The sequence below is a fragment of the Corella eumyota genome, chromosome 6 (genome assembly GCF_963082875.1).
Source record: "Corella eumyota chromosome 6, kaCorEumy4.1, whole genome shotgun sequence".
Lineage (NCBI taxonomy): Eukaryota > Metazoa > Chordata > Ascidiacea > Phlebobranchia > Corellidae > Corella > Corella eumyota.
In genome coordinates this window covers 4337150-4848369 of record NC_137495.1, presented here as the reverse complement: position 1 = coordinate 4848369, position 511220 = coordinate 4337150, and the positions used below count along the sequence as shown (strand labels likewise).

General features: G+C 30.6%; 99 protein-coding genes and 2 pseudogenes across 119 annotated transcripts; 44 read left to right on the top strand and 57 right to left on the bottom strand.

The window, feature by feature from the left end:
- Positions 1 to 1429: 1429 nt before the first annotated feature.
- Positions 1430 to 4695, bottom strand: LOC145755262 (uncharacterized). 2 transcript variants are annotated; one of them, XM_082571483.1, is made up of 6 exons: positions 4091 to 4694; positions 3798 to 3932; positions 3491 to 3602; positions 3062 to 3208; positions 2425 to 2550; positions 1430 to 2202 (listed from the first exon to the last, which is right to left on the bottom strand). In XM_082571483.1, exons 1-6 carry the CDS (start codon positions 4190 to 4192, stop codon positions 1883 to 1885), a joined length of 942 nt encoding a protein of 313 aa, XP_082427609.1. In that variant the 5' UTR covers positions 4193 to 4694; the 3' UTR covers positions 1430 to 1882. The 2 variants fall into 2 exon arrangements, with proteins under 2 accessions (XP_082427609.1, XP_082427610.1); XM_082571484.1 differs by lacking the exon at positions 3062 to 3208 and having other exon boundaries at positions 4091 to 4695.
- Positions 4696 to 6453: 1758 nt separating this feature from the next.
- On the top strand, positions 6454 to 9394 carry LOC145755121 (trypsin-4-like). The gene is made up of 7 exons (XM_082571331.1): positions 6454 to 6606; positions 6948 to 7092; positions 7446 to 7549; positions 7821 to 7982; positions 8230 to 8353; positions 8652 to 8839; positions 8931 to 9394. Exons 1-7 carry the CDS (start codon positions 6537 to 6539, stop codon positions 9005 to 9007), a joined length of 870 nt encoding a protein of 289 aa, XP_082427457.1. The 5' UTR covers positions 6454 to 6536; the 3' UTR covers positions 9008 to 9394.
- Positions 9395 to 9513: 119 nt separating this feature from the next.
- Positions 9514 to 10698, bottom strand: LOC145755697 (serum amyloid P-component-like). Its single transcript, XM_082571947.1, has 4 exons — positions 10620 to 10698; positions 10063 to 10334; positions 9770 to 9957; positions 9514 to 9691 (listed from the first exon to the last, which is right to left on the bottom strand). The coding sequence occupies exons 1-4, from the start codon at positions 10696 to 10698 to the stop codon at positions 9514 to 9516; spliced, it is 717 nt and encodes a 238-aa protein (XP_082428073.1).
- Positions 10699 to 11653: 955 nt separating this feature from the next.
- Positions 11654 to 13256, bottom strand: LOC145755396 (serum amyloid P-component-like). The gene is made up of 4 exons (XM_082571621.1): positions 13044 to 13256; positions 12468 to 12739; positions 12178 to 12365; positions 11654 to 12099 (listed from the first exon to the last, which is right to left on the bottom strand). Exons 1-4 carry the CDS (start codon positions 13147 to 13149, stop codon positions 11922 to 11924), a joined length of 744 nt encoding a protein of 247 aa, XP_082427747.1. The 5' UTR covers positions 13150 to 13256; the 3' UTR covers positions 11654 to 11921.
- Positions 13257 to 14164: 908 nt separating this feature from the next.
- Positions 14165 to 16991, bottom strand: LOC145755300 (uncharacterized protein C20orf96-like). Its single transcript, XM_082571527.1, has 9 exons — positions 16804 to 16991; positions 16555 to 16678; positions 15715 to 15871; positions 15336 to 15553; positions 15191 to 15252; positions 15018 to 15113; positions 14675 to 14866; positions 14475 to 14596; positions 14165 to 14394 (listed from the first exon to the last, which is right to left on the bottom strand). Exons 1-9 carry the CDS (start codon positions 16918 to 16920, stop codon positions 14334 to 14336), a joined length of 1149 nt encoding a protein of 382 aa, XP_082427653.1. The 5' UTR covers positions 16921 to 16991; the 3' UTR covers positions 14165 to 14333.
- A 231-nt stretch (positions 16992 to 17222) lies between these two features.
- On the bottom strand, positions 17223 to 19278 carry LOC145755091 (protein YIPF3-like). Its single transcript, XM_082571294.1, has 8 exons — positions 19142 to 19278; positions 18893 to 19057; positions 18649 to 18801; positions 18479 to 18571; positions 18173 to 18304; positions 17897 to 18013; positions 17698 to 17821; positions 17223 to 17590 (listed from the first exon to the last, which is right to left on the bottom strand). Exons 1-8 carry the CDS (start codon positions 19205 to 19207, stop codon positions 17478 to 17480), a joined length of 963 nt encoding a protein of 320 aa, XP_082427420.1. The 5' UTR covers positions 19208 to 19278; the 3' UTR covers positions 17223 to 17477.
- Positions 19279 to 19637: 359 nt separating this feature from the next.
- LOC145754853 (hexokinase-4-like) lies at positions 19638 to 24021 on the bottom strand. Its single transcript, XM_082570997.1, has 12 exons — positions 23765 to 24021; positions 23481 to 23643; positions 22798 to 22946; positions 22345 to 22464; positions 21895 to 22005; positions 21614 to 21716; positions 21165 to 21357; positions 20862 to 21017; positions 20668 to 20755; positions 20393 to 20532; positions 20143 to 20308; positions 19638 to 20066 (listed from the first exon to the last, which is right to left on the bottom strand). Exons 1-11 carry the CDS (start codon positions 23765 to 23767, stop codon positions 20155 to 20157), a joined length of 1380 nt encoding a protein of 459 aa, XP_082427123.1. The 5' UTR covers positions 23768 to 24021; the 3' UTR covers positions 19638 to 20066; positions 20143 to 20154.
- Positions 24022 to 25455: 1434 nt separating this feature from the next.
- LOC145755235 (uncharacterized) lies at positions 25456 to 28002 on the top strand. Of its 2 annotated transcripts, XM_082571462.1 has the most exons (6): positions 25456 to 25544; positions 25944 to 26770; positions 26863 to 26912; positions 27024 to 27194; positions 27314 to 27424; positions 27672 to 28002. In XM_082571462.1, exons 1-5 carry the CDS (start codon positions 25500 to 25502, stop codon positions 27391 to 27393), a joined length of 1173 nt encoding a protein of 390 aa, XP_082427588.1. In that variant the 5' UTR covers positions 25456 to 25499; the 3' UTR covers positions 27394 to 27424; positions 27672 to 28002. The 2 variants fall into 2 exon arrangements, with proteins under 2 accessions (XP_082427588.1, XP_082427587.1); XM_082571461.1 differs by having other exon boundaries at positions 27314 to 28002.
- A 1240-nt stretch (positions 28003 to 29242) lies between these two features.
- LOC145754741 (gap junction delta-2 protein-like) lies at positions 29243 to 35429 on the top strand. The gene is made up of 9 exons (XM_082570851.1): positions 29243 to 30419; positions 30875 to 31003; positions 31530 to 31678; positions 31855 to 32001; positions 32743 to 32884; positions 33037 to 33190; positions 33429 to 33521; positions 34313 to 34476; positions 34703 to 35429. Exons 1-9 carry the CDS (start codon positions 30325 to 30327, stop codon positions 34842 to 34844), a joined length of 1215 nt encoding a protein of 404 aa, XP_082426977.1. The 5' UTR covers positions 29243 to 30324; the 3' UTR covers positions 34845 to 35429.
- Positions 35430 to 36325: 896 nt separating this feature from the next.
- Positions 36326 to 39406, top strand: LOC145754628 (mitofusin-2-like). The gene has a single exon (XM_082570714.1). It carries the CDS (start codon positions 36391 to 36393, stop codon positions 38803 to 38805), a length of 2415 nt encoding a protein of 804 aa, XP_082426840.1. The 5' UTR covers positions 36326 to 36390; the 3' UTR covers positions 38806 to 39406.
- Positions 39407 to 39684: 278 nt separating this feature from the next.
- LOC145754790 (transmembrane protein 179-like) lies at positions 39685 to 41238 on the top strand. Its single transcript, XM_082570907.1, has 5 exons — positions 39685 to 39900; positions 40044 to 40203; positions 40266 to 40400; positions 40473 to 40557; positions 40643 to 41238. The coding sequence occupies exons 1-5, from the start codon at positions 39774 to 39776 to the stop codon at positions 40814 to 40816; spliced, it is 681 nt and encodes a 226-aa protein (XP_082427033.1). The 5' UTR covers positions 39685 to 39773; the 3' UTR covers positions 40817 to 41238.
- A 218-nt stretch (positions 41239 to 41456) lies between these two features.
- On the bottom strand, positions 41457 to 49290 carry LOC145754789 (uncharacterized). Its single transcript, XM_082570906.1, has 22 exons — positions 48999 to 49290; positions 48457 to 48631; positions 47748 to 48025; positions 47602 to 47646; positions 47334 to 47502; positions 46953 to 47236; positions 46751 to 46810; positions 45991 to 46165; positions 45506 to 45789; positions 45157 to 45367; positions 44828 to 45003; positions 44573 to 44695; positions 44267 to 44414; positions 43970 to 44099; positions 43663 to 43856; positions 43467 to 43572; positions 43332 to 43399; positions 43206 to 43255; positions 42969 to 43123; positions 42488 to 42733; positions 42209 to 42361; positions 41457 to 42013 (listed from the first exon to the last, which is right to left on the bottom strand). The coding sequence occupies exons 1-22, from the start codon at positions 49064 to 49066 to the stop codon at positions 42006 to 42008; spliced, it is 3306 nt and encodes a 1101-aa protein (XP_082427032.1). The 5' UTR covers positions 49067 to 49290; the 3' UTR covers positions 41457 to 42005.
- A 252-nt stretch (positions 49291 to 49542) lies between these two features.
- Positions 49543 to 51402, bottom strand: LOC145755253 (uncharacterized). The gene is made up of 5 exons (XM_082571477.1): positions 51294 to 51402; positions 51026 to 51223; positions 50579 to 50953; positions 50394 to 50517; positions 49543 to 50258 (listed from the first exon to the last, which is right to left on the bottom strand). Exons 1-5 carry the CDS (start codon positions 51334 to 51336, stop codon positions 50072 to 50074), a joined length of 927 nt encoding a protein of 308 aa, XP_082427603.1. The 5' UTR covers positions 51337 to 51402; the 3' UTR covers positions 49543 to 50071.
- Positions 51403 to 55182: 3780 nt separating this feature from the next.
- On the bottom strand, positions 55183 to 56953 carry LOC145754978 (uncharacterized). The gene is made up of 2 exons (XM_082571161.1): positions 55951 to 56953; positions 55183 to 55814 (listed from the first exon to the last, which is right to left on the bottom strand). Exons 1-2 carry the CDS (start codon positions 56056 to 56058, stop codon positions 55491 to 55493), a joined length of 432 nt encoding a protein of 143 aa, XP_082427287.1. The 5' UTR covers positions 56059 to 56953; the 3' UTR covers positions 55183 to 55490.
- Positions 56954 to 59945: 2992 nt separating this feature from the next.
- On the top strand, positions 59946 to 61522 carry LOC145754977 (uncharacterized). Its single transcript, XM_082571160.1, has 5 exons — positions 59946 to 60048; positions 60160 to 60687; positions 60773 to 60802; positions 60945 to 61029; positions 61175 to 61522. The coding sequence occupies exons 1-5, from the start codon at positions 60012 to 60014 to the stop codon at positions 61260 to 61262; spliced, it is 768 nt and encodes a 255-aa protein (XP_082427286.1). The 5' UTR covers positions 59946 to 60011; the 3' UTR covers positions 61263 to 61522.
- A 196-nt stretch (positions 61523 to 61718) lies between these two features.
- Positions 61719 to 64652, bottom strand: LOC145754974 (uncharacterized). Its single transcript, XM_082571158.1, has 9 exons — positions 64166 to 64652; positions 63907 to 63955; positions 63578 to 63752; positions 63276 to 63422; positions 63081 to 63160; positions 62858 to 63002; positions 62580 to 62761; positions 62197 to 62368; positions 61719 to 62052 (listed from the first exon to the last, which is right to left on the bottom strand). The coding sequence occupies exons 1-9, from the start codon at positions 64533 to 64535 to the stop codon at positions 61939 to 61941; spliced, it is 1434 nt and encodes a 477-aa protein (XP_082427284.1). The 5' UTR covers positions 64536 to 64652; the 3' UTR covers positions 61719 to 61938.
- Positions 64653 to 65518: 866 nt separating this feature from the next.
- Positions 65519 to 68721, top strand: LOC145754976 (uncharacterized). Its single transcript, XM_082571159.1, has 6 exons — positions 65519 to 66285; positions 66444 to 66572; positions 66888 to 67140; positions 67219 to 67370; positions 67565 to 67693; positions 67850 to 68721. Exons 1-6 carry the CDS (start codon positions 65912 to 65914, stop codon positions 68052 to 68054), a joined length of 1242 nt encoding a protein of 413 aa, XP_082427285.1. The 5' UTR covers positions 65519 to 65911; the 3' UTR covers positions 68055 to 68721.
- Positions 68722 to 74727: 6006 nt separating this feature from the next.
- Positions 74728 to 76775, top strand: LOC145755986 (uncharacterized). The gene has a single exon (XM_082572204.1). It carries the CDS (start codon positions 74773 to 74775, stop codon positions 76480 to 76482), a length of 1710 nt encoding a protein of 569 aa, XP_082428330.1. The 5' UTR covers positions 74728 to 74772; the 3' UTR covers positions 76483 to 76775.
- A 16813-nt stretch (positions 76776 to 93588) lies between these two features.
- Positions 93589 to 96385, top strand: LOC145756003 (uncharacterized). 2 transcript variants are annotated; one of them, XM_082572222.1, is made up of 11 exons: positions 93589 to 93727; positions 93815 to 93849; positions 93960 to 94000; positions 94126 to 94346; positions 94449 to 94538; positions 94685 to 94799; positions 94881 to 94934; positions 95019 to 95080; positions 95213 to 95371; positions 95767 to 95994; positions 96337 to 96385. In XM_082572222.1, exons 1-10 carry the CDS (start codon positions 93635 to 93637, stop codon positions 95992 to 95994), a joined length of 1098 nt encoding a protein of 365 aa, XP_082428348.1. In that variant the 5' UTR covers positions 93589 to 93634; the 3' UTR covers positions 96337 to 96385. The 2 variants fall into 2 exon arrangements, with proteins under 2 accessions (XP_082428348.1, XP_082428347.1); XM_082572221.1 differs by lacking the exon at positions 96337 to 96385 and having other exon boundaries at positions 95767 to 96253.
- Positions 96386 to 96390: 5 nt separating this feature from the next.
- LOC145756004 (uncharacterized) lies at positions 96391 to 100375 on the top strand. The gene is made up of 14 exons (XM_082572223.1): positions 96391 to 96500; positions 96742 to 96856; positions 96999 to 97017; positions 97132 to 97212; positions 97549 to 97626; positions 97750 to 97845; positions 97962 to 98033; positions 98179 to 98244; positions 98812 to 98883; positions 99030 to 99104; positions 99212 to 99268; positions 99385 to 99456; positions 99569 to 99652; positions 99777 to 100375. Exons 2-14 carry the CDS (start codon positions 96797 to 96799, stop codon positions 99935 to 99937), a joined length of 993 nt encoding a protein of 330 aa, XP_082428349.1. The 5' UTR covers positions 96391 to 96500; positions 96742 to 96796; the 3' UTR covers positions 99938 to 100375.
- A 1149-nt stretch (positions 100376 to 101524) lies between these two features.
- Positions 101525 to 105089, top strand: LOC145755024 (uncharacterized). Its single transcript, XM_082571221.1, has 13 exons — positions 101525 to 101661; positions 101832 to 101850; positions 102005 to 102085; positions 102304 to 102381; positions 102492 to 102566; positions 102672 to 102731; positions 102845 to 102910; positions 103023 to 103076; positions 103218 to 103292; positions 103411 to 103467; positions 103789 to 103860; positions 103972 to 104055; positions 104191 to 105089. Exons 1-13 carry the CDS (start codon positions 101602 to 101604, stop codon positions 104361 to 104363), a joined length of 954 nt encoding a protein of 317 aa, XP_082427347.1. The 5' UTR covers positions 101525 to 101601; the 3' UTR covers positions 104364 to 105089.
- Positions 105090 to 106098: 1009 nt separating this feature from the next.
- LOC145754772 (uncharacterized) lies at positions 106099 to 116119 on the top strand. The gene is made up of 28 exons (XM_082570882.1): positions 106099 to 106244; positions 106445 to 106587; positions 106777 to 106898; positions 107128 to 107258; positions 107367 to 107528; positions 107664 to 107775; positions 107968 to 108130; positions 108370 to 108576; positions 108679 to 108753; positions 108906 to 108960; positions 109161 to 109316; positions 109534 to 109634; positions 109795 to 109941; positions 110084 to 110168; positions 110417 to 110563; positions 111839 to 112009; positions 112242 to 112412; positions 112576 to 112683; positions 112909 to 113052; positions 113249 to 113406; positions 113516 to 113588; positions 113773 to 113916; positions 114058 to 114273; positions 114414 to 114560; positions 114649 to 114858; positions 114941 to 115046; positions 115207 to 115294; positions 115674 to 116119. Exons 1-28 carry the CDS (start codon positions 106127 to 106129, stop codon positions 115842 to 115844), a joined length of 3831 nt encoding a protein of 1276 aa, XP_082427008.1. The 5' UTR covers positions 106099 to 106126; the 3' UTR covers positions 115845 to 116119.
- A 129-nt stretch (positions 116120 to 116248) lies between these two features.
- LOC145754800 (mitotic spindle assembly checkpoint protein MAD1-like) lies at positions 116249 to 118658 on the top strand. Its single transcript, XM_082570923.1, has one exon. The coding sequence runs from the start codon at positions 116357 to 116359 to the stop codon at positions 118472 to 118474; it is 2118 nt and encodes a 705-aa protein (XP_082427049.1). The 5' UTR covers positions 116249 to 116356; the 3' UTR covers positions 118475 to 118658.
- On the bottom strand, positions 118593 to 119434 carry LOC145754801 (uncharacterized). 2 transcript variants are annotated; one of them, XM_082570925.1, is made up of 2 exons: positions 119305 to 119434; positions 118593 to 119181 (listed from the first exon to the last, which is right to left on the bottom strand). In XM_082570925.1, the coding sequence occupies exon 2, from the start codon at positions 119158 to 119160 to the stop codon at positions 118795 to 118797; it is 366 nt and encodes a 121-aa protein (XP_082427051.1). In that variant the 5' UTR covers positions 119161 to 119181; positions 119305 to 119434; the 3' UTR covers positions 118593 to 118794. The 2 variants fall into 2 exon arrangements, with proteins under 2 accessions (XP_082427051.1, XP_082427050.1); XM_082570924.1 differs by having other exon boundaries at positions 119287 to 119428.
- A 5147-nt stretch (positions 119435 to 124581) lies between these two features.
- LOC145755104 (uncharacterized) lies at positions 124582 to 130237 on the top strand. The gene is made up of 20 exons (XM_082571314.1): positions 124582 to 124685; positions 124758 to 124880; positions 125144 to 125275; positions 125380 to 125502; positions 125578 to 125703; positions 125773 to 125895; positions 126012 to 126101; positions 126186 to 126304; positions 126381 to 126542; positions 126679 to 126855; positions 126967 to 127188; positions 127335 to 127457; positions 127595 to 127726; positions 127804 to 127913; positions 128076 to 128283; positions 128351 to 128498; positions 128651 to 128808; positions 128899 to 129069; positions 129143 to 129383; positions 129551 to 130237. The coding sequence occupies exons 1-20, from the start codon at positions 124616 to 124618 to the stop codon at positions 129682 to 129684; spliced, it is 2892 nt and encodes a 963-aa protein (XP_082427440.1). The 5' UTR covers positions 124582 to 124615; the 3' UTR covers positions 129685 to 130237.
- A 4821-nt stretch (positions 130238 to 135058) lies between these two features.
- LOC145755696 (uncharacterized) lies at positions 135059 to 142257 on the top strand. The gene is made up of 5 exons (XM_082571946.1): positions 135059 to 135148; positions 137418 to 137487; positions 137969 to 138093; positions 138278 to 138288; positions 141207 to 142257. Exons 1-5 carry the CDS (start codon positions 135059 to 135061, stop codon positions 142237 to 142239), a joined length of 1329 nt encoding a protein of 442 aa, XP_082428072.1. The 3' UTR covers positions 142240 to 142257.
- A 1-nt stretch (position 142258) lies between these two features.
- LOC145754539 (uncharacterized) lies at positions 142259 to 145333 on the top strand. The gene is made up of 5 exons (XM_082570604.1): positions 142259 to 142304; positions 142376 to 143620; positions 143779 to 143883; positions 143971 to 144142; positions 144310 to 145333. Exons 2-5 carry the CDS (start codon positions 142435 to 142437, stop codon positions 144497 to 144499), a joined length of 1653 nt encoding a protein of 550 aa, XP_082426730.1. The 5' UTR covers positions 142259 to 142304; positions 142376 to 142434; the 3' UTR covers positions 144500 to 145333.
- On the bottom strand, positions 145314 to 146451 carry LOC145754540 (glycerol-3-phosphate phosphatase-like). The gene has a single exon (XM_082570606.1). The coding sequence runs from the start codon at positions 146408 to 146410 to the stop codon at positions 145490 to 145492; it is 921 nt and encodes a 306-aa protein (XP_082426732.1). The 5' UTR covers positions 146411 to 146451; the 3' UTR covers positions 145314 to 145489.
- Positions 146452 to 146790: 339 nt separating this feature from the next.
- On the top strand, positions 146791 to 152038 carry LOC145755484 (ERO1-like protein alpha). Of its 2 annotated transcripts, XM_082571721.1 has the most exons (13): positions 146791 to 146979; positions 147395 to 147514; positions 147624 to 147710; positions 147785 to 147906; positions 148269 to 148342; positions 148503 to 148623; positions 149021 to 149073; positions 149369 to 149413; positions 149609 to 149701; positions 149876 to 150122; positions 150193 to 150343; positions 150556 to 150677; positions 151116 to 152038. In XM_082571721.1, exons 1-13 carry the CDS (start codon positions 146896 to 146898, stop codon positions 151201 to 151203), a joined length of 1407 nt encoding a protein of 468 aa, XP_082427847.1. In that variant the 5' UTR covers positions 146791 to 146895; the 3' UTR covers positions 151204 to 152038. The 2 variants fall into 2 exon arrangements, with proteins under 2 accessions (XP_082427847.1, XP_082427846.1); XM_082571720.1 differs by lacking the exon at positions 149369 to 149413.
- On the bottom strand, positions 151953 to 153354 carry LOC145754559 (GPI-specific phospholipase A2-like PGAP3). The gene is made up of 3 exons (XM_082570633.1): positions 153221 to 153354; positions 153001 to 153104; positions 151953 to 152825 (listed from the first exon to the last, which is right to left on the bottom strand). Exons 1-3 carry the CDS (start codon positions 153314 to 153316, stop codon positions 152057 to 152059), a joined length of 969 nt encoding a protein of 322 aa, XP_082426759.1. The 5' UTR covers positions 153317 to 153354; the 3' UTR covers positions 151953 to 152056.
- A 454-nt stretch (positions 153355 to 153808) lies between these two features.
- On the bottom strand, positions 153809 to 154769 carry LOC145754560 (copper chaperone for superoxide dismutase-like). The gene has a single exon (XM_082570634.1). The coding sequence runs from the start codon at positions 154577 to 154579 to the stop codon at positions 153809 to 153811; it is 771 nt and encodes a 256-aa protein (XP_082426760.1). The 5' UTR covers positions 154580 to 154769.
- Positions 154770 to 166973: 12204 nt separating this feature from the next.
- On the bottom strand, positions 166974 to 169674 carry LOC145755160 (NXPE family member 3-like). Its single transcript, XM_082571384.1, has 3 exons — positions 168486 to 169674; positions 168306 to 168379; positions 166974 to 168139 (listed from the first exon to the last, which is right to left on the bottom strand). Exons 1-3 carry the CDS (start codon positions 169427 to 169429, stop codon positions 167337 to 167339), a joined length of 1821 nt encoding a protein of 606 aa, XP_082427510.1. The 5' UTR covers positions 169430 to 169674; the 3' UTR covers positions 166974 to 167336.
- Positions 169675 to 169860: 186 nt separating this feature from the next.
- On the top strand, positions 169861 to 176262 carry LOC145754797 (NXPE family member 3-like). Its single transcript, XM_082570920.1, has 7 exons — positions 169861 to 171744; positions 173264 to 173320; positions 173703 to 173873; positions 174016 to 174172; positions 174362 to 174752; positions 174870 to 174928; positions 175004 to 176262. Exons 1-7 carry the CDS (start codon positions 171619 to 171621, stop codon positions 175843 to 175845), a joined length of 1803 nt encoding a protein of 600 aa, XP_082427046.1. The 5' UTR covers positions 169861 to 171618; the 3' UTR covers positions 175846 to 176262.
- Positions 176263 to 184249: 7987 nt separating this feature from the next.
- Positions 184250 to 192700, bottom strand: LOC145754935 (PHD finger protein 12-like). Of its 2 annotated transcripts, XM_082571108.1 has the most exons (20): positions 192528 to 192700; positions 192162 to 192346; positions 191829 to 191907; positions 191398 to 191591; positions 190999 to 191239; positions 190752 to 190884; positions 190481 to 190595; positions 190242 to 190374; positions 189962 to 190068; positions 188864 to 189849; positions 188603 to 188728; positions 188378 to 188532; positions 187935 to 188209; positions 187745 to 187847; positions 187346 to 187517; positions 187037 to 187180; positions 186695 to 186811; positions 186167 to 186539; positions 185955 to 186086; positions 184250 to 185881 (listed from the first exon to the last, which is right to left on the bottom strand). In XM_082571108.1, the coding sequence occupies exons 1-20, from the start codon at positions 192582 to 192584 to the stop codon at positions 184894 to 184896; spliced, it is 4815 nt and encodes a 1604-aa protein (XP_082427234.1). In that variant the 5' UTR covers positions 192585 to 192700; the 3' UTR covers positions 184250 to 184893. The 2 variants fall into 2 exon arrangements, with proteins under 2 accessions (XP_082427234.1, XP_082427235.1); XM_082571109.1 differs by lacking the exons at positions 190999 to 191239; positions 191398 to 191591; positions 191829 to 191907; positions 192162 to 192346; positions 192528 to 192700 and having other exon boundaries at positions 190481 to 190614; positions 190752 to 190844.
- Positions 192701 to 193284: 584 nt separating this feature from the next.
- Positions 193285 to 202320, bottom strand: LOC145755979 (N-acetyltransferase ESCO2-like). 2 transcript variants are annotated; one of them, XM_082572191.1, is made up of 5 exons: positions 200590 to 202320; positions 200310 to 200388; positions 199569 to 200057; positions 199084 to 199245; positions 198722 to 199003 (listed from the first exon to the last, which is right to left on the bottom strand). In XM_082572191.1, exon 1 carries the CDS (start codon positions 202297 to 202299, stop codon positions 201022 to 201024), a length of 1278 nt encoding a protein of 425 aa, XP_082428317.1. In that variant the 5' UTR covers positions 202300 to 202320; the 3' UTR covers positions 198722 to 199003; positions 199084 to 199245; positions 199569 to 200057; positions 200310 to 200388; positions 200590 to 201021. The 2 variants fall into 2 exon arrangements, with proteins under 2 accessions (XP_082428318.1, XP_082428317.1); XM_082572192.1 differs by lacking the exons at positions 198722 to 199003; positions 199084 to 199245; positions 199569 to 200057 and adding an exon at positions 193285 to 193578.
- LOC145755977 (uncharacterized) lies at positions 197115 to 200557 on the top strand. 2 transcript variants are annotated; one of them, XM_082572188.1, is made up of 4 exons: positions 197115 to 198614; positions 198722 to 198791; positions 199090 to 199253; positions 199531 to 200557. In XM_082572188.1, the coding sequence occupies exons 1-4, from the start codon at positions 197134 to 197136 to the stop codon at positions 200087 to 200089; spliced, it is 2274 nt and encodes a 757-aa protein (XP_082428314.1). In that variant the 5' UTR covers positions 197115 to 197133; the 3' UTR covers positions 200090 to 200557. The 2 variants fall into 2 exon arrangements, with proteins under 2 accessions (XP_082428314.1, XP_082428315.1); XM_082572189.1 differs by having other exon boundaries at positions 199090 to 199278; positions 199531 to 199907.
- A 9-nt stretch (positions 202321 to 202329) lies between the features above and the next one.
- On the bottom strand, positions 202330 to 205157 carry LOC145755978 (uncharacterized). The gene is made up of 2 exons (XM_082572190.1): positions 203215 to 205157; positions 202330 to 203046 (listed from the first exon to the last, which is right to left on the bottom strand). Exons 1-2 carry the CDS (start codon positions 205105 to 205107, stop codon positions 202873 to 202875), a joined length of 2067 nt encoding a protein of 688 aa, XP_082428316.1. The 5' UTR covers positions 205108 to 205157; the 3' UTR covers positions 202330 to 202872.
- A 51-nt stretch (positions 205158 to 205208) lies between these two features.
- On the bottom strand, positions 205209 to 206514 carry LOC145755284 (serine/threonine-protein phosphatase PGAM5, mitochondrial pseudogene; annotated as a pseudogene).
- A 191-nt stretch (positions 206515 to 206705) lies between these two features.
- On the top strand, positions 206706 to 210721 carry LOC145755576 (acetoacetyl-CoA synthetase-like). The gene is made up of 13 exons (XM_082571816.1): positions 206706 to 206954; positions 207136 to 207357; positions 207450 to 207560; positions 207685 to 207782; positions 207874 to 208070; positions 208140 to 208281; positions 208385 to 208465; positions 208577 to 208701; positions 208817 to 209004; positions 209120 to 209374; positions 209466 to 209594; positions 209702 to 209922; positions 210031 to 210721. The coding sequence occupies exons 1-13, from the start codon at positions 206825 to 206827 to the stop codon at positions 210166 to 210168; spliced, it is 2037 nt and encodes a 678-aa protein (XP_082427942.1). The 5' UTR covers positions 206706 to 206824; the 3' UTR covers positions 210169 to 210721.
- Positions 210722 to 211332: 611 nt separating this feature from the next.
- Positions 211333 to 213396, top strand: LOC145755578 (DNA damage-regulated autophagy modulator protein 2-like). Its single transcript, XM_082571817.1, has 5 exons — positions 211333 to 211626; positions 211778 to 211932; positions 212021 to 212198; positions 212443 to 212519; positions 212690 to 213396. Exons 1-5 carry the CDS (start codon positions 211422 to 211424, stop codon positions 212885 to 212887), a joined length of 813 nt encoding a protein of 270 aa, XP_082427943.1. The 5' UTR covers positions 211333 to 211421; the 3' UTR covers positions 212888 to 213396.
- A 114-nt stretch (positions 213397 to 213510) lies between these two features.
- Positions 213511 to 216379, bottom strand: LOC145754787 (tRNA-splicing ligase complex subunit RTRAF-like). 2 transcript variants are annotated; one of them, XM_082570902.1, is made up of 7 exons: positions 216253 to 216379; positions 214842 to 214936; positions 214636 to 214765; positions 214475 to 214558; positions 214233 to 214393; positions 214086 to 214137; positions 213511 to 214015 (listed from the first exon to the last, which is right to left on the bottom strand). In XM_082570902.1, exons 1-7 carry the CDS (start codon positions 216311 to 216313, stop codon positions 213858 to 213860), a joined length of 741 nt encoding a protein of 246 aa, XP_082427028.1. In that variant the 5' UTR covers positions 216314 to 216379; the 3' UTR covers positions 213511 to 213857. The 2 variants fall into 2 exon arrangements, with proteins under 2 accessions (XP_082427028.1, XP_082427029.1); XM_082570903.1 differs by having other exon boundaries at positions 213511 to 213994.
- Positions 214979 to 216060, bottom strand: LOC145754786 (NAD(P)H-hydrate epimerase-like). The gene has a single exon (XM_082570900.1). It carries the CDS (start codon positions 216026 to 216028, stop codon positions 215174 to 215176), a length of 855 nt encoding a protein of 284 aa, XP_082427026.1. The 5' UTR covers positions 216029 to 216060; the 3' UTR covers positions 214979 to 215173.
- Positions 216380 to 218296: 1917 nt separating the features above from the next.
- LOC145754882 (uncharacterized) lies at positions 218297 to 221276 on the bottom strand. Of its 3 annotated transcripts, XM_082571041.1 has the most exons (9): positions 221151 to 221276; positions 220880 to 220963; positions 220402 to 220474; positions 220190 to 220265; positions 219722 to 219830; positions 219476 to 219552; positions 219060 to 219253; positions 218800 to 218823; positions 218297 to 218616 (listed from the first exon to the last, which is right to left on the bottom strand). In XM_082571041.1, exons 2-9 carry the CDS (start codon positions 220954 to 220956, stop codon positions 218563 to 218565), a joined length of 684 nt encoding a protein of 227 aa, XP_082427167.1. In that variant the 5' UTR covers positions 220957 to 220963; positions 221151 to 221276; the 3' UTR covers positions 218297 to 218562. The 3 variants fall into 3 exon arrangements, with proteins under 3 accessions (XP_082427167.1, XP_082427169.1, XP_082427168.1); XM_082571043.1 differs by lacking the exons at positions 220190 to 220265; positions 220402 to 220474 and adding an exon at positions 220693 to 220718 and having other exon boundaries at positions 219722 to 219872; XM_082571042.1 differs by lacking the exon at positions 218800 to 218823.
- Positions 221277 to 221419: 143 nt separating this feature from the next.
- Positions 221420 to 232239, bottom strand: LOC145754881 (uncharacterized). The gene is made up of 22 exons (XM_082571039.1): positions 231958 to 232239; positions 231592 to 231701; positions 230883 to 231051; positions 230448 to 230551; positions 230167 to 230287; positions 229771 to 229909; positions 229466 to 229635; positions 229310 to 229405; positions 229055 to 229208; positions 228691 to 228925; positions 228478 to 228580; positions 228208 to 228300; positions 227842 to 227968; positions 227589 to 227741; positions 225072 to 227522; positions 224616 to 224831; positions 224161 to 224549; positions 223914 to 224083; positions 223713 to 223840; positions 223522 to 223643; positions 223313 to 223423; positions 221420 to 223058 (listed from the first exon to the last, which is right to left on the bottom strand). The coding sequence occupies exons 1-22, from the start codon at positions 232060 to 232062 to the stop codon at positions 222981 to 222983; spliced, it is 5544 nt and encodes a 1847-aa protein (XP_082427165.1). The 5' UTR covers positions 232063 to 232239; the 3' UTR covers positions 221420 to 222980.
- Positions 232240 to 232900: 661 nt separating this feature from the next.
- On the bottom strand, positions 232901 to 236027 carry LOC145754854 (CXXC-type zinc finger protein 1-like). The gene is made up of 10 exons (XM_082570998.1): positions 235737 to 236027; positions 235288 to 235484; positions 235011 to 235211; positions 234616 to 234908; positions 234346 to 234551; positions 234080 to 234255; positions 233766 to 233937; positions 233515 to 233641; positions 233246 to 233397; positions 232901 to 233169 (listed from the first exon to the last, which is right to left on the bottom strand). Exons 1-10 carry the CDS (start codon positions 235949 to 235951, stop codon positions 232944 to 232946), a joined length of 1965 nt encoding a protein of 654 aa, XP_082427124.1. The 5' UTR covers positions 235952 to 236027; the 3' UTR covers positions 232901 to 232943.
- Positions 236028 to 236398: 371 nt separating this feature from the next.
- LOC145755522 (abscission/NoCut checkpoint regulator-like) lies at positions 236399 to 238651 on the top strand. The gene is made up of 8 exons (XM_082571763.1): positions 236399 to 236519; positions 236728 to 236891; positions 236984 to 237099; positions 237182 to 237321; positions 237494 to 237659; positions 237793 to 237924; positions 237995 to 238154; positions 238263 to 238651. Exons 1-8 carry the CDS (start codon positions 236460 to 236462, stop codon positions 238477 to 238479), a joined length of 1155 nt encoding a protein of 384 aa, XP_082427889.1. The 5' UTR covers positions 236399 to 236459; the 3' UTR covers positions 238480 to 238651.
- Positions 238652 to 238730: 79 nt separating this feature from the next.
- LOC145755520 (exportin-1-like) lies at positions 238731 to 247926 on the bottom strand. The gene is made up of 26 exons (XM_082571762.1): positions 247562 to 247926; positions 246638 to 246776; positions 246264 to 246365; positions 246039 to 246111; positions 245669 to 245891; positions 245426 to 245540; positions 245227 to 245346; positions 245089 to 245143; positions 244924 to 245000; positions 244626 to 244781; positions 244234 to 244431; positions 244027 to 244165; positions 243247 to 243311; positions 242977 to 243094; positions 242671 to 242826; positions 242197 to 242360; positions 241972 to 242073; positions 241699 to 241836; positions 241421 to 241606; positions 241169 to 241291; positions 240752 to 240874; positions 240538 to 240655; positions 240239 to 240373; positions 239977 to 240133; positions 239797 to 239893; positions 238731 to 239474 (listed from the first exon to the last, which is right to left on the bottom strand). Exons 2-26 carry the CDS (start codon positions 246767 to 246769, stop codon positions 239331 to 239333), a joined length of 3216 nt encoding a protein of 1071 aa, XP_082427888.1. The 5' UTR covers positions 246770 to 246776; positions 247562 to 247926; the 3' UTR covers positions 238731 to 239330.
- Positions 247927 to 249514: 1588 nt separating this feature from the next.
- On the bottom strand, positions 249515 to 254331 carry LOC145754666 (protein kintoun-like). The gene is made up of 15 exons (XM_082570767.1): positions 254195 to 254331; positions 253929 to 254094; positions 253639 to 253781; positions 253206 to 253383; positions 252959 to 253078; positions 252708 to 252859; positions 252244 to 252439; positions 252025 to 252168; positions 251779 to 251923; positions 251496 to 251614; positions 251084 to 251264; positions 250630 to 250864; positions 250356 to 250496; positions 250211 to 250292; positions 249515 to 250140 (listed from the first exon to the last, which is right to left on the bottom strand). Exons 1-15 carry the CDS (start codon positions 254276 to 254278, stop codon positions 249839 to 249841), a joined length of 2388 nt encoding a protein of 795 aa, XP_082426893.1. The 5' UTR covers positions 254279 to 254331; the 3' UTR covers positions 249515 to 249838.
- Positions 254306 to 255221, bottom strand: LOC145754668 (NADH dehydrogenase [ubiquinone] 1 beta subcomplex subunit 9-like). Its single transcript, XM_082570768.1, has one exon. The coding sequence runs from the start codon at positions 255172 to 255174 to the stop codon at positions 254557 to 254559; it is 618 nt and encodes a 205-aa protein (XP_082426894.1). The 5' UTR covers positions 255175 to 255221; the 3' UTR covers positions 254306 to 254556.
- Positions 255222 to 255444: 223 nt separating this feature from the next.
- On the bottom strand, positions 255445 to 260489 carry LOC145754830 (solute carrier family 22 member 1-like). Its single transcript, XM_082570965.1, has 11 exons — positions 259120 to 260489; positions 258782 to 258944; positions 258590 to 258693; positions 258235 to 258389; positions 257799 to 257970; positions 257582 to 257723; positions 257319 to 257440; positions 256870 to 257084; positions 256528 to 256710; positions 256124 to 256262; positions 255445 to 256052 (listed from the first exon to the last, which is right to left on the bottom strand). Exons 1-11 carry the CDS (start codon positions 259305 to 259307, stop codon positions 255983 to 255985), a joined length of 1653 nt encoding a protein of 550 aa, XP_082427091.1. The 5' UTR covers positions 259308 to 260489; the 3' UTR covers positions 255445 to 255982.
- Positions 260490 to 260858: 369 nt separating this feature from the next.
- LOC145755028 (large ribosomal subunit protein P2-like) lies at positions 260859 to 262209 on the top strand. Its single transcript, XM_082571224.1, has 4 exons — positions 260859 to 260956; positions 261302 to 261474; positions 261738 to 261821; positions 262074 to 262209. The coding sequence occupies exons 2-4, from the start codon at positions 261303 to 261305 to the stop codon at positions 262148 to 262150; spliced, it is 333 nt and encodes a 110-aa protein (XP_082427350.1). The 5' UTR covers positions 260859 to 260956; position 261302; the 3' UTR covers positions 262151 to 262209.
- Positions 262210 to 262628: 419 nt separating this feature from the next.
- Positions 262629 to 270723, bottom strand: LOC145755604 (histone-lysine N-methyltransferase EHMT2-like). 2 transcript variants are annotated; one of them, XM_082571842.1, is made up of 31 exons: positions 270347 to 270723; positions 269977 to 270156; positions 269623 to 269792; positions 269428 to 269490; positions 269204 to 269309; positions 268986 to 269037; positions 268853 to 268906; positions 268622 to 268721; positions 268348 to 268441; positions 268175 to 268218; positions 267968 to 268075; positions 267856 to 267891; positions 267618 to 267752; positions 267372 to 267460; positions 267181 to 267288; positions 266896 to 267063; positions 266547 to 266708; positions 266362 to 266428; positions 265954 to 266118; positions 265809 to 265893; positions 265674 to 265737; positions 265237 to 265369; positions 265029 to 265118; positions 264793 to 264921; positions 264554 to 264694; positions 264265 to 264399; positions 263810 to 264003; positions 263459 to 263624; positions 263207 to 263382; positions 263015 to 263130; positions 262629 to 262867 (listed from the first exon to the last, which is right to left on the bottom strand). In XM_082571842.1, exons 1-31 carry the CDS (start codon positions 270531 to 270533, stop codon positions 262815 to 262817), a joined length of 3570 nt encoding a protein of 1189 aa, XP_082427968.1. In that variant the 5' UTR covers positions 270534 to 270723; the 3' UTR covers positions 262629 to 262814. The 2 variants fall into 2 exon arrangements, with proteins under 2 accessions (XP_082427968.1, XP_082427969.1); XM_082571843.1 differs by lacking the exon at positions 268853 to 268906.
- Positions 270724 to 271085: 362 nt separating this feature from the next.
- LOC145755607 (RNA polymerase II-associated protein 3-like) lies at positions 271086 to 272804 on the bottom strand. The gene has a single exon (XM_082571846.1). It carries the CDS (start codon positions 272802 to 272804, stop codon positions 271290 to 271292), a length of 1515 nt encoding a protein of 504 aa, XP_082427972.1. The 3' UTR covers positions 271086 to 271289.
- Positions 272805 to 272842: 38 nt separating this feature from the next.
- On the bottom strand, positions 272843 to 274308 carry LOC145755609 (hsp90 co-chaperone Cdc37-like). The gene has a single exon (XM_082571849.1). It carries the CDS (start codon positions 274267 to 274269, stop codon positions 273136 to 273138), a length of 1134 nt encoding a protein of 377 aa, XP_082427975.1. The 5' UTR covers positions 274270 to 274308; the 3' UTR covers positions 272843 to 273135.
- Positions 274309 to 274838: 530 nt separating this feature from the next.
- Positions 274839 to 276437, bottom strand: LOC145755196 (uncharacterized). The gene is made up of 2 exons (XM_082571425.1): positions 276114 to 276437; positions 274839 to 275959 (listed from the first exon to the last, which is right to left on the bottom strand). The coding sequence occupies exons 1-2, from the start codon at positions 276256 to 276258 to the stop codon at positions 275445 to 275447; spliced, it is 660 nt and encodes a 219-aa protein (XP_082427551.1). The 5' UTR covers positions 276259 to 276437; the 3' UTR covers positions 274839 to 275444.
- A 323-nt stretch (positions 276438 to 276760) lies between these two features.
- On the bottom strand, positions 276761 to 288827 carry LOC145755603 (tyrosine-protein phosphatase non-receptor type 14-like). Its single transcript, XM_082571841.1, has 26 exons — positions 288415 to 288827; positions 288183 to 288290; positions 287715 to 287884; positions 287123 to 287220; positions 286826 to 286896; positions 286582 to 286652; positions 285957 to 286044; positions 285582 to 285761; positions 285302 to 285384; positions 284690 to 284762; positions 284494 to 284557; positions 283910 to 284024; positions 283575 to 283673; positions 281704 to 281888; positions 281257 to 281537; positions 280941 to 281159; positions 279695 to 280033; positions 279364 to 279478; positions 278940 to 279170; positions 278830 to 278869; positions 278596 to 278746; positions 278304 to 278510; positions 278053 to 278181; positions 277581 to 277830; positions 277369 to 277511; positions 276761 to 277297 (listed from the first exon to the last, which is right to left on the bottom strand). Exons 1-26 carry the CDS (start codon positions 288478 to 288480, stop codon positions 277169 to 277171), a joined length of 3705 nt encoding a protein of 1234 aa, XP_082427967.1. The 5' UTR covers positions 288481 to 288827; the 3' UTR covers positions 276761 to 277168.
- A 480-nt stretch (positions 288828 to 289307) lies between these two features.
- LOC145755013 (ankyrin repeat and SAM domain-containing protein 3-like) lies at positions 289308 to 295145 on the bottom strand. The gene is made up of 14 exons (XM_082571207.1): positions 294885 to 295145; positions 294570 to 294675; positions 294167 to 294365; positions 293253 to 293374; positions 292891 to 292972; positions 292565 to 292703; positions 292340 to 292489; positions 292069 to 292133; positions 291800 to 291924; positions 291542 to 291686; positions 291099 to 291271; positions 290649 to 290718; positions 290424 to 290485; positions 289308 to 290289 (listed from the first exon to the last, which is right to left on the bottom strand). The coding sequence occupies exons 1-14, from the start codon at positions 294958 to 294960 to the stop codon at positions 290205 to 290207; spliced, it is 1599 nt and encodes a 532-aa protein (XP_082427333.1). The 5' UTR covers positions 294961 to 295145; the 3' UTR covers positions 289308 to 290204.
- A 377-nt stretch (positions 295146 to 295522) lies between these two features.
- Positions 295523 to 299814, top strand: LOC145755088 (tetratricopeptide repeat protein 12-like). The gene is made up of 15 exons (XM_082571292.1): positions 295523 to 295669; positions 295878 to 296035; positions 296182 to 296472; positions 296556 to 296688; positions 296799 to 297020; positions 297128 to 297339; positions 297419 to 297543; positions 297654 to 297746; positions 297821 to 297884; positions 297956 to 298093; positions 298424 to 298600; positions 298699 to 298809; positions 298903 to 299002; positions 299108 to 299354; positions 299527 to 299814. Exons 1-15 carry the CDS (start codon positions 295609 to 295611, stop codon positions 299600 to 299602), a joined length of 2208 nt encoding a protein of 735 aa, XP_082427418.1. The 5' UTR covers positions 295523 to 295608; the 3' UTR covers positions 299603 to 299814.
- A 160-nt stretch (positions 299815 to 299974) lies between these two features.
- On the bottom strand, positions 299975 to 302306 carry LOC145755695 (potassium voltage-gated channel subfamily A member 3-like). Its single transcript, XM_082571945.1, has 5 exons — positions 302288 to 302306; positions 301947 to 302137; positions 301665 to 301846; positions 300898 to 301567; positions 299975 to 300414 (listed from the first exon to the last, which is right to left on the bottom strand). Exons 1-5 carry the CDS (start codon positions 302304 to 302306, stop codon positions 300001 to 300003), a joined length of 1476 nt encoding a protein of 491 aa, XP_082428071.1. The 3' UTR covers positions 299975 to 300000.
- A 3260-nt stretch (positions 302307 to 305566) lies between these two features.
- LOC145755097 (G-protein coupled receptor family C group 5 member B-like) lies at positions 305567 to 310478 on the bottom strand. Its single transcript, XM_082571300.1, has 7 exons — positions 310098 to 310478; positions 308206 to 308418; positions 307307 to 307529; positions 307038 to 307181; positions 306690 to 306891; positions 306317 to 306431; positions 305567 to 306073 (listed from the first exon to the last, which is right to left on the bottom strand). Exons 1-7 carry the CDS (start codon positions 310310 to 310312, stop codon positions 305986 to 305988), a joined length of 1200 nt encoding a protein of 399 aa, XP_082427426.1. The 5' UTR covers positions 310313 to 310478; the 3' UTR covers positions 305567 to 305985.
- A 723-nt stretch (positions 310479 to 311201) lies between these two features.
- Positions 311202 to 315355, top strand: LOC145755612 (ubiquitin-conjugating enzyme E2 R2-like). Of its 2 annotated transcripts, none has more exons than XM_082571853.1 (6): positions 311202 to 311331; positions 312792 to 312984; positions 313210 to 313296; positions 313566 to 313663; positions 313914 to 314052; positions 314182 to 315355. In XM_082571853.1, exons 2-6 carry the CDS (start codon positions 312820 to 312822, stop codon positions 314413 to 314415), a joined length of 723 nt encoding a protein of 240 aa, XP_082427979.1. In that variant the 5' UTR covers positions 311202 to 311331; positions 312792 to 312819; the 3' UTR covers positions 314416 to 315355. The 2 variants fall into 2 exon arrangements, with proteins under 2 accessions (XP_082427979.1, XP_082427978.1); XM_082571852.1 differs by having other exon boundaries at positions 311203 to 311331; positions 313914 to 314048; positions 314178 to 315352.
- LOC145755606 (cleavage and polyadenylation specificity factor subunit 2-like) lies at positions 315251 to 317905 on the bottom strand. The gene has a single exon (XM_082571845.1). The coding sequence runs from the start codon at positions 317783 to 317785 to the stop codon at positions 315419 to 315421; it is 2367 nt and encodes a 788-aa protein (XP_082427971.1). The 5' UTR covers positions 317786 to 317905; the 3' UTR covers positions 315251 to 315418.
- A 2928-nt stretch (positions 317906 to 320833) lies between these two features.
- Positions 320834 to 323799, top strand: LOC145755610 (arylamine N-acetyltransferase, pineal gland isozyme NAT-10-like). The gene is made up of 3 exons (XM_082571850.1): positions 320834 to 322789; positions 322964 to 323153; positions 323227 to 323799. Exons 1-3 carry the CDS (start codon positions 322451 to 322453, stop codon positions 323619 to 323621), a joined length of 924 nt encoding a protein of 307 aa, XP_082427976.1. The 5' UTR covers positions 320834 to 322450; the 3' UTR covers positions 323622 to 323799.
- A 550-nt stretch (positions 323800 to 324349) lies between these two features.
- Positions 324350 to 327553, top strand: LOC145755605 (3-hydroxy-3-methylglutaryl-coenzyme A reductase-like). Its single transcript, XM_082571844.1, has 2 exons — positions 324350 to 326175; positions 326338 to 327553. Exons 1-2 carry the CDS (start codon positions 324386 to 324388, stop codon positions 327023 to 327025), a joined length of 2478 nt encoding a protein of 825 aa, XP_082427970.1. The 5' UTR covers positions 324350 to 324385; the 3' UTR covers positions 327026 to 327553.
- LOC145755611 (CAAX prenyl protease 2-like) lies at positions 327328 to 328915 on the bottom strand. Its single transcript, XM_082571851.1, has 4 exons — positions 328697 to 328915; positions 328318 to 328615; positions 328025 to 328133; positions 327328 to 327952 (listed from the first exon to the last, which is right to left on the bottom strand). Exons 1-4 carry the CDS (start codon positions 328819 to 328821, stop codon positions 327618 to 327620), a joined length of 867 nt encoding a protein of 288 aa, XP_082427977.1. The 5' UTR covers positions 328822 to 328915; the 3' UTR covers positions 327328 to 327617.
- A 201-nt stretch (positions 328916 to 329116) lies between these two features.
- On the top strand, positions 329117 to 330585 carry LOC145755608 (uncharacterized). Its single transcript, XM_082571848.1, has one exon. It carries the CDS (start codon positions 329224 to 329226, stop codon positions 330577 to 330579), a length of 1356 nt encoding a protein of 451 aa, XP_082427974.1. The 5' UTR covers positions 329117 to 329223; the 3' UTR covers positions 330580 to 330585.
- Positions 330586 to 330729: 144 nt separating this feature from the next.
- On the top strand, positions 330730 to 332750 carry LOC145755613 (N-alpha-acetyltransferase 80-like). The gene is made up of 5 exons (XM_082571854.1): positions 330730 to 330851; positions 330918 to 331054; positions 331133 to 331332; positions 331395 to 331663; positions 332012 to 332750. Exons 1-4 carry the CDS (start codon positions 330754 to 330756, stop codon positions 331653 to 331655), a joined length of 696 nt encoding a protein of 231 aa, XP_082427980.1. The 5' UTR covers positions 330730 to 330753; the 3' UTR covers positions 331656 to 331663; positions 332012 to 332750.
- Positions 331667 to 333101, bottom strand: LOC145755615 (putative glutathione-specific gamma-glutamylcyclotransferase 2). Its single transcript, XM_082571855.1, has 2 exons — positions 332892 to 333101; positions 331667 to 332345 (listed from the first exon to the last, which is right to left on the bottom strand). The coding sequence occupies exons 1-2, from the start codon at positions 333024 to 333026 to the stop codon at positions 331959 to 331961; spliced, it is 522 nt and encodes a 173-aa protein (XP_082427981.1). The 5' UTR covers positions 333027 to 333101; the 3' UTR covers positions 331667 to 331958.
- A 372-nt stretch (positions 333102 to 333473) lies between these two features.
- LOC145754987 (membralin-like) lies at positions 333474 to 335789 on the top strand. The gene has a single exon (XM_082571171.1). It carries the CDS (start codon positions 333507 to 333509, stop codon positions 335616 to 335618), a length of 2112 nt encoding a protein of 703 aa, XP_082427297.1. The 5' UTR covers positions 333474 to 333506; the 3' UTR covers positions 335619 to 335789.
- Positions 335790 to 335809: 20 nt separating this feature from the next.
- LOC145754988 (protein transport protein Sec61 subunit gamma) lies at positions 335810 to 336440 on the bottom strand. Its single transcript, XM_082571172.1, has one exon. The coding sequence runs from the start codon at positions 336293 to 336295 to the stop codon at positions 336089 to 336091; it is 207 nt and encodes a 68-aa protein (XP_082427298.1). The 5' UTR covers positions 336296 to 336440; the 3' UTR covers positions 335810 to 336088.
- Positions 336441 to 337325: 885 nt separating this feature from the next.
- LOC145756096 (thiopurine S-methyltransferase-like) lies at positions 337326 to 338274 on the top strand. The gene has a single exon (XM_082572340.1). The coding sequence runs from the start codon at positions 337361 to 337363 to the stop codon at positions 338090 to 338092; it is 732 nt and encodes a 243-aa protein (XP_082428466.1). The 5' UTR covers positions 337326 to 337360; the 3' UTR covers positions 338093 to 338274.
- Positions 338275 to 338746: 472 nt separating this feature from the next.
- On the top strand, positions 338747 to 339808 carry LOC145756097 (peptidyl-prolyl cis-trans isomerase FKBP2-like). The gene is made up of 4 exons (XM_082572341.1): positions 338747 to 338961; positions 339076 to 339188; positions 339297 to 339343; positions 339544 to 339808. The coding sequence occupies exons 1-4, from the start codon at positions 338806 to 338808 to the stop codon at positions 339645 to 339647; spliced, it is 420 nt and encodes a 139-aa protein (XP_082428467.1). The 5' UTR covers positions 338747 to 338805; the 3' UTR covers positions 339648 to 339808.
- A 473-nt stretch (positions 339809 to 340281) lies between these two features.
- Positions 340282 to 342909, top strand: LOC145754915 (very long chain fatty acid elongase 4-like). The gene is made up of 5 exons (XM_082571083.1): positions 340282 to 340739; positions 340825 to 340987; positions 341078 to 341249; positions 341476 to 341603; positions 341955 to 342909. Exons 1-5 carry the CDS (start codon positions 340570 to 340572, stop codon positions 342225 to 342227), a joined length of 906 nt encoding a protein of 301 aa, XP_082427209.1. The 5' UTR covers positions 340282 to 340569; the 3' UTR covers positions 342228 to 342909.
- Positions 342910 to 344451: 1542 nt separating this feature from the next.
- On the bottom strand, positions 344452 to 348083 carry LOC145754612 (cytochrome P450 7A1-like). The gene is made up of 10 exons (XM_082570693.1): positions 347319 to 348083; positions 346958 to 347044; positions 346697 to 346872; positions 346477 to 346622; positions 346253 to 346385; positions 345624 to 345791; positions 345296 to 345476; positions 345104 to 345203; positions 344819 to 345004; positions 344452 to 344661 (listed from the first exon to the last, which is right to left on the bottom strand). The coding sequence occupies exons 1-10, from the start codon at positions 347440 to 347442 to the stop codon at positions 344481 to 344483; spliced, it is 1482 nt and encodes a 493-aa protein (XP_082426819.1). The 5' UTR covers positions 347443 to 348083; the 3' UTR covers positions 344452 to 344480.
- A 273-nt stretch (positions 348084 to 348356) lies between these two features.
- LOC145754610 (DBH-like monooxygenase protein 1 homolog) lies at positions 348357 to 353538 on the bottom strand. The gene is made up of 15 exons (XM_082570690.1): positions 353137 to 353538; positions 352394 to 352504; positions 351878 to 352030; positions 351707 to 351797; positions 351434 to 351612; positions 351275 to 351358; positions 351080 to 351181; positions 350916 to 351018; positions 350670 to 350839; positions 350149 to 350243; positions 349875 to 350031; positions 349652 to 349782; positions 349374 to 349464; positions 348852 to 348947; positions 348357 to 348746 (listed from the first exon to the last, which is right to left on the bottom strand). The coding sequence occupies exons 1-15, from the start codon at positions 353308 to 353310 to the stop codon at positions 348516 to 348518; spliced, it is 1968 nt and encodes a 655-aa protein (XP_082426816.1). The 5' UTR covers positions 353311 to 353538; the 3' UTR covers positions 348357 to 348515.
- Positions 353539 to 359390: 5852 nt separating this feature from the next.
- On the top strand, positions 359391 to 361489 carry LOC145754615 (kappa-type opioid receptor-like). The gene is made up of 2 exons (XM_082570694.1): positions 359391 to 359824; positions 360021 to 361489. The coding sequence occupies exons 1-2, from the start codon at positions 359402 to 359404 to the stop codon at positions 361026 to 361028; spliced, it is 1431 nt and encodes a 476-aa protein (XP_082426820.1). The 5' UTR covers positions 359391 to 359401; the 3' UTR covers positions 361029 to 361489.
- On the bottom strand, positions 361466 to 364230 carry LOC145754611 (uncharacterized). 2 transcript variants are annotated; one of them, XM_082570692.1, is made up of 6 exons: positions 364214 to 364230; positions 363899 to 364120; positions 363308 to 363766; positions 363001 to 363245; positions 362498 to 362833; positions 361466 to 362330 (listed from the first exon to the last, which is right to left on the bottom strand). In XM_082570692.1, exons 2-6 carry the CDS (start codon positions 364084 to 364086, stop codon positions 361771 to 361773), a joined length of 1788 nt encoding a protein of 595 aa, XP_082426818.1. In that variant the 5' UTR covers positions 364087 to 364120; positions 364214 to 364230; the 3' UTR covers positions 361466 to 361770. The 2 variants fall into 2 exon arrangements, with proteins under 2 accessions (XP_082426818.1, XP_082426817.1); XM_082570691.1 differs by lacking the exon at positions 364214 to 364230 and having other exon boundaries at positions 363899 to 364156.
- Positions 364231 to 364364: 134 nt separating this feature from the next.
- LOC145755693 (interleukin-1 receptor-associated kinase 4-like) lies at positions 364365 to 367817 on the bottom strand. The gene is made up of 7 exons (XM_082571944.1): positions 367642 to 367817; positions 366967 to 367428; positions 366637 to 366881; positions 366173 to 366514; positions 365957 to 366085; positions 365504 to 365641; positions 364365 to 364423 (listed from the first exon to the last, which is right to left on the bottom strand). The coding sequence occupies exons 1-7, from the start codon at positions 367815 to 367817 to the stop codon at positions 364365 to 364367; spliced, it is 1551 nt and encodes a 516-aa protein (XP_082428070.1).
- A 1100-nt stretch (positions 367818 to 368917) lies between these two features.
- On the bottom strand, positions 368918 to 371439 carry LOC145755692 (uncharacterized). The gene is made up of 5 exons (XM_082571943.1): positions 371264 to 371439; positions 370726 to 371187; positions 370396 to 370640; positions 369884 to 370222; positions 368918 to 369801 (listed from the first exon to the last, which is right to left on the bottom strand). The coding sequence occupies exons 1-5, from the start codon at positions 371437 to 371439 to the stop codon at positions 369143 to 369145; spliced, it is 1881 nt and encodes a 626-aa protein (XP_082428069.1). The 3' UTR covers positions 368918 to 369142.
- Positions 371440 to 372523: 1084 nt separating this feature from the next.
- Positions 372524 to 375155, bottom strand: LOC145755183 (receptor-interacting serine/threonine-protein kinase 1-like). 2 transcript variants are annotated; one of them, XM_082571410.1, is made up of 5 exons: positions 374887 to 375155; positions 374283 to 374741; positions 373982 to 374226; positions 373401 to 373803; positions 372524 to 373302 (listed from the first exon to the last, which is right to left on the bottom strand). In XM_082571410.1, exons 1-4 carry the CDS (start codon positions 375072 to 375074, stop codon positions 373532 to 373534), a joined length of 1164 nt encoding a protein of 387 aa, XP_082427536.1. In that variant the 5' UTR covers positions 375075 to 375155; the 3' UTR covers positions 372524 to 373302; positions 373401 to 373531. The 2 variants fall into 2 exon arrangements, with proteins under 2 accessions (XP_082427536.1, XP_082427535.1); XM_082571409.1 differs by having other exon boundaries at positions 373429 to 373803.
- A 343-nt stretch (positions 375156 to 375498) lies between these two features.
- Positions 375499 to 376902, top strand: LOC145754836 (uncharacterized). Of its 2 annotated transcripts, none has more exons than XM_082570971.1 (2): positions 375499 to 375710; positions 375803 to 376902. In XM_082570971.1, the coding sequence occupies exons 1-2, from the start codon at positions 375621 to 375623 to the stop codon at positions 376358 to 376360; spliced, it is 648 nt and encodes a 215-aa protein (XP_082427097.1). In that variant the 5' UTR covers positions 375499 to 375620; the 3' UTR covers positions 376361 to 376902. The 2 variants fall into 2 exon arrangements, with proteins under 2 accessions (XP_082427097.1, XP_082427096.1); XM_082570970.1 differs by having other exon boundaries at positions 375499 to 376001; positions 376086 to 376902.
- On the bottom strand, positions 376693 to 380477 carry LOC145754834 (uncharacterized). The gene is made up of 5 exons (XM_082570969.1): positions 380046 to 380477; positions 378592 to 379050; positions 378290 to 378534; positions 377767 to 378114; positions 376693 to 377629 (listed from the first exon to the last, which is right to left on the bottom strand). The coding sequence occupies exons 1-5, from the start codon at positions 380231 to 380233 to the stop codon at positions 377082 to 377084; spliced, it is 1788 nt and encodes a 595-aa protein (XP_082427095.1). The 5' UTR covers positions 380234 to 380477; the 3' UTR covers positions 376693 to 377081.
- An 807-nt stretch (positions 380478 to 381284) lies between these two features.
- Positions 381285 to 388524, bottom strand: LOC145755163 (uncharacterized). The gene is made up of 6 exons (XM_082571386.1): positions 388413 to 388524; positions 388053 to 388270; positions 387471 to 387929; positions 382989 to 383233; positions 382475 to 382822; positions 381285 to 382329 (listed from the first exon to the last, which is right to left on the bottom strand). Exons 2-6 carry the CDS (start codon positions 388238 to 388240, stop codon positions 381779 to 381781), a joined length of 1791 nt encoding a protein of 596 aa, XP_082427512.1. The 5' UTR covers positions 388241 to 388270; positions 388413 to 388524; the 3' UTR covers positions 381285 to 381778.
- LOC145755207 (uncharacterized) lies at positions 383455 to 384441 on the top strand (annotated as a pseudogene).
- Positions 388525 to 389576: 1052 nt separating the features above from the next.
- On the bottom strand, positions 389577 to 392065 carry LOC145755691 (uncharacterized). The gene is made up of 6 exons (XM_082571942.1): positions 391878 to 392065; positions 391502 to 391651; positions 391190 to 391459; positions 390864 to 391108; positions 390339 to 390680; positions 389577 to 390253 (listed from the first exon to the last, which is right to left on the bottom strand). The coding sequence occupies exons 1-6, from the start codon at positions 392063 to 392065 to the stop codon at positions 389577 to 389579; spliced, it is 1872 nt and encodes a 623-aa protein (XP_082428068.1).
- Positions 392066 to 392457: 392 nt separating this feature from the next.
- Positions 392458 to 395611, top strand: LOC145754912 (centrosomal protein CCDC61-like). Of its 2 annotated transcripts, none has more exons than XM_082571080.1 (11): positions 392458 to 392683; positions 392754 to 392836; positions 392986 to 393152; positions 393359 to 393511; positions 393615 to 393708; positions 393793 to 393909; positions 393983 to 394065; positions 394153 to 394395; positions 394551 to 394658; positions 394725 to 394919; positions 395020 to 395611. In XM_082571080.1, the coding sequence occupies exons 1-11, from the start codon at positions 392530 to 392532 to the stop codon at positions 395183 to 395185; spliced, it is 1563 nt and encodes a 520-aa protein (XP_082427206.1). In that variant the 5' UTR covers positions 392458 to 392529; the 3' UTR covers positions 395186 to 395611. The 2 variants fall into 2 exon arrangements, with proteins under 2 accessions (XP_082427206.1, XP_082427205.1); XM_082571079.1 differs by having other exon boundaries at positions 395017 to 395611.
- On the bottom strand, positions 395335 to 396742 carry LOC145754913 (optic atrophy 3 protein homolog). The gene is made up of 3 exons (XM_082571081.1): positions 396651 to 396742; positions 396331 to 396490; positions 395335 to 396104 (listed from the first exon to the last, which is right to left on the bottom strand). The coding sequence occupies exons 2-3, from the start codon at positions 396467 to 396469 to the stop codon at positions 395662 to 395664; spliced, it is 582 nt and encodes a 193-aa protein (XP_082427207.1). The 5' UTR covers positions 396470 to 396490; positions 396651 to 396742; the 3' UTR covers positions 395335 to 395661.
- LOC145755690 (alkylglycerol monooxygenase-like) lies at positions 396484 to 399646 on the bottom strand. The gene is made up of 10 exons (XM_082571941.1): positions 399497 to 399646; positions 399226 to 399353; positions 398893 to 399047; positions 398633 to 398736; positions 398433 to 398544; positions 398245 to 398361; positions 397993 to 398078; positions 397788 to 397922; positions 397458 to 397657; positions 396484 to 396490 (listed from the first exon to the last, which is right to left on the bottom strand). Exons 1-10 carry the CDS (start codon positions 399644 to 399646, stop codon positions 396484 to 396486), a joined length of 1194 nt encoding a protein of 397 aa, XP_082428067.1.
- Positions 399647 to 400443: 797 nt separating this feature from the next.
- On the bottom strand, positions 400444 to 403693 carry LOC145754827 (alkylglycerol monooxygenase-like). Its single transcript, XM_082570961.1, has 10 exons — positions 402991 to 403693; positions 402718 to 402845; positions 402407 to 402561; positions 402166 to 402269; positions 401954 to 402065; positions 401695 to 401811; positions 401502 to 401587; positions 401295 to 401429; positions 400983 to 401182; positions 400444 to 400861 (listed from the first exon to the last, which is right to left on the bottom strand). The coding sequence occupies exons 1-10, from the start codon at positions 403138 to 403140 to the stop codon at positions 400660 to 400662; spliced, it is 1389 nt and encodes a 462-aa protein (XP_082427087.1). The 5' UTR covers positions 403141 to 403693; the 3' UTR covers positions 400444 to 400659.
- A 968-nt stretch (positions 403694 to 404661) lies between these two features.
- LOC145754970 (echinoderm microtubule-associated protein-like 2) lies at positions 404662 to 417051 on the top strand. Of its 3 annotated transcripts, none has more exons than XM_082571153.1 (20): positions 404662 to 404863; positions 406665 to 406820; positions 407345 to 407501; positions 407988 to 408059; positions 408389 to 408544; positions 408801 to 408950; positions 409541 to 409610; positions 409806 to 409832; positions 410561 to 410665; positions 410764 to 410859; positions 411029 to 411163; positions 413416 to 413547; positions 413753 to 413875; positions 413944 to 414066; positions 414214 to 414336; positions 414552 to 414717; positions 414904 to 415089; positions 415321 to 415416; positions 415563 to 415693; positions 415848 to 417051. In XM_082571153.1, the coding sequence occupies exons 1-20, from the start codon at positions 404824 to 404826 to the stop codon at positions 415971 to 415973; spliced, it is 2370 nt and encodes a 789-aa protein (XP_082427279.1). In that variant the 5' UTR covers positions 404662 to 404823; the 3' UTR covers positions 415974 to 417051. The 3 variants fall into 3 exon arrangements, with proteins under 3 accessions (XP_082427279.1, XP_082427278.1, XP_082427280.1); XM_082571152.1 differs by lacking the exon at positions 404662 to 404863 and adding an exon at positions 406371 to 406505; XM_082571154.1 differs by lacking the exons at positions 404662 to 404863; positions 409806 to 409832 and adding an exon at positions 406371 to 406505.
- Positions 411891 to 413353, top strand: LOC145754972 (muscle, skeletal receptor tyrosine-protein kinase-like). Its single transcript, XM_082571155.1, has one exon. It carries the CDS (start codon positions 411909 to 411911, stop codon positions 413328 to 413330), a length of 1422 nt encoding a protein of 473 aa, XP_082427281.1. The 5' UTR covers positions 411891 to 411908; the 3' UTR covers positions 413331 to 413353.
- A 570-nt stretch (positions 417052 to 417621) lies between the features above and the next one.
- LOC145754973 (ribonucleoside-diphosphate reductase subunit M2-like) lies at positions 417622 to 420629 on the top strand. 2 transcript variants are annotated; one of them, XM_082571156.1, is made up of 10 exons: positions 417622 to 417755; positions 417940 to 418047; positions 418161 to 418199; positions 418639 to 418758; positions 418947 to 419063; positions 419278 to 419411; positions 419544 to 419772; positions 419850 to 419954; positions 420026 to 420139; positions 420233 to 420629. In XM_082571156.1, the coding sequence occupies exons 1-10, from the start codon at positions 417702 to 417704 to the stop codon at positions 420383 to 420385; spliced, it is 1173 nt and encodes a 390-aa protein (XP_082427282.1). In that variant the 5' UTR covers positions 417622 to 417701; the 3' UTR covers positions 420386 to 420629. The 2 variants fall into 2 exon arrangements, with proteins under 2 accessions (XP_082427282.1, XP_082427283.1); XM_082571157.1 differs by lacking the exons at positions 417622 to 417755; positions 417940 to 418047; positions 418161 to 418199 and adding an exon at positions 418426 to 418455 and having other exon boundaries at positions 420233 to 420586.
- A 9531-nt stretch (positions 420630 to 430160) lies between these two features.
- Positions 430161 to 434246, bottom strand: LOC145754549 (uncharacterized). Its single transcript, XM_082570622.1, has 12 exons — positions 434102 to 434246; positions 433982 to 434038; positions 433843 to 433890; positions 433682 to 433729; positions 433469 to 433555; positions 433337 to 433393; positions 432912 to 433025; positions 432028 to 432404; positions 431532 to 431888; positions 431220 to 431451; positions 430665 to 431159; positions 430161 to 430586 (listed from the first exon to the last, which is right to left on the bottom strand). Exons 1-12 carry the CDS (start codon positions 434172 to 434174, stop codon positions 430357 to 430359), a joined length of 2175 nt encoding a protein of 724 aa, XP_082426748.1. The 5' UTR covers positions 434175 to 434246; the 3' UTR covers positions 430161 to 430356.
- A 1072-nt stretch (positions 434247 to 435318) lies between these two features.
- On the top strand, positions 435319 to 456001 carry LOC145754557 (dnaJ homolog subfamily C member 17-like). Its single transcript, XM_082570631.1, has 10 exons — positions 435319 to 435459; positions 435595 to 435664; positions 435740 to 435798; positions 435924 to 436011; positions 436119 to 436195; positions 436273 to 436357; positions 436487 to 436599; positions 436671 to 436751; positions 436936 to 437082; positions 455567 to 456001. Exons 1-10 carry the CDS (start codon positions 435361 to 435363, stop codon positions 455705 to 455707), a joined length of 960 nt encoding a protein of 319 aa, XP_082426757.1. The 5' UTR covers positions 435319 to 435360; the 3' UTR covers positions 455708 to 456001.
- On the bottom strand, positions 444028 to 446673 carry LOC145754558 (cdc42 effector protein 4-like). Its single transcript, XM_082570632.1, has 3 exons — positions 446212 to 446673; positions 445687 to 445784; positions 444028 to 444997 (listed from the first exon to the last, which is right to left on the bottom strand). Exons 1-3 carry the CDS (start codon positions 446404 to 446406, stop codon positions 444490 to 444492), a joined length of 801 nt encoding a protein of 266 aa, XP_082426758.1. The 5' UTR covers positions 446407 to 446673; the 3' UTR covers positions 444028 to 444489.
- Positions 456002 to 456102: 101 nt separating the features above from the next.
- On the bottom strand, positions 456103 to 462652 carry LOC145754548 (uncharacterized). Its single transcript, XM_082570621.1, has 17 exons — positions 462090 to 462652; positions 461645 to 461760; positions 460629 to 460751; positions 460400 to 460441; positions 460007 to 460121; positions 459807 to 459895; positions 458580 to 459737; positions 458305 to 458495; positions 458123 to 458222; positions 457945 to 458028; positions 457758 to 457871; positions 457535 to 457678; positions 457345 to 457419; positions 457197 to 457271; positions 456885 to 457031; positions 456661 to 456750; positions 456103 to 456572 (listed from the first exon to the last, which is right to left on the bottom strand). Exons 1-17 carry the CDS (start codon positions 462631 to 462633, stop codon positions 456405 to 456407), a joined length of 3375 nt encoding a protein of 1124 aa, XP_082426747.1. The 5' UTR covers positions 462634 to 462652; the 3' UTR covers positions 456103 to 456404.
- Positions 462653 to 465554: 2902 nt separating this feature from the next.
- On the bottom strand, positions 465555 to 467768 carry LOC145754553 (synaptic vesicle glycoprotein 2C-like). The gene has a single exon (XM_082570626.1). The coding sequence runs from the start codon at positions 467648 to 467650 to the stop codon at positions 465959 to 465961; it is 1692 nt and encodes a 563-aa protein (XP_082426752.1). The 5' UTR covers positions 467651 to 467768; the 3' UTR covers positions 465555 to 465958.
- A 2093-nt stretch (positions 467769 to 469861) lies between these two features.
- LOC145754554 (vacuolar protein sorting-associated protein 45-like) lies at positions 469862 to 472124 on the top strand. Its single transcript, XM_082570627.1, has one exon. The coding sequence runs from the start codon at positions 469918 to 469920 to the stop codon at positions 471571 to 471573; it is 1656 nt and encodes a 551-aa protein (XP_082426753.1). The 5' UTR covers positions 469862 to 469917; the 3' UTR covers positions 471574 to 472124.
- A 48-nt stretch (positions 472125 to 472172) lies between these two features.
- Positions 472173 to 475344, top strand: LOC145754556 (peroxisomal membrane protein PEX13-like). The gene is made up of 10 exons (XM_082570630.1): positions 472173 to 472349; positions 472640 to 472721; positions 472961 to 473112; positions 473200 to 473330; positions 473460 to 473556; positions 473626 to 473738; positions 473827 to 473957; positions 474033 to 474265; positions 474559 to 474615; positions 474688 to 475344. Exons 1-9 carry the CDS (start codon positions 472203 to 472205, stop codon positions 474610 to 474612), a joined length of 1140 nt encoding a protein of 379 aa, XP_082426756.1. The 5' UTR covers positions 472173 to 472202; the 3' UTR covers positions 474613 to 474615; positions 474688 to 475344.
- Positions 474820 to 476773, bottom strand: LOC145754555 (WD repeat-containing protein 25-like). The gene is made up of 7 exons (XM_082570628.1): positions 476569 to 476773; positions 476256 to 476393; positions 475985 to 476122; positions 475793 to 475907; positions 475544 to 475714; positions 475336 to 475476; positions 474820 to 475119 (listed from the first exon to the last, which is right to left on the bottom strand). Exons 1-7 carry the CDS (start codon positions 476769 to 476771, stop codon positions 474886 to 474888), a joined length of 1140 nt encoding a protein of 379 aa, XP_082426754.1. The 5' UTR covers positions 476772 to 476773; the 3' UTR covers positions 474820 to 474885.
- Positions 476774 to 477233: 460 nt separating this feature from the next.
- LOC145755689 (neuronal acetylcholine receptor subunit alpha-4-like) lies at positions 477234 to 486399 on the top strand. Its single transcript, XM_082571940.1, has 11 exons — positions 477234 to 477339; positions 477422 to 477582; positions 478038 to 478180; positions 478394 to 478583; positions 478779 to 478875; positions 479054 to 479199; positions 479304 to 479433; positions 485348 to 485489; positions 485929 to 485991; positions 486078 to 486183; positions 486277 to 486399. Exons 1-11 carry the CDS (start codon positions 477234 to 477236, stop codon positions 486397 to 486399), a joined length of 1407 nt encoding a protein of 468 aa, XP_082428066.1.
- Positions 486400 to 511220: the final 24821 nt, after the last annotated feature.

The window sequence follows — 511220 nt, the reverse complement described above, 5'->3', positions numbered from 1 at the left end:
CAAATCATTTTAACAGCGTCAAAGACGCTTTAATTGAAAAAATTACTTTTTCAGCAATGCTTAAAATTTTGTTTTCTAAAAACTAATAAAATATAGTTATACCAATTTAGTTTAACTTTTGATATATCATAATCTCGATATTCTTCACTAACCCACGAGATTGGGTTAATGACTAACTCTTTACACCAAAAACATTACTGCTTCAGCGAGCATTAGAGCTCAACAGTTCCCATCATTTTTATAATACTATAGCGTTACTATATAAAACCGTCTAAACAAACTAATAGGGGAAAACTAATGGCTCACATAATCGTCTAGGCAACTCTTAAATTCCAAAATAGAATCTCCTTTCCTATTTTAGAATACTTGGTTTCTGCGTAAATCGTTATGGGTAAATTCATTGAAGTAGCATCGACGTTAATTTGTAGACGAAACTGATTTTTTTTGACAAACTTGAACTCACAACAAAAATCTTCAAAACAGCATAAGTAAGCCTATCTAATTACTCAAGCCTGATATTAGGGTAATATGCAGATAGATCAGTTTTTGATGATTGTAAAAAAAACTATCTTTTAAAACATTTAATTGTCTGCCTAATTAACTGCTAATATATGAGCAATGCCACAAACACAATAAGGGTCGCGTTAATAAACAGCCTAAATTCTATTTTTCTGTCAGCAGAGAAGTTTTTTGTGAATAATTTACGGGGGTTTTACAAAACCCGTGCCGCGGTTGTTGTTTGACATTACAGCTTTTATTATTAGCTGGGTCAGCGGTGTGTAAAACGTTATCTAAAAAAATAAAGAAATAAATAAAAGATCAAAAGCTTACTGACTGCGTGTTGCAAATGCGTAGGAATAATAATTAAGAAATTCTAATTTTGGAAAAATTAATAACCAAATAGTTTCTATCTTTGATTTTGCTTTTTTACGCAGTATTGGGTTTCATTACGAAAAAGCTCAAGTCATCTTGCGGTTTTTAAGCCTGCTGCATCTCATTGTGTATATTAGTTTATACAATAAACGGCAACCAGTTGGAATTTTTTTTCTTATTTAAAATTTTTTTTGAACAAAAGTTAAAAATATCGAGTAACTGGGAAAAATTTCGATAACGAAGTTAGCTGGACCAAGCCAAAATGAATGTTAATGTTTTTTTTAAAATAACTAAAACTTTTATGCCAAGTTAAGTAAACTCTCATTTTTACTAATTCAAAATATTTAGTCAAGTTAAAGCTTTAAAACTATATTTATCGCGTATTTTAGAATCCAAGAGGTAATTTTTAAATTAAAAAAAACATCGCGCTTTGTTTTAAAAGCTATCCACAATGCAATAAAGTACATTTCAATTCACCCCTTTTCTTTATTAATTGATGAGTTAAAACATGTAAATCAAAAAAAATAAAACATATATAAATTTCTTATTGTGGGGTAGTAAATTACACATTTTAAAACATGTTATCTATACTCGTACTTTTTAAAATTTATTAAAAATCTCTAGAATAATTAAAATTGATAAAAATGATATTATTATGCATCTTCAGCATAAAATTATACTCTGGTATTATCAGCTTCTGTACGAATTTTAATGTGAAGTGCATATTGTTATAACATTTCAGGCAACTGTATAAGTACAGATCAATATTTAAAAAAGAATATTTGCGAATAAATTATTGCAGGGGTCATATACAAAAATAAGGATATAGCATCAGCAGTTCGATAGTATCACCAGATTGGGCTAAATTGTACATCATAAATAAATTACAAAAGCAAGTAAATTTACTTAAAAAACATCGTACAAAATTAAAGTCGACGAAATAGGTAAACACAATTAACTTAAAAATAAAACCCCCGTTTATAGCTTAAATTTAAGCTTTTAAACTGACCTATTTAGCCCTATTCCTTATGGGCACAGAAGCCCGCCTTAGCCTTTTTCTGCCAGAATGCCATTGAAATGCGGAAAGCCACATGTTAGCCTGTTGGTTATCAACGAAGCGAAACTTGTAGTCGCGAGCCTTCGTGTTAACGCACACCACGCAATAGTTGGCTGTGTCTAGGTTTACAGTTTCACCTCTGATTTGAATTGCGTCGTGACGTTCAGAGCCTTCCATGTCGCTTGTAAACCAGCTAAGCACCCCGTCCGAGCCTAGCTTTAAAAATCGCTCTTCATAGTTTTTGTTGTTTTTGCATTGCTTGTCGCAATAACCTTTGCAAAGAAAAAAGTTACAAATCTTTTAACAAAACAAATGAATTTGAATATAACTCTCAAAACGTGCGTTGTAGCTGAAGATATTTAACGACAAAGTACAACTAAGAAAATACAGGTAAAAATAGCAGCCATAGTTTTGATGAAATTTTGACAAACTTTTAAGGACTAAACTAAGGCCGCTAATTTTTTTTTAAATGAGGATAAAGCGAAATAATGAACCTTCTAGTATAGGGGCCACAAAGCAATATTGCGTAAGAACGATCAACCATTGATAGGCTTTCACTTCGCTTGTTTCTTTAATGACGAGTATAGAGTTAGCATCTTGAATGCACACCGACTTTTTACCTTTAAAAGATTACAAGATTCAAATCTAATATTTACCCAATGAAATACCGGAAAAGATTTAAATTTTAGATAAAACACGAAATCTAAACACTCGTCGTTTAAGTAATGATTAATCTAATTATTGATTGCGCAGATTATTTCTATTTGTCTATTAAGTCCGTTTACGCCAAACGGTTATTATAAATTAACTTAGTTAGATTGCTGGTGTAGTAGAAAAAAAATCTTAATTACACAACATGAGAGTATAAGTTCGATTCCCGCTGCTTCCATGTCGTAGCGCCTTAATGTTGTGCGCTATAAACGAAACGAACCCCTGCCCAGCCCATGCCCTAACTGCTTAATAATAACCCAAACTACCAGAATCGAATCAAGATAGGGTCGTGGTAAATACTGCAACAACATTTGACGATTTATTTCTTATACTCTGAAATTTATATTAGGCCATTCTACCATTTTAGTAGTCCAAAGTAATTTTGTTAATATTTTTATTTTAAAGTAATAGAATAGTTACCCTCCATTGACACAAATTTGTTTGAAAGAGGAAAAAGCAAACCAGTTGCTCGCATGGCGCGCGTATTTGACCGCCTTAATACTCCATCCTGTATTTCTATATATTGCTTTTGAAACGCAGTTACGCTTTCAAAATTTACAGCCGTTCCTTAAAATATAAAACATTATAATTTCGTATAGATAATATAGTGGTTAATCTCTGTTGTCCTTTATGGTTAGCATAAAAGTTGTTTAATCTTTATAACCCTTTTTTAAATAAAGCGATATGCCTGATACAATTTAAATTACGTTAAATCGTCTCAGTTTTATATTCCATAAGTTTCCATAGACACCTATAAGCGTTATTCAGTTAAAACACATATGACGAGTTGATTTCGATACAGGAATTTTACAAAAACCGATCCAAAACATATTTGTGTAATTGCCTTACCTATTCCGATTTCGGCAAAACCCGATTTAATTCGCATTGGCACTTTAACTTGGGGTGCTGTGTTTTGCATGGGAACGCGTGGGGGTATTTGCGGGGGCGGTTGTATAGGTTGCTGTAAAAAGAATAAAAATATCAACAAACTTCGATAGAATGAAATTAAAGACTCCTAACAACAAACAGCAACTTAAAAGATCGTTGCTATTTTAAATAGGCTTGTACTGGCCTATTCAACTTAATGTATACAAGAGGCTTTAAGGCATTTAACCTTTATATTATATTTGCAAAATTATGAATTAATGTTATTTACGGGTAGGTTTTGCTGAGGGGGCATCGGTAAAGGAACGTGTGTCCAGTTATTGCTTGCAGGTGGGGTGTATTGTGGAGGTTCAGGTAGTATGGAACCTGGTTGTTGCTGTAAAGATGGATTGTAACCAGAAAATCGCTGAGGACAAAACAATTATAACAATATTAAATATTGTACAACAAAACTGTAACACTTTTTATTTATATAAGGCTATTTATCTTATAGTGTTAATAATACCGAAATCCCCAATTTCTAAACATAGAAATTGGTTCCTAGCTATAAAAACAACAACTTACATCAATTATGGGGGGTGCACTTGGGGGGGTTAATAATGGCCTTAATGAATTGTCAGACACATAACCTGATTGTGGAGAGTAAGGTGGAGGACATGCCTCCATTTTTATGATTTCTATTTTTCTATGTTGTTTTAAATCTAAAAGTAAAGATCGCTGCAATAATAAAAAATATATTGTAAAGTACTAAATTTAACGTCATATGACCATGATGGCATGCCAATAATAAATTGGAACCCCCTGTTCTAAATATAAAAAAAAACTCTGTCTGCATGTGGCTATGTCTATTCTTATAACATAAACGTTAGTTCACAGTCCAATGAATTTCTAGGTACATATAACACTAATATTATATTATTAGATTGTTTTGGCTATTTCTAATGTACGTAGAATAGTTTAAAAATTAACATAACAATATCGCTTTTAACTAAACGTATAGTTTGCCAAGCAAACAAAACCTTGTTCGACAAACCTTTGGTAATTTATTAACTGTGTTTAATTAAACATTAACAATATTTTACTTAAGCTGACAGGATATCGGGATTGCTTTTAAGCTGTATACTATCTAATTATCACGAACTTAGCTTCTGTTGTTTTTTAAAACTTACAAAATTATTGTTAATACATGTTACTCTTAAATAGGTTTTGTCGTATACAGCTATAGCTAACTTTCTGTTTAGACGCATTTGAGCGATACATAACGTTACCGAAACTCAATTAACTAATCACTTTCATTTCATGACTTTGATGAATGAAATTTTAAACAATGACATATAAAAATTAAAAACATTGATATATTTTTTTTTTATTTCTGTCTAAAATGTTGAACTTTGGTTTGCTAAACACGGGTCTATAAATTCAATGTTTTTTTAGTATGGCTTTAGGCTAAGTTTTCTATTTTACGACCATGGTATTTGCTATTATTAAACATATAAACTTTCTACGTCACCACGTATAATACCAAGTAACTTAACACTTGTGTGTTGTGCGACAGACCGTATACCAAATTTCCAAAGTTACTTGGAAATGTTTTATTTTTTTAAAATACTCTTTCACGATTTGATGGATCACGATTTTATGGATCACAATAACATGCATTTTACAGCGTTAATGAATATTTAGGCCCAAACATTTTATTGGTGCAAGGCAAAACTGTTATTTTTAAATTTTTCTTTTTCAAGGTGGGCCACTCAAAACGTCATATGACATAGTATTTTTAGTCTCAGCAAAAAAGACCTATGCTGCTGCCTAATCTGCATACAAGTTATTTTAAGTCTAAGCTCACGTCGTTATTCCCATGGTAAAAAAAACAAGGCAAACTATATAACCTTACTTTTCTAGGCAAGTGTTACACAATAGACTTTGATTACACAGAATTGATACTGTAACGAGCCCTAAATGATATAAAATAAATATCACGACCCGTTCTACTTCAACGGGCGTGATAAAGCTTTGAGCTACAACAATTCGCTTGTGTAATGTTTTGAATTTGGCCTTTCTTTTGCACTATTTAACTCTTTACCAGCGGTTATTCATTTAAAATCCCAGGCCAAATTAATTCAAGAGTTGTGTAAAGAATTTAAATAAGAAATGTGTCGATTTGTGCATTGCATATGTTTTTATTAAGGGTTTTGTTTTTTTGCCAAAATAAATAGCAGTGTTTTTGTGATAAAATCGGCAGTTTATTTATTAACCCTTTATTGCCACCTACTGACAAAAATAAATTTAACAGAAATTAGGTAGACCACTAATATAACAAACATGTAAAATAATTTGTATTAAAAGCGAAACTTATTAAGACGATATTCAGTTAAACATTTACAAGCGTTTTCTGAAAAATAGTTAGTTGTATTAAATACGCGCCAAAAATCAGTAGCTATACATTTTTTTTGAATTCATTAAACACCCCTTTTTATAATTGACACTTTAACGTGATTAAAAATATATCGTACCAACGTAATGTAATACGAATTTCTATACAGCACGACCCTTCCTATTTTTTACAAAGAAAATCAAATGTTACTCTACTTATAGGAACATCTAATTATTTATTTTTTTAATATCGTATGATACGAAAAATCAAGAGTTAGTTAACAAAAATAATCATAAATTGAAACATAACATAAATAGTTTAAAAATAATGACAACAATGCAGACAAAATACCTTTTTACTTAGAACGGGGTAAATATTAAACCAACTTCTATTTATAATTGTTCAACAGTTACCTTATTTCGACATAAGGCATAAGGAGAAAAGTCCTGTTATTTTACTGGGTGCGTAGCCAGTCAGGCTTCAGTGAACACTTTTTTTACCCATTGATTGACGTCAGAGTTTTCGCTATATTTACCGTTCTGTGTTTCATGGCTTTGTGTTATATCGTCGATAAAAATTAAGGCCGGGCATTATAATTACCATTACCGTAGGCTACTCTGTAGTGTTAGCAACGAAATGAATTTTTGTCTAATAATAGCCGGATTTTGGTTAAGTGTTTTGACTCAGTTTGGACAATCTCAAAAAGGTATGTGGGATGTTTAGTATTTAGTTAAGTAACCTATTCTTAATTTAGTATTTAACATACTATATTAAACAAAAAATTGTTAAGCGTTACGGGCTTTAAAATATAACAAGGTACTGAGTAGTTAATAACATACCTTACGATTTAAACTTTGTATACTTAATCAGTAGGTCTGTTATACATGTTATATTTGCTTAGTTAATTATAGTAAAATATTGAACTTAAGTGATTGGCAAATAACTCGTTATAAGCAGTATACGTAATATAAATTTGTATTCTATTTTTCTAAAATTATAATCAACAAAAAATGTTTATAAACACTTATTTATCGTTAATTTTTATAGCTTCAAAAATTGTGGGAGGTACGGAAACCCAAATTGATAAATATCCATGGCAAGGATTATTAATAGAAAGGCCAAGCAAAGCGATATGCGGTTGTACACTCATTTATGAGCGATGGGTCCTTACTGCTGCACATTGTACAGATCGGTATGTTTAGTTTTAGTCTGAGTATTCTAAAGTTAAATATTAACGAATATTCGAAATATTGATTTTTGCATATGACTAAACGAAGAGTCAATACACTTTTGATCATTTTTATACTTTAGTTTTACCATTAAATTTGTAAGTAAATTGGCAATGAATTTTTCACATGAAAGTAATACAACGTTCAACAATAGATTCTAAAAACTATCCGAACTAATTGTCGAACTATTTGGGTGACGTCAGCAAACCTTACAGCCCCTTGTCTCATGATAGGGATAAAGAAAATCATGCGTATCGCCTATTTTAACAAAAATAAGTTATAAGTCTTTTAAAAAATAAAAAATTTTCGTTTTCAGACAAAGCCATTCAACTCTGCTCGTCCGTTTTGGGGTCCAAAATAAAACTGTTTTTACTGCTCGAACTCGGGAATATGAATTCATTGAACTGTACCAGCACGAAAGTAAGCCAGTTGTTTAATTTAAGCCTGTTATTACAGGCTTATTGTAAAAGGCAAGTGAACGATGTTGTGTATTTTAGAAACTTAAAGCCAAGTTAATCCAGTTTTAAAAGTTATGTTTTAAAAAACCATGTGTAATAATTGGGGACTAAAAAATAATATAATTGTATAGCGTATAGACATCATTACCACGTCTGGCTTACAAAGCCGTTTAAAGCTCTTGTCTTTAAAAAATGTATCAATTTTAAATCCTAACCCCAGCAATTTCATGCAGATTACACTTCGTCTACGTTTGAAAACGATATTAGTCTTTTGAAAACCTCTGAAGCTGTTACCTACAATAGATACATTGCTCCAATTGCTCTTCCACAATACGACTCTGTTGTGGAAGTTGGATTTCAATGTGTTATAACGGGATATGGATCTACTCAGGAAGGTGGTTATTACAAAATATTTTAAATGAAAATAAGCTAAATATTGCTGTTTTTAAAGAGCCAATATTTTTTTGTTAGCCCTAATATTTGAAAAGATTTTGCCATGTTTTCTGTATAAGGTTGTTGGTATAATAAATATCAAAAGACATTGATAATCTTTTTTTCAAAACATTTTAAGTTAAATTTGCATAAAAAAACTGCTTTTATTTTTAAAAATACTATCTTCACCATTTCCCCTTTTTCTTTTAGAATCCGAACTAACTTCTAACGTCATTTTACAAGCCAATGTGCCAATTGTGAACGATAGTTTATGTGCCGAATGGTACCTGGAAGACAGAATTGAGGTGTTTTCTGAAATCCAAGTTTGTGCTGGGTAAGTTGTCGTTATTGTTTTCAACTGGTTATATAAAGAATCGTCAGTAATACCAAACGCAAAATTTATGTATTAGTTATTTTTTTTTTTTAACTTTTTTAAAGTTCAAAATAGCCGCAAAAAATGTTTTTTGTGCTGTTGAATAATTTCCTTTAAGTGTTGAATAATTTCCTTTAAATGAGAACTTCATTATCATCATGAGCCAATGAGTTAAACCAGAACCTGTATAGATAACTGTAATGTATGGTTACCAAGCAACGCTGCTGATATTTTTTTTTAAATTTTACGTTTTTTATAGTTACGAAGATGGTGGTATAGACAGTTGCCAAGGCGACAGCGGGGGCCCTTTAGTTTGTCCCAACACAGACGGGGGTTACATCCTGCACGGGGTTACTAGTTATGGGGTAGGCTGTGCCCGAACGCGAAGGCCGGGCGTCTACACACGATTGACTTCATTTTTAAAATGGATCGAGGATACAATTGACGGTTGGCTATTTATTATTTAGTAACAACACTTAGTTTTAAAAAGAATGAGTGATTTAAATTCACATGAACAATTTTTGAATATTTTTTGTAGGCTCTGGATCCGTTAGTCTAAACGTTGGACTTGCTACACTGGTTTTTCCAACTCTATTGCTCGTTCTACTTAAGTGAGATCGTAATGATAATACACTGTGCAATGCTTTTAAATACTGTGCAAACCCCAAGTCACATTAGTAATTATTTTATAAAGCTTTACTTACTGTTCTATATATACACAATCCTATGTTAACTTGTATTTTAAATTTTCCTAACCTGTATAAAGTAGTATCGGAAACTAATACAGCATAAATAATAGTTTCTATAATTTTTTGTTTTAAATTTAATGTAATTTGTTAAGTAGACCTATTCTGAATAACGCCGAGGCCAAAATTTAATCCTAGAATACCTTTTGCAGTAATCATGCCTTTTCCTATTATTTTAACTTAATTACACTTCAATAAACTACGTTTTTTTGTACAATACTTACGTTGCAAATGTTAATACAGAAAAAAATATACACATTTTATTGTTCTTTTTTTTTTAAATGTATGTAGCTAGTAATAATGGGTAGGCTATACATTAGTAGATAATAGTTATAGGGTATGATGGGTATACGTTTTTCTTTACTTTAACATGTTTTAAGAAATAACAGGGCAGTCGTCAGACACTCTGTATTCTACGTCGCCATATATTTCGACTCTGTCCAATAGAAACGCGACAGAGTAATCACGTGGGCACACACAGTTGTGCACTATTCCATGAATTTCCTGTTCACCCAAGATTCTTGGCCACATCATTAGACCAGTTATTGTGCCTCTGTTAAAAAAATAAATGTAAGTATTTTGACTAGGTAATGGAACTTATATTTAAAAGGAATAACAAATTGCATTTTACTGATAAGACTGAGTTGGATGAAGTCCACCAGCGTTTCCATCGTCTTGATCTTGGCCTAACAAGATAGTTCCACCTCCTAATGCGATGTCGTTCAACACTGAACTGTGAACCCCGTTATCTGTCAACACCCCATTTTGAAAGTACTGAACTCTGCCTGTAGTTGCATCAATGGTAAAGCAGATATGAACCTGAAAGCGAATAATAAAAAAAAAACAATTTAAATGCTGTTTTAACAACCGAAGACATTATATCAAAACAAAAACAGCTAAAATATCTGAAAAAGCAAATTTTACCGGCAAATGAGCTGAAGAAAACGAGTAGCTTTGAATAAAGTTGTTTCCGTAAAAAAGATTAAAATCTTCATTTTGAAAAATAACTACGTACTCATTGTGTGCACTACTTGAGATACTATAGCTGAAAATCGTGGGATCCCCGGATTGAATGTTTTCCGGATCCACCCAAGCGCAGAGAGTAGTTTTCTTCATTTGAGGAACATACGATCTGTAGCGGACGTAATCAGTAATTTGATTACCACTTGGGAAATGATAAGACACTACTGGACAACCTTAATACAAAAGCATATTAACAATAACATTGCTCTAAATATTACAACTAAATAAAAATGCCTTTGTTTTCTTAATAGATTTAAAATTAGTGTAAATTTTTTTCCTGCTAAATCATGTTTACAAAAAAAAGGTGGAGGAAGACCTTGCTCAATATTTTCAAGGTTAAAGCAATGAAAACCCAGATTTCCAGTTTCTCAGCGCAGCATTGCTTATAAAGTACGTTTTGGGTAGACAAAACTAGTTTTTATTTTATTTTTATATAGCAATAATTCATAAACACATACTTTTGCACTCTGAATGGTCGCTCGACGAAGCCAAATCCACCAAAAACACAACAGCAAATAAACACAGAAACCGACTCATATTTAATTTAGAGATTTAATATTTTAAAACAGTTTTTTTTCAAAAAGAATTTTAAAATGTTACTTTTTATTTAATAATAGACCTGTTTACTACTTTTCAACTAACAAGACTGATTGAAACCGGAGATACATTAGCTATAAATACCAAACTTTTGGACTCAACTTATGTTTCAAAAATAATAGTCGTCTGCTTCGTGACAGCTTAATTATGTTTCGAAATCTAAGATTTCGAAATCTTAGATTTCGAAACATAATGTTATGGTCATTATTATTATTCAGATTAATCTTTTCCAGTGTCTTATGAGCCGTAAATTTTAACTTAAAATAACTTTTGTTCTAGAACATTTACAGTTCTGAAATTTTAGTATGTTGTTTATTATCATATTGTGTTCCAATCCTCCTATTTTGATAATTTAAATATTACTAAATACTAATTGATGGGTGTTTGTTTATTAAAGTTTAGGGATCGTTATTATGTCATTAAATTTTGGTCAGTTATATATCATAATATTAATAACTCAAAAATGAATTAAAAATTTAATTCTTGTTTGTTTTTTATATTTGAATGCTTGTTTGTTTATTAAAAATTAAAGTTTGATAAATGATTTAAATTCACATGAACAATTTTTAAATATTTTTTGTAGGCTCTGAATCGGTCAATCTAATCGTTGGACTTGCTACACTGGTTTTTCCAACTCTATTGCTCGTTCTACTTAAGTGAGATCGTAATGATAATACACTGTGCAATGCTTTTAAATACTGTGCAAACCCCAAGTCACATTAGTAATTATTTTATGAAGCTTTATTATATTGTTCTATATATACACAATCCTATGTTAACTTGTATTTTAAATTTTCCTAACCTGTATAAAGTAGTATCGGAAACTAATACAGCATAAATAATAGTTTCTATAATTTTTTGTTTTAAATTTAATGTAATTTGTTACGTAGACGTATTCTGAATAACGCTGAGGCCGAAATTTAATCCTAGAATACCTTTTGCAGTAATCATGCCTTTTCCTATTATTTTAACTTAATTACACTTCAATAAACTACGTTTTTTTGTACAATACTTACGTTGCAAATGTTAATACAGCAAAAAATATGAACATTTATTGTTTTTTTTTAGAATTAAGTTCCCAGTAATGATAGTTATACATTATGTACATAAGTGATAATAGTTATAGTCTATGGCGGGCTTACATTTTTTCGCTATAAAATGTTTTAAGATATAACAGGGCAGTCGTCAGACGCTGTGTATTGTACGTTGCCATATATTTCGACTCTGTCCAATAGAAACGCGACAGAGTAATCACGTGGGCACACACAGTTGTGCACTATTCCATGAATTTCCTGTTCACCCAAGATTCTTGGCCACATCATTAGACCAGTTATTGTGCCTCTGTTAAAAAAACAAATGTAAGTATTTTGACTAGGTAGTGGAATTTATATTTAAAAAGAATAACAAATTGCATTTTACTGATAAGACTGAAGTCGGTCAAGTAGACCAGCGTTTCCATCGTCTTGCTCTTGGCCTAACAGGATAGTTCCACCTCCTGATGCGATGTCGTTCAACACTGAACTGTGAACTCTGTTATCTGACAACACCCCATTTTGGAAATACTGAATTCTGCCTGTAGTTGCATCAATGGTAAAGCAGATATGAACCTAAAAGCGAATAAATAAAAAAATAATTTAAATGCTGTTTTTAAAACCAAATTCTTATATTAAAATAAAAACAGCTAAAATAACTGAAAAAGCAAATTTTACCGGCAAATGAGCTGAAGAGAACGAATAGCCTTTGATAAGCTTGTGTCCGTAGTAAAGATTTAAAACTTCATCTTGAAAAATAACTACATACTCATTGTTTGCACTATTTGAGATACTATAGCTGAAAATCGTGGGATCCCCGGATTGAATGTTTTCCGGATCCACCCAAGCGCAGAGAGTAGTTTTCTTCAGTTGAGGAACGAACGATCTGTAGCGGACGTAATCAGTAACTTGATTACCACTTGGAAAATGATAAGAAACTACTGGACAACCTGAATACGGAAGCATATTAACATTTTATGTTTTTCACATACATTATCTTTAAAGTAATTACACTAAAACATTCTATCCAAAATTTGTTCCACATACTACAACTAAATAAAAATGTTTAAATAGAGTTAAACATTTTCTTAATACATAACTTGATGTGTTTTTTTTAAAGCAATTTTCAAGGTTAAAGCAATGAAAACCCAGAATCCCGGTTTCTCAGCGCAGCATAGCTTATAAAGTACGGTATGGGTAGCCAAAACTAGTTTTTATTCTATTTTCATGAAACAATATTTCATAAATACATACTTTCAGAATACGGAAGAGAATTTATTTTTACGCACTCTGGTTGGTAGCTTGACGATGCCAAGTCCAGTAGGAACAAAACAACAAATAAACATAGAAATCGACTCATAATTAAATTACAGATTTAATATTTTAAAACAGTTTTCTTCAAAAAAATATTAAAACGTTACTTCTTCATCTGATAATAGACCTGTTAACTACTTTTCAACTTGCAAAACTGATTGAAACCGGACACACTTAAGCTATAAATACCAAACTTTTGCACTCAAACTTGTGTTTCAAAAATAATAGACGTCCGGTTTGTGACAGCATAATTGAAAATATGTTTTCGACGTTTTCGTAATAAGCAGACACAATTTTTCTCAAAGTAATTTACAAGTAGTTTGTAAACAAACGAATTAGAATACCTAGACAAAATCTTTTTTTAAGTTACTAACAAATAAGTCGTAAACAAACGATTTAGAATACCTTGTGATCGATTACGTAAAAAACCTAACATACCATTTGGTTAAATGCCAAATATACATCCTAGCAAAACTGATTGAAACCGGACATACTTAAGCTATAAATACCAAACTTTTGCACTCAAACTTATGTTTCAAAAATAATAGACGTCCGGTTTGTAACAGCATAATTGAAAATATGTTTTCGTAATAAGCAGACACAATTTTCTCAAAGTAACTAACAAATAGTTTGTAAACAAACGAATTAGAATACCTAGACAAAATTTTCTCTAAGTTACTAACAAATAAATCGTAAACAAACGATTTAGAATACCTTGTGATCGATTACGTAAAAACCTAACATACCATTTTGTTAAATGCCGAACACACAATCTAGACTACTTCAGAAAAGATCAACTATGAGAAAGCCAATATTTTTAAAACTACAAACCTGTCTCTTGAGATTCCCACCCTATTGTTTTTGCAAATTGAAGCTGTTATTGCCGAGCAAGTAAATAGCTCTAGCTCACTTACATTAGGTAATAAGATTGTAGTGCAAAAATCAGTGGATAGAATAGGGGTATAGGTTGGTATAATTTTGTCTCCTATACTTACCCATTTTCCAATACCCAAAAGTTTTATCACTTTAAAATTATAAGATCCAATCAAAAAAGGGGGGCATATAAAGAACTTTCTTTTTAAAATAAAATAAAGGTTGTAATAAACATGTTCCATAAATAAGGTTAGCATTAACAGTAAACTTATTAACTTGTATTTTACTAAATTTAAAAAAAGAAACCTATACAGGTTAAAGTTAACACAGTGAAATGTATAAGTAGATATGAGAGAGTTATAAAGGAATTTCTTCGCGTACTGGTATGTCCAGAATTATATCATCATCTGGATGGCATCTAGATATAAGTCAAGACATCAAATTTAACTTTTAAATGTAAAAAGGGAGGAAAACAGGAGAGCAGTAATAAATACTTACTTGGTTCCACCCAAATACATTTCAGGAAAAACATATTTTTTTGCATTAGTTTGTGGCAAGGATTTAAGAGCCCTTACTTCTGTTTTTAAGGCAGATATCTCTTGCTCTAGCAACGCAATTTCCTAAAACGAATAAAATTTATAAATGTAAAAACTTGACAAAATAACAACAATTTTTAGAAGTTACTATTACAATTTTACCTTTTTGTTCTTCTCAATTTCAATTGCCATAAAGGTGTTATTGTCTGTTATTAGTTGCAGGGCTTCAGGTGTTGCAGCCTTGTAAGCCTTCTCTGCTGCGTTATCCATTATAGTGACAGACTTCTTAATGGCATCTGACTCCATGTGAGTTTTCTCCGAATTGATTATTCTTTCCAATTCGTTTTGCTCATACTTACATTTAAGAAATATATTTAAGAGTTTACAGAGTTTAAAAAGAAAAAAAAGATATATAGTAAAAAATATCTGACAAGTGTCCAGGCATTAGAATTCAGAATTTGATTGACCTGTCCTACCTTTTTTAGATTAAAGAAATTTAACATACCTTTTGTGATTGGGCCACTGTTTTAACATGCCCCTTTAACTTTGCTATACACATTGCCTTGACAGGATATTCTTTGTCCTTATACGTTCTTAAAACCTGAAGATATATGAAAATGTTTAAGATGTTGATATTTTAAAAATATATCTAGTTTTCTAAAAATTCATTTTAAAAACCTGCAAATCTTGAAACATGTTTTGTAGTTTGTCTTCCATTTCCATTACTTCATTGTCCAATACTAAACAAAAATAAGTTTAAAATAATATTGTTTAATTAGTGGCGCAGCTATTTTTATTAATCACACCATTTGTCAAAACATACTGTCGGTTGACTCCTCAGTAACATCTTTACTCTGCCTTAAATCCTCTTCTGCAGCTTCCATATCTACGCCATGTTTCTGAAACAAAACTTTAGAAGCAGCGCTGTATTTTTCATATTTCTCCAGTAGTTTAGTAACATATTGAGATGTGCCATCATCCAACTGGTTTATTTCCTCAATTAAAGCAGAGTTAAAAGCTACCAATGAACTCTTTAATTTTCTATAAGCACAATATATTTTTGGATAAAACAAAACCATTTTTTAAGACTTCAAATTAAATATTGTCACTTTAATATATAACACTTTTATGATTCTTACATTTAATGTAACAAAAATATACTAATACTTAATGCAGTACAATTGTGTAATATGGTAACTTACAGGTACTCATTGACTGCATTTTTCTTTGATGAGATTTGCGTTTTTAAAATCAAAATTCGGTTCTCGCTTTCAATCTCAGCAGTTCTGTCAACAGGAGGTTCTTTTTTGTTCCAAGGGTGAAAACATAATGTAGAACACGCTGAAGTCCCACTTGTGCCTATAAATTTACATATTTAAAATATTTAAAAATCCTTTAATTGGTACTGGTTTTATGTAAAACATATATTGCTATAGTTGATAGATAGATCTATCAGCCCTATATACTAAAGTACAAACTATAAAACCCTTTCATAATATACTACTTGTTAAAAAACAATTCTCTATAATCAGTAGGTGTCATTGTATCCTATCTATGCTGATACTAAATTTAACTACATTTAAACTTAATTATAGTAATTGTTATTTATCTTACATGAATTTAAAAAATCAGTTGTTGAACTTAGTGACATAAACGACTGAATGCTCATCTTCTAAAATTCGAACACTTTTCTTTTTAAATCATGACTTTGGTTTTAAACTTACACTTTATAAAAATCTCTTACTTAATTTTAATTTTATTCTTTATTTATCTACTGAAAAAAACCAAATACTGAAGTAAAACCAAGTTTAAAAATTAAACACTCTTTCTTGCAAGGTTGTTAGTATCATCTAATATTTATCTCCTTTTAATCTGTAAAATAAATAAATTTTAACTAAAAAAATTTTCACACACTTGAAGCATAAACCGATAAACCTTTAAACCGATTAACCTTTTTTTAAAATTATTTTTTAGCGCTTAGGCCTAGGTAAAATTAAACAAAGAAAGAACAAATAAAAACCACTTGAAAAAAATTATTTTACTTGTTAATGGCCGGCTTCCAATAGTTGATATACTGGGCTTTTTTCTTCCTTTATAACTTACTTTAGCGCTTGACCTAACCGAGGGTGATTCTGGAACTGCAAGTCTTTGCCATTGTGAATAATCCTGAAAAAAACACAAAACTGACAAAAAGTACAGATGAGCAACAAATATATGTTAGTTATAGTGTTTATCGACCATTTACTAATATACAGAAAGACTTGGGCAATGTTAATTTGACATAGTTTTACCTTAAATTCGACGGATAGTTTTCCTTCCAAAGTTTTCAAAATTTCGGCTTTTATTTCGTCTTCAGATTTTGCAAATCTCGAAACAGCCGCCCGGCCCCAGCCTCCGTTTGCCTCCATGTCTATATTTTCCTAAAATAAGCTTAATCATAAACCATGATAGAAGTAATTATTCTAATTAATTTACGACTTTCGGCCATAGAAATAAGTTGTGTTGTCAAGAACTATACGCTATTTTTATTTTAGTGTTGCCAACATAAATTCAAGTCTTTATTTTTTAATTATCCTCAAAAAAGAAATTCTTTATAAACTGTGGTAAAAACATTATAGTATTTGCACAAGCTTATATAAAAGGTAGATCTATTGTATATTATTATATCGAGGTATTTTTTCTTCACAAGAGATACAAAACCCTTTTTACTTTAAAATAAGATTTGTATTTAACAAAAGTAATTTACAAAAATAAGCGCTGTTAAATATAGGCCTAGCACAAAAATATAAAGTATTACGCATTAAAAGCTTTGTGTAATCTTAAATCAAATACTATCTTTAAGTTTTTTTCTATAACACAACATATATATTTTAAAATACAGGCCAATAAACTTGAAGCTTCAATCACACCCATATAAAAATCTAAAATACGTTTAATAACAGTATAGCAATAAATATGTTTAAACCTAAGAAAGGGTAACTTCCACTGGTTTTACTGTAAGATCAAGTTCCCTTATGTTACGTTGGCTGCCAATCTCCATTATTAAATTAACATTAGGTTCCAAAACTTCTAATATTTCTGTACAAAAACAATAAATTAAAATCTCTTAAATTGTTCTTTTACACTTTAAAGCAATATTTTGGTAGAAAGAATTAAAATACAGCTTGTGAAATGGTATATATTACCTTCAACTACTAAATGATATGCAAAATGAAGGTAAAGTAGGAATAGCATATGCAAAGCAGCTATGCTCACACACAACAGGACCCCATGTGATTTGCCCATTGTTCGGGACAGCAAAACTGTTATCTATAATAAAAAATTTTTAAATAAAACAATCCTTTAGAATTTATAAATAACATATAAAGTTTATTGGAGACTTACAATTCGAGCAGCTGATGCTCCTGCAACAACAGCCCATAAAAAGTAAAACATTCCATGAGAATAATGTGTAAAGTAACCAAGAAATAATATTAAACAGTGGCTCACCATGCCATACCCCTGTTAACAAAAAAGTTGTTCTACTTTAAATTATAATATTGGTTCCTAAAATTTTAAGTTATGTATATATATTATTATTTAGAGTTTTTTGTAATACAGCTGGTATTTAAATTCTTTAAATAATACAATAAAAAAGGAAATATCATTCAGTTAACTTACAAGCAATGATAGACACTGCACAATACTGATATATGTGTTGCACAAGTAAGCAATAAAATACATAAACCCAGCAACTCCAAACCAATAACCAAAGCACATTCCAAAGGCTGTGCCCATTAAGGTGCCTTCTTGCTGTAATATTAATAACTTAGTTTAAAATTTTTGATAAAACACTTACACCTCAATAAAAAATAATAACAATAAATACAAGTCTCTTTTTAACTGTTGAAATTCAACCTGTTTTAAATTAAAGTATTGCTAAGCTATTCAATGATGTTGCATATATATTTAAAATATTTAGCTTACCAATACTGTTCCAGCAGTTTTCATATTCATTAAAAGAATTGCGATAAGTGTAAAAACAGTCATCAAAGGCCCATACAATTCACTTGGTATTTTCTGCAATATAAAAACAAAATTTAAGCACAAGAAAAAAAAAATTAACAACTTTAAAAAAACAAACAAATAATTCAAACCTGTGGAGTTTTAAGTGATTTTACTGGCAGAAAGGAGGTGGCAATTCTGATCATTAAAGTTTTTGGTTCGATGTCAAAATATGGTCGTAAAATGTCAATGTTTGCATAAATATCAATCATCTTTCTAGCTTGCTGTTGGCCACTTTCCCACATCTAAAAAAGTATTTTAACTGGTTACAAGGGCTTTGAAAACAAAATTATGTTGTTTAGACTTTCAATTTAAAATAAATAAAGAATTTAAAACCTGGTCTGCCACCACTTTGCCTAAATTGCCACCTAAACCCTTCATCAAGTCAGGTTCGTCTTTATGTTTGTTTTGATTCTCACCAACTTCCTCGAAACTGGATGTGTTTGAGGAATCATCGACTGTGCTCATGTCAATAATAGCAGAAGGAACTGTATTTGGGTTCTATCAAATAAAAAAATACAAAATGAACAAAAAACAGACAGCAATGACTGACGGAAAAAGGTATTGATAAACTTAAATTTCTACCTGGGGCTTTTGAGTTGTTTGTTCATCTCCGCTGTTAAATCCACCCCAGTCATCAAGATTTGCCATTTTCTTATTTTAAATTTTTTTTTGATTATATAAAAATAAACGATTTTTTATTGTTCATCAAACCTGTCACTAAGAACAAAATAGCCTGTTATTTATTTATCGTAGTGTTAGAAACTTAAAAATGCGTTAAATCAATACAAAAACTACTAAATAATTGTACTTTTGCGTTAAAAATACCTTTTTAACTTTAAACTGTAAGATTTACTACGTCTTGCCTTATTGTCACTTTTTTAAACGTTGCTTCTAAAATTTATTACTCTCTTTCGCCCACGCGCGGTTCGATAATTTTTAATTTAAAACGGAAAAAAATGTTCTCAAAGTAGTCCAACCCGAAGTATATTTATAAATACTTTGTATATACTTTTGACAAACCATATATATACTTTGAATTTTTATAGATATACTTTAGACGAACCTAAGTACAAATCTGTGGGACTAAATGGTGTGGTTTATTAATATTTACATTGGTTGGTAAGTAATTCACATAGTTTATATATAATGGTAAAACATAACATTCTGTTATTGATATTGTTAGCAAAGGCATTGTAATATCTCATTAATAACAAGTAGGAACTGTTAAAAAATACGTATGGAACAAATTGAACCAGGCTGGCATGTATGTAAAAAAAGGTTTTAAAAAATACAAACACATTTAAAAACAGAAAAACTTGTACAACTTAAACCTATCAGTAAATGTGAAGTGCAATATTATATAAAAGCTAACTTTAAAAGTGATTCTTGTTTGAAGTAGAAATACAAATGCAAATAGGTTAGTAGTAAAAAACGGTATGAGTAAAATTGCATATAACATGATATAATACAAAAAAATAAGATAAAAATCTTTACAGTACACCCCTCCCTGCAATAAAAATATTTTAAATTAAAATGTAATAAAAAAAAACATTAAATTATACACAAACAATAATTTTTGTTACCTTTTTATACTCTTAATCTGACTTTTGAGTAACCAGGTTCTGTACTCTAGCTTCTACAGCAGCAACCAAAGCAGCCCCTCTCCCACTTCCATCAGTTGACAACTCGTATCTTATGTCTATATTTGGAGCCAACTGCTTAGTTTTCTTAACTAATAAATCCTTGAATCTTAAGAAAAATTTAATTATTACATCACTTTTTACAAATTTCAGATCGAGATAAAATTTTCTGTTTGATATTAAGGTAAGTTACAATGGATGTTTTCTGTATACTGATCCATCTACTCCGACTATGAGAGGTTTATTTCTTCTGTTTGATTGAATTCTTTTTGCGATTGCCACAATTCCAACGGCACACAAGTTTGCAGCACGAGTTGATACAGCAAGACAAATCTAAAATTTATTCTATTTATTTAAACACAAAGTTTTTATTGTTTTTATGTATTTTCTAATAAAGAGTTAATAATCGATAAAGAAAACTCTATATATGAATATAAACTTTAAAAGACAAAAATATGAGAATCTTACATTTATCAGGTTTTCACAATCAGCATCATCAGCTTCTACTCCAAATCCTGTCAGATAATTTTTGATATCTTCGTTGGTAAAATCAGGCCTAAAAAGTAAGTTTACATCAATTTAAAAAAACAGCTAAATTAGAAAAGATTTTTAAAGCTATGTACATTAACTATAAAAACTTTAAATCTATGTTAGCTACCTACCGTAAAACTTGAGATACAAATGCGGTAGACAAGCCAGCATTAAATAAGAGACTGTCCTTGGCAATTCCATGGAACAATTGTTTGTTTTCGACAAGTTTTAAAATCACTATTCTCACTAGTTCACCCATATACATTCCACTTATCATTTTCTCATAACTAAAAAAAATTTAAATAAAAGAAAAAAATTGAGAAAAAATTTTTTTTTAACTGAACTATAAAAAAATATTTTAAAATTCTGAATTTAAACTAACAAAAGATTACTTTAAAAGAATAAAAATCCTGCAAGAAAATAACATTACTTACATGTGTTGGCCTTTGTTTGGTGAATGAACATCGACGTCGACATCAAACGATGTTTTAATGTCATCTAAAGCCCCACTATTGTCACCAAATGCACCCCACTCTGTGTTAATACACATCTCCCTTCCTTCCTCTGGGTTTTCAAGGGTTAAGATTTTGTTTTGGGCCTCCATGTAGCATAGGTTAGTTCCAGTACCTTAGGTTAAAAATTAGGTTTAAAGAATAAATGTTCTATTGTTCAGAACTGGATTTTAATAAAAAAATTATACTATAAAATGAAAAAAAATAGACATATTACAATAAAATTATTTTAACTCAATTAATTCTCCAAACCCAAACCAATTTAAACTACAAAATTATTTTTTGACTTTTCTTGAATTGCAAAATTTCATTTGTCTTTTTCAGAAGTATGACAATAGAAATAGAGTCAAATTACTGAAGTGTTTACTTACCTACAATTAAACCCATGCAAGTAGCAGGAAAATCGTAACCACACGAGACCATCGTTCCAACTGTGTCATTCACAACTGTTGACATTATTTTAATATCAAAATTCTAAAAAAAGGCAATAAAACAGATATATTATTAGAAATTTAACAGTAAATATTAAAATTTAGAATAAAACAATGTTAGAATTTCGTAAAGTATGATAATAATATCATCTTTGCAATATAACATGATACTTTTGCAAATAATATGTAAAAAAATATGTTTTTATTTTTAAATGGCATACCAGGCATCTGATTTTAAACTTCTTATTAATTGCATCGTTGAGTAATTTTCCTATATCTTCCCCTACCACTCCACTTGCAGTATAACCTTTGGTCCAACTCACAAGAACAGTCTAAACAATAAAAATATAAAAAAAATTTGTCGTCTAATAACTACCAGTTTTTTTTTTAATAATTTTACAAAGATTAGCTTGAATTTCATATTATATTGCCCATATGCCAAAACTAGCAAACCAAATATAAGGAAAATTGTATGTCTATAATAATACAAGATAAAAATTGACAATTACAATGTTACTGTGAATAAAACCGCAACACTTTTTATGATAAATTGAACACATGAATAAGCTACAAAGATAAATTATTGTGAGCAAATATTAGTTGCGACCATATGAAGACAATTAAAATCTCAACTAGTATATATAATTTAATTTTAAGGTATAAAACACCACCTTATCAATTCCAAGATGCCTTGTTGGAAAAGAAAAAGTAAAACCGATGGGAAGAAGCTGACACATCATGTCTCTTTTCACTAAAAACTCCCACAAACATTCAACCAAGTGATCAAACAACTAATAAAAAATTAAATTAATTTAAAAACTTTTTTAAACACTTAAAAAAAATTTGAAAAGCAAATCCCGTATTTTTAGTGGTATAAAATAATTGCTTAAAAACATTTTGGTTTGCAGTAAGTGAAGTTCTTGTACAAAAAATAATTTTATGATCAATACCTTTTCAGGATATGATAATAATGATCAAATGTCTAAACATGCCATCATAGCTTAACTAAAATGATGTCAATTTACATTATTATGTGTAAAATGAATCACATAGCCAATAAAATACCACACATGGCACGTATTATTGATACTGATATGAACAGAGGTTATATTCTAATAACTTACTTGTGTGCCCGTTCCGGTCATTAGTTCCATAGAAATAGGATAAAGTTGATTGTCCATGATCACCTTTTTCTCTGGGTGGGATTGAATTTTAACCAACAGGATTCGAAAGTTGGTTCCACCAAGGTCGAGAGCCAAAAAATCACCAACCTCTAGTTATTAAATAATAAATTTTTATTGGCAAAGAACTTATCTGGTTTAAAAACATAAATTTACGCTTGGTTTTACTACGTAAGGTTCTGGGTTCGATGACAACTGTTTTTTTTTTCGTATATCTTTATCCTCGATGTGGGAAAGTCGAATGCGCGACTTAAACATAGAGTAACATCAGTTACTCCGACCCAGTCTCGAGTTGCCTGTGGCAGTTTGGAATATTATACATTATAATTGCCCGGTAATTATGCTGCTGATTAAGTGCTGGCTCAGCAGGAGTTCACACCGTTTATAGCGCCTTACTCAAAGACGCTACAGCAGGAGATCTGTGGGGATTGAACCCATGACCTCATGGTGGTGTAGCAAGTGTTCTTACCACTACACCACGCTGCCGGTTCAGAGCCAGAGAGCACTTGACAATAAAGCTGCAATGGTATAAATTTCTTTTTGACCCGAAACCAATTAGCATGATTATTATTGAGCCCATTCAAGATCAATTCTTTAAAAAAATGATTCAAGCCACAAAAATTTACCTTCTCCATTAGGTGTGTTGGTAACATAACATGGAAACATTTTAATTTCTGCATCTTGATTGGTTTTATCATTTAAACCCTTCTCCAACTGAGTTTCCATTGACCCTATAAGATCATGAAGTTGACTGTCGCTTATGGTAAACTGCTTCACAATTTCGTCACACTGTAAAAAAAAAATTTTTAGTAAATAACTATAACTGTCTTATTGTCAGGTCAGACTGTAAATTTATGTTGTATTAAATATATAAAAAGTTCTTAACTAGCTAATAAAATATTTTACTTACCATTTTTATTTTTTATTTTAACTACCTATTACAAATATACCCTTACTATAGTGCCTTACGTCTGTACGTGAGTTCAAATAGCACTTTTTACAATTTCAATTTTCTGCACAAAATAACAGTTAATTTTTAAGTCTGCAAAACGTCTTTTACAGCCAATCGGTCTGTCAGTCAATCAATAAGATAGCAAAACGTATACGCTATTTAATATACGTCAACTGTTAGTTCATAAAGATAGTAAAACGCAAGTCACATAGCAAACAAACTCGAAAAATTTTCTCACATAAGAATGTAAACAAACAACACCCATGATAAGTAAATGCAATACCCAATCAAGTGACAGTTACGCACGAATAAGTTTTAAATTGGATGCTATGTACAGAGTAAAACCGGATGGTGCAATGTTTTTATTGCCCACCAAGATAATTTCATTTTCAACCCAATTGTCATACTTTATATTTACCCAAAAAAGTTTAATATAATTAACTACGTAACGGTTTAAATAAGAACGACGGACAAATATGGCAAAGGACATCCTCACAAAAAAAAATTAACTGGCAATATATTAGATTTAAATATTTAAGTGAATAATTTTTAACACCAATACTATAAATTTCTCGCAAGTTTAGTTATAAGAGTTTATTTAAAAAAATCCTTCTTCATAATATGGCCGCATTAAAATAATTTTGCGCACCACAGTCGGAAATTTTTATACTTTTTTTGTATTTGATTTTTTCCATCTTGTTTATTAGATTAAATGTAATAAAAATGGCGCATCATAAAAATTTACAATTGTTAGTTGTCGAACTGCAATTTTAACGCATATTGTAAGTCCTTAATAACTCTTGTCGTAATATCTTCCCAACCACAACCTTGGTTTTTATTTATCAGTGATGTCACCCTAATTGATTAAGCAAATTCTCATACAGAAAGTAATAAAAATACGATTCAGTCGCATAATAACTTTACATAAAGAAATCGTATGCAAATACCCGTTTACCTGCAGCAATTATTTTGTCGCGGCGTCAACATAAGACAACCTGGTATTCGATGCTTCTTTATCAGATCATGGTATCTTACTATTAACTTACAATCCTATTAAACAATATTAAACAAATGTAAAGGATTATAATTTTAAATTACTTAATTTTTTTAATAGATGCTGGAGAGTTGAAAGAGCTCCTTTCGTGGTTGGATGTCTCTTTCAACTTCTGTGGTAAAAAAACTGTATATAAGATAAGATGATGTTAAGTTATAGGGAATCGGGTTTGAGAAATGGGGCATTGCCTCTTACCCCAATTACTCTTACCCGTCTTATAAAATCAATTTTTTGTTTGTTTAAATTAATCGTTTTAGTTTAAGTATTTGTTTAAATTAATCGTTTTAGTTTAAGTATTTGTTTAAATTAATCGTTGTAGTTTAGACAAGTGAAATTTTTTAAATATATACCGAAATTATAACAAATTATATTTAAATTTTATGTAAAGTACCTTATTGAATTCTTTCGTGTATCCCCGTTCTTACCTGTGTCACGTCACACAATTTATACTATTCACCTCTATCGTACAGCTTAGTTTATATAAGTATTCTGCGTTTGCGTATTAAATAAAACGTACAAAAGTGTTTAAATTTATAGATGCTGTAGGTTAAAAAATCTAATTATATTAAAATTACCTTTTTCTACCTTTCTATTTAGCTTTGCAGGTGTTTAGGTAGGTAGGAACGGCAGGTTTCGGCTATGATGAATTTTGATCAGATGAACTATTTTGTTGATTTTTTATCTGTAAGTACTTTTGTTGTTAATATTTTGTGTGGCTTTTTCTGTTTTTTTTTGTATAAACAGAGGTATTTAAATGTGAGATTATATAACAATGGGCAGCCTCATACAGTGGTTAAAACAATTGGAATCACTACATGACTGCATGATGTCTCGGGTTTAATCCCCATGACTTTATGCAAAAACGTCCTCAATTACGCAATATTACCAGTATAAGCTTCTTTAAAAATAATAATTCAGGAGAATACCTACCTAGGAACTTTATTCAATAATATTTTAAACTGAAAAATCAACTTGAGACTGGGTTTGGGTGTCAGTTTTCGCACCTCAAAAAAGGGTAAATATAATATACATAATGAAAATTTAAAAAAGATTTTATTATAAAATTATCTTTTGTTTGTTTAGAGCCAGGGAGGTTTATTGGCTCAAATAGACCAACTAATATCATCTAGAATTACAGTCATGAAAACTGATGAAGAGAATTGTTTTTTATTGAGTTTGGGTCAGCTTCATAAAAAATTAATCGAACTTAATAAAAATGCACTTAATGATGTGTTTACCAGCTCTGTGCTACTTCCACATCGACCGCCACCTAACAATCTATCCAGTGAATCCTTGGAAAATGTTGCCTTTTTTAAACAACCTTCGCAGAGCATTTCATTTTTGAACGATGTGGTTAAGGAAGACAAAGAAGCAAATGTTCTTATTAGGGAAGGATCTGGCAGTGCATTTCGGGAAATACAATACAACTCTACAAGACAACAAAATACATTAAATAAGTTTTCCTCTGTTTCTTCAACTATATCACCAACACCAGATGATGAAAACTTTAATTTTGCCTTGCCAACCTTTGATCCATATTCAATTCAACAAAATGGGTACACATCACCTCCTCGATCTCAAACCCCAAGTACTCACCAATCATCACACCTTCGATATCAACCCCCCATTAATTACCCATCATCACCTCCTCGATCTCAAACCCCAAGTACTCACCCAACATCACCCCCTCAATCTCAAACTTCGACTAATTACCCACCAGCTCCCCCCCAATCTGAAACCCCAAGCAATAACCCACCAGCAGCATTTTTCCACTCAAAAAGCACTCCGAATCCTACCCCGTCCCATTCAAACCATGGAAATTTTCACAAATCGAATTCGGACTTCGGCATGCACCCCACTTCATCAAACTCACCCTATGCTCACAATAATCATAGCCATAACAACATCAGGTAAATAAGAAATTACTTGAGAAAGATGTAAAATGAATTCATGTAAATATGTAAACTAAAACCCCATATAAAATAAAGGCTACTTTTTATAGACATGATCAAAGCACAATGAACAACAGAAATCAAGTTAACTTCACGCAAGGTAATTTAAATGAAATAAAAAAGTCAAAAATAAATTAAGAACAATTAAACTTTTACCAAGTATTTTAAAATGATAATCAGCAATATTACCTTATGGTTTAAAATTTTCCAGAGCGTCGTCAATGTTATCTCAAATTTATTCAAAACAATGTTAGTGGATGTTGGTTTATATTTGACCGACTTTGCCTATGTTTAAGTGATGTTGATATTGAGCATATTCAAAAAAAATATCCCAATAATGCTTTAGCTCAAAAAATGGAAAAACTGGAAAAATGGGGAAATAGTATGTGATAATATTTATTATTTTTTGTTAAAATTAGATTCTAAATTAAACATGTCCTTAACTTTATTGGGTAAAGATTACTTATTTGTATTTTAACCGGTATCTTGAATTTTCAATAGATTGCAACTTTAAAACAATAACTAAGGTTGAAAAAGGATTAGAATCTGTATTAACCGAGTTTCGAAAACAAATGAGATAAACTATTAGCCAACAGAGATATACTTTAAAACGTAAGATTGTATATAACTTAAACTTAGGTTGCAATTTTTTGTGTTCACTATCAAATATAAATTTCATTAAGGGTGTGCCTATTAATAGTTTATTGTAGTTTCTTAAACTTATGCCTTACTTGGTTGCTAACATAAAATTCAATCCGATCCATTTTAAACCTTCGTTTAAACATAATCAATTTTGTAAATGTTTTTTATCACCTTCGTGCAATTACTAATTGTTAACTTACTTGTTTGTTTTTGTTAGAGTATTTGGCAGGTTCCAAAACTTTAAACCAAAATGTAAATGTGTTTACCTTGCCTTTTTCTTCATGGCCAAAACAAATATTTATATTACGTGGTTTTTAATTGAAAAGTGTATCTTATGTGTTTGTGCTTTTTTATCATGTGTTTATACTTGCAGCATAAAAACAGCCAAATTTTAAATCAAAAAATTTAATTTTAAATCATGAATTTGCTAAATAACTTGTGTGCTTTTTTGATAAAATAGAATTACTAAGTTTGTGCTTTATTAAAACAAATCGTGCCCAATATTTCTATATTATAAAACATGTTTTTTTTTGTTTTTTTAAGTATGTAGCAATGTTACAATTTTTTAATGTAAATTTTATAAATTTTTTATGGATTTTTTAAAACTGTTCTCAAAAGTAAACACTGTGTGTTTTTATTTGCTCTTAATTTAAGTTTTTAAGTTAAATCAAATGGTAAATAAATTATAATTCAAGTGTGTGTACTTTGTATAGTTATAGTACTATTTTTCCTACCTAACTAAATACCTTTATAATAAATTGTACCGCTACATGGCGCCGTAGAACTGCTATGGATAACTTATATACCGCTAACTGTAGTAAACAAAAACGCTTTTTATTGGGAGTATTATTCCTTTAGTTTAATGTGTTTTTATTTTTATACCCAAGTTGTAAACACATACCCTATCTTACGGCACTTTATATTGCACCCGTGTGAAGTATTTAAAAAATAATAACTTGATGTAGCAATAAGTTACACATTTAAATTTATAAAAATATTAAATATCTTACACAAAACACAGTAAAATATCACAAGTGTTTAAATCGCTTAGGCCGATTACTTTATTTAGATTCAAAAAGCTGTGAAATAAAAATGCGAGAAAGTTGTTTTAATACGAACGCGAAATTTCATAAAAGTTTTGTTCAGACTTTCGTTGGAGTGGTCAGATTTCTGAATTTGTTATTATAAGATATTTTATAACAATTTGAAACGTTATATGTTTTCGAAAAAAAATTTAAAAGAACAATTGTGTGTTTTGCCTATACGTTCAAATGCGTCAAGTAAATATATCGCAATAGAAAAACGCGTTTTAATTTTGGCAAAACTCAAGTCGAAATGTACAGGTTCGCATGACTGAATTCAAAAACAAAATTAAAACTACATCTTTACCAATGTTATATAGAGTATATTGAATTTTAGAAATTTTAAAGAAAAATAATGTTCGAGCTACGTATATTTGTGTTTTAAAGACTTGGAATGTAGATAGTTAAAAGTTTAAAAAGATAGTAAAAAATTATCGTCTATTTTCTTTTTTTAAGAAATGTATCTAGTGTGAAAAATAATTGCAATAATAAGTTTATTTGCTGCAGTAAGTAAATAAAATAGACTGAATATTTTAAATTGAAGTAATACCAAAAAAAACTATTACGAAGCTAAATTAAGGCAGGGATTTAAGGGTATAGGACGTATAGTACCCGGAAACCAATCATTTTATGTTTTTTTTTTATTAAATCGTTTATTAAAAAATTATATGCGCAGTATGGTGCCCAATATTTAAGATCTTCTTGTACTATTAAACATATCTATGTTTAAACTTGGTGATATAACGTTGTATTTGTTTTAACAAGTTACAAGTTTACGCATTGCTGATTTGCTTACGCTTTAACGATAAAATTTCAACGCAAAAAAACTCACAAATCTAGTTTAAGCCTCGCAGAAATGATATACTGCAGGCTTTGGCACACAATTATACAAGTTTTGCTTGTTTTACTTTAACGCCAGGGTGCATGTAGCTTTTAGTTTTGAAACGTAGTTAGCATTTTACCGTTTTAACAGTTTACCCACAAGGCTCTTTTAAAAAGTGAAATTATTTAAAGGCAAATGCTATCTGCGTGTCACAACAATATGAAATGTCACATTTGTCATGAAATACATAAAGGCGGTAAATATTTTGAACGATATTTTTTGTTTATTCAAAGGAAGAGGCAAATCACGCCAAGCTAAATAAGAGATAAAATTGAATTTATTGTAATTGAATTACCATCCTATCTGAATAATAGAGATTTTCGTTATTTTTTTAAGCGTTTTCGACACGCTGGGGTTGCCGTATAAAGTGTGTCACTTGAAAACAATTTTTTTTACAAAAAAATCAAAATCAGAATGGTTTAGTCATGACAAATCGTCACACACCTTGTTACGTCATTGAAGTATAATGCTCCAATGAACGTGACCAAAAATGTATGTCCGCTTCTCATTACATTTTATCAAATCACGGTAAGTATAAAAAGAAACATTTACCCAAAAAACGAAACACTGTTCGGTTAAGTTCATTTCTTAAGCACTGGGAGTATTATGGTTAAAAAGTTAAGTGTTATACTTGTACCTAAAGACCGGAAAATAACATACATTATATACTTATGGAGAAAAATTATTAAGAAAATATTTTTCGTTTAATTGTTTTGCGCTTCGGTTACGAAAATAATTTTCACTTTTTTGGGTTACATTAAATTTTAAAAAATTCCAAAGGTTTAAGAAAAAAAACGCGTTTATTTTTTTTGTCAATCGGTTTTTAAGGTAAAACATTTTTTACAGATTTAAACAAAAAGTTTATTATTTTTATTTACTTTTTTAAAATAAAAAATTAGTCGAATATGGCTTGGCATATTTTTGAGAAACTGTTAGAAGGAGTCGCTAATTATTCACCATTTATTGGGAAAGTTTGGATCACGTTTTTATTTATGTTAAGGTAAGTCAAATCTTATTTAAATTTTTTTTGTAAAAAGTTTTAAAATAGCGACCGTATAATGTTGTCAATTTTATTATATACTAAATTTTTTTTAACAAATAAACCGTATATATATATTTTAAAATTTTAAATATATAATTTTTGTTAATTAAAGAATTTTAGTTTTTTGGGAGAACGCGGTTGTACTTATTATCTTGCCAAGATTAAAGTATTTTTTGCATATTAGCTAATTAACTTTCAAAAATCGTGAAACCACAAGAACAAAAACAATTTTTTTTTTCTAAAAAAAATGCCAAGATATCTAAGATGCACCTTACCGTATCTTCCCAAACCTATTTTAAGCCTAAACACTAGCCCACTCGAAATATAAATTTACCACAAATTTCAAACCTAAAAGCTTAACATCCAAATTAGTTTGTTAAAATTCCTACAAAAATTTTGTTTTTATGTTTTAGATTAATCATGGTGGCAAGTATAGGAGATACAGTGTACGGGGACGAGCAGTCGGCTTTTGTCTGTAATACACAGGAGCCGGGGTGTGAAAACGTGTGTTACAATCTCTTCGCTCCCATATCACAAATTAGGTACAGACAATTTTTTTTTATTTAATCAAACATTTAAAAAAAAGATTAAAATTGTATTTTTAAAGGGGGAGCTTAAACTTTGGACCTTAACCACTAAAAAAATATTTTATTAAAAATGACCAAAAAATTAAACTTTGGACCTAAAGTTGGACCAAGAAAATGCCTTAGTTGTTTTAGCGCCCTAACCTACCGAAGCGCAAAGCTTTTTACAAACTGTTTACAAAATGCATAATTTGTTACGCATCCCTGTCAGTACTTAGTACAGTCTTAAAACATTCTTACCGAGAAATGTTTTGTCTATTGATATATTGTATTTCGAAATCTCATGCAACAACATCAATTCAAGCGAAAGTTATTTATTTTCGCGCCCATTCTATGATGCGTAAAATTTTAAGTAAGACGCCCAGTACGCCTATATTACTACCTATTTAGCCCGCAACTTCGGACTTGCATAACACAATTATTCAAAGCTATTCTAAAGTACTAAGGGATAATGCTATGTTTTAATATTTTGTCTCTGTTTTAGGTTCTGGGCGGTACAGATTGTTTTTGTCGGTACTCCGAGTATTATGTTTGTTGTATATTCCATGCACAGAATGACAACGATTCCGCCTGCTAACGATTCTGACAAAAAATCGAGTAACAACCCAGATGATAACGACACTGCGATTGCTAGTAAAATATTTCTTAAAAAAGTCAATTTTGGAGTTCTATTTTTGAGCTAAAGTCGTATTCGACAAAATAATCTTATTCGGTCTAACCACCGCGCAGCATTTTATTAACCATAATTGACACATTTTGGTATACCCACGAGCCTATAAAAAGTCAAATTTATCCTTTTTTATTAATAGTAACAGAAAACGGCAAAAAGGGGCATAAAAAACGACGCAAGAAGTTTAAGAGAAAAGATCGGGAAACCCCCACAACTGGAAGTATGGGTACAAGGTTGCCTGGGTACGATGAAGTGATCAGAAGTCAGATAATTGAAATGGAACCAAGTAAAATGTTTATTGATTTTTAATAAAAATTAGTGTTTTGAGAAATTAAGAGAATTTAGCCGATAAAAAAATCTACGGAGAGCGCTCTTTGTCTACTACTATTCTTTTAAACTTGACAATAGAAAAGTATTTTTTTTCTTCATTAAATTTTTTTAAAGTTTTTTTTTGGCTGGATTGGCATTTATTCATTGTTCAAGTTATTTACATTTGCACGAAATTCCCACATGCATACAGTCACACGGTGTTAAGTTTTAAGCACCTACTGACGTCTACCGCAGCTCTCGTTTTAGCATTATTAATTGGAACTTCTGACTTCTAAAGCAATCTTTCTGTTTTCGGCAATTTTAAGAAAAAATTTACGGTTCGGTTGATTGTGTTGTGGGTGGAACGATAAAATCTCTCAACAAATTACGTTGCGTAAAAATTGCGCAAGACTACGGACTTTGAAAAACTTAAAAATAATGAAGTTATTCTTTTTTAAATTTAATATATTATTATCTTAAAACTTTTTCTTGGTTTTTAAATTAAAGAAGCCTCGTTATATAATAGTTAAAATCTAATCCTTTTTTACACAAGCTTATACTGTATTAGTAAATTTAGATTTTTAGAAATAAAATACAAATGCAGGGCTTTTAATTATGGCAAACTAAGTCGAAATCTCCGCACGTTTCTTATATCGTATTACCTTATCCTACGCACGTATTTTATTCGTCATCGTTTTTATTTCCGCTTTTGTTTTAGACCCAAAAGTAATGGAAGTTGACGTATACCAGGAGTTATCGACACGGTCTAGCAGGGACGATAGTACCCGAAAATACGAAAACATTTATAACGAACCGAGTGCCACTGAGAAAAGAATTAAATTAAAAAGTTTGGTCGCCAGGTAAAATTTTAATTTTTTTAACTTATTTGAGGGATATTTTTGATTGCTGCTTTTTTGGTAAATCTGTATTGCTTTTTATTTAAAGTTTTCGTGGAAAACCCTTTACATATATTTTCATCTATTAAGACATAATGTCCCAAAATTTTTAACAGAGAAAATCGCGAGGAAAAATTGAAATTAAAAAGAAAAGCAATTTATTCCCAAAACGGAATGACCGAAATCATTAAAACACCGGGTATTGCGAGAGCGTATATTGCTCAAGCTATACTAAGAACTGCTATTGAAGCTGCCTTCTTATATTTTCAGGTAATAAATTTAAAGATTTTTGCAAGTAAAATGCTAATAGAGTAGATTTAAAGTTAGACAGGCACTTAAAGATGTTTTTTACACCTCGTTAACCTGACCAATTTTACTGTATCGTAAATATTTAATTTAAAATCTAAAAAACGTTGTTATCCAAAAATATTCTAACAAAACGTTTGTGAATATACAATAACACACGCCAAGGCGTTTATAAAACCTAATAATTTTTTTTTTTTTTTAGTACACTCTTTATAAATTTGAAGTCAAGGAAAGATTTATATGCGTCGGTTTTCCCTGCCCACATACAGTAGATTGTTTCGTATCAAGACCTATGGTAAGATTTAAACTTTAAACTACAAGTTTAGTTTGAAAATTTACCCAATGTTTAGTATAGCCTGTATGTTAATATTGTCAAAGGCAAAAATTACGTTTTCACAATATTACTGATACTGTAACCCTTTTATTTATAAATTCGAAGAATTATGTATTTGTTACGTAAAAACTAAACAAGTCGTCTTTGTTTTATTTGATGCCAATATTTTTTCCACACGGTTTGTAATTTGACAACGGATCAGTTACAAAAGGCCACAAACAGCCTTGCATTTTGGCGGTAAATTCTCAAGTCAAAACAAACTTAATTTTCAACTTAACCGCAGTTCGCATATCAGGTGTTACGAAATGTAATTTATCACTTACCAACAAACGTGCTTTTGGGTTTTAAACTAATTTGTATGGATTCCTAAAAGCACGTTTACGTAAGGGGTCTATAATATTGCGACCTTTTTGTTGGTTTTTTAACAATATAACGTTTCAAAGCAAAATGATCTTAAACCAATGCCAGACGATTTTTCGTGGAATTTAACGCCAATTATATGTGTTTACTGTGGCGTATTATTATAGGAATAGCCTTCTAACCAGTGCCTAAATTACAAATAAACTGACAAAGGGTGTTTAGAATACGAAATTTGCAAAGGCGACTTAGTTACTAAAAAAATGTTATCTTTGAAAACATTTTTTTACGCTTCGATTCATGCCTTTACAAATTAAAGGATGCTAAAAAGATTGTTGATATAAAATAAAACCTTGCTCCAAGACTTTATATATATTCATTTATTTATTTTTAAGGAAAAAACATACTTTCTGATCTTTATGTATGTGATGACTATTTTGTCCTTGGTGTTAAACGTGATCGAGATAAGCCAACTTTCGTGGAAATTCGTTAAAAGAAGATTGTGCGGACATTCAAAAACCGACAACAAGTTGCCGATGGAGCAAGTGGTAATAGAAAGGTATGTGTAATGTTTAATTAAAAATGGTGATTTTAATGGGTGATTGTAATTATTTTGGTTTAATTTTTATCCTAACAGTTTGCTATGTTGTTGTTTTTTTTAAACAATCAGTTGTTATTAAATTTTAAAAGTTTTTCTATGTACCCGAAACTTAATTTTTAAAAATATATATATAAATGTAATTCTACTTACTGTTTTTGATTGATTCTCATTTTTCTTGCTACAGGAATGGCCATGGTGGCTACCGACGCGCCAAAATGCACAACACCTTCCCCGATCTTGGCCCTTTCCCCAGAAAACATGACAACTCGTTTGGTGAAGAATCAGACCTTAACTCGATCGACAGCGACTATCGTTATTATGGCTAAAAATTAACAAAATTTAAATTCCTATGCAAAAAAAATATTTGTAAAACGTGAAATTAGAAAGTCGACAGCCAATCATCACGCCGCGCTTTTGGATGTGCCTTGTCAGCTGCTGTTATAGCCTAGCGCGGTACGTTGGACATATTTATGAAGAGTTTTTTACATGTTGCATATATTACTCTTGGATATCTACTGTATTTGTTTATGTGTGTTTATTTACTTCATTTTATTACCGGAATCGATATAATTTATGCGTGTTCTAAAACTTCAAAATTCCTTAACATGTTTGCATGAAAAAGCTAACTCACTGTGTAGGTACCGCCCTGTATTATCTACAATCATTTTTCGCACTTCAAAAAAAGGTATATTTATTTTATAGTTGAAATTTAAATCGTATTAAATTTTAACGAAACCTATACACTTGGCTATCGACATTCGCTTAGCCTTGCTTTATTTTATCTGTATAATATTAAACAGCACGTTCATATAAACTGTAGCTATTTTTGTATTAAAACTTGTTACTTGTAACCTTATTAAATGTATTTTAATATTTATTATACTCAAAATAAAATAAATAAAAGCTCAGCTAAAAAAAATTATTAGTATGATATTGTTAAAATTACTGATACCTGTTTGGCATTTTCAGGTCAATTTTGATTCCACAATTTTACATGGCTTAACCATAGGTTAATTAAATTAAACTAGTCGTGTTAATATATTGAGTCTAACCTTATTTAAATTGATGGGTAGGTATGAACAAAAAGTTAGTTGTTAAAACTGAAGTTCTTCTAAGTCCAATGTTACTTTGCTGACCATGTGTCGGATGACATTTTATTCTTAGTGTTGCCAAATATGTTCCACGAAAATCTTGCAATTAATTTCTTACTATTTAAATTACTTTTTTGTAATACTTAAATATATATATTATACAGTATAAATTATTTAATTTATAAAAATTAAAACTTTTGTGTGAGTTTAAAATAAGATTTATATTTAAAATAAATCTTGTTTATATGCATGGAAACCTTGAGGTTAAAGGTTGAGGACAAAGTTGGAAACAGTTTAACAGGAACAGCGCTAATTTTATATTTCGCAATGTTTATTAAATTTAATTTGTTGTTATTATGTCATTTATTATGCTCTGTAGTGAACTACGTAAATATCATAACGATAAACACATAGTTTTTAGCTTAAAATCTTTGATAATGCTTAGGTTTTTTGGTTTGACAACGATCAGAGTTTTAGTTTGCGAATTTATCGTTATTGATTTTTTTAATGATTTTTAGTAGTCTAATTACCCTAGTCAGCTAGTCAACCGTACTGTCTATTATTAACATCTGTATATTTTGGCAATTATTAGTTTCAGGGGAGGAAATATAGCTTTCTGTGTTTTATGTTTTAATGTATTAAAACATTATAAACTGTTAAATATGAGCATGGCTTGCTATGAATAAAAGAATCTTTTATTTTTTACAGACTCTTAGTACAGTGGTTACATTATATTTTTTGCCCATTTAGCCAATGGACATTTTAATTTGTTTGTATTAAAATGAGAATGGATCAAATAAAAGGAGCAGCTGGCGACATGTCAAATTCGATGGCTTCCCCCTTAAAGCACTTTACAAATGCAAAAAAGAAAATAAATGGAATATTTGTGGATATATCTAGTTACATCGACGAATTTGGGGAGTTTATTGATGACATTGGCAACAGCGAGGAGAACATGGTTATAAATGAAGAAATTGAAGAGGACATTTATTCCTCGCAAGAGAAAATAAATGGAATAAAAGACATCCTGGCAAGAGATCACATGAAAGTCGTGTTCTTTGGCAGAACCAGCAATGGTAAAAGCACTGTGATAAACGCTATGTTACGTGATAAAATACTGCCAAGTGGGATTGGCCATACTACAAACTGTTTTTTATCTGTGGCTGGTACAAATGAAAGTAGTAATACTGCTGATGATAATAGTGGTGCCTACTTATTATGTGATGGTTCTGATAAGAAAATGAGCATTGAGAGTGTAAGTCAATTGGGCCATGCACTAAGCAATGAAAGTTTAGCCAGTGACAGTTTAATTCAACTGTTTTGGCCTAAATCGAAATGTGCACTATTAAAAGATGAAGTTGTTTTTGTTGACAGTCCTGGTATCGACGTAACTTCAGATCTAGATCGCTGGATAGACAAGTATTGTCGAGATGCAGATGTATTTGTGTTGGTAGCAAATGCTGAATCAACATTGATGAGAGCGGAAAAGAACTTCTTTCACAGAGTAAATGAAAAACTTTCAAAGCCTAATATTTTTATATTAAACAATCGGTGGGATGCTTCAGCCTCAGAACCTGAATCTATGGAACAAGTACGCCAACAACATTTGGAACGCGGAATTACTTTTCTTTCAGATGAACTTAAAGTTGTTTCAAAACAACAGGCTAAAGATCGGGTTTTCTTTGTTTCGGCAAAGGAGGCACTGCAATCTAGAATTCCCCGAACAGCATTGTCGCCTGGTTCTGGCACAGAAATGGCTGAAGGGCATCAGGCTCGAATGATTGAATTTGCACAATTTGAGCGGGAATTTGAAGAGTGTATTTCAAAATCAGCTACTCGTACCAAATTTGACTACCATGCCCAACGCGCCATCAAGATTGTTGATACCTTATATTCAAGAGCAGAGTGGATACACACAAAGGCTTGTGAACTTTTAACAGAATGTAAAGATAGGAGATCATTTTTAGAAGATCGATTACAGTATATCGACAATCAATTACAATATGTAATTGAAGAGTCCAAAGCTGGTATAACCCAGCTTGCAGCTGAAGCTGAACACCAAGTTCGAAGTGCAATGACTGATGAAATAAAAAGACTGACTCTGCTAGTTGATGAATTTAAAAGACCATTTCATCCAAATCCAATGGTACTTCGAGTTTACAAAGCTGAGTTGTACCGACATGTTGAAGATGGTCTTGGAAGGAATTTGTCTGCTCGATGCAGTGCAGCTCTACAAAAGAGAATTGATAAAACTCGTGGGGATATGATTGAAGCAATAGGACCGTTAATTATGTCTTCCCCAATTAATGACATGCCCAATGATTTAGGTTCAACTTGTGTCGATGGTTCAAAAATGAAAAAGTTTAAAGAAATTAATTTACCTTCTTTTCCATCGTTGAAAAGATCGGTATCCACTCAACCTATTTTTGATATGTCATATGACATTGACTGTGCAAGTTTGTGTGCTGATTTTCAGGAAGACATTGAGTTTCGTTTCTCTCTTGGATTTACCCAGCTAATGTCTAGATTTATTGGTTCGAAAGAGGCCCGGCGTGTTAGAGTTGGAGGAATAACCTCTGACAGGCTTCCAATATCCCCACCTCCTCAGATTGCGCCCCATCCACAAATACCTGCCGATCATGAAGGACCATACTCTCCCGCCCAACCTGTTGTTCCTGAAGATTTGGTTTGGAATCTAGTTGCTGGATATTTCAGACTCACTCAAAACTATTCTGCTATATTTATTGTAGTGGTGGGTATGGTTCCATATTTTTTTTATCGCTCAATTGGCTGGAAAGCTATTGCCTTCTCTACGGCGAGCTATGGCGCATTATATGGTTATGAGCGCTTGACATGGACATCAAGGGCTAAGGAAAAGGCACTTAAGCGACAATTTGTTGAGCATGCTACTGATAAGCTTAACTTGGTTATCAGCTTTACAAGCTCTAACTGCTCCCACCAAGTTCAACAGGAACTCTCCAGCACGTTTGCTCAGCTATGTAGTGATGTTGATAAAGTAAGAGAAATCCTAAAAACAGAGTCAGAAGACTTGCAAGCACAGTCGAAGCATCTTCAAAAAACACAAAGCAGATCCAAAATTCTTCGAAATAAAGCCGGATGGCTTGCTTCGGAATTGGACAGTTTTTCAAAAACTTTTCTTACAGCTCCCCCAGTCTATAACAATGGCAATATGTAATTTAAATGCATAGGTACACCAGTACCAACCATAGTCTAATGTTTAATTTAAAATGTTATGTAGTTCTTAACCAATACAAATTTAACATTAACAATGCAATTGCTTAAATTGGTTAGGCAAAGGTTTTATAATTTAGTTAGTTAACTTTTTTTTTTGAAATGTTTATTATTGTTACTTGTGTGCTATGCCTGTATCGAATTTTTATGCTCTGCCCTTTTTTTTCTTACATAGCGTGGTATGTTATCCCTAGTATATTGTATATTATTATTTCAATATTAAAATTTTTTCTGTGTAAAACTTATCAAAAGTTGTGTGTGTTTTTTATTTATATATAACTTTACAAACAACATAAATACTTTAAAACATTATATCTTGGGGTTAAATCTTTTTATTTGCTAAATCATAATTAACTTAATCATAATTCTGATTTTTTGTTTTATAAATTAAATGTTCATGTTGCAATTGTATTGTAAGATTAATGGACTGGTACTGAATAATACAATAAACTATATTCTGAAGATCACACCCTTTAAGAACACTTTTTTTGTTGTTGTTGTTTCGTTGCTTTGTTGTTAAATAATAAATAAATGTTTTAAACATTTCCAAATAGTATTTTGTTTTCTGGATAACAAGATATATTTTTGTGTGCTACAACCAAATAAGACCTAATTTAAAACTATAGTGAGGCTAATATGTATAAATCAAGATGAAGCACCCAAAAATAATTAACATAATAAAACTGATTAAAAAAGGAAGTATTTAGGACTAATTGGACAAAATACTTTAAGGGGATAAACAATGTTATTTTACACTCATGACTAAACAAACGGTAATTTTGCAAGTCATGTTTTTGTTAATAAAAGTTATATTGTTGTTTTGTATAAGGCAGTCATAGCTAAACAGAAAAGTTCCTTTGTATATTTTTGTATTAAATTATCTAAACCTGGTCTGCTGCTACGTATTTAACAATGAACCCATCTCCAAAAATCTTTCTATTTCTGTATGCCATGATTTTACTGTTATCGCTTTTTATTATAATTCCAATGAGCGTATACGTTGGAAAATTTAATGGAAACTGCATGTTATACGCCTCAGGTTAGTATAAATTTGCAAAGTTAACATTAATCTTATGCTAGAATACTTGACAATTTTGGTGGTTAAAACCAACAGACTAATTAGTAAGAAAACCATAACAATGTTAGTTTTAAGTTGTATGTTGGTGTCTTGTACATTTTTAGGAACTTTTGAATTAGATAAAGAAGCTGTGAAGTTTAATTTAACAAAATGGGGAATGCCAAGCAATTGTAATTTTATTTTATACATGGGAATAACTACCCTGGTATCTTCTGCAGTTTTTGTTTTTCAGAGTGCACTTTTTATTTTTAAAGAAATAGATCGGTAAGTCAAGAGTTAAATAATGTTTTTAAATCAGTGTCTTCATACTATTGATTACTTTTTAGAGCACCTTTTAGTGCATTTATCTTATTTGTAAGCAACACAATCATATCTTTCTGCATTTTCATTGCATCGATGATATTGACAGTTGGCTACAGAAGCTGGTGTAAGGGCCTGTTTGACCTGAACACTGATCTACAGTAAGTGTTCAATGCCATATATAGAAATATTACTTGAAATATTATAATTTAATTTGTGTGTTTTTACTACAGATGCACTGATGTAGATCTTTCAAATTTGGAGAACAGTGAAAATGTTAATTCGGATAGTTTTTACACAAATATATCTATAACAGAGGTAAGTTAATTGTTTAACCCACATTCATAAGACAACTGTTTCATTAAATCCAAGTTTTTAACACTATTTATACACTTGTTTTTAGTTTGGATTATGGTCTAGTTTTTGCATTTGGCTCATAGCTGGTTTTGCATCATTCTTAAAAATAAGATTTTATCATAAAAACGATGATTTACTACAATCTCTAGCGTACGAAAAACAAAACTTGCTTCGAAGACAAGTCCGCTATAACCCTGTTGATTCTCATTCAGTTATATAATTTTTCAATTTATTACCACATTGATGCCTCAGCGAGATTTTTTACACAATTTTGTAATGTTTAATAACCCTGTGTAATATCAAAATATTCCCCTATATGTATATATAGATTTATTATAGATCATTTACTCAATGTTATATATACAAACTTTTTGTTTGTCTTAACACACTTTTATTTTTTTATTCTTTTTTGCTTACACTTCTTTTATGTTGAATGTGATTTGAAATATATTTGGTGTTAAACAAATAACGAACTTACAGTATGGTATGACTAACTTATATAACAATACTTACTATTAGTTTTTCCTCTATTTTGATGAAAATAGGACAAAACTATCCAAAATAAACTCAAAAATATTAAAAACACCAATCAGTGATAGTTTATTGAAGAATATAAGTTTGTAACAGTATTTTTAATCTCAAAATTTTCATGCTAAGCATAATGAAAAGCTTACATGCTAAAAAATAGCACTTTTTACAGATTTAGAAAAAGGGGATTTTGCAAACATCATGGAACTTATTATCGTCACTACATTTATCTTTTCCTTTTTTATGGGCTATATGCTTGTTTTTTTACATAAGCGTATATACAATTATAACAAAAAAATATGTGATTCTAATGTTAAAACATCAATCTATCATCATACAAAAAATACATTTATTTTTTTTTGTAACAAGCATACATTTTATATTTTTGAAGTAAGCAAATAATCTATCTACAATCAACACAGTTTTCTTTGTACATTTAAATCTCATAATAATATCTACTGTTTCTGCATAAGAAAGCAACATGTAATAATATCTTCACATGCATGTAGCGACTTTTTATGACCAGGGTCATTACGATGAAAAAAAAATCTTTATGTTTTATAATTATTGGGACCCTAATAGAACTATGTATGTACACATTAAATATGTACATACATATTGTACAGTATTTTACTGTGGATAGATAATATGCCATGCCACTATTTATTTTAGTGCTTTAAACAAGCAAGGCTGTATAAAAACACACTAAAATGAATTAGTTGAAAGCAAACTTTTAATATATATGCATTGGTCAATGCCTGTATATATTAGGTTTGCCATTTTAACTTTGGCATTTTAAAATATAAGAATATAGTCAAGAGTCTTTTTTCTTTTAATAAAAGTTGACACAAGCATTCTTTAAATGGTAATTAGTTTCATGTTTAGTCACCTAAAATATAGAAAAATATATATGTAATTACTTATAAATAAGTTTAACATCAACCTTAACTTAATGGAAAGTGGTTAAATCAACACTTGCTACACCACCATGAAGTCGTGGGTTCAATTTTTTAAATTAGTTAAAGAACTCGAGGATAAAAATATATACAAAATATAAAGAAATCTAAAATTTTATTCATCTTACCTCCACTAATCTCTTTTTCGAAGTCGTTTAAAATGTTGGGATCAAATACAACGACAATGATTTTCATTTCGCGTATGGGTTTTTCTTTGGAGAATGTTTTAAAAGCTCTGCTCATTAAACTAGCCACACTTTGTACACTTAATCCAACTGCACCTGAAAAGCACACAACAAAATATTAAAATCTTGTAAAGATATTTAAAAAATACACAATCATTTTTATATCCACCTCAAGTAGGTTGCCTTTATAAAATTTTAAAAATATAACTAATGGTTTTTTACCTGCTCCCAAGGTCGGTATAGCAACTGATGTAACAACCTGAAAATCTTTTGCGCACTTAAGTGCCATGACCAGTTTATCTTCTAGCTCATTTGCTTTAGATGGTGTAACCATATGCAAAACGTAGTTGCATTTTAGGTTAAAACCGTCTGTAATCCGCAGAAATGGGTTTGCCAGCAATGGTCCATTCTTACATTGTTGATCGATTTTAGGCCCTGCTGCCTTTAAAATGGCAGCAGTAACAGTTCCTAAATAATAACAGCATTAAACTACTAATTCTATACTTAATGGAGCTTAATATACAAAATATTTTTATATAGGTACATCTTTGGAAAAAAATATGCTGCTGTTTGAGATGCGTTGGCAAATATTTTTTGCAACTACATAACAAGAAGGGGATCCAACTGATGAAGCTAATTGTTTAACTAGAAAGACTTTCAATATTCTTTCTAAATATTAAGTTGTTTAAATGTGAAACCTTACCCTTAGACAGATTAAAACTGTTGTTGACTCCATTGAAAATCATGTCACATTTTTCATGCACAATATCTCCTACCTTAACTTCAACAGATAACTTTCCATAACTTTTAGTTGAAGGCTTTTGGGAAACACCACTTACACCAGGCTTATCTGGAAATCTAAAGGAAAAAACAATGATGTGAGGATAAGTAATTCGCTCTATTTTTGTGTTCGTGTAGGATAAACTGAAATGTAACTTACACAACTCCCAATGAGACTTTACTTCGTTTTTTAGGAACTGGAGCATTTTTCTGCAAAAATAAGTGTCACACAATTACATGTGCTAAAAATTTTCTAAGTTTATCAAAAAACATTTAAACCACTTACATTTTTTGTTAAAGACAGTTCCGTCATTTTGCTTTCAATGTTTTGGTTATAATCCAACCTATCAGGATCTAAAAATAATGTAACGCAATTAAAGTGTTATTCATTGGCACCTGCTATTTGTATCTTACTTTATACCTTTATGTGATGAAACACCAGTGTACACTTCAAACAACTGTTGTAATGCCTCAATTGCTTTCTTGATTCCCTTGGCTTCTATGGCCACAATATCAAGATTTTTACCCTGATAAAAAAAATTAGTTTAAAAAAGAGTAGATTTTTGTTAATCAAAATGTTGGGAACAACAAAAAAATCAATTAAATTTAACTCTTACCTTAACCAGAACATGATGTTTTGCTTCTAGCTGTGCATAAGCATTTGAGGTCATAACCTTTACAATAGATAAGCCTGTGGGAACAGCAACACTTTGCACTAAAATAACTTTGTTAAGTCGATGACAACATGTTTCAAAGTCCTTTTGTGTTGCAGCCACGACCAGCAACTCTCTTAGTCTCAGTACAAGTGTTGCTAAAACAATCAGAATTAAATGAAAAAAGTTATTTTGCAATTAAACAAACGCATTAACTTTAACTGCTTTGGTATTAGTTTTGGTAATCATAAGCCTACTTGGGTTAAATTACCCTTTATTCCACAATTATCAAGAAGAGCATGTATTTTGTTTTCTTGTTTTACGTAACCAGGATCTGAAAATATCTTGCGCAAGTAGTCAAATTTTTCTTGTGATATATTCGGAGGCTGTTCAACAAGATCCTACAAAAATATTAATAAAAGCAATTTCAAAACATCTAAGGGAGCGATATCAAACTAGTAGACATAACAAAATTTTAAAGACAGCTCATCTTCTGATCACTGTTTTATAATGTAATTCTTAAAGTTAGGTTACATGTTTTATTAAGAAACAAATACACAACATTTACCATGGCTCCAACATCTGCTTTTGCCAGATCAATAAAGCCTGAAATGCCCTCAAAAATTGTCACTGGCCTTCCTGTAGGGCATGACAGCTTAACCAAACCATTAAACTTGGTGTTGATTGTCTTTAAAACTTCACATTTCTGTAGAATTCTAAAAAAAATATATTTATATTTAGTGATTAAGTCAAATATAATTGATTTCTCTAAGGAATACACTGACATTATGGCAAGGGTATACTAGGTAAGCAAAAAGGACACTTCAATGCCATTTCATAAAATTTTATTTTATAATTTTAATAAAACTTATACCTGCAAATAGAACTGTCCACATCCATTTCATCTTTTGAAACTTTTAAATTTTCCTCAAAGATTTTTCTCCATTTTCCAACTTCTTTGCTTTCACCAAACAAACTTATACCATCACTCACCCACCTGGATAATATATACAAGCTTGGTTATTATTTGGTATAGTTTTTATAATTCAAATTAATGTGTCTGTTTAATTTAAAAAAATTAAAAGCATATATACACATTTATATTTTTTTGGGTATTAAAAAAACTTACTTTAGTGTAAAATTTTTGTTTTTATTTTCTTCTGCCTCTTTTATCCATTGTGGTTTAAATTTTTCCTTCAACATTTTTGCAACGTTGGGTTCAATTTTTACAGTTGCAGACATCATGTTATCCAAAAAGCCCTCAAAGAGTGTAATGTATTGATTCATAAAGGCATTACGGTTGAACTAAAATTAGTAAGGGTTTGATTTAGTTAACAGGGGTTCGTTAATATCCTTCCTACAGGGAGGTTTAGTAAAATATCACCTTAAATAGGCCCTTGACAGTCTTAGGCCAGATAATATTATTAATGGTGTTAAAATAAATGTAAAAATTCAAACCGGTTGGGAAGTTTTTACAGGAAAGACTTGGATAGGAATGCCGCTCTTCTTGATTGTGCATAACTTCTTGCAGCTTTTCTCAAACGAACGTCGAATATCGGGAGAATGCAAAACTTTGAGCAACAATTCCTTGTATTGGGCTTTGGGGTAATACTCGAACATTAAGTTGTCCTGAGCAACGTTACCCTGACTTGAATTCCTGGGTAACCCACTGTAAAAAACACAATGTTTTCAAATACAACCTTTTACATTTGAGTTGTATTTTTTTAAAATTGCATGTGTAGGTAAAAATAAAATAAGGAGTTATATTTTTGAATATTTTTAGCAATAACAAAAATAATAAAGTTACCTTGCTGCTAAGGAATGGAAAATGTCGTCCAGTTCCCTGTATTTAAGTAACACGTCATTCATGTGCCCCGTAATCTCAACTTCACATTTATCCAATCTCCATCTGATTATAAAATACTCTGGATTTATTTTTGTTTGTCTGTCAAAGAAACCCGGGTCATCGATCTTCATTCTTTCGATTGCTGACCGGTCAAAATTGTAGGTTCTAGTTTTGTAGTCAACCAAAAACTCATCAAGCATCTTGTTAACTTGTCGCCGAAAGTCCCCACTATTAATCTCCAAACCCTAGCATAAAATTAAACAAATACAAAAAATAATGAATTATAAACTTTGTTAAATAGTAATTTTACTAAATTCACATATATTTTTGATAAAAGTTTAATAATAGATGATTGAACAGGGGAAATATAGACGCAGTTCATAGTTTTCTAAAGAAATTGGTTCTGGTTTAAGGTTACAAATACAATTCTCTATTTAGAAAATAACCTTGTAAGGGGAGCAATCGAATTCCATAGATCCATCTTCTTGTTCCACAATTGTCACAAAAGCTAGTGGATTAAGATGGGAGTACATTCGTTTTTGATGTATACGAGATTGTTTTATAAAACGTGCCACAGTAGCGCTTTGTGCACGTCTGAAATATTTCACCTTACCATTCGACCTGTATTTTTGTTTGTAAAATTTAAAAATAACAAATATAGTAAATGGTGAATAAAAAATATTTCAACTTATACTTTATTATACAAAGCAAAGTTTAAAATCTAGGGTGGATTACAAAAGAATTTATAAAATAAACACTGTCTAAGTTAAAATACAAATTCCGTAAAAAAATAATAATTTAAACACTCAAATGCATAGAAAACCCCTTTTCAAATATTATATTTTATTTATTAGAGTGATATTGGTCGATTTTGACATTTACTGTTAATAAAATGGAAAAAATTCAAGTGTTTGTTCAGCTGTTTACTTAAGAGGGAGAATTCTTTTTCGTTTGCTTTTGAAGGCTATTTAAATTCAAAAACCTTCACAGTAACAATATCCACTTTGTCTAAAGCGTTTATTATACTTAACAAAGTAACACGAAACTGGGTTCCTATTAGTGCATCTTTCATTGTCATTTTCTTATTGTGTTACAATAGCTAACACATATCTCAGTTATGGTGAAATCTTTTATTGTAATTTTAAAATAAATTGTTCGAATTTAGCCTTGCAAATGGGGATTTTTAAAATAATAAACTATTCTCACCTTCTCGGAGAAGTAGGAAAAGAATTTGAATCCTTTTTACCTTCTTTTGGGTCATAAATGCTAAAAAACAAAGTATTTATATATTTTATACCACATAAGTTAGTTGTGAAAATCTAATTTAACAAAAACCGACTATAAATTTGTTTATGTGTTATATCTTGAAATATGTGTAGTTGAAAAAGAGCTAACATTCTTTATTAACCTGTTAACTGGAGGATTAAGAAAACGCAAGATTTCATCCATTTTACGTTCAACATCATCTTTAGGACCAGTAATTAAGACTGTATTGGTGTCGCGATGCCATCTTACAAATAAGACTCTATCTTCGGCCTTTGATTGCTGTTGAAAAAAGTCTGGATATTTTGTATATGCCCAGTTCAGAAAATCTTTTTCAAAACACTTTTTCTTTGTAGTGTATTTCGATAGGAACTCCACAACCCTCATGTTGCAAAGTTTTTTAAACTCCAAGTTGCTGAGTTTGGACCCCTTTAACGAATAAAAATTTAGATTTAACCGAACATTTTTTATTTTTAAGGTTAAAATGATAAGCATAAACAATAATAAGTTTAAAATATATATTTACTTTTATAGATCGGCATTCAAGTTCTATAGTGCCATTATCTTGCTTCTGAACTGAGGCAGTAGAAACATCCTTCATGTAATCTTGAAATTTTTGCTGCTCCCGATTTGAGCCATTTATAAAACGGGCAACTGAGGGATCTGGAGCAACGAGCTTAAAAATATGCCCACGTCTGTATTTTTACATACAAAAATATTTAAAAACAATTTTTGAATCAGTGTTTGTCTTTAACATCAAGTTTTTAACAACATTAAATAATAAAACTGCTTACATTTCATCAGAGGACTGTGAACTCTTTCTCCTAGCCCTCTTCCCACTTAAACATCACCAAAAATAATTTATTTAATTACGGTTTGCAAGATTACAAAAGAATTATAATTTAACATGCATTTAAGTATTAAAATTTAAATGACAAACCTAGTGACATTAACGCGATGGTATATCTCTTTTATTTTTTCGTCCACCATATCCTTAGGGCCAGACACAATCACCCTGTTTTGATTTATTCTCCATCTCACAAAGAGATTGTAGTCTGCAAATTTAGATTGCTCGGCAAAGTAAACAGGGTCCTTGGCCACTTCATGCACCAAAGAGTCGTGATCAAAGTCTTGCTTCACTGTTTTGTAGTTTTCAAGAAAAGTTTGGATTCTTTTATCGCAAATCTTTTCAAAAGTTTTGTTGTTAAGATCCAAAGCCTAAAATTAACAATTTTGTCAAAATTGTATTCCAAGTTCAAGTTTTTGTTCACATTTCTTAGGTTCTTCGAAATCAGATAGAACATAAAAATTGGTAATAAAATCAAGCGATACTAATTGATATTTTAACCAATATAAATGGCGTGGTGTAGTGGTAAGAACACTTGCTACACCACACATGAGGTCATGGGTTTAATTCCCGCTGATATCATGCTGTAGCGCCCTTGATTAAGGCGCAATCAACAGTATGAACTCCTGCTGAACCAGCACTTAATCAGAAGTATAATTATCGGGCAATTATAATCTATAATATCCCAAACTGTCACAGGCAAGACTGGGTCGGAGTAACTAATGTTACTCTATGTTTAAGTCGCGCATTCGACCTTCCCACATCGAGGATAAAGATATAGAAAAAAAAATGGTTTTCTTACCCCTCCCTGGACACACTCATACACAATTTTCTGATTGCCATCTTCAACAATTTCAGCTTTGCTTATTGCAGACATATATTCTTGAAATTCCTGGTAGTGATTTTTGGAATATTTTAGGAATCGTGCCAATGTTGGATCTTCTGCGACAATTTTGTACATTCCTGTATCGTCACAACTGTAAAAATAAATAAAAACATTACATATTTTTATTAATGTACCGGCAGTGTGGAGTAGTGGTAAGAACACTTGTTACACCACTATGAGGTTGTAAGTTCAATCCCCACTGGCCTCATGGTATTGTGGCCTTGAGTAAGGTGCTATAAATGGTATAAACTCCTGCTGAGCCAGCACTTAATAAGCAGAATAATTATCGGGCAATTATAATCTATATAATATCCCACCGCTAAAGGCAACTCGAGGCCGGGCCGGAGTGGCTGATGTTGCTCTATGTTTAGGTACGCATTCGACCTTCCTACATCGAGGATAAAAATGTATATACAAAAAAATGTCAAGGTAGTTTAAAAACATTAATTTAAGGATACCTTTGTTTTCTGGAATGTTGAGAAGTGTGATCAGAATTTTTTCGTGGGTGATGTTTTCGATTGCTCATTTTATCCCTTAGAGCTAGGCACAATGGCAAACAACTTTGATACACAATTTTTAAAAACAGTCAGACAGTTTACTGTTTTAACCAACTGCCTATAAAAAAGGCCTAAGCAAGATATACTGCTTTTCTGCGTTTAGGTTTTAAACAATTTTAAAACGATTTTTAATATACCATGTCATTCAAAGGCAATTTTAAGCCACGTATTTAATTATCTTTTATATGTCACTTTGTTATGATTTTCGCTTAAAGATTTGCTTGCAAGCAGAACGGAATAATATTATTAAGGGGAACTCCCGTCTAGAAAATTATTATCCATATTTGAAATGTTATTATAAGATACATGGCTTGGTAAATTAACACTAAATAATGTCTTGCCTAACTACACTAAAAATGATTATTTCATATGTTTACAATGTCATTTTTATATTATCCAAAGCTTCGAAGCAACTATAACGTCTTTTTTAAAAGAGAAACTGTAGGAAAATTTTTAAAAGAGAAACTGTAGGAAAATTTTTAAAAGAGAAACTGTAGGCCTATAAAAAAAGGAAACTATTTTAAAACCAAAGAATAATTTAATAACGTCGTGCTTGTTTATTTAATGAATCAAATGAAAGTGTTTATAATTTTTGGTTAAAAAGGTTTAAAATTTTGCGATTTTTCAAGTTTTTAGGTTAGGCTATAGCTGTCGTTTCAACTCATATGCTTTTTTTATTAGCCAATAGGCTAATGTTTTTTTAATGTACAGGTATAAAAAAATAAAACACGCATCTTTAACTTCAATTTGTAACTTAGAATAAAAAATGTAACTTAGAATAGCAAAATGTTTTTAAAGATCCAAAGTAAATTAGCCTAAGTTAAAAAAAGTAAAACATGCTTAACCTACACCTACATTGCTGTTCGTGGAATTCGAATACTTTGAACCATGTATTCTAAATTGCAACAAAGCCTGATAAATAGGATTTTAAAAATTGTGCCTAATGTAATGTTTTAGTCTTACAGTATATTTAATTACAGGCTATTTTGAAATGGAACATATAGTTCATTGTTCACTTCTTCTCCATTTACTTCCGGGTTTGCTGCTGAGTATATAACTTGATCAGCTGGGTTGTTATCAGTGCAATGAATGCTTGGAGGAGATGGTGTTGAGATATTTGGGTCAGTTGCATTGTTTTTAGACTCAGCGGCACGACTTTTCCTTTAAATGACGTAAGTTGTAAAATAAATTTACAAGCCCTTATTGTACTAAAATTTTAAAATATATTGAACTAACGTTTTAAATAAAGTAAGTTTAGGTTAATGCTAAAAAACAATTGTATTTTACTTTTTATACCTTAACTTTATGAAAAGTATAATGATACAAATTATTGCAGATAACAGACCGATTGCCATAACTATCATTCCGCTGAGAAAACTCGTTAGTACGTTGGTTGACTTTATATTTATAGGCGCTAAACCTGTGGAAACCGGTTAAAGGGTTAATCATAATTTTTTAATAAAATTAAACTTACTTTATACCTGGTGCTATCATCATTGTGTTTGTTGTTGTTAAATTGTGGGTTGTCGTTTGCCAATTTGTAGTTGTTAGCGTGTTTTTCGTCATTGTTTCTGTTGTTATTTCTGCTGTTGTTACTCTTGATGGAGTAGTTGTTTGTTTTTGCCAATCAAGAAAAATGTACGCAATTAACATAAAACAATTCTTACTATCTGTTTTAATGGTTGGTGGCCAATTTTGACTTGTAAGAGTATGTGTTATATAGTTGTCACATTTTAAAACATTTTGTCGAATTGTGCTGCTGTTTTCTATGTCTAAATTGGATGTAAGTGTATACACAACGCATGTTTCGGATTCTGTAAATGGTGTATAATCGTACCCAGGTAAAATTTCTTCACCTAAATAATTATTTTTGTAGAACAAAACGTTTAATTTAATAAGTAACTGATATAAATTTAAATTTCACTCACCGCTAGGTAAAATAATTTTTCCTTTTGATACTTGCAATACGATAAATTTCATTAAAACAGCAGACTTGCTATTTCCAAACTGTATTTCGCAGTTTTCTGTAAATTCCAAAAAACCTTGATGGTTTTGATAAGCAATTATTCCAAATTTTTTACTTGCAGCATCTGGACAGTGTCCGTTTGCAAAAGTCGCAAGTACCACTACACATAAACATCAACAGATTATTTTATCTTGTGTAATTACAAAATTAAGTGATTTTTTCAGACTTACCTGTTACAAACACCGCAACGCATTTCATTATGATTAGTATCATCTTTTAAAGTATTAAGAAAAACAAGTTATTATTTTAAAACTACTACAAAGGCCTATTCTTTATATTGTGTAACCGCCTAAAAAAATAGGCTACAGTTTACCTTGCACATTTTATAGACAAAGGCATTTCCTGTACGCATAGGCTATTGATTTAATATGATCTACATGAAAAATCTGATTGTAAAACTATGGTTTGTCTACTCGAATAAAACAACCAAATCCATAGTCTAAATTGTGTACATTGTTTAAGTCACGTTTCTGATTTTTTTAAAACACAGGCGTAAGACACGGGTTTTTTAAGACAGTGCTCGATACAAAATCGACTGGTGTCAGTGAAAATAATTTATTAAAATTCTTTAATACAAGCTACTTGCTTTATTACAAATCTTACATTTTTCTTTAATACAGTTTTTGATTCGATAGTAATAAAAATTGTTTTCCCGGCAACTAAATACTGTCGTATTTTCGCAGAAACAATCTTTGAACTTTAACCTTAGTCAGTCTGTGTGAAACGCCAACCATAAACACCCCTGTGATTTTATGTTATTAGGAATGAAATTAACATTATACGTTTTATTAATGACTTCGAAACATATGTATTGTAAAAATACCTTACAAACAAATATTACGCAACAACTACAAAAAGTAATTATTTGTAAACAATCGTTAATTTGTAACTAAGCACCACAAACTCTAAGACTTCTTTTTATACCGCCTTCCTAAAATTCCACATGACGTCAGCAGTTAGAGAACGGGAGGCATCCCGCTGTAGTGGGAGGCCATCTGAACTCCCTATGTAGTGGATGTTCGTGATATGAAAGTAAATCAAACAGGTTTCACTTGCTCCGATTTCCCACATTGCACATATAGGTCTATAACTGTTCTGCTGTTTGTTTTTGTTGTTGTAACTCTTTGTTGTTTGTTTAAGTTGTTTGTTTTAATAAATTGCGTCAGAGTTTGTGCATTGATACGCCTCGTTGCTTGGGTAAATTGTTGTTGTTTTAAATTTAGTTGACTAAGTCATTTAACTTTTTCTGTGTTATTGTTATAGTCAGTATAATTAAAGTCTAAGCTAAAAATGATTGCTTTTATAAATAGTTGGAGGTAAGACTAACTTTGTTGTGTTAAGCGTCACCAGAAGTATTATAACTTATTTGGTATTTTTATGGCTATTATTTTAATAACTTTTTATGATATTTGTTAATAGTAAAGAATTAAGATATGAATGTCAGTGGAAGATTTAATAAAATAATAATATGTTAAATATAAGTAGAATATATAATCTAGATAAAGTTTTGCAAATTTTATTAGTAACTGTGCTTCGCAGTTATAACAAAACACGTGCGCTTTGTGATTTAATCAACGCATTCTTGAATTTGCCTTAATTGCAGCGTAGGCAAGAAAATCTAAGGTACTTGTTTTCCTAATTAGACGTCCACAAGTTTTGCCATTAGCAAATTTCTTGTGAAATTTCCATTTAATTCCTAAGTAAATTATTTTTTTTAAATAAAAAGTATTTGCTTGAATAATATTTTTACTTATATATCTTCCAGTATTTCTAAAAAATTTTTATGTCAGTTTTTTTATAATATTTTTTTGTTTATTATTAAAGTGATCCCTTATAGTTAGTAGAAATTGTTTGACATCATTTCCCCTCAAACATACCGCGCTTAAAATTTTTTATAAATTATAAATACAGCATGACAGTCTATATGTTAGTTTAATTACTGTAGTTGTCAAATAATGTATTGCAGCACATATACAACGCCCTGATGCTTAATTTGTAATTCCGTCGTTTTAATTCGAATAACTAATTTCCGCGAATTGTTCGTTTGATATATTATTCATTTCCTATTTCACATTTTGCTACTAAATATATTGCGCAGTTGTTAATGCAGTCTTTCCATATAGAGACATAGGTTGGTGTGGTAGCAAAGATTTGTTAAAAAATAAAAAATTCTAACGAAGTAAATTCAACCAAAATTTAACAATTTGAAGTGTTGTGTTGTACACCAAAAGCATCTTACTTTTACAAGAGTTTAGTAAAATAAAACACTTGATACTAGAGTATTGTTAGCAATACATACTTGTACTTTTCGAATTGTTATGTAAGTGTTATGGTTTTACTCAAATGTGCCTGACAAATTTTGACCAAAGTTTCAGGTTGTGCTTCGTTGGGTTTTCAGATTAGTTGACGTCATTTTGTACGTGAATTTTTTCTTTCGAAAGTTAAATTTTTGGCGAATTTTTACAACGCCCTGATTTTGATATCAAGCTTTGTGAAACTAGCAGGCAAAATTTTAAAACTTTTGTGTACATTCTATATTATTTTAGTTTATTTAATTGTAAATTAACCGTTAGTGTAAAATAGCAATAAATACACTGGTATGTACTGCTGTTTAGCTAAAATCAACAAGTACTGTATCATCAATAAGTTTAGCGTTTAAACCCATCCGAACTTAGTGTTTACGTTTAGTTTAATTTATAAGTTAGGTACCAGTATACAAAATATATTTAGTGCAGAGGTTCATGTTTAGTTCTAATTTATTTTTATACACCCCACCCGTAACTGTTTAAGTACTTTAGCATTTACTTTGTTTCGCTTTATAAGTGGCAGCTTCAATAACTTCGTTAAATTATTGTTTTCGTACATTCCCTGCGTTTGCCCTTTCATGAAACATTACTAACACCATGATTTTATGCGTTTGGCATTTACACACTTTGTTGTCGGTATGGTTATATAAGGCAATTAAAATGTTTTGTCTAGTATGGAGTTTTCGTTGCAGCCGATACATTGCACAGAAATTTTACACCGTTAGTTTATTCAGGCAGGAAGTTATTGTTAGATATTATGTGTAAGTATGTGTTTTACTTGTACAAGCATTGACATATTTCGATCACTCAAGCGAGGCGGTATTACGTCAGTTTTTTAGCTGCAGGCCAAACCGCTTACGTTCTACCGGATAAGTTAATCTATCACATTTATCGTATTACTGGTATAAAAGCACAGTGCTTTCATTTTCTTACGTAAACGTGTAGTAGGTTTTGGCAGACTAATAATGCAGTTACATCAGCTGCGGTCGTTCGGTTATAAAATGGGCGTGGTTATTGAGTTACAGATCTAAAATATCACAACAAAAATTAGTTTTGTTTTGCTAGTATAACAGGGTGTTAATTAGTTCTATGAAAGTGTATTCATAAATTAAGAATTTTTAATTTATTGTAATGTTTGAAATTTGTTTTAACTTAATAATTTATTTGTTAAATTGTTATTATATTACAGACACTAGCAATTGTATAACTTGTGTACTTATAATCGAAGAGCAGCTATTGTTAATCAATTGTTAATTTGGTAACAAAAACAATCAAAAATGGGAAACTTTCTTTGGTCAATTCTCTGGTGCATTGTCTTAATATTTATTGGTTGGCCAGTTGCTGGATTTATCGCTGGTATTTACATCCTCTGCCTTCCATTTGCAGTGTGTGTGGAACCGTGTAAGGGCCTGGTCGATTTTCTACTAAAGGGGGTCCAGTTACCGAGGTATTGCGCCGAAAAAATGGTTGCTGCTGACCCGATGTGTTAACCTGGATTTTTTCAAATTTTACTTTTGCTCAGGACAAAAAATTGTCAACTTTTTTTTTAAAAGTTGTTATAATATTTTAACAAGAACAGTGTCACGTATTTTTTTAAGTACATTACCTGATTTATGCAGCTGTTGTTTATTATAACCACAATATAAACAAGCTACAATATTTTGTTTTGTATAGTTTTTGTTTTTTAAAAAAATGAAACACTTCATTAATTAATTACTGCTATTATTTACAAAAAAAAAATTGATTTAGAAAATTGATTTACATTTTTTTATTCTTTTTAAATGCAAATAGTCGCATCTACGCTATCACGAATAAATTTAAAAGGAAATACTTTAAGGGAGAAATATTAGAAACAAATTAAAAAACATTGAAACAAATTGCGTAAAATACCATAAATTGCATATTCACTTTGTACACAGCATCAGATAATAATAAGTAAAACAAAAATACAAAATATAACTTTACAATTACATAGAATTTAAGTAAAAAAGAATGAATATAGTAAAATAAGTTTTGTTTAAATTAATAGATTCAACACAATATGTGTTTAAACATAAACTACTAAGTCCAGCACGAAGAAACTTTGAAGTTGTGCTTTGGTTCCGGTTTTTCTTTGTTGTTTAGCTCTTGCGTTTCAAGAAGTGTTTGAACGAAATAGGCGGCAAGCATAAGCGTAACATGAACTACGTTTAATACAGTGATTAGCACGAACGAAAGGAAAACGTAAATGTAATGCAAGCACTCGCAAGTCAGTCGAAAGAACTTTTTCAGTCGGAGCTTTAAAACGCGCCATCTTGCGGCGGTGAAATCTTTGTCGACAATCTGAAGTTTATTTTCGCATGCCGTTAGTTCGCTGTCGATACGTTTTAGCTCCTCAAGAAAAACCTAGACAAAATAATTTGCCAATTTTAAAATGTTTAGTAATTTTTAACGTATGCATTAAATAAACCAAAGGCATTTTATAATTTTAAATTTAAAGAATTTTTTTAAGTTTTAAACGGATACTAAAATTTGCACTTACCCTTTTAGTGTTGTTAAGTTTGTCCTTTTCTTGATTAAGCTCAATCTGTTTTCCCCTTAAAACAATTAATTCTTCCTTGGCCGATCTTAGACTCTCAACAACCGCCATAACAATTATAATTATAATTCCTAACAATTAATTCATATTATCAATTACGATTACCTGTAATACAAATGATTTGAAATGTTACAGAATGTAATTAATCTATCTGCACTATAAAGATAGTAATGACTTTACAAAAACGTATATATTATGTATGTACTTTGTACAAATGACGCAAGGTTTTTATTACACTGAGCTTTAACATTGCAATAAAGTAAACGTTACTTAACCATATATTTACATAGTGCGGGACTGTAAATAATACCCCAATCTGATGAAGCCATCCCAGGCTAGTTAGTGTTAAGCAATAACATGTAATTTGCATAATAAATAAACAATATAAATGTTAAAATGCATCATTAAATTTTTAGAAGACCAAATATTAAAGCAATATTCTTGTCAAGTAAATACTTTGCTCGGTTTTACGACTTGAGTTCACCACATGAGCCATATAACACAGTTGTTTTTCTTTCTATTTGCTTACAAAGGTCGATTGAAATCTGTACTTTGCTCTCTTTCCAATATGTCGAAAATAGTTAATTCTATTTGCGGAAATCTAGGTACAAATAATGCTTTGTTGTATTTCTACTAGTTATGCAATTATATACGAACAAGGCAAGTTTATGTGGCCTTTAACCCAGCGTTTTGTACGTTATATTATTGCATTTTCTAATTTCTTAGCCTTTATTTATTTATTGCAGTATTACGCTGTAGTGTTAACTTAATATTGTCAATTCCCTGCATATTTACAGTATTTCCGTTTTCTTTAAAATGATATTTCCTGCCAAAAATATAAACAATTCGATCCGAAACAAACGGAAAACTGCTATGTATACACTTACGTGCAATAAAATTGGAGTATTTTACTACTATATGCTGGCTGTAGAAATTTTCTGAGCCTATATTAAAATTATATTTAAATATTATAAATAAACGATAACTATAGGTAAGGTAGACTACCTGACAACCCTTGCATAAAAATAAGTTCACCTGTTTACTGAGTTATTGTTTTGAATGATTTGGTCCACATACATGGACTTTGATCTCCCCATTTAACTCACTTGGTTGCGGTCTTAAAATGCAACTCTGCAATTCATTGCTTCTTTTTGTCGATCTAACGACTAACCTTTTCAATACTACAACTACAATAACACTGCCTGAAGTCAATTTTAATGACTTGTTATACTTCTGGCTCTGTTTGTACGAAAGCTTTTTTTTTGCTACTTGTATTTAAACGTTATTTTTTATGCAAGTTTTAATTTGGTTACATATAAGCTGATCCAGTTAAATTGTTTTAAATTTAATTTTCTCACTTTTAAATAATTAAAAACTTTGTTAGCTAGTTGTACACATTACATTTTATAATGTATAAGTTTTTTATACTTCTTGCATATATATAATACTAGTGGGGCAAGAGAAACAGCTTGTTTACAACAACATGTTGACAGTTTATATGGTTTGGATACACAGCTATTAAAAAAGGGAGGCTGGCATGTAGATTCACTTTTTAACTAGCAATAAAACACGCTAACGGTAGTCAAGTAGACTTGGTATAGTAAGTAAGGTTGTTAAAATCAGTAAGATTTTTTAAGTAAATGTAATAAAAAACGTTTTTATTTTATAAATACATTTTCAAAATAAAGTTACATATTTTTAAACAGCTATGTTTTGTATTGTGTACAGTCTATAAAAAAATATTTTTCTCCACTAGGAGGCAATACTCGATATATGATTGATAGGTGTCGCTAAAGCGCTACTGTTGTCGCGCGCATATTTATCAAACTGAAACAAACAAGTTTAACTACCACGTTTACAAAAAGCAATTAATGTTTATAAGGCAAAAAAGTTTCTGTTAAAATTAAATTTACATGATATTTAATATTGCACAACGCGAGTATTTATGGCGTTATAATATTTTAAATTAAATTTTAGATATCGAATAAAGTCTGTTTGCCAAGGCAAAAAATTTTAGAGAGTAAGAAATCTCACAAAGTAAATAAGAAGTTAAATATCTTTGTTAAGAGTTGTTGGTTTTTGAGAATTTATTGTAAAATACATAGATAGGTAAATAAAGTTTTATAGCCTGGTTACAAAAGATTTAAACCAAATAGAAAGTGAAGTTATGTGGTAACGTTTAATTACTTAGTTATGATATTTAAAAATATGTAAATAACATTTTTAAAATTCAAAAATGTAAAAATAAAAATTACATAACAAAGCCTCTTAAGCCAAGAACGTGCATTGGTAATTCATTTATACAAAATCAATTTCTTATATTTCGAAACGTCTACGTCATTTTATAAATAATTAAATAACGGTAAACATTTATACATTAAGGAAAAGACAACAACAATTAAATGAACATTTTTAGATTGTTAGTTTAAACAATACGCCCACCATTTAGTTAATTGCCATTTGAAGCTATAACAAATGTGAATTATACAGATAGTTTTCTGAAGTTGTACGTTTAGACCAAATTTACAAAAGTGACACCCTTTACAGAGATAAATTTAATGCTTGTGTTTGCGAAATGTATTTGTCACATATGCTGCCTAAGTAGTATTCACACATTATATGTTTCTGTATTTAATTTGTACAGTACCTCTATTTGTATTTGTGTTTTCTCTTATAATTCAGTGAATAAATAATTAATACGGGACGACGTTTATATGACTAATAAAACAGTAGACAGGTTTTTCTGGAGTTTTATTCGTTTGCGAGTCTGGATTAAATCATTCGTAGTTGCTTTTTGTTTCGAACATGTCAAGTACTGTTAGTGTTGTTTTAACAGTGACACAAATGAATACAATATTAAACAAACACAGTTATGGTAACAAAGGCGATTATATCTGGATATATAGTTGTAAGATAGTACAAGTGTTAATGTAGCAAGCATATGCGAAATACCAATAAGCTATTTTTAATAAAGTGGGCCTAATACGTAGATATAATTAAACAAGTTTGTGGTAGTTACCAGCTGTTGTAACTAAAAACCCTGTGGGCAAAAACACAGTTGATTTTCAGCAGTCGAAGCAATTTGTATCATACAACACTTCTTAACAAAAGTAGAAGTGATTTCAAAAGTAGTAAAGCGTATTACGTGTTTAATTAATTCGCTTAGTGTTTGTAAGAAACCTTTTATGTTCTAAGTAACAAAAGACGGCACCTCCCTCTTGGCAAGCAAAGTTTGGCGAGACCTATAACGCGGGCCTACGTAGTGATATGCTTGGCTAGTTTAAACATCTAAACCGGTTTAAAGAAAGCGTCGATCCGTACAGGCAAGTTAACGTGGAAGCACAGTACCATCAGTATATAACTGTATTGTATTTGTAGTTACGTGAAATGGACTAGAATAAGATGATGTTAAATGATTGTACATCTAAAGTGGATTAAGTTAATACAATAGAGACAGTATTATGTCAATTAATTTGTTGCTTGGTAAAAACAAAGCATTTAAGAGAGTTTGTTTACACCAGTATGTGATATAATAGTTATATATAAACTATTAATAAAACTTAGTTGTAGCTTCTTAATATTGGTAAGTGTAGCACACTAGCACTTAATGAATTATTTTTAAAAGTGACAAGTTATATTATCAAAGTCACTTAAGTTTTTAATCTAAAGTTACCGATAGCGCAATAGTTCATATTAAATTGCTAACCTATTAAAAAAATGTGTATATCTTAAATATACACTGTAACTTCTACACCGGAGTTAGATTATTATTACAGGCAAACACAATGTTGTTTCTTTTGTGTAAAGTTTTTCATGTTTGTTTAAGATTTCCCAGCGGTTAAGTCAAGCCACTTACTGAACCTAAATCGAATGACGAAAGATTCCACGTTTAACATTTAAAGCAATTGTATATATATTACGAATTGTTAATATTGTATTTTTAAATTGCAGAAATAATATTATAGTTAAAAAACCTATTAGGGAGGGTTATTTATATAATTATAATGATGTTGAAGCTACAACTAATATTTCTTTTTGCGTGTAAGTATTTTTTTCCACACAATATTAATCAAGATATTCCTCATTTTGTTTGAAATTCAAAATCAATTAATTTTGGGTACATGAGCATATTTTATCAATGTGACTGTTTAGGTTGTTTGGTAACACCTATCATCAAAGCTCAAGATCAAACTGGCAATTCAACTACAGAAGTATCACCAACATCAACAACAACATCAACAACCACTACAACAACGACAACATCAACAACATTAGCGACAACAACATCAACAACCACAAGTGAGACAGCAGAACCCCAACCAACACTAGCTACAACATCAAATACAACTGTTACACCAGCTACAACATTAAGTACATCAGTTTCATCAGCGACAATTTTAACAACAGCACCACCCACAACAGCAGCACCACCCATAACAACAGCACCATCCACAACAACAGCACCACCCCAAACAACAGCACCGTCCACTACACAAGCACCATCCACAACAACAGCACCACCCACAACAACATCTACACCAACTCCAACATCTACAGACTCATCAACTACAACCACGGCAGCTACAGATCCACCAGCCACAACAACATCCACACCAACAGTAACTTCGTCAACAACTACATCAACAACACCCACCTCATCAACACCAGAATCAACACTTGGTAAATTGTTTTTTCTTGAAATGTCGAATTCACAATTTAAATTATGTTATGTATTATATATTATAACTGTTTATGTTTTTTTTAGCAAAAGAGCCTATTATCAACAAAGTGCCAGGTAAAATAATTTTAAACATTTTTTGCACTTTACCTTTTAAAATTTTTTATTTAAGACGCATGTTTTTCTTAACATTTTTAGTGTATTGGTTGTTTTTTTGCTTAAAAAGAACGTTTTATACAAATCTGTATTTACATTTTAGGTGGAGCAATTACAATAATCGTTATTGCTGTTGTTCTTATTGTATTAGTAGTAGGCGTGTTATTTATGCGAAGCTACAGAAAAAAGTAAGTTAATCTTGTTTAAAAACTAGTAAAAAACAGAGTCAAACGTACCTACTTTTTTGATTTTTTTTGGGTTTTGTATTACTATATTATACAATGACTGTAAGGCTAAAAGTAATGTTTTAATCTATATGCCTTATTTGTGCAGAGAACGACAAAGACAATATCAGCAACCCGACGAGTTTGGAAATCCAATTTCTTTTCCGTCGGCTAAATACGACGATGATAATTTCTAATTTAGAGCAGTTAAAATTTTTTTAGTCATTTATTTATTCAATTTGCAATGCACATAATTTATTAAAGCGATTTACTGTCTTCTTTTTTCAAGCCCCTAAAAAAAAGCTTTACGTTATCATCCTACCGATAATTTTATTCATGAATTCAAGTATATATTAACAATTATTTAAATGTGTAGTTATGTATTTAATTATTGCTTGTGCAATGAAGATTGTATATACAACGTGGTATATATTAAAAAGCATATGGTTTCACGTTTGTAGCGGAGAGTTGGTATGATAATTGAACGCAATGTATTTAGGTACTAATTATTTTCTAGTTTTAGTTTTCGTTAGTTGCTTTACATAAAACAAAAGAACTTAACTTTTCTAACTTCTATTTGTTGTACAAAAAACAAACCCATTATGTTAACATTAACATATTTCCTTCATTATTTTGAATTTATTTGACAAAAAATTAAGCTATAGCATGGTGCTGTAATACAAAAACTTAAAGGGGAAATATACCAATCTCTTTGTACGTACGAAATAGAAAACTTGGCAAAACTTAGTAGTGTGATTTATTTTTTAAATAATGGCAAGCATAGAATAAAGCATCATGAAGAATAGAATGTTAATTTCTCTTTATTAAAACTTAACAAATTTATAATTGGTAAGAAAAGAAAAAACTAAAAAGTTATTTTTTTTCTTTGGCTGGTTTTTTAATAACTCCAACGTGGAAACTGTTTGATTTTTTTCGATATGTCGCAGGCTTGTTTGCTTTATTGTATTTGTATAGAGCTTGTTTCAACTAAAAAACAATAAGTACTAGTGGTAACTGAAATAAACTGACATAGTCAATTTCAAGGCAGGTTCTATTCAAAACATTTTTATTTTTTCACTGATGTAACATAAAATTTTAGAAAATTTCACTATAAAAACTCAATTGCCTTACCTCAAAGCAAGCCATGTTCCCACTTTTTCTATAAGCTGGAGATGAATGGGACACTAGTGTCATGGCATGTAAAAACCTGCTTTTTTCCAGGTCGTTTTCCAACAACTCGTACAAGTTTTGTAGCCATCGGGATAAACCGCATAAGTGCATAGATGCATTAAACCCAACACATCTAAGTATGCCAAAGTTTTTATGTTTATGTTTTGAGTGAAACAAGTATTTTTATTTATATTTATTGAATCAAACTTAATTCTACATCTCTATAGTTGTATCAGCTTTAACTTTTTACCAAGCGCACCATGTCTTTCTCGTTTAATATAAATGGCAATTGTGACATACATTGGTTAAAAGGTTAATTAATGCATAGGTTTTATATTTTTTACCTGTTTTCCTGACATTTTGGTTTTATATCTTGGCATTTTTTATAAAACACATCGTTCGCTGAACCGTTGTACCAATTCGTGCCAATTGGGCTGGGACATTGACTGTTATATAGGCAAATGCCTTCTCCATAAACGTTGGTGCCACCATAATATAATGCGTCATCTAGACTGGTTAGAACAACCTTTGGAAACAAATTTAGTTAGTTGTTAAAGAATAAGAGTAAGAAAAATAACTGAATTAAAATGCCAGTATTTTGGGTAAATTATTTTCTACTTACAGACATATCTTTAAGTTTAAACATGGACCCGTGAATATTATCCACAAAAAACTTTTTCTTTTCCAGTTCACCAAACAAGCAAATGATACTTGAAATAAACTTCAATGTAGCTTTCGGCCTGTCTTCTATTTTGTTGATTAAATGCCTGATTAAAAGTTTTAGAGGGGGTTAGTTTTAGAAAGTTTGAATTGAAATTAAAAAACAGTAATGCTTTATTATTTACTTTAGTTTCTGCATATTGTAACACACAGTTCCTTCAAATTGATCGTTGTATTTTATTTCTTCGTCGCAGAGTGAAGGTCCCTGAAAGACATATGAAAAGTTACAGTCACGTGTTTAAAGTTTTACTGAAATCATTAAACTTTTTGAAAGTTTTAAGTTATCAAATTTTATTTGTAATATTCTATTTTATACGTACCTGTACAAATTCATCTGCTAGTCGTATTTTTTTCTCAGTTTTACAAGCACCGTAAAATTCTTGCAGGCCTGGAATATTCCAACCCAACCTCTGACGTTTTTCCAGTTCGTTGACTAGGTATTCGTAACCCTTAGTATTAACATCAGCCTGAGAGTAATTGTTATTTAAATGTAGGTTGTTGGAAGCATTATTTATAAACAAATTCTTATTAAAATAACGCATGTATTATTCTTGATTGAATCGTGTTGTAAGTTTAAAAACAATAATGCAACAAATGGATGTTGAAAATTCTACAATTTTACCTCTTTTATGTTGACAAAACGTGTTGCGCTAAAGAAAGGAGGTTTGACAGTTCCTCGTTTTATTTTAAGTCCGCTCAAAACTTCATTGGCTGGTGTCGGCACTTCTACAAATTCAATTGACATTTCTCTTTCGAATAATTTGCTCATTTCTTCGCAATTCATTAACTTAATACCACTGTAAACATTTATAAATATTAGCTTTAGATCCCATCTTGTACCCAATAAATTTTAGTGAAATAGTAATTGGTCAGTTGCTACAGTTTTGTAACTTGTTGAAAATATGATGATCATATTTAAATGACTAGGTGTAGTGTTAAAGGTTTACTTACGTGTATGGTGTAGCTTTTACTGGGATTGTTTTGGGCTTTCTTGTAGTATCTTAAAGTATTAGACATCCATAAAATATTGATTATTATAATACATGTAAATTAAATTAAATCAAGGAAAATATAAAGCATAAACAACATGTTATGATGTCTTTTTTGAAATTAAATTTAAAAAATGTTTTTATACAATAGAGTATTCGTAATGATTTAGTCTTAAGATGTTTGGTTTAGAGAACATAAATATCTTCTTAACATGACTTACAATCTGTAGTATTATCCACATTTGTTGCGTTTTCCCACAATACTCTCGTACAAGAGTTTCCCCGACATTCATTTGCATTCCATGTGTTGTCGTCACAAATTTGATTTAGACTTCTAAACTCCAGGATAATCTGATTTTCAAACTCAGAAACCGCTTGTGTTGTGTACATTTCTGCTTCATTCATTTCTATGACGTCATATGCGTGACGTCGGTCATTACAGTGACTTTTATTGGCTACGTTGATGTAAATTTGGCACATTAAATATGTGGTGGCAATAACCAAGGCTATAAATAAATCGCTCGGCCCGGGAATTAAATTAATTATAAAATATCTCCTTTTGTGATTCATTATATTTCTGTCTCTAGTCATTGTTTTGGTTAAATTGTTCTATGGTGATATATATAGTTGGTGTTAAACTTGTAACACGTCTGCTAAATCATACTTATATTTATCTTTAAATAAATTTTAGTTGTTGTAACTACTGTTTTAAATAACTTTCCTGCAACATACAATAAATCATAATTAGAAAAATAAGGTCCTTAAAGTTTAAGATTTTAAGGGGGCACAACCTAACAATACCCCAACTTTCTGAATTATTACTATTATAGAATTTAACTTACATGAGTTACGAATAAGTTAATGTTTTACTATATTTTAAATATTTACTTAAAATTCTGCCTACGGTGATTTTCTTAAGTATTACAACTCCTTAAGACAACTAAATCTGTGTTATGGTATTTATGTATATACATATCTATTTATCAATTAAGACCAATTTAGGAAGCCAATATTCTATATATATTGTGTGCCCCTTCAATGCAAATGCTATTAAAAAAATAGAAAACTGGTTTTCACGTTATTAGCCCGAGGGCTTTTGGTTTTTGTTCGAAACATTTTTGTCTTTATCGTGACGTCGTCTAAATTGATTTTGCGGTTACGCGGAAAAAACTAAAAACGTCACAGTGACTTTTATTTTTACATCTTTTAATTTTATTTTTTTAAATAAGTTAATATTAAAAATTTCGGCGTTAATTTTTCTGTAGTTATTTTTTGTTATATTAAAATTGTGTAATTTATATTTCAATTTTACACAATCATAACTTACAAAAAAAAGAAATAAAATGTAACTTAATAAGCCACGCGAGGTCATACACTTTTTACACTTAAGTTTAAATGCTTATTCAAAAATACATTCTCCTAAAACTAAAAAAATATACACGTTTTCCAAAACATATGTTATATAAATATTTAGACTTGAGAGTCGTTTAACATTAACCTGGGGCGGTGTTAAAGGAAAGACTCCTGCAGACAACTTGATCTTCATTATACATAACTGTTACTAATAGCAGAGATCAGTTACATAAGTTATGTTATTTAATTTATTTGGTTAGTACAGGAGGTATTAGGTTACATTTATGTAGGGCTTAACGTTACAAAGCATTAATAATTAAAACAAGCACAAAGTGCTACCTGAAAAGTTAATTGAGTACGTTCTTTAAGCGCTTAAGTTATTTCAACGCTTAGAATGAATAAGAATTTTTTGAGACAGATCGTTAGAAAGTTTTAGAACTTTCACGAAATCTATTCATGGAAAATTGTAATGCTGTATTAAGGTTAACAGCATGAAATGCCAATAGTTTGTTTTTTTATAGAACACTTTCGTAATATTCCGGATGTGACCGAACAGCAATAAACGATTTAGGCAATAATTAGATGACAGGGTGTCACGCGGAGATTATCACCAAATGTATAATATCAGCGGTTTTAGATCGAGAATAATACGCCAGCTTGCCACTATTCTGGTTTTAATGTACGTCGGGATATTAGTTATTAAGCAAAACAACAACCAGAAGTGTAACGATGCCTACGTTGTGAAAAGACATAAAGAATTGTCACTTTTGTTGACAGACAGCCAACCAAAAGTGCCACTAGTTCGGAAAAATATTGGAATATTGTCAACAAAGGTTTTGACCACGAGTAAAAAGAAAAAAAGTGATTTAACTGCCAATCAAGACAGAAAAAACGTGACACTAAAGCCAGTAATTAGTATTTCATTAGGCTGTAAAGACGTCGACAAGCTTATTGCTGATTTAGAAAATGAAAGAACGTCCATACATAGGTAAATACAGTTTATTTGTAGCTCAAAATTATAATGTACATATAAAAAATGTTACTCATTATTACTACAAATGAATTTTAAGTAAATTAAAAAATTAGAATAGGTACGAAAATTTAATTTTATCAAAACAATTAGTAAGTTTTTTTGTGACGTAACAGAAAGGAAAATGACGTCGGCAATCGTGCGGTATATTACACGACGATTAGTGACGTAGACGGTCACGTGGTCAACGTGGTGATAAAAGTAGCAAATCTTTACAACGAAAGTTCAGAAACAGAACAATACAGGTTAGTTTATTTTTTGAGTTTTTGCTAAAAATTTTCCTTTAAAAAAAATACCCGATTTTCCTGAGTTGCTAGCTACCCATAAACCACTACCTGTGGGGCACATAATATGAACCCAAGCTCTTTAGTATGTAACTCAATAGCATGACCGGTTAACAGATTAAAAAATAAAAAATGAGATTTTTAAGTATTGGTGTTGTTGGCGTTTAAAACATTAAATGCTGTGTATTGTTTAATCTTTTATAAGCTTAAATTGTTTAGATGGAATTAATAGTGTTTTTTTAGGTAAAAAAAATTATAAATTGTCTTATATTACAGATACAACTCTGCTTTTCGAGAAATCAAAAACTTACAAAAACTAGAGCTTTTGGGGTTCGTGGGCTCCCCACAATTACTATTATCTTGCGTAACGTTTAATCAAGTCGTTTATATTGTCACAAGAGTTCGCAACGGAGTCCCGATTTGCACGGGCGACGCGAACGATAAAAAATGCTCGATGGCTTATGATGTTATGGAAAATATAAAATCAAGGCCCGACTCAGCCTTGATGGCAATTACTTGGATAGCAAAGGTTTAAATTGAAATTAACAGGGCAATTTCAAATTCGTTTAAACTAGCTTATTTTAATTTGATATCTTTTATTTTCTAGGTTATTTCGTTTTTTGCACAGTTTGAAAAGCACAACATATTTGTTGAAGACATTTCGGGTTCAAACTTCTTTTACAATCATGAGAATTTTGATATTACGATAGTAGATGCTGATTCGTTGTTGTTTTATAACGAAGTGCCCCTCTTTTCAAGGTTTGTGATAAAGGGATTTGGTAATAATTGAAGCACATTGTATATTTGGAATAATTTATATTGTATAATTACATACAATTATTTTAGAGATTTGAAATAAATATGTAGGCTTTGGTCGATCTAATAACCTTTAATACATTTTCGAAATTATTTCAGGAAAATTTAAAACCATTCAAATTGGTATTATTGTTTAGGTTGTCATGTAGACGAGATACTGATTGCCCCAAACCCGGAGGTAACTTATGGGGACCCAACGCTCTTAACCACAAGATTTATTATTCATGTCGAGAGAGAGATGGATATTGCGTTAACAACACTTGCCAGTAAATAATATCTCGTTTAATAATTTATGTTTGAACAAAACAGATTTAAATACAAAAAGCCTTTTGCGAACAACGGAGGGTATCGGTTTTTAAAGTCGTTTTATTTTGAGTTTTTGATCAGTTAGAGTAGTTGTTTAACTATTTATTTTGCTTTAGTGGTTTTGACTCTAACCTACATACCTGCGGTATAGGAAGGTGGCTCGTTATACCAGTTCGAGGCCTTATCCCGGATAAATATTACAACAAATTTCGTGAAATAATGCATTGTATGACAGTCGCTACTCCGAATAGGAGGTGCACTCTTGCCTTTGCATCCGCGCAAGCTAAACTTCTACTGCAGGAAATAGAAAACGAAAGGTAGCACATGTTGCTTTGATATGCTTTTAAAAATCTTGAAATTTACAATTATGTCGAATGGCAGAAGGTATAATAACGTGAAAGAATTATAAACTTTTGTTAGATTATATTGGTGGTTTTATTATTTGTTTGTATTTATTATTTATTCTCTTATGTTAAAGCATAGAGTATTTTTGAATAGCATATATGTTGAACATATTTTTTACCAAGTAAATTAAAAAAAACTACACAATAATGTTAACCTTTACTTCTTTTATTGATAAAAAATCTTTCAATTTAATAAGAAAAAATACTTCTACGCATTTTATTTTAAAAATACAACTTTAAATTAACTGTGATTATTGCAATAGTTCGTAGTCGTTTCGCAACAGGTTAAGTTCGTCGCTAATTGCTTTCCAGTAAGCAAAGTCGTCTTCATCCAAATTCGTTGATTCCTTTTCTATTTCTCTGGCTTCTTCATCTAAAAAAAGTTTTTGGATTTGTTTTGACTGCTTTAAATATGAAATGCGTAGCTATTGTATAACAGAGATTGAAGGGCAATATATACAATAAGCAATTACATTTAAAAAAGCATAAATATTTTTTATCAAATTTGTATTTAATTAAGTATATTTACCTCCCCAATGGTGATGCCTGTAACGGTGTCTGTAAAATCTACAAAAAATAACATTTTTATTTAAAACATATCAAAAAACTTTTTTGAACTTAACTAAATAAAATGCTTTAATTTAAAAAATCGGTTCAAGTTTTTTAGTTTTAATGTGTCAGTAACTTATTATAAAATTTAACCTGTGATGATGGTGACAGCCTTGTACTGATGATGCCATCAAGAAGATAACAGCATACATCGTTATCACCAAGGTAACCAGTTTTAGCGACATGGTAGCGATAGGATAGTTTCTATACCTGAATACTAAATGTCTTGTTCATATAAAAACCTGAATTATAATCATAAAATACTAATAGGTTAATTGGTCTAAAAATTTAAGCTGCTCATCTGCCTAACTTTAAAAATATTAAAACTTCTATAAAAGGGAAGGGAAATTTTATTCGTCTGTTTCATTTACTTCCTTGTTTCATATGGAAGCGAGTGAATTTCTAATAATTTCCTTTTCATTAGAGAATAATAGCTAATGGCATATTGGTTTGCAATAATTTTAAAGAACTACTTTATATAAACAGACTGTTTTTAAATATAAAAATTCTAATAATATGTTTATTTTAAATTGACTATAAATTCATAGTGTTGTGTTTTTAATTTTCCTTTAAGCGTTCATATGTAAAAAAAAAAAAATTTAAATATTTTTTATTTCCTTTCTATTTTATTTCATTTTTATTCCAGTAAAAACAGTTTTTAAATCCGCACACAAACAATAAGTTAGTTAACAGGTAAACACTATTAAGATTTTATTTGGTTTGCATCTTCATATATTTTTAGCTTTTCCATTAAATCATTTCTTTCACTTTGGGCATCAATCTTATGTCTACTGTCACCTATATAAACATATATAAACAAAACTTGTTAAGTTTAGAATTTTTAAAAGGCTAAGTTTATTTGTGTATTCTTAATTTGTCAAGTTTGTTATTTTGTTTAACAATCTGGGTTTGGTGACCATGCCATAACATACTTAAAATCTTTATGTTAATATTAATACTTGTGGCATGTTTTAAATCATTAAATTGATTTTGTCACTTTTTCCCGTCGCATTGATGTAATATTTATTATATATCTTATTATTCACTGTCATTAATGCGCGAAAAATAAAAATAAAAAAAAATAAAATAAAAAATCTAAAGTTTACAAAATATTTAATATACAAACTGTAGTTCAACATCAATACGTACCCCAATATCTGTAAAAAAATTGTTTTAATCAAATTTTGTGTGTTATTAGTTTAAATTAAGTTCCTGCACATAAAAAAGTATACATTTATTAGCTTTATATTTTTATTTAAAGTTTGTAATTAGAATACAAAAAAAACTGTTGAAAACAAATTTTAACTTGCCCACAGTAATGATGATGGTGCCACCACCATGCCTCACTTACACTTGTCATAGACATTAACACAACCACAATACAGATCAATATTAATCCTTTTCCAGCCATTGTTAAGTTTTAATCTATTAGTTATAAATATTTAAATGAATGTATTATATTTCTTAATTCAGTTTTAGTTTGGTATCTTAGTTTCTAAATTTAATAACGCTTTATTTAAACTGCAAAACTGTCGGTAATTCTAAACGTATGCTATAATAAGTTATTTCAATAGAATTTAAATTATAATTTAGAAAAACAATTAAGCATATGGAAAACTTTCTGAATATAAACACATATGTTTTAAATATTTATTATGAAAACTTTTCAATATATCTTGTCGCTATTGGGCGCCAAGGCTACGTTGAAATCAGTTTTTTTTTCACAAGTATCATAAAATTAGACATTTAGTGCATTGGATTATTATCCGAAATTAAAAAACAACATAAAATCAAATAATACATAATTAAAAGTTAACTCCTGAATTTAACTGTTGGGCAACTAACAATATTTTTGTATAAACATTGAAAGCAATACAAACATCAAAGTAAATATATCAAAGTAAACAAGTAACTGTATTGGTTTGTATAGGGTACTTGGGGTATCAATTAAGAGTGTATTAATATGTCTTGTATTCAGTTTCTCAAATCACATTTTAAAGTATCTAGTTGTTTTGTGGTAATATCGAAATAATAATATTTATAAAATTGTCTTTGATGTTTTGTTCAATTTTTTTTTTTAAATTTATCTTACAAAATATACATACTAACGTTACATTTACATTGCAGGTGTTTGTCGGATCGATACTATTTCTCACTGTTTGACATAAATTTTTATTAAAAGAAAAATTGCAATAATACCAAACCACAGACACCGGTGTAGGAAATGTAGACAAAAGAAGGCGACGGAAATCACTTAAGCGGGAATCGATATTTGCATAAGCGGCATGAATTAACATCACAGGTGATCATGTTGCAATTTAACTGAATACAAGCTTTGAAGTAATCGGAAAAATTAATTTTGAGATTTCTCTTTTGATGGAGCAGAAATATTGTTCAGATTTCCATTTCGATGAAGCAGGATTTTCAAAAGTCCATTGCCTCATATTGATATTATTATTTTAACCCGATTAGGTTTTTACAACATACATAAACACAAAAACTAGATTATTATCATTTGATATTTGGTTGCAACAGCGTTGGTGGTTTAAAAATATTATCACCTACTGTGCAAACACGTGCATGTTATTAGCACAGAATTTGTAATCTTCTTGTTATATTATACTTTAAATCTCAGTTTTGTCGACATATTAAAGAATCATTAGGGTAAGATCGATATAAAACGTCCGTATTATGTAATTGTCGTAGAAGAAATTTAAAGCAATGCGACACATAACGCGTTAAAAATGAGATTTTACACATTTACAGCTGCAAGAAATATTTTAGAAGAAATTTGTAATAAACCACATCTGCATTTTAAGGTATTAGCAATATGTGATTTTATTAGAAATCAAATATGCACGAATATGGCATTTCTAATACTGTGCAATATCCTATGCAAATATCCAGTCTAATTTTGCAGCATTCCCACCCACACAAAGGCCAATTAAAAGTCCAATGACGTCACGCTATTGGCCAATGTCAACAAGTTTTGCCGGGCAATCTAAATCGCTAAACAAACAAGCGACTTGGTCAGAATAATTGGCCCAATCCTCGTCTCGACTCATTTACGAGGGCCTTGACCCCAACCCGGCTTCTGGCCTTCAAGGGCGGTACGTTGTTTGGTGCTAAAATGACGTCACGGTGACGAAATAGCAAGCCTAGAAGTTGCTGAAAAATCCCAAATGCAAACAAGTGACGAAACTTGCCAGCGAAGCGAGATTTCGAAGGGCTTCAGTCGCGCAAAGATATTGGTTTTAATAATTAATCATTCATCGCATTTTATTACAATTGGTTACATTTCTATAGATTTTGCATGAGATTTTTTTGTTATTTAAAAAAATAAAATTAGACTGGAAGATTTTATTTTAAATATACTTGTTTTGTTGGAGAAAATTGGGTTAATTTAAATGTTGTTATGAAATAATATATTTTGTTGAACCCAATAAGGTATTTCAACATTCACTTTTAAGTTTATGTTATTTATTTGCAAAATAAAATATAACATAAAGATACCCGAATGTGCGAACAAAATTTAGAAAGTATTTTTCCAATTGCCGAATCCGCAAACCCACTATCCGGTACAAGGCAAATAAGTTAATCAAGTGAAACCGCCACATTAGAGAAGTCCGTCTGATAACATCCAAGTCTAATGCTGGTCGAACTTGATAAGATTTCTTGCATTAGAAATGCGGGCTAAGCGGCACTCTTACGCTTTTAGAAGTGTCGTTTTACTCGCTATAGAACCTCTAATTTGCTCACCTGACTTCTATGTTTGCCCAATGAGCTTGGGTTCTTGATAAGAATTGGGGCGATGCTGATTAAAGGGGACGGTACCTTCAGTCAAATGTTTGAACAAGAGATAAATTAAAGTTGACTGAAACAACCGAAATGTTTTTAAAAAATATTGAATTGAATTCCGAACAATTTTTTAACTTAGATGTCATAAATTTTGTGTAAAGTTAAATTCTATTTATTAAAATTTAAAATAATTTATACAGTACAATTTAACAAAGTTTGCCAACCTATGAGTTACTTTTAAATTTACAATTCAACCTCGATAATTTTTTCAAGCTTGTAATTTTTCAACATAATTTTCAAGCTTGGCGTAGTTTACAAAATGGCCGAAGACAATTTGTTTTGTTAAAGGTATCCCGTGTTGTACAGTAAAAGTGTGAAACTACATGTTACACTCTACCCAACTACCTGGACGTCTTTGTTTAACTTCCTTTTTACCCTCGCATATTGGTCTTAAGGAAGTTAAGACAAGTTCATGGTGTATTTCCTTGTAAAATGAAAGTGTGTTGCACTAAACAAATATTTGTTACTTTTACTTTCTCCAAAAATATAACTTAACACGTTTAATTAAGTTTCGGGGGAAATTAAAAATTTTGTAAAATCAAATATCAAAAATAATTCTATGTAATTAGTTTTAGTAATATTTCATTTTTATTTAAAAATATTATAAAAGTTTTAGTTTAGTAATCTACAATATTTAAACAACTTTTGTTCTGTTAAATATTTATTTTGTTATGGTTTTTGCCTAAGCATGGTCCCTTATTGTATTTTTGGTCATGTTTAAATAACAATTTATCAAACAGAACAACATGTTTTGTTTGCAGACCATGCAGAGTGCATATTTGTTATAACTCTTTTATTGTTTGTGTCAAATATTTTAATATATTTAGATAGTAAAGATGGTAAATATATTAAAGCAAAATATAGATTTGATTACTTAAAAAAAGAGGCTAAAGCAAAAAAATCAGTTATATTTTTAGTAATTACACAAGTTTGAAATTATGTTGTTTACATTTTAGTTGATTTCCAAACTGTGTTGACAAATAAATTTCAAAATCAAAACTGATTTCTAATTAGTCGGCAATATAGAATAGGCAAACTTTCAACTTAAGATTAAAGGTGAGATCGGATCTTATCTCAATGTGCTATCGGTGGGATCCTCACCTTAGATCACAAGCTCAGTAGACACACGCTTTAACTATAGAGATATACTTCTAATACAAATGGTGACTGGGTCGGCAAAAAGAGAGAAGCGAGGGCGGTGGATGAAGGATCAAAAAAAGAAAAAGGCAGACCCACTGCCCGCCATATAAGCTATCTGGAATTCTCTGGACAGCACATCATTGTTTTGACCATTGGTCAGCAAGCATCAGTTGGAAGAGTAAAACAGAATATTGTTGTAATATTAGTAAAGTATCTAAAGAAAATTTTAAAGTCAGCTATGTTAAGTTTAAAAAAAATTATTCAACTTGCTTAATTTTAAATAGCGTACGTTGAAAAGCCTTGTTAAAATGAAAATATTTTTTTATAAAAATGAAAATATTTAAAACTTTAGTTTAACATGCGAGGTTATAAAGCAAATAACATCTTCAAATATGTTAAATAATATTTTTTTAATTTAAGCTAAATATTTATCATGTCTCAATAGGGGTCGCTGTATGCTCGTTAAAATAAGTCGCTCGTTCAGACTTAGGCTCAGATCGAATTTCGAAGTTAGTATTCTAGTTACCAAAAAAGTCAGCTCCTTGTGTATATATTGTTTTCGAACAATCGCAAAATTGTTGACCCTTTTCGACATTTCGAAAAATAACGAGGACTGTTTAAAGGGTTGCATTGAACTTGTTAGAATTTAGGACCCAAACTAAGAAATTGTCACGCGCAGAAAGAAAATCTTTGCGGTTAACAGACGCAAGGTTTTTAAAACTCAAGTTCGACGAGTTCAACAAAAATAGAATTAATAAAAAAATAAGTGTAGAGCAGGCAATGTGTGTTTAATGCAGAATATGTTATTGAATAAAACTGGCTATATTTATATCGACGCCATTTTTAAATATATATTTTTTTGATAATCCAATTTTAAATTAAATATTTATCTATTTTATTTGTAGAAAACAACGTATTGTAAATTAAAACATTTGAAATTTATATATTGTGATACCAACTAAAAATCGACTAATCAAAGAAAGCGAATTCTTTGCTGGATATATTTTTCGATATCGAACATTATCAATATGATGTTGTCCTCTCCACCATCCAAATATCAACCTTTTCAACAATCTTATGGAGCCGGTATGCCAAACATGCCTAACGGTATGCAACCCGCTTACGTCAACCCGATGAATTCAATGTCAATCGCAACTGCTGGTAATCAAGTTGGCTTCAACAACGCGATCAACCAAGGCTACGGCGTACCACCGGGCCACCCATCCGCGCATAATGTACAAATGGCGGCCGCCGCTGCAGCCGCGGTCGGTACCCCGGGAATGGGCTCGCCTTACGCCGGAATGGGGCCCGGGGTCGGCATCACCCCAAATATGGCGCTTCTGTTGAACCGACGAACTGAAAAAGCTTACCGACGAAACTACACCCATGCCAAGCCACCTTACAGTTACATTTCTTTGATTACGATGGCACTTCAATCGTCCACTAACAAAATGATGACTTTGAGCGAGATCTACAACTGGATTATGGAACTTTTCCCATTTTACAGACAAAATCAACAAAGATGGCAAAACTCGATCCGACACAGTTTATCCTTTAACGATTGCTTTGTCAAAGTTCCAAGATCGGCCGACAAACCAGGCAAAGGCTCGTACTGGTCGTTACATCCAGATGCCGGAAACATGTTCGAAAATGGCTGCTACCTTAGACGACAAAAACGATTTAAAAGTGCCAAGAAAATGAAAGGAAGTCACAACAGCAGTAATGATGATGACGAGCCCTCTCCTTTAGGCGAACTGGTTCATCTACAAAGTTCTAGTCCACAACCATCATTATCAAACCCTGGATCAGCTGACAGTAGCCCACACGAGCGACAAGACGCCTACGCTGATTCAGATTCAGGTCACAAATCTCCAGAACTTGGCAACGATTTGACCGCCACTTCACAAGAACTTCACTATAACCACCCAGCTTATACTCAACAAACAACTAGTTCGCACAACAGCCTTGATGCCCTGCAACATCAACACGATGCTTTTGCTAATCACATCGGTGCCTCTGAAAGCTCAGACAACTTGTTGAATGTCCATCAACACAACAGCACAACTGTTACTACTACTGCTTCAACTCCACCAACCGATAGCAACAACATTAACCATGACCTTCACAATATGGCGGCCGTCAACGAAAAACCTGAGGAACAACAACATGCCAACTTGGACAGTCGCCATCAGATTCAACATGAACAAACTATGTCGTCCGGACAAAATCAAGGCGCTCATGATCTATATTCTCATTATGCACAAGCTACAGCCTACGCTGCGGCCGTACAACAACACAACCCATTTGCTGCAGTTGCATCATTTGCCCCTCACCCATTTTCGATCAGTAGCTTGATGAACGTTGCCGACCAACAGCAACAACAGCAAACTCAACAGCATTATCCTCAAGCTAAAAACTTGCGAGCTTACCACGAGGCTGTACAATACTACAACAGCGGCATGAACACTTTTGGTGGCCTAATGCCCGCCCCAATTCACGACACAAACAGTTCGAATGCTCCATCGTGCTCGCCTGTCAATTCTGGGTCGCTGTCCAGCGTGTCCACCCCCTCACCTTCATCTACGTCATCGTTGTCGCACTATTCATCAGCTGGACATTACCCCGTCCACCAGTCCGATCACGCCCACAGTGGACTGCATCTTCAAGGTCATTTGGGCGTAGACCATCAGGACCATCACGACCCAGCTTATTATCAAGGGTGCGTACCAGCAAACTAACTAACCCTTTCTTTAATTTGTAATTCACTGTGTTTCATTCTTCGCTGGTTTTTGTTGCATTTTTACGCATGTCAATAAAAAAAATACAAAATCTTCATTCAAAATAATTATCTCAATCTAAGCATGATTTTTGTACTAAATAGTTCTAAAAAAAGTATTGTTAACAGGACGTATTACTAGAATACTTGCTAGGGCCTGTTTTTTGTATTACTTTACTACAATAGTTTCGAGTGTGCTTGCTTTTTTATGTTTTCTACTTATTTATTTTTTTATTATTTTTTTTACACCGACGATCATATACAAGTTGAAAACGAATGTGCTAATAATTATTGGCTGCATATAACAAGTTGATAATACTGCATGCGGTTGTAATGCAAATAATATTACTTTGCTATAAAATGAAAAGCAATAATAATTCATATAAAAATACCACTGTCGCTATATATTGAGCAAAGGTTGGTGAAGTTTATAAATTTGTGCAATTTTTTTATTAACAACTCGTTGTTGGTATGTAATTTTTGTTTATCGTTTATTTCTTACTAAATGTAACGTTTAGTGAGGTTTGTAAATATATCTTTAAAAGCTTATATAACATTGTTGGGTTGGTAAAGATTTAGACAGAAATTTGAAACTAGATTAAAATAGTTTGTGGGAAACCAGATGCCTTAATTAAATTGATGAAATTCCTTAAAAATTACTTTTAGTTTATTAACATTACAACAGCATGTTAGTTTCTAAACATTGTTTACTTTATTAGCAAGAATATAAAAAATTTAAAGTTAAAAATTTGTCAGTAAATATTTTGAGGTAATAATATAAACAGCTTTAAATAAAAGGATATAGTGTTAAGAATAATAAAAAGTAATTTTAACTTTAACAATTGTTAGAAATTTACTTTACCAATACAATAAAAAAGTAAAAACAGTTTATGCTGTTAAAATCAGTCATAACTCTTTTGCTAAAATATCAAGTTGTTTCCGCCATTTTGTTGCCCTTGAACTTGGCAAAATACAAGTTAAAATATTTTTATTTTAAAATAAAGCACATCAAAATTATTTTGATTTATTAGTGCAAAAAGTTTAACAATACTTATATTTGTTTATTTTGGACTGGTTTAATGTTGTACTTTAAATTTCATGACAACTATAATAATTGCATTAGGCTAAAATAAAAAATATTTTTAAAGCCACATTTTAAACAGTTTAAAGTTTTTTATTATGGGCGACTTAAAGAAAAGATAACGTAAATGTTCTGTATTACATGGTTTGCTAAATTATGTTTTGATCATTAATATAATTGGCTGGTCTTTAGTAATTTATTTTTAAATATATATTTATTTACTGACTTTGTCTATGATTTCCTATTATTAATTAAGTGATTGGTCTAACTTTAACGAATATATTGTCAATACTTTGTGTTAAAAAAAAATATTTATACAGTTTAAAACGGTCTGAAACCTGCGATTTTTTAGCGATTTGTCAAAAAACAGATGGGTGGAAATATAATACCGACCCAGTCGTTTTACTTTAGTCGAGTGCCCTAATTTTATGCGTACAAATTTGGGTGGCATCTTCTGGTAAGCCTAAGGTTTTAGTTTTGCATTCGTGCTACTGAGGCGAGGTGATAAATTGATAGTAATTGAAATGCGATGACGAAAGCAAATTTCACACCGGAGTGCAATTTAAAATCGGGTTTTGATCGGCGACTTTCTCGCTTGAAAACTAGTTCAATTTGTTAGCTAAAAACGATATTGCTTTGTGTGAAAAAATCTGAATTTTAAAAGTTGGACAAGCTTTTGGATTGTGTTTTGTTGTTTGTTAAAGTCGTCTGTATCAAGCAGCTTGCTTGTTTATGTATGGGTCGTGATCAATTGGTGATTTTAACTGCCAAAGTGGTAGGATTCGGGCTAGCGCCTCTGACCTAATCATCCATTAACTTTTCTGTCATCAACACTGATAGCGAAATGTAGGGGTATTTGTATTAAAGTGTTTGTACAAAATATCGTAAGAATGCTTTATTTCCATTGAAGCTTTGTGTAAGATTGCTAAAACTCTAATTTGTAACTTATTTATGTGTTTAACCCTTGTGCATGTGTTATACTAGGTAACAAAACAAGTTGTTTTAACGCCCTGTTCAATTAAGGGATTTAAGACATTGGTGCATGCACTTATGCAGAATCCTGTTACCAGTTAAGGCATGTGGTCAAATCTCGCTCATTAGTGCGTTCGCTGGGACAGCTTCAACTTAATTGGGTTGCCCTTACGCTAGTCAGAAACCTGGACTTGGGTTGTTATTACTGACAACAAGTCTTTAGTGTAGCTATAGGGTCTTGGCATTTGCTACGCGACTTACAAAAACAACAGACTCACGAGCGCCGAGTGATTGTGTTACTCCAAAGTTTACGTTTATCAAGTGGACGATTTGAAACTGTCTTGATGGACAGCCACAGGTGCTGAATGCGTCCGGTGTCTACTTGAAAATTGTAAACGCGAAATTCCTTAATGATTTATACATAGGATCGGTCCAGCGATTTAGACGTCGAAAAAATCGTAATTTAATACCGAATTGCATTTGTGCGAGCACACGATTAGTTAAAACCAACCTTCTGTGTTTAATTTCGTTAATCTATTTTCTATTATTGCTGAGAAATACTAACACAAGCAACACTGCGTGCCACATTAGGCCTAAAATCACATGTACAAGATTTGTTGCGATACCTACCAAGAAAAATGCTCAAAAATCACGTACCTTGCCCTAATCCGAGCCCGTATCAGTTGTGGCCTGAGCCTATTGTCCGAATCGAGCCATTGTCGTCTAAAAGCTGTTAGTCAAAGTAGGTCCGTGCGCAAGTCGTTACGATAGGACCACCGCCGCTGGTTTAATTACGCCAATATCGCTCTTGCAAGACAAACAAATAAGGGGGTTAGACGTGGGTCATTATAATAGGAAACTAGCGCGCCTTGTCATGCCGTTCTGACAAATTTAGGCCGGGCCCGTCGAAAACCTGCGTCAAATGATGTCATCAAACAAAAAGGTGTTTTAATCGGCGATTTGTGTGTAGTTAACACCGCGTCATAAGATCACGTATTTTTTGAATTTGTACTCTATTATTTGACAGCTCGATTTTATCAGGTTATTGATGTAAAGTTTAAAGCCGAGCTTGTTTTTAAGCGCGAGTTGGCTTGTCCCGAGCGATTCGAAAGTGATCTGAAGATACCGGAGTAGATACTTAAGCTTGTTGATCCACTCGCCGAGCAGTAAAGCATGTATCTTCTATGTTAAAACTATGGCGCGCTGTAGGCTCTTGTGTAAAACTTGCCCACTACAAGTAAGTACCAGTTCTGTGACAGAAAGGACTATACCAGCAGTCGCGTAGGCTTGGCGTCGGTCCTGCAGAAACCACTTTCACCCTTAGACGTTTTGTTTGATGGCACTATTAGCAAAAAGCCTACAGGCCTCTCACAATATGTGAAGTGGTGTAATGTACGATGTTGGCCGCCAGAAAGATTCGCAGTAATCGTTTTTCGAAAAACTCGTTCAGAATTTGCGATACGAGTAAGCGGTGTATATCGCACGGTTAAGATAATAAAACATGCCTCAATGTTTTGGCGCATCTCAGACAAAAACCTTTATATAACCACGTGACAAACACACACAAGGTGCTTTTCTACGGCACTTAACTAAACAAACATGTATAGGAAAGCTGTATTAGACATAAGATGGCATACAACACGCCATTTTGAGTATCGCCTATTAACGTTTTTATGTTTGTTTTTAGCACGTGTCAGAACCCGCTTTGAAAAGATTTTCGTCAGCTAAACACGCCTTTTCAAACACGGGTATTCCTTAAGTGAATGGCTAATTTTGAAGCTTAACGCTCTATAGTAAAAACACAGTGTTGATGCAGTAAATAATAATGCCTTGTTAGGTAGTTTGTGTGCATTACACGCAATTGTGCACGGAATAATTACACCGATCGTTGAATATTTGTATCCAGCAGAGCGAATATTTCTGCTGCAGGCTGAAGATAACTCTTTGAAGGAGGCCATAATTTGCTGGTTAATTTTTAACATGATTTTTATCAACCCAAGTCTATAAGAACTATTCTTGAATGGTCACTAAAGTTAGTGGTTTTCTGGCGCGTCTGCATTTCCATATGTCTCCTAATTAAATATCATATCAAGATAAATATAAACTATTTCAATTTAAATTATTTTAAATATTGTTATATAAACAAAAAATTAGTCTTCTATTTAATTTAATTTTTGTCAACTTATAAATAAATCCAAATGTTTGCAATGTAGTCAAGGGCTTTAGCAGATATTTTGTAAGTACACATTGGTAAACTAATTGGGTCATATTGTACGTTGTATATAGTTTTATATTATTATATTTTGGATACAGACCCTTGTGCCTGTAAGATTAACTTATATGTGTATGTAACCAATGTAATGCGATTCAATTTTCAACAGACAGATATCAACGAAAGGTCACAGAATTCGATAATGTACTTGCCCGTACCACAAAAAGTCTGTCTGCAAACCTTTTAGCAATGTCTGTCAAGCAACTTAAGCTAGAAAAATTTGGTTGGGTCACAGTCAAAACCGTCTTTTAGTTTTTTCCAAAATCTTCTATTTTTTGGTTTAAGCATTAACAAGACTATAGGCTACAGCATTTTAATGGCTGCGTTTTAGGGGCTAAGATACCGTGGGATTATTGTCCGTGGTGATGGGTCAATACTACTGACCGTAACGCTACCCCAATTGTACGGCTCTTATAACATTGGTGGTCATATTGTGACATTGTCCTTTTATAACATTAGTTAGACGTAGGGTCGTTATGCCTAAGTGGAAATCTATATTTGGTCTTGTTTTATAACGGTTCGCATTGAGCTTGTGAATAATTGTCATTTAAATTCTGAAAAATGTTGAAAACTTAGGATTTGATAATGAGGGTATGTGAAAGAAAGTAGTTGAAATGTAAAACTATTTGTTATATTTTAAGTAAATACTACTCTACTATGTGTAGTGCTAACAATTTTTTAATATATATTTTTTAATTTAATTTTATAATTTTTTTTCGTGGTTGGACTAAACTATTTTTATAAACAGATACACCAACTTTTAATTTTTACAATTTTTGTAAAGGGTAATTTCTTAGGCACTGTGGTTTTATTAAAATTTTCTTTGAAAAATGATCCGTCTACTAAACAAGTAAAGTAAATTTGTAAACAAATCTGCTTTACAAACCTATAAGTGCTTCTACTCTAAAGAGAAGGCTTTATTTTACGATAACATTTACTTATGTGTACTAAGAGCACATGTTAAATAATGTAGCCCGATCTGATTGCATTGTAGTAGAAACTTAACACTACAGTTAACTTAAATAAAGTGTGAAACCGGTGTTTGGTGATTTGTTTTACTCAGGTTTGTATCAATTAAAGTAAATTAAGGATTTTCTTTCTCTATTTAACTGTGGTTACGTAATGGTTTACCGTTTTGTTTGTTTTTTAATTGATTTATTTTGTCATGTGTTTATATCCAGTTTTTAAGTTTTGAATCAATTATAATTTAAAAGCAAACTTGTTTGGGAAATATTATTTTAAATAGTTATTCAACAAATATCTAAAACAAAGTATAGTTTATTTGAGTTAATTATTAAAATATTAAATTTAATTCTTTTTCAATAAACAAATCTTTAAAAATAACAAATTCTTTTTAAATTAATTTTTTGTGTTTCAAATAGCATGTTATGGTTGAGTTGCCCTAAATAAAAACAGAAGTAAATTCGTTGGTTAAACACTTCAATAAAGAAGTTATTTGCTTCAAGTAAACAAAATATTTAAGCGTTCTCATTCCAACTATAACCCTTATTATTTGCAATTTAAATTAAAATGTCGAATTACCACTTATATTACCTAAAAAAAAAGATTAGCCTAAGCTTAAATTTGTTTTATTTTTTTGCTAAATTACAACTATGAACGTAAAATAAAATTTAAAATGCATTCTTTTAAAAAAAGTTATGCTACTTTCCATACTAATACAATAGAATAAAAATTAGATTTTTTTGATATCTCTCAAGTGAAAAAGTTGAATAGGCTATTCTAGACCGACTAAATTTTCTACCGAACCGCGACACTATTTTTCCGGCCAAAATTTTTTTGCTTTGCCGAAATTTTCTAAAATGGCGGAAGTTTATTGATGTCGCGTAAAAAATTATTTTCGTCAAAAATAAATGAGTTTTTTTGCCACTTAAATAACAAAATTATTACAAAATTTGTGAATATGTATAACTTTTTGGTGGCCATTTCGGATATTGATTTATTGCGTTAGAATACCGGAACAAAACATAATAAGAAGATAACAAAATATTTTATACCCAGAATTAATGGGCCGTTTCCCCTAGCTTTATTTTTTATTACATTGAGCATTACAATGTTTGACATATTGTTATACCCATTGCAAAACAATATTAGTATTAAAATAATTTATTGTATAAGAAATGTAACGTATTAAAGAATGTAACTAATACAACAATATATTTTTTTAGTTTTATTTTATAGCTTAATAACGCGCTTAATAAAACATTGTTTAACATATTTATTTCTATCTTTATAAGTAAACAAAATTGCATGTACTGCTTGCTGAGCAAATATCTAATACTTTGTTTATGTTAAAAATTAATTCGATATAGTAGAACAATATAAAAAGGTAAATTAATAAATGTTACTAATTTAAACTTACTGTTAGAACAGTTATTTCAATTTTTTTATTTTTTAGAATGTATCGATCATCGTGTAGAATCGGAAGATCGGTTTCGTACGAAGCAGATCACCGGAGAACCGAATATTCATCCGCCAGATCTATTTACCCTTCCTATCAACGAAGGTCTTTTAATTCCACTTCCGCGCATTCGAAATGGTCGCACAAAAACTTAAATTATTGCAACAGTCTAAGGTGAACCTGTTTAAATTAAGGTTTTTTGGTACAGTCAAAATTTATATTTTTTAATATTTTAAATGTATAAAAAAATAAAAAAAAAATTTTAAGTTTTTTACTTTTATTTTGATGGTTGCATAGTTATGAAATATTGTTACAACAAATATAGAACAACCAGCAGTTTTTTATTGTAAATAATTTACGCAGTATAATAATTGTTTAACTTTTTAGTTCATATATTAAATGTTTAAATTGGCTCTTCAAATGTTCCTTTAAATTAATATTATAAGCCATTTTTTAGAAGACGATAATTGTATATTATTTTTTTTTATTTTATCGTTGTATTTTAAGACGAACATTTCCAATAAAATCTTTCAATCAAATTTTAAAATTTTTTTTTTTTAATTTAAAAAAATTATTGTCGATTACAATTAGCTACTATTTGTTTATTAATAACGCCTTAGTTAAGCTTAACTGCTTAAGCTATTAACGGGTAAAGGCGTAAGGATAATATTTACATAGCCTAACCAAAACAAATACTACGTTATACAGAGCAATCATATTTAAAACCCCATTCATTCATATTTTTCTACTACGATTTGCCGACCAAGTAAATATTGTATCATCCGGTACTCTAAGGGTTAAAGCAAACTAATTCTTGCTTGTGTCTATATGCATAGAAGCCCTTATTACAATGGCTAGAAGCCAATGTAAATTGTATTGGGTACGGTATTGGTTTGTCGGTCTAGCGTAAATATTTAATACTGTGTATATTTACGTGGGTATTAAAAACAAATATACTTTGGTTTGCGCTTGGCTGATGTATTAAAAGGTGTGTTATTTGTATTAGGCTTATGGTATGAAGGTTATTGTGGTATATAAAATAACGCGAGCGTAAAAATTAATCCTATTTCTACATAGTTCAAACCTTATATTATGGTTGAATTACGTATTATGATAGTTCATAAGTTTTAAACTCTTGTAGTTAATCTTTATTTATTAAAAAAAAATACCTTTTAAATTGTGCTTTGGCACATTTTTGTACTTTGTTTTAATTGACAAAATCAGAGTATTTTTTACGTGCTAACAAAATGAAGATACGAGTTGTGTCGTTTCCAAATTTTATTTTTGATTTTGCAAAATTAAAATCGGATTTAAATTTTTCTAAATCCACAAACAAAAATTAAACACAAACATTTCGCATCTGTTTAAACAGAAAAGTCATGAATAATAAAAACGACGGTTAAAATAGTGGACTCCCGCGGGTTAGAAGATTTATTATGGCATTATAAGCAATAAAACCAACCCAATCTAGACTTTAAGTTTCGGCCAAACAGCCTTCTCGATAAATCCGCTATGTTCAAAATTATGGAACCAAATTGAATTTGGAAAAAATGGACTAAAAGGCTTAAGGTTCGGCAGGTGGAAAAGGATCTATCTCTAAGTGGAGAGCTATCAAGATATATCATCATCGCAAAGTGAATTCCTTTTTGATTTTTTTTGCTTTTTCTCGGTCTAATAAAAGGCTGGAAAGGCTCGGAATGCGTTTCGAATCTCTCTGTCAATATTTGATCACGGTTTTGGGTCCATCTTCAACCGCTCTCGACAGGATAATAAAGAAACAGAGAAATGAAGAAGAAAGTGGGAAGAGGAGTGATGACGTTTTTTCCCATCGTTGAAGTGATTTTTTATCAGTCGAAATAGCAAATTTATTGATCTATGTAAACATCAAATTTAAACAAAAAACTAATTTTAGTTAAATATAAATACCTATATGGTTGTTGATATTATAATATTTTATTGGATATGTATTTTTAATCTAGTTTTTATAATACTTATGCTTAAAATTCACTAATATGTCAACTTTTATTTTTAAGTTGAATTTAAAAATAGTTTAAAAAAACTTATTTATATTTTAGTACATGTAACCTTTTTTAAAAACATACTCTATTTTTTTTACTTATAAAATAGTATACATTAATATTAAAGTTTTAAAAAATTTAACTTTAAGGCAGGTTACGCCATTGATATTTTATGTAATGCAATATCTATGGTTACACACTGGTAAAAGCAAGAATGTTTTAAATAAACATAATTTTAAAATATCAGATAATACTTTGCAAAAACGTTTAATTTTTTATTTATTTAACTATGTATAACATTAAAAGTCGATTACTTTTAAATCACTCATATTTGTGAAATGTTTAAATTATTTTAATGTTATTGATATTAATTTGTAAAGTTTTTAAAAGTGTTTTATAATTGCTTACATTTGTTAAACTGTAAATAAGGCGTTTATCAATATAACTATTTGTTGACAACATATAGAAAACTTTTAGTTTGTTGTTTAAATAAAATAATAATTTAAACAAATAAGTATACAAATGCAAATACTTAAGCTATAACATAAGTATCATTACTGCCGCTTGTGGTTAAAGCATATCAAATGTTATATCAAATTTAGTTTATTAACAACATAAAGCACGCTAATAAAATAAAAATTTTACAAAAAAAGTAGTAAAATAATCCGTTTTAAAATATATGTTCTGTAAAAATAAATAAAAAAGATGTATAAATTTTTGCCTTTTGAAAATTAAATTTATACTAACTTATTAAATTCGTATTTTATATAATAATTTAAATTTTGTAATAATTTAAACTTTTTTTTATAATGTTTGTGTATGAAACTTTAAAAGATTTTTTATAAAATTGTAGTAGTTTATTTAAACAGTTTGTTATATATATATTAAAAAGCAAAGCAAACATCAAGTATATCTGTTTTTAAAAAAAGAATTAATTTAATTTTTAAAATATAAAAAATACTTTTTTAAATTTTTAAATCTTGTATAAAACTCTTTTACACATAGTAAAAAAATCGTACTTTCTACTTCCGCCATTTTGAATAAACTTAAAAAGTTATTTTATGAAACATTTTTTATAATTATTAAGAATAACTAGAAACAAAAAATAACATTATGAAAAAATATCGTGTAAAAATTGTTTTATTTTTTTAAAGCTATTTGATTATATTCTATAAATGCGCATTTTACATTTTGAATTTTTTTTCGCTTAATGCATTTATAATCGCTTTAAAAAACTTTACCAGTGCACCTGTGTGGGCAAAACTCGGTCATTCAATTAAGAGAGCGTCCAAATTGGTTTAATTGTGGTTATACTAAACACAATCTATCCAGAGAAGAACTGGATCAAAGATATTATATTGCAAAGACAGCTGACCAATGAAATAGCCAGGCTCTTACTCTTGACTTTGGCCACTTTAGCATCTAGATAATCTCTTATAGTTCTAAATTCGGCCTCCTAATTTAACTTTAATGACGCACTGGACAGCTCATCTATTATCCGGCATTAAAAAATCGCCTTGTTCTAAATTTTTAAGGCTAAGTCGAGACTAAGTTACCTCGACTTACAGCTTTAAACACTTTACGCATGTGATTTCACGACTCAGTGTAACGGTAAAGTGATATAAATAACTCTTCTGCAACCCGAAACACTGTTATAAACTTAGTTTTAAATACAAAAATTGTGCCCATGTGCAGGGAAGGGTGATAGCTTAAATTGGATCGATACGATGCATTGTGGTTGCGTGACGACAAATGTTTACATCTTCAGATATTTGATGCCTAATTGTAAATACAAATTTTATTTGATGTCCATGCAATCTCTTGATAGGTGGTTAGCCAAGTGAATTTAAATCAAGTTTTTATTTTATTTTGTCAAAGTTTTTTAAATACTGATAACGTTGAAATTACCAAAGTGATTACACAGATATCCAACATGAGCAAAAAATCAAATTTAAATTATTTTTTGTTTGATAAAAATTAATATTTGTATCTTTTCAATTTAATTTACATACTTGCTTAAAAATTTAAAGTATTTAATATCAATTTTTCTAGTATTTAGTGTTTATTATTTTAATTTAACTACATTGTTTGAAGTGTTTTTCTTTTCTAACTAAACTCTGCTTTTAATTAAAAATATTTGTATCAAGATATTTAGAAAAACAAGAACAAAACATACGACAACATATAAGGTCAAGTCAGACGACCACGTTATTTTTTACTGATTAATTCAAATGATAACGTCAACGACTGCTAGGGTTGAGGACTTTACAAAAAAATAAAGTTATCCAAATAGATTTGTTTTCTACTAGGACACGTACGATTTTAACGCACCGTTTAACTTCTAACCTCGTCTTTCCGCATACCCTTTTAGTCTATCTCGGTATCGAAATGTGTATTAAAGTCAGTACCTCGAACTTATAAGTTGACAATGAACGAGTATTTTGACAATGTTCAAATAAAAAAGGTTTATTTTGATGAATTCTGTAGATATAAAAAAGACAAGTATTCATAATATTTAGATTTCAAATTTGACATAGGAAATGTAAATAAAACGGAAAGATAACATTATTGTTGTATATCTTTTAATCTTGATTAATGATGTTTTGTTTAAAAATAGATATTTTGCAATTTTGCATTGTCATATAAAAATTTTATTTTTATTTTAAAAGATTCATTTTCATATTAAATTTAGTCTTAATTGTATTACATTAACGTTAAAATTTAAATGTGTTCTGGCAATTACAAAATTCAACTAAGACAATTTATGACAGAATAAACATTTTTAATTTAAATAAAACTTAAGTACGTTTATATACTTTTTCTTTCAACATAATTCTTAGCCTGGATTCTTTCACGATCTGCCCCACGTATATCAAATTGCAAGCCACACACGATGCAGCAAGGTAAATGAACACGTCATTTTATAATTATATGAGACAACTGGACATGTTAAGACCTTAAAAGACCACACCTTTTTGCGGGTTTTAATTTTAGAGTGGAGCTAAATGGAGAAAATTTGTTGTGATAATATCAAAAAAGACTTGCTTTGGTTCATATTTTATATGTAGCTATTTATAATACACAGTAGCAGCTTACATTTTAAAGCTTCATCTTAATATTGACTTGTCCAATTTTTTAAGTAACGGTGTCTGGAAAAGAGTCCCTAATCTACATATATTTGTCAAAGGAACTTTTTTTATTTTTACAACTAATTTGGTTAAATTTTCACTTAAAAGTCCATTAAACCCGTTTTTTGGTCAAATCGGATTTGGTTGGAACGCGTGAACGGATGAATGGAGGCGTTAAATAGTCAGGGATAGTTCTTCGCACCTGCATGTTCTTCTTCCACACTGACCACCGCCCGCGTTTAAATGACGATTTTTGTGACGAAATTCGATCTGACCGAAAGTGAAAATTTCGCCATTTTGATGACTTTATTTTATATGGTCTGATAGGTTTGTCAAAATCTTATTTTAAAAAGACGAAAAATTGTATTTTATTTTGTTATTTAAAAAAATAAGCTTTGATAATTTTTGTAACGTTAGGATTTTTTTATTTCTTTTTACCAACTGGTATATAAAAATTCGAATAGCATGTATATGATATGAAATAATAAAACTTTCTGCAAAATATATATATATTGCAGAATTTTGTTTTAGTTTAACATAATATTAAATAATTTTAAATAATATTTAATCAACACAACATTTATTATTTTTTAATATACCTAATTTTATTTTTTTATTTATGTTAAATAAATTTAAATTCAATTTGTTAGTTCTGCAATATTGCAAAAATTATTTAAAAAATAAATAACAAAAAATGAACTTGAAAACAAAATGGCAGTCAACTGTTTTTAGCTTTAATAAAATAATTTTAAAATATTTTTAGAAGATTTAAAACAATTTTAAAACAATTCCAAAATGTTTAAATATTTTCCTGATGAACATATTTGGTATAATCTCATCAGAATTTTTTTATTAATATAAAAATGTAGCACAAAATTTTATGAAGATATATTTAACGGTATTTTAGTTTTATTTAGTAAAAAAGCAACAGTGTATAGCCGAAATTCAAAACTTATAAAATAATTTTAAAATTAAAAAAAAAAATTTTTTAAATTGGTTTAAAATTTTATCGACAACTTGCGAACGTCATATTTTTAGTCAGAATCCTTGGTCATTGGGGTTGAACATTGTAAACAGAAATCTGAATCAGATTCACACATTTTTATCGTCAAAGTATTAAATATCAGGTCTTTAAACCACAACCACAACCCCGTATATAAATCCGTATACCTCCCAGAAATATATGAAAAAAAATAAAATTCAAAATATCTAATGTTTTATTTTTTTTTTTAACATTTTTTTTTAAAAAAGAGTTGCTGTTAAAAAATTAAACAAGTTAAATTATACAAATATTTACAGTTTTATTTTTTTACTAAAAAAAATATTATTTTTCTTTTCTGTATTTCGTTGATATTAACTGATATAACATTTTTGCTTTAATTTGTTTTAATAAAATGTATATTCAACATAAAAATATTGCAAAAAATTATTTATTTTTAAGAAAAATATTTAAAAAATATTAAAAACGAATTTGTCAAAGTTGGTGTTTAAGCCGTTGAAGCGAACTCTTTCTACTATATTTGTTTTATGTGCAAACATATAAGCTTCAGCTCAGTGACAGTAACAAATTAGTCAAACTTAAGTTATGTTTACCAGGTGGTAATAGCATTGAACTCATTCTTTTTTCTTTTTTTTAAGATTTTTATGTGATTAGTTAGGCTGGTAAACCATTTTTTTATGAATTGGTAGGTTTTAGATTTTTTAATGTGTTTTTTTTTTTTTTTTGACTGCCATTCGTATCTTCGTCACTTATTAACTGTAAAAATTAAAACATTAAATAAATTTTCTAACAAAACTATTTTTAAAATCGTTAAGGCGGGTTGCAAGAAAGCTTTAAAAGAATTGCTTGCAAAGCTTAAAAAGAACAATACAAGGTGTTAGATCAAACTGTAACTTAACAGTGAAGTCGGCTGCCGGGTCTTTCATCCTATGTGAAAATACCTCCACGAATAATTCTCTTGCAATTCAATACGGCCAGCACAAACTCCATGCTGTTGTGACGTCACAAAGCATTCCCGATGCGCTGCTTTGTTAAGAGAGACCCGGTGTTAAAAGTTGTCAGCCGCAGCTGCACCTGCAGTCCCGGCCAGCCACCAGTCATTGACCGCGGTAAGCTTTTGTTATGCAGTAAGCGGGTTCGGGCTAGCAAAGGTCACCTCGCGGACCTTCAAAGGCAAATTTAGCCGCGTCTCATTAGGCTAAGAACCGCCAAATGAGAAATGCATCCGGCCTGCTGTAAGAAGATAATGCAATGCGTTTTGATCAAGGTTGGTATCGAGTTTTAATGGTTTTGAAAGGCTATGCGGCGGTCATTTTGTATTCGTCTTTCTTATTTTTTGACGGAATTATGTCCGTGATACGGGACACCTTGCTTCGGCTAATCCAGACTAATTGAAAAAACGTGCTTGTTTCTCGGCTTCTCGTATAACCCAGGGTATTGTTGGCAGGGAGGCATAAACGCATTAGCTGATGAATGATGAGCGGCTTATAGGTACGAACCATTTATAACTTCAAATTATCGACAGCCTAATTTTTTAATGTGTAACTTTTATAGTAAACCCACAGGAGTGCTTTAAATTATAATATAAATGAGTACGTAATTTAGTATAAATCTAGAGAATAAATCTGTTTTTTTTAATGTAGTTCGTATGAAGTTAATTGAAAAATTTGTTAGCGATCTGTCATGAGATTTCATTTTTTTATCTTCTATGAACCAAAATAAAAACCAACCTGCCAATACGAGCGGCAAATCACAAAGCCAACCGATAAACAAACACTCCAGCATCAAGTCAACATCCGCCTTTTCACAAAACCCCCTTGAATTATCTCAACAAATAATCAACCCAGCATTAAATCAGACCTGCTCTGATTCGAATCGGTTTAAAGTCGTAGAAAGGGTTTGTTGGTCTTTGCGTGACGCCGTGAACTATTCACCTTCTCGTATATCGGGATTTCTAAAAGAAATTACGGGCAGATAGCATCATTCCTACGAAAGTGGTTCGCGGTACCCTGTGCCGCAGGTGCAAAGCGCCTTCGATTTTGACACCCCCGCTGATCAACTATGTTTGTTTACTGTCTAGCTGGCCGCGATTTTAGTGAGCCATGCTTTACCTGGTAAAACAGGGGTAGTTTTTTCACCACACTGTGATGTGGTATTACGTCATCACACCCTATTTTACATTTTAATTTTTTTTTAATTTTTATAAAAAAATTATATCTAGTCCTAAATAAAAAATGTGTTTAAAATTTTTTAAAAGTTCACTGGTCAATTATTTGCCTCAAAATAAATACCAAGCTGCTCGAACCTCGATAATTTGTAAATTATCTTTACATTGACTTTTAATCCCCGTCTTAAAAAAGTGAGCCCTGCATTTAAGAATGTTAAGCATTTATCAAATTATAGGTCGTGACCTCCTGACGCACCATTACAAATAGCGCAAGGTTTTTACCCGAGAGGATATGACTCAGTTAACGTTTTTGCTTAGCCATTTGATCCTATTACTGCATTGGCTTCGTAAAGGCCAAATCTACCGCGCGTAGTTATACGCACCAAACTTTAGAAAACGTAAACGACCAAGTGCGTTTGCAAGGTTACTGCCAAGTTATTGCTTTCAGCTTAAGCAGGGGTCACCAATTTCGTATCAAATTGCAAAACAAGAGCTTAATTGTGCTTGGATATCTACACAAATGTTGTCGACAACGATTAATCGATCTTCAGGCTGAACTCTAACAGGGTTTGGGTTCGTTGCGTGCTCGTCACAATCAAAAAAGGAGAAACGCAGCTTGGGGTTATTTTCACACCGTTTCGCGCGTGGTTCTTTTGTAGTAACGGTATAGAAATGCCATAAAATGAAGATAGATGAAAACAAACGATTTTGCGGCCTCTGTTTTGTAAAATGTCTTTTTCTTGTCGGATTTACTAAAAACTTTTTGTAATAAATATGCATAATCCCGAATTTAAACTGCTTTTAAATGTTTTTACAAATGCAAGATTTCTTATAAACAGTTTTAACTCTTGTGTTAATTAAAGAAAACCGCTTATTTTTTCTGAGAAAGTTATTAGTCAAAAACGTGTTAAATTTCCATGTTTTGGCACACTCCTTCTTAAGGGTGTTGAACTTTGCTGATAAGAAAATTTCTGGTAGAGGAAATAAATTAAGCTGTTAACTAAATGAACTTATCCTTCCTAACAAGTCATTTGTTATGTTAGTTGAAAATCTTATCTTGTAGACAAACGAGTTAACGCAAGGGTTTGCCTTATTCTTATCAGCACCCTTTGTGCTGTGGAATGCTGATATATCGATGTAAAAACAGGTGCAATTGTAGTTTTCTGTCTTCCAAATATTTTGGTGAGAAAAGTAATAAAATTAAAAAGCAATACGTCTTAGCAAATGACAGTTTTTCAATTACATCTTTTGGTTGTTTACATAGCTTTTGGTTAAAATCTTGAATGTAAAAAATTAAATATTTTTAGGGAGAAAATAATATTTACATTTGCAGCTTTTGTGATAATATTTTTAAGTTGAATTTGCAAGAACATTTTAATACTTTTAAACTTAAACCCAAGCGGCGTTAAAACAACTTCACAGCTTGTATTGTTAGTGCCTTTTTTAAGTTTGTATCGAATGTATTTTTTAGTACATTGATCTTTCGATAAGTTAGTCAGTCAATACAGGGTAAAACATATTTGTTAACATTAAGCCTTTGTTGGAACATCTGCGAGCAAATACAACAACACATTTTTATCGAAAATCGACGACATGGAATTCTCACCTGTTTGCCGACGTCACTTTGTACTTTCTATGACCGAGAGTTGACGTTGTTAAATTTGTTTTGTTTATTTTAACTTATGCTGTCAGTCACGTAAAAACGAATTTTTAAATAAAAATCTTTTCAGGGGAAAAAACTCTCTGCTCTAACCGCTCTCTAATGACATCTATGAATCGAATAAGTTTTGTACACAACGCAAATAAGCTTGAATGTTACAAAAGAAATCACGTTAACACAATTTGTAAAACATTTTTATACTTTTAGTTACTTTAAACTTGTATAAACGTTATTTATAAACACAAATTTTACAAGGTAGTAACTTTAACATAGTACATGAAAAAGTTATTACCGTGCGATATAATTTGCCGAGTCATTATTATGATGCATTGTTTACCTTACCACGTTGTCTTGTTTATCAGTTTATTGTGAAATTTAATATGTTAGAATAGTTAAAATGTTAAAACTAAATAAAATATTGAATTGTAATAATATAAGATCGCTGCAAAAGCATTCTACAGCGTTTGGAATATCTGCATATAAACAGCAGGTAAGTTAAACTATAAGTTTCTTAGTTTGCAAATTTTGAAATATTTAGCTTTTTAGCTACGTATTTTATTTTTGTTTTTTATTTTAGAATGTTACAGAAGGATTTTTTGGCACAGTGGGAAAGTAAGTTTAACATTTTTTTTTCATAAATTGTATAAATTATGCTACTTAGTACTTGCTATCAGACTATATAGGAATGTATGTTTAAATAATATTGCATATATTTTTTACAGCACACCTTTAATTAAATTAGAAGGAGTTAGTAAAGAAACAGGTAAGCACAAAAGTTAATTGTCATTTTTTAAGTACTGTGTATGTATTTAAATTGAAGATGCGGGCAAAAAATCATTGCAGTTGTTCTGTGTTTAAATAATTTCTAAATATAAAAAATATTGGCAGGTTGCAATATATTAGCCAAAGCTGAATTTTTAAATCCTGGAGGCTCAGTTAAAGACAGAGCAGCTCTGTACCTCATAAAAGATGCACAAGAAAAGGGTTTGATAAGTAAGGGAGGAACAATAGTGGAAGGAACGGCAGGAAATACTGGGATTGGATTGGCTCACATCTGTAATGCATTGGGCTACAAGTGTGTAATCTACATGCCTAATACACAATCACAGGTAAAACATGTGTCATATTTTAATTTGAAGAAGAATATTTGAAGAAGATTTTGTTGTAAATTACCGTAATTAAAATAACATTTGTAATGCTATTTTTTGTAGGAGAAAATTGACATGTTAACAGTGCTCGGTGCAGATGTAAGACCAGTGCCGGCTGTTGCCTTTGACAACCCAGAGAATTACAACCATCAAGTAAGCTTGTTTTGCATTTATAACAGGAGATACATTTAAAAACATGAACTTGCATTAATTTAAAAATTATATAATTTAAGAATTATGGGTTTGATTGTTCAGTTTTAATAGAAAGTTATTGTTAATTATGCAACTATGGTGTTTAGGCTAAAAGATATGCAGAATCGTTACCTAATTCTGTATGGACTAATCAGTTTGACAATACTGCCAACCGAAAAGCTCATTTCGAGACAACAGGACCAGAAATTTGGAATCAAACTGGTGAGACAATTTTTGCATTTGTTTTATTTTTACATACATATGTATATTAATGTTAATTATAAATTTATTTTTTTTACTAAGATGGAAAAGTTGATGCAGTTACATTTGGAACAGGAACTGGTGGAACTATGGCTGGTAAGTTTTATCGAAACTAAATATGCTTATTACACTGAATGTTAACAATAAAATATTTAATAATATAAATGTTATATGTTAAAGGTGTTTCTATGTTTTTGAAGTCAAAAAACCAAAAGATTAAAACGATTTTAGCAGATCCAGAGGTAAGGATTGTGATCCAAATTGTTATTAAACTTTTAAAGAAAGCAATTATGCTTAATTTACACTTTTTTAATACTAAATAAAACACATTTATAGTTGTGTGATAAATAAAAAATAATCATTGTTTTTTTAAGGGTAGTGTACTTTTTCATTATTTTAATGACGGAAAGTTAGAAAGAACTGAGGGCTCGTCTATAACAGAAGGAATAGGTCAGGGAAGAGTGACCTCCAATATAGAAGGAGCTCCCATTGATGGAGCTATTTGTGTTCGTGATAAAGTTGCTGTAGAAATGGTAAGATTTAAAAATTGCAAATTTGTATTATTACAAGTGATGTTGAAAGGTTGACTTTATGTCCCAACATAGGGTAACATTTGTGACCTGCCGGAGTTCGTATTGTTTATAGCACTTTGCTCAAGCATAGCTACTGTTTGAAAGCACTGGGGTTTGAGCCTAAAACCTCATGTGGTAAGACCGGATGTTTTTATACTAACATTGTCACAACATTTAAAAAAAACAGAGTTGTTTATAACATTTTGCTAAAGCATAGCTACTGATTAAAAGTACTGGGGTTTGAACCTAAAACCTCATGTGGTAACCCCAGGTGTTTTCATACTTACATTGTCACAACATTTGTCACACTTTGTTATTTGAAAAATAAATATTAAGTATATATATTTTACCTTCAGACTTTCCGACTTTTACATGAAGAGGGGTTTTACATCGGCGCCTCTTCTGGTCTTAACGTGGCAGCTGCCGTGACAGTGGCACGTGACCTTGGCCCAGGTCACACAGTAGTCACTTGCTTGTGTGACACTGGCCAGCGTTACTTTGCTCGACTTTACAACAAATCCTGGCTCGAGGAAAAAAAGTTATTGGATTGTGTACCGACCCAGTATCGCCATTCCCTGTCTTAGGTTTTTTTTATTAACTAATTAATTAATTATAGTTGAATATTTCTTTAATTTTTATCTTTTATATGCTAATTATTGTTGCTAGAAGAGACATGTGTAAAATAATTATCTATTAAAAATGACAAAATTTAATAAACTTCAATTTTTAAATAGTTTTGTAGTATATTTTAAAGGGTCATTGCATTTTATGTTGTTTTCTTATTAATCGTGTTTCAAAATACAAAAAAATTCTATGCAAATTTTTTTTCTAAAATCCGTTTTAAAATTACAGACTATCAAAAACATGACCTTAACCTTTTTTTATTTGTTTCCGTTCCATTAAATTTTTTCCAATATATTTTTTAGAACCCTGTATATGTACCATTATGAAATATTTTCCCATCAATCTACGATAATTACTGTTTTATAGAGACGTTGAGTTTCTAAGGATTTAAAAGAAACAAATTTGGTAATTCGATTTTGTGGTTTTTGGTTCTACATAACGGTACCTATAGCAAATTCAAACAAAGGTGAATGGTAGAGCAGTATAATATGGTCGTCAATGCTGATTAATAGCAAGCAACAAAAATAAATTTTATTGGATACTAATAAACACTTTTTACACTGTATAAAGAATAGACAAAAATATATTTGCTAGAGTAAAAATTTGTCTTCTTAAATGTTTTGCTGCTATTTAAATTAAATGATTAATATTAGTACAGTTCTTAGAATTTAGATTTTTATAAAGATATGTTTTGGTTTTAAAAACAGGTTTGGTTTTAAATTCAATAATAAAATATCGTGAAAAATTGTCAAAAGTAGAAAAATGAAGATTTTTGTGACTTTTCTTCTTCTGATCATGTTTTCAGTAAATTCTGGATCTGCTGTGAGCATTTAATAATTTAAACAAAAACTATATAATAACATTCTTTATTTTTATATCGTGTTAAATATTTATTCAGCGTTTGTCACTTAATACTTGATCACAATTTTTAAACATATAAATTAAATAAACTATTTACATTTAGGCATTAATTGTCAACGAAGGTAAGTTTGAGTTCATTTCATGTTTATATTGCGCACCTATAGCGATTTTATGCATACCATGGCTTAACAGTTACAAGAAAAAAGTAAAAAATAAATAAAAGTAAAATATTTTAGAACCTCTGCTCAATGAAGAAGAGACTATTAAGTACATCCGGGATGATTTACTCAAATATTTCTCAAAGCAATTTCACCAAAGTAGGAGGTTTTAAAATTCAATTTAAAATGACTTTTAGGCCTTTTATGTCTTTATATTAGTTTGATGACATTTGGTATTGTCCGATTATTACATTGCTAATATGTTATAAAAGTGTTTTTTGGTGCTACAATCAGAAATTATTTAATCAGAATGCAAATGAAATCAAACTCAGGACCCTGTGTGATGACACAGACTGCACTTATAACCAATACATTATAACGACGAATTCATTTTTATTAAACTTATGTATACTTTAACGGTGTGTTACAGTATTGTTGTTATATATTCTCTTTTGAATAAAACACTTTTAAACATTGTGTTTTAATTTTCCTTAGACAAACTATGTTTGCCTACTTGCAATAGCAACGAACTCGTAGAAGTAAGAAACCAGGCAAAGAAGACATATTTTTTAAGTCAGTTTTTTGTATTTTTACAACGAATTTTTTAAGTGAATTTTAACAATGCTTTTTTATTAGGTAAGGTGTATAGCCTATATGTTTTTACATTTGAATCAATTAAACATATTTTTATTTTAGATTTAGCAAGTAATGGCATTGATGTTAACCAGATTAATGACCCAATCGAAATGACTTTCAGAATATTAGAAGTTGGCATAAACACAGAAGACTTACGTACGGTTAACACATATTTTAACTGTTCAATAATTTCTACTTATTTGTATTAATTTTAATTTAGAATTTTTAAATAAATGACTGTGACTCCTTTAATTACAAAACCATTGTTTTAGTTAAAAAATTGGATAAAGAAGTTTCAGTGGCGAAGAAAAACGAGCTTGCAACATTACTGATAGATTTAGCAAGTAAGTTTTTAAATATTTTGTATAATTTACTTATTTCTAATATTTACTGTAAAGAAGGTCGCTTTTAGGATTGTCTGGTGAAGTGTTTTAGCGATAAGGAAACAGAAGAATCGATAGTTAATCAAGTTGATGCTTTGTTTTGCAGAAATTCAGAGGTACGACATGACCGGTTTAATTTGGGCGGTTTCGATGATCGAAGATTCCAGACTTGGTAAATGCAACTTCTTTTCATTGACTGTAAATGTTGCGCAACCTCTTTTAACATGCGTCGAACGACTGTGTTTAAAATATAAAAATAAATACAAAAAAATTGATTTAATAATATTGCCAGACGGTGTACTAATTAAGTCATTAGTGCTTTAGAACCGATTTATCTGTACACCTGTTTACCATGCTTAACCGACTATCAATTGTACATTTACGTAACAGCATAAAATTAGTTTTAACTTTTACAAACAAAAGCTAATGAATCGCTATGTGCCTTATAAATTAAGTGAAGCCTGTGTTAGAAAAATTACCTATAAAATGACGTTGAATTTGTAATTTTACATTGATAAAACATTTTAACTAATTAATAGATTTACTTAAATATTATTGGCTACGGGTCTTACTAAAGATAAGCCTTTTAAATTCGTCTGCTATAATAAGCGACTATGCATTGATATAATAACTACACCTTGACTGACAAGTCTGTCAAAATCTTAATATAATAAAATAAAAATATGCACATGATAATTAGTTTCTAGTTTACTATAAAATCAGCACTAACTTTTTCTAGTGGTCGCCAAAAGTAAGCAAGATGTTGCCATAGTTGACAAGTGGATAAATACCATCAAGTTCTATTTGTATGGTAAGTTTCATTTCAAATAAATTTATCGTCATTTACGGACAACCCAAAACTTAAGCAAAGCTTGTTACAGTGCTGTCAGCTCTATAAACTTGCATGACAAAACACTTACGATTTTGTTTGCTTTTTAACATGTCGCATTTTTTTAGCTTATAAAGAAACCGGAATATTGCTGGATGACCAAAAAGAAATAACCACCGAGTTTACAAACGATCTTTTGTTAAGTAAGATTCTGTAAAACATTTAAAATAATTTTAGTTTGAGTTCTTATCTTTCACTTAAGTTTCTGATAATCTTTTTATTTTAACATGACATTTGTTTTTTTTGTTAGGTATAAAAAATGTGGATCCGCAATTTTTAAACAGTCAAATTCAAGATTTGTTGAAATGTGAGTAGCGTTTGTACCAGTTGACTGTTATAATATATAGTAATTCACTGTTTTCAGCTTAACGTGGTCTTTTGAGTTCAGGCTTGATTTATATTTGTTAACTTTGTGTTTTTTAGTGTTTGATCCGTCTACGGGCTGCAAATTAGAAGCAAGTGTTGTCTCTATTATGAAAAAGGAATTAGACGATAGTAAATTTTAAATTGTTGTTAAAAATTTGTCGGGTTTTTATAATATAAAAATTCGTTTTAAATTGCAAGAAAAGAGGTCTAGTTACAAACAATCTACTTTATTTTGTTATAGTTCTACAAAAAATTATGCAAGGAGAAACAAACTTGGATAGCTCTTGGCAAATCGTTGAAATGGCTATGAAAACTTTAACTAGTAGTAAGATTTCAACGTTTTTTTTTATTATACATTTAAGTAGTGGGGATCAAAATCATATAGTGAATTTAGGTGTTTTGACCACCTACCCCAAGCTATCCAAAAGTAAATACAATTTTTTTTATAGCCGAAGACTGCAAAGACCTGGAAGATGTAGAAGAGGCTATAAAAGAAGACGATAAACAATCTGTTGAAGATGCTATTGCAAATTTGCTTAAAGCCAGAGTTTATTCCGACTCATCTTCATCGTCTTCTTCTGACTCTCAAAACTCTATTGTTTGGGGGTAATTGATTTTCAGCGGGGTTTGCGTAGTCGTAAAAGTTGTAGCAAAAAAAACAAATCGTTCATTTTAAGTTTAAATTTCTTAATTCTTAAATTAGAGTTTTGTTTAAATGAACACCAGTTGAACTATTTCTTAATGTTGTTTTTTATTTTTGAACGTTATATACCTTGTAATTAATGTTTTAATAAACAATTTAATTTTTTTGTTAGTTTGTTTGTTTTTCTGTTGTAAGTGTTTTGTATTTGTTATGTTTTTGTATTTTTTAATGTTTGTGTGTAATTAAGTTAATATAGATAAAATCTCTCTTTTTTGTTATAACATTTTTTACTTTTAATTCGCAGTTTTTCATGTGAGATGTAAGTTAAAATTTAATAATTTCATCTGGTTTAAACTTTTGTTTAATGCAATTGTAATTCGTTGAATGTGTACAATAAAAGTTTAATGTTTTACAATATTATCAGTTCAAATTCTTCTTTATGAAAATGCGATTAAACTTAAACATGATATCAAACATTAAAATATTCTAAATAATTGTAATAAAAATAAAAATTTTAAATTAAAGTCTCCGTATAACATTTAAAAACTATTTTCAACATTTAATTAATTTTTTTAAACATCCAGTTTTACGTCCAAGGTTTAAACATTAATTGTTATAAGACCTAATCAGTTATTCGCTGATGGTTTTTAGGGGTTGGCAAGGACATTTTTTAATTTAAATAAATATATTCAATCTATTTTAAAATTTTTTGTTAATTAGTTTAATAGGTAAGGTTTATGTGAAGTAGTTAAAAAACAAACCAAAACTATTCACTTAGCATGCTTATTGATTGGTTTTAGGCAAAAACGCAGGTACTAAATTCGCTTTTGTTTTGTTTTTAACCTAATTTCTAGATAAACAGTGCCAGTTATGCTGATTTTTGGGGTTATATTTATTAGAATGTATATCTGGCTGATTAGTAATTTATAACTGTTTAAAATCATAAATAATTAAGCCTAATTAGTGCCTAGGTTTTTTTTTAAGTTGTAAAAATGTATATAATTAAGTAGCATAGCGATTTCGGAAGCACATTAATTAATAGCTTTTAGTTTCGATGCTAAAACAATTTTCAACCACTAATTCTCTAATATAAAATTTTAACTAAAAATAAACCCTATAGGCCTTTTAGTCTATTCTTTGTTATTTAATTGGGCGTTACATAGACGTGTGCAAAACTATAGCTTTCAATCAAAAGCAATTTTTTAAGCAGTTCAGTTGCTATGATATTAAAAGAAATAAATTTAGTAATTTAGTTTAATGGCTTAGGTTGTACGTAACGGTGCTTGGTAGCAAATATAAACAAAGGGAAATTGTGAAGGGATATAATTAGGTTGCCAATGCTGATTAATAGAAAGCAACAAAAAAGGTTGAAAAAAGATTTAAAGGGAGAAAGTTAGACAATTATTAAACACTTTAGTATGAGTTTCAAGTATGTAGAAAGAGAAGTATTAAAAATATGTTGGGTTTTGTAAATGTATTGCAAGTTTTAAAAAAAAATTATTGTAACAATCTTAAAAAAATCTCTGTAGCAGAGTTATATTTATTTTTATTATAAAGATTTTTTTTCAGAAAACTGGTTTAATTCTTAATTTAATATTAAAACATTGTGACAAACTGTCAAAAGTAGAAAAATGAAGATTTTTGTGATTTTTCTTCTAATGGTAACGATCTCCATCTATTCTGGATCTGCCGTAAGCATTAATAAAAAATTGTTAACATTTAAAATCTATCGCAACTTGGTTTATTTTAAAAGTGTTGAACATAAATATTATTAAGCTTTTGTGTCTAGAATTTAAACCACAATAATGTTTTTGTTATTTATTTTATTTTTCAAAAAATAATAAAGTATATCTTTATTTAGACTAACATTGTGGGCGAGGGTAAGTTTTGTGTATTCATTTACAAAGTATATTTCATTTTTACTACGAAAAAGACAATTGTGTAATTTTTTGCAATCTATTTTAACAACTATAGTATTTGTAATAATTATTTTGTGTCACATAGTATCGCTAGAATAAAATCAAAATATTTTAGAACCTTTGCTTACGGAAGACCAGGCTGTCAAATACATTCAGGATGATTTGCTCAAAGATTTTAAGAAAAAATTCGCTCAAAGTAGGAGATTTTTAAAATTTATTCATTTATTCTTATGTCAGAAAAATTAACCTACAGCCTAAATGTTAAGCAACCATCACTATTTTGATCCAAATTTAATCACTTTTTATTCCTTCTTTTATTACTGAAATAATATGTTATTAGTGTAACCATTTTGTTTTACACAAGCTTTAGAACGAAAGGTACTGTATCAATATTAAAAGCTTTAATTTTTTTAGACAAACTTTGCTTGCCAAATTGCAATATCATCGAGCTAGTGACAGTCAGAAGTATGGCAAAAGAAACATATTTGTTAAGTTAGTTTTTTAAAATTTTTTCTGGAAAAATTCATTAACGATTTTTATATAAATACTACAGTTAAATAGCATTTTTATATTTAAATAAACTAAACTTGTTTTTATTTTAGACGTGGATAGCGTTACGGATTCGATCGAAATAACCTTCAAGATTTTGGAAGTTGGCATCAATACAGATGACTTACGTACAAATTAAACATGTTTTTACCTGTTTATTATTTTGTATTGAATTTAATTTAAGATTTTTAGTTAAACTGCTGTAAATGCCTTCATTAAAGCATTATTTTTAGTTAAAAAGTGGGACCAAAACACAAAAGACAAACTTGCAAAAATACTGATTAAATTAACCAGTAAGTTATCCTACTCTTATGTTAGCCTTACATATTTTTTAACCTTTTGGTCATTTACAAATCTTCTTGACCCTATTTTTTTAAAGTTAAACTATTAGATGTTTGTTTTGCAGAGATCGATACTTACGACTTGACAACATTAATCTGGGCGGTTTCGATGATTGAAGACACCCGAAATGGTAAATATATAATTTCAATATACCACAACATGTTGTTGCATTTACAGGGTTGCTTTTTATAATATTACACTAACTGATAACCTTATGATGATACCGGTATATGTTATTTTAGTTGAAGCCGCTGCTGTTGATAAGTGGATAGCTACACTTGAGTTCTATGTGCTTGGTAAGTTTCTTTTTTCTTATTCCAAAGTATATCTATCGTTATTGACAGGCAACTTTGAAACTTTTAGGCAGGCAACTTAAAAGTTTTATGTTTTGCTATAAATTGTTAACTACTTTTCTTAACTGATGCATCTATTTTTAGCACATGATACTGCCAAGGTCCTGCAGGAAGATCAACAAGAAATGACTACTGAGTTTATACACGCCCTTTTATTGAGTAAGATTTTGTAAAAGACATTTAAAATATTGAAGTTTAATGTTTATAAGCGCTTATTTTGCACCATCGTTTACAATAAATTGATAATTTAAAACAGTGTTTGTTTGATTATGTTTAGGTATACAACAAGTAAATCCGGACTTTTTGAATGAACAACTTGAAGATATCATGAAACGTGAGTAATGTTAAGTGGTGTTTTTTTCACAATCTATTAGTTGGTTTGTTTTAAAAAAGTTTTCGTAGCGATGTTATTGTTTACCTATGCCCTAATAGATATTATCTGACTTAATGTGAATGTGAGTATATTACAAATGTCGATACTAAGGCTTTAAATTGCTTTAACCTTTCTTAGCCTCTATAAATTTCCGGGTATTGAATTGACGGGGTTTGTGCCGGCATTTTTCTTAGTTTCTAAGTTGCAAATTACGATTTGTTTAAAAAAAAAAAACCTTATTTTAAGTGAAGGCCTAATTAATAATCGTTAAATTTTTTTTAGTATTTCATCCCACCTCGGGCTGCAAGTTGGAACAAAGCGTAATCGACATCATTAAAAGCGAATTGGACAACCGTAATTTTTATGACATTTTTTTAAAATTATATCGTAAAAGACCTTTTTCTTTTTTTTATTCGTTTTGTAAGATCTCTGCAAACTTTTGTTTAAATATACTCTTTGTTTTAGTTTTACAAAAAATCGTGAACGGAGAAAGAAATTTGGACAGTCTCTGGGAAATAATTTATCTATCGGTCGATGCTGTAACGAGTTGTATGATTTTATTTTTTTAACTATTTGTTTGACCTAAATAGAAAATGTTTAAACATTCTCATTGAAAGCAAGTCTTAATTTTTTAATTTTAATTTTATTTTAAGTAGAAAAATCACTTTCATTTTTATTTTCCAGCCGAAAATTGCGAAGACCTGAGCAATTTGAAATCTGCCATAAAAGCAAAGGAGAAAATATCTACTGAAGATATATTGGCGAAGGCTTTTGATAACATCTTTGGCTCATCCACCATGTCTTCTTCTAGTAAAAAATCTTCTTCCAGCTCTCAACAAGATTTTCCATGGGGTTGAATAATTTTCTTTTTCTTTGATATTAGCTTAGTAGTAGAGGTTGTAACTAAACGTTTACTTTAATTATCAAATTTAAATGTTAAAACTAAAATTATGTAACAATAATCACTAGTAGAAGTAGTTTATTTTAAACGGTGTTTACCGTTATGCTATGTCAAAAATGAGAGTGCAATAATCTTTAGTTAAAATATTTTTAAAATTTATATAATTAATTATTTTAAAAATTAAAGTTTTTATATTTTACATATAACTTAAAACTAAAAGAGATAAAAATTGGGAATGAATGAAGTATATGTTTTGTTAACTGTTTGTCTGTTAAGGATTACAACATAATATGTTTTTGATAAAAATTGATTCTTCTTTGTTTTTGTGTTTGTTTTATACTTGTTAATGTTTTGTTCAATTTTTGTTTGGTTTGTTCACTCCTAATAAATGTGTTTTGTTTTTGTTTTGCACGTGTTATGTTTTTATATTGTTTATTTATGTTTAAAACTTAGCATTTTTGTGTAGTAATTAGGTTGTAACGTAGACAGACTGACTTTAAGTGTCTTTGGTAAAACATTTTTGATTTTTATCTTGCAGTTTTTGGTATCAGTTAAATATCTAAGTAAAAGTGTAATAATTTTATTTGAATCGGACTTTTGTTTAACGCAGTAAATTTAAATTTTTTGGATGTTCAATAAAATTTTAATGTTTTAGAATTAAAATTGTGTAAACTTAAAACCTGCTGTACAGTGGTAATTTAGCTTTAAAATTATAACTAAAAAAAATTAACACATTAAATTAAAAATTAAATACCTTATTGATATAAGACTCTGTTTAAAAATAACGGTACAAATGTCAATAATAATAGGTCCACGTTTGGTTAACGTATCAAAATCGACCAAGACATTTTATCTATTAATAGACTTCTCAGTAGAAACTATATATATGGTAGTGTACGAACAACAAAAAAGACGAAAACGCTGATAAACAACAGGTGTTTGATAAACAAAACCTAGTATTTAATAAACTCGACTATTTAATCGATTTTGTTGTTGTTTTGTTTAAGTTATTGAAACTTTATATTGTGATTTTATCGCGCGATCTAAATAAATTGTCGTTCGCCGCGCGGCCGCAAAACCGGTTTCAACCTGACCGTACTGACACCTCGGGGCTACACAGTTCGTATTCCCTTTTAATATCATTGGAAATATATCAAACTAATGCAATATCGCTTGAATTCTGTTATAGGATACACGTACTTCAGTCGGGTAGATTAAAACTTTCAAGCCACATTTGACAAGTAACGTAGGTGTGTCTATTAATATAGCAATTTGCCAAGTAATTATGACACGCTTCCCTGTTAGTCATCAGCTTAAACAAAGGAGAATTTAGGTTTTTTTTAGCAGTTTTTAGAACTAGATACGGATTTATTGAAAAAGTATAAATGAAAAAAATTTTATTATACAAAAATTGTATACGTAAAGTTGTCTCAGTGGTAGACTTTAGCTCTTTGTTGTTAATAGAAACGAGTAAAAAACAAATACGTTATAATTTTTTAAAGATATTTATTATATATGGGTTAGATTTCGTTGAGAAAATTCGGCATAGTAAAATTTTAAAGCAAGAATAGAAGTGCTTTGTAATTCAATTAGATAATTTAAAAATAAGGAAAATTGATACGTTATTCAGTACGACGTTAATTCTTTGTTTTTACTTGATCATTTTTAATGCATTAAAACTTATAGAAACATTTAGAAAATTAATTAATACTAACAATAATGCGAAATCCCGCGTTAATTTTGGCGGTCGTGACGTGTCAACTAATTGCATGCTCCCTTGGATTCTCAACTGAGGGAATTTCCCTTTTAAGGCACCGAAGAGCAACGACGTCAAAACGTAAGTTAAGTTCTTACATGTTTAGCCTCTTAATAATGTAATAAGGCAAGTCATTTTGAACCGGTGAGTTCTTTTTTCTGTCTAAATAAAAACTATTGCTAACTTAAAATGTTCAACTAACCAACTGACCAAATTAAAAATTCAACTATAAAACTTTTACAACGTTTTATTACTCTTTTTATTTCTTCTGTTTGCAACAGCTCGGAATGTACAGGGGTCATGTCAGGGTACCTTTACAGGAGGGAGTGGAGCAATAGCATCACCAAATTTTCCTCACAGCCGATATCCTGCTGGATCAAATTGTACTTGGTCGATTCGAACTTACTTAAACCATGTCATTAAAGTAACCAATGACTTGTAGATTTCTTAACTAACTTTTAAAAGTTATATTTGCCCAAAAAGGGTTTAATAACAAATAAATCTTTAAGGTAACTTATTACTGGGTGGGGTGAAAGAGAGAAAAAATATTGAGGGTTTTATGTTTTTAAATAAATAAGAATTTGTATTAATTTATGTTTTACATTATGTTTAGTTTGAATTTATTTATATGGACATGGAAGATGGCCCAGTTCAAAAACTTTCAGATTGTGGTGCTGATTCTTTATCTATTCACGAGGGAAAAGGATTGAACGGACCTTTAGTTGGGAAACAAAGGTATGCACACATATATCTTGTGAAATTATCTTTTTAGGTTATGTATATACAGGCAAGGTGGCGTAGTGGTCAGAACACTTGACTTCACTACATGAGGTCTTAAGTTTGATCTCCACTGCTTTTATGTTGTAGCTTTCTTTAGTAAGGCGCTATGCCAACCTTTAATCAGCAGCTTATTTTTTGGGCAAATATAATCTATAATTTTTTTTAAATGTGATTTATATTTCAGGTATTGTGGTTATGACACTCCCTTTAACCCTGTGTTTTCAACTACTAACAAAGTAACTGTGTCTTTTGTTTCTGATGGAGGTATAGAGCGGGAAGGTTTTGTGCTGTTTTGGAAGGCAGTTAAATCACCGAGTAAGCATCCATTTGAATTTGTAGTTTTATTGTTAAGGCACCACAAAAATGTTGTGTTTATACAATACTGGATTTTAATTGTAAACTTGTGATTTTGTTCTGTTGTAGAGAAAACTTTTAACTGTAATTTTGAGTCCATCAACGGTTTGTGTTTTGGTTGGAGCCAGAGTTTTGACGATGATTTTGATTGGCTACTCAAGCATGGTAAAACTCCATCTGGCAAACGTAACGTAACTGGACCTTCTAATGACCATACACTAGGAACTATAGGTAAAGATAAGTTTACTTAGATTATTGTATGTTAATGCACTTAACAGTATTAAGAAAATTCATAAACACTTTCAAATATTCAAACTTGATCTCCTTTCTATAATTTCAAACTTACAACTAAACCTTATTATGTAGACGGAACATATTACTATACCGAAGCATCAGGAAAAAGACCAAACCAGAGAGCTATCCTTCTTACATCGCCAAGAACCCTTTCTAATGCTCCAGTCTACTGCCTGGAGTTTTGGTAGGTCAAAATTTAAATTGTTTATATAATAAACAATGTATTATCTACTGTTTTTGCGTAATAAATTTAATAGAGTTTTTGGTAATTGCTTTTAACTAGGATTACTTTATTATCAAGATGTTATAAAAATGTATGTAACTGAATCTAATGTGAGAATTTATTAGATTTTATTAACTCTTGTAACATTACCAGGTATCACATGAAAGGTGCTGGTATGGGATCGTTGTTGGTTTATAGAGAACCAGAACCTGGTGTTTTGTCACTTCAGAACCAAGTCTTTAATGTAAGCGGGCCACAAGGTGATGTGTGGCATCTTGCACAAATTAACTTGAACATGAGCTTGACAGAAATACAGGTAACATTTCATTGATAAGTGTTCCTTATTTAGGCTATGGAGTAGTCTTTTTACATTGAGAATAAGTAAACCAAAGCCAAAAGTCCCAATTTAAAACTTGCTTCTCTTTTTTTATAAAGAGGGCCTGATAAAAATCTTTGTTAAGCTCTATTATTATTTGAATAGTTGTTGAAATGGGATGTCTAATTTTTCTCAGGAACATAAATATTAACAAAACTGTTACATTGATGTTGTAATAGATTGCTTTTGTTGGCGTAAGAGGTCCCAAATACACAAGTGATATGGCGATTGATGATGTCACAATGAAGCGAAACCCTTGTGTTCCACCTCCAACAGTTGCAACCACAACAACAAGAGCTACAACGACCACCACAACTACGACAACAACAAGACCTGCGACAACTACAATACCTGCAACGCCACCAAGTTTTTTGTTTCCGGCAGCAGTGAGTTTATTATAAACACATATTTGTCAAAAATAAATAAATATTAAAAAAAAACTTGGTATTTTGATAATATAATTAAAAAAATTGTAATGATTTTTTTAGTGTACAGAAGATGAATATGAATGCAACGTTCGTAAAAATTGCATCCCAAGAATTTGGGTTTGTGATGGTGGACAGGTAGTTAACTTGTTTGTTATTAAACTTTAAAATAATTACTTCCTAAAATAAAAAAAATTTTGTAAAAGGAAATTTGAAAGTAAATTTGAATATAATAAACACCCATTTTTCCGAATTCTAGTCAGGATTTGATTTATTTTTAAATTTTTTAGGATTGTGAATTAAATGACGATGAAATGAATTGCCCTGACTCTGGATCACCAGCAAGTATAGCCTATATTTATTTTTTTTGAATAAAAACATTCTGATTTAAATTATTTTTCTACTTTTCTGATTAATTTTTTTCTAAACTAAATAAAAACATATTATTTAAAACCATTCCAAATTTTTGTGTATTGATTTCTAAAATTTTTAATTTTACAAAATTAACGAAAATAAATGATAATTTCGTCTACTATTTTTTTTAGCCTTTAGTGACTGGGGTGAGTGGACAAAATGCACTTTGACATGTGGAAGTGGAAATCAACAGAGGTCACGAACTTGTGTTAATGGATTGTTGGGAGATGTGGGTTGTGATGGAACTGCTATAGAGATGCAAGGTTGTAACATGATCAACTGCACAAGTAAGTTTCAATAGCTACATTTTTTATTAGTGTATTTATGACTGTGTAATTTATCAGTAAAAATTTAATTTTTTGTATTAAATTTGGTTTAGGACTAAGGACCGTTTTTACATATTTTTAGTTTACCCAAACGTAGGTAATTTACATTATGCCATGTACCATAAGCTTATAATATTGCAATTTAGTTTTTAATTTTAACTTTTATTTTCTACTACAGGTTGGAATAGTTGGGGTACATGGAGTGAGTGTTCGCATACGTGTGGTGCACAGGGCAGAAAATCAAGTAGTAGAACTTGTGAAAATGGCACCCCAGGAATGGTAAGTACTTCTACAAAATTCAGTAAACACTTTCATGCATTTATCTCAAAGAATATAAGAGTAGCCACCACATTGGCATACTATTTTTACACCAACCATGTATAATTTTTTATGACAAAATACTTGATTTCAATAAAATAAATGCGATTATTTTCTTCAGGCTGGTTGTATTGGTACTTTCTTGTTTTATGACGAATGTAACACACATAACTGTCCATTGTGGAACAATTGGAGCGCATGGGGAGCTTGTTCTGTAAGTGAGGGAACTGGTAATACTACAAGACAAAGACAGTGCATTGGTGGACAGGTATTGTTATGTTTACATAGTATTTTTGGCACAGAATTTTACATTTTGAAAGTGAAAATAATAAATAGAATATTTATGGCTTTGCTGATTGTCATATGCAGAAAGTTATGTAAAAGTTAGTTTAATTTTTTTGTAATTGTAGGTTGGACAAATAGGTTGTGAAGGACTGGCATCTGAAACGAAATACTGTTGTGATGGGGATGTAGCTGCACCATGCATACCTTCTAGTAAATAAACTAAAAAGATAAAACCACTTTTAAAACTTATATTATTGGTGCTTTTTTAAATTTTAAGTATATTGGTTAAAATCTGATTTAGTATGTTTAAAAATAAAGTTTTGCTTATTCTAAAGACTTTAAGACTTTTGGTTATGTATAATTTCTTAAATAAAAACCCTCAATAATTTACTTTAATAATTTGGCATAAAGAATATTATATTTTATGGAAAAAAATCAGTAGTTTTAATTTATTTTAGAATGGGACGAGTGGTCATCTTGGAACTTTTGTTCTCATTTTTGTGGAGGAGGAAACAAGGTGAGGACAAGAAGTTGTGGAGAAAATGAAGAGTTGTGTCAGGGACCTGTCAACGAAACAATGTCATGCTCAACTAATCCTTGCCCAGGTGAATATTTAAAAAAAACTGTGTTCATTTTTTAAAAGAAAAAAAAACTGTGTGCATTTTTTAAAAGAAGAAAAACTGTGTTCATTTTTTAAAAGAAAAAAAAAACTGTGTTCATTTTTTAAAAGAAAAAAAACTGTGTTCATTTTTTAAAAGAAGAAAAAAAACTGTGTTCATTTTTTAAAAAGATACCAAAATTAAATTCTTTTTTATGTGATAGCCTATATTAAAAATGTATTTGGTAATTTGGTTTGGTTGATGACATCTCTTTTAGCTCAAGGACCTATTTATTTTGTTTGTAGAAATTTGTTTATGTTATTTTGAAACCAGTTTTTCTAGTTTAAGTCACATGATCTTTTTTGGTTGTAGATTATGTTTATAAAAGAGCATTTGTTTTATATTAAAAACTAAGGAACCTTTATGTTAAACTAAATCTTTAAATACATGTGACTTCACGTCTGCCAATTGTCCTATCAGTTTATTTTATGTTAGTTTAAGATAATTATTATCTAATAAGCCACATTTAATTTAAATTAGGATCTCAAATTATTGGAATTACAAAAGTTTAATTAGTTTGACGTTGTACTTAAAACAATCCACGCATCCTTCTTAAACATATTTACTGTAAACAAAAATGTAATATTGGAATAATTTATGCCCGAAAATTATAACGCCTTGGGCTAGCAACGTGATTGTAGCAATTAAGTTTTTTCTTGTCAAAATTATCTTAGCCCGATCAAAAGTTATTTAGAGTTAGGCTGGCAAGATGGCAAAATTTTTATTAAGGATTATTGTAGGGCTTGTGCTATTTGTTAGTTTATCCCATCAAATAGGAAAAGGTCAGTAAATAAGTCATGCGAGTTTAATTTGTTCTTGATTTGTTTTAATAATAAATAGATTATCTTATACATTAAACATCTTGTAGGCTGCGTATAGTATCCTAGTTATAATCTGTTTTAAGTAGAATAGGATTACATAATTTTAAATTCATTGAATTACAGATTTAAATTGTTATTCTTAAATATTTTGTAAATAAATTAGAGTTTAATGTCATGTAGACATTTTAGTAATAATGAAAAATAAAAATATTTAATAAATAAATTAAAGATTTATTTGCTAATTATTATATATTTTTTTTTTAAATAATGTTTTTTTAAATGATTTTTGCAGCTATATTTAAAAAACATTTTAACAGATACATTTAAAAAATGTGATACTATATATTATTTTAATATTTTACTGATTAAAATTTTTAATTTTTACTTTATTTCTTTGCAGAGTTGTCTTGCTACAGTGGTATATCATCATCCACCAGTTCCCTTTCCCTGATTAACAACTTTGAAGCTGGACCATGTTCTGGATTGAATATATTTGAAGGTCCTGTGCTGGAGACTTCCAACTTCAGCTGTGGATTAATAACTTACGATGCATTATTTCAAGGAATTAGTGGTAAATCTTAAGTTTTTGAATAATTGTTAAAAAGCAAGCCACAACTTTAAGGAAATTGTAGGTGATTTTTTTACATATATTTACCCTTGATGTGGGAAGATACAGCATAAGAGCAGGGGAAATCGAACTCAAAATTTCATGTAGTAAAGCCATATGTTATATTTTATTTAGATTTTACCTCCAGACTTTTAAAATAATAATGACTTGTTGCTAAAACAACCTTATGTTTTAGTTACTGTAAAGCAGGGGACGTGCGTCCCAAGTTCAGAATGTCAGGACTTTAACTGTGAAGCAATGAAGAGGCTGATTCCACAGTTTCAGATAAGTGATTGTAATGTTCAGTGTTGTAATGAAGATAATTGTAATAATCCAAAAGTACCACCCACATCTCATAGTCAACCATGTAAGTACACGAAACCTTATGATTAATATTAGGCTGTCTTTTTCTTTAAAAATTTTCGTAATGTTGAGAAGATGATAAATCCTTTATAATGTCATATTTTTCACAGCATTTATTAGAATAAGTAAATAAAGAGGTTTAAATTTTATGTTCAAATTTTTGACAGCTGCCTGTCTCCTGCAACCTTGTCAAAATGGAGGTTCTTGTCAGAGTACTGAAGATGGATATATTTGTTCTTGTCCTGCTGGGTATGGTGGCACTAACTGTGAACAACGTAAGTCAATGAAGAAATTCTTAGTAAACTTGAGTCTTTTAGAATTGTTTGAATTTTTTTTTGTTTTTTTTAAAGAGATGTTTTTGTAAATAATTATTTTTTAATGATTTACGTATGTTTTTTTTTTCTATTTTGTTTATCATAAAATACTACAAGTCTTGCTCTATTTTGCCCAGTGCATAAAAAATTAGATTTTTTAATTACCAATTTTTTTGTTGAATACAGAATCCCAACTTAGTTGTTTTGGTGGTGTCTCTCAACGTTCCCAACTGCTTGCAACAAATGCTTCTTTTCTTTTAACATCCTGTTCACCGGGCGAAAATGTTTGCATGTTGGTATCAGTAAAAGCTGAATTCGAAGGATTGGAAAGTAAAAATTTAAAAACAATTTGCAAAATAATATATTTTTATGACGGCGTAAAAAATTATTTATTTATAATTACTTAAAGTTATGCTTAAAAAGCCCATGGCTTCTGCTAACATAATATAAAAAAAAAACATACTTTTTTTTCTATTGTAACTACATTACCAAATTAAAAAAGTTGAATTTTTGTTCTTAATTGTAGTTTATGTGGACAATGCACAATGTGCCAACAGTGCTCTATGTCAAAATGGAGGCCAGTCAGTTTGTAATACTCTTAAGTCAACTTTATCCCAGTTCGACAACCTTGTTTGCTCGGCAAGATGTTGTCAAACAGATTACTGCAACAATGTTGAAACTGTGGTATACTATTACTTTTTTTTAATAAACCTATTTAAACTATACATTAAAATGCTTTGAATTTATTTTACCACAGCACTTCTAGAGTTAAAGTTTGTTTATTTTTTTATAGCCAGCACCTTCTACTGTAGCAATAACCACTCCAACCACTACACCAACCACGCCAGCTGTTGTTCCAACTCCGAGTAAGCAATTAATTGAAATTTAATTACAAATGTAACTCTTCCTAAAAACGATTCTGGTTTGCTAGTATATAATTTACTTATAGAAAGTACTTGTAAAAAATGGCACTTATAAATAGTGGTAAAATTAATTTATTATTCAGACATATTAAAAGTGTCTTAATTTTTTTTTTTTATTTTTTCTTAGGAGTTACTTGCCCAAAACGTAACCTTGCAAATGCAAGAAAATTAGGTCGAAGATGTCCAAAAGAATGTCGAGCTGATGCTCAATGTAATGCTGGTATGAGATGTCAGTGTGATGGACCTTGTGGTAGAACTTGTTCGTCTCCAGGTCAGTTAAAAATCAGTCTTCAAAACTATTAAATATAATTAAATTAAAATTAATTTTTGTCGATTCAAATCCATTACTAATTGTAAAACAAAAGCTATATGTTGTACTGTATTATTTTATTTAAAATCTTATTTATTTCAGATGCACAATGTAAACCTAATCATGCAGAAACAGCATCCCCAGGCAGAATAGCAACTTGTACCCGGGGCTCCTTTGTTGGATCAAAATGTAGTTTCAAATGCAATAAAAATTACAAATTGGTTGGACTGCCAAACATGAACTGTATGAGTAATTTAAAATGGGATAAATCCAAAGCTCCAACTTGTAAGGCTGCTGCACCAACAACAACAGCACCAGGTGATTTTTTTTCTTCACAATTATATATATTTGTTGGATTTGAGATGAGGTGAGGAGAATTTAAGATAAAAAGGTACGATTAGCACCTTGGAGGTGCTACAATAGAGCATAGAATCTTTTTTATCTTATAATTTTTTTAGTAAAAGTAACTTGCCCAAAGAGAAATCTGGCTGCGGCAAGAAAACTTAGACGAACATGTCCAAAAAGTTGTACAACCAACAGACAATGTTTAAATGGAAAAAAATGTCAGTGTGATGGTCCTTGTGGTAAAACATGTTCATCGCCAGGTAATGTAGTGTTGTATCATACAACATTGTTAATTTAATAACTAAATAAGTACAAATAACATACCATATTTTTTTACTATTAATTTAGATGCTAAATGTACACCGAACCATCCAGCAAAAACATCTCCCGGTAGAATAGTAATCTGTTCTCATGGTTCATTTGTTGGATCAAAATGTAATTTTAAATGCAAGAAAAATTACAAGTTGGTTGGACTTCCTAACATGAACTGTATGAGTAATTTAAAATGGGATAAATCTAAACCTCCAACTTGTAAGGCTAAAGCATCAACTACAGAAGGTAAGTGGTTAAGTTATGGTTAAGTTATAGTGGTTAAGTTATGGTTATGGATGCTTATTAAAAATAAATTGATTTTTTTTAGGTGGGAATACTTTGTCATGTCGCCAGCGTAAACCATTACACGATCAATGTTGTGGAAAATTATCTTACAATTCCAACAATGTTTTGTGTTGCAATAAAAGAATAAGGTAAAAAATAATGTTAACAAACACATATTTTTTTGGTATTCATTCCCCTATTTATCTAAAACAAACTGTACTTGTTTATCATAGTGGTAAAATATATACATAGTGGTAAAATATATATTTGTTATATACTTGGCATTCATATTTTATGTTATTTCTTAAGGCCGAAAACAGGACCAACAACAATGTGTTGCAACATGATAACCTACGATTCCAGAACACGAGGTTGCTGCAATAACAAAGTTTTTGCGGTAAGCACAACTTGCATTTAAAGAAATTTTGATTCAACTTTGACAAGTTTCCCAGGCCTAGGTTAAAATGTTGATAAAGCATTGTGGTGTTTTGTTGTCACCTTAACCAACATGCACTTAATGTTTAAGTTTAATTGCTGGTTACTTTGACTGCTGTTTAAGTGCAAAGCATTTAATTTTATATTTAATTCCAGGGTAGTGATTAATCTTTGAGTAGGTGTCAAAGTTTTGACAGAAATCATTAAGTATATTTATTTGCTCAGTCTCTATTAAACTTTAGTGAGGCCGAAGTATTTTTAAAGTTTTTCAAAGTGTTGTGAACTAGCTCAAAAATGTTTTTTTCATTAGTTTAACCTTAAAACATTTATATTTTTAATAGAAACGATCGCAAGCTTGTTGTGGTACAGCAGTTTACCGGTTAAACACAGGTCAAGCCTGCTGTGGGATAACCCTATACAGGACCTCGACCCATACCTGCGGTGGTAGTTTTGGAGGCCAAGTGATCCCGAAAACCCAGGGATCCCCTGTTGAGGAGGAGGAAGAAGAATAGAATTCCAATAATTTTTTAATTTGCGCTGCACACTGTATATAACTTTTCTTAGGGTCAAATGCAATCGTATTTTGCCAAAATTATGTTTTAATTTCATCACTACAGAATTGTATTTATGCCTTGTGTATTTTTTTCTGACTGAGCCAAATTTTTCTTGGTTGTTGCATATCACAGCATAGTGTTTTAACGAAAGTTATCTTTTTGAGAGAATAACGATGCCAATGAGTTAATAAAACAATTCATGTACGTCCAGTAAATGTTATATTTGTTAAAATAAAAATAAATTGTCTACAGTTAGATCTTAACCATGGTTTAGTAAAAACAAGGTTTGTGACTTGAATATAATCCACACTACAGTCCAGCGTGTTCGCAAAGCAGTCATAACCTTTGTGGCATGCTGAGAATAATTTTAAAATATTTTAAAAAAGGACTTCGTTTTGCTAAAAAATAATAGTATAATTAGGGTCTGCAAACTTTGAGCTTACTAATAATGTGCTTAGATTCTACTAAATATGGAATCACGAAAGTACAGTCCAGAGCACACTGGCTACTATAGGGCCATGACAAATTTTGATAGATTTTTAAAAACGACTCAACTCAACTGTTCGCCATCACAATTTCCTAGAATACTTGGGCCTTCTCAGTCCTTTCAAACTGAAGAGGATGACAATGAGAGTTTGAGTTATACTCCAAAACATAAAAAAATTAAAACTGAGTTTGATTCTGTTGTCAAAATTAAAAAATTAGAACTAGAACATTCTTCAGCAAAAAAAGCACAAATTAAAGCAAATATTGACCTAGAAAGCCAATGCGCAAAACTTAAATCAGAAAATGGGATGCTACGAGAAAAATGTGGAAATTTTGAGCATAAATGTAGTGAAGCTACAAGGCAGTCTCTGCAACTGGTAGACCAACTAGAAGACATCAAAAAGAATAAAATCGACGGAGTTTCGAAATGGGAAAACAACTATCTTTATTTGCTTAAACAGAAAAACGAATCTGAGGAAAAAATTCTGACAAAAATGAATGAACTGACACACTCGGTTAACGAACTTAAAAGTCAAAATATGATTCTGACATCTCAACTTGGAATTACAAATCTCGATTTGAAGGAAGCAAATGACCAGTTGGAGCTACACAAACAAAAATCGAATCAAGTTGCTGATTTGTTAACAGAAAATGAGGAGTTGTCATCAGCTTTACTTAACTCCAAACAGGAAATAAATAATCTTAACTTAAGATTAGAAAATGCAAGTGAAGCAGAGAAAATGGCAACCATTTTTAAAGAGGACATGAATCGCCTGCGGCTTTTAGAACGTGCAAACCAGAGTTTATTAAAGAAAAATGAGGCCTTAAAGCAAGACAGGGAAAACTGTCTTCTTCTAAAAGAACAACTTTTGTCGGCTGAAGAAAAATTGGAACGGGCTTCAACTAAAATAAATAGAGTTCCGCAACTTGAAGTTGAGCTTGAGACATTGCAAGCAAAACTTAATACATTCAAAACTCAAACCCTCGATGAAAACGAAGCAAACATTTTAAAAAACGAAGTTAAGGATCTTCAAGAGAATGTCATAAAACCTCTCCAGCTAAAAAATTCCATCTTGGAAAATGAACTTAAATCTTGTGTAACAAATAAAAATGATGATAAGAAAAATCGAAGTAATCTTCAGTCGAAAATTGACGAGCAAAACGAAACGATAATATCATTGAATGCTCAACTACTTCGAATGAGGAGAAAAGCAGCTTTGTCAACACATGAACGAGATTCGTTAAGAAGTATTTTATCGACATATGACTCGGAGCTAACAATTGACACACAATCTTCCTTGATATTAAAACGTCTTGAAGTATCCGAGGAGTCGAACAACTCACTTCAATCACAAATTAAGGAGCTGGAAAAGGAACTGGAGAAACATATGAAAAGCGGTCAAAATAAAAGTTTTGTCAATGTTGAAAAAAATAATGCTGAGATTTTAAAAATTTCTGAAGAACTCAAAGAAGCATTAAAGCTAATAGAAAAACTTAAAACAGATTCAATCCAGTATATTGACAAAATCGAACAACTCGAAAGCCTGATTGAGCAGAGTAAAATAAAGGGATTATATGATGCCCAGAGTTCCAAAGTTGTTCATTTTAGTCTAAATCCTGCTGATTTGGCGCACCAGAAATCTAAACAAGATATCTTGGACTTGAAATCTGAGAATGTAAACCTAAAAAATAAGCTCGCAAAACTGCAGCAAGGTCTTGAAATCTCGGTGAGCGAAATGGGGGATTCGCAAGAAGTAATAAAGAAGCTTTACATATCTGAGCTCCAAAACAAGAGATTGAAGGAAGCATTTTCCAAAAAAATCCAGGAGTTTCGACGTGTTTATTACTCTTTAACTGGATTTACTGTCAGCAGTGTTTCGGATTCAAAATTTCGTGTGACATCACAATATGCCGAAAATGAGAATGACTTTTTGTTGTTTGAGCTGAAACCAAGCGGTCAAGTTGACATGCTGGAGACTGAATACTCAAAAACTTTGGATGAGTTTATTTCCTTACATCTTGGTCACCAGAATAGCATTCCGATGTTTTTGTGCGCTGTCACCACAAATCTTTTCAGTCAACAAACAATAGTTATTGAGTAATACTTTTTGTACTTTTATTTTAATGATTCTTAAAAATTATTACATTTTTTGTATGTATCTTTTTATGTAAACTTAATTATAAGCCTACAACTGCCGTATTAAATATAAAACATTATCGCGATGTTTGTTTATTTATACAAGTACATAAATATAAAACTTTTATTTTATCAGAAAAATTCTATAAATAAAATATAATAAAAATTGACATTTTGTAAAATAAAAAAAAACTAAAAAGGAACTTTATAGTAAAAAACATTTGAATTTATGACAAAGTTATTCAAGGAGAAATCTGCATCCAAAAAGTAAAACTACATCAAAATTTAAACTGTTGTACTCGTCATAACGTTTTCTGATAAACGTGCCCTATGTGAGCGATCCAGGCTCTCATAAATTGCTTCCCGCTGGGGTTCAGGTCTTAAATTCCCGTCAACGGTCGTCACACTTTCCCGTACTTCGGTCGAGTAAACGTTTTCTTCCGCAGGTGTTTTCTGCCGTAAGAGGTATTTTTCTCGCTGTTTTTGTTTTCTACCAATGTATATATAAGCAACAGCTAGTAGTACACTAATAACTGTTAAAGCTACCAACACCCCGACTATGATAAGGACAAGGCCGTCATTATTTGGCATACATCTTGGATCGGTGACGTCAGTATCTTCGCAAGTGCAACAAACTGGTTCGTTTTCCATCACGACCTTTCTTGAGTTTCCCTAACAATTAAAATTCATGTTGTTTCAGAAATTAATATTTTTCTATCACCTATACTAATTAAGTTCTCTACTATATATATAATACTTAGATAATTAAATATTTACCTTTAGTTTATTACGTACTTCAACAACGAAATTACATCGGTTTGTGCTGAGGGCCAAGAAATTTGTAGTTACAATTTCAAACTCACAAAAAAACAAATTAATCTTAACCGACGCTACCTACCCAAAACACTACAACCGCAAATTATTTTATTACTTTTTAAACTAACCATATTCATCTAAGGTATATATACTTCTTCGCGACGTCATTAATTCGGTTGGGATTCGCTCCAGCGAGTCTTTTGTTTAGGAAAATGGGACTTATATTGTTAAGGGCATTCTTACTCGTGTGATTATAAAGAATGATTACCCACAGCCTGGCCGACGAAGTGTTTGTATTGATATTCTCAAACAGGCGCATATTGTCCAGAATTCCGTAAACAAATAAATCAAGAAAATTTTCGGACGCCTTCAAAATTTATTTTACTTTACCTTCATATACCGTGACCAACTTCAAAAAAAGTCTTTGGTAAAATTTAAACATCTGTCAGATTTTGACACGTAACTACAGAGACCTAATTATGGTTCGAAATCTTAGATTTCGAAACATATTGTTATTGTCATTATATTTATTATTATTATGGTTCGAAATCTTAGATTTCGAAACATATTGTTATTGTCAGTGTATTTATTATTATTATTATTATTGTTTTTATTCTTTCTAGACAGAATTTTGAAAGACGATAACTTTTGTTCTTTAAATCTAAAAGTTCTAAATTTTTAGTATGTTTGTTATTATCCCAACGAATCGCAAACCTCCTATTTACGACATTTAATTATCACTAATTACTAATTAATATATTTTATTATTAAAATTTAAATGTTAAATTTTCTGAAATTTTAATATGTTGTTGCTATTATTATTATTATTTTGTATGTTGCTATTTAAAATGAAGATTTAACTTTAGCTAATTATCGTTTAATTATTTTGGGTTTATTTATAAAATAATGGATCAGAGTGAGTTTAACGCTTGTATGATTTAATAGCGTTCTGGTCGCCGTCAAATATCGTCTTTTTCGCAGTCTGAGTTGAAGTAAAAAGTATTGGTTGAAAGTATAAGTAAAATATGAAAATCTAAGTTAAATGTGTGTAAAAGTTTTTACTCAAAAACGGTATAAAAATTAATTTTTGGTTGTTTATAATAAATATTAATTGCTTGTTTTTTATTAAAAATCAAATCAATATTTGGTTGTTACATTTTTATTGATTTAAAATCATGATACAAATGGTAAATTTTATAAAATCTCCATAATATTGTACAAAGAACATTTATTCGATAATTATATTATAAAGTTTAATACATAAATTGGAATTTTGTGTTGGTTAAATGAATTTTTATCGCGTTGGTTATGCTTTATTTTTTCTTTGTTTAATAAGTTTTATCTTTTCTTATTTTTAGGGTCGCCGGACTGGACTAGTTTTATTATGGTTCGAAATCTTAGATTTCGAAACATATTGTTATTGTCAGTGTATTTATTATTATTATTGTTTTTATTCTTTCTAGTCAGAATTTTGAAAGACGATAACTTTTGTTCTTTAAATCTAAAAGTTCTAAATTTTTAGTATGTTTGTTATTATCCCAACGAATCGCAAACCTCCTATTTACGACATTTAATTATCACTAATTACTAATTAATATATTTTATTATTAAAATTTAAATGTTAAATTTTCTGAAATTTTAATATGTTGTTGCTATTATTATTATTATTTTGTATGTTGCTGTTTAAAATAAATATTTAACTTTAGCTAATTATCGTTTAATTATTTTGGGTTTATTTATAAAATAATGGATCAGAGTGAGTTTAACGCTTGAATGATTTAATAGCGTTCTGGTCGCCGTCAAATATCGTCTTTTTCGCTGTCTGAGTTGAAGTAAAAAGTATTGGTTGAAAGTATAAGTAAAATATGAAAATCTAAGTTAAATGTGTGTAAAAGTTTCTATTCAAAAACGGTATAAAAATTAATTTTTGGTTGTTTATAATAAATATTAATTGCTTGTTTTTTATTAAAAATCAAATCAATATTTGGTTGTTACATTTTTATTGATTTAAAATCATGATACAAATGGTAAATTTTATAAAATCTCCATAATATTGTGCAAAGAACATTTATTCGATAGTTATATTATAAAGTTTAATACATAAATTGGAATTTTGTGTTGGTTAAATGAATTTTTATCGCGTTGGTTATGCTTTATTTTTTTCTTTGTTTAATAAGTTTTATCTTTTCTTATTTTTAGGGTCGCCGGACTGGACTAGTTTTATTATGGTTCGAAATCTTAGATTTCGAAACATATTGTTATTGTCAGTGTATTTATTATTATTATTGTTTTTATTCTTTCTAGTCAGAATTTTGAAAGACGATAACTTTTGTTCTTTAAAACTAAAAGTTCTAAATTTTTAGTATGTTTGTTATTATCCCAACGAATCGCAAACCTCCTATTAACGACATTTAATTATCACTAATTACTAATTAATATATTTTATTATTAAAATTTAAAGATTAAATTTGCTGAAATTTTAATATGTTGTTGGTATTATTATTTTGTATGTTGCTATTTAAAATGAATATTTAACTCTAGCTAAATATCGTTTAATCATTATTTTAGTTTTTTTATAAAATAATGAATCAGTGTGAGTTTAACGCTTGAATAATTTAATAGCGTTCTGGTCGCCGTCAAAAATCGTCCTTTTCGCTGTCCATTAAAGTAAAAAATATTGGTTTAAAATTTAAGTAAAATGTTAAAATATAAGTAAAAAATGTGTAAAATTTTTGTTTTAATTGTTTTGTTATTATTATATTTTAATACTTGTTTGATTACTAAAAAATTTAGATCGGCATTTTGCTTTTAAATTTAGTTTACTTTTATATCACAATATCAATGAGTGCGTGTTCGCTTGTTAAAATTAGGTTTAAATATAAAAAAGTTCATATTTAAATTTACAATTTAATTAATAAACCTATTAAATCAATTATATTTATAAAAAAGAATCAAACAATTTCGAACCATATTTTATTTATCAAATAAATCTAGTATTTATTATTATTATTGTTTTTATTCTTATTTGACGAATTTTGAAAGACGATAACTTTTGTTCTTTAAAAGTAAAAGTTCTAAATTTTTAGTATGTTTGTTATTATCTCAACGAATCGCAAACCTCCTATTAACAACATTTAAATGTCACTAATTACTAATTAATATATTTTATTATTAAAATTTAAAGATTAAATTTTCTGAAATTTTAATATGTTGTAGGTATTATTATTTTGTATGTTGCTGTTTAAAATGAAGATTTAACTCTAGCTAAATATCGTTTAATCATTATTTTAGTTTTTTTTTATAAAATAACGAATCAGTGTGAGTTTAACGCTTGAATAATTTAATAGCGTTCTGGTCGCCGTCAAAAATCGTCCTTTTCGCTGTCAATTAAAGTAAAAAATATTGGTTGAAAATTTAAGTAAAATGTTAAAGGATAAGTCAAAAATGTGTAAAATTTTTTTTTTTAATTGTTTTGTTATTATTATATTTTAATACTTGTTTAATTACTAAAAAATTAAAATCGGTATTTTGCTTTTAAATTTAGTTTACTTTTCTATTACAATATCAATGAATGCGTGTTCGTTTGTTAAAATTAGGTTTAAATATAAAAAAGTTCATATTTAAATTTATAATTTAATTAATAAACCTACTAAATAAATTATATTTATAAAAAAGAATCAAACGATTTCGAACCATATTTTATTTATCAAATAAATCTAGTTATTATTATTATTATTATTATTATTATTGTTTTTATTCTTATTTGACGAATTTTGAAAGACGATAACTTTTGTTCTTTAAAAGTAAAAGTTCTAAATTTTTAGTATGTTTGTTATTATCCTAACGAATCGCAAACCTCCTATTTACGACATTTAAATGTCACTAATTACTAATTAATATATTTTATTATTAAAATTTAAAGATTAAATTTTCTGAAATTTTAATATGTTGTAGGTATTATTATTTTGTATGTTGCTGTTTAAAATGAAGATTTAACTCTAGCTAAATATCGTTTAATCATTATTTTAGTTTTTTTATAAAATAACGAATCAGTGTGAGTTTAACGCTTGAATAATTTAATAGCGTTCTGGTCGCCGTCAAAAATCGTCTTTTTCGCTGTCAATTGAAGTAAAAAATATTGGTTGAAAATTTAAGTAAAATGTTAAAGGATAAGTCAAAAATGTGTAAAATTTTTTTTTAATTGTTTTGTTATTATTATATTTTAATACTCGTTTAATTACTAAAAAATTAAGATCGGTATTTTGCTTTTAAATTTAGTTTACTTTTCTATTACAATATCAATGAATGCGTGTTCGTTTGTTAAAATTAGGTTTAAATATAAAAAAGTTCATATTTAAATCTATAATTTAATTAATAAACCTACTAAATAAATTATATTCATAAAAAAGAATCAAACGATTTCGAACCATATTTTATTTATCAAATAAATCTAGTTTAATATTAAATACTTTTTCTTTAGATGACAAGCAAAAGTCGGTTGCTTTATGTTATTTTTACGAATTACCCTACCCTAATAACACGAATCAAATAACATATTTTTTACGGTTCGTTTAAGATATATTTTTCAGGTTCGTTAAGGAAAGTTACTGCTTGCTTAGTTGTGCCTGCTGAATTATGGTTATTGTTATTACCTTAAAGGTCGTTTCGCCAATTTGTTGCGATTTTGTATTTATTCTAAGCTTCCATAAAAAGGTAGTCCAAATTAAAGTGCGTTTGACCTTTAGTTCAATTACTTACCCCGAAAGAATTATACTCTGTATGTGTGCCATGTGTATATTTAAAGGTTTTGTCATGCGAATATAACGTCTACAGGCTGTGCAATTAAAACGCTAACGTGGTGGTAATTGTGTAAACAAACATGTTGTCGCAATATTACTTAAATTAACTAACTTGTTTATAAATTTACATCGTAGGACTGGTATCTATTTTAATATCTAGAAACAAAAATCCCACTGCGTTGGCTAAACATTAACAAACATGTTTGGTATTCCTTAATAACTGATGTGTAATGTTTTTATTAAAAACGAAACAGTAGGTTGTTCCTTCTATTTTAAAATTTAAGTATCTGTTCAAAAACGATTTTATTTTTATTGCGTAAAATTTATGCGTCACTTTTAAAGTATAAAAGTGCTAAAACTTTGTTAAAATTGTAATTATTTAACTTCTAGGCAGTCTATGACAAATAAACTATAAAGTTGTAAAATTTACTTGTATATTTTGTTTATTATAGTTATATTTAAATAATGTTTTAAAGTTTAAGTTTATAAGTATGACAAAAAGTTATATTTTGTTGATCGGTTTTGTGCTGTTAACTAGTTACAGTCGGCTCACTGAATCAAGTATAAAGGCAAAATTATATTTTAAAACTTTTACTTTTTTATTTTGAAATATTTATTTTTTAACATTTTTAGTTGAAGTCGACGAATGTGCTGGTGTGAATAGCTGCCATGCGAAAGCAACGTGCAACAACTACTTTGGTGGGTATTCTTGTTCTTGCAACTTGGGATATGAAGGACCTGGAACAACATGTCAAAGTAAATTAAAATTTTAATTTTTAAAAAATAAAATGCACTTATAACATACTTTACAGAAAACCTAAGTAACTTAATATAAAAAAACTCCTACATATGTCGTCTTTTATCGGAGCATAAATTTGATTCTTAAGATAAAATCTTGCTATACCCTTAACTATCTTCTGAACGTCTTTACTTTAAATGGGGGAGTTTTATAGGATGGGTTTAGACGACTGTATAAGCTTTAACTTTATTGTGTTGCTAACATAAATATTTGCATTTAGATACAGATGAATGCCGAAGTACCTCGCAACTTCACCAATGTGTAGAAAATGCGATTTGTACGGACACAGACGGAAGTTACGTTTGCACTTGTGCGCCTGGCTATGCTGGCGAAGGAAAAACTTTGTGTAGCGGTAATTACTATCATTTTAGGTCACTGTTTAATTGTTCTGTTTATTTAAAATATACATGAAAATAGGTTTTTATTAATAAGGAAAAATAATCTTTGTTTTTTTAGATATTAACGAATGTGACGATGGGACCCATAACTGTCATACATATGCGACATGCACGAATACAATCGGTTCATTTATCTGCCAGTGTAGGAATGGATATAGAGGAAACGGGACATATTGCTTAGGCACTCTTACATGAATTTACTTTAATAAAAATAAAAATTAAAACGAATTTACTTATGTAATATTTTCTTATGCAGATATTGATGAATGTGCTGAAAATACGGACATCTGTAAACAAGACTCTTCATGCGTTAACACCATTGGAAGTTATAACTGTCCCTGTAACTCTGGCTATTTTGGAGATGGAAAAACTAATTGCTTTGGTGAGTTTTTATAACGTAACTTGCTATGGGTTTTGAACTCCATAATAAGGATGATTTGTATGTATTAAGATATTGATGAATGCACTATTAACACCGACAACTGTGATACAAACGCTTTATGCCAAAATAACCCAGGATCTTTCACTTGTACTTGCAACGAAAATTTTATTGGAAATGGTGTTACGTGTTTTGGTAAGAATACAAATTAATTATATCATTACCTTACCTTTAAAACTTATAGGTAGCATACAAAATTGGAAAAAAAAGGTTTTGTAGTAAGGTTTGAATAAAGTGTTTTCGTGTTTTAGATGGATGCAACGCAACTTCAATTGAAGGAAATACGTTTAATTTTACAATCTATGACAAATATGCTTTTAGCACAAGCCTGTGCGACAATGGTTGGTAACTTTAAACATAAATAAGCTTTCATTTTAAATTTATTTCTTTTGTTAAAACGTCCATTTGTGTTTGTGTGTTAATAGGAAGACCAACTGCATCTGTGCAATGCATTTACAACTCGACTTCAGAAATCACTGAATTTGATCTTTCAACCCTCGTTTTGGCTGCATGCGACTTAACTATTCAAAGGTTTATTGCTGAGGTAAAAACAATATTTTTACTACTGTTAACATGCTTGTAAAAAGACAGTAATCTTAATTTTTAACATATATGTCAAGGTCGAATTGTCTTCCAGTGTGACTGACTCTAGCTTGGAAACTATCACCCGCACTATGTACATGCTAACAAACACCGACACTGCTCTTGCAAAAGTAGATCCTGCCAACGTTACCACGTTCTTTGACGACATTTCGGATGTAGTTACAAGTGAAAAACTGAAGGTTAGTCAGTTTAAATATATAGTAACATCTATAAAAAACTATATAATTTGGATTTACCTTAAAACCTCTAACGTATCGCTCGATAAACTTTAAAAAAAAACTTGGGTTTATGTGAATATCGTTACATGTTATACAGATTTCACCAAGAACCTTGAAAAATGTCGCTTTAACGACCAGCATTTTGGCTCAATCCAGCATGACAGATAATCTTGGTAATTCTCTAGTTCAATCTCTAGAAGATATGACGTCTAATGTTATTATTGAAGATGGCCAAAACGAGCTTTCGATCGAAACTGACGAGATTTCTATTGTTGTAAGTTGATTGCTAAATTCTAACTTATTAGTTAAAAACAGTAGCAAGTTATATTAGGATAGCACTTCTATACCCATTAACAAAGAGTTAATATTTTAGTATATGTATTAGGTTACTTCCTTTAATTCGACAACAAATGTGGGGGTGATATCTCACACTTTTGCAAATTTACATACTGATTCGGGTTCTACACCTCCAGCCAGCATATCGCTTCCTTCTGACATTGTTGATCAGGTTATGAGTGAATCAAACAACTCAATGGACAACGTCCAATCCGCCTTCTTTCTTTTTGAAAGTGGCGAACTGTTTCCCTCGAATGAGACCGCCCAATTTGTAAGTCAAATCTATTTGTAAACTATTTTTATATTGGTTTGATACAAACACTGTTTAACAAAAAACTTAGAACCTAAACTCTAGTATTTATAAAATGGATTTAGCTGACTAGTCTTTGACATTAACAATTTACGTTTAAAATACAGGTTGTTTCTGCAAACATAAACGCAACTAATGCCACTCTGACTTTAAATGGTCAAATCACAATAAATATGGACGGAATTAAAGGAGAAGACGGCAAAAAACTACCCATACCAGGATCATTAAAAGTAAATTAAAATTTCTGATTTAAGGGAAAAAGGTATTTTTAGTTCGTTAAGTTAAGTAATAATAAAAAATAAATATTATAACAATACTAGATAAAAAATATAGGTAATGTTTTTTTCTTTTCCCTATGTTTTTTTAGAAAAAGGTGACCGAATTACAATGCTCAAGTTGGAATAAGGAACATGGAAAATGGTCGACAGAAGGGCAATGTAGAGTAAAAGGAACAAAAACTTGCAAATACAACCACCTGTCCAGTTTTACTGTTTTAGTGGTAAGTAGATGTAAGCCTAAATATATTTCTCAAGTAGTATATGATGCATGGTTTAAATATACAACATTTTGTTTTAGAATCACAAAATTGTCGATTCGGATTTTGCTCTTACGTTTGTGAGTACTGTTGGTTGTGTACTATCTATCTTTGGTCTTGGGATAACGATTGGAGTCCATGCGTCAGTTAGGTAAAATTAAATAAACAATTAATTTTACTGTGTTTTTTAAAATTATATTTAAAGATAACTCTCAAACACTCTTAATATTACAAACTAAAAGCTACACTAACTCACTAATAGTTTTAAGTTGAAGTTGTAGAAATAAATGTTAACCATTTATTTTTATCTCAGAAAAGTTCGTACAGTTTCCCAAACCCAAGTATTTTTGCATCTGTGCTCTATGCTTGCCTTATCTTATGTGCTGTTTCTGTTCGGCGTTGGCCAGGTCTCTTCAGAGATGATATGCACAAGCATCGCTATGATTTTACATTACGTGTTGACTTCCACATGGTGTTGGATGGCCGTTTATAGCCACTGCGTATACTGCGCAATAACTCATGTAAAAAAGCAAAATATGCTCTATATAGTTGGTGGTGACTTCACATAATTTTTTTTCTATTTTGTAGCGCCATATTCAATCATATACAAAGAAGGCAGCTGTTTTTGCTTACGGTGCACCACTTATTGTGGTTTGCGTTACTGCTTTTTTGTTTTTAAATGTTATGAAAGAAAATGAAATTGAACCAGTGATATGCGGAAATGAAAACAAAACAGGTTTGTTGGATATTTAAAAAAAATAGAAAGTGAAGTATATAGGTAAAGATGCCTTATCTAACCTTTTTACAAAGATGCTTTAACAAATCTTTATACTGACATGTACATTTGGCATGTGTTGTAAAGACTTTAAATTTTATAAAATATTCTAGGCAAAGTCCTGGTTTATAAAGATTACCGACCAGAGGCCAGATGTTGGTTGTACGGTGATTCAATGTTGTATGGTTTCACAATACCTTGCTGTGTTCTACTGTTTTTCAATATTATCATCTTTGCTACAGTTATGAGAAAGGTTGTTAAACCAAAATTGGTAAGTTACAAACATTATAACAATTAATTTTTGTATTATTTATAGACTAGTGTTTTTAAAGTAAAAAATGTTGCATTTAATTCTCGAAAGATGAGATCTTCTTCAAGTGCAACTATCTTAAAGCGGGACATTGCTATTGGTGTGACTATGGCAATCACTATAGGCTTTAGTTGGATTATTGGATATCTTATGCTGATTTCAACTGACATCGTGTACAACAAAATCATGTCTTGGATCTTTGCCATCTCAAGCAGTACGCAGGTGAAAAATAAAATTTCTGCCAAAAATGTAGAAATTGTTAAGCTATATTGACAAAACGTGTATGACTTTAAAGGGCTTTCTGATCTTTTTACTGACTGCATTGCGAAGAGAAGAGCTTCGTAAAGTGTGGTACGACCCTTTGCATCGTTACGTTGTCAAGCCTATAGGTGAATCCTTCTCACAAGTAGGTACTGTTTTGAAAAAGGGAGGTAAATACGACGTTAAAAACGTACACAAAATTAAATTGCGAGAGACAACTACAAACAACATGGAATCCTATGGAATCACTAACTCGGTGGCAACTCCTTCCACAGGTAAAAACAAAACAATTTAAATAAATTGTGTAAGACAAATTTTTAAAAGTTCATATTTATGTAATGCTAGAGCTTCCTATTTTGTTGCCACTTCTAACTGGTTTAACTATAGACTGCTTCTTAAAAATCTTAGTGAGGATTGGTACAACTTAATTTTTTATTTGCAGATCAAGTCAGTTTTACCTCTAGAAATGAAACCGTTTCTTTTGATAAAAATACCTTAAATTGGCAAGGGAAAGAGAAGGATCAGTTTAAATATCAAATATATGCAAATACAAGTAGTGATAGCTCAAAAAAGTAAAATTTTGCATTGCATATTAACAATGAAAAGGACTCTTGCTAAACACAAGATATAAACTATTTATTACTGCTGAACACATACGTTATATACATATTATTGTGTAATATAAATCGCATTTTAAACTTTTAATAGTATCAAAATCAAACTTAAAAACTTATACTGTAAGCTCGGTCTATGATTATTGTCTTTTTATTAGTTCTATTCATAAATGCTTATTTGTTTTATGTATGTTTGGTTCTGTTTATTTCTTTAACAGTTTGTTTTTAAACGTTATTGATTAAGATTTTGTAATAATTTTCTACGTTAATATAACAATTTATAACAAAAAAACAAAAAAATAGGCTGCTTCTTAAATTAAAAGCTTTTGGTTGGGATTTTTTAGGTGTCTTACTTTTCCAAGGTACCTTTGAAATCCCATCGTTTGCCTTTCTATTGGGTAAAATAACTTGTTGCTTATATTTGACCTTGACTTGGTGCAATGGCTTATTACTAACGAATCAGAATTAAAGGACATACATACATGATCAAGAATGTTATAACCGTATTTTATTATAAGAATCATTAAAAACTTTCCTAATTTATTATAAATTATTTACATTTTCTTTTTTTGCTAGGCAATTATACACAATTTTAAAAACTTAGCAAAACTTTTCAATAGTCTAATATATCAGACTTAAAATGAATTAAAAAAAGATATCAGACTTGAAATTGGCAAAAAAATTAATTAAAATAACATTTCTATGGAAATTCCCGCCGCGAAAATCAGACGACACTTTCTCGACCAATAAGATTGCTTGACGTCAAATCATCGGGCTACGCTTGAGACCAAATTTCTGTCTTTTGCTAAAACTTTCGTCGAGAACCGGTCGGAAATTTGCTGCGGAGATTTTTACAAGTTTACAGTTTGTTTTAAAATACTAAAAGGTTAGTTTTAGGCAAGAAATATGTTATTTAATTTATAATTAGGTAAAATGTAACCAAGCTTCTTAGAAAGTAATTAGTTTCTTAGGCTGTAGGTTGCAATAAAATACTATTTTTGTTAGGCTAAATTTCGGCATTTTTAAAATGGCGATTATATCGTTTAAAATGAAACTTTTAACTTAACTTTAAACTAAATTTGACTAATTTTGGGTATACTAACATTATTAAGGCTGGGTAGTGTACTGTTTTTATTTAGTATTAGGCTAAAGACAATCTTTTTAGGCAATTTTTTTTAACTGATGAATTTGTAGTTAGAGTCACGATCTTATTTTATTTTTAAAATTAGGTAGCAATCTAGTCTTAATAAATATATATAATATTGAAAATTGTAAATTAACTTGTTTTTTGTTTAAAATAAAATATATTTTGATGTAAAAAGTTCATCTAGACTAGAAAGGTAATTTAAAGTTCAGGCATAATAACGTCATAAACAGTTGCTTATAAGGCTATGTAATAGTATAAAATTTTTACTAAAAACTTTATTGAACATAAGAGTGATTATTAAAATATTAAGATGTTACAGTTTCTTTTTTAGATTTTGTTCAGCCATTGCCACAGACAAGTCTAGAAAAGGTAAGTTACTGATAATGATGATAAAAAAGTATTAAATTTATAAAAAAATAATGATTTTGGATTGTTAAGGGTTTAATCTGTTCGTAAGTAAGTTAAGTAAATACAGGAGTTATTTTATTAATTTTAAAGTAAGAAAAAGCATTTAAAATTCCTATTTTTACAGAATCTGATGAGTTTGAATAATAGAAAGCTGACACGACACGATTTGCACTTCTGGAAAGCCTTGCAACAAGTAATGACGTCAAAAGTGAAAAACATTGCAACGAGTGATAACATCTCTTATCTAGTTCTTGATTATAAACGTCATAAGGTAAGTTTTGTTAAGATACTTATAGGCCTTATGTTCAATTTTTTACCTAAAACAATGATTTGGTTACATTTATATATATATATATATATATATATATATACCATTAGTTATACATATATTGCAATTTTCAATATATATATTGTAAATTTAAAGTGTGTTTCGGCTTTGCCGTTCTTGATTTTTTTTGTTGTTGTTGCTGGTGGTTTTTATTGTTGGTTGTTTCTGGTAGGGGCTTTATTATTGTTTTTTTTGCTGTTGGTTGTTTTTGCAGGTGTCTTTTATTGTTGGTTGTTTTTGCTGGTGATTTTGGTTGTTGGTTGTTTTTGCTCGTGGGTTTAATTGTTGATTGTTTATGCAGTTCGTTTAATTGTTGATTGTTAATGCTGTTTGCTTTTATTGTTGATTGTTTTAGCTGATTGCTTTTTGTTGGTTGTTTTAGATTGTAGATTTTTTGCTGGTGCTTTTAGGTTGGTTGTTTTTGCTGGTGACTTTGGTTGTTGGTTGTTTTTGCTCGTGGGTTTAATTGTTGATTGTTTATGCTGTTCGTTTTATTGTTGATTGCTTTAGTTGGTTATTTTAGATGGTGGATTTTTTGCTGGTGCTTTTAGGTTGGTTGTTTTTGCTGGTGACTTTGGTTGTTGGTTGTTTTTGCTCGTGGGTTTTATTGTTGATTGTTTTAGCTGGTGGCTTTTTGTTGGTTGTTGCAGCTGGTGCCTTTTTTGTTGGTTGTTTTTGGTGTTTGCTTTTATTGATGAATGTTTTGGCTTTTTATTATTATTTGTTTTTACATGTGACTTTTATTGGTGGTTGTTTTTGCTGGTGGTTTTTATTGTTGTTTGTTTTTGGTGTTGACTTTTATTGTTGGATGTTTTAACTGGTGGTTTAAATCGTTGGTGTTTTTGCTGATGTTTTTTTTTTGATGGATTTTATTGAAGGTTTTTTTGCTGGTGTTTTTTTGTTGATTGTTGTAGTTATTGGTAATTTTTTGTTGGAAATTTTAAATGAGAAACCTTTTTAATATTATATTTGCAATATATATATATAAATCCAAGCAAAAAAACAGTGGAATAGATTTTTTAACTTAATGTCATGTAGATACAAAATATCTTAAACTTTTTTTAAATTTTTTTGTGGTATTTAACCTGATGGAATAAAAATGGGAGGAACAATGGAAACACAATAAGGATTCTGGGAACAATGTTAATGACAAACAAGAACAATTGAAGAAAAGTTGGTTTTAAACAAAGCATAACTACCCGTTGGAATTATTCTTAATTTTACAATGTTATTGTCATTCATAACACTTTTGCTATGTATTTTAAGAAGCTTTAAATTATTTTGCATTTTGTGCAACTTTTGCCCAATATTTTAAAGATTTAAAACTGTTTAATCAATCATATTATGTTCTTTAAAGCAAATAATATTTAAAAAAATAATTTAAACAAATCTGACATTATATTTTTATTTAGAAAATCAACTGATGAATGGAACATCAATTTCAATATTTAAAACATTGAATAAACATCATAGAATTTTTTATGGCTCTAAGCTGCTAAGTCTAACAATAATGTTATATAATTATTTGGCACTACATAATCAATCTTTTTTACACTAAAACTTATTTTGCCATATCATAATTCTGTGACCAAGTTTTAAAATATAAAAAATTGTTAATAAAAAATTGTTTTCAAAAATAGATCAAGTTTAAAAGATTTCCAAATCTTACAGATGATGGGGAAAAGTTAAAGGGAAAATAGGGGAACAAAGAAAGGTTCATAGGGAATGTTGCAAGAAAGACAAAGATGGAAGACACTGCCATTGTGGAAAGAATAAATTTTTGCCCAACATCTTAAACTGTCTAAAAATTTTAATTTTTGACATATCATAGTTTGTTGCCTAACAATATTTAAAACAATGTTTTAAAATTCTAACCTAACAAATTTATTTTTTATTTAGGTACAAAATCAGCTGGTCCAACAACATATTATTCTGTCATTAAACTAATTCAAAGTTTTTTTTTCATTAAGTAACTTTTTTAGAAACATAATTAGTCATCTTTATAAACTATTAAGTTATAATTGAACTTACTATGTCCCAAATAAGTCTTACAACAATGTCATAAATATTTGTCTCTACATAATTAAACTTTTATACCTTAAAACTTATTTTGTCACATCTTAATTCTGTGACTCAGTTTTAAAAAATTGTTAATTTCAAGATTACTAAAAAATTGTTTTCAAAAATAAAACAAGTTTAAAAAATTTTCTAAATCTTTTAGAAGTTAAGTGAAAAGTAAGGGGTAAAAACAATGGGACAACGAAAAGTTTGTGGAGGATGTTGCAAGGAAGACTAAAATAGAAGACCTTGACATTTTGGTAAGAATGTACAGTGAGAATGTTTAATAAAAATTAAATGATAAACTGAAATTTAATTGAATGAAGGACTATTAAAATTATTTGCCAAACATCTTAAACTGTTTGAAAATATAAATTTTTGACATATCATAGTTTGTTGCCTAGCACTATTTAAAATAATGTTTAAAATTTCAATCTAACAAATTTCTTTTTTATTTAGGTACAAAATCAACTGGTTCAACAACATATTATTCTGTCATTAAACTAATAGAAAGTTTTTTTTCTTCAATACTTAACATTTTTAGAATCATAATTGGTCATATTCATTAACTATTGAGTTATAATTAAACTAACTATGTCCCAGATAAGTCTTACAACAATGCCATAATTATTTGTCCCTACATAAATAAACTTTTATACCTTAAAACTTATTTTGTCATATCTTAATTCTCTGACCCAGTTTTAAAATATTGTTAATTTTAAGGTTAATAAAAAATTGTTTTCAGAATACATCAAGTTTAAAAGGTTTTCGAATCTTACAGAAGATGGAAAAAGTAATATGGAAAACAACGGGACAATGAAAGGATCATGGAAGATGTTGCAAGAAAGACAAAGATGGAAGACCTTGACGTTTTGGTAAGAATGTTAAGTGACAATGTTTAATAAAAATTTAAAAAATGAACTCTATTTTAATTAAACTAATGATTTTTAAAATTTTTTGTCCACCATCTTAAACTGTTTGAAAATATAAATTTTTGACATATCATAGTTTGTTGCCTAGCAATATTTAAAATAATGTTTAAAATTTCAATCTAACAAATTCATTTTTTATTTAGGTACAAAATCAACTGGTCCAACAACATATTATTATGTCATTAAACTAATAGAAATTTTTTTTCCTCATTATGTAACATTTTTAAAAACATAATTGGTCATATTTATAAACTATTGAGTTATAATTAAACTAACTATGTCTCAGATAAGTCTTACAACAATGCCATAATTATTTGTCCTTACATAAATTTTTATACCTTAAAACTTATTTTGTCATATCTTAGTTTTCTGACCCAGTTTTAAAATATTGTTAATTTTAAGATTAATAAAAAATTGTTTTCAAAATAGATCAAGTTTAAAAGATTTCTGAATCTAATAGAAGATGGGAAAGGTAAAGGGGGAAACAACGGGACAACGAAAATTTTGTGGAGGATGTTGCAAGAAAGACAAAGATGGAACCCTTGACATTTTGGTAAGAATGTAAAGTGGCAATGTTTAATAAAAATTAAATGATAAACTGTAATCTAAATAAACGAAGGAGTATTATAATTTTTTGCCCAACATCTTAAACTGTTTAAAAATATAAATTTTTGACATATCATGGTTTGTTGCCTAGCAATATTCAAATAATGTTGCCTAGCAATATTCAAATAAAAATAATGTTAACAAAAAAATAATAATTTATCAAAAAAATAGATATTCTAAAAATTTACATATATATTTATTGTAAAAACCTAAGGTTTTATATAAAGAAAAAAAGATTTTAATTAAAGCGTAAATGTCTTCAAACCAATTTATAAATTCTTTTCTAGAAAAAAATCCACTAATTTAACCTTAACTAGAGAGGCGCGCGCGCTGATTAAATTCACGCCGGATTTTGCAATTTTCGGCCCCGGGTTTTTAAGAAGCGCAAATTCTAGAAAACTGAGACACGTGGTTCTTTCTTGTCTCGACCACGTGGTAAAAGGTTGTTAAAATCTATGCTCAGTTTATATCAAGTTTTATCGTCAACTTAGTATTTTTGCTACAATTTTACAATACAATCAGAAAAGTATAGTTACTATTACGTCATACTAAAGTACAAATCATCTAGAAGAAAAAAGTTCAAGAATTTATAGACAATTTAAATTTTATGACGTCATACAACAGACAAGAAAGCACGACTACATTTAGAAGAGTCAAAATCAATTTTAACATCAAAGGTCTTGAAGATCGATCTTACGTCAAATAAGGTAAAATTAATTTTAAAAATGCTTGATAAATTTAATTTATGTTTTGTTTAGAATTTTTAATATTTTCGATTTGTTATTAAATGTGCGAACCTTGGGTTAGTTTAAAGCTTATTTTTTTTCTATATTTTGTAACGTATAGCTTTTAATTACCTCAAAAATATATAAAAAATAATTTAAAACATTTTTGAACATGTTTTTGAAATAATTGATTTCAAGTTGGTTAAATATTTGTGTGTAGACATAAATTTAGTTTTATCGGGCGGCTGGTGTATTAGGAAACGTTATAGGTTGGTTTTTTAATGTAAAAAAATTTGCCAAAATGAACTGAGAATTTGTATTATTTTTTTGCATGTATGCTGCAATTTTTATTTTATTTTTTTTGCATGTATGCTGCATGTTGCATGTTTTTTTTTGTTTTTTGAGTGAATTTTATTTATATATGTTTTCTCGGTTCATTTTGACAAACTTTTTTTATATTTAAACGTCAAGTTATTTCGATTTTTTAATATATTAGTTTATTTGTAAAACAAAATTTAGTTAAAAGCAAATAGATTAATTGACGACAAATCCGTCGCTTTCTATTTAACGAATCTCTGATTTTTTCTCTTCTTTGTCGCTGGAGTTTGAGCATTCTCAAGACCCTACGTCATGTGACGTCATCAATTATTATGCAACGTCATCAACCAAACAATCGAAAGTTTATGACCTAATCAATTGGACAGCGTGAACGCCTTGTTGTCGGGGAAATGTAAAAGTGCACCAAAATAAGTTTAAAGGTATTTGATTAAAATTATTTTCTTTACTGTACCTTAACTAGATACATTTAATTGTAGTACTAAAATACAGCTCTATTCTTGTTTAAATCTATTTTAAGGAATTTATTTTTACTTTTTTAGATCGACTATAGCCCAATGGTCTTTAAAACTTGTCGTGCATTAGTGGCGTCATTACAGCCTAAATGACGACACTCGTAACACCAGTTCCTGATTAATAAAAGGTAAATACTTAACTTCGTACAATCATCAATATCGGGAATTTAAAGTTAAGCTTTTAAAAATAATTAAATATTATTTTATTCCTTTTTTTAATTTATGTTTTGTTAATGTATACAAAATTAGTGTCTGTTGATTAGTTTTACAAAACTAAATTTTTTGGTTGCAGTGATAAGTCAACGTCACTTTTATGTTCATCTTATCACCAGCAAGTGACATCATCTACGTCACAACTGATGAGATTAGAGCCGGAATAGGAACTGAAACGCCCGTCCGCTTTATGCCGAAGGTAAATTACTAAACTTTATTTAAATAAAAATATTGTGTCTGTTTTCAAGTAATGACGTTAATAGATTATGTTTGTGACGTATGAGCATACATATATGACGTAATTGTACGTATCATGTATACAGAAATGTCAAATATAGTAATATGCGTTATAGCCTTAAACTTAAATTTAATCATGTGACTGTTTTAATTAAAAAAATTTTATTAATATTATGTTTTTTTTTATTAGAAACTGGAAAAAGATTTAACCCATATGGATATATTTTACGCTATTGTTTTGCAAATACCGATAATTTTTTGTAAATGAAAAGCAGCACTCAAATAAGTTAAAAGGTATTTACTTAAAATTTATTTCTAATATATATATTTTGTAAGTAATTAATTTTTTTTAAAAGCTTTAATTAATTAGGGATATTTTTTTTATTTTGTATAACCATGGGTATGATTATGAAGATTTAAATAAAATATTCAATTTTTTAATTTATTTATTAGATCAAATTTTGCCCACCCCAAACGATCTTATAAACTTATCGTGCTTAAGTGACGTCATTATAGCCTACAAATGACGTCACTCATACCGCCAGTTCCTAATTGATACAAGGTAATTGCGTTTATATTAACCATTTGTAATTTTAATTTATGGTTTAAAATTAGTTGTATCGTTTTTTTAGTGCCTTATAATTATTTTTCACTTTTTTAATTGGAAGTATTTACTTTGAATATAAATATAATATTGTCTTTTAATTATTTTTTAACTAATTTATTAATTTTTTGTTACAGTGTTAAGTCAGCATCACTTTTATGTTCATCTTATCACCTGCGAGTGCGTCATCGCTAATTACGTCACCACTGATAAGATTAGAGCCGGAATGGGAACTGTAAATGTTATTTCTCCTATATTGAAGGTAAATTATTTGAAATATTTTAAATAAAAATGCGATATTTAAACTAATTGTAAAGTCAAAGCTCTTGTGTATGGCAAGTTGTTTTTTATACATGACGTAACCAAACTTAAAGTATAGCTTTATGTAACTTTTAAATTGATGCATAAATACTTTAGCACATTTTTAATACATTTTTTACGTTTAGATATCCGAAAAGTGACGTGGCTTCTTTTAATCTTGGTTCCTTTTGTTCCTACATGCGATTTTCTATTGTTCAAAAATGACGATTTTTGGATTCAACCACTTTGACGATGATTTTTGGATTCAACAATTGTGACGTCACGTATGGTCAATGTGACGTAGGATAAGGTCATTAATAAATGATCTGAGAAATAATGGACATTGAGATTAGATTTAAAGTTTTTGATTTCAATCACAAATTTTGAGGTTTTGAAGCACCAGAATTAGACAGAATTGTATGCAATATCTTCCTCTTCTCCCAGTGTATTTTTATTTTGCGGACTGCCCCAAACCTAGATTTACCCATTTCGCTTCGTGGGTCGGTCGAAGTTTGGGATCAAACAGTCAATGAGCTGATGCGTTCCCGGCGGCCATTGTCACATTACCATTACTGTTAGGTCCCCTTAGTGTCCCATGTGCCAGAACTAGTCTGTGTTTTGGCCCTTATGGTCAGCAGAACCACGTATCGCCAAATGGTCGTCCGGGTTGTCCCATGTTGTATATTTTTTTCACATTAATTTTTTTATTACTGTTGTATTTCGTGGCATATCATAATTACTTTTTCAACATAAACAACGCAAAGCTCATCTGATAGGGTAAAAACGCATCGAACAATTAGATAATGTGGAGGCTTATCCTCAATAGCCAGGGACTAAACTTTAACTAAAGAAGCAGCACGCTTGGGGGTGCAGCAGAACTAATTATACTTAAGAGTTTCGCGCTAATTAAATATCGGCATCTATAATCCCCGGTTTTCTACTTTCTATCAATTATTTTCTTCCTTAGTGAGCAAGGTGCGTTTTACTCGTGGGTAGTATATAGCGCCATGCTTAGTCTGCAGAATTGTAAGTTATCAGCTTGTGAAAATGGAAATTTAACATCGCAGGGTAGGAGGAACTTGGACGTGGATGGAACATAATTAAGAGTTGAGTAAAAATATATAAATCCTAAAACTTAAACAAAATTCTGTCCCATTTTCTGTCATGATTATTATTGGTGTAATGTCATTTCGTAATTATTTATTAAATGCCATTTTTTAAATATTAGTTTAAAGTTAAAAAAAAGATTAATCTATATTAAAAATTTCTAATTTTGTTAACAACAACTCGGGACCTAAAAAATTAAAATTTTATGTAACTTTAACTCGGGTAATTTTGAGTAGGTATTAAGTTTTGGTTAATTTGTAATAATTTAGGGTTATTGTAACTTGTTTAAAACTTAGAACCTAAAACCAAAATATTTTTCTCTGCTCCCAATTCTTTATTGTATTTGTATTAGGCCTAAACAAAAATTAAAATCGCGATTTTAAAATTTAAAATAGTCGAATTTAAAAAAATGTATTAACTTTGTTGGAGTTGGGTAAACCACAAAGTTATTATCATTGTCTGGAGTTAAAAAAGTAGGAAGGATAATTAGTTGTCAGTTTGCTCGGTATAGTTCTACATTTTCGTTCTGGTGAAAGAAGATCTGGAATCATATTTACATGGTAATTAAAATACACAAATATGGTTCGTTGCTATCTCTCTTACAATTTTTCTCTAACAATTTTTGTTTTTTACAGGTTTTAATTTATAGTTTTTTAGGCTATAAACTAACACTTATAACCATTTATTTTACAGGCTCTTAACTCTTTTTGACGATTCTTTTGGACTCTTTATATTTTAGCTAAAAATCAGCCTTATTTAAATATAACGGTTTAGAACCGTAAGAGCAAGATAGTTTTTTACTATACCGAGCATTAGAAATTAGTCGCGCGCACCCTCGAACTTAGTTTAAATTGGGGTTTGAGAAAAAATTGGCTGATTACTAAATTAAAGGCTTTTGGTTGGGATTTTTAGGTGTCTTACCTTTCCAAGGTACCTTTAAAATTCCATCGTTTGCCTTCCTATTGGGTAAAATAACCTGTTGCTTTCTGGTTGACCTTGGCGTGGTGCAATGGCTTATTACTAACGAACCAGAGTGAACTAGTTTTAGATTATTTTTGTTAAAAGAATATTCGATGCTTTTATGTTTAAAACTGAACTAAAATAATAAAAATATTGATATTAATCTAACGACAATTTATTACATAAATTACAGTAAATGTTGATGTATTAAACTGTTTGAGTTAAACATTACTTGAGACTAAATAGTATAAAACCTAAATAAATGATAATGTACAGTGATTTACAATTTTATTTAATAAGACTAACTTCTAGATTCTAGAAATTAGCTTGTGAAAATGGAAATTTAACTTCGCAGGGTAGGAGGAACTTGGATGTGAATGGAACATAATTAAGAGTTTAGTAAAATATAGTTTAGTTAGAAAATACAAGTCCTAAAACTTGAACAGATTTCTGTACCATTTTCTGTCATGATTATCATTGGTCTATAGCTTCATATCGTAATTATTTATTAAATGCCTTATCTTTTTTTGTATTTATTTAAGTTATTTTATAGGTTTTTCAATAACTTTGTATAGTCAAATTTAAATTAACATTATTTGTTTGTATAATATGTAGGCTATATATTGTTACTGTTGTAGTATTTATAGATGAGCGGCAAGGAAACGAGAGTGTTTTAAGGAGGGGCCGAAAGTAAATTTTGCAGGCCAAAAGCACTTGTTTTTAATCCGTTTTAAAATTACGTTTTGGAACAAAAATTTTTAAAAAAAATATTCTAAAAACCAACATATATGTTCATCGGTACAAATGATTAAATATTTTTTTATGTATTGTACTTTTTGCAAAATTATATTTTTAAATATCGGTAATATATGGTCTTACGCTGACTTTATACGCGGGAATTTCGTCGCCAACTCCCCGCCGTATTTGCAGGCCGAATGTTCTGGCCGAATCTTTAGATCCCCGATAAATTTGATAACTGTTATTCTGTTTTAAGTTTTTCGTTGTTAGGTATTCAGCAAATAAGAAAAGAACCAAAGAAAAGAAAGAAAAGAATGTGGAATTTGTAAAATTGTTGATTGGATCTAATAACTGCCCCTCTACTGCTTTTGACTGTTTGTCAGTTTGTGGTAAAATACTAATGGATATTTTAATTCCATATCAAAAAAAATTGATTCCGGCCAGTGTTCATATTCCGTCTGAATGGGAAGAAAAAGGAAATCATGTTTGTGTGATTTTAACTCATGGAGCGGGTGGAGATAAAGATTTTCATCAACTCAAGCACATAGCTCATTCAATAATAAACTCTGGTGTTATGTGTGTCCGTTTTACATGCAAGGGCCTTAACATCAAGTATAGAACAAAAGTGTATGCTGCTGTATTAAATCACATTTCTGAAACCTATCCAATAGTTGATCAGTTTATTCTTGGTGGTCGCTCTATGGGTAGTAGGTCTGTAGTAAATGTTGCAAACTGTGTACTTTCATTATACAGTTCGAAGGATAATGCTGCTTTAAAAAATACAGAGGTTACTGATAATCAGAAAAAAGACCCAATTGTGATGCCAAAAAAGAAAAGAAAGCTTTATAAAAAGGATGATTTAAACACAAAATTACCCAAAGATTCAGATGTTAAACAGATCTGTGAAAACTGTCATATTCACCATCTCAATCTTAATATCATTGGGGTATTTTGTATTTCTTACCCACTGCAAGCTTTAAAATCCAATGACTTTAGATCAATTCCGTTGCTTGCTTTAAAAGCCCCCGCCCTCTTTATATCTGGCACGAAAGATAAAATGTGCGAGATTGATCTTTTATGCGATATATTATCAAAAGTATCTATAAATGGAAACTACAATAAGAAATTGATAGATAAAGATTTTAAAACAATTAAATTGTCCAGCCCTTTGTTGCCTTTTATTGTAGGAGCTGCGCAAGGGGCAGATCATTCTCTAAAAATAGATGGTGTAAATAATAAAATAATCAATAATGAGATCAGTGTTTTATTAGTGGAATGGATCAAACTGTTAACTGAAATTTGAAATTAACAAAATATATTCTATGTTTGGTGGTTTTCGAACACCAGTATTTAAAAAATAAAAAACAGGTAGTTCATTAAAGTGTATTTAGGTAAATTTGTTTTCAATATTAATTTATATTTTTTTTAATATTTTGTAGATCACAATGAATAAGAGACATAAAATATAAATTTGGTATAGTTTGTTTAATAAAACGAGATGGACTCCACCCATTCAGAAGTTCAAACAGAGAACAAGAAATCAGGAAAAAAAGTTTTTTTAACCAAAAAAACTGCAACCAATCATTCCGGCAATTTTAACAATCCTCTTAATAAAAGTTTTTTTAAAAATCATGTTGAACAACGTGCTTACTTTCAACCCTATAGTGGTGCCTATCATGACGACGAATTTTCATTGAACAGTAAAAGCTTAGATTTAGACCAAGAAAACATTTATGGCGAAATAGATAACCTTGATTGTGGGCAGTCAGATAATGACACTAATATCAGTAAAAATCTCCCAAATCCTGTGCAAGGTGATTCAAGTTCTAATAACCGAGTTCCAGTAAATGGTGTAGATAGTCATGTTCACTTTCAAAGTAACAACAATGGCGACAAAAGAGACAACCCAGTATCTTCAATGGATAACACCTCAAAGTTAGCTGATAATGGTGAGAACAAAAATGGATTAACTTTACCAACAGTGGCAAGATACAAATTGAAGAACAAAATTCACAGACATGTCTACCATGACATTACCTTACCTCATGAAAAGGTAAAATTAAACTCTGATCAGAGTGCTGGGAATAATGCTCGTTTACCCCAAAAGCGACCACCTCCTTTACCTTTTAAACCCCACTATCTAAGGGGGGACTACAGGGGTGAAAATCCACCACCAGTCCCCCCTAAAATACTTAACCGAGTTGCTTTGATTCAAAGAAAACAACTGAACGAGGAATATTTTGAAAATATTCGCCGATGTATTGATGATGATAACATCGAAGATGACATAGCGGACTCTTATGTTCCTGGTCATATCGCTACACCTAGTGTTCAAATAACCTCTGATCCAAACCAGGCATCCACAAGCGCAGTTAGTGTTCAGGTTCCTGGCACAGAGAAAAACCCTTACTGGACTATAAAAGACCATCCTCAGTCGCTGTTACCAACAACTACAGGCAATGAAATGTCGCCTGGTCGTCCAATGTCCACAAGTTTTAACGAAAAACCAAAAGAAAACGATATCTTTCTGCAACCAAAGCCGCAAACCTTTCCCGCATTAACAACAACCTCTCATTATCATTTGATTCAAAGTTTAAAGTCGTTAAAGAGGTGTGGATGGTATTGGGGCAACATGCAGTGGGAAGATGCCGAAGCAATGCTGGAACAAAGGCCAGGAGAAGAAGGTAATATTAACCTTTTCTTAAACTTCGATCTATATTAATCAATTATAAAAAGTCTTTCTGTCTGTGGGTTTTTTAAATAAATTTGACTTGTAAGTCAATTTATTGATTTTTGATATTACCAAATTTAAAAATTTCTTTTATGTTTATGATTTTTGAAGGTTTGTTTTTGGTTCGTGATAGTCAAGATCCTCTTCATATTTTAACCCTGACTGTTAGGTCATCTGTGAACACAATTCACCATATAAGAATTGAACATACTGATGGTATTGTAATTTTACAATTTTTTCACATTTTTTTTTATTAGATAGCCTATCCGGTTTGAAAATTTTAATTATTTTAATATTTTTTAGGTAAGTTTCAGTTGTATGAGCCGAGTGGTGGGGTAAGTAGGGGGGCAGCTGATTGTGTACGAAATCCCAACATTGCAACTTTTATTAAACTTGCTATGAAGCATTCGAAATCAGGAACCTTTATCTACTTTGTTAAAACAAGAAATATGGGTGAACCTCCTGTTCAAATAAGGTAGTAAATGTTACAATGAGATGGCGTTAATTGACATTTCTTCTCTCTTATCTGTTTATTTTTTTTTATATATTTAAGAAGGTTTTATTTTATTGCCAATTGCCGTTTTCATACAGTTTTTTAATGCCGCTAAGAAGTTTTAAACTGTCAATTAATATTATTTACAGGTTACTCAATCCGATCTCCCGATTTGCCTGTGTAAAATCGTTGAAGTATTACTGTAGATTTGTTATAAGAGACACCTTTCCATTAGAGGCTATTTCACAACTTCCTATTCCAACTAAACTTAAAACTTATGTCTCCAAACCTCAGTATTTTGACCCAGATGAGGATTTTAAATGTGCTTTAGTTTCATGATGTCATTTTTACAAGGATAAATAACAGTTAAGTGTGTTGGTTTATATTATTCAGTGTATCATACATAGAGTTTAATTATAGGCCCACCAAACATTACCTTTGTTATACATGAGAATTTTAACATATATATTATTGTTTTCCAAAACCATCTATTTTTTGTTATATCATATTTATTTTATTTTTTTGTCTAACTGTCCGGTTGACATGTAAGCAGATACTTAGTGCTTTACATTAACTAGTTTACTCATACCTTAAAATAAAACAGGATGCTGTCATTTTATTTAACTTATCAAAACAATTTGCCAAAATTTTATTTAAAAAAAGTAGTTACTGGTAAATATTAATTTTTTCTGTTTAATAGTCAACTATATCAAGCACCCTTTTGTCACTGTTCAAAACAAAATAATTTAAATTATTCTTGCCATTACCAATACTACTCAACATAGAATAATTAACTAAATTGCTATCAGTTTATTGTATTTGAAGGCATTGTGTATTGACAGCATTATAACTAACATAACATCAACTAACCATAACATTTTAACCTAAAACTAACTTAACACTGTAAGGTAATTACTTAAAGGTTTGTTAATTTGTTTTATTAATTTGGATTTGGGTGCTATGTGTTGTACCGGGTAAACAGGAGTTGTTTTATTTATATACTTGTGTTTTCGCATGGTGTAAATTAAACATATATTTCTTTTGATTTTAAATTGTTGTAATAACTTGCGTGCAATATTAAAGTAATCACAATTCTAATTGTTTAAGCTTCGAACAGTTGATAAAGCTATAAAGGTTTTAAAAAAATTGCTATGGCAATAAAATAAAAAGTGCACATTATCATAAAAAACAATTATTTTAACACAACATTGATTGGTGAAGAATAATTTATATATAATATAAACTAAATAAAGACATTTTGAATAATATTTACTAAATAAATATATGACAATGTATTATATACACGACAATAAAAAAAGGTTTAATTTTTTACAAATATTCGCTCCAATCCCCAAGAGATGGTAAATAATAATCTGGAATTTGTTTTCTTAATTCCGGATCTTCACTCTTTTGCAAATTTTCCAACATTTTTTCATCAGTGACTCCAGTCAAGACCAAAAGAGTTTTTAGGTTGTTTAAGTTTCCGAACAATATATCTGTGTTCAGGCGGTCTCCAACCATAAGAGTGCGAGCAGGATCGAATGGTACAGCCTCCTGAATACATTTCAACATAAAAGTACCAGGTTTTCCACATAAAATTGGTGTTCGTTCGCTTGCAATTGCTACAGCACCAACAATACTTCCAGTGCCTGGAGTAATGAGATTACATCCTTTTGTTGGCATTCTGCTGTCGTTGTTAGTTGCTACAAATAAACAATCTGGGTTGTTTAAATATGTAGCTGCCTTGACTAACTTTGCAAAATTGATGTCACCATCAAATCCAGCCAAAACAGCTTGCACGTTTGGTTCAATGACACATTTTTTGACATCTGCAGTGCTCTGGGTGTTTATATTAGTAGTGTCTGGACCACTGCCGAAATTCTCAATCCCCAAGTTTGTTAACTCATCAGCCATACAAGGATTTCCAACAACGTAAACCTTCCCAGTCACTTTTGCAATTTTCTTTAAATACAAGGCACTTGTATAAGCTGTACCAAATATCTGATCTTTAGTTGCATTGAACCCAAGCCCATTGAGTTTTTTCACATATAGGTCTCTTGATTTTGTGCTGTTATTTGATATGAACAAAACAGTTTTACCGAGTTTTTGTAGTGTGTTTACTACCTTAGCTGTCCCAGTCACTGCCTCTGTACCATGCCAAATTACCCCGTCACAATCAAAGAAGAAGTTATCAAATTTAGTTAGCATTTCCTTGAATAATTTGGGACATTTTGCTGATACGGTTGTCATTTTTTAAGGTTGCCTAATATGATTCTATAACTTAACGTTAATATGCTATAAAATTACAGATATAATTTTTTATTAGAGAATATAAATATGATCTGGCGCAAAATGCTTGACATTTTTGGTTCTTTGATTGACAGGTACCAAGGTCAATTTTAATGCAAAAAAACATAGTTCTACATTACACTGACACTATATCTATATATAATATATACTAAAAATAATTAATAGCGTAAACAAACGCTTATATTTTCCGTTTCAAGGCAAAAACGTGACATTTTCTCGCATCCTAATCACAGATAATATCTGTTTTTAATGGTTCGCTGCACTTACAGCTAGCATGACGTAGCCCAGCGGAAAATCATAATAAACCGACGTTCTGGCGTTCTAGTGTTTTGTTTCAATAAAGCGAAAGGGAAAGGGTTAAAAAACACTATATTACGTGAGAAACAGCACATGCTTTATGGCATAGTTATCTAGTTGATACAGGAATGGACAGGGTAGAAATTATACTTCTTTTTATCGTTGCTTTGATCTACAATACCAATGCATCAAGTGACAAATGCTTTTGTCAGGTAACGTATTAATTATTAAATTTAGATAGCTTTTACATATAGATGGTATTTATTTTCCCAACCTAACTTGATACTACTGCATGAAAAAACGTAATACAATATTAAAACTTAAGTTAATGTTTAAATAAATAAAAACTCTAATAAAGGTCTAATATAGAATAAAGTTAACTTAAATAAACACTGTTAGCACTGTTAGAACCACACACTATGGGTTTATGTGAATAAAACATATGGTTATATGTGGCTTAACAAACATTTATATAAAAACATATCTGCCATTTTTTTACAATACCAACACTTTAATAATTTATTAATATGACGTTATTAAATCATTCAACTATACATGATGTTTCGTTATTATAAAACGGTTAAATTATTTTGTTATATTTTATTAATTCTGAAAACTGAATCACAGTTAAGCGGACAAATAGATGACTGCTTTTGTGACATTGAAACTTTAGAGACTTTTAACAACGACAAGGTTTTTCCAATTTTACAAAAACTGGTCCATCAGGATTTTTTTAAGTACTACAAGGTAAGTTATTAAATGTTTTTTTATTCAGTTACGCTGAATAATTAACTTAAAATTTGTCATATACTGCTTTGTTATTTTAGTATCAATAAAAAACTTTTATTTGTTGCAGGTTAATTTATTTAAAACGTGTAATTATTTTGATGGTAACACTGGATTATGCGAGAGTGAAAATTGTGGAGTAAAAACCTGCTCCGAAGTAAATACTTTTTTGTTTAAATTTTTACATAAGCTAAGTATTGATCATAGGTTAATATAAAATTATCAATTTAGGATGAATTACCGGTTGGAATGAGAAATTCAAATGCAAATAATAATGAAAATAATAAAACACTGAAAAGTAAAGAAGATTGTACAAAGCCCAAGTCTATTGGAGATTTAAATGGAACATTAAGGTATGTATCAACATTTTTTTAATAATTAGTTATTGTCTATTAATAAATAATATCCTAAACATTGGCTAAAATTTATCACATGATTAGTATTAATTTAAAGCATACAATGAGTCATAAAATAAGCAATGAATAAGTGTCAGTGTGCATACAAAATATTATGAAAAACCAATAAACATTATCTAAACAATAAAAAATGAATATTAATAATAATCTCCTGTTTTTTTATACTAAATTATTTATTAATTTATTAACTTTGATGTGTACCCTATAGAAATGTAATTTATCTGTGGAATTACCAACAATATTACCTAATTATTACAAGTTTAATATAAATAATTTATAAATTATGTTATTATTTTTAGTAATACCACAATGGATTTCTTAGGCCATTGGGATAAACACGACAACACACTTTATCAATTTTGCGATTTAGATGGTTAGTTATTGTAAAATAAGTTAAAATTTTAACCCAAAAAAATAATTTTTAATCAAGAAAAATGGGACTATATGAAGTGGCACAATTTTACTGTATTAGTGTTAAAATACTTTTGTTTTTAAAAAAATTGTTTTTAATATGCTTCTACTAATTTTTTTAGATGAAACCTCAAACCACCTTGAATATATTGACCTAATTGCCAATCCTGAAAGGTATACAGGATATGAAGGACCGATGGCATGGAGAATATGGACGGCTATTTATGAGGAAAATTGCTTCAGGTGATTATCAATATGTTGTGGTAATAAAAAAATGTGCAAAATATCTTAATAGTAAGTGGTAATGTTTTTTTATACGTAAGTCATGGGCCCATAGAATTATAAAGAATTTCCTTGTTAAAACCTATAGAAAAATAAACCCATAGATTTATAAAGTATTAACCTGTTTAACACTATACATTTTCTTTTTTAAAGCTTTTAACTAGGGAGTAATTAGTGTTAATAAAACCCCCTAATTAAAGTATTAATCTTGTAAATTAGAAAGTAATTTTTTAATTAGTACTAAGCCATCATAGGAAAAATAAATAACTGCAGAAACAAATAAGATTTAATTATTAAATTAAAATGTTGCAACTTCCAATTGGGTAGTATCATTGTATGTCTTTTACTTTTGTTTTAGAGCCGAAACATTTTCAAAAAACTCCAACCCAATGTTTAACAATCCACGAACAGGTATTCTTTTATACTTGTTTCTTTTTGTTGTTGTTAGTTACCTTTGTTAATGGTAAATTAGTGTAACATGGTATTGGTAACTTTAACAAAATGTAGCACTAAATAAATCTTTTATTTCCTAGTATGTAAAGATTAAAAAATATTTTAAAACAATATCTTTTACTATTTTAAATAAGTCCAACATACATTTTTAAGTAGTAATTTATTTTAGCATTGTTTAGTATTTTCTATTGGTAGTTAATAAAAACTTGGTTATGGGTATTAAAGTAGTTTTAAAGGTGAATGCTTTTCGCAGATAAATTTACCAATTTGGCAAAGTACACCAGTTCTGAATTGAAAGGTAATTTCCTTTTTCTTGGTAATGGTTAAAAATTAGTTACTGTAGCTGTAGATAAAATAAGGTATATTGTATCTAAATCTACTGTAGCACCTAAACTTTTTTTAATTAGTTTTATATTTTACAACAAATTGTTGATTTTTTTAAGCTTGTTGGTTACTTGGCTATCCTTTTTCTGATTTAAAAATAATTTTGTAGGAATGTGCTTGGAAAAACGTGTCTTTTATCGAGTTATATCAGGTCTACACACAAGCATCAACACTCATCTATGTGCACTCTACCTGTTTGAAGGTAAAAAATAATTTCTAGTTGCTTATAAAGGTATGGTAATTTAAGCAGCAATCTTAGTATAAATAACTTATTGAACTATAAATAACTTATTCAATTTAAAGGAAACTTACCTAAAGCAAATTTCATTTCAGCAAGTGTATTAGCTAAAATTAATCTTTTTTTGATTGTATGCAGATAAAAATGGAAAAGAGCGCTGGGGCCCAAATTTAGCCGAATTTCAAACCAGATTTGATCCTGCTATAACTAAAGGGGAAGGAACTGTTCGTTTAAAAAATTTATATTTTATTTATTTGCTCGAATTGCGGGCACTTTCCAAGGTTGCACCTTATTTTAATCGTCCCAATTTTCATCTTTTTACTGGAAGAGATAAAGAGGATAAAGAAACTAAAGACATTTTAATTCAACTTTTAAACATCACAGGGTTAGTTTCAATTTTTGTTTTTATTAAAACTTATAAAAAAAATATTGTAATTTTTAAAATTTTTATTTAGCCAATTCCCGATGCATTTTGACGAAGGAATAATGTTCAGAGACGAAGAGTCAAAAAATCTGAAAAAGGAATTTGTCGACAGATTTCTTAACGTTACAAGGATAATAGATTGTGTAACTTGTGAGAAATGTAGACTTTGGGGGAAATTACAGGTAATCAGTCACCAAAACTTTCCAAAAATTTTTTATCCATTTGTTATTTAGATAAATTTATAAAATTATTAAATCAGTTAAAAAAAAATCTTTACCTACCATAAATTCACTTTGATTTAATTTAGTTTACCTACTATAAAACCATCCTACATTAAAAGCAAATTGAAACTCAATTTTTTTGCCTTTGGTAAAATAATGTTTTTCCTTATCAGACTCAAGGACTTGGTACAGCTCTTAAGATTTTATTTTCCATAAAAGAATTGAACGAGGAAAATATTCCCCAATTCCGTCTCCAACGTCAAGAAGTTGTTTCTCTTATTAATGGATTTGCAAGGTAAAAAGTTATTATTGTGTTTTTTTATGAGCTATACATAAATATAAACATATAAACAGTAGTAAGGTAATGATAATTGAGGTAACCTTGCATATAAGTTAAAGGTCTTGCAAATGAATTAAATAAATAAATAGTTGGGAGTTTTCCAAGTTTTTAAGCCCTACTTAAGAATGCTATGTTTAAGAAAGGGAGTTTTATAAAGTTGAAATAGAATTTATTTAGCTTTTTAGAAAAGATATTTATATTAACAGATTAGCACAGAGCATTCAATATTTAAAAACATTTAGAGAGTTGATGGGTAAGAGATCAGTATATAAAAAAAAATTAACTTACAAGTATATTTATTTCATGTTTAGATTATTAAATACATTTATAAAAAAAATTCCTAGTTTTTAGAAATAAACAACATGATCTAAAAACCTTTTTTATTTTTTTAAGATTGTCGGAGAGCATAAAATTTCTTGAAACATTCCGGAACCTGATAAACGAGAAAAACAAAACACAATCTAGCAAAGATGAATTATAGCAAATTCTGTTGTTTATGCCATACCAGTATTCAAAGTAGGAAAATGTTTGTTTAAAAAAATTCAACTGTTAGTATTTTTGTAGAAACAAAATATTAGTACTGTAGTAACAATGTTAAAATTTTCAGCAAAATTGGTAAGCTGTTCTACTTATATCTTTATGTCTATAATGTGCAATATTGAAAAAAATTTAATAGGCAACCTAATTTTTTCTATGTGGTTATGATATATATTTAACTATTATTGTGTTGCATCTGTTTATTATTTGTAAGGAGTTAAAATAATATGTAACTAAAATTACCTATGTTTGTTTTTTTAACTCATAGTTTTTGTAATGGCTATTATAGAAAATGTGGTAAGGTAGGCAAACCTAATATGTTTTAAAATTTATATCATTTTTTTTATTAATAATCAACTCTTTTCATGTAGGGTGTGTAAAAATTTATTATATACCCCAAATTGGATTAAACTTATAATTAAAATACGTAATTTTCATTAGTTAGTTTCTCAGACTTTATATTTTTCATTTTTTGATGTTATTATGTATGTGGTGTGCTTTTCATTTATGCTCTATTACTTAGCAGCTAACCTTGTTCGGTGTTTTTATTTGTGTTTTTTTTATATTTATTATGTGAATTATGTCTGTAATACATGTTAGTTTTAAACACTATACAATAGCATTGACTGCTACATATAAAAGATTCACTTGGTTAACATACTATGCTACTTAATTGACACACAGAATTTTTTCTGTAAAAATTTATTTCCTGAATTCAAATTTAACAGTGGCGAAAAATTTTAAAACAATTAGTACAATTAAAAATAAATTAAAACTTATTCTAACAGTTGTTTAGGTCAAGGATTTTTTTCCTTTATTTGATTGTCTGTTAGCAACTGCAAACAATCGTCAATATAAAAGGAAAACATTAACAAGGGAATGGGAACTGTCGCCAAATGCCACAAAGAATGTGCATCAAAAATCCAAAAATATGGTGGAAAATCAAGCACTTCCAGAGTTAAAAATATGTTCAGCAACAAAACAACCAGGGCTATTTTCCACACGTATGGTTTCGATCGCCTTAGTTTAAAGTAAAAGTAAAACCAGGTTATAGAATTGCAAAGTCCAACTGCAATATTAGCTTTCATGTTGTAGCCGTAGTCAAACTTGTCAAATGACAAATAACATACATGTCCAAGATAAAGGGCAGTCAATATATTTGCACATAGCCATTGTAAGGGTTTTCTATATTTTGGACGTGCTTCGTAAGACATTCTATGTAGAGCAATGTAGAAAGCATAAACAACCAAGGAGGTAGCACAAAAATAATCCAGCTTTTCAGTTATAGGAAAATCACGAGCATGAAAAACAGATGACCAAAGCCAAGCATTTATGTTTAACATAGTTTGTGCATAGTACAGGTTATACATTGGTGCAGTTTTTGGCACTTTTGATGCGAGCTGTCTAAAGCCAATCACTATGGTAACTCCATTGAGCACAGAAAATAGAACAGAGGCGGGCTCTTGTAGACCAAGCATTCTTATAAATGGCCATTTTCCATAAAATTGGGGCACTTCTAAATTGTTTTCTTTGAACAATTGGGTGGTTGACCACATGCAAGTATATCTACAAAACAAAAATACCACAGATATTGGCAACATTGGAAAAATATAGAGATTTAAAATGTTAATTATTTTACTAAAAATATTTTTTACCATGCAAAATTTTACATTTTCAAATTATAGATTACAACCTAAGAATATTAAGTATATATAGTATAGTTTAGACAATAAAATCTTACTTGCATTCTTCTTTGCAATCCCAGCAAAGTAATTTCATATAAATTGACTGGTTCAGATCGAATTTTCCACTAAAACATTTAGTTGTACATCTTTTTAAACAAGCCTAGGTTAAAAAAATTGTGTTTAATTAAAAACTGTTAAAGTCCATCCATCATAACAAAAATAGGTATAATAAAAATTTGTTTAATAACTTAACTTTCACCATTAAGATGCAAATACCTGATGAACATTTGACCTATCTCCCGCAGATGCAAAAACTGTTTCAAAATAGAAAAACACCAAACCAAGAAAACATAAAACATTTTTAGAATTCATTTTATTTTTTCTAAAACAAAGTGAGGCCTGAGACCGAATAAAGTAAAAATTTAAACTTTAAATTGACATATTTACATTTTATTCCAACTATTTTAACTAATATCACAAATGTATTTACACCAAATTTAAACTTCACAGCCATATCAAAGGTACCTTCAAAATAGCTCTTACACAAAGTATTTGATATACATAAATAAATAGTGTTTGTTCATTATATTATAGCTTTTGAATTATGCATAGGTAATAATATTTATCATTATAGCTTTTATGAATTGTGTCTATAAACTTATCATTTATGCCTAAAAATTAAACAATTTTATTAATTGATTTACAAAAAACACAATTTGCTATAAATAAATAATTTAATTGCAAACATAAGCACAGGCAATGTTAATTAAAAATCGACCACAAATTGCATTTAAAGTAAAATGAAAAGTGATCATGTACTAAGTGCTAAAATTATGTAGTCAGTTTTTGAAAAAAATTAAAATACTATAAGTTTTGTTTATAAAGTGTCCTTTGCTCTCCAACAACTGGAACATTTCTTTCGTCCCATACCACAATCCCATCACAGGTGCATAACCGTTTAGTGTTTTGCATTAGGCCAGCTGATCGAGCCACAATTCCACATGCCACTCCAGGTCCTGAGTTACCAGTCTCGTTTTTGCCCTTTCCAAAATCATCCTTGTTTGAATGAACAACCATGGAGCGGCCTATGATGTCCCATATTTTGATTTGCTTGTCAAGAAATCTAAACTCTGACCTTCCATTTTTACCTGCTTTAATATTTCCCAAATCTCCAACATGCCTATCTGTATCATTTGGTCCACCGTGTCGCTTTCCAAAGGGATTAAAATGATCTCCACAATTTAAACATCCATTTGAAAGATCACCGAACTCATGAATGTTTAGACCATGAAGGCCTGGTTTTAACCCATCTATAGTGCCCTCAATTAAACAGTTGTCCTTGTTTAATTGCATCATGCGAATCATCCCATTAATGTTACCCTTTAATTCAACCACAGCCGATTCCAATGCACTTGTACCAAATCCAATTAATGAGGCACGCTTTCCTGATGATTCAATAAGGTTCTGAGTTTCTTGAAAAGATAAAGCAGTTTCCACTACCAATTGTTGCTTTTCCAAACTCCGGGATAAAATTTTAATTGGTTTGTCTTTTAACGAATTGTTTATTGCGTTAACACACGAATCACAATTCATCTCCACAGCAAATTCCATTTTATTTTGAACGTTTGCTTCCATAATTTTTCTTTTTCCTAGCCAAAATTATATAAATTTTCTGCTTTTCAAAGTTAACACCGAAAGTTTTACTTTAGACTGTTAGACAGCCAGATACAAGTTAATTGCTATACAAAATTGACATAGCACGTATTTTATAACACTTCAAGTATTTACAAAAGTTTAAACAAATATAGCAAAGATACTCATTACAAAAAATATAAATTAATAAAGCTGTAGAATTTTTACATTTAACAAATAATTAAAATACTATTTTTATGGAAATAATTTATTATTGGGAAACGCTGTATATATGATCACGTGGTTATGTTATCATTTATTTTGTAAACACGCAGACACGCGAGATTGTTGAAAGCAGCAAAAGCAGCGAAAGCAGACTCAAGTTTAATTAACGAAAATTGAAATTATGTTAACTTGAATGTTGAAAAAAAATGTAAGTAGTTGATATCTTGTTTTTTTTTTATGTGTCAAAATCAAAAAATAAAAATTTCTTTTTTTATAATTCTACGAATTAATAAAAATTTCTTTTTTTATAATTCGACGAATTAGTATCTATATAAATCTGTAGATTGACTGCTTAGTTATAACAAAAAACTTTTTGCAAAAAAGGCTCTTACAGTCTACAACAAGCCATCTTAACGTTTTAAATCTGTTTTAACAATATAAAAATTACGTTTTTATCAAAAAATAAAATTTAAAAAAAAACGATTCTCGTGCACCATCATCTTGCAGTAAAAAAATGATTGTAAAATTTAAAAATAAAATTAGAAAAAGGACCCTTGTAGAAAATACCGAAAATCGCAGTTTTGGGGGGAAAAAGAAAGTCACGGAAATTCGACAAAAACTTGATTTTAAAGACGCTAAACTGACTTATATTAGATTAAAGGTAATTGTTTTGCCCCAAAATACCCAAAAGTATTTTTTTTTAATTTTATAAATATTTTTTTTACTGCAAGATATGGTGCACGAGACTCGTTTTTTTTCAAATTTATTCTTTGATAAAAACGTGATTTTTAAACTGTTAAAAACAGATTTAAAACATTAGGATGGGTTATAATAGACTGTTAATGCCTTTTTTGCAAAAATATGTAAAAATATTCTTTTTTCATTTTCGGTCAAATTTAGCAAAAACACCAAGGTTATATACCCTTGTAGAAAATGCCAAAAATCGCTGTTTTGGGGGGAAAAAATAAGTCACTGAAATTTTACAAAAACTTGATTTTAAAGACGTTAAACTTACTCAAATTAGATTGTAAGGAATTTTTTTGCCCCAAAATACCCAAAAGTTTTTTTTTTAATTTTATAATTATTTCTTTTACTGCAAGATGGTGCACGAGAGTTGCTTTTTCACAAATTTTATTTTTTTAAAAAAACGTGATTTTTAAATTGTTAAAAACAGATTTAAAACGTTAGGATGGCTTATAGTAGACTGTTAATGCCTTTTTTGCAAAAAAATGCAAAAATATTTTTTTTTTCGTTTTCGGTCAAATTTAACAAAAACACCAAAAACACCAAATTTTTAAGAAAGAAAACTTTGTATAAAAAACTTTACGTAAATATCTGTCTTATTGTATTACATTATTTTGTTATATAAATGTAGCTTATTACTTTAATTAGAAATGATTTTTTGTTGGACGTAGCAGACTAGTTAAATAATATTACAAATAAAGGTTGCATTTTCATCTTCCCCGTTAGCCTAGTGGTTATGGCGCTTGACTGGTAATCAGTTAACTCGGGTTCGATTCCACGATTGGGCATCTTCAAAAGTGGTAGAAACAATGTTTTTAATGAATCTTTCAAGAAGTGTTCACGTTTGAACGAAAGTACTCTCGAAAATGCAGATGATTAGGTGCCGCCACGACAGCTGGAGTGGACAGTAGACTACTTGTGAGTTGGCTATGCTGGGTTCGATACACGGCATGGGGCACGGGCCCTTCGGCGACGTAGTCGCTGAATCAACGTCGCCTTCGGCGACGGAGTCGCCTCTTCGGAGTACTAGGCGCACATATACCTCGGACTGTGTGTTCGCACACATAAAGGGTTTCGAGCGACGACGACGTTGCGGTTGTTCAAGCCAACCATAATAAGTCTTTGCAGCCTGGCGAAATAACTTTGCAGCCTGGCGGGCGCTCTAACCACTGAGCTAATTTTGGGGGAAAAAATACCAATAACTTTGCAGCCTGGCGCTCTAACCACTGAGCTAATTTTGGGGGAAAAAATACTTTTAATCTAATATAAGTCAGTTTAGCGTCTTTAAAATTAAGTTTTTGTCGCCGAAAGCGACGTGTCGCCAATGCCGAAGCTGGGTATCGAACCCAGCATAGCCGACTCGCAAGTATTCGACTGTTCCACACCAGCTAGCGTGGCGGCACCTAATCTTCTGCATTTTGGAGGGTACATTCGTTCAAACGTAGATATTTGGTTGAAAGATTTGTTCAAAACATTGTTCCATCGACTCTTCAAGAATACCCAACCGAGGAATCGAACCCGAGTTTGATGCTTTGCAGCCTGTCGCTCTAACCACTGAGCTAACGCGGGGGATGAAAGATCGAGGTTTATTTGTATAGATATTTAAACGTAGATACTTGGTTGAAAGATTTGTTCAAAACATTGTTCCATCGACTCTTCAAGAATACCCAACCGAGGAATCGAACCCGAGTTTGATGCTTTGCAGCCTGTCGCTCTAACCACTGAGCTAACGCGGGGGATGAAAGATCGAGGTTTATTTGTATAGATATTTAAACGTAGATACTTGGTTGAAAGATTTGTTCAAAACATTGTTCCATCGACTCTTCAAGAATACCCAACCGAGGAATCGAACCCGAGTTTGATGCTTTGCAGCCTGTCGCTCTAACCACTGAGCTAACGCGGGGGATGAAAGATCGAGGATTATTTGTATAGATATTTAAACGTAGATACTTGGTTGAAAGATTTGTTCAAAACATTGTTCCATCGACTCTTCAAGAATACCCAACCGAGGAATCGAACCCGAGTTTGATGCTTTGCAGCCTGTCGCTCTAATCACTGAGCTAACGCGGGGGATGAAAGATCGAGGTTTATTTGTATAGATATTCAAACGTAGATACTTGGTTGAAAGATTTGTTCAAAACATTGTTCCATCGACTCTTCAAGAATACCCAACCGAGGAATCCAACTTGAGTTAGATGCTTTGCAGCCTGGCGCTCTAACCACTGAGCTAATTTTGGGGGAAAAAATACTTTTAATCTAATATAAGTCAGTTTAGCGTCTTTAAAATTAAGTTTTTGTCGCCGAAAGCGACGTGTCGCCAATGCCGAAGCTGGGTATCGAACCCAGCATAGCCGTCTCGCAAGTATTCGACTGTTCCACACCAGCTAGCGTGGCGGCACCTAATCTTCTGCATTTTGGAGGGTACATTCGTTCAAACGTAGATATTTGGTTGAAAGATTTGTTCAAAACATTGTTCCATCGACTCTTCAAGAATACCCAACCGAGGAATCGAACGCGAGTTTGATGCTTTGCAGCCTGTCGCTCTAACCACTGAGCTAACGCGGGGGATGAAAGAACGAGGTTTATTTGTATAGATATTTAAACGTAGATACTTGGTTGAAAGATTTGTTCAAAACATTGTTCCATCGACTCTTCAAGAATACCCAACCGAGGAATCGAAATTGAGTTAGATGCTTTGCAGCCTGGCGCTCTAACCACTGAGCTAACGCGGTGGATGAAAGATCGAGGTTTATTTGTATAGATATTCAAACGTAGATACTTGGTTGAAAGATTTGTTCAAAACATTGTTCCATCGACTCTTCAAGAATACCCAACCGAGGAATCGAACCCGAGTTTGATGCTTTGCAGCGTGGCGCTCTAACCACTGAGCTAACGCGGGGGATGAAAGATCGAGGTTTATTTGTATAGATATTCAAACGTAGATACTTGGTTGAAAGATTTGTTCAAATCATTGTTCCATCGACTCTTCAAGAATACCCAACCGAGGAATCGAACTTGAGTTAGATGCTTTGCAGCCTGGCGCTCTAACCACTGAGCTAATTTTGGGGGAAAAAATACTTTTAATCTAATATAAGTCAGTTTAGCGTCTTTAAAATTAAGTTTTTGTCGCCGAAAGCGACGTGTCGCCAATGCCGAAGCTGGGTATCGAACCCAGCATAGCCGACTCGCAAGTATTCGACTGTTCCACACCAGCTAGCGTGGCGGCACCTAATCTTCTGCATTTTGGAGGGTACATTCGTTCAAACGTAGATATTTGGTTGAAAGATTTGTTCAAAACATTGTTCCATCGACTCTTCAAGAATACCCAACCGAGGAATCGAACCCGAGTTTGATGCTTTGCAGCCTGTCGCTCTAACCACTGAGCTAACGCGGGGGATGAAAGATCGAGGTTTATTTGTATAGATATTTAAACGTAGATATTTGGTTGAAAGATTTGTTCAAAACATTGTTCCATCGACTCTTCAAGAATACCCAACCGAGGAATCGAACCCGAGTTTGATGCTTTGCAGCCTGTCGCTCTAACCACTGAGCTAACGCGGGGGATGAAAGATCGAGGTTTATTTGTATAGATATTTAAACGTAGATACTTGGTTGAAAGATTTGTTCAAAACATTGTTCCATCGACTCTTCAAGAATACCCAGCCGAGGAATCGAACCCGAGTTTGATGCTTTGCAGCGTGGCGCTCTAACCACTCAGCTAACGCGGGGGATGAAAGATCGAGGTTTATTTGTATAGATATTCAAACGTAGATACTTGGTTGAAAGATTTGTTCAAAACATTGTTCCATCGACTCTTCAAGAATACCCAATCGAGGAATCGAACTTGAGTTAGATGCTTTGCAGCCTGGCGCTCTAACCACTGAGCTAATTTTGGGGGAAAAAATACATTTAATCTAATATAAGTCAGTTTAGCGTCTTTAAAATTAAGTTTTTGACGCCGAAAGCGACGTGTCGCCAATGCCGAAGCTGGGTATCGAACCCAGCATAGCCGACTCGCAAGTATTCGACTGTTCCACACCAGCTAGCGTGGCGGCACCTAATCTTCTGCATTTTGGAGGATACATTCGTTCAAACGTAGATATTTGGTTGAAAGATTTGTTCAAAACATTGTTCCATCGACTCTTCAAGAATACCCAACCGAGGAATCGAACCCGAGTTTGATGCTTTGCAGCCTGTCGCTCTAACCACTGAGCTAACGCGGGGGATGAAAGATCGAGGTTTATTTGTATAGATATTTAAACGTAGATACTTGGTTGAAAGATTTGTTCAAAACATTGTTCCATCGACTCTTCAAGAATACCCAGCCGAGGAATCGAACCCGAGTTTGATGCTTTGCAGCGTGCCGCTCTAACCACTGAGCTAACGCGGGGGATGAAAGATGGAGGTTTATTTGTATAGATATTCAAACGTAGATACTTGGTTGAAAGATTTGTTCAAAACATTGTTCCATCGACTCTTCAAGAATACCCAACCGAGGAATCGAACCCGAGTTTGATGCTTTGCAGCGTGGCGCTCTAACCACTGAGCTAACGCGGGGGATGAAAGATCGAGGTTTATTTGTATAGATATTTAAACGTAGATATTTGGTTGAAAGATTTGTTCAAAACATTGTTCCATCGACTCTTCAAGAATACCCAACCGAGGAATCGAACCCGAGTTTGATGCTTTGCAGCCTGTCGCTCTAACCACTGAGCTAACGCGGGGGATGAAAGATCGAGGTTTATTTGTATAGATATTTAAACGTAGATACTTGGTTGAAAGATTTGTTCAAAACATTGTTCCATCGACTCTTCAAGAATACCCAGCCGAGGAATCGAACCCGAGTTTGATGCTTTGCAGCGTGGCGCTCTAACCACTCAGCTAACGCGGGGGATGAAAGATCGCGGTTTATTTGTATAGATATTCAAACGTAGATACTTGGTTGAAAGATTTGTTCAAAACATTGTTCCATCGACTCTTCAAGAATACCCAATCGAGGAATCGAACTTGAGTTAGATGCTTTGCAGCCTGGCGCTCTAACCACTGAGCTAATTTTGGGGGAAAAAATACATTTAATCTAATATAAGTCAGTTTAGCGTCTTTAAAATTAAGTTTTTGACGCCGAAAGCGACGTGTCGCCAATGCCGAAGCTGGGTATCGAACCCAGCATAGCCGACTCGCAAGTATTCGACTGTTCCACACCAGCTAGCGTGGCGGCACCTAATCTTCTGCATTTTGGAGGATACATTCGTTCAAACGTAGATATTTGGTTGAAAGATTTGTTCAAAACATTGTTCCATCGACTCTTCAAGAATACCCAACCGAGGAATCGAACCCGAGTTTGATGCTTTGCAGCCTGTCGCTCTAACCACTGAGCTAACGCGGGGGATGAAAGATCGAGGTTTATTTGTATAGATATTTAAACGTAGATACTTGGTTGAAAGATTTGTTCAAAACATTGTTCCATCGACTCTTCAAGAATACCCAGCCGAGGAATCGAACCCGAGTTTGATGCTTTGCAGCGTGGCGCTCTAACCACTGAGCTAACGCGGGGGATGAAAGATGGAGGTTTATTTGTATAGATATTCAAACGTAGATACTTGGTTGAAAGATTTGTTCAAAACATTGTTCCATCGACTCTTCAAGAATACCCAACCGAGGAATCGAACCCGAGTTTGATGCTTTGCAGCGTGGCGCTCTAACCATTGAGCTAACGCGGGGGATGAAAGATCGAGGTTTATTTGTATAGATATTCAAACGTAGATACTTGGTTGAAAGATTTGTTCAAAACATTGTTCCATCGACTCTTCAAGAATACCCAACCGAGGAATCGAACCCGAGTTTGATGCTTTGCAGCCTGTCGCTCTAACCACTGAGCTAACGCGGGGGATGAAAGATCGAGGTTTATTTGTATAGATATTTAAACGTAGATACTTGGTTGAAAGATTTGTTCAAAACATTGTTCCATCGACTCTTCAAGAATACCCAACCGAGGAATCGAACCCGAGTTTGATGCTTTGCAGCGTGGCGCTCTAACCACTGAGCTAACGCGGGGGATGAAAGATCTAAGTTTATTTGTATAGATATTCAAACGTAGATACTTGGTTGAAAGATTTGTTCAAAACATTGTTCCATCGACTCTTCAAGAATACCCAACCGAGGAATCGAACCCGAGTTTGATGCTTTGCAGCGTGGCGCTCTAACCATTGAGCTAACGCGGGGGATGAAAGATCGAGGTTTATTTGTATAGATATTCAAACGTAGATACTTGGTTGAAAGATTTGTTCAAAACATTGTTCCATCGACTCTTCAAGAATACCCAATCGAGGAATCGAACTTGAGTTAGATGCTTTGCAGCCTGGCGCTCTAACCACTGAGCTAATTTTGGGGGAAAAAATACATTTAATCTAATATAAGTCAGTTTAGCGTCTTTAAAATTAAGTTTTTGACGCCGAAAGCGACGTGTCGCCAATGCCGAAGCTGGGTATCGAACCCAGCATAGCCGACTCGCAAGTATTCGACTGTTCCACACCAGCTAGCGTGGCGGCACCTAATCTTCTGCATTTTGGAGGATACATTCGTTCAAACGTAGATATTTGGTTGAAAGATTTGTTCAAAACATTGTTCCATCGACTCTTCAAGAATACCCAACCGAGGAATCGAACCCGAGTTTGATGCTTTGCAGCCTGTCGCTCTAACCACTGAGCTAACGCGGGGGATGAAAGATCGAGGTTTATTTGTATAGATATTTAAACGTAGATACTTGGTTGAAAGATTTGTTCAAAACATTGTTCCATCGACTCTTCAAGAATACCCAGCCGAGGAATCGAACCCGAGTTTGATGCTTTGCAGCGTGGCGCTCTAACCACTGAGCTAACGCGGGGGATGAAAGATCGAGGTTTATTTGTATAGATATTCAAACGTAGATACTTGGTTGAAAGATTTGTTCAAAACATTGTTCCATCGACTCTTCAAGAATACCCAACCGAGGAATCGAACCCGAGTTTGATGCTTTGCAGCGTGGCGCTCTAACCATTGAGCTAACGCGGGGGATGAAAGATCGAGGTTTATTTGTATAGATATTCAAACGTAGATACTTGGTTGAAAGATTTGTTCAAAACATTGTTCCATCGACTCTTCAAGAATACCCAACCGAGGAATCGAACTTGAGTTAGATGCTTTGCAGCCTGGCGCTCTAACCACTGAGCTAATTTTGGGGGAAAAAATACTTTTAATCTAATATAAGTCAGTTTAGCGTCTTTAAAATTAAGTTTTTGTCGCCGAAAGCGACGTGTCGCCAATGCCGAAGCTGGGTATCGAACCCAGCATAGTCGACTCGCAAGTATTCGACTGTTCCACACCAGCTAGCGTGGCGGCACCTAATCTTCTGCATTTTGGAGGGTACATTCGTTCAAACGTAGATATTTGGTTGAAAGATTTGTTCAAAACATTGTTCCATCGACTCTTCAAGAATACCCAACCGAGGAATCGAACCCGAGTTTGATGCTTTGCAGCGTGGCGCTCTAACCATTGAGCTAACGCGGGGGATGAAAGATCGAGGTTTATTTGTATAGATATTCAAACGTAGATACTTGGTTGAAAGATTTGTTCAAAACATTGTTCCATCGACTCTTCAAGAATACCCAATCGAGGAATCGAACTTGAGTTAGATGCTTTGCAGCCTGGCGCTCTAACCACTGAGCTAATTTTGGGGGAAAAAATACATTTAATCTAATATAAGTCAGTTTAGCGTCTTTAAAATTAAGTTTTTGACGCCGAAAGCGACGTGTCGCCAATGCCGAAGCTGGGTATCGAACCCAGCATAGCCGACTCGCAAGTATTCGACTGTTCCACACCAGCTAGCGTGGCGGCACCTAATCTTCTGCATTTTGGAGGATACATTCGTTCAAACGTAGATATTTGGTTGAAAGATTTGTTCAAAACATTGTTCCATCGACTCTTCAAGAATACCCAACCGAGGAATCGAACCCGAGTTTGATGCTTTGCAGCCTGTCGCTCTAACCACTGAGCTAACGCGGGGGATGAAAGATCGAGGTTTATTTGTATAGATATTTAAACGTAGATACTTGGTTGAAAGATTTGTTCAAAACATTGTTCCATCGACTCTTCAAGAATACCCAGCCGAGGAATCGAACCCGAGTTTGATGCTTTGCAGCGTGGCGCTCTAACCACTGAGCTAACGCGGGGGATGAAAGATCGAGGTTTATTTGTATAGATATTCAAACGTAGATACTTGGTTGAAAGATTTGTTCAAAACATTGTTCCATCGACTCTTCAAGAATACCCAACCGAGGAATCGAACCCGAGTTTGATGCTTTGCAGCGTGGCGCTCTAACCATTGAGCTAACGCGGGGGATGAAAGATCGAGGTTTATTTGTATAGATATTCAAACGTAGATACTTGGTTGAAAGATTTGTTCAAAACATTGTTCCATCGACTCTTCAAGAATACCCAACCGAGGAATCGAACTTGAGTTAGATGCTTTGCAGCCTGGCGCTCTAACCACTGAGCTAATTTTGGGGGAAAAAATACTTTTAATCTAATATAAGTCAGTTTAGCGTCTTTAAAATTAAGTTTTTGTCGCCGAAAGCGACGTGTCGCCAATGCCGAAGCTGGGTATCGAACCCAGCATAGTCGACTCGCAAGTATTCGACTGTTCCACACCAGCTAGCGTGGCGGCACCTAATCTTCTGCATTTTGGAGGGTACATTCGTTCAAACGTAGATATTTGGTTGAAAGATTTGTTCAAAACATTGTTCCATCGACTCTTCAAGAATACCCAACCGAGGAATCGAACCCGAGTTTGATGCTTTGCAGCCTGTCGCTCTAACCACTGAGCTAACGCGGGGGATGAAAGATCGAGGTTTATTTGTATAGATATTTAAACGTAGATACTTGGTTGAAAGATTTGTTCAAAACATTGTTCCATCGACTCTTCAAGAATACCCAACCGAGGAATCGAACCCGAGTTTGATGCTTTGCAGCGTGGCGCTCTAACCACTGAGCTAACGCGGGGGATGAAAGATCGAGGTTTATTTGTATAGATATTTAAACGTAGATACTTGGTTGAAAGATTTGTTCAAAACATTGTTCCATCGACTCTTCAAGAATACCCAGCCGAGGAATCGAACCCGAGTTTGATGCTTTGCAGCGTGGCGCTCTAACCACTGAGCTAACGCGGGGGATGAAAGATCGAGGTTTATTTGTATAGATATTCAAACGTAGATACTTGGTTGAAAGATTTGTTCAAAACATTGTTCCATCGACTCTTCAAGAATACCCAACCGATGAATCGAACCCGAGTTTGATGCTTTGCAGCGTGGCGCTCTAACCATTGAGCTAACGCGGGGGATGAAAGATCGAGGTTTATTTGTATAGATATTCAAACGTAGATACTTGGTTGAAAGATTTGTTCAAAACATTGTTCCATCGACTCTTCAAGAATACCCAACCGAGGAATCGAACTTGAGTTAGATGCTTTGCAGCCTGGCGCTCTAACCACTGAGCTAATTTTGGGGGAAAAAATACTTTTAATCTAATATAAGTCAGTTTAGCGTCTTTAAAATTAAGTTTTTGTCGCCGAAAGCGACGTGTCGCCAATGCCGAAGCTGGGTATCGAACCCAGCATAGTCGACTCGCAAGTATTCGACTGTTCCACACCAGCTAGCGTGGCGGCACCTAATCTTCTGCATTTTGGAGGGTACATTCGTTCAAACGTAGATATTTGGTTGAAAGATTTGTTCAAAACATTGTTCCATCGACTCTTCAAGAATACCCAACCGAGGAATCGAACCCGAGTTTGATGCTTTGCAGCCTGTCGCTCTAACCACTGAGCTAACGCGGGGGATGAAAGATCGAGGTTTATTTGTATAGATATTTAAACGTAGATACTTGGTTGAAAGATTTGTTCAAAACATTGTTCCATCGACTCTTCAAGAATACCCAACCGAGGAATCGAACCCGAGTTTGATGCTTTGCAGCGTGGCGCTCTAACCACTGAGCTAACGCGGGGGATGAAAGATCGAGGTTTATTTTTATAGATATTCAAACGTAGATACTTGGTTGAAAGATTTGTTCAAAACATTGTTCCATCGACTCTTCAAGAATACCCAACCGAGGAATCGAACCCGAGTTTGATGCTTTGCAGCGTGGCGCTCTAACCACTGAGCTAACGCGGGGGATGAAAGATCGAGGTTTATTTGTATAGATATTTAAACGTAGATACTTGGTTGAAAGATTTGTTCAAAACATTGTTCCATCGACTCTTCAAGAATACCCAACCGAGGAATCGAACTTGAGTTAGATGCTTTGCAGCCTGGCGCTCTAACCACTGAGCTAATTTTGGGGGAAAAAATACTTTTAATCTAATATAAGTCAGTTTAGCGTCTTTAAAATTAAGTTTTTGTTAAAATTCGGTGACTTTCTTTTCCCTCAAAAACAGCGATTTTCGGCATTTTCTACAAGGGTATATATATATAGCCTTGGTGTTTTTGCTAAATTTGGCCGAAAATGAAAAAAAAATAGTTTGGCATTTTTTTGCATAAAAGGCATTAACAGTCTACTATAACCCATCCAAACGTTTTAAATCCGTTTTTAACAATTTAAAAATCACGTTTTTATCAAAAAATAAATTTGAAAAAAACGAGTCTCGTGCACCATATCTTGCAGCAAAAAAAATAATTATGAAATTAAAAAAAATACTTTTGGGTATTTTGGGGCAAAAAAATTCCTTACAATCTAAGTAATTATAAAATTTAAAAAAAAATACTTTTGGGTATTTTGGGGGAAAAAAATCCTTACAATGTAATTTGAGTAAGTTTAACGTCTTTAAAATCAAGTTTTTGTCAAATTTCGGTGACTTATTTTTTCCCCCCAAAACAGCGATTTTTGGCATTTTCTACAAGGGTATATAGCCTTGGTGTTTTTGCAAAATTTGACCAAAAATGAAAAAAAAAATATTTTTGCATTCTTTGGCGAAAACGGCATTAACAGTCCACTATAAGCCATCCTACAGTTTTTAATCCGTTTTTAACAATTTAAAAATCACGTTTTTATTAAAAACTTAAATTGGATTGAAAGGAATTTTTAATAAAACTGCCTTAGTGAAACGAAAAATTTAAATCAAAATAAAAATCCTAATAAATTGATAATAAATAATTTATTAAATACAAAGTACCATTAATTAAACAATTGCAACAAAATTTAGCTAAAATATATTTGATTCAAAAAAAAATGTTTTGTTTATTTATGCAAACGGTCTAGATGAAACGACTTGACATCTGTCATAAATTATTTGGCCCAACTTAGGGTGGCTCTTTCTCTTTGCTGTAAAATATTGTTTTTTGTATCTTTTTATTCTTGGTTATAAAAATCGGATAAAAATTATATATATTTTAAACAGGCAAATACTTGTTTTTTTTTAAAATTAACAAATTTATTTCTTATATTCTGCATTTTTTCATTGAAAAACTATGCTAAAAATATATAACATATTGTTATTTTAAACCCTCACAAAAATATATTGATGTTGAAAATATATAAGTGTTAAAAAGGCTCTAATGGAGGAAAGTAAGTCAAAGGGCGAAGAGGGCTTAAGGGTATAATGTTTAAGAAAACCTGAAAAGATATTTTATTTTTTGTTAATCCAGTTAAAATTTTTCACAGTACGTATGTTTTCTGAGTAAACAAAAAAAAATAATTGCATGTACAAATATAATAAAACTAATCTAAATAATTTTTTTTAAATATTGCACAAGAATACAGCGATTTTTTATAAAAATCGATCACAAGAAAAAGAAAGCATCATGTTTAATTGTTCTTTTATGATATCATAAACTGGGTGAATCAAGTCCTCACTTTCGTGGCTTAAAGTCATGTCCCAGACATTTATATAAACGACACCTGTACCTTCAAATACATGCTTTAGGATCATGTGATATCGATAAGACAGCCAGTCGCTAAGGCAGCATTCACCAACACCTTCGCCACGAATAAATGTTCCGGTACCCTTAACAATCACTGTTACCATTGGATTACGTTTAATTAGCCTTGTAGCGGCCTCCTTAATAATAATAACCCTTTTTAAAAAAAAGTCCGGCGAAAAAAGAAAAAAATGGGGTCCTATTCCAATTGAAATTGTCGTGTGCCTTCCATGGTCTTCTAGCTTTGAAATTGCGTCTATTTCGTTGGAGACATATTTTAGGTTCGACTTTTTCCCCCCATTTTGCAACGGTGCACCATGCGACTTGTGGTAAAACGTAGTATTTAGTTTGGAAATTCTCGCCATGCGTGGCTCCCACACGTCTATGTAACTTAAAATCTCAGTCGCCTTGTAGGCAAAAACGCGATTTTTTAAGTCGCCAGTTATAAAATAATCAAACCACTGTCGTATTGTTGAATCGCCTAGAAAATAAAACGTTCTGTCGCGTAAGCATCTCTCTGTTGATAGAGGGTCGGTTGAATAACGAGAATTCTTGCAAACGTTCGAGACCCACTCGTTGTTATACCAGTAACCTGCGGGTGATGGTGTAACTAAACCAGGTGAGCAAACGGGTAACTTTGCCCATATGTTTTCTAAAGGATGTAGTTAAATTCAAATTAGAATTTTGTACTGGATAGTACGCCCATTTGGTACATAAAAAGTAAAACTTTACGTATTGTATATAAAACTTTACGTATTGTATACGTATGTATGCTTGTTGAAAAAAAAAATAAATTAACAATTTTAAAACATTCTTACCTGTACTTTTTTGACGATCAACTGCCATAACGTTTTTCACATTTCCTAAAATTAGTTTTCTTTCAGCAGTGCCCCTATTCATAATATAAAAAAAACGTTAGTAACTTAATAATAAAAAAATATAAATCAGATACAACATTTATATTTTAGAAATTTGAATATAAAAGTTTGTTTAATTACCTATCGTATTTCGGAAACATTTTTAACAAATCCAATGCATTGGTGTGCCTCTTTGTGTAGTACGAATTATGGTCGGGACACCAAAAAGTTTTATCTGGTTTTTGACAATACCATTCTTCACCATTTCTATTTGTCAGGTTACAAACTGTTTTGACATTTAACGAAACATTGTCAGTTGAGCATTCGTTTAAAGAAGTAAGCCCTTTCGAACACCAACCCTTTAACAAGTTGCGGTCGCAACCTTTCGGAGAATACTCGGCTAAAAACTGAACTCCTAAAGGATGTTGGGTGGCAGTGAGTTTCTTTAATACTTCAACAAATTTTCCGGATTGGCCGAATTGCACGTGAATTCCATTAAGGCCGGACCAAAATGTCATTATTTCAGCTGTATACTCTCCGTTATGGTGATCAACAATGTTCGATATTGTCACGCCCGAATTCGAATTAATCGGATGTACTCTAATCTTGAAGAAATCACCACCTTTGGTTATTATTTTATCGCCTTTGTGTGTGAAAGTCTCAATAAATAACACAATAGGTTCACCGACCGAGACAGAAGTTGCTTTAACAGTATACCTAAAATAATATTCGCTTAATTCTTTCACCAGCTTAACATTCGATTGTAGTAATCCAGTGTTATAACCCTCGCAATATTGTTTGATTTCACTTCCTGTGTTCCATAAATTTTCTATTTTCGGCGTTGGCCAATGAAAAAACTTATGCACTTTAGTTTCATTGTCTTTTGTGTTAGCCTGAAGTGCTTTTAACATTTTAATGCAGGTACCATAATCTCCAGGCAACGATTTTTCCCAGGGATTTAGTTTTTCTTTAAGTAAAATTGATGGTAAATTTGTAAAATTACTGAAACGGTATATGTATAACATTGTCGAGGTAAGTATCACATAAATACTGAAATAAAGGAACCTCATCTGCCAGTGCCGCATGTTAACTGTGTTATCAAACTAATTACTTCGTCTAAAATCCTAAAAGTAATTTCTTAAACAGCAGTTAGAACATAACCTGGAGCAAAAATTATCCTATACTGGACCGCATGTCAAGCTGTGCTAAGTGTATCAGGTCATAAACAAAAAAGAAAATTAAGTAAATAATTATAACGTAGAATTATCTAATATGCGACTTTTACGCCGCAATTTAAAATACACAATTTTTAGTTCCTAAACACATACAAAGGTAAACTTTTTTTATAATGGCCTTCCATATGATAATCTGAAAGCACCGTTTAAGTTACGCTCTCCACTATGTAAAAAAAAACGTATTAAATTACAGTTACAATTGTAAAGGCAATCAACAACAGGTAAACTACTGAATGAACAGTCGACTAAGGGTCGAATGCTGAAATGGCGATTAACTTTAATCCGTGATTAAACAAGGATTAAAAAGTTGAAATAACTTATATCACAATGATGTTAATAATTATTTGTTTAATATTTTGGTTTGGCATTATCTTAAACAGCTTAGCCAGGTATTGTGGAATTTTACTTAGGCTAGTTTAACAAGACAGACAATCACTAGAACGTTTAAAGCTAAAAACCCTTTTTTAATAACAATATATCTTAATTTACATCTGCAATTATTTATTTAAAAAAAAAATTTTCAGTTAAAGTTTTCATGCAATTTGTAATTAAAATTTTGACATTTAATTAGATTGGATAGGATCTCCTACCAAGTAAATCTTTTTTAAAGTCCTTATTTACACTTTATATGAATACTCCTTTTTATTTTTAAAATGGGTGTCATTGACTTGATTGAAACTTCCTGTAAAACTGAAAATGAGTGCGTTACTGAATAGCCCTTTCATGAAAGTACCAATAGCACTATTATTATATCTTACCAGGCCACCAAAATTCTTTCATGTGCTGGAATAATAATCAAATCCTCAGTAGACATTGATTCTTTATCTTTTATTTAACAAACTTTTTTGTGGGTTAAAAGTAAAGGAAGTAAAGGACCTTAAAAAAGCTTTACTTAAAAGCAAATGGTAGGAGATAGCCTATCCTATCCAAGCTAGTTAAATGTCAAAATTTTAATTACAAATTGCGTGAAAACTTAGCTGAAAAAAATTTTAAAACAATAATTGCAGATATAAATAAGATATCTTGTTATTAAAAAAAGTTTTTAGCCTTCTATCCTAAGTAAAATGCCACAATTCCCAGCTAAGCAGTTTAATATAATAACTAACCAAAATATAAAAAAACAATTATTAACATCATTGTGAAATAAGTTATTTTAATATAAATTTCTTCTTAGGCTACGCCTAGGTCTTGAATGACAGTTTATAATCTTAACTTTAATCTGTCGAAATCGGCATTTTATTAATCGCCCTTTTTACATTCGACCCATAAACTCGTATTTTTTTATAACCTCATACTCGGATTTTTAACCTATATTATAGTCCGACAATAAAAAATGAAATAAATAGTGGTTAAGGAAGCGACCGTTGACATAAGAAACAGGACAATAGAGCATAAGCCTATTTTTTATTCAAGAAAAAACAAACCCCTTAAAGAAAAGAAAGCCTGGATAAAGGAGCATTTTGATAAGTAAATACGGTGTCGCGTACATTTATTGGGCAGTAAGAGATCGTTAGAAATTACCCCAACCGATATATTAAACTTCTTATTCAAAAGAATTAGGGCGTTACATTATTATGTTTTGTAAGCTAAATCCAACACAAAAATAAAAAAGTTGTGAAGTATTTAAGTGGAAGCTTTAAACAAAACAAGGTAAATGACAACAAAGCATAGCTTTAAGAAAAAAAAATTCCCATTTATCTTAAATATTAGTAGCTCGACGCCCTAGGCTTTATTCTAAGTTTTGTAGTTTGGTTAAAATAAAGCAAAAATAATAGGACCATAGATGAACAACCAAACATTTTTTTTTATACACTAGTCAACACCAAAATTCAAGTTTAAAAAAGGTAGAGTAGTTAGATTGTTTGAATTCAGGCAGTTTATATTTTATAGTCAGTTATATAGATTGTCAGTTACAACTCCATAGGGTTTGCTAGTCAGATAGAACACTATGGTATTTTTTATTAAAATATTTATTTAACAACTTATTAATTTTTGATTTATAATTTAAAGTAATAAATACAGAAAGCTTAAACACAATAATGACAACTTATACCTCGGTTAGAGGTTTGGACAAATTATTATGCCAATTAAAAAGAAAACCAACAGCATTAATACTAGCAGCTTGCATTTTTATGACTGTGTTAGGTGCACATTCAATGTTGAGGGTAAGATTTATCTGTATTACATTTTGTTTCTTTTTATGCGTTTTTGTGAAATATTAAAAGTAATATATATATATATAAATTAATAAGCAAGAATGTGTTTTTAGGACTTCTGTTAAATGGTATGTAAAAATTTTGGTCGTGGTACTTACTATTTTGGTTCTCATAGAACGTTTCATTACTTATACAGTTCTTTGAACTATATGTTTATATACAATTCAAAATAAATAGATTTACCATTACCCTACCAAGTTGATATTTACTAATTACCATATGCGTAATAATAAATATTTTATTAATTAAAAATTAAGCCTGAAAGCAAATTGTACCGTTAATAAAGGGAAATATGTAGGTTTTATTACCTGTACAATTTACAAGGCAATGTCTTCAAAACTATATAGATTGTAGGGGTTATTTAAATTCTAGCTATTGTTTATGTAGTTATTTATTGATTATTGGTTAGGTTAATTGTTTATTGTTGATTTAGGGTCACCACAGATTCTACCATAGCCTTCATTACTGAAGTCTTATGATGAATCTGACTATTTGAATTTAGTTATTTAATATTTTAAGTTTGTTGGTTAAATCTGGCATTATAATAAATAGTAAACTTTTGTCTGAGTTATAAAAATATGACGTAAGTAATTTGATTGTTTCACATATTATATTTAACGTACAACGAAAGATATAACACGGGCATAACTTAATAACTACGTAAAAACTGCGTCGAAATACTAATTAATAAAACTACATTCGTGCTATAGTTACAATGTTTCAACTAACATAATAACGACAACTGTGGTTGTTTGTCTACCAAAAAGGTAGACGAACGCGTCTGACGTAAGGTCTGTTTGCAAGAGTCTTTTTTTTTATAACAGTAAAAACAATGGGCTTTTATACCCAAAAATAAGATAATTATGTTTACGAAGAAGGGCAATAAAATAGGTACGAGTTTATAAGTATAATCAATGTTTAGGTTTGTTCCTTTTGTTGGTCGTTGACATCGTGTTGCAGGCATCATGTAAACTGGTTAGAGGTGTTTTACTGCGGCAAATGACGACGTGGTCGTTGATTAATAAAATCGCGCAGTTTATTGTTTTGTTGTTAGACCGTCTTTAATTGCTTTAAGGTTGCTTGACCGGTCCGAACGCATAAACCTTACATGAATAAAGCAGCTGCTGTATTGCAATGTCTTGACCTTGATAAACCCGAATAAACTCGTACCAAGGATTGATCATGAAATGATTAATCCACAAGATGACTTTAATGTTATATCAAAGCTAATATCATCCATAACAAATAGGTTTTACATAACAACAAAAGAATACGGTAACGATTTGAAACAAAAGAATTTTTGTTCTTTTCAAGTCAATATTTTTTTAATTAAGATACAAAATAAAGTACAAAAAAATGAGAAAGCTTTTTAATCAAAAAATTAAAGTTTTTGTCCAAAAATTCCTTTAAGATGTAGTTGATCTATTGAATTGCAACTATGTTATTTTTTTATTTATTATATTTACAGGAAAGCGGTTCTGGACCTACCCTTCTTTGGCTTAAAACCACCCCTGCTTTAAAACAGGTGAACAAGGAATTTATTGTTTCACCAGCTTTAAGAAAAAAACAAGCCGTATATTAATTGAAAAAATAGTTCCTTATTACTAAAAAGAAACAATGTGGCATATCTTACGTTGGTGTAATACACATAACATTAAACTAGCAAAAATTGTTTAAATAAGTCCATTTCGACAGACCTAGTAAAATATTACAAAGCAAAGCATTTAAACATTTGAGTTGGCGAAATCTTTTTGTCTTTTAAATTTTATAAAAGTTTAACAACTTTGGACAGTGTTAAAATCTAACAACTCTAGATACTAAATTTTTTTTGTTATCTTCCAATTGTTTGCAGGCTTGTTAAATTTGTGGTGTAAACAATCGCTTGAAAGTAAATTTTATTTTATTAGATTTACTCGCTAGTAACCGATCCAAAAACTTTTCGCGAAAAACCGGAAGTGGAAAAATACTTTAGCTGGCCTACGCCGGTGCATCCCCAATCACTCGATGACGTCACGGACCCACAACAGTCAAGCTACGTCATTGAACCACGTGATAACGTTCATCCCAACAAGATAAGGGTATGAGAAGGAATATTTATTTTAAGAACAATAACACCCAACGTATTTTTTTTTCTTAGTAAAAAAAATAAATGAGCCTTTAGTTATTTTTAACCTCTAGCCATTGTATACCATACAAATGTTAATAATGTAATATTTCAAGGCTGGCAGTACAATGAAAGTTATCATAACGGCCAGAAACAAGAACGGGGTGCAGAAGAAATTTGGTGGCGATTTTCTTAAAATAAAGTTAACTTCAGTAAACGCTTTAAACAGCGTTAGTGCAGTAATTGAAGACCACGACAACGGAATGTACACAGGTCGGTAACTAAACCCTATAGAAAACGGTCGACAGTCTTTTCTAATTTATTTCTATTGTGAATCACTCTTTGAAAACTAATCAAGTGTGTCACATTTGAGTTAGATTGTTTAACAGGGTCCATTTTTTTAAAAGATGTTTGATATTTTTCCTAATACAAAAACCAACTTTATTTTTGTGTTTAATTTAGCTTACATACCGCTACATTTTGGCGGCGATGCGTTGCTCAGCGTCGTGTTGATACATTCAAGTGAAGCAGTTGACCTTCTCCGAAGAGTGACGTCAACTAAAATGTCGCCTGGCCTCGTATATAAAGGAGTTTTCCAAGAAGGGATGTCCGTAGAAGAGGGGACGTGCAGTCTCTGGCTTCCAGGATTGGACGAGAAACCTTCCAAACCGCTTAAATCGAATCAGGGTCGCGAAAAAAGAAGCAAGTTTTGCAACTTTACGCACGAGGCGACCGGAGAGCCATGGTTTTGTGAAAAACCCCAGTTTTTAGATTGTAAATCGATCGACCGTTTCAGAATTGATCGCAATGCAGATGCAACGGCAATTCTGGATAAATCCGAAATGTTTCAAAAGTACTATAAAATATTGTTTAGTATATTCTAACCCTATGTTGATGTAAAATAAATGTGTTCGCCCTTTCATATACAAGTGTTTGATCCAATGTAACTTAATGCTATCTTTATGCATAGGGATATCAACACCGATGTTCCAATAGGTGAAATAAAGAAAATTTCCATCAGCGAAGCAGGTAACTTTGTTTTCAAATTAACAACCTTGCGCAATTAAAATAAAGCCAAAATAACAACTTATAAACTTGTTTTAGGAGAAATAGCAAAGTCCAAAGTATTTCCACAATGTACTGTAGATAAGACAGCCTCCCCGCCTCGCCCTAGCGGATATTTCCTAAACGGAAAGTGGATTTCGACACAATGCAACGCAAGACATTTTGACTCAGCTCAACAAGCGCAGTGCCTGAAAAACAAGCTCGTTTACTTTTTCGGCGACTCCACCATCCGACAATGGTACTCCTATTATGTTCCTTACGGCAAAGTTAACCTGCTACAAAAAGCATGGTCCAAAATGGGACACTTTTTAGGCTTTTCTAAAGGCGTTATTCCGTGGGAGCATACAAATTACAACAATCTATGGGAGCCACGAGAAGGTAGGGACCCCTACGCTAACATTTCTATTCGCTTTTCGGCACATGGTCCACCTTTACAAAACGGTGGGTCACCGTATACACAGCCATACATAGCCGACCGCATCGACCAAGTAAATGGCGGTAAGGATACGGTTATAGCATTTACCATAGGTGCACATTGGTTGCTATACGACCCAGTCGTTTTTATACGGCGAATTCAAACTATTCAAAAAGCAATCGAAAGGTTGATGAAGAGAGCACCAGATACACTTGTGGTGTATAAAGGTTTCAACAACTTCGATATGTACGATTTTGATTACAACCAGTGCTGTTTATCGCAGTTCCTGTCGTTTAGGTTGGACACTATTGCAAGAAAAGTGTTTGCAGAAACTAAAGGATTGGTGTTTTTAGACGCCTGGGACATGACAAATGCACATTGGTCGGTAGCTTCTGGTTTACATCCACAAGACGCTATAATAGACTCGGAAATTAATCTTTTTTTGTCATATGTTTGTCCTCAATAACTTATTGATTTTTAGGTTTGTTGCAATTTAACTGGAAAACTCTTGTATTTATTTTGTACACTGTAAAACACATAAAGTTTTGTATATTATCTTATTGTTATACCCTTTTTTTATGCAAATCTAATATATATCTACGCATTAATTTACTATTAGAAAATAAACATTTAAATCCACACTAGACATTTGTTTTTTTGCCAGAACTGCTAGGCCAGTAGTTGGCATCTATGCGACAACAATAGTAAAAGCAAACTAGATTTATTTGATAAATAAAATATGGTTCGAAATTATTTGATTATGTTTAGCATAAATTTTTATTAATAAAAAAAAGATGCATACACCTTAACTAAGAATAGTACATATTTTTGATTTTTAATGAACAAACAAGCATTTAAATATATTATACAAATAAAATTAATTTTCCAACCCAGTTTTATGTTGTTAATATCAGGATATACATTATAGTAAATTTTAAATTCCTAAAATTGATTTTTGATTTTTAATAAATAAACAAGCATTTAAATAAAATAAACAACTAAAAATTATTTTTTAAACATGTATTTTAATTACAAATATTATAAAATACATTTTATTAAATTTTAAATGCCTATTATCAAACTTTTATTTTTAATAAACGAACAAGAATTTAAATACAATAAACAAACAAAAATTAAATTTTTAATCCATTTTCGAGTTATTAATATTATAATATATAACTGACCAAAATTTGAAAACTTAATAACGATCTCTAAATTTTAATAAACAAACACCTATTAATTACTAATTAATAATATTTAAATTATCAAAATAGGAGGATTGAAACACAATATGATAATAAACAACATACTAAAATTTTAAAAATTTATATACACAAAATCAAAAGTTATTCGATTTCAAAATTCGGATTAGTAAGAATAAAAATAATAATAAATATACGGACAATAACAATATGTTTCGAAATCTAAGATTTCGAACCATAATAACCAAAACAAAAACTACTATACCATTAGAAAGTAGAACTACGACCAAGCACTTAATTTAAGCTATTTAGTTAAGCATACGATTTAAAAACATGTACTTACCTTCAGATTTAAATTACATCGTTCTTGAGTTCTGAATTGTATTTTCATTTCCAATTACTTGTATTCTAATTGACTAGACACTTAACTTTAGAAGGAAGATAAGCAGTTTCAGATAGTACATAACTCCACATGTTAAAGTCACAATTAAAGACATAGCTTATGGCGAGTTATTTTGCCTTAGAATATATAAACAACATTTACTAAAAGCACCTTGATAAACTAACAGACGTAAAAGCTAACAGTTTTATGTCATACTTTTTATGTATTTTAACATTATACATTTCCTATATTTTTCTTCAAATGGATTGGAACCGCTCAAAACGTTGCTTGGAGCCTACAAGCGCGATACGTGTTTAATCGTGTGCCTAAAGTGCAAGACTTACTATTTAACAACTATTTAAAGTTAATTGATAAACAAAATAATAAACAGTTGAAGTATACCATTTTAAATTCTATCTATTTTTCATTACAGTGTAACGAAGTCAATTAAAAAAAGGGAATAAAAATAAAGCAAAACATATTCATAGACTATTTTTAAGTCAGAGTTGTAGAAAAAATTAAGCAACTTTAGAAAGTTACTTTCGTTGTTAACTTTAAATGTTTTAATAAAACATTTCGTTAAAAGCATCAAGGAGTTTGCAATAAGCAAAAAGTTAAAAACAATTAATATAAAGAACAATAAAATTTGTTTACAATATTTCGGCAAAACATTTGCCAGTCTCTAATTCATGTTGCAAATATAATGCAATGTCGTAAATTTACAGAACATAAAGTTCTGTAGGTCATTATTAAAACATTTTAAAAAACTAAATAGTTTTTTATGTCAATGATATTACCTAATATTATATGTCTACAAAATATATTTGTCGAAAGAGAATTTGTTCTAAGTTGAACATGTGTCAAAAAACAAATAAATCTAAAATTCTTAGAAATATTAAGATTTAGGATTTGATAAAATCCTTGTCAAAAATATTTTAAACTCCAAAGTGAAGTTCGGTTAAAATATCATTTTACTTTCGATAAAAAGCAAAATTCGTTAAAAATGCTTTGTTCGTAGATAGTTATTATAGCTATCTGTCATTTTCATAAGTTTGGCTGTTGTGACGTCATGGTATGATGACGTCGGGTCAATATAGCTAGAGGTATTTTCGGCAGTTCATTTCGTCGTTTGTTCGCTATAAATTAAATAAAATTATAAGCCCATATATTAATGTAAAATATTTATTTCAACGGTAGGTTAACTATTTTGTTAGATCTTTTACATTGCATTTCACTAGGCTTACCTTAAACCGAGTCGTTATAGTTGTATATGTATAATAAATACCACGTCGTTGTATGATTCAAGATCAAGAATCAAGTCATTTTTTTCTTATTATTTTATAATTTGTTTTTCTTTTCTTTCAAGTGATGCCTTTTATTTTGCTAAAGGCAAAGTTATTATAAAAACTTTCCATTGCTTAGCAGTTTTCTTATCTTCTACTTCGCTCTTGGTAAATTTTAAATGATAAATATTGCTGAACTAGCCTCTTATTTATAGTTTTTGTCGTACATCTAAACGATGGAAATTGTGTAAAACTTGTAAATATGAAACCAGAACCATTGTTTAAACGTCGAGCTGTCGTCAATAATGCTTTCCCACATCTTCAATGAACTAAATGGTTTCAATTTCACGACATCGACATTATGACATAATAAAGAGCACGCGACTTTAACAATAAAAGAAAACAAAAACATGCAATAACATCACCGAACTGTTGCTTTATCGTCGGTCTCAGAGATTTATAAAGAAACCGATATCAGATTACTTTTTGGTCACGTGATGTTTGTTAGTATTAACGTCATCTAAAAACTGCTAGCGTAGCATTTTTAGGTAATCAGTAGATATTAGATCATTTAAAATGTTTTGTCAACATGTTGTTATAAAATGTCATTTCTTATATTAGTTTAAAGAATAGTGATGATTTATTTTATGATGTAATGGGTATATATTTGATTTAAACAAGTCATGTATTTTGTTGTCTGAAAATGTAATGTCATTGGAAATTTTAAACGCTTATCATTTTTTTATATTGTTAAATCGTAACTTATAATATTTCGTATATTCTTTTTCAAGGTAAACATGACTAAACGTCATTGCAAAATAATTGACGCAAATATCACGTGACTAACAGAAAGTAATTTGATATTGACTTCTTTGTTAATCTGTGAGATGAACAGTAAAGCAACAGTTCGGTGATGTTATTGCATGTTTATGCTTTCATTCTATTGTTAAAGTTGCGTGCTCATTATTATGTCATAATGACGACGTCGTGAAATTGAAACCATTTAGTTCATTGAAGATGTGGGAAAGCATTATTGAAGACAGCTCGACGTTTAAACAATGGTTCTGGTTTCATATTTACAAGTTTTACACAATTTTCATTGTTTAAATGTACGAAAAAAACTATAAATAAGAGCCTAGTTCAGCAATATTTATCATTTGAAATTTACAACGAGCTAATAAACTCGAAAAAAAACTTGCTAATGCTAAGCAATGGAAAGTTTTTGGTATAAAAGAATTGCCTTCTGCAAAATGAAAGGCATTACTTGAAAGAGCAATAAGAGGAAATTAAGTGAGAAAGATGACTTGATTCTATGTTTTGATGTTGAATCATATACCGATGTGGTCCCATACGTACAACTATAACGAGTTTGTACAAGGTAAGCACATTTATACGAAATATATAAATATTTAACTTTACCAAATTAAATTTAGAAAACAATTTTAAAGATCAATTTTTAAAATACTAAATTTATTTCTTTTTGATTTATAGTGAGCAAACGACAGAATGTAGTGACAAAGTAGCAACGACATAATGCCATTAAGTAAAGGCATCAAAACAACTAACTAGAAGACGATAACGTGACAACTACGATGTAGATGTCCATGCAACAATTAAAAATTTTTTACGATTTTTACTTTTAACAAAAGTAAAATAATATTTAACAAAACTTCATTTCGAAATTTCTTTTTTTGACAGGGAAAACATTATTTCCTTAAATAGCTACAATTCTATAGTTTATTAAAAATTTTTGACGATCAAAAATATTCACTTTTTTGTATTATCTTAAAATCTTTTGACATGTTCAATTTAGAATAAATAGAATTTTGACAAATATCTTGTAAATATATATTAATGTAATATAAATGACTTTAAAAACTAATTTGTTTTTAAAAATGTTAAAATATTGACATACAGAATAACTTGTTCTGTGAATTTACGACATTGCATTATATTTGCAACATCAATTAGAGACAGGCAAAATGTTTTGCCGAAATAGTAAACAAATTATATTGTTATTTATATTTATTGTTTTTGACTTTTTGCTCTTTGCAAATTTCATTATTGTAGTTACGTTTTTACGAAATGTTTTTTTTTTATATAACATTGAAATATAAAACGAAGGCAACAAGTTGCCTAAATGAGATGTAATATTATAGTGTTTTGTCGTGCCTTGAATCTATTCGCTTAATTTGACAATGTTACACCTAACAAAATAAATTAAAAAATAAATAAAATAAACCCATTTTTATATCAAGTAATGTATCAGTATTATAAGGTACATAACATCAGGTCTTGAATAAATGTAAAAACAATCTTATAAACAAGTTAAAATTAGTATCCCACTCATATATTAAAACACAAAATCTGAATGCAACTTAAAAACTAATGGTTGTTATAACAAACCGAGGATGGAAAGTTATTGGAAATATAGACAAGTGCCTGGAAAATTTTGAAAAATTTTGTACTGTTTAAAAAAAAGGTTTGTTGTAATATGTTGTAACGTAATTTGTCTGATAGTATTTTGTATATTAAGCCGTTGTAATATTTACAGTATTTTATTGCGTAAGAATACGTACAGTAGTCCACAAACTCGTATCACGAATCCCATACATAACTTTTCAAAACACTTTAACTAACAAGTCACGTGGCATAGCCCACGTGATAGAGAGGATGTGTGATCACGTGACTGTAGGTGTAAACACGTGATTAAATGCAAATAACAACTTTGAGTAAATAAGATAATGGCGGATTCGTTATATTCTTAAGAAAATATAGATGGAGATGTCATGTAAAATATGGAATAAATGTTAAAGGCCTATACTGTGTCAGCTGTGTTTTTAACTTAGTTATTAATAATTATCATTTATAGTTTATAAGTAGAAACAAAAAAAAAAGTGTCATTTTTTATTTCCTTATTGAAATAACGATGTCAAAAGCGTAATGTAAAAATTACAATGTAAAATAAACCTTTTAAGGTAAAGGTTGTAAAAGCCAGGTAACATCTTACCTTTGTTTATATTTCAATGTTTGTAAAAACATCTCGTAAAAAACATAACTACAATAATAAAATTTGCAATAAACAAAAGGTCAAAAACAATAAATATAAATAACAATATAATTTGTTTACTATTTCGGCAAAACATTTTGCCTGTCTCTAATTGATGTTGCAAATACAATGCAATGTCGTAAAAGTTACAAAACATGTAGTTTTGCAGGTCCTATAAAAACATCATCATAAAAACAAAAGTTTTTAAGTGTCAATAAATAACAAAATATATCTTAAAAAGATATTTGTCAAAATTTGTTTAAAGGTAAACATGTCAAAAATGTTAAATCAAGTTTTTCAAAAATAATAACATTTTCGATCGTTAAAAATCATCTATAAACTAAAAGGTAATGTTGTTTGGAATTAAAAATTCCCTGTCAAAAATAGTTAAACCTCAAGTTGAAGTTTTGTTAAAATATCATTCTGCTTTTAGTAAAAAGTAGAAATCGTTAATTTGTTAATTTTTGCAAGGGCTGTCGTAGTAAACAGTTGTCGTTCTTTAAAAGTTCTAAGTTATGATGTCATGGTTTAATGACGTCATGTCGTTCTATAAATTCTCTTTCTTGACAGAATATTTTGTCGTGTGCTCACTACAAGATAAAAAATTTATTTAAGAATTTTAATGAAATTTTTTCTTCATAATTTTGTTTTTAGATTAACGAATTAATTTGATATTGTATATTAGTATGCTTACCTTAAACAGATTCGTTATTGTTGTATAAAGTTATTACGTCATGGTATGATTCAAGATCAAAATTTAGAATCAAGTCATCTTCTTCTTTTATGATTTGTTTTTCTTTTATTTCAAGTGATGCCTTTTATTTTGCTAAAGGCAAACTTTTTATAAAAACTTTCCATTGCTTAGCAGTTTTCTTCTTTTTGCTTAGCTCTTGGTAAATTTCAAATGATAAATATTGCTGAACTAGGCTCTTATTTATAGTTTTTTCCGTAAATTAAAACAATGGAAACTGTGTAAAACTTGTAAATATGACACCATAACCATTGTTTAAACGTCGAGCTGTCGTCAATAATGCTTTCCCACATCTTCAATGAACTAAATGGTTTCAATTTCACGACGTCGACATTGTGACATAATAAAGAGCACGCGACTTTAACAATAGAAGAAAACAAAAACATGCAATAACATCACCGAACTGTTGCTCTATCGTTCGTCCCCTAGGTTCATAAAGAAAACGATATTGGATTACTGTTCTTTAGTCACGTGATATTTGCGTCACATAAATTCAACTGACGCTGGTGTGTACTAATTATTCTACTTGCCCTAATTGCTAAATACCCTAGCTCTTTATAAGCATCACGTGACAAACAAAAAGTAATTTGATATGGAATTCTTTGTTAATCTGTGAGATGAACAGTAAAGCAACAGTTCGGTGATGTTATTGCATGTTTTTGTTTTCTTCTATTGTTAAAGTCGCGTGCTCTTTATTATGTCATAATGTCGACGTCGTGAAATTGAAACCATTTAGTCCATTGGAGATGTGGGAAAGCATTATTGGCGACAACTCGACGTTTAAACAATGGTTATGGTGTCATATTTACAAGTTTTACACAATTTCTATTGTTTTAGTCTTTGGAAAAAACTATAAATGAGAGGCTACTTCGCCGATATTTATCATTTGAAATTTACCAAGAGCTAAGCAAAAGAAAGAAAAACTGCTAAGCAATGGAAAGCTTTTATAAAAATTTTGCTTTAAGCAAAATGAAAGGCATTACTTGAAAGAAAACCAAACAAGTTCAAAGTGAATAAAGATGACTTGATTCTTGAATCATGCAACGATCGTACACTAGGGTGTGATTTTATATATTCAACTACAACGACTTGCGCAAGGTAAGCATACTGATACATAATCTTAAATTATTTGCCAAATCATAAAACTAAGTAACCAATTGTAAAGTATTTTTTCAATACTTATAATTTTATTTTATTTACAGTGAGCAGACGATGAAATATGCAACAAAAATGCATTTTCCAGAATTATGCCTTAGGTTTAAACCAAGGAACGTTACCAACATTGCCAACGGACGACTGAGTGACAATTTTTGTGTTGCTGAAGAAAAGATATCAAAACATTTTTACGATTTTTACTTGTTACAAAAAGTAAAAAGATATTACGACGAAACTTCATTCGAAGTTTAAAGTAATTTTTAACCAGGATTATATTAAATCCTTATATTAAATGTAACAACTAACCATTTTTTGACAACAGAAATATTAAATATTTTGTATTAATCTTTAATTTTTTAACTTGTTCATCTTAGAACAAATTTATTTTTGACGAATATCTATAAAAGATATATAAAAGTAACATAATTGACACTAAAAACTAATTTGTTTTTAAAAATATTAAAATATTGACATACAGAATAATATGTTCTGTAAATTTATGACATTGCATTATATTTGCAACATCAATTAGAGACAGGCAAAATGTTTTGCCAAAATAGTAAACAAATTATATTGTTCTTTACATTTATTGTTTTTGACTTTTGCTTTCCGCAATGTATTGTACTACTAACATGCTTTAAACGAAATGTTAACCTTTAACATTCAATTTTTTAAACGAAAGTAACTTATCTTTTGATATCTTTACTTCAAAATGCTTGTTATTTTGACATCGTTTACTTTAAACGAAATAAAATACTTGTAAGATTACCTAAATTTCATAGTATAACAAGTTAAAGTTGCTATACATTAGCCTATAATTATAATACCTGAAAATACTAAGTAACTTACCATTAAAACAACATCCAAAAAACTTCAACATTTTCCAAATACAATTACCTTAAGATTTCATTCCAAAGGTGGTAAATACTTGATCATCATTAGTAACCTGGAAACGACGTCACCAAAATTGACGTCACCAGCTTAATAACAATCTTACCGGTCGAACGTTCGTTGTTTTTTATTTGATTTAAAAACAATAACCCAAAAAGATAACGTCACGCCATAGACACGTGACGAGTGCGCGAAGGAACTCGGAAAAGTAAAAAAAGGTTGAAACGCGGTTGAAAAATATCTACAAAACAGCAAGAGACACAAAAAACTGAAACACGTGACAGGCTAAACAGGTCACGTGACAATAAAATACTCGTATAGGAAAATACACGAAAATGGCACCTCGGAAAAAATAAACTCAATGTTATTTGGATTTTGTACAAAAAAGGCAGTGCCGATGGCGGTGTTAGGGGTCATAGTGCAATAGGACGAAGTACACCATAAAATTAGTCACTGTAAGGCAGGAATAGAAATTGAAATTTACAAATCGAAAATTAAAAATTATTTTGATGATTTGGCATGCAGCAAAATTTAATTCATTTTTCTAGAAATTTTTAATCTATATTAGTTACTACATTAGATATAAATTCATTAATTTAAATGGCACATGGATTTTAATTTACCTAGTTTTAAAGCAATTCATTTTTTTTAAATTAAAACTTTTTATACGAGCAAACAAGAATAGAAATAGAAACTAAGAAATACTATTTTTTAATGAAACTAACGGGAATTGTGAAAAAACGGATACGTGTTCGAAGCTTATAAAACAAGCTTACCGAATGTTTAAGCAGTTTAAACTGACTAGTTCGTCAAGTTATCGTTAAATGGAACAACGTTTCCTACCTCGTACTTCACGATAGAATCGCGTTCTCTGCAATTTAAATCCAAATTGTCGTCGATTTCAAATTTTTTTAAAGATTGAGACTCTAAGCGATCGTTCTCCACCCAAGAGCCGTTTAATTTAGTGTCGAGCGATCGAAAACTTTTATCACTAGTGTCGGCGATCGAACGAATGACGTCATCGACTAGACTGCTGACGTCATCAGCATTTTGGTTAGAAATTTCACAAGAATTTGTCACGTTTTTGTTATTGTATTTATTGTGGACAAAATCCTTATGTTCTGATTTCCCATTTACCATGGGACGCTGATCGTCGACAACTTCTCGATTTATCGTCACGTGTTCAACGTCGTCAGAGAACAGAGTCTCGTTGCACGTGAGATCAATCGAGGTCAACCTAGTCGCGTTTTGTCTCCCTCCCGACCTAGCCTCTTCGGCCGCCACAGCGCCAAGAAGAGCCTGGTTTTGGGTCTCGGAGAGCGCTGCCATTCCGAAGTCTAAAGTCGGGTGCAACTTCGAATGCTTTTTAAAGCTATTCCTTGATATGTTGTTATTATTACGGCGCGGAGAGTACTTGGCGTCGCGACGCTTCGTCTTGGCACCATGATCGGCTTTCTGGCGTCGATATTTAGCTTTGAGTAAGGTTTTCCCGTAAGGTTTGCTAAAGTGACGATTCGTGATTGTATTGGAATCGTTTTTGCGCGCCATCGCAGCTCGAATCACGCTGGACGACGAAGCAACAGGCGAACACGACCGCACCGGTGTTAACCTCTCGCCCGAGTGGTGTCGCTGTTGATATGAACCACGTGGTGATACGTCTTCGGATCGCTGATTGGTCAACGAGTCGTCGCTGTCTTCCGATAAGTCATCGTTGTCATCGTCAGAGTTAGCGTGACCTATTGAATTCGTTTTTCGGCGAGCCTTACGCTCTTTTTGCCGCTGGGAAAACCTGAAAAAAATTCCGAAATAAAATTTAGAAAATCCAAACCAAGTAATTTTTTTTAATTTGCAAATATTCATGCCTTGTCGGTTTCATATCGTCCTCCAATGTTTCGTCATAATTGTTCGACTCGTTCCCATCCACGATTGACTGCACAACAGGAGAGTCCAGTTGTGACGTCATGTTCGTGGGAGAAATTGTCGTTGATCTTGAACTTAGTAAGAAAAAAATAAATTTTCGTAAATGGAATTTTTTTGGTCAGAATAATACAAGCAAAATTTTAATTATAAAAACCTGGTTGGAGTTTTCTCATTTTGATTTGTCGGCGTCGTCGATCGTTTGATGATCGCAAATTGACGCTCGGACTTATCATTTTTCCTTGATTTAAAAGATCCTCCCGAAGATCTCTTCCTATTCTTTACATCCTCCTCCATATGAGAAGATTTTCTCCTAGAAGGTGTCGCAGAGGAGTTTTTCCTCTTCTTATCAGACTTGCTCCTCCGACAAGATCTCTTAGGGCGAAGATGATCGGCAAAAAGATCCTCCTCCACATTCTCATAGAACTTGTAAGCCTCGTCAGCTTCTCGCATCATCTCGGAGATCTTCCGGGAACGGTGAATAAGATCGGAGGTTTTGTACCACATCCGATCATAACCCTCCCAACCATCTTTGGCAAAAAATTTTTAATATAAAAAAATATATTTTCAATCTAATATATTTAAAAGTCCAAAAGCTTTTAAAAAAAATTGCCATTTGTGGTGGAGGAGCATATTGAAGTGGGCAAATATTTATTGCAACTTTATTTTGACAAGCAAAACTTACTTCTAAAGGTTTCCTTTCTTGCTAGTTTGTTACTTGTGGATGAAAAATCAGGCAAGCAGAATATAAACTCAATACAACCCATTTGTATTACTGAACCATGATGTAATACTGCTGAACCTAAGTGATAAAAAATCAATTAAAATTTCTGCAAAAATTAAAAAGGCTTTATTTTCTAAATCCCCCCCCCCCCAAAAAAAAATAAAAAATTAAACAAAATTTTTTATGAAAAATTACAAACAAATTAAGAATAAAATGTATTAACCAGTCTATGAGGTAAAATATATACAGTATAAATAATTACTTTTAATAAATAACAAGTTTTTAATAAAAATAACTAACTACCTTCCCAGCCAGAGAGTTTGTTTTTATGTTGGTTGGAGTTAGAACATCTACATTTTAATTTATTTTTGAATTTGAATTCAGGTTTAGATGACATCACAGAAATATCAGGTTTTCTTTCATAAAACTTCGTATGATCTGGTTTAACTAAAATTGATATTTTGAAAAAAATTTGTCCCCCAAAAAATTTAAATAAAAAAATAATAAAATATAATTTAAATACATAAATAACATCTTAATTTAACTAAATGGACAGTTATTACATTATAAATAAAAATTTAAAACAATTCAATAATTAAAAAATATTTTTACCTTGTTGTTTGTTTTTCAAGACATTTTTAACAGCTTTGGTGATCTGTGAGGATTTGATTTTGTTTCGTTTAAGTTTTTTGCTTCCACTTTTTCCTCTAGCAACATCACTTCCATATTTGATTCCATCGATAAACGTTTCACCACAAGCTAGCATCTCATATCTCTCTGTCAACTAGAAATAAATTTTAAGTAACTTTAAAATCATATAACATTAAATTATTAATTAAAAATTAAACCTTCCTAAAACTTGAATAAAATATGTCACTAAAAAGCTATTCCTTATTAGAAAAAAGAAAATGGTAATACAAAACAATTCACACAATTAAATATAAATTAATTATTTTAATATATGCAACAGTTGTGCTTAATTGAAACAGGTAAAAGCAAAGTTTTTTTTACCTTGTCATAAAAAATGCTTGCATGTTTATTTAACACACAACTGCAGTGTTGATAATTTGACAATACCAAATCACATTGACTTGAAGTTCCTATAGTAAAAGACCTAAAACAATAAACATCAAGTTCATATGCTGTCAAATTTAAAGTTTCTACATTAATTTAAAGGTTAATATTTTTAAAATTTCCTTACCTGTAATAAACATTGGCTTTCTGCCTAGTCTTTGCATGATAAAAAACAGCCTTAGCTGGCATAATCTGCTGTGTAGAACTTTTCATATCCTCATTTTCGTTTTCGTCTTTGAAAACTTCACCGATTAACGTTTTATTGCCTGTTTCCTGTTTGCTAACAACTTGGTTGACTTTGGGTGGAGCATTAATTTGTAATTTAGTTTTAATACTGTTAGGTTCTGGTGTATTTTGACTTGAGATATTATTGGTATTGGTAGATGGTAGTATGATGGTGTCCTGTTAAAATCATAAATGTAATTAAACAGGTATTATTTTATGAATACATAATTGTTGCAATAGCAGAAAAAATAGTAAAAAGTAAATTATTTTTAACCTAAAAGTCCACTGTTACGTTTAAGGAATTTTTTTTTATTTTAATTAACTTTTATATATATTTTACAGTACCTTAGATTGAAGTAGTTGTTCCAATCTCTGTTGTGCAAGTAATTTGATTAAATTATCATCAAGCACGTTAGGTAAGTTTGCAGGCCCTGAACCATTTGTGAGATTTTCTGATAATTTCTTCAGCGCATTTATAAGCAATTGCGATTCATCTAGTGCTGTTAAAATGTACAAAATTAATATACAATCAACTTTAGATGAAAAGCAAAATTTAACAGTTTGCCATACCTGTATTATTTGTACTATTTTGCTCCATGACATTAGGTTTAGGTAAATCATCAGATTTTGAGAAGTCGCTCATTGAGCTTGTAGATGAATTCATGTTTATATCATCTGGTGTTGATACATCAATATCTAAAACAAAAGGTATATAGTTAATTATTGACAATTTTCACAAGAAAAATGCTAAATTAAATACTAACATTCCCGTCAAAAGATCACATTTTTAAAATTTAAAAACAAAAATTCGTTAAAAAAGTGTGTATTTACCATTTAAAAGTGTTATCCTACTGTCTTCTTCTACCCCATTCATCATTTCTGTCATTTCCATTTTGTTGGCAGCAGTCTCAAAACTGTCACAATCCTTATCTTTATTGTCACCATCTCCACTACCATTTTTGTAGCAAGTGCTAATGTTTGAAAACATTTTTTGTGCTTGTTTGTGTGAGAAGGAAGATAGGTTTACAGAATTTGGGGTTGAAATATTTAAATCTTTCTCAGGTGATGACAGGTTGAAATTACCGTTTACAATTTGATTGTCGCTTGAAATACTTCGTTTCAAGTTTTTGAGTTTTGTGAATTGTGTTGTTGGCTCAGGTAGAGGAATAGGTACAAAATTAGTGTCATCTTTATTGGTGTTTTTTATGGTGTTGAAATCTGACACTAAGTTTATCGAAGTATCTGAGTTTCTGCGTTTTAATGGTGTTGACTTAACATGAGTAGCATTTAAAAGTAGGGTTAAACTTTCCCGAGAATTTTCTAAGAATATCTCATCTTTATCTAGTTCTTTCTTAACTGAAGAATTTATTAAACAAGCATGTTTTGCTATTTGTTTTAAAGTTTTTGGCATAAATTCCTGGCTCTCAAGCAACCTCGACTCAAAATGAGCATCACTCAATGGTTCCTCAACATTCATTCTTGACTCAAGTTGAGTATTTGAGTCAGAATATGGAGTGCCTTGTGAAGAATTTTGTATTTTCAAGGCAAGATCCACCAACAACTTTGAAACCGACTCAAGCCATATTTTTTGCTCATCTGGAGTGGCAGATTTTTTCTTTAAACTCAACTCATTTATTTCTTTAACTCGCTCTGCTAATCGATACTCATGTGGTAACTCAAGACCCAGTCTGCGAAGATCATCAGCTGAAGGAGGTGGAGGAGGGGTCAGGGGTTGATTGTAATGATCCTTTATTGACCTTGGAACCCTAGTGGTAACCTTTCTTGTTACACTATATTTCGGCTTAGGCGGAAAAGTTCTGAAAATTTAAATTTAAATTTTTTAAATAACAAAAATTTTTTTTTTTTTTTAAAGTAAACATTAGGTTTAAATTAGTAAAGTTTTTGTAAAGTAAATATTTAACAACTTGCCTGTGGCCCTTTTGCAAAAAGTCGATCTTAATGTTAGTTTGATTTATTTTTCCGTTGAACAAATGATAAATTCGACTTCTTTCCGATAATGGCTTTTGTGAATCCAACTGATAACATGAAAAATAAGTAAACATTGATTTCTAATGAAAATAAATTCACAAAAACCTTTTAACACTAATCAATAAAAATTCTTTGTTTATATTCCAGAAAATTTGTAAAAATCCGAAAATAAAATACAAAAAACACAACATAATGTTATTACAGATTTCAAAATAATCACCATATTTTTTTCAGCATGATTCGGGCACATCCATCTTCCAGTAGGTATATTTGTTAATGGGGGATCTAAACAATCAGCATGAAAGGAAAGAGTACAAAAATCACATTTGATCAGTGGGGATACTCGACAAGATCTTGAATAAAATATAAAATTAAATTTATTGTATATATATATATGCTATCTTGATTTAAATGCATAACTTAAAAAAAATAAATCTATTTAGACCATCATAAAATTACCTTGAACAAATGAAACATAGTTTTGCAGGTAGTGAAACCAATCCATTTGCATCTAAATCATGAGTGGAAGTTTTTCTCGGTTTGTTTCTGTCGTGATTTTTTCTTTTTTTCATACCTGAAAAATATTTTAAAAACTTATTTGGGTGAAACTTAAAAAATACACGCCCTTAACTTAACAATAATAAGCTTCACATTGGTCTAAACATACCTAATGTCATAAGGAAAAAATAAGGCAGTCTAATAAAAAAATAAATAAATATAATTTATTTACCTGGCAATGGGGTATTTAACTTGAATTCTTCGGGTAAATTAAATAGCTGGGTATTCTCCATACAAGCTGCAGCAATAAGCGTAGCAAATGGGTTAGACAAATCTACTTCAGAACTGTTGGAACCATTGCCACTCTATAAAAATACAAATGTATATCTAGTATTAACATATAAAGCTAGCCTTAATAAAAATGTATTTATATATACACTAAAAAAGAAAATATTAAATTGGTTAACATCATAATTTACCTCTAAAATTGCTTTCTGTCCTCTTGTTGTTGCTTTAATTACATTTTTTCTCCAATCTTTGTCGAAATTAGTTGCCATCAAACTCGGTGCAGGTTCTGAAGTTCTTCTGTGATCGACCTTTGAAGAGTTTTTCAAGATCTGAGCAGAGTTTTGACCCTGGCTCGATTTCCTTCTGTTGTTTGTTGTTTCTTTTGATGAAGTTTGATTCGTTAAGCTGTCAATTGATGCATTAAGGCCCTCCCTAAATTTAAAATCAATTTCAATTTCAAATGTGTTAGCAAGAAAACTCTAGTTTCTTTTAAAAATAATTTTTACCGCAAAAAATTGTAAAAAGCTATGCAAAAATATCATTAATTCTACAATTTTAATTTTGAAGTTTAAATTCAAAACATTACTAACTTTGACTCTGAAGCTGTCATTAAATTTGTTCTCTTTAGATTTTGTAACTTGGTTGGATGTATACCAAGTAGATCAGAAGTTTTGTTTATGCTTTGACTAAAAGGAACAGGCAACTGTCCAAACTCTGACTCATGTTGTTTTAATAATTCCATTGCGGCTTTGGTTAATGTATGTCTATGGTGGCCATCTTTTGTCTAATAGAAAATCCAAGAATTCATGGTTTGTCATTATAAAATTAACATATTAAAATGTATGCTTCTATGTTTTTTGATTTACAGCAACTTAAATATATATAAATTCAAAAAAAATGCGGAGTTTTTTTTTCCTTAACCATAAAAAACATGCCTTAGGCCTTGAATTCGTAATAGTAATAACAAAACAATTTATTAATAATAATATTAACACAATAAATATAAATAGTTCAGAATTACCTTAACATTTCCACTCACTACACAACGGTGGCAAGCCCACTCTCCTGTTGGAACTTTATCCTCGACCAAGGGTGGATTGCTAAACATAAATATTATTAAATTTTGATCGTTTTCATTAAAATATGACTTTAATATTACCATTATCAGTTAGCAGTTGGCAACACAACATTATATATTATATATTTACCAAACATACATGTGCAACAAGTGTATGGTAATAAAATTTAAACAAACATTATTACAAAATGTAAATAATAAAATATTAAGTCAACTTTACTAGTTCTATTATATACAGTTATAACCTAAAGTTAAATATTCAAAAGATAAGCTTACCAGCATTGTAAATGAAAGGCAGCAGGACAGCAGTCACAACATAGTAAGTCACCTCCCTCTCCGCAAGCGTCACAAGTTTCATGGTTACATCTCCTCCTCCACATTTCACGTTCAGCTGCCTTTTTCCGCCTCTCAATTCTCGCTCCTTCTTCACTGAAAGGTGGAGCAATCAATTGCTGGATTTTCTACAAATTATAAATATTGTAAAAATCAATTTGGTTTCAAGTATTCTTAAATTCAAACTGCAATAAAGTCATCACACATAAGCAAAACAGCAAAATACAAAAAATACTAACATGATAATACAAAAATAATTTTGAAGGTATGGTAGGTTAGAAATTTTAATTTAAAATATTAAAACATTACCTCCATTAGTCCACCAGAAAAATCCAAATCATAACATTGAACTGGCACACGGGTCATGTTTATGTTCCTTGCCAGCTTGTTAAACTTTCTTTCTGTCTTTAAAACAATTTCATAACAAATATTTTCCAACGCGAAAAGATCGGTTTACTAACTAACATACATTTTAGAAATTGAGATTCTGCGTTTTTTAATAACAAATATTAGTAAAACATTTCGTTTAGCAAATGTATAAGAAGAATTTATCATCGCGTAATGGCCGACAATCAGACAACGCTCTCTCAATTTGAGCAGTTCAATTAGTTTCAAAAACGTTCTAGCTTTAATAAAACCAGAATTTCTACATTAAAATAAAAGTCAGTACACCTAATTTTACCTGTTTAATTTTTTTACGCAGTTTTCACGTTTTGCTAGCTTTTTTTGCTTAAAAAATTGATAAAATTACAAAAAAGTAAACTGTCTTCAGAGCTTTTTTAATGCAGAAAGGCGCCACATTAGAATTACCTTGGACAATCGCAACCAGATGGAAACCAAATCATTTATAAAGAACAAACAAGACAGCGTCACCACGCGCATTTACATGATTATCTCGTCCCAATTAAATTAATAAAATTTAATTTTAAATTAAATACAAAAATGTTGTTGTTGCTTTTAAAAATAGTTAAATTCTTAATTTACACATATCTTATAATTTTACATAAAACTAACAAATATAAAAAAGTAAGTATGAAAACAAAATATCTCTTATCCAAAATACAAAGCATATTAATATTATTTTCCTAAAAAATTAAATAACAAATTTTTTATGTTTTTAAGAATAAATACTGTGTTTTCTAATAAAAATACATTGTTATTTTTTTCAATATAGTGTAAGAACTTTGTGAAAGGTTTAAACGATAAACTGTAACAAATTTCTTATCAAAATATAAAAACTTGTAGCCCAAAAAATTAACAAATATTATCTCTATTTTTAATCTTCTTTTTTTCACATAGCTGCTTCATTTTTCACCTAGTTTCAGTTCAAGCCGATTTTTTGTCACATTTTGCAAAAAACCTTAAATATAAGATATAAACTGTTTATAAATAAAAAAAGAATAATTTTAAGCAAATTAAAATTTTCGCAATAAAAAAAATTTAACTAAAATTAATTTTATAAATTTTAAAGCAATTAAATTAACATATTAATGACACCAAAACAAAGGTTAACAACTTTAACACGCATTATTAACCTCGTTTTAAGCAAAAAATGCAAGAAATCATGAGTACTTCACGTGAGTAACATGCAAGACACACATTAGCTATCTTGTTTAGCTTAAAGTCTCTCGAGTATCACAATTAATTTACTATAAAAGCGATACCGAGACATTATGGGGCTACATTTGCAAGATTACTTGGTATGCGGTAGACTTCCAAGCAGAGAGCTCGCTTATTGTTACTTCGCTGAACCATCCGATCTGCAAATCTAAGCCTGAGGCCCTTTGAAGTCGCCAAATAACTTAGCGACGAATCATAACCATGAAAAATCGAAAGACAAGCAAGTTAGAAAGAGTTAAGCACATTAAGCCTTGCAGGATAAATTGTTGCGACAGTAATTCAAGCAGAAGGTGTGATTACGCGAATAGAAGTCTGTTAAGTAGTATTGGAAAGGGTCAAGGCGTAGCGGAAGCAAACTGAAGTGCTAACAACGTTTAACATATCGAATACCAGCGAAATTACAAGTTATTTTGTACGTGTGTGGTTTTAATAACATGTAATACAAACTGTTTATGATTGTTAAGAAGCGTTTGATACTGAAATGCATTAACAGAAATACAGCAAGAAAATCTATTCTAGCATTTTAAGGTTTAGTAAAATTTTAAAAATTATTCAAATTATGATTTTAAATTTAACTAAGTATGATTTCCAGATAGCTATTAATATTCGCGTGACTACAATTTACAAAATATGCAAGTCGTTATGTCGTTTCTTCTTTTAAATTGTCGTTAGGCAAACATTAAAAAAAACGAAAAATGGGATATACGAAAAAAATACTAAGAAATTAAATCTTGAATTTAATCAAGTTTTGTTTTTAGCAAACTTGTCCAATTCAGAACCTAAAATAATTAATTAATTATATAGACAAAATTCAAAAAAAGGAAAATTTTTCACTAAGTTATATGTATTAAATAAAATCCAAAAATCAAAACTTTTCGTGAAATTTGGTGAAAAAACGACATTCCTTTGTAGTGTTTACAAAAATTGTGGTGTGCCAAATCGTGTTTTTATTTATTAATGATGGATGGTGTGTGGTACTTCGCATTAGTTTTGGAAGCAAATACGCGAACAGCAGCCAAAAATGTTTTTTATATCAAGTTTTATTTTTTTGAGATTTAAAAGAAGGAAATATAATGTTTAAAAAATGATTATTTCGTATCATGATTTTATAACACGAAATTAATAAAAGATAGTTTATTATTTAAGTAAATGTACAGTGCTTCAAAGTTTTTTTAATAATTTTAATTTTTTTTTAATACCTTGAAGTAATCGGCCAATTGCGGTTGGAGTGAGTTGTTTAAGCGCCTCGTAAACAGAAAAAACCTGTTTGAGAAATCAAAAATTAAATGAACACTTGCTTGAGATTAGACAACTGTGGTATAAATAAGTGTGTAGTGGATCCACTTAAAAGTAATCGTCAAATATTTAAAGCTTATAAGGTCCGATTTAAAGCTTGTGTACGGGGATGTTTCGGGTATGAGTCACTTATTAAATTCGCAGTTAGTTGTAATCTAAACACGATTTAATTATTAGAAAGCAAAAGTTTTAGAAAACAACAAATAATTCAACATAAAAAAATATGTCAATTTAAAAATTAATTTATGACTTTTTCATGTTTGTTAAAAATTTATAAATAAGTTTTTAAAGTTTAATATATTTAGTAGAGTGTATAAAAATAATAAAACAAGCTTATATGTATGATAGTCACGCAAAACAAGGTGATTAAACACGCTAAAAGTAAATTACCGCTTTTCTTGGATTAAATATTAATGTTTTGGGTTCAACAATCTACAACGTTTTTCTAATCAGCATCTTCAATATTTGGAAATTTTTTAGGTGGCGATACATTATTTATACCCAAAAGCTCATTAAAGTTGCCCATTTCTTCTTTTTAAACTGTTTAAATAGGTCATTTTATAAAGTAATAAAAACAGAATAAAAAATGACGGGTCAATTTTTCAAACAATATTTTTTTTTAATTTCCCCGAAATGGCCTTTACTTAAATGTTAAAAACATATTTGTGTAAAAACAAAAAAATAAAAAATAAAGATTTTTGGGTTTACCAGTTGCGTCAAATAACATTTCTCCGGCCCTACGTTAAAGCGGTTACGTAAGTCAAAATTACAAATTAAAAGGTCAAGTTTAAAATTTGATACCACATTAGACTGTAATTTACAGGTAAACACATGGTTATTTAAAAACCACACGCGTAAATAATTGTATTACAACGTTTAAGTTAAAGATTAGGTTTAATCGAATTTAGTTTGAATTTGGGATGATTAAATAACAATCCGATGTGTTATTTCACCATTTTAAATGCACATATCGGGTCAATTTTGAAAAAGGTATATTGGATAACGACAAATCGAATGGTTAAAATGAATCAAATAGATTTGGAATAAGTTGAGGTTACATTTGATCCATTTGAACCAATATAGTTTCCCTAATAACGTCCTTAACTAGAATTTGAATGTAATGAATTGGTGTTAGTTTTTAGAAATTGGAGACAGAGGCATGTTAAATTAGTTACCGGTAAATGACCTGAATTTTCTTTGCAGCGGCCTGAAACTTTTTCATTGCAACAGCGTTCTTGTAAACTTCGGTTAAACTCCTCTTGACAATGTAAAAGGTGTGGCAAAATAAATACCTTTGTCTTAGCGTAAGCTCTCAGCAGCTTATTTTTCAGATTTGTTTATCAATCGCTGAATTGTTTAACACTTTTTGTTGTGAGTTAAATTATATCGGCAGACTACAATACGTTGTATTTAGGTTAATGAACGTGCCGAGCTTAATAATTATCCTTGAGATTACAACTGAAAATCAAGACCACAACGCCCTTGACTTAGCCTAAGATGTCTGAAAAATAATTAGAGAGTTGGTCATAATTTTATATAGGCAAAGGAATTCGGATACTATATAAGGCTAATGTGTAAAGCTTGTCTGCACAATATACATGATAAAAATATGCCTCAATTTTACCAGTATCAACAAACATGGGGTTGCATTGACGTTCTTGCGAATTAATTTGTACTTATTATAATGGAACGTAAGCATGTCTGGCGTTAATGGAAACGATATTTTTGGTTCGGATCAGACAAGAAAAAGAAATCAAAATCAGAGGCTGAAAGTTTTTTTGTGTTATTCGAGAGAAGTGTTTTGACGGATGTCATATGTTATATAATACGAAAAATTTCGTCAAAAAAAAGGTTTAGAAAAATTAGAATACTATGCGATTGGTAAGGTTTAATAGGGTCTTTAAATATGTCTTACAGCTTGATATTAAAATGTTTATATACAAAAACGATCTTAATTTTTTTCATACATTTCACAGGGTTGTAAGAAAATTAGTTTGAAATGAAATTGTTATTTATAAATATTTTTATTTTGCTTTTTATTTCGTCGACTTTTGGAAGTTCTATCATCAACAAATTTAAAGTCGACACTGACATCGTATTAACAACGTCATCGACAGAAAATGATGTCACAACCACTGCGCTGATTGAAGATGGGGTATCTAACATGCAAAACTTCACATTTTGCAACGAAAAACCGAAATTTAAAATGGGTTCCGGGTCTCTAATGACTTACTTACTGCGACTTGTAGTTTGCGAATTAGATGAAGGACGACCGTGGTTTCAGATCGAATGTTCGAAAAGGATTTACGACATTACGGATTACTATACCGCAGTTTACACGGCTTTCTGCGAGACGGAGAAATTCAACAAAGCGTGTGCTATAAACAGAAGTCAAAACAAGGAGGTGGATTTTGTTGCTGTCGCGGAAAAATGGTTGATCGAAAATAATATACGAAAATGTTCAAATAGTTCCATGCCTGTATTAAATGTCACAGCTGGTCAGCCATTTTTAGAGGTTGAATGCCAGCAAGTTGAATCTTACTTCGATTCTGTACAACAACTTGAAACAAACGTTTCTTTGCCTAATGCAACACATAAAGAGATAAACAACCCGTTCTACCAAGTTCCGTATTCGGAGTATTTCCTACAGTTTAGGCCATTCTGTGAGCCAGTCGCGTGCGGTATATCGCGCAGCGAGTACAATGTCACACCCAAGTCGTCGTACTCTTGTTTTACCGGCTCCTGTCGGTCAGCAATCGTGTTTATTATGGTGTTCGACTCGATTTTGGCGGCTGTTGTTGTTGTGGCCAACTTCTTAGTACTCGCCGTTGCCGTACGCTCGCCCATCATGAGAAACGTCCCAGGTTACTTCAAGATATCGCTGGCAATCGCGGATCTTATGATAGGCCTGTTCGTCTTGCCCGGGAGCGTTTACAATCACTATGTCTTATCGATTGCCCCGTTGCCGTTTCGGGTCGAAGGCCAGAGACCGGTCGTGACCGACTACTTTAACCAGCAATACCTCGACTTCATGGGAGTTTTCACGGTGTTGTCGTTTTCTGTTTCGATATACACAATGGGCGGGGCAAGTCTTGATCGGTATCTAGCCATCACCAAACCCTTCAGATACCGACAAGGCGAATTCTTAACCAAACGGCGAGCAGCTGTAGTTTTTGCGGCAATATGGTCATTCAGTCTCCTGGTCGCTTTATATCCAATATTTTCGTACAACTCCTACCAAATCTCGGCTTTGAGTCTTATTTTGTCGACTGGCATGGTCGCAGCGGTGGTGTATGCTGTGACTATCGGATTACCATTAATAGTGGTATGGATTATAAACGGTGTCATGCTGTGTCAGGTACAGAAAGATGGCAAGAATCGACGGACAATATCGGTCAGGTCAAGGCCAACGGGCTTAAGGAAAGAATGCAATTCTGTTACTATGCCTAACCCTGACACAAACAACGCACAACAAAAAACGTATGTAAAAATTTACTATTATTGTATTGTATTTTCATTAAGGTTAATTATGTAATATTTTCTTCAAATCTTTGGTCGTTATTTTCAACAATATTATTTTTCTTTAGCAACAAAGAATCTAAATTTTCCTTTGCAAAGTCCGGAAGAATTTCACAACTTTCATTCCACATGAAAAGGGTAAATAATGGTTTGAACATTAATATTGTAACGTAATTTGCCTGATAGTCTTTTGTATAATAAGCCGTAGTAATATTAACAGTTCTTTATTGCGTAAGATATACGTCAACCATCCACAAACTCGTATCAAGAATATCTCTTACATAACATTTCAATGCTCACGTGATAGAATGAAGGTGTAAACACAAGACTATAGGTGTAAACGCACGTGACTAAATGCAGATAGCAATTTGAAGTAAATAAGAAAATGGCGGATTACAATATACTTTTTTATATTATCATTTTCACTTACTCGCAGCTTCGCAACATGAGGTCAAAATCTAACATGTCCTCCAAGGGTCTTCACAGGCAAGAAAATATCGAACGAAAGTTGGCCAAAACACTGGCAGTAATGGTTGGGGCATTTACAGTTGCTATTCTTCCAAGCGTGATCATTTTGATATTGATCAGCGCACTGGAAAGGTACGTGAACGTTTATTGTGGTAAGGTAAATATAGCACTGTTACGTACGCTTTGTCGGATTAGTTGATTTAAACGTAAACTTCCTATAACCCAGATAGCGAAGATAAAGTCGTATATGGTGTATATGATAAGATATCCGCCAGCTATTATCTGACGTGTATACCTAATTAGAATATGACATATTGCCAAAAGTTATCAGACACAAACAGTATAATATCTAAAACACTATTAAAGTATCGAGTAAAAGACTGTAAGCAAATGTATATATTTTTAACAGAGTGACGTCACCACAACATTATCCAGCAAGTTACTCACCTTCTGCTTTAAACAGCCTGACCTCGATAGAGTACGTGGCCTCCCGCCTGTTTTTATCCAACTCCTTCTGGAACTGCATCATATACAGCATCCGAAATCAGCAGTTTCGGCGAGCGCTAGTTGGGGTGTTTATATTCGACAAGGAAAAGAGGCGCCAATTTCGAATCTCGTTCAAGGAGTCTTCCAGAAAACGACATCTCTCTAAAATGTCCAGCACAGAGAGCGGGTGTACCGTGTCTTCGAATACAGACAAGCGACATCTGTCGCACGTGAACAGCACGGACAGCAACGGATTGCAAAACAGGCGCAACAATCTATCCAAGATGCACAGCACAGACAGCGGGTGTGTTATAACGAACCGGTACGCGGCCGAAAGGCGCCATTTGGCTAAGGCCTACAGTGCAGATAGTGGACTAACTGTGGCATATAACAAAGGTAGTACTTTCGCATTGAAGGAAAACATTGAGCTGGATAGCGTTTTCGGAAGCTCTAAAGAGGTGAACGAAAATACATCGTTTTAAAGCGTCGCTGAAAAGGTGAAAAAAAAGGTCGCTGAAAAGGTGCGTAAGGTCTCAAGTTCAAATCCAAGTGTGAAGAGAAAAAAAAATTTATGAGTAACGTACATGGCGTTTTAAATAACAACTTTTTGTATCAAAAGTTAATTCATATGTTAGGTGTTTTTGCTTTTATACGTACTCCTATAGTTCTACTGTAATTTATAAATACGAATGTACTACTTACAATGCTTTAATAAATTACCGCAATTCGGTAAAAACCATTTCAAATTCCACTGTTCTTACTCAAGCAAAACTGCAAAACTCTAAATAAGATTTATAATTAAAACTCTGTTTAATATTATTCTTGATAAGCTTATATTATACACTCTAATACCACATAAAGTTGCTGAAATCTTTTATCAATTGTTTATAATATTTTCCTTTAAACTCTATAACTAAAATAAATAATTTAAGTGTATTTTTGTTGTAATTTTTAATGTAAAAAAAATGGGAAAAAGTCAAACCTGATTTGAATCATGCTTCCATAAACTGTGAAGTTTTTAGGTGAAAATTTTGTTAGTAAGTTAATAAACTTATCTGAAAAAAGAAACAAATGTTAAACATTTAAAACCAATTAAAAACCTGTTCAAATATTACTTAACAAACAAGATAGCAAACTAAAATGTGGTTATTTTAAACATTATTTAGAGTGATATTTTGATCACTAATTTGTTAGTGGCAGTAAATGACAATGTGAAGTAGAAAAATTTATAATCAACTACAAAGTGTTTAGTAACATAGGCAGTACTAAAATGGTGTAACAACAACAAAGTAACAAATAAAACAATCAAACGCAAACAAACAACACTTCCTGGTTTTTAAAAGGCAACAAAATCCTGGTTTTTAAAAGGCAACAGTGATAAAATTTCAGGCAAAAACATATATTTTATGATTTATTATTGGTAGTTGTATGTCAAAAATTGTTCAGTTTTGCAGTACTTGGCAGCAAACATTCTTCCACTTTCTGAGGGATGAGAAAAAGCGATTTCATCAATTTCCAGCATTGAACCGAGAGTAAATGACTTTCTGACTTCATCGATTAATTTTGTTGCTATTCCTTGTCTTCTGTATGGTGCATAAGTCCATATTCTCGATATCCCGCAAGCCACCTGTACCGGCTCTAAAGAATGTGACATTATATCAGTTTTTGTAGGGCTTGTTGTGGGAGAAAGTAACCTGAATGCGGTTGAAATGGGCTCAGCAATTACAACCCCTGTGACCTCATCATTTTCTATGTGTAAGTAAAATATTTTACAACGATTCGAACCTCGTGCTGAATTGGGTTGAAATCCTAAGTCTGCATCGATAATCTCTCGAATGTGCTCCGCTTTGTTGAGCACAAATTTTGGATCGCTTGGGAGAATTTTAACAATTCTAGAACCTAAAAACCAAGCAGTGACTCTCTCGTTTTTCCATCCAGGAAATTTTAAACGAGACAAAAATTGCTGATGATATAGTGAGTGTTGTTTTTGATCAGTTGGGTGGCTAGCGTTGTATTGCATGCAGCATACATTACATTGTATAACTCCAAATTTTTTCTGTCCCGCATCAATGATGAGTTGCTTAGAGTTTTCTTGAGAGTTAGAAGAGGAACAACCCCGTGTTCTGGCTGAAATTGGTGACTTAGAATTTTTCTTCTGATTAGGTAATGGAAAAATTGGAGGTGACTTTTTTAAAGCTTCAGTTCGAAAGTTAAAAATCGGATAAACTTTTGTTTTAGGTTTAGAATTTGTTTGTTTCATTCTATTCTCTTGATCGATTTTGTTATCAGAAGAGTTTTCTTTATTTTGAAGGTCATTTTCATTATTTTCTAAGGTAGAATTTCTTTTAGAAAGTTCTTGGTTGTTTTTAAAAAAACTTGTACCTGAGTTCGTAATGCTTTTAAGAACAGTATTTTTATTCATGTCTTGAGACGGTTTTAAAGTTTTTTCTTCATTGCTGGTTAAAAGGGGTTGGCTTTTATCAGGCAATACAACTTCAGATTTTGAAACTTTTTGTTGTTTGGCAATTTTAAAAGGCGATAAATAAAAATGATTCTCGTTTTCTGTGACTTTTTCTGTAGAATTCAAATCATCATCTTTGACTTTAAAGTTAATCACCTCTTCAACTCTGTTTCTTTTTATGGAATAATCATTAGCCAAAGCAGATTTGTTATAAAAAGAAATACACTTCATGTTTTACCTAGCTCCTATCACATATCTGTAAGTGAAAACATGAAAAGTTAAATACAATTTGTGTGGCAAAAAGTTACACTTTTAAAGCACTAAGTTTCTATACACTTTAAATCTTGCATTGCACAACAACTATAGCTTTGTTCAAAAGAATTATTGAAATCCACTCAAAAATTAAAAAAAAAACTAAATAATAATGTTACGTCATGAACTTAATATCTAGTAAATAGCACTTAAAAATAAAAATGTTTAGCATTTAGAAAGAGTTAATAAAACAATATTGAAGAAACTATTTATAAATTAAAAGCAAGCGAAATTAATACAATAAATAAACAATATTTACCACTGCATTGTAAATTAAAAACACAAAATTAAAAGTGAAAATAAATACAATGTTAGGCAATCCAATATTTTTCTATAGTACAGAATGATTAAAGTAATGCTTAGAACAAACAAGAATAATTTACAGTTTAACTGTACACTACTAAAAAATATCACCAATTTTATAGTAGAAAATATACTGCCTATATAGATTATATATATACAACAGTCAGGGTAAGTGTTGCAACACAATATTCACTTCATTACAATATTATAATGCCTGTCATCCTCTGCAATTAGGGTGACCTGATCCCATTCATTAACCATGTGATCAGGATAAAATGTTACAAAATCTTCTTGATCTACACTAGAAGGTCGAATTACTCGAATCGTGATTTCAATGGCCTGACCAAGCAGAAACATTTCAACCTGAAATAATAGGAAAATTATGATTTAAATTTATGTGAGGTTGAAAAATTTCAGCACAAGAAGTGACTACTTAACTTATTTTAAAAACATAAAAATTTTTATTGATTATTTATAACATAAAAAGGGGAAGCCCACTTGTTATTCAGATCATTTGTTATACTAATTTACCTGTTCCAGACCGCCAGCTTTGCCAGCTTGATTCAAATGATTTAGCATAAAACTTTTCGGTTCTTCGCTTGTGTCCCTTGCAAACAATAACCAGGAAAACACCGGCACATCTTCGCCTTTGCAGTTACGAGCATGAAGCTCTATCGCTTTTTCCAACATGAGCAGTTTAAAGGCCTCAAACAGTTTAACTTCTGCTAGTGATCCAGAGTTAAATAATGCCGAAAAATGACTTTGCCTGTCCTCTACATTATCAATACCATTGGAAATGTTTAATTGTTCCACTAAAAGTGACATACACTTTTCCATTACTTTAATTCTTTTATCCAATGTTGATGGTATTCTATCAGCAAATGTCCACTGCTTTATCCATTCACATTTGTGGACATTTAATAATCTGTTCGGCAGCTCTAAAAGAAACTGATCTCGATTAGAACAATCTTTTAATATTCGGACATTCTGGGATAGAACCTGAAAAGCCGTTGCTCTAAGAGCACAATAATTATCCCCACGTATTTGCCTCATAAGTCTACACCCAGTTGCCTGCATGAGCTTTTGGTATCCCTTCCTCATGCAGTTTGCTTTAAAAGTTGTTCCCTTCCATTCTGACTGAGCATAGTCAAGTATGTTAAGTTTACCCGAGATACTGGTTAAAGAATTTGCTGAAGTGTCATCAGGAAAATCATTTGGTATGACAACTTCATTGCCATCAACAACATTATCAGATTCAATATTTTGTGAAACTTCATCTGGTATAATATTCTCTGCATTAGTAATGCCTGAATTTTGACTTACAATAGTTTCTTCTTTAACGATATTAGCCTCTTGGGTATTTGTATTCTCTTCTGCTGTACAAGGTTCTGAGTCTTTGTCATTTTCTACCTTAATCACATCACAAATTTCTGTATTATTTTCTTCTGTGGCCGAGCTACTTGGTTGAACAGTAACAATAAATTCCTCTGTATCTAAAATCGGTTTGTCTTTTGGTAAATCAGGTTCTTGGGTAGGTGTTTCTAGCAGCGTTGTGTTTGTATTTAATGGCGAAGTAGTAGAAGATGACATACTTTCTCCATCATTTTCATGTGTAACATCATGATATTGGTTTTCATCAATAATTTTCTTACTTTCTTCAGAAGACTTTGGAGTAACATCAGATATTTCAAGAGAGCTTTCTGGTTTATTTAATGCACTTGTAGTCGCTTTATTTTCTAAATTTACATTCTCAGGAACTTTAATTGCTAAATTTAACGGTTTGTTATTACTTATCGTTTCTTCTTTGCATTCTGGCTTTAGATCAGTTTCTGCAAAGTTATTAGCAGCTTTAGTCAACTCAACGGGATTGCTTACATTTGCTTCATATTTAAATTTTGGTTTCGTTTCTTCCGCATCTTTGTCTTCATTAATTGATAAGGCAAGTTGCAATATGTTATTTTCATCACCTATATCTTCTTCTATCTGATCCCTATTCAAAATTAAATCAATGTTGTCAGTTAACTCAGAGTTATTTTCTTGTTCAATATTGCTAGGTTCACCTGTTTCCATGTCTTTAAATTTATTATCCACTTCTGTATGACTTTTATCATCATTATGATTGTTACTGTTTGCATCAGAAACTGTAGTGGTATTATCATCAAACACTACAAGCAACTCTTCCGATTTCGAATTTTCCATTTTATGAGTATCCACTTGCCCTGTATTTTGTTCTACTAATAAAGCTTGTTCAGGTTTTCCTGTGTTGCTCGGTATTGACTCAGTTTCTGTTTGAATGGAAGTGGAAACCTCATTTTGATTGTCGACGTGGTTTTCATTACAAAAAATGATGGGGAATTTTTTGTCCAACAATTTCATATATTTCCTGTCATTATTTTCTACTGCATTACTAAGAACTGTATCCATTGTGTAGTACCCAAAATCTATTTCAATTACAATTACATATCAGGTTTTATATTTCCTGTAACAATAAAGAAGTGATTGATTATTTTTAATTATATAGATAATTTAAGGTGTACAAATGTGAACTAACTTTATTCTACATTGCATACAAAAAGCAGTGATTAATTGGCCTAGAATACAGTGATTTAAAAATAATTTTTGTTAAAATTCTAACTGCAAATACACTGTTTTAAAGTTACAGTTTGAGGTGAAGCTATTTTGCAATAATAAATAGCTAGCAAAATTATTTGCCTCATTAAAGAAGCACAACTAATATAGCCTACCCATATATAGCTTTTCATTACTATTCAAATTACCATATAATACTATAAGAACGAATTTATCTATGTGTATGATTATGTTCATCTATATAATAGTTTTAATATTATTCAAAAGACATCTTATCTATTGGGATATGACCCGATTCGCCGACACATCTTAAAGACACGTGGCCATCTGGATAAACAGAAATCCATGTTATACTTCCATGCCTTAAACTTATTCTCAACCAGGCTTCAGAGGATACTTGAAGAGCCCTACAGACGAAGTAGCGAATCACATTTGCGTGACAAACATACACTTCAATTGAATGATCTTTTTGGGAAGGATCAGCACGGTGAATATATTTTCGAAATGCAGATTCAATTCTAGGGGCATCAGTATGAACACTTATTTCATTTCTCCAGCTGCGAAAAGGAGGTTCAGGAAGGCAGGGTGACCCTTCTCTTAATAAGTCGGTACGTACCACTGGAACATCTTTTAGTTGATCTTGAACCAAGGAGCTTGTTTCGATCGCTCGGGTCATACTTGATTCGACAACTTTGTCAAATTTAATGTCCATATCTCTAAGCCTCATCCCAGTGTAAACAGCTTGCTCTCTGCCTAACTCTGTTAAAGTTCGATATTTGTCGTCCTTTTCTTTTGTGTTATATTGCCCGTGTCGGATAAAAATTAAATGGCGTACTTTATTCGGCGTGTATTCTTTAAGCGTCTCTTCAAGCGTTGTTTCATTTTCTGAATTTTCACATTTCTGTAATTGTGAAGGCGGAATGAGGCTGTATGGGTCACGTTTATCCCAATTTTTGTCCCAGGCTCGCCAATTTATTGTGCTTGGATATTGTAAATCAATGTTGCCAGAAGCATTAGCAAGTTTGTTAGTAAAATATTCTTTAAAATTTGACCCGAAGTTTTCTGTTTGTCTTGAATAATACACCAGAGTGGCAGACCCTATTGCACCACAAGAAATAAACAGCTTTGAAAAATTCATAATAGTTTCTGATTTCGTAGTTCTTTTTTGAACTTAACTTTAAATAAATATTATAATAACAAATTACGTAAAATGCCAAAAATCCATTAACTACTTCGCGCGAGAACAACCGAACAGTAGTTGTAACTTTAAATAACTTTGTTGTAACTGATTGGCTTCACCGTTTACTTACATTTTATGGTTTTTTTAATACAGATTTAAAATAAAAAATAACTAATTTAAAAGATTTTGATGTAAAATTTGAAACGCTTAACGTTGGCGAAAAAAAGGTTACCACTACCTATAAAGGGAAATACCGGATTTCCGAAATATCAAATTTTGTTTGTTTAGTTTCCACGTCAACACTAACAACGTTTCATTTAAACACATTATACAAGCAACAAGAGCCAGGGTGTATGTAGTAGGATTATCAGAATGCCTACCAATCATGCTAAAGAAAATGGAAAGGAGAATGAGCCAAAAGTTTTGTGGAACCCAAAATCGAAATCTACAAAAATGCACGAATTCATGAACTATATTAATCACAAATTTCAACTTAACATAGGTAAAATTTACATTGTAATAAATAAAGAAAGTGTTATTCTTACGTTTTTTAATTAACAATGCTACTTATGTAGCAATTTAAATTGTCCTTAATCGAGGATAAAGTAAAATATTAACAATATATCTTACATTATCCTTAAATGTTTTTAAAATATCACCCAAAATTTTGTGTTTTATGTTAGAGTCCTACAGAGAAATATGGAAATGGTCAACCGAAAATTATTCCGAATTTTGGAAAGAATTCTGGATTTTTTCCGATATTATTTGTTCGAAAAAATGGGACGAAGTTGTGGATAAAAATAAAACAATTGTAGATAATCCAGAATGGTTTAAGGGAGCTCGATTAAACTATGCAGAGAATATGCTGAGATATAACGATGACAGAGTTGCACTTATTGGTGCAGGTCAAAAAAATTTAAAAAAAACTTGCATGTTTACCTTGGCTTTTTTATTATTCATTACATTATATATTTAAAGTTAAACATAATTATTACAGGAGAAGGCAGAACTATTACCAAAGTGACATATAAACAATTGCGACAAAAAGTTGCTCAGTATGCTGGTGCTCTGATAAATCTTGGAATAAAAACTGGAGATAGGGTAGTAGGTAAAAATCCTTTTTTAATATATTGATTTATTTAATAAAGTAAACGAGCTTGTTGTTGTGTATGATTTCTAAAACAGAAAACAAAGATTTTCTAAAAGTTTAATCTAATGACTTTGTTTTATAGGTTATCTACCAAACTGTATTGAAGCAATCGAAGCCATGTTAGCTGTTGCAAGTATTGGAGCAATATGGAGTGGTACATCACCAGACTTTGGAATTAATGTAGGTCTTGAAAATAACATAAATAACTTTGTACACAATATACCCTTTACTTGATAAAAAAATTACAAGCTATGCCTTAATATTCTTGCAGGGTGTTCTGGACAGATTCCAGCAAATTCAACCCAAGGTTATATTTTCCGTGGAAGCAGTTCGATATAACGATAAAGTTCATCCACATCTTGCAAAGCTTAAAGAAGTGGTCAAGGGCCTAAGGGATCTTCAGAATGTTGTTGTGATCCCATTTGTAAATCAGGAAGATAAAATGGATATAAGCGAAATATCAAACAGGTTAGCCAATTGTTTAATGTAAAGGTTTAAATTGCTTGAGGTGTTTATAATAGAATTTATTTTTTTTAGCATGACTCTTTCGACATTTCTCGAGCACGGTTCACCCACTCAACCCTTAAAATTTAAACAATTGCCATTTAACCACCCATTATTTATCATGTACTCATCTGGTACCACAGGACCACCTAAATGTATGGTACACTCTGCTGGGGTAAGTCTTAGCAAACCTATTTAAGGCCTTGTAAAATAAATTTTATTGACTGTAAGTTCCATTGACTAACTAAATGTTTCTAAAGCTTTTTTTGATTTTTTAGGGTACCTTGATACAACATATGAAAGAACACATGTTACATGGAAACATGGACAGAGAGGACATTATTCTTTATTATACAACAGTATGTGCTTACCCTTATTTAACAATGCAATTATAATTGTGTAACTATAACTTACAGTACTTAATTTTTAAAGGAACTAAAGGAAAAGTCAAAAACTTTCACCTTTTTTAGACAGGTTGGATGATGTGGAATTGGTTGGTTGGGGCTTTAACCACTGGTGCCACTGTTGTTGCTTATGATGGGTCACCTTTTAAACCTGTTCCTACTGTTATCTGGGACTTAGTTGACAGTTTGGGGTAATTCGTCGACCTTTAAAACATATAAAAATAATTAGTAACAGCTCATAATTTTAACCCAACATAAAGTTTGGTATATGATTCTGAAATTAAAGCCTTAAACAATATTGTTTAGGATAAGTATATTGGGAACAAGCGCAAAGTGTTTAGATGTGATGGATGAGATGGGTTTAAAACCTTACAAAACTCATAAGCTCACAACACTGCACACAGTATTGTCTACAGGATCACCATTAGCCCCTCATCAATATGATTATGTCTATAATGATGTTAAAGAAAATGTTTTGCTTGGTTCCATCACAGGTAAGAATAGCTGTGGAAAATTAAGTAACATTTTTGCAGTAATTTCTCATTTAATTTAGGGCAATTTTAAATAAGTTTTGCAAATAAATTTAAAATGTTTAAACATTGACTTAAGGTGGAACTGATATAATATCATGCTTTATAAGCCAAAATTGGACTGTACCAGTACATAGAGGTGAATTGCAAGCGGCAAACTTAGGCATGGCAATTTGTTCATACCAAGAAACTGAAGAAAGTTCAACAGGAAAATTAATTTACGATGAACCTGGTGAATTGGTTTGTCTGAAGCCATTTCCTTGCATGCCGACTAAGTTTTGGAATGACAAAGATGGGATTTTGTACAAGAAAGCTTATTTCTCAAAATTTTCAGGTATATACAATACAATTATGTCTTTTCAATTAGTGCTGTCGCATATGTCTGTACTATTAATATTTTCTGAGTGTGTTTGATATTGCTTTAGGTATATGGGCTCATGGCGATTTTTGTATTGAAAACTCTCACACAAATGGATTTGTAATGTTAGGTAGAAGTGATGCAACTCTTAATCCTAATGGCGTAAGATTCGGAACATCGGAATTATACGCCATAAGTAAGTCAATTAAGCCTTTTTAAATCATATTTAGAAATTATGTAGATGTCGTTGTCCTAGATATAAGATCATTGTAAAAGACAAATAAGATGCTATTTTTTGTTTAGTTGAATCCCAGTTTCGAAAGGAAATTCAAGATTCCTTGGCATCTGCGCAAAGGCCTGGTCCAGACTCCAACAATAAAAGTGAAAGAGTTATACTCTTTGTAAAAATGATGTCGGGATTTGTTTTCGACAAAGAGTTTGAGGGAAAAATTAAAAGGACGATCAGAACTCTTTTATCCCCCAGACATGTGCCAGCAATAATTCTTGAAGTGGATGATATACCAGTAAGAAAAATGAATTGTTTTTTATCCTTTCAAATTAACAAAATGACCTGTAAGATATATACATAGTTTAAATGACTAGATTTTTACATTTTTCCTGATTATTTTTAGTACACCATCAGTGGAAAGAAAGTGGAAATTGCCATAACAAGGATTCTAAATGGAATGCCTGCTATACATAAATCAGCTTTCAGAAATCCAGAATCATTAGAACTATACAAAAATATCCCAGTTTTGCAAAACTATTGATATTTTTTTGACATTGTGATATGTCTTGTGTAATAAGTAAGTGGTTGGTTGCTGTTTTTAAATATTTATCGTACTTTTTTGTTTATGCATTAGTAGTTGAATTAGTTTCACTTTAATATTTATAACTTTTTAGAAGCACAATCGATGTACATTTTACTGTGTCTGTTTGTAAGTGTGTTGTGTTTTTAATACTAGTTTCTGAGTGTGGCTTACTAAAAAATAAAGACTTCAAAACATGTTTTAAACATATCATGATACCTAAAATTAATATTCGTTTTTGTCGACTGCAAGTGTTCTTTAAAATCATATGTTTAGTATATTTATGTATGCTTTGTAATATACCTATTATTGCACCATAAATGTTATTGCTACTACCCCCAACCCTGTCTATTCTTACCTACAGTTTAAACACATAACTAGTTTCTAGATTTTACTTCATGAGTCAATGTTTTTTATTTTTGTTTGCAGTGTAAATATGTTGTAGTAGTGCTACCTTTGTATTAGTTGTTGTACATGAAAATTAGTCTGCAGTTTTAGTGTGAGTTTTGTGTAATAAAAATCACACCTAATGTTATAGACACTTTTGTGATGGACAATTTTTTTAAATAAGATATTTAATGTTTAATTTTTAATTTAAATGTTTTATAAATAGGTTAAAGACTGCTAAGCATGCACAGATGTAGAATAGGAATAGTTGTTAGGTAAGAGAATGCCTACAGCAGGTTTATATAACTTTCCCTTGCACTTAGTACAAATAAAACAAATTTACTTTAAATAAGACCCTATTTAACATTTATTTAAATAATTTTAAGTCTTAAGTTCATTGTTTTAAAAGGCTGTATAAATATTTAAGTTGTCCTCGAAAGAACAGCGAATGTGCCGAAGAAATGACGTAATTGTCACGCTTCCGGCGCACGATGGTAAACAAAAGTCATAAGATAAAGGGAAACCCCCTTGCATTTGGCTTGCTTGCCAAACCGAAAGCTTGGCGTCAAGACAGTCATTGATTTATTTGGCTTTTGAGTTAGTTTTTACTATTATTTTAGTTTTACTGCAAACTAGATAAATGACATTTTGCTTTTTACGGTTTAAAATAAAAAACCTATCTTAAATTAGCGAGTTTATTATGTCGAGAACATCAGTTTAACGTTAACAAATTTTACAGGTTTACTATCTGATTAACTTGATTAAGAATCTTAAAGTTACTGATTAAGAATCTTAAAGTTACTGCCTTACATAATAATAACTTTAAAATGGGGCCTTTCTGGTTTCAAAGAGGAATGGCATTTTTGCCCCTTTTTCTTGTAGTTTGGACGTACCTGACATTTTCTATTTCATATATTATTTCTGTGTCAAGGGGGGACGTAGACCCTGGTTTTCCTTATATTTCGGACACAGGGGCTAGGCCCCCAGAAAGTTGTATATTCGGACAAATGTTGAATATTTCTGCAGTAGCAGGTAATTTTAAACTAATTTATCTTTACTGATAAATTGTGCTTTAAACAAGGAAATAAATATATGTTTTAATATGTAGGCTAGTTTGCATATCTTTTCTTTATTCCATTTAAACTGTTGCCCTACTAATATGTTATTCTATTTTTAATTATAGCTCTGGCTTGCCTATATATTCGGTACAAGCAAGTAACTGGCTACCTCGACCAAGTTGGAGTGGAAAAATACACCGTTGTCAATCGTTTAAATAAATTCGGATGGTTTCTCTCTATCTTAATCTGTTTAGGAATATCTCTAGTTGCCAATTTTCAGGTAAAAATATATATATATATTTTTTACACAAACCTAATCTCAAGCATGTATCCACCAAAATAAACTTAATCTTTCATCTACTTAATAGGAAACAAGTGTGTTAGATGTTCACCTAGTTGGAGCTTTGTTGGCTTTTGGTTTCGGGACATTGTATGCCATTATTCAGACTTACATAACCTATAAGATGCACCCAGAAGTAAATGGAAGGGCAGTGTTTTATACACGATTTGGAATTTCTTGTGTCGCATTTTGTTCCTTAATAGTAGGTAAGAAGCAACCTTTTGTTTGTGAAGGGTTTTAGAAGTCCTACTATACTTGAGTACTTAGCTTATATTAAAAGCTAAGTTTGGGATCTTAGCATATCAAGGCAATAAAAAATCTAATGCGTATGCGGCATAATTAAGTCAAAAGAAAATTACTGGATAAATTAACAAATATGAACAAACAGTAACTAAATATTTAAGGTAACAACTTAATATTTCATTCTTTACCTTGTTTTTGTTGTTGTAGAGTTGATATCAACTGGGTTAATAAGAATGGTTGATGCAAATGGTCATGTTAAATTGCATTGGAAACCTGGAGATCCTGTAAGTTTAAAAATTTTTTTAACGAAAAATAAACATGTTTGTAAAAGTTTTGAAATCATTATAATACTGTTATCTAAATATAAAATTAATTATTTTTATTTTATCTTGACAAGGGTACTTGTTTAACCTTCTTTAAATTTTAACTTAAAATAACTTATCTTAATTTGTAGGGTTTCTCAGCTCATCTCGCCAGCACCATCGTGGAATGGATTTTAGCATTTTCGTTTCTTGCTTTTTTCTACACCTACATCCGAGACTTCCAACAGATCACAATTAGAGCGGACACTCGCCTCCACCAAACCACTCTTTACCATCGGAGAGGAGAAGAAGCTAGAGAGGAGGAGGAGGAAGGAGCCAGCGAAGCTTAAAGAAAAGAATAAAATTTTTTATTTATTGAGCCACCATTTAGTAGATTTCATATTCTTGAATTTTTAACGAAAAGGTTTTGGTTACGCTATGCAATGAGGTAGATTGAATTTATAGAAAACTAATAAATTAATTTATATTCTCGATTCACTTTTGCTCTTAAAAAGTAAACCTAATTTACATTTTCTTACCTTTACAGTTTATAACGATTTTCTTATTTATTATTTTAAAAGCAACTGTATCCATGATGTTATGATTTTATTCTTTAATCAGTGTTTCAATCCTTTTCTTTAAAAGAAAAGCTATTTTTTAATACCAATGCATATCAATTCGTTTTAGTTTGATAAATTCCCAAGTTCGTTTTTAGTTCTTTATGTAAGAAAAATTGTCAATTTTTAAAATTAGGTTAGTTTAGTTTTACCAAAATTTTTCTGTATAACTATTTCTATGTTTTAATTTTATCTGCTACACTATACCTTTTAATCTTAATAAAAATATCACAATAAGCCTACTTAATTGCTGTTTATATAGCAAATAGCAACCAAACAAATTTATTTAGAGCATTTAAAAAAATATTCAGCAATTTTAAACCAAAACTATGTATACTTGCTTTAACTTACGCAACTTTACTGACTATAGAAATAAATATAAATGGTAATTTAAGAAATTTATTAAAGATATTGGAAATTTGTTTAAAGATAGGTATTCTAAGCACCTTTTAATTAATTTACAACAACCTCTACATTAAAATAATAAGTTATGACAAAAATAAAGGAAATAATGAAATGGTGTTATATCAAATTTATAAAAAATTAATTCAAACTTTATACATTGTCATGGATTAGGTAAAAAATAATAAACATTCAAAATTATCATATATGAAAATTAAATTCAATCAGAAACAATTTATAACACATACAAAATTTTTGGCCTGAACAAAATCAATTGACTTTCAAAAAAGTTTAAAATATTTTACGAGCGACCAACTTTACCCAATCGTTCATCAGTTTTTGGGTTTGCAGTTATACTTTGAATGGACACAATTGCGTTATTTATATCAGTTTGTAATTTTCTAAGTTGGTTGATATGCAGTAACCTCAAGGCACGTGCTGCATTGTTTAATATAGGATCTGGACATTTGGTTCAAGATTTTAAATTACATTTACAACATTTTAAAAGGATAATTATTTTTTTACTTACCGCCTAAATCAAATCCTAATTCTTGTTTTTCTAAAGGCACTACTTTTTGTTCCTAAAAAATAATACATGCTTTAGTAGTAAAATTAACGCATAATAATCTTGTGCGTTATAAAATTTAAATCCACATACAATAAACCAAGAAATTACATTTTCTGCATTTGATGTAAAATCAGAAATTGCTTGTTTTGAAAACCGTTGTTCAACAAGAATTCGAATTGCTTTTAATATTAATATATTATCTTCATGAATGGGAACTTCCAAAATTCTGGCAAGATTGGTAATACCATCCTTAAATATAGGATCACTTGCTGAAAAATATAATATTAAAAGTCAAAACCTAATAATAAATATTTTTTTTCTGTAAGTCTTATACAAAATAATTTACTTACCATTTATATTATAAATAGATTTTTTTTCTGGTTGTTTTTTTTGTTGATCAATTTCTGCAGCATTTACTAAATTGAAGCCTTCAGCTAATACAAAGTATATAACAGATTACAAAAATGCACAAGTTGATAAAAAAATGTATTTATAATTAAATTTTTATCACTATTATCACTGTATTCCAATCCAACAGCATGACTCAATAACCAATCTATAGCAGATAGCCGCTGTGATAATGGAAAAGGAGAATTCAAGTCCTTAAGATAGTCTTCAAATGCTGATACCCATTTTTTTGCCTTACGAAAATAAACAAATATATAAGAATTTGGTTTACAATAAAGGTCAACTAGATGGATGTAGTTTTTAATTTACTTTGGCATTTTTAAGGCGGTGTCTGTCTTCAATTTTGTAATGTCGGATTTTTTGGTCTTCCAGCCATGTTACTAACGACTTTAATTGATCATTATCTATAACATAAGCAAAAATTAGAAAAAAAATAATTTGCACAGACATAAATGTGTTGATACAAATTTGAACTCAAAAATACAAATTTGAACTCAAAAAAAAATACGTAATACTAGCAAGGCAGTTCTAACAAGCTACACACAAAGCAATAAACAAATTTTCATCAGCAAAATTTTGGAAAGCCTGACTTATATTAAACAACATAATAATGCTATGAAATCAAAATGGTTAAAATTTGTTCACAACTTTAAAATACAATCCGTTCCATTGTACTTCGGCAAGTTTAATTGAAATTTTTCCTCAAGCGCTTTTGGCACAAAACGACCTCCAAGAAAATGAAAATTTCCCTTAAAATATCTTGATCCTAACTTAGGGGCTGTGAGTGAAATTAAACAATCCGGCTTCAGGGAATTCTCTAAATTTTCATTTCCCTTTTCCACATCCCAGCCAGATGGAATATCAATACTACAAATTGAAGTTTGGACTTGCTTTAAGGTGCTCATAATCCCACCAAATGGAGGTTTAATTCCAGAGCCACGTTTAAAACTAAACCCGAAAATTCCATCAACAATACAGCGATATTTTCCTTCGATATCTTCTACAGATGGCATGGTGTCGACAAATGTAATTCCCATTTTTTCACACTGAACAGTAAGGCCTTCGAATAATGGCTTCTTGGGTCTTTTCGGATATAAAATAACTGGGTTGTAACTGAATAACAATAAGTGTCGGGCACAGACCAAACCATCGCCACCGTTATTCCCAGGGCCACAAATTATCAAAATATTATTATTAGGATTTGCTTGTGATATTGGGTAAGCCTGTGCTACAGCATGAGCACAACTCAACCCTGCTAACTCCATGAGTTGATCTACACTGAACTTATATTCATTAAAAAGTTCTTCGTCGATTTTTTGAGCTTCCTCTTGTCCGAGATATTTTAAACTCATGGTTGTATTTGATTGTTGGCGATCGGGTATCCAAAAAGATCCAGTGTAATTTTTATAAACCGCCCCAGATTTTGTAGAGTAGTTACCGAAACCCAATCGCAAAATAGTTCCAAATGTTAATGCTTTAGTAATCAAACATCGCATTTCACATATCTTTTTACACTTACAGACTTAAATTCTACTAAACAAAAAATATATAACGGATATAGTACACAAGCCATTACACTGTCAACAAAAAATGACACATTTTTTGCATAAGACCAAGTTTTTGCAAGAGGTGCTTTGAAAAAATGGATAGAAAGTGAGATGTTTTTGTTCACTAATAGTACTCTAAATGTTAAATTACATAAAACTAAACTACCACTCACTTTCAGCGTTGAATTCTTTAAATCTTGGATAATTAAGAGCTCTTAATTTTCGTTGAAACATGCTTCAATACGCAAAAAATTAAGTTTTATGTTTCAAAGTCGGGTCATATTACATGCTCAATACTTATGCTAAGAGAGAGAATCAGAAAAGAGAGAGGAAAAAAGGCTAGGATGTGAGTTGAGCCTCTACTTAGCTCGCAAAGAGTAAAACTATAATAAAGAAACAAAGGATAAGAAAACTCCAATGAGTCGAGTGAGTTGCTCGTATGAGTTGGCTTACTAAGAGCGCAATATTAATGTATAGAGTTGAGTAAAAGCGATATGTTCAGAACTTAATTGTTAAAATGAAACCTATTATGTTTCAAATTTAAAATCAACTATTGTTCTTTAATAAAACTTATAATATCGTAAGAACCTTCTAAAACTAAACGATTTATTTAAAGTAGACAAAAGCGAGTGCAGTTTAAGTATTGTAACAAACTGAAACCAAAGTAAAAACAATATATTAATACAATATGGAGGCCGGCAGCAACATTGGTATGTGTCAGCCATCTTACAGCACAATGCAAAACGACTTTTTGAGCATTAGTATGCATGGTGAATATATAAGTGGAAAGACAGTCAATTTTACATTTGCAGAAAAACGTTATCTGGTAAATTTGGTAAGTAGTGTTGGCAGAGTAAGAAAGTAGGCCTTAAATGTTGATCAAGCTGTAAAATATAAGTTAATTTATCGCTCTGCTACTTATAACGACCAGATTAAATCGTTTCTTTACAGATCAATAAAAGGCGCGAAGTGTTAATTGACACTAAAGCATTCGGGCTTTCAAAACAACACAAACAAGATGCATGGGGCGAACTGGCAGTTGAATTTAACTCAAACTTGCTTAAGGTAGGAAAGTAATAAAAAGAAATAGAATAAATGTCGAATGCTATAAATAACAAATGTCCTTTTTCTTAAGGGGAACCCATATCGAAACCCCAAGCAGCTGCGAAAATGTTGGGAAAATATGAAAACTCGCTTTCGCAAACTGAATCCTGACTGTGTGGACCCCTTAGCTGAAATTCTTAGGGAAAACGAGCAACAAGGTTTAATGGAAGAAACAAAGCAGCTGTCTCCTAATACTTATAAAATAAAGACAAGTGGTAAGCTTTTATAAAGACTTAGTACAAAGTTTTCCTTCTTCATACTTTATAATTCGTTGCAGACGAATTCCCTAATTTAACTGACGTTGAATACCATGGACCAGCGTCGATGGTTGTGACGTCACTATCCCCCTCTCATCCTACAACTTCCACTATTCAACCTGATCAAACAATGCCGATTTTTCACAACTCGGAGGCACCTACCGCCGACGAAATTCAGATGTCGTACAACCGTCACAATTTTGAACCTGAAGTTAAGTCCGACGAGGTTATTCATATAACGGACGATGTCATGGATAACGTGAAAGGGCCAAGAGATTTTGCTGAAAGCTTTAAACCTGTTTCCTCAACAAGCCTTGCTACAGGGTTAAAATTAAATGGGAACATTGCAAGATCACGGGGTAATAGAAATACTTTCGTGGACAGAAATCAAACAAGACCAAGAAACTTACTCCGTAAAAGCAACACAGGGATAAAAATCGGTTCAATATCTAACAGACTTTTGGGAAGACTAAACTCAAACTATTCACTGGCGCAAACTCGGGCAAATGTTTCCCACGAAAACACCTTGCGGGCAAAGTTAACGCGCATGCGCATACGGGAGGCAGACGCCCGCGTTCAACTCTTGAAACAGCGCATGCGCAATGAAAGCGAGAAACACGAGGCAATGTTGTTGTTGTTAAGAAAGAAATCAGCCTTTTATGAAGCACAAGCGAATAGCCTCAGAGATGGGATACAAAATGAGGAAGACTTATCAAGCAGTGACGAAATCGAAGAGTTATGAATTTTTTAGTTTTTTGTTTGGCAGTTGTTCAGTTTTTATTTTTTTATTGTTTTGTTCTTTCTTATCTGTTATTTAGACAGGTTTAAATAAATTTCTATAGTACAAAAAGTCACATTTTGCCTATTGCTGGGTTTATTTGTTTTAGCTACACAGATTCAAATTGCAAATATGTACAAGTATTTTAGGATTATTGACACTGATGTTTAGTGTTGACATCAGCTTTTAAAGTCTACTGTAATAAATATTGCACTTCTGATCTTTTCGAGATTGTCAGACTGGCACACTTACTATAGAAAACGTTTTTGTAAGAAAGGTTAATTAAACTACTAAAGTCCGGATCCGCTAGATGTTGTGAGAGAGTTGGGTCACGTGATGCTGACTTACAACTCTTCACGTCGACGACCTTGTCGTTGCATGGCGCTGTAATATTGTTGCTGTAATAGTAATAATATACGAGTTAGGTCCAGATTTTAAGATTTGTTTAAAATAAAAACAGTTTGTAAGGTTAAAGTAAAATAGCTAATAGCAATATCACAATCTGATTTTACTACTTCTTTTAACACTTTAAAGGTTAGATATAAATGTAAATTAAAAAAAATCTACTGCTAAATATTCACCCGTAAATATGGATTGATGTTTTGCTAAAAATATAAAATGAAAATAATGAATACAGTGATGAGAAATGTAACATGAAGTACAATAATGACATACGAAATCATCTCCAAAATATGAAAATTATAGTAACAACCATGAGTACAGATTAAAATCAATAAAAATGACAAAGAAATGATTTAAATTGCTGCCCCAAACTAAATGAAAATCATTATTTAATACAATCCAACAAAAAAAACAAATTTTATTCAATATTTAAACTTACTCCGAGCCTGGACCAATAATTTTGAGCTCGTTGTCGAGCAGCATGTTGTTGCTGGTTTCGTCGGTTGATTGCGTTTCGCTGACGTGCGGCATGATGACGTTGTGCTTGTTGTTGGCCCATGTAGTTTTGACGTCTTTGAGCGTTGGCTCCGACCATCATGGCTGCACGGGCTTTCTCAGCATCCATACCAAGTTCTGAGTTAATTATTAGTACATTTAAAAAGGTATACTTATCAGAACAAGCAAAATACAGACATGATTTGTTCAGCTCTAAAATTCATAACCTTAATCAGGGCCCTTTTAACCGAAATAGTTTTTAAGAAACATTATAACTTAGATTGGTCTTATCTTAGACTTAATATTTAGCAAGATTTAAAAAAATTGCAGGCCCAAACTTATAAAATAAGTTAAACTTACTGGAAGCCCATTCTTCAACAGCTTTGTTTGCTTTCATTTGTCGCACGAATGCTTGAGCATTTGGTGAACGAGAAAATCTATATAACAGAAAACAATTTGTAATTTAAATAATATCAATTTAAAAAAGAATTTTAAAATTAATGTAAGTTTTCCATAAGATAGCAGTCTTAAGCCTGTCATATTAAACACTTTTTAAAAACTTGATACCCTAGTAAAAAAGTTTTGAAAAACAACATTGTTTAAAACCTTTCAAATTCAGAAACAGTTAATTTTCCATCTTTATCCAAATCCATACTGGACCACAATTGTAAGTCCTCCAACTCCAGCTCCTTCTTTCCCTCTTCGTTTGGCTCCTCTGCATCAGAATCAACTTCAGCACCTTCTTCTACATCCGGTTCTTTGACGTCATCAAAAATAAAACATCACGTCATCAACATATCCAAATTTGGTTGGTCGAATTTAACCAACAGCACAAATAAATAATTTTACAACTGTTATCAAATATGATGAAACTAAATGAGATGATGTTTGATTTTTAGTGATGATGACGCAATGAAGTATGATTGATGACGTCACAGAATGACAATATAGAAGACGATGATGATAGCATAGAATACAAGAATGTAACAAAATTTAATAATGTTTCAATAAATTATTTTACAAAAAAAACAAGATATAAAATGCCAAGTAAGAGAAATCTGTATCCCCACTTACTGTAATCCACCCAAGGTGGAATAAAAGTCCCAGCAGGTAACCTACGTCTTCTGCGCAAGTTGTTTATGCGGGCTTGCTGTTAAATGAAATGCAAGTAGTTAATATCTACATGATTGGTTTTAATTACTAAAGAATAAAACAGCAGCTTCCACAAGTTTAAAATATATTAACAAAGAGAAATTATTAGGAAAAAAAAATGGAAAAGGTCTAACCCGCTGATACATTTTGATTGCTCTTTGTTGCTTTGCTTTGGATGCCCAAAAGCGGGCCATGTTAGCTGCGGCCCTGCTCTGTCCAATATTTTACGTGGCAAGTCAAGCACGTGTGACGTCATGATAATATCCACGTGTCGTTTGTAAAAACGAGAAGGAGAGAGTTCAAGGGTCATCCAAGCGAGAGAATGAGTTTTTGATGAAAAATGTTGATTTATGAAAATGATGATTTTGATGATGATGATATAAAAAATAAAAATGATTTTTATTGAAAAAATTTTAAATATTTACCAACTGCAACTTCTGCATCGTCTCCACTGCATAAAACATTTATTATATTAAATAAAAAAATTAAAATAAACTTAATCTTATGCAATATAATACAATAAAAAAAAAAAATTTAAACCAAATTTGGAAGAATTTTAATGTCTTATGAAAATGTAAAAGTGTTATTTTTAAAGAAAAAATAATAACTTACGCTTCTTCATCTGCAATAGAAAGATGTGGGATGGTCAAACCCAAAATAAGGAGAAGATAAAAAATTGATTTCGACATTCTTTATCTAAAAGTATAAAAACGACATTAAATAACATTTTTAACTTAACCAAACTAAATATTTTATTAAAACTAAATTAATGCCAAATATTTTTAAATCGCTAGAAATGGTAAAAATTAAAATACTATCACAAAACTTTATTTAAAAAGCTAAAAATGAATTATATAAACTAAAAAATCTAATCGTATCTTGCCTGTATATTGTTCTATATTATTCCTTTAAACTTTTCCCGAATAGTAATTTCATAAATGAATAACGTTGACGAACGGGGGTTGTACTTGTACGAAAAATCAGCCAATCAGCGTCGAGTACATATTCAATGCAATTTTTTGGGCATAAAAATAGTGTATGTGGCACTTCGTGTTATTTGATTGGTGACGTCACTGGCATTAGTTTGCTAGCAATAACCAACGACATAAGCCCTCGAAAAAAAATCGATAAAATTTGTCACGCCGAGTACCGGGTTTTGGTTTAATCAGGGGCCTGCGATTGGTGCAAATTTGAACCATAACTACACGCTGCAGAAACGCTTATTGATTTTCATTATTGAAGGGTTATCGGGGCCTAAGTGTGACTGACAAAATATTTAAAATCCGGCGCAAATTTTCTCGAGTGTCGAAGCCGAGTTAATATTCGTGATTCATCATACAGAAAACGAAGTACACGTCAGCTCGATATTCTGCAAAAATTAAAAATTGAAAGGCCACGTCGGTTTCAAATAAGGTTTGCAACGTGTGAAATTTTTCTAATTTTGCATAAAAAATAACAATCTTTTTACGCAATACATGTCGTGTCCTAAGCGTTATTTAAACGATTTCACAATTGGAAGGCGAAGTACAAGAACTACAGAAATTGCCAAAAACTAAAAAAAAGAAATTTTAAACCTTGTGATCTACATAATACTTGCTACCATTTTGCATATAGACTAGAAACTTTAGTATCAGCCTTTTGGATAATTTTTACATAATATTATTGTTCATATGTAAACAAAACGAATTTAAACAAGAAAAGTGTTTTTGTACAGATCGGGTAGATAACAATAATAAAAATAATAATAATAATAATAATAGTGCACATCAAAAAATAAAAGAATCTAAAAAGAACAGAGTTTCCAAACAACTTTGCAACCATGACATAAAGTTTGGCAACCTTGTCAAAAATCATTAAAAAAGGGAAAACTAAGAACGGGGGCAGTGTACTTATATTCTGCAAGAAACTAAAATTAAAAACAGAATCAAAAATATTTAAAAAACCTATTATAACCAACCAAAAATAATAGTTTTGTAAAACCTGATTTTTGATTTCATTATGTTACGATGTCGCAAAAGGTAAAAAAACGTACTAAATACAAAAAAAAAAAAAAACGCTGAAACTATTAGAAGCAAAAACTGAAAAAATAACGCACCGTTTAAAAAAGTCACTTGATCAAAAAATAATTTTTTTCTATCAAAATCGACAGAAAAAATAAACAAGAATAAAGAAACAGAAAAAAAAACAAAAAACAATAGTTTGTTATAAACAAGCGGCTATAATACTTTTGCTGTACATTATTATTTCATCTACAAAGGCGGTGATGTTAATTAATACTTTGCGAACACAAAGCGTTTTTTAAGCTCGTTTTTTTTTTTGTAAAAAACAAACAGGCAAACGCTTATGCTAATAGCGTTGTCGATAAAAAAAATAAGAATAAAAATAAACCTCGCTAAAAACGCCATCAATAAAAAAGAAAAATATTATAAAAGAGTAAAAAAATAAGCGGACAGTTAATTTCATATCGTAAAAAATAAAAAAAGGGGGTTTGTACAGAAACTTTGTTTTAGCCAAAGTACCGAAATATCACTCCGCTTAATTAATGACGTCACCATATGGACATGACGTCATCACGCTGGGCGTTGTTTGTCACGCGCATGCACAGAAAGCCTTAAGTCGTTTACGCATGTGTAAGTATCACCCGAAGTGTCCTAAAGTTGTACGCCTGACGTACTAACTTTTATACATGACGTCACTTAAAATGTTGATGACGTCAGTATTTGGGAAGCATGTGGTGTTGTAAGTGTTGTTGGTGAAGTTGTTGCATCACGTGGTTCGGGTACATAGGATACTGTGATGTAATTTAAATTAAGGTTTTTTAAACGAATTTTATAAAAACGCAAACAGACTAAAAATTGTCCAGAACTAACGTTTAAAGCCGTTTTAAACTAAATATACTAAAATAAAAACTTAAAAACCAAAAAGAAAAAGTAAAATAAACTTTAAATAGCCTTATAATCTAATTCAAAAAAATAAAATGAATAATATATGTAAAAAAAAATTTCTAAGATACCTTATATATTAATATGTGGCAAAGTTACAAACCTGTCCATGCATTCCTGACTGTTGCATGAGATGTTGGTAAACAGGATCCATATGAGCAGCATGGGATAAAAGATTACCTGGGTAACCAGCTGTAGGGGCAGCTGCAGCAGCCTAAAAAATAAATAAATATATTACATAATTATTTAAGTTTAACAAAAAAAAGAAAAAATTCAACTTAAAATTTTTTTTAAAGTCGAACAAATTCTTACCTGTAACCATGGTGTACTAAGATGAGCAGCAGCCTGGTGGGTTGAGGTCACAGCATTCTGGTGGTGGGGGTGATACACTCCAGCTAGGGGGTGACCTTGAGGGGTGCCTCGATGGTGGGCAGCTAAAAATGAGGCATATTGTTAAGAAATTCAAAAAATTTTAATTTAAAATTGTTTTGGCAAATGGTTACCTAGGCGATTATATTTTTCATTGGCAGCAGCCACAACTCCTTGCGACTGTTGAACGGCCGCGGCATAATGAAACATACTGGCCGCGGCATGTGAGGAGTGGTCAGTTTTGTGTTGCTGTTGTAGTGCTCTAAAACAAAAAAAAATTTTGAATAAAACAAAAAGAAATTTCATAAAATAATAAAAAAAATAATAAAATTTACCTTAAGGTTGCTGAAGCCGTAAGGTCCTGATGTAACAATGCTGCATTGTTATTGGTTGCCGATAACAACCCATTTTGCTGGTGGGGGGAATACCCAGTTGTCTGAGGTTCACCACCAGGAGTTGGAGCAGGAGTAGGAGGGATGTGGTACCCATAGTGGGAATGAGATTTCTAAAGATTAAACATTAAATAAAATGACAAAAAAAAAATTCATTTAAAAAAACAATTTTAATAAAAAAAATAAAAACCTGATATTGAGAATGTGAAGTATTTCCGGATGCCCTTCTGCTTTGAGCATTCATCCCCGCATTTGAAGGATTACTCTGGGAAGAAGATGTACTCGTTTGCCTCTGATGCGCCTTGCTCGATGTCGCAGCACTTGGTGTCCCTCCTGTGGCGGGATTGGAGCTTGAGTTGCGAGTTTTGTTGCTGACTGTATGGTGGTGTGCACCAGTCGACTGATTAGGTTGCTGTGGAGAAGGAGTCGGCGCCGGAGGGTGACTCTTCCTGTTGTTGGAAGATGCAGAAGACGAAGAAGAGTGATAAGATTGTTGTTGTTGCAGGCGAGGATGTGCTTGTTGTTGTTGTTGTTGTTGATGTGTTTGTATGTTATTGTTGGGTTTAGGTACAGAGTAACCTAACAGACAAAAAATCGATTTTTAATAAATTTTTTACTAATTTTAAATTTAATTTAAAGACTTACCCATAGAACTACTAGACTTTCTCTGCGAAGCTGTTTGGTCAACGTTGCCCTGGTTACTTCTACTTTCATTCCCAGCCTGACCTGGTTGCGATAGCGACCATGGTTGAAGTCCGAATGTAGCCATGGTTGGCTCATAGTTGGTCGACATTGTTGACATTGTAGGATCCTGTTGCAAGTTGTTGTTCGAGTTACGACTCTGTTGTTGAGTCAGCGCTTCTAAAATAATTAATAAAAATCAAATAATTATATTACAATAAAAGAATTGAAATTTGTTTTATGAATTAAAATTAGCTGAAATGAACGTTATATCAAATAAGAGTAAAATTTCCCCAAACTTGAAATGGTTATTGTTTTACTAGTTAAAAAAAACCTTAGACCAAACAGAATTAAAAACCTTAGACCAAACAGAATTAAAAACCTTAGGCCAAACAGAATTAGCTTGTTTTTATTACTTACCATGATGATATTTTGTTACATTCTCACGACTTGCAACAACAAGTGGAGTTGCATTACTTGTCGCTTGTGTTGATTTCCCATAACTATATTGTTGCTGACTACTCGACACCGATGGATTATAGTTATCAACTGGCCTCTGCAACATGTCGTACCCTCCTCGACCCTGCATGTTTTGTCGAGCGGGATGACCATGGGGCAAAGGGTTAGGTAAATTGGACTGAGGGTGACTCTGGGGGGTATAAGTTGACCCATGCGAATGCTGATGGGTCATAGAGGCACTTATATCATTTTGGGAAATAGTTGAGTGTTGTTGTTGTGGTATATTGGACGGGGTAATCTTTTCCTGAAGTCTTGAGTTGTTTAAATCTGTGTTTTTGTTGTTATCCAAACCTAGATTGGTTTTAGAATGTTGGTAACTGCTAGGGGGAACGTCAGGCAACTTCATGTTTTGATTCTGAGCTAAATGAGGCTGCGAGTGCCTTCTGTTGGTTACAGGGTGACCTGAACTTTTGGGATCCATTACATGATGTGGCGGCTGTTGTTGCTGTGGTGTTGATGAGTTTGTGTAAGGTATAGATGCAGAATGTTGCAGTGGGATGTGATATCTGTTATCATTGCTTGTTGTGGATGCCGTGTTTTTAGACATTTCCATATTAGATGTAGTGCTATGTGAATAATTAGACACTGGGTTGTGGGCATTACTGGAAAGGGAATAACTTCGCTGACTTATATTCCCATGAGCCTCGGTAGGTACCATAGGGGTTCTTTGCTGTACGGCTTGACTCTGTGGAGAGCTTGCTACAGATACACTTGCAGGCTGTGTAGTATAACTACCACTAGTTGTCTTTGTAGTTTGATATCCACTTTGGCTTTGTGGAGCAAAAGGTGAATTCACCTGCTCGGCATCTGACTTTTGTTGATTTGTTTTCCCTTGAACTTTATTGTCGACTCCCTTATTTGTATCAGTATAGGGGCTGGAGGAGAGATAATGAGTACTGGAATTACTCAGGGTTTTGCTACTGCTGTACCCCGATGAGGGGGTCTGTGGGGGTGACATTGGATCCACTGAGCTTCGACGCAATTTAGAATCCGACAACTTGGTGTTAGAGTTGATCTTTGAATTTTGAGACACATTTTGGGGTGAGTAAAAGTTGTGAGGAGATGCTAATGGCGATTTTGCAACTGAAACTAAAGGACTTACAGAGCTTTGCTTACTTGTTAAGTTTTCTTTTGTTTTAGGATCGGACATGTTAGCAGGACTATCATCATCATCATGGAAACTGTATATATCATCTTTCTCTTTACTACCAGGATTTGATTTAGATTTGTTATTAACTGGCGGAGAAGGTTTTTGTTTTATCCTTAGTTTTTGGATATTGTTATCCATATCCGGATTTTTTTCCGAATTTTTACTATCAGATTTATTAGAAAAGGCATTTGTGGATTGGTGTTTTTCGGAAGTTGATTTTCCAGAGGATGATGAAGACTCTGTTCTTCGATGTTGCTCCTCCAAGACCCTTGCTTGGGATGCTAGAAAATCGAGAGACCACAAAACTTGAGGCTTAGATTTTGCATCTTCTTCCAGCTTTTCGAATTTCTCTAAAGAGTGAGACCGAGACGATGCAGGAGAAGAAGACGAAGAAGATTCACGATCTCTAGAAAATGATTTCTTTTTGTTTTCAGAATTTTTCAGTTTGTCTGCAATATTACTTTTCTGTTTGTCTGCATTCTTGGGCAATTTCCTGGTCAATTCGTTATCACCAGATCCTTGTTTAGTTTTTTCAATATCGTTGTTCTCATTTTCTTTTGTATTTTTTGCATCATTAAATTGGTCAGTGGACGGCTTAATTTCATCTTTTTCAAACTCACTTTCCGATGAACTTTCTGAATTGCTTGTTTTTGCTTTTGAAGGTCTTCTACCTCGACCCCTTCCCTTCGCAGGTCGACCCCTACGATTTACACGACCTCGGGACTTAGTTGCATGCTTGGCTGGTTTTTCATCATCACTACTCTCAGAGTCTTTTGTGTTTCGTCGAGCATTCGTTATTTTGTTTCCGCGTCCTCGCCCGACAAGTTTCTTAGCTCTCGTGGAAGATTGGGTTTTTGATTTGGCCTCGGAAGCCTCCTCTTCAGAAACAGACTCATCCTCTTCAGATTGATCTATAACATCAGAAGAGGCTTTTCTTGTGGAGGACCTCCTGGATGGTGGAGCTGGTTTAGGTCTTCCTCTGTTGCTTGCAATCTTCTTCTTTTCCTGTTCCTTCATCTTCTTAAGCTCGCGTTTTCGCTTTTTCATCTGAGCTTTCGAGACTCCAGGAGGAGTGAATTCATCCGAGGAGGAAGATTCAGATTCATTTTCTTCTTCCTCTTCCATTTCTTCATCCTCCAAATATTCAGGCGATATTGCAGGAGCAGGAGAAGGTTCTTTAGGAGTAGTTGGTTGGGCAACACCTAAAAAAGTTTTTTTTTAATTGGGCTCAAAAGTAAATTAATTTCTATTTTATGTTTGACACCAACCTTTTTCAGGTGGTTTTACTGCATTGTTGGTTTGTTTTCTGCTTTGTTTGCTAGTTGAGGTAGGTTTGTGGTTGTCGGAAGGTTTTCTCGATAATTCGCTTTGCAGAGTTTTCTGAAACATCTTGTCCAGGTTGTTCGCAACTTCGGTGTATTCTTAATAACAAAAAATCAAAATTTAAAAACATAAGTTATATGTATTTATCTTTTAAAAGCAAAATTAATGACTTTTAATTAAGTTTAAATGTTTTTTTACCGCTGTCAGGGCCATTGTACAGTCTGCAGTTGTTGAACATAAGAGTTATGTCATCTTTAAAAATGGATACATTATTGTACTCTGTCTTTTTTAACTTAACTTCAATGGTGGATAGGTCTATGGGCCTCTGAATAATCGATAAATATAGAAATTAAACATCATAACAAATGGCAAAGCACATAACATTCCGGGATACTATAACATATTGTACTCTTTAGAGTCTATACATCAAATCTTTAAGTAAAAAATACTATTATTAACAAATATTTTTAACCAATTCTATATCAAAAGATTATGCAAAAGTGACATAAAAAGTAAGTATATAAGTAGACATAAGATTCTAAATCCATAATAGTCTAAAAATACCTTGATAATATTGTGGTAACCTGGTGCATACCATTCCTCCACTGGGTTTTGAAATGGCCAAGCTTCGTCATTAGAGTCTAAAGATTCCCATGCCTTGAAATTTTAGATTGTATATAATTAATTTATAACAAAAATGCACAAATATGTTTTTAAGGTTTAACCACAACCTTCTACTTGTTTGCTTTGCATAGGCTGCAAATCTAAATATAAAATAAAAGACTGGCTTTTTGTGTAAAAAACATGGAATTTTCTTTAATAATAAACTGTTACCTTCCACATAGCAGCATATTCAAAATCTCCAATTTCCATTTTAGATTTTTCTTCAACTTTTGGCTTTGAATTACTAATCTTCCTTTTTAGTTTGTTTGAATCGCTGTAAATCAAAATAAAAGTCAGAAAGATATAAAGAAAACAAAACTGAGGAGAATTTGGCCTTTTTTTGAAATATTTAGAAAAAAAATTCAATAAATTGAAAATTCTTACTTTGACTTTTTATTTTGATTTAAGGAACCATTTTCAGTTTGCCTCCTATTTTCATCTCCCGGTTTGGTTAATTTTGTGCTGGTTGCTAATGGTGTTTTGGCAACCATCCCAATACCATTAACCCTGTTAGTGGATGGCAACGGAGTTACTGCCTCTTCTTCCTCTGAACTGGAAGCAAGATCTTCTTTCAGAGAAATCCCTTCTGTTAATCTTTTGATCCTATCCTCTTCTTGTTCTGAGAAATTATAAATTTTGTTTTAAAAATAAAAAAATTACAAAAAATCAAAACAGTTGTCCATTTTTTATTTAGTTTTAATCTAAATGTATGTGTTAATATATTAATGATTTTCAACAATTTATTTACCTTTCTTCCATTTAAGTTGGGCTAATTTCCTTGCCCTCTCCAACTCAACCTTTAACATTCTCTCAAAACCAAATGAGAGTCTCTCATTTTCTTCCTTTCTTCTTTTTACCTCTTTTTCCTCTCTCACTTCCTCCTTGTGCTGTAAGCTCATTTCCTAGAAAGTTATATTGTTTAAAAATTTCAATTGAATCTAAAACGAAGCAAACTAATTTAAAAAAATGTTTACTTGAATATAATCAGAAATAAAGTGCTTACCCCATCTTCTTCTTCTTCATACAACTTCTTTGCGAGAAGTCGACAGGAACTCCTTCTTGGGGTTTCCACAAATTGTTTTTGAAGTTTTTGGTATTCCTTAAAAAATTATGAAGTTTAAGAACTGATCGTTTAAATTTAAAAAAAATTTAAAATTACCATGTCTTCTACTATTTTTGGTAAATTTGGGAGAAAGTTATCAGTGATGAGTTGACAGAGAGCATCCTCCCTTCTCGATCCACTATCCTCCAACTTCCTTGCAAGCAACTTCCAGTCTTCAACATTGTAACATACAACTTCCCATTTGCCATCTGAGAGTCCATAAAGAACTAAAAAAATAAATTGATTCAAAAAATTATTTTTCAGTCAAAAATATTTTTAAGCCGATATTTTTACACAGCTTAAATATTATCATAATTTTTGTATAAATACTGTGGGTAATAAATTAAACAAATAATAATTACCAGAAGTTTCGAGGTCCTCATCCTTATTTTTTTTCTGTTTCTTCTTTTTATGTTTTTTGTGCTTTTCATTGAACGAATTATTTGTAAAACGTTCAAAAATGTCGTTTAAATCATTTTCTTCATTTTTATCGGAGTTTAACTATAAAAAATTCAATAAATATTTTTATTGCACAACTGCAACAGCATTTTATGAGATACTTAACTACACAAAAAGTTTTGAAAATTTTACAATATAAAGTTTAATTCTTTGTTAGGACAAAAATAGTATTAAATTCCTACACTAATAATAAGCACCTAGTGTTGTTCACTAAATAGATTTGAAATACAGTATATACTATAAATAATCTTTATTTTTGAAATGTTTAAGTAAAATACCTTCACACTGTTAAAACAAACCTTGTCAAAATTTGAATTATTTAAGTTTGGATATTTTGCTCTTTTTAAATCTGATTTTTTTGACTTTGATTCGTGTTTTCTCTTTTTTGATTTTTTGTTTGGAGGAGTTTCTTTATACAATCTAAAAAACAAATAAAATATATATATCGTAAAATTGAGTAATAAAAAAGCATACTTTCATTTAAAAATATTTATTGTAGTACAGGGTAGCTAGATAATTAGTAATAAAAATAATGGCATAAGCATTTAATAGCATTTAAATTTAATTGTCCAGTGCTTACCTGACACCAAAAAAATACCAATACTTTGACCCATTCCTATCAGCACCCAGTGGCTCCAATCTTAAATCAGATGGATTCAAACCAGATAGCTTGGTGGCTACATCCTGTAAAAGTTACTCATTTCATTGAATTCAAAAATGTGGTCAATTTATAAACAATTGATACGTTTTTGATCATGTAGGCAACAAGTAACACAAATTATAACAACTCAACCCCTTAGGCACTAACTTTTCCATATTTATTAATAGTTAATGCACTTTGAATTATACATTTGTAAAAATTGTATTGGAAGAAAGGGAACTATTGGTCTAGTAACGTGTTTTTTGTTTATTCATGGGCATAGCATATATTTATAACATCATTTCTTTAAAATCAAGTTTTAAAAACATATTTAAAAATAACACAAAAAGTATGTACATCTTAAAGAATTCTTACCTTAGCATCTAAGCGATACTCGGTAAGCCTATGAATGATTTGGACCTTAAGAAGAGTAGGAAGGCTGTGGAAGTCAGCATTGATGGAAGAGAGAGGATTCACTCTTCCATCTTCCTCCTCCCATCTTGTTTTCATAATGCTGATCAGGGCATCATGATATGATGTCACACTACAAAAAAATGTTTTTTTGTTATGAAATATTTACAATATTAATTCTTTCAAAAATTAAAATTGTTCTACTTGTATTAGCTACAAAAAAAAATTGAATTATTATATCTTAATTCCTATACCGAAAAACTAATTACCAAGTGGCTATAGAGCCATTTAAAGTTTATAAAAAGTAAACAAGTAAACTTATGTCAACAAAAAGTTCTTCAAACTATTAAAATATGTAATTAATTAGTGCAAATTGGCAAACAAGATTCTGATAAACAAAACAAACAAATTTCGATATGGTCTAAGAGTGACACTAATAATCAGTTTTTACATTAAAATAAAGTTCATTATAATCATTAACATGCCAAGTTAAGAAGTGCACAATTTAATTAAATACAAATAACACATGCTTTGTATATTGTGGTTAAAATCTTAAGTCTTAACAGACATAAAAATGCACCAAAGCCAAGAATTAAACAGACAATTTAAAATGTTATAAAAATGTTTGTTAAAACTTCTAAAAATTAAAAAAAATTATTTTTTTCATATTAACCTAATTCCAGGGTTGTCAAAGCAACCCTGTAAAAGTTCGGTTAAAAGACGAGAAGTAAATGTTGTTGCTTTATCATCTTCCCCATCCACCATTAAAGCTTCTTCCAACTCCTATCAAAAAAACAAAAAGATTATGATCAGTGTCAAGATTTTTGATTTCAAAATATTAAATTTTAGTTGTATTTATCCTTGTTGTTTAAAAGGGCGACTTCACAGCCCAATTATTAGGTAGCACATTACCCCAACCCAGTCCTGAGTTGACCTTAATAACCTGTTAATGATATATTGCTTGTACAAGAGTGTATATGTAAAACAGTCCTAGTAAAATAAACAAATTTATTTAATATTCTGCTTATTGTTTTCATACCTCAATCGTAAAATCTGTAAGTGAGAAACAACTTTTGAAAAGCGAGAAAAAGTGGGCCACAGCTGGTACTTCCCACCACGTTTTTAACTCTTTCATTGAATACATTGTTTCTTTGTCTGTTTTGTTTATTTTCTTGTCTTTACAGATTCATGTAAAAATTTTAAACCCTTTCTGTATGTACATCCCAAAAATTACATATCACTATTAAAGTTGACAAAGTAGGACAGACAGAAATGTAGTTTAATAAATCCTTATTTTATTTATTTGTCATTTACAATTACTTAAAACTGAAATTTTAGTTAACAAAATATTAATGTGAAAACATTTTTAACAAAAAAACAACGTTGTATGTGTGTAGCTATATGTTGTATAGCTACAGTCATTATCAAAACAGTAATTAGGGTAATGGGCAATCCGTCAATCGAATTTTCTAAACTTTTAACCAGTCTAGAACTCAAAAGCTTAACGACGGAACAAAATTTAAAAAATGACTGTCTCGCCTGTCAATAAAAACTTTCGTTCGCCTAAAAAAGAAGCCAAATTCAAACTTAAAACAAATATTAACGACATGCTAGAACTACTAAATAGTTTTACCTCAATTTAATAAATAATAAAGCCTTAATTTTTAGGCTAAAAACCTAAAAATGTAGTGGGTAAGAGCAGTTACTTTTATTTTCACTCGTAATGGGTTCGAAGAATTGCATGGTTTGTGATTGTCGTAGGCGAACCGTTGTGTAAATAGAATATGTCAGTAAACAATGTTTAGTTTATCCTCAAAAACTACATTTTAAAATTTTTATGTTTTGCCAAACTATTTATTAAATTATGTATATTTTATACTAGTATACAATGTTTAAGAGTAAATATCATTTCAAACTAATATTTGTAACTTCATTTTTTAAATAATTTTATCTCACTTTGCGCTTCCTAAACAAACAACAATTCGAACAAAAGTTTTATTTGAAATCAAAAAATTACATTCTTTATTAAATCATGAGACGGTAAGCTGGTTTTTTAGGTTCCGAGGTTTTGGTGCGCATATCGATACACCTTGGATCATGAACTGTGGTTTGATGAAGTAACAGAGATACAAGGCCAGCTCGATTAGACATTGCAGTTTTAATTCTGCGCTCTTCATCAAAAATTTCATCGATTTTCAACCACTGTCGAATTCTTTGTAAATCGACCTCAGCTCTGTACATAGTCTCCCACCTGGATAAGTATCAATAACACCAGAATTAAAATAAAAAAATTGCTGAAAAAAAATTGACAATTCAAAAAAACACACTTGAAATGTTTGTTGCATTTTCTTTTGGCGAGTCGACAAAAATCAGAAGCTTTGGTTGGCCCATCCGGTCCATATATATTACAACTTAGAGGACATCCACAAACCTCATTCACTGACACTTTTGGCTCTTTTGTATGCTCCGGACACAAAACCTTAAAAAAATTTTTTTTAGTAAAAAACATTGTGCCAGTGTTAAAAATTTAAAGCTTGTTGGGAATTATTAGAAATATCAAGTTAAACATTTTTTAAAAAGAATTGGTGTTAAGTACTTGGAGTCTTTTGCAATAAGTCATTTGTTGGTCATTATAGACATCACAGAACAATCTTTGAGACCCTTCAATTCTCGTCGGATAAACTGATCCAAATGACATCTGTGATTCTATTTTAATGTAACATCTAGAAAGCAGAAGTTGATTTAAAAAGTTATACATGTTTGGCTGGACAACATTACATAAAAAAAACACTAAGAAATAAAAATGCTGCATATTTTTTTTTCGAATTGAAAAACTACAAAACTTACTTGTCCATATGTTTAACTGCACTTTTAATGCTGACAGAGTGACCACAAACCACACAGTAAATTGAATGATCCGTTTCACTTTCACTCTCTTCATCAACCTCAGATTTATTCGGATCAATTTGTAAACCCTTTCCTGCTTTGATTATCATTTCCAAGTGTCTAAATTTGGATTCTAAAAACAACAAAAATATCGTAAATGAAAATTTTTAGCTGTTACTCCTGCACATTTTTTACTATGATGTGTAGTAGGTTATTAGTCTAAATATCAGGCTTTAAAATAAAATAACTTTGAATATAATCTGTTTAGGTTTTACCCAATGCTTGTAGTTCATTTCTAGCTTGTTCCATTCTTGTTCTAATTCTTTCTAACTCCAATCTTCCATTCTCGTTGGCAACAGTAGGTCTGTTATTCCAATCTTGTATTCGCTGTGGGAGAATCTGCAAAAGTCGATTTCTCGCAAGTCTCTTACCACAAATTTCACTACAATATCTACACAAAACAGAAAAAGAATGATAAAAATTTCTAATAAAACTCATTAAGCAAACATAATAAGAAAATAAACATTTAATTAAAATTTACTTAGAAGGATTTAGAGCTGCTTTTGTGCATCCTGGACCATAACATTGTTTAGGAGGAGAACTGTAATCCAGAGGACCTGTCTGAAGGAGAGTACCTCTATTCTCCTCTTTCACTTCATTTCTTCCAATATCATAGTCAACTTCCTCTTCTAGAATCCTCTTTTGCTTTTTGATTTTCTTTTTGTGTTCCCTATTTTTGGTTTCGGTCTAAACAAAAAGTTATTAGTAATTTTGAAAGCAACTAATAACGCAACTACACTACTATAAATACCTTTATTTTTTTGGTCTTTTTCTTTTTAATTTCGTCATCTGATTTATTTAAACATCTTCGCAGTCTGCAACTCAACTTGACACTGTCCCGTCCATATTTGCTCTTATCAAAACAAACATCACATAAATCACAATCCTCTGTTCTCATACAATTTTCACATCTCCCGCAACCCTTAGTTTCATAGGCAGATTTTTTTACAGTTATAACATCTAAATCATCACTGTCCTCTGCTTTAATTGACTGTGAGCTGTGTTTATTGGTTGAAAACGGGTCAAATGATTTAGTTTTTGAATCTGTGCAACAAATAATAAAATTAAAATTCTTTAAACAACATACATACACATTATTTTTTAAAACGTATACACATTTTAATAACAAACAAGTTTAATTTTTACCTTGCTTAGAGAATTTAATATGAGGTTCATCATCGGAGCTATAAACTTCAATATGTTGGTGGAACAACTTTTTGTCATGACTTATCGATTTTTTAAAAGAATTCTTGCTTGGCTCCCAAGAGTCATTATCTTCTTCGTATTTCGATTTACTTCTTTCAAGGGCAAGAACTGGAGCAGATGTTGACTTGTGTAATTTATCTTCTGATAATGCAAATATATTTTTTTAAGGTAAATATATATATATAATTTTAAAAATACATGATAATTAAAAATATACCTGAATGTTTTCGTTTAAGTTTCTTTTTCTTCTTTTCCTTTTCTTTTTTTCTCTCAAGTTTATCGCGATCTTCTTTCTTCTTAGATTTATGATATTTTACTTTAAGAAAAGGATTTTTCGTTCTACATTTTTTGCAGTAGAAATATTTGATGTGTTTCGATTCCTTCTCGCTTATTTTAATGCAATCTCCATGAAACCTTAACAAAACACAACTTTATACAATCTAAAACAAAAACTCAGTCATTTTTTGACATAGGGAAATAACGTTTAACAAAAAGAATGTAGCACTTTAAATTTGAAAAACTTAAAAATTTTGATCCGTGTATACATGTAGAATTATATGAACTACAGAGAATTACAATTATAACTGTTCACAGCATATAACCTTTTTATAATACTGAACAAAAATATGTTAAGACGTAAAGTTTGAAACTGTCTCAAAAACTTACCATTCTTCGCACTCGTCACACATTATCATAAACCTATCAATATCTGGGGATTGACAGATACAATATCTCTGCAATTCCCCGTCATCCATTTTAGATTTTGTTGTTGATTCCGGCTCCTTAAACTTGGCAAGTTTAGCTTTACGTTCTGGCACCTCGAACCTGCGCGCAATGTCGTCAAAACGAAATGACTCTTTCTTCTTTACTTTGTTTTCCATTGTGACGTAATAGCCTTTTTCGCGACCTTAGCGAGCGATCTTCTGTCAATCAAGTTGAATTTTTACGATTTACCTATGTTCAATACATATTTAAACCAATTTTGCAATTTATAATGTAAAAATAGCTAAACTTAATTAGGCTAAACTGCTATAAAATTGCTTACGCAATATCAATATGGCCGCTCTCTATAAAATTAAACGTACAAAAACAGTTTCAAAATCTAAGACGAGATAACACTTATTACTTTAAAATTTTGCTGTAAACTGATACAACAAGATCTTGGCTATACAGGAAATTAACGCAGAAGGTACGAAAAGCTGTTTTTATGCCACAAAGCAATAAAGCATGTTGGAACCCAGTCACTCGAAAACAAAGTTAAAATTTTTGAAACCACTAATATGTCAAGTGGAGCGAAACGACATAAGCACGTGACTCTATCTGATGACCAAAACAAACAAAGTAAACAAACTTGGATTTAGATATAATTTGTGATCTACAGGAATAATAATGTCGGGGCCTCAGAGTTGCTATATTTGTATGACAAAGTTTGGGTTGTTCAAGAAACAGGTAATGAATTTTGTTTATTTTTAAAGGCGTTTCTTTTACCGTTTTAAAAGTAAAACTTGAAGTTTAACAGGATTTTTGATCATCAAATTTACCTACAGAATTTAAAAAAACCTACCCAGCTATTTAAAAGTTATAAAAACCTGTATTTATTATTTTATGAAGACGTAAATGTTTTTGTTCAATTTATTTATGGGATGTATATGTTTAGTATGGTTGTAAAGGCTGTCAACGAACAACATGTAAAGATTGCCAATTGTACAAGGCTGATTTGCCTGGAATGGGAATACAACAAGTTTGTAAAAATTGCCATGATGCAAGAAAACAAAAAACTAACAACAGCGGTCGAGTCTCGCCACCTGCCAATTTTAAACGGTTTAAAAATTATAATTATTATTATTATATATATATGCAAAAAGATTTTTTTATTGTACTACTTAAAAAACCAATTGTTTTAATGATTTTAGAGAAATGGAAAAAAAGGAAGTTATCAAGAAAGAAAGTGAAATTGCTGAGAGAGATTCAACTGATCAAGATATAGAAAATAGACTTAAAAATCTAAAAGAATCCTATGATAGAAAAGGTTTAAAAAAACAACCTGACAAAAATTTGCTATTAATTATAATATCCAACAACTATATATTATAAAAATCATAATGTCGCAGATATATCGGTAGAAGAAATAGAAAAAAGGTTACAAAATTTATGTGCAGTTAATTCCAATGTAACGCTCGAAGAATTGGAATATAGACTCGCTAAACTTAAAGGAGATAGACCACCTGCTATTAGAGTTCATAGCATAAGGGTAGATAGCTGTAAATTTTATTTATAATTTAATTAAAAATAAAACTTGTTATACAATTATGGTTATTTGGTTGATGTAAATCCTATAGAATGTATTAATGTATAAACAATGGTATTACATCACTTGTGAAATTTAACAGCTTATAGAACAATCTAAATTTATTTTTCTATAGAAAAGAGGTCTGCCACCGAATCAGCCTCATTCATCGAAAAATGAATCTGACGTCAAACAAGTAAAGAAATTAATAAGACAATACACTGCTGAAATCGAACTGGAAGAAGGATTTGAAAAGAATGACCAGAACGATGAAAATTCACGTCCTGCAACTATTCCTGAAAGTAAAAATGATTTGTTAATCAATTATTAATTTTTTTCCAATTCTTAAACATTTCCAAAAGCTTTTGTAGTGTCATGAATAATTCATTTCTCTAATAAAAAAAAAGTAGTCTTAATTTTTTTATTGTTTTAAAGATCCTAGCTCTGATGATCTAATTCAGCTTGTGAAATTAGAGTTGGAGAGGGAGAATGACGAGGAAGAGGCTGGGAAACTAGATGATGCAGAAATCTTGAAGAGGTTGTCACAGATTGAAAATGCCCCAACATGTATGGAAATTTTGTTTAAAATATAAGGTTTTGTCAATTTTTTTAAATATTTTTTTTGATTTAAAAACAGCTCCCATGAACTGGAAAAACAGTAATGAGGAAACAAATGACGAAGACATGGATGAGGAGAGCTCTAAACTCATTCAGAAGTTGTTAGAAGAAGATAGACTGGAACAAAGTAGGATAAACAGTGGAGGCAAAAGCAGCCAAAAACAAGAACCAATTTTAAGGTAAAAAATCTACATTATAATAGAAGCATTTGACATACATAGTTTATGTTCTGTGTTAAATTATGCTTATTAAAAGATTAAAATTGAAATAAAATGAACTTTTTACAGGCCAGAAGTACCCGAAAACAAGCCTGACTTTGAACAAGACCCGGACGAACTACCTTGGTGTTACCTCTGCAACGGGGATGCACAAGTTCGTTGCCTCACTTGCGAAGGAGATTTATTCTGCAATAAATGTTTCAAATATGCACACAAAGATTCCGACATGAAAGGACATCAAACCACGAAGTATACAAAGAAATCTGGCCAATATGACGACTACTAAAAGTTGTATGTTAAATCTCAAAGCGTTTAGGATGTGTATTTGATAAGCCTTTATCTATAAAAACGATGCAGTTTTATTTCAACAGACAATTCAATATCTTATTTACATCCAAATAACATTATTAAACTATGTGTTATTGTGTTGGTATTTGCACTAAATAAAACTATATTGTAAGAAAGGCTTCTTGTATAGAGTTAAGGGCAAGAACTACTTGGATTAGATAGAAAATAACTGAAAAATAAATAAAAAGATATTTATAAAGAACTAGACTTTATTGAAAACACAATAGATTAACAAAATAAGAACTAGATAAACAAATCATCAAAACAAAAAATTACGCAAAATAAAAAGTTAAATATTTTACTCGAAAACCAAATTTCTATAAAATATCTCAAATTAAGGTTTTAATTAGTTATAATTATTTAGCCAAGCTCGCAGAGTGGAATACAGATTGGTTATGATTTTTTAAAAGCTTACAAAGCTAGGTGTAATAGATTAGATTTATTTTAAATTACACCCAATACTTCTCAGCGATTCGTAGAACCTATTAATAAAGGAATGTACTAGGTTTTTCTAATAATCTTGAAAGAAAAAACTACAGAAAAAGCTTTTTTCAAATCAGCATTTCACAGAAACACCCTCTGTTTAAAACCTTTGTTTTAAAAAACCATTTGAAAAAAATTTGGCATTTTTAACAGTTTTATTTATTCTGTAACAACAAACAGTCATATAATAACTCTTGCTGTGAAGCTTGCATTATGCAATCTTTAATTATTTCCCTTTAACGTGAAACTATCGGCGCTGGCCTTTAGTTTTTAACACTCGATGGTTAAAAAGTGGAATCTTAAGTCTTAATCTTGCATTTCTTCTGTCTCGTGTGGGTTTAGAATACCAGGTACCGCCATCTGGACTTGTCGTTTTTCGTCTTGGGCTTTTTGCAATGCAGCTTCTCTTTCTTCAAGGAATAAGTCGGAGGTATCTTCGCCAGCAAATTCCTGGGTGTATAAAAATTAGTTTAACAGAAGAGTATTTCAAATCCAGAGAAAACCAGGCCAAAATTAAGATTAAATTCGTTTTTTTTTACACTTTCCCTCAGATCTCATAATCTTAACTATCACGGGGCAAGCCGGAATTTTCCACTTTTCAAAAAAATTATTTTCTTGGCCAAATAATAAATTAAAAATAAATAAATTTAGTGGAAAATAATTTTTTCTTATAGCTTCAAAAACCGACTTAAACCAAACCCTCCTAGGCAGTTTGTCATCACTGGGAAAACTAATTTTAAAAAGCTATTTCTTTAATTTTTTATCGTCTCACCTTAATTTGAACAAGGAAGTCACGGAGATGGTCTTTGAACAACACGATATCATGATTTAAACTGAACAACCCTCTTACGAAAAGCTTAATTTGCGCACTAAAAAAAAAATAAATTTATAAAAACATATTTGGTCACTTTGTGTTGGAAATTTGTTTGTCAAGAAAACTGCTTTGACTTACTCTTGCAAATGGGGGAAGGCAGTTTTAAGCAAGTTAGCAACATATTCTTGTACAAAAACCAGGTTATCAGGTTGGTCAGGATGTAATGGGACAGTTATTTTATTTCCCTCCACTAATTTAAACATATAAGATAAAATAGAGGCGTGCATTGTAAGACCTGCAAAAATAAAACAAATATATTTTTAACAATTTTAAACACTTGCAGGCCTAAGAAATTAAATGTCAAAACAACAATATTTATTTTATTTTGGCACGATTTTACCTGCGGTGTGTGATGTGTCTGTGCCAACACTGAACACATGTTGCAGGATATCGGTGAAGTACATTTGATAAAAACTTTGTGCAGCCACTTCTTCTTTTGTTATGTTTTGTAGCAGCTGATACAAAATGCTTAGACCTAAAAAAAACATATTAAAATGTATAACAAGATCGTCAAGCAAAAAAAGACAGAATGCTAAAATTACAGAAAAGAAATTAAAAAAAATGCGTTTCTTTAAACTTAGCAATATAAAAGTGATTTAATTTTTATAATAATGTTAAGGTATTGATTTTTTAACATACCTGTATGTGCAACATTTCTCATCGTATGTTTAAAAGCCCAAATAATTGAATCGAGGACAAGTTTGAACTGTGGTGGTGGGATGTTTAGTAAGGCAGGGAAACAGTGGTTATTTACAGCCTAAAAAAAAGGTATAAAGTAACGTAACAGTTTGAATAAAGTAACAGTTTGGTATTTTTAGGGGTAAATTTTTTTAAAGTTGTAATATATATTTACTTGTAAAAGTAAAAAGAAGTTGGTTCTGTATTCAGGAAATTCTTCAAAGTCTTTGTTAATCATCTCTAGAGTACATTCAAATACTGCATCAAATATTTGGGGAATTTCTTTGGTGATTGCACCCTTAAATCATAAAAAAATTTTAATTTTAGATAAAATCTTCGTTTTAAAATTACCTACAACAAAAAACTTTCCTCAGATCTCATAATCTTATGGTCATTAGGAAGTGAAATTAAGTTTACTAAATAAAACGCAGCGCTAAACTGTCAAATTATTTTATTTTAATTAAATTTTGGAACTACGAGAGCTGCTTTCCATAAAGTATTTAAAATCACAAACAACTAGTCCCTCTCCAGGCTGTTTCACATCATAGAAAATTTTCTAATAGACATATAAACCCAAGATTATGAATCTTACCTCCAATTTATTAACAATTGTTGCAATAGTACTGAGAACTTCAGGTTCACGAGCAGCGGGTAGGTTGGTTTTGTAATCTAATAACACAGCTTCTAGTAAGGGGGGAACAAAGTTTTCAGCAACCTTGGAATAAAAAAAATTGAGTTAAAAAGGCACAAAAATTAAAATTTGCAAAAGCAAAAGTGTGTACAAGCAAAAAAAGTTTTTATGAATGTTACAAAATTAACATAGAGTTTCTTAATATTTTCTTACCATTTCTGGGTCTGTCGCTCTGCTAACCCATCCTGAGATTAACTTTAAAGTTTCTTTTTTTACCGTTCTCATACTTCTGATGAGAACTTGTTTCATTACAGCTTCACCGTTCTGTAAAATGGCTGCCGATATATTCTCACTCAGACATTTGTAAACGTTCAGCATGTCAAGATAGATTCTGCCTAACTAAAAATAAAACAAGAAATTATTATTTTAAATTAAAAAAAACAGCTCGTAGCTTTTTCTTCTAAATTTTTTAATTGTAAATTTAAGATTACCTGCTGAACAAAAGGGTTGCCTACTGCTTTGGAAGCTCTGACATTAGTTTTGAGAATGGTTCCTAATTGTTTTACTGTAGCGGGATCTTTTAATACATCAACATCCTTGGTTGCTTTTTGGATGATGTTATCCCAAACCTAAATCAAAATTATTTAATATTAGCACAAAATTATAAATGACAGTGGATAAATTACACATTTCGTGTAAAAAGGGGATGATATTCACATTTTAATTTATAGAAGTAAAAAAAATATATAGTTGAAGTAATTTACCTGGTTGGGCAACATCATATATTTTTCGATAAGATGTTCTTGTACAACATGGTCAGTCTGTGCACTTATCATAAATCCAACTGCTTCATAGAAAGTGTGAACCTACAAATATTTGAATAAGAGATAAAAATAAAAACTAAAAGTATTAAAATACAAATTTACCAAGAACAAATTTAAACAATTAAAAAAAAATATTTAAATAATATAAACTTTTTCTATTTTTACCTGTTGTGGTTGTAGATCACAGATTATTGTTGAAATACTTGTTAAAATTTCTTCAATAAACGGCATCACCTCTCCTGCTTGCATCTGAATAAAATGGCGACGACATTTTTGTGCAATTTTGATAAAAGTGTCGCAAGCCATGTCCTGAACACCATCATGAGTTTCTATATAAAGAAAATAAACAAGATATTTTTCAGATTTTTTTTAAACATTGTCCAGAATTTCCCACTAAAAAAATTATTTTATTTTTTCCTCAGATCTCATAATCTCATGGTCATTGGGAAGTGAATTTAAGTTTACTAAATAAAAAGCAGCGCCGAAATGTCAAATTATTTTATTTTTTAATTAAATTTAGAGCTACTTTCCATAAAGTATTTAAAATCACTAACAACTAGTCCCTCTCTAGGCTATTTCCCATCACAGGATTGATTTATCTTAGTTTTTTTAAATATTTTATTTTAGCTACTAACTTACCGTGCATAAATTCAAATAATTTGTTGACAACAGTTTTTAGAAACCTCCAATGAGCTCTTAAAAATCTGGGATATTGTCCAACCACGTACATTATATTTGATGCTATTATCGCTTTATTATCCTTGCCACGTTTCTGTTCGCATAAACCCAAGAGATCTAAGAGAAAAAACAAGTTAAAAGGGGAAAAATATCGGAGTATTTGCATTTTTAGGAAGTAGGCCAACAATTTACACTAACCAATGCAAAAAGACTCTTATTTTTAAAGATATTTAAAAAAAAGATTTTAAATACATGTCAAGAACTAACCTCTGATTACAGTAACAAGAAACCTTTTTTCATCCTCTTCATGCATGGCTCCACTAATACTTCCAATCGCCCAACATAATGTGTTTAAATTTTTCCACGACCATTCTGTTCCATTAACCTAAAAATTTTATAAAAATATATTTAAACTACAAGTGATAATTAAAAAGCAATAAGGTGGTTTTTGTTTTTTTTTACTCGAGTTGTTAAATTTTGGGTTGTACAAAGGGCTATTTAAAGGTTTTTGGGAGGTAGATAAAAATAACTACTTACTTGGTTATGTAACTTAGCTGTCATTATTCTTTCGGTATCACCATTATCCAAATGTGTAAGGTACACTAAAAATAAAAAATAAATCTTAAAAAGGGAAGTATTTAGAGTGGTAAAAATAGAAAATATGTAAATAAGAAAAAACCCAAACAAAAAACCGTTTACTGGTTCAGAATAGTGCTAGTCATTGTGCCCTAAATAGCTTGTGGTTATAGGTAAACAGGTTTTATTACAAAAAGAGATATTAAATTTTTTAATACAAACACGACCTATTTACATAGCATTCTTTAGTGTTTGTTTTTTGATATTAAACATGTTATAAGTTGATGTAAAAATTTAAAAAGGTAAAATCATAAGATTTAGTATTATTATGCTATAATGTTTAATAAGGATTTCATTTGATCACAAATAATGTTTTATTCTAAAAACAGAAGTATAAAAAAAAATATTCCTAATTTTTTTCCTTAGATCTCATAATCTTATGGTCATTGAGAAGTGAATTTAAGTTTACTAAATAAAACGCAGCGCTAAAAAGTCAATTTATTTTATTTTGTGATTAAATTTAAATTTAACAGAGCTGCTTTCCATAAAGTATTTAAAATCACAAACAACTAGTCCCTCACTAGGCAGTTTCTCATCATAGGAAAAGTTAAATATATACATCACAAAAAAAATTTAAAACTTATAACAGTCTATAAAAAGAAAGCATCACTAACAAAATTTTACACCAGACTTTAAGCTGTTTTATACATAAACAAAATTAAGCCCAAAAATACAACTTACCTAGTGTTTCTCTCATATTTTTATAAAGATTAATTGAGTCGGTATCCTTCATAAATTCCCTCACTACTTCACCCTGTTCATTTTCAACTACCAACACTTCTTCTGGTTTTGCCATTCTACTGATCATAACCAATCTAACCTAAGAAAGTTTAAATCGCATTTATTAATTAGCATATATACAACTTTTACAAAAACTCTTGAAATTACCTTAGTTAAAATTGGTGTATAAATTTGCCTTCGTGCCGATGTGTATTCGGACATATTTGAAACCACTGAAGTTATAGTTGTGGAAGCAAAAGGATTTTCTCTGTATAACTCAGCCGAGAGAGAATTCCAATACTCCAGACAAATTTTAAATATTTCAGTTTCTTCCACTTCTGATATTTGAACAAGGTAGTCCAAAGCCTGTAGAAGATAAAAATTAAAAGGTAATATCATCCAGAATACTCTTAAAATAGCCCAAAAATCAAATGTTTAAACTTAGACTGGTATAATATAATTAACACAGACAGCGCCTTAACAAAACTAGTCAATATTAAGGTTATAAATGCTGGCAAGAATTAAAAGCAAAGTTTTTTTAATGACAATATTTCACTTACAGTAAGCAAACTGGTTCTTGTTTCTTCTTTCTCGATAAGATGTCCATGTTCTTTGAGGTAGGTGCATAAAAACAAGGCCAGGTTTTGAATAAAGTTTTGCTCAGTGTCACTTCCATTTGCGTATGCTCCTTTCATGTTAACAGTGGTTGGAAGCATCTAAAAAATGGGCAAAAAATTAAATAAATAATTTTTAAAGAAAATATGGAAATGTTGGCCATAATCTTGAAAACCAACTAGTTCAGTTAAAATTTATTGAGTGTCAAAACTGGCTAAAATTTATCAGAAAAATAACTTTTACCTGTTTAAGTTGCTCCATTGTATGTGAAAACAGTTTTAAAAATTGGTCGTCATATTTTCCTGGAATTGTTACAGCAGCTGTTAAAATAAAAACCAGTATTAAGATAAGGTTTTTGAATATTGTATATATATACAACCAAAAGGTCAAGCAAACATAAAAGCTCACCTATTTCTGTTAAACACTTCAGCGTTACATTTCGGAATAGCGGTAAATTCAAAAACTGTAATGAAAAAAAATTTAGTTGGTGATATTTTACATTATTTCACAATTTTTTTTAAATAAAATATGTAACTATGTTCTTACTTTATAAATTAGCTGAGTTATTAGTTCGGTTTCGAAAATGTAACCTAATGGAATCCAATTCAAAAAACAAAGCAGGGTGTTTAAAGTTGCGTTCGCTAATGGAGCGTTTTGGGAATTTTCCTGTAATTGAAAACAGAATGTAAATATTTAATTCTTAGAATAATAATAGGTGAAATTTAATATTACGAGTGGAATTTACCATCACAAATTGACAAAGTTGAAAGATATCAGAGAATTCATTGCACATGCTGTCCTTTAAATGTTTGGCTTTAACTTGTGTCATCTGATCCTGGGAAAAATCAAACACTTCCTCACTGCAAAAAAACAAAATTAAATAAAAAAATTCAAATATTGAACCTTCTAATTTTATAAAAGAATTTTTGTAGATTACCGGTGAATACATACATATATATAGACATAGGTTTACAGTCAAATCATTTACCTTAATAATTTTAATATGATCATATTATTTTGGCACAACGATTCGTTGGTTCGACTCGCCCCCACAATATCACTGATGAAAGTTGGCCAATTCTTCGGCCAATCCTGTTTCAGTATTTGCACAAGAATCATGTTAAGTTTTCCCAGGTAAGTTTTTTCCTTGTCACTCATGCTGGCATCAGATGATGTTTTTATAATTAAAGCAACAATATATTTTTTGATCCCTATGAAGAAGTATTTTTAGGTTACCAAATTGATTCAAAATTGACAGAGTCCTGAAGTAGCAAGTCTTCTATATTTATAACACAGTTTGTGGTTGTAAAAGTTATCAACAAAATACAAATAATTTTTACAAAATCAATTGGTCTTACCATCACACTGATTTCTTGGCAAAACCTTCCATCTTGTCTTGATAACATTTTCAAGAATTTGTAGGGCATAATACTACAAGTAAAAAAAAATATGGAATAAATATATATTATACATGGGTAGTTTAAGAAGCAGGTGACACATGTGATTGTGAAGGTGTATTACATAGTCACCAAAAGGTCAAATAGTAAATTTATTGACTTAACAAACATTAAATTCTCAAATACTTTAGTTTGTTGATTTTGTGAAAATTCAAGAATGGTGTCAACTCTCGTCCATGATTCGGGATGTTCCTTTAACGCCGTTAAAATGCTTTCTGCCACTCGTTGCTAAAATTAGAAACAACTTGTTGTTATGAATCAGCATTAATTACAAAAACGATTTAGTTTACTATGGTGGTTTAAATACTATTCGTCACTGAGCTATTAATAAACATAATTTTTCAAAAAAACACTACAATTACTAGGCTTTTCAATTTCTGGTTAAAACCAGATCTTTAAATTATCAAGTTATATAATATTTTAGAGTAAAATGTCAACCTGTTTTAAAAAAACCTGTTTTGTTTTATTTGTTTTTGGGTTTTAATAGAATTAAAACTTACTGGTTGGCCTGCTCCATTATATAAGCATCCAACAACGCTGTCAAGTAAATTTATATCCAGTTTCTGTGAAAAATCAAGTAGTTGTTGACCATGTTGTGGGGTAACAGTCAGGGTCATTGCTACGGGAGGCATTGCAATTCTAAAAAAAACGTTTACTTAATCAAAACCAAAAAAAAAATTTTAATAAATACATTTATACAATATCAAAATTGCAATATTTTTTCAATTACACTGAACAGGTCAAACTAGAAAAACGACAAGGTGCTTGTTTAACTGGTAAGTGTTTTAATTTATACTTAAAGGTTGAAGATATGTTATATCGACAATTCACATCCGGCGAAATGTGGAATGCGAACAATTTGTTTCTATATTTTCAGTCGATGGTGCTTATTTATGAAATACCAAGTTTAACCACCTAAAACCGCTTTTGGCCGGTTTTAAGGCCCAAGGAAAGACTGGTTTAATCTAAACTAGGCTAATCTTTTTTCAATTCCGCGTGTATCACGACCGCGCGCGAATGCGACTCTAGAACGCACACACAGCGCGACGCATTGATACTGTGGGAAAATCGGTGAAAAATTCCATGACGTCACGCAGCGTAGTGCTACAACGCGCGTTTTGAATCAGTTTAAACGAAGCGATCGAGTAGTACGGAGCTATGTCACAACACACACTTTAACTTAAATACATTTTTACAGACATTCTGTTTTACAAATTACTTCCACGCATAAACTACACTTCTAATATAGTAAAAAAAGCAACCAAAGAGTATTTCTGCACAGTCAAACGTTTTCTTCATTCACAAATTAGCTTACTATTTTTTAATAACACAAGCGGCCAACAGACAAAAACCAGCCAATAAGCCAGTCTGCCAGTCAGCAGGTCTAAAAAAAGGCAGTATGTAAACTTAAAACCTAATCTTACCGTATTTAATCCAAAAATTCCGTTATTGAATCTTTTGAATAAACCGTTTAAATTTCCCGCCAATAAGCCTCTAAACAAGTTATTTCCTCCACTGTTAGTACAAGTTCAAACTTTCTAACGCATTTATTCCACTTTAATATTTCTAACTCTTCTTGCTACTCGAGTGATTATTTTAAATCTTAACCAACACAATTTGTTGTTTTTTAAACTCTGTTCATCTCTATCGCGAATGTTTTGAACCATGTTTTGTCTGCCTTCATAAAGAACGAAAAAATCTCGTGTACGCAGACCGGTTCATACTGGTTTTCGCCACTACGCTGCGTTGATCACGTGACCAATACTAGTCAGCACGCGTTTGTTGTTTACCGAATCAGCTGATCGGATAGGTTGTAAGATTTTTCCACTGACCTTGTAATATTTTTTCCAGTCAATATTTTTACCAACGTAACACCCTCCCAATCTGGTTTGTTATTTTGATTCTTATAAAAAAATTGTTTTTTAAAATAAAAATCTCAATAAACATTTTAAATTCTAAACAGGCGCGAAATTTTTTCTAAGATTATTGTTATAGAACAATAAGTAATTAGTCGGTAAAGTGCGATTTTATAAACAAAAGAAGGGTTTAAATGTAATTAAACATGTTTATAAAACCCTGTTAGACATCCTGTCCTACTTTTGCATGGCGCTAACGACTACAATGCCTTTGTTGTTACAAAATACAAAAAGTAATCGAAATTTAGGTCTTAAAAACAAACTTAAATTTTACAAACTGATAAAAAAATCAACAAAACAAAATACTTAAATTAAAAACAAAATTATACTGTACTTACATAGACGTTTTGGTCATAATTAGTATTCTTTTTGTGCTTTTTTGAAGTTCCAACAAATTTTTAATGTTAATAATATTAATGAACTTTTTAAAATGTTAATACATTTTTTATTAACCAGCAGCAGTTTTAAAATTTAATATATTTTTAAACCGCTTTTCGACAGCTTTAGAAATAATATCATGTTGTTATGAATCACGTCATAATATCGTTGTCGTGACGTAAGCCCACGTGACACATTTCAGAGCATTGCGTCACAAAAAAGAAAGTGTCGTAATGGGTTTGCACTAAATAAAAAACACATATTTGCTATATATGCAAATTAAGTTGCCTTTTAATTAGTTAAACTGTGCAATTAAAATTGTAAGTTGTTCTATAAATAGCAAATTAATTAAATTCTGTTGACAACGTTTTTATGCTTTTGTTTTTATCAAAATATGCAAGGCCAAAAGTGCAAAAAATGATGGTGCTGTTACATAATAGATTATGTCAAAGCGTTGTAAATTATTCGTTCAGTCAATTTTAAAATTTTTGCACCGAAAAAGTGATAAATAATTCATGTAAAACGTATATAAAGACTGCAAATTGGTTAAAGAGTTAATGATTTTTTGTAAGTATCGACTTTTTGCATTTGCTGTACCTGAAAATTAACTTAAAAAATGCATCGAAATCTTTGTAGTATTGTTTGCAATTTAAAAATTAAATCTTTATAAAATCCAAAATGCCATTTATTATTTTTTTAATCTGACCTGCCAGCAAAAAAGTAATTACTGCATTTATATACCGTAAATTGAAAGCAGACAACAACGCTGGAAATCCGGCTAAAACTGGTTTTGCATTTCGCTTATTTAGAGTAGACAGATAATGCATCATACATGGCGCGAAAACCAGATGTTAAACGTCATTCTGTTATTTTTGCAATACGCAATTGGTCAAATTGATTTTTGAATGCATTTTGTTTCTGCATGCGTGAAATTACTTGAATGTTCAATTTAAATTTCCTTATTAACGCGGCGTATGGACATTTTCTTATACAATACACTTACAGTCTTACATAATTGCATTCACTAAATATTTTAGTATTGTTTATGTGTTTGTAGCAAAAAATAAATTTTATTTATGAAACTAAAATGCAAAAAAATTTAAAATAGAAAAATGAATAAAACAAACTTAAAAATACCAAACACAGTGAAATAAAAAATAACACAGTACTAAAATTATTGATGTCAACTTTTGCAAGCCAGGGTTTTTAAAATAAAAATATTTTTTGGAATACATTTGTATATAAATACAAAAACAAAAACACACATACAAAATATAATAAGTATTTACTACAATAGCACTACAGAAACAGTTAAAGTTGCATTATTTTATTTTAAATTACTTTTTTTAGTAATATCCATTCAAATCAATTTTAGGGGATTAAAACTTTTGATATTTACCCATTTTTTCACACATCATCGTCCAACTGGTATATAAGTGAGTCAGCAGACAACGACACAGCAGAATGACTGGAGTGGTCAACCACAATTTCTCGACCACTGCCGTCTGCATTTTGATAGGTCAGTACAGCTGGAGCCCCTCTCTTTTGGGGGTGAACTTTTTTATCCTCACTGTCATCATCACTATCTGGCTCTTTACTGCCACCATTGGCCATCGAGGCTCTTTTCATGTTTTCCTTAACACCATCGGCAAATGAAATATTTTTAGTTTGTTTTTTTGGCTGGGATGAACTGTCAGTGGTATGATTTTCTAAAAAAAAGTTTTAAATATTATTTTTATTTTAAAAACTGATATGTAGATATATCAGACAAAATTTTACCTGATACAGATACAGGATTTTCTTCATTTGATGGTGGTGTTACTTTCTCATTACTTAACTTTGCATCACTGTCAAATATCGACTAAAAAATTTACAAAAATTTAGTAATATAGCCCCTTTATTATAAATCTATTAAACTCTCTACCTCTAGTTCAAGAATGAGTAAATTGTTTTCTTCTTTAACCACTTTACAAACAGATATTGGTGTGGGCTTCACACCATTGGCATGATCGTGCACCAGGGTATACAATTCGCAAACATTGCGCTGCGTCGAAAATCGTCGAATCTAGTAAAAAAAGTAATTTTTAAAGTGAAGTTAAGAATGAGATTTTTTTTGTAAATATACAAAAAATAAACTAAAAATATTTTGTAAGCATTCAAAACAAATATTTAAAGTTTTTTTTTAAAGATTTTCTTACATTTAAATTTTCCTTATCAAACCCAGCTTTAACAGATTGCCATTCTTTCTTTGATTCCATTTTCCTCAAACAAAACACAGCATTGTGGCCCGACACGTCAACCCTTGACCTTTGGGGGTCAATCTGGCAGTCAGGTTCAAACTCGATCCAAAGTTGAAAGACGGAGTTGACCATGTCATTGTCCAAACACTCAGACAAACAACAAAACTGAATCATGTTGTCATAGATTGCATACCTGAAAATTATACAAATTGTTGACATAAGTTAAGGTAAAAATAATTTAACTCATTGGCCATTACTTTTTAGAAATTCTAGTTTTGCCAAAAATATTTAATGCTCCGGGGTAAGGTTTTTTTCAAATCAATAAACAAAAAAATAAATAATTTTGAAGCCAATCAGGAGATACAAATTTTTAAACATAAAACTAAATATTAATCTATATCTTCTTTCTTACCATAAGCTTTCTTCGAAGATGTGAGCAACTTCGATAATGAAACTGACATAACTGTCATCTTGGTGAAAAGCATATTGAGGACATCTTCGTATTAGACCTTCATACTTCATCACCATATCAATTAGGAAAGCTGAATTCTTTGTCAAGGGCAAAAGATGTCCATTACTATCAGGTTGATCAACTGTGATCAAATAGGTTTTATTTTAAGTAGTTTTTTTGTAAAAGGTAACTTAGAACTGGTTTGAGTGGCTAATGCTTAGGCTGTAAGGTTAGGCTTCCCACATTAAAAAAAACAATACCGTAACAATTTAAAAAAAAAAAAAATCTTAAATAAAACATAAAACAAATAAAACATAATAACCTAAACAAGTAAAAAAAAAATTAGTAAATTTTAAGGTTTTAAAAAACTAACCATAAATATCGTCATCATCTCTCCAGTTTAAACCTTGTTGGTAATGTCTTCTTTCATTTTCCTCAAATGAAGGTTGGTCTTTCTCTGTCTTCTTCTTTTCCTCTTTTGTTTCTGTTTTCCTGTTAATTAGTAATTTTATTTTGAAAAACCACATAAATATGATAAATAGCCTTTTTTTTCCATTTCCTTTGCAAAGACAAAAAAAAAAAAAAATTCCTTTGCAAAAACAAAAAATCCTATTTCTTATTAAATTCATGAATTCTGAATATTAATATTAACTTACTCATTTGGTTGAATGTTGTTTTCATTTGGAGGCATTTTATTCTCAGGTTCTGAGTCTGGTTCAGTCTGACTTGCACTGTTAAGTTTTGTGCTGGTGTTGCTTGGTTCTTCAACTGTTCGTTTGTTGTTGGTTAAATTTAAATCTTCTACAATAAAAAAAAGGTTTATACTCCCAGAAAACTAGCAAACAATGAGCTTAAAAAAAACCTTGGGAATTCACTATTTTGATATGTTATTTAAAACTTACCATTTCCGTTGACTTTATGTATTGTCTCTACTTCAGTGACTTTGGGGGGTGAGGTAAAGGGTAAAAGTTTGGGGGGGTCAGAGGGGGGTAATACTATCAGGGTCACAGATAACCGATGCTTTGCTTTGTCAAATTTTGCAAATCCTAGAAAAAATTAAGATTGTTATATTTGTCTTTTTAATTTTTTTTAAAAACATAATTTAAATTACAGAGTATTACCCTTGTTTTCATCTACTGGATAGGGAAGGTTGATATTAAGTTTATATTTAGCGGGTTTGACAGATTCAAGCTGCAAAGTTTTCTCAAAAACTTCAAGGTTGACAGAGTTGGCGGCACTCAACAATGGGAGGTCAATGTTGACAACTAACTCCTTCGGTCGGGTGTCTTGGACACCAGAACCATCCATGGTGTGGTTCTAGAAAAAAAAGGTTAGAATTTTAATGCAAATATATATTTATGTAATAAATTTTTCGAATTAATTTGTTTTGCCTAAACATAGGGTATCATTTTTTACATTGACCCAGTCGTAAGTTGACATTGGCAGGTTGAAATATTATTAAATAAAAAATTGCTAAATAATAAATCTTTCAATAAAAACAAAAGTACTTTGACAACGATGATAACTGTAATAATTTATAACAAAAATTGGCCAAATACTATTTTATTTTGTTTTATTTTTGTACCTGAATATCAAAGAAACCTCTATGCATAACACTAAACTCAGGTTCAATAAAATCATCTTCAACTTTTCCATTCGTCTTTGTGTCCGAATAAACTTTTTTAAGATTTGCTTTCATCTCAGTTTTTTGAGAACTTGATTCACTTTGCTTTGTGCCTAGCAAAATGAACAAAAGTTATTACTATTGTTTATAAAAAAAAATTATATATTTCAATTTTTGACAAAAAAAGTTTAAGATGAAAAGTGACATCTTACTTTGGTCAATGTCATCAGGAAATGGAGTCTTAAGTCTTGCATCCACATCTTTTAGGGATGGGTCTTTGGGAGGAACACCATCTAGATGTGGAGTTCTGATTAAGGACGAAGTGGGAAGACCTTAATAATCAGATGATAATCAAGATTTCTTTAGAAAATTATTCTTTATAAAAATTATTTAAAGTTTTAAAAGATTTTATAGTTGCACAAGTTGAAGATTAAAAAAATCTAACTTGAACAAATTTACCTTTGAATGTCATTTTAGGAGTTTTGACATTAATTTTATCAAGTTTAACATTAAATTGTCTTTCAACAGCATCCAGTGCTGTATCGTGAATCATTTTCTTAAACCTCGCATTCTTTTTAAGCAAATAATAAGTGTCTGGGTGAAAAACAACATCATATACCATACACTTGTTCCCAGCCTTGTAAAAAAAAAATCAAGTCAAATACTATCCGAAAACTTTGGCAATTTCATTCAAAATTCCATATAGTACCAAGTTGCAAAATTACTCTGAATTCACTGTATTATATATTTGCATAGCATTCTAAATTTAAATAATGACTTAATGATTTAAACAAACTGGCACCTAAAAATAACTAACAATTCAAACCAATGTACCAAAATATTATGTGCTAATTAGTTAGTTTTTAATTGTAATTTCTTCAAGAAATTTTACCTTATCAATATCCTCCCTACACTGGGAAACACTGTGTGGAATTGACCACTGCATCCCTCTTGTACTTCCCTGCATCGAGGCTTTGCTTTGAGGTTTAACCAAGTTCTCATTCGTACAAATATTAATAAAACATTTTTGTCTACCTGTGGCATAAAAAAAATATTAATTTAAATTAACACTCATATTTATAACTTTAAAATCCCTTCTGTAGGTTACGTAATTTACGTACTTATATTTAAAAATGAAAATGTCATTATTTTGGGATTTTTAAATTTGTTAAACCTATTTACCATTTATGCTTGTTTTTAACACATGCCCCGGTTTGGGGTTAATAAACTTGACATCCATGCCCCGATCCCTCTCCAACAAAGCAATCTCTTCCTCATACTTCTTCCTGTTTGCCGGATCGGAAATCTCCTCAGCATAATCCCTCAACAAATCTCGAAACTTCTCATCCTAAATTATTTTATAACACAAAGAAATATTTAATAAATTTATCTAAATAAAAATAACAAAAAATTTATATATAGTTGAATGTGCTAAATATAAATTCTACCTTCATGCATTTTGTCAATCTGTCAATCTCCTCATGACTTAAATCCAATTCATCCAACTTGTCACCAAATTGTTTCTTTGACATTTTGTTCGTTAGCTTACAATACCTATGCTAAATGTACGCACCAGGAAAAAAATAATTATTAATTGAACTGTAAAATTCTAAATAAATTAATAACTACATTTTGAAAAAAAAAGATAAATATAACAACAGTTTTAAATTCAGGTTTTTACTTGTTCAAAACTGGAGTTAATAAAATTAGTTTAATAAAATTTTCAATCTTCTCTTTAGCATACAACAGTTGGTATTAAAATTTTTCAAAAATATCAAGAAATGTAACACAAAAATAGTTTAAGACATATTCAAGTAGTTGTAAGTTGATTGTCCTCATCGTAAGGAAACCATTCCATTATAACCGGTTGTTCTAGTGCTCTGGTCACGTGTTTCCACCAAAAAGGAGGATAACCATCTTTTTCTTTTGCCGCGGGAAACTTATCGGTCATAGATACTCCATCATTTATGTTCTGCTTGTCCCATTCTTGCAACCATTTCATCTCGCCTTCCCATGTGCCTCTACGAATCTCAAACCACTTTTCTCGATTTTTAAAATAATCTGGAAACATGGCTTTGTAGGGAGCTTCCCATGTATCCATTGTTCCTTCCGGAAGTTGATTTTTGATCGGTCGCTCCCATGAAGTTCCTCCAGGTTCATTGATGAACACATATGGAGCTGGATGTTGATTGAGCCAGAATTCTTCCTCTGCAAGTCGAAGGAGTTGCGTGGCACGCACCATGTCCTTCTCGTCTTTGTGTTGATCGAAGCGAGCACGGAGCAATGTACGCTCATACGCGAAGACATGTCTTCCAGATGGCTCGCACCATGCTTCAAGATGTCGAACCGCTCTTTTATACAACTGGCAAACCTTTTTGTTATGTGCCACAAATTTATACAGAGAGCTGGCAGTCACAGTGTTTGCCATTTTGATTAAAACAACCTAATTTACCTATTACCTGGCCAGACGGTGCGTTACCTGAGCATAATTTCATGTTAAAAAAATATTAATTCAAACTCAAGGTTGTCAACAGTTCCGTTTCGTTGGAAAGTCCAAAAGTCTGGAACATTCTTTTTTATTTGTTTTAAAAATATAACAATCTCATTTTAACTGACTTTTACTCTGAACTATACCCAAAATTGTGTTTATACTTCTGTCTGGTAATAAGTTTATTGACTTTTCCCGTTTATTTTATGAAAAAGTTTATTAAAATTTGAAATAACTATATAATATAACAACACGAAAAATTTAACCCCTGACCCTTAAACAAGCAGTGTTGCCAAAAATTTTTACCGCTTTTTGATTAACTTAAATGTAGGAATAATAAAGCAATTTAATTTTAGTCAAAGAATAACTGTATTATGTTATATATAAAATATGTTGACATTTTTTCAACCCAAAATTCAGTAAAAACAAATCTAATCAGATGCATCAAGCTTGGATTTTTAGCACCCAAAATTGAACCAAAATGTGTGGTGCATAAAATGTTTTTCAATAAAAAATATTAAAAAACATAGATTAAAATGTCACTAGCCACCCTTAAATATATATCTCCTAAATAAAACAACACATATGTTTACGCACAATTCCAAGAAAAAAAACAAAACAGCATTATTCTCCATTTACACAAAGCAAAAGCATTTGGCAAAAATGTTTTGGTCAAAAAAAAACAAAAATAGCGCATGTTTAAATGTCTTCTACAATAGCAAAAAGTTGTTACATTGCCTAAAAAAATTTACACTTTATTTTCATTTTCGTCAGTCGTCAAGGGCCTTCTACACAATGCTGAAATTCGTTTTCGATGTCTAAAAAGTAAAAAAAATGTAAGTAAATCTCTAAAATTTGTAATAAAAATAAAGACATTTTTAAAAATTACTTCTCTTGTTCTTTTGCGTCCTCCAGCGTGTCAGGTAATGGATTCTTTTTAGTTTCTGGAAGAAAACTCATTGCAAACGATGCCAATAGAGCAATAGATCCCAATATAAAATATGGTATGGCTTGGTATACCTCCTCGCCTATAAAGTAAAAACAGGAAAAATTGTTAATGTTCCAACACGCGTATTTTACCACATCTAAACAATACAAGTTAAATAGGTGATTATATCTAAATAGTCAATTATTAATCATATCCAATGTACAAACATTAAACGCTTCTAAAATGCGCCTTGTGTTTGCTTTTTTCATTAACCAACAACTAGAAGCGTTTCATCTAAATGTAATATGCTTATGACCCTTAGAATAATATTTAAAAAGTATAAGCGCATTGAAAAATGCTCATACCAATGTAGATGACATAAGGAACTATAACACCTGCCCATCTAGCAATAAAAGAGCAAGCTCCGTAAGATTGTGTTCGTAATAAAGTGGGAAACAAGTCACCAGTAAATACGTAAAGTATTGAGAAGGAACAAGTTATGAACAATTTGCCAACCATTGCACTACTAACACCCGCCCATATATTAACTAAAATATAAAAAAAAGTTAAATGTAAATTGTCATAAACATTTAACTCTGAAATTGATTTCGAAGTTATATTAACGGTAAATAAGGATTAACAGTGCTTTAAAATAAAAATAAACGTGTTACACAATAATAATTTTACAAAAAAACACAACAAATAACCTGCTTGGAAGCAAGGGGTTAAAAGAAGACACAACCCACTCAAAGATGTGCATGTAACATACGCCATTCTAGCCCCTAACTTAGCAACCGAATAGATAGCAAGCAAGCTGCCTGGAAATTCGACGAAGGCGGAAAACAAGCAGTTGAGGTAACGATTCCCGCCTAGATTGTTTGTGTTTATTGATAACCCAAAGAAAGACATATTTACTGCAAACCTGCAAAAATAGTTATTTCCATTTAAACAGTGGGCTGTAAATACCTATATTAAATTAGACGCCATTGCTAGAAAAAAGGACTAAACTTAGTGTTGCAATATAGTTAACTGACAAACTGTTGTGGGGTTTATTTTTAGCCTCAGGTATTTCACACATCGACGCCAATAAACATTGCGAAATAAAACTCGTGTGGTGCAATAAAATACGCCATATCATAAACTTTACAAGTCTTACCAGGAGAGGCCTAAAATAAACATACGCCTTCTGAGAAAGGAAATTTTGACCAAGTCAACATATGAAAACTTTCTCGATCGATTGGGATCTTTAACAGGGGCGGGTTTTACGTTGGTTAATTTCTGTAACACGAAAAAAAAAACTGTTTGATTACTTAATTAAGATTCACAAACGTTATGAAAAAATGTGTACCCCAATATAATCCTAAATATATTTGTATTGTTAGTAATTTTTTAGTGTAGTTGGACATATTCTACAGAAACCTGTTTTTCTGGGGAGTCTTCTCTTGAATTCAATATGTTTTCAGAGTTTAGATTATTCATTTCTCGAATTTCTTTTAAAAGCTTATTATATTCTTTTGTTTTTCCGTTAATTTCTAGCCACCCCAAAGATTCTTTTATGTACCTGTTTAAAATTATATTATTAGCATTTGCTAATAATTCCAGCGGTTTTGAAAGATGTAATCAATATTTGTCTTACAGCATTACGGGAATAACAATGATCAGCTGACATACTCCAATGGCTAACATCATATTTCTCCAGTTTGGTAATATATAAGCAAACAAAGGTAAAAATGAATATCCAATAGAACTACCAACATGAGTAAATACATTCCTTTGTACTCTTATTTTGTTGGAAGAAAACTCATTAACTGTAACATTAAAATATTGTATTATTGTTGGAAATTTTTTGTCGGCATAAAATTAGTGTAAAGCAGGGTTAATTGTACATCAAAAGCTATAATTTAACAGCGTGTAAAACAAAAAGACAAATTTGAACAGTGTTAAACTGGTAATTATTACAAGCTTTTGCCACAATATTTACTAATTAGAAGTAAATAAACACGATCTGGTAAATTTGTTGTATATATTTTTGTTTTTATGAATCGTAAGTTAAGTACTATTTTGTTACTTACTTAGTATGGTACCGGTGGTAGCCCTAACAACGGCTGACATGCCATAAAGTATCATGCAAATGTGAACCCCGAACCAAACCGGTGTTAACGATGTAAGTACAGTTGCCAATGCAATACTAGTATATGCGCCAACAAACGCCAAGCGCCTTCCAAATCTACAAATACCATCTTGTTAAAATTATGTTAGAATTATGTTAGAAAAGAAACGATTTATTCGCCTTTTAATCGCATATTGCATTCTTAATTCTTATGGTTTGGGTGGTTTGGCGTTTTTGTTAACGCTGTAATTTAAAGCATGATCCCATTACTTCGTTAAACGTATTACAATTATAATTGTTGCGAAAATACATATTACCTGTCAGACAGAAATCCACCGCATAAAGAACCGATCATAAAACCAAGCATAATGCATGATGCAACTAAAGGTTTTTTCCAAGAGTTCTCGCAAACCCAACCAAACTGAAAAACAATTTATCAGTTAGCTTTGTAATTTCGAGGTATAATATAAGTCGGTATAGCACACTGTAGGTCAACCTACATTACATACCTCTGTTGATGCCGTCACGATGTTTTCATCGTAGATAAACTCAGTGCAGTACACAACAGAACCATTAGTGTTCACCTCACATTCGTTAACTTCATTTTCTGTTGAATTATGATATTGATAAGTATCCGTTGTCGCGTAGTTTGTATAATCTGGTGGATAAATGCTATAAACAAACACAAAACATTCATTTAAAATACATTATCAGCACACCTAAAAAACGATAATAGAACAACACTTTGATTTCCCATTTCAAATGCAGGGTAGTTATATTTAGCTAATATATTAAGTTGGCTATATGGAGCCTATTTTTGTCTAAAATGTAGTTTGCTAACAAAAACCTTGGCGTCGTTGAATTGAAATTTTTGTAGTTTGTTTTGCATATGAAATCAGGTGCATAAGAAAAAAAGACAGTTGACATTAACATAGGTCCGTTCACCATTGAGCATAAAATAATAATTATAACTGTCCGTTTTTGAAACAAACCATCTTCGCCAATTTGCTTTAATAGTTCTTCTTTTGACGACATTTTTGATCCAATTTTTATTGTCAATTCTTTGTTCTTTAATGATAGTTTAAACTATACTATTTCAACTAAAATTGCTAACACAACATGAAGTTTATGGTTAGCAGTACACTGTTCTATAGTTAATGTAAAATGTCGGTACTCCAATAGAGCAGAAACTTTACCATTTACATGCCCCTTTATTTAAACTTTAATGGATATTTAAACGTGAATATTCTTTCCTTAACTAAAATGTTGCAAGCACTAGCAAACAACAGAACCGCGTATTTAGATGTTAGGAGAAAGCTGTTTTTATGTTGCCTGTGGATTGTGTTGTCGCTCGATGTTATCGACCTTTGAACGAAATACGTCAACGACAGATGACCGAAATAGATAAATTAAATAAAGTGTTTGTTCGAGCGTAAAGTGAGGTGGTTTATTTGAGTGCGACTCTAAAAAAAACAACAACAAAAACTCAAGTACGGCTTATATCTTACCACCCGACTACATTTTTAACAGCCGCTTAAAAAATAACACTATATACTTTACTATAATCAAAATATATTCACGAATATATAAAGCCCGTTTACAGTATTTTCACATTCACACTTGCACATTAAAATCTTGCAAAAAACGCGTAACCTAACACAACGAAACTGCCCTACTGTCGCCTGTACTCTTGGGCCTGTGTCTGTTTTAAACATTTAGAACCTTTCTGTCTATGCCCTTGACAGTTTTTAACATAAGCGAGAATGACCTAGTTATTTACTTATACATTTAAGCAAACAAAGAAACGAAATCATTAAAAAGAGAACGTTAAAACATTACTTAGTCAGCGTTTAAAAAACGTTGCCCTATTAAAAACACTTGTGTTTCTTCTCTTTTCTTTGTTATTTTGTGAGTTTGTTATTCTGTGGTGCACTGCTGATTAGTGCACACCAAAAACGTCGAAAACAGATGCGTTTTTTAATAAATTCCATATGTCAAACACATTTAAACTGATAATAAATATATACTATTCGACATGTGTCAAATTTGGACTAAAACTGTCCATCTAACAAGTTTAATATACGCATTGGACCCACTGGCTAATATGACATTATGCTTTGTCATTTTGCCAATCATATACTCAAAATTAACTTCCTTTTAAAAGATTTTAATACATCCTTTTTATAAGCATAAATTCTGACTGGCTATGCCTATTAAGCTACTAGGTTAATTTAATTTTTACAATTACATATAAACATTAAATACCCTTATTAAAGCATTATTTTTATGCCCAGCTAACTTGTTTTTAACTACGTAAATTTAAATGTAAAAATTTCTCTTTGTTGAATTCCCTTGCTAAATTTATTACCCCTACAAACAAATTCAATAAAACGTAACCCTTCGTTATCCAACTTAAAGTTGTACTTACAAACTCACTCTTTCTTAAAAGCAATAAAAAACACCGAAAACCTTAAATTGAATCATAATCCGTTTTTAAATATTAATTTCAATTTTGATCGAGTTTTATTTTGCGCATAAAAGTAAATTAATTATATTTACAATAATCTTTGGCGCTCCATGTGTTAGAAAAAGTCCAACCGTCTCCACGTTTTGTTGAGAGAAATTCTTTCTTTCTCGATAACTTTGTTGTAGTTTCATAGTTTCGTGTCTAACTAGACTTAAAAGTAAGTAAAATTGTTTCTTTTACTACCCTTTTATTTATTTTTCGGCCTAATTTGCCCATGTCTTTTATGTGCTAGTCTTACTGATGATATTATCACTACGAAAACCGTTCATTTTGCATTTCGTCTGTTCGTACGAAATTTTGTCGAATTGCCCTAATTTCAAAACAAAATAATTTTACATATGCCAATGATGATAAAAATCACCATCTTTCGACTGAAATCGATGATGTTTTTCTTCACTTTGAACTGAGGCATTTATAAATAAGTTTAAAACGGTCAGACGGTCAAGATTTCAATTAATAATTTGACAGGCTGAGAATTTCAAACCTGCATAACTTTTTTTAGAATGCGTTACGTGGCTGCATATTTATTGGCGACCCTCGGAGGAAATAGTGCCCCAAAAGAAAATGACATCAAAGAAATTCTCAGCAGTGTCGGCATTGATGTAGATGATGATAAATTATCGACCGTCATGAAGAATTTAAAAGGAAAATCCATCGAAGAAGTTTTGGCAGCCGGTATGTGTTGGTTTTAAAGTTTATATGATGTAGAATAATTTAAAAAGGACATCTTTTATTTCAAATATAAACTGTATGTCTTAATTTGGTTTTGACCATGTATTTGATATGTTTTGTTGCCTATGATGATAAAAATCACCATCTTTCGACTGAAATTGATGATGTTTATTTCTTCACTTTGAACTGAGGCAAAAAAAATAGCAATCTAAGATTCCCAGTACATTTTCTGGCATTTCTTTAACCCAAAATATGTATTATTTTAGGCAACGAAAAGTTGGCAAGTGTGCCATCCGGTGGTGGTGGAGGTGCACCAGCTGCCGGAGGAGCTGCTCCTGCTGCTGAAGAAGGTTTGATGTTCATTCTTATTTCGAAGATGTTTCTAAATAATTTAACCTTCTTGATTCTTACTCAATATGTGCCTATTTATATTCAGCACCTATTGTATTTACCTGAAGGAAAATTAATGCTTCAGAGTTCTGATTTAAAATGTTATTTTAAAAAGGACTTCGTAGCAACATTTCTGTATAGATTTTTCCTATAGATTGAAGTGCAGTTACCATATGGGGCTTAATAATTCAACTTTTTGTTTGTTTTTACAGAGAAAAAGGAGGAGGCAAAGAAGGAAGAATCTGAAGAGGAATCTGATGATGACATGGGCTTCGGTCTCTTTGATTAAATATTGTGATTGTTCGCAATAAAAATATTAAAACTTCTAAATTTGTTGTATATAATGTTAGGATATTAGTCAGCTCAATATTTACTAGCACCTTAGCTATTAAATAGCTTTTCGATAATAAGCATCTTAAAGGGAGTTATTGTACGAGGTATTCTAAAACAACAGTTATTTCAAAAAACTAATTTGCTTTTATTTTTTTGACCCACCTTTTCTTATAATAAGTTACTAACTAATCTTCTTAAATAACTGATAAACAAATACCTTATTAGAATTAAATTCTCAGAGATGACCTATTATTACACTTTGACCTGGTAATTTAGATCTAGTTTGCTACAACAATTCTTTCTCTGCATAAACGAACATCTACCACTACTTAATAAAAAACAAAAGAACTTTTCTATACACCTAACTTGTTCTAAGTTCCCTTGTCCAGGATCTTTCCTTTCAACCTTTTTTTTTTGTTACCTATAAAAAGAGGTAGAAAAAACAAAATGTATTTTGATTCAATACCAATGCATAAGGAATTGAATATAAAAAAAAATTTAAGTGGAAAACATGATAAAAACAACTTAAAAATGGCAGTACCATTAACAAAGGCTCAAAAAAGCAACACAAAATGGTCGAAAAAAACAAATTGGTAATAGTAAAACAAAAAAAAATTTGTTTATTTTCCAATCTCACCAATTGCATCAATCTTGTTTTGCTTTAATTCATTTTCTAAAAAAAATTAGTTAGATGAACCAGGTCTGTAGTGCTTAATGTATGTATATTTATATGTGGTTCACAAATAAAACTATAGGCTATGATAGATATATACCACACAACCAAATATTTAGCTATGTTACCGGATAAAATATTTCTTACGTTCTTTTTCTGCCTTTTTCTTGAATGCCTCAGCTGAGTATTTGCAGTTTATGGAACCACATTGGCAAGTAAATTGTTTACTTTTGACATTCCAAAACCGATCTCCATAGTCAAAACTTAAAGAAAAATAGATTTTTAAACCCAAAATAAGAATTTTAATCAGAAAAAGTTTTAATTTTTAACTTTTTTTACCCCAATTCTTCGTAGGCTTTTATTTCTCTGGTTGTGAAGTAAGCTAGTTTTGGAAATCTGGTGTCATGGTGGTTAACAAATACTCGAATAGGAACCAGATTTGGTTCACATAAATGGTTGATGAATCGTGACACGTTGCCATAATTTCTTGCATCAATACAGAAAATATCTCCCTCCTTTTCAAACAAAAAAAATTAATAATTTCTATATGGTCCAGAAATGATCTAAAATTAAAAAAAAACAGGATTATACCTTATTTTCTAAATCAAACAAATAAGAGTCATCTTCTCTGCTGTCTGCCTCAGCATCTGTAATTAACTCTCCAACATAATCACAAACAAAAGCTCCTCTAGGAATATATTCCATTGCTCTCAAACCCCAACCCATCCCTGCTGTTCTGTATACCTGCAACCTATACCTGTGTATAAGGGTAGATTTTTTACATAGGTGGCCTTAAGATAAATCCCAGCTCAAAGGTTAGCTAATTACATAAACAAGAGTAAAACAGAGTTTTATACTCAAAATGTCCAAAGTCAAAAGCCTGTATTAAAACGTATAACAAATTTTTGCCAAATTTTGTATTGGATATAAGATTAAAATGACCTGATTCCTTTCTGTACTACTCTGTTCTTACAACTTGTATCACATTTGCACATTGGGTTGCATTCATATATGTGAGGTGGATCGACAACATCAAACTCTGGTATGAGAGTCCCTGCGCCTGTGTACCAACACCTTTCACTGATCACACCACACATACAGTTTGATGTTGAGCAATTATCTTTACAATGACATGACTGAAAAAAAATTGTTTTAATAAATCGTTTCAACAATCAAAGTTAAACACCAATGCAAAAATCTCTTAATATGCAGTAAAGGCGTGCAACTACTGAATATATAGTAAGTAACTGGCTAAAATGGATTAAAATACAATCTTAAAGAAGGGGTTTTAACTATTGTTACCAACGAATTAAAATGATATAAAAAAATTGGATAATTTTATTTAGCTTAGATAAGCGTGTCTAAAAACTTAAACCCATTTTTTTATCACAATTTACCTGCATGGTTGGTATAACAAGATTGATCTTGGTGTCTTGTGTGGTGTGAATGTTGTCGACAACATAATGTAAACCATCAGGGGGCGATGTTGGGCAGGGTGCATCGTCATACGCATTTACACAAACTATAGGAATCTAAGAAAATGTAAAAATTAATCTTTAATAGCTAGCATAAATGTGGGGTTAGTAATTAAAAGCGCTATTAGTTTGCAGTTTTAGTGATAAATTCTAAACTTTAATTCAAAAAAAAATGAAATAAAAGTAACAGCCTGAAAAAAGGAGTTCATACCTTATCACATCCTCTTGACATGTCTTTGCACAAAATGCGTTCTCGGTTTAAAGGAAGCTTGGTGCCTCTTATAAGAATACAATTTCGAACTTTCATGTTTATCTTAAGTGCCATCCAGCTCATTGAGTTGTCTGGAGCACACTGTAATTAAAAAAAAATTACAGCTATTTGAAACGGCATTCTTTTTAGAGTTTCTTAAAAAAAATTATTCATTGCACAAGATAATATTTTAAAGTTACCAATAACGCATCTTCTCCTTCTTTATTCCTGATGCTGGGATCAGCTCCAGCTGCAAGGAGGAAGTTGACGCAGATGTATTTGTCCTCTCTGGCTGCTATGTGAAGGGCCGTATCACCATGTGTATTTTGCTGGATAATTGAATTAATTACAAAAAATAATTAAAGCTTGGGAAAACAGTATCGATATTTATATTATTTATATCAACACTAGCATAGTTATTAATAAGATCTTTTACATGTTTAATGTCCACATGGTTGTTTAAACACATTGACAAAATTTCCACATCTCCTGAATATGCTGCCCACATCAAGCTAGTATTCCCTTCCTAAAATAAAAAAAATTTGTTAATGCCAAACAAAACTGTTGATACCTTCATTATTTTAATCTTTAAAAAGACAATATTAATTCTCTGATCCAACAGTTATTTAGATTTATTTACTTACATTATCAACAGTGGTGACATCAGCGTTATAATGAATCAGATAACGAACGGTGTCGGTTTGTTTGTGTTCTGCCGCCCAAACTAATGGAGTCCAATTCCCATCATCTAGTGAATTGACACTTGCTTTTCCATATCTGTTATATGTAGATATTAATATTATTACCACATCAGATCCACACTGCTTTTATTTTGCAGCACCTTTTGATATTGTGCTATTAAAGTATAAACTACTACTGAGCCTATACAATCAGTAGATTAATTTAATAATATTTTAAACTTTAAAAGTTAATTAGGTACTGGGATGGTTAGTGTAACAAATGTTACCTTATATTTAAACTGTTAACTATCTTTTCCCATCAAGAATAAATACAAACATAGAAAAAATATTAAATAAGTATTCATTAAATAAATTTTAGGTATAACTGAAAACAATTTTACCTCATCAACAAATAACATCCATCATTGTAACCATTCTTTGCAGCATGGTGAAGGCACATCATTCCTAAAAATAAACAAATAGGATAAGAACTTCAGTAAACAAAAATTTTATGTACCAAAAAAGAATTATTTTACCTTCATCGTCTTTTAAGTTAACATCAGCTCCATTAACAAGCAAATAGTGAATAACTTCTTCATTTTTTTGGTAAATGGCTTCAAACTAAAACAACAAATAAATAGTTTGAAAAAATTTTAGAAACTGCAAAAAAATTAAACTTACCAGTGGGGTGTTACCATTATCATTAAAAGAATTAATATCAGCACCACTTTGTATCAAAACATGGATCATGGACAAGTTGGCATGTAACATTGCTGTGTGTAAGGTTTTGTTCAATGCAGAGTAATGTTCAGATAAAGAGAAGTTATCGCACAGCATATGAATCAACTAAAAATACACGAAAAAGTTTAAAATAAAGAGGTCTCATACTGATACCTTCAAGATAAATACTGCTGTATGCAATATAACTATGAGCAAATATAAGCTGTGAGTTGCAATCATCTTTTGACAATTTAAGTTTAGTTCTTAGGGTAGGCAATCACTTAGTCATTTATAAAATAACCAAAGTTTTTTAAAATTTAAATATAAACCACCCCAAAACAAATGAATTTTATTTTAAAAAATACTCACCCTGTTAAAGTCCCCAAGTTTAGCAAGCTGCACTAAATGTTTCTCATTAAACTTCACATTTTTTGTTCTAAAGACAAAAATAAATAAGTAAATTTACCAAAACAATGACACCACAAAACTTTACTAACTTAAAAGGCCAGAAAAATTTTAAAAATTGCAGATTAACAGAAATGAAAATTACTTACGGTTCTAACTTGATTTGTTGTAGAAGAGATTGTAATTCCTTTTTGCATGGAAGGGAGGTTAGTTTGGACATATCGATAGTGAGATGTTTTGATACTTCAATGTTATCTGGTAACACCTCAGGAATATTAGGTTTTGCATAACCCATCCTTGCACTCTTGTCTCTGTGATGTAAAAAATCAATTTATTTTATTTAAAAAATTGAAAAAAGGGTTATCAAAACCAAAATAAAATTAATACGATTTAAAATCATTTTTAAATTAACCATTTTTAAAATAAAACAACCATTTTTTTAGGTAACCATTTTTAAAATTAGGCATTTTTTAATTACAAAAATAACAAGTATATTACCTTTGCTCTAAATATCTTTTGTTTTGATTTTTTTCTCTCTTTTTGCCCGCTAATATCCACAAGAAGTCGGATTCCTGCCCAGCTGGTAAATTAACCTCTTTTATGTCGTTTATGTCACTTCCACAATGTGGACATTCCATCGTTCTTCCACTTAATATCATGCAATCCCTGGCAAAAAAGAACAGTCATTAAAAAATTTATTACCTCAATATTTAGGAAATCAAACAACAAGGGTGATATATTAGGCATATAAAAAATAATTACAAAACTAAGAATTTAACAAACTTGTGAAATCTGTGTGGAAAGTCGATGTTCTTGATGCAAACCAAAAAAAATCCACTTGAGCAATAAGTTCCGCAACCAGGACAACATTCATGTCTAATCATTTTCTCTCTAAAAATTTAAAAATCTTAAAATTTAATAAAATATGTTAACATAAGTAGCCTAATAAAAATTAAAACTGACAAGATATAAACCTGTGTTCGTTGCATAAGCCAAGTACAGGAACCTTATTTGAAGGTCTCATCATTTCTGGTCTTTGTATCAAGTTGTGGCAACCATACAGCTATAAATATACAGTTAATGAAATAATTAATCATTAACAAACAAAATAATTTAAAAAAATTTAACTTTTGAAAGTAAATGTACCGAAAAGTTATCATTTTTTTAGCATAGCCAGCCCAAATTGACAAAATTTGGTCGAATTAACTTCAAAATTTTACCCTTCCATCGACTTGGTTCATTGCCATACATCTTATCTCCTTTGCCTTCTCAAAGTTAATAGTGTGAGGGGACTTTATTACACAAGTGCATAGGGGACTTGTTTGAAGAAAATTGTTCAAATCTTGTTGGAGTGTCTGGTAGAAAAATACTAAATTTAGACTTTGGCTCTAATAAGGTCAAAACTTAACATTACAATTAATTTTGAAGTTAAAACGTCATCTAATATAGCTAACTTACCCTGATAGTCCCATCAATATGCTGTGATTTTTGATTCTAAAAAAAAATAAATAACTGCTTATAAAATGTGAATATTTTGAAATTTAAATTAAGATTGGCAATTAATTTTTACCACTGCACTTATGCGACTTTCATCATAAGGAATATCACTTGCTCTTATGTCTCCATATTGATCTGGTATTGGAGAATTGGAACCTGAGTTGTTGGAGGTAGTTTTTGTCTAAAATTAATAAAGGTTATAAAATTTGCGGAATTTAAATTGCAAAATTGGTTTTCACCATTTAGTTTGTAAAAATAAGTAAACCATAAAATCTGTTACCTTTTTTCTAAGCATCTTCAATCTATCTGTTGAAGAATCATTTTCTAATAAAACAAAAACACAAAAAACCTTAAAATGCGTTTTTGATGTAAGCTTTTTAAATTAAAGTATTGTCTTTCAAATTAGTCTACCCTAATTCTTAATTATAAATATAAGACAGTTTTCAAACAAACCAGAAGGTCTTCCTGAATTGTTGTCATCCGATCCTTCACTATCATCACTATGTTGTCGTTTGTTCTTCACTATTTCACTGTTTAATTGTGTTTTCTGAAAATATTAATTCTATTTTAAATCAAGGTTACAACGCAGTCACTTCCTCCATATAAAAGTCAAACAGACAATAGGCAAAATTAATTATTTTAGAGGGCTATAAGTTTGACAGTCATATATATTATGTTAATTAAGTTTTATAAATATTACATATAGATAATTATTAAACACACTTACTTTTGTGGCCTCATTTTCGCTTAATCTTGCACGAAGTTGACTTTCAATACTAACAACTCGATTGCGATTCGGAATTGATTTTCGAGCTCTGTGAACTTTCCTAAAAAAAAAATTCAATTTATTTATGTTAAACATTTTTTTTAGGCATGAATATTTTCAATGATTATGTGTGATTTGATATTTTCAAGAAGATTTTTTTATATTGTTTTATGAGGAATGAAAGTAAAATACTTTTGTGCTGAGTTTGGTGACAAACTTGTTTCCAGGGGGGAGGGATTTTCTTTTCTAATAAATTTTATTTTTTTATACATCGCATTTTTAAATTTGACAGAAATTCGCAAAGCAAATCATGTTAAACACTTACGATGGCGAGGGCGAAGTTTGCGTTAAACTTTTTCTTGCATTTCCATTCAAATCTAAAAAAATGGTATTTTTGGTCAAAATTTTCATTTAAATCTACAAATGATTGAATTTTAGCAAAAAGTTTATAAAAACTTAATATAGAGGTATGCTGATACAGTTCTACATTTATTTAAATTATCTGAAGATTTTATTACGTCAAGTTTAAGAGTTAAGACTGACCTATTTTTTCTCTGGTTTGTTTGCTATGGTCAATAATTTCAACAAATTCATAACTCGAGAATTCCCAATTATCAATTTCATTTTCATTAAGATATCTTCCATATTTCTAAAAAAAATTAAACCAACATAATTCTATAGATATATTTACTTGTTGAAGATAAAGAAAATGTTGTTTGTTTTTTACTAACATTACAATAACAATCGTTAAAATATTGCCAACTTACCTTTTCATGTGTTGACCACATTTTACTTTCAGATTGTGTTGCTTTTTCTATATGTGTTGCTGACTAAAAATAAATTTAATTCTGGTAAACACCTCCTAATAGGCACATTTTAGGTAAACAAAATATTAATTACAGATATTAAATTAAATATTCGAAATTTTTATATAAAGCAAAATAATTTATTTATTTAATTACCTCCAAAAGTCTGTCCCGACATTGCGATTGTGTCACAGTTCGATAAAACAATTCGGTTCTTACTTTTCTTTCCTTTGCCATTTCTTTACAGATGGCTTCAAATGCCTTGCTGTGTTCTACAGGAATAGGATCTTGTTCCGTTAAGACCGTGATATATTGCTCTGCAAACACTAAATGCAAAAATAAAACATTCTTTTAAATAAAACAAATAAACACAGTCAACTAGTTAAGAAAATAAACATTTTTAGGTAAAGACTCCAATTTCTTTAAGGCACAATCTTAAAACCAACCCTTTTCTACAATATTCTATGATAATATTAAAAAAAGGTTGCTAAGATTAACAAAACAACTTACCATCTGAGTTTGAATCATAATAGAATCCTCCTTTGCTCATCAGGCAAAGTTTTCGAATATTTTTTGCACATTCAAAATCAGTTTTAATCCAGATAACACAACAACCTCGGAACAAATGGGTCTCGACTGCCATAATGTGTTTCTTTGCTATTCTTACAGACAATATATCCCCCCCAATATCTGGAAAAGTATCAGAAATAACAAAAATAAAATTATCCTAAATTTATATTTAAATACAACAGCTAAACATTACATACAGTTAAAAAATATTAAAAATAAAAAAGATGTAAATGCCTGACTTTAGAAAAATTGACTTAATCAAATAAAAAAAATAATTGTTCTCAACATTTTTGAACAAAATATGACATACCATCTCTTGGGCAAGAGTTAAATTTAATTCCGTTGGCAGTTAACAAAAAGCAATACGGCAGATGAATTTTTTTCTCCAGACATTTTTCCTTTAGCACATACGAGGGTGAGGTAGTCAAGGTTCCGATGCGAATTGTTCGAAAGGGAAAACAAACCAAATCTGGTCGAATTGTTCCAGTATACGCCATCTTAACAATTAACCAATTTGATAAAAAATCTTTGAAAATTTAATGACATAGATTCTATAGAATAAAAATAAATAAAATTGGTTTTAAAACATGACAAAAAAAATTAAATATTAAACCAACCATATGTATACAATTAAACATACGGGGGGCAGTTAAATTTAGGCATGTTAGTAATAGGGTCACAATAATTTAAAAAAGTTTAATAAAATATATTTCAGCTGGCACTAGCATCCAACTGAATATTATTTTGTCTGGAAAGTCTTTCAGCTTCTTCAGTTCTTTTTCGAACCATTTCGGGTGTGTGTTGCATAAACTGTTGCAAAAATCTTTGATTAATTTTCTTGAATTTCGAAGCACAGGAATGTACGCAAACCTCTTCGTTATTTGTTAATGTCCGATAGTTGAAATTCGAAGCGCATTTTGCAAAACAATGTTCAGTTAAATTGTTGTAAACTGTAAGGTAGTCTTTTACATTTCGTAGTTGTGCTTGTTGGTCCATTTAATTTTTATTTTTCTAATATATTTTAAACAATCATATTTTTCAGATTTTCTAAAAAATAAATGGGTTTTAGAGAATAAAATTATAAAACAGTTTATAGATTAGGAAACTACGCAAAAAAACACTCATTAAAACAGAAAAATTATATAAATGCACACTTTTTAAATAGCCTATCCTACTTTATTTATAAACAAAATAGCAGAGTTTTAAGGACAATTATTTTCTAAACAACATTGCATATATAGCCTAACATTTTTTTATAATTCTGAAATACCATATTTTTTAGACAAGCTAAGAATATTTTGATATCCATTTGCAGAAGTGCTTGCTAGTTTTTGAAACACATCTTTGATAACAGTTTTATCTGCAGATGAAAGAAACATAACAGCCATTTGAAACCTCTTTACAATGGATAGATGTTGCAAAAAGTCTTCTACAAACTGTGAATGTTGGTCAATATTTTCTTTAAAACTATTCATTATTGACATCAGAGCATTGGTGTCGAGCTGATCTTTAATAAGACTGGGCACTTGGTTAGGGTAAAGCTGTTTCAGGTATTTAAAAAGCAATTCAGGATTTTCTTTCATTTTCTTCACATCTGATTGAAATTGGAAACATGTTTTAGGAGGGGCTGGCACTTCAGTTACGCTGGGAGTAAATGGGGCAATAATTTCACTTGGTTTTTCAATCACTTTTTTAGGAATGATCTGAGATTTTGTTACCAGCTCAAGTTTTTCATTAGTTTCAGACTTAACCTCTTCAATAATAGGTTTTGTTGCAGGTTTTTCGTGATGAGATGGTAACTTGAGTTCATTTCTTAATTGTGATGATTCAATGATAGGTTGTTTATTCTGAAAAAAATTGTGACTACTTGGTTTAGGTTTTTCTTGTTTTTCTTTATTTCCTATTTCTTGCACAGGAATCCGTAGTAAAGGTTTTATGGATCTTTGGTTAACAGGTTTATAAATTGGTTTCACAATACTAGGATCCTCGTTTTTGTTTACATTTTTATTGGTTTTGGGTACATCATCATCATCAATGTTTTGTGTTTTGTTTCTCTGTTTAATTTTTTCTAGTTCCTTTTTTACTTGTTGATTCTCAGGTTCAAGTTTCAAGACATCGTTGAAATCCCGTGTTGCGCTCTCCACTTTCCCTAAGTGAGTTCTGGCAACACCTCGCCTCAAATAAGCCTTAACATAAGTAGAATCTAAAGAAAGAGATAGAGTACAGTCTGCTTCCGTTTCGATGTATTTTTCCAGTTTTAAATACGCCATAGCTCGATTGGCTGGCAAAATCGGATTTGTTTCATCGCATTTCATTCCTTTGGTGTAACATTCCACTGCTTTCTCGTAACGACCACCCTTAAAATGTTCATTGCCTTTTTCTTTTTCCGCTACAGCAACTTTCAACATGTCTTTCTGATACTCTTCTTCCCTTTCTCTTTTTTTAATTTCGTCATCTTTTTCTGCTTTGACCTCAATTTCTTCCAACATTTCGTCTACATTAAGTTTGTCCCAGGATTTATAATCGTAAGATTTTAAACGCTTAGGTTTTTCAGTTTTTACTTCTTCAGCTTTTGCTTTTTGTGGTTTTGAGTTTCGAATCGGTGGTATGTAAGGGTCTTTGTTTTTAGGTTTCATTTTATCGAAAGTCTGATCCTTCTTCTTGATTTCCTCTTCCCAGGAATTTAATCCTCGCAAGTAGTCTTGTAAATCCGAGGCATTTTCTCTCACCTGTTTTTGCAGTTTAATTATATTCTCAGGTGATGACATTGTTCAGGTATTTAAAAAACTTTAATAAATCCTTACCATCTAAGGGATTTTACAAAAAAATAGCATTATACAAACACACAATAATATTTTTTATATTTTAAATTCTTAATCTCAGGTTTATATACACAAGGCCAAATAAAGTTTGTATACATTTTACTTAAATGGGTAAATAATTTTTGAAATGGGTAAATAACTTTTAAATTAACAAAAATTTATAAGTGTTTGGTTGTTTATACAATATAACATGGCAGAGACAATTAATAAGATACAAGTTCCAGTAAAATATTAATTAATGATACAGTAAAAAAAGATCCTGAAGATCATTAAAAATTCACACTTCCGTAGCTTTTTTATCGTTATTATCTGAAGCTGATTTTTCACCGACTTCCTCGTAGACCTCCGTTTCCTCACTAGATGCTGCTGCTGCATTTCCTTGTGGAAGCCAGAGTCCGGAATCAACACATCTCTTCATGTGATATTTTGCATCTTCCTCATTCATCTCTGATATCACTTTTTGGAGACGAGGAATGTCTTGAGTCTCAAAACAGGATCGCAACTCTGGAGGAAGAGTCTCCATCACATCTTGAGGATGCAAGCCTCCAGGACCTAACTCTTTCTCCCTCTCCTCCGCTTCATATCTCTTTACTGCTTCGTCGATGCGGATTTGTGCTCGTTCCTTGACTCTTCCCTTAAAAGAGTCGAGCTCAGCAAGAAAGCTTTCCATGTACTCCGGCTGCATGGTTTCAAACCTCTGGAAAAATGCAGAGTAGCAATTTCTGGGATCAGTCTTCATTTGAGTAGCAAGTTGAAGGATGAATTGCATCACGATTGTTTGGTGAGCAACCTGCTCCATTAAACTGTGTTTCTCATCAACCTCCAAGTCAATGCACCAAATCACAAGAAAATTGGCCGTTTTTTCGCATATCAAGTCAGAGTGATCCTGGAGATATTTTTTGCTGTCGGATGGTTTCGACAGCATCCCAAAGTGTTTTAACTCCTTTTTGTACTTCTCTTGGAACTTCTTTTGCTCCTCAAAAACCTCATCTTCACTTTTCTGTGTGTTGTCTTCGGATTTTTTGTTGATAGAGGATTTGTCGAACCCATCTTTACAAATTGTGTCGATGTTCCAAGGAGTTAGCTTGTCCTTGTTAACCAGCTGTTCCTCCTTTCTTCTGTACTCCTCCTCCTGTTTTCTGAGTTCAGCTTGATCCATGCCAATTTTCCTCGCCTCTGCTTCAGTTAAAGTTTGCGTCTTTAATTTTTGTTCAATCTCTTTCAACTTCTTTTTCTGATCTTCCTTTCCCTTGTTCAAGTTGTCCCACTCTTTCTTTTGCTCTTCCATTTTCTCGACTCTTGCTTGATGCCTCCACCGGAACAAACTGGGAGTGTCGATGTTTGGGTGAGTGTCATCTTCGTCATCTGAGATCTCAATGTGATCCCATTTGCTGTAGTCCAATCGTGACATTTTTATATAAATATATCAACGTAACTTCAAAGAGTTTATTTATCTACAATATTGTAAAAAATAGTATAACATCACATGCATATTAAGACATTTACGTTGTTACTATCTGATTATAAGAAAGCAGAACTACTCGATTTGTCGATGCTTGTCGTCTAATTTACTGCCATGACGTAAGTGATACGTACATAAAATTCCTGACTACTAGAACTATATTTTATTAAGTTTAAACATACGGCTACTGCTATTGTTTTATATAAACTTACCAGCTTATGCTCAATAAGATCTTGCAAATCTAAGCGCGGTTTTCTAGTTGTTTCTGTTTTGAATAAAAACGTGAAATACCTGAAAACGACTCTTCACAAAATGTGGCACCTTGAACCACGCCACGCAATTAGAGACACGTTTTTTAGTTTATCCCCAACTTAAACAACTTATAAAACATTTAAATTTATAAAAGAATATTTTAACTAAATAGTGCCTGTTCGTTTTCATGTAAATTTACTATTTAACTAATAAATAGAAATATATATAACAAAGATCATTAAAACTAGGTAAACTTAAAAGCCAAGGTTTAAAGCACATGTACTTTAAAAAAATAGAAAAGTATTGTTATACAAATAACGGGTAATACTGTAAAATAAAACTTTTGAGTTATGTATACTTGTGTGGATAAAAATATGTTACATAATGAAGGATAAATCAAGGTAAACACAACATAAAACATGCGCAGCAAAAACAAAAGGACAACATAAGGTAACAAATATTTAAAAAAATTATTTTTTAAATAAATGGCTAGTATAATATGTAGCGCACACATTTTAAATTGTTTTTAGTAACAAAATGTTGTTTTCTTTTTATGTATAAAATGTTAAGACTATTTTTATGGCAGTTTTTCGGACATGACACATAAATAAAACTAAAATTGTTATATTTGGCAAATGCCACATAACAAAAGACCATAAAAATGAGAAAAATTGTGTATGAATTTATAAATAGAAAAGTATACACAATTAAATGCAAATATTATTTATGTACAAAAAAAAGGTTAGGTAAGGGTTGGTAAGGTAAATTTTGGTGAGAACAGTGTTTACTGCAATAGTAAATAAATGGTATTTAAAATTAAACTTGTGCATTTTTTTCCGATGGAGAATTTATTAATTAATGGTAAACAGTATTTAGGCAACTTCTTGGGGCAAAGATGATTCTCGATTTAAAGGAGAAACAGCCATCTGAAACTTGTTGTATCCTCCTCTGCTGCTCTCTTGTGGAGTGGAAGAAGATGAAGAAGAGTAAATGGAGGTGCTGTTGGGAAGATGTCTATCATGCTCAGAAGATGGTCCAGCATATACATTATTGTCTGGGTATAAGTCCAATAGAGCCTGTTGTGCAGCTAAATACCGCTTACGTCTGTTCATTTTATATATGGCAAGCCTTTCTTCTTTTTCCTCCCCTGATTCTTCCAGAGGATTGGATGCCAGGCGATCAGCATTGGTAGCGCTATATAAAGAAGAACTAGATGTTGGAGGAAGAGCTGCGGAGTGTGCTACAATTAAAGGAAGCCATCGAAGACTCTCATTATATTGGATTTCATCAGTTTCTTGTGCAGGTTTGTTTTGTAAAGGTAATGTGGTTTGTTTAATTTCAGGTGGGCAGGAATAAGTTGATCTTGTTTTGTGAACTTGTGTTCCGTCTATTAATTAAACAAGAACTTATTAGTCATGGTTTTAAATCTTCACATAAATATATAAAAAGACTGATTTAAAACCTTCGCCACAATTTTTTATTTATAGGATGTATAATGGGCTATAAGGTTTCTATTTTACACTTTAAAATTTGATATTTACCAAACTCTGGACTTCCAGTTGCGGAAGCACTTGATGCTGAAGATCTTTTTCCTTCTTTTATCTTCCTCTTCTTTCGACGTTTCTTTTTCAATTTATCAACAGCACTCGAGCTCACAGCTTTTCTACCTACAACTGCCGTCTCCATTTTCTATCAAGTTAATGGTATAAAAAATCATAAAATTGTGCTCTGTTATATGACAGTACGAAATTTTTTTATAGTTTAACAAGTCTAAGAGTTAGGAAGTTTTGGTCACAAAAACGTTAAACGCTAAGTAATAGTATTTTTGATTTAGTATTAGGATAGATAGTCGGTATTATCGCTAACTTAATCTAGGCAAAAACAAAATACTAGGAAACTTTAAAAAAATTGGAAAAATGCTACTTGTCTTTCATAGAAACCGTATAGCAACAGGGTTTCCAACTAATATTTACTTTATGTAGGTTACTACTTATCCTCAACAAGGGTGAAATCAATTTCAGATGTGTTTAATCGAAATATGCAATTTTCGTAACCCTTTGCGACCTTGTAACATAAATTATTGTATAAGACAACAATAAATTACGTTTTTTTTTATGAAATTTGATCTAAAAATTCTTAGAAACCCGAATTCTGACTAAAACATACATCTTTTCAGCAATATATTTAAGAGGACGGTCATTTTACACGAAAAGGGAGGCACACACTGCGTTTTCTTGGCACCTTTAACGAAGGGGCAAGACAAAGTGAAACGAAGTTAAGGCAACAATGAGAAAACATAATAATATAACATCGTGAAATTTTAAATACTTGATAAAATAAGACGACAAATAAATTTTGAGTTTTGTTCGGGAAATCTAGAAAAAGGGTTAAAATATACAAGTGAAACTTTAAAATTAGTTTACAGTTATATATATAGCTTTTTGTGTAACAAAACCCAAGATTTCTAACAAAAAAAGAAAGATTAAAAAGTTTGTTAAAATCCATACAAAAATATTTTAAAAATGAGAAAAACAGTTTATTAAATTTTTAAGATAAAAAATAAAACAATAATTTTTCTATTGGTAAATAATTTTTACTAAATAAGTCTTGATTTTCTTAAAAATGAAATGATGAGTTTATAAACGAAGTTGTATTGTGAATAAGTTTGGACTACATGAATACGTTGTTGTCTTAACTGTCCAAGCATTTCAGGCACCGTAATTTCCTAAACATATAATAAATGTTTATATGCAGTTAAAAACTTAAATAAAAGTTTTAAATATTTGACAAAATTACCTCGTTACGCTCTAAACACTGAATCATTAACTCTGCCAGAATTAAGACCCCAGTTCTGCCTGAACCAGAAGCACACTGAACTAAAACTGGCCCTGTGCTGTCATTGGTAAGTCTTCTTACAGACAACAACTCTTCAGTAAACACTAAAAACAAAAACAATTTGAAAAATTTCTATTTAAATTTTTTTTTAATTTTATAAAAAATTTTCCTACTCGAAAAATTATCAGTATCCTTCGGAACTCCAGTTTCAGGCCATCCAAGATAATGCAACATCCACACAGTCCTCTTCTCACTACTTCCTCTTCTCTCCAAGACCAGATTTCTTGTGATCCTGCAATCTCCAGGACTTCCTGTGTTCTCAAATCGACACATAACCTTAAAATCTCCAAAGGTTGTGGTTGGAATGTCTTGGTTGTCATCAGAGTTTGGCCAGTAACGTGCACAACGTGATTTACCCAGTTCCTAAAAGGGGTTTAAATGAAATTATAAAAAACAAATTATAAAATTGGCAACGAAAGCTTGGAGGCCAACTACCTCAAATTAAAAATCAATTCAAAAAAAAATCCACAAACCTTACTTATTTTATATTTAAATTAAGTTTAAAAAAATGTTTAATAAATCTTAAAAAATATAATTAAAGTTAAATTATTACAGTTGAAATACCATGAACTTTAATATACTTACAATTTCTTTAGTTAAAAGGACAATGATTGTGACTTTGTTAAGCCAAACCATGTCCCAGAAATCATGTTGATATCCTTCAAGTGGAGTCTGACAGGCAATGTACTCCCATGGCTCGTTTACTATTTGGGTCTAAACAATTAAATTGCATATTTAAAAATTTACGAAGATCCATATATAAGTAGAGAGGAAAATTAAGTACCAAAGATATGAAAAATGTAGTCTTAAGAGATCTAAAAATTTTATAAACTTACAGATAACAGTGAAGCATTAATGTAGCCTTGTGGATTTTCACTGGTTTGTGTAATTTCAATTCTCCAGTCCGAGTATGGTACTACCTCTTTCACCCTATCTCGTGACCCCATAGATGTGAGGTCGCAGTTTTCGGATCGGGTTCGAGGTATTTGGTCATATTCCGAGAGGAGGTGGCCTTCCTCGACCTTTGCCTCCAAATTTAAAACCTGGATAAAATTTTAAATGTTTTTCATAGATCTGGGCACACAACAAAAAAATTAGCACCGCGATTTTATGTTTTTTTAAATTTACCCTTTCATCCGGTTCCCCCTTGACTGGTGAAGGAGGCCCAGTACCGTTGCTGGGAACCATGTTGTCACCGCTTGTTAACCCACTCATGGAGGCAAGTTTCATGGGACCCATTTTTCGGATTGTGTTTCTTCTTGCATGTTGGAATGACTCGCTAAAACAAAAATGCATAAAATAAAAAAAAATCTAATTTGAGAATTAAATAATTTTTAAAACATTTAACTTGGATTTACTAACCTGTTTTCATCTTCATTGATTAGTTCAGTCTCCAAATCTTCTAAAAATTAAAGAAAAAACAGTTTAAAAATTATTTAAAACAATTTACTAAAACTAATTTAAAAACCTACCGCTGTTATCTAACTCTGTTTGATTGTGGTAAGGAGGTGGGGCCCCCCTACTTACAGGTTCCTCGCTTTGGGGGTCATCCTCATTGGGTTGGGGGTAAGAGGGGGGTGGGGGTCGGGAGTTAAGATGTTGTAGGGATTGAACAAGGTTCTGAATAGTAATTTGAGAAGACTGGTTGTTATCTTTAGAGAGAAACTCGGAACTTCGTGTGACTCGTTGTGCCTGCCTTAACGCTGTAAATTATTTTGTAATTATTTGAATAAAATTTAAGATTAAAAATTGGTAAAAACACCAATTAAATACACTATGTTCTACACAAATTACAGTCACAAGTAATGGTAGGAAATTAACAACTAAATTTCAGATATATACAACTTCAGGTTTAAGAATTCATTGTGAAAATAAAGTTTAAAACCAATAATTTACCGTTTTCTTGTACTTGTTGTGAGAGAAGGTAATCTTGTGTTGGAGTATCTTCCTCATCGCTGCTGTACACCAACATCGTTGCATTCGAGGGTTCTTTGCTGTGGTAGTGAACATTCTAAAACAAAAATTAAATTTTCATTTCAAATTTTTTAGCGCAAACTTATGAGAAACAAATTTTTAAAACTTAATTTTAGTAACCCAGAAAAACTAAGTGAATCTAAATTTTAAAACCTTTTACAAAAATTATTATGACTTGAACCTATAATCAAACTAATATTGAACAAAACATGTTTTATTAAAACCAAATTCTGCAAGCGTATATTTTTCTTACATTTTCTGAGTGAAATTTCTGATGTTGGTTATTATAAGATTGTTGATGGTCGTTAAGTGGTTGTCTGTGATCGTTGTATTGCAACTGATGTTCATTATAATGTTTCTGTTGCTTCTGTTGTTCGTTGTAACGCTGCTGTCGCAAATCACTTTCTTGTAAGCCAGCCACATGGGGGTCAAACTGATGCTCTGCATGATTGAGCATTAGGTGCTCTCTGCTACCCCCGTGTGGCTCGAGGTAATTGTTGGGAGTTTGCTTTGGCTGTTGTTGATGAATGTGTGATGTTTCATGTTGTTGTTGTTGACCATTAAGATTAACTTGTTGTAAGTAAGCTTGTACCTATGTTAAAATAAACCATATTAAACACACATTAATACAATAAAGAAAAATTATGTTGATAACTAAGCACCATCTAACAAAATATTATTGGGAACGTAAAAATAGGTCGCTTTAATTTTAGAAAAATGCTGAGTCACATGACAAAAAGGAGTTAGCACAGTTCAATGACCTATACTAGACAGGAAAAACAACTTCAACAATATTACACCACTCCACAACTTTTGACATCGATTAAAAAACTTGGAATGCTGGAAATTTGCCAAAAGGAAACTTTGAACTGCAATAAAAATCAGTCATCTGGGCGGTTTAATAATCAATCTCATATATAACCTCGCTGTTTACTCAATCAACAAATTATTTCATTACTCAAATAACTTTTTCCCTGTTATTATGTAGGTTGGAATGTGAACTGAGTGAGGTAGTGTGTGGGACTCTTAAGTAAATACCGACCGCATGATAATGTTAGTGTGTACAGGGAGGTGATGTACATTATAACCACATTTTAATTTACCTCAAATTTTACTAACGGAATTTAAATTTAATTAAAATTTTTTTTTTTTTAATTATTATCATAAGCCAAGCAATTGTCTACATTTTTTTAACTTTTTAAAAGGTGACCTCATTTTTTTTCCTTTTCAAACATGTAATTAAAATCTTGAAACCAATAAAGATGATTAACGAGTACCTGGGTCGACAATACCACACACCTGTTTATCACATTTCATATGTAGATATTGTCGTTAAAGTTAACGTGATAACAAACATGTACAAAAACTTTTAAAAACAAGCACCTGTACTTACTTACCTTAACTATATTTAAGCCTGACTTGCATGTAAAAATGTGTTTACAAAAATAAAAAAATAATTAAAAATAAAAATTTGATGAAAATGTTTATTAATTTCTTACCTGGTTATATCGATTATGTTTTTTTTCTGTATACCCTTCTACATGTGGTAATGGGTGAAGGGGGTGATGTATAGGGGTCTGACCCATGTGGAGGTTGGGACTACTTGCCGATACATGGTTGCGGGATAAATCGGGGGTACTGGTGCTTCCAGCATTTATGTAAGGAGGTGGGGGGTTCGCTTTGTGAAGTTGCACTTCAGAAACAAATAAATGTTTGCTCTAAAAAAATAGATTTAATTTTAAAAAATCACCAGAAAAAATATCACAAAGAAATATCAAAAAGACGATAAAAATGGTAGAAATTTTAAAAACTCACTGGAAACATGGGGTTTGCCAATTCGGGGCTGCTTCCAGTAAATTCGTCATTAAAGCCTGCAACCCCAGGGTACATCTGCAACTGAGATCCAGTCGGGGGCGATAGAGACTCATGGGAGGCATCCCAGGGGTTGTGCATGGCCGAGCTGTCCATGGGGGGCTGGGACCTCCGGTAATAAAGTTGGGGGTGTTGGACGGCGTGATAAGACATGTGGGAGGCTTGGTTAAGTTCTTGTTGAGAGTAGATCATGGAATGTGGGCGGGGTTTGGTTTCGTTAACAGCTGATAAGAAAAAAACAATTTTATCAATTTTGGAATTTTAAAATAACTTTATAAACTGTGTAACTAACATAAAAGGGGCCACACATCTTATCTGTATAAAGAGAACACAGCTAAAGAAGTAAATCCCTTTGAGAAGCAAAAAAATATCAGAAAACTGAATACTTACAGGTAATATGATGTTGGTTGGCTTGATTTCCATGAATTGCCGAGTTGCTATTCTCAAGATAACTACTAAACCTTCTTCGCTGTCTCAGGGCCTGGTCGTAGTCAGGGGAAGGTCGATAGATTGGTACCCCAGCTGGGGAAATCCCCATCACCCCTCTACGGTCAGAACTATTTATGCTGAGGTTGCTAAAAAAAATTTAAATAAATTATAAAAAAATCAAACAGCAAAATTTTATTATTTTTTTAGTGACAAAAACAGTTTCCTTTTTTTTATCTAAAGCAAAACTAGTTAATGACAAAATAAACAAACTAAAGGTGTATGGAAGTTGTACACAAACATACATCAAACTTCATTTATTTACAAAACACGGTTACGCTTTAAAGTGTTGGGGTGTTTATATTTTCAATTTCCACTTCCTACATGGTTTGTAAGTATGACATCAAACCAATAACCACATTACTTGTATTCTAAATGTTGTAGCAGATATGTTACACTGATAAATATTATTGGGTGCTAGGGAGGATTAAAATTAATCCAAAAAATAAATTTACCAACAACATTTGAATGGAAAAAAATAAATTCATCATTTTTTAATTAAATTTTTTTTTAATTTAAAACTAGCAACAGAGCAGCAGCTAATAATACAAGCGATCTTTTAAATAATTTTTTTATTACCTCTAAATGCCATTTATTTAACAAATTGCCTTTTTGTGTGGTATTTATTTCTACCCAATATATCATTATCACTATTCAAACTTGATATAAATACCACCCAGAGTTGTATACCATTTAAAATCTCTAATATCCTCATGAGATTATATGTTCAATCCCAATGGGATGTTATAACAGTAACACAGATTATTTACAACTTAGGTTTTTTTGCAAATTGAATAGATAATAATTTTTGTAATAAATTGATCTAGTTTTTTTAATAAAAGAACTACCAGTTTTTTATGATAAAAAATTCTGAAAATTTTAATAAAAATTAAAATGATGAATTGGCATATTAAATATTGCAAAAGGCCTAGGTATAAAATGAGATTCTTTAAGGTCATGTAGGTTATCATACTATTTATTTAATGAAATGTCATACCACACAATACTAAAAACCATGTCAAATTTGGAATTTGTTAAACTCTGATTCACAATTTTACTGAATTAGGTTTTAAATTTCTTTTACCAAATTTTATATAACATTACAATTAAATGCATTTTTATAATTACATATATACTACATAAAATATTTTAGTTTTCAAAACTATCGAAAAAATATTAAATATTAATATTAGTTTAAAATTTTTGTAAGGCGACCACTTACATAGAACCAGTTTAAAAAAACTGGTAATAAAATAAGAAAATCTATTCAAACAAGCCTTCTTCATACCACAAAAATTTGGTTAACACGTTTTATATGTTTATTGCTGAACATAAAATAAAATTTAACTGCCATAAAATCTCAAAGTCTTTTGCAAGTAAATTTTTTTAAATAAAAAAATTAAAAAAAAAAAATTTTTTTTGAAATAAGTTGCAAGTCCTTGATCACTACATTATTAAAAGTAATGTCAGCCTGCCAACCATGATTTATTTGCTTAAAACCAAGAGATTAACTTTTGTCAGATGGTAGCATAAAACTTAACCTAGCTTATACAGATCAAAACTTATGCTTAAACAAATCAAAAATCAAAAAATCAAGATTTTTAAACTGTAACACATAAACTTAAACAAAGATTAACTAATTTAAAAAAAAAATATAATAAAAAAACAGCCTTTTTTTAAAGAAATAAACATGCCATAAGGTTACTTAACCTTTATTGTAAATTAGCCTATTTTTAAGTTACAAACTTTTGGTTTGTAAAATTATTAAATTTTACCTTGTGGCAGGGGAGGGTCGTGTCATCTGAGAATGAGCAAGGGAGTTGACACTAGGGGAGCTATACATGCTTCCGCCAACCCCGTATCCATTTGTGTAACTAAATAATATTTAAAAAAATGCTCAGTTTAAGTTATTTTCAAAAACGCATAAATTAACTTAAATAAAAAATGAGAAAATAATTTTTATTTTTATTAATAATAACCCAATTTAAAGTAAATATTTACAATTTAACCTTTATATTTGACCGGAATTTATCGTAACATTAAAAATATTTATCTTCAGTACAAATTTGTTTACAAAAACAAAATATTTCAGGTTTAAATTTAATCTTACCCCATATCTTGAACAGGTGGCTGGTTGAGGCTGTTTTGTGAGATGTAAACATGATCTAAACTGTTCTGAGAAGAATATTGAATCTTGTTTCCATTAAAACTATCGTGTAGATTTTCTGTAAAGATATCGAGAATTAAAAAATTAAAAATAGCAAAAATTATGCGCTAATTACAAAACAAGATTAAAAATTTTTGAATTCTTTAAGGTATTAAGAAATAGATTTCACAATTAAAAGCTTTTTAATTTTATGACTACAGCAGTTAATTAATTAAAAACTGTTTACCAATTTTAAATATATTAAATATTTTATAAATTTAAATTCATTTAAAAAAAATCAAAGTCAAAATTTACATAAAATCCATTTTTGTCTTTATTATTTTTAAATGCATAGCAATTAGTGAATGACACATTATTTTTTTAAAGATATGTAAAGTCTAATACACATTATTTAAAATGTGTCAAGCTGTTTGTTTATAATGGTTTTATGATTACATAAACAATTTCTATTTAAGGGAGTAGGGAATTTTTATCAAATAATCTCAATTTTTTTAAAGGTTAATATCAACAAACAGAAATGTTATCACCTTGTGACGAAATATATTCAGCTTGAAGGGAGACGACAGCTTGATCACTTAATTCACTCGTATTCTAAATCAAAAAAAAAATTGAAAATAAAAAAAACAAAAATTAAAGACCAGGTGATTTTAATCACTGGCTGTGCCATAGTTTCTTTAAAAATTATAAAATTAGCCTGAAGCCAATTGAATATTTGTAACTTGCCAATTCATGGTGCCTTCTTATAGTAGGATGGCGTTGAATTACTGAGGTGTTTAAATTTTCTAAAGATATTTTCCTGGCAAACGAAACAAACAAAATTTAATATCACCAAGTAGGAGTTATTAATATTGTGGTTCTGCTGTTAAAAGTGTTATTTGCTTGTTTTTCATTGTTGGATAAACATTTAACAGAATTTAAACTCGAAAAGTTAAATTGAATCTTATTGTAACATGCAATTTAAAAACAAAATTTAAAATAAAGTGAAAAATAATGCATTTACATAAAAATAAAAAACAGCATTCATAAAACATAAAATTATAAATTTAAACTGTTCTAACCTGGTAGTTATAAAAACACCTTTAAAAAAATTAAATAATTTTGACAATTAATATTAAAAATAAAATATATTTTCTTTTTCGTAAACTGATATTATTATTATTACAACTAACTTATCTTAATTCTTTGGTATCTAGCACCTTTTTTACAAATAAATTACTGCAGTATTCAATTATTAAATTATTATATCAATTAGACTACCACAAATTAGTCTATTTAACTATCACCTTGATAGCCTATTCAAAATCAATAGACAATTGTTAATACTCTATTTCTCACCTTCCCATGTCTTTATTTTGAAGATAAAATTTCCTTCGTAATTCCAAAATTCGACAAATAAATTTTGCCAAATCTGTGTCTTCCTACAAAAATATTAAAAAAGCTTAAAGTAAAAATTTTGTGATAACTAATAATATGTATTATCAAAACAACTAAACAAGTGCTTGGGCAGTGGTAGGTGCTTAAAACCACAAATGTACTGTTATTTTATAAGATCTACTCTCTGTTTAAATACAAATTATAATTATTATTTTGCCATAACTTTGAAATAAAAACCTACCAGATAATACATCTTGTTACTTATGGTTGAATCTTCGTGTCTAATCTCAATACTCATCGTATTTTTTGAGGTAGAAATGTGCCCTACGACGACCCACTCATGACAGAGTGACCCATTTGACCCCTTGACCACCACCCCTGCAAATGAACTCCCTATTTCAACATCTTGGCCATATGCATTCTGAAAAGTAGCAAAATAGTTAAAAAACATATTTTTTTTTTAAATTAAAACATGCTACTTTTACTAAGTTAAAGTATCTTAAGAAAATGCATTTAAGCTCTAAAGTAAAAACAGGTCTTAAACTAGTTGACTGTTATACATTTTAATTTTATTTTAATAATTTAAATTATTAAGTACTGAATAATTTCTACTTACTTTAGCAGGGTAAACCTCTTCACTAAAGCCATCCAAATGAATTACTTTCAAGATATAATTATACTCTGAATCTGCAGCACTTAAGCCCCTTAAAATTAAAACAAAAATATTAAAAATTAAAATTCAATAACATTCTTGTATGTAAGTGTAATTTAAATAAAAGCTGAAAACATTAGTTACGTAAATATTTTGCCAAGCCCAATTATCCAATGTCATAGTAATATCACTTATTTAAATAGTCAAGTAAATATATATATATAGATATTTTAACAAGGAATACCAGTGACTAATAAAACCTAAAAAAGTACACAATTACATAAATCTTTGGTTAGCTGACTCTTATAGAAAAATATTCTATTGAAATGTGGTGAGTATGTAATAATGAGCAAAATGTCAAGTATGCAAACAATTTAAAGTACCAGTAGTTTAAAATACAAAACAAATATTTTTCAAGTGAAGGGCGAAGTAGCAATGTTACATACACTTTAAAAAATATTAACAAAATATAAAAAAAAAACAATAATATTCCAAAAAATGCAACCAGGCAAAAAAATTCAATCTTTTATATAAATGTTAATTTTATTAGGTTAAACTGTTCAAAAGATGGACAAAACTTAACAAATACCTGTGACGTTTATGTTGTTCTAAAGTTTGTTGTGTTAAATTATCCAATGTTTCTTCATCAGGTGTTAAAGCCTTTGTCAAAAAAAATTATAATTTGTTTTAAAAAAGTAAAAACATTTACAAAAAAGGCCTTATAAGACAACTAATCCTAAGGTTGTAATTGGTATTTAAAGAATTTATGTATTTAATTATTAACACAAGGTCGGGTTTGTTGATTGTATTATAATAACCTGATCACAATTTACCTGAGAAAAAAGGATGTAATCACGAAAATATTCGACAACATGGGTATCTGGATCATGGTCACCAAACTCAGCTGTTAAAAAAAAAGTTCTAAGATAGTTTAAAACTTCTAACAGCAAATTAAAAATAATAACCATATCATTAGTAGTAACACATAATTATAAAATTTTATTTTATTGAAAGTGATAAATATGTATACCAAAACAATACAATTTTACAAAGTTGGATAATTCAGAATATGTAAACACCAAACTCTATTCAAAAAATATTTTTTTGTCATATAAAAAAGTTGGTCTTACCTTGAAGCATATAGCTTGCAAGTTCAACTGCATTTTCTTTGGCACAAGGTAGAATTCCTTCAATCACATTGTTTTTAAGTTGCAAGTAAAACAAATATCTGTATACAAACAAAAAATAATAAAGCGAAAAAGGAAATATTATTAAAAAGAAAAGCATGGTTGTTTAAATGTTTGGTTATATTTGGTTTAAAATTTTTTATAATTTTTGGGAACTTTTTACTATTTTTAACATCTTTACATTTTAAAGTGATTTATTTTAACAGCAAGATTAATTTTGAAGATACAAAGCAAACAGGAACAGGGCAAAGGTACTTTTACATCCACGCCTACTTCCTTAAATTATTGTAATTGTCGTGGGCGAAATTTTATATCAAACAAACAAAATATTGACTCAGTGGTTAGAAAACCCCTCACAACACAAAATAACCTCATTAAAACCCATGTGTTGCAATGTTTGCTAAAGTACTTGCACAGTTAAAATAATCTTTATATATAACAAGTCACTTTTATCAGGTTTTGAAATATATACATAAAAAATAGCATTTTTTTAAACATGCATTCTTTATATATAAACTAGCACTATTTACCATACCTGGTTATTTCTTGGTGTAAAATCTCAATGTTGGCAATGTAGTACATTACACCAAAGTAGAGGATTGGATCAAGGGCATTTTTGTCGACTTGTTTTTTTAAAGGTTTATCGAGCTCCACCCATCTTAATTGTCTCTGCTTGCTCAAATAATTTAATCCAAAATATTTGGTCTGCAAAATTGTGTTACAAAATAAATAAAAAGGGATATTATATGCCATTTAGCATTAAATAAATGTATCCATTAAAAGGCAGTTCTATTTATGTTTCTATCTTTATTTAATAATAAATTTTATTACAATAAAATCCTGAATTAATTTATAGTTTTTAAACATGCGTTTTTGAACTAAAAAAACTTAATTTTTAAAGTGCCATTAAAGGTTTACTAACCTCAAAACTTAATTTAGTAAAGGCTTTTTAAATTAGCAATACCACAACAAGTTTATTGGCCATAAATTAAATTCAAATTACCTCTCTAAGTTCCAGTCTTTGTGCAACAGTATTAAGACAATCTGTCCCAGTATTTTCAACAGTTAATGTACATTCTATTGCTGTATTGTCAAGCAATTGAACTTGAATCTGTAGAGGAAAATGTATTAAAATAGCTAAGCCTGGTTGCAATTTGCAAAGCTGACACAATCTTTAAATAAATTTTTTAATTAATGTCAGATTTTTAAACTACATTAAGTTAACTTGTATTTACCAAAAATGAATTCTTGTGGGACAAAATATATCTTCCAGTTCGTTTTAATTTTATTCCAAAAGGCATGTTTGTAATCTAGTTTTCCTGTAATAATCCTTTAAAATACTTTTATTCTGAAATCCTGATCGGTCCACTTGCTTATTTATAATCCATAAAAACGTTATCAACAAATTGACATGCTACAAAAGCTGAAAATCTAAAATATATAGCGTGCTATCTTACAGTCTTAATAGTTCCAAAAGATATGATTTTAATTGCGGCTTAATATTAAAACAACAAATTTTAGGAACACCAAAACCCAAGTCAGTCAATCTCAAATCAAAATCTTGTTAAGTATCAGGTTCACTGACGAACAAAACAAGACCTCATGATAGGCCATGACAAACTAATGATAACACATAACCTGGCCTTAACATTCCATACCTCTTTACTCCTCCGTAACATTTTTTTAGAAATTCCTAAGTGACAGGAGAATGAAAGAGAAAGAGCGAACAACAAAAAATAAAAGTGGTGACCGATATACGAAGCCAACGATAGTTGCGCTAGAGTTATGACTTGGTCTCTTCATTTTTAGATTTTAAAAATTTGTTTATAATTTTTTAGTAAACATAAATAATATGCAATCAGCTTAAAATATTTGCTGCATATTTTTTTATCAAATATTTACTTATCTGCTGTGATAGGTTTTTAGAATTTCAAATTTTTTTGCATTAGTTTTGCAACCTTTTAAAATTTTACTAATATCAGTAACTTTTAAATACTAATTTGTAACTCAAATCAAACTCTTCTTAACTAATACCAACTTAATCTTTTCCGCTAATTTGACTAGTACTTCCTAATTGGTGCATCTAGTACTTCCTATTTTTAAATGCATATTAAAAAAACATTTAGTGTTAAAAATTTCAATGATAACCAAACGCGTTTAGGTAAAGTAATGGAAGTAAATCAACAACAGTGGCAATAAAAATGATCACTGTATAAGTAACAGTGACGTTTCAAAAAGGCACTAAAAAGTAAAAAGTATTTATGACCTAAAAGAAACGTGCGGTACAAATCATAATTCAAAATATACAAAGACACCTTACCAAACCAAAGGCATATTCTGGTTTAGAAATAGCATAAATAATGCATTGTATAACATGTAACAGATACATTAATATAAAACTTGTGAAATAACAGAATTTCTACACACAAAAATAAGTGTAAGACTATAAATAATAGTAAACTTATCAGTAATGCCTGTACCAATGGCAGTAAAAAGAACGACTATTTAAATTTTAAAATACAATATATTTTTTTAAATTCTTCGAACAAGTTAACCTAAATTATTCTAGTAAAATTCGAATAGGTCATAAAAAAAATTAAAGAAATTTGTTGACAGTAACAAAATAAAACAAAAACACATTTGCAATAATTTGGAATCAAAAAAACATTAAAGAACTTAAGAACAAAAAAATAAAACTGCAGCAATCTAGAAAAGAATTTGGCAACATTTGGAAAATGCAGTAAAAGACTGATAACAGGTAAATAGGAAAATAGTCGGGCACGTCGTTACATAATGCCAAAAATTGTGAAATAAAAACAAAAGTTTGAAGCAAGATAATTTTTACTACAATTTATTGCTATCTAAAACAATAAATTTAAATAGAATAGGCTTACAACATTAAAAAAATAATTTTGTCAAAATATTTAGCTATTATTTGTATGTTATCTCTATATTAAGAATTATTTTAAGATTTCAGGAATAATGTTATAATCTCCTCTTTACCATATTTTTAAAAAGTTTTTGTTTAGTTTGATGTTTTTTTGTTTCCACTATGAACAGGAGATGAAGCTACACGTTGTAACAAATTCTGCATCTTCAGTAAGTAGTCTCTGCATATATACAATAGTTTTACTTAGTGATTTAATAATTAAATCGAAAAAATAGTGTTAATTTAAGGGTATGTATACGGTCTTTTCATATCATAAATAAAGAAATTTAAATTACAAACTATTTTTAAACCAACCTTTGATGGTGTAATAAGGTGTCCATGTCTTGAAAGGACTTTGTAATTCTTTCAGCTTTTTCCTAAACAAATTAAATAATAAACAATCAAACATAATTGGTGGTTAGTTCTATGTACTACTCGGTAAACAAGCATTTTTTTTATTTTGAAAGTCTTTAATTTGTTAACGAAAGTCTTTAATTTGCCAACAAAAAAGTTTATTCTTAATTGCCATTCAATACTTACATTTCTTGAGTTATTTGAGTTACGAATGGAAGAATGTGCTTTGTCAGATAATTGAGAAAATGTGTGTATTCTAAACATGAACAATTAAAAAAATGTCAGATATTTTGTTTAGATTTGGCAGTTGATAGTTAACAATATCACATTAAAGCTTTTGTATAAGGTTAGGATAACGTTTCTCTAAATTTAAATGACTTAAACACAAATAAACTTAAATTACAGATACATGACACTATTCATTTAAAAACTACCCTAAATGAAATTTATTTAAACTAAATGATATGCATTTACTAATTTACTAATGATTTATACAAAGCAATAAAATTTTAAAAAAAAACGATAAATAAAATGTGTTTTAAGTCAAATAATTTTAGATTAAAAATGTATTTGACAATTTTTAAAATTTGAAACAAAAAATTAATTTAGAGACAAAAGGAAACAAATTTTTTTTACCTTGCTTGTTCTGTGGTTTGTGCTAATCTGTGTTGTGATGCGACCCACTTTTCTGACAACCTTCCCAAAGACAACCACATGTCCTTGTGCTCCATCAAAACACTTTCTGTGACCGTCCTTAACTCTCTCTCCTTTGCCACTTGTGCTTTAATCATCTCTTTCTCGTCTTCAGACTGGAATTGTTAAGGTTTTACAATTAAAGAAATAGTTGAATACCCAATATACCAAGGTGTTAAACATACTCCATTATATATTAAACAACTAGTAGAAATTTAAAACAAATGCATACATAAACTGAGTTGAAAAGTCCTTAACAATAACTTATTAACAATAAATTAAATTTCAATATTATGTATATTTACCACAAAAACAGAATAATTTACAAAAACTACAATTAACTTTTGGTTATACAGCATTGATTTATTTAAAATACATTTTTTTACCTCTTTTAACTTTGATTTTACTTTGTGAAGTTTGGCGTGAACAATATCTGAATAAACATGCTCAGTTCTGTCTGCAATGTTCGTTTGTATTTCATTTACAAGTCTTTCTATTGCAGACACCATTTTCCTTCGAGGCCCAAACAATCTAAATTTGTAATTTAAAAAAAAAAAATAATGTATATATAATTTTGAAATACTTTGCTTTTTAATTTTTGGTATTTATTGGTATAATATTTGTTTAACTTTAGACAAACTTACGAAATTCCTATTTCTTTTAGGTCCAATTCAGTTAAGGTTAGAAAAATGTGTAAGTCGATTTCTTGCTGATGGAATATGGATAAATATTTCTTACAATCTATACTGGTTAAAACTTCTGCAAGGTCCTGTAAACAACAAATGTATTTTACAGGAAAGATTAGTATCAAAATATTTAATTTGCTACACTTTTTAAACTTTTGGGTATAAAAAATTTGAACAAAACCGTGCTATTAAAAATGACATAAGAAATAACTTTTAATAGACCGTACTTTGGGACCTTCCCATTTAGGATGTCTGTTTGTTTCAGGTTGAAGTGAAGGGTTGCTTTGCATAACTAAAAACATGCAACACATGCAAAATTAGAATGAAAAATAACACAAAAATATGGTACAAAAAAAAATATTGAGTAAAAAAATAAATAAATTGAAAGACATACATAGTAAAACCTGCTTTATTATAGTTTAACGCAAATAAAACTAAATAATTTTTTTTATGTCACAAATTCATAATCAAATTTTATATCATAAACTTTGAACTTACAAATAGGAATGTTAGCATGAGGGTGAGGTTTTCCATCTGAGCCGATCCCGGTCATTTGTGCAAAAGCTTTGGGTCCTGCATGAATACTTGGCCCTGATTTATTTGGGGCTTGGCCGTTGTTGTTGGAGCTGTAATTACGCTGGTTTGACCCTAAAATAAATTAAATTTTTTTTAAAATTATGAAATGAAACATTGTTAATCTTTCTTTGTAATATAAACAGAAACCTTTTCCTAAATTGAGAGCGGCCAACTGGCGTGAAGCATGATATTTTTCAATGGCATCGGCAATGCTGTTGTGATGGTAAGCTTTGGCAAGTGACAAGGCATTTTCTCCATTGAAATCTTGTTTCATCACATCCACTCCCTTTAAAACAGTTTATAGACCGTGTAATTTACAAAAAACTTAATTTAAAAAATAACTTTACAACCCAAAATAGAAAAATTCCTTAAATCCATAATAATGATGAATTTAGAGTACCAATAAACTAATTTTTGTGTTGCATTGTTACACACATCAACTGGTATCAGACATGATTAATAAAGTTGCGAACCTTTTGGAGTAAAAGATCAACAATAGGTTCATGACCAGAGGCAGCAGCCTCCATTAATGGGGTTAGACCTTGGGATGGTTCTCTAAAATATTTAATAAAAAATTGTTTTTTAATAAAATTTTTGAGTTGCAGTCAACTGAAATATAATAAAATATAGCGACAACAATTAATTTTCCAAGTATTACTTCACAAATATTTAAACTAGTTATTAAAAATTTAACCAATATAAAATATTCCATAAGGAAATATACTTAAAACATTATTGCAAATTTTGCTTTAAATCGGTAAACAAAAGTAGTTGTTACGTAAAAACTACTGAACCTTAAACACGTAAACATTTCTGTCAATCAAAATCAACTTACACAATCTCACAATTGGCACCACATTTAATTAAAAATTCAGTGGATTGATAATGACCGGCACTAGCTGTATGTAGAAGGGCATTCCAACCCCTTTCATCTATAGCATCTATATCTGCTCCTTTCTGTAGGGTCAAAGTTTAAGATTGTTTAGTTTTTTAGAGGTTTTATGGGTTTTTTATTCCTTTTTTATGATTTAAAGTTATTTTTAAGATGTTAGTTAAGTGTTCTTTTCGTTACGTTTTACTTTTGAATTTGAAAAAAATATTTTTTTAAGATGATTGTTTATTGGGCAAAATTTGTAATAAAAAGTAACTGTAGATCAAATTAAAAAAAACAAATAAGGGCCACATTGTTTTAGAACACTGTTTTGATTCGATTCAGTATTTAAATGTAGTAGCTAATGGCAGGAGAAATTCCTTATCTTTGATCTTACAGGATTTTGTTTAGTCAGACTATAGAGTCAACACCATTACTTCATATTTTATAACAAAAAACACAGGAGAAAATAACTAATCCCTTTAAACATCACATGAGATATGTCCTTTATTAACCTTGAGCTATTATAAAACTAGGTTACCAGACCACATATTATGACCTTTCAAAATTAATTCTGTCCTTGAAAAACCACAATGACTACCACAATCAAGCCTACTAGCGAAGTATGCTAAAGCGGTTTTACAAGCCAGCCAATATTGACATTTCAAAATTTGGGATATCATAGACCACTATTTGATAGCTTTGTTTACTCTAGATCTTATATTAAAATAAAGTTTACAAAATACTCTGTTTAATTACACAATTACTTTAATAACTGTATTTTAACATAACGTAATCACAATTTAAATCTTGAATAAGTTAATAATATTTAGGCATACTTGCAAAACATACCACATATCATCAACTAACAGACTTACCTGTAATATAGCATGCATGCAAAGTTCGTTACCACACATTGAGGCAAGAATAAGTGAAGTATAACCCTTTGGAGATTTTTGGTTAGAATCGGCACCGGCATCAAGTAAGAACTGGACAGTTTGAGCATGCCCCATGTATGAGGCATACATAAGGGCTGACCAACCACATTGGTTTAATGCATTTGCCCTAACTTCTTTTCTGTATTTAAAAAAAATTGTTAAGATTAATAAGCTTTAGCTTAAATAATGTTTCAATTTACAACTTCTAATTTTGATTTAAATTTTAGTAGTGACCTTATTTTAACTTGAATTTTTGGCTAATAAATGTTAATTAATATAAACAATAAAATTTTACGAAAGCAACAATCACCAAATACAGCAAAATAAAAAAAATTATTTTCACCTATCCAAAAGATCTTGAACTAGTTCGGTTTCTCCAATAGAAGATGCGGTAAAGAAGTCAAATGGGATCGGATCAAATCCCTCATCTTCGTATGAAAACGTTCCATCTAAAAAATTTAATTTAAAATTAATTTAGTATATATATTTATTTATTATGTTTATAATAAAACAAATAAAATCAAAAAAAAAATTAGAACTTTATTAACAGTTGAAAGATTAGAAGATAGCTAAATAGATTTTTGCTGTAGATTTTATGCACCTAAGTTGGTATGTTTTTAAGTAAATACCCTATTCAATAAATTATCAGATTATTTACCTTTGTTTTGTTTTACACCTTGCCACTTTGACAAACTTTCATCAAAAATACCAGATTCTTCAAATGAGTCTCCCATTGTTAATTAAACAATGAACTCCTTTTAGATTTGATATTTTGCCAATTGCAACTAAGAAATTTGATTTTTCCAATCGTCCAGATACAGAATAATGATGTTATTAGAAAGTTTTTAAAAATTGAAAAACTTTTTGTTGTAAGTTTTTTAACTTTTCATTTTACCCTAATTCTTTAAATCACACGACCCAAGCTAAACATAAAAAGTTTTTTATAGTTATTTTAAACGATATTAAATGTAATGCAAAACTATAGCTATGCCTGTATGTGCAGAAGTTTTGATAAAATTAATGCAAAACAAAAGTTTAATTGAGAAGGGCAACTCGCAAAAATAAAAAGAAAAAGGTAGACACTTTTATTGCAGATTTTTTAACAAAAATTTTTTTTAACTAAGTAAATAAAAACAAAAAAAGGTTTTTAAAATATTATATTTTTTATTACTTTTACTGAATTGCAATTATTTTTTTACTGTATTAATTAGAAAGTTCAACAACTTTTAAAATTATTTTAACACATAACCGCTTGAAATAAATTGTTACGTTGAAGATGCTGTCTGCTTTGCACACTACAATTATTTAAAAGAGGTTTCCAGAATAAATAGTCATTTAAGTCCAAGAAGTATTTGTTTATTTGTCAATATAAACACAAAAATATGCAGTCGACTCAGGATGAAAAAGATTTGGCCAAGTTTCTTTCTAAAGTTAATGAAATAGGTAATTAATTGCATAATATAATAGTCTATACCTAACAGACTAACTTAAGAATAAAAAATAGATTTTCAATAAATATAGTCAATACAAACAATTGAAAATAAACACATTAAAAATGTTTAAAACGTTAACGTTAAAATTAAAACAGTTAAAAATAAAAAAATGTGTATCTATAAAAAATAGATATAACTTTTAATAAATTTTTTTAAAGATTCTATTATAAAGGATATGAAAAGTGATGACGTCACAGTCCAAACTGAAGCAATGGAAAAAGCTGATATGAAATTGGAAGAGAAACAGGGATTTGATCGATCTGTTATCAACAAAAATGCTTATAAAGATGACGACAAGGAAGATGGAATAAAACCAGTAAAATATTCTGATATTACTTTTTTTAAATAGTTTTATATTAATTTTAACTTTTTTTAAAGACAAGATAAATTAAAATTGTACTTAAGGTGTGTAATTGCTTTTGAGTGCTTTAACGAACCTGTTAGATTTTTGTTTTTTTTTAGATAACATTTCCGAACCAACATACTGACCAAGATGTGTTTTTACATGCACTAGAAGCGGATGCTAACAAGAGAGCAAAGGCTCGAAAGGAGAGACACGCTAAAGCAAATTTAGTAAAAGATGAGGGAAACATTTTTTTCAAACAAGGTGATTTTGAAAATGGAATCGAACTTTACACGAACGCGATTTCGATTGCAAAAGATCTTCCTTCTTTGTACACTAACAGGGCGGCTGCATTTATTCAGATTGGCAAATTTCAGGAGGCTATTGATGACTGTGATTTCTCACTAAGGGTAAGATAAAAAATAAAATTACAACTTATATAATTTTTGTATTATACTTTAAATCTGAAAAAACAATTTTTATTTTATTTTAGATTGACGACCAATGGATTAAGGCATTTACTTTTAAAGCCAGAGCATTACATAAGCAAAGAAAATATGATGAAGCTGTTAAAACCTTCGAAGAGATAATTGAAATCGATAAAACAAAAACCAAAGCAGTTAAAGGTTGGATCTTAGCGTATATATCTTTTATTTAGATCTTAACTAACTTCTTGTAATTTTTTACCTTCTTAGCAAAGTTTGTTTCATTTGTAAAATATTTTTTCTTATTTTAGGTTTTATTGATGAAGTTTTAAAGGAAAAGGAATTGTTCGAGCAGGAGAGTTCCGCCAAACTTGGAGTGGAGAAAGGAAATGTGCAAGCTGAGGGAATTGTGAAGGTGATTGCTTCCCTGTTAGCATGGATAGAAGAGGAGAAGGTAATTGGAATTGAAAAGGTCGGAGGACTTATGTATTTTGCTGGAGGATTTCGAGTCTTGCAAGATCAACTTCATGATGGTAGAACTAAAAAAAATTATTACTAATAGTTTTTTTTTAAATTACCGATTTTGCATAGTCTATTAATTTTAAACTGGTTTACTTAATAATACCAAGTTTTTTTGTAGACCAATCTAGAACCTTATTTCGCACTGAAAATGGTTTTGACATTTTTACAAAACCCGGCTGTATTCGAAATTGCATGATGTCACGTCTCAACAACCAGAATCTTCACCATGCGAGCGATCTAGTGTGTGCGGCATTGTCTCTGTGCCATCACGCTTGCTTGAATGTTCCAGAGAACAGAAGAGTTTTTATAAGCAAGCCAGACGTACCAAATGTCAGTTATTTTTTATGTTTTTTTGTCATTTAATAGAACATGTTTTCATGCATTTAAAGTATACCCATGTTTATTTTAGATGCTGTTAAGTTACCTAGAGTGGCCTGAAGAACAAGTCAAACGAAGTACAATCAATTTTATTCATGAAGCTTCTTTGGATGAAACAAGTCGTTTTATTCTTTACAAGTACATGGATTGTCCAAGGTAGGGTTTGGCCTGTAGTTTACACGACTTGGCCTGTAGTTTACACAACAGTTTTATACTTGCGTAAATGTGGACCTGTAAGCTATCACTACTGCTTTATATTTTATAAGGTTGTGCAAATTGCTTTTAAAACCTAAAACAAGAAAAGCCGATCTCAATTCCTCATCTGCTGCTTCGCTGTGTAACTTTGCTTTAGATCAAAAGTAAGTTTAATTATAAATAAAATTCTGTTTAACATATATATATTTGTTATCTATTAAATTATAATTATGTTTAGATTTAGAATCTGTTTGCAATCAAATTTTGAATCCGAATTGTTGGATTTGTTTCAGGAGCATATGGTAAGATTATTTTACTTTACGATCAAGATCATATTGGAATTTTTTTCTATTATTTGATCGACTTTTTTAAGCTTGAGGTCGGGGTAAATAGTTATGAAGCTTTGAGTCTAAGGATGAGATTTCTTCTGCATTTAATTAAAATGGACCAAGTGATTTCTAATTCTGCTGCAAACAACGATCAATTTATGAATGGATGCTATAATGCATTGGTATGTATCAGAAGTTTAATATACTTTACTGTGGTCAATGGCTTTTGTTGCCCCAACCTTGTGCTTTGCCTTTGGCAGTTTGAATATTTTTATTTATAATTGCTTGCCTTTGGCAGTTTGAATATTTTTGATTATAATTGCTTGATAAATAATCTGCCGATTGATTTTGACTTAGCAAGAGTTTATAGAGCCTCACTTAAAGAAATTAGAGCATGGAAGCAGGTGAAATTAAACCAAAAACCTTATGGTAAAGCTTATGTGTTCTTATCGCTCCTTCACATTAACGCTAACCGTTTATTTTATTTTTTGTTTTGTCTTTTTAAATTCAAGGAACGATGTACAGCTTTGTTTAAAAATGGTCTAACACAACCTTGTGCTATGGAAGAAATATTAGAAATATTTGAAATTACTTTATCAAAAAGTGATTTGGAAACCCTGCTACCCACTAAACTTATTACACTTTTAATACCGATGATAATGAAGTCAAAAGATAAAGAATTAGTTTCGGTAAGTCCAAGCATATGTTAAAAAATTTATAAAATACTTTACTTTTTAACTAAAGTTATGTTTCAAATTGTATTGTTTATAACCATATTAACTTAAAGAAAAGTATGAGTGTTGTGATAAAATCCATTGAAGTAAGTGAAGATGGGCACGCTGTTTTCGTAAATGAGGGAAGGATGCCGATTTTTAAACAAATGGTCAAGTTTTTAAAGGTAAAACTATTGGTAAATTTCGTATCTTCACAATACATCGAGATATAATTAGTGTAATTTCATTATCTTTTTGTTTAATCGTTTTTGTTGTAGCAAAAAGATCTAAGGAAAAAGGCTCATTCTCTGAAATTACTTTGTCTCCTAGGCCAAGCAAATCCTACCCATCTTAAAGCATTTGTGTCTTTAGATAAAGGTAAAGCAATATTTTTAATTTAAAAACAAAAACAAAATTAAAAACTCAAAATGCACTTTCTTTTTTACAATTTATTTCGATGAACTTTATATACACATTTTATAGGTGGTTCACTTCTTTATAATATACTTAAGGATGACAGTGATGAATCTGCTAAGCTAAACCAAGGCCATGTTGCACTTTTGTTGGGTTCACTGGCCTTGTTACCCGGCGGTTTGGATCCCATTTTGTCAAATAATTTAGAAGGAGATGTAGTCAGACAACTGTTAGTGTTATGCAGGGATTCTGAAAACAAAGTTGCAAGGACGAATTGTGCAATAGCACTTGGAAAAATGGCAAAATCCGATAACAGGTTTTTTAAATATTTTATTTTTTTAATTTAAATGTCGCGTGGAGTAGTGATTAGAACACTGGGCGTCACACATTGCAGTCCTGTGTTTGATCCCCACTGCTTTTATGCCAAAGCACACTTAAGTAATGGGCTTCAACTCTTGCTGAGGTTAAAACTTTATTTTTTAATTTAGATTTTTAATTGAATTAAGAAAGCATGATGGAATTAACATACTGGCTCATAATCAATGTGTTAGTGAATTAGCTTGATCTACTCGGCTTTAATTTCAGTTTCAAAATATAAGTATGACAACATTTTTATGTTTTAAACTAGATTCACTGTGTGGTAATGTATTGTATTAAAATTTTACCTTTTTAATGGGTTGCTTTTTTGTTTTAAAACTCGTATCAATAAGTTTTATTATTATAGGCTCCGCCATTCGTGATTTGGTTTATTTTATTTACAATAGTTTTTAATACAATAATAATAAAGCTAAAAATACACGAATAAGTAAAAGTAATTGCTCACAGCTGCAATATTAGGGTAAGTAAAATCCTAACAAGTTATATGCATTGGGTTATCTTAACTTGGCTTAATAGCATCTTTAGATACATCACATTGATTTGGTATTTTACCCCGTCCTCTGTTCATATTTGACTCTCTCTTTTTACACATCTGTCTCAAGTTTAATGTCGGGTTTATAATTGTTCATAAACGGAGTTTTGTTGGTTTGGTCTTCAACAAAACTCTTTATATCTGCGAACGTCGAGTCACCGTTTAAACGGGGCACGTCCAGTTCGCAAAACGGCTCGCCAACACCGTCTAAAGATTGTCTACTGCTGTGTATCGACACCGAAGTCGACGGTTGCCTTTTTTTCCGCCAAAAGTCCATTTTTGGACACGTACCGATGTGAGAGTATTTTATCTGGTCGTCGACATCGGTCTCGCGATGATAGAAATAGTTAAAGTTTGAAACGATCACAGGAACTGGCAAAGCGATGAACAGAACGCCGACGATCGCGCAAAATGACCCGACGATCTTACCTGAGACTGTGATCGGTTTCATGTCACCATAACCCACCTAAAGTAAAGTATAATCAAAAATTTTAAACTAACAGCTATTTATACTTAGTACATTTATGTAATATTACGTACAGTATATGAATTTTGCCAGAGGTTATACGATTTTATATATAAAAATGCATTTAAAGAGTCTAGCTGGATTTTATCTGCTCTCCTAGTTTTAATTACATTACGTAATCTTTAACGCTCTGTGTTGCGTCATTTTCACGTAAATAACAAAGGCGAAAATGTTTATCTCGCCCCATTAAATAGACAGCTTTTTGAATATTTTATAAGGGGAGCAGCATGCAGAAAGGAAATGGAAGTCGTCGACTTAATGTAAAGTTTACAGGAATTCTATATTTAAATGGAGTGCTATAATTAATTTTTGCTCTTTTCTGTATAACAAAAGTCAACTATAAACAAAATCTTTATCCGCGAAGGAAATCTTTTTAAAAGAGGGTCAACGTTTTAAAATAAAATCGAATTTTGATTTACTTACGGTTGTCATGGTAACTACCGCCCACCAAAACGCTTCGGGTATGGACGTGAAGTTGGTGTTTGGATTGTCTATTTCGGCAAAGTAAACCGCCGACGAAAACAGCACGACACCAATAAACAGAAAAAATATCAACAGGCCTAACTCCCGCATCGAGGCCTTGAGGGTTTGTCCTAAAATCTGCAAACCCTTGGAATGCCGGGAGAGTTTAAAAATACGGAAAACCCTGACTAGTCTTATGACCCGCAAAATGGCGAGCGACATGCCTTTGCCGCCGTCGCCGTTTTCTTGCTTTCCCTCTTCTGTGCCCAAGGTGATAAAATAAGGCACAATGGCCACGATGTCAATAATATTCATAATGTCCTTCCAGAATTTCACCTTGTTAGGGCTGCACAGAAAGCGTATAGTAACCTCGAACGAAAACCAGCATATACACACCGTCTCTATTACCCAGAACGGGTTCGAAAATCTGCTGGGATCTTTTTCGGCTTTTCCAGTTGTGTTAGTGTTGTTGTTAATGTTATTGTTGTTGGGGGTATGAGCTGCGTGTTTATTGACCGCGTGGTGTTGAAAGGTAGGCAGTGTTTCCAAACAGAAAGAAATGATTGAAAGGAGAATTACGGATACAGATATAATGGCAACAACTCGCGCTGCTGTGGAACTTTCAGGAAACCTGAAAGAATGAGAATGGCAAGTTACTTTTTTAACAAGTGATTCACAACTTAAACAATGAACTGTCTACACATTACACTATATCAAATAAAACTTACTCGAAAAGTAGCCAAATGCTACGCTGGGGCTCAGATTTAGGAAGTGGTTTTGGTTTTTCTTTGATGTAGCCTTCGTCTTCTTTGTATTTTCCTAATGCGGTTTCACCAAGTTGGTAAAATTTCACTTCTTCGGTGAAGACTTCAACAGGTACGTTCATCGGCCTTCTTAATCTACCACCACTCTAAAAATGAGTAATTTTTGGTATTTATTGACCATTTATCTCTAAGTCAGGGTGAAAACCCCCCTAATTATAGTTAACCTAAAGACCTATTTTTTACTACCTGGTAGTAATATAATATTGCGTCAAATGAAGGTCGATTCCTGTCAAAAAAATATTCATTTCTTATAGGGTCGTAATGTCGTACTCTAAGGTTGTGGTTGCCCAGTAAAGTTTCGGGAAAATATGTCAAAGTTCGGTCATAAGTTTCAAATTTAAGTCCAGAAACATTGATGGTAACGCGTTGTAGCTTACCTGTTAAAAATATTTAAAAATTAAGCCTAAGAAAAAATGTTTTTTTTTTTCAGTTGAAAAAAGTTTTAAAAAAAAAATTAAGTGTTGAACTTAATTATATAAATCTTAACTTTGTGTACAAGTATATGTATTTTTCTATGTTCATTTTACTGATAAAGAAAAAATACATTTAGCTAACACACAGATATAAATGATTAGCTACTTGATAGTGGGATTACTTGATTCATCTTCATGTTATTTATAGAATACACATTTTCTGATACCAATTTAATTGTGTACTGTTTTGTGTTTAATCATTTTAAAAAGTTAGGTACTAATTATATTTAAAAACAGTAAATATTAAAAGGGAAATAAATGATTAATTACACAAAACGGTCTTTCCCTATTAAAAGGGAAGTACTGTTTTGTGTAATTAATTATTTTAAAAAGTTAGGTACTAATTATATTTAAAAACAGTAAATATTAAAAGGGATATACTAACTTGAATCTTGCGAATGTGTTGGTGTCATCAGATAACTGTTCAAATGATCATCGCTCCTATGTGATTGGTCGAAAAGCGACCTACGTAACAAAGCGCAATGTAAACGAGCGATCTATCACAAATTGCAACTTGTTCGCTACTTTCGTAATAAATGGCCAACAGGCGCGACTCTTGCATTATTCAAAGCGGGGTGGTTCAAAATTAATTAAGCCATGCTCTTGAAATTTCGTCTGCGCGTAAACTCGAGGCCTCATAACAGAGTGTACGAGCCTGCGCAGAAGTTATACATGCCTCTTCGAATTTTCGCCCTTAAATAATTAATGCAGAGAACATAGGCCCCACATGCTATTTACTTACTTGTTTCGAGGGCTTAGCCGTTTACGTACATTTGGCTATTGCCTGTCAAAACGGGACGCGAAATGAAAAAAAGATGAATTTATTTATTTATGTTTGTCCATATATAACCACGATGGTAGATAACGCGTCTAAAATTGAAACAGTTTCTACTTCCAATGGCGCAAACACATCATTCACTCGTTCTATTTAAATATTTGTGACAGCTTGTATGTTACAAAAGCCTTCTTTGATTTTGACATGTTTATATTTTATAAATAGTGGTAGTTTTTAAATTAAACTTTATATTTTATTAACCTATTTAACTAGCAGTTTAATATATTTTTCGTGGATTTCATCTTCGCAATTCATAGTTTTATTAAAATGAAGACTTCCCGTTCGTTTCCAACAATCCCATCGCACGCAACTAGATATTGTAGTCCTTTTATATTTGACATTTATTCTTATTCGCTGTTCATTTTTGCAAAATTGCCTTTTTGAAACAGAATAGCATAATAAAGAAATAAAACATACGAGTCTGTTTAAATATTCATACGTTAAGCGGTAGTTATAGTCGAAAACCGTGCATACTAAATGGCCGTCAAAGGCAAAAGGATACTGAACTAAAAGTACTTTTAGCACATTATGTACATTACACCTTTACAAAGCGATTTAAAATAGTGATCAACACTAAATGATTTGACATTAACACTACAGTTTAAATAGTTTTTTACACTATATAATATTTTTATATAGATAACGGAGTTAGGTAAAATAAAGTATTACTTACAAGTAATTATTTCAACCTTCGTTAAGCATAGAAGCATGCACATACGTTAGTAATTTTGCAAATTACTCACAATTCCTACAGTTTTTTAATTACAGAAATAAAATTTTTTGGTAATTTAACTGTCTAATAATTTACCTATCTCTTGCTTTTACGACGCCATCCATAAACACGTTGTTTATTAGAACCGCCAGAGTTTAAACAGTTGTTCATTAAAAGCAAGGGTATAAGCAAGGTTACGAAAAAAGAAGCCTTTTCTTCATTTAAAAAACAATTTCTTTGTTTTCAGAATAACCAAATTCTATCACCTAAAAAACAAGTGCTTGCTAAAAACTCTAATTACTTGAAAATACCTCTTAATTGAATTATCTAATATTTTACTAAACAGCAGTGTTATACTCAAGACCCATTTGATACTGTGTTTTTCGATTTCTGTCAAAGCTATACCTGATGACAAGTAAGACAATTAGCATTGACGAAACCGCTTAAGATGTCAACATTAAGTTTATATAGGAGCCAACATTTAGCTTAACCACAATAATTTAAAAATCCATTTTGCGTTAAAAATCGTTAGCATGAAACCAATGATGTATTACATACTATATACTTGTAGACCTAACCTTTTCTAGTGAAATTCTAAATATAAACAAACTCTCGACGACTGCGATTTTTAAAACCGTTGATTGGTTTGTTTTATAACTGCGTTGGCGTACGACAATTGACGAATAAACTTTATGCAATCTGGTAATTAACTTAAAGCTTATCGAGACGCCATAAAGCGTGCGACATGGCACAGTAAAACTTATAAATAGAAACCCCAGAAGTACAAGAGGCACACAAAATAAAATTGACTTAACAGTAAAAATTAAAATCTCGCGCGGACCAAATTAGCAACTTCTATTTAAATGATTAGTTAAAATATGTTACAATTCCTAAAATCAATTTTTTACGATTTTATTTTTATTTGAGTAGAATTCTTATTTATATTCGATTTTTGCCGCTTACGTCTGTATGTGCGTGCTTATACCTACTTGAGCTAATCGTACAAATGCGTATCTTTTAACGTGCAACGTTGTGTCTTTGCGTATGTTTTGCCTTCTACATATTTATCATTTCAGCACCTCGGCACTCTTTGCCATCTCGATATAGTGCATAACAGGTTAATACTCGTTTAAAAGTGCGCCGCTGGCGCGCTAAGAGTTCTCATGCCACGACCCTCTTCTATTATTCATGAGAAAAGTAGGGGCGGATGCAACTATCTTTCGGATCAGTCTTTAATCGATCTTTACATGAAAGTTAGGATAGTTGAAAATGTTATTACATTGTGTCGCTTGCGCGGTCAAGCAAGCCGAGGTCAACTCGATGAAATTAACCTATATACAGTTAGGTCACACTTTTACTTTCAAATTTGCAAAAATACAGTCGGTAGAGCTGGTAATAAAAAACAACAATTTTTTCAAATAAAATGTATTTGTATTCAATACTGTTCAACAAAATATTAATAAACAGAAGAATAGTATTTATAATTTAATAATTTTTTTTGTTTTAAATTTAGTTTTAAGTAAGTTGTCGTTTTTGTAATTTTCTTAATAGTTTTTATTATGTGCTGTTGTTTCTTAATATTTAAATATTAATATTGATTTTTGTGTTTCGAATTGTCAACTTTAAAATAATTTGTTTCAAATTTTATTGATTCATAAGCAGAAATTTTTTTGCCGTTTTAACTTAATTTAATTTTTTCTGAAAATTGTTAGAAAAGGACTTTTTAACAATCACTTAAATGTTAACAATTTTTATTTTTTTATTATTCAGATATAAAAATATCATATTAACAAACTTAAAGAGTTTATTGGTTATTTTTTTACAAAAGAAAATATTATGAACTTTTAATATTAAAGTTTCATGTCCGAAAAAATAATTTGCAACATTCAACTAACTTATCAGCACGGGAATAATGTTAAACGAGCAAAAAGGCGTAAATAATATAAAATAATGTAACGTAAAAGTATGCATAGTCAAACGCCTAAACATGAAATATTGGCCCGTGTAATTAATACGACTCGATAACTGCTATTTTAAGAAATGTGTAAAATATTAAATTTTACGTTTATTTAAAAAATGCTGAGTTCAAGGGGGACCGCTTGTTCAACTTCTTGACTTTAATTATAAATCGGCATCTAATACTGCATTACAATGAATACAACTTGTGTCTTTACATATATTATGGCAATGTGAGTGTGCATAAAGTTAAATATTAATAACTCCATTTCCTTCGTCCATTTCTAAAGTTGGGTTCAGCCGTCCACCACCGCCGTTGCGAGTGGGCGCTCTAACCCTGAAAATAAAAAAAATATTTAGTTTTGGAAATTGTTCAATATTAGCGTATTCTACGTTGTCTTATATTAAGGCCTATTGTATACATTATTGGCAATTTTTTAAATGTATTAAATATAGGTCTATATCAACTATTACAGATTTATGATTTTAAGTCAAATACTTAACATATATGAATTATAAAATTAACAGCGTTTGAAAGTGTTGCCGGGCTTTCCTATTTAGACATAGTATCAGAACATACCTGTCGACATAATGATTTCCATTTCTTTTTTGTGGGACTGGTTTGAGGTCGCTTAACGAACTCATCGTTGTTATATTTTCTTGTCGGAAACTTCGCGCCCTTTCAAACTCTTCAACTGTTTAATATAATCATAAAACATTTTTTATCACATACTGTTATCAATAATAAAAAATAAATAGCACAACAATATAAAGAATATATAAATTTATATATTTAAGCCATGCAAATATATAGGTTAAAATAGTAAGGCATCTGAATTTTCAAATTTAACCAGATGAGTACAAAGCAAGTTAGAAAGCTTAGGGTGTTATTTGAAAATTGAAAATATTATGAAGAGTGTTAGTAAACGTACAAACACGAAAATATATCTCACTGGCTCCGTATGAGCTTGTGCGGTGTCCGGTGCTGGTCGGTAACGTTGTCTGGGACGAATATTTCTCCTGTCCGAAAGGGTGCATGCTCATATCAAGGCCGGGGTTCATGTTGTAATCAGAAGACTCGTCTCGTTCGATTTTACCCATGGCGTGAAATACTGGACTGAAGATGGTAAGAAGGATAAAAAATCCAGATGCAATCTATTGATATAACAAAAACAAAAAAATTAAAACGCAAATCTTTATATGCACTTCACTACAGTGCACAAGTTTAAGCTGAATAAGTGTTAATATTTTGCTATGTTTTAAGTTCCAAATTTTTTTTAAAGTTAAACTGTTTAGTTTACCATAAACATTCCAGTAGTTGGATCTTGCCAATCCTGCTTTTCAAGTTCTACAAGACCATAAGAAATCATTACTACCCATGCTGTCGACAACAACAGGAGTCCGATTGATGTAATTAAAGAACTGATAGCGTAACTTGAGTATTTCTGTAAGAGTATAAGCAATATTAAGTGTTAGTAATTTGTAGAACTTATCATATCTACGGAAATAAATATTAAGAAAAGGCCATTTTGATTAGAAAATATTTTGTAAGATATCAAGTAGGCCTTACCTGAGTTGATGATATATGGCGCTCTGGTTTACAACATGCGACCAAGGAGCTAATAAAGAAGGCAATAAGAAGTACGGCATTGAATATAAGTGCCAGTGCCATGTCGTACTCATTATCTTCACAACGGCCGCTGTTTGGTGGGGTCTTTAAAATATTCCATTCTGTCAATATTATAGCCTCAACTGCTACAAATGAGCATACAGCTACAGACAACCAACCGCATCTGTTATGAAAATATGAATAATTTTAGTAAGATTTAAATATAGGGCTACATAAAGCTTTGTTGTGAAAGATATATATTAATGTACCAGATCTTTTTTAGATTTTCTAAAATGTAATTTCATTATTTTATTATGACAAATACGAAATTTAAAGTGTTTATTCAACGATATTCGTAAAAGTTTGTCTATAAATAACTTGGTATTTTACTAAATTGGGTGTAATCGTCTGTTAAAATAGATGGTAGTTTAGTAGTTTCAAAATTAACACGGTACAAAATCGTAGCAAAATACACTGTTTTTATTGATTAAAACATAAATTTAAAATCCTATATTCGTGAGATTTTGAAACAAAATTTATTTTGTGTTTTGCTTTTGGCGTTGGCAAAACAATAGGCGAAATTTAAGTCTTTAAACTTATGTGCAATCAACCGTGAGATTTGTGGTCACCTGACGATTTTTCGACAAGGCAATTTTGCCTAGCGTTCAGTAACGCTTCGGTTACCACTGAATTTCCCTTAAAACATTTAAGTATAGAGCTATAGGGTTAGTATTTGGGTTTAAAGATTTTCGTTACACTTATTTTTGTATGCAAGATCACCTCATTTAACAAACAAGCGACAACCTTTAAAAAATCGTGGTTAAGCACATTGTGTTGCTGTTTACTGAAAATTTAGTTACCTTATTTCATCCAGAAATGACATCTTCCACTTTCTTGTGATCCCTACCAGCAGAGGCGCTAGTGTAAACGTCCACGCCACCCCCATGCCCACTCTTCTCAATATACAATTAATAAAAGATGGCTTCACGACATAAGTTATTGAAAATGCGAAAAGTAAAAAAATTCCAAGCAGGAGAAAATAAAGCAGGGTTGAATATCTGTTCTTTTCGTGTCTAAAAACAACACTAAGGTTTAGCTTTTTTTTTAATTTTAAGTTGGTCGATAAAGTAACGATAAATTGGGGTAAATTACAGTAAATTCTCGTGACTGTTAGGTATTGCCCAATTTCCTATGCGTCAGTAACCATTTTTGGCCCAAAGCGGTTATTTGTCTTTATTCACAACTTGCTGTGATGTCATTTTATATAAGTATTCGTTTTATGTAAATTTATTGGGGATTTTAGAAGGCGTTTTTAAATCAATTTTCGTATAAAGCCCATTTAAAAACACCATACAATTTACATCTATCATTTAAAAGAAACTAAACTGTATTTACCAGCAAGTGAACAGTACATATTTAATAAACCAGATTAACAATTCTTTTTTTAAAACATTTGGCATATGGAAATAATTGTTCTACTTTTAAACAGCCAGTTAATGTCGTTGTTAGTGTAATGAAATATTTCTAATCACGGGTGCTTATAATCGCATTACCAGCACTATAAACATTTGTGTTTTCCCACTATAGGAAATTACAACTAAAATTCCTGCGTCGTTTATTAATGAATGTGTGTTTACATATTTACGGTGTAAACACTTTTAAATTTAATTAGTGGATTATCGTTGTTAGCGATTACCTCTAATTATTACGTTTTTTTTATTTGAGTTTTTTTACTTTAACATTTACGCAAAATTTATAAGAAATTAATTTATTTTCTATTTTTTTTATGGTAAAACCAAATTTCAAATTTACATTTTTGTTTACAATCTACTACATAATTTTTTTTGTAGCTTATCGTGTATTAAATATAAGCTGGACGCGTTTATTCTAACAAATTAATTAATAAATCATTTAAATATAGCCTTATGGTTACAGTATCAGTAGTGAAAATTCTACTTAATTTCGCGGTAATAAATTAATGCAGCGTTAATACAAGAAGGCGTTAATTATTTCATACTTTAAATTAAACCATTAACACGAAAATGTGCGGCCAGCTGAGTTTAATCAAAAATTTAAATTAGGTCTAACTTGAAATGAAATGCCCAAAGGTTTGGATTTTAAAATACGTAAAGTTATACTAAATTCTCCTTTAAAATTTAATTCTCTTTTATTCTCAATAACTTTTTTTTCTAACCTTGTCTAAGAATTTGATAGGCAAAAAGGAAGTTTCGAAAATCTTAAATCTTGCAATATATATCACTTTAAAATTATAATATTATTCACTTATTTACAAGCCGTCAATTACTTGTAATGAAACATTTTTATGATTCTAACTGTGAATATAAAGCCACCCTGTCGAGAATTATTATGGCATAATTGACCACCCGTCGGTAGCAGTAAACTAATAACCAAACAACCATAAAACTTCCAGGCACCCGGAAACTGACATTTTTGGGACAATTACATAAAAATACAATTTTAAAATAAAGTTTTAGATTTATATAAATAAAAAAATTGACTCGGTTAAGGCTACGTTACATAGGTATAGAGCACGTGCTCAAATTACGATTAATCGACAAGAAATGAATTATTAAAGTCGAAATGTTGGTGTTCTTTTAATGTTATTAAGCAGGCTGTCGTTACATATTTCAAAAATGTCATGGCATATTGTTTATAAAACATTAATGACAGTAAAAAAACATAATATAGGTTTATTAATACACTTTATAAATTAACATTAACTTCAACTTACCTAATGTATCTTCGTATATTTGCGGAAAATACAATGGTGAAAATGAGGGTTAATAATAACCCAAGTCCAGCTAAACCGGTTAATATTATTCCCCATAGAAGGGTGATATCACAAAATCTCGTAAAATCCTCCGCCACGCTCGAGCTACATCCTCTTACTGTTGCTGTTGTTGTTGTTGTTATATTAGGAGTAATTGTTGTTGAACTGTTATCCATTTTATTAAAAAGTTATGTTGCCTCTACAAAAAATTTAGTTTCTTAGAAAATCGTTAGTTTTTTCGATAATAAATACTATGTATTTTGCTGCGATATTTTGCTAGATTTCGTTACTTCGTAATTCCTAAAATTCTTGCTTTTATATTTTCTGAAATGACCTGTACGAAATTGTTTTATAGATAACGACACAAAAACATCGTAATGCACTCTATGTTTCTTTTATACGGGACCGACAAATGGTGTTTATTTTATGTCCTACGGCTAATAACACAAGTCGTATGTAGCAGTGTACACGCTTGACTGGCCGTTTTAACTTCTCGTACAAAAGAAAGCGCTACACTTTTTTTCTTTTTGGCGCTCGTTGGTTAGATTTCGGGTTGTTATTTTTTGACGCAGTGTTTATCTAACTAACACAAACAACAGCTTGGGTCTGAATAATTATAATTAAATACAGATAATTAAAAAAAGGAACCTGATATAATGATAAGGGCAAATGCATGGGTTTTGTTTTCATCGTTCTTGTTATTCGGGGTGTTCGTTATCTGTCAAATGTCACAAAACGAAAAAACGCAAGTTAGGTCAACAATTTCTCAATAAACTTTAAGGTTTAATTAACAAGTATTAAGGTGTACCTGTTGCTTAAAGTGCACTCAATAAAAGTATTTAAAAGATTCTCTTTAAAAAAATGTTAATATTTCAAAAAAAAAAATTTTAATATTTTAAAACTAAAAAAAAACTTTTGTGTAAATTTGCTTTTGACCTTTTTATTGGTTTTAACTTGCTTTTAATTAGTTTATTATTAAACATATCGTTTTATTCAATTTTTTTAAATAACTTACTTCTTCCTTATAATAAGTTTTTCCTCCTCACTCAGTCACGGTTTATTGCTTTTAGAGACAGGGTCATCGGTTTTGGTTCACTGCTTAGTCATCACTTTACTTGATTTGTAGACGAAACAAAGAATTCGCGATTCAACTCTAACCCAACAATTTGCTATTTTGTTCGTTCTGTAAAAACAGGTTAGTAACTTATTATTAGATTGGTTATTTACTGAGTGTACCTGTTGTTAATTATATTTCTGGTAATCTAAGAGAAAGTAGAAACCAGTTTAGACGGAAACGGGTAAGGCCATTTTTTGTTTATTGACTTAATGCTAAATAAAGCAATTTTTTTACTTAATTTAGTGACAAAGGTTTCGCTGTTTTTACCATATTTAGGTGTTTGATGGGTCTATAAGGCTAAAATAGTCAAGTAAATATATGTGTTGCACCTTTTCAACAGTGAATAGATGTTATTATCTATCTGTCTGTGGGTTTACCAATTTCTGATTAATAATTAACTATTTTGTCTATCTTTTGCCCAATTTTTTTTTATTAGTTTTTTATCTATGTTACTACCTCAATTATTTTTTAGGCATCAAAAGGAGTTATAATATATATTATTAAAACAAAGTGTGTATGTATCATAAATAAGATCAAATTTTAATAAGAAAAAAAAGCAAAACCTATTTTATTCCAATACATAAGACAATAAATGTTTAACTATACAGTTTTAAAAAAATGCATGACCATGGCATACACCATAACTTTGTGATGTAGAGTATCAAGTATATCATGATAATAGTATCTGGTAAAAGTCATACTATAAATAAAAGGTGATTAGACTAACATAAGCCGTATTTATCGAGTATCCTAATATAAATTGTTTGTTTGGCTTTAACCTCTAACCAGATGCTAAAACAAAATTAAAATAAAACTATTGTGTATCTGCAGTAAAATTAACATATTTCAAATATAGCGATATAATAGTAATTATTTATTTTTGAGACAACAAAAATAAAAGAGTGAAAATCCTTTTAAACTGCTGCAAATTACTTTTGACAAAATATTTTTTTAGAAAGCAATTTTTAGTTCATATTGCATACCATCCATTACCATACTTCCTGTTGTAACATACGTATTATTTTTTTTAAATAATTGTGTAAAGTGACAAAACAATTTGAAATGTCATAGGAAACTAAATTTAACTGTTAAAAATAATGGAACTAGGTATATACAGTACATGTTGTCATAAGGATGAGGTAACATAACGCTACAAGCAGTCAAAAGCCTTTTTTTATTAATACAAGTGTAGCTATAACACTTAAAAAAATTATAAGATTATATACAAGATTATCTCAAGTCTATTTATTGTTTTTTGATTTTAAATTTTACAGGCTTAAACTAAATTAATGTTGTTTGGTATGTTAATATTCCTGTAGATTACTTCATTTTAAGTATATACAATCTGTTAATGGGGTTTATTATTGTAAGCTGAAAGATTTATTAAAGTTGCAATAACAAAACAAGCACTTTGTTATAATAATGTTCAATTAGTTGTGTATACACTGTTTTACTACCCTGTAAAAGGTGCATATCACAGTGGTTAAGAATTTATATTGAAGTTCTAAACCTTATAACAACCAAACTAATAATTTTAGATTGCCCTGGTGGCTAGGCCTTAAAGAAATGTCTAGCAGTGCCAAGAAAATTTTACAAACTGAATTAAAAAAACTGCAAGAGCAACCTGTCGAAGGTTTTACTATTGGACTTGTTGACGACTCGGATATATTTCAATGGAAAGTGGGATTATACGGCCCACCTGACACTTTATATGCTGGTGGATACTTTAGGGTGAATTTTCTAACATTTGTTTACTTGAACATAGTTGAAAATGTTATTACTAGTTTATTGCATTATTTACATTGCAATAACGAATGGTTACAACAAAACAGTCAAATAATATTTATTTTTAGATACTAAGAACCACCCTTCTATGTATCATGTTTTAAAAATGGTTTAATTTTAGAGATTCTTATATTTATATTGCATGATTATAAACTTAAATTTATATTTTAGGCGATTATTAAATTTCCCCATGACTTTCCCTACTCACCTCCTACATTTCGATTCATAACGAAAATGTTTCACTCCAATATCTATGAGGTAATATATGTTTTACTTTCTAGAGCAAGTAATCGTTAAGTTTATTTAATTGGGTGTTAGCACCATACATACTTCAGATGAGATGTGGTTCAAATGATTTATTGATAGAATTGCTTATATGCCAATAAAATCAAACAAAAGTGGACTATTTATGCTTGATCAATAGTTACCAAGAAAAAGACATCATTAAATTTTTTATGACATTTTTAAACTTAACATATGTATTTTATAAATAGCATTAAATTTTTGTGTTTAAAAATTAACTGTAGAATGGTGAAGTGTGTATATCCATTCTCCATTCCCCGATAAATGATCCACAAAGCGGAGAATTGCCCTCAGAAAGGTGGAATCCAACACAGAGTGTTCGGTAACTAATTCACACAAGTGTTTTATTTGAATGTGTTAACAGTATTACAGTTTGGTTTTGTGTATTTTGTGGTCAATAAGCAAATGTCACTTAATCTAGAAATCTTGTTTATTGTAAATATACAAAATTAGGTGAGGTTACATTAATATCAGAATTATTTTGAATCTGTTTCTTTGGAAAGGCCTAATTTAAGGATACCCAATTGCTGACGAGCCCATTATAAACCCATTTCTTACAATATAATTTAAAGCACCATCCTGTTGAGCGTAATATCATTGTTAAACGAGCCCAACACATACTCACCAGCAAATGTAGATGCGTCGGTCATGTACAGAAAGTGGAAAGAAACAAAAGGGAAGGATAAAGAATATGAAGAAATCATCAAGCAAGTTTATATTCTATGCTATATTTTACATTAAAATAGTGTTAAATATTACAGAAAATGGTTTTGCTTGTACCATAAAGGTAACTACCTCTTTGAGTTAACCATATGAAAAATTTGATTTGTCAATAGGAAGCAAGTTGCTGAGTCGCGCAAAGATGCAGAGCGAGACGGAGTCGTCGTGCCAACCACCGTGTTGGAGTACTGTATAAAAACCCGACTGCCCAGCAAAGACTCTAATGCCTCGAACGATATTACGGACATTTTTTTTGATGATGATGACGATTATGGTCTAAACGATGATTATGAATGTGATGAGGAAGACGAGGAGGACTACCCGGATGACAACGACAGCGGGACACAGTTTTGAAATCCTTTTTTTGCTACCAATTTCAAGTCATATACACAAGATCTTACAGAATATTTTTATTGGGTTTTTAGTTTAAATTTAAACCATGCAAATATTTACATGTTTTTCTGTCAAAATATGGATTTATTTTCACATCAGAGTCTGCATAACTTTATTTTTCCATAACAATTTGAAACCCCCTCAAATGCAATTGCATTTCTGTTATTTCCATAGACCAGAGGAGTGTTATCGCTATACACCAAAGTTATATTAAAACACTAAGCAAGGCAGCACATTAAGTAGGTGTAAGTGGATCTGAACACAAGTTATAACCAGTTGGTAAGTATCTTTTCGAGCATATGTGTATTGTGTACTAACAGTAAGTAAGAGGTCTACTGTATAACTCTTTTATTACTCGTTTTTTTTCTCTTTTGATTTATTTGTATCGTTTAATCTAACGGAATGTTTACCGAATTATTATATATTGTCAGACGGACCTGATGTTTAAAATGTTTTTTTTTGTGTTTTGGTCCTTAAATTGTTGATATTGAACTTTCTTGGAGTTGCGATTGATTTTTTCTCTTTTTTTTACTTTGTACTGAGTATTTCTACACAGGTTTTCTATGTTTAAATACATTTTAAATAGAGCATATACACTTAAAACTTAAATATTTAAAAAAATTTCATACTTAAAATTTTTATAAATTCGTTTTTTTAATTATTTTAATTTGCTTAGAATAAATTGTTTGTTTTGCTTAAGGTAAGTTTAAGCCTTCTGTACAATCGCAGCCCTTTTTCTAACAAAATATGTTCTGTTGAACTTTTCATGCAATATTGTTCAAATATAATCTGAAGTTTTATTTTGTAGTATTATAATGCGACGACAGCAACAATGTAACAGAAATTGGAACAAACAATTTAAAGTTTTTTTATTGGCACAAAAACAAGTTCGCCCAATTGGTAGTAGGCAAATTATTTAAATACTAATTGTAGCATTTTGTTATCCTATATTAATAAAGTATTATTATACTAAAGCATACTGTTGATACAAAAGGTCTCTTATAGCGTAATAGTCCTCATTTAAACAACCTTCCATGTCAATTAAACCTTGCTGATTTCTTCGAATTGCAACAGTGTTCTTGCAAACTAATACTCCGCCAATAAATTCAGCTTGAATTCCTTCTTTTACCAGCACTTGCTTGAAATCTGATAACCGCACTTCGTTTATAAAGCTTATTTCATGAACTGGGGTTTCTTCAGCGTTTACAGGCTCCAAGGATGGGATTGCATGTTTGTAGTCAATATCATCTAGATTAATGTCCAGCTTTAAAGGTGGTTTTTGGTCAGTTGCTTCATTATCAACTTCCATTTTTATATCTTGTACATTTTCTTTTTTAATGTCACCGTTTTCACTCGAAAGAACCTGTGCAGTGTCACGAACTGTTTCACTGTAATCAACTTTTGCACATAACCAACACAAGTCTGCATTTTTGGCAGAAGAAAACCTGAGACTTCCCATTAAAGAGTCTTTCAGCTTGACCTGGTATATGTGGCGCTCTTTTGTGGTGTCAACTACTTCATTTACCGCAGGGTTAAAAACCTTGACTGCATTTTTAGTGTTGTTGGTGGTCATTGTGTTAAGAATAGATTCTCGAAATGCATAAGTATCTTTAGGTTCTCCTCTAATTAAAATCACTTCCATTGGCTTAATTTGTTGGACAATTTTCAACATGGATTCACCATCTGAGCGACCCTCAAAGTCTATGAAAGATACACTGCATTTAACTTCAATGTTAACTTGTTCCTTGACACACTTAGTTGGAGTTTCTTCAACCGGTTCTTTTTCTTGTTCGGTTTCCATTTCTTCGACTACAGATTTTTCTTTTTTGTTCTTGTTCATTAGATCGTCTTCCATTTGAATAATATCCCCAATGCGATAATCCTCTGGATTGATAAACTCTCCGTATTCATCCCATTTTATTCTTGTTTCAACAAATGGGAACATGGGAAAAGTTTTCTTGGCTTGCTTAAAAAAACTACCGCTCTTTTTTGGAGCTTCACTTTGTACCAAGAAGTCATGTTGAACTTTGCCTGGCTCAATATTTTCCTCGTTTTCACTTTCATCGCTGGACTCAGTCTCCAACTTTTTTTCCTCCAGTTTTCTTGCTGCTTTTGCACGCTCATATTGATCCAGTTCTTCCCCAATAATTGGAACTCTTTTGCGAATTTCCAAGTTTAAAGATGAAATTGTAGGATCATCAATAAGTTGCCTTGCCAATGTTCCTTTAGCTGTTCGACTTGTCAAAATAACTGCATTCTTTGGCTCTGAACACCATCTTGTGAACAACTGCCGGGAGAAACCACATTCCAAACTTGCTGTACTGGCAAGTACACATTTTGGAGAAGGAACCTGGGCTAAATCTCCAAGGTTGTGACAAAGCTTTAAATGTTTAAATTGAAAAGGATTGTTTCTTTGATCAGCAAAAGAATTTATGATTTTGTCACTCATCCATTCTACCATGGACTTTGCAAATTCGACAACATTGTATGTGACATTGTTAATCATTGCGAGTGAGTAGGCACAGAGTCCTGATCGGGAATCTCTCCACAGTTGGTCCAACAAAATAGCAAGTTCTAATACCCTTCCAGCTGTATCTACTGCAATTAACACATTGCCATCAGATCGCATAGTTTCTATGATTTTGGTTAATAACTGCTCATCTCTAAGTTTTCTTCTGGATTGTATATAAGTTGCATTATATGCATCGGTGATAAGTAGTTGAGGTAATCGTCCACTCATTAACATATCACCGGTTTCAACAAGAGAACAACCGTTAAGATGTCGTTCTCTTTTGTGGTTGTAATCGACAGCATAAATGATTTCACCTTCTTCATCATCTTTTACTATTCTCCAAGCTGTGCCTCCAATCATGTGACCTGCATGCACAGGAGTTATCGATATTCCTTCTCCTTTATATTTCAAATTAACAGTTTGATTATGTTTGATTTGAATTATTTTTTCGAATGCAATGTCCACATCGTCTAGAGTGAATTCATTAAATTCTTCTGTGTTATGTCGGGACTGAAAAAAATCATACAAAAACATTTGGCCCATTTTGTAAACCGGTACAGTGGAATATATTGGACAGTTGAGGCCTAGTTTTCCAACTAAATAAGGCAAACATCCGATGTGCTGAACATCTGGAAAGGTCAATAGCACAGCATCTATTTGGCTTATGTGTTTACGAATGTTCTCTATAACAGTTTTATCCAAGGATTCACTCCATCCACAGTCAAGTAAAAACGTAAAGTCGTCTACTTGCAACATGTAACTGTTAGGGCCATCATTTAATGCACCCGAAAGAGGAGTGAATTTAATAATTGAAGTCATGTCCGAATAGCATTTAATTAAGCTTTAATATATGCCTTGTTTGATGCCAGTTCACTTTAAAAACAGTCATAGGTATAAATATGTTTACATAACACACGGTTTTATGCGGTTGCCAGAAGATTCGGCCTGCAAAAAACGACGGAGAGTCGGCAACGAAATTTCCGCGTATAATTTCAGCGTAAGACCTATACTTAAAAGAGGTAACCAGACACTTCGGCCAAAATTTTTTTTTCAAAACAGCGGGGATTTTGCATTTTAATTACCGCGAAAAATATTATTTTCGCGTAGTTATATACAGTTTTTAAGACAGTATTTGAAACAAAATAAGCAGTAAATTAATATTTTTTTTTAATAATAATGTGCAAGAACATGTTATCTTTCTTTTGGCGTGTCAATTTTTTTATTTTACAAACTAAAACCTATAAAAAACTAATTTGAAAGAGCGCGCTTTTAGGTGACAGAGGACAATGCATAATGATATCTCGTATTTTGCCAAATAGTGCCGCCTTTCCAAACAATATTTGAAGAAAATAGAGCGTTAATTTTTCATTTTTTACACTAAGGATTATGCATAAATATGTTATCTTTCTTTTCCCGTGTCAATTTTTTAATTTTACAAACTAAAACCTATAAAAAACTAATTTTGAAAGCGCGCGCTTTTAGGTGACACAAGACGATGGCATTATGATATCACGTATTTTGCGAAATAAGGGCCGTCTTTCTAAACGATATTTGAAGAAAATAGATCAATAATTAATCATTTTTTATACTGAGGAATGTGCATAAATATGTTATTAGTTATTGTCCGTGATAATGTATATAAAATTATAAACTAAAACACAAAGAATGAAACGTTTAAAGAGTTGCCAGAAGATTTGTCCTGCAAAAAAACGGCGGGGAGTCGGCGATGAAATTCCCGTGTATATAGTCAGCGCAAGACCATATTTTACCGATATTCAAAATGAAATTTTGCATAAAGTACAGTATATATAAAAGTTTTTATTAGTTGTTACCTTAATGACATATGTTAGTTTTTAAAATATTATTTTTTTTAAATTTTTGTTTTTTTTACCAAATTTTATTTAAAATATCGGTAAAATATGTTCTTGCGTTAAAGGTATGCGCGGGCTTAACGCTGCAGGCTCCTCGCAGTTTAATGAAAAATTTCGCAGGCCGAAAGCGATTAGTCGTAAAATTTTGCAGGCCAAAAGCACCCGTCTTTAATTCGTTTTAAAAAAAGGTTTTTGAAACAAAAATTTAAAAAAAAAATAATATTCTAAAAACTAACATATGTCATTAAGGTAACAACTAATAAAAACTTTTATATATACTGTACTTTATGCAAAATTTTATTTTGAATATCGGTAAAATATGGTCTTGCGATGACTATATACACGGGAATTTCATCGCCGACTCCCCGCCGTTTTTTTGCGGGACAAATCTTCTGGCAACTCTTTAAACATTTTATTCTTTGTGTTTTAGTATATAAATTTATATACATTAACACGGGCAATAACTAATAACATATTTATGCACATTCCTCAGTGTAAAAAATGATTAATTCATGATCTATTTTCTTCAAATATCGTCTAGAAAGACGGCCCCCATTTCGCAAAATACGTGATATCATAATGCATCGTCTTGTGTCACCTAAAAGCGCGCGCTTTCAAAATTAGTTTTTTATAGGTTTTAGTTTGTAAAATTAAAAAATTGACACGGGAAAAGAAAGATAACATGTTCTTGCACATTATTATTAAAAAAAATTATTAATTTACTGTTTATTTTGTTTCAAATACTGTCTAAAAAACTGTATATAACTACGCGAAAATAAAATTTCTCGCGGTAATTAAAATGCAAAATCCCCGCTGTTTTAAAAAAATATTTTTGGCCGAAGTGTCCGGGGGCCGAAGTGTCTGGCATTCCTTAAAATATATATGTTAGTTTCATTTTCCGTTTCCCTCATTTTCCGTTCCTTTATTTTTTGATTCCTTCATTTTCCGATTCTTTATTTTCCGGTTCATTCATTTTCCGTTCTTTTGTTTTCCGGTTCCTTTATTTTCCGTTCCTTCATTTTCCGTTACCTTCATTTCCGTTCCTTCATTTTCCGACTTTCGTTCGTTTAATTTCCATTCTCTCATTTTCAGGCCCACAATAACTAAACAAAAAATGAAAAGATTGGAATAGAAGGGACGGAAAAATAAAGAGACTAGAAAATAAAGGAACACAAAAATTGAAGAATGATCTCGATTACAGGCTTTACTTTTTTGGCAAGTTGGCCATCTAGTGTTTGTTATATATGTTTGCCCTTGACCGCCCTTGTTCGCCCTTGCATTCATGTGTGAATGTCGTAGCAAGAACAGGGCGTGTTTTTTTAAATGAACTCAGTTATTTGCTAAAATATAAATATTTGAACAAACTTTAGCCTTGTTATAAAAAGAATGACCTAGTAGTAACTGGATTATGTAGGCCCGGGCTATTTTAATTGATCTGGCCGGGTTTACTTTTAAAGTTCAAAAGGTACAATTGTTAGATTGTATTCTTTTAATTTTTGTTCAAAGTCTTCGTTAAAAAAGTACAATACGTGTTGATTGTGACAAAGTATGCTGTTGCGTTTCAATATTTAACTATTACTATAAAGACAAACTAATTATTTTTTATTTATTTTGTTTTTTATATTCCCTTTTTTGTTTTTTTTAACATTTAAAGATTGATGTTAATTTTTAAAATTTTAGTTAACTGTATATCATAAAATAAATAACTTGAATGGGTGAAAAATTTAATTTTTGTTTGTTTATGATATTAAATCTTTAGGATAAATGTTAAATGCTTTCAAATTTTAATAAAATATATATCAATAATTTAAAATTGGTTTTAAAATTAATTTATTTTGTTTGTTCTTTATGTTTAAATGTTTGTTTGTTTATTAAAAATCAAATCTTTATTTTAAGCACTTAAATTTTACTTGATTGGTATACCATGAGATTATTAACCTATAAAAAAGTAAAATTAGTTTTTGTTTGTTTATTATATTTAGATGCTTGTTTGTTCAATAAAAACAAAGATTTATGTTAAGCAAATTAAATTTATTTTAATGTATACCATGATGTTGGTAACTTGAAAGCAGATTTAAAAACCTTTGTTAAGTTTATTAATGGTTTATTAATTAATGGTTTGTTTGTTTATTAAAAACAAAGATTAATATTATGAAATTTTAATATATTTATATGCCATGATATTAGTAACTTATTAACAGATTTAAAACATAGCTTTTGTTTGTTAATTATATTTAAATGTTTTTTTACTTATAAAAATTAAAGATCAATTTTAAAAGTTGTAACTATGGCATATTCGTTTTTAACGGGGACCAGAAGTTTCGGCTGTGAGAAGATTCGGCCAGAAGGTTCGTCCTGCAAAAAAAACGCGGGTAGTCAACGACGAAATTGCCGCGTATAATGTCAGCATAATACACGGGAATTCCCTCGCCGACCTCCCGCCATGGCGGCGAATTTTTTCGGGGACGCGGAATTTGAGGGAATGGAAAATGAAGGAACTGAAATTGAAGGAACGGAAAATGAAGGAACCGGAAAATGAAGGAACGGAAAATGAAGGAACCGGAAAATGAAGGAACGGAAAATGAAGGAACGGAAAATGAAGGAACCGGAAAATGAAGAAACGGAAAATGAAGGAACCGGAAAATGAAGGAACGTAAATTGAAGGAAAGTGAAAAAAGAAGAGGCGGAATACTAAAAAAATAAAACGCGGAAATACCGTTGACTGTTTATTTGTATTTAAGTCGATATTATTTTAGAAATAAACGGGCATTTTAGAGAAAAGGATTAGGGTATGCTGGGGTAATAAAAATTAACTCATTATCGCTTATCAGTTCTCAAATAAATGACAGTAATCCTAAATAAACAGTCAACATTATTTCCGCGTTTTATTTTTTTAGGATTCCGCCTCTCCTTTTTTCAATTTCCGTTCCTTCATTTTCGGGTTCCTTCATTTTCCGTTCCTTCATTTTCCGGTTCCTTCATTTTTCGTTCCTTCATTTTCCGGTTCCTTCATTTTTCGTTCCTTCATTTTCCGGTTCCTTCATTTTCCGTTCCTTCAATTTCCATTCCCTCATTTTCAGTCGACCCATTTTTTTCACGGTCAAACTTTTGCCGGCGAATCTTTTCACGGTCAAACCTTCTGGCAACCTGTTTAACTTGGGTCGAGTTATTAATATCATAATATAAAACTCACAAATTCAAATGTTTAACACTAATCTTTAATTTTTTACCAAAAAACATTAAAATATAAAAAAAAATTATATTTATTTCATTTTTATTTATATATATTATAATATAAAATTGATGAAAAATTTAAAGCTCAACACCTTAAATTTTTATGAAAAAACAGCATATAAATATATTAAACAAACAAAAACTTATTTTCACCCTGTTTTTAAGGGCAATGCTATCTATCATGATGCACAATTGATTAAAATTTAAATACGTGATACCGATGTTTAAATTTTGAAACGTAAACACTTATAAATTAGTACTAATAAAGTTATGAAAAATATTCCCTTTCTTCACTATTATGATAAACAATATAGTAAAATTTCAGAACTGTGAATTGTTAACAAACAAAAGTTTAAAATAAACTGCGCGTAGTTAAGTCATGGATGTTACCGAATATTTGCTTAGAATTAAATATGAAGGTTCGTTGGAGCCTACACTAGAAACGTTGCGTGAGCTTACAATTGCCCACAAAACCCAAATCTCGTATTCCAGTCTTAGAATGCACGGGGCACCAAAAAATGATACGATCGAATTAGACTTAAGTAAAATATACAAGCACGTTATAACTAACAAGGGTGCGGGCTTGTGTTACGAACTAAATGGTATTTTCGCATGGTTGTTGCAGCAGTTGGGGTACAATGTATATTATGGACGAGCATCATTTTATTTGACATCAGATAAAATGTTTTCAGATGACTTCTTTCATGCAATACCAATAGTAAGTTATACCCATCATATGGTGATTGATCTAAATCAAGTAGCTCTTATGTAACTAAAAACATACTAAAAACACGCTCATAAATGATATTTTTTTTTTAATTTGGGTGTGCCTAATAAACTATAATTTAAAGGATATTTTTTTTATATATATAATTTTTTTTGATTTCACAAGGTGACTATGGACGATGGTCAATACATTGTAGATGCTGGTTGGACGATGTTTGGTCCTATGAAAATTGGTCACATGTCTGTTTACGCTGACAGCTTTAACGCGTACAGAATGAAGCTTCACCCTGAATTTGAAAACACAAGTAATCGGTTTATGATTCAACGGCATCGAAAAACAGTGTTGGATAAAGAAGGTATTAATTGTCTATATTATCATAAAATGGTAGTATTATGATTTAATATTTTTTTTTCATTTTGTTACCGAAGGTAAGATATTAAAGCAAGGCCCGGGAACATTCTTCAACGTGGATGAAATCTGCAAAGACGAGGAATGCAAAAAAGAAGATTCCGATCATTGGGTTCCACTACACTCATTTTGTTGTGATCGACAGAACTTGGAAGATTTTCAAAACTGCATGGACATGCATTACGATCCAGACGGGCTTTTAATGAACAACATTTTTTTAATACAGTACAAGGTTAATTCCAAACACATTAATCATTTTATGGTCAAAACAACTTGCACAGTCAAAGAAGCTTTAGACCCAATTACTGATAAAATTATATGTGAAATCGAAGCGAAGACCAACGATGATATAAAAGTTATTGTTGAGAAATACTTTAACTTTAAAGTACAGCATCCTGTCACTTTTTTGAAATAAAAAGAGTTTTTTGTGTGATTTTACACTAGGATTACCTTTAATAAATAAAACAATTGTACAGTATATAACATTTATTTAATTCAAAATTTATCCCAATTTTTAATTTAAAAAATAAATGCAACTTGACATTATATAATAAATGTAACTTGTGTGTGTAAGAACAATAAATGTAACTTGTGTATATAAATAGCGTGTTTTTTTGCGTCGCAACTTAGCTAACATTCCTATTCGCGTAGTTTCTATTTCCATTGAATTACGAAACTACGTCATTGTGTTTTCGGCTATATTACAAAAAGTTGGTGGCGTGAAAATGTCATTGGAAAATTTGCAAGGTAAAGAAATCGATTGTTATGAATACAGAACAGAATTTTTTTTAAATACAATACAACTAGCCTTTTTTCACATATACTGTAAATTTCCCCTTTCTGCCTTTTATTTCACCTTTCGTTAGTCTGATTTTGTTAGATGATGCAATTAGATACAATCGTACGACCTACAGTCTTAGAATCAAATTTTATTAAAGTTTTACAACGATAATCAAAAAGTCGCAACGTATTTTAGCAATTGCTGTGAAAAAATATTGTTTATATGAGAATAAGAGTGTTACAGTCTAACAGTTTTCGTTGCCGTTGCCGTCGCCACGGATTACAAAATATTACATTTAAAAAAGTTATTAGAATATTAAATATATAGTTAAATTTAGAATAATTTTTTTAGATAACCTTTTTTTAAAATTCAATGTGACAATTTTCTAAAATTTAAATATGGCTGTAAATATATTTGTGTGCTACGGACATTTTTGTGCCAACTATGCACTGGAAGTTATTGTGTTTTTTCTGACCATGGTCGTAGGAGCAATCACTCTAAATGTCAGCAGCCCATATGAGTTATGTCATTGGGCATCTGGCTGTGGTGAAGCCCAATCTGACACTGAAGTTAGCAGTGATGTTGTGCTACTTACTGTCCTGCGGTGTGGAACAATAATTTACATGTACATGCAGATGAAGAAAATCTGGAAAATTGGTTCGCTTGTGATTGTTGGAATTGTTTGTGCCTATACTGTGTGTGCTGTAATCACATTCACAGTGACAGTTGTGCATTTTCTAAGACAGGATATGGTCATTGTCGGCAGTGCCTTGCCTGTGTTTTTATTATTGCTCGATATTTCAAGAATGGTTGTCCTTACCAAGCACTGTATGACTGCCAATTCAGGTTCACTTATTCAAGATTACATTGCAGAAGGCATGGGAGCTTTAATTCCTGTTCTTACTGTAGACACTCTAATTGAACTGTTGGTTTTAATCAACATTGGTGGATATGTACAAGTGAGACAACTGCAACAGTTAAGCTGTTTTGCCTGCTTAGCTGTGATCATAAACTACATTGCATTCAGTACATTCGTCCCAGCCAGCTTATCAGTGCTTCTTACAGTAATAAACAAAACGCCAAAAGATAACGAAGCATTTACAACTCCATCTTGGTATGATCACAGGTTTGCAGAAGTACTAAGAAATGAAAAGGGTAGGAGTGAAAATCGTTTGACGAAAAGAATAAAATTTGCATCATGTATTGGATTACTTTTGCTTCATTGTTTTAGATGGTCAATTTTAAGAGGAAAGGCCATAGGACCAGTTGATAAAATGCAACAGAGTTTTGATTCGGTTTTTACTCTCACACCTGAACAACTTTTCACTGTGGTTCTTATTATTATACTTGGCAGTAAATACCTTCTAGATGATGGCTATGAGATTGTTACAAAATTAAGAAAACGTTCAGGGTCCACAGAAAGTGAAAAACTTTATAGTAAAACATTAAAACCTAAGATTAAAATATCGCCTATTTGTCCAGATGAAGGTGATGTAACAACAGTTCCACGGACACTCGAAAAATGCTTAGAATTACTAAAAGTAGGCTCCGATTTGCTTACTGATACTGAAATAATTAGTCTGGTTAAAAATCGAAAACTTTTGGAATATATGTTGGAGTCCGCATTAGATGATGCTAACAGAGGCGTTGCCATTAGAAGAAAAATTCTAGGTAACAAGATGGGCAACTTAAAAAAGCGGGATGCCATTAATCATATCCCACATTGTGGATATGACTTTACAAATGCCACAAAAGCATGCTGTGAAAATACAGTTGGCTACATACCTGTACCTGTTGGCATAGTAGGTCCTTTACTACTGGATGGATCAGAATATCAAGTTCCTATGGCAACTACAGAAGGCACACTTTTAGCTAGCACCAACCGAGGATTAAAAGCACTCTATTTATCCGGAGGTGTAAAAAGTTGTGTATATTCTGACGGAATGTCCCGCGCCCCGGTCTTGTCTTTTCCCACGGTTGAAAAGGCCTGCGAAGTGTCAATGTGGTTACAAGAAAAAGACAATTTTAACTTGGTAAAAGAGCAGTTTGATTCCACAAGCAGATTCGCAAGATTAAAAAACATTACTCCTGTGATCTCAGGAAGATTGTTGTTTTTGAGGTTTGTGGCACAAACTGGTGATGCAATGGGAATGAATATGCTCTCAAAAGGAACCGAAAATGCTCTGAGGTAAGTTACCCAATCATAATAAACAATAATATTATTATGTGTTCATTTTTAACCAGATTGTTTAACAATAAGATGTTTGTTTTATATTCTTTGTTTCATTATTGATTATTGCCTTTAAGTTCCCAGTGGAGTTAATTATAAATCCTATACATTTGTTTGCAGATGGCTAAGACATGAGTTCCCAGACATGGAAGTTATAAGTCTCAGCGGAAATGTTTGTACTGACAAAAAACCATCAGCTGTTAACTGGCTTATGGGCAGAGGAAAATCAGTCGTCTGCGAAGCTGTGTTGCCAGGAAAAATTGTAAACTCTGTCCTAAAAACTAACATAAAAACCTTAGCTCGACTTAACCGATGCAAGAACCATATTGGATCTGCCATGTCGGGTAGTGTAGGTGGTTTTAATGCCCATGCTGCGAATGTTGTGACAGCAATGTTTATTGCAACTGGCCAAGACCCAGCACAAAATGTTGTAAGTTCAAATTGCATCACAACACTAGAAATCTTAAGCGCTAATGAGCCCCACTTAAACAATTCTGAGGGTGATTCATTGTTAGTCACTTGTACAATGCCTTCACTAGAAGTAGCCACAGTAGGTGGAGGATCTGCATTAGAGCCACAGAAAGCCTGTTTAAACTTGCTAGGTGTTGCTGGTAGCAGTTCAATGGCAGGCAAAAAAGCAGGCCACAATGCTTCCCAGTTAGCTAAAATTATATGTGCCACAGTTTTAGCAGGAGAACTGTCACTGTTATCAGCTCTGGACACTGGTGACTTGGTGCAAAGTCACATGAAACATAATCGCCTTTCGAGGCATGTCCCACAGCAAGAAATTGAGCACCCAATTCTTTAACTTAATCCTACACCATTATTATTATTTCAGTTCTAACGAATTTATGTTTGTTTAATTTGTTTTTTAAATAGTATTAAAAATAATAGTTTAAATGACCAAAAAGCAGTGCTATTTTATTAATACTTTAATTTATACAAAAGTGTATTAATTACCCTATTTATATTGAATTCTTTTTCTATGTTTATTTATTAGTTTAATTTTTTTGTATGTCAACTTCAGTATTGTAAAGTTTTATGTTTTTTTTATTGGAAGCTCAAACAACCTTTCTCGAAGTTATGCTGGTAGATCTTTATTTATATAGGACCAACATATTCTATTTATTAAAATAATAATTATGAAGTAGCAATTTTATATATTTTTTTAAATTCATTTTAAACGATGCAATATCTTTTTACTAACACATTACAAAACACAATGCAGCACAAACATTTTAAGATAAAATATAATTATTTTGATAGTTTAAATTTAACATATATAAACAATAACATTTACATATCCACAATGGAAATTTGGAACCGCCAAACATTAGGTGCAAAACAACATTTTTTATATTTTTCATCTTCCGTATAAATTAAATATGTATATAAAAAATTTAACTAAAATTAACATAGAGATTATTGCTATACAAAACCGGGTTAGTTAATGGGTTAAACAAAAATAAAAATAGTCCGAGGCCTATTACGAAACAGGAACAAACTAAATATTTATGGGTATGTGTTAGCGCCTGTTCAAATTCAGGAAAGCCCATCATATTGCACAATGAATGTGATAAAAAGGCACTGGTTAGGTGACCAGTTCTTAAAAATATCAGAGAAGATAAAATACCAAAAACAGTTGTATAAGATGCTTGAAATAAAGTTGAAATAAGGATAGTAGGAACTGAATGAATTCCTGCCTTATACTGCTCATAAGCATGATGAAAATGTGCTAAAAATAAATTTGCAAGTTTAAAAGGTTGGTTCTTAATTTTTTGGAGTACTACATTATATTTTTTTTTACCTATTCCAAAAAACCAAGGGCCTATTAGTATTGCGGTGAAATGACCCATAGAAGGTAGTAATAATGGCATCATGCAACCTCTAAACACTAGTTCTTCTGATAAAGGGGCCTAAAAAGGTATATGTAAATGCTTTTATTGATCATATTAAACTAGTCAATTGGTTTTCAACTAGATCATACTGTTAATAGCAATATATCTAGGAGTGATACAGCATGGACGCATGTTTTACCAAATAAAGATGTTAATCCTTTACATAAGTGTAACTGTTGATATTAATAAATGATCCACTAACCACAAAATAGTTTCTCCAAAGTGTGATATCAAATATTGAATAATACTTCAAAGGAGAAAGCCCATTGTCAAGTAAAAGCATAACAATGGGACCTAAAAAGAGAATTCCAATTAAAAGAGAGGGAAGGAAAATAGCCGGAATAATTCCTTCACATCTTAAACCTATCCAATGTAAATAAGTTGCGCTTTGCAAGGAGTTGTCTATTGAATATTGGCTAAGAGCATAAAGAATGTAACATATTAAAGTTGATGCAATAGTTACTCGGGTTATTCTTTCCTTAATTGTTTTTGGATGGTCCCTGTAATTAAAAAATATTTCAAAATTAATGCTTGTTAAATTACTAAATGATGGCGATTAGTTAAAAACACGATAATTTTACCTAGGCAGGTTTTGTGATCTAATATACAAACTTCCGACGTAAAGTCCTGCAAAGAAACAGCACAGAATCACGGCTTGTAGTTTTGTTATTCCTTCATAGGATAGGTTTGAAACAAAATCAATCATTATTTTAGAGTTATTTAAACTTTATAGCTATTGTTATTGGTTTGTTTACAAATAAACGCCATTTTGAAATACCACGTGTACGGAGTTTTGGTTCCCTTCCTGGTAACGGTCTTGTTACCATTATAAAAGTATCTTTAATAAATTTTTAATATTAATAACATACTTAAAAAACTGTATTTTATTAACTTGATTTTTAGTTTATTAGAATTTATAGGATTGTAAATATATGAAAAGGTTCCGGTTCGGTAACACGTGTTTGGTTTTTCGTCATGACGACTTAACCTGCATGTGTACAAGTCTGCAAGTTTGTGCTTTTTTTGTCGTATAAATTAATTCTGTTTTGCTGCAATATTCAGTTGTTCAGCGAAGGCATTTTTGTGTATTATTGGGATAAAGTTTAAAATGATGGAACCCGAAGATGTTGATAGTTCTATGTGTGATATATGCAGCAAAGTTTTCAGCAACAAACACAACAAGAGAATTCACAGACTGATACATTTTGGCGACAAACCGTTCAGTTGTACAGTTTGTGACAAACATTTTGCCCGGAAAGCGCACTTAAAATCCCACAAACTTATACATTTAGATGCAAAGCTTGAAAAGTGTGAAATTTGCTTAAAATCATTTAGGTTTAGATCTACATTAAAACTTCATTTAAAAATTCATACCAATATAAAACCTTTTGCTTGTGAAATATGCCATAAAAGATTTCGCCGATTGGGACACTGTCAAGATCACACACTTATTCATTTTAAAGATAGACCTTTCAAGTGCACTAAGTGTGACAAGGCATTTAAACAACCGGACAGCTTATCGAAGCACCTAAAAAACCATGACGGATTAAAGTTGTTTAAATGCGATATTTGTCACAAGGCTTACACAAAGGAAATTACGTTGAAACACCATATGACGTTTCATTTTAAGGAAAAACCTTATAAATGTCAAGTGTGCAACTTTGCGTTTCAATATGCATCTAAACTTAAAAGACATATGATAACTCATGAAAGAAAACATCATTTTTGCGACATATGTAACACTGATTTTTTACTCAAGCACGACTATTTGAAACACAGAATAAAGGTCCATTCAGACCCAAATGTTAGAATTCCTTGTGATAAATGCAACAAATCTTTCAAAGGAAAACGAGGGCTTAAATTTCACCTTGAAAGATATTGTAAACCAGAAAAAGTTAAACCTCAACCAACGATAAAATTGGATTCTCCAAAAAAACAACATAAATGCGAAGTATGCGATTTAACAATTACAATGGCTAAAGAGTTTGAAAATCACACTTCTACGTACCACCCTCTTCAAAATAATCCATACAAATGCCATCTTTGTAAGGCCAACTTTCTTACATCTTCTTATTTGGAATTACATGTTCGAACACATATTAATCAGATTAGCAACAAGTGTTTTTCATGCTTTAAGGAATTCAACTCACCCGTCATACTTTTAAAGCATCAGTTATTTTGTAATGGAAATAGCTCAGCATTTGAATGCCAATTTTGTCTGATGAAATTTATCTCAGAAGCTGATTTAGATAAACACAAAGAAGTAATGAAACACAATCGGCGACGACCCTTTATGTGTTGCATATGTAACCAAACGCACGCTTTTTTTAGCAACATGCAGAGTCATCAAAAAACAATCCACAATAGAAGAATAACTCTGGAATTAGTTAGAAAATCTTTAAATGATCCCGATTTCAGAGTCATGTTTTTAAAAGAGCCCTATGTACTGTTAAAACGTCTTTAAATGTTGTTTTACTATAATATATTTTTGATGATACTAAAATTTTATTATTTTTTATACCGTTTTTTAAGGGACAAAATTATTTTTATGTAATGCGTTTAATTGTGTTTACTGTTAGTTTGTGTATGTTTAATGTAAGTTTGTTTACCATCAATTTAGATTAAAAAAGATTTTAAGATGGATTATGGGTTGGTGCCATTACACAAGAGAATTGATCTAAATGAAAAGTGCTGCAATCTATTAAATTCAGAATGGAAGAGAAGTGATGGGACAAGGTATTCACAATTTAAATTCTAAAATGTATTAACATTGTAGCAGAAAATAACACAAAAATGTGTTAGGTTGCGCTGGCTTGAGCAGTCTAATGATGATTACCCTTGCAACTTAGCGATGCTTGAAAGCAAATGTGGAACCTTGGTGGGCCATGTAAGACTAACATGTGTTGTTGGAGATACAAATGCACTTTATGTGAGTTCAGGTTGGTGAAACTAATTTGTATATATCCTATGTTTATTAAGTGAATTAAAAAATTATACTAGTCATTAAATTATACTAGTCATAGTAACCAAGGAACAAAGGGGTTTGGGGCTGGGAAAAAAGTTAATGGACTTAACCGCAGAATATGCTGCCAAAAGAAAATGTAAAACATTACATTTGCGTTCTGATAAACAAATGTTTTATGCCAAGTGTGGATATGAAGTTAGCACACCTGTGGAACAATGTACTGGGAAAGCTTTGCAAGCAAAGATTTTAGCTGTAAGTATGTATTACTCTGATTGGCTAAACATGTATCATTATTGTTTATTTTGTTACAACAGTTCCAACAAAATCAAAATACTGTATCGACTGCTGCTACGGAAATCCCTAAGCTATCTTCACCAGACCTTAAAATGAATGATGAGAAATGTGTTAACATTTTCTCTAATTTAAATGGCCCTCAAATAAACATACCCCCTCCCCCATCACTTTGTGATGTAAAATGTTCTACTAAATCCAAATGTGCGACAGCAGAATTTGATGAACCTAACTGTTGTAGTGGTACTATATTATGGATGAAGAAGGTGTTGCTACAAGCTTAAAACTAAAGGTGGGTAATGTAAAATACAAGGTCTCTTTTCATAGGATTTATTTTCTAAAGGTGGTAGTAGCAATATTTAAAAAATGCAAGGTCGACAAAAATGAGTAATTAGTATTTGTGTATTAGTAGGAACTATTTGTAGGTTTGCATATTTCTTGGTGCAATTCTTAATTAAAAAATGAAACAAAAACACAAATAAACAGTATGTTTACTTTGTAGGAACAAATATACTAATGAAACTAGAAAACACTAAATAGATAAGCACAAATTGCACATTTTTAATAATACTTTTAGTTTGAAACAATTAAGATTTCACTAGAACTTCAAGCTTAAACAAATGCTTATCTTTATCTTCAGGAATATTTTTTCTTACATACTCAGCTAAATTAAGAAGATATTCCTTGTTTTCGCCACTGGGTCCAACAGATTTTTTAATAACCTCAGCGATATCTTTTTCCTCAGCTGGTCCTGCATAATTTGGGTTGTTCGGTTCACCAACATATAACCTAATCGCAAAGGCATCCCTATTTTCATCTCTAGGATGAAAGAGAACCTCGACTGCAGTATAACCACCTCTTTCGCGATGATCTAAATGCCTCCTTACCTCTTCAACTTTGTTTTCGCTTATTTTATAAGCAGCCCCCCAGACCACAGCATTTGAATCATTAACTAAAGTTGCTACACGTCCAGGCTGTATGTAAAGCAATCACATACATTAGTCACTAAGGTTTAAACCTTATTTTTTATGTACCACAAGCAAAATCTGGAAAGTTTTGTAGTTAAAAATAAACTTTAATTAATAACACCACTCAATAATATATTTAAGAATATGATTTGAAATAATTGTTTATTAGTTTAAACAATAGAGTAAGTGTTTACAAATTGGAAAAAGTAAATTTAAGAGGAGTAAATATGTATGTCAAACTGTTATGCAGAAAACCTATACAATGGTGATTTTTACAAAATTTGAAGGTTAAGTGAAATAAAACCACAGATGCATATGGAGAACGAAAAGAAAACCTGATAGCTGTAAGCAACATGGGTTATCAGGCCACGTAAATCAGCAAATTGAGCACAGCAGCGTTTACTTTTTAAATAACACTACCAGATTATTTACGTTAATTTCTGTATTCAGGTATTAGGGCAAATAATTAAGAAATAAAAAAGCTAAAGTATGCACGTTTTTAAAGTTAAATAAAGTACATTTATAATTTAACAAGCTGTGAATTGTACTTACGTTTCCTGGCATTCCTCTGTGATCTGTACTAAACTGCCAAAACCTTCTTTTATATCCGTTAATGAAGCCAATAACCTTGTCTTCGTACGGAAAATCTACCTTCCATAACAGGGAAGCGTACCCAAAAATCCACATCTTAAAAGAGGCTGTTCTTTATCATAAACACAGTAAAGAAATTAATTTTTGTGTATTGCGCAAATTCATTCTTTGTTTTCCTTTTGTTTTAGAGTTAATCGCTATAGCAAGTTAATAGTTTACCTTTTGTTTTTGTTGAGGATAACTTTGTTTTGTTCGTGGTGAAATAATAAACAGGTTGCTTTCAGTGTGCGTACATTAAAAAAATTACAACCGACTGACCGAATGTGTCCACGGCGGGTTCTTTAGTTTGTAAGTTTCTAACGATTACGTAACTCACAACCTTGTATTGTTGGTTATGAGGTTTCAGTTTAGTACTTGTCTTTCAAACGAGCTTGAGGTGTTGGTTAGTTTGTGTAACCGAATATGCAGATAAAGAGTATATTAAAATAAATCTGTGATATAAACCTTTTTTTTAACCATATTTTATTTTTGTTTTTAGCTTGTTTTAAACAATTTTACTTTTTATTATACTTTATCATGGATAATACACCATCAACAGGGAGTAGAAATGACAATGTACATCCCGATACAAGTTCCAATGAAACAGAAAACAACACACCTTTAAATGCTCCTGAAAACAACATAACCCCAAACGCAACAGAAAGCAACTCACCGCCAAATGCAAGAAGGGAACAACGTAGGCATAATCGTAACAATAGAAACGTTTATAGCAGGGAAGGTATTTTTATGCATTATTTTTTCCTCAATGTTGCGTTAAGATACTCCAACTATTTTAAAGCTACTTCACGCAGATTGATTGAATTTTTTGCATTATTGATAGCCATCGCAATGTTGGCTGTTCTTACCTATATCCATTTTACTTTTGTTAAAACTTCAAATGACTGCCTAAGTCATGTCAAAGATATTTGGCCAAGATCTGGAATTTTACGTGTCCAGGTTACCAATAATGAATCTGCACCAAGTTATATTTTATATTTTGCTAAGAAACCTGATGTGGATTCAATAGCATTAAGAGCTACTCCATATGATTTAACTATGACTTATTCATACTCGATTTCTAATGAAGACATTGTGAATTTTAAACTGTGGAAAAATATGCAGGAAAATGTATCAAGGTCTGACAGTCTAAAAGTAACAAACAATTTTAAATGCTTGAACACAAATTTAATACAAGCTCTATCTGCGTTTAAGTTACTAGATCAATCTTGTCCAGTTATTTCACAAGATTACATAAAGCAAATAGAAGAACATTTTCACCAAAAAATAAAATCCTCGATTCCCAAATTTGCGTTTCAACGCCATACTCATGACAGTGAATCAATACGCTTGATCAAAGACGAACTTTCTTTTTTCGAGAATTATGAAACTGTTCATTTTCCATTTGAGCCTTCTGAGATTCGAGATTATTATGTTATTGAATACAGCTCGGAGTTTGGTTATTTGCGATTGTCAACTGAAGCAAGGCACAAGTTAGCGATTCCAACTTTGGTTGTTAATTTAAAGCCCCAACATGATGTATGTTTTGGTAGCCCGCTAAAAAAATACATGCTGAAAACATTTTTGGGTTATGATGATTACTTAATGGCTGGGATTAAAAATTTAGCTGAGAATGACAAAACCCAAGGGTATTTAAGGAATCTGGTTACTGGAGATTATTTTCGATTCGTTCAAATGTGGGTGAGCCATGCCTCTATCTTGATCTTGATAGCATTCTCAGCAATGGTTGTTTTTACCTTGGTTGTTACCATGCTGTTGCGTTATTCATACCATCAAATATTCATGTTCATGGTAGAAGTTCTTAGACTGCTTGACACCGAAACCAGACTTATTTTTCCAGCAGCTCCAATGCTTACTATTGTCTTAGCCCTGGTTGGTATGGAAGAAATTATGACCGAATTTTTTCATGATTCAACAGTTGCATTTTATGTCATTTTAATGATATGGGGTGCTGATCAATTTGATGTCATTTGTCTCCATACCATGATCAGTCGTAGGCATTGGGTGCGATTCTTTTTTCTTTATCATTTGAGCTTTTATGCTTACCACTATAAGTTTAATGGGCAACATAGTAAACTAGCACTGTTTTCCTCATGGCTTTTTATCCTGCATTCAATGCTGTACTTTTTTCATCACTATGAGTTGCCTGCAATCCAGCGACAAATGACTGCTTTAACGAACCGTAATCACAATCAAAGAAATCCTAATAATCAATCAAACGACCAAGAACCCCCAAACAGTCAACCAAATAACGATAGCGAACCACCAGCAGAAGTACCTAATACAGAAGACACTAATTTAAATCACGATGCAACTTCATCAACAACAGAACAACCAACAGAAAGTGCAATGCACAGTGAACAGGGTGCACCTTTAAACAATGCAGTAAAGGAAACACAATTAGACTTAACGCAATCCCTTTTATTTATTGACCCTGTCACTGCTATAGAACAAGAAATTTTTAAAACCAAGAGCTTATCGATTTTTAATTATTCAGGGTTTTACAAATTGTTTCTTTTTGGTTTACTTGGTGTAGCTGGTTTGGTAATTTTTTTGCTTGCAATTCGCACGAACACTTGGGTCCTTGGCTATCAAAGTTTAGATATAGTCAAAGTAACTGAAATGGTATAACTTACTGCAATTTTAACTTTTATTTATATGCATTTTAACCGTCATTGTCAACTGATACTCGTATGTTTTTAAATTTTTATCATTTTACTTTTTATGTAACTTATTTTTGAAAGTGTTAGGTAATTTTTAATGCGAAATATAATAAATTTCTTGGTTCAACAGTTTTCTTTTAATTTAGAATAAAAACAAAATTTATGGCAATAATAATTTATTCAAAAATACACAAAATGAGCGGCACTATAAATTTGAATAAAAAAGTTAAAACAAAAATTTTTAAGTTTAGATATTTATGTTAAAAAACGTCATTTTTTTAGTTAAGCTTATAAAACAATAAAATTTGCCAAAGATTGTATAAATTTTATGTTTTTATAAAAAAAATCACACGATTTATTGATTATTGTATTCCAAGTCTTCACCAGAAAAATAGAAAAATGTTTGTATTGAACTTTCCATTCCTTGCTTTTCATTTTTTAGCTTCCCACAATAATGTTGTTGATTGGAATGTGTATAAGCTTAACAAAAAATCCAATAAAGCCCATGATGCCAAAACCAATGGCAGTTGCAATCGCAATTTTCTGAAATTCTTTTCTATCTGGTTTCGTACATCTTTTGACGAGACGAATAGAATCTTTTGCGAACTGTTTAGCAGGCTCCACCCAAGCGACAACTTGATCCATTTCTTTAGTTTTTCTGTTTTTTAATTCAACAACCTTTCTATAAAATGTCTTTAAGCAATTGACAACGGTTGGACTACACAAGCACAATTCACAAGCCGAATTAGAAGTCACTTCACGTCTTTTTTTCCACACAAGCAAATCAACATTACACGTCACCGCGGATGGATGACGTCAGAAGTTTGACGTTTCGTCTTATTTTCACAATGGTTCGATAATTGAGGATAACAAAAGAAAAGAAATACAACAAAAGAAAACCCGTTTTATTACTATCCTGAAGCATTTAATAGAATTTTTGTGTTTATGTTTAATATTATCAACAAAAATTAAAACGTTTATTATTACCTAAAATATTTGCCTAGTCATGCAAGGTTTATCACGTGACTTTAGATATAATAATAATGTATTGAAATTTATAACCCATTTTCGTTTACTTTTGTGCAGCTGTAAACGTTAATAAAATATGTATGTATTTTGTTTAAAATATAACTTAATTTACAATAGACATGTCAAGCTATTAACTAAATTTTCGGTGTTAAACTACTGCAATTTTGAGCATTGTCTGAGTGTACTAACAAATAAATATAACGACAATTTTAAGAGTATGGGCTTCAAGAGTATGTCAAGGGGTAAACAGAGATGTAATGCAATGACTTTATACAGTTTACCTAATGCGGGTTTCACGGTCTAATGATCTGTAAATAGTGGAGACGCCTTCGGCTACAAAGGCGAGTTGTTTCAACCGAAGTACGTTGTTGTAAAAAGCGAGAGTAATTTAATACATGTGCGTAACAAGCTTCCTGTTTCTATCATAAGTTTAGCACTTTATGGCAGAATTATAGTCTGTGCACGACTTTTAACTATTAATTATTTATGACTGCAAAAACAAAATGTTAAAACAAGCATTCAAAATGTTACCCGCAGTTTTATAAACTGCAGTTACAGGTAAACGTAAAGTAGAGTAAATGTCGAACTTCGCAGGTTTAATTTATGCCTAGTTACAATATCAATGTTTTTATATATTATTAGTAGATACATTTTCTAACTGCTTGTCTATTTACTAAAACTATGACTAGTAAAGATTGGAGTGTGCAAGATTGGGAAAATTGGTGGAAAACACCCGGAGCAAGACCGGAAGACAGTGAAGATAAGACCGACGATCCAAGCAAGGCGTCGGAGTGTGAAAATTACACCGAAGAAGAATTTGATTGGGACGACACGAAGGAATCAGCTATGCTTGTCAAGCATTTACCAAAAGTGTGCGGGGAAGGTAGAAAATTGCGTATATTTCTCACTTTTTGTGGGAAGTCAATTGATTTAAAGTGGCTCGCTACGCAAGGCCACACAGTATATGGTAACGACTGTTCTAGTTTTGCCCTTGAAAGCTTTTTGAAGGAGCAGGATATCGCATACGAAGCTACCAAGGTTGATGTGTTTGATGTTTACAAGGCCAAAGATATTGATCTTACTTTGATAGGGGGTGACTTTATGAAGGTCACGCCAGAAATGTGCGGTGATAAGTTTGATGCTGTTTGGGACACGGCGTCGTTTCAGTCTGCTCCTATTGCATTAAGGAAGGAATATATTGATACCATTCGTTCTCTGATGAAGCCCGATTGTCAGTATCTTCTTAGTATAACTGATTTTAAAGATCAAATTACCTGGAAGGGCCCACCTTACACAATCACCGATCAAATTCTTAATGAGTTCTTTGGGAAATTTATGACCTGGAAAATGATTGACAGTGCGCCATGGGGTACTTATCTTGAACAAATATTTCACTTGCAATTAAAGAAGTAATTTTTCATTTTTTTGTCGTTATTGCACTAGTAATTAACACATATAAACTTCGTTTTTAACGTTTGTCAGATAGTTGTTTCATATTTCGTTGTTTTAAATCGTAAATCTACTTATTTCTACTTTGTACTAAGGCCAAAATTATTGTTGATTTTATTGTTGTATTAATAAAATAAAATTTTATATTCTTTATTTAAATCTTTATGTATGCAAATAAAAATGGTCTGTTTGTTATCGGGGATAAACTAAAAAAATAAGCCACACGTGTACATATGGAGATTATTGATGACGTCGCCAGAGGAAACGAGAGACGCTGTAGAAGGAGAATCTGCTGCACAAGAGGATTTTATTTTCAAGTTTATGTGCTTCTTATTTACATAAAGAATTTATTTAATTGTCAGTATTGTATTGTGTAATTGTATGGATTTATTTTGCTCGTAATTGCTAAATCAGATCGGGCTTGTGACTGTCTATCTGTAAGCCAGTCTGGAAAGTGGGGCAGCGTGCACGCACAAGATTTTTTTCGCCGAAAAAAATGCACGCTTGAAATTGGCGTTTTGCACGCCTGGCTTTAAAAATTGTTACAAAGTTAAAGGTAAAACGCTAACATAAGTCCTTCATGCACGCGTAGTGGTTTGTAAGCAAATTAAACAGATATTGTTTAACACTTTATAATAGTTTTAGATTTATTGTGTTGTTAAAACATTTTATATAAAATGAGAAGTTTATTGTTACTATGTCTTGTTGGATTTCTATATGTTGCCCATGTTGCTGGAAAAAAAGATGATAAGCTTCAGATTGGAGTAAAAAAACGGGTTGAAGGTTGCACCTTAAAATCAAAAAAGGGGGACAAATTGAGCATGCATTATGTTGTAAGTTTTTAGGTTAAATTTATACATATATATGTTTTATTATAACTTTTTTTTTGTTAAATAACCATACACTATCAGACTTTTATGTTAGGTTATGTTGATATTATTATACAGGGAACCCTTGAAGATGGGAGTGAATTTGACAGCAGTAGATCTCGAAACCAGGAATTTGATTTTACTCTTGGTGTTGGTCAAGTAATTAAGGGTTGGGATCAGGGACTATTAAAGTAGGTTATAAATTATGATGAATTGGTCTTCAAATAAATTCTAGTGGAACCATGAAATATTACAGTTGTTTTAAGCAAAAGTTAAGCCAATTTTTTCAATTTTTTTAGCATGTGCGTAGGTGAAAAAAGAAGGTTGGTAATTCCATCAAGTTTAGGTATGTTAAAAGTAAACTGATTCTTTATAAGTTCTACTAATACTTTTAAATAAAAACTATATATTTGGAGGATTTAGCATTTTTTTAAGAAGGGTGGAGTGGGATTTATTTTACATATATATATACTGCTGTCACTTTTTTTAAATTTTGTATTTTAAATATTATTATTTGTGAACTAACTTTAGTCTAATTTTATCAAGGATATGGTGACAGGGGAGCGGGTGAAAAAATCCCTGGTGGTGCAACTTTAATTTTTGAAGTTGAACTGATGAAAATTAATGGGAAAGTAAAGACAGAGTTGTAATCAAAAAAGAATTAACAAAAATTTGCAGTATCCGCAAGAAGAATTTCATAGGATCAAATTTATTTTAATTAAAAAATGTTTATGCAACAATAGTAGTTAGTTACTGTTGTTATAATTTTTTTTAATCATGAAACACTTTAATAAAAATCTAAACATGTTAATTTTTGTTTTATACATTAATTTAAGGATCAGGCAGTTTGATTAACATTTTTAGAATGTCTAAGAAACAACAGTTGCTTTATAAAACACTTAACAAACTTGTTTTTTTACTATGTTGAGGAAATATTGATATTTTTTTGGCCTAAAATTATTTGCAAGAAAGGGAGTTTTCATTTATTTATAGAGAAGCAAAGGTTTATAAAGTAACTTAATGGTTAAGGCATTAAAAGTAATTTAATATTTCGTAAAATCCTACAAATCGTGCCTATGAGCGCATAACTGTTGGCTTTTTTATTTTTTATACTGGTTTTTGTTGTGACCATGCCTAACAGTTTTTTCTAGTCGCGAGTGGGGGCTAGAGTACCGTTTTTTAAAAAGCGTCGTGCTTCGACATATGCCGGTTCAAGTTTAAACCAAGGAAAAGGGAGTACCTATTTGTATGCGGTTTGTAATTTAAATTAGGTAGTTTTAGAAGCGTAAGTGATATAAACTATGTTTAAAATACATTTATGACAAAAAACTGACATTTTAAATCATTATCTAAAATTTAAATAGTTTTTAAAACACACAATTTAAATATAATACCAAAATACCGCAAACTTGGCTGCTTGGAGTAGAAGTTTACTTGAGTTAACGGAAGTATGCACTCAAATTACGCACTAAGATCCTAATAACTTTTCTTTAGCGTAGAGTTTAGATAGTTAGGGTGCAAATTTAGGTGGTATTGTAGAAGTTATAATATTAGTTCAAACAATCAGACAATATGGAATCCATGTGGAATAATGCAATGGGGTTTTATCAATGGACACTTTCTTTTGCTGACTCTAGAGTAGCAGACTGGCCATTAGTTGCTTCTCCTTTACCAACCATTGGAATTGTCAGTCTTTATTATTTGGTTATTTTCATGATCATTCCTAAATTTATGAAAAATAGGTAAACTAATTAATTTTTTATTTACCTATTTGTTAATAGTAGTAAAAATCTACATGTGTTATAAATATATATATTATTTTTTTAGAAAACCGATTGATTTTGGTTTATTGTTGCCTGCATACAATTTTTTGCTAGTGGCCCTTAATGTTTATATTGTACAACAAGTTTTTGTTGGAAGTTACAACTCTGGTTATAGTTATGTTTGCACACCTCACATGAAGAATAACAAGAGTCATAATGAGTTGATGGTAAATAATGTTATTTTATTTAACTCAAAATTTTCTGACGTGAATCTAATTTTCACTTTAAAATTGTTTTTAACTTTGTATTTTTTAAAGGTGGCAAATGGTGTATGGTGGTATTATTTTTCCAAACTTCTTGAATTGTTTGACACCGTTCTTTTTGCCTTAAGAAAAAGAGACAGGCAGATTACATTCTTACACGTTTATCATCATTCTACAATGCCTTTACTCTGGTGGATTGGGGTCAAATGGGTCCCCACCGGACAAAGTAAAATTTAATTTCAAAATACATTAGTTACATAGTTATTATAGGACGAAATGTTTTTGCACTTGGTCCAAAATGTGTTTTAGTGTCTGGGGATAATTAAAATATTAATAATTAATATTCTGTTCATTGTATAACAACACACTGAAAATACTGTGATTTAAAAAAACAATTTGATTGTTGATTTAAAATAAATATTCACTTAGTTTAATCTTATTTATTTGTTTAGCTTTTGTTTCTGTGCTTCTTAACTCTGGGGTTCATGTTGTTATGTACGGCTATTATGCTTTAAGTGCACTTGGACCAAGCATTCAAAAACATTTGTGGTGGAAAAAATACATCACCATCATGCAATTGGTAAAAAATATTACATTTTTAAGGCATTTTTATTTTTGTAATTATAAAGATATGATGGATGATTGATGATATCAGATTTGATGTAGCTAAATTTTAAATAGATTTTAGTGGACCTAGGTAAAAACTATTGTATTAGGTTTGGTCTGTTGATCTTTGTACTAAGCAAACATTATGATATCCTGTGCTTTAATTTTATAGACTTTGTGTTTTGTATAAAACTATTATTTTGATAAACTATGATATTTTTGTAAATTTGTGTAAGTTTTAATTATTTCCTAAAATTTGACAGAATAAAATATCTCAGCTTCACAGTAATACAATTTGTTAAAGTTTTCTGCTGGATTTTTTTAGATTCAATTTGTTCTTGCCATTTTTCATACTTCTCGAAGCTTATGGGTCAACTGCCCTTCACCACGATGGATGCACTGGGCTTTGATTTGTTATGCATTTTCATTTATTATCCTATTTGGTAATTTCTACATTCAATCTTACTCCTCTAAAAAGAAGGCGAAAAAGGATGAAGTTGAACTACGGCAGAAATCGACTAAAACTGACATGCCAAAAGATGAACAGTCTCTTCGTAAAAGAACAAGGAATCACTATGGTAACGGAGATGCTTCTTAAAAATTTATTTGTAAAAATTTATTGACTAAAAACTATAATTATGTAACTAAATTTACCGTTTTTATGACTAACTCTTAAATATAACGTCCAACTTTTTAAAATTATGCATTAACGTCAACTGTACTATTTGATTTTCTTCATTAATTAGACACTTTCTTTAGAATTTTAACTGTGTTTAGAAAAAGGTTTCATGTTTAAGAAATTTATTCGGTTATTTTGAATTATAAAAAAAAAAATTTTACAATTGTTTGTATTAAGTTGGTGCTCATTAATATTTACTTTTTAGTATTAATCTGTAAAAAGTTTTTAGGGCAAATGTAGTTTAACAAAAAATAGTATCTTTTATATCAGCTTCTAAACTAACTAACGAGTTTTTTTATTAAATGTGGTATATTTACTGGGTATACAAGTTACTGATTATTTTTTTAAATTTACACATTTTCAAATTTTAACTTATACAAATTTTTTTAACTTTACATTTTTATACATAATAATAAATACACATTTTATATACATGATATATTCTCTTATGGCAAATTTTTCATATGCAAATACCTTATTGCATAGATTTTATTTTAATGTTGTCAAGAAATTGTCATGTATAAACCGATTAATTTTTCTAATTGTCTGTTAATGTTAATAATTAAAAGACTGGTTAGTCTCATTGTGTGTTAAATTTATTTTTGCTGGTAGAATTATTTTACTGTTTGTTTTATGCATGATTTTAAACGTCGTATTTGTATGAAACTAAAAGTTATTAAAAATTATTAACTTTAAAAAAAAAAAGAATTAATAAATTAATTTTTGCTAAAAAATATACCATTTTCGTTTAAATATTTAAACCGCTTTCGAAATAAAAATACTATTTTAAAGTCTTCATTTGCAAAAGAGGCCGTATAGACGTTCGTTGATATGAGGGTAGGTCGATTAGTTTTTAAAGTACGATGGTTGTATAACGAACAACTTACTTTTGATTTAAAAAAAAGGAATCAATCTAACAAAAATACCATTTTTTTTCTCTGCAAAATATATCATTTTTATAACAGAAAACTTAGTTATACAATTCTAGTTGACGTAATAAAATCATTAACAAGCTGCTTTATAAAATACAATCGGGCACCACAAATAGCAGTATTATTTTAAGGATCACTTGCCAAAATAGATCAGTTTACTGCAAGCAGTTAGAGAAAGGGAGGCCTCCCGCTGTAGTGGGAGGCCATCTGAACTCCCTATATATAGTGGATGTTCGTGATATGAAAGTAAATCTATCAGGTTTCACTTGCTCCGATTTCCCACATTGCACATATAGGTCGAAAACTGTTATTGTTGAGTTTGTTTTTATAAATTGGTTTGTGTAGTTGTTAGTTTGTTTTTAGTGATAATGAAATGACGTTTTTGTTTATTGTTAATGTTTTTGGTTGCCATAAGCAACGCGTTCTTTGCGCATGTTAAGGTTTGTTTTGTATTTTGGTTGGTTTGTTTAATTCCTTTTTAAATATTTTTAAAGGCAGTTTTTAGCTTGTTATAGTAAAGTATTTTATAATTTCATTTCTTTGTGGCCAGATTACAGTGAATACAGACTTAGGATTTTGTTACACAGTTAGCAGTGCTTTAAATTGTATGTTATGTCAAACGTTTTACTTAACAATACTCATTTTAATGACATGTTATATTAAAAGTAAGGAAAGAGTACATATAAATAGAACTATTTCCTTAGCAAGCTTAGGCTAGAGCGTGGCTCAGACACGTAGGCGTAAGCGAAAACGCGTTTTCTTTGTAATCAGCGTTTTTTTGTTTTTTTGCGGAATGTTTTTATTTCTATTGCGCTTAAGCCTACGCTAAACATGCCTAAAACAGACAGAGTAATACAATTCAAAGCACTTTGGCAAGAAAACTACCGTTATATACTATATAACTAAAGTCTTTCTTACAAGAAATATCTGTCAATTAGGTTTGGTGACCATGCCATAACATACTTAAAATCTTTATGTAAACATTAATACTTTTGGCATGTTTTAAATCATTAAATTGATTTTGTCATTTTTTCCCGTCGCATCGTTGTGATATTAATTGTATATCATATTTATTATTTACTTTTATCAATGTGCGAAAAACCAAAATAAAAAATAACAAAAATAAAATCTGTATACATTTCATGTAGATTGTATTTCAACAATAAGTTACATAAATAAGAATTTACAAAATTAATCATAAGGTCGCCACAATTTACTTTTAAAGAACACGAGAGAATTGTTATTTAAATTTGATTTTAACTAATGGGTCTACTAAGGGAGGTAGCGTCCCAAAACCGGTTTTGGCCAGATCACATTTGATGTTTTCTTCTTTGTTCGCCAAATCAATATCAAAAAAGTGAAGAAGCAAAATAACTACTTGTTTGATCTCTGTCATGGCCCAATAACGACCAGGACATTTGCTAAAAAGTAAAAAAATGCAATAATAGCTTGATTTAGTAAATGACTATTAGATAAAGTTGAAAAATGGCTATCTGCCCGCTTGTACAAGCCAAGCCAGAATACGTTAACCAGCTTTATGTAAATTTCTTATGTTGTGCTTTATACTAGCGCATTTACCTTAAGCCACTGCCAAAAGGCTGAAAGTAATATTTGACAGGTTTTCCATCCTTGGAAAATTTGGTTTTTGGAGATCCGTCTTCGTTGATAAATCGATCGTATTTGTACTCACGGGAATCTTCGTAAATGTTTGGGTCGAGGTGAGTGGTTTGGAATAAAACAAAAACGTTGTCTCCACTTCGCAATCTAACAACGTAACATTATTAATAACTTATGTTTAGTCAATTTAGTTTACATGCATGGTGTATACTTATACATGTTATTAACAAAAACCGTGTACATTACTTGTATGGTCGTGTGTTAGATTGTAAGACGTAATCTTCAGTGCATTGGCGCAACATGGAGGCTGATGCAGTTAGTCGAAGACTTTCGTTTATTGCACTTTCTAAACAACAGCAAAATGTTCAGCAAAATGCAGAAAATACATACTAAATAAAGCATTGTATATTATAAAGGTAAATTATTTTACAAACTTACCTAGTATAACCATTTTGTTTAGTTCATTTCTCGAAACTTTTAGGTAAGTATTTTGATTCAAAGAATCTTTTAAAGAGTCAGCACCCAAAACTTCGTTCATTTCTTCCATTATTTTTGATTTTGCTTCGGGACATTTAAGGACGTAGTAGATTGCCCAAAATACACTCAAAACTGTATTGGACTAAAGAAAAAGGATTTAAATTCGATTTAAAAGATTACTATGAAAACTGCTTATATTGAACAAAAAAATAGGATTTTATTTAATAAATTGCAGAAACACTTATACAGATTAATGTAGTTTTGCTGGTAATAATATTTTTTAACTTACCTGTGAAGCAAAAAAGATGCTGAAACGCTCTTTGGGGAGTCTATCTTCAGCGCCTTCGTCTATCGCAAGGTTAGTTAAAGCATCGATAAGTGGGTAAACGTTCTCTCTTTGGCTCATCGAGTCTTGGGTGAACAATTTCCAAAATCTTTTTCGAATGTTTGAAAAACCCTTTAGAGAAGCAATAGTTAATCAACTTTGCACTTAAAAAAAAGTGTGGTCGCAGCGTTTCCTTTTTAATTATGTTGTAATTTTTACAACTTGTACGAGGATACCATTATTTTTATAATTGATTAAGTAGTTTTCGATATATCGGGATTTGCAGTTAAAATATTGTAAATAGGTAAAGTCCCTATGATCGCGAGTCACGTGACGCACGACGTCATCGTCGTAAGTTCATACGCTGGCAGACATAGGAAAATATTCTTATTTTGCCTTTTCTCAGCCGTTTGTTGTCTTTTTTGTTAATTTTTTTTTGCAGAAAACAAACTTAACATAAAAAGCAATATTTATCCATATTATATAAGACATTTTTAATTTTTAAAGTATTTTTAATTAGGTAGGCTGCATTTGAAAAATTCTAACAAATTATCGGTATGTTGTTAATTTTGAAAGTTTTCTTTTTAACTTACTTTCATAGACCACACAGGCAAACCTTTGGCAATAAATGGGAAGGCTTGGTCGAATTTTTGAAAGTTTTTAATAATTTTGTGCATCTTTTCAGTTTCTTCTTTGACTGAAATTTTTGATTTGCTTGTCCCAAACCTTAAGTACATTCAGATAACAAAATCACACTTGAACTTTTTTAAAGCAATAACTTTTAATGTTCTAACTGTAACATCTGTATATAACTTACAGTGCATAAAAGCCTGCAGTGAACATGAGCAGGTGAGATAATTCTAGCAAACTCATTTCCACCGGTTTCGGATTCGATAATTCGTTAAATATAACATCCTGTAAGTTGTGCGCCATAATATCCACAAGATTGTCCAAGTTAGCACCCTATAGTACAAAGAATACAAGTTTTCAATAAGAATTAGTTACTTAATTTCAGGACATAAGAATTGTGATAATACCTGTAAATATTTTGGTAAGACACCTCCTCCAGTTCGGACTGTGGTACTCCTTCGCGTAAAATCGAATATCTTTTTAACCATGGGTATTGTGAAGGCCCTGAAATTTAGTTTTTTACTCTCCTTGGCGATGATGGGATGAAGTTGTGGATCGATAACAAAGTGAAAATACTTTCCACCTTACAATTTAAAGCACACTGAGGTAAAAAACATTGGATATTATATAAACGTGTGATACATTTTAATTTATTATAAAAATATTACCCATCGGCACCGTAAAAATTGGTCCATTTTTCTTTTCTTGTTCCCGAAGAAATTTAATCGGGTCTTTTTGATATTTTGCACCCAGTCCTAAAGTAAATGACGTAAAAATAAAGCATTAACACGGTAAAAATGGCTTAAACTATCACAAAAACACTGGTTGAATGTGAATCTAATAATCATTGAAATATAAAACGGTAAACTAAAACGTATTACAGACAACGACAAAATTACATTTACACAATTTTGTTGCTATATTGGAATTAAAACAGACTTTGTCTTTGGTATGTCAAAACAAACTGTGTATTGATGTATAAACAACCCTTTTTCAATATAAAATTTTTGATTAAACAATATAACCTACCGAACCAAGGTATAAAGCTTTGTAATAAAGGAGGTTCCCCAGTTCTTTGCTTTCTTTTACTGAAGTACCAAACTATATAAGATAAACAGAAGCAAACTAATATTGAATTTACAAAAGCTAGCATGCTTAAAGTAGTATCTAAAGCTGAAATGACAAATTGTGCTTGTTAAGTTTGGCGTGACATGTTTTTGCGTCACGTTTTTTCTGCATTTGATTCACTATATACAAATCACTTGAATGATTTATCTATACGCAATAACTTCTACACTTAACTCGTAATGTCGAAATTTTTTTCATTTACTATGGCTTTAATGTAAGTTCGCCCTTTTTATAATGTTTATTTTATGCTGGTTTTATGTGCTTAACCTTGAAATAAACGTCACAACACATGTAATACGTCAACCTGTTAAATAGTGAAACTTTATTAGGTTAACCCTCAGATTTTAATCTAAATTCTGTAGCAAGTAAAAAAAGTTGAACATTTTGTCGCAAGTATAAACTACTCAATTAACTCTAGACTGTTTGATAAAACTGTATTTTAATCAACCGTTTGCTAGACGAAAAATTAACTATACTGTTGAAGGCTAGTATGCTCTATACAAGAATTGTGTTTTTCTTGGAATTATGTGGTTTCTCGTTAAGCATTTATTAATCTGTTACATAGGAACGTATTAAATTACAATTAACCAATGTTTGCCTCTACAATATTTTGTCCAGACGTTTAACTTAACCTACACGTCTTTTGTTAAAAATTTAACTAAGCATTTTAACAGGTTTAAAATTTCAACCCTTTTTATATATATATATTTTTTTTTTGTATATATCTTTATCCTCGATGTGGGAAAGTTTAATGCGCGACTTAAACATAGAGTAACATAAGTTACTCCGACCCAGTCTCGAGTTGCCTGTGGCAGTTTGGGATATTATAGAGACTATAAAACACGACCTCATGTGTGGTGTAGCAAGTGTTCTTACCACTACATCACGCTGCCGGTTTTTTATGTCTTTATTCCTCTATTATTACAGCGTTTTTTATTTGAGTATTTATTTAAATTAAAAAATTAGTGCAACTTGAGAATTTTGTGCAAATGTAGAAAAAACATGTTATTATTTTAGAGTTTAAAAGATATATGGGGAATTAAGTAAAAAAATAAATTAATTAAACTAGTGGTTAGCTAAAGCCATTGCGAGTTAAATTTACAAATTTGAAATGTAAAGTGCAGAAATAAACAATGCAAAAACACTTGTAAGTAATGGAACAGATCTAATTTCTACACACCCCGAAGTTGTAACAATCGGAGCTTGCGTCACTCCATCGCAACCGACGGCGTTACCCGTAGTTGGAAATCCGGTAGTGGGCGCCGAGCACGTGGCTTCAACTGTGACGTAAGGCTCTGATATTACAAGTGCTGGTATTTGAGCTGAGACCTGTTTAGGAGATTTTAAAAGTTAAATTTAAGTTAATTAAATCAATCATTTCAATATAAGGCAAAACAAGTATAAGTAATTTGTATATATTAAACGAGTACTCACAGGGTTAACAATATGTCCATTTTTACAGTTCTGGTTTCTTAAAATATACTGAAAGGTTTCGCTCATGTTTTGTGCTCTCGCCTCATCGAAGTCGAGCTATTAAAAAAATCGTTTTTATCTTGTTATTTTATTTTGAAATATACCAGGTTTCAATTTTTGTAGTATAGTTAACTAATCCTGTTTTTGAATACTGGTTTACGTAACCAATTCGAACCCAGGACATCATGTACTGTAGAAAGTTTTCTGACCTGAACATTTGAGGTCCTTGGTTCGATCCCAAGTGATGTCATACTGTAGCACACTTAAGTAAGGCGTCATAAACGGTGTGAACTTCTGCTGAGCCAGTACTTAAATCAGCAGCTTAATTATCGGGTAATTTATATTCTATGATATCCCAAACTGCCAAAGGCAACTCGAGACTAGGTCGGGGTAACTTTTGGTACTCTATGTTTAAGTCGCGCATTCGACGTTCCTACATCGAGTATAAAGATATATACAAAAAAAATTTTTTAAGATTGTTACCGAATTAATATAATCTCCCACTCGCTGGTCGGCCAAATTACTTGGTGCAGTGATCACTATGTCGTTGATATTTCCAAAACCGCCAACAAAGCTAGTAAAACACGACGCCATTTAATTGTTAAATTATACCTTGCATAAGGTTAGAGACAGATGATGCCTTTACTAAGAGTTGTGGTCGATAAAATACATCTAATATTCCTTTGTTAAAATTAGAAAATTAACTGGATTTTTGTTGCTTTTAAAACTTTTGTTTAAAAAACTTTTTTTTATGCACTTACTTGACACCTTCAATTCCAAAGTAATTGAACATTTCCCCGAAATCAGGCGCTGTTTCGCAAAATGTCAAAGGAAGTTTTGGGTAATAGAAGACGTACGTCAAGCACATTTCTTCTGACGTTCCCAAGCCGCCCTGTAAAAGGAAAGTGGTTAAAATATTAAAAACTAACCCAGCCTTGTTAATTTTACTTTACTATTGCTTGATTCAGATGTAAAGTAACTTACGTAGGTAAACCCACTTCTTCCGGCTGATTTGTAATCGCAAACCATTTGAAACGTGTCGCCAATCTCAACGACTCTTTCCTCTGACAGAATTCTTGTTTCTTGATAATTAAAATCATAGGCTTGATCTCTAGCAATAGGTTCCAACTCCGTCCCGTTTCTGACAAAGTAACAAATTAACCAATTTAAAAGGAAAAAGGAAAACTGATGAGTTAAACTAAACAAACATTCTTTAAACCTTATTTTTGTTGAATATTATTTATTCAGTAACGTGTACCTGATATGTTTTAACTCTAGTTTTGTTCCGAGCAAATGAGCGTGCAGCATTGATCCGAACACATTTATTTGGGTAACATTTTGCGAATTCATTCCCTGTCGAATAAAAATCGATTATAATCAATCCAAGTACAACATACAATTTTTTATATAAATCCTTATTCTCGATGCAGAAAGGTCGACTTCACAACCTGAACGTAGAGTAAAAATCTGTTACCCCGATCCAGTCTTAAGTTGATTTTGGCAGTTTGGGAGGTTATGGATTATAATTGCCTGATTATTAGGCTGCTAATTAGGTGCTCTGTTCATGCCGTTTATAGCGTCGTACTTAAGGGCGCTACAGCGTGAGCGCAGTGATGATCAAACCCACGACCTCATGTAGCGCAGCAAGTGTTCTGACTAAAACATTACAATACATCTAAATCTATCGAAAATTGAACAAAAACCGGCCAACAAATTTTATATTTATACTTATGTTTTGAGATGAGTTTGTTATTTACAACACAAATGTCGTTTAATTACCAAGCCAAGGCATTCGTCGGAGCATTCTCCGTGTAACAGATAACTGTTTGCATTCGGCGGTATAAGCATGTTATATTCGGACACCGTATGCCCAATTTCCATGACTCCTGCATCGTACTGTCTGAGCTGCGGCGTATACACAAATCGTAATCCCGAATTGTCAACAATATCTGTTGAAAAGATTGACATTGAATATGACAAAACTGCAGTGCGCGACTACATGTTAAATGCGGTGTTATAAAATACCATTTAAGGATGCTGGGTTGTCGTAATGAGTTTCCATTAGAACATATTTAGGAGAATCGGCCTCACCCAAAGGCAGTCCCGCGTGTAAAGGGTAAGAAAAGGTCTAAAAAATTAAAAAAAAACATAAAACTTGGATATTTTTTTGCAGTTTAGTTTAAACTTACTGTGCCTCCAATAGCCCAAGCATGGAAAACAGCTCCACAAAGGTTAAAATCGTTTGGCATGTTGGCAGAATAACATTCAGCAGTTGTTCCCAGAATGCTTTCCTGAAGTAACAATATACATGTAAATAAAAAATGTAGGAGACTACTTAAGGTAGTTTTGGTACTTATTAGTATAAAATTTTAACTTTTACTTACAAAGGCAGTGTGATTTCCAAGACATTGGTAAACAAGAATGTGATGAACATACAATTCATTTCCGGGTTCAACGACGGGTTCAATCTGAGAAGTAAAGCATGGACATTAGATAACTAATTAACAATCACTTTGCTTTTGCTTGTTCTATTTTAAACAAACCTGGACTAAATGCATTTTAGATGGAAGGTCAGGAACTTTAAACATCGTGCAACTGTAGTGGGTGTTAGCAGCAGGAACTTGAAAGTTTGAATTAAGGAAAGTAAAACTTTTTGTTGTTTCGGAAGCTGGGGGCGGAACGGCGTTGTTAGGCCCATCCAAAAGAAGTAAGCTTCTTACACCTTAAAAGAGACTTCGAATTAGAAACTATTGCAGCTTTTAAAAGTTGTTTATAAATAATTAAATGCTTGAATGACGAAACGAATTAATCCACACCTCGGGTAGTTCCGTGATAGTTTGCACCGACAATATCATCTCCTGTTGGGTCTGTTGCTCCGTAAGCATAAATAACTTTAAGGGTGTCACTCTAAAAACGGGTATTTTTTGTTTAATTTTTATAAATATTTTGGGTAAAAATTATTTAAAATATTGTTTTAATTTTGTTACTGTTATTGGTAAGTCGTCATTTGCTTCACAAGCAGCGAGTTGTCGTTGATATTTAATCATCGTCCAACCACCGCACTCTGCCGATGCTAGTAGTTCAACATTTTGTTCTGTGTCTAGTGGGGGAAAAGTATTCGTATTTACTCCATGCCTGTCCTGTATAATTGGTAATATAAAACCGTTTAATAAATTATTAAACATTTTGATTGTTTGCACATATGTTTTTATAGGATATTGTTTGGTATATTAAATTTAATCACTTTCAAAATTTTTGTTAAAAACCTAGGGTTAATAAAGGTTGAGATCAAACAAAATTACGAAGTTTTAAAGCTTTTAATAATGTTATTAAAACAGGAGTTATATAACAGTAAAAAGTTAGCAAAGTTTTTTTGTTTTTTTTACGAATTTATAAAATCACATACTTTAATAATTAATTTTGCTTAAAAAAAGAAATTGTGATGGATTGAGAAGTTTCTTTATTAAAAAAAAATTAACGTTATTTTTTAAAATTATACTTACAGTTACAACCCCTGTCGTCCCTTTTACCCAACCAACTTGCATATCGCCCCCAATCATTCCTCCATTAGGAGAAATTCCCAGTCCAACCCACCCAGTTGTATTAACGTGTACCTAAAAATAAAAAAAATAAAAAAGTTTTTAATGGTAACAGGTTCTCATTTTCAACATAAAATCGTATTTTTGGTTTAAATTTGCAGAGTCATTGTTTGTAATTTTTTTTGTCGTTGGTGATGGATCGTTTTAAGTTAAGATCTAAAAACGAAAATTAAAGGGAAAAAACTGTTTGTTTTCTCAATTGAATTGCGCAACTATAATTTTTAACAAAGGCTTGATTGCTAGGTAAGTCGATCTTTTATTAAAGAACAATGCACAGACTATAATACCAACTAAGGTTTTAATATAGGGATAAATCATTAAAGATGTTAATGTGTAAATAAAAGGTATTGTTCAAATTTGGGCGTTGACCAAAAATTATGTAATGTGAGCTGGACATTGCATCTAGTTACGGCCCACCAAGAGTTTAGTTTTACTCGCCCATTAATATATAAAGTGGTATCACTCTAATGTAACATAAATGATATAAATAAGGCCATAAAAAAATAAATCGATTGAGCCTGCGGCCCTAAGACGAGTCTTTAAACGTCAATATTTTTTATACGCAAATGCCAGAGCGTTTAATATAAGTAAAACAAAAATAAATTTACTTTTTTTTTTATTTTACTAATAACAAAAGTTGCACTTACCTCAAATGTGATGTACGTTGTATTGTAATTCCAGTAAAGGTAAAATTGTTGGTTTGCATCCAGAACAGATGACCGACTGTAACTTTGACTCAACTCTGTCGCATGATTTTGACCTTTCGTCAAATTTAAGCAAAAAACAAGAAACAGACCAAAACCGAGCAGCTGGTTATTCATATTTATTAAAATTTTATTTAACCTTTAAATATCGTATTTTATTTAATTTTTTTCTACGTTATTTTTTTGCATTTATAACAGATATTGTATGTTAATTTTATAATTGTTTTGGTCGATCCAGATAAAAATAATTTAATACAATTCGATAGTTTTGTAAAAGATTATATATTTTTTCTACAGAGTAGTATATAACTGTAGAAAAAAACGTTTTTACAAATAAAATCAGCATAAATTATCAACTTTATAGTACTCTTAATGATCTGTTTTTTAAGACTCTGACCTTATATCCACTCTTGGTTGCCGAAATACGCTTTAAAAATTTCGGCAAAATTTGGCCAACTTTATACTATAGCAATCACATGACCATGACAGATCACGTTACCACCTCGTGATTTTTATTGGTTCGGTTACGCCGGTTTGGGAGAAAATTTAAACCACTTAACTCCTGTATTACGAAATTTAAATATTTGTTACTTAAAGTCACGAGTTTTGTTTTTTATTGTTCATTATTTTACCGTGTTTCTATTCGATGGTGATTACTCTTTATAAACATTTTAAGATCAACTAAAACAGTTTAAAACTAATAAAGTTTCGACATTCTGCTCAATTAAAAGGAAAAAACTTTTTACAGTTACATTAATTTGTCCCATTTTTTCAACATATCTTTTGTACACAATTATATTTATATATTGTGTCGAGCCAAGGCTTGTAATCACTTTGTTAAGCACAATATAATAATCCCTTATAAAAAGGTATTTTATATTCTAATAATTCCATTCTTTATTTTAATAGTTCATTTACTATTCATATTTAAAGGGCTTTGAACAATAGGGAGAAAAGTTTGCTATACAATTGCCGTTAAATATATGTTAAATATTGCTATACAAACTTAAATACTGAAGTTCAAAGACTTAAGTTTCGTTGCATCAATGCAACACTAGTAATGCTAAAGTCCGGTGTTAACTCATAGATTAAACACGCTTCACTATAAAAAAATTAACTTGCCCGATCATTGGCGTGGCTCCGATCAAGCAAGGGCTATGTAGAGGTATCCAGCTTTACGCATGGTGCTTCCTTGCATAAAAAAAGTTACGCCAGCCGCGTTGGAGTGTTAAAACTCACGTTTTTATCAAAAAATAAAACTTGAAAAAAGGCGACTCTTGTGCAACATCTTGCAGTAAAAAAAATAACTATTGAATTAAAAAAAAATAATTTGGGGCATTTTGGGGCAAAAAAATTCCTTACAATCTAATTTGAGTCAGTTTAACGTCTTTAAAATTAAGTTTTTGTCGAATTTCGGTTACTTTCTTTTTCCTTCCAAAACAGCGATTTTTGGCATTTTCTACAAGGGTATATAAGCCTTGGTGTTTTTGCTAAATTTGGCCGAAAATAAAAAAAAAATATTTTGAAATTTTTTTGCAAAAGGGCATCTACAGTCTACTATTAGCCATCCTAACTTTTTAAACCTGTTTTTTAACAATTTAAAAATCACGTTTTTATCAAAAAATAAAACTTGAAAAAAGGCGACTCTCGTGCACTATCTTGCTCCAAAACAGCGATTTTCGGCATTTTCTACAAGGGTATAGAGCCTGGGTGTTTTTGCTCTTGCCATATTTTTGCAAAAAAAAAAAAATTTGCAGTGTACTATTAGCTATTTAAACGTGTTATAATTATTTTAAACATTTTAAAAACACCCTACAAGGCCATGAGTCTGCTTTGTAACAAAAGTTAAAAATATATATATATATATATGATAAAAGTTATTTTGCTTTTAATTTTCAGGTCGAATGGTAGTTTTTATTAATTTGGGTTCAAAAAATGATTTAGCAAATCTATAGTTACATTCCTTAAGCAGAACCTTCATAAAGATGTTAATAAAAATTGATGTAAACATTGTAACTCCTTTAAAACATTCTCACATTTTTGCATCTGTAAGCAAGAAACACGTTATTCCGCATAAACGACTTTCTCGTTACGTAAGAAAGAATGTCAAGAGTGCTTGAACTGCAGGCTGGAATAGTCAGCGGCGTGTAGTTTTAAGTGGACAGCATCGCGTGTGGTTTAATACAGTAACGTGTGGTTAAAAGTTACAGCTTTTTCTATTCAAAACCCAAGTTCGAATCACTTTGTACAAGCTGAGTAAGCATAAATGTTAACCTTGTTGTTTTTGCATGAAGTGTAGGAGTGATGTAGTGCAGGCTATCGTAGATATTTCAGTTGTTATTTTTGGCTAAAGAATGCGCGTGCTCTTTACCTGAACTAAACCACAAATTGTATGCTTATTATAGTGTGACGATATAATTGGCTATTTAATAGCTTAATTTTAGAAGGATCATTTTATATTGTAAAACGTTATAGTTTATCTAGTCAGCGTTTTATATGTTTATTTTGCTTATGTTACGGATTTGACCAATCCTAATTCCAATCGTAATTTCAGTTTTTGTCGATATAATGATTTCAAATGTTCAAAATAAAAATTAGTTTAAAGAGTATATTAGATTTAAATTTAAATTAAATGTAGTAGTAAAATAAGTTGGTTTGATTGTAAAGTAAATGGTAAATTTTAAAATAAAAATATCAGTAAATAGTTGTTATTTTAAAAGAAGGATAGTTCTATATTAAATGAATTGTATTTTCATTTGAATTAAAATGAGCATAATAACGTTTTCGTTAACATAATCTTATCGTCATTTCGTCGTAGTTTTAGATTAACAATCAGCAGTCACTTGAGAACAAAAACGACGAATAAACCACAGGCTTATAAATGTAATCAGAATGTGACTAACTGAGTGATAGATAAAGTTTATTGATACTATTATATAAATTATACTGTTGTATTAATATTATTTTAGCATCACTTAAGCCTTGATGTGCAAAGTGTTAAAACTTGCGCTCATTTTTATAAATAGTTTTGTGGATAGTGTTTAGCTTATTTGCGGTTTTAGAAACAAATCATTCTATAAAAACGGATAATAGGTTTTTCTCTGGACATTGCTTTTGTTGAAATCTAAAAAGCATCATGCTGTGTTTAACAAAAGATATATTTATTTAAATGTTTTAAAACTTTTTGTTTGATGTCGTTTAAACCTTTGAATTGCGTTTATTAAGGCAATAAATTGAGGTTAATCTTTAAAATAAACAATTTAAACTTTGTTGTGTTCAGTTCTAAAGAAAGGTGACAGCATAAAATGGCTTAGCGATATTTTTTGCGAAGGGTACAGCAAAATAATTCTTCAAAAGGGCTAATAAACTTGCAGTATATAAAAAATTTTAACAGTTTTAAATTTTGGTTATTTATTATTGGATTATAAGAGTAGTATTACAAATGTACTTAAAAAACTAGTTCCACATTCTCACGCTATATACCCACATTTAAATGACATCATTGGTTAAAACAGTTACGTCGTTGTAACAAAATTTACCGACAAACCAAAGTTGTGTACAGGTCGCCGAGGTCCAATGTATTACAAGTGTTTTTGTTTCTTTTGTCGACTGTTACCTAAGTCTACTTCGCAGTCTTTCGTGACCGTATGTCGTCGAATTAAATACTCGCCTTGCGTCGAGCGTATGGACAATGTAATACGACTTATAACTAAGTATTTAAATATCGTGATGCTGAGGCCTATACCCTGATTAAGATCTTGCTATTATGTACGCAAAACCACCCATATAGTCAACATTTTAAACGCTCAAACCCTCCATTTTTTGTAAACAAATTTGAATTTGGGACAAAAATTCTTGTACTGTTAAAACATACAATTTGAATATACATAATTGTGATGTTTGTGCCCAAATACAGAGTATTTTAAAACTTTAAGACTCAGGTAAATCCAAAAATTTATTTTTGTGAACCGGGTTGTATATTGCGTGTTAGTGTATTGTAGGCGCAAATACGAAGAAATCTATTTTCGAAAATTGCTTTTGAATTTCGCAAAGGTGACAATTTAAAGTGAATTAGGGTTCAAAATAACGCCTCTAATACATTTAAACTACGTCAGGTTTTGACAGTTTATACATTATAAACAATTTGTTTTAAGATATTCGCAAAGGTCGACGGAAAATAAACAATAATTTGATATTTAGCATTTATTCAGTTGACAGGTTTCATCAAGGTTTAAAGGGAACAAGTCATTCCAAATCTGTCACTAAACGACAGCGTGACAGAATTCAGGTTGAATTTCCGTGCTTTAATTTGAGTGCGTGAATATTCTCATCTGTCTTTTGCAGTCGCGTTACAAAGGAAGCCAACTAACGTCAGCATTTCACCGTTGCAACTGAACGACTGTTTGCTTTTATCGAGTAAATAGCTAAGGTAGAGTGGTGGGATTAGGTTACTAGCGTTATATCATTGTTAACAGAACCTTTGCCGAATTGTGTTTGCTTTAGTAGAATAGATCTTAATTTTTAACAACAAAATGGTAGTCGCTGATAATCTTAAAGCAAATATTTATAGGAGTGCATAAAACAACGTTATTTTAGGAACTATTAAGTAAGATTAATTAGCCTAACCAGTCACGACCGTTTGTATATTTACACAACAACAATTTCATATACCGTGTTCAAAATGCTTTTATAATTCCAGTCGGTCCACTGCTTGTTATTTGGTTGTGTATAAAACAAAGTATTTGGCTTAGTCCCAATACAAACTTTAGTTAGTCAGGAGTTGAATAGCTCGAGTTATTTCATGCAAGGCATTTCGCTTGAAAATTTACCGAAAAAGTCGTTTCATATGTTAAAAATCGAAAGGCTAGCATACCGACAGGCTTAGTTCTATTTTGTTGTGTTAACAAAAAGTAATCAGCCAGATAATTCGATCACAAATGTTAGGTTAAGGTTAAATACTGGCAACGCCTTAAGTGGCAACGCGGTTGGGCAATCAGCTAGATAAAAATTAGGCGCATTTTCAATAAGAAATAATCGACATAATTATTTTTTAACGCTTATAATATAATTTATTGAAATCTTGGCATGTCATAATAAAACGTCAGTATTTTTTCTCGTTGAAAAGGATGTGAGAAATAAAGGCAGGAAATAGGGTTCGTTTACTATTAAAATTCCGCGAAATCAATTTTCTTATTAAACCTTTAGCGTTACGGCGATCTGAGCCAGGTCGGCAATATAAACATATCAACAAAAAAGCGTCACGCGCAATATTTGTCGTCCTGCGTTTAACACTTAACGAAAACCGTTAAACACTTACATTAAAGACCAGTTAAATTAAATGCTGGTCGGCTTACGGGCTACGGTAAACATGCCTGGCGCCTTTAGGGTTGAAAACAGTTCGGTTAACAAAATAACAAAACCCTACAAAGAAGTCTAATGTTTGTCTAGGTAGTAGAATACATAACCGTTTTGCAGTTAGGCCAGCACATGTGTACTACCTTAGAATAGTGGTGTAACGCATTTGATATATTAATGAGATTGTTCAAATCTGGGCACAAGGATTAGATCGATAGACTTGTTGTTGCTAAGTTATTTTGCTTAATTTTGTTTTTAAAATTCGATAGTAATAATTAGGTGATTTGTTATGTAGTTTAACAGAGTTATTTAAAAGTTTTTCTCATAATGTAGCATATGTTTTTTGAAGTTGCGAACTAGTTTAAATATTTTGTAAATTCTTAGGCTATGAAAAAATCCATTTATATTTAAGCGAAACCTGCTGTAATTTCGTTCGCGCCGATTTAACATCTAATCTTCGTGCGATCACCAATATAAAAATAAACATTGCTTAAAAAAATGTTAATGATACTTGCTTAGAAATTAATCACATTAACAGTTTATTAAAATTTTTGCCTTGATAAGTTAAAAAAATAACTTTTTATATTTTAAAGTGGTTTTTATTTTAAATATTTAATATTAAACCAAATATTGACTTTTAAAATTCTAGCCCATAGATATAACTATTAAATCAAACGTCAAATTTGATATTAATAGATTTTTGATAGAAAGTCAAATATTGGTACAGCTTTTTCTAATTGTAAGCGTAAATCAATGCCCATAGCATTGTAGGCAAACATCTTTAGCTGAGCCTTCAGAAAAATTTAAAATAAAATAGTTTGTATTTTTTTTAAGATTAAAAATTAAATTAAGCATGTTAAGGCTGCATATTGTTGTGTTGGTTCTAAGCTTGGTTCTAAGTGGAAGGGCCCAAAAGGAAAACAATGCCTTCAACAATTTATTTTATGATGACAACTACGACAGTGCTATGGACTACGACAACGCGTTTAACTTCGGCGATAATTTTACAGATGAGATCAGGATAGCTTTATCGGATCAAAGCATTTCGACCCGACGTATGGTAATGTCCTTAATCTACATCATAATCATCGTAGTCGGACTGGTACTCAACATGACTTCGATCTTTACATCACAAAAATGCAACGATCTGCAGTACTCGCAGCGCTTGTTTATGCAGAACCTCGCCCTGGCATCGATTATCATGCTTTTAAATCTAATCTTTTCGACCCAGTACCGAATATTAGATGAATGGAGATTAGGGAGGGTAATGTGTAAAGTAAGTTTTTAGGTGTGAGATTAAAATCTTTCAACCGGTAAAATTTTATTTGACATTATGTATGAAAAATCGTTTTTTTGTTTATGGTCTATGTGTTTAAATATTCGGGTTTACTTATTAATAACCTAAATAATTACTGTTATATCCAATATATTAAAATCAAAACCGATATTAACTAACGGTAAATATTTTTTAGCTTACAAACTGCTTAAAAAGCTTCAGCATCTTTGCCCAAGCCTACTTTGCCACTGTTTTATGTATGGATTACGTTTTATTACGTAAAAGGCCGGGTATCCCAAACACGCAGCGGACTGTTGGCGAAATTGTAACCGTAACTTTAGGCTGGTTGCTAGCCCTTGGCCTTTCTTCGCCTATGATCGTATTTTCTGGCATGGATAATGCGATTAAGGAGAAGCCAATGTGCATGGTGTTTAACTTTGGTGGGCAGACTTCTGAACCGCTGAATGAATCAAGTTTATATGAAGAGTATTTAGATAGCTATAACGACGAAGAAGTTCCTAAGTTTGTATTTTCTGAATGCAAAGAAGTTGAAGGTGATTCGTACAAAACTTGGATAGTTGCTGGATTTATTTTCACCTATGCCGTACCTCTTGTTGTTTGTCTTACTTGCTTGTTGTTATATAAGGTATTGAGGTCACCGCATAAGGTGCTCTTGCGCAAGAACGAAATAGTGACAAACAAAAGACAAGGTTCTGCAACAAAGTCGGTCACAAGCACAATGGCAAAACGCTTTATTGCCGCAGGGCTTTGGGTTACGTTTATTCCGTTAACATATCTTATCACCTGGCTTCCCTTTTACGTGTATCACTTGGGCAGGATTCCAGGTTTTAATTTAAATACCATGGAGTGTATGAACTTCCAGGATTATTGTTTTGTCCAGGGTTATTTATCCTGTGTTTTGCTACCAGCTCTTGCTATTGCTTACTCTCGTCCAAGAGATGCCAGAGACACACATAGCGGGAAGCGATCATCGCGAGGCCTTACTGCATCTTCGACGTCATCATTTGCGTCCGCAGCCTCCTTCAACAGCAACCGGAAGTCAACATCTATTGCGTCACAATCGGGAGGAGCGGGAGTGATGATCGAGGAGGAGGTAGGAGGAAAAAGCGAAGAGAAACTTGAAACATGTGCTCTTGTAACATCGAAAGAAAATGAAATTAACCCATGTACGTCAATCTTGTAAATTAACCATATTAAAAAAAACTGTTTTTAAGTTTATGGAATAAGGGATTTCTGTAAGGGAATGTGGATTTTCAATAGGTCGTTAATAATATGGTAAAACTGAACTTTACAAATTTTTTTCGTGATTATATAGTTGACCCAAGAAAAATGTTTGGTTATATTTTGTTTTATAGTCATTTTTGTACAGTTTCACAATCTAATATTAGTTTTTGATTTTTTTAAATTAGTTTAGCTTTTACTCATGGTACGTTTTATATGAACTGAACTTGCCTTTTTTACTTTTATTCCAGTGTTACATTTCTACCTTAACCATACCTCAGTCATTTTTAGCGGATTTTTTCTTCTTATAAATTATGTATTTTATAAAGTAATTGTGGATTTCCTATTTCAACGTTTGTAATTAATTACAATTTAATCTTGTTTTTAAATTACTTTAACATCGACAATGAATCAATTGGTCAATCAAAACATAAACTTACAGCTTTTAATTGGCTAGAAATAGAATATGCAACAACACCGAAAGCTAAACTATTTAGGCACACAGTTTAAAATACAAATATGAACATTAAATAGACAAAGCCTGGCAATACAAAAAGGTGAGCCCAGTAGCGTTATAATAGACATCTAAACAAAAAAATAATTGGGTAATTGTACATACCCAAAATGTTTGAACTAATTTAATTGCATCAAAAATTACAATATTTATTTTTTAGCCAAAATAAGTGACTTTTTTATTTGACAAGTTACCAAACTAGCTTAACTAAAGGATCATTTCTTAAAAGTTTAAATACTTCAATTACTTTAGTGATTTCTATATCTTTGTCGTGTTCAAAATTAGTAATTATCGACGAACAATATTCAAAAGTCTTTCCATTATTACCACGACGAATATAAATTTCCAACATAGTAATTACAATTGGATTAATGCATGGTGAAAAGTTTTCTCTTCTATATTTCGGGTGGTTTGTTGCACTGCTTATCAGGTTGTTTAATAAGGGCAGTGCAAACCCTTCTGCTTGAAATGGTGGTTTAATTAACTGGATCAGAAGTTTGACGCAAAGGGAAAAGGGCTCTTTTGCTTTTAGGGATGTTAATTGTTCAAGTATTTTCTTGCTTATTTTATGTTGTTTGCGGTTTAAAAAATTTTTTGATAATAAAATAAGAGAATCAAAATTTTTTGATTCAAGTTCATAAAAATCATTTTTCAATATTGTCTCTACTAATTGGATTGCCTCGCTTATCTCCCCGTCGTTGAGACGGTCGTTGCACCATTCGATTTCCGTATAAAACATGTTTAATGTATCTAAAATATAAAACAAATCATAAGTTTTAACTTAATTACAAGCTTAAAAAAACTTAACAGGAAATTTAACAGTATAATTTAATTCACGATATTATAAATGGTTACTTTAGGTGACAACCAAATTGATTTATATATTAAGAATAACTGTAAACTTTTAAAATAGTTACATTCTAAACGTAATTTTTCCCCAAACTTTTGTTTCTCGTTCTTAGTGATAGCAACAAAACAAACAACAATACAAATCAACCAGAATAGCGTATCGCTATTTCGTTTATTTTTGTCAAAACTATGATCTTGTTGCTTGCGACGTTTTTTTAATTCTCGTTTAATAACGTCGGTATCTAAATTCTCGTATGGACAATAAAACAAACATAACGACAATCTATTTTCCTCTTTTGAAGAAGGTTTTCTTAAGGTATTTTCTTCAAAGTAAATAATGTCGTTAGAGTAAGAGGGCCTAAAATGATTCAATTGATCAAAACGACGAGTAAGTGTTGTGTGCACTAAAAGCAAGGTTTGCATTTTTATCAGTTTTCATTATTAAAAAAAAACTATTTTTCTTAACAATACTGGAAAGTATGTTAATTTAAACATATTATTATAAGTAAATTTATCCTAGTTTGTAAAATTTGATGTTAGTACTGTCAATACAACAAACCTTTTTTATTACCTGATCTTATGTCGGGCCGTTTTTTTATATCTTGATCCCAGCATTGTGTCATCACCCCTTGAATAAAAACAACCAGTTCTTGGTCATCGAGTGTTTGTTGTTCTTTAGTTTCTTCTAAAGTTAAAAGACAAGGACGTCGTTTACCGGACTTAATTTCTTTTATTAGAACTTCTTCTTCAGCTGGTAATAATCGTGCACCAAACGCTGGTCTCCGAGTTACAATTTCGTACAGACAAATTCCAAAGCTTAAAAAAAGATATCTAATTATTACATTTTGTTATTGATTTTCTAAAAAAATTGTTTCTACCTGTATACGTCGTTTGCGGGGATTGGCTCCTTTTCTAATGCTTCAAGTCGTTCAGGTGCCGTGTACCATAGTGTGTGGTGTTCGATTAATTTCGGATCAAACGATGAAACACTATCAGCAACTGTAACCTTTTTGATATTCGCTCCGCCGAAATCGATTAGTTTAATCATTAGCTCCTTAGTTACTAATATGTTCTGTGGCTTAAGGTCACCGTGAATGTACCTTTTCGATTGACTGTAGTTGTGAAGGTAACGGAGTGCTGCAGATATTTGAGAGCACCAATCTAATCGCCTTAAAAAGCTTATTTCTAAATCTTCGTTGAAGATATGATCGTTTAGCCCGCCACCTCCAACATATTCCATTACTATACCAATATTGTTTGACCATTGAGTCATGCCGTACAATTTGGCGATATTTGGGTAAACCACTCGAGACAATATTTGAGCTTCTCTCTCAATTCTGTTAAATTAATACAAATTAAAAAGTATGTACTTCAATAAATTTTGGTCCATTTTTAAACTATTTAACTATGAAAAGTAATGTGATATGAAAATTTTTAGCATAAGTACAACTACTTGTTGTTTATTTTACTTTTTAATCTCTTTTTTTTGAAAAAGATCAGTCCCAGAAATGTTAAAACATTTCACCGCAACTTTTCCATAAACAGGATGGTAGCAAACTCTCACTCTGCCAAAACTTCCACATCCCAAATAATCTTTCTTGTCATAACTTGTTGTTAATTGCCTGGCTTCGATTGGTAACGAATGTCTAGCTAACATGATTTTAAACTTATGCTCTCGGACAATTAGGTTTCTAAATAAATATTTTAAAGGTAAATTTTATGTAATTTGTTTGGTGAAAAAAAAAATTTTGTTATGTTACTATTAATAAAGTTCACTTGTATACTTGTGTTTTTAGTTTCTTTCTATCTTGAATTTGTAATAACTATATCTATATTATTTGCTTTAAATATAACAGGTTTCTTTTATACACTGTGCCTATATAGCTCTATTGTTGCGCATTGGTAACCATGCAAACCTGAATGTGCGCTTTAAACCTAAACCCATTTTCCTTTTTCTTTTATTCTCCTTTCTAAAAAGAGGAGTGCATTTACGCCTGAAAAGTCACGCTCAAATAAACGAAATATAAGTTTTGTGGTTGCTTACGCGGGTATTTTGACAATACAAAGAGTCTTCTTATTTTATATTTTGTTAGTAAAATATATATTTTGTGGTAAATTTATACTTACGCAGCACGATGTTTAGTGTATGGCGGTAAACTTTAATGGACGGACTTTTGTAAAGCTGAATAAAGTACGGACATCATAATTACGTAACAAGATTTTAGTTTTGTTAAAAAGAAGTTGTGTTTTGTTTGTTTTCTCGTAGTGCCTTTCATTTTAGCTTCCATTTTTGATTTTTTATGTTGTACAAGATCAGGTTACCACATAACATTGCGCGCAATAACAAGTAAACGACGAACAAAGAAAAGTTGACAATTCCTTGACAACGTTTTGTTGCCATAAGCTTTGGTAAACATGTCTTTGTTTAAATCATTTTTTTATACAAAAAAAAATATTGTATTTTTTTTAAATCTTCTGTATTTGCAGCTCAAAAATATGCAGGTAATTTATATTATGCAAAACAAAGAATTTAGTAAGGTGTGATTCAATTATAAACAATATAAAATATTAAAACACACTTTGAGTAAGTAAAAAATTGTATTATGCTTAAATAATATTTTTATTAAAACATTATATTGTAATAGAAAACACAGCAGGATATACTGACTAATCTACGCTACAGAATAAAAACAAAATTACATTTACCGCCATGCAAAAAAGGGCTGTCATTTTAACGGTCACAAGTTATAAGGTAAAGGAAACAAAATTTTATCAGGTATTTACCGATATATTTATTTTTTGGGCCAAAATCGGTAATCGCATTAAACCCTAAAACTTGGCGATTTTGATTGCATAATATAATTGACTTAAAACTAGTAATTATTATCCAAGACAGGGTACGATATTGTTAATACTTTTTATTAAACCATTTTGTTAAACTTATAGCATGGCCTTATTTCGTTATTAGGTATAAATCATGAGTTGTTGGGATTATAAGTTACGATCTAAGTCGGGATTTGATAAAATTAATAATTTTATTTTTTTTCTGTATTTTTCCTCCATTTTAAATTTACCTTTAACGCTATATGCACTGGCAATCAGTTTGTAACAGTTTAACAAAATATAATCGCGCTCTGGCAATTCATCACAGGCTAAAATTGAATCAGTTTCCTCGACGCAAGTTTTAATAATCATATTGTGATCACCAATATCTGAATATATTTTGACTTTTTGCATGCGTGTTTGACTTATAAGATTTGTAAATAATGCTTTGCCATATGCACGTTTGTTTAGATTTATGTTTTTTTTTAAGTTATTTAAAAAGGGGATGGCATAATCATTTAATAAAGCAACTGGCCAAACTGTTACATCAAGTTGCCGCTGAAACGAATTTATAATCGTTCTTGTCTGCCTATAACCTCTTTTTGTTGAATATGGTATTAGTTTTGTTAATATGAAAATGCCCATATCAAATCGGTGATTCTTTGAAAACAATTCCGATAACGATATTAGAAAATCGAAGTGACTTGTTTCTATAATAGGATCATCAACTGTAAGTACATTTTTTACAAATTCTTCTGCTTGATCTATTTTTCCCGCCATCAAATAATCGCTACACTGTTGTATATTGTCTTCTATTACAGTAAGTTTTTTTTCTTAAACAAAAAATATTTTAAATAAAGTTTTTATAGCTATATAGTTGAAAATTAATTTCGTTACATAGTAAAGTACATTTGCATTACCTATGACCGACAATGGCTTTTTAAGAGAATCGTGTTTGCCTGCGTAAATGGCTAAAATTACGGCAAGGACTGTCAAGATACAACCGAATGACCTTTTCGCCCATTTACGTGGGACGTTTGTTTGGTTGTTTAATCTTCTGATACGATTTTGACGCGGCTGTTGGTACCTTGGCTGTTGTATGGCAACTTCAAATGGAAAATAGAATTGATTTAAAGAGACTCTATCCTCCTCCTTTGAAAAGGGTTTTTTGTTGGCGTTTTTTGCAAGCATTTTGACCTCATTTTTATAATCCGGGGCAAGATGAACAACCGTGTTAAACTGCCTGGATAGTGTTTTGTGAACTATAACAAAAATGTTTATTAATAAAGACAGTGCATTATATTTCTTTACAAAACGCCTTTTTAAAAGATTTCGTCCTACTCCAATCTATTTTTAAATTGAAGAACTATCAACTTGTTGTTACCTGATCTTATGTCAGGTCGTTTGGATAAATCACTGTCCCAGCACTTTATCATTATGTCTCGCACAGTGACGGAGATCGCTTGGTCGTGCTGGTTTTGTTGATTTTGAATTTTATCAAATTTGATAAGACATGGACGTCGTTTGCCCGATTTAATTTCATTTAACATAACTTGTTCTTCAGCTCTTGGCAAACGAGCACCATATGCAGGCAGCCGTGTTAAGATTTCGTACAGACATATTCCAAAACTAAAAAAATATAATTTGATTAATATTTAACTTTTTACCATACTTTTTTGAAGCAAATCTCAATCATTAATATAGCAGCTTATACCTATATACATCATTAGCAGGAATTGGGTCTTGTGCAAATGGAAGTGCAAGGCGCTCAGGTGCTGTATACCATAAAGTTTGTTGTGCTATTAACTCAGGATCGAACGTAGAAAAGTTAGAAGCTGCAGTGACCTTTTTAATGTTGGCCCCTCCAAAATCAATAAGCTTTGCTGTAAAGTTTTTAGTTATAAGAATATTTTGTGGTTTAAGGTCGCCATGAATGTACTTTTTCGATCTACTGTAATTGTGTAGATATGCAAGGGCCGATGATATTTGAGAGCACCAATCTAATCGCCTTAGGAAGCTTATTTGTAAATCATCGTTAAAGATGTAGTCGTTCAACCCTCCACCTCCAACATATTCCATTACTATACCAATACTGTTGGACCACTGAGTCATGCCGTACAATTTGGCAATATTTGGATGCACCACTCGAGATAATATTTGAGCTTCTCTTTCAATTCTGTAAAGTAGCTTGACTAAATATTGTAAACCTTTAAACGGGGGTTGGTTAAATAAGAATATAAATATTAGTAGCCTAATTTTGGGGCAAATTTATTTAAGACAAATTAATTTGAATAAGATGCCATTACTTGAATTTTGTGTATTTACATTTATGTTATTATTATATTTGTTGCCAGATAACACGTTTTGGTAAAACGGTTTAATACTTTACTTTTTAGTTTCATTTTGTTGAAATTTTCGTGATCCGGAAACGTAAAAACACTTCACAGCCACTTTGTTATAAGTTGGATGGTAGCAAACCCTTACTCTGCCAAAACTTCCACACCCCAAGTAATCTTTCTTGTCATAACTTGTTGTTAACTGCTTGGCTTCGATACCAGATATCATTTTAACCACACAAATGTTTTATCTATCAGTAATATCAAAAATGCGATTTAGTATTTGTGCTATATATATCAGGTATAAGATAATAAAATTGTAAAAGGCGGTTCTGAAAATAATTAATCAATAACTTATTTCAAACTTAGTATTTTAATCCTATTTAAAAAAAACTCATAATTTTAAATGCTACAATAGCTAACTTAGGGTATTAACAATTATCATTAATAACTTTTAAACTGTTTCCATAGCTGTAGATTTTACAAGCAACATTCCTATTCCTACTTAGTTCATTCATATAACTTACTATTGTTTTTTTTTAAGAAGGTTAAGCAACTACACTATATGATATAATTTCTCTCTGTACGTCTACATTGATAGAGCTTTATGTTGGTTTCTTTATTATAGTTTTAGGTTTGTTTAAACCTAACGCACACCGTTGTATTGTTGTTAAGGCCGTGTTTTTTATGACAATGGGTTTCAAAGTTTTTTTTATACACGAGTAATAATTTCACCAAAAAAGGTGCCAACGAACAATATATAAGGTAAAACCAAGTTATTTGACATATACTGTTTTGTAAAATACAATTACGTGTCATGACTTGCGTTTTCATTTCTTTTTTTTATGGGGCGTGTTTTTCTTTTAAATTGTGCTACACTTTCTTATTTCTGTTGTTTGTTAGCTGTACATTACTTCACAGGGAACTTTTTATAAGCATGAATAGACCACGAACAAAAGACGCCACTTTAAAATTAGACTTGATGAAAAAGGTTTTGTTATAGCCGTCAATGCTTCTTTTATTAACAATTTTCACCACATATTTTTATTATTTTATTGTTTGTCTAAAATAAATATTTGATTTAGTTTAAAAATAATAATTACACAATTAAGAAAAATCTTACATTCTACAAAGAATAAAATATAACCTGTTTAATAAAGCTATAATTTTTTTAACTCCTGTTTTAGTTGAATATAAAATTTACACTACAATATTCAGTTGGTTTCTTTTGCAATACAGCGAAACACAATATAAGTAAAGGAAATAACTTTTATTATTGCTGTATAGTATACACAAAAACTAATCAAAATGGATAAATTAGGTGAACTACACAACTTTTATACGAAAAAAACACACATTTACATGTTGCACTACAGAAAGGGCCGTCGTTTTAAATAGTTTTTTTTTTAAACATGGGTCATTGTAGCAAAGAATTTTTTTTTAAATATACACATTTCAAACAATTTGAATAAGTAACTTAAAGTAAATGATTAAATTAAGGTGCTTGGCTTAATTATTAACTATGTCAACTTTATACCTGGGACCTGCAATTATTTAGTATCTAGGTTTGGGGTTTGATTCAGTTAATAATTTAATCTTTTCTTTGTATTCATTTTCCATTTCACTGTTACCCAAAACATGGGACGTTCTAACAAAAAAATTATAATGATCTAATATTAACACGTCGCATCCTTGTATTCCATTGTTGTTTTTTAATAAATCACTTGCTTCCAAACAAGTTTTAATTACCATTTCTTGATCACCAACGTAGTTATAAATCATTCCTTGTAACGCAAATACTGAACTTAATAAGTTTACCGAAAGTACTTTGTCAGCTTCCAGTTTATTTTCTTCCATGTTTTTTTTTAGATTTTTTAAAAAAGGAATTGCATAATTTATTAGTGTAGATACTGACCAGACTTTCATGTTAAACTGGGAAGTAAACGAATGAAGGAGTTTTAATACTTTCGTGTGATCCCTTTCAGTTGAATAGATTATTAATTCTTTCAAAAGTAAAATACCCATATGTGATCGGCGATTCTTTGTAAAAGATTCGGATAGCAACAACAAAGAATAAAAGTGACTTTCCTCTATTATAGTGTGATCGATTTTGAGCCCCCTTTTCACAAGTTCTTCGGCTTGATCGTATTTTTCTGCCATTAAGTAATCACTGCATTGTTGTATATTGTTTTGAATACCAAGTAGATTTTTTTCTAAAACAACATATAAAATTAATATAGTTTAAAAGGGTGAGTTTAAGAATAATTTTTGTTATTGTAAAAACATTTACGTTACCTATAGCGGACAATGTTTTTTTAGGAGAATTGTAGTTGTATAGGTAAGCAACAATAACTACTAGAACTGCTAGCACGATATAAAATGACCTTTTCGCCCATTTATGAGGGATGTTTTCCTGGTTGCTTAATCTTCTGTTACGATTTTGAAGCGGCTGTTGGTACCTTGGCTGTTGTATGGCAACTTCAAATGGAAAAAAGAATTGATTTAAAGAGACTCTGTCCTTCTCCTTTGAAAACGGTTTTTGTTTTGAGTTTCTCGAAAGCGTTGTGATCTCATCTTTGTAACCCGAAGTTAGGTGTACAACTGCGTTAAAATGTCTGGTCAACATTTGGTGAACTAAAACAAAATTTAAAGCTAGTCGTTTTTGTTGTTAACATATGGAACAGTGCAAATATTTCTGTGTTTGTTTTGTATTAAATATTAATTTACAAAGCGCTTTACCAGAAGGTATTTTCAACCTATGCAAGTATTGAGTTACTTATAATTTACTTTTGACTTCTTGTTGTTACCTGATCTTATGTCGGGTCGTTTTAATAAATTATTGTCCCAACATTTAACCATTATATCTCGTGTAATGACCATTAGTTCTTGGTCGTACTGGTTTTGTTGATTTTGAATTCCATCAAATTTAGTGAGACAAGGGCGGCGTTTGCCCGATTTAATTTCATTTAACATAACTTGTTCTTCAGCTCTTGGCAAACGAGCACCATATGCAGGCAGCCGTGTTAAGATTTCGTACAGACATATTCCAAAACTAAAAAAATATAATTTAATTAATATTTAACTTTTTACCATACTTTTTTGAAGCAAATCTTAATCATTAATGTTGCAGCTTATACCTATATACATCATTAGCAGGAATTGGATCTTGTGCAAATGGAAGTGCAAGGCGCTCAGGTGCTGTATACCATAGAGTTTGTTGTGCTATTAACTCTGGATTGAACGTAGAACAGTTAGAAGCTCCAGTGACCCTTTTAATGTTGGCCCCGCCAAAATCAATAAGCTTTGCTGTAAAGTTTTTAGTTATTAGAATATTTTGTGGCTTAAGGTCGCCATGAATGTACTTTTTCGATCTACTGTAATTGTGTAGATATGCAAGTGCTTCAGATATTTGAGAGCACCAATCTAATCGCCTTAGAAAGCTTATTTGCAATTCAGCGTTGAAAATGAGGTCGTTTAGTTCTCCACCCCCAACATATTTCATTACTATACCGACGTTGTTGTACCATTGAGTCATGCCGTACAATTTTGCAATTTTTGGATGCACTACTCGAGACAATATCTGCGCTTCTCTTTTAATTCTGTAAAGTAGCTTATATAAATAATGTATATGCTTTGTATAGACAACACTCTTTGCAAAATAGTTTAATACTTTACCTTTTAAATTCATTTTGTTGGAATTCTTGTGATCCAGAAACGTAAAAACACTTCACAGCCACTTTGTTATAAGTTGGATGGTAGCAAACTCTTACTCGGCCAAAACTACCACACCCCAAGTAATCTTTCTTGTCATAACTTGTTGTTAATTGCTGGGCTTCGATACCAGATATCATTTTAACCACACAAATGTTTTATCTATCAGTAACATCAAAAATGCGATTTAGTATTTGTGCTATATATATCAGGTATAAGATAATAAAATTGTAAAAGGCGGTTCTAAAAATAATTAATCAATAACTTATTTCAAACCTAGTATTTTAATCCTATTTAAAAAAAACTCATAATTTTAAATGCTACAACAGCTAACTTAGGGTATTAACAATTATCATTAATAACTTTTAAACTGTTTCCATAGCTGTAGATTTTACAAGCAACATTCCTATTCCTACTTAGTTCATTCATATAACTTACTATTGTTTTTTTTTTTAAAAAAAGGTTAAGCAACTGCACTATATGTTATAATTTCTCTCTGTACGTCTACATTGATAGAGCTTTATGTTGGTTTCTTTATTATAGTTATAGGTTTGTTTAAACCTAACGCACACCGTTGTATTGTTGTTAAGGCCGTGTTTTTTTATGACAATGGGTCTCAAAGTTTTTTTTATACATTACAAACAAACATCATATATTCATGTCTGTTGGTATATGTGAGTAATAATTTCACCAAAAAAGGTGCCAACGAACAATATATAAGGTGATGCCAAGTTATTTGACGTATACTGTTTTGTAAAATACAATTACGTGTCATGACTTGCGTTTTCATTTGTTTTTTTATGGGGGCGTGTTTTCCTTCTAAATTGTGCTATACTTTCTTATTTCTGTTGGTTGTTAGCTGTACATTACTCCACAGGGAACTTTTAATAAGCATGTATAGACCACGAACAAAAGACGCCGCTTTAAAATTAGATTAGACGAAAAAGGTTTTATTATAGCCGTCAATGCTTCTTTTATTAACAACTTTCACCACATTGTATATATTTTTATTATTTTAATGTTTGTCTAAAATAAATATTTGATTTAGTTTAAAAATAATAATTACACAATGAAAAAAATCTTACATTCTACAAAGAATAAAATATAACCTGTTTAATAAAGCTATAATTTTTTTTAAATCCTGCTTTAGTTGAATATAGATTTTACACTACAATATTCAGTTGGTTTCTTTTGCAATACAGCGAAACACAATATAAGTAAAGGAAATAACTTTTATTATTGCTGTATAGTATACACAAAAACTAATCAAAATGGATAAATTAGGTGAACTACACAACTTTTATACGAAAAAAACACACATTTAAGTGTGGCACTACCACTAACAGTAACGTGTAAATTGTTAAAATGTTTAATCTAGTTTAAATGCAAGAGTATTAAATTTTTTTAATTTAAAAATGGTAGTTTGCATAATGTTTTACATAGGTTGTAGTGAAATTATGTTTCAAAATTATTTTTTAATAACTCGAATGTATCAGTGACTATGGTGATATCTATTAGTTTGTCGTGTTCAAATTCATCAATTATCGATGAACAAAATTCAAAAGTCTTTTGATTGTCGCCACGATCAATATATATACTCAACATGCCACTCACAATCCCGGTGATGCAATTGGAAAAGCCCCCGCCACTATATTTGGGATGATTTTTTGCTGTATTGATCAGTTTGTTTAGTAAGTGCAGGGCGAATTTTTCTTTTTTGAACAGGGGTTTGGTTAACGAAATTTTAAGTTTAATGCATAGAGAAAACGGTTCTTTTGCTTTTAAGGAAATTAATTGTTTAAGTATTAATTCACTAATTTCGATATGATTGTGGTTTAAAAAAGTTATTGATAGTGAAATAAGAGAATCGAAATGTTTTGATTCAAGTTTGATAAGATCAATTTCTAATACGGAATTTGCTAATTGTATTGCATAGTCTATTTCTCCGTCCCTCAAATAGTATTTGCACAATTGGATTCTGGTATTGAACATGTTAAGAGCATCTGAAATTAAGTTAAAAGTAATTAAATGCTGTTCAAATCAAAACCTACATAGTAGTTTTTAAGGTGCTAAAAAAAAACAAAAAAGTTTGTTTATATACCTTACAATTATTTTAAAATTTTAATTACATTCTAAACGTATGTCTTGATTTAGACTTGCAGGATTTGCGTTGTTGGCTGAGGCACTACGAAAATACATGAAACAACCCAATGGAAAAAAGGCTAAACATAACTAGACTATTAAGAGCAGCCAGTTAATAATATGTCTACCACTACCACTGCCCAAACTTTGATCTTGTCGTTTGCGACGTTTATTTAGTTCTTGCCTAATGACGTCATTATCTAAACTCTCGTATGGACAGCGAAACAAATTTAACGACAATCTTTCTTCTTCAGCTGAATTAGGTTCTTTTTTGGTATTTTCTTCAAAGTGAATGATGTCGTCAGAGTAAATAGGGCAAGAATGTTTTAACTGGTCAAAACGTCGCGTAAGTGTTGTGTGCACTAAAAAATAAAAAATGTATTGATTTAAAGTGGTGAACATATTTTCTTTTTTTTATTTTGTCGGGGAAGATAAGCCAGGACAAAACTTTAAACCATTGGCGTTAATATATTGTGTTAGGCAATATAAGATACTATTGTATAATACATTTTTTGTTATGTATTAACTAATTGTTGTCACCTGATCTTATGTCTGGCCGCTTTATTATATCTTTATCCCAGCATTGCGTCATAACTTCTTTTATAGACTCAATAATTGTAAGGTCATCGTGTGTTTGTTGTTCTTTAATTTCTTCTAAAGTTAAAAGACAAGGACGTCGTTTACCGGACTTAATTTCTTTTATTAAAACTTCTTCTTCAGCTGGTAACAATCGTGCACCAAACGCTGATCTTCGAGTTACAATTTCGTACAAACAAATTCCAAAGCTTTAAAAAAAATTGCAAGTTATATCATTTTTAAATAAAAATACAAACTTTAATACCTGTATACGTCGTTAGCAGGAATTGGTTCGTTTCCTAATGTTTCCAGGCGTTCAGGTGCTGTATACCACAATGTGTGATGTTCTATTAAATTGGGATCAAACGAAGAAGTATTAACAGCACCTGTAACTTGTTTAATATTTGCTCCACCGAAATCAATTATTTTAATCATAAGATCTTTAGTAACTAGAATGTTTTGCGGCTTTAGATCGCCGTGAATAAACCGTTTTGATTTGCTGTAATTGTGTAGATATGCAAGTGCAGCAGATATTTGAGAGCACCAATCTAATCGCCTTAAATAGGTTATTTCTAAATCTGCGTTGAAGATATGATCGTTTAACTCGCCACCTCCAACATATTCCATTACTATACCGATATTGTTGGACCATTGAGTTATACCGTATAATTTTGCAATGTTGGGATGAACGACTCGTGACAATATCTGGGCTTCTCTAAAAATGCTGTTAAAAATGCATTTATTAATAAAAATAGTAAATGTTTTTAAACTTTTAATGTAAATTCTTTAAAAGTCAATTTAATAACATGTTTTAAATATGCATTCAAAGTTGCAATATTCATATTTGTTGTGTTTGTACTAATTTTTACCTTTTGGATTGATTTTTTAATGATTTTTTAGTTCCAGAAATTTCAAAGCACTTTACAGCTACTTTTCTATATGTAGGATGGTAGCAAACTCTTACTCTGCCAAAACCTCCACATCCCAAATAATCTTTTGTATTATAACTTGTTGTTAATTGCCTGGCTTCGATTGGTAGCGGATGTCTAGCTAGCATGATTTTATACTTATGCTCTCGGACAATTAGGTTTCTAAATAAATATTTTATAAGTTAAGTTTATGTAATTTGTTTGGGAAAAAAAATGATTTTGTTAGGTTAATATTAATAAAATCCACTTTTATACTTGTGTTTTTAGTTTCTTTCTATCTTGAATTTGTAATAACTATATCTATTATCTATATCCTTTGCTTTAAATATAACAGGTTTCTTTTATACACTGTGCCTGTAGCTTTATTGTTGCGCATGGGTAACTAGCAACCTTAAATTTGCTCTTTAAACCAAAACCCATGTTTCATTTTCTTTTATTCTCTTTTCTAAAAAGAGGGGCGCATTCACACTTAAAAAGTCACGCTCAAACAAACGAAATATAAGTTTTGTGGTTGCTTACGTGGGTATTTTGACAATACAGAGAGACGTTTAATTTTATATTCTGCTATTGAAAATATATGTTGTGGTAAATTTCTAAACAACTTATGCTGTTTATTAAAAAAAAATTTTATTTGCAAAACCAAAAAATAAATATTTTAATATCCATTATAGTGTATGATGTTAGTTTATATGAAGAGTATGTGGACAGTTATAGCGACGAAGAAGTTCTTAAGTTTGTATTTTCTGAATGCAAAGAAGTTGAAGGTGATTCGTACAAAACTTGGATAATTGGTGGATTTATTTTCACTTATGCCGTACCTCTTGTTGTTTGTCTTACATGCTTGTTGTTATATAAGGTATTGACATCACCGCATAAGGTGCTCTTGCGCAAGAACGAGATAGTGACAAACAAAAGACAAGGTTCAGCAACAAAGTCGGTCACAAGCACAATGGCAAAACGCTTTATTGCTGCAGGGCTTTGGGTTACGTTTATTCCGTTAACATATCTTATCACCTGGCTTCCCTTTTACGTCTATCACTTGGGCAGGATTCCAGGTTTTAATTTAAATACTATGGAGTGTATGAACTTCCAGGATTATTGTTTTGTCCAGGGTTATTTATCCTGTGTTTTGTTACCAGCTCTTGCTATTGCTTACTCTCGTCCAAGAGATGCCAGAGACACACATAGCGGGAAGCGATCATCACGAGGTCTTACTGCATCTTCTACGTCATCATTTGCGTCCGCAGCCTCCTCCAACAGCAACCGGAAGTCAACATCTATTGCGTCACAATCGGGAGGAGCGGGAGTGATGATCGAGGAGGAGGTAGGAGGAAAAAGCGAAGAGAAACTTGAAACATGTGCTCTTGTAATATCGAAAGAAAATAAAATTAACCCATGTACGTCAATCTTGTAAATTAACCATATTAAAAAAAACTTGTTTTTTAAGTTTATGGAATAAGAGATTTCTGTAAGGGAATGTGGATTTTCAATAGGTCGTTAATAATATGGTAAAACTGAACTTTACAAATTTTTTTCGTGATTATATAATTGACCCACGATGAATGTTTGGATATATTTTGTTATAGTCATTTATGTGCAGTTTCACAACCTATTATTAGTTTTTGATTTTTTTAAATCAGTTTAGCTTTTACTCATGGGTACGTTTTATATGAACTGAACTTGCCTTTTTTTACTTTTATTCCAGTGTTACATTCTTACCTTAACCATACCTTAGTCTTTATCAGCGAATTTTTTTTTATTAAATGAATATATTTTAAGGTGAATGTAAAATTGTCGCTTGAATGATTAAAAAAAAAAATTTTGGTTTCTACTTAACTTAAATAACTATTTGTTGGTTCGTTTATATAAAAAAATAGAACAACACTGAAGCTTTAATTAACTTTTGCAGATATTTAAAAATCAAAATATGTTTACATTTTAAAAGCAAGGTGAGGTTACCCAAATATAAGTTGAATAAAGCAAAAAGCATGATAATTATCAGTTAAACACACAAAAATCTAAACAGTAAAGTGTACATTGGTAAAATGTTTGAACTAGTTTAAATGCAAGGGTATCACATTTTTTTAATTTAAAAATGGTAGTTTGCATAATATTTTACATAGGTTGTAGTGAAATTATATTTCAAAAATTTTTTTTAATTGCTCGAATGTTTCAGTGACAAAGGTGATATCCAATAGTTTGTCGTGTTTAAATTTATCAATTATCAATGAACAAAATTTAAAAGTCTTTTTATGGTCATAACGGTTAATATGCATTTGCAACATAACAGCCACGATCCCGTTGATGCAATTGGAAAAGCCCCCGCCAGTATATTCAGGATGCTCCACTGCGGCATTTAATAAGTCGTTTAGTAAGTGCAGGGCAAACTCTTCTTTTTCGAATGGTGGCTTAGTTAACGGAATAATTAGTTTGACACATAAAGAAAACGGTTCTTTTGCTTTTAAAGAAATTATTTGTCTAAGTATTTCTTTGCACATTTCGATTTGATTGTGGTCAAAAAATGTTCGTGATAAAGAAATAAGTGAATCATAATGTTTGGATTCAAGTTCGGTAAAATCAATTTTTAACACGGAATTTGCTAGTCTTATAGCAGTGTCAATCTCACCGTTGTTTAAATAATCATTGCACAATTTGATTCTTGTATCAAACATGTTCAATGCGTCTGTGATTAAAAAATTTTTTTTAAATAGGTTGAAAGTTAATGTAAAGTTGAATCTAAGACAAGTATATAATGGCTATTTAATTAACTTTTTGCTTGATATATACACTTAATAATTATTGTAAAACTTGTGTAATTACATTTTAAGGGGAACTGTTTTTCCAAAATATCATGGTACTTAAGAATGGCAATAGCAATGAGGCAAACGAAAAGAATACCATTCAACCACGACTGGGATAAACGGTCGCAAATATGAGTACCGCTGTCAAAAAGATGATTTTGTCGTATGCGACGTTTATTTAATTCTCGTTTTATGACATCGTTATCTAAATTTTCATAAGGACAGTGGAACAGATCTAATGACAATCTTTCTTCTTCAACTGAAGAAGGTTCACGTTTACTAATTTCTTTAAACTGTATGATGTCATCATAGTAAGTGGGGCAAAAATGATTCATTTCGTCAAAACATCGGGTAAGTGTTGCGTGTACTAAAAATAAAAAATGCATTAATTTAAAGCGATTAGCGTTTTTTTTTATTTTGTCGAAAAGGATAAGCCAAGACAAAACTTTAAACCATTGGCGTCAGTTTATTGTGTTAGGCAATAAAGAATACTGTTGTACAATACATTCTTTGTTTCGTAGTAACAAACCAATTGTTGTCACCTGATCTTATGTCCGGCCGCTTTGTTATATCTTGATCCCAGCATTGTGTCATTACTTCTTTTATAGAATCAATAATTGTAAGGTCATCGTGTGTTTGTTGTTGTTTAATTTCTTCCAAAGTTAAAAGACAAGGACGTCGTTTACCGGACTTAATTTCTTTTATTAGAACTTCTTCTTCAGCTGGTAATAATCGGGCACCAAACGCTGATCTTCGAGTTACAATTTCGTACAAACAAATTCCAAAGCTTTAAAAAAAAATTGCAAGTTATATCATTTTTAAATAAAAATACAAACTTTAATACCTGTATACGTCGTTAGCTGGAATTGGTTCGTTTCCTAATGTTTCCAGGCGTTCAGGTGATGTATACCACAATGTGTGATGTTCTATTAAATTGGGATCAAACGAAGAAGTATTAACAGCACCTGTAACTTGTTTAATATTTGCTCCACCGAAATCAATTATTTTGATCATAAGATCTTTAGTAATTAGAATGTTTTGCGGCTTAAGATCGCCGTGAATAAACCGTTTTGATTTACTGTAATTGTGTAGATATGCAAGTGCTGCAGATATTTGAGAGCACCAATCTAATCGCCTTAAATAGGTTATTTCTAAATCTTCGTTGAAGAGATGATCGTTTAACTCGCCACCTCCAACATATTCCATTACTATACCGATATTGTTGGACCATTGAGTTCTACCGTATAATTTTGCGATGTTGGGATAAACGACTCTTGACAATATCTGAGCTTCTCTAAAAATGCTGTTAAAAATGCATTAATTAATAAAAATAGTAAATGTTTTTAAACTTTCAATGTAAATTCTTTAAAAGTCAATTTAATAACATGTTTTAAATATGCAATCAGAGTTGCTGTTATAGACAATAACCTATTTTTCTTACGTTGTTTTTGTGTTTTATTTTGTGTATTGCGAGGCACGGCGTCGCTACATCCTACTCAGCGCGGCGCTGTTGCTTTTAATTTCTGAGCGGCTTTACGCCTGATTATTTCTATTGTTTTCATTATTACTTGTCAGTGGTTCTAGACTGGACATACAATTTAATGCGTGAACTCAGTAGGATTTTCACTTGGGAAATTTTCGTTCTTTGTTTAAATCGCCCTTTCCCCTTTTTTCCTCTGTTTTATTTATCTTTAAATTTTCTTTTTTCGTATTAATACCTATATTTTAGTTATGTCTAAACCGTAGAGCTTTAGTTCTTTATGTGATACCAGTATGTTATGTTAGTGTTATGTGTACACTTACTGTATGTGTTTAGTTGCGCAATTTAAGTAGTTTATGTTAGTACCTTTGAATTTTGCATAGTTTATTTTACTATTTAGTTTCTTTATATTAACCACTATTTTCTATTTGAATAAAGTTACAGATACACACTTTAAAAATCGTAATCAAACGTGATCAATCGTAATTAAACGTTATCTAATTGTTGCTTGACGTGAACCTTAACGTAACTTGAATTGTGATTAGAAGATTAGCCTAATAAAGTAACTTGTGATCGGTTTTAAATTCCTTTCTTGTGCCAAAGATTCAGCGTCCATTAGATATTCTCGTTTACGCATTTTAAGTCTATCTTGCATTTTACCTCTAAAAGTAGCCTTACTCAATTGCCAATCACCAAGGGCTGCATAAGTAGAGTTGAGTTAGGCTCAGTTTTATTATTACTATAAAGTAAAGCAAGGTGTTACTCTTATACTCTACAGTTGCCATATTAATGTTTGTTGTGTTTGTACTAATTTTTACCTTTTGGATTGATTTTTTATTGATTTTTTAGTCCCAGAAATCTCAAAGCACTTTACAGCTACTTTTCCATATGTAGGATGGAAGCAAACTCTTACTCTGCCAAAACTTCCACATCCCAAATAATCTTTTGTATAATAACTTGTTGTTAATTGCCTTGCTTCGATAGGTAACGGATGTCTAGCTAGCATGATTTAAACTTATGCTTTCTGACAATTAGGTTTCTGAATAAATATTTTATAGATTAAGTTTATGTAATTTGTTTGGTATAAAAAATGATTTTGTTTGGTTAATATTAATAAAATTCACTTCTATATTTGTGTTTTTAGTTTCTTTCTTTCTCGAATTTGTAATAACTATATCTATATTCTTTGCTTTAAATATAAAAGATTTCTTTTACACATTGTGCCTATATAATTATATTATTGCGCATTAGTAACCATGCAACCTTAAATTTGCTCTTTAAACCTAAACCCACTTTTTATTTTTTTTATTCTCCTTTCTAAAAAGAGGGGCGCATTCACACCTGAAAAGTCACGCTTAAATAAATGAAAAAAGTTTCGTGGTTGCTTACGTAAGTATTTTCACAACGCAAAGAGTCTTTTAATTGCTGTGGAAAAATTTACTTACTCTGCTTATTTAAAAAAATTAAAATTTACAGAACGAAAAACATAAAGTTAAAATCATTTGTGTATGGCGCCTAAAAATAAGCAGATTTTTGGGTATTTACGAATATCACTTTATCAATGTTTGTATTTTTCTAATGCAAAAAGTAGATGTTTACAATGAACTTGGATTATTACTGGATTTATTTTCATCTATTCTGTACCTGTTGTTGTTTCTTTTACATGTTTGTTGCTATATAAGGTATTGACTTCGCCACATAAAGCGCTCTTGCGCAAGAAAACTTTGGAAGCCCTATTGTTCAACCGGGTCATATGTTTGAATCCGTACATGGTACGTTTGGGTAATGAAACTTGTTTTTTTTACTTTTAATCCATTGTTACATTTCTTTTAACCATACTGTAACGCTTTTACCGTTACCTGTTTCTGATGCTTTATTTCAAAGTTGAATGTTTAAACTGAATAAAAATGAAAAGTTTTATTAGTAGTAAAATCAATAAATCTTCTAAATCTAACAACAAGGCAAAAAACAGTTATACATGAACATTTAAATTAAGGCATTAAAAACACACAAGAAGATTTTACTCATGGTACGTTTTATATAAACTCAACCTGCCTTTTTTACTTTTATTCTAGTGTTACATTTCTACTTTAAACATACCTAAGTCATTTTCAGCGTTTTTTTTATTAAATAAATATATTTTGAGGTGAATGTAAAATTGTCGCTTAACAACTGATTAAGATAAACCCTTTTTTTCATTGAACTTAAATAACCAGTTGTTAGTTAGTTTATATAAAAAAATAGAACAACACTAAAACCTTAATTAAATTTTTCAGTTAATTACAAATTGAAATATGTATACATTTAAAAGCAAAGCTAAGTTACCCAAACATATGTTAAATAAAACAAATACCATGACAATTATCAGTTGAACACACACAAATCTGAACAGTAAAGTGTACATTGTTAAAATGTTCAAACTAGTTTAAATGCAAGAGTATTACATTTTTTTAAATTAAAAATGGTAGTTTACATAATGTTTTGCATGGCTTTTAGGTAAAATATTTCAAAATTTTTTTTAATTTCTTTTTAAATTTTTTTTTAATTTTTTTTAATTTATTTCAAATTTTTTTTTTAATTTCTCGAATGTTTCAGTGACAAAGGTGATATCCAATAGTTTGTCGTGTTTAAATTTATCAATTATCAATGAACAAAATTTAAAAGTCTTTTTATTGTCCTTACGGTTAATATGCATTTGCAACATGTTAGCCACAATCCCTTTAATGCAATTGGAAAAGCCCCCGCCAGTATATTCAGGATGCTCCACTGCGGCATTTAATAAGTCGTTTAGTAAGTGCAGGGCAAACTCTTCTTTTTCGAATGGTGGCTTAGTTAACGGAATAATTAGTTTGACACATAAAGAAAACGGTTCTTTTGCTTTTAAAGAAATTATTCGTCTTAGTATTTCTTTGCACATTTCGATTTGATTGTGGTCAAAAAATGTTCGTGATAAAGAAATAAGTGAATCATAATGTTTGGATTCAAGTTCGGTAAAATCGATTTCTAACACGGAATTTGCTAGGTTTATAGCAAGGTTCACCTTACCGTTGTTTAAATAATCATTGCACAATTTGGTTCTTGTATCAAACATGTTCAATGCGTCTGCAATTAAAAAAAAACAAAAAATTTGAATAGGTTAAAATTTAATGTAAAGTTGAATCTTAGACAAGTATATGCTGGCTATTTAATTAGCTTTTTAATTGATATATACACTTAATAAATATTGTTAAACTTCAATTGTTATTACATTTTAAGGATAACTGTTTTTTCAAAATATCATGGTACTTAAGAATGGCAATAGCAATGAGGCAAACGAGAATACTACTCCCCACCAACAACCAGGTTAACTGGTTTCTATTATGGGTACCACTTTTAAAAAGAAGATTTTGTCGTATTTGACGTTTATTTAGCTCTCGTTCAATAACGTCGTTATCTAAATTCTCATATGGGCAGTGGAACAAATCTAATGATAATCTTTCTTCCTCTTTTGAAGAAGGTTCTGTTGTGATATTTTCCTCGAAGTATATAATGTCGTCATAGTAAGTAGGACTAAAGTGCTTTAATTGGTCGAAACGACGAGTAAGTGTTGTGTGCACTGAAAGCAAGATTTTGTATTTTTAACAGTTGTCACTACTGTAAAGAATTAATATTTATAAAATCTTTAACAATGGCAGAAAAATGTTTAAATTAGACCTACTATTAAGTAAGTTTATTCTTGTTCGTAAAATTTACTGTCAATACAATTAACCAAATGTTGTTACCTGATCTTATGTCGGGTCGTTTTGTTATATCTTGAACCCAGCATTGCGTCATCACCTCTCGAATAAAAACAATAATTTCTTGGTCAGTTTTTGTTTGTTGTTTTTTCATTTCTTCCAAAGTTAAAAGACAAGGACGTAGTTTACCGGATTTGATTTCTTTTATTAGAACTTCTTCTTCAGCTGGTAAGAATCGGGAACCAAACGCTGATCTTCGAGTTACAATTTCGTACAGACAAATTCCAAAACTAAAAAAAGTTATTGAAGTATGTTGATTAAAGTGTTTATATTAACGTCATAACGCATGCATTGTCTTTGTTCCCGTAATGCACTTTCCCTAACGTTATACTTTATTAGTTGGGGTTCTAAAAACCTCGTGGCTACTACAAATAAACTTACAAGAATAATAATAATCAAGATATTATGATTATTAACATGGTAGCAGGTAAACGGATTCGAATTTAAGAAGATGGCAGAAGCTAATTTTCGATTACCGCTTATATTAAATGTTAATGATAGTAATTTGTCGGAAGCTTTTAGAAATTGGCGACAGCAGTTAGATGTTTACATGCTGGCAAGTGGAGCTTCAACAACTGATAAAAAGATACGCGCGGCTATAATTCTACATTGTGCGGGACCTCAAGTAATTGACATTGCTAAACATTTTCAATTTGACGATCCTGAAGATCAAGATGATCCTAATACAATGTTAAAGGCCATAGAAAACTATTGTACATCTAGACAGAATGTGGTGGTACAAACATATCGCTTTTGGAATGTGGCTTACCAAGGACCTTTTGATACCTTTCTAAATGAATTGCGTACAAAATCAGAAGCATGCAATTTTTAAGATAAAGACAGAATGATAAGAGATAAAATTGTATTTACAGTCACTGGGAAACTGCAAGAATTATTACTTCGCGAAGTAGACTTAAATTTAACGAAAACCGTACAGATTTGTCGTGCAAGTGAGTTGTCTGTAAAACGAGCAAACGAATTGTCGTCTGGTAGCATGAAATCTGAGTCTCAGCTTGTAAATAGAATTGAAGCAAAATCTAGTGTTAACTATCGGAAAAAGACCCTAAAAGAAATAAACGAAAAAATGATTAAAAACGGGGCAAAACTTGTTTAAGGTGTCTGGGAAGAAATTACTTGATTAAGAAAAAGATACACTCTCTTAAAGCAGCGAGAAACGTAGCCGCAGCTGAACCTAAACAACCAATGAAAACCAAAAAACAGTGGTTGCAACAAGTACATGCAGACCAAGAAAAAAAGCTTATGGCAAAGTTTAAAGTAAACGGTTGTACAGTGAAATTTCAAATCGATAGCGCATTTGACGTGAATACGATTTGTCAGAGGTATGTGAAAAAAAAAACAAGTAGATTTTAATGCTGAGAAGTTAGTGATGTGAAGTAAAACGGTATTTCATCCTATTGGTGAAGCTGTACTAGATTAAAAATAATAAAATCTACAAGATTAAATTTTGTGTAGTGGAGAATGATCTCAATTGTCTAATGGGACTGGAATCTATCACAACAATGAATCTCATAACGGTAAATGACAAAAACTTTATTGCAAATATAACTGAAGATACAGAACTTGGTGATTTAGGAATGACTAGTTTAACTGTAGATCGTGATGTTTCTCCGAGAGCACTTCCATGCCGAAAAATTCCTTTTGCTTTACAGGATAATGTAAAACAAGAAATCGATTTAATGGTTGCTAAAGGAATTTTGGAACCAGTGGAACAACCTACAGAATGGGTGATTGAAATGGCAGTCTTCAAGAAATCAAATGGTAGTTTGCGGATATGCAAAGATCCTCAACCACTTAATGTTGCACTCAAAAGAGGACATTTTAAACTATCGACTATCGACGATGTTCTACCTAGCCTAAACAAGGCAAAAATATTTAGTAAACTCGACGTTAAGCAAGCTTACTGGCACGTAAAACTTGATGAAGACGCCAGTAAATTAACGACAATGATTACGCCTTTTGGTAGATTTCGCTGGAAAAGGTTGCCCTTTGGTTTAAAAGTAAGTAGCGAATTTTTTCAAAAACGGCTAGTTCATGCCTTAATAGACTTAGAAGGTGTAATTTGTGTAGCCGATGACATTGTTGTTGTTGGGTGTGGTTCGACAGATGAGCAAGCTGAACCTAATCATGAAATAAATCTAAAAAACCTGAAAAATCGTTTTCAAGAACGAAATATAAAGCTAAATGAAAACAAAGCAGTCGTTAAAAGTACCGAAATAACTTTTATGGCTCACCGTATAACAGCCAATGGTATAAAAGCGGATAGCTTAAAGGTGAAAGCAATATTAAAGATGCCTCGCAGTACTGACGTGAATGGTGTTCGATAATTTTGTGGTATGATCTAGTACTTGGCGAGATTCATGCCAAATTTATCGATGGATCTTGAACCTATTCGAACATTAGTTCGGAAAGACGTTGAATTGAAGTGGGATGCAGAACAAGAAGAAAAAGTTTGTGAAATTAAAGAAAAAGTTTCTTCGACGCCACTTTTAGCCTACTTTGACCAAAGTAAAAAAGTAGATATCCAAGTGGATAGCAGTAAAGATGGTTTAGGTGCAGTGTTACTCCGAGATGGAAAACCGATCGAGTATGTGTTTCGTGCGTTGACGTCGTCAGAGCGTAACTGGGCTCAAATAGAAAAAGAGACTCTAGCTGAAAAAGAGACTCTTCGGTTTGGAAAGATTTGATCAATATACATTAGGCAGACTCGTATATGTACAGAATGACCATAAACCGCTGGAGACAATATTACGAAAACCTCTTAGTCAAGCACCGAAGCGATTGCAAGCGTTAATGATGCGTTTATATCGATACGATGTTGTATTTCAATACATACCAGGTAAAGAATTGGTGATAGCCGACACTCTTAGTCGAGCGTACGTCATAAGAGAGACTGATGACGTAAGAATAATGAACATAGATGTATTTAGTGAAATGCCTGACACAAGATGTCAAGAAATAAAGCAAGCTATGATACATGATAATGAAGCGCAACACCTTCTAAAGGTAATAAAAAATGGCTGGCCAGATAACAGATGTGAACTTTCGATGCTAGTAAAGCCATATTATTGTATTCGCGACACGCTGAGTCATCAAGATGGAATTATTTTAAAAGGAAAAAGAATCTTTATAACAAGATCACTTCGTCCTGATATGAGAAATAGATTGCATAGCGCACATCTTGGTTATGATAGCATGATGCGTAGAGCACGTTCTGCTATATTTTGGTTGGGTATGTCGCAAGAAGTAAAACAAATTGCTGAGTCTTGTGATATTTCCCAAGAACTGAAGTCAAAAAATCAGAAAGAATCGCTTCAACAACATAGTGAAGGTACACTACCATGTGAAAAAGTTGGAATAGACTTATGTGAATACGAAAATCGTACCTACTTAATCACTGGTGATTATTTGTCAAATTTTATTGAAGTTGATTTACTAACTACAATGACGAGTTCTCAGGTAATAATTTGCCTAAAGAGACATTTTGCAAGATATGGTATTCCGAAATGTGTTGTTTTAGATTGTGGTCGACAATTTACTTCACACGAGTTTAATGAGTTATCTAAAGAATGAGGAATAAACCATGTTACATCAGCAATGTAACGGCAAGGCAGAAGTCGGTTTAAAAGCGATTAAAAATCTTATCAAGAAATCGTAGCGTGACAACCGCGATCAATTTCTTGGACTTCTTGAAATGCGAAATACGCCAAGACAGGATACACAAGTCCTGCAGAAATAATGTTTGGTAGAGCAACAAGATCAGTAATACCCATGTTTAAAACCAGCTCTGCTAACATGAATTTAAAAAAAAAAAAGAAAATGCGACAAAAACAAGTGAAAAATACATATGACAAAAGTGCAAGAGATATGGCTGATCTAAGACAAAACCAACGTGTATATTTTCAGCACCCTTCAAAACGTTCAGCACCCTTCGAAATGTGGACAAACAACACCTAATAATGTTCGTTACAGTAATGTTGTTAATGCCGGACTCCGTAGATCTCATAAAACACCCCGATATTTGAACGATTATGTAAGATATTAATTGTATTATTGTGTGTTATTGTTATGTATATATATGTATTACGGTTTCGTACGTTTGCTTCTTATTTAATTTCATTCTAATTGTCAAAACGTATGACTTAACTCTTAAACTGATATTTGCTAAGTTTAGTGTACTTTATATAAAACATGTAATATTTGATTTTAACTTATTTATTTTGTTTTGCTAAAAAAAGAGAGACGTTGATTAAAGTGTTTATATTAACGTCATAACGCATGCATTGTCTTTGTTCCCATAATGCATTTTCCTTAACGTTATACTTTATTAGTTGTGATTCTAAAAACCTCGTGGCTACTACAAATAAACTTACAAGAATAATAATAATCAAGATATTATGATTATTAACAAAGTAGTAACAGTTTAAATAAAAATATAACCTTTTATACCTGTATACGTCGTTAGCTGGGATTGGGTCCTTTTTTAAAGATTCCAGCCGTTCCGGTGCTGTGTACCATAGTGTGTGGTGTTCTATTAATTTAGGATCAAACGACGAAGTAATAACAGCACCTGTTACTTTTTTAATATTTGCTCCACCAAAATCAATAATCTTGATTACAAGCTCTTTAGTAATTAAAATATTCTGTGGCTTAAGGTCGCCATGAATGCACATTTTAGATGTACTGTAATTGTGTAAATATGCAAGGGCCAAAGATATTTGAGAACACCAATCTAATCGCATTAGAAAGGTGATTTCTAAATTAAGATTAAATATATGGTCATGTAAGTTACCGCCTTCAACAAACTCTATTACCATACCAACATTACTAGACCATCGAGTCATTCCGTATAATTTGGCGATGTTGGGATGCACCGCTCGCAATAACATCTGGGCTTCTCTCTCAATTCTGTAAAAAATCTACACGTTAATTAAATATTAACTTTAAAAATAGCCGAGTAAATTTTTAAAAACTTTGTTAAAAATATATTTTTAGCAGAATTGCAAAACTAGTGCAAGTTTTTTATTTTACTTTTCAAACTCTTCTCGTTGAAAATGATCAGTTCCAGAAATGTTAAAACATTTCACAGCCACTTTGTTATAAGTTGGATGGTAGCAAACTCTTACTCGACCAAAACTACCACACCCCAAATAATCTTTCTTGTCATAACTTGTTGTTAATTGCCTGGCTTCGATTGGTAACGGAAGATTAGCTAGCATGATTTTATATGCTCTCGGACAATTAGGTTTCTAAATAAATATTTTAGAAGTTAAGTTTATCTAATTTGTTTGGTGAAAAAAAATATTTTGTTAGGTTAATATATGTATTAGGTATAACATTAGATTACTATATGTATTAGGTATATTTAGTTTATAAAATCTACTACTATACTTGTGTTTTTAGTTTCTTTCTATCTTGAATTTGTAATAACTATCTCTATATTATTGGCTTTAAACATAACAGGTTTCTTTTATACACTGTGCCTATACAGCTCTATTGTTGCGGATTGGTAACCATACAAACCTGAATGTGCGCTTTAAACCTAAACCCATTTCCTTTTTTTCTTTTATTTTCCTTTCTAAAAAGAGGAGTGCATTCACTTTAGAAAAGCAACGCTCAAAAAAACGAAATATAAGTTTTGTGGTTGCTTACGTGGGTATTTTGACAATACAAAGAGTCTTCTTATTTTATATTTTGTTAGTAAAAATATATGTTGTGGTAAATTTATACTTACGCAGCAATCTGTTAATTGTATGGCGGTAAACTTTAATGGACGGACTTTTGTAAAGCTGAATAAAGTATTTACGGACATCGCCTAATTACGTAACAAGATTTTAGTTTTGTTAAAAAGAAGTTGTGTTTTGTTTGTTTTCTTGTAGTGCCTTTCATTTTAGCTTCCATTTTTCATTTTTTATGTTGTACAAGGTTAGGTTACTACATAACATTGCGCGCAATAACAAGTAAACGACGAACAAAGACAAGTTGACAATGAAACGTTCCTCGACAACGTTTTGTTGCCATAAGCTTTGGTAAACATGTCTTTGTTTAAATTATTTTTTATACAAAAAAAAATATTGTATTTTTTTATATCTTCTGTATTTGCAGCTCGAAAATATAATGCAGGTAATTTATACTACGCAAAACAAAGAATTTAGTAAGGTGTGATTCAATTATAAACAATATAAAATATTAAAACACACTTTGAGTAAGTAAAAAATTGTATTATGCTTAGATAATATCTTTATTAAAACATTATATTGTAATAGAAAACACAGCAAGATATACTGACTAATCTACGCTACAAAATAAAAACGAAATCACGTTATACAATGCAAAAAAGGTTAACGGTCACAAATTACAAAGTATTGAAAAAAAAGAACACATGAAACACAGTCTAAATAAATTTTTAACAATGTTTCATATAGACGTTTTAATTGTAATTTATAAAATATCACGCAGTTAAAACACATAAACAGTGCACGAAATTTTATAGCGCGATTCCTCGCTGTTTCGTATTTACCGATGTATTTTTTTGGGCCAAGAATAATAACCATATCACTCGTAATTTGGATTTAGGTTAGGGTTTAATATTGTAAATGCTTTAATATTTTCCTTGTATTTATTTTCCATTTCAAGATCACCATGTAAATGACATGTATCGACAATCATTTTATAAGTTTCTAATAAGAACGATTTGTGTCCCGGCATATCTAAGTTGCGTTTTAATAAATCACATATCTCCAAATACGTTTTAACCTCCATTTCGTAATTATCAACAATTTTATGAATTGGTAATTGTAAATCAAGTATTTGAAGTAATAAAGTTACTGATTTTAAATATTTATTGCTGTTATATTGCTGTTTGTTTTGATTTACATTTTCTTTTAAGTTGTTTAAAAAGGGCATTGCATGATCTATTAATATAGAAAGTGGCCAGTCTCTCATAAATAACTGACCCTCAAAAATTGAAACAAGTTCCATTGTCATTTCATGGCTCCTTTTTGTTGAGTAGGGTATTAATTTTTTCAATAAATAAATACCCATTTCAAATCGGTGATTCTCCGTAAACGATGCTGATAACATTAGCAGTGCATGGAAGTGATTTGTTTCTATAATAGAAGTATCGACTGTAAGTAAATTTGTTGCAAATTCTTGAGCTTCGTCTATTTTTCCCGCCATCAAATAATCGCTACACTGTTGTATATTGTCTTCTATTACAGTAAGTTTTTTTTCTTAAACAAAAAATATTTTAAATAAAGTTTTTATAGATATAGTTGAAAATAAATTTCGTTACATAGTAAAGTACATTTGCATTACCTATGGCCGACAATGGCTTTTTAGAAGAATCGTGTTTGCCTGCGTAAATGGCTAAAATTACGGCAAGGACTGTCAAGATACAACCAAATGACCATTTGGCCCATTTACGTGAAACGTTTTTATGGTTGCTTAATCTTCTGTTACGATTTTGACGCGGCTGTTGGTACCTTGGCTGTTGTATGGCAATTTCAAAGGGAAAATAAAATTGATTTAAGGAGACTCTATCCTCTTCCCTCAAAGAAGGTTTTGGTTTCGAGTTTATAGAAAGCGTTTTTACCTCATCGTTGTAGCCCGGAGTAAGGTGTACAACTGCGTTAAAATGTCTAGTCAACATTTGATGAACTAAAATAAAATTGAAAAGCTGATCGTTTCTGTTGTTAATGTGTGGGACAGTACAAGTATTTTTGTATTTATTCTGTATTAATTATAAATTTACAGAGCGCTGTAACAAAAAATATTTCACTACTCTAAGCTATAAGCAAGTGTCAAGTTACTTTCGAAGTACTTTTGATTATTTGTTGTTACCTGATCTTATGTCGGGTCGTTTAGATAAATCATTGTCCCAACATTTAACCATTATATCTCGTACAATGACCAAAATTTCTTTGCCGTGCTGGTTTTGTTGTTTGTAAAATTCATCAAATTTGATAAGACAAGGGCGTCGTTTGCCCAATTTAATTTCATTTAACATAACTTGTTCTTCAGCTCTTGGCAAACGAGCACCATATCCCGGGAGTCGTGTTACAATTTCGTACAGACATATTCCAAAACTTAAAAAAAATATCTTGATTATATTTAAATTTTAACTATTTTTTTAAACCAACCTGAAACAATAATATGGTAGCTTATACCTGTATACATCGTTGGCTGGAATTGGGTCCTGTGCAAGTGGAAGTGCAAGGCGCTCAGGTGATGTATACCATAGAGTTTGTTGTGCTATTAACTCTGGATCGAACGTGGAAAAGTTAGAAGCTCCAGTAACCCTTTTAATGTTGGTTCCTCCAAAATCAATAAGCTTTGCTGTAAAGTTTTTAGTTATAAGAATATTCTGTGGCTTAAGGTCGCCATGAATGTACTTTTTCGATCTACTGTAATTGTGTAGATATGCAAGTGCTTCGGATATTTGAGAGCACTAATCTAATCGCCTTAGAAAGCTTATTTGCAATTCAGCGTTGAATATATGGTTGTTTAGCTCTCCACCTCCAACATATTCCATTACTATACCGACGTTGTTGTACCATTGAGTTATGCCGTACAATTTGGCGATATTTGGGTGCACTACTCGAGACAATATCTGCGCTTCTCTTTCAATTCTGTAAAGCAGATAATATAAGTAATGTAAATGTTTTGTACAGACTTTTATAATTAATAAATAAAATAAACACTTATATTTTTTTACACAAATAAATGTCAGGTAACACACAGTAATTTACAAAATGTATTAATCTGTTAGCACTTGTTTTTTTTTATAATAGCAGGTATTTTATAATTATATGTAATGCCAGATAACACGTTTTGTAAGAAGCTTTAATACTTTACTTTCTAATTTCATTTTGTTGGAATTCTTGTGATCCAGAAACGTAAAAACACTTCACAGCCACTTTGTTATAAGTTGGATGGTAGCAAACTCTTACTCGACCAAAACTACCACACCCCAAATAATCTTTCTTGTCATTACTCGTTGTTAACTGCCTGGCTTCAATCGGCAATGGAAGATAAGCTAACATGATTTTGAACTTGAAGACCTTAACACTTATAAATTTAAAAGAAGTGTATATATTGAAACTGTTCTAGCTGTTCTAAATTTGTTTAGTCAAAGGAATAACTTGAATTTGTTTTAGGATTAAGTAGTCTTGCGCGAACACAAAAACTTTTGTTACGTTAGCCTTTCTTTTTTGCAACTTACCTTTTTTTCTATGTGAAGCGTTTTTTTTAAATAAAATTACAAATTATTTAAAAAATATAAAGGATTACAATTTTAAGATCAGATTTTAAGATGTTTTTTGTTTACCTTATTTAAAAAATATAAAACATTTTTTTAAATATTTTTGGCAACATAACACATCGCGGCGGTTTATTTAACATTTTGTAAATAAAAATAAAAGTTTAGGTAATTTGACAAACCGTGAATGGTTTTTAGATTTTATTGAGCAAAAAGGTTAACAAAATAAAAATCTAGACTTCAAGCATAATGGATAATGACTATAGTGCTAAGGGGGAGTATGTATTTCGAGGAATCGAATATTTAATTACGATAAAAACCCTAAAAAATGCAACTTGTTTGAGCGTCGATGTCCAAGATAAAATAACAGGAGATCAATGGAAAGGCAATTTCGACTCAGCTTGTAAGTTTTATTTAATATATTTATGTTGTGATTTATTTCTGTGTGTAATAAACTTATAAAATATGTTTAGACATTGAAGATTTAACTCACAAAACAGGAAACTTTAAGCAATTTGACGTTTTTGTTTCTATGCTGGAAAGTGCTTTAGAAAAGGTAGAACAATTAGTTTATATACTGCCTGACTTAATAAATCACATGTTAGTTATTTAATTGTTTGAGTATATACTTTTTAAAACATTTATATATATAAAATTTTTAATAAAACACTGATTTTTGTTTTTAATTAAACATAACATTTTTAGTCTTCTGATTCTGTGTTGCTTGATCTTTTAACTTTTGGTGATTTGGAATTGTTGAGAAACAGAAAAGCTGGTGGTGCTGGAAATCGATTAAATAACAAAGCTCGTGCAACTAAACAACAGGAAAACAAGAGATATCTTATTCTAGTTTATTCAGTGGAATTTGACAGGTAAAAATTAAAAGTGCTATAAAAAATTTGCTAGTACTATGTTCATTTTCTAAATAAAATATCGATAAATGTAGTTAATTTTAATAAATATTGGAAAAATCTATTATTTATGAAAGCTCCATGTTTTTGGAAGCTATAGCCTATATATAAATAGTTTATTACAATTCAGTTTGTAATTCTTGATACAATCTTTAATTATTCTGCAGAATTCATTATCCGTTGCCTTTGCCTTTCCAAGGAAAACCAGATCCAGTACACTTACAAAACCTCGTTCAACAACTCAACGAAGAAATTATAAGATTAAAACAATCAAAAACTAAAAATTATGGAAACAGTGATTTTGAAAGACTAAAGTCTGAGTGAGTGTTGCATATAGAAGTTCTCATTTTTTAAATTGTAAAATGGGTCTTTAAATATTAATTTAATAGTTAAATATTGTTGCAATATGTATTCTGTTATTAGGTTTGATGAATTACTGCAAGAAAAAATAAAGTTAGAAAATGCATATGACCAACTTAAAAATGAAAGCAGAAACAAGCATTCAATTTCAAAAGAGGTGAGCTCATGTTTTCATTTACTGTATTTCCTTGTTACTTTATAACAGCAAGGTAAACTTATTTCATTTAATTCTCGTATTTAGGTTACGATTCTTAAAAAAGTTGTGCAAAACCTTGAAATGGAAATGATGAAAGAAAAAACAAAATTTCAAAAGCAGCTTGCTAAAAAATCGGCCGAAGTAAAAAGATTAACAATCGAGGTGCATTAGCAATTCAATAAATTATTTTAAAAATATATCTAAAAAAATTTAAATTTAAGGTCTTGTTTTACAGTTAAGGGAATTATCCTCAACAGAAAGAACCTTGCAAGTACGTGTAAAAAGTTTAACTAACGAACTGGCTATTTATAAAAGAAGGTAATATTAAAATAAATAAATTTTGTACCAGTTTTTAGGTTAACTATTTAATTTTAATCTAATCTAAAAACCTTAATTTTACAACAGTAGGACACCGATTACCAGCGGTCGCCAGTCTTCAATGTCCACACACAACAGCAGTTACCGTGGCAACATCCAACGGTCAAGTAGTCGGACACGACCTAATACCGGTCACCAGCGATCCTTATCAAGAGGATCAAACTCTGGATCATTTTATCAACGATCAAGATCCAGATCACAAGAGTGTAAACCTTCTGTTCAAAACAGAAATCGATCGTTATCGAGAGACAAAAGGAATTATCCTACTGGGTAAACTAGATAATCTTTAGGTTATATATTGCAGTTGACTTGAAATATTATGTTTTGTGTATATGTAAAAAGTGGTGCATTTTTTGTAATTGTTGCAGTTTAATTTTTTGTTAAATGTGTCTAAAAGATTTATCCAAAATATTTTCTTGTTGCAGAGGTGGATATAAAAGTAGAACCCCAACTCCAAACAGAGGCACAAGATTTAATCCAACTTTGTACAATGAGGAGAGGAAAAGAAAACTCCAAGAATCACAAGAAAGATTGTAAGTACTGTTTAAGCTTACTGAACTTTGCTAATTCTAGAGATTTTAAGAATCTTTTTTTTTTAGAAAACGTAGAACTTCCTCTGGTTTTATTCCCAAATCGAACGAGAATCGAGGCAGACCACGAAAACGAGTTACTGATCAAAATCGTTTTTCAAACTCAAGAGAAAGATATAACGTTGGGTTAAGAAGACGAAATAGTTCGTTAGAAAGTCGGAATTCTTCGGATAATGGCTCAATGACTAGAGTCAAAAGTAACAGGTGAACTGAAAGACCAATTAACTTTTGTTTTGTTATTTTCTACAACTCTAATATTTTAACAGTTTTTTACACCTCTATGATTTTATGCAATTTTTAGTAGGGTGTGGAGAAAGAGTCCAAAATATTCTTCCGACAGAAGACTATCTAGTACTCCAGTACTTGAAAGAAATAAAACTCGCAAGCGAACTGTTACAAACGATACAGATATTGATGAGATCGACGCTAGGCTTGAAGCTTTACAAAAATACATGCAAGACATCAAGTAGAACAAGTTTACTCTTTAAAATATTATTATAACTGTGATTTAAAAATAGCAGGTTTTATTTTTGACCAAAAAATACCATGACCACAAAAAAACTAACTATTACCTTAAATTTTTAAATTTCTGTAATAAAATTTAAGACAGGATGTTCATATTTTTATGGTCTTTTTAGTGTTATTATAACTATATTTAGGGCTTTTGTGAGTGCCCTGTGAAAGGTTCATTAAATTTTTTAACCTGTTTTTATCGCCAAATTGTGCTGTGGTGTATAGTTAAATATTTTACTCTATTTTTTATATTATATATATACATGTAGTCTACTGATTTTAACATAAATTTAGAGAAATTTTTATACATGTGCTGCGTTTTTCTAGTAAGTTAGTTACAATTACACAAAATTAAATATATTTATTTTATAAAGTGCGTACAAAAAGAGTAATCATCAAAAATAATTATTTCAATCAAAAACTCATAAAAATACTAAGTTTTTATTGATTTTTTATCGTTAACAGTTAGAGTAACAGTACTTGTTTTTTTAGGATTAGAATTTGTTTGTTTTGATGCATAATTATAAGCTTTCATTGACATCATAGTTCTATTCATTTCTCGTATTTGAGCGTCCAACCTCTCAACAGTCAAACCCAGGTCTAAAGATTTTTTTCTTAATTCAATAACAGTCAGTTCCAATTGTTCGGCTTCTTGCATTTCTTTAAGTTCTTTTTTTTTGTCGGCTTTATTAGACATGTGTTGTTGCATACCTATTGCGACGATACCAATTGCAAAAGTTAATGAATTTGCCATAATTTCTGCACCTAGTTCGAGAGCGGCACTGTCACTTAAACGAGCTGATCTTTCGACTTGTTCTTTATTGCGAGTTATTCCTTGGGTCCATAATCTTGCCCTCACTGACATTTTGTTGTAATCTAAGGTAAAAGTAAATCGTTAATAGCAAGGTAAAAAGTTATTTTGAATTTTAAAAACTTTGATTTTCAATTTTATTAGTTCAGCAAAATTATATTTAACTAAGGTCATTTTGTTAAATTATAAACTGAGGATTGTACACTGATTTAATATTCAAAATAGTCACTATTAAGGTGTATAAAGAAGGCAATATCATATGATTTAAACACAACAGTAAATATAACTTACTTCGAGCTAATGGAAGAAACACTCTATCTTTCCAGAATGGACTTTTTGTTACACTTCTTTTTAAAGTGTCCACCATTGGTTTAGTAACAATTTTAAAAGCTAGTGGAACTATTTTTGCTAATGGAATACCAACGACCATTTTTCTATGTTGTACTAATACCTAAAAATACAATAAAACGGATGTTATTACGCGTTTTTAAGCTACTTAAAAGTACGCCATTTAAGTTAGCGAGTGTATAGCTTAAATAAGAAGGCTACCTTACAAAATTTAGGTATAGAATAACAAATACAGTATGGCTAACGCCTAAAACATTAATAACCTTTGTTATTGACTAGCGTGACAGGTATATACACAATACAAAGTGACATAAACATTTGAAATTAACGCAAGTGATGCAATGTCTACTATTTCTCATTCATCGAGGGGCACTGTACGCCGAAATGTGACGTTCATACTTGTCATAACAACTGCTCATTGTCTCAGATTAGGGATTTTTTTTGGTAAACGCACGTGTTTATATTTTTATTGTTTTGTTATTACAAGAATAGAATACTACGACCATTTTTTGTTTGGATTAAAGCTAGCCTTGTCACAAGATTAAAAACGGTAAGTTTCAATGCTTTTTTTTATCTTACTATTAAAGAAATAAACACTCAAACTGCCTAGACTGTCTGGCTGTGGCTGTTCCTGATCTGTTAATATTTTTACGTTATTCTGTTATTAGCAAAGTCAAATGTTCTAGTTTTTGAATAAAGTTACTATTTAGTTGCATGATAATGTTAAATCTATTTATAAATTCACTTGCATGTAGGTTATATACAATTTTTATAGTTTACAATTAATCAGTTTTAGTTTTTAAACAGTCAGGATCAAACACAGTTTGCCAGCACCAAGTAAGCAAGGAAGTAGAAAAAATAAAGATATACACAGAACCAGTTGAAGAAGCGAATTCGTGCCTTTTTTCCATTTTGTATTGAAAGTAAAACGTCAGCACCAGAAAAACACAGCATCGAGATACTTCGAACCATTTGGCATAGGACCTACATAAACTTAATAGTTACTCTGCTACTTATTTTAGTTTTTTGAAAATAATTCTAGTTATGTAGTTGTCTTTAACAAAACTTACTTTTTGTCAAACAGTTGACTTAGTGAGTAGAGTGTTATGCCGCAAAAGCATACATCAAAGACGATAACTAAACCAGGTAAGTTATAGCGAAGAAACATGGTCTTTTCATAGAGCGGTATAACAGATAGGTATTGGATAAACGAGTAAATTGCTAGCCATGAAGGAATGTAGGGATTGTACACTTTAACTGGCCATTGTATCTGTAAAAATATAACTTTTTTGTGTTAATTGTCGAATTCAATAATCCTTCATAGCTAAATTTTTAAATGTAACTCTGAAAACCCAGCGTACATGTTATATATTATAAAAATTGAAATATGATCAACAAACTTTGGGTATGTCTTCAAATTCTCCAAGTCTTGGTTTTCCTGGGCTCCAGCCAGGTCCATTAAACAAAACACAAAGCTTGTGTTTTATTCCTTCTGTGTTCCAAACCTTTTTCATAACACTAATAAGGTTGCCAGTCTAGATAAAAACATAACAATTAACATGCAGATTTATAATTTAAATTATAACAAAAAAGTATCTTGTTTACTTGAATATAAACCGGATTAAATGAATGAACATTGTGAACTAAGCCATAGGAAACTTTCTCTCCCTTCTTTTCTGCTGCAAAAGTGCCTAGACATAAGGATTTTGTTATGATTTTCTTTGGGTAAATTTTTAATTTTAACAACTGTTCTAATAGCATGACTTGTGCTGTTACAATAATTAAATATATTTTATTATTTGTAATTAATCCTATAAGTTTTAACTGTTAAGTGTTGTTGATTTTAGTATATACTACCAAATAATCGATCCCAAATAATTAGAGTGCCGCCGTAATTCTTATCGATACAATAGGGATTCCTTCCATGGTGAACTCTGTGGTGACTTGGTGTGTTAAAAATATATTCGAATGGTCCTAACACAAATAAATTAAGATTTATATTGGACTGATAACATTTTTTAGATAAGGTTTATAAATTAACTTGCCTATGTTGTCAACTAGTTCAGTATGAATCCAGAATTGAAACAATAGGTTAAAATTAACATGAACTAGATGCATTGAAGGTGGTATGAACAAAGCATTAGGCAAATATACAAACTGAAAAACGATAAAATCAACTTTAGTATACAGTTAAGATATATATTTAGATGAATTGTTAACTGTTTTTAAATCTTAAGATTTTTACCATAAGGACATATCCCTGAAAGACTGATTGCCTTGTAGCTGTGCTCAGGTTGTATTCCTCTGAACTATGATGAGTCTGGTGTCCGGCCCATAAAATGTTAACCTCTATTCAAAACAAAAAATTACAATGCTTCGTTATTTTATAGTTGTTTGTTATACATAAACAGCTTTTTAGTGTATTGTTATAGGTAGCCGCTACTAGTATAAGCCTTAATTAATACAATTGTTTCTATATCTTTTGTTTATGTTTAATATACATACCATGAACAGCCCGATGAAACCAATAAAACAGGAAATCAACAATTATCAGTGAAATAAACCAAGTCCAGTTTGAGTCCCAGGGTAAATCAACTAATCTCCAGTTTTCATATACATATATGTAAATGACTATATCCATAGACCGTTGACTTGTTAATCTGTTACAATGTTTGTTTGTAAGTATTTGGAATCCTTTAAAAAAGCTTTTGTTAAAAGTCAAATGTAATCGTTTTATGATTATGTACTTAAGAAATTTAATTACCATTCATTATTTTTTCAGTATGGAAAATTTAATTAATGTTAACTTATAAAAAATCAAAATTAAAAAAGAATTACAGTATAAGTCTAGAAAATATTCCTGCAGAAAAGCTTGCAATTCCATCGTTAATTCTTACTTTTCGTTTTCCTTTAAAGTGAGCAACTAACATTTCAAGCAAAATTAAAGTAATAAAAGAGCCAGAAGCCTAAAAAGTTTAAACATTGGCATTGATTTTATTCAACTTTTACAGATAGTAATAAATTATATGCATAATTCATTTTTTTAGCAGATTCTTATTTAAAACGTTAGCTTGAAATGTAATGCTATTCACAAATTATAAATACTTACTGCAACAACGTAGTTAGGAACTTTTGATATATCATCGAATTTTGATTCGCTTGGTAGCATGAGATAAAACATGCTTCGATATGATTCAAAAATTCCAGGTACATGAGCACTTGAATGAGGCCTTGGATATTCTTGCGAGATGTTTTGCATTTCTAATTTTTAGTTAGCTTTTGCTTTAAAAATAATTAGCCTTATCTAGATCTGCATAGATATTTTAATTACTTTTTTTTTAATATCAATTGTTTAGAAAGAGTCAAGCTGCAAAAAATAATGTAATATTGACAAACTATACTGAACTACAGTCAGCTGGTTATTTACTTGAAGAGAAACTAGTTAAAAATTAACCATCAAAATGTTTACAAAACTGTCAAGGTTGCAATTTTTGTATCGATAAAACTATCATAGTAATAACTAAGTGCTAATCGAGGTCCCCTTTAATTTTTATTGCATATTTTTTCTTATGGGTACAGACAATGTGATATTACTTATGGTAAATATGTTTAGAAAACATTAAATAATAACACCAATTTTGGTGAAATGGATCAGCTATCTTACCAATATCATGTTCTATTTTATTGACTATGCATCCTGTTTTGTTATAAGACTGAGAAAAAGAATATTTTAACTAAGTAATGGCTTTTTTTGGCTACAAAATAAACATCTCTCGCTTAAACACAGGAAAAAGTGTATGTCAATGTGGTTTTTAAACACAGGTTATGTTATTTTCTTTAGTTTTGTTTAATTATATTGTACAAAATGCAGTAAGAAAGTATAATAAAAATAAAGTGAAAAAAAAACTATTTTGTTTATACAAAACAAGCCATAACTTTTCTATTCAACAATGCTTTATTGTTTAATTTTTTAACAGATAATATATTAATTTGTACACATTGGTGTATTTTTATTTTTTATGTTTACAATGTTTTGTACAAAATTTTTGCTTTGGAATAATTTACTCCCTTAAATACTGTACCTACTAAACACACTTAATTTACAAAAATTTAAATAGATCCATTTTAATATTTACCATAAAAAAATAATACAAGTTAGCTAGAATTAAAAACTTAAAAGCACAGTTAACACAAGTACATTAAGTTACAGTGAAATAAGTTACAATTAAAACAAAGTAAGATTTAAAAAGTATTGTTTGCATATAATGATAATTATTCATCTTTGTTTTTAAGACAATTTGGGTCAAATATGGTTTGCCAACACCAGGCTAAAAGTGAGATTATGTAGAGTAAAATATATCCAAGACCAAGTTGAGCTGGCAAAGCATGATCAGTTGTCATACTTTGTTGAAAGTAAATAGTAAGAACCAAAAGAATTAAGCATCTTGCGACTTCTATTACTTTTGCATGGGGTCTAAACACAAGATTTGTTTTAGGTTTTGTAAAAATCAAGATTTTGTTTTTCTCCAGTAAAATTTTGAAATTATTTATGACATTTTAGCACTTAAATTTGTAATAAAAAATACTTTGTATACCTTTTGTCGAATAAATTTCCAATTACAATCAAGGTTACGACAAAAAATAAAACATCCGATACAAGCACTAGTCCTGATAGTTGGTGTTGAAGAATAACAGATTGCCCAAAAATTATAATAATAGATAAGAAATGAAAAGATCCATAAATGGCAAGCCATTGTGGTATAAAAGGGTTATAAATTTTTGCGGGGGATTCTACCTAAAGTAAAAGAGCTTATTAAACACGTTTTCAGTAAAGGCTTGTTAATTAATTATACATAATAACTTAGCCACTGTTGTACAATAATTTTTTTATTAATGTATTTTTTTACTTCCGGTATGTCTTTAATATTTCCAAGTCTTGGTGTGCCAGGACTCCAGCCAGGGCCATTAAATATAACACAGAGTTTGTGCTTTATTCCTTTTGTATTCCAAACTCTTTTAAATAAATAAACAAAATAACCCACCTAAAAAAATTTTTGTTAAGTGTTAAGCATTTTTCTCTAAGGTGAAATTTAGAATATCATATTAGTTAATACCTGGATGTAAACAGGATTAAAAGTATTTATATTATGGACCAATCCATAAGCTATTTTTACATCCCGCTTCTCTGCAGCAAATGTTCCTAAATTGTAAAAAAAAAAAATTACTACTTAAGGTCACAAAATTTGTACTAAAAGTTTTATTGTTTAAAGAGTTAATAATAACAATTTAATTTATAGCATGACAAACCAAACATTCTGTCCCAAATAATTAAAGTGCCGGCATAATTTTTATCAATACAGTAAGGATTTCTTCCGTGATGAACTCTGTGGTGGCTCGGAGTGTTTAAAATATATTCCAAAGGTCCTTTAACAAATAAATATTTAAATTTTGTTAATATATTTTTACATTAAATATATATTATTACAAGATAATACGCCACTTTTATCAGTTATTATGTTGAAAACATCAAGTATTACTAATTATATTTCACAAACATGATTTATACCTAGGTTGTCTATTAGCTCTGTGTGAATCCAGAATTGAAACAGTAGGTTAAAGTTTATGTGTATTAAATGAATGGCTGGTGGGATAAACAGAGCATTAGGAAGATTAAAAATCTAAAAATAGAGAAAAAATTACCAAAGTACATACCTACAGATAATAGTTTTATTGTTGTTGTGTCAGATACATTTAAATATAAGCAATATTGTTACTTACTATAGAAAAATAACCTTGAATCATAGATTGTCTAAGGGCGGTTGATAAATTATATTCTTCAGAGCTATGATGTGTTTGATGGGCACCCCACATAAAATTAATTTCTGTTTATTAAAAAAAATCCTTTTTTTTTAGAAATGTATAGTAGTAGTGTGTAAAGTAAAATTATATTTTATGTGAAAAAATGTTTATTTTTTACACCAATTTTGTTATTTTTTTGAAACAGATTTGAATCACTTGCCATGAGCTGCCCGATGAAACCAATAATATATGAAATCAACTGTGATAAAGCATAAAACCCAGGTCCATGTAGAATCCCAAGGTAAGTCAACTAACCTCCAGTTTTCATACACATAAATGTAGAAGTAAATGTCCAAAGACTTTTTGCTGGTCATTCTGTTTGTATAAACTTTAACTTAACTTTATTAGTTATTGTATAGGATTTTTTTTTTTAAAATACACTTTTTGTTAACATTTTAAAGGTAATTTGAGTTGCAAATTATTTAAAACTTTTTTGATTTAGCTAAAAAACATGGTTTAATAAGTATTCACCTGATCAAGCGTGAAATACCTCCAGCCCCTACGCTACCCATCGTATCATTAACTCTAGCTTTTCGCTTTCCTTTAATAAAGGAAATACATAGTTCCAAGATAATAAGAAAAATAAAAGAATTTGTAGCCTGAAACAAAATATATAAGTTTTTGCACCGATATTTATTTAAAATATTTAATAATCTATTTTATGATTATATTCCTTTACTTATGATTTTTGGTAAGACATCTTGGTTTATGTTTGCTTGAAAATTCTATTAGGATTAAACTTACTGTATTCACATAACTAGGAACTTTGGATACATCCTCATATTTAGATTCACTCGGCAAAATGAGATAGAAAAGACTTCGAAAAGTTTCTACAAATCCAGGAATAGGAGCATTCAAATGTGGTATTAGCGAGTTTTGTGAACCGTTTATCATGGTAGTTATAATATTGTTTATTATTTTTTTTTAATTTATAGTAATCTTGCCAATAGAATTATAAATTATGATGCTTAATAACCTAAACTAAGTTATATTTGCATCTGGCTAATATATAATTTAATTTTTGAACAATATTTTTCTATTTTTTTTATTTTTATATGTGATTATAAATACATTTTTGGCCTATTTTTGCAACAAAATATATGAAATTTTATTATTCTGTATTACTTCCTCTCATTACGGTAAAATATTTGAACCATAAAAAGTTGCTATTGCAATGTTTATCTGCCTTAATATGTGCAACCTTTCAGTTAATAGTTAACCTCATACTAAACAAACTATGTCTTAAACAACTATTTTATATTCAACTATATTTACTTAACAGTTTTTTTTCATACAGCATTGCGGATTTTATCAATAGTTTATAATTAAAGCTTAAGAAAGTCTTAAAATTACCTAATAAAAATTTTTATGCCTACGGCAATACAAAGTAAATAACTTCAATTTTGTAACTCAACACATGACCTTTTGTAAGGAGAAAATGCTGTATGGTTCAAAAACTTTAATTGTTCTATACGTGACCTTTAATAAAAACTGTAAATAAATTAAAATTTATATAGTTTTACTAAAATAAAAGTTAAAGTTATAATAACTAAAATGTTAACTAGTAACCTTATTTTTATATACATATTTGTATAGCTAATTGTTATAATAAATCATTGGTATTGTACAGTAAGTAAAATTGGGGAAAAAACAATTTGTCATATCCTGCATTGACAATGCAAGGAAGTGACAAAATTAATTAAAGGTTTTTTTTAACATTACCAAAATCGTTGTTATAAATTTGTGTATACACTTTCATACTGAGTTAACTAAAAGCTGCATGCATTTAGTAATTTGTATTCAGTGTGAAAAGTCTCCCAATTTTTTAAATGGTTTTTACAAATACTACAAATTAGTAACAAACTAAATTTTTTAGGCTGAATATTATACTAAATATGTTCTAATTTTTATTTTTAGAAAGGTGGTTCAATAACACGATGCAGCCTATTTACTTATACTTTTTCTGCACTTTTTTTAACTATTTATAGATTAATATATCTTAGTTTACTTAATTATTTTTTGTTTTTGTGTTAATGTCATTTAATAACAAATTTGCATTGTATTTGCTTGTGCATCAGCTTAAAAAAATTGTATTAAATTCTTTTTTTATAAAAGATTGGTTAAAATATTTTTTTTTTCTAATTTGGGTTATTAGTACTATGATTTGGGGATTTGCTATAAATAAACCACACACCTAACAATTTAATAAGTATACATTTCTTACTGACATTTTTAAGACCCTGGCTTATGTAAAAAAAATACGTATGTGTAGAAATAAAAGCAGAACTAAAAAGGCAGAACTAAAGGCTTCTCAAAACATATATTTGGATCCGCGAGATAGCAGTATAGAGTCTTTGTTTATATTATTACCGGGGCATTTTTTGGGTGTCTTTATAATGTACTGAAACGATCGATATTTTTTTACATTTTTGAGAATGAATCAAGTTCATGCTACAGGCTTAACTTAACCTAAATGCCTGAATAGACCGTTGAAAGAAGAATCGTCTGTAGACTTGAGCCACAGGACAAAAGACAGAGGCGGGAAACACAAAAACTTGGTCTCGGTGATTTATAAACATGAATGGATTCGGAAATTCAGTATTTGATCCTTTCGAAGGTAAATGAATGATAAATATGTTTATAACATAGTTTTAGTTTTTTTAGTTCTTATTTGGCAGTGTAAACTCGTTGCGTGAATACTAGGTCAAGTTGAATTGACGAACGTACTTGAGTCTTAATGGATTTATACTAATCAATTAACTGATTAATGTGTCCTATTTATATATGTGTATGTACGTTAACGTTTTGTTAAGATAATTTAACAATCAGCAGTTTAGTTTGTAGATTTAAACTGGGATAGTGACTACATTATATACGTTTGTAATTTGGCAAAGAAAACTAAATGATACTTTTTAATTGTCTGGTTGTGTAAATAGTTATAATGTTAATAGTGTGTAAGAAACAAATAAGCTAAATTATATTAAAAGCAAGTTAGTTAGTGTTAATATCTTGTTTAAATGTGTTTTGTTTGATTTATAGTTATAAACCCTAAAAGTATTTTAACAGAATATTTATGTATTTGGTTACTATTTTAATGTAGTTAATTAAAAAATGTTGATGTACTAAAATAGTAAATCCAGAAAATGATTTCAATTTTTGGTAAGCAGCGCAAGATTTATTAATTAACACATGTCGAAATAAATTGCAAGCATGGTAGCATGCAAGTGTTTTTCTTACATGTTTTGGTAACCTTTCGAGTGAATGAATTATTTCCTGTGTATCGACAGTTTATTTCAGTTTGTTGTAGGTTATAGCATTTAGGCTGTGGTTAATAAAGGAAGGTGCAATTATGCATTATTTTGTGTTCTGTATGCAGCTAAGCTATAAGTAAAATTTAAGACCTAAATTCAAATTTGTTTTTAAAATGACTAGGTTTATGATATTTAATTTGACTTTTATTAGAACTTATGAACAGATAAAGTAGATAATAAATTGTTGATTTTAGGTAAAAAGTTGTGTAAGTTTCCTATTATGGCACGAAGCAAAATCGAAATGTAAACAACACAGAGGTTGTTTAAATATTAAAACTTACTTTATTTGAGTTTTTTTGACAAATGGACTTTTAATATTGAATTGTTTGTTTTATGTCTGGGGAGGATTTATATCTTGCTGCTTTCTTAAAAACTGTTTTTATTCAAAAGTAAAAACATGTACAATTGTATGCTAGAAAACTTAAAGTGTATTTTAAAGTGGTATACTTTTGCTCTTAGTTAATTGTTTACATTTATATTTTCAAGTTGTTAATCAGCATGTTATATATTGCAACTGCAGTGTTGTTGTAACAAGCCTAGTTAATGCATTTATTATGACATTAATTAGCTACAAATAAAGAATCAACCAAGCTGTTTTCTTGAAACAGAACACCATTGTTCGTTAGGGAATTTGTATTATCGTTAAGTCTACTGGGATTACTTGTTGTGATAGTTTAGTTGGTTGGTAACTACTTCGTTAAATATTTTTAGAAAACAGCTTGAATTGATATTGGTAATTTAAACCATACAATGAAGTAAACGTAATTTATGTAACAATAATCAATAGAGGTGTTATATATTCATAGTTGTATGTTCAAAGAAGATTAACTTTTATTGATTTTTTTTTAAATGTAGTTTGGAAAAATATTTAACTTTTAAGCACTAATTAGTAGTTTAAAATGACTGACAGTGATTTTGAGGTTACCAGTAATTCCCAAAATACACAAGGTAAGTCGTTTTGCCAGAAAACAAAATAAAAAATACTTTTATGTAAAAATCCACAAAGCTTAGGCCTATTTAATATATGTAGTTAATTTAAAAATTTTTTGATACTTAGTAAAATAACTTGTTGCAAAAACTATTTTTTATCCTTTTTTCCTTTTTCAGGTGGTACAGAAGATAGGTTGAGGGCTTTGGAACAAAGAGTTGAGATGCAAGATGATGAAATAGCTGTGCTAAAATCCTCTCTTTCCAATGTTCTTCGAAGATTGAAAGACTTTGAGCTTACTGGTCATGGAGTTAGAAAACCAACTCCATTAAAAAGTAAGTTAAATATTTTTTGTAAAACTACTGGGACAGTTATTTGTGATTATTTGTGTTTCATCCCCTTTAGTATTTGTTTACATTTGTATGTCTTTTATTTTTTAAATTTTTTTCGGGTTTTATAAGCAAAAAGGATAGCAAGTAATTGTGTGTTTAATTTATGGTTTTCGTACACTGATAAAACTTAGGTTATGTTTTCTTATATATAGGTCTATGTAAAACAGTCGAAACAATTATATTGCTCAAGCATGACTTTGCGGTTACTTGATAAAAATTGATTTATAGTCTTGTGAATATTGATTTATTTGCAGGGAAAATATAAGTTAAAATCTTTTGTACCATAGATAATTTATGACCTTGCTAATTACTTAAGTTGTGGGACCTTTGTACATTTATGGCCAACCAACTTTTTTGAACAATGACTTAATATTTTATAAATTATTTATGCATCATGTAGAAATAATGTAATTAATCGTTTTAGTAAAATTTATAGTCACATTTTTTATTCTCAAAATTATGTTTAGATGCTGCAATGTTTCATCCTTTACCATCCCGTCCCTCACTTGAGAATGCTTCTCCTAAATCTCGACCACGTCCTCCTTCTCCCAGTGTTCGAAAGCAAAGAACCCCGTCGAGAGAGGATCCGAAATCTAATGGATTTTCATCTGGAAGTGATATGAGGTAACTTATTAAAATTTAATTGAAAATTGCATTTTTTTTAAAGATTGCAGTAGTGGAAAAGATATGACTAGAACGTTAATTATTGATATCAGTGCAGTTTCCTATGTATAGAGTGTAGCCAGTGTGACAGTTTACTCATTTAGTATTGATCTTTATAATGCTTAGTGGTCAGATTAGTCAGAATTTTGGTATTGATTTAGTCACACCGCAAATATTAGCAGGTTTATGGTTTTGTTTTTTTAGTAATTTTATAAGTTTATTACTTAAATTAATGATAGGTTACTATTATATTAATAATTGAATTTTAAACCAAACTTTAAAAGATTGCAAACATTTGTTTCTGTTCCTTAGCAAACATAATAAATTTAAACATAAATGTTTAAATATTTATTTGATTTTTTAAATCGAAAATAAATTCAACAATCACGATGGCACCAAAAAGACGGTGAGTTATTTTTACAATTTGTTTTGTTTATTTATTTAAAGGAGGGCCGGTTCAGTTGAACATTTAAATCGGGGCGAAAACAAAAGATCAAGTTTTCGTGGAAGAAAACAAAGGTTTTGTGATAATTTATTTAATTTTGTTTATGGCACTGGTGTTGCTTAACAACTTAGTTTTATATGCCCGATAGGTTAATTTTTTGATTAAATTAGAAGGTCAAGTGTTGTTTTTTTAAATTGGGTTTTCTACTTTGATTTGCTGGTTAATTAAGTAGTCAGTATTAATAAATGTGCAAATAAAAAGGTCATTTTCAAAAACAAATATTTGTTTTTTCTATATTATCAAATTATTTAAAAAAATAAATTTACTGTGGTTAAAAGAGTCACAGTGTTCAAATTTTAAGATAAATATTTTTTTTAATTTCTTTATTTTACTTTTTCTGTAGTGGAAATTACAAGCAAACGACGTACAATGATCAGGATGGTTCTGTCAGAATGCATTTACGAGGACGTCCTGTTGTTTTGTACAAACCAACTGACGTGGATTACAACATTTCTGCCCCTTCTCAGCTTCCAGACAACAAATTAAAACTAGAATGGGTGTAAGTAAGATTTTATTTTTGTTAAAAAAATAAATACCGGCATTACTTACCCGTTAACAAAAATACCCGTTAACGGGAGGATACCATTAAACAGAGGCGTCATACCTCACATCATGCATACCTTATCGTAGGTTTTTAGTTTAGATTTTGTAAAGTAAATCATATAAAAAAAACTACTAAATATCCAACAAAACAGATCCTCGACTTTTAAAATATGTGAATATATTGAAGGTATATAATTTCAATTATTACACAGATATGGATATCGTGGTCGTGATTGTCGATCCAACTTGTTCCACCTTCCTACTGGAGAAATTGTTTATTTTGTAGCTGCTGTAGTGGTGTTATACGACCCCAAAGATGGATATCAAAGACATTATCTTGGTCATAATGATGATATTAAATGGTACCAAGTCTTATTTTTTAAACTATCCATTACCTATTAATACAAAATTGATTATAGACATATTTTTTTACAGTTTAGAAAACCTTGTGTTAAAAAACAATATTTTATTCATTTTAAGCTGTTTAAATATACAAACTAATATTTCAAATAACATTCACACTTAATTTAAATGCACATATGTTAAATTTAAACTATAAATCCCCATATGGTATTGCTTCTCAGATTACCTTTACAAAGAAATACAATCACTTTGGCCTAATTATTAACTGAAAAAAAGTTTAGGAATTTAAATAACCTACAAAAAATTATATTTTAATTTGATATAAGTTGACACTTTTAAAAGAATTATTTACAATTTAACAACATAGTGTTATGGTTATAAATAAATTGAAGGCTACTGGTTATTTACTTTTGTAAAGCTTTCTAAAGTATGTAAACTAATTAAAGTAAGAGCAATAAAGCCTATGTTATATTGTGCTTTAAATTGAAAACCTGTCATTGCCCGCTATAAAATATTTTGTATTCTATCACCGAACTAATTAAAAAAAATATTATTGTGTTGTAAAAATTATTATTTTTGTTATCTTTAGTTTGGCAATCCATCCAGATAAATTGAAAATTGCAACAGGTCAAGTTGCTGGGTTGGATATGGATGGCAGGGTAAGAATATTTGTTAGAAGTACAACTATATATATCGATAATTCTATATTACATTTTAAAACCCTTACCTCTTATGTATATATATTTGGAGCCTTTTTTCGTGGTATTTCGTTAAAAAGAAAACTGTCTTTAAAAAATAAATAACATAGTGTTGACTGTATTACATAAAATTAAATTAAATTTTAATAAATCAAGGAATATAGAGCCAAGAATTGTAAAAAGGTATAAAGTTTTGATAAACATAGTGACAAAGCATGAGTTGGTACTAATATTTTGTTGTTAAACATTACAGTAACAAACTACAGTAACATCATATTAAAAAATACAAAAAAAATAAATATAGTTAAGCATATATTATGTTAAATGTTTTCTTTTTTGTTGTATTTGGATTTTGTAAATTCATTATTAATAATTAAACCTTATTTAACATTTTGCATTTGAAAGTGGACTAAATCTAATTTTAAAAGTTGATTTTGAGGTAGCTTACTTATTACACAAACTTCCTATTTGTAATTGCTTATACCTATGGTGAAATCAGTATCATATTTTAACAGTAAACAATAAAATAGGTGTCGTCTTTCTTATTGAATTTCATTTCATCTTATAAATATTGATCAGACCTTAAGCGAAATATCTTGTTATTCTTTAATGTTGTGTTTTAAACCTAATGTTCTTCTCCGTAGTTGGGTCATGCATAATTTATATCAAGTTACTCAGAGGTGTTTTTATTGGCCTAAATTTTTTCAATCATGTAAACTAATAACAGTTTTTTAACCAAATTTTGTTTTTGTGTAGAATTTTGAAGTGTTGCTTTTGCTTAGAATAGAAAATTTGTATTTTATGCCAAATTTATACATAAGATATTTATTGAACAGCATTTATTTTTTGCTTATTTCATTGCACAGCGTTACTTTTAATATTTTAACATAATAATCGAATTATTTCTACAGCCAAGAATGCCACAGATCCACATTTGGGATGCTGTAAGCCTAACAACCCTTCATGTTTTGACCTCATTCGAACGATCTGTTGCTTCTCTTAGCTTCTCCAAAATGGTAAGTTTAAAACATAAAACATATTAAACCTAAAAGTTGGTCCTAATTTTAGTCAAAAATATAAACGATAAATTTATTTTGTTAAATTCTTTGAACAGGATGGTGGAGCATTATTGTGTGCAGTTGATGATTCTAACGACCATGTTTTAAGTGTGTGGAACTGGCAAAAAGAAACTAAAATAGTGGAGGCAAAGGTTGATCCTTACTTTAAATTAAAATATATATTACTAATTTGAATTTCTATTTTTCACATCTTTATGTAAGGCTGCCTTAATTTGTTAATTTTAATGCATGATAAATGCTGTAAAAGTTTGTAGAAATCTAGTTGCCCAATCACACTTTTAATTACAATTATAATTTTAGTCATCCAAGGACCCAGTGTTGCTAAGTGATTTCCACCCCCATGTGGAAGGCTGTATCGTTACTTGTGGCAAGAATCATATTACTTTCTGGTCACTAGATGGCAACCAGCTCACCAAAAAACAAGGATTATTTGAGGTAAACATTTTTATTGTTATTAATTAGTCTAATGATTTTTTGTACAGGAATGTACTTAAGTTTTGTTTGTAGATATACTTACACATATATCAAAGGTATTTTCTCTTTATGTCAAAATAATGATGTCATCAAACAGCTGTTGGGAAAAGTTGAAATGCATCAACACATTAGAATTCCTGAGGAAGTATCAGTTACCTTTGAGTTATTCAGTACTATTGTTACAAGATATAGATCCAAATTAATTTATTGCTGCATATTGTTTATGTTAAGTTTAGTTCAGTAAGATACTTACTCAAGTTAGCCTTAAGTTTGACACTCTGAGCAATATTAAGTAATTTGTGACTTTTCCATTAGATGATGTAAAATTAAGCCTTTTAGTAAAATTATAATGATAGGTATATTATTTACTTATTTGTTGGTAATTTTGTTACAACTGAAGCCATGTGCTTTAACAAAAAATGAACCAGCTAGAATAACAAATCATGCTCAAGTGTTAGAAGTTAAACTTGGTGAAACAGCTCGGTTTTACTGCTCAGCAACTGGCAACCCTGTTCCGGACTTAAAATGGTATTTTAACGATCATGAAATAATAGAATCTGGAAACACTGATTTTTACACTGTCACCGACAACGGGGCCCAATTAGCAATCCAAGCTAACTCTTTAAAAGCCCAAGGAAAATATTGTTGCATAGCTGATAACCATATTAGTCAGTATGGTAGTGATAGAGTTTGCAATATTTTGCATATGAGGCGTGCACCTACTGTTTATATCCAACCCAAACACTCTGTTGTACAAGAATTTTCAACTATCACTTTGCACTGTGTTGTAACAGGTCGTCCTAAACCCAAAGTGACGTGGTATTTTAACGAGCAAATTTTACCCTGTGTGTTCGACAGTCTTGTGTGTACAAATTTATTGGTACAAGGCAGTTACCTAAAAATTGATAAAGTTCAAATTACCCACACTGGACAGTATAGATGTGCAGCATGGAATCCTCTTGGGACTTCTACTGCAATATCTAATTTAATAGTTAACCCAGTAGTTCAAACTACAACTGTACCACCATCCACTTCACATCAAATACTAAATGATGATAATAAAACTTCACCTTTGATGATAATTTTGTGTTTATTTGTTGCAATGTTGGTCATTTGTGTGTCACTTTTTCTTGCATACATCTTACAGCGCCAGAAATTTTTGTGTTTTAAAAATAGAACATCAGCGATACAAAATAATATTGAATTGGAAATTCAAACTAACGAAACTTCTTTATCAAGAGATTTAAAGTTTAAAAATTTAGAATATCCAACAGAAAACATAAAGTTTATCAAGGAAATTGGGCAGGGTTTGTATGGAAAAGTCTACAAAGCTATTGCACCAGGCTTAGGAACCAACAATATTGTTGCTGTAAAAACTTTTCAAAGTCGATGTGATATGATTGAAATGTACGAGGAAGCAAAAATGCTTGTTGACTATACTCACCAAAATATTGTTGAACTACATGGTGTTTGTTTTTCTTCCCAACGCACAAAATGTCAATCTGAAACTGATCTTTCTTTGATAAATATACCACCACCCCCTTACATACTGTTTGAATTTATTTCTGGGGGAGATTTGTGTTCTTTTTTACGAGAAAATCCTTTAGAAAACTCTGCACAATTAAGAAGAATTTCATTTTGTGCCCAAATTGCAAGTGGAATGCGTTTTTTGGAAGAAAAACATTTTGTGCATCGAGATTTGGCAGCACGAAATTGCTTAGTTGACCCTGAAAATGACATCGTAAAAATCTCTGATTTTGGGCTTTCCCAGAAGATATATTCAGCCGACTATTACAAAGCTGGGGGTAACGAATGTGTTCCTATAAGGTGGATGGCTACTGAAGCATTACTTTACAACAGATTTAGTCATGCAAGTGATGTATGGGCATTTGGGGTTTTAATGTGGGAAATATACACCAATGCACTCCAGCCATACTGTGGGTTAGCCAATGAACAAGTTATAGAGGCAGTTTTGACCAGTAAAGTCCTGTCTAAACCGGTTTTCGCTGAAACTTGGTGCTATAATCTTATGAGACTTTGTTGGAATCATAAGCCTGATGACAGGCCAAACTTTGAAACAATATTTTCACTGTTGGAAGCTGTTTTACTACAATACAACAATTCTTAATTTCATTATTATTGTTTTTTTGTCATTACGATGCCTAATTTTGTTTTTAAAATCAATTTAATAATTATTTTTTTGTTATTTTTAGAAACATGAAAAACCAAAGTATGTTTTATGTCTTGGATTTTTGCCAAGCGGTGAGATTTTATCTGGAGATTCAAACGGAAATATTCAAGTTTGGACAAAAACAACAACAAGAAAAATATCGCATGTTGTCACGGTAACTATTTAGGGACTTAAATATGCTATAAAATAAACATTTTTAACCCTATCCTCTGCTGTGATAAAACAGTTATGTTTAAAATTTATACAAATATTTACCCTTCAGATGTTTTTCTAAAATACATATGGATTTTTTAAACCGTTTAGGTTATTTTTTAGAAATTTTCATATGTTTTAAATTTATTTTAAACATTGTTTTTAAGGATGCCCACATTGGCCCAGTATTTTGCATTCATCCGACCAAGGATGGTAGTTTTATATCTGGAGGTAAAGATGGGTTGATTAAACAGTGGAGCAATGACTATCAAGCCATTCAACAAACACAAGTAAACAAAATCATTATTTTTATAATTACATTTATGTAATATTAACATGATTTAAATTTTGTTTAAAGATTCCCGAAAATGCTGGTAGTGTTAGAACAATTAGTTTCTGTGATCAACAAATGTTGGTGGGAACTAAAAACAACTGTATTCTACAAGGAGGCTTTCAGGCTGAATTTAAACTCATTGTACATGTAAGTGAAAAACAATATTTTTAACATTTAAAAAGCATTGGCTACTACATTTCTACTATTTACATTTTCACACAACTTTTTTTTTATTTACTTACCCTATAGTTCATCAAAATATTATATTGTGACTTTACTTATATTTTAAAACAGGGTCATATGGAAGAACTATGGGGTTTAGCTGTCCATCATTCCAACCCACATTTTCTTACTGGAGCTTACGACAAACAACTCATCTTGTGGGATAGTTCAACTCACTTACCACTTTGGACCAAGGTAGTTGATCACAACATTAATAAAATAGATTTAAATTTTGGTTTAAGAAAAAAATGGGTATCTAATTATATGTGCTCTGATGTTAGCCAAGAGTTTACATTCATTTAGTTATAGATTTTAAAATATATTTTATGTACTTTGTTTTAAATTTAACTTTTACATATCTTTTTATCATAGACATTTTTATCATAAATGTTGTTTTAATCATAATATAGACATTTGATGATGGAGTCCAGTCAGCTGATTTTCATCCGACATGTGATGTCATCGCAGTTGCCATGGCTACTGGAAGATGGTTGGTCCTTGATGCAAACAACCTGGAGTTGGTGACTGTACACACTGATGGAAATGAACAGCATGACGTCATTAAATTTTCTCCGGGTATGTTGTCTTTTGTTTTGGAATAAATATATTTAATTTTTAATGATAAATAAGCATTTTTGAGACATTAGGATCATAATGCTGATGTTACATAAATTTTAGTTAGGTCTTAAAAATTATATATCATGGAAAGTTTGTAGATATTTATTATTTATGTATAACAACAACTCTGTTTGCTTTTATTAGATGGAAATTCCCTTGCGATTGGCTCACATGACAACAACATTTATGTTTATCAAGTTACTGAGGATGGTAGAAAATACACTAAACAGGGCAAGTGCAGTGGACATAGCAGTTACATTACACATGTTGATTGGTCAGTGGACTCCAAGTTTTTGCAGTCAAACTCAGGAGATTACGAGCTTCTATATTGTAAGCCTATTTTGAAAATAAAACCTGATATTTTAGTACAAAAATTTAAAAATTGGGCATAGTTTTTTTTGAAATTAAACTATTTGTCTTATTTTTTTAGGAAATTAAAAGTTGGTGTATTTTTAGAAAGTTAAAAGTTAGTGGCTATATTAACAATGGCAGACATTATGTACCCAAAGTGTCAAAACTATGTATTTTTTTTTTAAATAAATGATTTTTTTTTGTTTACAGGGGATGCACATACATGCAAACAACAAACAGGGGTAGCTGGATTAAGAGATGTGGAATGGAAAACGCAATCATGTACTCTTGGTTTTAATGTTCTTGGTGAGTTGAACATTAAATATTTTTTCCTATAAGGTGTTTGGTTATTGTACAATAAGTACAATCAGCTTTTACTTAGCAAAACTGATTGGACAATTCCTAAAGCTTTTGTAGAAGTTGATAATTAACTAATAAGGTTTTATGTATAGGGGTATGGCCAGAAGGTGCTGATGGGACAGATATAAACAGTGTGGGAAGGTCAAATGATGGAAAACTTCTGGTTTCTGGGGATGATTTCGGAAAAGTTCACTTGTTTAAATATCCTGCTTCTCAACCAAGGGTAAATTATCTAATTAAGTTGCAAATTCTATATTTGTAACCATGAAATTAATATTTTGTTAAGGTTACAACTGATTAGGCTTTATTTTGCCAGTGTTGAAACTACTTCATGTTATTTGAATAGTAATTAATTTGCATTTATTGTATTAAATTAGAGTGTTAGCCACACATCAAATGGACATAGTAGTCATGTGACCTCAGTCAAATTTCTCCACAATGACGAGAGAGTGTTGTCGGTTGGTGGGCAGGATTGTAGCGCTATGCAGTGGAAAGTTGTTTAACCATGTAAATACTAAGTCTAATTTACTGACAGTTTTATTTAAAACTTTACTGAACCAATATAAGGTCCTTACAAACCCATAGGGTTACTCTATATAAATAAAAAAATGGGTTTGTTGATTGAATTAGTACATACAATTGTAATGTAATATTAGACTGAATTCTTTGTAAATTTGGTTTAGTTTACTTTTTCGATAAAATTTTGTTGACTACTGTCGATAACTGTATTCTATTTCATGTTTTGATACCTATTTTGTGTACATTTAAATTTTAATGTGTTAATACCTATAAAAAAGTAACCTAAAGTAGTGTTTAAAAGTCATTATATTTTTGAGATTATTAGTTGTAGGTGTTCTTTAACAGTTTTGCACATTTCATCATTTCTTCACAACCAATAAGTCAAAAAAATTTCAATTATTAAAAAGCCAGTTTACAACATCTAAACATGTACATAATATTTAAGAGATTGAACCATATAACTTAACTAACATGCCTACAAACTAAATTTACCATTGTTGTTTATTGTATTAATACCTACCATTTTAAATCAGTGTCAATGTAATATTTTTTTGTAAAATTGTATTCTTTTACCTTACCAAACTACAGAAAGTTTGTTTTAAAAACATAAAATGTTTCTTACTGTCATTTAAAACATATAAATTTTCATATATAAGTATGATAGTGTAGAAACAATCATCAAACAAGTTAAAACTTTTCTAATTTTGCTGCTTTGTAGTTTTAATCAAGTGTTTTATTGAAGCCATTAATTTAGCTTTAGTCTTACAAATGCTTTTTAAAAAAATTTAGAAATGTTCGAAATGCTTTATTGTAAAAATAGAAAAAATTAAAATGCTCAAAATAGTCAAAAAAAATCTACACATATGCTTGTCACTGTGAAAATCAAAAAAATTATACTGAATTTGTTAATTTACACTATTTCCATGGGGTCATGTGATGTTATTAAAAATCATTGCTTTTTTAATCACTAATTTTGCTTGTTAGTTGTGTGTGTTTGTTAACTACTGAAATCTTAATATTCCACAAAACAATTATTTTTGTGTTTGGTCATACTTTGACCACCTTTAAAAAATAAATGTTTTCTTTAAAGCTGGTATATTTATTTTTAAGTTAGACTTAGTTTTAATAGCAGCTGGTAAACGAAAAAAATCAACCTTCTGGTATTCAGGACATTTTTAATTACAGGGTGTAAGCGTCACGCAAAGAAAATGTTACATAACATTTAACTCTGAAATTTATTACGAGAATAAATGTATTTGTGCTGAATAAACCATTTACTCTATTGTTTAGATTTACCAACGTTCGTTTAATTGTTAACTGCTTTGGTAATTGACCCAATTTGCGATAAAGTCTTAAGTAATTCTCGTTTTTACAATGGAAACCAGTCTCACAAAAAAATGCGAGAGGCGGGAAGAGTCAGCTGATTATTGTTTACAATTTCGCTCCCACGGTTCGAACAGTTCCGGGTTTACGATATTTTCGCTTTGTGATTGGCTCGAGCCCTGAAGCGTAATGCGCGCGATAAGTTTCATTGATTGATAATTTCGCGCGAAATTTTTAATGTTTGGTTTGAAGCAAAGTTACAGTAAAAAAAGAAATTTAGTAATATAAGGCGTGCCAGTCATTCTTTAGCATTTAAACTGAAAACAGCATCAAAATACTTTGAGCTTTTATTTTATCGTTTACTAGAAAATATATTTATACTTATAATAATGTCTGAAAACGTTACACGAATGATGAAGAATGCTGGTTTGAACGAGAATACGGTAAGTTATATATTAATCATGTTTATATTTACATCTGTTAAAAAGTATCATGCTCATTTGTTTAATTACAAAAAACTAGCAAACAGCATAAGCAGACAAATACTGGCATTTCATTAAGTTTATCAGTTTTTGATATAGTTTATTTTAAACTTAACAATCTGACATTTCGACAATTTTTTTTTAGTTTAAAGTAATGGAAACCAAACATCTTGCCCAACAAACAGGGAAAAGAATTTTGGGTGAAGTACAAAACATTGCAAAACCACAACCACTAACCACAACAAAACCTAAGGTAAGGAAGATTTACAGGTTTGTGTAAAACAATCTGTCAGTCTATCATACTTTATATTTTGCCCTGCTGTTTTTTAAATGTGCATTTTAAATAAATTGTGTTTATTATACTAGGACGTAAAGGCAGTCGCTAAGAAGCCAACGAAACCAGAGGTAAGAAAAATAATCTAATTCTGACCAGATGTGACTTGCATTTATTAACCCCTGTTCATTTACATTGCATTAATGTATAATATAATTCCGTGTGACGTTTTTTAAAAACGATCGTTGAAATCTGACCGCGTTACGTCAAATGACGTCACGTTAAATATGTTTTTCCGGATAAACGGTTTACACAGCAGCGCGGCATGCCCAGAACATGATCGTTGTATGTTATCGACCGAAAACTATGGCGCTTAAAAGTATTTGCGTAAGTACGTCACTATATAGGGAATACTTTTCGCGCGATTTAGCGTAGTAGAGTAGTAAAGTTACTTTTACAAACGGTCTATTTTAAAAGACAACATATTTTGTTATGTGGTTGGCATTAACATTTGGCCATTGGTCTAATGTAGATTCTGTCAACACTTGTTTACCAATCTAATAATTTTAGACTGAAACTGAGCCTCTTCTTAAAGAAAATCCAAACCGATTTGTAATCTTCCCGATTCAGTATCATGACATATGGAGAATGTACAAAAAGGCCGAAGCATCGTTCTGGACAGTGGAAGAGGTACAATATATAGATATGTGCATTTTTTGTTATATGTGATTATACTTTTTGAATATTTATTTGCTTAATTAAATAGATACTTTAAAATTTTTTTATTATTAAGTGTTGTTTACCTTGGTTATTTGATATATTGGTATGTGTACTCTGAACACCTGTAATCAATCTAAATTCGACAATATTATTTATAGGTTGACCTGTCGAAAGACATGGCCCACTGGGAAGGTTTAAAACCAAATGAAAGAAAGTTTATCAGCCATGTTCTTGCCTTTTTCGCAGCTTCTGATGGAATTGTCAATGAAAATTTGGTAAGCCAAGCTTTATTAATATTGACTATGTAAAACTATAGTCTATAGATGTTGTCAATCTCTCCCTAATAATTAACTTAATGAACTTTTATACTGAGTTTTACAATATTGAGATTTTTTTAAGATATATGTATATACTTTAAAAAAAATAACCAGCAGTCGAATACCATTTATTTCACAATTTTAGTTACTATTCACTTTTTTACACACTCAGGTTGAAAGATTTGCACAAGAGGTTCAGGTTACCGAAGCAAGGTTCTTCTATGGCTTTCAAATTGCAATCGAAAACATCCATTCTGAGATGTATTCACTTCTTATTAACACCTATGTTAGGGATAGCCAAGAGAGGTAAATTTTAAAATCCAAATTATTTTTTAAAAACCTTTGTTCAAATTGAATCTAATAATTTTTTGTTTTAGTACAATTCTATTTATTTTATTCTATACAAGATAAGTTAACTTACAAACATTTTTCAAAAAGAGCTTATCTGTTTAATGCCATTGAGACTATGCCATGTGTTCGAAAGAAGGCAGAGTGGGCATTAAAGTGGATTGGTGACAAGGAGGCTTCGTATGGAGAGAGAATAGTTGCATTTGCATCAGTAGAAGGCATCTTTTTCAGCGGATCTTTTGCTGCCATTTTCTGGCTGAAAAAGAGAGGTTTAATGCCGGGATTGACCTTCTCCAATGAACTTATCAGTAGAGATGAGGTATTTACAATAACTTTTGAGTAATTTTGTTTAGATTTTGTTTTGATTTTTTTAATTATTTATGTTGCTTTACTAAGGGTCTTCACTGTGACTTTGCTTGTCTGATGTTCAAACACTTACAATACAAACCCTCCCAAGAAAGAGTTATCAGCATCGTTAAAGACGCAGTTCGAATTGAACAGGTAAAATATATAAATTTTGTATTATATTTTTAGCGTTGGCCTTTTTTTAATTTTTTCTTTGTGATTTGTAGGAATTTCTCACCGAAGCCCTTCCAGTGGCTTTAATAGGAATGAACAACAGACTGATGAAACAATACATTGAGTTTGTTGCTGATAGGTTGCTTGTGGAGTTGGAATGTCCTAAGGTATAATAAAAATAATATAATAACCTTTTTCTAATGTTTACCCTTTTCGAATGGTAACTGACCATATTTGTTATCTGTTCATTTCGACTTTAGGTTTTCAAAGCTGAGAATCCTTTTGATTTTATGGAACTAATTTCATTGGAAGGCAAAACCAATTTCTTTGAGAAACGAGTTGGCGAATATCAAAAAGCTGGTGTGATGTCAAATCCAGAAGACATGAAATTCACTCTCGATGCAGACTTTTAAATCCTCCCTCGACCAGTTTTATTCATTGTTTTTAGTATTATTACTTTAGTTTTTTTTTGTTGTCTTTACTTTAAGTTTGAATTATCTATTCCTACTTTTCTGACGCTGCCAATGTTTATATTTCTTGGTGGCTTCTTTCCACTTTTGCATTGAATGCAATTTTAGATATTTTTGCGAGCTTGTTTTTATTGTTGTTTTATTTTTTCAAGCAATAATGAAATTTCGATGTACACAATGAATTGTTAGTCCTCAGAAATATTAATTTAGGGTTTTGGTTATGTTGGGAAATACCGATATCAATTTATGGTTTGAAATTGAACACCACGAAATTTGATTTATGTTAGCTTTTAAAAAAAAAACTCCCACCAGAAACAGGAAAGTCTACAAATTACCGTCGGGTTTTTCGTATTGTTGTTCTGCATCGTGAACAGCACGCTGCGGGAGGCATTTTTAATGAACTTCTAGTTATTAAGTACAGCTTGACAGTACAAGCAGTGATTTATTTACTTTCGACCGTTTTTGATGTTATTTTATTTAACTGTGAAAGTGTTATTACTCTAGCAAGTAGTGCAATAAAATAAAAATTTTTAAAACATGCGCGTTTTTGGAACCTTTTTTTGTAGTTAAGGAAGTATTTACATTATTAATATGTGGAAGCCGGATGTTCCAACAATTGCAAACTGGTCAAGAAATGAAGTTCAAACTGTGCTGACTTTCCCAGTGGGTAGAAAGTTTTTAGCAGTTCTTGATCTAAACCGTTACCCACGTGTGCGCACGCTTTTTCGTAAAGTCTATGAAATACATTGCGAAGTTTTTTGAGATATTTATGTCAAGTAAGGTTGTATAAGCTTTATCAGCGCAAATCATTTTAAACTTACATTAATTTTGTTCCCCCTTTTTCATTGCTAATTAGTGAAGGACGAATTTAACGTTGTTATTGACCTCATTACATGTTTGCTGTTCTATTTTTATCGATAACAGGGAGTAAGTTTATATCATGTTAACAAATAATTTATCATACGGAAAATCATAAGTAGTTTTATAAACACGTTTCTAAATGTGGTATAAAATAGTATGCAAGCTACCATTATTTAAAAAATACAGTAGTTACAATAAAATGTATAATCATAACTTTAGGCTAAAAAGAGTGTAGTTATGTAGAATAAACACTTTTAGAAAGCCAGGAGAAATGTATTTAAATGTGGGTATATGTCTGTTTTTGTTAAAATAAGTGTTTCATCTGGTAGAGTTACATCTAATAAGTACTTTTTTTTAAATATTTAACTTTAAATGGTGCTACAAAACTGTAAAGTTTGATAACTTCCTGTTGGGCTCATTAACATTCTCATGCTGTAGCGCCCTTGAGTAAGGCGCTATAAACGGTGTAAACTCCTGCTGAGCCAGCACTTAATCAGCAGTATAATTATTGGGCAATTATAATCTATAATATCCTAAACTGCCACAGGCAACTCAAGACTGGGTCGGAGTAACTGATGTTACTCTATGTTTAAGTCGCGCATTTGACTTTTCCACATCGAGGATAAAGATATATACAAAAAAACAAAAAAAAAACATTTGTGACGTAACCCATTTAAAACAAATTTATAAAAAATATTGCCTTTTAAAAAACATTTATCATAAATAACTTGTTTAACAGAATTTTTTTTATTGCATTTCAGAAAAAAATTGTAATTAAAAAAATGTCTTACCTGTCTTTTACAACACTGCAAAGACCACCCCAAACTTTTGGTACCCCCGCTTTAAAATCAGCAAACTATACATCAAGTCACCCCATTTTCAACCAAACCAACAATAATTCAGCTCAATATAACAGCAATTTCTATCAACCTGACTACAGCAATTTCTATCAACCTGACTATTCTGCTTGCAATAACTATGGTACATACATAAAACAGGCTGTACATAATCCCAATGATAAATCAACCTATTTGTGTAACAAAAATTCAGTACAAACCAACTGTAGCAATCAGTTGCCACAACATATGGAATTTGACTACCCTTATATTCCTTGCATTGTTAATGTGTCTAATGTAACTTTTATGCAAAACCCTCATCAAAGTCCTTCAAGTACAAGTAGGTCTGTATACAACCAGGAAGTTCGATCAAATTCTGAATTGAATAGTATGCTGTTTTTTCAAAACAATCTCCCACACCCAGGATCAAGAAATAATGTACAAAATGCTAAATTTGAATTGCATAAAAACAAGCCCTTGGAATGTTCATCAAATTACTTTGATGCTCAACAGCCAATTTCAACGGATCTATCTAGCAGTTTTCATCAAACAAGTCCTAAGGTTACTTTTCAAAAAAATCAAAATGGAAACAACTCTTACTTTAATCAGGAAAATAGTGTCTTAAAAGCTCAATTGCAATCAAGGCCAACACAACCAATGCAAAATTTTAGCAATGAGTTTAATGCTGAGAATTGTCAACCAACTGTTTCAGAACCCGTCAGACACATTCAAACTAACACCAACTCTAAATTAAAAACAGTTCAAGCAAAAGATCCAAAAAAATCTAATTGTAATAGTAGTTTACTAATTAATGAACCACAACCAACACCATTTTCACAGATGAAACCAATAAACTCAAACGAAGTTCCGTTTGTTATAAAAACGCACTTAAACACAGCCCCATTTGATCCCAAATCTATTGGTAGCTGGAATAATACAAACAAAAAAGTTGATATCACTTTAGCCAACAACAAACCTTCTACATTACACAATGTTCAAAATGTATTACATTTGGTTTGTTCTTCTAAATTAACTGATCAACAACCAACAGATGTTAATACCTTAACTACTGAAAAAGATGTTGAGCCAATTATGAAAGAACTCGATTTGCAGTCTACAAAAAAAGTGGGTATACAAAATACTAAAAAAGTTATCCGACCAATTCTAGCAAAATATATTTTTCCAATGATAGAAGTAGTTGTGCCAATAACAAAAAAGGTCGTACCAGTAATTGAAGAAGTTGTGCCAATTACAGATGAAGTGTGTTTAGCAACTGCAAGAGAGGTTGAGAAGCTAGTTGATGTTGAAAAGTCTACTACAAAAGAAATATATACACAAACTTCCGAAGATGTTTTTATGGCATTTACAGAAAAAGATAATTTGCAAATTAAAATTGATAATTATTACTCCCTGTTGACACCAACACCTACTGATTCAGTTGATATATTAGAAAAATCTTCTCAATCCATATCTAAAACAAATTCAACATTTAATTCTTTAGTGAGAAATGAAGAAGAGTTTTGCATAAATGATAAGAACAAAAACTTACCAGGGGAACTTCCATTTTTGTTGACCTCAAAATGTTTTGTAGAAAAAGAAAATAAAGAGTGTTCTTTAACAAGATGTTCAACCATTAAAGAACCTATAAAAGATAACCATCCAAAAAATATTCACACACTTAAAGTGTTAAAACCAAAAGATGTTAATGTACAAACGCTGTTATTAACAGAAATACAATCTGAAACTAAAAGAAAAGTTAATCCCAATTTTGTTTCATATATTAAAGAAGAAAACTATACAAATAAAAAATCTTCTAGCAAAGAAGTGGATACAGATCAACTTTCAACATCTTGCCTAAGTTTCAATAGCGAAGATGCACATGTTAAGGGTACTTCCTTAGAACAAAATAATTTAATTTTAGCAGAAATTATATTGCAACATTTTAATGAAAATGATCAAAAACCAGAAAATCTCAACAAAACAAATTTTTTAGGCAACATATATAAATCTGCAAAAGTAAGAGAACATGATTCTGACTTACCTCTGTCGAAAAATACAACCTTGGATTTAAATAAAACTGATGGGAAAATTTTTAAATCAATAGTTAATAAAGTTGTTAAAAAAGTGAGTTGCAGTGACAATAATCATCACACTTGTCTTTCTGGGTCTTATAAAACCAATTCAACTAGAAATTTGTTTGAAACATTTTCAAAAAATTCGATAAGTTTATCAAATAAAACTGTTAATGTTAAAGAACCTTCTGTTGGTCACTCTCCTAGTAGAGATCCTCTTACAATTTTGCCAATAGATACAACTCAGTTTTTAGAAGACGATTTACCAGAACAAATTTTTGATCTAACAAATCAAGAAGACGAATTGTTACAGTCTGATGTACTATGTTCCAGTAAAAACGATTTACAAAGCACAAAAAATAAATTAATTTCTTGTCCTGATAAACAAGTGGGTTTGACAGATACATCCATGAATTTAAACGAAGATTCTTCAAAATTATCGAAAAAAAATACTAAAATAACTTGGCATACCTTTCCATATTCCAAAAAACAACTGTGTTCACATGTTCTTTCTTCAAAAACCAAACCTATTATTCGCAGAAAGAATGTAGGAAGGAGATCAAATAACTTAGCCAACAATAGATTAGTTGATAAAAGTTTGGGTAAAAATGTTACTGTTAGTGTACCAACACAACACAAGAATTACAGTAGATATTCGCATTTTTATACCGATCAAACCTCTGGACAAGGAGTTTATGTGGAGAAAAATCTCAATCTTTTACAACCAAAGGTTGGCTTAATTGATATATTTTCACCTACAGCACACTCTGAAGTTATAACTTCAATCTCTTCCAAGAAAAACCATTATGTTTGTATTGAAATGGATTGGGATAGTTAAAAGTTTGTTGTTGTTACTTTTGCTCTGTTTTGCATCATTTTATTTCCGTTTTAGATTATTTAAATATTATTTTTAGACGCCAAAATCAAACGTTTTTTAGTTACTTTTTATTATGAATAAAACTTGTGTGTGTACCTGTACTAGTTTTTTAAACTACAGTTTGTTTGTGTATACATTTTTCCAAGTGTTTTTATTATAAGTGAGTGGGCTAAGCCTTAATTTATATATGTTTAATGTTTAAGTGAGAACACTCTTTAACTTAAATAAACATTTGTGGGACGCATATGTATTTAAATAGCTACAAAATAAGACACGAATACAATTTAAATAAAAATTCTACTTTCCATTTTTTGAGTCAATCTCCCTAGCAAGTTTTTGCATGTTTTTCATTATTTCGTTTTGATTGGAATTTATTTTTAAATTTGAAGGATTTACTTGCAAGTTGGGCGATTCTTCCTGGTGAATTTCAGCAGACTTTTCAGAAGTTGGATTTGGAGCAGCGGTAGGCTCAGTTTCGTTGTTGTTAATATTTTCTTTTGAATTTGGTGCAAAGGTTTCAGTAGTTGGGGATTGTGGTACATCATCAGTGAGAGTTGTTGTCGTTTTCTGGTTGGAAGTTGGTGTTGTTGAGGCAGTTGATCTTAGATCACCGACGCTACTACGAACTGCCTTATTTCGAACGCAATAAACCCAAAATACGAAAATGCCCTGTGTACCGTTGAACGCTGTGTTTATGTACATCATAGCTATAGAGGCTTGGTAGTCAGAAACACCTACATATAAATATATAATCTATAAGGCGCATTTTGTATAAACACAAGTTTTAGCCTATTAGTTTAACCCTTCTCAAGTTTGTTGTATTTTTTTAAATAACGTAACTTACCTGTTAGAAAGCCTAGAGCCCACGGAAGCCCCAAAACAGGAAATAAAATAAAAAGCGTTTTTAACGCAGCTTTTGCATTTTGTAGACGGGATTCCTCTTCTGGCTTGTGCTGCAGTTTTCGGGAGCGTTTCTGGATTTTAATTACTGCATACGTTGCTTTAACTGCGATTCCTATATTAGTTAAAAGAATAAGAGCAACTGGAATAATTACTGATAAAGTATAGAGCAATGTTGTCGAGTCTATCCAACATTTGTCAAATCTTTGAGTAGCGACCAGGTCATCATTTCTTTCGGCAGAAATTTGTAAGGCTAGGGAGTATAAGTAACAGTCTTGCATGTATATACCAAGACTTATTCCGACGACTCCAGCAAGCCCCACGATTACAAATGGCACACCCCATCCTAGAAAAAAATAAATTACTTGCATCTTGTCTGTTCCGAAAGCACGGAAGTGTAAAACGCTATCCGATGTTTGGATCAGCAAGCGAATCCCTTCCACGAGCATCCACATAGCTGTTATGGAAAAAATATTCTCACGTAAATTTTTAAAAGTATTAAATTACTGTTGGTAAAAAAATATTCATTCGGGAATAAGCAAGATAGGAGTAAGTAGTCTACTTTTACTCAGACTTAACATATACTGTAATTGCGTATTTTCCTTTAGGCCTAAACATGTTTTATTAGCCTATGCTTGATATTAATACATACCTGACGAGATAAGAAGATAATGCACCAATATTGCTGTTGTGACGCAAACATAATCTACTTTAAGAGCTAGATCATGCAATAAGTTAAATGTGTGTAAGAGGGTCAAGCTAATGGCCAAGTTAATTTGTATCGTTGTTCGATCGCTTACTATTTGCCTTTTGTAGCGTGTTAACAATACAATTGTGGCGAAAAGACAGATAACCGACAATATCTCTGTAAAATAGGAGCATACCTAAAAATAAAAAAACATAATTTATAAGACCAGTGGGGGTATTGTTATTTAAGGCTTACAAAAAATCTTTACTAGCATAATCTTACTTTTACACCAAAAGGAACCGCTATTGCGTTCACAGAAAGCAGGATAGCAAATACGGTTGTGTGGTTACATTTGCAAACTATCGGGTCCGCAATACCATGTTTTAATTGCTCACAGCCGAACTTTGACATCGTAAATTGTGCCTCATCAAAGAAATTACATTCATAATGTATGTTCTTAACATAAACTGTATCCGAATTGTCGTTGTGATAAACAAAAGGCACAAACTGTTCGTTAAAGGTTTCCGCAAACGAAACGTTAACAATAAATTCAACTTCTCCTAAAAGCTCAGACCTATTTTCGTAGTCATACCCAGTGATACTCATAAACGGAATCTCCTTGGGATAAATTTTGTGCACAATTCTCGCGTCCAAAGAGTTATTATTAACTCGATCTTGATGTAAAATTTCAGTCACATAATCTGTTATTTCATCTTCAATAATAAATTGAGACGTGGCTATTACATAATCTTTACAAGCTTCCCCGCCTTCTCTTGTAGCGTTATAACGGATCATGTAATTACTAAGCCTCAAATTTGGAGGCTTAAAAAACGGATCACCAGTACATTTGTTTATTGAAGTTAACAACTCAAAATCTTCCATCCATGCCCTAAACGAGGTGTAATTATCAAAATTAAACGCCGTCAATTTAAGGGCGTCTTCTAGTTCTTCAATACCTCCTACAAAGTTTCTTAGTATAGGCGTTTGAAAACTGTTAACCTTGTAAAGTGATCTTAAAATTTTGTATTTAGCCACGGGAGGAATCGGGACAAATTCCGAAAATGCAGAGTGTACAGAATCCAATAAACCACCTGAACTTGGCAATTTGGTATTTCCGGTATTTTGTGTTATGAGACTATTTAAAAGCCCATTGTTTTGGATCGTTTGGCTACTAGGTTGCTTCGACCCAGTTCTTGATGTACCTGTTCTAGATCTACTTGTTCGTGGTCTAGTAGTTTTCGGTCTAGTAGTTCTCGACCTGGTAGTTCTCGGTCGAGTCGTTCTTGGTCGAGTGGTTCTTGGTCTAGTAGTTATTGATCTACTAGTTCTTGGCCTGCTGGTTTTGGGCCTACTTGTTCCTCCAGATATTGAGGTACCAATAGTACTGCCACGGGTCCCAGTTCCTACTGCATTAGTTTCAGTTATTGGTCCAGTTGTAACGGTTTTGGGCATATTGCCAGTGGTTGTCGATACCGTTGGTACTGCTGTTGTTAAGACCATGTGTGATGTCATCGACGTGAGTGTAGTTGATTTCGGTGTTGACAGTACTTTACCTATTGTGGACAATGTTGTAGGCGTTGGGTTTGGAATTGTTGAAGCCATTGTTGTAGGCATTGTCGTAGGATTTATCGGGTGTTTTGTTGGCATTGTTGGGGGTGTTGCTGAAGCCATTGCCGTAGGATTTGACAAAGCATTTGTTAAAGGAGTTATCGATGAAGAAAAGGTCGTAGGCTTCGCTGAAGGAATTGTTGTGGGGTTTGTTAAAGGCATTGTTGAAGGCAGTGTGGTAGTGTTTGTTAAAGGAATTGTCGTAGGCATTGTTGAAGGCATTGTAGTAGGGTTTGTGAAAGAAATTGTTAAAGGAATTGTTGTGGGGTTTGTTGAAGGAATTGTGGTAGGGTTTGTAAAAGAAATTGTTGTGGGCATTGTTGAAGGAATTGTGGTTGGGATTGTTGAAGGAATTGTGGTGGGGTTTGTGAAAGAAATTGTTGTGGGCATTGTTGAAGGAATTGTTGTAGGGTTTGTTGAAGGAATTGTGGTTGAGATTGTTGAAGGAATTGTTGTTGGGTTTGTTGAGGAAATTGTTGTAGGCAATGTTGTAGCCATTGTCGCAGGATTTGTCATAAGATGAAGTAAAGGAGTCATTGTATGCATTGTTGTTGGCATTGTTGTTGGAATTGTAGCGAGAACAGAAGTTGTGAGTGGACCTGTTCATAAAGAGTTTGTTGGTGTATTTTATAAGCAAACCTTTTTAAACAGAGTATTCGAAAGAAAAACTTACCAGTTAACAGCGTAGCACAAGTTGTCACTGATGGTATAATAACAAGTTCGGTGATGAGTTTGCATCCAGGTACTAAATATTAAAAATTGTAAAATTTAAAAATTGTATAAACTAAAATAAAGAATTTAAGTAAACTTACGCAATTGCACACACCATCCTCCAGCTGGCACTAGATTCTGATCCGTGCAGCATGCCTGCTTTTTACACGACTCTTGTGGAATTAAAAAAATATGGTTTAGTATTTTCTATGTAGACTGAATTTATAAAATATGTAAGAAAATCATGTCAGAGGTTTGCAAATAAAGTTTTAAAAATAACCTGTGCCTCCAAGTGGTGTCCATCTTAAAACGTCATTGTTTCCTGAGCAATCTGAAAGTGCATTGCTTCAATAAGTAATTGAACTCAACAGTGTTTTTTTTTTGTTTAAAGTAAATTTTACTCTCAAAATTCACCAAGAGATATTTTAAAATATATTTTTTAAAAATTTAGACAGTAGTTACCTGTAGCCGTATTGGGTGCTATCGCTGTGCATATACTATTGACTGATTCTATTCTACACGTAGTATAATAACACCCCGATTCTATTAAAATAGTGTAATAAATTTTCCTACCTTTTGATAGCATTTTTTATTTTGTCTTTATCCAATGATAATTTTTAAATTACATTTATTTTTAATTTTATAAAAAATATAATATATTTCTACTTACTTGCTAAGGCTTGGTTTATTAAATAGATAAATTTAAATACCCAAACTATCGAATATAGGATGTTTCTTTCCTTATTCATTTTACTAAGTTAATACCTTGCTAATATTTTTAGTTTTTTTAATATTTTTAATATTATTTGCTTTTTCGTTTACTGTAAAAATAATTTAAGTTAAAACATATGGCTTCTTTTGAAATTCATTCTGTTTAAACTCACGCCTTTTTATCGATTATGATTTTTGTTACATCTTATCTTCAAAGAACATTTTTTATTTATCTAGCTTTTTTATAATTTTGTAACCATTTTTAACTGGCTAAGAGGGTTCATGTCAAAATCTATTTTTAAAAGTAATATTGCCTACCAGGTAATACAAGCAATTAGGACTGAATTACATTATATCCCATTACCAAACGGTACATTAGTCTGTAATGTAAGTTTACACCAATTAGTCCATTAAATCAATGCATTTTGTATAATAATAAGTATACAGTGTAATGTTATTTATTTACATAGATCAAATAGATCAACGCCACAAGCACTTATTAGTGGATACATTTTGCAGAACGTGCCAGTATATTGTTTTACAAACTACATTCTTAGAAGGCCCGCTAAAGTTACATATACACAATATTTTTGAAGCCGATATTGTCAAAACTTGACTATTAATTCTTGCCATTGTAGATTATTTACAACTTAAAGGCTTTTAGAATTGTAACTCCCGACTTTTGTGGATCTAAATCGTTTTGTACTTCGACCTAAAGTGTCAAACGAACTGCCAAATTGCCGCTTGATGCTTCGGGTAGTCGCTTGTCGAACCTCACTGCCAAACAGGTAATATACAACAAATAAAAAGGAGCCCTGTAGCCCGTTGAATATAACGTTAAGATACATAAATAGCTCGACCAGTTCGTATTGTTCAATACCTGTCAAACAGTTAAGACATTATTTTGATGAAGTACCACGCAAAATTCTTAGTATAACATTTTTACTGGCAAGGTTACCTGTCAGAAATCCGAATATCCAAGGAATGCCAAGCACAGGAAAAAGTAATAGCAACGCTTTAAAGGCGGACTTAATGTGTGCGTCATTTACTGGCGGTTTCTGCAAGGCTTGGGGCTTAAACTTGTCACTCTTTTTGCTCATTTTGTAAACAAACATCCCCACTTTTATAGCAATACCCAGATTCACTAACCACGTAAGAATAAGAGGGATAATTACAGACCAAAGTAGTACGCCACTTTCTGTACTTAACCAGCACCGCTCGTACACAAGCGTCGACAAAGGTTCCTTGCTATAAATATTGTTGTTTACTTTTTCCATATACGAACCTTCTGGGAATGCAATTATCGCAGCTAGGCCTACGATTGCACCAGGAATACCCCATCCACTTACCACCTTGACTCGAACCATAATTATTGCTTTGTTACTATTAAGCGATAAGGCCTTGTCAGTTGTTTTTAAAGCCAATGTAATACCCTCCATTACCATCCACATACCTATTTAAATACATGGTAAAAAAAAAGAAAAAACATGAAATGTTAGAAAAGCCTATGTACCTGACGCTAAAATAAAGTAGTGCACAATGACCGCGGAAAGTTCACATGTACGGAAGTTTTGAATGCTTGGTTCTTGTAATAATGTGAAGAAGTGGAAGAAAAACAGGGCAACAACCAGGTTAATTTGAACTATAGTTCGGTCACTCCTTATTTTCTTGCGAACGTTCAAAAGAATAATAAACGTAATCAAGAGAAACAAAAGGGATATTGATTCGGTGATGTAAGAGATAAGCTGAAAAAAATCATCAGCTAAAAATTAAAGTGAAAAACTAAAAAAACAGACATTGCTATAAATGATTTTATTTTTGATACCTTAACTTTGTATGGTATTGTAAGTTTTCTGGTCGACAGCAGCACAGCAAATATTGTGGTGTGATTGCAATTACAAGTGACGTTTTCTCTCACCGTAGTATTGAGACTACATCCAAACAAAGAGAAAGTTTGTAAGTCTTTGTCGTAATACATGCACTGGTATTCCAAACCTCTAAGCCTCACTGTAGGCTTGTGAATATCGTATTGTACTCCAGGTACCTGTATTTTATCGTTAACGGAGGTTGTATAAGCGATACGAGCCTGCAGTTTCTCTTTAGTTGACCGTTTAAACGCGCTTATTAAAATCAATGAAGAAATTGGAGTTAGCGTTTCTTCAACATTCGGGTTTGATGACAGCTAAATACAGTTATACAGTAAAGACTTTAATAAATTTAATTTTAACAGTAACACTCTTTTGCATTTTATTGAACCAGGATGCTTATAAAAAGGTTCAACATGTAATAACATTATCAAAAAACTAGCAGTTTTTTTTTACCTGTTGCATTCCTTGTGAAATATTCCTATGCAGTGTAATTTGCGACATAACCATTGAAACACTTGCATTACCAATATCTTCAACAATATCTATGCTTCTAATTCTCGATTTAGAGAACTTGACTATATCTGTCCTGTTTTGGTTAAAGTCGTTCCAATCGATTACGATTAGCTCATAGTTATCCGTAGTTATGTTTGTGCCTGGCAAATCGTAGAACTTTTCAGCAAAACTTTCGAAGTTGGATAAAAACTGGGTTTGGTTTGTTAGATTATTCGTAAATAAATTTGTAATTTTTTCAATTGGATCTTCAGTTGTTGAATACGTTGTTGTATCTGTCGTTGTTGTATCTGCCGTAATCGACGTTGTTGCCGACTTTTCTGTTAAAAACAGAAGTTTATTTTACACTCAACGTTACGCAATATTTTAAGTCGTTCGTATTGTAACGATCGACTCTGATTGTCTTTCATATGAAAAGCCGTATTATAATTTATAGTTTATTTTATTGTGGAAAGATACACATACCACCGTTCACGAACTTGTACCACGAATATACTATCCAATACATTACAATTAAACAGTTAAAGCCCCAAGTCACGTGATACAGAACACGTGATAATGATAAGGTGTAAAGACGAGACTCCAGGTGTAAACACGTGACATAGAATAGATAAGACGTAAACAACAATATGGCGGATTTTTTTACGGTATCATACTTGTAAAACAACAGACAACTGTGAAGTGTAAGCTATTTACACTTAACCTATGTTGTATAGTAATTGCGCTTTTGGTTGTTGAGAAATCTATTATTGAGCAACACACAGTATACTTACGTTTAAAAAATTAATTACTTGACTTAGCTAAAAAAAAGGTTAAAAAATGTTTACCCGTTGTATATATTTGTGTAGTTGTGGTTCCAACTGTAGTTGTGGTTCCAACTGTTGTCGGCGGCCTTTCACATTGTGAAACCGGACTCGATATTAAAGGCGACCCTGAACAACCTGTCATAATTTTTAAATAATGTGAATGTGTGAAACATTGTAATCACCACAAACGTGTTGTTTATGCATAAAGTGCGTGGAACTATTACATTAAAACAATATATGTACACATGTAGAACGTAACGATGTAGGCGTTTTTCGTATTATTGTAACGTATAAAGAAAATACTTTATTAAGTTAAACGTTAATATAAATATGTGTCAAAAATAAAAACATGATTTAAAGTTCTAGGTTGTCTAAAACTGTTCTTATGGCAATTTATCATCACTGTTTAAAGTAAGTTGATACGTTTTAATTGAACAAATACTTACATGTAGTGGTAGATGGAACTGCAAACGAATAGAACGGACCAGTGGGTTTGCTGTTATCTAAAATTAAAAATTTATTATAATGTGTCGTAACACCTTTATTTGATTTTCCATTAATGGTTTATAAAATTGTACTTTTTGCTTGCACGAAATATTCTGTAATACTGGAGTTAAAATATAGATTTCCTTTGTTAGGTGCAACTTCGCACTCCGTTAGCTGACCTATAAAATGAAATTGGTTAAACGACTGTTTTAGTACATCAGCTTTAACTTAGCTTTTTACAACAATTTAATGCATTTGCCTAAATGTTAAAAAACAAAAACAAAACATAAATTTTTTTGACTTACTATTAAAACTCAGTGAGTTTTCGTCCTGCGACCAACTGTTGAATAAAACTAAAAAGTCATAACAAAAAATTTAAAAAAGTTGATTACGATCATTTTGTCATTTAATATTTAAATAACTGTGTTAGCCTTGGATTCTAAACTAATTAGAAATAAAACTTTACCTGACGATGCATTGCACGTCTCTAGTAGCGGGTTGTTAAAATTTACACCTGTTTAGAACAGCGAAAATATTTTTTTTAAATTTATAAGTAAACGATAAAACTTAACTTAGACGTTTGTATATCAAAAGCCTTAACTTACAACATATCAACGAAGAGTCTTGCTCGACTGCGGTTTCACAAAACAATACAACCTGACCTTAAAATAAAATAATATTTAATTTTGAATATTCAAAAAAGTTTAAAGTTAAGTTTTACTTACTTTTAGCTGTTGAAAATATCAGAAATATGCAGATATTAAATAAAAAACAACTCATTTGGCTTGCACTTAACATATGTTTATAATTTTATGAAGAGTAGGCTTGTTATGAATCGCACTTTTATTTTCTTTTTTATGTCAACCACCTACGCTTGTTTAAGAATAAATGTCACCTTTAAAAATTTGTTTTTGCGCAAAGAAAAGTTTTGTCACGCTAAAATTTGCGCGTTTTAGTTCGCACGGATCACTTAAATTATACGTCGCGTACTTTTTCGTGAATTTGTTTTGTCAACTTCATGAATAATTTTATTTTAGGAAAGATCGAATCGACCGAACTAATAATTTTGCAACAAAGCAAGGATTAGGCAAATTCGTCTTGAATTTGGCAACAAAGAATTTAATAATTTATAAAAGAAATGTTTTGTTTTGATGGTTTTAATAACATCCAATTGACACTCAATTAAAAAAAAAATTTTTTTAAATATTTTTGACAACCTAATTGGGGTAGTACTAAAATACGGGATGCGGGAACTTGCGGGGTGCGGGAAATACTGAGGCCGTATCTAAACTTTAACAAAAATACGCTGAATGCGGAAAAGGACGGAATTTTTATACCCTCCCCTAATCTTCCCTTGTGCTTTATATTAAATTTCGCATCATTTCTTGGCCTTTAAAGTTAATCCCGCATCACCCCCTAGCCCTTTAGATAAAAACAGCAATCATCCCGCAGAAAAGTATCAAAAATTTCGTTCCGTCCCGCATTCCACGAATTTTCGTTAACGTTTACATACGCCCTGACGGTCCCGCACTATCCCGCATCCCGTACTTTAGTATTGTCCCCTAATTGACCCTAAAGTTTGTTTAAATAAATAGTTTTTTTATTTGTTGTTGCAGGTAACTCAAAAATTTATAAGGAGTTTTATAATTACTAATTATATGCAATAAATTAAAATATTTATGCTAGCATTTACTCACAAATTAGTTGTTTTATTTAATTATTTTTTAATAAAAAAGATTATGCACTTATTAATTAACCAAAATTATGTTAGAAGTTTCCACTTTTAAAAAAATATTTAAAGTATTTACTCGCGGGAAACTCCCTTTCAAAAAAAACAAACGCATGCAACTCGTATTCGTTTTTCTTCTAACATAATGTTTTACCCAGTTAAGAATAAAAAACTGTTTGAAGATAGCTTTTTATTTAATAAATTGTTTTTACAGGTCACTTATTTTATCAGTTTTATCAAGTATAATTTTTAAATATGGCACCAAAACCAAAAAACGCGAGCTTAACCGAAGAATTAATGAAAATGGATCTTTATAAATTATTGGATGTACCGCCTGAAGCCAATGCTAAACAGGTACGATTCTAATGTTAATGTAGTAAAAAAATAACAATATTTAATAATCTTGTATTACCCTTGTCTTATGCTTAACCTAAATTCAATTTGAAAAATCTTATTTGTATTAACTAACGAGAAAGGCCTTTTTTACAGATTAAAAAAGCTTACAAAATTAAGGCATTGAAATGTCATCCTGACAAAAATCCAGACAACCCAAAAGCAGGTAAAATTTTTTTTTTAAATATTAAAAATTTTTTTAATCCTGATATACTTCTATTCAGAAAATTTTGTTTTTTAGGAGAATTATTCCATCAATTATCAGAAGCTTTAAAGATTTTATCTGACTTAGGCGCAAGAGTAAGATTATTTATGTTTAATGAAAATATAAGAAAATACTTTCTGAATATTAAAAAAATTTGCGCAACAAAAATTTTTTTGCCTATAAAGTTGCTTTTATTTAAAACCTTTTATTTTGTATTCAGGCAGCCTATGATCACTTACGTAAAGCAAAACAAGCAGCAAAACAAAGAACTGAACAACTTGATGCTAAAAGAAGAAAAGTTAAATTAGGTTAGCGAAGATAATGTAAAAATTGTGAATAAATAATAATGCTATAAATATTAAAATTTCTTTTAAGTGGTTTGGAAGTTATTCAAAAATTTTTTTTTGTTTTAAAGATCTTGAAGAAAGAGAAAGAGCTGCAGAGGTTGTTTCGAGTACCAAAAAACAAGCAAAATTTAATCTTAAACAAGAGGTAAAATTTTATTTTTTTACAGTAAATTTGTAAATTACTAAAGGTTTAATTCTCTACTTACAAACTGTTGCATTTAGATTGAGAGATTAAGAGAAGAAGGTTCCAGAATATTAGAAGAAGAACAACTAAAAATGTCACAGCAAATTAAAGAAGAACGGCAAAGTAAAATTATTTTACAGTTTCAGCTAATTTGTTTTTGTATAATACCAACTAGTACTAAAATTTGCTACACAGAAATTAAAAGGCTATTTATTGCAGCAAAAATATATTTTTACTATATAATATGTTTAGTGGCATCACAGAGATTAGAACAACCAAATGAACAGGTTGGTTTAAAGTTAAAATGGAATGGAAAATCAGAACATCAATACTCATATGAGTCATTAATGAAAATGCTTTCAAAAGTAAGGGAATGGTTTAACAATAAATTTGATGGTATTTCAAAAGTTAATTAATAACAATTTAATTTATGTAGTATGGCAGTGTTGAAACGTTGGTGTTATCACGAAAGAAGAGAGGGACAGCTATTCTAGAATTTAAAGACCTCAAATCTGCAGTAAGTATTTTTTATTAATAGGTTTTGAAAACAAACTGAAAATGTTTTACACTATAAGTTTAAAATCTTGAGTTCCACAATACCAATTATTCATTTGTTTAACCTGATGTGAATAACTTGCCATTTAAAATTTTTTTTTATATTTTATGGAAGACAATTTATTTAAAAAAAATTGTGTGTTTAGACCTCTGCCCATTCTTGTGAAGTAGGAGATATAAACAATCCACTTCGAATTACTTGGCTCAAAGAACCTCCAGCGCCCTCAAGTGTCAACATTCATACAGAAAATATTTCACATGGTGGCAGTGGCGCGACGTCGTTCAGGAACAACGTAAGTGTTTTATTTCTCAATTTTATTCAAAAAATAAAAATGTTTTTACTAAATTTTCCGAAAAAGGAAAACAAACTTAAATTGTTAATACAATAAACCCATAAATTCTTGATACACAAATAAACGTCAGAAAATTATTATTTTTAAAAATTAAGTGCTCTAAGATGGCAACAAATTGTTATTGTAACAATAATCGGCATGTTGTATTATTGGATATACAACAAGATAAACCTGATTTTTGGTTTTCAAATTCGTTTGAAGTCTCTAAGCTTGTTATGAATCAGATTAAACTAATGCAAAAGCGAAACCGTATCAATATCCTCACCCTTTCTTTTCCGTATTGTACACGTCTATGTGTGTTTTGGGTGTGTATTTGGCAACTTGTATTGCCCACGGTCGGTAAGGGTTCAATGTTTTAAAACAAGATCCGTTTAATGCTGGCTTTAAATCGGATTTAAGAAATCTGGTTAAAGGGCCAATGCACGCTAAACGCCACGCTTGGTCGACCATGCGTGCAACAACGGAAAATTACCGCTTAGAGTGACGTCACAAAGTTTGTGGTTTAATGATTTTGTGGAAAAAAATATCAAAATCGAATTTTTTTTTATGCTTAAAAACATTGCCCAAGTTGGTTTAAAATTTAACATGACTTTGTTTTTTTTTTCGAAAAAAAAATAGAGTTGCGATTTTTTCAGGTTATTTTACAGTTTTTCTTTTTTGTAAGTTTCCAATTGTATTTTGCAACTTTTTTGGGGGATTTTTACGTTTGTTTAACATTTTTTTTGTCCTTTTCAATTGGTTGTTATTATTGATTTCAATGTACTTACATGGAGGTAATACAAGTGTGTTTTTGAACGTTTTCAAATGATTGGTTCTATATTTGGTAACTTGCTTTTAAATGCTCTCAAGTGGCTGGTTTTAATTTCTCGGTAACTTTTTCTTAACACGAAGCTTTAAACCTTAGCAAAAAAAGTTCAGTTTCTCGAAAATTTTTCGAATTTTTCGTCTACTTTTAAGCGTCGTTTTTTCTGCCCGCTATTTTGTTGGGTCACGTGACAGTTAAGGAAACCAGGTCATTGTTGAAGTGAGGTGTTTATAAAACGGTGTAAGCCTCTACTTTGTCAGCCATCGATCTGTAAGATCATATTAAACAAATGATATTTGTTCTACAAATGATATTTGTTTGTTTATTACAAACTTGGTGTAAATATAAATTGATAATTACTAAAAATAAATTTAAAAAACTATTAAAATATACCTAAACATATAACTTTAAAACCTTAATTTTTATGTTTGTTTTCAAATATTTTCTTCTATTTTTAAGGGTAAATATTTATTTCATATTTTTAAATATTCTGTTTTTGTAATTCATTTATCTGGTGAAGATCAGATTTTGCACGTATTGTTGTGGTAATTTAAGCACGTATCTTCTATAAATTTAGACCGAGTCAAATGTATAGACTAATATGGTGTTCATCTAACCTCTTTAACCGCATTCTTTAAATAAATCTCAAATTTTTACATAGATTAAGACAACAAAGTGCAGGTTTACCGCTATTTTGAAGGGCTGTAATTATTTGTGTAACTTGGTTGCATGAATTGTCTGTTTTCTGACTGCAAAAGGATATTCACGTCGTCTTTTGGTTGTTATTTTGTCTTGTCACAAACAAAAATGCCCGCTTTAAGAATTTGTTAATATTATGAAGATGTAAAGCGAAATATTATATAAAATTTTTGATATATATTTTACTTATTTATTTTAAAATATGTTCTAATATAATAGTATTTAAATAATTTAAATAAGCAATAAAAAATTCAATTTTTGAATTTTTTAATTTAAAAAAAATTTAACGTTTTTTTACTTATTTTGTGTAAAAAAAAACGGTTAAACTTTGACATTAAAAGCTCGCCTTTTAACTTTAAAAATAACCAGCAACAACTCGTGATAGTTTTACCCATTCAACCACATTTAAAAGTCACGTATTTTCTAATGAACCCGGCTTCAAAAAACTTTTCCTCTAAACTCCGAGTGATTTTGAGATTTTCAAGAGCCCACTCTTTAATTGTCCGTATCGCGATTTGGCTTACGAGAGCCGTTTAATGTTCTGTGACGTCACGAGGCTTAATTATGACGTGTTTGTTAGTGAAATGCCAAATGTATTTTAAAGAATGTTTTTTTTTTTAAATTGAATAAATATTTCCTGTTTTTTTTCTGAAAATTGGTTTTAAATATTTTACGAATCATTTTTTTTAATAAAAAACAATTTCAAGTTATCGGAAAATATAAAGGAAACCACTGATTTATTTTCTCCACACTTACGACTGTGACGTCATAAATCTTCGTTATGAGGTAGCATGAGTGAAATTAACATAACGTGAAATCCATTAAAAAGCTTTTTGGGGTAAAGGGGATTTTTATTTTTGCACCCAAGAAATTTGATAGAGGTTGAAAGTTGAAATCGTGATGTTTTACCTTGTTTTTGTTCGCTTAAGCTTATGTTGTTAACCACGAAAAAATATTTTTAGAATTTGGCGAAATTTTAAAATTTTCAGTTTTTAAGAGGACTTGTTAAAAAAATTACATTTTTGTTTAAAAAAAAATTTGTTTCGTAAATTGTCTTGTTATCAACAAAGCATTAGTTAACCTAACGTTGTATTTAAATTAAAATCCTAAAATTTATAAAATAAATTCTTATTTTTGTACTTTTTTAATTAGTTAGCACCAAATTAAATTGTTTTCATCTTTAGTCCAAGTAATAATACTCAACAAAACAAAATGATTAATAACAACCTGTTAGTAGCAGTACGTAAATAACAACACCAACCATTTTTTTTCAACTGATTTTCTGTCATGTCATCAATTTAAAGTTTTAAATTTAAGAAGAATGACGTCACTCGTATGAGTAATAGTCGAAAAACTGTCGAGATAATTTTTACTTGCGTCACTAAATTATTTGTTTTCTTCTGAAAGTTTAAAACTAATTAATTACCTTCCGATGTTACATTCTCAAATAGCGGAATCTTTAATTTTTTCCAAAGTCCTATAAAAGTCGAAGTTAGAATTTAAAATTAAAGTTTCTATTGCTTATATAGTTATTAAACAAATATCAAGTTTTTTTGGCAATCGTTTCTTTTTAGCACATGACCTTTTTTGAATATTCTTTAATACTAATGGTTTGTTGTGTGGTTATTATGTAATATGCCATTTAATTTCTAGGAAACATTAATGTCAAAGTTTTAAAGATAGTGTTTTAATGTCACTTTCATTAACAGCCAGAAAAATAAATTGATTTAAAAGAAAAGATTAAAGTTGGGATCTTTTAATAAATACTTGTAAGCAATTCAGTTTAAGTTTTGATTTTAAATCATTTTTTAAAAGGTATTTGTTAAAAAGTGGTATAATGTTCATAAAATATTAATTATAATTCCTCACTCTTTAACAACAAACCAAGCGTGCCCTTAAAACATATTCTGTCTGTCATCGGTTGTTGTGATTGGCCTAAACTTTATGTAACGCTCCAATGAGAACGCGACATCTGGGTGACGTCAAATAAGTGAAGCGTCTAGGGTAAAACAGAGACAATTAATCGAATCTGTCGTCTGCACATCAAATAAAAACATCTCAAGACTCGTAGTTAGGGTCAAGATAGATCACTTCGCGCCGTTTGGGTCATTAAATACCCAAAGGAACGACTTGATAGCTTATAAACATACACTAAGTTTATATTCCTCGCTAACCCAAGTACTTCACTACTTGAAATCTTCTAGCTTCGCCTGGATTTGTTTTCGTAATTTTGTTAGACTCTCCCGTAATTTTTTCATGGTTTTTGTTTGTGTTTTGATGCTTAACTTGATTTTGTTTTCGTGGGCGACAAACCGCGATGTTTGGGGTTAGAACCCACCCTGGTGCGTGTCGTAATATTAAACTTATTTAAAGGTTGGTTGAACCTCTTTGTTTGATTTAAAAGGCGTTGGATTGATTTTGAGGGTTTTTGGGGAACCTTTAAGTTTATAATATCTCGTAGTAATTTAAACAATTTTTATATTTTTAAAAATTTTTATTTAGCAATATATTGCCAACAAGTTTTGCAATTTTAGTTATTTAATTAGGTTTTGTAACAGTTTACATCCTTATAATAAAAAAGTTTCAAAAAACAAGTTAATTTACATTGTTTTGAAATGGGATCACCAATCATCTTATAATGGTTGGTTTATTATTATTTTCATTGAAATTTCAAATACAGACAACTTAATTTAAATAAATCGATGAGTTTGCATGTCAAAATACACAGCTTAAGCTAACATGTGCTTGAATAACGTTTTAAAGCGCTCAAATTGTTAATTAAATTATCATATTTTATTTCAGAGTTTTGTAATATTTTTCTAGTATAATATTGTTTTTTTTGGAATATTTTTTATCAATTTAGTCTTTTAAACCCTTTTTGGTTATTGGATTGCCTTTAATTTTATTATTTTTATGCAAAATTTTCTTTTAAAAAGGAGAAACGGGTAATTTCGACTTTCAATGTTGTTATTATTTTTCGATTACTCGGTTGTAAAAACGATTAAATCGAAAACTAATGTGATAAAAACATTTTTATGACCACTACGAGATATTTATCTTAAGCAACGTGCTCGATTAAGGTCTGATATGAATGCCACGGAATATCAATTTCTGATAATTTGTTGTTTGCGTTTTTTTTTGACAATTTTAAACTTAAGAATTCAAAAATAATATTTTTTGTATACAAAAAGTTTAACTGAGAACTTTTTGCAGAGTACTTAGTATATAATAAGTCTTTGATATAAATAGTATTCATGCATAATTTTTGTATCTGTATTAATATTCATATGAACTTCTAGTTGTTTTAAACACTTAATGTTTTTAAATAGCGTGAAATTACCAATAAGTAATGCTGTTAACGTGTATTACAGAGTTAGTTTTCGACATTTAAACCAATTTAACATACCACAATATTACATTTACTTAAAGGTCAAAAATTTACTTTAACAATTTTCTCTATAAACTTAAACCCGCGAATCACTTTTTAGGTGCCCCATGGGGTCGTGTTTATGTCACTCCCATGTTGACAAAATATTACCCCGGTTTCCTTTTATAGGGGGCATGGGCGTGTGGGTGGGTGAGACACAAGTAATCCTGCGTGCTGGGGTAATGTTACGAACCGATTTGGGGGTAAACAAAAAATACCCGGGAAGTTTTTCTTGATTAAATTACAAAAAAATATTTTTTGATTTTTTTTTAATTTAATTGCATACTATGCAGTTGATCAAGGAATTATTTAAATCTTTAAAAATTAGTTTTTCTCGCATTTTGAAACGAAATGTCAAAACCTGTTAAATAAAGATGTTTTGGTCTAGTAAAAATTTATGTTCGGGTTTATTGCAATTCAAACCGTTTGCTAGGTCACGTGATTTCCGCTAGTTGACGTTTCAATAGCTTAGTGTAGGTAGTATGAAAAGGAATTCGATTCGATAAAAATTTGATTTGTGAATTCAAATTGAGTTCATTTTTGGTTTGTTTATTTTTAAATTTATATTGATATTGTCATGATAATAATATTGGTAAACAACCTCTTTTTTCCGTTTTAATAACACTTAAATTTACGTAACCAAAAAAACAATCATTTTATTTTAAATAATTTTTTTGCTATCATCCATTAACCTGTATCTAGATTACTGTTAAAATTGTTTAGTTAGGTATTTTAAAGTTGACTTAAACCCGTTCAAGCAGAATAAATGGACAGACTTGCGTGTGTTATTGGTATACCACTGTAAACACATAAGGTACATGTATAACATTAATTTAACTAAAAAAAACGTTATGCAGTTTAGGCTGCAAATCTGTTATTTCAATTCGCGTTATTGTAGGTCCAATAATATTAAATTTTAATGTAATTTACCCATGCTTAGTACACAGGTTTTGTTGTAATTTTCATTGCCTAATTGAACCAAAAAATGCATTTTTCGAGTTTAAAAATGTAGCCCATAGATTAAGACATACCTGAGAACCATGCACTATGTAAGTTTTCGTTAGCTAATGGCTCTTACGTCACACTGCTGCATTGTTTACGCGGGGTGTGGGTAGAAATAGGTGTGCTACATAATTGGAAGTAATTGCTCTATGATTAAGACGGTATTGTCAGCATTTTTACACTTTTTTAGCTTTTTTGTTGTGTTAGAATACGGATAATGACTGCAATTACATTCTGCAATAGAATGTTTTGCTCTAAATTATGCTGGCACCCTTTAAAACGCGCTGTTATATGTATTTAAATGGGGTTGTATCGTATTTTTTATGGCCCAAACGTCAAATATTTGAACACAGATTTAGTGTAAGCTTCGGCCCTAGGCAAACAACACATCTAAAACTTCAAAAACAATATCCATAATTCAAATAAATACAAATAAAAAAACAAATTGCGATTTTAATTAAACAATTCGCCGCTTTAGACAGGGTACGGGTTAATCTATTCAACGATTCCGCAATAGATTAGGTCTGGATTTTAAATCCGCGTTGATTAAAGCAAAATACAACAACACTTAAGCCTTTGTAATTGGTAAGTCTCTTGATCATACTTTGTATACTGGGTATGATTGTCAATCGTCTGGTTAGTAATCGATAAGTGATTTGCTTTGTTTTTCAGCTGTCCTATATATATATATATATATATATATATAAGTATATATGTTAATGTCTAATATGCAATATGGTCTTTCTTTTGCTTTGTAGTTTCGTGTAATAATTTGTCTTTGAAATCAGTTTTTTTAAATTGTATCTATTGTTTGAATTTTGGATTGCAATGGTCTTTTAAATTTTTTTGGGGGAAAATTTTTAGTCAATTAAAATTTAAATTTTTTAAATGTAAGGATATAAACCTGCTCTAACTTAACTGTTTTCTTAAAAAATATTTTCCAACATTTAAAGTTAATTTTGTTTATTAATTTAAAAGAAATATATACGCTCAACATGAAACAAAAAAACACAATAAGAGAAAAGGCAAATATAGCTCAAAAATATTAAGAAAATTTTCCCAGTATTAAATTTTTTACAGAAAAAGTACACAAAATTACCAAACCCAAAAAAATTGTTGAATTATTCGTAATTTTAATGACAATACATTTATTACAAATGCACCAAACGCGGGACTATGTAAAATGTTGATCTGACATTAAGCAGAATATTATTAGGAAAACTAGTAACACATTTTATGGCTTTTGGCCCATTACTTCTTAAGTGTAACTCTTGGCTTGATAAATATTTAGAGATTTTGCTTATCTTTAATATCTTGGCATATGTGATTGAATAGCTGTACTTTTCACCCCCTTTTTTGGGGGCTAAATCCATTCAGACTTGCCTGTAAGTCCATTTTCGAAAATGGGGTAAAATTACAAAGCTATTTTATCCATTATCCCCATAACATCGTCCATAAGTGATGACCCCAAATCAAGGTCCCAACCGTCGGTTATTGAGGTCGTGTCACCGAGGTCACAGGGTCGTTGGGTGTAAACTTCAGAAGATCGTCGAAGGGGGTTGTGTTTGTCGACATCACCCAAGCCCTTGGGTTTGCCATTGGCGACGGTCTCGTCCATGATTCGGCGGGGTTTCGGGGGCCCTGTTGTGTTTCCGTTGGGGGTTTGTGTGGGTAAACTAGGGGCTTTTTTCTCTGGGGAACTCCCGTTTTCAACACAGTTATTGTTCATGGTTTTCTTGACGTTATTTTGTTTATTCCCTTTTGAGCTTTCTTGCGGTTGGGGCTCGGGGCTTGGGGATTCTCCATGGGTAAGGAGGGGCAGAGAGAATGCAGATTGCAGGATGGGTGATTGTGCAGGTCCGTACCCATCGTGGGTCGTTAGGGATTTTACCTCAGATTTTAAAGCATTTTCATCAGGGGTACTAAAAATATAAAAAAATAAACAAACTGAAAAAGTTTACAAAGAATCTGGGATTAATTCAATTTTGGTTTGACCTTTTACTTAAGAAATCATTTTAAGTTTTTGTGAGCTTTTACAGTTTTAAATTGATTTTTGTTTAAACAAGTTTAAGTCTTAGTGGTCGTCTACACATGTAAATGCAAAGCTTATCTCAACATTCAAAAAACAATTTTAAAAGGAATTTTAATTTGTTTACAAGAAGTTTAAGCGAGGCAGCACACACTGTAATCATTGCATTAAATAACACAACCCAAGAACTATTATAGCCCCAGGCCAAGCCGATAATGGCCTGGTATATTTATATCTGTATGGCGTGATTGAATTTTTTGGAAGCATAATTTGTTTGCTAGTTTAAAACTAAATTAAATGATTTTTTTAAATTTAAAATGAATTTTAATACCATTTTATTTTTTCATTTAAAAAATGATAATTTTTTGTTGTATATTTGGTAGTTTATATATAACTGGCTTATAAGTTTTGTTAAAGTTATTACCCTAGTATGTAACATATAATTTGGCCTAAACTTTATTACCCAAATTACTTGGTACCATAAGGTTTCATTTTCATTTATATATAGCATCCAATTTAGACACTATAATTTATTACTTTCAATTTGGAATAGTTTATCTTTTAGTAATTTATAAATTTTACCTGTGGTTTCTTTGTTTCTTTGAGCGTTTTTTTGAATCTCTTCTGGGTAGGGTTGAATTACTGTCACTGTTAGCTGGCTGGCCATTCAAGTTGTCTTTCTGTTTACAAAAACAATTCATTTAAACTTCCATTTACAATAACACTACAAGTACCATATTATTAAATAATACCTAAATACATTCAAAACAACATTGTAAAATTAACACTGCTTATCAGTTAGCTAATATTGGTTTTTATTGTTATAAAGCCTATTAGGTTGCTGTAATTTCATTATTGCTGATTAATAATTAATCAGTTGCCTTGTACTTTAAACGTCTGTTGCTAATATGGTGCATTATAAAAATTAGGCTAAATAGTGATTAAGTATTTAAGTTAAGATCTAAACGCGGACATAATAATAAATGATAAAATTTTATTGAAAAAATTTTCAAAATTAAAACGGTTTATTTTCGCGTGTTTTTTTTCTTTAATATCACTAAAAATGACATTTTACCGTAAAAATAATAAAATTTTTTAATATTCCACCTGTAAAAATGTTGTGTCACCAAACATATCTTCAGCACCCCCTCGACCCACATGGGCCATATGTCGAAAATCACCCAGCGGGGGCGAAATCATTTCGGCCGACAGAAGCTCGCGAAGTTTCTTTCCATTCCGCCCGTTTCCGTGTCCGTTTTTCCCGCCGCCGTTCTTTAAATATATCGGGGCTTTGGCAGGCATGATGTAGGCCTTCTTCTTACGACTAGAGACTTTAGTAAGGGCGAATATTGTGCTAGCCAGTTTGACGGTCTGATTGCCAAGCAATTCGGCACGAACTTAGGAAGCGATGACGCAGGCAAAGTTGAATTTAAATCGAGTGTTTTTCTGTTTTGATGCGGAGGCGTTTATTTCCTTTATAATCCGTGCGTGGGTTAAGCAGTATATGCAAGTTGCTTAGAAACTTATATCAATAAAACTTAATGCTTTCCTGTAGGATAAAAATAAATGATATTCAATTTAAAACGTCAAACGAGTTTACCAATTCAAATACAACTGAAGCGTTTCGTAACACTTCGCGCTATCTCCTTATTTATTTAAAATAAATCCTAGTTTAATTTCAAAGATCCAACTGTTCTGCGTATACCAAAGTCTAAGCCATAAGTCTGTGCTCGATACGCCTATGCAGCAGTATTGTCGTACACTAAGAAAAAAAAAGGCAAGGCCAATCTCTATACTTAATAGCTTTCAATAGAGAAAATACTTTTCTCTTCGACTGTTTACGACCTTTCAGACTCCTAAACCGCTCTGTTAGGCATGAAATATTAGGCGACTGGTATTGTATTTATCGTTTTTAGCCCTTGGGCTAAAGTACGCTTCCAGTTATTGCAAATAGTTTTAAATCCGTTCGTCATATTATTTACGAAAGTCTGTTAACCTTGCTAAATACGAATGCATCATCTTTAAGCTATTTTTCTCATTACGTGGCAGATTTGGCGAGCTGTCATTTATATTATAAATAATTTATGATAATGTTTACGACATGCTCTTATTATTATTATTATTATTATTATTATAAACACGCTAAGTTAACTGCGTCAAAACGATTTTCGAAAATCGTAAATTAAATTTGACTAGCTATACTTTTTATGATTTGATTTATGAGAAATCTTTTATTTTTTTGTTATGTAAGTACACAGAAAAACATACAAATATAACCTAACTGTTGCTTAAAATGTATAAAAATAAAAATACAAAACGCTATTTTAAGTAAGAATAGCTCTTTTCTACGAAAAAATTAGGCAGTTGCTTTTTTTAACTGAATTTAGCTTCAAATCACTTCTGTTTTCTATTTTAAATAATGAGAATTGCCATTACGAATGTCTGTTTCTTAATGATATACCCCCTATCTCAATACACGGGAAATATATACATGTTATATCCTAAATAAGGTCATGTGACTAACACAATTCAATTCGTCACAATGCCTTCATTGTGTTACGTCATTTCGATATCGTGTAGCGCCTTAGAGAAACCTAATCATTTATTTTCCATTTGTTGTTGACAGAAAAAGGAATCAGTTTTGAACTCTTTGTGTAAAATTATCCACTTTAATTATTTTCCAGGTATTTGTATTTATTCTAAGATTTAATTGAGTTCCTTTGCCTTGGTTAAACACTAAATTAAACATTAGTTTTTTTTCTATATTTAAAGACTGACGTTATTAAAAAAGGTCTACTCATTTTTCTACCCATTTTTGCATTTAAAATCCTGACATTTAAAGCCTATATTTCTATTCATGCGACTTTTCTATAGAAAACCCCAATAAACTAAATATACATTTCATATTCGCAAGGATGTTTATAGACAAACATGGTTTTAACTTTGTATTCGGCTTATATATCACGTAGACATCCCGACGATATATTGTTTGTTTTAGCCATGTTTAATCTAATTTTACCTAAACTGGCTATGTATATCGTTTCCTTTATAGATTTTCGATAGATATTGGTTATGTTAAACGTTGTAAACACCGTACTTTAATAACTTGGATAATAAAACTGACTAATTACTTCATGACATATATGACCTGGGTTCAAGAAAAACATATAGGTTTTAAAAAAATTATTTAGCTTAATCTTTGGATTATAATTTTAAGTTACATGCTTCTAAATTGAACCATTTTTGTTCTGTCACTCTTATTTTAATGGTTCAAACACAGAACATTGAAATCCCGACATGTCTAGAAATTGCAAAATTAAATTTAACCCGAAATTTTAAGCCTAATGGGCATATAAAATCGCGTATGGTAAAGCCACATCAAAAACGCTCTTGGTGCGCCTGTCACGGCACAGACTCGAAATACCAGCATTTAAAATACCTTAAATTTTCTCTGACAAATTAACTGGACTAACACCTGTTACAATATGGCCAGACAGTAAATTTCCGTCACCTTTTTTCTGGTATTTTTAACTTCTAAGAAAAAACATTGACATTTTTTCCACTCATATCTGGCCTAAAAAACTAGAGTGTAATAAATAGGTCGCGCAGATAGCTTTTGTTACTCAGAACTTGTACAAATAGCAAACTATATGACCCTGTTTTATTAGTTAACAAAAGATAAAATAAAAATACATATTTGGGTCACAATCTAATAATCTACAAGGGATTAAAAAAAAAGGGTGAATTTAAATATTATTCTAAATCTTGTGTATACTGGTCGTTAAATTGTGTAAATATTGATATTGTCGAAAATCATCTTATTTAAATAATATGACAGAGTCCGAAAACGGGGTAAGTCCCTTATTTTTCGCACGAAATGTCTATTCGTAAGACGTCGTTATCACTATATACTCACATGAACCTAAGCGCAAACAAAAACTATAACAAAGTCGTCGTAAAATGCTCGATCGGTTACAAATGGCTGCCCAGAGCGTTCTCAGTACGAAAACAGAGCTTTAATGTATGGCTATTGGAATATATTTCGCAATAAAACAAAGTTAAAAAAACATCATTAAAATTTTGGCGATTTGAAATAAAATTGACATTCTTTCGATATGATTTGATTGTTGACGTAACAATAATAAACACGACGGGCGAAAAGAATTTATTTTCGAAGCGGTGACGTAATGTTTTGGGAGGCAAAACTTAATTGGCATTCTCAAGAGCAACACTCAAAACCTTTTCACGACCAAAGTCGCGTTTCTCGTTTAATTTCCTCTTTTAAAATTTAAGTTGTAGTCGGTAAAGGGTTAAGTTAAGGTCATATTGCTGCAACGCTGGGCATAAATCTGTTTTTCTGGCTCAATTTTATGATCTTAATGGAATGCTGACTTTAAAACATTAAGGGCATGGAGTTTAAAACATGGATACGCGAAATATTTTTGACTTAACGCAAAGTTTAAATTTCCTAAAAGGTTCAACAAGATTATAATGCTATTTTTAGGTGCGTTAGGTATCGTTTAAAAGTTTTAAATTAACATTTTCTTCCTTAAAACATAATGAGTGACCTTTTTGTATCAAGAAACGATGATTTTTTTTACAGTTTTGCGTTTTATTACCCTTTAAAAAGTTGTCATTATTCCAAAAAACACCTCGTAAAGTTAAATTTTATATGGTCATGATATTAAATGTATAGCCCCATGCTGTTTTTAATAAAACCAGTAGACTGTTTGACTCTATAAAGTTAATTCGGTTATACCAACAGATTTACCGTCTCCTCTTATTATGAAATTTTGAAATTTGCCAGACCTTATTCTGCGGTTGTTTCTACGTAAAAGTCAGACTTTTTAAAGTAATTTTTAGGTATAAGCCATAAATAATGTTTTAAAACAGAACCTACTACACTTTTCTTTATTTAACTGCAAACTATAAATGCTGTTTCTATTTGTTTTCTGCTGTTTGTTTTTTTAAAAAAACCTAATATTGAAACCCCCTTTTTAATATGTGCACCTGCTATTTATATGTCTAGTCGGCGTAATTTCTATTCCTAACTTATACTTGGCATTATAGCATGTCGCCTATATAATTAATTCCCGACAGAGTAAATTTACTTTCTAATTTCCTCGTGGAATAATCGAATTAGACGCGAATTAAAAATTGTAAAGGCATTGAAAAGCAATTTGACCATTTAAACAACAAATAAGGATAATACAATCAAAATTGGTATTTTTATTTATGTTACAAAAACCTAAAATTTCTAATTTTAAATTTGTCTGGATATTTAAAAGCCAAGCGCAAACCTGTTTTCAGACATTTACTATCTTATGAAAATATTTACTGTGATGTGAACCAGAAACACAAATACTTATTGCGCCAAAACACACTTCTATTTTCACACCAACCTTTTAGCTAAGGGTGTCGCTCATACGTTTTTACCACATTTTCAATTCTATAACAACGAAGGTGCCACATTCCTAATACTATTGCATGTAATTTTAATAAATTTGTAGTGAAAAGGTTGCAAACTTTCTAGTACACTTGTTTTTTTTCGTTTGTGATCAATCTTAGTCTGTCGACATTTTGTAATTGTCTTAACGGGGTATTTAGTTTGTGCACTTATCTTTTATTATTCAACTTCGTGGGGGTGCCACTGCACTTTCGAAAACAACATATTTTTAACTTAAAAATATTAATTAAAATTAATTTGTAACTATGTTCTGCTGATGTGTCTAAAATTGTCTTTTTTTTAAAGTAATATCGTTCTTGTCGTCTTATTATTTTTATTTTTTACTTCAATTCAGTTTGGTCTAGCACCTACCTACCTGCAAGGCGTAAATAATCCTGCATTTGTCATTTTTGCGAAAACCTCACATTAAGACCCTCTACGGTCCACTGCGCTCGCCAGTCACGTGACCAATGATACCTACATTCCGACCCAAGACGCACCTTATACGGTTGTGTCGTAATTCTACGGTATTTGACACTTTATGTCTATGCCTAACCCTCTTAAAACGATACGCGCTTTAAATGAACGTACTCCGTCGGTATTAGGTTGGTTAAAAATAGGTTGCGTGCAGTGCGTTAAATGCGGTGTTGTGGACATTTATCGACACTCAGTCTAAATTGTCTGCGTGTGATTATTGACTTAACCTCTGGTTAATCGTGATAAACGACCCTACCTAATTTTATCGTGTAAAATACGAGGTCCCTTTCTCAATTTTATTGGAGGAAAATTACAATTTTATCTTGTCTAATTTTATCGATTAAGTTACGTTTTTATTTTAGCCCAACCTACTTACTTTGTAACAACATTTGTTAAAATAAATCAATTTGAATTCGCTTTTGAGGCAGTTACATTTTTTGGTGGCAAAAAGTGTTTTTCTAAATCTAAAAAAACTAAAAAATATAATTTTTTTTATTATATACTCTCATACAATCCACTTGCTAAACAATACAATTTAATTGGTTTGTAGATTGAGTCGCTTTTTATATTATTTTTTTCCTTTTTTATTTTGTTTTATCGAACAAGTGTTTAAAAACTTACATCCGAACAAATAACAACAAAACTTTGAACTTTATTGCAATCTTGATGTAGGCTCAAAAACTAAAGCGTTTCTCATTCAATTTATCTTTGTAACGATTTTGTCTAATTCTGGATCGATCTTGGAGATTAAATATTTTTTGATCCGATAAAAAATTGTGTTTGGGTAAATTTAAAAAAGGTCAAAGATGTAAAATTTTGCCTTTTTCTTGACAAAACGATATTTTTAAAGTTAAAATTATCTAATAATTTAATAAGTCAATTTTGAGGTAAATATCTAGAATTTTTCTTGAATAATATTTTAGAAGTATAAATCCCAACATTGGTTATTAGAAAACTATCTATCATATTTTTTAGGAAAAAATTAGAAATATTTAACATCGTTTATCAGTAACTTTTTTACTTCATTACTTGAACAAACAAAAAGTCGGCACGTATTTTAAATTAGTTTTTACCTCGTGATTAGTTTATTGTTTGTTCAGCAATTTGGGAAGTATATAGTATACCAATAACTCATATTTTAAACCCCACGAAATAAATTATAAAATATTTTTATTTTTTGCCAATTTTTGTATTTTGAATTTTTTCATGTTTTTAAAACGTACTGTGAGTTGTTTAACTTGTTTAGGGCTTTTTTAATTTGTAAAAAGGTTAATTGTTACATATTGCAAAGTTCTAAACAGAAAACATTGTTATTTCGGGTCAAACAATAATCACCGCTGCAATTATGTGACTACTCTATCCACTACGCCTACCATAAACAAAACAACGAACTAATTAACTCTCTGACCACCGAAACACCTACACTCCCACTAAGTTTACGTGTTAAGCTTTCACTTTCTGTCGGCAAAGGGTTGAAAAGTTTATTGTTATTTATGAGCCGTTAAAAGGGTATTGGGTTCGGGATAATTACAAAAACGTGTTAAAATAACTTTTTTTTTCGTGTAACTTTGTTGTATCGACTTAATTTTCGTACAATTAACATTTAAATCAGGTTTAACAACAAGTTAATTTAAATTACAACACGATCTGAAAGTTATTTTTGCACTTTTTAAATAAAAAATTGTTCTGCCAAATATTTTTAACCAAATTTTTGCGCAAAATTTGACACTTTTAAATTAATTTAATTTTTTTTTTATTTTTATCATCCACCCTACCCTCTATTCTCACTTTCTATTTTAAAACATCATCATTTCAGTACTTAACACTTTATAACATATCAAGCTTTAATATTCTACTAACCTCTCACTAGAGACGGTAAACAAGTTCACACGGGAATTCACCACAGTTTTATAATTTCAAATATAACAAATCTACAACCTAAAACCAGTCAATATTATTTGCGAAACAGCGAATTGTATTTTCAAAACATTTGAAAACGCTTGCTTCCACAATTTTAGGCACTCTGTTTTATTTTTCACAACATTCAACTATATTTAACTCCACAAGGTTATATTTATACAAATATAGAACGTTTTAAGCAGGTTTAAATAATTTTTTAACACGCCTAGCTTGAGCTTAGTGAAAAGTGCACGTACGATTTTTGGGTAATTTTAAATAGAATAATTATGGTGTCGAATTTCACAACAACTGGTTTAATTATAGAGAAAAATAAAAGACAAATCTCGGTCGCTAGAATCACTATTTGTTGAAAAAATATCAAACTAACTAACTTTCTAGTAGAAATAGGTAAAATCTTCAGCTTTAAAAAATAAGATAAAATTTAAAAGATAAAACTATACCAGCTCATTTTTTTACTGAATCAAGCTAAATATATTCTATTTGAAGCTTTACATAATTATTTAATTCACTTTTACATCAACACAACAACTTTCTTTATTTCCTTAATGCAAGTTTCCTCTTAATCATCTATTATTCATTGTCACGCGCAATCTACACTGTATATCATGACGTCACAATAAGATGTAGTGTCAGCAGAGTTGGATTATTACGACACAATGTTATGCTATGACGTAGTGACAACAAAAGTGCTTATGTTTATTTTTGTAGTTTTTGCCGTTGCAACATCTTTCCATTTTTAAATATAGACTTATATTGCAATGGGGGTTAAGATGCCTAATATAGAATTTTTATCTCTCTTTGGTATTTTGCAAGCCATCCTTAGTACAAGATCCATAACGTCATATAAGCTCGTATAGATTCTATCCTTCCCTTAAAAGTAGCTGCCTTTATTATTTTTAATGCAAGAAAATATTTGTAGCGCTTCTTGTTTTTTTATCTGGTCTAGACTCTATTATTGTACGATTGTGATTCAAAATTGTCTAATCCTTTGAAAAACTAAATTTGGTTTTGGAATTTTTGATACGTGTGTATATTTTCTCCTATTTAAAGATAAGCCATCATATTTTTAGCGTTAATTGCGCGTTATTAACACTTTAAAAACTAACTAAAAATTTAAAAAAAAATTATTTAAAAAAAACAAAATTTTTTTTTGAAATTAATAAAAAAAAAATTTAATAGCTTTTAACTGTTTTAGGCAAAATTTTATCATATATATAAATAGAATTTGTTAATAAACTTTCTGTGTACTGTTCAAACACCCATTACAAATTCATAACGTAATATTTAAAAAAACTTTAGATCCTGTAACGATAACTTTACATTAAACACTGTACAGCTTTTATTACACAAAATCTAACCGACTTCTGCCCTGAATTAAGCCTTTATATTGCCAATAGGGATATAAGCGAGCTTTTATTGAGTGATTTTAATGCTTAAGTAATCCAAGGCCTAAGTCGGATTACCTTGTTTGTTATCATACCAGTTTTAATACAACCCAAACTTTGATTCGATTTCAGATAAGTTGTTAAGTCGAAGTGTAACAAGTTTAAGATTTTAAGTAGCTTGTGTGTATTGATGGCTTAGAACTGGATATGAACTCTTATATAGATTAACATGTTTATGTTCATTATTAAATTAAGAAAAATTAAAATATTTGATTTCAAGAATTCTGCTTAAAAAACGATAAAAAATACGGTAGAAATCATAAAAACACTTAAAATAGGGTTAAAAATTAAACAAGTTTTTAAAAAATTGTCTTTTTCGATAAATATTTGACTCTTCTTATTCTCACAGCTGTTCAAAACAAACAAAAACGTGACGTCACAAAAGCAGGTGGCCCACTTACTTGTTAGGCTAGTGAGTATTTTCCTCTTTAGTCTCCTGATAATTTTTGTTTAAAGTTTGTGACCGGGTTCTTGTCATTGATTAACTGCTTGTCAGTCAAAAAGTTAAAGTTTTAAGTTCGTATAAACTTTAGTATAAATTTCCATTTTACGTCCTTTTGTGAATGCATTTGGTAATTTATGCACAAAGTTGGTATAGAAAGTGCTGTTAAGTTAGTGTAGCAATGGATTAATTATACCCTTAAATACCATAACGGTTTGGTATTAACTTTTTTATGCTAAAATATAGATAAAATTTTCATTGGACTATTTTTATGCAACTGTTCGCTTTTTTATTATAAATTTGAGAAGTTTAGTTTAGTATCACTAAAAATATTTAATTTTATGAAATACAAACAAATAACCCCATATTAAAACACAATGGTTTATAACATATCGACTCTATTTTAATTACACCACCGTAAACTTGGCTCGTTTTTTTTGCGAAAATATTATAATCGGTTTCCTTACAGGCCCGTGTTGCATTTTCAGTTCGTTTATTTCCAAAACATTTGATTAAAAGATTAAACCTGTTTGTGGTTGGAGCAAGTTTAAAATATCACGTTATTTAATACGTTCGGCATTTGTCTAATTTATGAAATTCTGGATAATTAATTATTACCATGCTAACGCTAGCCCTGTAACATTACATGCCTAACCTTTTTCGTATAATGAAAATAGAAATATTTCATTTTAAAATAATTCTAGTAGTTGTAATTGTAAATTTTTGCGGCAGGATGAAAAAATTTTGAATTCGGCTTCTGTAGCATCATCTAGCGGTTGTATCGACGATTTTGAAAATGCTGTTTTGCTTCGACTGAAACAAGCTCAAGAGCGAAAACGAAAGGAAAAACTAGAAAACGAATCTCGTTCATGATTAAGATGTCTTCGAAATTATTTTGATATGTTGGCGCCCTTTAAGTCACGTGACACTACAAACAAAAACGCCAACAAACAATGAAGCGGTCGTGACGTCATGTCGATTTTATTGTCACGTCACTACGGTCGAAGATATCAGTGTATGTACATGTTTTAGGTTTATTATTTAAGTATTGTGACGTAATTGTTACGTCACAAAATTTTAATGCAGAAACTCTAACTTGATTTTTTATTTCAAGTTAACTGATTTTATTTGTTTTTACTTAATTTGGACTAATACATTTTTATTGGTGAACCGTTTGTCATATTTTAAACACTTTTAGGTAATAAAATTTTAAGAATTCATATTTTAAAAAGTTTTATTTTTGGCAATGGAACAGCATGCGATATACAACAACATTTTATTACACCATTTAAAAATACAAGTGCACATTTAATACAGTTGCTCTTATAAACACTACGTAAAAAGTTATAAAATATGTACTTTTATGTACAATTTGTATTCAAATTGTAAATATTATGGGGTATTAATGTAAAAAAAAGATTTAACAAAGTATAGGTACAAAACTTTGATTCCTACTGGGGTATATAAAACTGTACATTTTGTATATTTTTACATCTTTGAGCACCTATTATTACAACTGCATAACCAACGACTTATCACTTTAACACAAATTTTTGAAACTAATTTAAATTCAATATTTTTGGATTTTTCCCATTGAAATTTCAGTCTCCATTTTTCTTGCCCTCATAGAAACCCGCATACTTTCTTCCTGTAGTTGGCGCCCGCGATCTACCAATCTCAATCCGTTTCGGTGTGCTTCTTGTGAGTAGAAATCAAACGCCCTCATTCGAGTGTAGGACTATGACGTAATAAGTAAAAAAATGACGTCACAAATTATTTTTGACGTTAAATTGTATGACGTAATAAAAATTGATTATTTTAATTACCGTATCCTCAACTTGACATCCGAAGTCTACACCGTTTGTATTTCTATTTCCTTCCGCGTTTTCTTGTAGTTGACTCTTTAAAGTGTCTCTCTAAACAATTTCAGTTAAGAAAATAGAAGTTAAAATGAACATCAAATAAATACGTTGTGTCTAGAAATAATCTATTTTGTTTGTTTTGATATTATGTTTTAGCTGACCAGACTTAAACTTTTTTAATTTGTTACCTCTTTTCTTAGCCTCTCGTTTTCAATGTAAAGCGTGGTTGTAATTGTTTGTTGATATTCGATCTGACTTTCGAGTCTTGTTATTTCGTGAATGTTTTCATTATCGGCACTTGATGTTGAAGCTCTTGTAGTTAAAATTCTGTCAATCTTGAAAAATATTTGTATCTTAAGTCAAAAAGATATTACAATTTTAAGTGGTATATCTGTTATACTAGATTATAGTAAATTTAACACATGGTAAATGATGATAATTGTTCAGTAAACAATTTGGTTTGCTGATATGTTTACTCTGATACCAACTACTTGTAATACCTCTTCTTCATATTGCTTCTTTTGTGCTTGTGCTGTTTCTTGGTGTAGGCTAACTTCGTTGTTTAAAAATTCAATCTAAACAAACAAAAAGATAAATTAAATTCTTTTATGTAGTTTTTTATATATGAAACTTGTTAAGAATATTTACTTGTTGTCGAAAGCAATCTGTTGCAGAATCTGATGACTCCTGTTCTTTAGATAATCTCTCTCTTAATTCCTGGTTCTAAAAAAGGTTTGATATAAACATTTGGAGATTTTTACAGGTATTATTAAAGTTATAACTAGTTTGTTAGTAAATCTTGCTACTCTGTATTTTTTTATAGTTTTTTAAAAACTACCATTTGAATTAATTCTTCGTTTTCTCTTTTAAGTTCCTCGTTGTATTGTTCGTCGGAGTAATTCTCATTTTGATAATCTTGGTGACTCGTCAATTCGTTAGCTTGAGCTTCAGATATTTGTTCCATATTTTCTTGAATATGTGTCTAGACAAAACAACCATTTTAACACAAAAAAGTAAGTTTCTTTTTCGAATATTTTTAATTAAAATTATTTTAAAATTACTTCTCTCAGCTTTTCGTTTGCTTGCGATAGTTCTTCTTCCAACCTTACATTCTCATTTTGTAATCTTCGATTGTGACGTTTTGCCTCCAGTGACGTCATCATTACGTCATTTAACTAAAATGCCATAATGCTAATTTATTTAAAATGTTTGGGATATTAATTAAGTTACAATCAGATCTGGACGAACCTTCTTTTCCAAGTCGGTTTTGTCTGTCAACAACTTTTGGCATTTTTCTTCCAAGAATTGATTTTCTTGTTGCAGCCGGGCAATCTATCAAATTTTATTAAAATACTTTATTAAGTAAAAGTGTATTTGGTTGTTGCCATTATGGTATCTCTTTAAGTTAAGTATTCAATTTACAAACCATTTCATTGAGGTTTTGAACTCTTAGTTCGTCTCTTCTTCCCCTTTCTTGAAGTGATTTCAACTTTTTTTCTAACTCTTTAATTTGTCTTTCTGAATCTCTGTTAAATATCAAAATTGGTTATTAAAGAACATTATCCTCTATTTATTTAGGAAAATAGGTATAAAATTTGGTGACGTCACCTTCTTTCCGATTCCATAATATTTTTTAATCTTTCTAGTTGAACTTCTACCGATCCTCGCTCGGATCTTCCTGATTCCACCATCTTTTTGATCCGCTGCACTCTGGACTCTAACACTGCGATCTTCCGATCCTTTTCATCTCTTTCTTCCCGCGCCTCTGTAAGACCTCTCTGGAGAAGATCAGAACGATTCTGTAAAATATATCTTGTGTAAGTGTTTTTATTTGATTATGTAAATATTAAATATGGTGTTTTTTCACTAAACTTTTTTTTCACCTTCATTCTGTTTAATTCTTCGTCTCTTCTGTCTATCGAAACTTTGTTTATGATGTTACATTGTGACGACGATGACGTCATATTTCTGTTGGCCTGTTTGCGAATTCTACAATCGCGTGACGTCATTGATTGCTGACATTTTTGATTTTGCGTGACATCTTCTTCGATAACTTTTGGGCTTTTGACATCACTTTTTGGGGTGTAGGTGTCGTTTACTCTTATGCTAAATTCTGAAAGGCGACTCGGCCTGCTGCTGACATCACTATTTACGTCACAGATTCGAGAGAAGCCGGACACGTGGAACACATCACTGGAAGCCGAATCATCTGACGTCACAGACAAATTTCTTCTTACTGTCCTCTCTCGTTTCCAGGTTCTCCGATCGAGACTTCCTCCTCTCTTGTGTCTGTCTGCTACTACCTTCTGGTCGTATTCAGTCACGTGATTATTAGAACTGTCGAAAATGGAACGCGCTTCGAGATATTTATTCGAGACTTTCGGCGAAGGGGAATATCTGAAATTGGATCGACCTTGTCTTTCGTTAGGACTTGGGCTTTCTTGTTTAGCTGACCTATTTCGGACTTTGTTGTTGTTTTGTACGTCTGGCTCGCTTGATGTCGTTGAAATACTTGACCGCGAGACGGCGTAGTAGAGCTTCCTACCATCTGCACCTTTGTGCGGTGTGCTGCATCGTACAGAAACAGCTACGCTCCTAGTGGGAGTATCTGGTTGGTCATCGTCGTTGTTAAATATGTACGATGACGTCACAAGGTTTTTATCGGCAGTACTGACGTCATCGTTGCCCATGTCGCTTTTGCTATGGAAATGAGATGATGTCGAAGTAAAGTTTTCATGATCGGGGTTTACTTCCATTCTGTCACTACTACTGGTTGATGGCCTCATACAGTTCTTTGTTGGCTTGATGACGTCATATTTCGACCCACTGCTTACATTAGCATTCCTACTACGATAATGAAACAAGGGCGAAGTTTCAACTTCGCTGCTGGTTGATGACGTCGCCATTTTTAGGTCGTTGTCGGTGTTGTCCGAGGATGACGTCATACGACTTGTGGAATCACATTGGATTGCATCTTGCGGAGCCATTTTGTTTAAAAACTTATCCAGGGTAATCACTAAGCAGGAGAGCTTACGTTGCCACTAAACAAAAAGGTAAGTTGTTATTTTGTTAAGTTGTTTATTTGTTTGATTTTAAGTTAAAGAATTCACCTTGTTCATGTTGAAAGGATCGTAATTTGGTTTCTTCCCTCTTGCCAATTTTCGCAAACGATTTAAGGTCCCGGTGTTTTCTCCGTTTGCTACATAAATTTTATTTTTAAATGCGTTTTTATTAAATATATATTAAAATAATTATTTGCCACTATAGCATAGAATAACATTTAAGTTTTGTTTTAAATGTTAATGCAAACCGTCAGTGTGTTTCGTTTCCAAATAGTTTGCAAAACGTCCCTTTAAATATGCGATCAGGTCCAAAGTTACTTTCAGCAAAGTTTTCTTGTCATGATCGTCTTTTATTAATTGTTTCTAAACCAAGATATATGGTTCAAAAACAAAAGTTATTTTTTTACTCAAGCTAAGGCCTATTTAGTTAATTTAAAGCATTTTAAAGTTAAACGATAGCACAAAAATTTATTAGTGAGTTTTAGTAGTTCGGTTTACAAATTTTACAGTTTTTTGTTGTATTGTAAATAATTTATCATTATGGGTAATATATGGTTGGTATAATAATATTTAAAATTTGTATTATATAATCTGTTTTAATTAGATTATATAAAAATGATTTTACTAAGGTTTATTATTACCTTCTTTTCCTCTTGAGTAATTTCTTCGTTGTCAGAATTAAACTAAAATTTAAAAGTTTTAAATGTAATTTATGAGTTGATGGCCACAGTTTGTTTTATTGTAAAAGTGCGTCATAAATCATCACTTCGTTTAAGTTAATTTCCAAAGCTACAAAGCTATTCGTTTTTGTTTAAGCAAATATCAGTATGATTAAAGGGTCACAATTTAAACAAGTTATTAGATACTCACGCTGTTTGGTTCAGGTTTAAGAATATCGTTCAAGTGAATTTGTAATTCCCCGATAAACACAAGTAACCATTCTTCGTCGTCTACTTCGTCGATGATTCGAGTTATTTCCGCCAGCTCCTTTAACTAAACATAAAAAACATGTTAAACTAAAAAGATTAATTCCTTTTAAAGATAAATTATAAATTGTGGAAATCTGAATGGCAAACCGTCATATATATACATATATATATATATATATATCTTAGTACATTTACGTGTTTGCTTTATTTAAACAAATGCCCTGATGTATAATTTCTATTTTCTTAAACATATTAATGTAAAACTGAATTTTTAAAATGTATTTTCTTACAACTACCGTGCACTGGATTAAGATTATACAGTTATTTATGTTGACCGCGACTTTAATTCGAAAAACAATTTAACCCTTTACCAGCGATAATGCGTCCACTTAGGTATAAAACTTTACGAAATATTTGTTATAATATTTTAAAAGGTTTTAAATAATTCATATGCGCTTTTTAACAGCCAGAAGCGTAAGGATTGGGTAAGCAAATCGCATTAAATGAACACTCCTCGACTAAGGCTTGTGAAGCTTAAATAACATACGAGCCTAATGTATAATATTACTGTATGTTTAAATATTCAAAATGTGATAATTTAAAAAAATGAATATTAAACGTAACTTTTTTTTTTTTTTATAACAATGTTGATATATAAGTCCTTGTATCTTAATGTTTAACTTTGGTTACTTTATATCTGGATTGATTGTTAATTAAACAGTGGCTGTTTAATAATTTAAATAGGAGTACATTTATAATGCTAAAAGCAATAACACTGTACGAGACCTCAGTTTTAAAACTATAAAATTAATTAATTTTTAATTTCTTCTCGCAATAATTTATAATGACGATAACTAAAACGTCCTTGGGTAAAGGTTAAATATTTTTTTATGGTGGCATACTTAAATACCAATTTTATCCCTTAAGTTAGTAACTACACAGAACACTAGAAATTACCTCTTTCATTGCCGCAACCAATTCCTTAATCATGTCCTTGTCTTCTGTGACGTCATATACATTATCAGAAGTGACGTCATTGGCAAGGTATGCAGGTGATTGTTCGACCAGAAGCGCTGTAAATGTTTACGACAAAACGTTAACAGTAAACTTTACGGGATAAGACTTTGTAAAAAGAAATCGTAAAAACACAAGAACTAAATTCTTGACGTGTTGAAACAGTAATAAAATCGTAAAAGTAGTTTAGTTTGGTTAGTGAAATAAAACTGGCAACTTTTATTTGACAAACTTCGTCGTTTGACAACGTAATTTATAGTCGGTAAATGATTTATAAGTTACGCCGTACAAGCTATATAGTTATATCTTAGCCATATGGTTATATCTTAACTTTAAGTTATATTGCCTATTTAAACTACTTTCTAATTCTCTTATTCCCTTTACTTACGCGACTGCTTGTTTGTTGTAGCTTTCTCGTCCCTTATTGCATTTAACAAAGCAGGCGAACACAATCTTGGTCTGACGTCATAGTAAGTGCTTCCAAATTGTTTTGCCTTTAATTTTTGGTCTTCTGGAAGTTCTTTAACGTAGATCGGCGACTGCGTTTCACAGTTATCAACCGAATTGTTGAGAGCAAAATTAATGCTGTCACATGACGTTTCCCATGCGTCTGATGACGTTACCGATCTTGGGGAAAGCACCTGGGGTGCGGGAGAAGCTCCCCGCGATAAAGATTTTAATTTAAACATTCGGGGTAAGGTGCTGCTGCCCCCATTTCTTTGTTGGCGGGGGTTTCTTTTGCTTGTTCGTTCCAGCGAATTTGCAGTGGTGTCGTCGAACCAGTGTCTTTTTATTTCGTTCTTACCATTAGGATGGTTGTTGTTTCTATGGTGCATAAGGTGGTTTGGTGATAGGGTATGTCGATTTCTGTTTGGTTGGTTCCTTAAATAACTATTCGCATTTTGCTGCGAATTATTTAGCAACTCCGGCATTTTAAAAAACTTTGTAATTTTTAAAATTTAGTTCTAAAATTAAAAAAAAAAAACTTTTATCAAAAACAAACTGATATAAAAACTTTCCGATACGGTATAAGGACTAACTTCACCTTTTAAATCTTAAAACCAAATATTGACCTACTTTGATACATTACTAGAATACAACAATACAGAAATAGCCGCTTATTATATATTTATTTTCCGAGCGAGGATATTTGTTCAGTGTCGAGAAATCTAAATATTGTTGTAGACCAAAAGCTGTTAACTCTTTAAAAATTAAATCACGAAAACCGTCGTATGCTGTTGGGTTATTACGTCTTCTTTAGCCTTGTTTTCGTTTGTATTGGGTTAAAAAATGTTTACGACTTATAACTTGAGTCTGTGTACTTATAATTAAATATACATTACACGAAAAATTCTTTAAGATTTTTAAGTTTTTATTTTAAATTCGATAATTTTTTAATCACATAAATATTTTTTTATAGTAATCTATAAAAAAAGTTAACCATAAAAATTAATAAAAATATTTTTTATTATTAAGTTTTATTTTCAAATTACCAATTACTGACATTGTTTTTATATATACGAGTCTACAATCTTCAAAATCCTCGTTATCGCTTTCAATCGATACACACATTACTTAAATACACACTAACCGCTCTCACTTTTTTGTAGATTGACCTTGCCCGAAAATATGCGACTAAAGCACCTTCCGGGTTGCTTGTTAAACTGAAGACTCATAGCCCAGAGCGAATAGTTGCGTCTTGACTTCATATTTTACGATCAATCTTGAATACTTTACCAAGGTAAGCGATAACAATCAAGTATTATTTATATTATGTTGTACCGAACGATTGGTGATAATAGCGGCAAACAGTATCGATTGAATGTTGTGTTATTGAATTTTACGCCACTGTGTTTTGATAAAGGCGGTAGCTTGAATTTGATTTCTATGTATATGCGATATAATCATTTTATGATAATATTTACCTGGTATTGGTACTTATGTATATAGTATACATAAGCTTTTGGTGGTAAAGTATATATATGGTTTAAGAAGCGCGTGTTTTTGAAGAAATTATTTAATGGTTAACGCTATTAATAAAAAATTCACGCCAGTGTGAATAACTAAAAAAATGTCTGAATTCCAGTTTAATGTAATTTTCTCACATCTTACTCACATATTTTAAAAATTACATTTATTGCTAAAAATACGTCCTTACAACTGACTCGAAATAATTTAAAACTGCAAGTGATATAAATAACAAGAGAGCTAATAATAAAATTGCAAAACAAATTGATATTAAAACTGTTGTCATTGTGTCTGGGCCTATATCACCTTAAAAAATTAATTTTGTATAAATTAGATTTTTATTAACATCATTTTTATATTAATACATATAGGGCTGCAACCCCTTTTTTATTTTTAAACTGAGTAAGCCATTTGTTGTAAAAATAATAGGTTAGTGCCTGTTCTAATTATAATATTACTTTACATTGAGGCATGGTAATATAAAGTTAAATGAATAATTTAGTTCTTGGGCTTTGCGGTTATAACCAAACAATAAAACTGATAAAAACCTATTTAATATTCTGTTTTCGAAATATAAAAAACTTTAATATTTATTCTTTAAAAATCCCGACTAATTTTTTTTTTTGACTAAGAATTTTGTTAAGTTAATTTTACTAATTTACAAATCACATTTAAATCAATGCGTTTAACTGTTAACTACCTTGAAATTCTTCATCAAACGAAGTATTATCTGCGTCGTATCTCCCAGGCTTAATAATCTTTTCTCCGATTTTATTACTAAAACAAAAGTTGAAACCTTTATTTTTATTCTAAGATAATTTTTTTGGTACATCCTTACAATATTCTAAACTAACTTTATTTTTGGCAATTAAATGGGTAACATAGACATTTATTTAAAATAAATAGGGGCCCCATAAAAATTTAAATTCGTCGGGTTTTTGGTCATTTTTTTCTGGCCGGGTGTGTGGCACATGCTTAAAATTCTTAACAAATATTTCGCCCCATTCAAACTACACTAAACCACTTTTAAATCGCTGAAGACCAATACCAACATACGTGAAAATATCGGATTTTAAACACTTGAGAAGTGCGTATTTTGCTATTAACCTATCCATAATTCCCATTCACTTTCCATTGTTCCGTACCTACCTAAGTATGATCGACTAAAGTAGAAGTTTTAAATTGTATTTGACCGAGTTTATGTTTAAACTATACGTTAATAAGTGCCCTAAATAATTTGTACCAACTACTGTAATATTTTTTTGTCATTTAAATTTTTTTCGGTAAAAAAGCTTTACAATATTTAAGCTTATAGTTTTTGTGAACGTGATATAAACTTATACCAGAAAACAAGTATAAAAACAACATATTACGTGTGTAAGGATATTGTCATATTTTTTGTGAATGAAATTGGATTATGACTTATAAGTTTTGTATGAAATGATGACGTACTATTATTCATGAATTTCATTTTTTAAGATTTGAGAAAGGTGTTTCCACACATTTTTATTTAAATTAAAAAAAAGTGGTGCCTTTAAATTAATTTTTCGCATTTATATCAACTGGTAGTACAGCATTGTGTAGGTTATTTGCATGTAAGGACCTGTTCTTTGTTACAACTACATAACATATCCTATGACTAATTACCATAGTATTTTACCCCAGATATCATATTACCTCTAATTGTTAAACGTTACTTTACAAAAGCCCCATATATTTGGTACATTTGATTTTTAGAATTATTTGGCTAACTTTGTTTGTAAATTATTTGGCTTTTAAAATTATATTCCATTTGTGAACAATAATTAATTTATCACGTAAATGCTCGTGGTTGTAAATATTTTGGAAGGTCAGTTGTCCCCTTGTAATAATCACATGATATTGTATGACTAAGCATTTAATTATGAACCGTTACATAACCGCAAAAGTGCATAACAACAAATAAGTAAACATTTGATACAACATTTTTTTACATAAGAATCTGCATAATAATATATAAATAACAGTAAATTTAACAAAATTGGTCGTAAGGTAAAAAATTGTGTGAATTTTAAGCTTATAAGAATTTTAAGCTAAATCAACTTATATAAATATATTTCCATTTTACAAAGTAAACTTGATTGTAAACAACACATAAAATAATAAAAAAAACACTTTATATAGCAATAGGAATATATACACCCTTGCAATAACAATTGTACAGCAAAACTAAATATATATTAAAAAATGTAACACACACCGTACAGGTTATATAAGTGCAAGTAATTAATTTTTGGAACTCATTTTTTATTATTGAAGCATAATATTTTTTGTGTTGGGTAGTAATAATGATGTAGCACCACCTAACATGAAAACAGCACATACTGTTAAAATTGGAACACTACAATTGGCATCAATAAAAATCCCGAACAAAACATTGCCCAATATTGAAGCGATACGAGATAGAGCTGTCAAAAAACCAGAGGCAGAAGCCCTGACTGAAGTCTCGTACATTTCAGGGGTTACAACATCAATTGCATTCCAAACTAGGGTACTAACTGCATTGAATACAGCAGACATGATGATGACTTGCATTTTGTTTTGGACCAACCAGAAGAACAACACGCTGAGTCCAGATGAAAACATTCCAAAGATGAGAAGACGTTTTCCACCGATTTTATCAATTATAAGGATTGTTAAAATATTGGCTGGCAACTGGGCAGCTGCTCCGATAAAAACATCTCGAAAAGCATCAGTGTCTGAACCATTAGTTTGATTATGAGGCTTTATGCTTTTATTTACACCCTGGCATGGGGATCCATCATACAGCTCAACTCTGGACATTAAAGTAGGCAACCACATTGTTATCCCATATCCGCCAAAAGCAATGCAAAAGTAAACCACCATTAAACTAAAGGAGTTTCTCTTGCTACGTGAAGTGGATCCAAAAACTGTTTTTATTTGTTGGACTATATTATGACCAATTGATACGAAAAGTGTTATGCATGCTCTGAAACATTTTAGAGGCCTGCAAGCTAGCCATATTCTTTTGGTCCCAGTTGCATGAGGTTGACTATTTCTTCTTGAAGGAATTTGATAACTAGATTCATTGTTATCCATGATAATCTTTTTATAAGGAAAGGCACGGTTCTTTTTTCTGTGGTTCAAGTTGTAGATATTCCTAAGAACAGTTAGAGCTTCATTCGTTTTACCCTTAATCATTAAAAATTTTGGACTTTCCGGCATAAAGTAGAAAAACAAGGCAGAAGACAAACTTGGAATAGCGCAGATCAAAATAAACAATCTCCATGGATCTTGGTATGGTGAATAAGGTGCAAGATTCATCGATGCTGGAAGCACCGCCCATGCAAGTCCAGCAGCAATCACATTTCCAGTCATCCAAGAAGTGGCAAGTGCACTGATCATGGCTCCTCTTTTCTCATTTGGCTGAAACTCGCTGAAATATGAAAAACAAACAGGTAGTGACCCACCAGCTCCTATCCCGCTAATAAACCTCATAACCAAAAGAACCCAATATGTTTGCGAAAAAGCTGACATAGCACCGAATACTCCATTTAGTGTTAGAGAAAATATAACAACTTGTCTTCTGCCCCAGCTGTCAGCAAGTGAGCCCCATAAATACCCTCCTATCATCATACCCAAAAATAACACATATGTTAACCAGGCTACATTGTTTGAACTTAGATTAAGAGAAAGATGGATTTGTTCCATTGTAAACGAAACGCACATTATCTCGATAGCATCGCTTGCATTTGCCCAACCACATTGCATAAGCAATAAAAAGTGCCACCACCCGAAACCAACAGCCTTAAAGACTTCATCATACGTTCCACTGCCTTCGTTATCGTTGTCATCAGAGTGAACGACTTCGTTTATTAACAGATTTGTTTCAGAGTTGTTGTCAAAATTTTCTTCGTTTACATAAACGTTTGAGTTTGGTTCGTTTGAGCGTTTCGAATTCATTTTAAACCTTATTTGCATGTCTTGCAAACAGTTTTATTTAGAACTTATGTTAGATACATTAAACCCAAGCAAAAAACGGAAGTAAGATTTCCTTACCTCGCTTCCTCTCTTTCTTTTAGATAACCCGCGAATACGTCATCAAGGGGGTTTGTTTGTGTATCTTTGCAACGTTCCTTGTCCACCAGCTGGCACTAAATCCATTGTTTACATTTCGGTTATCCTCAGTTTTAAAAAAATGCCAATAATTTTGTACTTGTAACTTTTAAGTTTACCCAATTTGGTAATTTATTGTTATAAATTCACTTACCTGAACAAATTTAGAACACGCTGGGTTTCTAATTTTATCCAATCGTTTCGCCATTATTTTGTTTTCAAAGAGGAATTGTCGAAACGTAGCACTTTCCAATCCAACAATTTGTTTGCTGGCCTGTCCATACAACTTTTCAACAGTCTGATAAACAGTTTGATTTTCTTCTAAGATCTCACTTGCTTTTACTTTTAATTCCTGTACCATGACTTTAAGATTTACCACTTTGTCTTCCGGTGAAAGTTTAATTATTTGCTCCAAAGATGGAGTAAGGGATTCGAAAATAAAATGAAGCTCTGAATCAATTGCTCGGAGCGAGTTAATGCTTTCTTTCATTTTAAGATCACCATGATCTTTTTCTTTTGCTTGCTTGTTTTTGACTTTCTCAATTTTGGTTTTCTACAGTAGATTTAAAAAAATACAACAATCATTGCTTTAACAAGCAGCCATAAAGGTAAATTGTATTAACTGTACATAATTGAGTCTTCTATCTTTTGTATGAAAAGCCGTATTATGATTTACAGTTTACTATTGCGTAAAATTTCACATTAATACTCCCTAACCAATACATTCTAAACAGTTAAACCAAAAAATCACGCGATTAAGAACACGTGATAGAGATAAGGGGTAACAGATGGGCAATAGGTGTAAACACGTGACTAGAAATTGATAGCAACTTTAACGTAAACAACAAGATGGCGAATTCGTTACATAACTAAACTAGCACAATAAAAGCTGGCGTTTGAACAAAACATTGCAAAAAATACTAAACAATCTTACCATTTTTAATTCCTGGTGAGTAACAATCTAATCTTCGTTTTTTGTAAATTTTTTTACACAAAATACTACATTTTTTTACAGAAAAAACATTTATGTTTTTAAAAAATTATGACATCACAATACTGTAACGTAAGATGCCTGATAGTCTCTTGTAAAAGAGCTGTATTAATGGTTTTTTATTGCGAATATTACGTACAGTCGTCCACTAACTCGTATCACGAATACTTTTTACAAATATATTCGGAAACAGTTAAATCTATACATCACGCGATTAAGATAAAAGGTAACATATCGGCAATAGGTGTAAACACGTGATTATAAATTGATAGCATCTTTGACGTAAACAACAGGATAGCGATTTCGTTACAATACTCTTTGGGTCATTTACAAAGAAATTTGGGTCATTTATTAAGTAAAGTTAACACGTTTGTAAGCATGTAAAAACAATAAGTAATATATAAAAATTATAAAAATGGATACTATTTTTAAATGTTTACCATAAGACCAGATTACCCAGCTTTTTTACTAATGTGGTCTTAATTTCAAAAAAAGTTTAAACTACAAAAATGCTCTGGTGTAGCATCTTGTGGTAAAAAATTATAATAAAAAATTAAAACAAAATTTCTGTGCGTTTAAAGTTAAGATATAAATTATGTTCAAAATAAAATTTTGCAAAAAGCACCATACTTAAAAAAGTTTTTAACAGTTGTTACGATAAAGACATGTGTTTTTCTTGTTTTTCTTTTTTTAAATCTTAGTTAAATCGATACGAATCAAATAAAATGATATTTTTTCAATTTATATTTTATGCTTTTTTTCAGTAAAACAGTCGTAACTTTTTATATATTAATATTTCAAAAATATGTTAAGTAGGCTGCTGCGGTTTTAGCGGTGAGCTTAAAACTTGATTTAAATTTTTTTTTAATTTGTCCTTCAATGCTGATATTCATGCTTACGTTTTATTTAATGATTATCTAAACTTAGTTCCATTTAATGTACATTTTATCTATGTGATCCGTATTATATCCGTTGAATATTTGATCCACCTAATAAACTCGACCCATTTAATCCACTCGATCCGTTCGATCCGACGAATCCTTAAAACACGCTATTCGTAAAAGATTGATTAACGGAGACTTTTATCTGTTTATACACGAGCATTTTTCATTAATTAATCCGTTAAATTACAAAATTAAATATGGACGTGGTGCTTGCTGTTAAAAAATATGTTTCTAAGATGATAGAAGACAGTGGCGAGGGGATGAAAGTGTTAATCATGGACAAAGAAACGACTGGAATTGTAAGCATGGTGTACGCAAAATCTGAAATTCTACAGAAAGAAGTTTATTTGTTTGAAAACATCGATTCCATGCAGCAAGAAAATATGAACCATCTAAAAGTTATTGTTTTTGTTCGTCCAACAAGGGAAAACATCCAGCTTTTGTGCAAGGAGTTTAAACAACCCCGTTACGGAAAATATTTTTTGTACTTCAGTCATGTGATTAGCAAAAGTGATGTCAAAATTTTGGCCGAAAGCGACGAGCATGAGTGTGTGTGTGATGTTAATGAATATTTTGCTGATTTTTACCCAGTTGATACACACCATTTCACATTAAACTTGCAAAATTGTGCACGCAGAATGTTATGGAATCCTGACGATTTAACAAGATCTTGCCATGGCCTCACTTCTGTTTTACTGTCCCTCAAAAAATGTCCCATGATTCGTTACCAAGGCAATTCGGAAATGAGTCGCCAGTTAGCTGATAGCGTCAAGTTGCTTATTTCAAGGGAGGCATCGCTTTTTGATTTTAGACGTTCTGATTCGACCCCAATTTTGTTAATTATAGATCGAAGAGATGATCCTATCACACCCTTGTTGAATCAGTGGACATACCAAGCCATGGCACATGAGTTGTTGGGTATAAACAAGGGTCGTGTTGATCTATCAGGTGTCCAAGGAGTAAACAAAGATCTAAAAGAAGTTGTGCTTTCTCCTTTACATGATCAATATTATCGTGATAACTTGTACAAAAATTTTGGCGAAATTGGGTCCAGTATAAAAGAGTTGATGGAGAAATATCAAGCAAAAACAAAAAGTCAACAGAAGGTTGATTCGATATCAGATATGAAGGCATTTGTTGAAAATTATCCTGAGTTCAAGAAAATGTCTGGGACCGTTGCAAAACATGTAACTGTGGTTGGAGAATTATCTCGCATTGTTGCCAGCAAAAACTTGTTGGAAATCTCAGAGTTAGAACAAGACATTGCTTGTCAAAATGACCATTCCAACGCAATTCAAAGGGTGAGAAAATTACTAAAACAACCGAATATAAACAGTTTGGAAGCATTGCGATTGGTCGCTTTATATTCACTGCGTTATGATTCTCATCCTAATAATGCAACAACATCGCTTATAGAATTACTTCATAATCGAGATGCAAAAAAGATTATATCATCCATGTTGAAGTATGGAAAAGAAGGTGCTAGGCCCACCAATGAAGGCCCTACTGGTGCTATGTCGCACATAAAAAACAAGTTTTTTAAAGGATTAAAAGGTGTTGAAAATGTATACACTCAGCACGAACCTAAGCTTAAGAACACTCTTGATCTAATGTTTAAAGGGCGTTTACCTGAATCTCAATTTCCCTATGCAGGTTCATCAGTGATGCAGAATAGACCAACAGATGTGATTGTGTTTATGGTCGGTGGTACAACTTATGAAGAGGTCGCATGTGTTGATGCGTTAAACTCGACAAACACTAGCTGGCGTATTGTGCTTGGCGGCACGGCGATTCATAATTGTTTAACTTTTATTGACGAAGTTATGACGACAACTGGGTCTCCAAATATGTAAAAATTTTAAAAACGAAACAATTCATGTATTCTATTATGTTGGTTTTAGGGCAAAAGGATATAACACACAGGAAGAATTAAATTTAATACTTAATTCAGCATTTTTAATAGAATAGTGGAAACTAAGTAGAATTTGTTTTATTTATTAGTACATATTTCTTTTTTCCTGTTTTTGTTTTAAAAAAATTATTTAAACATTAGACAACATTTTTTTAAAGCTATTGTTAATAAATTTTAATTCCTGTACTTTGTATTGTAAAATATTGTGTAAGTAGAGTTTTATAGAATGATTCATTAATGAAAGTTATTCACCAACCAATTACCTAAATAATATTACCCATTCTTAGTCAACTGATGCCAGCAATTGCTAATTTACTATTATTTTTTTACTCTTAATAAATATTATTTAAAAGATTTTTTTGTTGTGTAATGTTAAATGCTACATTGTTTAAAACCCAATATTGTTTGCATCCTTATTTTTTAAATATAAACATTATAGATATTATGTGTATAATTTTTAATGTTGTTTAAATGTATTGTGCAATAGTTGCTAAAAAACAGCTGTCTAAAATCTTATATTATTTTAATTACAGATTTACTAGAATTAATTTTGTTTTTAAATATTAAAAAATGAACTCCAACGGAGCCCCGTTAAAACCATGGGAAATAAATCGGGGTCAATCCCCTGGAAACTTCGGGACTTTAAGATCTTCTTCTGAGTTACCCAACAGTGACTCTAGAATTCCACCCCCGGTACCTGTCAGACCTTCAGAACAGGTAAATTATTGTTTTTATTTCTTATTATGAGGTTAAACTTTAAGATGTTCTTAAATAAATAAAATTGATTTTTTTAGTTGTTAAAATAATATTTTTTGTTTTTCCATAAACATTAATTAGTTTGGTAGTGTTATGTTAATATGTTGTTTTTAAACGGTGGTTAGTTTAACAAAACAAGTTAATACATTTATTATTTGTTTAAAATACTTTATTTTTTTAGCCTATATTATGGTATGTCTGGTATAATTTTTAGTTTAATGTTTTTTTGTAAGTTTTTTGAATTTGTTTAGATGGCGACAAGTTCTTACCAACCATCCATGTACGGAATGGGAGGAAGTTATGGGGGTTATGGTTCTAGTTATATGGGAATGGGTGAGTGAATAATAATAATAAACAAATTTAAGTTTAAAGGTTTCATATCCAGGTGTGATAAAAATTATTAAAAACTTTAAAAGGTCTTATATTTTAAAATTTTTAAAAGTTATATAATCTTATTTTTTTCTTACATTACTAATAATTTTATTAATTTATATTTTTCAATACGCATTTTAATATATATAAGTCAACAAAAATAAAATTATAAACAAAACTTAATTTGGTCCCATTTTTAGGTGGTTATGGAAGTATGTATGGTGGGGGTATGTATGGAAATTCATACAGGGGTTATGGTCAACCAATGAATGGGGGTTTTACCCAACAAGCAGAAGATAGCACAAGGCAGGCTTTTCAATCTGTGGAGAGCATAGTCAGGGCCTTTACTTCAGTAAGATAATAGTTAAACTACTTGATCTAACTTTATTAATTTTTTCTTTTTTCGACATATTCACTAACAAACCAACATTGTTTTTAGGTTTCACAAATGCTTGAATCTACATTTGGTGCAGTGTATAGTTCGTTTCGGGCAGTGTTAGATGTTGCAGACCACTTCTCAAGAGTCAAAGCCACATTTACAGACATTCTTTCTTCAATAGCTGTATTTAGGTAACAAATTGTTGATATTTAATATCTGTAATTTAAGTATTATTGATTTTTAAACTCAGGTTATGTTTGGTCCATTGCTTTTAATATATTCAGCATATCTTTTTTTTACACGATATCCCGTTGTTGTAGGTTGTTTAAAATAATATATAAAAGAGCATTGTCAGCATTAAGAATGGGAGAATGTGATGATGCTTGGGATAATGTTGCAAGTCAGTCTGATGGTTCCGTAAGTAAAAAACACTTTTTTTGTTTCAAAATCTTATGTTTTTAACATATAAATTTTTTTCTTTTCTAGAAAAAAATGTCGCCTTCGCAAAAAAAATCCTGGCCGATATTGTTGTTTGCGGCAGTTGTTATTGGGGGCCCTTATCTCATTTGGAGACTTTTAAAAGGGGTTAGCAGCCAAAAGTAAGCCCTGACACATTTTAAATTTAACACATATTTAAATTTATATAAAAAAGCATTGTCTTATTGTGAATTTTATTTATTTCACCAGAGAAACAAACTTAAACTGGGTGAATGGAGATGGAGATCATGTTTTAGCAAGATCAGAGTTTGATTTTCAGAGACAAAGTGATCAAGAATTAACTTTTAAAGCTGGAGACACAATAGTTTTAGCACCAAGAGGTAAATAGCATTTTTTCCACTTGAAAATAATTTGACTTTTTTATGGTGATAATTTTAACCCTACTATCCTATTAGAATTACAACCAAACATCAAAGGTTGGTTAATCGGCACCACAGATGGTAAAACAACTGGCTATCTACCAGCAAACCATGTTAAAATTCTCGGATTAAGAAAAGGGAGACTTAATCGTCCTCCCACACCCCCTCAGCAACCACCCACACTTTCTTCAACCCCTTCAACCCCCATTTCAAGCAAAAATCACCCAAAAGAACAAAATTCCTCAAATGTTGCAGTTATAAATGAAGAGGTAAAATTATTTTATCAAATATTAAAAATAAGGGAATTAACATGTTTCTGTTATTAATAGTATTACTTAAACTTAAGTTAATTAATAAACATCTTGTTATTTTTATTATTATATTATAAACACAATGAATTAATTTGACATAATTAAATTTATTGCACTTTGGTGTTTAAAATTACTCTAATATTGGCAACAAATACATAACTGCAATAAAAAGGCAGATTTGAAATATGTTTACAAGAAAGTTCATTTTTTCGAAAATAATTTTTTTACAAAGTTCAATTTATATTTTTTAGTGGAAGAATATTCATGGTGAACAAGACAAAAATGTTTGTGAACAAAAGTCGTAACAGGTACAAGATTTGTACTGTTTTTTCACCTCACCCTTACAACTTTTTTTTTAAATCTGATTATTTGTTCTACAGCACTGCAGTTCACCAATTTTCCACAATTTCTCATTTTAAATTATCAGTTATCAGAAAAATACTTAGTTGGCTTACTATTCAGTTATTTTTAAAACCCAAAGCTATGACAGTTGGTAATTTTTTTAAACCCAACGAATGGGGCTGTAAAATCCTTGTTTTCTTGTCATTGTTGCATTTTTATATAATTTGTGCTTAATTTTATTTTAAAACATGAATGTGACCTGACCAATCGCTAACTGCGACCATACTAGGCAAAACGGGGTGGCATTTTATGTCAACTGCCGAAACTTCTTCATTTGTTTGTGCAAACGGAATCGTTCTTAAATAGTTGCCGTTGTTATGTTTGTAACAGACCAAGGTTCCATTTGAACTTCCTGAGTAAACATATTTTCCATCGTTTGAAATGTCGAAACTGACTGGATATTCGTTAACCTACAGATTATAAAAAAATAGGTTTTAAAAACAAATTCTTGTTAAATTAATATTAATGTGTTATATGTCTACATTTTCTAATGTACAAAGAAATACTAGATCATCGCTTTTAATTTAAAAATATTAAATCAATTTAATTATTATAAATAGCCTATTGTCATTTCATATTAATCATATAATTATTGTAAAATATGATTATATAGTGCAATAAATTACCATGTGATTTTGAAACCGAACAAATTTGTTTAGTTTGAACGGTTTATGTGTACTAAATCGAGCAATATAGTTGCCTGTTGTTTGTGCTAATATAGTTGAACCACTTTGGTGGACTTTAACGCAAGGACAAGTGTAGCGCTCCTGTAAAAACAAGATTTAATTGAAAATATTTTAAAAATCATAATTATATTTTTTGTCTTTTACTTACATGAAATATTTGACTTGATAATTTGGCTCCCGTTTTAAGATCCCAAACAATTAAATTATTTTCTGCCGACTGTCTGCTAACTTCGTCTGTACTCGACACAAAACTTGTGCCATGTTGAAGAAAATCAAACGATAAAACTTTTCCGCATCTTATTTTGTAAGTGACGACTTTCTAGAAATGCGAGTTTTTAGTGAATAGGCCTATTTATAAATATGTTTTATATCAAAATTCTAGTAAAACTATACCGACCTCTCCTGTCCTTATATCATAGGAAGCTAAAAATGCATTATCCCCTCCTATTAGAATTAAATTATCGTCATCTTTCCACCATTTTACTGTTGTAGGATGGCATTCCACTTTAATTCTGAACATAAATTAAGGTAAAACTGGTTTAATTTTGCCCCCAAAAAATTGTCAACAAAATATATAATAAATTGTTACTTGTTTATTATTTTTCCATTGCTGAGAAAATCATAAATATTTATATTCCCGTCAAAATTACAGGTAACCAAATTAGAACTTGTCCGAGACCAATCACAAAATCTAGTTACTGCATTTTCTTCTATTGTGTAAACGGGTCTAAAATTATTAACATTTGGTTTAATTTTTTTATTTTAATTGGAAAAATAATATTTTGGGTCAGTTACATAAAAAACAAAAAAACGTTTGCAAAAGTCTAAAATAAATGTAGGAGCACACTATTCTTACTGACGTTATTTCTTTATGTTTCATAACATCATGCAATTTGAATGAATTTCCACATGTGGCAGATAACAAATGACTATATTTCTTGCACCACTGAACACACCAAACAGGAGAGTTTGAAACAGTAATTTTTTTCCACGGTTTTCTAAAAAATCACAAAATATTAACAAATCTTTGTTCTTATTTCTAATAAAACAGCTAAACAACAGACCAGTTAGAAAGTTGTGCAAATCTTTGGTAAATGAAATTGTGTAACAATTAAAAAATATGGAAGTAAACACCTATAAAACCATTAAGGCGATTACAGAAAGTTTATTTACCTTGGCAAAATGCTGTCACCCGTCCGGTCTTGATATTCTAGAACAGTTTCGTCAGTCAGAAATAATTCCTTTAGGTCCACATTAATGTTTTGTTTTTCACTTACTTTTGTGTTATTTTGTGAAATATTTTGCTGTTTGATTTGTTTTCGTTTCTCGTATTTAGTGACATAGGGCCGTATTTTCTTTGCCGGGGGTGGTTCCATTTTATTTTACAAACTATAAACAAAACAAAAACGTAAACAAAAACACAAGAGGTTATCGCTGTTTTGTGACCACCTTCTTTTATGCCACAGCTGTGAAACATGTGCCACAAAAACGTTTTTCAACAAAGCATGGCGTAGTTAATTTAAAAAGGTGCTACCAAAAGACATTTATGTTTTTTGACTTAAGCTATTTCAGCATAAAACAATTATTCAAGGTTTTATGAACTTGTTGGTTAGGGATTAAAGTTATTGATTTTTTGGGGAATTAAATTTCCTTGCCATTTCTTTACATTATTGATTCGTAGTGATTAAATGTCCCAAATGAAAATGGCTTTAATTTACGTTTTAATCAGAAAAGTTAATCGTTAGAAACACAGTACTTTCGCAAGAAACGAATGAAGTTGTTTTACAAATATACTTTAAAAGGTTTTTTTGTTTACAGAAACATTTTAGAAATTGAAAATGTATTTACCAAGAATGGTGATAATTTTGTTGACATCGACTTTAAACTTTTGTTTTGGATTAGATAGCACGGAAAAGAACCAAAGTCATTTAGAAAAATATGAAGGTAAAACTCAATTAATTTATTACTTCTTAGTTTTATTAACTTTTAATGTTAAATTTAAAATAAATATATTTTATTTAAATAGATGTTGAAAAGGGTCTACCTGTGTACGAATATGAACAAATTCTTGCAAATGCCATCATTGGTAGCAAGTTTAAAACAAGGCCTGTTCGAAATATAAATGACACAGTCTTTATCAATTTTGAAATTGGTTTGGTGCAAATAGTTGATTTATCAGAAAAAAACGTAAGTTGTGCTTAACACCTGTTAAAAGTATTAAATGTAACCTGTTTTATGACAGATATATTTTAAGTTAAAATATCTTTGCAAAACATAGGCAATTCTATTAGGGATGGGGGCTTTGTTTTTACTGATTTATAACTTGGTTTATATTGTAACGAATTCGCCATTATCTTACTCAAAGTTGTTTTCGGCATTTAATCACGTGTTTACACCTATAGTCACGTGTTCACACCTTTTCTCTATAACGTTGGCTATACCGTGTGACTCGTTACTTAAGATGTATTATAATGTTAATGTAGAAGAGGATACGTGATGCGAGTTAGTGAACAGTTGTATGTTAATATTCTGCAATAAAGTACTATAAAATATTAACGCGGCTTTTAATAAATAGACTATTAGGCAAATTTACATAGCAAAGTTTAGATTGTGTTTCATTTATTACAACAATTTTTTTTCAGGAAATTTTAACGGCTCGCTTTTGGGTAACTATGACCTGGTTAGATTATGATATTGTTTGGGATCCTAGCAAGTTTGCTAATCTGGAAAGTATTAGACTGAAGACTGAGCTAATTTGGATTCCCGATATTCTGCTTTATAACAAGTGGGTTATGTATAACATACTTTTAAAAGCAAAAATTTAAAATAAAAAATTTAATAAAAGTCTTTTAACAAGTTTACTAATAAAGTTTATCTTCTTTTTTACTGTTCTTAAAGCAACGCTAAGAGTTCTGACGCTATAATTTGCTTTGGGCAACCTAAAAACTTTACATATGGAAGCAGTGTCAGTTTAAGTAACTAATTGTAACATTAACAGCGCGGAAAGCAACTTTCATATTCCGCTAAACAATCTGGCGACAATTTATTACAACGGCACTGTCACGTGGTCTGGTCCAGCATTGTTCAAGAGTTCATGCTATATTGACGTCACTTACTTTCCATTTGATCGACAAAACTGTTCCTTGAAACTTGGACCCTGGACACATTCGTCAGATCAAGTAGATATGGTAAGTCAACCTTTTAAATTAAATCAAATGGTAAATTTGTACCTGAAATTGAGTTTTGGTAAATAAATATTATCATTGTAATATGTGGCTGTATAACAAATTAATTTTTTTGTGTATAACTTCTTTTAACAGTAAGTGAATTATAATATGCTTTAAAGGGTTGGTATTGTACAATTAAAATGATTTTTGTTGAAGGTGATGGCACATACTTATGATGGGTATCCTGAATTAGGTAAGGTGGATCTATCCAAGTTTTGGGTTAGTGCAGAATGGAATTTAATAGCCGCATATGGTAAGTTATTCTTTTATTTAAAACATTAAACTAAAAATCAACTCGTTAATAACAAAATCACTGTCAAAATTGACTAAGCAACGAAAAGTTGTATTAACTAAGATAAAATTACCATTTCTTTATGCAAATTTTTACCTTTGAAAGACATATCTAAATTGAATTTGTATTTATATTCCAGGTATTAAAAACAAGCGCCAATATCGAAGCACGGCCGATGATGTTTACACCGACGTCACTTATTATTTGATCCTAAAAAGATTACCATTGTTCTACATAGTTAATGTCATGGTACCTTGTTTCGAAATATCAGCAATAACCGTTATGGTAAATGTTTTTGTTAAACAAATTAAAGTAATTTAAAACTGTCTTCATTAAATCTGTTTTTTTTTAATTTTCATTAGACTAATATCTTTTTTACGTTTTGCCAGATTTTTTTCTTACCTGTCGGAAGTTTTGAGAAAATAACTTTGTGCATTTCCGTGCTTGTAACGCTGACCTTGTTTCTTATACTCATCATTGAAATCGTACCACCAACGTCCCATGTCATTCCGTTACTTGGTAAGTTAACATTTTTAAGATATTAATAAGTGTTGGTGTAAACTATTATAATGTTGTTGCTAATTTAACGTAACTTACTTTTTATTCTTAATAAAATAGCAACATAATTTATTAATTACTTTATCCGGTTCGCGCGTATGTCAAATGACACCTTATGTCAAATGACACGCTTAAACTATATTAAGATAGAAACGTTTATTCATCCATCTAAAAATGCCTAAAACTTAACATGTTACAGCCTAAGCGGCTGTTTAATTGTAAAGTTTCACATATAAATAAGAAAGTTAAGTTGAAATAGTTTGTAAAGAAATTCTGACGCATGGTTTTTGACATCAAACGACATGTTGTGACATGTTAAAAGTATATAAGCGAAATTGTTCATAAACTACACACAAAAAGAATTCATTTCATCTATATATGCAGGTTTATATTAGAACCGAAACGGTTGTACGCTATCACGTTTGATTTCGTGACACCAAAAAGAAAAAGGGAATCTTTGTTAAAAGTTACATTGGCGTGTTTCACGATAAGATAAATGTTAGTATTTATTTGGTGAGAATTTGTATTACTTTATATTAAGTTAGTTTGTTAAGACAAAATGGGTGCTAGGCCAGCTTTACTCGTGGTTCTTTTTCTTTATACTGAATATGTCCAACCAACCAGAATTCAAGTGTTTGACAATAACACAGAGATAGATTCAACAGGCAACGTATCAGGTAGGCAATAGCGTTTCTTTTTAAATTTGTTAAGTGTTTGCACTAGGCTATTTAAAAATTATTTTTTAATATAAGCTTTTGGCTCTAGTAACACAATTTTTTTGTTTTAGAAAATGGTATTTCAAAAGCTAGTTCGGTACAAGATTTTGACGTTGCATCAACAAACCTTACCCTTGATAATGGCAATCTTAATTCGTGTTATCAGTTAAGGGGTAAGCGTATTACAAATCGAACTACCGAACTGTTTTGTTGCCAAACCATTCGGGATATGTTTTTTTCCCAATGGTATTCTGGTGGTTTATCTTTAGCTGAATACTTATCTTCACTTCAAGATTGGAGATGTCCGCAATATTTGACAGAATGCGAGGAAAGATTCTTTGCCATTAATCAGTTTTCTGAATTAATCTATAAGCAAAGCTGCAACCATTCTAACTTTCAAACAACGTGTTTCGGCGACGTAAAATCGTATTTAAAATCAAAGTCAGTCTTCGAGAAACAGTTTTACGTTAAATTTAACGCCGTGGATAATTCATCAGAAGCTAAATGGAAGTTTTTGATACGACAACTAAAAAGTTACCAAGTTCATCATATTAAAAATTTAACACCGTGTGTACAGGTATTTAGCCATGCTTTTTAGCCAAATTTTTACAAAAGAATATTAAAAGTAACAAATAGTTGAACATTTACTGATATTTAGGTTGCGTTGTACAAGACAGTTGATAGATATGGCGGTTACTTGGAGATTTTTACAAGAGATTTTCCAATCTGTGGTATAACATGGTGTGGGATCGATGCAAAAAGTGCAACAAAACAACCGTTTAGTTTATGGGCATGTAGACATAAAACAAGGTTGGATATTATGTAATTATTTAACATTTTTCGGTGTCGAAAAGAATTTTGCCAACTTGACGATATTTTTGTTACTGAAGTAGGCTACATCATATTTATTTCAAAGTTCATTACGTTTATTAAATAAAATCTAGTCATTATTTTTTATTAAAATATATTTATAGCTTTGATTTACGTATATCTTTCGGTCAAATTAAATCGCAACGTCAGTAACTGTTTTAATTAAACATTAAAACATCGAAAGTCCGTGCTTTGACATTCAGTTTCTGAGACATAAGTATGAGTCAGTAAATTAATTTCAACATCACCTCGTTTCAACTTTGTTAACTTGAGCAAATCATATCCGTTTGGTCTATATCTATATAAGTACTTATTAATATAAATTTTTCAATCAAAAACTCTATTTAAACTTTACTTTCTATAAATGATACTTATTAATAGTTTGACAATTACTTAACTTGTGGCAAAATTAACAAATCCACACTGCTACTGACCTTTTATTATTTTTAGATGCCAGTCTGGCCTGACGTTTAACGGCGTGGCCGCTTCAGTTTTTGCACTCGTGACAACTTTTACCAACCTATGTGTTGTGCTGGTTATTCTCAGCCGAAAGTCGCTAAGGAACAGTCAAGGTATTTACAAACTGTCGTTAGCCTGTGCGGATTTCCTGATAGGCGCTTTGGTGGTACCCTCGATTGTTAATAACACCTACAGGACTGTTTTTTATCAATATACTCTTATGGATGACACATTGGAAATGTTACCGTTAACGAATGTTGAACGCACATTTTCGAACGCGTATCTGCAAGCATTTGGTTTCATCACAGTTATGTCGATTATGATATCAGTGTACAGTCTGATGCTGGCTAGTTTTGATCGTCTTGCTGTTGTCAGAAAGCCTCTTATTTACAGCACTACACAGGCTCAGACAAAGGCAAAACGGCTTGTTATTGTGTTATGGATAATAGCCATAATTATAGCAGCTTTAACTCTTTTTATCCCTGGTATAGACTCGTATTTATTGGCCTCGGCCGTTATTGCGCCTGACGGTGAAAATGCCCTCTTTTTATATATAATAGGATTTGCTATTCCTTTGGTATTAACTTGGTTAACGACGTTCTCCACTTGCGGGTTTGCGTTTAGTAACGCTAGAGGGCGAGATTTGCAGGTTGAATGGCAACTCGCAAAAACCTTGTTTATAATGGTAGGGGTGCTTACAATCAGCCTTTTACCACTTCTTGTCGCAGTGGCAGGGACGTTTATATTAAACGAATCATTCAATCGAAACCCGAACTTGTATCTTAAAACCAATTTTGACTTTTCGACATTTGAATATGTAGCAGTTATTGTGTTATTAAATAACAGCATTTGGAATTTTTTAATTTACAATGCAAGAAATAAGACTTTTCGCTCGTGTTTTCTAAGCATAATTTGCCATGTTTGCAAAAAAAGAAAATTGATGGCCAATGCAGTGACCACCACAGTACGAAAGTCTACCAGCAGCAACAAAATTTAAATTTATTCGTAGGCCTATGTTTTACATACTTTTCAAAAATTTTCATATGTACACAAAAATTTTCATATGTGCAATAAAACTAAAATAAACTTTTTTGTACTTTTTTATTGTTTTTTTTTGCCTGTTCGTATACAAATAACGTTAATTATTTAAAAATAACATTAATTTTTAAAACAGTTTATAAATAACTTATTGAAGTTAAATTTGCTTGATTTATGCAAGATATATCTACTTTTAAAGTAGTGCTGTCACGTATATTTATGTGAAAACAAAAAAAGTAACTTAAAAGTTCTTGTTAAAACATAGGAAATGACGTGATGTTATCATTAAATGTCAGTTTTTATATAATCAATTTTGATTACTTTAGTAGTTGGATGGTCGTAGAAGTAATTATGTGTACCAGGAAATTTATATTTGTGTTTTTATTTGTTAACGTTATTTCATTCCAGTGTAGCAAAATTCAAGTGTTTGGCAATAATACCAATGTTATAACATACAACATATCTGGTAAGCATTTGTATTTTATTTTACCTTGGTTAGGGATATAAGGATTGCCTACTTATTACAAATAGTGATTTAGAGAGTTATAGTTTATAAAAACTTGTGTTTATTTTCATAGAAAGCGGTAATACAAGTGCTAGTCCTAAACAAGAATTAGAGACGGTATCAGTTAACCTTTCTTTTGAGAATGTTACTCTTAACTTATGTCACCAGTTAAGGGGCAAACGAATCGCAAACCGAACTACTGAACTGTTTTGTTGTCAAGAGATACGCGAGCGTATCTATCGTTATTTTTTTGTTGAAGGCTCTTTAGCCGAATTTTTATCCACTCTTCAAGATTGGGATTGTCCGCAATATCCGACAGAGTGCAAAGAAAGAGTGTTTTCCCATAACTTGTTCACAGAATTAGTCTATGAACAAAATTGCAACTATTCACGCTTTCGAACAACATGTTTTGACGACGTAAAAACGTATTTAGGTTCAAACGTTGATTCCCAAAATAATTTTAAGGCTGAAAAATATTTAGAAAATGCTGAAATCAATCCTAAATGGAATTCTTTAATAAAACAACTAAAAAGTTTTCAACTACACCTAATAGAGGATTTAACACCTTGCGTGCAGGTGATTTATATTATGCGACTATTTATTAATCAAAAAAATCTAGGTTTTAAAACAGTTTTGGCTTATGGCATTTAAGACCTACTGTAAAAAATGTATTTGTAATATAATCTTTTTGAAAACGGTAACATGGTATTTTATTTCTCCTTCTTGCTTAGGTTGCGATATACGAAACAGTTGACCGATATGGTGGTTATTTAGAATTAAATTCGCACAGTTTGTCGATTTGTGGTATAATAGGGTGTGGAATCGACGCAAAAAGTGCAACACAGCATTCAGTTACTTATTGGGCATGCAGTAGTCAGTAAGTAACTTAATCATATATTTCGTGTACAAATGTCTAAATCTTTTCACACTAACGTTGACTAAAGAGTTGTATTATTCTTATATTTTTTTCCTGATTGATAATAAATTTTTTATATATATTTTAGGTGCCATGTAGGGCTTATTCTTTCTGGTGTAATGGTTGCAGTACTGGCAGTCTTGACAACATTTACCAACTTGTGTGTCGTGGTAGTACTCTCCAGTAAAAAACCATTAAGAAACAGTCAAGGAATTTACAAACTCTCGTTAGCGTGTGCGGATTTTCTTATTGGTGCTTTGGTTTTACCCGCGGCTGTTAACAACTTATACAGCATTGCATTCTATCAATATACCTTAATGGGAAACTCGTTAGATATGCTACCCATATTTGATGTAGATCGCGTATTTTCGAACGAGTATCGGCAAGCATTTGGTTTCATCACAGTTTTGTCGATTATGATATCAGTGTACAGTCTGATGCTGGCTAGTTTTGATCGTCTTGCTGTTGTCAGAAAGCCGCTTATTTACAGCACTACTCAGGCCAAGACCAAAGCAAAGATACTTGTTATTTCTTTGTGGGTGGTAGCTATTATTACAGCGACTTTGCCCATTTTGGTCACTAATTTACGCCAATTTTTGTTGGCTTCAGTCGTTATTGCACCGATAAGCACAAATATACTCTATCTGTACGTTTTTGCATTTGGCATTCCTTTGCTATTAACTTGGTTAACAACCTTTTTTACTTGTGGGTTTACATTTAGTCACGCAAGAGGCCGCGATTTGCAAGTTGAATGGCAGCTAGCTAAGACCTTATTTATAATGATAGGTGTATTTACGATGAGTCTTTTACCTCTCGTTGTTGCAGTGGTTGGTTCTTTCTTTTTAAAAAGGCCAACCTTTAATTCAAACTCATCTCTTCGCATTGGCTTTGACTTCGAAACATTTGAGTTTGCTGCAGTTATCGTGTTACTGACTAACAGCGTATGGAACTTTTTGATTTACAATGCAAGAAATGAGACTTTTCGTTCGTGTTTTCTAATCCTGATATGTCAGGTTTGTAATAAAAGAAAACAAAATAAAGAAATAGGATCAACTGCGGCGAGAAAGTCGACAAGTAGCAGCAAATTATAACTTTCCTCTGTGTGTTAGATATTCTTTTTTTTCATTTTGTATTGAAAACCTAATAATTTTTAACATTTTGCAACAAATTTAATAAATGCAAACAATATAAAGAAAATAAAAATCCAGATTTTAACTTGCTTAATTTTATAAAATAAACAATAAACAAAAATATAAAAAAAACAATTTTTAAACGTCTGTGAAAACGATTTTGTCATCAGGCGCTTCCGTTAAATTGTACTTGGTAAAAATGTACGTTAAGATCACAGATTTAATACCTGTTATATTTTAGAACAATATCTGTTGTCGACAACGCTGTTTGTAACATTTTCGATTGTTCTTTCAATTATTATTGTAAATATATGTTATCGCCACCCCTCCACACACACCATGGGAAAACGAGTTCGTGTTGTGTTTCTTTCCTTTTTGCCAAGGTATTTTTTTGTATATATCTTTATTCTCGATGTGGGAAGGTCGAATGCGCGACCTAAACATAGAGTACCATTTACTACGACCCAGTCTCTAGTTGCCTTTAGCAATTTGGGTTATTATATAGATTATAATTGACCGATAATTATGCTGCTAATTAAATGCCGGCTCAGCAGGAGGTCATACCGTTTATATCTTACTCAAGGGCGCTACAGCATGAGAGCAGTGGTGATTGAACCCACGGCCTTATAGTGGTGTAGCAAGTGTTCTTACCACCACACAACGCTGTCAGTATTAAGCTTTGCAAATAAGTTCATCTTTGTAACAGAATTTAATTTATATGTTGTCTTAAAAACATCAATTATTAAAGTTAAGTTTCCCGCTGTAAGTTGAAAAAAAGACAAATTGGTGAAACCAAGTTAAAAAGTTTTAAATTTTCTATAGAATACTTGGCATGAAAGCTTTCAAGTTCCAAGGAATCAACGGTTCAAAAACAGCAGAAATAAGGTAAAATATATAATACAACAGTAGCCCATATTTTCTTTAATTTATTGTATATTTAATTTAATAAATACAACCATTGCCTTATTTAGATTTTCTGATTACATTTACCAAGAAGAAAGATTTGCTTTTAATTCACAACCACGTTGTTTTGGAAAAGTCATTGCAAAACTGTTAAAAAATAAATATAAAGACATGGTAACGTTATAATATATAAAATGTAAAATATTATTAATAAATTGTAATTTGATTTTAATTAATATTTAAGTTTACGATTTAAATATTTTTTAGAGTTTATTTAAATACCCAACTTACTACGACTGCCACAGTAGATTTCAAATTCAATCAACTGCAAATTCACACCCTAAATTTATTGACCCAATAAAGTCGAGGGCAATTAAAGATTTACTGTAAGTGACTGTTAGGCTCTGTTAGTATAGGTGCAAAATTTTACTTTACCAGTATGTATTTTTGTCAAATTACTAAGCATATTTAATATAATAGGTTTATTTGTGAACGGACTCAGAGGCGCGGCGAAGTAATTAAATGTCAACTAGAGTGGAAGTTCATGGGCTCAGTAATCGACAGAATATTTTTTATTTTATATTTTACGATCAACCTGGCTTCGATTTTGTTTATTTTTTCATTGAGTTGTTATAGTGAAGATACAAGTACCTGGCCACTGCCACAGATTGGAAAAATATTTGCGACAGATAGTGCATGATTGGATCAATTATAACATCTACCATTGGTCGAATTATTTACTTTTTTGGGCTTTGCACTATTACACGTTACAGCTTGATTTAGTAAAAAAATGAAAAACTGTCGTCAATATATTTTTTTATATATATCTTTATCCTCTATGTGGAAAAGATATAACATCTTCATGCCAATACTTATTACGTTATTTTTGTGTGCATTATAGTATCTAATAAATTTAAAAACTCAGAATTTTTAGAAATGATTTACGTTATTTAATAACCACAAGAAAACGTCTTGGTGTTTTTGCTAAATTTGGCAAAAAATGAAAAATTATATTTTGGCATTTTTTTGCAAAAAATACATTTACATTTTTAATTTTTTTCAAAGTATTTCGAGTTGCGCACTTACATTGAAGTTTTCGCAGTTTAATTTCAAGTTCTCTCGTGACCGAGTGGTTATGTTGAGGTAGTTGGAGACTTATAGTTGTCAGGTTCGAATCTAGGCAGAAGTAAAATTAGTTAGTTAGACAGTTAAATCAGGAATACAAAAGATATAACAAATTAAATCAGAAATACAAAAAAAAACTTTTTTGAAAATCGATATTTAAAAATCGCGATTTTTTTGAAAATTTTGATAAAATGGCCAGAAACCGCTAAAAATCGGCAAATTTAATCATTTTTTCGATTTTTTGCACAAATTGTTGAATTACTTAAAAACTACATAAGATAGAGCGATGTGACTACTTTTATTCGATTCAGCGCCTCCTGTTTCACATTCTGACAAAGTTTGGACCAATTTGGGGTAATTTTTGGAAATTTGGGCCGTAAATTTTCGACGTGTACTAACTGACTACCAAAAAAATTGAAAAATTTAAATCAAATTTAAACCAAACCAATAGAACCGCACTGGTCTAAATATCCTATTTCAAAAAAATTATGAAAAAATATTTAATATTAATAAAGTTATGTCATATTTACTAAATTTTCGCATAATTTCAAATCCCGAAATTAAACATCTTATTTGATGCACATTGCCCTAACTAACATAAGAGATAAAGAAATTTGCGAAAAAATCCAAAAATAAAAAAGTTAGGGCAAAAAATTATTGCCCCCCACCCCATATATTGGTACTATATAAAGTGCGCCAATAAAAATTTCAAAAAAATTGAAAAATTTAAATCAAATTTAAACCAAACCAATAGAACCGCACTGGTCTAAATATCCTATTTCAAAAAAATTATGAAAAAATATTTAATATTAATAAAGTTATGACATATTTACTAAATTTTCGAAAAATTTCAAATCCCGAAATTAAACATCTTATTTGATGCGCATTGCCCTAACTAATATAAGAGATAAAGAAATTTGCGAAAAAATTCAAAAATAAAAAAGTTAGGGCAAAAAATTATTTCCCCCCACACAATATATTGGTACTATATAAAGTGGGCGAATAAAATTTCAAAAAAATTGAAAAATTTAAATCAAATTTAAACCAAACCAATAGAACCGCACTGGTCTAAATATCCTATTTCAAATAAATTATGAAAAAATATTTAATATTAATAAAGTTATGACATATTTACTAAATTTTTGCAAAATTTCAAATCCCGAAATTAAACATCTTATTTGATGCGCATTGCCCTAACTAACATAAGAGATAAAGAAATTTGCGAAAAAATCCAAAAATAAAAAAGTTAGGGCAAAAAATTATTGCCCCCACCCCAAATATTGGTACTATATAAAGTGGGCCAATAAAAATTTCCAAAAAATTTAAATCAAATTTAAACCAAACCAATAGAACCGCACTGGTCAAAATATCCTATTTCAAAAAAATTATGAAAAAATATTTAATATTAATAAAGTTATGACATATTTACTAAATTTTCGCAAAATTTCAAATCCCGAAATTAAACATCTTATTTGATGCGCATTGCCCTAACTAACATAAAAGATAAAGAAATTTGCGAAAAAATCCAAAAATAAAAAAGTTAGGGCAAAAAATTATTGCCCCCACCCCAAATATTGGTACTATATAAAGTGGGCCAATAAAAATTTCCAAAAAATTTAAATCAAATTTAAACCAAACCAATAGAACCGCACTGGTCAAAATATCCTATTTCAAAAAAATTATGAAAAAATATTTAATATTAATAAAGTTATGACATATTTACTAAATTTTCGCAAAATTTCAAATCCCGAAATTAAACATCTTATTTGATGCGCATTGCCCTAACTAACATAAAAGATAAAGAAATTTGCGAAAAAATCCAAAAATAAAAAAGTTAGGGCAAAAAATTATTGCCCCCCACCCCATATACTGGTACTATATAAAGTGGGCCAACAGAATTTTCAAAAAAATTAAAACATTTTAATCGAATTTAAACCAAACCAATAGAACCGCACTAGTCAAAATATCCTATTTCAAAAAAATTATGAAAAAATATTTAATATTAATAAAGTTATGACATATTTACTAAATTTTCGCAAAATTTTAAATCCCGAAATTAAACATCTTATTTGATGCGCATTGCCCTAACTAACATAAAAGATAAAGAAATTTGCGAAAAAATCCAAAAATAAAAAAGTTAGGGCAAAAAATTATTGCCCGCCACCCCATATACTGTTACTATATAAAGTGGGCCAATAAAATTTTCAAAAAAATTAAAAAAATTTTAATCGAATTTAAACCAAACCAATAGAACCGCACTGGTCAAAATATCCTATTTCAAAAAAATTATGAAAAAATATTTAATATTAATAAAGTTATGACATATTTACTAAATTTTCGCAAAATTTTAAATCCCGAAATTAAACATCTTATTTGATGCGCATTGCCCCTAACTAACATAAGAGATAAAGAAATTTGCGAAAAAATCCAAAAATAAAAAAGTTAGGGCAAAAAATTATTGCCCCCCACCCCATATACTGGTACTATATAAAGTGGGCCAACAGAATTTTCAAAAAAATTAAAACAGTTTAATCGAATTTAAACCAAACAAATAGAACCGCACTAGTCAAAATATCCTATTTCAAAAAAATTATGAAAAAATATTTAATATTAATGAAGTTATGACATATTTACTAAATTTTCGAAAAATTTCAAATCCTGAAATTAAACATCTTATTTGATGCGCATTGCCCTAACTAACATAAGAGATAAAGAAATTTGCGAAAAAATCCAAAAATAAAAAAGTTAGGGCAAAAAATTATTGCCCCCCACCCATATATTGGTACTATATAAAGTGGGCCAATAAAAATTTCAAAAAAATTGAAAAATTTAAATCAAATTTAAACCAAACAAATAGAACCGCACTGGTCTAAATATCCTATTTCAAAAAAATTATGAAAAAATATTTAATATTAATAAAGTTATGACATATTTACTAAATTTTCGAAAAATTTCAAATCCCCAAATTAAACATCTTATTTGATGCGCATTGCCCTAACTAACATAAGAGATAAAGAAATTTGCAAAAAAATCCAAAAATAAAAAAGTTAGGGGCAAAAAATTATTGCCCCCACCCCATATATTGGTACTATATAAAGTGGGCCAATAAAAATTTCAAAAAAATTGAAAAATTTAAATCAAATTTAAACCAAACCAATAGAACCGCACTGGTCAAAATATCCTATTTCAAAAAAATTATGAAAAAATATTTAATATTAATAAAGTTATGACATATTTACTAAATTTTCGCATAATTTCAAATCCCGAAATTAAACATATTATTTGATGCACATTGCCCTAACTAACATAAGAGATAAAGAAATTTGCGAAAAAATCCAAAAATAAAAAGTTAAGGCAAAAAATTATTGCCCCCCACCCCATATATTGGTACTATATAAAGTGCGCCAATAAAAATTTCAAAAAATTGAAAAATTTAAATCAAATTTAAACCAAACCAATAGAACCGCACTGGTCTAAATATCCTATTTCAAAAAAATTATGAAAAAATATTTAATATTAATAAAGTTATGACATATTTACTAAATTTTCGCAAAATTTTAAATCCCGAAATTAAACATCTTATTTGATGCGCATTGCCCCTAACTAACATAAGAGATAAAGAAATTTGCGAAAAAATCCAAAAATAAAAAAGTTAGGGCAAAAAATTATTGCCCCCCACCCCATATACTGGTACTATATAAAGTGGGCCAACAGAATTTTCAAAAAAATTAAAACAGTTTAATCGAATTTAAACCAAACAAATAGAACCGCACTAGTCAAAATATCCTATTTCAAAAAAATTATGAAAAAATATTTAATATTAATAAAGTTATGACATATTTACTAAATTTTCGAAAAATTTCAAATCCCGAAATTAAACATCTTATTTGATGCGCATTGCCCTAACTAACATAAGAGATAAAGAAATTTGCGAAAAAATCCAAAAATAAAAAAGTTAGGGCAAAAAATTATTGCCCCCCACCCATATATTGGTACTATATAAAGTGGGCCAATAAAAATTTCAAAAAAATTGAAAAGTTTAAATCAAATTTAAACCAAACAAATAGAACCGCACTGGTCTAAATATCCTATTTCAAAAAAATTATGAAAAAATATTTAATATTAATAAAGTTATGACATATTTACTAAATTTTCGAAAAATTTCAAATCCCCAAATTAAACATCTTATTTGATGCGCATTGCCCTAACTAACATAAGAGATAAAGAAATTTGCAAAAAAATCCAAAAATAAAAAAGTTAGGGGCAAAAAATTATTGCCCCCACCCCATATATTGGTACTATATAAAGTGGGCCAATAAAAATTTCAAAAAAATTGAAAAATTTAAATCAAATTTAAACCAAACCAATAGAACCGCACTGGTCTAAATATCCTATTTCAAAAAAATTATGAAAAAATATTTAATATTAATAAAGTTATGACATATTTACTAAATTTTCGCAAAATTTCAAATCCCGAAATTAAAAATCTTATTTGATGCGCATTGCCCTAACTAACATAAGAGATAAAGAAATTTGCGAAAAAATCCAAAAATAAGAAAGTTAGGGCAAAAAGTTATTGCCCCCCCACCCCATATATTGGTACTATATAAAGTGGGCCAATAAAAATTTCAAAAAAATTGAAAAATTTAAATCAAATTTAAACCAAACCAATAGAACCGCACTGGTCTAAATATCCTATTTCAAAAATATTATGAAAAAATATTTAATATTAATAAAGTTATGACATATTTACTAAATTTTCGCAAAATTTCAAATCCCGAAATTAAACATCTTATTTGATGCGCATTGTCCTAACTAACATAAGAGATAAAAAAATTTGCGAAAAAATCCAAAAATAAAATAGTTAAGGCAAAAAATTATTGCCCCCCACCCCTCATATTGGTACTATATAAAGTGGGCCAATAAAAATTTCAAAAAAATTGAAAAATTTAAATCAAATTTAAACCAAACCGATAGAACCGCACTGGTCTAAATATCCTATTTTAAAAAAATTATGAAAAAATATTTAATATTAATAAAGTTATGACATATTTATTAAATTTTCGCAAAATTTCAAATCCCGAAATTAAACATCTTATTTGATGCGCATTGCCCTAACTAACATAAGAGATAAAGAAATTTGCGAAAAAATCCAAAAATAAAAAAGTTAGGGCAAAAAATTATTGCCCCCCACCCCATATATTGGTACTAAATAAAGTGGGCCAATAAAAATTTCAAAAAAATTGAAAAATTTAAATCGAATTTAAACCAAACCAATAGAACCGCACTGGTCTAAATATCCTATTTCAAAAAAATTATGAAAAAATATTTAATATTAATAAAGTTATGACATATTTACTAAATTTTCGCAAAATTTCAAATCCCGAAATTAAACATCTTATTTGATGCGCATTGCCCTAACTAACATAAGAGATAAAGAAATTTGCGAAAAAATCCAAAAATAAAAAAGTTAGGGCAAAAAATTATTGCCCCCACCCCATATATTGGTACTATATAAAGTGCGCCAATAAAAATTTCAAAAAAATTGAAAAATTTAAATCGAATTTAAACCAAACCAATAGAACCGCACTGGTCTAAATATCCTATTTCAAAAAAATTATGAAAAAATATTTAATATTAATAAAGTTATGACATATTTACTTAATTATCGCAAAATTTCAAATCCTGAAATTAAACATCTTATTTGATGCGCATTGCCCTAACTAACATAAGAGATAAAGAAATTTGCGAAAAAATCCAAAAATAAAAAAGTTAGGGCAAAAAATTATTGCCCCCCACACCATATATTGGTACTATATAAAGTGGGCCAATAAAAATTTCAAAAAAATTGAAAATTTTAAATCAAATTTAAACCAAACCAATAGAACCGCACTGGTCTAAATATCCTATTTCAAAAAAATTATGAAAAAATATTTAATATTAATAAAGTTATGACATATTTACTTAATTATCGCAAAATTTCAAATCCCGAAATTAAACATCTTATTTGATGCGCATTGCCCTAACTAACATAAGAGATAAAGAAATTTGCGAAAAAATCCAAAAATAAAAAAGTTAGGGCAAAAAATTATTGCCCCCCACCCCATATATTGGTACTATATAAAGTGCGCCAATAAAAATTTCAAAAAAATTGAAAAATTTAAATCAAATTTAAACCAAACCAATAGAACCGCACTGGTCTAAATATCCTATTTCAAAAAAATTATGAAAAAATATTTAATATTAATAAAGTTATGTCATATTTACTAAATTTTCGCATAATTTCAAATCCCGAAATTAAACATCTTATTTGATGCGCATTGCCCTAACTAACATAAAAGATAAAGAAATTTGCGAAAAAATCCAAAAATAAAAAAGTTAGGGCAAAAAATTATTGCCCCCCACCCCATATATTGGTACTATATAAAGTGGGCCAATAAAAATTTCAAAAAAATTAAAAAAATTTAAATCAAATTTAAACCAAACAAATAGAACCGCACTGGTCTAAATATCCTATTTCAAAAAAATTATGAAAAAATATTTAATATTAATAAAGTTATGACATATTTACTAAATTTTCGCAAAATTTCAAATCCCGAAATTAAACATCTTATTTGATGCGCATTGCCCTAACTAACATAAGAGATAAAGAAATTTGCGAAAAAATTCAAAAATAAAAAAGTTAGGGCAAAAAATTATTGCCCCCCCCCATATACTGTTACTATCTATATAAAGTGGGCCAATAAAATTTTCAAAAAAATTAAAAAAGTTTTAATCGAATTTAAACCAAACCAATAGAACCGCACTGGTCAAAATATCCTATTTCAAAAAAATTATAAAAAAATATTTAATATTAATAAAGTTATGACATATTTACTAAATTTTCGCAAAATTTCAAATCCCGAAATTAAACATCTTATTTGATGCGCATTGCCCTAACTAACATAAGAGATAAAGAAATTTGCGAAAAAATACAAAAATAAAAAAGTTAGGGCAAAAAATTATTGCCCGCCACCCCATATATTGGTACTAAATAAAATGGGCCAATAAAAATTTCAAAAAAATTTAAAAATTTAAATCGAATTTAAACCAAACCAATAGAACCGCACTGGTCTAAATATCCTATTTCAAAAAAATTATGAAAAAATATTTATTATTAATAAAGTTATGACATATTTACTAAATTTTCGCAAAATTTCAAATCCCGAAATTAAACATCTTATTTGATGCGCATTGCCCTAACTAACATAAGAGATAAAGAAATTTGCGAAAAAATCCAAAAATAAAAAAGTTAGGGCAAAAAATTATTGCCCCCCCACCCCATATATTGGTACTATATAAAGTGGGCCAATAAAAATTTCAAAAAAATTGAAAAATTTAAATCAAATTTAAACCAAACCAATAGAACCGCACTGGTCTAAATATCCTATTTTAAAAAAAATTATGAAAAAATATTTAATATTAATAAAGTTATGACATATTTACTAAATTTTCGCAAAATTTCAAATCCCGAAATTAAACATCTTATTTGATGCGCATTGCCCTAACTAACATAAGAGATAAAGAAATTTGCGAAAAAATCCAAAAATAAAAAAGTTAGGGCAAAAAATTATTGCCCCCCACCCCATATATTGGTACTATATAAAGTGCGCCAATAAAAATTTCAAAAAAATTGAAAAATTTAAATCAAATTTAAACCAAACCAATAGAACCGCACTGGTCTAAATATCCTATTTCAAAAAAATTATGAAAAAATATTTAATATTAATAAAGTTATGTCATATTTACTAAATTTTCGCATAATTTCAAATCCCGAAATTAAACATCTTATTTGATGCGCATTGCCCTAACTAACATAAGAGATAAAGAAATTTGCGAAAAAATCCAAAAATAAAAAAGTTAGGGCAAAAAATTATTGCCCCCCACCATATATATTGGTACTATATAAAGTGGGCCAATAAAAATTTCCAAAAAATTTAAATCAAATTTAAACCAAACCAATAGAACCGCACTGGTCAAAATATCCTATTTCAAAAAAATTATGAAAAAATATTTAATATTAATAAAGTTATGACATATTTACTAAATTTTCGCAAAATTTCAAATCCCGAAATTAAACATCTTATTTGATGCGCATTGCCCTAACTAACATAAAAGATAAAGAAATTTGCGAAAAAATCCAAAAATAAAAAAGTTAGGGCAAAAAATTATTGCCCCCCACCCCATATACTGGTACTATATAAAGTGGGCCAATAGAATTTTCAAAAAAATTAAAAAATTTTAATCGAATTTAAACCAAACCAATAGAACCGCACTAGTTAAAATATCCTATTTCAAAAAAATTATGAAAAAATATTTAATATTAATAAAGTTATGACATATTTACTAAATTTTCGCAAAATTTCAAATCCCGAAATTAAACATCTTATTTGATGCGCATTGCCCTAACTAACATAAAAGATAAAGAAATTTGCGAAAAAATCCAAAAATAAAAAAGTTAGGGCAAAAAATTATTGCCCCCCACCCCATATACTGGTACTATATAAAGTGGGCCAATAGAATTTTCAAAAAAATTAAAACATTTTAATCGAATTTAAACCAAACCAATAGAACCGCACTAGTCAAAATATCCTATTTCAAAAAAATTATGAAAAAATATTTAATATTAATAAAGTTATGACATATTTACTAAATTTTCGCAAAATTTTAAATCCCGAAATTAAACATCTTATTTGATGCGCATTGCCCTAACTAACATAAGAGATAAAGAAATTTGCGAAAAAATCCAAAAATAAAAAAGTTAGGGCAAAAAATTATTGCCCCCCCACCCCATATATTGTTACTATATAAAGTGCGCCAATAAAAAGTTCAAAAAAATTGAAAAATTTAAATCAAATTTAAACCAAACCAATAGAACCGCACTGGTTTAAATATCCTATTTCAAAAAAATTATGAAAAAATATTTAATATTAATAAAGTTATGACATATTTACTAAATTTTCGCAAAATTTCAAATCCCGAAATTAAACATCTTATTTGATGCGCATTGCCCTAACTAACATAAAAGATAAAGAAATTTGCGAAAAAATCCAAAAATAAAAAAGTTAGGGCAAAAAATTATTGCCCCCCACCCCATATACTGGTACTATATAAAGTGGGCCAATAGAATTTTCAAAAAAATTAAAAAATTTTAATCGAATTTAAACCAAACCAATAGAACCGCACTAGTTAAAATATCCTATTTCAAAAAAATTATGAAAAAATATTTAATATTAATAAAGTTATGACATATTTACTAAATTTTCGCAAAATTTCAAATCCCGAAATTAAACATCTTATTTGATACGCATTGCCCTAACTAACATAAAAGATAAAGAAATTTGCGAAAAAATCCAAAAATAAAAAAGTTAGGGCAAAAAATTATTGCCCCCCCACCCCATATATTGTTACTATATAAAGTGCGCCAATAAAAATTTCAAAAAAATTGAAAAATTTAAATCGAATTTAAACCAAACCAATAGAACCGCACTGATCTAAATATCCTATTTCAAAAAAATTATGAAAAAATATTTAATATTAATAAAGTTATCACATATTTACTAAATTTTCGCAAAATTTCAAATCCCGAAATTAAACATCTTATTTGATGCGCATTGCCCTAACTAACATAAGAGATAAAGAAATTTGCGAAAAAATCCAAAAATAAAATAGTTAGGGCAAAAAATTATTGCCCCCCACCCCATATATTAGTACTAAATAAAGTGGGCCAATAAAAATTTCAAAAAAATTTAAAAATTTAAATCAAATTTAAACCAAACCAATAGAACCGCACTGATCTAAATATCCTATTTCAAAAAAATTATGAAAAAATATTTAATATTAATAAAGTTATGACATATTTACTAAATTTTCGCAAAATTTCAAATCCCGAAATTAAACATCTTATTTGATGCGCATTGCCCTAACTAACATAAGAGATAAAGAAATTTGCGAAAAAATCCAAAAATAAAAAAGTTAGGGCAAAAAATTATTGCCCCCCCACCCCATATATTGGTACTATATAAAGTGGGCCAATAAAAATTTCAAAAAAATTGAAAAATTTAAATCAAATTTAAACCAAACCAATAGAACCGCACTGGTCTAAATATCCTATTTTAAAAAAAATTATGAAAAAATATTTAATATTAATAAAGTTATGACATATTTACTAAATTTTCGCAAAATTTCAAATCCCGAAATTAAACATCTTATTTGATGCGCATTGCCCTAACTAACATAAGAGATAAAGAAATTTGCGAAAAAATCCAAAAATAAAAAAGTTAGGGCAAAAAATTATTGCCCCCCACCCCATATATTGGTACTATATAAAGTGCGCCAATAAAAATTTCAAAAAAATTGAAAAATTTAAATCAAATTTAAACCAAACCAATAGAACCGCACTGGTCTAAATATCCTATTTCAAAAAAATTATGAAAAAATATTTAATATTAATAAAGTTATGTCATATTTACTAAATTTTCGCATAATTTCAAATCCCGAAATTAAACATCTTATTTGATGCGCATTGCCCTAACTAACATAAGAGATAAAGAAATTTGCGAAAAAATCCAAAAATAAAAAAGTTAGGGCAAAAAATTATTGCCCCCCACCATATATATTGGTACTATATAAAGTGGGCCAATAAAAATTTCCAAAAAATTTAAATCAAATTTAAACCAAACCAATAGAACCGCACTGGTCAAAATATCCTATTTCAAAAAAATTATGAAAAAATATTTAATATTAATAAAGTTATGACATATTTACTAAATTTTCGCAAAATTTCAAATCCCGAAATTAAACATCTTATTTGATGCGCATTGCCCTAACTAACATAAAAGATAAAGAAATTTGCGAAAAAATCCAAAAATAAAAAAGTTAGGGCAAAAAATTATTGCCCCCCCACCCCATATATTGTTACTATATAAAGTGCGCCAATAAAAATTTCAAAAAAATTGAAAAATTTAAATCGAATTTAAACCAAACCAATAGAACCGCACTGATCTAAATATCCTATTTCAAAAAAATTATGAAAAAATATTTAATATTAATAAAGTTATCACATATTTACTAAATTTTCGCAAAATTTCAAATCCCGAAATTAAACATCTTATTTGATGCGCATTGCCCTAACTAACATAAGAGATAAAGAAATTTGCGAAAAAATCCAAAAATAAAATAGTTAGGGCAAAAAATTATTGCCCCCCACCCCATATATTAGTACTAAATAAAGTGGGCCAATAAAAATTTCAAAAAAATTTAAAAATTTAAATCAAATTTAAACCAAACCAATAGAACCGCACTGATCTAAATATCCTATTTCAAAAAAATTATGAAAAAATATTTAATATTAATAAAGTTATGACATATTTACTAAATTTTCGCAAAATTTCAAATCCCGAAATTAAACATCTTATTTGATGCGCATTGCCCTAACTAACATAAGAGATAAAGAAATTTGCGAAAAAATCCAAAAATAAAAAAGTTAGGGCAAAAAATTATTGCCCCCCCACCCCATATATTGGTACTATATAAAGTGGGCCAATAAAAATTTCAAAAAAATTGAAAAATTTAAATCAAATTTAAACCAAACCAATAGAACCGCACTGGTCTAAATATCCTATTTTAAAAAAAATTATGAAAAAATATTTAATATTAATAAAGTTATGACATATTTACTAAATTTTCGCAAAATTTCAAATCCCGAAATTAAACATCTTATTTGATGCGCATTGCCCTAACTAACATAAGAGATAAAGAAATTTGCGAAAAAATCCAAAAATAAAAAAGTTAGGGCAAAAAATTATTGCCCCCCACCCCATATATTGGTACTATATAAAGTGCGCCAATAAAAATTTCAAAAAAATTGAAAAATTTAAATCAAATTTAAACCAAACCAATAGAACCGCACTGGTCTAAATATCCTATTTCAAAAAAATTATGAAAAAATATTTAATATTAATAAAGTTATGTCATATTTACTAAATTTTCGCATAATTTCAAATCCTGAAATTAAACATCTTATTTGATGCGCATTGCCCTAACTAACATAAGAGATAAAGAAATTTGCGAAAAAATCCAAAAATAAAAAAGTTAGGGCAAAAAATTATTGCCCCCCACCATATATATTGGTACTATATAAAGTGGGCCAATAAAAATTTCCAAAAAATTTAAATCAAATTTAAACCAAACCAATAGAACCGCACTGATCTAAATATCCTATTTCAAAAAAATTATGAAAAAATATTTAATATTAATAAAGTTATGACATATTTACTAAATTTTCGCAAAATTTCAAATCCCGAAATTAAACATCTTATTTGATGCGCATTGCCCTAACTAACATAAGAGATAAAGAAATTTGCGAAAAAATCCAAAAATAAAAAAGTTAGGGCAAAAAATTATTGCCCCCCCACCCCATATATTGGTACTATATAAAGTGGGCCAATAAAAATTTCAAAAAAATTGAAAAATTTAAATCAAATTTAAACCAAACCAATAGAACCGCACTGGTCTAAATATCCTATTTTAAAAAAAATTATGAAAAAATATTTAATATTAATAAAGTTATGACATATTTACTAAATTTTCGCAAAATTTCAAATCCCGAAATTAAACATCTTATTTGATGCGCATTGCCCTAACTAACATAAGAGATAAAGAAATTTGCGAAAAAATCCAAAAATAAAAAAGTTAGGGCAAAAAATTATTGCCCCCCACCCCATATATTGGTACTATATAAAGTGCGCCAATAAAAATTTCAAAAAAATTGAAAAATTTAAATCAAATTTAAACCAAACCAATAGAACCGCACTGGTCTAAATATCCTATTTCAAAAAAATTATGAAAAAATATTTAATATTAATAAAGTTATGTCATATTTACTAAATTTTCGCATAATTTCAAATCCCGAAATTAAACATCTTATTTGATGCGCATTGCCCTAACTAACATAAGAGATAAAGAAATTTGCGAAAAAATCCAAAAATAAAAAAGTTAGGGCAAAAAATTATTGCCCCCCACCATATATATTGGTACTATATAAAGTGGGCCAATAAAAATTTCCAAAAAATTTAAATCAAATTTAAACCAAACCAATAGAACCGCACTGGTCAAAATATCCTATTTCAAAAAAATTATGAAAAAATATTTAATATTAATAAAGTTATGACATATTTACTAAATTTTCGCAAAATTTCAAATCCCGAAATTAAACATCTTATTTGATGCGCATTGCCCTAACTAACATAAAAGATAAAGAAATTTGCGAAAAAATCCAAAAATAAAAAAGTTAGGGCAAAAAATTATTGCCCCCCACCCCATATACTGGTACTATATAAAGTGGGCCAATAGAATTTTCAAAAAAATTAAAAAATTTTAATCGAATTTAAACCAAACCAATAGAACCGCACTAGTTAAAATATCCTATTTCAAAAAAATTATGAAAAAATATTTAATATTAATAAAGTTATGACATATTTACTAAATTTTCGCAAAATTTCAAATCCCGAAATTAAACATCTTATTTGATGCGCATTGCCCTAACTAACATAAAAGATAAAGAAATTTGCGAAAAAATCCAAAAATAAAAAAGTTAGGGCAAAAAATTATTGCCCCCCACCCCATATACTGGTACTATATAAAGTGGGCCAATAGAATTTTCAAAAAAATTAAAACATTTTAATCGAATTTAAACCAAACCAATAGAACCGCACTAGTCAAAATATCCTATTTCAAAAAAATTATGAAAAAATATTTAATATTAATAAAGTTATGACATATTTACTAAATTTTCGCAAAATTTTAAATCCCGAAATTAAACATCTTATTTGATGCGCATTGCCCTAACTAACATAAGAGATAAAGAAATTTGCGAAAAAATCCAAAAATAAAAAAGTTAGGGCAAAAAATTATTGCCCCCCCATCCCATATATTGTTACTATATAAAGTGCGCCAATAAAAAGTTCAAAAAAATTGAAAAATTTAAATCAAATTTAAACCAAACCAATAGAACCGCACTGGTTTAAATATCCTATTTCAAAAAAATTATGAAAAAATATTTAATATTAATAAAGTTATGACATATTTACTAAATTTTCGCAAAATTTCAAATCCCGAAATTAAACATCTTATTTGATGCGCATTGCCCTAACTAACATAAAAGATAAAGAAATTTGCGAAAAAATCCAAAAATAAAAAAGTTAGGGCAAAAAATTATTGCCCCCCACCCCATATACTGGTACTATATAAAGTGGGCCAATAGAATTTTCAAAAAAATTAAAAAATTTTAATCGAATTTAAACCAAACCAATAGAACCGCACTAGTTAAAATATCCTATTTCAAAAAAATTATGAAAAAATATTTAATATTAATAAAGTTATGACATATTTACTAAATTTTCTCAAAATTTCAAATCCCGAAATTAAACATCTTATTTGATACGCATTGCCCTAACTAACATAAAAGATAAAGAAATTTGCGAAAAAATCCAAAAATAAAAAAGTTAGGGCAAAAAATTATTGCCCCCCCACCCCATATATTGTTACTATATAAAGTGCGCCAATAAAAATTTCAAAAAAATTGAAAAATTTAAATCGAATTTAAACCAAACCAATAGAACCGCACTGATCTAAATATCCTATTTCAAAAAAATTATGAAAAAATATTTAATATTAATAAAGTTATCACATATTTACTAAATTTTCGCAAAATTTCAAATCCCGAAATTAAACATCTTATTTGATGCGCATTGCCCTAACTAACATAAGAGATAAAGAAATTTGCGAAAAAATCCAAAAATAAAATAGTTAGGGCAAAAAATTATTGCCCCCCACCCCATATATTAGTACTAAATAAAGTGGGCCAATAAAAATTTCAAAAAAATTTAAAAATTTAAATCAAATTTAAACCAAACCAATAGAACCGCACTGATCTAAATATCCTATTTCAAAAAAATTATGAAAAAATATTTAATATTAATAAAGTTATGACATATTTACTAAATTTTCGCAAAATTTCAAATCCCGAAATTAAACATCTTATTTGATGCGCATTGCCCTAACTAATATAAGAGATGAAGAAATTTGCGAAAAAATCCAAAAATAAAAAAGTTAGGGCAAAAAATTATTGCCCCCCCCCATATATTGGTACTATATAAAGTGGGCCAATAAAATTTTCAAAAAAATTAAAAAAAATTTAATCGAATTTAAACCAAACCAATAGAACCGCACTGATCTAAATAGCCTATTTCAAAAAAATTATGAAAAAATATTTAATATTAATAAAGTTATGACATATTTACTAAATTTTCGCAAAATTTCAAATCCCGAAATTAAACATCTTATTTGATGCGCATTGCCCTAACTAACATAAGAGATAAAGAAATTTGCGAAAAAATCCAAAAATAAAAAAGTTAAGGCAAAAAATTATTGCCCCCCACCCCAAATATTGATACTATATAAAGTGGGCCAATAAAAATTTCAAAAAAATTAAAAAAAATTTAATCGAATTTAAACCAAACCAATAGAACCGCACTGATCTAAATAGCCTATTTCAAAAAAATTATGAAAAAATATTTAATATTAATAAAGTTATGACATATTTACTAAATTTTCGCAAAATTTCAAATCCCGAAATTAAACATCTTATTTGATGCGCATTGCCCTAACTAACATAAGACATAAAGAAATTTGCGAAAAAATCCAAAAATAAAAAAGTTAAGGCAAAAAATTATTGCCCCCCACCCCAAATATTGGTACTATATAAAGTGGGCCAATAAAAATTTCCAAAAAATTTAAATCAAATTTAAACCAAACCAATAGAACCGCACTGGTCAAAATATCCTATTTCAAAAAAATTATGAAAAAATATTTAATATTAATAAAGTTATGACATATTTACTAAATTTTCGCAAAATTTCAAATCCCGAAATTAAACATCTTATTTGATGCGCATTGCCCTAACTAACATAAAAGATAAAGAAATTTGCGAAAAAATCCAAAAATAAAAAAGTTAGGGCAAAAAATTATTGCCCCCCACCCCATATACTGGTACTATATAAAGTGGGCCAATAGAATTTTCAAAAAAATTAAAAAATTTTAATCGAATTTAAACCAAACCAATAGAACCGCACTAGTTAAAATATCCTATTTCAAAAAAATTATGAAAAAATATTTAATATTAATAAAGTTATGACATATTTACTAAATTTTCGCAAAATTTCAAATCCCGAAATTAAACATCTTATTTGATGCGCATTGCCCTAACTAACATAAAAGATAAAGAAATTTGCGAAAAAATCCAAAAATAAAAAAGTTAGGGCAAAAAATTATTGCCCCCCACCCCATATACTGGTACTATATAAAGTGGGCCAATAGAATTTTCAAAAAAATTAAAACATTTTAATCGAATTTAAACCAAACCAATAGAACCGCACTAGTCAAAATATCCTATTTCAAAAAAATTATGAAAAAATATTTAATATTAATAAAGTTATGACATATTTACTAAATTTTCGCAAAATTTTAAATCCCGAAATTAAACATCTTATTTGATGCGCATTGCCCTAACTAACATAAGAGATAAAGAAATTTGCGAAAAAATCCAAAAATAAAAAAGTTAGGGCAAAAAATTATTGCCCCCCACCCCATATATTGTTACTATATAAAGTGCGCCAATAAAAAGTTCAAAAAAATTGAAAAATTTAAATCAAATTTAAACCAAACCAATAGAACCGCACTGGTTTAAATATCCTATTTCAAAAAAATTATGAAAAAATATTTAATATTAATAAAGTTATGACATATTTACTAAATTTTCGCAAAATTTCAAATCCCGAAATTAAACATCTTATTTGATGCGCATTGCCCTAACTAACATAAAAGATAAAGAAATTTGCGAAAAAATCCAAAAATAAAAAAGTTAGGGCAAAAAATTATTGCCCCCCACCCCATATACTGGTACTATATAAAGTGGGCCAATAGAATTTTCAAAAAAATTAAAAAATTTTAATCGAATTTAAACCAAACCAATAGAACCGCACTAGTTAAAATATCCTATTTCAAAAAAATTATGAAAAAATATTTAATATTAATAAAGTTATGACATTTTTACTAAATTTTCTCAAAATTTCAAATCCCGAAATTAAACATCTTATTTGATGCGCATTGCCCTAACTAACATAAAAGATAAAGAAATTTGCGAAAAAATCCAAAAATAAAAAAGTTAGGGCAAAAAATTATTGCCCCCCCACCCCATATATTAGTACTAAATAAAGTGGGCCAATAAAAATTTCAAAAAAATTTAAAAATTTAAATCAAATTTAAACCAAACCAATAGAACCGCACTGATCTAAATATCCTATTTCAAAAAAATTATGAAAAAATATTTAATATTAATAAAGTTATGACATATTTACTAAATTTTCGCAAAATTTCAAATCCCGAAATTAAACATCTTATTTGATGCGCATTGCCCTAACTAATATAAGAGATGAAGAAATTTGCGAAAAAATCCAAAAATAAAAAAGTTAGGGCAAAAAATTATTGCCCCCCCCCATATATTGGTACTATATAAAGTGGGCCAATAAAATTTTCAAAAAAATTAAAAAAAATTTAATCGAATTTAAACCAAACCAATAGAACCGCACTGATCTAAATAGCCTATTTCAAAAAAATTATGAAAAAATATTTAATATTAATAAAGTTATGACATATTTACTAAATTTTCGCAAAATTTCAAATCCCGAAATTAAACATCTTATTTGATGCGCATTGCCCTAACTAACATAAGAGATAAAGAAATTTGCGAAAAAATCCAAAAATAAAAAAGTTAAGGCAAAAAATTATTGCCCCCCACCCCAAATATTGATACTATATAAAGTGGGCCAATAAAAATTTCAAAAAAATTAAAAAAAATTTAATCGAATTTAAACCAAACCAATAGAACCGCACTGATCTAAATAGCCTATTTCAAAAAAATTATGAAAAAATATTTAATATTAATAAAGTTATGACATATTTACTAAATTTTCGCAAAATTTCAAATCCCGAAATTAAACATCTTATTTGATGCGCATTGCCCTAACTAACATAAGACATAAAGAAATTTGCGAAAAAATCCAAAAATAAAAAAGTTAAGGCAAAAAATTATTGCCCCCCACCCCAAATATTGGTACTATATAAAGTGGGCCAATAAAAATTTCCAAAAAATTTAAATCAAATTTAAACCAAACCAATAGAACCGCACTGGTCAAAATATCCTATTTCAAAAAAATTATGAAAAAATATTTAATATTAATAAAGTTATGACATATTTACTAAATTTTCGCAAAATTTCAAATCCCGAAATTAAACATCTTATTTGATGCGCATTGCCCTAACTAACATAAAAGATAAAGAAATTTGCGAAAAAATCCAAAAATAAAAAAGTTAGGGCAAAAAATTATTGCCCCCCACCCCATATACTGGTACTATATAAAGTGGGCCAATAGAATTTTCAAAAAAATTAAAAAATTTTAATCGAATTTAAACCAAACCAATAGAACCGCACTAGTTAAAATATCCTATTTCAAAAAAATTATGAAAAAATATTTAATATTAATAAAGTTATGACATATTTACTAAATTTTCGCAAAATTTCAAATCCCGAAATTAAACATCTTATTTGATGCGCATTGCCCTAACTAACATAAAAGATAAAGAAATTTTCGAAAAAATCCAAAAATAAAAAAGTTAGGGCAAAAAATTATTGCCCCCCACCCCATATACTGGTACTATATAAAGTGGGCCAATAGAATTTTCAAAAAAATTAAAACATTTTAATCGAATTTAAACCAAACCAATAGAACCGCACTAGTCAAAATATCCTATTTCAAAAAAATTATGAAAAAATATTTAATATTAATAAAGTTATGACATATTTACTAAATTTTCGCAAAATTTTAAATCCCGAAATTAAACATCTTATTTGATGCGCATTGCCCTAACTAACATAAGAGATAAAGAAATTTGCGAAAAAATCCAAAAATAAAAAAGTTAGGGCAAAAAATTATTGCCCCCCCACCCCATATATTGTTACTATATAAAGTGCGCCAATAAAAAGTTCAAAAAAATTGAAAAATTTAAATCAAATTTAAACCAAACCAATAGAACCGCACTGGTTTAAATATCCTATTTCAAAAAAATTATGAAAAAATATTTAATATTAATAAAGTTATGACATATTTACTAAATTTTCGCAAAATTTCAAATCCCGAAATTAAACATCTTATTTGATGCGCATTGCCCTAACTAACATAAGACATAAAGAAATTTGCGAAAAAATCCAAAAATAAAAAAGTTAAGGCAAAAAATTATTGCCCCCCACCCCAAATATTGGTACTATATAAAGTGGGCCAATAAAAATTTCCAAAAAATTTAAATCAAATTTAAACCAAACCAATAGAACCGCACTGGTCAAAATATCCTATTTCAAAAAAATTATGAAAAAATATTTAATATTAATAAAGTTATGACATATTTACTAAATTTTCGCAAAATTTCAAATCCCGAAATTAAACATCTTATTTGATGCGCATTGCCCTAACTAACATAAAAGATAAAGAAATTTGCGAAAAAATCCAAAAATAAAAAAGTTAGGGCAAAAAATTATTGCCCCCCACCCCATATACTGGTACTATATAAAGTGGGCCAATAGAATTTTCAAAAAAATTAAAAAATTTTAATCGAATTTAAACCAAACCAATAGAACCGCACTAGTTAAAATATCCTATTTCAAAAAAATTATGAAAAAATATTTAATATTAATAAAGTTATGACATATTTACTAAATTTTCGCAAAATTTCAAATCCCGAAATTAAACATCTTATTTGATGCGCATTGCCCTAACTAACATAAAAGATAAAGAAATTTTCGAAAAAATCCAAAAATAAAAAAGTTAGGGCAAAAAATTATTGCCCCCCACCCCATATACTGGTACTATATAAAGTGGGCCAATAGAATTTTCAAAAAAATTAAAACATTTTAATCGAATTTAAACCAAACCAATAGAACCGCACTAGTCAAAATATCCTATTTCAAAAAAATTATGAAAAAATATTTAATATTAATAAAGTTATGACATATTTACTAAATTTTCGCAAAATTTTAAATCCCGAAATTAAACATCTTATTTGATGCGCATTGCCCTAACTAACATAAGAGATAAAGAAATTTGCGAAAAAATCCAAAAATAAAAAAGTTAGGGCAAAAAATTATTGCCCCCCCACCCCATATATTGTTACTATATAAAGTGCGCCAATAAAAAGTTCAAAAAAATTGAAAAATTTAAATCAAATTTAAACCAAACCAATAGAACCGCACTGGTTTAAATATCCTATTTCAAAAAAATTATGAAAAAATATTTAATATTAATAAAGTTATGACATATTTACTAAATTTTCGCAAAATTTCAAATCCCGAAATTAAACATCTTATTTGATGCGCATTGCCCTAACTAACATAAAAGATAAAGAAATTTGCGAAAAAATCCAAAAATAAAAAAGTTAGGGCAAAAAATTATTGCCCCCCACCCCATATACTGGTACTATATAAAGTGGGCCAATAGAATTTTCAAAAAAATTAAAACATTTTAATCGAATTTAAACCAAACCAATAGAACCGCACTAGTCAAAATATCCTATTTCAAAAAAATTATGAAAAAATATTTAATATTAATAAAGTTATGACATATTTACTAAATTTTCGCAAAATTTTAAATCCCGAAATTAAACATCTTATTTGATGCGCATTGCCCTAACTAACATAAGAGATAAAGAAATTTGCGAAAAAATCCAAAAATAAAAAAGTTAGGGCAAAAAATTATTGCCCCCCCACCCCATATATTGTTACTATATAAAGTGCGCCAATAAAAAGTTCAAAAAAATTGAAAAATTTAAATCAAATTTAAACCAAACCAATAGAACCGCACTGGTTTAAATATCCTATTTCAAAAAAATTATGAAAAAATATTTAATATTAATAAAGTTATGACATATTTACTAAATTTTCGCAAAATTTCAAATCCCGAAATTAAACATCTTATTTGATGCGCATTGCCCTAACTAACATAAAAGATAAAGAAATTTGCGAAAAAATCCAAAAATAAAAAAGTTAGGGCAAAAAATTATTGCCCCCCACCCCATATACTGGTACTATATAAAGTGGGCCAATAGAATTTTCAAAAAAATTAAAAAATTTTAATCGAATTTAAACCAAACCAATAGAACCGCACTAGTTAAAATATCCTATTTCAAAAAAATTATGAAAAAATATTTAATATTAATAAAGTTATGACATTTTTACTAAATTTTCTCAAAATTTCAAATCCCGAAATTAAACATCTTATTTGATGCGCATTGCCCTAACTAACATAAAAGATAAAGAAATTTGCGAAAAAATCCAAAAATAAAAAAGTTAGGGCAAAAAATTATTGCCCCCCCACCCCATATATTGTTACTATTATAAAGTGCGCCAATAAAAATTTCAAAAAAATTGAAAAATTTAAATCAAATTTAAACCAAACCAATAGAACCGCACTGATCTAAATATCTTATTTCAAAAAAATTATGAAAAAATATTTAATATTAATAAAGTTATGACATATTTACTAAATTTTCGCAAAATTTCAAATCCCGAAATTAAACATCTTATTTGATGCGCATTGCCCTAACTAACATAAGAGATAAAGAAATTTGCGAAAAAATCCAAAAATAAAATAGTTAGGGCAAAAAATTATTGCCCCCCACCCCATATATTAGTACTAAATAAAGTGGGCCAATAAAAATTTCAAAAAAATTTAAAAATTTAAATCAAATTTAAACCAAACCAATAGAACCGCACTGATCTAAATATCCTATTTCAAAAAAATTATGAAAAAATATTTAATATTAATAAAGTTATGACATATTTACTAAATTTTCGCAAAATTTCAAATCCCGAAATTAAACATCTTATTTGATGCGCATTGCCCTAACTAATATAAGAGATGAAGAAATTTGCGAAAAAATCCAAAAATAAAAAAGTTAGGGCAAAAAATTATTGCCCCCCCCCCCCTCATATTGGTACTATATAAAGTGGGCCAATAAAATTTTCAAAAAAATTAAAAAAAATTTAATCGAATTTAAACCAAACCAATAGAACCGCACTGATCTAAATAGCCTATTTCAAAAAAATTATGAAAAAATATTTAATATTAATAAAGTTATGACATATTTACTAAATTTTCGCAAAATTTCAAATCCCGAAATTAAACATCTTATTTGATGCGCATTGCCCTAACTAACATAAAAGATAAAGAAATTTGCGAAAAAATCCAAAAATAAAAAAGTTAGGGCAAAAAATTATTGCCCCCCACCCCATATACTGGTACTATATAAAGTGGGCCAATAGAATTTTCAAAAAAATTAAAACATTTTAATCGAATTTAAACCAAACCAATAGAACCGCACTAGTCAAAATATCCTATTTCAAAAAAATTATGAAAAAATATTTAATATTAATAAAGTTATGACATATTTACTAAATTTTCGCAAAATTTTAAATCCCGAAATTAAACATCTTATTTGATGCGCATTGCCCTAACTAACATAAGAGATAAAGAAATTTGCGAAAAAATCCAAAAATAAAAAAGTTAGGGCAAAAAATTATTGCCCCCCCACCCCATATACTGGTACTATATAAAGTGGGCCAATAGAATTTTCAAAAAAATTAAAACATTTTAATCGAATTTAAACCAAACCAATAGAACCGCACTAGTCAAAATATCCTATTTCAAAAAAATTATGAAAAAATATTTAATATTAATAAAGTTATGACATATTTACTAAATTTTCGCAAAATTTTAAATCCCGAAATTAAACATCTTATTTGATGCGCATTGCCCTAACTAACATAAGAGATAAAGAAATTTGCGAAAAAATCCAAAAATAAAAAAGTTAGGGCAAAAAATTATTGCCCCCCCACCCCATATATTGTTACTATATAAAGTGCGCCAATAAAAAGTTCAAAAAAATTGAAAAATTTAAATCAAATTTAAACCAAACCAATAGAACCGCACTGGTTTAAATATCCTATTTCAAAAAAATTATGAAAAAATATTTAATATTAATAAAGTTATGACATATTTACTAAATTTTCGCAAAATTTCAAATCCCGAAATTAAACATCTTATTTGATGCGCATTGCCCTAACTAACATAAAAGATAAAGAAATTTGCGAAAAAATCCAAAAATAAAAAAGTTAGGGCAAAAAATTATTGCCCCCCACCCCATATACTGGTACTATATAAAGTGGGCCAATAGAATTTTCAAAAAAATTAAAAAATTTTAATCGAATTTAAACCAAACCAATAGAACCGCACTAGTTAAAATATCCTATTTCAAAAAAATTATGAAAAAATATTTAATATTAATAAAGTTATGACATTTTTACTAAATTTTCTCAAAATTTCAAATCCCGAAATTAAACATCTTATTTGATGCGCATTGCCCTAACTAACATAAAAGATAAAGAAATTTGCGAAAAAATCCAAAAATAAAAAAGTTAGGGCAAAAAATTATTGCCCCCCACCCCATATATTGTTACTATTATAAAGTGCGCCAATAAAAATTTCAAAAAAATTGAAAAATTTAAATCAAATTTAAACCAAACCAATAGAACCGCACTGATCTAAATATCTTATTTCAAAAAAATTATGAAAAAATATTTAATATTAATAAAGTTATGACATATTTACTAAATTTTCGCAAAATTTCAAATCCCGAAATTAAACATCTTATTTGATGCGCATTGCCCTAACTAACATAAGAGATAAAGAAATTTGCGAAAAAATCCAAAAATAAAATAGTTAGGGCAAAAAATTATTGCCCCCCACCCCATATATTAGTACTAAATAAAGTGGGCCAATAAAAATTTCAAAAAAATTTAAAAATTTAAATCAAATTTAAACCAAACCAATAGAACCGCACTGATCTAAATATCCTATTTCAAAAAAATTATGAAAAAATAT

Coding starts and splice junctions, on each gene's coding strand:
- LOC145755262 (XM_082571483.1), bottom strand. CDS start 4,192: ATGGAGGCATGTCCTCCACCTTACTCTCCACAATCAGGTTATGTGTCT. Junction 3,933..4,090: donor GTGCACCCCCCATAATTGAT/GTAAGTTGTTGT, acceptor TTTTGTCCTCAG/CGATTTTCTGGTTACAATCC. Junction 2,551..3,061: donor CAAATTTGTGTCAATGGAGG/GTAACTATTCTA, acceptor AATCTTTTAAAG/GTAAAAAGTCGGTGTGCATT.
- LOC145755121 (XM_082571331.1), top strand. CDS start 6,537: ATGAATTTTTGTCTAATAATAGCCGGATTTTGGTTAAGTGTTTTGACT. Junction 7,093..7,445: donor GCTGCACATTGTACAGATCG/GTATGTTTAGTT, acceptor TTTCGTTTTCAG/ACAAAGCCATTCAACTCTGC. Junction 7,550..7,820: donor TGAACTGTACCAGCACGAAA/GTAAGCCAGTTG, acceptor AATTTCATGCAG/ATTACACTTCGTCTACGTTT.
- LOC145755697 (XM_082571947.1), bottom strand. CDS start 10,698: ATGAGTCGGTTTCTGTGTTTATTTGCTGTTGTGTTTTTGGTGGATTTG. Junction 10,335..10,619: donor CGACCATTCAGAGTGCAAAA/GTATGTGTTTAT, acceptor TTTTGTATTAAG/GTTGTCCAGTAGTGTCTTAT. Junction 9,958..10,062: donor TTTCTTCAGCTCATTTGCCG/GTAAAATTTGCT, acceptor ATTCGCTTTCAG/GTTCATATCTGCTTTACCAT.
- LOC145755396 (XM_082571621.1), bottom strand. CDS start 13,149: ATGAGTCGATTTCTATGTTTATTTGTTGTTTTGTTCCTACTGGACTTG. Junction 12,366..12,467: donor TCTCTTCAGCTCATTTGCCG/GTAAAATTTGCT, acceptor ATTCGCTTTTAG/GTTCATATCTGCTTTACCAT. Junction 12,100..12,177: donor GACCGACTTCAGTCTTATCA/GTAAAATGCAAT, acceptor TTTTTTTAACAG/AGGCACAATAACTGGTCTAA.
- LOC145755300 (XM_082571527.1), bottom strand. CDS start 16,920: ATGGAGGCAAACGGAGGCTGGGGCCGGGCGGCTGTTTCGAGATTTGCA. Junction 16,679..16,803: donor AACTATCCGTCGAATTTAAG/GTAAAACTATGT, acceptor TGTTTTTTTCAG/GATTATTCACAATGGCAAAG. Junction 15,554..15,714: donor AATGCAGTCAATGAGTACCT/GTAAGTTACCAT, acceptor TTGTGCTTATAG/AAAATTAAAGAGTTCATTGG.
- LOC145755091 (XM_082571294.1), bottom strand. CDS start 19,207: ATGGCAAATCTTGATGACTGGGGTGGATTTAACAGCGGAGATGAACAA. Junction 18,572..18,648: donor AATCACTTAAAACTCCACAG/GTTTGAATTATT, acceptor TTTATATTGCAG/AAAATACCAAGTGAATTGTA. Junction 17,822..17,896: donor GAGCATCAGCTGCTCGAATT/GTAAGTCTCCAA, acceptor TTTTTATTATAG/ATAACAGTTTTGCTGTCCCG.
- LOC145754853 (XM_082570997.1), bottom strand. Junction 20,756..20,861: donor TTTGTATCTCAAGTTTTACG/GTAGGTAGCTAA, acceptor CTTACTTTTTAG/GCCTGATTTTACCAACGAAG. Junction 20,533..20,667: donor ATTGTGAAAACCTGATAAAT/GTAAGATTCTCA, acceptor AATAAATTTTAG/ATTTGTCTTGCTGTATCAAC.
- LOC145755235 (XM_082571462.1), top strand. CDS start 25,500: ATGATGAATTTTGATCAGATGAACTATTTTGTTGATTTTTTATCT. Junction 25,545..25,943: donor ATTTTGTTGATTTTTTATCT/GTAAGTACTTTT, acceptor TTGTTTGTTTAG/AGCCAGGGAGGTTTATTGGC. Junction 26,771..26,862: donor CATAGCCATAACAACATCAG/GTAAATAAGAAA, acceptor TACTTTTTATAG/ACATGATCAAAGCACAATGA.
- LOC145754741 (XM_082570851.1), top strand. CDS start 30,325: ATGGCTTGGCATATTTTTGAGAAACTGTTAGAAGGAGTCGCTAATTAT. Junction 31,679..31,854: donor TAACGACACTGCGATTGCTA/GTAAAATATTTC, acceptor TTTTATTAATAG/TAACAGAAAACGGCAAAAAG. Junction 34,477..34,702: donor GAGCAAGTGGTAATAGAAAG/GTATGTGTAATG, acceptor TTCTTGCTACAG/GAATGGCCATGGTGGCTACC.
- LOC145754628 (XM_082570714.1), top strand. CDS start 36,391: ATGAGAATGGATCAAATAAAAGGAGCAGCTGGCGACATGTCAAATTCG.
- LOC145754790 (XM_082570907.1), top strand. CDS start 39,774: ATGAACCCATCTCCAAAAATCTTTCTATTTCTGTATGCCATGATTTTA. Junction 40,204..40,265: donor ATTTTTAAAGAAATAGATCG/GTAAGTCAAGAG, acceptor ATTACTTTTTAG/AGCACCTTTTAGTGCATTTA. Junction 40,558..40,642: donor CAAATATATCTATAACAGAG/GTAAGTTAATTG, acceptor ACTTGTTTTTAG/TTTGGATTATGGTCTAGTTT.
- LOC145754789 (XM_082570906.1), bottom strand. CDS start 49,066: ATGAGCAATCGAAAACATCACCCACGAAAAAATTCTGATCACACTTCT. Junction 45,368..45,505: donor TTCCATTCCTTAGCAGCAAG/GTAACTTTATTA, acceptor TGTTTTTTACAG/TGGGTTACCCAGGAATTCAA. Junction 44,696..44,827: donor AACAAAAATTTTACACTAAA/GTAAGTTTTTTT, acceptor TATATTATCCAG/GTGGGTGAGTGATGGTATAA.
- LOC145755253 (XM_082571477.1), bottom strand. CDS start 51,336: ATGATACTAATCATAATGAAATGCGTTGCGGTGTTTGTAACAG. Junction 50,954..51,025: donor AAAAATTATTTTACCTAGCG/GTGAGTGAAATT, acceptor ATAATTATTTAG/GTGAAGAAATTTTACCTGGG. Junction 50,259..50,393: donor ATACTTTTCATAAAGTTAAG/GTATAAAAAGTA, acceptor CGTCATTTAAAG/GAAAAGTCGTGCCGCTGAGT.
- LOC145754978 (XM_082571161.1), bottom strand. CDS start 56,058: ATGGCGGTTGTTGAGAGTCTAAGATCGGCCAAGGAAGAATTAATTGTT. Junction 55,815..55,950: donor AACTTAACAACACTAAAAGG/GTAAGTGCAAAT, acceptor TATTTTGTCTAG/GTTTTTCTTGAGGAGCTAAA.
- LOC145754977 (XM_082571160.1), top strand. CDS start 60,012: ATGATGTTGAAGCTACAACTAATATTTCTTTTTGCGT. Junction 60,688..60,772: donor AACACCAGAATCAACACTTG/GTAAATTGTTTT, acceptor TGTTTTTTTTAG/CAAAAGAGCCTATTATCAAC. Junction 60,803..60,944: donor TATTATCAACAAAGTGCCAG/GTAAAATAATTT, acceptor TTTACATTTTAG/GTGGAGCAATTACAATAATC.
- LOC145754974 (XM_082571158.1), bottom strand. CDS start 64,535: ATGACTAGAGACAGAAATATAATGAATCACAAAAGGAGATATTTTATA. Junction 63,753..63,906: donor GTAAAAGCTACACCATACAC/GTAAGTAAACCT, acceptor AAATGTTTACAG/TGGTATTAAGTTAATGAATT. Junction 62,369..62,579: donor CCAAAATGTCAGGAAAACAG/GTAAAAAATATA, acceptor TGGCATACTTAG/ATGTGTTGGGTTTAATGCAT.
- LOC145754976 (XM_082571159.1), top strand. CDS start 65,912: ATGTATAATATCAGCGGTTTTAGATCGAGAATAATACGCCAGCTTGCC. Junction 66,286..66,443: donor GAAAGAACGTCCATACATAG/GTAAATACAGTT, acceptor GTGACGTAACAG/AAAGGAAAATGACGTCGGCA. Junction 67,694..67,849: donor TGCGTTAACAACACTTGCCA/GTAAATAATATC, acceptor ATTTTGCTTTAG/TGGTTTTGACTCTAACCTAC.
- LOC145755986 (XM_082572204.1), top strand. CDS start 74,773: ATGATGTTGTCCTCTCCACCATCCAAATATCAACCTTTTCAACAATCT.
- LOC145756003 (XM_082572222.1), top strand. CDS start 93,635: ATGTTAAAACTAAATAAAATATTGAATTGTAATAATATAAGATCGCTG. Junction 94,935..95,018: donor AACTGGTGGAACTATGGCTG/GTAAGTTTTATC, acceptor TATATGTTAAAG/GTGTTTCTATGTTTTTGAAG. Junction 95,372..95,766: donor ATAAAGTTGCTGTAGAAATG/GTAAGATTTAAA, acceptor TTTTACCTTCAG/ACTTTCCGACTTTTACATGA.
- LOC145756004 (XM_082572223.1), top strand. CDS start 96,797: ATGAAGATTTTTGTGACTTTTCTTCTTCTGATCATGTTTTCAGTAAAT. Junction 99,105..99,211: donor TACAAACGATCTTTTGTTAA/GTAAGATTCTGT, acceptor TTTTTTTGTTAG/GTATAAAAAATGTGGATCCG. Junction 99,457..99,568: donor GAAAAAGGAATTAGACGATA/GTAAATTTTAAA, acceptor ATTTTGTTATAG/TTCTACAAAAAATTATGCAA.
- LOC145755024 (XM_082571221.1), top strand. CDS start 101,602: ATGAAGATTTTTGTGATTTTTCTTCTAATGGTAACGATCTCCATCTAT. Junction 102,567..102,671: donor CATCAATACAGATGACTTAC/GTACAAATTAAA, acceptor CATTATTTTTAG/TTAAAAAGTGGGACCAAAAC. Junction 102,732..102,844: donor AATACTGATTAAATTAACCA/GTAAGTTATCCT, acceptor TTTGTTTTGCAG/AGATCGATACTTACGACTTG.
- LOC145754772 (XM_082570882.1), top strand. CDS start 106,127: ATGCGAAATCCCGCGTTAATTTTGGCGGTCGTGACGTGTCAACTAATT. Junction 109,942..110,083: donor GACAGTGCATTGGTGGACAG/GTATTGTTATGT, acceptor TTGTAATTGTAG/GTTGGACAAATAGGTTGTGA. Junction 113,917..114,057: donor TAGAACTTGTTCGTCTCCAG/GTCAGTTAAAAA, acceptor TATTTATTTCAG/ATGCACAATGTAAACCTAAT.
- LOC145754800 (XM_082570923.1), top strand. CDS start 116,357: ATGGAATCACGAAAGTACAGTCCAGAGCACACTGGCTACTATAGGGCC.
- LOC145754801 (XM_082570925.1), bottom strand. CDS start 119,160: ATGGAAAACGAACCAGTTTGTTGCACTTGCGAAGATACTGACGTCACC.
- LOC145755104 (XM_082571314.1), top strand. CDS start 124,616: ATGACAAAAAGTTATATTTTGTTGATCGGTTTTGTGCTGTTAACTAGT. Junction 124,686..124,757: donor CAGTCGGCTCACTGAATCAA/GTATAAAGGCAA, acceptor TAACATTTTTAG/TTGAAGTCGACGAATGTGCT. Junction 126,305..126,380: donor TTCAAAGGTTTATTGCTGAG/GTAAAAACAATA, acceptor ATATATGTCAAG/GTCGAATTGTCTTCCAGTGT.
- LOC145755696 (XM_082571946.1), top strand. CDS start 135,059: ATGGGAAAGGTAAAGGGGGAAACAACGGGACAACGAAAATTTTGTGGA. Junction 135,149..137,417: donor ATGGAACCCTTGACATTTTG/GTAAGAATGTAA, acceptor TTTTTTTATTAG/AAACTGGAAAAAGATTTAAC. Junction 137,488..137,968: donor GCAAATACCGATAATTTTTT/GTAAATGAAAAG, acceptor TTTTTGTTACAG/TGTTAAGTCAGCATCACTTT.
- LOC145754539 (XM_082570604.1), top strand. CDS start 142,435: ATGGACTCCACCCATTCAGAAGTTCAAACAGAGAACAAGAAATCAGGA. Junction 143,884..143,970: donor AAGAATTGAACATACTGATG/GTATTGTAATTT, acceptor AATATTTTTTAG/GTAAGTTTCAGTTGTATGAG. Junction 144,143..144,309: donor GAACCTCCTGTTCAAATAAG/GTAGTAAATGTT, acceptor TATTATTTACAG/GTTACTCAATCCGATCTCCC.
- LOC145754540 (XM_082570606.1), bottom strand. CDS start 146,410: ATGACAACCGTATCAGCAAAATGTCCCAAATTATTCAAGGAAATGCTA.
- LOC145755484 (XM_082571721.1), top strand. CDS start 146,896: ATGGACAGGGTAGAAATTATACTTCTTTTTATCGTTGCTTTGATCTAC. Junction 148,624..149,020: donor TATGAGGAAAATTGCTTCAG/GTGATTATCAAT, acceptor CTTTTGTTTTAG/AGCCGAAACATTTTCAAAAA. Junction 149,074..149,368: donor GTTTAACAATCCACGAACAG/GTATTCTTTTAT, acceptor TGCTTTTCGCAG/ATAAATTTACCAATTTGGCA.
- LOC145754559 (XM_082570633.1), bottom strand. CDS start 153,316: ATGAATTCTAAAAATGTTTTATGTTTTCTTGGTTTGGTGTTTTTCTAT. Junction 153,105..153,220: donor ATAGGTCAAATGTTCATCAG/GTATTTGCATCT, acceptor TTTTTAACCTAG/GCTTGTTTAAAAAGATGTAC. Junction 152,826..153,000: donor GATTGCAAAGAAGAATGCAA/GTAAGATTTTAT, acceptor TTTGTTTTGTAG/ATATACTTGCATGTGGTCAA.
- LOC145754560 (XM_082570634.1), bottom strand. CDS start 154,579: ATGGAAGCAAACGTTCAAAATAAAATGGAATTTGCTGTGGAGATGAAT.
- LOC145755160 (XM_082571384.1), bottom strand. CDS start 169,429: ATGCGGCACTGGCAGATGAGGTTCCTTTATTTCAGTATTTATGTGATA. Junction 168,380..168,485: donor ATGTTTCCGAAATACGATAG/GTAATTAAACAA, acceptor TATTATGAATAG/GGGCACTGCTGAAAGAAAAC. Junction 168,140..168,305: donor TGATCGTCAAAAAAGTACAG/GTAAGAATGTTT, acceptor TACATCCTTTAG/AAAACATATGGGCAAAGTTA.
- LOC145754797 (XM_082570920.1), top strand. CDS start 171,619: ATGACAACTTATACCTCGGTTAGAGGTTTGGACAAATTATTATGCCAA. Junction 171,745..173,263: donor GTGCACATTCAATGTTGAGG/GTAAGATTTATC, acceptor TTATATTTACAG/GAAAGCGGTTCTGGACCTAC. Junction 174,173..174,361: donor CGACAACGGAATGTACACAG/GTCGGTAACTAA, acceptor TGTTTAATTTAG/CTTACATACCGCTACATTTT.
- LOC145754935 (XM_082571108.1), bottom strand. CDS start 192,584: ATGACCCGTGTGCCAGTTCAATGTTATGATTTGGATTTTTCTGGTGGA. Junction 191,592..191,828: donor TAGTGAGTGGAAATGTTAAG/GTAATTCTGAAC, acceptor ATTTTCTATTAG/ACAAAAGATGGCCACCATAG. Junction 186,087..186,166: donor AATGAGAAAACTCCAACCAG/GTTTTTATAATT, acceptor TTTCTTACTAAG/TTCAAGATCAACGACAATTT.
- LOC145755977 (XM_082572188.1), top strand. CDS start 197,134: ATGAAATTGTTATTTATAAATATTTTTATTTTGCTTTTTATTTCGTCG. Junction 198,792..199,089: donor TTTCATTCCACATGAAAAGG/GTAAATAATGGT, acceptor ACTTACTCGCAG/CTTCGCAACATGAGGTCAAA. Junction 199,254..199,530: donor TTGATCAGCGCACTGGAAAG/GTACGTGAACGT, acceptor TATTTTTAACAG/AGTGACGTCACCACAACATT.
- LOC145755979 (XM_082572192.1), bottom strand. CDS start 202,299: ATGAAGTGTATTTCTTTTTATAACAAATCTGCTTTGGCTAATGATTAT.
- LOC145755978 (XM_082572190.1), bottom strand. CDS start 205,107: ATGGATACAGTTCTTAGTAATGCAGTAGAAAATAATGACAGGAAATAT. Junction 203,047..203,214: donor AAGCTGGCGGTCTGGAACAG/GTAAATTAGTAT, acceptor CTATTATTTCAG/GTTGAAATGTTTCTGCTTGG.
- LOC145755576 (XM_082571816.1), top strand. CDS start 206,825: ATGCCTACCAATCATGCTAAAGAAAATGGAAAGGAGAATGAGCCAAAA. Junction 207,561..207,684: donor AACTGGAGATAGGGTAGTAG/GTAAAAATCCTT, acceptor TTTGTTTTATAG/GTTATCTACCAAACTGTATT. Junction 209,005..209,119: donor TTTGCTTGGTTCCATCACAG/GTAAGAATAGCT, acceptor CATTGACTTAAG/GTGGAACTGATATAATATCA.
- LOC145755578 (XM_082571817.1), top strand. CDS start 211,422: ATGGGGCCTTTCTGGTTTCAAAGAGGAATGGCATTTTTGCCCCTTTTT. Junction 211,933..212,020: donor CTCTAGTTGCCAATTTTCAG/GTAAAAATATAT, acceptor TCTACTTAATAG/GAAACAAGTGTGTTAGATGT. Junction 212,520..212,689: donor ATTGGAAACCTGGAGATCCT/GTAAGTTTAAAA, acceptor CTTAATTTGTAG/GGTTTCTCAGCTCATCTCGC.
- LOC145754786 (XM_082570900.1), bottom strand. CDS start 216,028: ATGCGATGTTTGATTACTAAAGCATTAACATTTGGAACTATTTTGCGA.
- LOC145754787 (XM_082570902.1), bottom strand. CDS start 216,313: ATGTTTCAACGAAAATTAAGAGCTCTTAATTATCCAAGATTTAAAGAA. Junction 214,766..214,841: donor ACCGCCTTAAAAATGCCAAA/GTAAATTAAAAA, acceptor TATTTTCGTAAG/GCAAAAAAATGGGTATCAGC. Junction 214,016..214,085: donor ATTAGGATTTGATTTAGGCG/GTAAGTAAAAAA, acceptor CCAAATGTCCAG/ATCCTATATTAAACAATGCA.
- LOC145754882 (XM_082571041.1), bottom strand. CDS start 220,956: ATGTCGAAATCAATTTTTTATCTTCTCCTTATTTTGGGTTTGACCATC. Junction 219,831..220,189: donor TCCACCTTGGGTGGATTACA/GTAAGTGGGGAT, acceptor ATTCTGATGCAG/AGGAGCCAAACGAAGAGGGA. Junction 218,617..218,799: donor ACATCAATCCATATTTACGG/GTGAATATTTAG, acceptor TTACTATTACAG/CAACAATATTACAGCGCCAT.
- LOC145754881 (XM_082571039.1), bottom strand. CDS start 232,062: ATGTATTCAATGAAAGAGTTAAAAACGTGGTGGGAAGTACCAGCTGTG. Junction 228,581..228,690: donor AATCAAAATAAAAAGTCAAA/GTAAGAATTTTC, acceptor TTTGATTTACAG/CGATTCAAACAAACTAAAAA. Junction 227,523..227,588: donor AGTAAAACCACCTGAAAAAG/GTTGGTGTCAAA, acceptor AAACTTTTTTAG/GTGTTGCCCAACCAACTACT.
- LOC145754854 (XM_082570998.1), bottom strand. CDS start 235,951: ATGGAAAACAAAGTAAAGAAGAAAGAGTCATTTCGTTTTGACGACATT. Junction 233,938..234,079: donor AAATGAACTACAAGCATTGG/GTAAAACCTAAA, acceptor TGTTGTTTTTAG/AATCCAAATTTAGACACTTG. Junction 233,398..233,514: donor CTTATTGCAAAAGACTCCAA/GTACTTAACACC, acceptor AATTTTTTTAAG/GTTTTGTGTCCGGAGCATAC.
- LOC145755522 (XM_082571763.1), top strand. CDS start 236,460: ATGTCGGGGCCTCAGAGTTGCTATATTTGTATGACAAAGTTTGGGTTG. Junction 236,892..236,983: donor CCACCTGCCAATTTTAAACG/GTTTAAAAATTA, acceptor TAATGATTTTAG/AGAAATGGAAAAAAAGGAAG. Junction 237,322..237,493: donor TTAGAGTTCATAGCATAAGG/GTAGATAGCTGT, acceptor ATTTTTCTATAG/AAAAGAGGTCTGCCACCGAA.
- LOC145755520 (XM_082571762.1), bottom strand. CDS start 246,769: ATGCCTCCCGTAGCAATGACCCTGACTGTTACCCCACAACATGGTCAA. Junction 245,541..245,668: donor ATCATATTAAAATTATTAAG/GTAAATGATTTG, acceptor GTTTTTTTGCAG/TGAGGAAGTGTTTGATTTTT. Junction 239,475..239,796: donor ACTTCCTTGTTCAAATTAAG/GTGAGACGATAA, acceptor TTATACACCCAG/GAATTTGCTGGCGAAGATAC.
- LOC145754666 (XM_082570767.1), bottom strand. CDS start 254,278: ATGTCAAAGAAACAATTTGGTGACAAGTTGGATGAATTGGATTTAAGT. Junction 254,095..254,194: donor GATTGACAAAATGCATGAAG/GTAGAATTTATA, acceptor AAAATAATTTAG/GATGAGAAGTTTCGAGATTT. Junction 250,293..250,355: donor TACTCATTCTTGAACTAGAG/GTAGAGAGTTTA, acceptor TAAATTTTTTAG/TCGATATTTGACAGTGATGC.
- LOC145754668 (XM_082570768.1), bottom strand. CDS start 255,174: ATGGCAAACACTGTGACTGCCAGCTCTCTGTATAAATTTGTGGCACAT.
- LOC145754830 (XM_082570965.1), bottom strand. CDS start 259,307: ATGTCGTCAAAAGAAGAACTATTAAAGCAAATTGGCGAAGATGGTTTG. Junction 257,971..258,234: donor TACCACCGGTACCATACTAA/GTAAGTAACAAA, acceptor TTAATGTTACAG/TTAATGAGTTTTCTTCCAAC. Junction 256,711..256,869: donor AACCCCTTGCTTCCAAGCAG/GTTATTTGTTGT, acceptor TTTATATTTTAG/TTAATATATGGGCGGGTGTT.
- LOC145755028 (XM_082571224.1), top strand. CDS start 261,303: ATGCGTTACGTGGCTGCATATTTATTGGCGACCCTCGGAGGAAATAGT. Junction 261,475..261,737: donor CGAAGAAGTTTTGGCAGCCG/GTATGTGTTGGT, acceptor GTATTATTTTAG/GCAACGAAAAGTTGGCAAGT. Junction 261,822..262,073: donor TGCTCCTGCTGCTGAAGAAG/GTTTGATGTTCA, acceptor TTGTTTTTACAG/AGAAAAAGGAGGAGGCAAAG.
- LOC145755604 (XM_082571842.1), bottom strand. CDS start 270,533: ATGGCGTATACTGGAACAATTCGACCAGATTTGGTTTGTTTTCCCTTT. Junction 267,753..267,855: donor ATATTGATGGGACTATCAGG/GTAAGTTAGCTA, acceptor TTTTTCTACCAG/ACACTCCAACAAGATTTGAA. Junction 263,383..263,458: donor TGTTTGATTTAGAAAATAAG/GTATAATCCTGT, acceptor TTGTTTGAAAAG/GAGGGAGATATTTTCTGTAT.
- LOC145755607 (XM_082571846.1), bottom strand. CDS start 272,804: ATGTCATCACCTGAGAATATAATTAAACTGCAAAAACAGGTGAGAGAA.
- LOC145755609 (XM_082571849.1), bottom strand. CDS start 274,269: ATGTCACGATTGGACTACAGCAAATGGGATCACATTGAGATCTCAGAT.
- LOC145755196 (XM_082571425.1), bottom strand. CDS start 276,258: ATGGAGACGGCAGTTGTAGGTAGAAAAGCTGTGAGCTCGAGTGCTGTT. Junction 275,960..276,113: donor AACTGGAAGTCCAGAGTTTG/GTAAATATCAAA, acceptor TTTAATTAATAG/ACGGAACACAAGTTCACAAA.
- LOC145755603 (XM_082571841.1), bottom strand. CDS start 288,480: ATGCCTTTTGGAATAAAATTAAAACGAACTGGAAGATATATTTTGTCC. Junction 284,763..285,301: donor CAAAATAAAGACATGGGAAG/GTGAGAAATAGA, acceptor TTCGTTTGCCAG/GAAAATATCTTTAGAAAATT. Junction 281,160..281,256: donor TGGCAAACCCCATGTTTCCA/GTGAGTTTTTAA, acceptor CTATTTTTTTAG/AGCAAACATTTATTTGTTTC.
- LOC145755013 (XM_082571207.1), bottom strand. CDS start 294,960: ATGGGAGACTCATTTGAAGAATCTGGTATTTTTGATGAAAGTTTGTCA. Junction 291,925..292,068: donor CTAAATGGGAAGGTCCCAAA/GTACGGTCTATT, acceptor TGTTGTTTACAG/GACCTTGCAGAAGTTTTAAC. Junction 290,486..290,648: donor ACTCAAATAACTCAAGAAAT/GTAAGTATTGAA, acceptor TAATTTGTTTAG/GAAAAAGCTGAAAGAATTAC.
- LOC145755088 (XM_082571292.1), top strand. CDS start 295,609: ATGCAGTCGACTCAGGATGAAAAAGATTTGGCCAAGTTTCTTTCTAAA. Junction 296,036..296,181: donor AGGAAGATGGAATAAAACCA/GTAAAATATTCT, acceptor GTTTTTTTTTAG/ATAACATTTCCGAACCAACA. Junction 296,473..296,555: donor ACTGTGATTTCTCACTAAGG/GTAAGATAAAAA, acceptor ATTTTATTTTAG/ATTGACGACCAATGGATTAA.
- LOC145755695 (XM_082571945.1), bottom strand. Junction 301,568..301,664: donor AGCATTTGGCTACTTTTCGA/GTAAGTTTTATT, acceptor TCATTCTTTCAG/GTTTCCTGAAAGTTCCACAG. Junction 300,415..300,897: donor CGGTAGTTACCATGACAACC/GTAAGTAAATCA, acceptor ACTTTACTTTAG/GTGGGTTATGGTGACATGAA.
- LOC145755097 (XM_082571300.1), bottom strand. CDS start 310,312: ATGGATAACAGTTCAACAACAATTACTCCTAATATAACAACAACAACA. Junction 306,432..306,689: donor CACAAGCTCATACGGAGCCA/GTGAGATATATT, acceptor TATATTAAACAG/TTGAAGAGTTTGAAAGGGCG. Junction 306,074..306,316: donor GGAAATCATTATGTCGACAG/GTATGTTCTGAT, acceptor TTTTATTTTCAG/GGTTAGAGCGCCCACTCGCA.
- LOC145755612 (XM_082571853.1), top strand. CDS start 312,820: ATGTCTAGCAGTGCCAAGAAAATTTTACAAACTGAATTAAAAAAACTG. Junction 313,297..313,565: donor TTCACTCCAATATCTATGAG/GTAATATATGTT, acceptor AATTAACTGTAG/AATGGTGAAGTGTGTATATC. Junction 314,053..314,181: donor ATGAAGAAATCATCAAGCAA/GTTTATATTCTA, acceptor GTCAATAGGAAG/CAAGTTGCTGAGTCGCGCAA.
- LOC145755606 (XM_082571845.1), bottom strand. CDS start 317,785: ATGACTTCAATTATTAAATTCACTCCTCTTTCGGGTGCATTAAATGAT.
- LOC145755610 (XM_082571850.1), top strand. CDS start 322,451: ATGGATGTTACCGAATATTTGCTTAGAATTAAATATGAAGGTTCGTTG. Junction 322,790..322,963: donor TCTTTCATGCAATACCAATA/GTAAGTTATACC, acceptor TGATTTCACAAG/GTGACTATGGACGATGGTCA. Junction 323,154..323,226: donor AACAGTGTTGGATAAAGAAG/GTATTAATTGTC, acceptor TTGTTACCGAAG/GTAAGATATTAAAGCAAGGC.
- LOC145755605 (XM_082571844.1), top strand. CDS start 324,386: ATGGCTGTAAATATATTTGTGTGCTACGGACATTTTTGTGCCAACTAT. Junction 326,176..326,337: donor GGAACCGAAAATGCTCTGAG/GTAAGTTACCCA, acceptor ATTTGTTTGCAG/ATGGCTAAGACATGAGTTCC.
- LOC145755611 (XM_082571851.1), bottom strand. CDS start 328,821: ATGATTGATTTTGTTTCAAACCTATCCTATGAAGGAATAACAAAACTA. Junction 328,616..328,696: donor AGATCACAAAACCTGCCTAG/GTAAAATTATCG, acceptor TTTTAATTACAG/GGACCATCCAAAAACAATTA. Junction 327,953..328,024: donor CCCTTGGTTTTTTGGAATAG/GTAAAAAAAAAT, acceptor ATTTATTTTTAG/CACATTTTCATCATGCTTAT.
- LOC145755608 (XM_082571848.1), top strand. CDS start 329,224: ATGATGGAACCCGAAGATGTTGATAGTTCTATGTGTGATATATGCAGC.
- LOC145755613 (XM_082571854.1), top strand. CDS start 330,754: ATGGATTATGGGTTGGTGCCATTACACAAGAGAATTGATCTAAATGAA. Junction 330,852..330,917: donor AAGAGAAGTGATGGGACAAG/GTATTCACAATT, acceptor AAAATGTGTTAG/GTTGCGCTGGCTTGAGCAGT. Junction 331,055..331,132: donor TGCACTTTATGTGAGTTCAG/GTTGGTGAAACT, acceptor AAATTATACTAG/TCATAGTAACCAAGGAACAA.
- LOC145755615 (XM_082571855.1), bottom strand. CDS start 333,026: ATGTGGATTTTTGGGTACGCTTCCCTGTTATGGAAGGTAGATTTTCCG. Junction 332,346..332,891: donor ACAGAGGAATGCCAGGAAAC/GTAAGTACAATT, acceptor CTTTACATACAG/CCTGGACGTGTAGCAACTTT.
- LOC145754987 (XM_082571171.1), top strand. CDS start 333,507: ATGGATAATACACCATCAACAGGGAGTAGAAATGACAATGTACATCCC.
- LOC145754988 (XM_082571172.1), bottom strand. CDS start 336,295: ATGGATCAAGTTGTCGCTTGGGTGGAGCCTGCTAAACAGTTCGCAAAA.
- LOC145756096 (XM_082572340.1), top strand. CDS start 337,361: ATGACTAGTAAAGATTGGAGTGTGCAAGATTGGGAAAATTGGTGGAAA.
- LOC145756097 (XM_082572341.1), top strand. CDS start 338,806: ATGAGAAGTTTATTGTTACTATGTCTTGTTGGATTTCTATATGTTGCC. Junction 338,962..339,075: donor AATTGAGCATGCATTATGTT/GTAAGTTTTTAG, acceptor ATTATTATACAG/GGAACCCTTGAAGATGGGAG. Junction 339,344..339,543: donor GGTAATTCCATCAAGTTTAG/GTATGTTAAAAG, acceptor AATTTTATCAAG/GATATGGTGACAGGGGAGCG.
- LOC145754915 (XM_082571083.1), top strand. CDS start 340,570: ATGGAATCCATGTGGAATAATGCAATGGGGTTTTATCAATGGACACTT. Junction 340,988..341,077: donor AGAGTCATAATGAGTTGATG/GTAAATAATGTT, acceptor TATTTTTTAAAG/GTGGCAAATGGTGTATGGTG. Junction 341,604..341,954: donor ACATCACCATCATGCAATTG/GTAAAAAATATT, acceptor GGATTTTTTTAG/ATTCAATTTGTTCTTGCCAT.
- LOC145754612 (XM_082570693.1), bottom strand. CDS start 347,442: ATGCTAGCTTTTGTAAATTCAATATTAGTTTGCTTCTGTTTATCTTAT. Junction 347,045..347,318: donor AAGCTTTATACCTTGGTTCG/GTAGGTTATATT, acceptor CATTTACTTTAG/GACTGGGTGCAAAATATCAA. Junction 345,005..345,103: donor TCTAACACACGACCATACAA/GTAATGTACACG, acceptor TTACGTTGTTAG/ATTGCGAAGTGGAGACAACG.
- LOC145754610 (XM_082570690.1), bottom strand. CDS start 353,310: ATGAATAACCAGCTGCTCGGTTTTGGTCTGTTTCTTGTTTTTTGCTTA. Junction 352,031..352,393: donor GGACGACAGGGGTTGTAACT/GTAAGTATAATT, acceptor CCAATTATACAG/GACAGGCATGGAGTAAATAC. Junction 351,359..351,433: donor CTAAAATGCATTTAGTCCAG/GTTTGTTTAAAA, acceptor TTTACTTCTCAG/ATTGAACCCGTCGTTGAACC.
- LOC145754615 (XM_082570694.1), top strand. CDS start 359,402: ATGTTAAGGCTGCATATTGTTGTGTTGGTTCTAAGCTTGGTTCTAAGT. Junction 359,825..360,020: donor TAGGGAGGGTAATGTGTAAA/GTAAGTTTTTAG, acceptor AATATTTTTTAG/CTTACAAACTGCTTAAAAAG.
- LOC145754611 (XM_082570692.1), bottom strand. CDS start 364,086: ATGTTAGCTAGACATTCGTTACCAATCGAAGCCAGGCAATTAACAACA. Junction 363,246..363,307: donor CCCGCAAACGACGTATACAG/GTAGAAACAATT, acceptor TCTTTTTTTAAG/CTTTGGAATTTGTCTGTACG. Junction 362,834..363,000: donor ACGGCCCGACATAAGATCAG/GTAATAAAAAAG, acceptor CCTTGCTTTTAG/TGCACACAACACTTACTCGT.
- LOC145755693 (XM_082571944.1), bottom strand. CDS start 367,817: ATGATATCTGGTATCGAAGCCAAGCAGTTAACAACAAGTTATGACAAG. Junction 366,882..366,966: donor CCTGCTAATGATGTATATAG/GTATAAGCTGCT, acceptor ATATTTTTTTAG/TTTTGGAATATGTCTGTACG. Junction 366,515..366,636: donor ACGACCTGACATAAGATCAG/GTAACAACAAGT, acceptor TTTTTGTTATAG/TTCACAAAACACTATCCAGG.
- LOC145755692 (XM_082571943.1), bottom strand. CDS start 371,439: ATGATATCTGGTATCGAAGCCCAGCAATTAACAACAAGTTATGACAAG. Junction 371,188..371,263: donor CAACAAAATGAATTTAAAAG/GTAAAGTATTAA, acceptor GCTACTTTACAG/AATTAAAAGAGAAGCGCAGA. Junction 369,802..369,883: donor AAAAACATTGTCCGCTATAG/GTAACGTAAATG, acceptor ATGTTGTTTTAG/AAAAAAATCTACTTGGTATT.
- LOC145755183 (XM_082571410.1), bottom strand. CDS start 375,074: ATGCTAGCTAGACATCCGCTACCAATCGAAGCCAGGCAATTAACAACA. Junction 374,227..374,282: donor CCTGCTAACGACGTATACAG/GTATTAAAGTTT, acceptor TTTTTTTTAAAG/CTTTGGAATTTGTTTGTACG. Junction 373,804..373,981: donor GCGGCCAGACATAAGATCAG/GTGACAACAATT, acceptor TTTATTTTTTAG/TGCACACAACACTTACGCGA.
- LOC145754836 (XM_082570970.1), top strand. CDS start 375,551: ATGCTGTTTATTAAAAAAAAATTTTATTTGCAAAACCAAAAAATAAAT. Junction 376,002..376,085: donor TCACTTGGGCAGGATTCCAG/GTTTTAATTTAA, acceptor TTTTGTTACCAG/CTCTTGCTATTGCTTACTCT.
- LOC145754834 (XM_082570969.1), bottom strand. CDS start 380,233: ATGCTAGCTAGACATCCGTTACCTATCGAAGCAAGGCAATTAACAACA. Junction 378,535..378,591: donor CCAGCTAACGACGTATACAG/GTATTAAAGTTT, acceptor TTTTTTTTAAAG/CTTTGGAATTTGTTTGTACG. Junction 377,630..377,766: donor AAAACAGTTCCCCTTAAAAT/GTAATTACACAA, acceptor TTTTAATCACAG/ACGCATTGAACATGTTTGAT.
- LOC145755163 (XM_082571386.1), bottom strand. CDS start 388,240: ATGCTAGCTAATCTTCCGTTACCAATCGAAGCCAGGCAATTAACAACA. Junction 387,930..388,052: donor CAACGAGAAGAGTTTGAAAA/GTAAAATAAAAA, acceptor GATTTTTTACAG/AATTGAGAGAGAAGCCCAGA. Junction 383,234..387,470: donor CCAGCTAACGACGTATACAG/GTATAAAAGGTT, acceptor AACTTTTTTTAG/TTTTGGAATTTGTCTGTACG.
- LOC145755691 (XM_082571942.1), bottom strand. CDS start 392,065: ATGTTAGCTTATCTTCCATTGCCGATTGAAGCCAGGCAGTTAACAACG. Junction 391,652..391,877: donor CAACAAAATGAAATTAGAAA/GTAAAGTATTAA, acceptor TCTGCTTTACAG/AATTGAAAGAGAAGCGCAGA. Junction 390,254..390,338: donor AAAGCCATTGTCGGCCATAG/GTAATGCAAATG, acceptor TTTTTGTTTAAG/AAAAAAAACTTACTGTAATA.
- LOC145754912 (XM_082571079.1), top strand. CDS start 392,530: ATGGATAATGACTATAGTGCTAAGGGGGAGTATGTATTTCGAGGAATC. Junction 392,837..392,985: donor TGGAAAGTGCTTTAGAAAAG/GTAGAACAATTA, acceptor TAACATTTTTAG/TCTTCTGATTCTGTGTTGCT. Junction 393,910..393,982: donor TAAAAAGATTAACAATCGAG/GTGCATTAGCAA, acceptor CTTGTTTTACAG/TTAAGGGAATTATCCTCAAC.
- LOC145754913 (XM_082571081.1), bottom strand. CDS start 396,469: ATGGTCGTTGGTATTCCATTAGCAAAAATAGTTCCACTAGCTTTTAAA. Junction 396,105..396,330: donor GTTTCTTCCATTAGCTCGAA/GTAAGTTATATT, acceptor CTTTTACCTTAG/ATTACAACAAAATGTCAGTG.
- LOC145755690 (XM_082571941.1), bottom strand. CDS start 399,646: ATGCAAAACATCTCGCAAGAATATCCAAGGCCTCATTCAAGTGCTCAT. Junction 399,048..399,225: donor ATATTTTCTAGACTTATACT/GTAATTCTTTTT, acceptor ACATTGTAACAG/ATTAACAAGTCAACGGTCTA. Junction 398,737..398,892: donor GTTTCATCGGGCTGTTCATG/GTATGTATATTA, acceptor TGTTTTGAATAG/AGGTTAACATTTTATGGGCC.
- LOC145754827 (XM_082570961.1), bottom strand. CDS start 403,140: ATGATAAACGGTTCACAAAACTCGCTAATACCACATTTGAATGCTCCT. Junction 401,812..401,953: donor AGAGCTAATAGACAACCTAG/GTATAAATCATG, acceptor TATTTGTTAAAG/GACCTTTGGAATATATTTTA. Junction 401,588..401,694: donor TATTTGGGACAGAATGTTTG/GTTTGTCATGCT, acceptor TTTACAATTTAG/GAACATTTGCTGCAGAGAAG.
- LOC145754970 (XM_082571152.1), top strand. CDS start 406,457: ATGACTGACAGTGATTTTGAGGTTACCAGTAATTCCCAAAATACACAA. Junction 408,951..409,540: donor CATAATGATGATATTAAATG/GTACCAAGTCTT, acceptor TGTTATCTTTAG/TTTGGCAATCCATCCAGATA. Junction 411,164..413,415: donor AAAAACAAGGATTATTTGAG/GTAAACATTTTT, acceptor TGTTATTTTTAG/AAACATGAAAAACCAAAGTA.
- LOC145754972 (XM_082571155.1), top strand. CDS start 411,909: ATGAGGCGTGCACCTACTGTTTATATCCAACCCAAACACTCTGTTGTA.
- LOC145754973 (XM_082571156.1), top strand. CDS start 417,702: ATGTCTGAAAACGTTACACGAATGATGAAGAATGCTGGTTTGAACGAG. Junction 418,048..418,160: donor TAACCACAACAAAACCTAAG/GTAAGGAAGATT, acceptor TTATTATACTAG/GACGTAAAGGCAGTCGCTAA. Junction 419,955..420,025: donor ACGCAGTTCGAATTGAACAG/GTAAAATATATA, acceptor TGTGATTTGTAG/GAATTTCTCACCGAAGCCCT.
- LOC145754549 (XM_082570622.1), bottom strand. CDS start 434,174: ATGTTAAGTGCAAGCCAAATGAGTTGTTTTTTATTTAATATCTGCATA. Junction 433,730..433,842: donor GACGTGCAATGCATCGTCAG/GTAAAGTTTTAT, acceptor ATGACTTTTTAG/TTTTATTCAACAGTTGGTCG. Junction 433,556..433,681: donor AAACTCACTGAGTTTTAATA/GTAAGTCAAAAA, acceptor TTCATTTTATAG/GTCAGCTAACGGAGTGCGAA.
- LOC145754557 (XM_082570631.1), top strand. CDS start 435,361: ATGGCACCAAAACCAAAAAACGCGAGCTTAACCGAAGAATTAATGAAA. Junction 435,799..435,923: donor TATCTGACTTAGGCGCAAGA/GTAAGATTATTT, acceptor TTTTGTATTCAG/GCAGCCTATGATCACTTACG. Junction 436,358..436,486: donor AATTAAAGAAGAACGGCAAA/GTAAAATTATTT, acceptor TAATATGTTTAG/TGGCATCACAGAGATTAGAA.
- LOC145754558 (XM_082570632.1), bottom strand. CDS start 446,406: ATGCCTGCCAAAGCCCCGATATATTTAAAGAACGGCGGCGGGAAAAAC. Junction 445,785..446,211: donor GTGACACAACATTTTTACAG/GTGGAATATTAA, acceptor TTTTGTAAACAG/AAAGACAACTTGAATGGCCA. Junction 444,998..445,686: donor AAGAAACAAAGAAACCACAG/GTAAAATTTATA, acceptor TTATATTTTTAG/TACCCCTGATGAAAATGCTT.
- LOC145754548 (XM_082570621.1), bottom strand. CDS start 462,633: ATGCCGGAGTTGCTAAATAATTCGCAGCAAAATGCGAATAGTTATTTA. Junction 460,122..460,399: donor TTACTCAAGAGGAAAAGAAG/GTAATAATAAAC, acceptor ATCTTGGTTTAG/AAACAATTAATAAAAGACGA. Junction 459,738..459,806: donor ATCCTTTCAACATGAACAAG/GTGAATTCTTTA, acceptor CTTTTTGTTTAG/TGGCAACGTAAGCTCTCCTG.
- LOC145754553 (XM_082570626.1), bottom strand. CDS start 467,650: ATGCAAATAAGGTTTAAAATGAATTCGAAACGCTCAAACGAACCAAAC.
- LOC145754554 (XM_082570627.1), top strand. CDS start 469,918: ATGGACGTGGTGCTTGCTGTTAAAAAATATGTTTCTAAGATGATAGAA.
- LOC145754556 (XM_082570630.1), top strand. CDS start 472,203: ATGAACTCCAACGGAGCCCCGTTAAAACCATGGGAAATAAATCGGGGT. Junction 473,557..473,625: donor CAAGTCAGTCTGATGGTTCC/GTAAGTAAAAAA, acceptor TTTCTTTTCTAG/AAAAAAATGTCGCCTTCGCA. Junction 474,266..474,558: donor TTGCAGTTATAAATGAAGAG/GTAAAATTATTT, acceptor TATATTTTTTAG/TGGAAGAATATTCATGGTGA.
- LOC145754555 (XM_082570628.1), bottom strand. CDS start 476,771: ATGGAACCACCCCCGGCAAAGAAAATACGGCCCTATGTCACTAAATAC. Junction 476,394..476,568: donor GGTGACAGCATTTTGCCAAG/GTAAATAAACTT, acceptor GTGATTTTTTAG/AAAACCGTGGAAAAAAATTA. Junction 476,123..476,255: donor ATGAAACATAAAGAAATAAC/GTCAGTAAGAAT, acceptor TAATAATTTTAG/ACCCGTTTACACAATAGAAG.
- LOC145755689 (XM_082571940.1), top strand. CDS start 477,234: ATGTATTTACCAAGAATGGTGATAATTTTGTTGACATCGACTTTAAAC. Junction 477,340..477,421: donor TCATTTAGAAAAATATGAAG/GTAAAACTCAAT, acceptor TTATTTAAATAG/ATGTTGAAAAGGGTCTACCT. Junction 478,584..478,778: donor CGTCAGATCAAGTAGATATG/GTAAGTCAACCT, acceptor TTTTTGTTGAAG/GTGATGGCACATACTTATGA.